Source organism: Pan troglodytes, chromosome 17, assembly GCF_028858775.2.
Source record: "Pan troglodytes isolate AG18354 chromosome 17, NHGRI_mPanTro3-v2.0_pri, whole genome shotgun sequence".
Taxonomy (NCBI): domain Eukaryota; kingdom Metazoa; phylum Chordata; class Mammalia; order Primates; family Hominidae; genus Pan; species Pan troglodytes.
In genome coordinates this window covers 17,239,928-17,767,100 of record NC_072415.2, presented here as the reverse complement: position 1 = coordinate 17,767,100, position 527,173 = coordinate 17,239,928, and the positions used below count along the sequence as shown (strand labels likewise).

The 527,173-nt window shown below is 46.0% G+C and overlaps 1 protein-coding gene, 4 long non-coding RNA genes and 1 pseudogene across 21 annotated transcripts; 1 reads left to right on the top strand and 5 right to left on the bottom strand.

Moving 5' to 3' along the window:
• Positions 1 to 12,093: 12,093 nt before the first annotated feature.
• Positions 12,094 to 13,320, bottom strand: LOC107969391 (WD repeat-containing protein 89-like; annotated as a pseudogene).
• Positions 13,321 to 78,546: 65,226 nt separating this feature from the next.
• On the top strand, positions 78,547 to 514,900 carry LDLRAD4 (low density lipoprotein receptor class A domain containing 4). Of its 16 annotated transcripts, none has more exons than XM_054672297.1 (8): positions 78,547 to 78,670; positions 138,888 to 138,971; positions 139,360 to 139,416; positions 248,416 to 248,837; positions 299,424 to 299,564; positions 483,294 to 483,448; positions 505,492 to 505,545; positions 507,269 to 514,900. In XM_054672297.1, the coding sequence occupies exons 4-8, from the start codon at positions 248,798 to 248,800 to the stop codon at positions 507,797 to 507,799; spliced, it is 921 nt and encodes a 306-aa protein (XP_054528272.1). In that variant the 5' UTR covers positions 78,547 to 78,670; positions 138,888 to 138,971; positions 139,360 to 139,416; positions 248,416 to 248,797; the 3' UTR covers positions 507,800 to 514,900. The 16 variants fall into 16 exon arrangements, with proteins under 16 accessions (XP_054528272.1, XP_009431870.1, XP_009431873.1 ...); XM_063795515.1 differs by lacking the exon at positions 78,547 to 78,670 and adding an exon at positions 79,193 to 79,585; XM_009433595.4 differs by lacking the exon at positions 139,360 to 139,416.
• On the bottom strand, positions 277,831 to 279,751 carry LOC112206261 (uncharacterized). Its single transcript, XR_002940474.2, has 2 exons — positions 279,564 to 279,751; positions 277,831 to 278,403 (listed from the first exon to the last, which is right to left on the bottom strand). It is a non-coding gene; the product is annotated as an uncharacterized LOC112206261 (long non-coding RNA).
• On the bottom strand, positions 286,728 to 296,225 carry LOC748236 (uncharacterized). 2 transcript variants are annotated; one of them, XR_002940473.2, is made up of 4 exons: positions 296,052 to 296,225; positions 291,303 to 291,507; positions 287,113 to 287,294; positions 286,728 to 287,028 (listed from the first exon to the last, which is right to left on the bottom strand). It is a non-coding gene; the product is annotated as an uncharacterized LOC748236 (long non-coding RNA). The 2 variants fall into 2 exon arrangements; XR_010151851.1 differs by lacking the exons at positions 291,303 to 291,507; positions 296,052 to 296,225 and adding an exon at positions 288,561 to 288,708.
• LOC134808581 (uncharacterized) lies at positions 331,221 to 332,073 on the bottom strand. Its single transcript, XR_010151850.1, has 2 exons — positions 331,988 to 332,073; positions 331,221 to 331,492 (listed from the first exon to the last, which is right to left on the bottom strand). It is a non-coding gene; the product is annotated as an uncharacterized LOC134808581 (long non-coding RNA).
• On the bottom strand, positions 461,732 to 473,243 carry LOC134808582 (uncharacterized). The gene is made up of 4 exons (XR_010151852.1): positions 473,114 to 473,243; positions 471,917 to 472,009; positions 471,282 to 471,410; positions 461,732 to 463,399 (listed from the first exon to the last, which is right to left on the bottom strand). It is a non-coding gene; the product is annotated as an uncharacterized LOC134808582 (long non-coding RNA).
• Positions 514,901 to 527,173: the final 12,273 nt, after the last annotated feature.

Below are 527,173 nucleotides of genomic sequence, written 5' to 3'. Positions count from 1 at the left end.
GAAACTGTAGGGGCAGGGTTTTGTCCTGCTCACCAACGGATATCCTTGGACAGTATGTATGTATGTATGTATGTATTTATTTGTTTGTTTTTCTTTTTTTTCTTTTCTTTTTTTCCTGCTAAACAACCAAACAGGCAAAACCTAGCACAGTGGTTTGTTTGTTTGTTTTTTTTTCCGAGACAGAGTCTCACTCTGTCACCCAGGCTGGAGTGCAGTGGTGCGATCTCAGCTCACTGCAAGCTCTGCCTCCCAGGTTCACGCCATTCTCCTGCCTCAGCCTCCCGAGCAGCTGGGACTACAGGCACCCGCCACCACGCCTGGCTAATTTTTTGTATTTTTAGTAGAGATGGGGTTCCACTGTGTTAGCCAGGATGGTCTCGATCTCCTGACCTCGTGATCTGCCTGCCTCGGCCTCCCAAAGTGCTGGGATTACAGGCATGAGCCACCGTGCCCGGCCAACCTAGCGCAGTGTTTAACGGTGGGAGGTCCCTGGCGAGTCTCTGCCAGGTCTCTGCCAGGACATGAAGGAGCGGCTCAGGTTCCAGGCTTCTGTCAGATGCACCGGCCGCCTAGATTCCCAGGGCCTTCTATTCTTACAGCAGGTGGCCGCCATGCTTCTGACATTTCCCTGACACACAGGCTGCCTCCAGGGCCATCGCCAAGGACGGTGCAGATTTGCAGGCCCGCGTAAACCCAGTGGACTCCCTAGAGGTTTGGGAAGGAGAGGTCACCATTGTTGGCTCTACTGTGACTGTCCTGACTTGGCCCTCACTGGGTATTAATGCTTCAATTTCACAATGTGCTTGGGCAGATGCCCCCTGGTCCTAAGAGAGGCCCCGCTCATCCTAGGCGTACTTAATTGGTATTAGAGACGTCCATCTTTTCTGGATGGAGGAAATTGAAGCCTTGAGCCCATGTAATGTCCTCAGTGGAGCAGTTCAACACCAAGACATGCTAGAAACATTCTAGAGGCCTTTACCAACTTAGTCACTCTGCTCAGGGAAAGGGGCTGAGGCTGTCTCTACAGCAGCCACCTCCCTCTGGAAGGAGGAAGGACCCAAGACCCACACCCGCTGTCTACCTGACCAGCCCTAACTCTTCTTGTTGGCTCAAGAGTCCCCTTTCTTCTTCACTGAGCCACAAGACACAGAGCAGTGAGTAGCATCAGAGCAGCCTGTAAGAACCTGGATGCCAGGAACGGAGTGGAACCTGGAAGTTCAGCTTCCAACAGACAAACACAGTCAGAGCTCCCTTTTTAGAGTCCCTCCTGTGTAAACACACAGGGCATACAGGCATGACTTCCAGGAGCTTCACTGCAGCATGGCATGCACAGATAACACAACAGAAGTGACCTCAGTGCTGCTTTTGGAGGACAGATGACACGCATCTTGGTTCATGCAACTCAACACCGCACACATGTGAAATAGAATGAGTAGCTTTGTGTTGTGATATAAAAATGTAAGCTATATTATTGAGTGAAAAGCCAAATTGCCCACCAGTATGCAAAGCAGATTTACTCTTATTAGAAATGGAGGCTGAGCATGGTGGCTCACGCCTGTAATCCTAGCACATCAGGAGGCCAAGGCGGGTGGATTGCTTGAGGCCAGGAGTTTGAGATCAACCTGGGCAACACGGCAAAACTCCATCTCTACAAAAAATACAAAAATTAGCCGGGCCCAGTGGTGCATGCCTGTAGTCCCAGCTACTTGGGAGGCTGGGATAGGAGTATCAATTGAATACAGGAGGTGGAGGCTGCAATGAACCAGGATCGCACCACTGAACTCCATCCAGTCTGGGTGACAGCAAGATCCTGCCAAAAAAAAAAAAATCTAGCAGAGGACAGAGGAGTGTATACAGATAAACAAATGCATATTGTGTTTGCATCCCCTATATTAGTTTTCTATTGTTGCATAACAAATGATTACCCAAACACCAGGGGTTTGGTCTAGGTCCTGCTGCTCATAGCACAGAAAGCCAGTCATCAAGACAACCAGTATTGGCAGGGAAGAAAGCTTTAATCGGGTGCTGCAGCTGAGGAGATGGGAATTCAGTCTCAAGTCCATCTCTCTGACTATCTAAAATTGGGAGTTTATATAGAAGGGAAGAAATGTAACTACATGCAGGAAAACAGTAATTAGGGAAGAATGAGGAAGAGGAGTTGGTCAACAGGCAGCAGGTGGTGCTCAGGTAATCATGAGGGTTGAGGGCCTGGCCACTCATCCTCCAGAGGCTGTGAGCTTGTAAGTTTCAGCTCCTTGATACTACCTGGGAGTCCTGATGGTCGGTTTCCTGAGAAAGGAACTCAGATAAGACAAATGTAACTTTCTCAAGTTTTAAGACTGAGAGGGTCAATTTCTTTTTTTTCTTTTTCTTTTTTTAATTTATTTTTTTGTTGATAATTCTTGGGTGTTTCTCACAGAGGGGGATTTGGCAGGGTCATGGGACAATAGTGGAGGGAAGGTCAGCAGATAAACAAGTGAACAAAGGTCTCTGGTTTTCCTAGGCAGAGGACCCTGCGGCCTTCCGCAGTGTTTGTGTCCCTGGTTACTTGAGATTAGGGAGTGGTGATGACTCTTAACGAGCATGCTGCCTTCAAGCATCTGTTTAACAAAGCACATCTTGCACCGCCCTTAATCCATTTAACCCTGAGTGGACACAGCACATGTTTCAGAGAGCACAGGGTTGGGGGTAAGGTCACAGATCAACAGGATCCCAAGGCAGAAGAATTTTTCTTAGTACAGAACAAAATGAAAAGTCTCCTATGCCTACTTCTTTCTACACAGACACAGCAACCATCCGATTTCTCAATCTTTTCCCCACCTTTCCCACCTTTCTATTCCACAAAGCCGCCATTGTCATCCTGGCCCGTTCTCAATGAGCTGTTGGGCACACCTCCCAGACGGGGTGGTGGCCGGGCAGAGGGGCTCCTCACTTCCCAGTAGGGGCGGCCGGGCAGAGGCGCCCCTCACCTCCCGGACGGGGCGGCTGGCCGGGCAGGGGGCTGACCCCCCCACCTCCCTCCCGGACGGGTTGGCTGGCTGGGCAGAGGGGCTCCTCACTTCCCATTGGGGTGGCCGGGCAGAGGCGCCCCTCACCTACCGGACGGGGCGGCTGGCCGGGCGGGGGGGCTGACCCCCCCACCTCCCTCCTGGACAGGGCAGCTGGCTGGGCGGGGGGGCTGACCCCCCCACCTCCCTCCCGGACGGGGTGGCTGGCCGGGCAGAGGGGCTCCTCACTTCCCAGTAGGGGCGGCTGGGCAGAGGCGCCCCTCACCTCCCAGACGGGGCGGCTGGCTGGGCGGGGGGCTGACCCCCCCACCTCCCTCCCGGACGGGGTGGCTGGCCGGGCGGGGGGCTGACCCCCCCACCTCCCTCCCGGACGGGGTGGCTGGCCGGGCAGAGGGGCTCCTCACTACCCAGTAGGGGTGGCCGGACAGAGGCGCCCCTCACCTCCCGGACGGGGCGGCTGGCCGGGCAGGGGGCTGACCCCCCCACCTCCCTCCCGGACGGGGCGGCTGGCCGGGCGGGGGGCTGACCCCCCCACCTCCCTCCCGGACGGGGTGGCTGCCGGGCGGAGAGGCTCCTCACTTCCCAGATGGGGTGGCTGCCGGGCGGAGAGGCTCCTCACTTCTCAGACGGGGCGGCTGCCGGGCAGAGGGGCTCCTCACTTCTCAGATGGGGTGGTTGCCAGGCAGAGGGTCTCCTCACTTCTCAGACGGGGCGGCCGGGCAGAGACGCTCCTCACCTCCCAGACGGGGTCGCGGCTGGGCAGAGGTGCTCCTCACATCCCAGATGGGGCGGCGAGGCAGAGGCGCTCCCCACATCTCAGACGATGGGCGGCCGGGCAGAGACGCTCCTCACTTCCTAGATGTGATGGCGGCCGGGAAGAGGCACTCCTCACTTCCTAGATGGGATGGCGGCCGGGCGGAGACGCTCCTCACTTTCCAGACTGGGCAGCCAGGCAGAGGGGCTCCTCACATCCCAGACGATGGGCGGCCAGGCAGAGACGCTCCTCACTTCCCAGACGGGGTGGCGGCTGGGCAGAGGCGGCAATCTCGGCACTTTGGGAGGCCAAGGCAGGCAGCTGGGAGGTGGAGGTTGTAGCGAGCTGGGATCACGCCACTGCACTCCAGCCTGGGCACCATTGAGCACTGAGTGAACGAGACTCCGTCTGCAATCCCGGCACCTCGGGAGGCCGAGGCTGGCAGATCACTCGCGGTTAGGGGCTGGAGACCGGCCCGGCCAACACAGCGAAACCCCGTCTCCACCAAAAAAATACGAAAACCAGTCAGGCGTGGCGGCGCGCGCCTGCAATCGCAGGCACTCGGCAGGCTGAGGCAGGAGAATCAGGCAGGGAGGTTGCAGTGAGCTGAGATGGCAGCAGTACAGTCCAGCTTCCGGTCCGCATGAGAGGGAGACCGTGGAAAGAGAGGGAGACTGTGGGGAGAGGGAGAGGGAGAGGGGAGAGGGTCAATTTCTATGTTTATTCAAAAGAAATGATAAACATCAGTTTTATGGGACAATTGGTCAGGTTTCAAAACTACCACAAACTCAGTGGCTGAAAATAATGCCTGCCTTTTGCTCACAGTTCTGTAGGTCAGAAGCCAGCACTGCCTGGCGGATTCTCTGCTCATGGTCTCAGGAGGCTGAAATCGAGGTGTCAGTCAGCTACATTCTCATCTGCAGCTTGGAATCCTCTTCCAAACTCATTCAGTATTTGGCAGCATTCAATTCCTTCTTGGCCATCAGCCAGGAGTCCCTGTCTCCTCCTAGAGGTTTCTCAGCTTCTTCAGCAGATCACAACATAGATGCGTCCTTTCCTGGTTGGTATCTGTGGGGGATTGGTCCTGGGTCCTGGGACCTGTGCAGATAGCAAAATCAGCAGGTTCTCCTGACCTGCAGTCGGCCCTGCAGAACCCGTGGGTAGGAAGAGGCAGCATCCACTCTCCAGATCTGCGGGTTCTGCATTCCACAAATACTGTATTTTTGGTAAGTAGTTGGTTTAATCCATGCATGTGGAACCGTGGATATGAAGAGCTGACTGGGCTTGCTTTCTTCCAGACCAGTGGAGTGCATCAAACTCCAGGCTTCAAAGGGCTCATCTGAATAGGTCAGACCCACCCTTGATGATCCCTCTTTTGCTATAAAATGTGACATGATCAAAGGAGTGACATCTGATTCTACTTACAGGTCCATCCTCAAAATCTCAAAGGACCCCAAATAGCCAAAGTAATCTTGTAGGGAAAAAAAAACTGGAGGCCTTACACATTCTGATTTCAAAACATATTGCAAAGCTATAGTGATCAAAACAGTATGATACTGGCATAAAGACAGAATAGAGTCCAGAAATAAACCCTCACATGTATTGTCAAATAATCTTTGACAAGGCTACACAGTGAGGAAAGATAATCTCCTCAACAAATGTTGTTGGGAAAACAGGATATCCACGTGCAAAAGAATGAATTTGTGCTCTTACCTTATACCATATACAAAAGTTACCTCAAAATGGACAAAATCCTAAATGTAAGATCCCAAACTGTAAAACCCTGAAAGGAAAGGGGAAAAAGCTTTATGGCATTGGAATTGGCGTTGATTTCTTGACTATCGCACCAAAACAGAAAATAGACAAATGGGACTATGTCAAACTTAAAAACTTCTGTGTGACAAAGGAAACAGTCAACATGGTGAAAAGGCAACCCACAGAATGAAAGAACACATTTGCCAATCATTTATCTGATAACACATTCATATCCAGAATTTATAAAGAACTCCTACAACTCAACAACAACAAAAAAACATGCTGATTAAAAACTAGATAAAAGACTTTAATAGACATTTCTCCAAATAAGATATACAAATTGCCCACAAACGTATGAAAAGATGTGCAACATCATCATTAATCACCAGGGAAATGCAAATCAAAACCACAGTAGGATATCACCTCATGCCCATTAGGATGATCAGTATACAAAATAAAAAAAACTAAAAAAAAAAAATAACAAGTTTTGCTGAGGATATGGAGAAATTGGAAACCTGCATTGCTGCTGGGAATAAAAATGGTGAATGTTTTAGTCCATTTTGTGTGGCTGTGAAGGAATACCTGAGGTTGAGGTTGGGTAATTTATAAAGAGAAAAGGTTTATTCGATTCACAATTCTGGATGGCTGGAAAGTGCAAAGCTGGGCATCTGCATCTGGTGAGGGCCTCAGGCTGCATCTACTCATAGCAGAAGGTGAAGAGCAGTCAGCATGTGCAGAGATCACATGGTAAGAGAGGAAGCAAGAGGGTAAGGGGGGGGTGGTGCAGGTTCTAGTTAACAACCAGCTCCCACAGAAACTAACAGAGCAAGAACTCATTATCGCAAAAATGACACCAAGCCATTCATGAAGGATCTGCCCCCATCACCCAAACACTTTTCACTAGGCCCCGCCTCTCAACACTGCCACATTGAGGGTTAAATTTCAACATGATATTTGATAGGAACAAACAAACTATATCCAAACCATAGCAGTGCAGCTGCTATGGAAAACAGTATGGAGATTCCTCAAACAATTAAAAATGGAATTAACATACAATCCTGCAATCTTAATTCTGGGTATATATCCAAAAGAACTGAACACAGACCTTGAAGAGCTAACTGCACACTCACATTCATAGCAGCACTGTTCACAAAAGTCAAGAGGTAGAAGCCGCCTAAATGTCCACCAATGGATGGTTGGATGGATGGATGAACAAAACGTGGTGCATAGGTACAACAGAATATTATTCCACCTTCAAAAAGAGGAAAATCCGGTCATGGACGAATCTTGAGGACAGTTCACTAAGTGAAATAAGCCAGTTACAAAAAGAAAAATGCTACAAGATTCCATTTATATGAGGTATTGAAAGTAGTCAAACTTTTAAAAACAAAGTGAAGTAATGGTTGCCGGGGTCTGGGAAAAGGGAGAAAGGAGAGTTTTTCTTCAGTGGGTCTAGAGTTTTAGTTTTACCAGATGAAAATTTCTAAAACTCTGATGCACACAAGGTATTTACAGTGAACACTACTGAACTGTGTGCCTAGAAATGGTTAAGACGGTAAAATTTATATGTTTTTATCCACAATTTTTAAAAAAGAAGTTTTATGCTGACATAGACCATTACTATATCTCCAGGGTCTAACACAAGTCTGGCACATAATAGGTGTGAGCTAAATACTTGCTAAATGAAGGAATTCATAACTATAAAGCCTATGGTCTTAATTATTGTGGAATATACTCTTTCTAAAATACTAAAAGTCATCTCATATATATATATATCTCTATATATAAATTGTTATTTCTAGGATGAGGGAGGGAACAGGGTATTGGAAACAACAAATGGAAGTTAGACTAATCGGAATGTACCTTCCTTTGTTGTTGATTTAGATTCCTTTGTTTTAGATTTGATTTTAGAACCATGTAAACATTTTCCATAATAATTATAAATCAATATTATATAAAAAATTTAAGAGCAATCCACAAAAATAAAGACAAAAGAAATGAAACTAACATTTAGCATTTTTCTTTTTGTGACTGGCTTGTTTCACTTAGTGTACTATCCTCAAGTTTCAAGGATTGTATGTTAATTCCATTTTTAATTGTTTGAGGAATCTCCATACTGTTTTCCATAGCAGCTGCACTGCTATGGTTTGGATATGGTTTGTTTGTTCCCGTCAAATATGTTGAAATTTAACCCTCAATGTGGCAGTGTTGAGAGGTGGGGCCTAGTGAAAAGTGTTTGGGTGATGGGGGCAGATCCTTCACGAATGGGTTGGTGTCATTTTTGCAATAATGAGTTCTTGCTCTATTAGTTCCTGTGGGAGCTGGTTGTTAACTAGAGCCTGGCACCACCCCGCTTTGCCTTCTTGCTTCCTCTCTCTCCATGTGATCTCTGCACATGCTGGCTGTTCTTCACTTTCTGCTTATGATATTCTTCCCCCTGCTAAGTTTGTTTTTAGTTTGCTTTTGTTTTTCTAATTTCTTGAAGTGTAAAGTTAGGTTGTTGATTTGAGATCTTTGTTATTTCTTAACGTACATGTTCTGTGCTATAAACTTCTTCCTTAGTACTGCTTTTGTTACTCTCATAACTTTTGTTATGTTGTGTTTTTATTGTCATTTTTCTCAAGATATTTTGTAATTTCCTTTGTGTTTCTTCTTTGACCCATTGGTTGTTCAGAGTGTGTTGTTTAATTTCCACATTTTTGGGAATTTTCTCCTTGTCCTACTACTATTGGTTTCTAGTTTCATTCCATTGTGGTTTAGAAAGATGCTTTGTATGACTTTGATCTTCTTAAATTTGTTAAGAATTTCTTTTGTGGCATAACCTGTGATCTGTGTACATCTGTGTACATTTGAGAAGAATGTGTATTCTGCTGTTGTTGGGTGGAGTGTTTTATATGCGTCTGTTAGGCTTAGTTGGTCTACGGTGTTATTAAAGTTCTTTCTTTTCTTTCTTTCTTTTTCACTTAATATAATGACCTCCAGTTCTATCCATGTTGCTGCAAATGACAATATTTTATTCTTTTTATATTATAAAAATACAATATAAATACTATATAAAATATAATAAGCTATATAACGCATTTTCTTTATTAATTCATTTAGTGATGAGCCTTTAGGTTGATTCCATATTTTGGCTATTGTGACTAATGCTGCAATTAACATGAGAGTGCAGATATCTTTTCAATATCTTATTTTCTTTCTTTTGGACATATACCCAGTGGTGGAATTGCTGGAGCATATAGTAGTTCTATTTGTAGTTTTTGAGGAACCTCTATACCATTCTCGATAGTGGCTATACTAATTTACTTTCCCACCAATAGTGTACAAAGGTTGCCCTTTCTCCACATACCAACATCTGTTATTGCCTGTCTGTTTGATAAAAGCCATTTTAACTGGGGTGAGATCTGTAGTTTTGATTTGCATTTCTCTGATAATTCGTGATGTAGAGCATTTTTTCATATACCCGTTTGCCATTCATATGTCTTCTTTTGAGAAATGTCTATTCAGATCTTTTGCCCATGTTCTATTGTAAACTTTTATTTTAGGTTCAGCAGTACATGTGCAGGTTTGTTATATGCATAAACTCATGTCATGGGGGTTTGTTGTACAGATTATTTAATGACCCCAGTACTAAGCCTACTATCCAATAGTTACTTATTTTACTCCTCTCTCTTCTCCCACCATCCACCTTCAGGTAGGCCCCAGTGTCTGTTGTTCCCCTCTTTGTGTCCAAGTGTTCTCATCACTTAGCTCCCACTTATAAGTGAGAACATATGGTATTTGGTTTTCTGTTCCTGCATTAGTTTGCTAAGGATAATGTCCTCCAGCTCCATGCATGGTCCTGCAAAGAACATGATCTCATTCCTTTTTATGGCTACATAGTATTCCATGGTGTATATATACCACATTTTCTTTATCTAGTCTAGCATTGATGGGCATTTAAGTTGACTCCATGTCTTAGCTATTTTGAATAGTGCTGCAGTGAACATGTGCATGCACGTGACTTTATGACAGAACAATTTATATTCTTTTGGGTATATACCCAGTAGTGAGATTGCTGGGTTGAATGGTAGTTCTGTTTTCAGCTCTTTGAGGCATCACCATACTGCTTTCCACAATGGTTGCACTGATTTACACTTCCACCAACAGTGTATAAGCATTCCCTTTTTCCACATCTTCACCAGCATCTGTAATTTTTTGACTTTTTAATAATAGCCATTCTGACTGGTGTAAGATGGTATCTCATTGTGGTTTTGATTTGCATTTCTCTAATGATCAATGATATTGAACTTTTTTTCATATACTTGTCGGCTGCATGTATGTCTTCTTTTGAAAAGTGTCTGTTCATGTACTTTGCCCACTTTTTAATGTTTTTTTTTTCTTGTAAATTTGCTTGAGCTATTTGTAGATGCTGGATATTAGACCCTTGTCAGATGCATAGATCGCAAATATTTTGTCCTATTCTATAGGTTGTCTATTTACTCTGAAGTCAGGTAGTGTGATGCCTCCTGCTTTGCTCTTTTTGATCAGGATTGCTTTGGAGATTCAGGGCCTTTTTTGTTCCATATACATTTTAGAATTTTTTTTTCTATTTCTGTGAAGAATATCACTGATAGGGTTCATACTGAATCTGTTAATGGCTTTGGATAGTATTGGCATTTTAGTAATGTTCTTCCAATTCATGAACATGGAATATTTTTCAATTTTTTGAGTCCTCTTCAATCTCTCATCAGTTTTTTTAATAGTTTTCCATGTATAGATCTTTTACTTCTTTGGTTAAATTGATTTCTAGGTATTTTATATTCTTTGTAGCTATTGTAAATGAGATTTCTTTCTTTTTTTAATGTATAAAGGAAAGAGGTTTAATTTTTTAATTATCACAGTTCAACATGGCTGGGAAGGCCTCACGAAACTTACAATGATGGGGGAAAGCAAAGGGGAAGCAAGGCACCTTCTTTACCAGGTGGCAGGAAGTAGAAAGAGTGAGGAGCAAAGGGGGAGAGCCCTTTATAAAGCCATCAGATCTCGTGAGAACTCACTCACTATCATGAGAACAGCATGGGGGATGTGCCCCCATGATCCAATCACCTCCCAGCTGGTCTCTCCGTAGACAGGTGGGGATTATGGGGATTCCAATTAAAGATGAGATTTGGGTGGAGACACAGACAAACCATATCAGCCACTTATGTTATTTCTAATAACCCACTGCTCCCATTTCTTTTTTCTTTTTTTTTTTTCCACTTTCTAAAACTGTTAGTCTGGTTTTAGGTCCATCTATTTATATTCTGTGGCTTTCATCTTTTCTCTCACTTTCTGTCACCCACATCTTCCAACAGTATTAATTACTTTTGAATTTTCGATATTTTTAACTTAAAAAAGCCCTATCGTTTTGATACTGTTTTATGTTTTGTGAATGTAATTGTTTTATGAATGTAATTCCTCAAGGAAATCTTTCAAACTAGTTTTTCCATTTACTACATAGCACTGACTTATATTTTAAAGATTCTGAAAAGCATAATTTTTTAATGTTTCCATAGTGCTCCATCAAAACATCAATGTACGAAGAATTTGAGCAGGATAAGGCATCATCGGATGGTTTTGTTTCTTCCCCCCCCACTTCCCCACCTCCACCAGGTCTATTTTTTATGGTTAGCCTAGAAGTAGCAAGGATAAACTGAAGCAGATTAGAGATGGAGTCTGTAATCTAGGTGGGAAATAATGAAAGTCTTCTCTAAGGTAATAGTGGTGAGGTAAAAGCAAAAGGGTAACTGACAGATGTTAGGAGGTGAAATGGCGTAGGACTTGGTGAGTAACTGGTTAGGAAAAGAGGGAAGAGAGTAGTCCAGGTTATCCTCAGAGTCATGCTTTGGACAACAGGGAGAATAGGGATTTCTCCAAGTCAAGTCCTATTATAAATATATTCATTTTTATATTTCACTTTGAGTCTCAATTTAGCAAGATAACTTCCTTTTCATCAGCAAAACACCTGTTTACTGCTTACTAACAATATTAAGGGTGCAAATATTTACTAAATATATTTTTCTCATTTTAGATAGATGCCTATCATTTTATTTCTAAAAAGGTTTAATTCTATTTAGAGTCATTAAAATACTTACACTTAAATACTCAAACATAATACATTAGGGGTATTAAGCATATAGATGCTCCTTGAATGAAGAATATTGTCTGATTTGGTTTCATACACAATGAAGATAATTTAAAATATAAAAAATTGGGCTTAAAAATGCAGCCAACCACCTGTTTTATTAAATTTTACCAGGTATCTACTTCTAAAAAGTCCTTATCAGTGCCATTTCTTTAAACCCAACATTTAGTAACTTAACAGATGTATTTTTAAAATTAGAAATTTTACTTTCAATGTACTGATTTTATACTTAATTAGTAGCTTTAAAATTTTTTAGAATATGTGAAGACCTGCATTAAACCATTCTCGACATTTTTCAAGGATTGTTTGCTAACTGGCTTGTTTTTACATACAGTTTTAAACATGTCTACCATTGGTAGTAAACAAGAATGATCACTTGAAACTATGAAACCTACCAAAGTGCCAGTGTATTAACACTGCTTTTTCTTTCTTTTATAAGAATCATTACTATTAACTCGTACTTGTTGGTGCGCAGAGGATGCCATTTTCATGCTCTCTTTCTTTATAAAGGCCTTCTCTATAGCTCCAGGTTTCCAAAGTATAACTGTGCATCTTCTCCTCCAGTCAACAAAGAATCATCCTGCACATTCCAACAGAAAGAACGAACTGTAGCAGCATGCCCTCCCTGAAGGCTAGTCACATGGGCCAATCCTAATGTTCATCAACTGAATCCTTCCTTTGTTATCCAAAGGAAGGATAACAAGCAATGTTTCCATCTTTTCATGATATAGGCCACCAATCAAATAGTCTAAAATATCTTCTTTCACATTAACCATTTCTCCGACATCCTGGATGTTCTAACATGTAATTGGTTCATCAGCATCCAGATGATTAAGATCCCACCAGTAAAATCTTTCATGTGTCATGCAGTAAATCTGTTTGTAACCTATCCCAGACCAACTGATACAGCTGACTGATGAAATTGAGTTACAGGTTGTAACCAGTGTGCCCTTTTCATTATCAACATTAATATCAAATACATTTACCAGGCCATCAAGTGAACCTGAGATTATCATGTTGGGATTGCTGGGATGGAAATGTACTTGAGTGACATCATTGCTATGTGTCTCTGAATATGCACCAATCGGGTCTTTAGTTGAAGATAAATCCTGAGAATTCATCCTTGCATCCCAAAACACCAACCATGCATCATCATCAACTTTTCTGTACCAGCACAAATAATATGATCATTACAGTTAATATCAAAATGGATAAAAATATTGGAAGGGTAATCTTTGAAGAGCTGGGCAGGTTTTTCACTGGCTACTCGAGTTTCCAACATTTTACAGTGCCATCTGTGTATCCTGGATATACACTGTCACAGGAATTCGCAAATTTGACTCCATTAAGAAGTCCGGGATATCCACTAAATTCTCAGAGTACATTTAATCTTTCTCTGTCATATATTCTGATTGATCCATTAGAATATAAAACAGCAACCAAGTTTTCTTTTCCTGCTTGCACAGTCTTCAATATATCTATGCCAAGAAGGTAAGTGTACTCTCTGGTTCCTGAGGAACATTTAACAATGTGCAGATTAGTAAACTGTTCCTCAGTCTTTTCCATATCAACAGTAGCATCCAAGGGTAGTAAAACTCCAGCAATCCCACTTTTAGGTATTTACTCAAGAGAAATAACAACTTATGTCCACACAAACATTTGTACATGTGTTCATCACAACTTTATTTATAACAGCCAAATACCTCAGCGGGTGGCCCCCAATGAGTACTGGAGAAAATGCAGGCTCCCAGATTTCTTTCTTGATTTCTTTTTCAGATTGTTTACTTTTGGCATATGTAACTGCTACTGATTTTCGTATGTTGATTTTGTATCCTGCAACTTTACTGAATTTGTTTATCAGTTCTAACAGTTTTTTGGTGGAGTCTTTAGATTTTTCTAAGTGTGAGATCATGTCATCTGTGAAAAATGCTAATTTGACTTATTTCTTTCCAATTTTGATGTCCTTTATTTCCCTTGCCTAATTGCTCTGGCCAGGACTTACAGTATTATGTTGAATAAAAATGGTGTAAGTAGCCAGGTGCAGAGGCTCACTCCTGTAATCCCAGCACCCTGGGAGGCCGAGGTGGACAGATTGCTTGAGGCCAGGAGTTCAAGACCAGCCTGGGCAACATGGTGAAACCCCATCTCTACTAAAAATATAAAAATTAGTCAGATACAGTGATGCATGCCTGTAATCCCAGCTACTTGGGAGGCTGAGGCATGAGAATCACTTGAACCCAGGAGGTGGAGGTTGCTGTGAGCTAAGATCATACCACTACACTCCAGCCTGGGTGACAGACCAAGACTCTGCTTCAAAAAAAGAAAGAGTTGAAAGTAGGTGTTTTTTGACTTGTTCCATATGTTAGAGGAAGGGCCTTCAATTTTTCCCTATTCAGTACCATATAAACTGTGGAATTGTTATATATAGCCTATATTATTTTGAGGTGTGTTCCTTTTATACTCAGTTTGATGATGGGTTTTATAATAAAGGGTTGCTGGGTTTTATTGAATGCTTTTTCTGGATGTGTTGAGATGATCATATAGTTTTTATTCTTGGTTCTGTTAATGTGATGTATCATATTTATTGATTTGCATATGTTAAACCATCCTTGCATCTCTGGGATAAATCCCATTTGACTATGGTGAATAATCATTTTAATGTGTTGTTAAATTCAGTTTGCTAGTATTTTGTTGAAGATTTTTTTTGCCTCTATGTTCAATCAGTGATACTGACCTACCATTTTCTTTTTTTGTTGTGTCTTTGTCTGGTTTTGGTATCAGGGTAATAATGCTGGCTTCATAGAACAAGTTTGGAAGTATTCCCTGTACTTCAATTTTTTTTTAGGGGTTTGAGTAGAATTGGTTCTAGTTCTTTGTAAAACGTCTGGTAGAATTCAACAGTGAAGGCATTACATCCTGGGCTTTCTTTCTTTCTTTCTTTCTTTCTTTGAGACAGAGTCTTGCTGTGTCACCCAGGCTGGAGTGCAGTGGCACGATCTCGGCTCACTGCAAACTCCGCCTCCTGCGTTCACGCCATTGTCTTGCCTCAGACTTCTGAGTAGCTGGGACTACAGGTGCCCACCACCACGCCCAGCTAATTTTTTTTTTTTTTTGTATTTTTTTTTAGTAGAGACGGGGTTTCACTGTGTTAGCCAGGATGGTCTTGATCTCCTGACCTCATGATCCATGCACCTTGGCCTCCCAAAGTGCTGGGATTACAGGCGTAAGCCACCACGCCCGGCCACATTCTTTCTTTTTTTAACAGAAACCTTTTTATTATGGCTTCAATTTTGTTACTCATTATTGGTTTATTGAAGTTTTCTATTTCTTCATGGTTCAATCTTGATGGGGTGAATGTGTCCAGGAATGTATCCATTTCTTCTATGCTTTCCAATTTGTTGGCATATAGTTATTCACAATAGTCTCCAATGATTCTTTGTATTTCTGTGGCCTAGTTGTTATGTTTCCTTTTTTGTTTCTAATTTTATCTATTTGGGTCTTCTTTCATTTTCTCTTAGTCTAGCTAAAGGTTTGTCAATTTTGTTTATCTTTTCAAAAAAACCAACTTTTCATTTTGTTGATTTGTGTATTTTTTTAAGTCTCAATTTTATTTATTTTTGCTCTGATCTTTATTATTTCTTTTCTTCTACTAATTTTGTGTTTGGTTTGTTCTTGCTTTTCTAATTCCTTGAGGTGTATTTTAGGTTATTTATTTGAAGTCCCTTTCTACATTTTTGATATAGCCATTTATTGCTATAAACTTCCCTCTTACTACTGCTTCTGCCACATCCCATAGATTTTGGTATGTAGTATTTCCATTTTCATTTGTTTCAAGAAATTTTTAAATTTCCTTTTAAATTTCTTCATTAACCCATTGATCATTCAGGAGCACACTGTTTAATTTCCATGTGCTTGTGAAGTTTCTGAGGTTCCTCTTATTATTGATATCTAATGTTAGTCCATCATGGTCAGAAACACATACTTGATATGATTTCTGCATTTTTGAATTTGTTTAGACTTGTTTTGTGGCCTAAGATATGGTTTATTTTGGAGATTATTCCCATGTGCTGATGAAAAGAATGTGTATTCTGCAATAATTGGGTGAAATGTTCTGTAAATGTCAGTTAGGCTTAGTAAGTCTTGGGTATAGTTTAACTTTTTTTTTTTTTTTTTTTTTTGGCTTTCTGTCTGGATGATCTGTCCATTAACGAGTAGGGTATTAAAGTCCCCTACTATTATATTTCAGTCTATCTCTCCATTTAGATCTGTCAATGTTTGCTTTATATACTTGGGTGCTCTGGTATTGGGTGCATACGTATTTGTAATTGTTATATTCTCTTGCTGAATTTACTCTGTCATTAAATAGTGACCTTCTTTGTATCTTTTTACAGGCTTTGATTTGTAGTCTGAGATAAATATAACTAAACCTGCTCGTTTTTAGTTTCCAGTCCCATGAAATATCTTTTTCTACCCCCTCACCGTCAGTCTATGTGTGTCTTTATAGGTGAAGGTGGTTTCTTGTAGGCAGCATATATTTGGGTCTTGTTTCTTTATTCATTCAGCCATTTTATGCCTTTTATCTAAGAGGACTGAGTCCATTTATATTCAGTGTGATTCATCATAAGTGAGGACTTACTACTGTCATTTTGTTCCTTGTTTTCTGGTTGTCTTGTACATCCTTTCTCCTTTTCTTCCTTTCTTACTGCCTTCTTTTGTTGTTAACTTATTTTGTCTTGTAGCATGTTTTAATTTGTTCCTTCTTATTTTTAGGAAATCTATACAGGTTGTGGATTATGGCTACCATGAAGCTTACAAAAAGCATCTTATAAGTTATTTTAAAGAGATGACAACTTATCTTAGATCACAAAGAAAAAAACAAAATAATTCTGCACTTTAACTCCATACCCCCACATTTTAACTTTTATTTGTCTCAATTTACATATTTTTACATTACCTATTTCTTAACGGGCTGCTATAACTATTATTGTTTTTGATATATTTGTCTTTTGGACTTCATGCTAGAGCTATGAGTGGATTGCATGGAACAATTGCAATGTTAGGGTATACTGGGTTTGTCTGAGCTGAATACTTAATTTTACCTGTAGGCTTTATACCTTCAAATGTTTTTCATTTTTTATTTTTTCCTTTTAGCATTTTAGTATTTTTTTTTTCAGATTAAAGATCTATCTTTAGCATTTCTTGTAAGACAGGTGTCATGGTGAACTCTCAGTTTTGTTTGTCTGAAAAAGACTATCTCTTCTTCATATTTGAAGGATAACTTTGCTGGGTACAGTATTGTTGAATGGCAGGGTTTTTTTTTCTTTCATCACTTTGAAAATGTGGTCTCACTCTCTGTTGGCTTGTATGGTTTCCATTGAGAAGTCTGTTGTTGGACAAATTGTAGCTCCTTTATGTGTGATTTGCTTCTTTTCTCTTGCTGATTTTAGGACCTTCTCTTTGTTCTTGACCTTTCAGAGTTTGTCTTATTTGGGTCGAATCTGGTGATCTCTTACCTTCTTGTACCTGGTTATTTATATCTTTCTCAGGTTTTGGAAAGTTTTCTATTTTTCTTTTTGAATATGCTTTCTACCCCCCCTTACTCTTGTTCAACTCCCTCTTGAACACCAATAATTCTTAAGTTTGTTTTTTTGAAGTAATTTTCTATATCTTATAGGTAATCTTTGTTCCTTTTCACTCTTTTTTTCTCTTTTCTCCTCATACTATGTATTTTCAAATAGGCTGTCTTCACCCTCATCGATTCTTTCCTGTGCTTCATCCATTCTGCTGTTGAGAGCCTCTAATAACTTTTTCAGTTCAGCACATGTATTTCTCAGTTCTAAGATTTATGTGTGATCTTTTTAATTATTTCAATCTTTTTATTAAATTTCTCAATTGCTTTTCTGTGTTATCATGAAGATCATTGAGTTTCCTTAAAACCGCAGTTTTGGGCTGAGCATGATGGCTCACACCTATAATCCCAGTGCTTTGAGGAGCTGAGATAGGAGACCTACTTGAGGCCAGGAGTTTGAGACCAGGCTGGCCAACATAGTGAGACCCCATTTTTACAAAAAACATAATTAAAAAAGAAATCAGCCAGGTATGGTGGCATATACCTGTAGTCCTAGCTACTTGAGAGGATTGTTTGAGTCCAAGAGTTTGAGGTTGCAGTGAACTAAGATCATGACACTGCATCCAAGCCTAGGCTTTGTCTCTAAAAACAAACAAACAAAAAAACCCTGCAGTTTTGGATTCTTAGAGAGCTCACATATTGCCATCTTATTAGGATCAGTCACTGGTTCCTTGCTTTTTCTATTTGGGGAGGTCATGGTTCCCTGTTCACAGTTGTTTCTTGTGGATGTAGTCTACATCTTTGCATTGAGGGATTAGTTATTTAAGTCTTCTTTGTCTGGCTTGTATTGGGTATGTTTCTGCAGAGCTTCTTTACCACTAGGTTGCCTGGCTCCTTTACAGCTGTAGGTGGTGCCTTAAATCCAGGTTCACCAAGCTGTAATAAATGATATGAATGCTGCCCTTCTTGAATGGGGGAGGCCCCAAAGAGGATATTCCAGCAGTATCGGAAGGCTGGCAAAGGGTTTATGCCCAGGAGACCTGTGAAATCAATCTTTTACATGTGGTGCTGCTGAACAGCCTCTCTGATTTGGTGTCTTCTTTAGCCAAGTTACAGAGCAGAGTTTCCAGGGCTGGGGATGGTTGTCCTGCCTGCCCATTTTGTCTCTGCCTGTCCCCAAGGATATTTCTCCCTTCTGGCACTCATAATGCTTTCCATGGGCTAAGGCAGGGTCAAATGTGCCAGAGAATCCAAGATGGTGGGGGACCTGGTTGTCCACCTTGATCTCAGTTTTTCCAGTGTAGAAACTGTGAGTTGGGGGAAAATATTTCCACGTGCTTGGTGATAGGCCGAATGAGGGGATGGGCATCACAAATGTGGAAGTCCAGTTCTCTTTCTGTCTGCTCAGAGTATCTTTATTTATCTGTGGCCCTGGGAACTATCTCGTCTTCATTTTTGAGTTCTGAGATATTGCTGATGAGACTCTCAGTGCTGTATAGATATATTTTTCAGTTTTCTGGGGCAGGGGGTTGAGGGGAGTGAAACCAGCTTGCTTCTACACTGCCATTTTGAAACAGGAAGTTCTTGCCTTCAAGTCTGAAGACAATTTTACTGGCTGTAGTATTCTTGGTTGGCAGTTTTTTTCTTTTAGCACTCTAAATAGATCATTCTACTACTTTCTGGCCTATAATGTTTCTCCTTAGAAATTACTGATAGTCTCAAGGAAGCTCCCTTGTATATGACAAATCACTTTTTCTTGATGCTTTCAAAATTGTCTTTGTTTTTGACTTCTGACCTGTTTGGACCTGTTTATGTTCATCCAAGTTGGAGTCCTGTGAACTTCTTGAATTTGAATATCTGTTTCCTTCCTCAGATTTGGAAAGTTTTCAGCCATTGTTTTTCCAAATAAGCTCTCTGCCCCTTTCTCTCTCTTATCTCTGCCTGGGACTTTCATATGACATGTATTGGTTGGCTTGGTGGTGTTGTATCATTCCCTAAGGCTTTCTTTACTTTTCATCGTTCTTTTTCCTTTCATTTCTCTACTTTAATAATTTCAAAAAACCTGTCTTCAAGTTTGCTTATTCTTTTGTTGTTTGTTTGCTTGATCAAGTCTGCTGTTGAATCCCTGTAGTGAACTTTTCTTTTTCTTTCTTTCTTTCTTTTTTTTTTTTTTTTGGAGACAGTGTCTGGCTCTATCACTCAGGATGGACTGCAGTGGCATGATCTCAGCTCATTGCAGCCTCCACCTCCTGGGCTCAAACAATCCTCCCACCTCAGCTTCCCAAGTAGCTGGGACTCCAGGCACATGTCACCATGCCCAGCTAATTTTTGTATGTTTTTGGTAGAGATGGGGCTTCACCATGTTGCCCAGGCTGGTCTTGAACTCCTGACCTCAAGTGATCTGACTGCTTTGGCCTCCCAAAGTGCTGGGATTATATGTTTGAGGCACTGTGCCCAGCCCCTGTAGTGAATTTTTCAATTCACTTATTGGATTCATCAGCTCCAGAATTTATGTTTAGTTCTCTCTCTCTCTCTCTCTCTTTTTTTTTTTTTTTTTTGCTGTTTTTATCTCTTTGTCGATAACCTCATTTTGTTCATGCATTGTTTTCCTGATTTAATTTAGTTGTTAATCTGTGTTCTCTTGTTGTACATTGAGTTTCTTTAAGAGAAATATTTGAAATTATTTTTGAGGTAATTCATAGACCTCTATTCATTTAGAGTCAGTTTCTGGAGATTTATTTTGTTCCTTTGATTCAACCATGTTTTGTTGCTTCTCATGGGTCTTACTATTTTATGCCGTGATTTGTGCATTTGGAAAACCAGCCACCTATTGCAGTCTTTTAGGACTAACTTGATAAAGGGAAAGCTTTCACCAATCATCTGGGTTGGAGATTCCAGAAGCCTCTCAAACCTTTGGGATGTGTTCTCTCTGGGCGTGTGCATGTCATTTCCCAGTTAGAGGGGTTTTCTGGTTTCTTTTTCTGGAGCTTGTAATCTCTTACTCCCTCTGGTGTCTGTACGAAGTATTGCAGGTTCTTTGGAGCTGCAAGAAGCCACTGAGCTCTTTTGTTCTCTGTGGCTCCCAGGATATCCAAAGTATATCAGCTCCATCAGTGATCCAATTCAAGTGAGACAAAAACCGTTGCCTCAGGCAGCCCCTGAAAAGTTGGACTGTTGGACACATGCTCCAGTCTTCTCTTTTTCCCTTGACGGAGAAGCTGTGAACGGGGTGCTTTCTGCTGATTGTGCTGCTTTGAGGAATGGCTTTTGGGGTTGAAATAAAATGGCTTTTGTTACCTTTTTCAAAGTGGCTGTTCTGGCTTTGAGTTTGCCTGGGGTGCTGCAACTTCTTAAATGGTTTCTGGAGTTCTCATGCAGACTTTTTGGACCATATATTGTTAAGTCAGTGTCTTGGGAGGAATGACACTTGAGGCGTCTTATTCCACCATGTTGATGATGCCACTTCCTTGTGGTGACTTATATGACAGCAATAGAAAACAAATATGAGCGTCACAGGGAAGCAGTGAATAAAATTCACATGGTGAAGAGCTAGAGGACCACTGCTTCTAAGGAGTCATGTCCTTCGCAGGCCTGAGCCTCATCCCCTTCCTTCACTGTGAACAGAGAAATCGGCCAATTGCCAAACATACACTGAGTGTCTCTCTTGCATAAAGTGCTGCTGACCAGTGTTCTAGGGGTCCCAGTCTATGCGTTCTGGCGGTGGCACTCTTGTTGGGGATGCAAAGGGTCCCCAGTTGTTGCAGTCACTGGGTGAGAGGTGTCCCGATGTGGGGACGAAGGAAGGGCCTGTGGCCTGATGCAGGCCGGGGAGGCACCATCGGAGGGCAGGGCTTGAGCCAGCTGCTGGGGGACTCCAACAGTGCAGGAATGGGAGGAATATTCCAGGGCGGGATGCGGGAATAGGAAGTGATGTGTGTGTGTGGCAGGGGTGGTAAAATATACACCTCATACATTTACCATTCTAACCATTTGTTTTTTTTGTCTTTTTTTGAGACGGAGTCTCGCTCTGTCGCCCAGGCTGGAGTGCAGTGGCAACATCTCGGCTCACTGCAAACTCCGCCTCCCGGGTTCACGCCATTCTCCTGTCTCAGCCTCCCGAGTAGCTGGGACTACAGGCGCCTGCCACCGCGCCCGGCTAATTTTTGTATTTTTAGTAGAGACGGGGTTTCACCATGTTAGCCAGGATGGTCTCGATCTCCTGACCTCGTGATCTGCCCGTCTCGGCCTCCCAAAGTGCTGGGATTATAGGTGTGAGCCACTGCACCCAGCCCATTCTAACCATTTTTAAGTGTCCAGTTCAGTGGTGTGAAGTGAGATGTGTTTTTGAGTAGGAAGTGGTTTATTTTGGCAAGGGTAATCCAGGGTTGGCTCTTTCAATGGCTAAAGGACTAAAATCCTCTCAGAGAAAAAAGTAAAAGGGCTGCTTACCAGGCAGTAAATCCTTAAACAAGTGTGCATTGCTTATAGCATTGGCTAAGGAGATGATAATTTGACTTGAATAATCTTGCAAAGTGAGATGAGATCCCCACTTCCCAGATAAGGAAGCTGAAGGTCTGATTCAGTGACCTGCTCCAGTTGCACAGGAGGTGGGGGCATATCCAGTACCAGAGCCCAGGTCTCTACATCCTTCCTCTAGGCCTCTTTTCTCTCCCCCTTGATGGCTGGCCTGCCCCCTAGACCGACTGTTTCTTGGTCTGTGTACAAAAGTACCTTCCAAGGAGAATGCAGGGTGCCAGAGCTGGTTAGCGGCAGGGAACAGCAGTGTTTGGACTCCAAGCTACGGGAGCCACGCATTCTGTCCTCAGGGTATCACCACCCCATTCTAGACACCAATGAGGACAGGGCTTAGCATGTCGAGACAAGGGGTTTGAATTTCATGTTTGTGTGCGTTCCGTTTGTTGGGAGGCACTGTCCCTTCAGTGTTGTCATTCATAGTGACACCCTCTGCATGGTGCTGGTTGCCAGAGGCAACCTGGAGCCCTGGAGTCAGCATGTCACCGTTGGCACATGGTGCATGGGGAATCACAGAGAGAGAGTGAGCTGCCTGCTGGCTCAAATACCCTGAGTCACAAAAAGGTCTCAAGAATAGATCTTGGGTGTCCGGGGGATGCGTGGCTGTTCTGTAAGAGCTGAGATGACCTCGAAGCCTTGTGAGCACGGGTGCCTTGGGACCCCTTTGTGGAACCATGCAGCGGGACGTGAAGTCAGCCTTGCCTTGGAGCCTGACCCTCTCAGCTCCAAGCAGCCTCCCCATGGCAGTGTACTCAGGTCTGTCTGTCCAGTCATAGTGGGAACCCTGGCTTTGAAGGGGGTGCAGAGTCCACGTAGCCCAGATCTCTCCCTAGGGAAATAATCCCCTCCCTGCCTCCCACGGGGGTCTTGGCCTTTGGCCAAATAGTCCCAGGAGTGAGAGACCCACTTTTGGAAGGCAAGCATTTTTTATGTTGGGTAATAGCTATTATCTGTCATCACCATCCTCTTCTCCGCCTCCACCTCTTCCTCCTACCCCCCAGACAGCCAGCACCACCCCGTGCCTTGCAGCGCCGAAGGCTCTGCCTAAATCACACATCCCAGGAGGTGGAGGCAGTGGGGAGGGCTGAGGGTGGGACCTGGGTCCCCCACCTGTCGGGCTTTGTGCCCTGGCATCACTGCTATTTAAGCAGCTTTCTCCCACACGCAGACCCCATGCACCTGCCTGGAACCGAGGTCATCAGTTCCAGCTTGGTCCCCACAGCCACCAGGAATTGCAGGTGTTAAGAGAAGCCCAGAGAGGGTTAGGATTTCGTCCCAGCTTTGCCACTAACTGGTTGTAGGATCTCAGGCAAGTCATGGTACTTCTTAACAACTTCTTTTTTCCGGTTGCAAAATGACAGACTTAGACCAGATTTGATTTGTTTGTTTTTTAGCACAGTTGTGAGCATTTTCCATAGGTTGTGCTCTTTGCTGGATGCCAAAATAAGAAGACAATCAAGGCAGGGGACTGAGCCACACACCATGGTTATAAGTTGGATGGGGTAAAAGCACAGCCACGGAGGCCGTGGGGTCACAAAGCCCCTTCCACAGCAGCAGCCTGGTGAGGGAGTTGGAAATGTCTGTGCCAAGGAAGGGGCACAGCGGGTGGGAGGTGGGCACTACAAGCCCTGAGGCCTAAAAGTGTGTGAAACCCCATGCCTTGTGGGAATGGAAGTGTCAGAGTCCAGCAGGAGAGAGGAAAGGCCGGGAGGCCACGTCAAGCTGGCTCTGTTGCCCAGACTGGAGTGCAGCAGTGTGATCACAGCTCACTGCAGCCTGGAACTCCTGGGCCCAAGCGATCCTCCTGCCTCAGCCTCCCGAGTGTGAGAAAGGGTTTTTCTGAGGCAAGTGGCTGATCCGATTTGCCCCGTGGGGAAGCTGGCACTCTGGGAGTCCCAGCACAAACGGCAGACAGAGGGTCTGCAGGAGAGGAGCCCAGTTCAAAGGAACAGAAAATTGGATCGCCCAGATGTGTCCGGTGGGGAACACTGAAGGGCAAGGAGCCCCCTCAGGGTGTGGCCCATGTGCAACGACAGAGAATGCCAGGAAGGGTTCCTCCAGCCTTACCTCTTTGAAGACATTTGCTGAGCCCGCCCCACGCCTCCCCTCCCAGGGCTAAACATTGCCCCTGTCCCTGCTGTTTCCCATGCACATGTGGGCCCTCAGCCTGCTCTGGGCAGAGGGAGGGCCTTAGGGGCGTGGACACCCGTCCGAAGTTCCACCTTTGGTCCTCCATGAGGCATTTATCACGCCTGATCACACACAAGTTTTTCTCAAATATAACGCTATAAAAATCCAAACAATTTGGTCACACAATTTGTCCAATTATATCCTGATAAAAAAAGGACAGATTCTTATTGAATCTTTGCAAATAATGCCAATTAAAGCAAAGAACCTCAAGAAAAATACTTACGAATCCTAAGAGATGAGTAAGATATTAAAGAATGTTTTGTTTCAGCTTGCAAAAGCATAGCTTATTAAGCTAAAGGTTAAAGACAGATCCAGAAGAAGGAGAAAGGCTTCATCATATACTGATCACAAAGAAAACACAAAGAATAACAGTGGCGAAGCTCAGATTTCCTTCATGCATCCACTCAATCCCACTTCCAAAGGCTCTCAAACTCGGCCTATTATCACTTCTTGAATATCAGACTAAATACTACAAGACCACTTCTGTCATTTTAACAGAGACAAGACTCAATTCTAGTCTGGCATTAATGTAATATTTGGCAGCAAAGGATTCATATGCTTTTATTTTTTCTTACGAACAAACCCATTAAGTATGAACAAATTTTGCCCAAATTGTAACACATTTCATTGTTTTTTTTTTTCAGACTCATTATTTGCAGATATTTGGAATCAAGGAAAATAAGGTTTACTTCCTTTAAAACTTCCATAATTTTCTATTTTCATTCAAGTTGTATCTTTCACTACTCTCTTTCCCATTCTGGAGCAAACAAACACTTTAGACAAAACGAATCTCTTTATCCTTGGTGAACAAAAGCACATCCCATTGAATGCACGATCATATTTCTTTGCCACTATTGCTCCTAGTGTAGTCTCAGTCACTAATGTTAGTTATAAATGTTAACCCAAGCCAATAACTTCCATTTGCAGGTAGAGCTGGGAGGTGGGGATAGAGAACCATCTGTTGTCACACAAGCCATTTTAGCAGACAGTGTCTCCCCGAAGGTGGGGGCCTCTGGAAGCAATTGCTGAGATGGAGCTAGGGGTGCAGGCGGTTTTTAAGGCACAAAACTTGGGCAAAGGGAGAAGTCAAGGCACAATTCAGCCCAGAGAAAGCCTTGGCCGGCCCAGCGGGGGACACCCAGGCCAGAGCTGACAGTAAGAGGTCCTGGCTGGCTGGCTGGTGGGGCTCGGTCGCAGGTGTGGCCCAGGCCATGTGGGTCTCAGGTGAGGCGGCTCCGTGCTGCTGATGAGGGCGCTGGCAGCAAGTCCTTCCTCAAAGGGGCACCTGGCCCGGCACCTCCGTGTCCACCACAGCCAGAGAAGTTCACAAACACATAGAAGAAGACCCCTTGCAACACGTACAGCAAAGTGGCAAAGCTGAACATCTGTTAACACGGCCCAAAGGTGTAGCTACACTACAGCATATAAAAATAAGAAGAAATGAGTATTTAGAGATTGTTAATTCAGTCAACATAAATCCAAGGTCTTTGGAAATTATGTAAAATAACATACCACAGAACATAATTACTATTGGTATAACAAAGTTTGTTAGAATTTTAAATCAATTTAGTTGAACACATTTTATTTACATTTCTCTAAATCTAAAAATTTATATGGAGGTACTATTAGTTTATTTGAACAGAAACATCAATATAGGAAGTTTAGAAAGATCAAGTTATCTGGACTATGCAAGACAAAACAAGTTTACATCTGGTCAAATAAAATGGCCGATAGGAGGCAGGAGTAAATTGCAGCTCCCACCTGGACAGACAGCGCAGCATGTGGAGACTCACACCGGTGAACTTTTGCTCCAAGAACTACCGCAGGAACCTACCAGGAAAGCGAGAGAATCCACAGACCCTTTGAAAGAAGTGGATTGCTCCTGCAGGCCCCAGGAGACAGCCCCCAAACTGTGGGTACCCTAAGTGTGAAAGGGGGATCATCCACCCCTGAACACACACCCTCACTGGGGGACTGAAGGTCCAGATTACAGGAGAAGGAATCGACCTTACCTGGAACTGAGATAATTTAGAGAGCCGTGCAAAATACAGGGGTTGAGGAGGCTGTAGGGAGAGCCCTGTGGGCTCCCTCGGTCCCCAGGGAAGCCATTTCTGACTTCATCTTCCAGAGGTCCTTAGGGAGGGCTGCCAGAGGAACTGGGGAAAGACCAAAGGAGAAGGAAACTTCCAGCTGAACTTTGTAACAATTTTAACCAAACGCCAAGTTTCCCGGACAGAACTCGGGCGACGGGTGAATCGGAGCGCAGACACAGCACAGAAGCCGCGGCAGGCGGGGAAGCTTGAAACCTGAAAGCCCTGCTTGCTTTCTCAGCTGGGAGGCTGGTAGCCTGGGGCAGGTTCTCAGTCCTGTTCATCAGCTGCCTGGAAACAAACTCGGTGCTGTCCTGTGGGGGATGGGGGCGCCACAGTGGGAGTGAGACTGGCCTTTTGGGCTGTGTAGGAGCTGAGTGAGGCCTGTAACTGCCAGCTTCCCCTCACTTCCCTGGTGACCTGTGTGACACAGCGGAGGCATCCATAATCCTCATGGGAACAGAAGGCCATGGTCCTGAGAACCATCCCCCATCCCTCACAGCAGCCGCAGCAAACCCCGCCTAAGGAGAGTCTGAGTTCAGACACACCTAATCCTGCCCCCACCTGATGGTCTTTCTCTATCTGTCCTGGTAGCTGAAGACAAAGGACATAATGTCTTGGGAGCTCTAGGGCCCTGCCCACCACCTGATCCTCCCTATACTACCACAGCAGATGGGCTCTTGAAAATGCCACCTCCTGGCAGGAGGCCAGCCAGCACAAAACTAGTGCAGTAAACAGACTACAACTAAGGATCCTCACAGAGTCCATTTCACTCCCCTGCCACCTCCACCACAGCAGGTGCTGCTATCCATGGTTGAGAGACCTGAAGATGGTTCACATCATAGGACTCTGTGCAGACACCCCCAGTACCAGCCTAGAGCCCGGTAGCTCCACTGGGAGGCTAGATCCAGAAGAGGAATAACAACCACTGCAATTCAGCTCTCAGAAAGCCACATCCCTAGGGGAAGGTGGAGAGCACTACATCAAGGGAGAACCCTATGGGACAAAAGAATCTGAACAGCAGCCCTTGAGCCCCAGATCTTCTCTCTTACATACTCTACCCAAATGAGAAGGAACCAGAAAAACAATTCTGGTAATATGACAAAACAAGTTTCTTTAACACCCTCAAAAGATCACACTAGCTCATCAGCAATGGATCCAAACCAAGAAGAAATCCTTGAATTGCCAGAAAAAGAATTCAGAAGATCCATTATTAAGCCATCCAGGAGGCACCAGAGAAAGGTGAAGTCCAATTTAATGAAATAAAGAAAAGATACAAGATATGAAGGAAAAAATCTTCAGTGAAATAGAAAGCATAAATAAAAATCAATCACAACTTCTGGAAATAAAGGACGCACTTAGAGAAATGCAAAATGCACTGGAAAGTCTCAGCAATAGAATCGAACAAGCAGAAGAAAGAACTTCTGAGCTCAAAGACAAGGTTTTTGAATTAACCCAGTCCAACAAAGACAAAGGAAAAAGAATTATACAAAATGAACAAAGCCTCAAGGAAGTTTTGGCTTATGTTAAACAACAATTATACCTAAGAATAATTGGTGTTCCCAAGAAAGAAGAGAAATCTAAAAGTTTGGAAAACATATTTGAGGGAATAAACAAGAAAAACTTTCCCAGCTTTGCTAGAGATCTAGACATCCAAATACAAGAAGCCCAGATAACACCTGGGAAATTTATCGCAAACAAATCATTGCCTGGGCACATTGTCATCAGGTTATCTAAAGTCAAGATGAAGGAAAGAATCTTAAGGACTGTGAGGCAGAAGCACCAGGTAACCTAAAAAGGAAAACTTATCAGATTAACAGCAGATTTGTCAGCAGAAACACTACAAGCTAGAAGGGATTGAGGCCCTATCTTTAGCCTCGTTAAACAAAAGAATTATCACCCAAGAATTTTGTATTCAGTGAAACTAAGCTTCATAAATGAAAGAAAGATACAGTCTTTCTCAGACAAACAAATGCTGAGAGAATTTGCCACTACCAAGCCAGCACTACAAGAACTGCTAAAAGGAGCTCTAAATCTTAAATCCTCAAAATACACCAAAATAACACCTCCTTAAAGCATAAATCTCACAGGACCTATAAAACAAAAACACAGTAAAAAAAACAAAACAAAACAAGGTATTCAGGCAACTAATAGCACGATGAATGGAATAATACCTCACATCTCAATATTAACATTGAATGTAAATGGCCTAAATGCTCCACTTAAAAGATACAGAATGGCAGAATGGATAAGAATTCTCCAACCAGTTATCTGCTGTCCTCAAGAGACTCACCTAACACATAAGGACTCACAAAAATTTAAGGTAAAGGGATGGAAAAAGATATTCCATGCAAATGGACACCAAAAGTGAGCAGGAGTAGCTATTCTCGTATCAGACAAAACAAACTCTAAAGCAACAGCTGTTAAAAAAGACAAAGAGGGACATTATATAATGATAAAAGGACTTGTCCAGCAGGAAAATATCACAATCCTAAATATATATGCACCTAACACTGGAGTTCCCAAATTTATAAAACAATTACTACTAGACCTAAGAAATGAGATTGACAGCAACACAATAATAGTGGGGGACTTCAACATCCACTGACAGCACTAGACAGATCATCAAGACAGAAAGTCATTTATATCCTAAAACAAATGGACTTAACAGATATTTACAGAACATTCTACCCAACAACTGCAGAATATACATTCTATTCATGAGCACATGGAAAATTCTCCAAGATAGACCATGATAAGCCACAAAACAAGTCTCAATAAATTTAAGAAAATTGAAATCATATCAAGTACTCTCTTAGACCACAGTGGAATAAAATTGGAAGTCAATTCCAAAATGAACCCTCAAAACCATGCAAATACATGGAAATTAAATAACCTGCTCCCGAATGATCACTGGGTCAACAATGAAATCAAGATGGAAATTAAAAAATTATTTGAACTGAACGATAATAGTGACACCACCTATCAAAACCTCTGGGACTCACGCCTGTAATCCCAGCACTTAGGGAGGCCGAGGCAGGTGGATCACGAGGTCAGTAGTTTAAGACCAGCCTGGCCAAAATGGTGAAACCCTGTCTCTACTAAAAATACAAAAAAATTAGCTGGGCGTGGTAGCGGGCACCTGTAATCCCAGTTACTGGGGAGGCTGAGGCAGATAATTGCTTGAACCTGGGAGGCAGAGGTTGCAGTGAGTCGAGATCTCACCACTGATCTCCAGCCTGGGCGACAGAGCAGACTCTGTCTCAAACAAACAAACAAAAACACCAAACAAACAAAAAAACCTCTGGGATATGGCAAAGGCAGAATAAGAGGAAAGTTCATAGCCTTAAAAAATGCCAACATCGGAAAGTCTGAAAGAGCACAGACAATCGAAGGTCACACCTCAAGGAAGTAGAGAAACAAGAACAAACCAAACCCAAACCCAGCACAAGAAAAGGAATAACACAGATCAGAGCAGAACTACATGAAATTGAAACACAAAAACAACACAAAAGATAAATGAAACAAAAAGCTGAAAAGTTCTTTGGAAAATAAAATTGATAGACTAAATTAGTGAGATTAACCAAGAAAAGAAAAGATCCAAATAAGCTCAATTAGAAACTAAATGGGAGATATTACAACCAATACCACAGAAATGCAAAAGATTATTCAAGGCTACTATGAACACCTTTATGTGCATAAACTAGAAAACCTAGAGGACATAGATACATTTCTGGAAATATACATCCCTCCTAGATTAAACCAGGAAGAAATAGGAACTCTGAACAAACCAAGAACAAGCAGCGAGATTGAAATGGTAATGAAAAAATTGTCAACAACAAAGAAAAGCCCTGGATCAGATGGATTCACAACTGAATTCTATCAGACATTCAAAGAAAAATTGATACCAATCCTATTGACACTATTCCAAAATACAAAGAAAGAGGGAATCCTCCCTACATCATTCTATGAAGCCAGTATTACCCTAATACCAACACCAGGAAAGGACATAACAAAAAAATAAAACTACAGGCCAATATCCCTGATGAATATAGATGCAAAAGTCCTTAACAAAATACTACCTAACTGAATCCAACAGCATGTAAAAAAGATACTCCACTATGATCAAGTGGGTTCACACCAGGGATGTGGGGATGGTTTAGGTTTAACACATGCAAGTAAATAAATGTGATACACCACATAAACAGAATAAAAACAAAAATCACATGAGCATCTCAATAGATGCAGAAAAAGCACTGGACAAAACCCAGCATCCCTTTATGATTAAATCCCTCAGCAAAATAGGCATAGAAGAGACATACCTGAATGTAATAAAAGCCATCAATGACAAACCCACAGCCAACATAATACTAAATGGGGAAAAGTTGAAAGCATCTCCCCCGAGAATAGAACAAGACAAGGATGCCCACCCTCACTACTTCTATTCAACATAGTGCTGGAAGTCCTAGCCAGAGCAGCCAGACAAGAGAAAGAAGGCATCCAAATTGGTAAAGAAGAAGCCAAACTGTCACTGTTTGCTGATGATATGATCATATACCTAGAAAACCCTAAAGACTCCCCTCAAAAGCTCCTAGAACTGATGGAATTCAGCAAAGTTTCAGAATACAAAATTAATGCACCCAAGTCAGTAGCTCTGCTGTACACCAACAGCAACCAAGCTGAGCATTAAATCAACAATTCAATCCCTTTTACAATAGCTGCAAAAAATAAAAATAAAAAAATAAAATACTTAGGAATATACCTAACTAAGGAGGTGAAAGACTTCTAGAAGGAAAACTACAAAACACTGCTGAAAGAAATCGTAGATGACACAAACAAATGGAAACACATCCCATGCTCATAGGTGGGTGGAACCAATATCGTGAAAATGATCATACTGCCAAAAGCAATCTACAAATTCAATGCAGTTTCCATCAAAATACTACCATCATTCTTCACAGAACTAGAAAAAGCAATCCTAAAATTCATATGGAACCAAAAAAGAGCTTGCATAGCCAAAGCAAGACTAAGCAAAAAGAACAAATCTGGAGGTATCACATTATCTACTTCAAACTATCCTACAAGGCCATAGTCACCAAAATAGCATGGTACTGGTATAAAAATAGGCAAATAGACCAATGGAACAGAATAGAGAACCCAGAAATAAACCCAAATGCCTGCAGCCAACTGATCTTTGACAAAGAAAACAAAAACATGAAGTGGGGAAAGAACACCCTATTTAACAAATCGTGCTAGGATAATTGGCAAGCCACATGTGGAAGAATGAACCTGGATCCTCACCTTTTGCATTATACAAAAATCAACTCAAGATGGATCAAGATTTAAATCTAAGACCTGAAACCATAAAAATTATAGATGATAACATTGGAAAAACCCTCCTAGACATTAGCTTAGGCAAAGACTTCATGACCAAGAACCCAAAAGCAAATGCAACAAAAACAAAGACAAATAGATGGGACTTAATTAAACTAAAAAGCTTCTGCATAGCAAAAGAAACAATCAGCAGAGTAAACAGACAACCCACAGAGTGGGAGAAAATCTTCACAATCTATACATCTGACAAAGGACTAATATCCAGAATCTACAAGGAACTCAAACAAGTTAGCAAGAAAAGTATCAACAGTCCCATCAAAAAGTGAGCTAAGGACATGAATAGACAATTCTCAAAAGAAGATACACAAATGGCCAACAAACATATGAAAACATGCTCAGCATCACTAATTATCAGGGAAATGCAAATCAAAACTACAATGCTACTTTGGGGGGCCAAGGCGGGAGGATCACTTGAGGTCAGTAGTTCAAAACCAGCCTGGCCAACGTCGTGAAACCCTGTCTTCACTAAAAATACAAAAATTAGCTGGGCATGGTGGTGGGCGCCTGTAATGCCAGCTACTCGGGAGGCTGAGGCACAAAAAATGCTTAAACCTGGGAAGTGGAGGCTGCAGTGAGCTGAGATCGTGCCACGGCACTCCAGCCAGGGTGTCGGATTGAGACTCTGTCTCAAACAAACAAACAAACAAAAAGAACACAACCAGAATGCGATACTGCCTTACTCCTGCAAGAATGGCCGTAATACAAAAGAAATAATAAAAAAAAAAGATGTTGGTGGGGATGTGGTGAAAAGGGAACACTTTTACATGGTTGGTGGGAATGTAGACTAGTACAGCCACTGTGGAAAACAGTGTGGAGATTCCTTAAAGAACTGAAACCATCTGATCCAGCAATCCCACTACTGGGTATCTACCCAGAGGAACGGAAGTCATTATAAGAAAAAGATACTTGCACACACATGTTTATAGCAGCACAATTTGCAATTGCAAAAATATGGTACCAGCCCAAATGCCCATCAATCAACGAGTGGATAAAGACATTGTGTTATATATACACCACAGAATACTACTTAGCCATAAAAATGAATGAAATAATGGCATCTGCAGCAACCTGGATGGAATTGGAGAGCATTATTCTAAGTGAAGTAACTCAGGAATGGAAAAACCCAACATTGTATGTTCTTATAGGTGGGAACTAAGCTATGAGGAAACAAAGGCATTAGAAGGATACAATGGACACGGGGGAATCAGGGGATAGGGTGGGAGGGGATGAGGGATAAAAGACTATAAATTGGGTGCCATGTACACTGCTTGGGTGATGGTGCACCAAATCTCAGAAATCACCACTAAAGAACTTACTCATGTAACCAAAACCACCTGTTTCCCAAAAACCTATGGAAATACAAAATAAAAATACAAATAAATTTATAAAACAAATACATATTACTAATAATGATACTTGGATATTTTATTTAGGAAGCTAATGGGATTTATTTATTTATTTATTTATTTTGAGACAGGGTTTCTCTCCTTGCTTAGGCTGGAGTGCGGTGGTGCAATCTCAGCTCACTGCAACCTCCGCCTCCTGGGTTGTAGCAATTCTCCTGCCTCAGACTCCTGAGTAGCTGGGATTGCAGGTATACACCACCACGCCCAGCTAATTTTCATATTTTTTTGTAGAGATGGGGTTTCACCACGTTGGCCAGGCTGGTCTCGAACTCCTGACCTCAAGGAATCCACCAGCCTCAATCTCCCAAAGTGCTGGGATTATAGGCACGAGCCACAGTGCCTGGCTGCTAATAGGGATTTGAAAACAGGAAATATACATGTTTAAATGTCTTGGTAAATATATCTAGATCATAATGGTATGTGTGAAATTGTGTATAGCTTTGAAAATAAAACAAAAAAAGACAGAGAAAAGAACTGGGGAATTTAAACCTAAAAACACAAACAAATTTACATCTTATCAAAAATAAAATGTATGCCTGCATTATATGCAGCATAGAAAAAAATGAAGGAAAAGGCGTATTTGCTGTCTTTAAATCAAATTTATCAAACTGGTCTGATTTGTTTAATCACTTTGATTATACGAACTTAGTTTCTTATAGAAAAAAATGCTATGAGGGATAGTAATTTTGAGGAGAAATATTTTTTCTTGAAAGGCTAACACATTTAAAATATTAGAAGGCCGGGTATGGTGGCTCATACCTGTAATCCCAGCTCTTTAGGAGACTGAGGTGGGAGCATCACTTGAGGCCAGGAGCTCAAGACCAGACTGGGCAACATAGCAAGATCCCATGTCTAAAAAAAAAATAAAAATAAAAAATAAAATATTAGAAGTTCAATTTCTATATTTTCTGGGGATTTTGAGGATATTAAATTCATATAAGCACTTATCAGCCATTCAGGACAAAGTTCCTCTATTGTAAGAAACTTTGTAATCTAATTTATTAATACATTGTTGATATAAGAAAAGATTTCATACACGAGGAGAGGTAAAGGCTTTTCTCGGTTGGAGGCTCACAGACCCACTGAGTGCATGTAGCTTCTGCCATGCATCCTCAGCCACAGGCCACAGCCAACCCAGAAGCACCACTCACGGGTCCAGATCCTAAAACCTGTTCTCTTTTCCAGGGGGCGCAGCACATCCTTCTGATGGAGTTGAGCTCACAGGAGGACAGGAAGGAAAGAATAAGCCAGATTTTCTGTCCTCTCTTAGTGGAGAATGGACCCCTCCTGCCCCAATAGGGACACATCCTGCCAGGGCAGACCTGCAAACCTGGCTGTCAGTCATTGCTGAGAGGACTTGCACATTGGATAGGGCCAAACCAGAACCAGAACCGAAGCAGGCCCCAAACCAGGAAGGAACACAGCAACACATGGTCAGGAATAAAGCAGCGTGGGGAGTCAGTGCGGGAAAGGGCTTGTGCCATGTGGGGCCCGCCGTGGGCCGAGACTGAGTGTGTCTGCAGCAGGTTCAGCAGCCTCGAGGCTCGTTGGCAGGTGGAGTTCTGTGGCTTTGCTGGGTGAGTTGCAGAGGCATCTTGGCGGGACCCCCAAAACCTTCAAACGAATTTGCAAAAAGATGAAAACATAACTTTCTACAAATATAGAGTGAACACGTGTCCTAGATTTAGTGAGCTCGTTAGCGAAGAGCCAGAAGGAGGCTGCAGCTCGTGCCCATGTTCCTCGTCTGAAATATCTTTCTGGTGGGCTGAGCTGCATTTGAGAGTTTACACAAGAAGTCACACTGACCATTCCTACAAGGTGGCAGAACATTCCAGAACTCCTTGACCACGTTCTCCACATGGGCCTGTGACAATGAAACAGCGAAAGAACAGACACAACTAGCTCCATTTTTGTTGAAGGGGCCTCTACCCACTCCTGCACGTAGGCTAGGATAATTTTAGAGCACTGAGATAAAACACAAAAACAGTAATCATGTAGTTTTTGAAACTAACTCTGGGATTAAAAGGGAAGTATGTAAACAGCTAACTATGTTTTGTTAAGGATTTATAGAAACAGGGAGGTTTAGCTACCGTCACATGAGAGACCATTACGCATGGACAAAGAAGTTTTACAAACTTCCCCCAGACCCTTGTTGGCGCCCAGACAATTGCGGTTGTCAGCCCCCTCCTTTCCCTCTCACAGAGAAGACGAGGCAAAGCCCGCATGATTCTGAGATGGATCTCTGGCACGTTAGTTTCCACGTCTCCTCAGTTTGCTGACTCTCTGAGATAAAGTCGCCTTCCTTGCCCCAACTCTGTGTCTCTTGACTTATTGGCTGCCGTGTGGCCGGCAGAGCAAGTTTGGACTCAGTCACGGCCTCTCCGTGCACCTGACCTCAGTTAGAAGTGAAAGGGTTCCACCGTCCCTCATGGCTGCCCCTGTAGGAACAGCACGTGGAGGAACCAGGTGGCTTTGGATCCTGCTCTCTGAAGCCCGCGTGGATTCTGAGGGTCCATTTGGAAGAGGATGCAAAGACTGCATTGTCCGTGGTATTTCCCATTTTCAGGGATATGAGGCCATCATCCAACAGAAGCACATACAGTCAGCCTCTGTCAGTGGAAAAGAGCCACAGTGAAGTGTGAAGCCTGCCCTGCTTTTTCACAGACAAATGTTAAGAACCCAATAAAGATCCTCTAAGTCTAAGTATTTGTAAGATGGGAAGTGCTCTCAAAACCTAAGGCTGAGGTCCATGGAGCTGGGAGAGAGGGGGCAGGTAGACCCAAGCAACTGGAAAATGGGAAAACGTCACTGTACTAACATAAAAATCCAGCATGTGGATACATAGAGAAAAATAAATTTATTTATACATGAAGTAATTTTATCCTTAGAGGCTTTAGCTGAGGCATTCCTCCTGCTGTAGGGAGAAGGGGACTTGTTTCAGATGAACAGTGTCACTCTCTAAGGGCCACCTGGGCCTCAGCCTCAGCCTCAGCCGGTGTCCATGGGCACTTTGAGCCCTGGAGAGGTGGCCCCTCAGCCACCCACACTCCCACAGGCAACAGTCACAAACTTGGGACAAAAAAATAAAAAACAACTGTGTGCAGCGCCAGAGAGAGCCCTGAGGAGGCTGACCCTGGACGGAGCCCACGCCTGGAGGAAGGGGCGGCAGAGGCCAGCCGCCTGCTTTCTGTTGCTTTTCCCTAGAGGGTGGCCTCAGTCCAAGCCAAGCAGAGGGAGCAAGAATCTGGACATCTGGACAAAAAGCCACAGCTTATTGCCTCGAAGAGCCAAAGAACAGAATTTGGGCAGCTCAAAAATCCAGGAAAAGGAGAAAGCCAGAGAAGGGGAGTCCTACCTTCCGTGGTCACCTAAATCTCCTGACACTAATAATCAGCACAGCCCTTATACTGGTTACCATTTTAATCCTAGGCTTGACTTATGTAGGAGGCCCCAGCCGGGCTGAAAGCAAAGTTGAGCAAAATTGGTCAGTCAGCCTCCCTACTGCCATGCCTCACGAGTTTTAAAAATCACATTGTGAGCCTGAGTCAATCCTTCAAGACAGGTCCTGAGTGGCTAACTGGTCCTAAATTCAAAATAGAGCCATGGAGCCATTTGCTGGAAAACCCACATGCTTGTGTAACTTTGGGACTTTCATAGCTCTCTGCTCCTGTTCACGCCACCTGAATCAACAGCTGCCAGGAAATCCCATGTCACCTCTTGGACCTTAACCCACAGACAGTACCTATGTTGACTAATCATGACTAAACAAGCATTGGCCAATCAAAACTAAGCAAGTGTGCATCCCTCATTTGCATAAGCAGACCAGAGTGGGAACCTGGGTGGAAACCATCTCTACAAGACAATGCTTCTCTTTGTTTTCTTGGAGCACACCGATGTTTTGTACCAAAGGCTGTGTTTCTCCAGTTTGCGAACTGCTCACTAGAATGAAGTCTTTCTTTTTTTAAAGAAAATCCTTTTTTGTAAACTTTTTGACAATATGGCCTAGCAGCATATCATGATGTGGTGATGTTATTTATTCTGAAATTAACTATGCTGGGAGAAACTGGTTATTTGCAGAAATTGAGTATATATACACATAGTGAAATGGTTACTATAGTCAAACAAATGAACATATCCGTCACCTTACATAGTCACCCATTTTTTGTATGGCAAGAACACCTAAAATCTACTCTTTCAGCAAAAATCCCCAATATGGTGTGGTCTTATTTCTCCAGCTAATGCTGCTCATTAGCTCTCTGGACTGGCCTCCTGCTTATCTGCTTTGTCTCCCTTGGTGTACATCTCCCATTTCCTCCCCGGCCCTGGGAACCACCCTGTTATTCTCTAACTCTGTGCATTCGACTGTGAGGAAACAGAGGCCACAGGAGTCTGAGTGACCTGCTGGGGTTGCTGGGTGAAGATGCTAGGATTTGGACTAAGGCCCTGACAGGGCTCCTGGGCCCCAGGAGATGGCATTTTGTCCTAAGCACAGATGTTGAAAGACAGTTTCTACATCTATATTAGATGTGTAAACTATATTTCATCAAAATACAAGGGCTCCGAGAAAATTAGTCAATGGTTTGGGCTTTAGCAGGCATGTTTGGGTGGCATGCATCTCTATGCTAAGGTGGGAGCATGTCTCTGCTCAGTGTTGGTGGTGTGACCCACGAAGGCACAATCCTCACTCCGGCGAACACGGAGCCTGTTGTGTGTGTGACGCCTGAACACTGCGAGTGGATTTAAAGGTGTAATTGTGAAACTGAAAGTGTTACTGTAGTTCAGCGATACATGAGGCAGGACTTGGAAGACAAATGACCAGCATGAGAAACCATTTCAGGATTCCACAAGGAGCATGAGGAAGGGGCCAGCGACTGCTAGGCTGTGTGAGGTGGGCACAGGCATGCTTCACAGATTCTCACCTACGGGCAGTGCCTGGGACATGCGTTTCTCTATGCTGTGAGCTCAGCAGCAGTCTCCACACTAGGGAATGGATCACTTAGCAAAATGTATAGATTTTTTTTTTGACTAGGCCATATTTATAGTGGCTTTAAAAAATCATGTACGCGTCTTATACCTTTAATTAATGTAAAGGGGTCACATACATATTTAATACATGTGTTTAGTATTTACTGTGTGGTTATATTTTCTCAACAGCAGACATCCATATGTTGCTATTTCTAGCAGATCTGCGGGGCTTGCGTCTTCATTGCTGCATAGGTTGTCTGTCATGCATGCAGCTTTCACCTTTTGTGTTGATGGACAAACTCAATCTGTACCACCATTAAAGAGCAGGCCATTTTGTTTTTGTGGTTGCATGTTCTCATGGAGTTCTAAATTTCTTGTAAAGAATATGATGTTTAAAATTTTATTATTATTATATTTTGACAGTCTAGCTCTGTCGCCTAGGCTGGAGTGCAGTGGCACAATCTCTGTTCACTGCAGCCTCCACCTCCCAGGCTCAAGCAATCCTCCCACCTCAGCCTCTAGAATAGGTGGGACCACAGGCATGCCACTCCATGCCTGGCTAATTCTTTTATATTTTGTAGAGACGGGGTCTCCCTATATTGCCCAGGCTGGTCTCAAACTCCTGGGCTCAAGTGATTGAGCCTTCCAAAGTGCTGGGATTACAGGCATGAGCCACTGCACCCAGATGATATGTTCAATTTTATCATATTTTAAAAAGTTTCTTCCTAAATGAATTTAATTTGAAGTAGGACAAAGAGAATTGAGTCTACATGAGCTATTTTCTGTGTTCTCCTTTGTTTAGAGTTTCATAATTATCTCCCTGATGGAATACGTAAATAATACTGACATTATTATCACATTGTAATTCTTCAGCTTTCATTGCTAATTGCATTTGTCAGTGCCTTCAGTATATGAGACTATTGATCAAGCCATATAGGACATATAAATATGACTAAAGCTTCCAATGGTTTGTGAATGTTATGGGCAGAGGTTTGTTTCCAGGTTGAGATTATCTGTTGTCTGTCCCGGCAACCATAGGGTTGATCGAACAGAAAGAACTTAGCCTGAGGCCTGTTCCAGGGGTCCAGGGTGGGTGGCCCACGGTGAGGGGGCTACGGAGACCCTGCGTGCCCTGCCCGGCACCTCGCACCCTCTGGGGTCCCAGCAGGCCCCCACCCCCTCAGAGGCACATCTTCCATTCGGTTCTCTTATCAGGCCTATTTCCAAAAAATTTTCTGAGACACTTTACAGTATTAAGACATACAGGAAAAAGGGCTCTCAGACAAAAATAGTCCAGAGACTTTTTGGAAAAAAGAAATATAATTATTCCAGCCCCCTGGCATGTGGTCATTATTGCTTTTCTGCAGCAGGGGGGAGTGGTTATTTGTTTGTTTGACAGCTTCATTAAGATGTAATTGATATACAGTCAACCTTTGCACAACACAGGTTTGAACTGCCAGGTCCAACTGACATGTGGATTTTCATTGGCCTCTGCCACCTCTGAGACAGCAAGACCAACCCCTCCTCTTCCTCCTTCTCCTCAGCCCACTCAATGTGAAGATGAAGAGGATGAAGACCTTTATGATGGTCCACTTCCATTTAGTGAATAGTATATATATTTTCTCTTCCTTATGATTTTTGAATAACATCTTTTCTCTAGCTCACTTTATTGTGAGAATACACTATATAATCTATATGACATACAGAATGTTCATTGACTGTTTATGTTACAGGTAAGTCTCCTTGGTAACAATCAGCTATGAGTAGTTACATTCTGGAGGACTCAACAGTTATACTCAGATTTTCGACCACGTGGGAGGTTGGCGTCCCTAACCCCCACATTGTTCAAGGGTCAAGTGTACAATTGACTGCACATATGTAAGGTATGCAATTTGATGAGTTCTGACATTTGTATACACCAGTGAAACCATCACCACAATCAAGATAACGAACACACACCACAATTACTCATGGCCATTACTACCAGATCACTCTTGCAGGAATACAGACGAGAGAATGATTAAAGCCAAGTCACAGTGAATTTCTATTTCATACCCACCAGGATGGCTGTAATAATAATAATAAAAAAAGCCAGATAATAACAAGTGTTGGTGAGGATGTGGAGAAATTAGAACCCTCGTACACTGCTGATAGGAATGTAAAATGGTGCAGCTGATTTGGAAAACAGTCTAGCAGCTCCTCCAAAAGTTAAAGGTGGAGTTACCATATGACCCAGCAATTTCTTTCCTGGAGAACTGAAAACATATGTCCACATAAAAACTCATACTTGAATGTTCACAGCAGCATTATCCATGATAGCCAAAAAGTAGAACAACCCAAATGTCCATCAGCTGATGAATGGATAAACAAAATGCAGTGCATCCATATTGTGGCATATTCAGCCATAGGCAGGAATAAAGGGCTGCCACGTGCTGCCACACAGACTGACCTTGAGAGCCTTGTGCTTGAGTCAATAAGCCAAAGTCCGCATGTTATATGACCCCACTTCTGTGAAATGTCTGCAATAGACAAATCCAGAGAGAGTAAATTCGAGGTTGCCTAGGGCGGGGGTTGGGGAGGGTGGTGAGTAGGGGAGGTAGGTAAAGGGCACAGGATTTCTTTTTGGGGTGAGATGACATATTCTGAAACTGAGTGTGGTGCTGGTTGCACAGCTCTGTGACACAGTAAAAACAATCAAATTACATGCTTTAAATGTGTGAATTGTGTGGCATGTGAATTATAGCTCGTTAAAGCTGTTCTTTACAAAAGAGGTGCTGATGACCGATCACACCAATGAGTCTCCATGCTTGCTCTGCGAAGCCCTCTGTGCCCCATCCCATTTAGTGGCCCTAGTGATAGATGCTGCCATTTCTGTGTGAGAAAGCTTAGTGAGGTTCAGGAGCTTGTCCAACATCTTCCCATTTAGCCAATAAGGGGCAGATCTGGTGATTTAAAAAACAAACCGAAAAAACCCTAGCTTTCTTATGGTGTAATTGACATATAATAAACTGCAACAAATTTTTTTTTTTTTGAGATGGAGTCTAGCTCCGTCACCCAGGCTGGAGTGCAGTGGCATGATCTCAGTTCACTGCCACCTCTTTCTCCTGGGTTCAAGCGATTCTCCTGCCTCAGCCTCCCAAGTAGCTGGGATTACAGATGCCTGCCACCACGCCCAGCTAATTTTTATATTTTTAGTACAGATGGGGTTTCACTGTGTTGGCCAGGCTGGTCTCGAACTCCTGACCTCATGATCCACCTGCCTCAGCCTCCCAAAGTGCTGGGATTACAAGCGTAAGCCACCGTGCCTGGCCAAACTGCCCCAATTTAAAGAGTACAACTGCCTAAGCTTGGGCACAGGTGTACCCCTGTGAAACCATCACCATAATCAAGACAGTCAACACGTTGCAAAAGGGCCCCCAATTCACTCTGCCAAAAGGAAAAATACCAAGCTGAAAGCTGAGTCATGCAAGAAGCTGCCTTTCCTTTTATTCCTAAGCAGATAGCTACAGATAACAGGTTAAACGTCTCTGCAGGGAGCTACTCTGTGTTCACCTTCTCTTATGTAAAGTGCTGGTTTACTTAGCAGGAGACCAATACATACTTAACTATTGCCCTACCTGCTCCTTTTCTCTTGCAACGCATGGATTACCATACCCCTCCTCTTTCCCCTCCAGCCCACTTTTCCCCTTTAAATATTAAAGCCTCAAAATCGTCTTTGGAAAAAGGCACAGACCACGGACTGCTTCTGGGATTCTGTCGTTTCTTCTGCCAGGCAGGTCCTTAACCTTGGCAAAATAAACTTTTAAATTGATTGAGACCTGTTTCAGATACTTTTTCATTTACAATATCCATCCCCCAGAGTTCCCTCCTGCCCAGTCCTAATCTCCAGCATCTCCCTGCCCCCCACCCTGTCCCCAAACAACTGGTGGTCTGTTTTCTCTCATTAGAGATTAGTTGGCATTTTTATATAAATGAAAACATACGGCATATTTCTTTTTTGTCTGGCTTTTAAAATTCCGTGTTGTTGTTTTGAAATTCTTCCGGGCCATACACAATATGCATGTCAATAAATCATTCTTTTTGATGACCAAGTAGTATTCCACTGTATTGATTATACCACAATTTCTCTATTCATCTATTGATAAGCGTTTGGGTTGTCTACAGTTTGGGACTCTTACAAATATAGCTGCTATGAACAATTGTGTACAAGTCTAAATGGATAAGCAGTCGTCCCCTCTTATCCATGGGGGATGCCTTCCAAGATGCCCGCCACAGTGGGTGGCTGAAACCTCCAGTAGTACTAAAGCTGACTGCCGTCCATTGGGACATGTCTCCACTCAGGACTTCCATCCATAAACTTAATGCTTTTTCCATCTTAGCCAAGCACTCACTATACACTGTGGCTGTAACTTTTGCAGTTTGAGGAGCAACAGCAAAACTAGCATGAATTTCTTTTTTCTTCTTCACAATTTCACACAGACGCTTTGTTCTTACTGTAGAGCTCAGTGTGTGATTTTTTTCTTTCCTTATTAAGTCAAAAACGTTCACGTTTTCATTTGAAGGAAGCGATTGATGGCTTCTCTTTGGCGTATCCGAATTGCCAGCACTACTACTCTTGCACTCTGGGGCCATTCTGAAGTAAAACAAGGGTGACTTGAGCACAAGCACTGGGGTACCGTGACACAAGTCGATCTGATCCCGAGACGGCTCCTAGGTGGCGATGACGGTGCGGACATGCTGGAGAAAGGAAGGATTCACGCCCCACCTGGGACCGAGCGGGACAGGGCAAGCTGAGCGACGGTACTCAGAATGACGTGGAATTTAAGACATGAATTGTTTATTTCTGGAATTTTCCATGTAACGTTTTCAGACCACAGGTGACTGTGGGTAACTGAAAGTGCAGAAACAGAGATAAGGGGTGGCTGCTGTATGTTTCCTTTCTCCTGGGTAAATACCTGGGGGTGGAGTGGCGGGGTCATAAGGTGAGTCTATCAGAACTTCTTAAGAAATAGCCAGGCTGGCTTCCAGAGTGGCTATTCCTTGTTGTAGCCCCCACAGCTGGGGGTGAGAACACAGCTAGCAGTTGGAGTTCAGCTGCCCAAAAGCAAAGACCACGAGGGCTACGGTCACGTGTGTGGTGGGACTGATATGCCACTGGTGTGCTGACCCCGCAGCTCCTGCGGCCGCTCCCCTGGACCCGCCTCCACTAGAAGCAAACAGCTGAGGCCCCACCCTCGAAGGGGATGATCCCCCTTTCTCAGGTGTCTTTCTTACGGCTTTAGTGGGAGCTGTTGCTTGTCTGTCACTGTCTACCAGAAAGTAATAAAACAAATGAGCCAGCTGCAAATGAAATGGAGTTGAAATTAGGAGTTCACTTTTAGTAGAATAATTTATTTTCCATTAATGTATGCTTACGATTAGGACTTTATATTTCCACCTATAATATATTGATCTTTAAAGGTGTTCCACACAGAGCTCCTTGATTTCCCATCTGAGCCTAGAGGGGGACACAGGAAACCACTGGCAGCTTCTGGGGTAGGGAGTGAGCTGGGGACGAGGAGATTGCCTCTCTGCCCTTGTTGTGATCATAGAACAGAGACCACATGCGTGTAGGTGCTTGAAATAAAGAGACAAATACTGCCGGGCACAGTGGCTCAGGCCTGTAATCCCAGCACTTTGGGAGGCCGAGGCGAGTGGATTACCTGAGATCAGGAGTTCGAGACCAGCCTGGTCAACATGGCGAAACCCCGTCTCTACTAAAAATACAAAAATTAGCCACACGTGGTGGTGGGTGCCTGTAATCCCAGCTACTCGTGAGCCTGAAGCAGGAGAATGGCTTGAACCTGGGAGGCGGAGGTTGCAGTGAGCTGAGATTGTGCCACTTCACTCCAGCCTGGGCGACAGAGTGAGAGACTCGGTCTCAAAAGAAGAGAGACAAATACAACTTCTGTTGTCGTCCTTTATTGGGGAAGCAGATGGTAAAAAATAAAAATGAATAGGGGTAGGCGCACATGACATTAGTTGCTGTGTAAAAGGAATAGGAAAGACAGATGAAAATTAGAGGAATCAGGATGCTGTTAAAATTAGGGTGACCATGTAATATATTTTTTTAACCAGGATAATTTTTTAAAAACTTTTAATTTTGAGATAATTGTAGATTTGCACACTGTTGCAAGAATTAACACAGACAGAATTCCATATGCCCTCACCCACTTTCCCCAGCAGAAATATTTTGCATAACTCATCTGCTACCACAACCAGATAACGCATTGATGCTCTCTCCCAACCCCGCTCAGAGCTTACCAGTTTCACATCAAACCGTGATGATTTTGAGAGTGTAAGAGAAGAGAATTATAATTTTTCCCAGATGATGACAGATGTGAACTATGACTGCCCATGGTCTCCCGTGCTTTTTCTAGGAGCCTACAGAACCTGTTCAGGGAGATAGAAAGAAAAAGGGGACACAGACAGTTCCTGCCATGAGGACTTTCTGTCTACAGGAGAGATACCTCAGAATTCAGACAATCCTATGCAAAGGGGAATGTGTGAAGTGAATAACAGAGTAATAGGATGCAGACAGCATTAACCTCCACTTGAGAGGCTGGGGAAAGTGCCATGTTGGACAAGATAGCTGAGTTTGTCCTTGACCCCTGGGTGGCTGCCTCTTGCAGTTCCTGGCATAGGTTAGTGGTTAGGAGCCAAACTGTCCAGGCTGAAATCTTGCCTCTCTCCTCACTGCCTGTGTAACTGTGGGCAAGGCGCTTGACCTCTGAGCCTCCATTTCTCCTCTGTAAGAACGAAGGAGTAACAGCGCGCCTAGCTCGTGGAGGGTGGGGAGGGCTGCCCGAAACACACACACAGAGCTCAGAACGCATGCGGCCCTGAGGGCGTGTGGATAAATGGCTACTTTGCTATCACCCACAGGTAGAAGATGCTTAATATGCATTCGTTGACTGGGCATGAAAGTGGAGAACCTGGCTAGCCATCGGGTGGGAGTGAATGGAATATTTAACTTGGGGTTGAGTTGGGCCTACAGAGAAGACAGGTTGGGTGCGTCGCGTGGAGCTGGGGAGAAAGGCTGTGGCTGGAGGGTTGTTCTTGAGGACGGGACAGTGTGAACCTCGAGGATTCAGGTGGCCAAGTCAAGTCAGGTGAGGAGAGGAGGCAAGACGGGGCGACAGGCTCTACTCTTCTGGGAGTTAAGAAGGTCCTGCAAGAGCTGATACTGCCCAGGTGGGTTTTTTGGGAAGCGGCTCTGGAACTGAGGCTGGTGCTCAGCAAGGGGACGAGCAGTGTGGGCCGGGGACGCTGGGCCACCTGCCATCTCCATGGTGGCCTCCGCCCATCCCTGCAGAGTGCTGTGGTGTGGATGGCCTTTGGAATTGTCCTGGCCATGGTGAGGGGGCCCGACCCTCACACCGCCAAGATGACAGACGGCTGGATGGGGGCTGTGCCTGGAAGGAGGGGTGATGGGCGTGTGAGGCCCTGTCTCCTGAGGGCAAGCCTGGTGTGCACTGAACATCTTTCACACGGGAATGTGGCTGACTGCTGCGGGGTCTCCAGGAGGGGTGAAGGCAGAAGGGCCTGGCGGTGAGGAGCATGAGGACCTAGGAGCAATTGGCCATGGGGTTTAGGGATCTAAGCCTTTGGTGATGCCAGGGAGGCTGGGAGCGTGGGAGGACATTTCCTTGTCAGTACACGAGGTGAGGAGGTGGAGGCAGAGCCTTGAAGGACTTGCGGCAAGGAGCCATGTGGCCCAAGGAGGCCTGGCTGGTGGAGTAAGAATTGATGAGAGGGCTTGCTAGGACTGGGACACGAGGCAGCGCTGCCCTCACTGGGGGGTGAGACTTCTGCCCCGAGGCTTCTCTGTGCAGCCGGAAGGTGCACCCAGGCCTGTGCTTCCTGGAGCTGCTGCCTCTCCCTACAGGTTAGGTGCCCGGGCTCCGTGCCATGCTGGTGAGATCCTTGGCATTGGGAATGTAGTTTGTGCTGGAGCTGGATTCTGAGCAGCAGGAACTGGGCCTAATCGGCTTCCCTGTTGCTTTCCAGAGCCTTCAAGGGCAGGGTGTCAGGCATCCAGGGAAAGGGAAGACACTTCCACCAACTGGCGAGCCCACACTGCCACAGCAGAGAGCCAAGAGGGCCTTTGAGACTCAAACGGAGAGGCAAACGTGGATCCCTTACCTGCTCACTGGAGAATCCAAAGGCTTCGCTACAGCAGAGAAGCCCTGTGCGTGGCTGGGCTGAGCTTTGGTGCCACGGTCCCATGTCTGAAGCCTGGAGTGGCCACAGGGCACTTCTGATCTCCTCACAGGCCTCAGTTTCTTCATCAGTGAAACCAGCGTGGATAAGAATGGTGTTACCTGCAGAGATGTTGGGCTCAGAGATGGGCAAGATCATGGAAGCAGAGCATTAGCCCCTAGGATGTTGGGTGTGTGTTTGCTGCTGTTACAACGGCTGCGGGTAGGTGAACCCATTTGTGTAAAGTTCAGCTGGAATTGAGCAACTCTGTTTTGGTCATGATCAGCAATCCTGCTCCAAAACACATGGCTCCCACCTGGGTACCTCCCCTCCCTTCCTCTGGCACTGAGGGCTGCCAAGGTCAGGGGTTTCAGAAGGTGGCAGGGAGAATCAGCAGAGCCTCCACTGCCGTCAGCCAGCACCGCCCTGCATCCAAACGACACAAGCAGTGGTAAGGCCTCCTGGGTGGGTCAGCTGGCAAGGAGCCCTGCCCTTGCTGTGGGCTCTGGGGGCGGCCACAGCCACTCTACAGCAGCCACATGCAGGCATCCTCTGGCTGTGGAGCAGCCGCTGGCCCATGGCCGAATGTGCACTCGGCTGTGTCTCAGGGGACAGCCTGGCCAGGCGGAGTCCAGATCAGTGGAGGAGACAGGCTTCTGTCACCTAGCCCAGGCCCAGGGAGAGTAAGGCATGGACAGGTGGCTAGCAGCCCCTACAGCAAGCGGCCAGGATGGTCCCCCTGTGCACAGGAGTAGATTCTCTGAGTTCAGTTCTAAGCCACATATTCCCAAAAACAAGGCTGAAGGAGCCCCTCTGGGAGGCGGAGGCTCTCCCCTTATACCTAGGGGTCCTGGGCCCACCCTATCCCATCTGTGCCTGGCATCGTCCCCTCCTTGGAAGCTGCTATTCCCTGATTTGACTCCCTTTGCCCTGGTGGCTCCTTTAGAGCTGGGTCACCTTTATTTTTGTATCCACAAGGCCTGCCACAGGTAGGGGTTAATAAGTCCACCTGGCTGTCCACCAGTGCCTTGGGCAGTGCTGGCCCAGGATGATCGCACCTCGCTGAGACCCTCCCGACAGCTCTGGGGCCCAACAGCTCAGCAAGTGTGCTTCAGGCTCTGCCCAGGGCCACGGTCGGGCTCAGGATGCAAAGACCTGTCCTCAGGAAGCCCCAGACTCACAGCAAGGTGCAAGGTGAAAACACCTTAGGTTTCTACAGGGCCTTCATCCCAAAGATTGCCCTCGCATAAACTCTCCCACTTTCAGCACCCAGGGGATGCTGCCAGATCAGTCATTCTCACCTCCACTGCAGGCCAAGGGCCCAGAGCTGCTGGACCATGCGTCAGAGGCGAGCAGCGCCTGGAAGCCACACCCCTCTCTCCTCCCCAGCACACCCCCAACTACGACACAGTGCCCCGCATGCCCCGGAAACCTGATGGAGCTTTTCAAATGCCTGAAAGGCTCACCTTGCTCCCAGGGGAAAACTGTGAGCCAGGTACACTCTGGCAGGGAGAAAATAAATCCTTCTGAACTTTGGTGCCCTTATTTGTTGATCACAACTCTCATGTGTATCTGTGGGTTCAAATGATGCCACTGTAAAAAACCCATTGCATATTTACTGATTGGTGTGGGAGGCACTGCGCAGGGAGGCCTGGCTCCTGGAGGCTGACTGTGGAATTACTGTGGAAGGAACTGGAGTTAATAGTTCTTACCTGTGACTTTTAAACAAAGGCCATCAGAGAAAGGGGAGAAAGGGAAGAAAGAGATTTCATGGAATAAAGAAGCAATACTATTTTCCAAGTCATGCTGTTAGCTAAGAAAATTCTGTTTTCTATAACGTAACTCTTCATAACATGCAGGTATAAGGATGACATGCCAAATATAAATACCATGATGAAAATGAGATATTCCTCCATATGCATGCATTACATTTTGTGAATTGCATAGTATGTGTTTTCTTCTTTGTATTTACAGTTCTGCAATAATTATTACCTCACTAAAGGATGTGAATGACATAAAAGTTGTAACCTGATTCCTAATTTTTTTCAGCTTACTTCTTGTATTTAGGAGAAATGTTTCTGTGTTTTGCCACTGAGGCGTCCTCTAGAAATGAACTGCCCTTCTCGCTCCCCAGAGGAGACTGCGTCCTGCCCAGCCAGATCACCGGGCCACTGTGGTCCCTTTGTGCAAGGGCCCTGGGCCCAGAGCCCCGCAGGAGTCTGAGAAGCTGTGCATGCTATAGACCAGGCTTGGAGGGAAAAGAGCTAGGAAAATGTTTTAGGCTCATTTTAGTTGCAAAATTAAGTTTTGAGATTCTTTTAACTATCAGACATTTCACTTAAATTTCATGTTAACAATGTTTTAGGACTCGATTCTAAAGCTACACAGGTACAAATACCAAGTAACTCAGGCACATGGTTAGTCATCGTGGCTTCATTTGTAAACGCAAAAACTCTTTGTGAGCAGGGGTTTGGCTGGGTGAACCACAGTCTGCCCACAGTGGGGCCGAGACCCCGAGGTGGGCCAGGGACTGCTATGCAAGGATGAAAAGGGAGAGCTCAGAACGTGGTTAAGTGGGAAATCAAGATGCAGAAGTGTGTGTATTCGATGCTCACTTTTGCTAAGAAAGGAAGAGAAACATGAGTATGTTCTAGCAACTTGCTTGTATTCATAAAAAGAAACACTGGAGGATAAACCAAAATCTGCCCGGGAGGGAAGGGACAGAGTGAAGAGGACAAGGGTGTGAGATGGAGGCTTCTTTCAATAGAGCGTGCAATAGGATTATGACTTTGGGGTCAGGTAAGTACCATATATATTTTTAAAATACAAAAAGCAAGAACAACTCCTAAAAATTAAAAAGAAACTGAAATGAATGAACCTGTGTGGTTGTTGACATATGCACCCAGAGAAAATGGTTGTTTTAAGAGACTTTAGAACACAGTATTCACACTACCCATCCTTAATGGAAATCTTCTAGACAGCAGCAGACCTGCAAAGAGATGGAACTTTAACCTCATTCAGTAGTCTTGTCATTCATAGGAACATGGGATTGCTAACTGCTAAACCATTGCATATATAATAGATAAACCATTTTAGATATAAAACATATAATATAAATGCATGGGTACGTGTGTATTTTATATGTGTATTAAATGTATTCACAATTTTTACATATATATCTTGATAAAGCAAATAAATTAGGTTACAGTTCTTATCAAATAAGATTTTTAGAAGATAAAATATTATGATGCAAAGGTGAAATCCAAGTATTAGGTAAAGTCCTTTTGAAGTTAAATTTAAATCAGAAGTATTAGCTTCACTCATGATTTTGAAAAATTCATGTTTCCAGCTCTGTCTACTAAAAATGTCTGCAAGGAAATGTAACTCATTGACAATGGCCCTCCTAGAAAAAAATAGATATATGTACAAGTGTAGATATAACTGCTGTGTATCTATGATTTGGGGAATTATTTCAATGTTAATCTTGTTATATTAAACAATGTAATTAACGAAATAAAAACCAGAAGCTTATATTCAAGTTATGATGTCATGTCTATAATATACAAATTAAACTGAATATCTGTAATTATTGTAGATTAGTCAATATGAATAATTCAATCCTCAACATACGTTGTGTTTTATTTTTCATGATTAATTTAATTAATTATCAAATTTCAACGTTGTTTTTGTTGCATGGGTGGAGACTTTTACCACAATACTCTGTATTGCATCTATAGAAGAGTGCAAGTTAATTATTTAAATAATCTCTTCACTGGGCATGATTTAATATATGTATGTAAGCATGTACACAAGTATTTTCCTAGAACGAATGATTAGAAATCTTGCTGACTCTAGAAATTTCATAGTCTGCTCAGAGAAAGTAATTTATTGACTTCAGTAGAAAATATGCAGCAGCAATTTCTTCTTCTTTTTCTTCTTTTCTTTTTTTGAGATGGAATCTTGCTCTGTTGCCAGGCTGGAGTGCAGTGGCACAATCTCGGCTCACTGCAACCTCCACCTCCTGGGTTCAAGTGGTTCTCCTGCCTCAGCCTCCTGAGTAGCTGGGACTACAGGCACCTGCCACCACACCTAGCTAATTTTTTTATTTTTAGTAGAGATGGGGTTTCACCATGTTGGCCAGGATGGTCTTGATCTCTTGAGCTCGTGATCCACCCACTTCAGCCTCCCAAAGTGCTGGGATTACAGGTGTGAGCCACCGCACCCAGCCCAACAATGTCTAATTATTAGATAAAATAAAACCAGAAAGTAGACATTATAGTAATGAAAATGAAAAAGAAATATCAAGATGATAGAGTTGATAAACAGCTAGAAAGCCGTTACCTCACAATTTAAAAATAAATTCCAGATGGATTGAAAATTTTAGTGTAAAAAATAAAACTATAATATTAGAAGAAATTTTAGGGGAGCATTTCTGTAACTTTGGATGGGAGAGAGGCGCCTAAGCAGGAAAGGAAATCAAGAAGCTATCAAGGAAAAGACAGGCATTTTTTTATTTGGTAAAATATGCACAACACAAAATTTGCGATTTCTAAGCATGTTTAAGTGTACAGTTCAGTGGCGGTTAAGTACCATCACACAGCTGTGCAACCATCACCACTGGCCACCCCCGTAACATTTCCATATTCTCAGCACACAATGTTTGCATACTGCACAGCAAAAGATGTCATAAGGAAAGGCAGGAGATACTATGTTGAGTAAAAACTTTAGCAACACTTGATATTTCTGGCACACGAAGCTCTCCTATTATTTGGTAAAAGACATTCCAAAAGAAAAATGGATAAAATAGCATGAATAGGCATTTCGTGTACACAGAAATCTAGATGGCTAATAGATATCTGAAAATTGGTTGATGAAATGCAAATTAAAGCATAAGAAAATACCATTTTAACCCATCAAACTGAAAAAAATTAAAATGAGTCTTCATCCTTATATTACTGGTAAGTATGAATAAATTGCTGAAAATTGATGTGGGGAATAAAATTAAAGCAATAATGTGATATCATTTTTCTTATAAAACCAACAAAAATTAAAATGAGTGAAACATCCTTGCATTATTTGTAGGAATGTGAGCTGCTAAAACTTTTGGAGAATGTAATCTAAAAATATCTGTTAAAACTTGAAATCCAGCCAGGCTTGGTGGCTTACACCTGTAATCCTGGCTACTTGGGAGGCTGAGGTGGGAGGGTTGTTGGAGCTCAGCAGGTTGAGGCTGCAGTGAGCTGTGATGGCACCACTGCACTCCAGCCTGGGCAACAGAGCAAGACCCTATCTCAAAAAAAAAACCACAAACAAACCAAAACACAAAATTAAAATCATTTGACCCAGCAATCAACCTTTAAGAGTCTATCCTATAAAAATGAGAGAATCAGTGGCGTGTGTGTGTGTGTGTGCGTGCGGGTGTGTGTGTGTGTGTGTGTGTGTGTGTATGAAAGTTTATTGCAGCATTGTTGCAGTGGCAAAAAAACCCCAAATGACCTAATGTCCACCAATAGGGCTGTACAAGTTAGGATATACTACTTTATCCAAAGGAAATAAGCCAAATAGCTCAAAAAAATAAATGGCCTAAAACAGTTTTCCTTGCAAGACTGCAGGAGAGCTGCACAAATCGCCCTTGGGAGGCCAGGCGGAGGGTCTCTCCCGGGATGCGTGTTCACTCTTGCCACAGCTGGAGGAAGCAGGCCCTAAGGCTTGCACTGCAAAGTGATGAGAATGAAGCCCTGGTTATGCTAGACTTCAAGGCATGCATGCTCGGAAGGGTAACAGGATATTGATGAACTGTGAAAAATCTCTGCTACAAAGGGAATGGTTGGATAAATTGTAGTTCTATCTAACTATGGAATATTATGTATTCCTAACAAAATGAGTTAGACTCATGCTGGGAAGATTGCTCATGGTCTAGTAAGTGATTAGCAAGTGGCAGAGTGAGATGCATACAATTATCCCACTGAAAACAACAGCCAACAAACATCTGCATGTACAAGCGTTTCAATTTGTATGAACGTGTGTGGAGGGACACATTGGGTACATCAGGGAAGGGGAATTGAATGAGGGCTGGGGATATTGCATTAACTTTAAAAATGTGTATCTTTGGGTAGTCTCACTTGTTAACATGAGCATGCTTGATTTTCCTAATTTCAAAGGAAAGTTATGTAAAAAAGGTAAACATTATTAAATAAAAAAACCTTTAGTTTTTGTAGTTGAGGATCTCTTTACCCCAAGACGATTCCAAGTAATAAAAAGCAAACATTATTTCACAATGTGTCTGTGTGTATTTCTAAAGTCTGCTGGAATGATATCTATGTCTCCCGTGCTCATTTGCAATGTGAACTTGCCGCTTTCTCATGGAGAGGTGGAGTCTATCTCTCCACCCCCTAGAATGTGGCAGGGGGTCACATTCCAGGGTGATGCTGGGCCAGTGCCAGGCGGGGCCCTTCACTGGCCTGAAGCCCGGTGCCAGGAGAAAGGAGTGCAAATATCCTGAGAAGGCCCTGCAGCGAGAAGCCCAAGGCCTGTGGGGAAGCCCCAGAGGATAAGCTGCCTTGAAGGGAGGGAGGCTGAGGAGCCCAGGGTGCTGAAAAGTGAGGGAAGAAACCATCTCACAACTAGATCCTGGCGCCCTCACCCTCGCTGGTGCCACGTGCATCAGAGACCAACTGCCCCTCTCAGACTTCCCAAATTCTTGACCCACAAAAATGTGCACCTATAAAGTGGTTTTTAAAAAAATAATAAAATCTCATTTTATTAATAAAATCAATAAGTTGATTAACCTAGTCATAGGGCAATTTTTTATGCAGCAAAGCACATAACAACCACCTGGTTTCTACAAGGAAAAAAGTCTCCTCTGCATTTCTTTACATAATTTATTTTTTATATTACATGTTAACATATTTTGTCTTTTTTTTTTTTTTTTTTGAGACGGACTCCTTTTTCTTGGCACCCAGGCTGGAGTGCAGTGGTGCGATCTGAACTCACTGCAACCTCTGCCTCCCCAGTTCAAGTGATTCTCCTGCCTCAGCCTCCTGAGTTGCTGAGATTACAGGTGATCACCACCATGCCTGGCAGTGGTGCGATCTCAGCTTGCTGCAATGTCTGCCTCCCTGGTTCAAGAGATTCTCTTGCCTCAGCCTCCTGAGTAGCTGAGATTACAGGTGCCCGCCACCATGCCCAGCTAATTTTTAGTAGAGATGGGGTTCCACCATGTTGGCCAGGCTGGTCTTGAACTCCTGACCTCAGGTGATCCACCCGCCTCAGCCTCCCAAAGTGCCGGGATTACAGGCATGAGCCACTGTGCCCGGCCTGTCTTTTTTTTTTTTTTTTAAACCAGAGATCTTTCTCCTTTCACTTACAGGATCAAAAAAGCAAATTAAAATAGGAGGTAAAAGAAAAAGCATTAAGTTTTATGTAAAAGGTATTATAATATTGGTATTTGTTTGGGAAAAACACCTATAACCAGAGACACCAAGCTTTTTTTTTTCCAAATAAGCTACATTGCCCGTTATTTTAGTAAGTAGTACACTGTAATTGTTATGTGTTTTTAATTATTCTTTTACATGTCTTAAAATTTTCCCAGCAAAGCCTTACTAGTATTGCTGAAGAGACACTTTTTCTGCTTACTTGGGAAAGTTTGCTCTCTGAATTAAAAAGTAAACAAAAGAGTGAAAGCTCTGTCATCCTTTTCTCTCTTTCCTCTCCTCTGTATCCTTACCCTTCCCTCATTCTGCTTTCTTCCTGCCCTCTTCTGCTTTTCCCCACAATCCATCAGAGTACTTCTGCATGAACAACAGGATCTGACTCCAGGTCTCCCAGGAAGGAAGGGTGCTTGTAGGCACATGTGCTCAATGGCAGGGTAAGAACAAGGGCTGGAACCCAAGCAGGCGCTATGTGTTCTCTGGAGGGAGGGCACATAGCATACCGACTCCAGCTTGGGCATCCCTTTGGGTGAATTTGACTTCCGGTAATTCCCACTTCTTTAAACCACTCTCTTAAGCCCTGCAGAACATCTCAGTGGCCCAGCCTACTTACAAGTTGTCCCCTGTTGAATGGGGTAGGAGGAGAAGATCTCTAGCAGGAGGCACAAGGGAAGATGGTCCAACATGGAGATGGGGTGGCTGGTAGGAAAGGTTTGCATACTGCACACAAATGGCCACTACAAATTTAATTTCATCGAAGTTATGCTTAAAAAATGCAACAAAAATTCAAGATGAAAATACCCAGACACAGAAATCCCATTCTAATGCAGACACTAAGAAAAACTCTCACACCTGTGTACAAAGAGACAGGTACAAGGATGTTCATTGCAGTAACGTAAAAGACCAAAAATTGTAACACCTAAATGTCATCAACAGGATAAATGGTAAATGCATTGTGAAATATATTCACATGGTAAAATACTATTGCCAGTTCAAATCAATGAACTAAAGCCACATGTGTCAACTTGAATGAATTTTGATAATGTAATGAGTGAAAAAGTCATACATGCACTATGATGACATTTATATAAAGTTTAAAAACCCACAAAACAATACATATGGTTTAGGAATATGTCATATGCAGCGTAAGTATAAAAACATGGGTAGAAAGGAACAACTAATGTTGGAAGACAGCTTTCCCTTGTCAGCATGTCCTGCCAGTCAGTTACCGGTGTCCTTGGTTCTGAACCATCCCTTGAAGGATGTTCGTATAACCCTGGAAGATGGAGACAGTGATTCCTAATGGGGCAAGGGTCAGACATGGCCACCGCCAAGGATAAAAGGCTCAGGTCCCAGAACTCAGGGCTCCTTTCTTATAATGCAACCCACTGTGTGTGCAGGTGTCATCTGACTCTCTTTGCATTGCCCTGTGGGAACTGGGGCTCAGGTTATTGGTGCAAAAATGCTGATGCTGCTGTTGCTATGGAACAAATTTTCCTTTGTTTCTGACCCAGGAGTCTCATGTCATCTGCCAGCATCTAAGAAACAGTAATGGGCTAATTTATTAGTTTCAAAAATTAACTAATAGGCTAAATTATTACAAATTTATTAGTAAAATTTTAGAATATTCATGGCTCTCAAAGCTACCTTCAGGGTAAGAATGATCTCTAGGAAGGAAGGGGAATAGAATAAGGGAGGGGTCAAAGGAGGGCTGCAGCATTTAATTTCTTAAGAAAAAGCCCTGGCCGGGTGCGGTGGCTCATGCCTATTATCCCAACACCTTGGGAGGCTGAGGTGGGTGGATCATCTGAGCACAGGAAATCGAGACCAGCCTGGCTAACATGGTGAAACCCTGTCTCTACAAAAAATACAAAAAATTTAGCCAGGCATGGTGGTGTGCACCTGTAGTCCCAGCTCCTCGGGAGGCTGAGGTGGGAGGATTGCTCAAACCAGGGAGGCTGAGGCTGCCGTGAGCCAAGACCATGCCACTGCACTCCAGCCTGGGTGACAGGGTGAGACCCTGTCACACACGCACACAAAAAGAAAACGCTCTGAAACAAATATGGCAATGTGCTAGTATGTAGAGGTGCTTATCGTATTATCCTCAGTGGGTTTTTTCTTTCTTTTTTTTTCTTGCTATGTCTAAAACAATTTAAATAAAAGCCGAAGTTATGTATTTTAAAAAGGGAAACATCTTGGATAAATGAATACGTCATTTTTGTTGGACAGTGACTGTATCCCTGCAGTGAGGTGGGAAATCTGTTTTTCTCTAACTGCAAGCCATTTATTAACAGAAAAAAACTGAACCCAGAGCCAAAAATACACTTATTTGGGTGTATTTATCCACATCTCTTTAATATTAAAGAAAAAAATATATTCATTTATTTGCTTTTAATCAATAAGATAAACATAAATACCTCACAATAACAAGTAAAGGAACATCTTCAGTTGTTTATGATGTCTAATGATAGGAGAAAGGCATCATGGGAAGTAATTAGTAAAGGAAACTGAAAAATGAGGAGAGGAAGAAGGAAACTGACAGAGAAATGGAAAGAGAAGTATACAGTGTTTTTTTTTTTTTTTTTTTTTTTTTTCTGGTGTCTCACTCTGTCACCCAGGCTGGAGTGCAGTGGCGCGATCTCGGCTCACTGCAAGCTCCGCCTCCCGGGTTCACGCCATCCTCCTGCCTCAGCCTCCCGAGTAGCTGGGACTACAGGCGTCCGCCACCACGCCCGGCTAATTTGTTTGTATTTTTAGTAGAGACGGGGTTTCACCGTGTTAGCCAGGATGGTCTCGATCTCCTGACCTTGTGATCTGCCCGCCTCGGCCTCCCAAAGTGCTGGGATTACAGGCGTGAGCCACCACACCCGGCCAAGAAGTACATAGACATTTTTAAAAAGAGATAAGAGGAAAAAGATAAGCAGACATGGGAGACACACGGCTCCTACGTGTACAGAGAATCAGGCTGTTTGTTTACTTCACCTCCGTTGGTCTTTGGGGCTCCACGCTGCCCGCCTTTCCTACCCTTCCCCCGACCCTTCCTTGGCCTTTTTGCCGGGTCCTCCTGTAAAGCTTGAGTTCTTCAGGGTTTGAATGGGGGTGCTCTTTTTTTAAGGATTAATATTCATGCTTTTTATTTTTGTGTTTTTTCTTACATTTAAAATAATTTTTAATTGTGGTAAATACATGTAACATAAAATTTACCTCCTTAACTATTTTTAAGTGTATAGTTGGTGGCATTAAGTATTACACATTCACATCACAGCCCTTCATCCCCAGAACTCTTTCCATCTTGCAAAACTGAAATTCTGTATCCGTTAAACACAAATTCTCCCTTTTGTCCTCACCCAGCCCCTGGCAATCACCATTCCACTTTTTGTCTCTGTGAATTTGACTACTTTATAGATAACATCATATAAGTAGGATCATACAATATTTGTCTTTTTGTGATTGGCTTATTAGACTTAGCAGAATATCTTCACGTTTCATCCATATTGCAGCAGAATCACTTCCTTTTTAAGGCTGAATCATATTCTCTGGTATATTCATACAATATTTCATTTATCCATCAATCCATTGATGGACACTTGGGCTGCTTCCACCTCTTGGCTATTGTGAATAGTGCTGCTATGAACATGAGTGTGCAAAAGCTCTTCAAGACTCTGCTTTCAGTTCTGAGTATATACCCAGACACGGAATTGCTGGATCACATGGTGATTTTATGTTTAACATTTTGAGGAACATCATACTGTTTTCTACAGGGCCTATATGATTTTAAATTCCCAACAATGCACAAGGGTTCCAAATTCTCCACATCCTCAGTAACACTTGTTATTTTCTTTTTTTAAATAGTAGCCATACTAATAAGTGGGAAGTGGTATCTCGCCGTTTTGATTTGCATTTTCCTAATGATTAGTGACTTTGAGCATCTTTTCATGTGCTTGTTGGTCATTAGTATAACTTCTTTGGAGAAATGTCTATTCAAGTCCTTTATCCATTGTTTAATCGGGTTGTTGTAATTGTCGTTTTGTTGTTGTTGTTCAGTTGTAGGAATTCTTTATATATTCTGAATACCAATCCCTTATCAGATAGATAATTTGTACATATTTTCCTTGATTCCATTGGTTGCCTTTCCACTCTGTTGTTTGTGTCCTTTCATGCACAGAAATTTTTATTTTTGATGTAGTCTAATTTGTCTATTTTTTCTTTTGTTGCCTGTGCTTTTGATGTTATAGCTAAGAAACCATTGCCAAATCCAATCTCATGAAGTTTTCTCATTTTCTTCTAAGAGTTTTATAGCTTTAGCTCTTACATTTAGATCTTTGATCCATTTTGAGTCAATTATTGTATTTGGTGTTAGGTAAGGGTCACACTTCATTGTTTTGTATGTGAATTTCTGGTTTTACCAACATCATTTGTTGAAAAGAACTGTCCTTTCTGCATGGAATGGTCTTGGCGCTCTTGTTGAAATCACTTGACAATATATGTGACAGTTTATTTCAGGGATCTCTATTCTATTCCATGGTCTATTTGTCTGTCTTTATGCCAGTCCCACACTATTTGGATTACTATAGCTTTGTAGTAGGTTTTGATGTTTCTTACATTTGATATGTTAATTTATATAATTAATTTTTGTTATATGGCTTGAGATGAGAATTAATTTACCTTTTTTTTGGTCAAATCACATTGGTAAGTGGAAACCATACATAGTGGGAGGGATTGCCCCTCAAAAATCAGTAAACATTACTAATCTGAGCTTTTCTTTGCACCCCAAAGAGATTGTTAAACCTTGAGGTGCAAACTACTCTTTCAGACTCTACATTTTAAATTGCTTTTGAGTTTTATTAACAATACCCGCTACTGTAAACTTTACATTCTTGAGTTTTTGACTTTCAGTTATAGTACAAATTCATGATTCATATATACAATGTACATGCTATATATTCAAATAATTCAAGAAGGATATTTGAGAAATATATTTCCTGAGCCCTTGTGCTATATATGAATGACTACTAAGCTGGATAAAGAATTGTGCCTTTCAAATCCCTGTACTTAACTGTGACACTTCTCCTGAAACAATGCTATGAGGAAGTCTGAAGCCACCTTGATTCTTACTCCATTGTAGGTAACCTGTGTTTTGTTGACTGCATCCTTGTAGAATTTTTCTCTTTATTCTTAAAGGTAAAAATGGTGTCAGAAAAAGTCTAAATGTGGGTCTTTCCCATTAATTTTACCCGGAATGTGGTAGGTGCTTGTCACCTGTGAACCAGCTCCTGTTTCAGCTTCGGAAAGTTGTAGTTAAAACATTTTTTTCTTATTGGATCTCGTGTTTTATTCCTTCTTGATTATTCTTAGAAAACCTATACTCTCTAGGTAGATCTCCTTTTCTTCCCCTCCGTGTTATTTTTCATCATGTTCATCTCTGTTGTTCTCTCTATTTTTTTTTTTCCTGAGATGGAGTCTCATTCTGTTGCCCAGGCTGAAGTGTAATAGTGCGATCTTGGCTCACTGCAACCTCCGCCTCCTGGGTTCAAGAGATTCTCCTGCCTCAGCCTCCTGAATAGCTGGGATTACAAGCATGTGCCACCACATCTGACTAATTTTTGTATTTTTAGAGACAGGGTTTCACCATGTTGGCCAGGCTGGTCTTGAACTCCTGACCTCAAGTGATCGGCCTGCCTCGGCCTCCCAAAGTGCTGGGATTACAGGCATGAGCCACCCCACCTGGCCTCTACATTTTTAAAAATAAATTTGATTTGATTTTTTTTACTGAGGTGAAATTCACATAACAATTTTAAAGTGAACAATTTAGTGGCTTTTAGTGCACTCACATTGTTGTGCAACCACCACTTTTATCTAGTTCCATAACATTTTCCTCATTCCAGAAGAAAGCTCTGTGCCTGCTAAGCCATTACTCTCCATCTCTCCCTCTCCCCCAGGGCCTGGCAACCATCAGGTGCTTTCTGTCTCTGTGGATTTACATGCTCTGGATGTGTCACGCAAATGGCATTGTACAACATGTGACCTTTTTTGACAGGCTTTTTTCACGTACTATACTGTTTCCAAGGTTCAACCACATTGTGGATTTAAATTACTGCTGAGAGTTACTTGATTTTAGCCTGAAAAACTTCCTTTATTATTTCTTGTAAAGTGGGTTGGCTAGCAATGAATTATTTCAGATTTTATTTCTCTGACGTCTTTAGTTTACCTTCAGGTTTTCAACATTTTTATTTTTATTTATTTATTTATTTACCTTCAGTTTTGAAAGATAGTTTTGCTGGATATGGGATTTTAGGCTGACAGTACCCCCCCACTTGCACCCTGAGCACTTTGAATATGTTTTCCATTGTCTTCTGGCTTCCATTGTTTCTGTGATAAGTCATCTATTAATCTTATTGAGGCTCCCTTGTAAGTATTGAGTTGCTTTCCTCATGCTGCGTTCAAGATTTTCTTCTTGTCTTTGATTTTCAGCATTTCTACTACAAAATGTCTGTTTGTGGATCTCTTTGAGCTTGTCTAACTTGGAGTTTGTTGATCTTCCTCAATGTCTGGGTTAGTATTTTTCAGCTAATACTTCTTTAAATATAATTTCTGCTTCTTTCTTTCCTCTTCTTCTGATACTCCCATTATACATTTGTGGTTATGCTTAATGGTCTCCCATGTTTCTCTGAAGTGTTGTTTATTTTTAATAATTACTCATTATTAATTATTTTTTCTCTTTGTTTTTGAGAGTATATAAGCTCTATCAATCTATCTTCAAGTCTGCTAATTCTTTCTTCTTCCAGGTTAGCCTCTCCAGTGAATTTTTAATTTCAGTTATTGTGCTTTTTGACTCCAGAATTTCCATTTGGTTCCTTTTTTTTTACAAAAAAATTTCTATCTCTTTATTGATATTCTCTATTTGATATAAAAATGGCATCATACTTTACTTATTTCAGCATGGGTTCTCTTAGTTTTTTGCTTTTTTTTCTTTATTGAGATAGAGTCTCTCTCTGTCTTCCAGATGGAGTGCAGTGTTATGATCATAGCTCATTGCAGCCTTGAACTCCTGTGATACTCAGTGATACTCCCACCTCAGATTCCAGATTAGCTGGAACTATAGGTGTGCACCACTGTGCCCAGCTGATATTTTCATTTTTGTAGGGACAGGATCACACTATGTTGTCCAGGATGATCTTCAATTCCTGACCTCCTCCCACCTCAGCCACCCAACATGTTGGGATTACAAGTGTGAGCCATTGTGCCAGGCTTCTTTGAGTTTTTTAAAAGACAATTTCTGTTGCCTGCTTTTTTTCTGGTCTCTGAGCCATGCTTTCCTTTTCCTTGCATGCTTCCTCACTTTTTGTTAAAATTGGATGTTTTAGAGTTTTGTTAAAATTGTACATTTTAGATAAAATACTGCAGCAACTCTGGATACTGGTCATCTCTCTCTGGGGCTTGTTGTTGTTATTTGCTGGTTTTTTTCTTTAGTGAGTAGCTGGATTACTTCATTACTTCAGTGACGTCAATTTCTCCAAAAAGTGTCAAACCTCTCACATTGCTTCTCAGGAGGCACAGGTTTGGGTATACTTGGACATTCTTCTTCATCTTTTATGTCCTGCCCTCAAGTCTGTTCTTTACTTAGCATCCAGAGTAATTCTTTTTTTTTTTTTTTTTTTTTTTACAGAATCTCACTCTGTCGCCCAGGCTGGAGTGCAGTAGTGCAATCTTGGCTCACTGCAGCCTCTTCCTCCCAGGTTCAAGTGATTCTCCTGCCTCAGCCTCTGAAGTAGCAGGGACCACAGGCAAAAGCCACCATGCCTGGCTAATTTTTGTATTTTTAGTGGAGATGACCCCTATTGCTTCTTTAAATTCATCTCATCAGGCATTGCATGAGGATGAATCACCTCCATACATCCTGCACGTCCACCCCACTGGCCAGCTACTTGTTGCATACTCCAGAGGTATCAGTATGCTATTATTGCTGTAACAAGCTACCACAAACTTGATGGCTTAAAACAACACACATTTATTGTCTTACATTTTGGAGGTCAAAAGTCCAAGGTGAGTGAGCACGTCTGAGTTCCTTCTGGTTGTTATAGGGGAGAATCTACCTTCTTTCCTTTTCCAGCTGCTAAAAGCTTCCTGTATTCCTTGGCTCATAGCCCCTTCCTCCATCTTCAAAGCCAGCAATGCAGCATCTTCAAATTTCTCTCTGTCTTTCCCTCTCCCCATTTTGCCTCTCTTTCCAACATCACATCTCCTGTGACTCTGACCCTCTTGCTTCCCTCCTATAAGGACTCTTGTGATTACATTGTGCCCACCCAAATAATCCAGGATAACCCCCCTCACCCCCAAATCCTTAATTTAATCGCACCTGCAGGGTCCCTTTCCCCATCTAAAATAGCATATTAGCAAGTTGCAGGGATTACCACATGGACATCTTTGGGGGCCATTACTCAGCCAACCACACCAAGCATGCACATATCCTATAACTAAAAGTACAAAAATTAGCTAGATGTGGAACAGCCAGCAGTTCCACTTTGGGCTGTCTGCCTTAGAGAGACTGCCGTATTTACACAAGAAGATGTGCACAAGGATGTTTACTACAGCACTCTGTATAATGGTGAAATATTGGAAATAACTTCTTTAACAGCACAGTACGTGATTAAAAAAGCAATTCTGAAGCCAAACTTTTTTGATTCAAATTCCAGCTCAGCCATTTACCAGCTGTGTGACCTGGAGCAAGGTATTTAACTTCTCTGTAGCTGGTTTTCTCATCTCTAAAAGGGTTATCATAATAGATCATATATCACAGGCTCATTTTGTGGACTTTACTTAATGCAAATAAAGTGCTTAGATAGTACCCAGCATACTGCAAATGCTATATGAGTGTTTGATGTTGCTGTTATTACAGTAGAAGAATGTTTAAAAAGTGAGATTGGTTCATTTAATGCCACTCTCTTCAACAGCTAAAATAAGTAAGTCATCCCTCATATGAGATATATATATAGAGTTTATTTCATTTTATGAGATGGAGTTTTGCTCTTGTCACCCAGGCTGGAACGCAGAGGTGCAACCTCAGCTTACTGCAACCTCTGCCTCCCAGGTTCAAGTGATTCTCCTGTCTCAGCCTCCCGATTAGCTGGGATTACAGGAGCATACCACCACACCTAGCTAATTTTTGTATTTTTAGTAGAGACAGGGTTTCACCATGTTGGCTAGGCTGGTCTCAAACTCCTGATCTCAGGTGATCTGCCCACCTCAGCCTCCCAAAGTACTGGGATTACAGGCATGAGCCGCTGCGCCCAGCCTCAAATATATTATATTGAGTGAATAAAGCAAGATGCGAAAGATACATACTGTATAATATCATTTAAGTAATTTTGAGGACACAAAGCAATCATGTAGATTGTTTATAGATGTAATAATATGTAATAAAAGCACAAAATGGGTATAATGCACACAAATTTCACAGTAATGTTGACCTGGGAGGAAAGGGAGAGAAAGAAGGACTTAAGCTACAGCTGTACTTTTCCTTATTAGTTCCCTCATTCCTTTTTTTTTAAACAAAAAGATGTGAAGCAAATAAAGTGAAATATCAGTTTCTGATTTATCTTGCTGAGGATATAGATGTCATAGTATTCTTTTACTTGCACGTTTGAACTGCTTCATAATTGAACATTAAAAATTCAAGAAGAAGCTTAAACTTGGAAGTTTTTTGTGTTGGTCTTTGCTGTCCAGCATACTGGTGGCTGCACTGTGCAGTGATCAGGGCTCTGTCACCTTTCAACTGATGCCAGGTGGGTGGAGCTCCTTTCCCCAAGGCCACTCATCGGTGCCCAAGGAGACTGCGCCTCCCTCCTGCCGGGCGTGGGTGGTGACGCGCAATGCTCTGCCAGTGGTGAGGCTGGTGCTCTGCGGCAGCCTCCTGACCAGTCTGGCTGCTTCCACACCATCCCCCTCCTCCCAAAATGATGCTTTTAGAAAGGACGTTGAGCGTTCACACGCCCAGTGACTTCCCATCTCCTTTGGAATCCAGTCTCAAGTTATCATCATCATCTTCAAACCCTGCAGGACCCAGGGCCCATCAGCCTCTCCTTGCTCATTTCCTACTTTCCTCTGGATCACTGCGTGCCTGGCACCAGCGAGCCTCCTCCCTGCTACTTGAGCAAGCCCAGCGTGCACCTGTCTCATGGCCTTTGATGGCCAGAATTCTTGTCCCCATATCTTGGAAGTTCTCCTCCTCCCCATGCAAGTCTCTGCTTCCAATTCACCTCCTCCGAGATGCCTCCCTGACTTCCTACCTATAGTAGATGGCCCTGCACTCTCTGTCCCAGTGTCTACTTTCATTTCTTCCAGGGATACCAGCACTTTTAATATTACCTGTCTGCCCTACTGGGATGCAGGCTTCATGAGATCAGAGACTTTGCCTGTTTGGTTCACCATCAAATCCCGTGAAAGAGTACCTGGTACAAAGTTGCACTCGATACATGTTTGCTGAAGAGCTGATTGAGAGCAGGGCAGAAGGCCCCACGGTCAGGTGCTTTGTCTTCCCGCCTTAGCACTGCTTCATTTGGTGCCCTGATCTAGAGCCTCTGGGAAGCTGCATCTCTGGAAGATGACCCTTGGTCTCCAGAGAGAGACAGAGAGAATGTGGTGGGGGGGAGGTCTCTTGGCTGCTCATGGGGAAGGGGCCCAGTGGCCACATCACTCTCTGAGCAGCTCCTGCCCCATCTCACATCTCCTCATTCCAGCTGCCTCTCAGGGGTTTGCAGGGAGGGTCAACTCACACCATGATCTAAATATTTATCCACCTCCATGGTGCTTTTCTTTTCTTTTTCTTTTTTAGAGATGGAGTCGCACTCTGTCACCCAGGCTGGAGTGGAGTGGCATGACCTCGGCTCACTGCAACGTCCACCTCCCAGGCTCAAGCAATTCTCCTGCCTCAGCCTCCCCAGTAGCTGGGATTACAGGCACCTGCCACCTGCCACCATGCCCAGCTAATTTTTTTTTTTTTGTAGTTTTAGTAGAGATGGGGTTTTGCCATGTTGGCCAGGCTGGTTTCGAACTCCTGACCTCAAGCAGTCCGCCTGCCTTGGCCTCCCAAAGTGCTGGGATTACTGGCGTGAGCCACCATGCCCGGCCCGGGATGCTTTTCTAAGTCAACTCCGTGCTCTTTCCACTCTCCAAAAATCCTCTGGAATCTTATGTCTGCCGTTGGTCTCTTCTACCTTCGACAAGTGGGTTTGTATCTTTTCAATTATTATTTTAGCAGTTTTTTTGAAGGGAGAGCAACAAACACACACAGCTCATCTACCAGGCTTAACTGGGAGTTCTTGATCCACAAACTGTCTTTTCAAAGAATATATATTATTAATCTTGTGACAGGTTAAATGTGATAATTGAAGCAGCAAATACGGCATTATAGATGATGAGTTCAACATCATAATAAAATAACTATTACTAACATTGACATTCGAGACAGCCAGGATGGCAGTCTGTTCAGTCCTGTATCTGCAATGCTTGGGCAAACCTCTTTGACATGGGACCACTCTTAATTTCTGGTTTTGTCTGCTAATAGGATACTGGCTTAGTCTCCCATCAGTCCATTTTATGAGATGAGTTGATAAGAAATTAGTAGTTTTATTTTAATGAATATATTTTATTTTGAGACAAATTGAACAGAATGTACAGAGGATTCTCATGTCCCCTCACCAAGTCCCCATGTCCTGCACTGTAAACCTCTTGCATTACTGTGATGTGCTGATGTTGCAACTGATGAGCCAAGAGTGATACTTTATTGCCAACTAAGGACCAGGGGCGAGCCTGGGTGGTGGCAATCCCAGCAGTTTGGGAGGTTGAGGCAGGAGGATGGCTTGAGGCCAGGAGTTTGAGACTATCCTGGGCAACATAGTGAGATCCTGCCTCTATAGTAATTTTTTAAAAATTGGCCAGATGTGGTCGTGTGCACCAATAGTTTCAGCTACTCGGGAGGCTGAGGCAGAGGATCACTTGAGCCCAGGAGTTGGAGGTTCAGTCTTGGTGTTGTACATTCTACGGGTTTGGATGATTGTATAATAGTGTGTATCCACCATTATAGTATCAGACAGAGTAGTTTCACCGTCTGAAGAATCCTCTATGTTCTACCTATTCATCCCTCCCCAACATCCAACCCTTGGCAACCCCTGATCTTTTTATTGTCTCTGTAGTTTTGCCTTTTCCAGGGTGCCATAGAGTTGGACTCATACAGGGTGTAGCCTTTTCAGATTGTCTTCCTTAACTTAAATAATGTGCATTTAAATTTCCTCCATATCTTTTCATGGCTTGATAGCTCATTTCTTTTTAGTGCTGAATCATATTCCAATATTGGGATGCACCACAGTTTATTTATCCATTCACCTACTGAAGACATCTGGGTTGCTTCCAAGTTTCTGCAATTATGAAAAAAGCTGCTATAAGCATCCACATGCTCCAGGTAAACGCCATGGAGCATGAGTGCTGGGTCACATGGTAAGAGCAATTGTTCATGAGGGTTCACTTAGCTAACATTTTCTACACTTACGCTTCCCCTAGTGTTTGGATCGCTTCATCTCTACATTGCCAATGTCTTAAAAAATACATTTTGTCTTAAAATGAACAAAGGACATGAACACTGATTTTTTCAGCTTACTCTAGTGATATCTTTGTTTCTGCATATCATTTGAGATTGTTCCGTTGGGTTTAGCTGAGACTGACTCCTTTCTCGTAGGGTTACTGGGACCCCTTCAAGGCTTCATGTGCTCCAGTGGACTGTGATGGGCACTTTCTTTTTGATATGCAACACATCACTTTGGCTAGTGGGGGTTCTTTGTTTTATTTAGCAAGATCTCACATATTTTGAAAAACATTCTCTGGCAACCACAAGATGTGCTGGGCCCATCTTGATTTTCCCCGTTTTCACCATGGAAGCAGCGACTTTCCAAGGATTTCTGGCCACTGTTTGTGGAGAGGAGCATTAAAGGCAGAAATCCAGGGCTCTCTCTCTGAAGGCCTTGGGCTTCCCTCTGAGTCCAGCCTACACACATGTAATGAGGGAAGCAGGGGCTGTCCGTGCTCCGGTGACAGAATTGGAAACCCTTTTAAAGTGTGTGAACTCACACTGATGTTCTCATTCAACTCCAACTTTACTAAGCCACTCTTTATTTTGTTCTAATACTAAAATATGTTTTAAAATTGTAAATTTTATCCCTTTTGAACACAAAGTTTTTTTAAATAAAATTACCCCCTCCTAATAAATAAATTTAGAGATGCTTCGTGTCAGTTAAGTACCTTTGATCACCTTCTCAGAAGATGCCTTTTTCCAAGCCAACAGCCATTTCCAAGACCTTGAGACCTTCAAAGTCAATTTTTAAAGCTCAATTAATTACAATACATTTGCACAGATCACACAGCCTGAAGCCACAGCTCATTGGCAGAGGGTATTCTCTTCTGTGAAGCAGAGGGCTTAACTCACACATACTGAGTTACTCACAGTCAGCAGTGATAATATTCAATCAGAGCGGCCATTAAGATGAAATTTTCCTGTAATTGGCCTCTCTTTTGTGGTCTATGGGAAGGATTTAATCTCTGGACCTGTGACGCTTTTCTTAGCCTCTCTCCTCCTCCGCCCTCCTAATTGAGGAGGACTCTTTCGGGGATTTTCTGCTGTAGGCAAGCCCCCAGTTGCTGGAAAACCCTGGCTTCATGGCATGTGGGGACTGATGTGTCGTCCATACCTGTGATGTTTTATATGTTTGTTTAATTTTTATGTAGGTCATGTGTCTACTCATGCCTGTGAACCAATGATTTACTCTTATTTTTAATGTCTTTATACATTGAGTACAACAAATCCTCAGGAAACATCTTTCTAGAAGCTCCTGGAATTCCTGGGCAGCTGGGCATCAATACCCCTGACACCTACAGGGCCTTGTCCTCCTTGCTTTTATATAATTTTCCAAATAGCATCATGCTACCCCTACTATCAAAGTGTAGTGGACATAGGACGGTTTTGAAATGGTTTGCATCAGAGAAGTCCTGCCCCCAGATTTAAAAAAAAACCTTTCTTTTATTAAAGGACACTGTATTGCAGGGCCAGCCAGTTGCCAGAAGGCACACTGGCTTCAGCTTCTTAAAGCTTCCCTGTCCCTTGAGTAAAGCAGTCTACCGAACCCAGGAGACTGTGCAAGGTGAGGCCAAAGACACAGGCAGAAGACCCAGACTTGGCCCTAATCCATTAGCCCACTTGTGTTTTTGCTTTGGTGTTGGGATCTCAGGGGAATGTGGGATCGACCCAGGCCAGTGTTCTCCCAGGACCTTTCTGCCAGCCTTCTTGGGAAAGACAACACTTTTTCATTGGGGCCACTAGACAAGATGGGAGACTGGAGCACCTGGGGCCACTGCTGCCCTATGGAGAGGCCCCAGCTGAGAATCAGACTCAACTGAGGCAGCAGAGCAGGAATGGAGAGAGAGACAGAAAAAGCCACAAAAACCTTCATTCGAAACGGGCTTCAGACCTGCCTAAAGCCACATCCACCCCTTGAACTTCACAGATAAAGTGAGCCAAGATACTCCCTTTCCAGTATCGATCTGAGTTGTGTCTCACCACTTGCATTTCAAAGAATCCTGTTGAAACAGAACTTCGGGGTTTTAGATATGAAGTTGTAGGCAATTTGCGATAGGTGGCTAAAATGAACTCTTGCAATATTAGTTTGTACTACCCCATCTGCCCTGGCAGGGAGGTGACCAACCTGGTCTAACTAGAAAAAAACCACATGTGGCATTGTACTTACTGTTGGCCACCACCCTCCAGGGTCAACTGGAAGTGTCCAGAGGAATGACAGAGGACTCAAGAATACAGCACATGAAAAATGGTTGGAAGTACCACGGCTATCTGCTTGGAGAAGGAAAGCGTGGGAGACAGCTGCTTCAAATAGTGATCTGCAGAGGACGCTGGCAGCTCTGCATGCACAGGACAGCTGAACCTGGGCTGCAGGAGGCCACCTGCTGAACCCAGGTCTCAGCTCAGTACAGGAATAAACTCCCGTAACTCAGCATGGTCCCCATTTAGTGTGGGCTGCCTGGGCAAGCATGAGCTCCGGGAGAGTTGGAAATCTGCTTGGCAAGGAGGTACTAGAGACATTTTTGAGATGGCTTCACCCTTGAGGGCACGTCCCTTGAGAGTCTAAAATGTATAAGAATGTCAAGCTATTGGCTTGTGCTTTAATTGAGATTAGCTGGCAGCTAACTCAGAATAAGTTGCCTGCTTCACAATTTTGGCCTGATTGAGGGTTGGCCTTGCTTCTAAATGTTTTCATCACACCTTCAGTGGCCAAGTGAATTGAAGGGAGGCTTCTGCCCAAAAAGCTGAGATAGTACGAGCCGTGTGATTCCTACCCTTTCCTCCAGGACTTGTTTCTCCAAATCCCACTTGGCTGTTTGGGCTTTCCTCTGTCTTTTGTGGGTGAAGACTTTGTGGTCCTGGAGACATGGGCCCTGATGTGAGATTTTACCTAGAAAAGGCAGGATGAAGCTGGTAGGGACTGAGGCAGTCTGGAACACCTACTGACTTCTAAATGGGAACATTCTTTGCTGAAACCTCTTTTTTTCTGTGTTGGCTACCAGAAGTTCACATCCCATGTAAAATGTAAGCCCAGTGAAGCAGGGGCTTTGGTTCACAGCTGCATCCCAACACATTGCACAGGCCCGGTGCACAGTAAGACCTCCATAAGTATTTGTTGAATGAACGAGCAGAAGGTCTTAAAGGGCCTCTGAGATCACCTAGTCTATGTCTCTCCTTTTCTAGGATTTCCCCACCTCCAGAACTGTAAGAAGTACATTTCTGTTGTTTATAAATTACCTAGTCTAAGGGATTTTGTCATAGCAGCAGGAATGGACTGACAGAATCAGCGCACACACACATCAGCAACACTGATAAGAAATGTAACATATCCCCACATTTACTTATGTAGGCACTTCATACTTTTAAAAAACTTTTATTTTTGGTTTAGTGGTACAAGTACATGTTTGGTACATAGGTAAACTTGTGTCATAGGGGTTTCTTGTACAGTTTATTTCATGATGCAGATACTAAGCCTAGCATGCATTCGTTGTTTTTCCTGATCCTCTCCCTCCTCCCAGCCTCCACTCTCCGAAAGGCCCCCATGTGTGCTGTTCCCCACTGTGTCCATATGTTCTCATCATTTAGCTTCGACTTATAAGTGAGAACATTCAGTATTTGGTTTTCTGTTTCTGTGTTAGTTTGCTAAGAACAATAGCCTCCAGCTCCATCCACATCCTGCAAAGGACATGATCTCATTTTTTACAGCTGCACAGTATTCTGTGGTGTATATGTACCACATTTTCTTTGTCCAGCCTACTATTGATGGGTATTTAGGTTGACTCCATGTCTTTGCTATTATGAATGGTGCTGCAATGAACATACATATGTATGTGCCTTTATAATAGAATGATTTAAACTCCTTTGTGTATATGTCCAGTAATGGGATTGCTGGGTTGAATGGTATTTCTGTCTTTAGGTCTTTGAGGAATCACCACACTATCTTCCACGATGGCTGAACTAATGTACACTCCCACCAACAGCACTTTACCCTTTTTACTTCAAGCATTTAATTTAATCATTGCCATCTAACGGACTGCCCAACAAATAATTCAAACTTTAAACAAAACATGAGGTTCTTAAGTCTTGAAGGCTGAACTGGACAGAGCAGAGAAATTCCTGAGGCAGAATCTGTGACTCAGGCCTAAAGTCTCACTATGCGTCCCCACCTTTCCAGGTGGAATGAGGTTAAAGAATGCCAAAGATCAGATGGTTGTAGATGTGTGGTATTATTACCTAGGAATCCAACTTACCAAGGGACGTGAAGGACCTCTTCAAGGAGAACTGCAAACCACTGCTCAATGAAATAAAAGAGGATACAAACAAATGGAAGAACATTCCGTGCTCATGGATAGGAAGAATCTGTGAAAATGACCATACTGCCCAAGGTAATTTAGAGATTCAATGCCATCCCCATCAAGCTACCAATGACTTTCTTCACAGAATTGGAAAAAACTACTTTAAAGTTCACATGGAACCAAAAAAGAGCCCACATTGCCAAGACAATCCTAAGCCAAAAGAGCAAAGCTGGAGGCATCATGCTACCTGACTTCAAATTATACTACAAGGCTATAGTAACCAAAACAGCATGGTACTGGTACCAAAACAGCATGGTACTGGTACCAAAACAGAGATATAGACCAATGGAACAGAACAGAGTCTTTGACAAACCTGACAAAAACAAGAAATGGGGAAAGGATTTCCTATTTAATAAATGGTGGTAGGAAAACTGGCTAGCCATATGTAGAAGGCTGAAACTGGATCCCTTCCTTACATCTTATACAAAAATTAATTCAAGATGGATTAAACACTTAAATGTTAGACCTAAAACCATAAAAACCCTAGAAGAAAACCTAGGCAATACCATTCAGGACATAGGCATGGGCAAGGACTTCATAACTAAAACACCAAAAGCAATGGCAACAAAAGGCAAAATTGACAAATGGGATCTAATTAACTAAACAGCTTCAGCACAGCAAAAGAAACTACCATCAGAGTGAACAGGCAACCTACAGAATGGGAGAAAATTTTTACAATCTACCCATCTGACAAAGGGCTAATATGTAGAATCTACAAAGAACTTAAACAAATTTACAAGAAAAAAACAAACAACCCCATCAACAAGTGGGCAAAGGATATGAACAGACACTTCTCACAAGAAGACATTTATGCAGCCAACAGACACATGAAAAAAATGCTCATCATCACTGGCCATCAGAGAAATGCAAATCAAAACCACAGTGAGATACCATCTCACACCAGTTAGAATGGTGATCATTAAAAAGTCGGGAAACAACAGGTGCTGGAGAGGATGTGGAGAAATAGGAACGCTTTTACACTGTTGGTGGGAGTGTAAATTAGTTCGGCCATTGTGGAAGACAGTGTGGCAATTCCTCAAGGATCTAGAACTAGAAATACCATTTGACCCAGCAATCCCATTACTGGGCATATACCCAAAGGATTATAAATCATGCTGCTATAAAGACACATGCACATGTATATTTATAGCGGCACTATTCACAATAGCAAAGACTTGGAACAAACCCAAATGTCTATCAATGATAGACTGGATTAAGAAAATGTGGCACATATACGCCATGGAATACTATGCAGCCATAAAAAATGATGAGTTCATGTCCTTTGTAGGGACATGGATGAAGCTGGAAACCATCATTCTGAGCAAACTATCGCAAGGACAGAAAACCAAACACCGCATGTTCTCACTCATAGGTGGAAACTGAAAAATGAGAACACCTGGACACAGGGTGGGGAACATCACACACCGGGGCCTGTCGTGGGGGAGGAGGAGTGGGGAGGGATAGCATAAGGAGATATACCTAATGTAAATAATGAGTTAATGGGTGCAGCACACCAACGTGGCACATGTATACACACGTAACAAACCTGCGTTTTGTGCACATGTACCCTAGAACTTAAAGTATAATTAAAAAAAAAAAAAAGAATGCCAAACGCAGCTTCCAAAGGTGTGTCAAGGAATGGAGTGGAAATGAGCTGCTTAAAGCCTCAGCGCAGTGTGAGTGTCTGCAGGCAATGAGCTTCAGGCACTCCTCAGCGGCACTTCATTCAGCCCAGGGGAGTCAGCTGAGCCCTTTCCTGTGGAGGGAGGGAGGCCTGCGAGGTGTCTGGGGAGTCTAATCCAGTGGGCAGACTGCCTCTCTGCTTTTCCCCGCCTGAGAGAGCTGGCTCTGCTGCTGAGTGACCCCGCCTTACAAAGTCCTCCCACATCCAAGAGTTCCCTTTTTGCAAAACCTTAAAAATGTGGTGTATAATATAAATGTGTATGATGTTTACACACAGCTAGTGAATTCACTAGCATACAGCTAATGAATTTTTACATAGGCATATACCCCTGCAACCACACTAGATGAAGACAGATCATTTCCCTCTCCCCCAGGGGCTCTCTTGCCCCTTCCCACCCACTACCATCCTGAGTGACCGTGGATCTAACTTCTATCATCATCGGTTAGCTTCTCCTGTTTTGGAACATCACACAAATAAAACCATATGTTACTATTCTTTTGAGCCTGAATTCTGTCATTCAAATAAGTTTTTGTGGCATTTATCCATGTTGTGTGTGCCAGCAGTTTCATGGGTTTAACAAAATTTTATTTTATTTTAATTTCTGGGGTCCATGTGCAGGACGTGCAGGTTTGTTACATAGGTAAATGTGTGCCATGATGGTTTGCTGCACCCATCAACCCATCACCTAGGTATTAAGCCCGGCATGCATTAGCTATTTAACCTGATGCTCTTCCCACCACCCCCACCCGCTCTCCCCTGACAGGCCCCAGTGTGTGATGTTCCCCTCCCTGTGTCCATGTGTTCTCATTGTTCAGCTCCCACGTATAAGTGAGAACATGAGGTGTTTGGTTTTCTGTTCCCGTGTTAGTTTGCTGAGGATAATGGCAAATTTACAAGAAAAAAATAAATAATCCAATTAAAAAGTGGGCAAAGGACACGAGCAGACACCTCTCAAAAGAAGACACACGTGGCCAACAAACATATTTTAAAAAGCTCAATATCACTGCTCATTAGTTTCACGGCTTTTAAACTACTCTGTAATCTTCCATTACACGGGTGTACCAAAATTTATTTATCTTTTTTCCCCTGATGGACATTCGGGTTATTTCCAGTTTTTTTCTCTTGCGTTTGAGCAAGCCAGCATGAAGCTCCTCGTGGGTGCCGTTTTTTGGACATCTGCCCTCAGTCCTCTTGTGCCCTCGCAGGAGGAGAATTGCTGGGATGCAGGTTCTACTGACTCCTTACCCTGGTGAATGTTTATAATTGTCACTGTTTCCAACCTCAGCCATTCTAGTGGGTGTGCTATTTCATGAGTTCAGTGCAAACCGAGTGAGTACCTCTTCCCATGCTTGTTGGCTACGTAAGTATCTTCTTCCGTAAAGGACCTTTTCAAGGAATTCGCCCTTTTCTTATGGAGCACGTTCCGGTAAGGAAAGCCACATTGCTATGTTCTCTACAAACGACTCCTCTCCAGCGGGACAGGGAGGTGCAGAGGCACACAATCCTGCCTCCGTCAGTGTTTGATGAAAAAGCGGAGCCTCTGAAAGCAGCCTGGGACCAGGGATTTATGATGGGCCGCTGTGGCTGGTGAGAAGCCGTGGGAGGCCATGGCCCTGGGACTGGCAGGCCCGCAGGCAGAGTGAGGACAAACCACACTCACGGGGACACCTGGAGCCCTTGAGGACAGGGCAGCCTGGGCCGTCTCACACTCCTTCAACCTCAGGGATGCTGGTGACCTGAGGATGAGGAGGGTGCCCTTCTCCACAGGTGCCCTTCTCACATTCCTCACCCGGGACTGGGGATGCTTCGGGGGGAGGCCCAGTGGGGACAAGGGGACCTCAGGTAAAGGAGGTGTGAGGGCTTCACAGCACCTGGAACCCCACAAGATGCTGCAAACGGCGACTTGCCTTCCTCCTTCCAAATCTCACACAACTTTCTCTGCGGCCAACTGGACCTGGAACCTTGCAGGGAAGGAATTCCGGGAAGCATGGGACCCGCACGGCTCAGCTGACACAGTATAAACTCACCAGAGCTTGTCCTTGCTTGTAAGGCAGTGAAAAGGACTGAAGGAAGCTAATATTTATTGAAAAGTAAATAAACATTTATTTATTTACCTTTTGGGCCGGGTACCTTGCTCAACACTTAACTCGCTGGCAATTTATACCCCAGTAGAGAGCTGACTGAACCATGTGTCAGAGAGAAATGGAGAATTCAGAAGGGAGGCCTCAGAGGCCACCTCACACCAGCAGCCATCACTGCAGCCTCAGAGACCCAGAGCTCAGGGAAGACTCAGCTACCCTGGGATGCTCTGTGGGGTGCAGGGGACTTGGGGGCCACCTTGGCAACAGGACAGATAGAGCTGTGGCTGTAAAGACTGAGATGCGGGAGGTGTGCGCAGGGCTGGGGAAACTTTAGGTACTGTAATATTTGTAAGAGATCTGACAGTACATGTATCACAGCTCAGGAAGCGCTTCATCATTTTTCAGCGATGTAATGTGTAGATACCACACACGAATATGTCTGGATGGATCGTCTTTGAGGTCACACATTTCTTTCTTTCTTGCTGTGTTTTCCCTTTGTCTTCACTCCCCGGCCCCTAAGGAGAGAGCAGGTGCTGTGGCTTTTGCCCAAGGAGAGAGCCCTGCAGCCAGGCTGAGAGCAGAAGTTGCCTGCAGAACACTTCTCTTTCCATCCTGTGAGATTTTCAACCTGATCCCAAAGGAAGTGAATGAGGTTGGTGGGTCCTGGAGCAGCGGGGGCCACAGGATCCCAGGGAGGGGATGGGTATGCAGATGGGGACATGGCCAGTGTCACAGAAGACCCCGTGAAGTAGTAACTATTACTTCCAGTGTACAGATAGACGCTGAGGTGTGGCGATGCTGCGTGTTGGGGCGAAACGCGCAGGAGAAGTCGTCCAGGCTTAGGGACAGAGCCCTTGCTCCGGGGCTGCTCATCGTAGATTCTGGTCCTGAGAATCTAGAGCAGGGCTCCCACTTCTCCAGGACCAGAATTACCCACATGAAGCTGCTCTTCCTCATTTCCTTCTATTTCCCATTTAAATTAAAGAGTACAAGGCATAGGATGAATCATATTGGATAAATTTCATCTAAATGTTATGCATGAGATCCAAGAAACAAAATTGTGTTCTCAGATTCACATTCAACTTGAGGTCACTTGGCCCTCAAATTCCCTTTTTCTCAACATTCATTCATGTTTCCCTTTTTCTATTTATGTCTCCTTAGATGACTGACTAGCAAACTTCTATGGACTAAGTATGGCCAGGGTATAATTGACATGAGACAGGCTGCAAGGATTGACAGTGAAAAAGAATCTTTTTCACCTCTCACTCTTTGAAACCAATTTCAGTTGATTTCCACCCAATTTTAGTAATATTTATCTCAATATTGTTTACTCATCTATCCCAATACTAAGGTACCATTCATTCCAAAAAACCCTTTGAGCCCCTTGTGTCAGGCACTATTCTGTGTACTGGGGTCCAAGTTCTCCACCAACGGAGCAAAACAAAGTCTCCGCTCTGCTGCGCTTCAGTCTGGGCCCTTGGAATGAGCGAATGGTCAGGATGAAGCCGATGTAGAATCGTGTTGCATTTTACAGAGAGCAAACATACATCTAAGTACCTCGAACTCTTAGCATTGCTATAGGGAGAGTGTGTGTGTCTGGAAGGGTGTGGGAGGGAATAGCTGAAGTGGAAAACAAATACAGGGAGGACTGAGTAGGAAACACAGGGACAGGCCGGGCGCGGTGGCTCACGCCTGTAATCCCAGCACTTTGGGAGGACGAGGCGGGCGGATCACGAGGTCAGGAGATCGAGACCATCCTGGCTGACACGGTGAAACCCCGTCTCTATTAAAAATACAAAAAATTAGTTGGGCGTGGTGGCGGGCACCTGTAGTCCCAGCTACTCGGGAGGCTGAGGCAGGAGAATGGCATGAACCTGGGAGGCAGGGTTTGCAGTGAGCCGAGATCACGCCATTGCACTCCAGCCTGGGCGACAGAGCGAGACTCCGCCTCAAAAAACAAAACAAAACAAAAAAACAAAAAAAAAGAAAACACAGAGACAGGTTCCTCCCATATTTTCTAGAAATAGAAATACAGAGCCGCAGCAGTTTCTAGTTATAAATAAGACAACAAGAAAGGGCAACACGAGATTGAGATTCATCACAAATGGTAGAAATTGAGATTATGATTTTAAAATTCAGCCCTCAATTTAAGGGGGTTAAGTTAGACACAGAGAAATTATGTGCAAGTGAAATAGAAGGCATTGCTTTGTGGTTTTGGGAAAACTTTTCTTCTTCATTGTCCATGGGGCGTTTAGATGGAAAAAGTCATTTCTTTTTCTACCTAAAGAGGGCAAGAGCACAGTTTCTCCAACCCCAAAGCATGTGAGTTTTGCATTTGTGGACATTAAATATAAACTAAGTATATGCTTGTCAGATTAGGATAACCTGTGTGAAGCACTTATCAGCTTATTGCTCATTTAAAGAAGTTTACCCAGGCAGCCAGGTTCAAAGTTCCCCTGCTACAAGCTTCTCAATTAGACCAGGACCTGGGCATTCCCAGCTGGAGCGGGCTCATTGCCGGGCACAGGGCAGATGCTGGCTGGTTTGCCGGCTGAGCTGAAGAACTGTCAGCGCTGCTGTAGGTAGGTGGCAGTATGGCATGCTGGTTCAGCTCCCAGCTTTCTATGCAGCTAGTTAGGGATGTAAAACCATCTCTTTGTGGTCTGAGGACAAATTACTAAATCCTTCTAGCCTCAACTTCGTCATGTGTAAAATGGAGAAGTAATAGCTCCCAGTTATTGTGAGGATTCAATCAGACAATCCATGTAAAGCGCTTAGCACAGAAGCGCTCCATGAATGGTAGTTATTATTACATCACATATGAGCACTGATCAAAGGCTAGCGGCAATTACCACCATAGCTGAGAGCTGAGGGCTTAAGGGAAACTGAATTCAGCCAACATTTCACTAACTAAAAAGTCACTGACAAATTAGACAAAACGTAGGTTTCAAAAGATTCATTTCTCTGACATTATGGAAATATGAACTGGACAACTTTTTGGGGGGTGTGTGGGGACAGTTGAAAATGTTCACTCCTTTAATCAGCTGCATCTATCTTAAACCCAGCCTGAAACCCCTGCTTAGTGTAGTATTTTGATATGTCTGCAGGGGGGTTAATTTTGGCAGAGGCGAACTAATTTTGGTGACTGCAATAAAATTAGGTTAAAATGCCCATATGCTCTGGCAGTAACCAATCCCCCATCAAACATGGTAGGGGTGGCTGGAGGCATCGCGTGTACTTCTGAACAAAATGGCATATTGTCTGCACTCAGGTGGAGGTGAAGTCCGAAATGGTCTTCACAGGAGGTGTAGGTCCTTCAAGGAGAAAGGGTCACAGCGCGAAGAATCCATCTGACCTTCTAGGCAAGAGCCATTTCCTTTAAAGAGGGCAGGATACTAAGGGGGCGACCAGGTGGGGTCCGGAGGCGCCTCAAGCTCCTCAAGGCTCCCCGAGCACTGATCCGTCCTACTAAGTGTCCTGCCGCCCGACTGCACGTCTCTAGGCGGCTGCCCGAGGTCCCGCGGCCCGTGGTGCACACGCAGCCCGCGAGGTACTCTGTGCTGGAACGCGCCCCCAGCGTCCCGAAACCGCCCCCCGCCTGCGGGCGGCGACCCGGCTCCTCCGGGCGCCCCTGCCGCGTACTCTGCGCTCGGCTTGGAGTTCCCCGTGCGGCCGGCGGTGGGCGCGCGCCACGCGGGCCCGAGCCCTGGGCGGGAGTGCGGCCCCGGGTCCCGCGGCCTCGGCGCCCGCGCGCCTCCCCCACTGCCCACCCCCGGCCTCCGGGCCCGCCCCCCGCAGGGGTCGGCGCAGCCTGTGAGCCGGGGACCCCTGAGCCCCGCCACGGCGGCCCCGGTCCCCGCGGCCTGGCCGCGCGCCGGGTCCCCACCGCGGAGTGGGAAGGAGGAGGAGAGACTGGAGGAGTTGGAGACAGACACAGCCGCGGCGCGCAGTCACGGCTGGAGACAGACGGCGGCGGCGGCGGCGGCGGCGGGAGGCGGGACACTCCCCCCCTCCGGCGACTGGAGGCGGGACACCTCCCCGGCGGCCGCAGCGCCGCGTCCCCTCTCTCCCCGCGCTGAGGCTGCGGACCGGGCCCGGCGGGATTAGCAGGCGAGTGCGTTGGCCCTGCCCGCTCCGCGCGCCGCCGCGGCCGGCCGGGGATCCCCTGCAAGCCACGGAGCCGCTGCCGCCGCTGCAGCCAGACAGGCTGCGGGTGCCTGGGAAAGTGGAAGCGGGGCGGGGAGCGCGGGGGAGGCCCGGGGGTGAGGTCCTCAGCTCTTAAAGAACCCCGGCGCGCCGCGCTCCCCGCCGGCCCGCCGCGCGCCCCCTGCCGCGCCCCGCGCAGCGCCCCTCCCCCTGGCCAGCAGGGCCGGTGGCCGCGGAGCCGCACTGCGGGCAGTCCCCGCCTCCGCTCCGGGGGGGCGGCCCAGGTGAGTGCGGACCCGAGGTGGCCGCAGTGGTCGCGGCTTCTGGCCCAAGTTAACCGCTGCGCTCCGGAGGGAGGGGTGGCGGAGGGGTGGCGGAGGGGGGCGGGGGACTCGGGAACCGGACGCTTTGGGAACTGGACGTCCGCGAGCCTGCGCCGTCGGCTGGGGCCGGAGGGAGCAGCTGGGCGCCGAGCGCGCGAGGTCTGTGAGGCTTGGTCCGGGTGGGCTTGCCGGTGGGTACGGCGGGGGTCCGGCGCTGGCCCGCGGGCGGGGTTACGCCGGTGGAGGGACTTCGCCGACCCCCACCCCGTTTTCTGTTTCCTGGTGCCCTGGGGCGCAGGGTGTCCCGCGGTTGCAAGACTGAATACTGCACCGCCCGGAGGCCAGGATGGGCGCGCGGATGGTAGCCCCAACTGTCTCCGCGCCCCTAGGCCTCGGCGAGCCGTGGCGGGCAGAGACTGGAGGTCAGCGGGAAGCGGGAAGATCCTGCAGGACCTGACCGGGGAGTTTGCGGGAAGGAGGGGGCGGGCCAAGCCCCGCAGCCCCTCAGTCCCGCATCCTGCACCGTGCGCTCCCCGGACCCGGCCCCTCGGGCCCGCTTCACCCGGCGTCCCCCCGGGTCCCCCCGCGCGCGTTGACGTCGGTCGCGGGACCGCCCGGAGCTCCCGGCATTGGCTGGGAAGTCGATTGTCTGGGGCGGCTGCTGTTGCACTTAGGCTGGGTCTCCGAGCCCCGGAGGAAGCAGGCGTGTGTTGAATTTCTCTCTGCCCCTCACCGTGGAATAAACAGGAAGCGACGAGCACCCAGCCCGGCCCGGCACTTGCCTTTGTGAAGGGGTCTGCCCTGCACAGCCTTTAGGAAGCTTCCTCGGGACCCCTGCCCGGTGCGCCGCCCCGGGTGGGCCTGGGGGCGCGCCCTGTGAGTACACCGGTGGAAGACAGTGGGTTCGGTTTAGGTTAAATCGCTATCGTGGCGGAGAGGGCATTTGCTTGTTTTTAAACTTTTTTTTTTTTTTTAATTGGAAAAGGAGAAGGTTTCCCGATGAGGCAGAGGTTTTCAGGACGACAGGGACACATGGTGGGTGGGCGGCACTGGGGGAAGGCGCATCCGAGAGCACAGCGTTCTTGGGTCACCTACCTGGAGGGACACCTCGTCGCCAGTCAGGGCAGCTAGAAGCTCTTTAAAGCGAGCAGGGCTCCTTAGCTCTGCCCAGGCACAGGAATGATTGCTGTGTGCCCATAGCCGCATGAACTAGCATGATTTTTGTTTTTCCCCCAAAATTTTTTAATTAGCTAGAATTAGATAATTTTGATTTGCTTCTTTTCTTTTCCTCTGTGTCTTGGTCTATTCCCTTCTCTTTTTCTCTTTTCTAATTATTTTGGCATCTTCTCAATCCCGGACCAGCGCTGCTTTCTAAATGTTAATTACCATTGCAATACATATTTATTGAGGGCCTACTATGTGTTAGGCATTGTAGGATGTGAGGTAAGAGTAGCTGCACAGAATGTGGGTTCTGAGCGCTAGTATTAGTAAGTTATTTGCAGTAGAGGTGGATAGAGATGGTGAGCAGCATTGACTCTCAAAAATAGGGTCCTGTGGCTGGTAAGGAGGTTGGTACCTTCTCGAAGGGCTAGTGCTGGGAAGCTTCCCTTTAAAAACGGCCCTTTCTGCCGGTTTGGCTAGCCAAGAATGGCATCCTCCTCTCTGTATCTCCCCTGGAGCTTCAGGACTGAGTATTGAATGACAGAGAAGGTTCTGCAAAGTCTGCACAGGGAGACTGCCATTGCATCAAGTCATGTCTGCATTCTGTATATGAGTATTGTCTTTTCTAGTCTTTAACTCGAGTGTGTTGTCATCTGTAACTCTCCCTTTGTACTCTGCACAATTCTTCTGGAATATAGTCTTTGTGTTCAGTCAAGGATCAGAGTGTCAAATCTGAGTCATTACATAGACAAATGAGGATGTCTGAATATTACCCATGTATATTTGTTGAATTATATTTGGTATCCCATCAACCCTTGAAATGTTATTTGATGGACCTTTCTAAGCAGTGCTTTTTAAAACAGGGGGCTAACTTCCTTATGATCTTTGAAAGCTTAATTCTTTTTAAGAGCTTCATTTTGCTATTGACATTGAACACAGTGTTAGGAATTAGGGCTGGGAATGTAAATGCCAGTAAGGGATTTGCTGTAATGGAATTGTAGCTACCTTCTTCCCTTGTTTTAAAAGACCTCTCTAATTTCTTAACATTCTGCTGTTACCCTTGGAAGGGCTTGCCATTGTTGGCCATGGTCCTGGTTCGTGTAGGTTTGTATTTACATTGGAGAAGACTCTTCCCGGCAGGTTTTTAGGGCTGTCTCTTGAATCCTCTCATGGGCTTGGTTTGCAAGACCACAATCCTGCAGTGGAACGCAGCCAGTGCCAGCTGCTTATTAAGGGATTTTGTGCCAATTTGTTGGCACATTATTTGAGACTCCTCCACCCCACCCCACTCCCACTGGAGTATATACATACATAGACAAATATTTATTTTCCCCCAACTGCTGACAGTGTTCTAAGAATAGTTTTCTTGCCTGGCACGCGGAGAGCAAGGGCCCGTCTGCAGAGGTGTTTACAGTTTGGGACTGTGCTGTAGTCTTGGTTGACTTAGCAGCCTGGCAGACCAGCCTCATAGCTCCTGGGACGCTCTCTGTTTTTGCACTGGGCTGCTGCAGGGGTAACCTCCCTGACTGATAGGGAAGCACAGTCAGAGGAGAGTGACTTTTGCTCCTTGTGCATGGTTTCTGGCAGGCAGTCCAGCAGAGATCCCTGAGCTCCTGACGTCTTTGCATGTAGCCAGCATAAAGTCTCCTTGTGGTGGGTGGGAGGTGACTGCTCTACGTCATTATGTAAAACCAAAGCCACCTCAGGGCCCTGGGCAGGAATTCTTGAAATTGTAGACTGCTCTGATCTTTCTGGTAGTCCTTGCCATGTTTCTTCTCATCTTTCTTTGGAATCTGGGCTTATCCAGTCTCTATGGTGTGTCCTTCTTTCTGTGTAAGAGTTAATAGAGAAGGAAAAATGTTATCCCTCAAGAAGTGATAAAACATTGTAAAAGAAGAGCGTACCATATTAACCTGGAAAAATTTTTGGAAATAGTTAACAGAATGTATAGCGGCACGTGGATATTAAATATGAATAGTGGCAAAATTGCTATGTAGTCCAAAATTATTCTTTTCTTTCTTCCTTCCTCTCTGTCTCCTTCCCTCTCTCCCTCTGTTCCTTCCTTTTTTTAGGTCTCAGAAAAATATCTCCTGGAAGCCATTATTTTCTGATGTCAAAGAGACTTTCTGCCTATATGAACTGTGTTAGTTTAGAATTACATCTTGACCTATATTATGGGTGTACATGGAAGATGAATCTTAAGTTTCAAAATAGGAATGCAAAGGTTCTGTCTACTATTTGAAAATTTAGGCCACAAGACCTGCCACCTTTTAGGGACATTTTTTTGGGGGCATTGTTTGCTTCATTGTTAGGCAGAGAAAGGACTGAAGCTAGTACCTGTACTATTAATTATGCTGAAAATATTGGGTTTGAATTTTCAGTTAATGTCATTTTTTTCCATCACAGGAGGAATTGAAAATGATGTCTGTATTGTCACATATCCATGTGATTTAAGAATGGATTGCTTTTCTTTTGAGTTCTCACTAAAAATGGTACTTTGGCCTTTTAAGCTGTTTTTGTGAAGACTTTTCTTTCCACCAAGCTTGTTTTCCAGTTAGGTCTTGGAGATTACAAAGAACATAGATATAATTTCTCCCTTGATTGGCAGCTGCGAGCTTTCCCGGACAAAAATAATGCTGCACCGTGCCAAATGGTTGACTTTTCTAGAATAAAAACTCTAAAGGGTATGCAAAAAGTCCTCTGGTTAATATATTGGCATTCCCAGAACCCACTAACACTCCGGCAGCCTGCCAGACTCCACTTAACGAGGACACAGAATGTCTGGCTCAATCCCCATGAGCAGACGGGGGTGGGGTCTGGATGTCCACACCCTTTATTAATTTTTAATGACTGTACTTTTGTTTTGCAGATTTTCCTCTGTACCCCCTTCTCAACCGTCTCCTACAACGTCACTCCCCCCATCCATTTATTTACTCATTTACTTGGCATCGGAAAAATGTCGAGCGGTTCAGGGTTAAGGATCCTGCTGAGGGATCATTTCTGTTTGCATGGATTCTTTTGTTGTTGGTTTTTTTTTTCTTTTTCTTCCTTTTTTTTTTTTGGAAGAGGAAGAGAGAAAAGGAACAGAAAAGATGACAACTATTTTTTTTTAAGGATGCTTTATTGTCTGCTGGAAAAAGAGAAGCATTTACGAAACTTTAAGTTTGTCAGACAGTTTATGTGACAGTGCAAGTTGGTGCTTGCCAAGCTCCAGACAGATTGTTAATGTTACATGACAGGGATAAATAAATTACCGCTGTCTGCAACACGCTTGCACTGCAAACGCACTCTGCAGCCGGCGGCCGGCTGGGCGCCGCTCATGGGCCTGGTGTGCATGCAGCTGCGCAGAGGGCCTCTGCCTGCCGCCTAGAATGCTGTGCCTCGGTTCGGAAATGAAAAGGGTGTGCCTTGCTTTTATTTTTGGCTCTACTGCAGGGCAGTAGAATCCAAGGAGCAACTCTGTGTCCTTTATTTTGCTAGGCTGCTCCGCCTCCTCCCCTGCCCTGGCCCCACCTCTGGTCCACACTCCCGTTCTTCCTCTGAGCAGGGAAATCAGGCACCTAGCTTCTTCCCAGGAGACCTAAACTTTGTTCTTAGCTGCCCAGGGCCTAAAGTATCTCAAAGCCAAGTTTCAAGCTGTTTACAGTTGTGTTCTTTCTGCAGGTGCAGACACTGAGAACAAATTGTCTACGATAGATAAGACTGTACTGGCCTGGGAGGGCCTGGGTGGCACTCCTTGGGCATAATGTACTTTCATCTGGGCAATTTGGAAGCTCAGCTGGCAGAGTGACAGGTGTAATGAACTTAATGGTCTTGCCCTAGTTGTTTGCGGACACACAGCTCATGTTACAAAGCCACCTCATACCAGGGGCCCCTGCCAAATGATTTGCTCTTCTCTTTGTGGATGGGACTTGGGGACTGGACGACTGAGTGGCGTTAAGGTAGGGAAGGGGGTGGGTGTGAGTGACGTGTGTTTGCCCTCATCTGCTCTGTTCCTAAAAGGACCTAGAGAGTCTCCTGAAAGTAGGCCTTGAGAGAAAGAAATTCTTCCCACTCACACTGGCTAGCGGTCCTCCATGCCAGGTGTCGTGAGGACCCTCTGCAGATGTGCTTTGACTTCCTGCCTCTGGGGTTTGCAGAATGGCAGGCTTTCTGCCACACTGTGTGGCTTCCTGGTACACTGCTGGCCTGGCTGCTGGGATTCTTCAGAAGAGGGCTGGGCCGGCAATGCACAGCCAGGCATTGTTCTCGGAGTCCGTGGCCCCAGGGGCCAGCAACCTGTGCACAGAGCTGCAAGGGAATTTCCATTGGAAAGTCTCTCTGCTTCCGAAGGCAGCCGCTGGAGAGGCTGTAGGAGGCCAGGCTGCTTTCCGAAGGGCTCCCTGACCTCTAACCAGGGCACGTGGGCAGATAATAATAACAGCAGCTCCAAGTGCTTCTGTAGCCTCTACTGTGTGCCAGGCTCTGTTCTGAGGGCTGCCATACACTGATTCACTAATCTAATCCTCACAGCGGCCCTGTGACATGGGTCCTCCTGCCATCCGCATGTTACAGAGATGTCAAGACATTGCCCAGAGTCACCAACTTGTGAATAAAGGGTGGAGCAGCCCGGGCAGTATGGCTCCAGGTTCTGGGATCTGCCTCTGGAGCTAAATGAGATGGGGCCTGGGTCAGGGATTCTTCATCTGGGACCACTTACTGGCAGGGTGCCATTCTCTTCTTGTCCCCATACAGGTCCCACTGGGACTCTATCCAGCCAGCAAGTTCAGGGTTTTGTCCTTCTTGCCTCCGTGCTGTAACCCTCCCTCCCCAACTCCCTCCCCTGTTTTTAATCCTAATCTCTGCTCTCTGCCTGTTTTACCTGTGGCAAGAGCCTCAGTTATGAGCACTGGACCATGGCAGCTTTGTCTCTGTCCACCTTATCCCTTGAGTTCCTTGAGAGAAAGACAAAGCAACAGTCAGCAGGAGTGCTGGTATTGCCAGATATTTCTTCTGCACTGGTCCTTAAAACCACTTCCATCAGCCTCCCCATGGCACCTCTGGGTGTAGCCTGGTGGAGCGTGACTGCCCGGTTCCTGGGAGCAGCTAACTGCCTTGGTCTGGGGGTGTGTGCTGGTAATGCCCCCACCAGCTGTCTCTTCACTCGGAGGGATCCAGTTCATCCCAGGACAAAGAGCACTATAGTTTCTTTCTTTCTTTTTTTTTTTTTTTGAGACGAAGTCTCGCTCTGTCGCCCAGGCTGGAGTTCAGTGGCGCAATCTCGGCTCACTGCAAGCTCTGCCTCCAGGGTTCATGCCATTCTCCTGCCTCAGCCTCCCGAGTAGCTGGGATTACAGGCACGTGCCACCACGCCCGGCTAATTTTTTTGTATTTTTAGTAGAGATGGGGTTTCAGCGTGTTAGCCAGGATGGTCTCGATCTCCTGACCTCATGATCCGCCTGTCTTGGCCTCCCAAAGTGCTGAGATTACAGGCATGAGCCACTGCATCTGGCCTACAGTTTCTTTAAAAATGAAAAAAAGTTATCCCATCTTTAAGAGTCTCTCTTTTTTTTTTTTTCTTAGATAGAGTCTCCCTTTATTACCCAGGCTGGAGTGCAGTGGCGTGATCCATCTCAGCTCACTGCAACCTCCGTCCCAGGTTCAAGCGATTCTTGTGCCTCAACCTCCTAAATTGAGTAGCTGGGATTACAGGCATGCACCACTACACTTAGCTATTTTATGTATTTTTAGTAGAGACGGGGTTTCGTCATGTTGGCCAGGCTGGTTTCTCACTCCTCACCTCAAGTGATCTGCCCGCCTCAGCCTCCCAAAGTGCTGGGATTACAGGTGTGAGCCACTGCGCCAGGCCAAGAGTCTCTGTTTTGCTCCATGAGGTATAGGTAAATGAATCATGCATATTGACGTGTACGTCCTATGAAATGTTGTCCACCTTGGACAAGCTAAATCTTCGAGATTGTGGGACCTAAAGGGAGTACCCAAGAGATGCACATATCATGGGCCTAGCAGGACAGTCAGCTCTTTGCAAACTGGTCCACGGTATCAGGCAGGAAAGGGTGTCCCTCACAGCTCTTGAGCCACCCCCAGCAGCTGGGATGGATGCTGACCCCTATGTAGATACTACCAGGTGTCCCACATGTTGCAGGGCATTTCTGAGCCTTTGTGGCATGGGGCTAGCCCGGCATGGGGCTGATTAAGTTACGGTTGAGGAGGTGAAGACCTCTAAAGAGACTGTCCTGGTCTGGGCCCTGTCCACTCTGTCAACAGCTCTCAGTAGCCACGCATTGTCATGACCCAAGGTGCAAGGCCTGTCTTGGGGTAGCTGCTCCTAGCAGCATCTGTGGAACAAATAACGTTTTCTTTTCCTGATACATGTGTACTGAAGAGAATTAGGAAATAGGGAAAGAAGGAAGAAAATAAAAATCACTGAAATTATCTATGATCTCACTGCTAGAGATGATTAGTAGGTTAGTAGATTCCAGGTTTATTAATTAATTATAAAGTCATTTATGTACTTTTTAAGAAGCTTAGCATTCTTTCATGAATATTTTTCATGTGATTTAAATATTCTCCAAAAATCCCACTTCTAGATTGTATAATATTCTATTCTATGGTTATATTGTTATTTTTTTAAAACCAGTTTTAGGACATTGAGGCTGTTACCGGTTTTCTCTGTTATAAATATGATTACATTGAACATCTTTAAACATTTTTTTTAAGAAATTTATTACATAACTTGATAATTTAAAAAAATGGAGATGGGGTCTTGCTCTGTTGTCCAGGCTGGAGTGCAGTGGTGTTATCTCGGCTCATTGCAACCGCCATTTCCCAGGCTTGTGGCATCCTCTCCCCTCAGCCTCCTAAGTATCTGGGACTACAGATGCTGCCATGCCTTGCTTTTTTTTTTTTTTTTTTTTTTTTTTGTAGAGACCGGGTTTTGCCATGTTGCCCAGACTGGTCTCGAATTCCCGGGCTGAAGCAACCTTCCTGCCTTGGCCTCCCAGGGTGCCAGGATTACAGGCGTGAGCCCCTGTGCTTGGCCTGAACATTTTTTTAAATATTATTTGGGTAGATTCTTAAAAGGGAAATTGGGGGCTATAAGACTTTTAAGGGTCCTCCAAAAATATTGCCAGATGGGGCTTTCAGAATGGGCGAGGCAACTTACATTCCCACAGAGAAGAGGGTGACTGCACCCTTGTCAATGCCGAATATTATTTTAAAAACCTTTGCAAATTTGGCAGTAAATGATATGGGCACATGACGTTTAAATTTTCTTTCCTATCTTTTTATTTTGAAAATCTGACTTTGTGTCATCTGGCTCATCGATGAAAAGAGTTTTGCTGTTTGCTAGAATTTTGTTAAGGCCAAACATCATAATGTCAGTGGATGATCTCAGTAGGTGGGGTAAGACCTTTGTGCTTTTAAAAATTTGAATAAAATAAAATAAAATAAAATAGAATTAAATTCTACTCAGGTAGGTTCAGGGCAATAAACATTCTAATAACATGTCTTTTAAACAAATTATAGGATATGATGGGCATAGACTGCTCTTGGTCTTCCCCCAGCCTCCTCATCCTCCCTCTTTAGGGGTAGCCTTGAACTTGCAATGGAGAATGAGGGCCAGGAGGGGGTGGAGTCAGCACCTGGCTGTCTGGATAGCCCCACCATACCTTGTTCAGTCGCTTCTCTTCATTTCGAATGATCCCTATTGGACCTCACACTCTTTGCTAGTCTTGCCCCTAAGGACGCAGACAGAAAATTCATGATGGGCAGACAGAAAATTCATGATCCTCCACACTCCATTCTTGTGTCGTCTGTGGAGGACCTCCACATCCTCTGCAAATGTGCTAAAGTTTTCTGCTTTCCTCCAAGGCATCAGCCCTTCCAGAGTTGCAACAACTATGAACAGTGCCTGACCTCTTAAGCTGTTGCTCCTAAAGCTTGAGAGAGATGAAAAAATCACTTTACTAGGTGGTGATGAACTAATTAAAGACAGTCTTTCATTGAGGGGTTGGAAGCAGCTGGAATGGAGGGTGCTTACCGTGCTGGAGGGAGCAAGATGACACCACTTTCTCTAGGGCTGGTCATGATCAGTGTGGTTTTGTTCACAGGCACCGGAGCGCATCAGGTGGGGAGACCCTTATGTACTGTGCAAGGTGCTCACCTGCTCTTTGGTGTGTGCTGGGGGTGCACCTCCACCTGGCATTGCCTGGTGGACAGTGAGTGGGTCCTACAGGACCTGGTGGGCCCATGTATCAGTCCGTTCTCATGCTGCTATGAAGAAATACCTGAGACTGGGTAATTTATAAAGGAAAGAGGTTTAATTGACTCACAGTTCCACGTGGCTGAGGAGGCCTTGGGACACTTACAGTCATGGCGGAAGTGGAAGCAAACATGTCCTACTTCACTTGGCAGCAAGAGAGTGAAGTGCAGAGTGAAGGAAGGAAAAGCCCCTTATAAAACCATCAGATCTTGTGAGAACTCACTATCATGAGAACAGCACGGGGGAACCACTCTCATGATCTATTCCCTTCCCATGAGGTCCCTCCCCCAACACATGGGGATTACAATTTGGATTACAATTCAAGGCGAGATTTGAGTGGGGACACAGAGCCTGAACGTATCAGCACAGTTCTGTGTTTTGTACCAAAGCTTTCAAGGAGGTGCCTAGGTGCGTGAGCCCGGGTACTGCAGGTGCAGACGGCAGAAGCTCAGCTGGTGATGCTGTGCCCCATCTCCCTGGGTTGAGACTGCAGACTGGGTCCTTCTCAGCTCTGCCTGGCCTGCCATCAGCACCACACTCTGTCCCAGGTGCACACCTGCCCTCACCTGTGGCAGTGCCGAGGCCTTGGAGATGGATTCCAAAAGGCTGGAGATGGGATGAGGCCTGCGGAGTGGAGATGGAGTGTGCTGAAGGCTGCTAATGGGGTGGCAGTCCTCCAGTGGTCTGGCCGGTGGGGTCCCTCAGTGTCTTTTGGGGCGCACACCTCTGCCACAGTCCTTGGAGGTTCTCCATTTTCCTCAGTGAGGTGGTGGCTCTGATGTCACTGTGAGGGTGCTTGCCATTGACCCAGAGGGCTTTGGGTGCCTGACAAATCCACCTTGTGTTTGTTACTGGCTGAGGTGTGCAGAGCTGACTGATTTCTGTCTGATTTGACCTTGCTGTTTGGCTTGCACCTGCAACACAGTCCCTGCTTTCCTAGTGGGGACGGGGGCCTTCTGGACACAATGTGTGCAGGACTCGAGGAAATGTCGGCAGTTGGTTGGCTTGGTTGAACATTTGTTTTTCTGCTACTTTGGCTATGAAGATAAATCTTGAACCCTAGGCCAGGCACAAGGCTGGAGTTTGAGACCAGCCTGGGCAGCATAGTAAGACCCTATCTCTACAAAAAAATGTTAAAAAATTGTGCCCCTAAAACACTTAGCTTTCCTCCTATTGGGTTTGAATATGACATTCAAAATTGTTTACTTCTAAACTAGACGTCCTGGGATTTTGCATTTTTTCATCTGAAGAGTAATGTAAAAATAATAAATGTTGTGTATGTACAGCTACAACCAGCTATATGTAGTAAATTTAGTCCAGAAAAATCATGACATTTGTTTTCTGATAAAGTTGAACTTGGAATGAAGCAGAGCAGTTGTTATCTGTTGGACTCTTGGTGCATTACCCTCTAATGTGAATCCTCATCCTTTGGTTGCTGTAACATTGTTTGTATGTTGGAGTTTTATAGCCGGGGCACATTTATGTGTCTGAGGGAATGGCTTCTGTTCTGCCATCTGCATGGAGGAAGCTGTCCCCATTGGACCCACCGAGGAGGCAGCGTCCAGGCTGCAGCGCCAGCCTGTGTGTCAGCTGCCACGGGGTGACTGCATCATCCGCGGTATGCTTGGGACGATTCGGGTAAAGGCCTCCTGAGGGCTTGCCATGGGCAGTTGCTCAGTTATCCTTCTAGCTGTCCCTCCTGGGCCCCTGTGCTGCCGGGCCCCTTGAAGGCTGTGCAACCTGGGGAAGGTCACTGACTCTCTAGGTCTCAGTTCACCTTCTCTGAAATAGCTGTTTGCCCACCTTGTAGGTTTTTGAGAGGATTAGATAAGATCATATGTATGCAGATCAGGTGGGACAGGCCAGCTACCACAGCGAGTGCTCAGTAAAAGGCAGCTCGTGAGCCAAGTGTGTACTCGTGAGACATCTGCCCTGCACTGGCACAGTCAGAGACCCAGTTCCCGCCTTTTGGAGACATAGAGACCAAGAAGAAGATAGAATATGTGTGGTGGAAGCAATTAGCAAGTGAGAGTGGTTTTACAATCATGTCTTGAACTAAGCAGTTTTTCAAGAAAGGCTTTAGATGTGGAGGAGAGTGAGGCCCCCAGGCCCAGAGGTGGTGGCTCTGACGCCTCCTTCGCTCCCTCCCTTCCCTCTCCTTCTACTCTTTCCTCCTCTGTGCATTTTTATGGAGCACTCAGGACGTCCACGCACTAGGCATAGATAAAGACATGGCTTTGTCCCCAAACTGGTGGAAGACAGGTGTGCCCATGGTTGCCACACAGGGCTAACAACCATACCAGGGAGACAGAGGAAGATGTGAGTAGACCTGCTGTCTCCTGGCTTCCTTAGGGCTCAATGTACTTTGGTCAATCAAGGAAGACTTCATGGAGGAGGCCAAATGCTGTTGTGTGAATGTTTGTGTGTCCCAGAAACTCCTCAATTGAAACATAACTCCACTGTGATAGTATTGATAGTATTGAGCGATGGGGCTTCTAGGAGGGGATTAGGTCACGAGGCTCCTCCCTCATGTGTGGGATTAGTGCCTTTATAACAGAGGCCGGAGGAGCTTGTTCACCCCTTCCACCACTCAAGGACTCACAGAAGGTGCCATCTATGAAGAATGGGCCCTCACCACACACCAGATCTGCCGGCACCTTGATCTTGGACGTCCCATCCACCAGAACTAGGAGCAACACATTTTTGCTGTTTCTAAATGACCCCATTGAAGGTATTTCGTTATAGCAGCACGGCTGGACTGAGACATAGACCTCGGGCTGAGACTTAGCAAAAGAACAGATTTTTTTTTAAGGTGAACAAACGGGGAAAGAGTATACTAGTGGGTTGCAGCGAGAAAATATTAGAACGCATATACTTATTTTTACTTCATTATTTCAAACTTTGTATATTATGTGTACGATGTACTATTACCATAGTATATGTATATAATTTATAATTTATAAATAAATATACATGACCTGTGTGCTTAGACATTTTTGCTTATAGGAGTATATGCTTCAGAAAATTGGGGGCCCACAGGCGGGCAGTGGGAACACGTGTTAAGACGGGGAGGGCAGGGCAGGCCATGGATGGCTGCAGGTGGGGGAAGAGGTGGGAGGGTGTCTGTGAGTGTCATGGGTAGATGCTACTGCTTACAATGCCTGAAATTTCAAACTCAAACTCTAAATTACTTTTGTAGCTTTCAGTTGTTGTGAACTCAAAATCCACAGACCATATCGTGCTCCTTTGCCGCCCTGACTCTCCTAGGCTCCTCTTTCTGGTCCATGCTATCTGAACCCTCCAGGGCGAATCCTGACACAGGTCGGGGAGAGATTGAATACACCAGTTTGGTGATCAGAAATGTTGATAGGACTGCTTTATTTGTGTGGAGAAATCTTCCTTAGGAGGGTGAGATTATTTATTCAAGCTCGGAGCAGGGGCACCCTTTTAGGGCCCACATGCATTTATAAGAATGGAGACTTGTAATCTGGTGAAGCTCATTCCGGATGTCCAGGGTGCTGCGGGGCTGCAGGGATGAGTGAAGTTTCTTTCCCTGCCTGCATGGAACGCATGCCACGGGCAGCATCGTCTTCGAGTTCAGAGGCGTATAGATGTCTATGGGTGAGGCAAAAGGCAGGTGGTATGGGAGGAAGCGGGAGGGAGAAGGGCAAGAGGGGTCTGGACAGGTTTTGCTTGAGAAGAAATGGCAGTGGACACATGGCTCGTGTGAAAGGTGGGTGCACGCAGACAGGCCAGAGGCTTGTGGGAGCGGGAGTGAACCTGGGCGCGGGGCGCTGCTCTTGGTGAGCATGTCGGGTGGCCCTTGCCCTTTGGGTCACCATTCCTCCTGATTGCGGCCCTGCCCGAGATCGTGTGAGTCTGATTCTGGTGTGGAGCGTTTCTTCCCATCTTTGTCGAAAACCAAATCAACCAGCCACGAATGGTAAAGAAAAACAAGCCCGTTAGAACACCTACCTTGATTTCATATCGAATTGTTTGCAGTGGGGAGCTCTGTCTCGACCACAGTGCTTTAATAGTTGATATTTGTTTACATTTCACAAAACGCTTACATTTCATACTGCATTCAGTTCACGACAGGAAGCCAGGTTTATCACTTTCGCATGGGAATAATAATGCCTTCTATTTGCAAAACATGTAACTATTTAAAGCTTTTCACAGACAACATCTAATTTCATGTTCCTTGGCTTTAAGGAACAAATAATTAATGAAATGTACATAGAAGTATAATTAATGGATTTGTTTCTTCTTCTCTAATGTGGCTATTAGCTGAATGAGGAATTCAGGCCAGAGTTTATGTTATTTTAATGTGTGAAACCTAATTGGAATGTGATGCCCAATGGTTGTCCAAGCCACATGGCAGGCTGTTTTCTGAAGGTCATTGGTCCCAGGGATGGCAGCTTGGTGGCTGGGCAGGCACCCACCTAGTCGATGTCATTTTGGGAGGTCGAGGGTATAGCACTAAAAACTGAATTCGAAGATACACATAGTTACATCAAGGGGACTGAGGGGGCACCCCGTGAAGCTCTCTCCTGGTGGGCCATGCAGGATGGAGTGTGGCCTGAGTACGGTGCAGGCTGGGGCCACTGCAGGGGCCTGCTCTCATCTCCTCCCTGTTAGAGGAGCGTCTTCTGGGCGCTCTTGTGGGACTTAGGAGTATGTCCTAGGTCCTGAGCAGTGCAGAGACTCGGCCTGGTGCCAGCGGTGGGGTGGATCCGCCAGTGTGGCCCCTCTCCTGTCTGTCCCACTCGCCTCCCGCCTCTGTCTGTGGCCTGTGCCCCTTTTTGCCTGGCATGGTTTGAGCTTCTGTCCTGGTACAGTTTGTTCGGCTGTGGATGCAAGTTGACTTCAGTTCTGTTTCTCCCCTTTCAACAAAATCGCCTTCCTTCCCCGCGTGGCCTTGTCCGGTGGCTGCTGCTGCCCCGTGCTGTGCTCCACAAGCCTCCGTGTAAATCGCCTTCCTTCCCCGCGTGGCCTTGTCCGGTGGCTGCTGCTGCCCCGTGCTGTGCTCCACAAGCCTCCGTGTAAATCGCCTTCCTTCCCTGCGTGGCCTTGTCCGGTGGCTGCTGCTGCTCCGTGCTGTGCTCCACAAGCCTCTGTGTCACCTCGTGCTGCCGCATCCCTTCCCCAGCTCAGCTATTCACTGTTGTCTGCAGCTCTGACTCTTCCGCTGTGGCTGCCAAGTCCCCTGATCCCCTGCATGCGTTCCAAGTGGAAGCCGTGTGCGCCGTTCACACTGGCTTCGCAGCTTCCTGCTCTCTCCTCCGCAGCCCAGGAAGCGCCACCTCCAGCCATGCTCCCTGGAAGCTGCGTGTGGGAGAGGCGCGTGCCAGCTGTGATGCTCGTCCGAACTCAGCTCCAGACCCGAAGCTGGCAGCAGGGAGAGAAGGCTGCCACGTCTGCTGGCTCTCCCTGGTGTGGTCCTCCTGGTTCCCTGAAGGGAACAGGAGCCAGCATCCTCATGACCAAGGCTTCAGCTCATTGTTAAAATGATTAGGTGGCAGATGAGGCGCTTTCTGATCTACCCTGGTCATGTGTGATCAATGAGGACTCTAGACGATGGCAGAGGATCTGCTTGCCGCCACACACAGTGTGTTAGGGACAGAGCTTGCCACCAGTGGCTCCACCTCTTTGCAGGCGCCTGTCCTGAAGGACGTGAGCGGGCGAAGTGCTCTTGGGTCTGCTTGGACACGGGTCACTGGCTGCTAAGAAGGCAAGTGCCATGCCGTTCAGATATATTCTCTGCTACTGGATGATGTCATGCTGCTGTGATGTAGCAAATGCATTGGCTTGTTGACTGTTAAGAGGTGGCAAGACATCAAGGGACCCTCTGGCTTGCTCTGGGGTTGGCAGGGTTGGCAGAGGGGCCCACTGCTCAGAGCCCAGTAAGAGGCGGGACAGCTGTGTTTGGAAGTGGGCCAAGGAAGCCGGCACCCTCTTATTGGAAATATTCTCCATCCTGTGACCTGTTTGTCACTGTCTCTGGTGCTCCTGTGACCTGTTTGTCACTGTCTCTGGTGCTGTTTTATGGAAACCTTCTCTAAGCAAAGATGTCTTTGAGTATTTGTTCCCCTTCCCTCCCTGGGTGATGCAGCCTGCCGGTAAGGTGTGGCCAGCTTCAGAGCCCGGAGGAACGGGGTCTCTCCCTTAGCTGTCAGTGGAGAGAGGTTTCTGAGCCTAGAACCTTATACTCACAGTTGGAGAGCTTAGAGGCAGAGTTTTGTCACAACTGTTGAGACTGATTATGTATTTCCATAGAGGACCTCGGCCCAGAACTCCAAACCCTAGGCTCCTACACCTACCTGCCTACCTGGCATCTCTACGCATAGGCACCTCCAAGCCAGCATGTCTAAAACTGAACTCTTACTCCCCCAGCTGCTCCTCCCTGCCCCTCAGCCCCCCAGCCCTGTCACTCCCTCACTGTCCCATTCCAGTCACCAGCATCCTTGTCTGCCCGTGGTTCAGGCCACACATCTCAGACACTTCTTTCGTCACCTTTTCCCATGGCCCAGTGCATGTTTGAAACCTATTTGTTCTGCCTCCAGCGTTCGTCCCAATATGATCACTTTTCACTGTCACCACCAGCAGTGCTCGTGTGTCCTCTCTCCCTGGGTTTCTGCAGGGCCTCTGACCGGGTGCTGTCCTCCCCACCCGCGATGGTCTGGTCTGGATGCAGCAGCCAGTGACCCTTGTGATCCCTGATGGCATGCCCTGTGCCCCTCGGGCCTCCCTCCTGCTGAGGCTCCTCACCCACGTACCCCCTCGCCCCACAGGCCTCTGTGGTTGCCCTACCCAAAACTCTCCCTGGGTGCACACATTAGTTGCCTGGCTTTGCCCTAGGAGGCCTTCCCTGGCCCGTGTGTCTCCTGCACGGGGCCTGGTCATTGTGAGCTCCAGGAGAGCAGACAATCGTCTTCTTGTCCCTGTCCTGGCCCAGCATCGGGCCGCCAGGACTGTTTGTTGAATAAACAGATGGACTGTGAGCAGGCACCTGTGAGCAGGCCAGGGGAGGATGGTGGGCAGGTCCACAGACTCGTAGGCCTGGATGGGGCTCTGGACTCCTCCCTTCTGCCAACTTCTGGGTGGGCACCAGGTGTGGGTGTGAGGCCATCTCACCTGAGCCTCCGTGGGTTGGGACAGGCCTCAGTGCAAACAGAAAGTCCTGCAAAAAGGCTGAAGTATGAGCAGCAGTGAGAGAGATGAGCCGGGGAGGCTGAGCACCTTCCGTGAGCCCCGCCCCACCCCATGGACTGCTGCTCACCTACATTACATTCTTATTTTACTGTTTTCCTCTAAGTAAACTACCTACCAGAAACCAGGAGAAGCAATTGTTTTTCAGACCAACTTTTGCCCTTCCCTTCTCTCCTCCCAAATTTAACTTGCTGGCTAAATACATTTTGGATAAATTAGTTATTTATTTGCTTAGAAACCAGTTTATCAAGCTGTAAAAAAATCATCAGATTAGGTCGGCATGGTGGCTTATGCCTGTAATCCTAGCACTTTGGGAGGCCAAGGTGAGTGGATCACCTGAGGTTGGGAGTTCGAGACCAGCCTGACCAACATGGAGAAACCCTGTCTCTACTAAAAATACAAAAAATTAGCCAGGCGTGGTGGCGTGTGCCTGTAATCCCAGCTACTTGGGAGGCTGAGGCAGGAGAATTGTTTAAACCCGGGAGGTAGAGGTTGCAGTGAGCTGAGATTGCGCCATTGCACTCCAGCCTGGGCAACAAGAGCAAAACTCCATCTCAAAAAAAAAAAAAAAAAATCATCAGATTATTAAAGTTTATTAAATTCATCATATGTAGATGCTTTCTCCTTAGACAAGATGTCTCTATCATAACCTTGATTCTCCTAAGCTGTTTTCCTCTGTTCTTGGGATCAGGAAAAGTTCAAAGTAGAGAAAATTATGGTCTGTGAATCTTTTTTCCATCTTTTCAAAGAAGACTAAATGTTCGACAGCTACCTGGAAGTCTGACTCACCCTCCAGGCATCTGACTGTGCTTTTATTCTGGTATTAGTTTTGTTGCCTTGGATTTAAAATCCACAAGGATTGTGAAAACCAAGTGTGGAAGAAGGAGAAAAAACTGAAAAAACCCCCACATTCTAAATAGTGGTGAGGACTCCTAGCAATTCATTCCTACTGATGGCTTTTAGCCTATGTAATAGACCACTAGCCACGTTGCATATGCGATCGGCTTTGGTTGGACGAGTCGACTTTATTTCCCTCCCAGTCTGAGGACACATCTGCAGTCCTGCCCCTGGGGGAAGTGCACATCCAGCCCTGGGGTGGGTTGCTTTTCTTGCAGGCTGGGTGCTGATCCTTGCCTCCGTTAGGAATCTGTTTGAACCTCCACTCGGAGAACAGACTGGAAGGAAATACACCAGGACATTAAAAATAGAGGTCTTGGCATATAGTGCTAAGGATGGTTTAAAAAATTCTGTCTTTTCATCTTTTCCATATTTTCTACAATGATCATGTGTTCCTGTTTTTATAATGAGAAAATTCCCAGTTAACTAGATTTGCTAAGGGTGTGGAATAAAAAGTCACTTTCTGAAAAATTGTGGAAAACAATTTGATGTGTGTCTTTTTAAGCATTTTGGAAGCGCGGTGGAGTTGCTATGGGGATAGCAAGGTTTACTCTCTACAGAGAGTGGTTCCATCTGGCACCCGTCGCTCCCGAGCTGGGCTGGGCAGTTCTGTGCAGAGCAGTTTCTCGTTAGATGTGGAAACAGTTACACAGAGAAGCACTGTTCCATCTTTTCCCCCTGGAACCATCATTTTGCTTTGATCTAACAATAGAAAAACTTTTTTTTTTTTTTTTTTTGAGACAGAGTTTTGCTCTTGTTGCCCAGGCTGGAGTGCAGTAGTGCGATCTCGGCACACTGCAACCTCTGCCTCCTGGGTTCAAGTGATTCTCCTGCCTCAACCTCCTGAGTAGCTGGGATTACAGGCATGCACCACCACCCCAGGCTAAGTTTCTATTTTTAGCAGAGTTAGGGTTTCTCCATGTTGGTCAGGCTAGTCTCAAACTCAGGTGATCCGCCCTCAGGTGATCCGCCCTCCTTGGCCTCCCAAAGTGCTAGGATTACAGGCGTGAGCCACCACGTCTGGCCTAGAAAAACATTTTAAACTCCTTTCTGTACCCTCTGCTTCCTCTGGGTGCTGGCGTTGCCTGTGTGGGGCTCGGTCCGTGTTTCTCAGTCTGGAGGGTTTCTGAGCTGCTGTTGGAGTGGGGGTGTCTCCTGCACCTGGTGTTCCATGTCGGACTTTCAGATCACAGTTGGAATTAATTTTCTTTTGCAGACGTGTTGACATCTTCCTCTGAGGTTACGTTTTAATTCCCCTTTGCTTTGTCCCTGGAACTGTGGACTCCCTCCCTCCATAGTCTTGCTTGGAACCAGCGTGGTTCCATCTCAGTTTAGAGATGAGGATTGTAACATTCCATAAGGGACTGTGCTTGGGGGCATAATGTGTGCAGGTAGAGTTCTGTTTTATATTTAATGGAGAATGAAACACAGTGACTTAAGAAGCAGCAGGTGTCTCTGTCTTTGTGATCTTGGGTTATCCCTGGAGGCTCCACTCATAGGACGCCTGCTAGGCATGCTGGCTTGGGCTCTGGAGGCCAGCTTGCTCTTGTTCTGGGCTGTGGCCTTTGGCCAGTCCGAGTCCTGCTCCCTCATCTTGAAAATGGGATCATGACATCTGCCTGCTTGCAGGGTTACTCTGACTGTCAGATGAGATGGCGCAGGTGCCCGCTGGGAAATGCAGGGGACTAAGTGCATCACCCCACGTCCTGGGCACTGGCAGAGTCACTGGTGTCCTGGCTGCTTCCTCCTGTGATCTGATAGGATGTGGCTCTCTGAGGCCACCGTAGATGGTCTCTTAGTTCCCAGAGCTTCTAGTTCATATACTTAGTACCAAGGAAGGTTCTGTGGTTCATGGGCTTGTGGACAGTGACTGCCGGGTGGCTGATTTGTTCTTGCATTGGAGACAGAGGTAATAATTTCACTCCTGGTCCCACGGCCAAGTGGAACTGGGGTGATCTGTTCAGTGGAAAAAGCAGTTAGTTCGAAGACATTCAGGGAACGTGGATTCTTGTTCCTAGCTCGGTCTCCAAGTAGCATTGCCCCCCGAACAACCAAAGATCCATTCCCTCAGTGCATACAATTGTGTGACAGCCCTGCACCAGTCACTATGATCACTCAAGACCTCTGGCCTCAGTTTCCCCCTTCATGGAGGCATTGCTGTCCAGCAGTTTGCATGTGTTCTTTCATTTGACCCATGTAATTCATTTATGAGGTTGGGAAGTGTAGTGATCAGTCCCATTTTACAGATGAGGAAACTGAGGTCTAGGGAATTTAGCACCTTGTCTGAGGTCACATGCTGTTAAGATCTCGTCTCTAAAATGGGAGGCTGGGGTAGAGTCTGGTGGCCTCCTGGACGCCCACCCCGGTTCTTAAGGTCAATGTGTCTGCCTCCTTGCGAAGTCATGGTGCTTGGGCTGATTGTGAAGGAAATGGACAGTGGAGTGAGGCTGTTCCTAGCCATCCTTACCCACAAGCTTGCTCTGAAAATCCACCTAAAACCCCAGGAGCTATTGGGAACTGTAAACTAACAGCAGGTGCCAGAATATCTGCCTTTCCCAAGTCTGGAGGGCACGAGATCACAGAGCCATCTAAGCATGAACCCAGGATTTCTCTTCCTTATTTTCCAGTATTGGAACTGGAGACAGATTGCTCAATGACTGGATGTGGTTTATTGTAAAACGAGAAGGAGCCCCCTCTTAAAAACATTCTGCTGTTGGGCTGGTCCCCTTCATGCATTGCCTCTTGTTGATAGATTTTTTGCTCAACTGGAAGGATATTAGAGGTGCCTGTGCCACGCAATATTTTATGATTGATCAGTGTCTTGAAGCACTGTTGGATGCACCTGATGCCTTCTTTATTTGGGCTGTCAATGTTCACACAAAAGGAAGACTTTTTACATCTACTCTGTGCTCTTTCTGTGATAAGCTGGGTTATTTTGGAGAGCAGGTGGGAGAATGTGCAGATGTGGGACTCAGCACCCACAGAACTGAGGGGTGGTGTGGTGCAGGCCAGAGGGCGTGGACTGCAGAGTCCTGCCAGCCTGGGTTCACATCTCTGTGAGGTTTGCACCAAATCTGGGTTACTTTTAGGATCCTGGAGAGACTCAATACCTGGGAGGGGCCTACACATAGGCAGCCTCTCCCAGGTGGTGACTACGCCTGTATTTCTGTGTGGAAATGTGATTTTATAATGTCACGTTCCCAGGGAGCTCACTGAGATGCCTCCTGCTCCTACTCAACAGCCCTAGCCCCTGTTCCTGCCGAGGTTCTGGTGGGAGAGGGGACATTAAGATTGCTGCTTGTAAGGCCAGGCGGGTGGCTCATGTCTGCAATCCCGGCACTTGGGAGGCCGAGGTGGGCGGATCACCTGAGGTCAGGAGTTCGAGACCAGCCTGGCCAACATGGTGAAACCCTGTCTCTACTAAAAATAACAAAAATCAGCTGGGTGTGGTGGCGCACACCTGTAATCCCAGCTACTCAGGGGGCTGAGGCAGGATAATTGCTTGAATCTGGGAGGCAGAGGTTGCAGTGAGCTGAGATCACACCACTGCACTCCAGCCTGGGCCACAGAGCAAGACTCTGTCTCAAAAAAAAAAAAAAAAAAAAATTGCTGCTTGTAACTGCGGGCTCGAGAGAACATTTGTGACCCATGAAGCCTGCGGTTGGAGGGGCCTGGTGTTAGGGAGAGGATACTGGAAATGTTAATGCAACTAATCCAATGAGATTAGCCTGCTGAGCTCAGGGATTTGAGGGAACAAAGGGGAGTGCAGGGGCCACTTAGAAGTTTAAACAGACTCCCTCTCCCTTTTCACCTACGTCTTGTGTGAGGATTTCAATAGCTCCTAAATGAGCTTGCCTGAATGGCTGTGGCACTCTTTTAAATTCTAATTAGCTAGTGAATTAACCAGGATGAATTTTGATTAGTCAGAATGAATTACAGGTATTAATGATCATACAGTCTTAGAGCAAATGAAAGTAGCAGTTGTCCAGAGGGGGCTTGGGCCAGCCATCCGGCTGGAGAGACCTTCAGTAGGCTCAGAACAGCTGCGCTCATTCACTGTCTGTTCCACTTTCTTGTAATGCCTGCGCCAGTCACAGTGTGGACTGGGGACCAGACGCAGATGCCCTGGCTGTCCTTGGCGGGCCTGGAAAGAGTGGAGCCCCAAGTTGCCGGCTGGCAAACCTCCAGCTGTGGCCCGTGGGGTTTGCTCCATGGTGGCCTGGGCCACGCAGGCTGTACCAGCCATGAGATGCCATGGAGCCAAAGGCTGCGACTGTAGCTGTTTGTGCTGCAGCCAACCTTTACCCAGTTCCTGACCGCTGTTTGTTTGGTTTGCCATGGGTACTTCTGGAGACCTCCTGGCAGCATGCTGGCCCGTGCAACTCTCCTCATGCCAGTTGTAGGGTCCCTGTTCCTGTTTGGCCAAGGAAGGGATTTCCTAAGTGTATACATATTTCTTTAGCTTTGCCATGTTTTGGATGGCCTTGGACATAGAAACTCTTGCACATTAGTTAAATAACTAGGCCAGCATTCTGAAAGACCCGACTCCAGACCTACTTCGGTGATGGAGATGGGCACATGCAGGGTCAGGGTGCTTTGAAAGAGTCACACATTCACCTTCCAACAGAGCAGCCTGAGGCTTCCCTAGTCTCGCAGGGTCAACTTGCTGAAAGCTCAGCCCTTGGTCCCAAAGGAGCTCTGAGGCTGCAGGCCCAGGGCCCCGATGTCCCCGTGAGCTGGTGGCAGGGAAGCGGAAAAAGGCTTTCACACCGCCTCCCCCACATATGCCCACAGCCTCCCCTGGGCCCTTTCTTGCCTCTCCCATGGCCATCCTGTGGGTTCTTTGGCCTGGGAGGTGCTGCTTCAGCCTCCCTCGGCCTTGAGGTGCTCCAAGACAGCGTCAGCACCTGGGCTAGAGGTCCGTGCTGCCCTGTGCATCCTCAGAGTTTGACTGTAGTGTGCATGTGTGCATGCATGTGCTTGTGTGCACATGTGCGTGTGTGCGCGTGTACATGCTTGTGTGCATGTGTGTGCTTGTGTATATGTGTGCATGTGTGTGCTTGTGTGCATGTGTGCATGCGCGTGTATGCGTGCGCACCGTTATTTTCTAATGGACTGTGCAGGCATCTGTTCTCCTCATGGACCAGGAACTCAGTGATCAGGGACTCCCCTGTTTACTGTGATATTCCAGGTGCCCCCCAGAGCGCCTAGCACATAGTAGGTCTTCAGTGACTGCCAGATGAGAGGATATTTAAATGAGACGGCAGCTTTGGAGGGATGACAACAGATTGTGGTCTAATCTCACGGTTTTTGCCTGAGAGAGAATTGGCCCTACTCGAGGTGGGCTTTTTTTTTCTTTTCTTTTCTTTTTTTTTTTTTTTGAGATGGAGTTTCACTCTTGTTGCCCACGCTGGAGTGCAATGGTGCAATCTCAGCTCACTGCAACGTCTGCCTCCTGGGTTCAAGCGATTCTCCTGCCTTGGCCTCCTGATTAGCTGGGATTACAGGCATGTGCCACTACCCGGCCAATTTTGTATTTTTAGTAGAGACGGGGCTTCTCCATGTTGGTCAGGCTGGTCTGGAACTCCTGACCTCAAGTGATCCACCTGCCTCGGCCTCCCGAAATGCTGGGATTACAGGCATGAGCTACCGCGCCAGGCCAAGGCGGGCTTTATTTGTGTCTGTTGGACACCTCACATGGCACCTCACAGGGCGCTGGTTTATAAAGACCCAAACCAGTGTCGAGTTCCATGCTGGCCCCGGCGTCTGCTGTGTGCTTTCACTGTGTGTATACATGCAGAAGTTCATTCCGGAGGCTTCCAGAGTAGCCTCCCGGGTGCTGCAGCGGGTCTCCCGCTCATCACTACTCTGTACACAATGTCTTGATATGCTGAGGATTGAAATGGAGCAGTGATCCTGCCTCAAGGTAGACAGCAAAACCCAGGCTATGTGGGAGTCAGTGTGGTAGGACTGAGGGCGTGCCTGAGGGATGGATGCAGGGGCAGAGAGAGCAGCAGGTGAAGGCTGGGCCTCCTGCTGAAAGCCGGTATTGCTGAGACTCCAGGGTCAGCCTTCCAGCTCCTCCTCCTGACTGACCGCTGGCAATGTAGGGGTGACTGTCCCAGCCTCCTGCTGCAGGGCGCTCTGCCGTCAGTAGAGAATCCTCCTCTGTCCCCGCGGTCCCCTCCCTGCTGAACATCCTGGATCCTGCTTTCACAGGGACATGCGTGAAATGGGTCCTGCGCCGTAATTACTCCTGCTGGAGACCGGGATTGCAAAGATGACTGTCATGTTGTCTCGTGCATCTTACATCTTTTACTGTGATTAAAAATAAATGTCATGGGGTTCACGTCCCACAGACCCTTATGTACTGCAGAGGTCAAACGGGGGCAGGTTTCTCACACACGTCATCACGCGAGGCCAGTGTCCGTCGGGGAGTGTGTCTACAAGCACGGGGCTTTGTGGCCTATCTTTATGAACCCTCCAGGGTGATGTGAAGCCAGCCACAAACAAACACACACATCATCTGAAAACAATAACAAAAGATTGGGGTTCTAGGAAAAAGAGAAAATAGTTTAACAGAGCTTCATTAAACCAAGAACGTGCTTCTGACTTGTTGACCTACTGGAATCGCTTGTTTTCACGTCTGCAGGAAATTCATCAAAACAATTTTGTCTAGGATTCCAGTATTTCAAGTTTTACCCGGTCACCTCAGTGCTTGATTTGATCATCTGCATTTTCCAATTAAAGGTTAAGATTTTAGGAAGCTCTTTGAAGAGGTTGTTTAATTCCTGCTGGTACTTTGGTTTCAGGCCTGGAGCTGTGGCCGGGGTGATCGGGTGATTAGTGGAATCCAACTAAGGTAAGGCAGGCAAGACCTTCATGGACTTCACTTTGATATGGAAAAACCACTTTCATGCACTTACTAATGATAGATTTTTAGAACAATAGTAAAGAGGTTGGTAATATTTTACCCTTTAAAATCCCACGTAGTCTGTATAGTATATAGAAAAAGAAATAAGAACTAAATGCAAATGTGGTATTTTTTTTGCAAGCCACTCTGCATTGTTATTTTTTAATTAAAAAATTAAAAAAATAGATTTATGGGGTACAAGTGCAGTTTTCTTATATGGATATATTGCCTTGTGGTGAAGTCTTGGCTTTTAGTGTAACCATCACGTCAATAGGGTACATTGTACCCATTAGATGTACTGTTTTACTTAACTCTCATAAAGGTAATTTTGAAGTGGTTTATTTAAATCTTATCCAACAGCTTTGGCCTTTCAGGCAGCTCTGACCCCAGCTGTTTGACCTGGGTTTCAGCTGTTACACAGTGGGCTTGTCCACCTACCCATCCACGCATCCATCTGTGCTGGCAGGAGCTTTCGCCGGCTGGGTGCTCTTCTCCCTGCCGGCCTGCTCTGCGCCTGGCGCCTGCTCTGCCCCTGTGCCTTCATTTCCACATCTCTCAGTTCTGCAGCAGCTGAGTGTCTTGGGGCTGTTTTGTATGCTGGAAGCACTTAAAGGCTTTATGTCTGACTCCAGCTGATCTTAGTTTTCCAGTCAGGCCATGTTTTCTTTGGGAGTGTTTTACAGCTGGACTTTCCAAGGGAGTAGGCCACCTTTCCATGGGCAGCGTGGTGTGGGAGGCAGGGCCCCTTGGAGGTGAGAGCCAAGGAGCTGAGTTGTCCCTGGCCTCTTCCACTTCCAGCTCTTAGCCTTGGGCACGTCACTAACTTCTGTAGAGTGGACACTGGAATATCTCTCAACCTATGAGGAGGATTAATGAGACAAAATGTGGGAACAGCATTTGAAACTTTATATCAGCATCCACCCATCCACCCACCCACCTATCCATCCATCTAGCCACCTGTACACCCACCCAGCCACCCACTCATTCATCTGTCCATCCATCCATGCACCTACCCACCCGTTCCTCTATCCATCCACCCACCCATCCATCCACCATCCAGCCACCCACCCATGCACCCGCACATTCATCCATCGATTTACCCATCCATCCGTCTACCCATCCATCTATCATCTCCCCAGCCACCACCTACCCATCCACCCATCCATCTATCCACCATGCACTCACTTACCCACCCACACATCCACCCACCCACCCACTCATTCATCTCTCCATCCATCCATTCACCTATGCACCCATTTCTCTATCCATCCACCCACCCACCCATCCATCCATTCATCCATCCATCCACCCACCCACCCACTCATGCACCCACACATCCATCTATCCATTTACCCATCCATCCATATACCCATCCACCCATTCCTCCATCCATCCATCATCTCCCCAACCACCATCTACCCGTTCATCTATCCACCATGAACTCACCCACCCACCTACCCACCCATTCATTCCGCTATCCATCCATTCATCCACTCACCAATCCACCATCCATTCATCCATCCATCCACCTACCCATCCATTAATCCATCTACCTCCTGTCCACTCACCCACTCATTCTTCTATCCATCCATCTACCCACCCACCCATCTATTCATCCATTCATGCACCCATTCATCCACCCATCCAACCCACTAATCCACCTACCCACCCATCCATTCATCCACCCATCTGTCCTAACATCCACCCACTGATCTACTCATTCATCTGCACATCCATTCATCCTGCCCACCCTCCACCATCAACCTTCCTATTGATCTGTCAGTTATTAAAGTTAATTGCCAAACATAAATATAAAATGTTAGGGTAAAGGCCCCAAGTTTTCTCTGTTACCTACCTACGTCTCTCTTTTTGTTATTATAATTACGAATGAATCCCTGAAATCTTTAAACATCTTTATTGACCCATGTGGGTTGTATTGTGGTTAATATTGTAGTCATTTATGTTTACACCTGCAAGTGTTGCCATCAAAAGCTTAGGCCTCTCCTTCCCTCTTCCCCCAAGACACACCCTGTCACAGGCACATCCACATCCACACACACAGCAGGTCTTACTTCTGAATGTTCTGTGTGGAATTTGAGCTTTTGGCAGAGCTTGTGGATTGACCTCATGGTTGAGATTTGCTGTCTTCATGGACAGGTGGGAGTGTTCATTTTAAAGTTAAATTTAATAAATATTTAGAAAGCATGCATCATATGCCTCATTAGCAATTTTGTTAGGTACTCTGGGAGAAACAAACAAGCAAGAGCGCAGAATCATCTGGTCCGTCTGTGGCCCCTGCAGTTCTGTGAGGCACTGCTTCCTCTGCACATGAGGTTCCTGGGGAGCATGTCATCTGCCTTATTATGGTTGACTGCACCCTCTGTTTGGTGGGGGGCATGGGTTCCCCTAAGTGGGAGCTGTGCCTGAGTCAGCGTCATGAGGGAAAATGTGGAGAAACCTCAGGGGCGACCATTCCATGTGGAGCTCGTGGGCAGGAGTCACCCTGAGTCTGCAGGACCCATGTGTACCTGGGCTGTACGGATGCATGTGTGACTTCATTCCAGCCCCTCTGTTCTTGAGAGCTTATTCAGTATCAGAAATAATGGGGAGACGAGGTGAGACAGGCACGTGAGGGCAGCCGTGTGTAGTCTTGTGTTGGATTCAAGTGATATCAATTTTGGAGGCCTGCCTGAAGTTTTTGCTGAGTTTATTCCAGCAGGAAATACTACCACACCTAATTAATCTTCATACAGGACTTTGCCAATTGCTATGATTTGGGGCATTGGCATTATTAGCATCATCACTTTTCATATGTGAAACTGAGGATCGGGTAGATTAAGTGCTGTGCCCAGGTCAGCCCAAGTCAAAAGGCTCAGGGCTGGCTCTCAGGGCCACATCTTTGACCCTGGCTCTCTGTCCGTCTCACTATGGCCCATGTATCCCTAAGACATGTGGAAAGCAGGGTTTCTCCAGTGGAGGGAACTAGAGCAGACAGCATGATCATTTCTGCTTCAAGGGGGCAGAGGCAATTGGAGTTTCTCACATCACCCAGCTCAGAATGGCAGCTGGTGGCCTGCAGGTGAGGGGCAGGGCCCTTGCAGCTCTGCCACCTGGTGTGCATGCTGGCTGTTCTCCAGCCTCTCTTCCTCTTGATTTTCTTGTCTTGGGTTGTTGACTTTTGCTTTTGGCCTGGTGGAGACTAAGGGGAACAGTGTGCAAAGTGCTGAGCCCATGTCTTGCACAGAGCATCACTCGGGGCTCAGAGCACTGCAGCTATTATTACTCCTTTCTAAAAAGCCAGTATCTGCCTGGAATTACAAGGCAGGCACTGACAGATGTATAAGTAGATGCTCAAGAGCAAATTAAAAATGCATTGTTAAAAATGGATTCAATGTGTGAACAAAGATTGGCATGAAGGTTGGGTCCCTGTATTTTTAGAGGCTAATTAAAGTGTGCGAACAATGATAAATTCAGATAACCCGTATTGCCTGAAGTCACCACAAAGCATTCACTGAAGAGCTAATTGCAGCCTCCAGAGGTTTGGGTGGTCTGCGGCCATCACTGACCTCAGGCTCTGCCTGCTTTTGCCCATGCTGAGACTGCACTGTGCCCTTGGGGTCCCTGTGCAGCCCTGGGGATCTCGCTGCCCTGGCGCCTGGTGATGTGCATTCTGGTGCATTTCTGCAGTCCTGAGTTTGGGATAGACAGTAACACCATCGTGTTACCACGTGCCACTTGTCTAAATCACTCACAGAAATCTGTGGTCAGGTTTCTATAGAGTGCTTGATTGGTGATGAGGAGAGGGAGAGTGATTTATGGCATGCTGGCCCTCCAGCTATTGATGGGTGTACACACACCGAGGTCAGTGCCATATAAAATGCAGATACCACAGCCCCTAAGGGGTGGCTGGCCAGCTGTCACGGCTGCAGTCGGTATTGGAGTGGGCAGGAGTCTGTAAGGAAATGTGATCCATGGGCTTAGAATCCCCTGTTTTGTCAGTGTCTTGGAAAATTGGCCTCCAGAGATCAACTGTGGAGTGCGCCATGTCAGAGGCTGTCTTCTCCTGTTGCGACATTTAGCAGACCGGGTCTGCACACCTGATTTTCCATTAGTCACACTAGAAAGGAGAACATTTGTGCTTCATAACCTCAGGGTTAGACAAACAGCCCTGCAGGTAGATCATGATCAATAACAGGAGATCTTTGTAAACTAGGTTAATTTTGTTCCTGAAAATCTGTAATTTTTTTTATCTACAAGGTTTTTTTTTTTTTAAATTTCCTAATAGAACATGAGTATTCACTGCACACAGACACAGTGATGGTGGGCTAAGGACAAAAAAGACCTTGGGTAAACTCTAGACCTCTACATGTCATGATTAGAAACATATCCGTTCTCACCAGGCAATCTTTTAAATCCGACCAGGCTTGCTTTAGGTGCCAGGAGGTAGTAAGAATTACAGGTTCTGTTTTTAGGGCAACGGCAGGATTTTAAACTCTGTATGCCTCCCCTTTCTGTCACTAAGCCACCACTTTTTTACAAAAAGCTTTGTTTTGAAATAATTGTAGATTTTCAGAAGACTTACGAAGATTGTGCAGAGTTCCTATATGCCCTGCTTCCTGTAAAGGCATTAACATCATATGTAATCATGGCACGCGTATCACAACTAAGAAATTAACGTTGGTAGAAAACTGCTAATGAAGACCATAGACTTGACTTGAATTTCACTAGTTGTTCTACCAACTAATGTCCTTCTTCTGTTCCCAGGTCCAGTCCAGGATGCCATGTTGCATCTAACCACTGCTTTTTTTTCTTTGTTCTTTAAATAATTTTATTTTTAACTTTTTATTACGGTAAAAATTTCAAACTCTGTAGTAGAGAGCATGCTAGTAGGTCCAGTTGACGGCCGCCCATTTTCAGCCATGTTCCGCTTGTCGTGTGAATGAAGGTGGTCTTAGTGAGGGGCCCAGCCCTGGCAGCACCCTCCACGCATGCACAGGGTCTGCAGAGTTTGTGCCTGGCGGTGTGCTTGTCTTGCATCTCCAGTCACCATGTTCTTGCTGATGGCGCTCCAGGGTTGCTACTGTAAGCGCCTGCGCTTAAGAACTGGATCTGAGCTTTCCCCGATTTCTGCCACAGTTTTCATAGGCCATGGGATTTGCTGGAGAAGTCGCTCACTCTGGAGCCTTTAGTCATGATGTCCAGTTGAGATTTATTGTTCAGTGTGACCCAGTGGTTCAGAAAACCTGTCCAACTGCACACAGCGCTCCCCCCACCGCCCTTTTTTTTTTTTTTTTTTTTTAAAGACAGAGTCTCCCTCTCTTGCCCAGGCTGGAGTACAATGGCACGATCTCGGCTCACTGCAACCTCCACCTCCCAGGATCAAGCGATTCTACTGCCTCGGCCTCCTGAGTAGCTGGGATTACAGGCGTGTGCCACCATGCCTGGCTAATTTTGGTATTTTTTTAGTACATACAGTGTTTCTCCATGTTGGTCAGGCTGGTCTCAAACTCCTGACCTCGTGATCCGCCTGCCTCGGCCTCCCAAAGTGCTGGGACTACAGGCGCGAGCCACCGCGCCCGGCCATAGCCCCACTTTTTTGAGATGTGATTGTAAGAGCTGGACTAAAACAAAATGTCTGACAGAAGAAAAACTACCTTATTTCCACATCATACTTCCCCTCGGTGCCCAGGGTCCAGTGTCACCTCTGGATGCCCAGTGTCCTCCTTTGCCCTGGCAGAGCTTTCTGTTTCTGTGCCTGTGCAGGTTATTGGCTGGTGTCGGCACAGCGACCACCCCATAAGATGTGATGTAGCAATTGTGGAATGAACCACTGGCCTGCTAGTAGGTTTGTAAGTTTAACTGCTAAGCTACTTTACACCAAGATGTTAATAGCTCTTAGTGTTTTTAAGTGTTAACTGCTTGTGGTTATTTACATTTTTGAAGTATTTTATTTTAAAAATGGACACATAATAATTATATATTTATGGGGTACATAGTGATGTTTTGATACATATGTGTCGTGATCAGATCAGGGTAATTAGCATCTCCATCATCTCAAACATTTGTCATTTCTTTGGGCTGGGAACATTCAGTATCCTCCTAGCTAATTGAAATTGTATATTATGTTACTGTTACTTATAATCATCATACAGTGGTATAGAACACTAGAACTCCTATCTAGCTGTAATTTTGCATACCTTAACAACTCTCTCCCTATCCCCCTTTCCCTACAACCCTTCCCAACTTCTAGTATTCTCTTTTCTACTTTTTACTTCTATGAGGTCAACTTTTTACAGCATCCACACATGAGCGAGAACCTGTGGTGTTTAACTTTCTGTTCCTGGCTTATTTCACCTAACATAATGCCCTCTAGTTCCCTCTATGTTGCTGCAAATGATGGCTTTTCATTTTGTATGGCTGATTGGTACGCCATGGTGTATATGTTCCACATTTCGTCTCTCTGCTCCTCTGTTGTGGATCACCTAGGTTGATTCTGTATCTTGGTTATTGTGAATAGTGCTGCAGTAAACGTGGAGGTGCAGGTGTCTCTTCCATATCCTGATTTCCTTTCCTTTGGGTAAATGCCGAGTAGCAGGACTGCTGGATCATATGGGAGTTCTAGTTGTAGTTTTTAGAGGAACTTCTATACTGTTCTGTAGTGACTGTACCAGCTTACATTCCCACCAACAGTGTGTAACAGTTCCCTTTCTCTGCATCCACACCAACATTTATTTCTTGTCTTTTTGATAGTGGCCATGCTAACTGGGGTGAGATGGTACCTCATTGTGGTTTTGATTTGTATTTCCCTGATAATTAATGATGTTGCACATTTTTCATATATTAATATTTGCTAATCATTTGTATGTCTCCTTTTGAGAAATGTCCGCACTCAAATTTTCTCATTTTAAAATTAGATCTTTTTTTTTTTTTGCTGTTGAAATGTTTGAGTTCCTTGTATATTTTGTATATTAATCCTTCATCAGATGCATTGTCTGCAGATACGTCCTCCGATTCTGTAGGTCATGTTTTTACTCTGTTGATTGCTTCCCTTGCTGTGCAGAAGCTTTTAGGTCGATATAATCCCATTTGATTATTTTTGCTTTTGTTGCCCATGCTTTTGGAGTCTTATAAATTTTTTCCCTGGACCAATGTCTTGAAGCATTTCCCTGTGTTTTCTTCTAATGGTTTTAGAGTTTAGTGTCTTACATTTAGGTCTTTGATGCATTTTGAGTTGATTTTTGTATACGGTTTTATTTTTCTGCATATGCATATAGTTTTCCCAGCATTATTTATTTATTTATTTATTTATTTATTTTACATTCAGGGGTACATGTGCAGGAAGTGCTGGTTTGTTATATAGGTAAACGTGCCCAGCACCATTTATCGAAGAGAATGTCCTTAATGAGCGTTCTTGGCCTCTTTGTCAGAAATCAGTTGGCTGTGTATATGTGGATTAATGTCTGTTCTCTCTATTCTGTTCCATTGATCTATGTGTCTGTTTTTATGCCAGTATCTTGCTGTTTTGGTTATTATAGCTTTATAGTATATTTTGAGGTCTGGTAGTGTGATACCTCCAGTTTTGTTCTTTTTGCTCAGGATTGCTTTGGCTATTTTATAATTCCATATGAAACTTTGGCTTTTTTTTTCTATTTCTGTGAAGAATGTCATTGGTATTTTGGTGCTTAATAGAAGGAAATAAGTAAAGATAAGAGCAGAAATACACAAAATTGAGACGAAAAACAAAGATCAATGAAACAAAAAGTTGGATTTTTGAAGAAATAACAGTATTAACAAACCATTAACTAGACTAAGAAAAAAAGAGAAAAATACCCAAATAAATAAAATCAGAAGTGAAAAAGTGAAACATCACAATGGATACCAGAGAAATATAAAGGATCATTAGAGAATATTATGAATAACTACATGCCACTAAAGTCAAAAACCTAGAGGAAATGGCTGAATTCCTGGACACATGCAGCCTACCAAGATTGAGCCAAGAAGAAAAAGAAAACCTGGGCAGACTAACAAGAAATGAAGTTGAATCAGTAATAAAAGTCTGTCACAGCAGAAAGGCCTAGGACTGGATGGCTTCATTGCTGAATTCTACCAAACCTTTAAAGAAGAATTCATACTAGTTCTTCTCAAACTATTCCAAATAAATTGTATCAGAGATAATTCTTCCTGACTTATTCTACAAGGCCAGCATAACCCTGACACAAAAAGCAAATAAGAACACAGCAAATAAAACCACAGGTCAATATTCTTGATGAACATAGATGCAAAAATCCTACACAAAATAATAGCAAACCAAATCCAGCAACACATCAAAAAGCTAGTACATGATGACTGAATGGGATTCATCCCAGGGATGCAAAGATGGTTCAGTATACATAAATCAAGAAATGTGATTAAATCACACCAGCAGAATGAAGGACAAAAACCACATGAACATCTCAATAGATGCAGAAAAAGCATTTGATAACCTTTAGCACCCATTCATGATAAAAACTCCCAATAAACTAGGTATAGAAGGAATGTACCTCAACACAATAAGGGCCATAAATGACAAAACCACAGCTGACATCGTACTAAATGGGGAAAAGCTGAATACTTTTCCTTTAAGAACTGGAACAAGAAAAGAATGCCCATTCTCACCACTCCTATTCAACACGTACTGGAAGTCATAGCCAGAGCAGTCAGGCAAGAGAAAGAAAGGGCATCCAAATTTGAAAGGAGGAAGTCAGATTATCCCTGTTTGCAAATGACATGATCTTATATAGAGAAAAACCTGAAGACTCTACCAAAAAGCTCTTAGAACTGGTAAATGAATTCAGTAAAGTTGCAGGATACAAAATCACCATACAAAAATCAATATTGTTTCTATAGACAAACAACTAGGTGAAAAAGAAATCAAGATGACAATTCCATTTGCAGTAGCTACAAAAAATTTAAAATACCTAGGGATAAACTTTACCAAGGAGGCGAAAGACCTCTACAAGGAAAACTACAAAGCATCGATGAAAAGAAATTGAAGAGGACTGACAAACAAATGGAAAGTACTTGGAAGAAGGACTGTATGGTTCAGATGACCATACTGCCCAAAGAAATCTACAGCTTCAATGAAGCCTCTGTTTGCATTTTACGGAGATGATATTCTTGAAGAAAAATTGTTTATCCCAAATGCAGAGTTCCTGACTTGTGGCCCATTATTGAGGAGGCTATGGTGCTTTTCTCCTTGGTCTTCAAAACAAGTTAGTCATGGATATGGAAACTCCACCCTCATGACTAAAAGAAGCAAACTGAAAAGAATGTCATTTATATGGTTCTGTAGATATATGATTGTTTGGAGGGGACTTGGGTCCTCCCAGGAGAAACAGTCTGCATTGGAATGTCTCCTTGTATTAGAATATATCTCTTGCCAGCTTCATTGGTTTTTGTTTGTTTGTTTGTTTTTTTGAGATGGAGTTTTGCTCTTGTTGCCCAGGCTGGAGTGCAATGGTGCAATCTCGGCTCACTGCAACCTCCACCTCCTGGGTTCAAGCAATTCTCCAGCCTCAGCCTCTGGATGGAGTAGCTGGGATTACAGGCGCCCATCACCACACCCAGCTAATTTTTGTATTTTTAGTAGAGATGGGGTTTCATCATGTTGGTCAGGCTGGTCTCGAACTCCTGAGCTCAGGTGATCCACCCACCTCGTCCTCCCAAAGTGCTGGGATTACAGGCGTGAGCAACTGTGCCCGGCCTTCCGCAGTTATTCATTGTGCACACTTGGCCAGGTGTACCGCTAGGTGCGGGGACCCAGGGCGGGCCACAGCCCCATGTCTGACCAGATGACTGACCTCAGGCAGCCTTTGATGCACAAATGATGAACTTCCAACTGCTTAATGTTATTACAATTACAGACTGATGACGAGGTTGGTGCTGCAGCTGCACCCTGGGAACTCGGTGGTGCCCCCCACCATATTGGGCATGGTGGGACTGCCGCAGATGTGATGGATGACAAGGGTTCCTGCCAGTGAGAGGAATGAAGATGCTCTTTGCTTCTGTGAGGTCAAGGCCTCATTTCATGTGACATGCAGAACCAGCCTCACTTGTCGCCGGCCCTCCACATCCACAGCTGTTTCTGCGCAGGGATGTCTGGCTCTGAGCCCTTCTGCAGAGCAGTGTTGCGCTGTTCCTAGAATAGTGTCCTTGTAGTCTCGTTAGGCTTTGCTTCTCTTTGTGTCTTGTTGTTTTGCTGGTTTTCCAGAACACTAGCTGCACCACGAGGCTTCTGTGAGCAGATGGCATGAGATAGGTGAGTGCTTGCGTGGAAACCGGGGCACCGGGGGTCCAGGGTGCAGGCCTGCTTCACTCTGGGCACCCTGTAACTGCTCCTGCTCCCAAGTGCCAGTGATATTCTGCAGATACAAATGTGTGATCACATTGCCTGGGCCCCAGTCTCCGAGGAGCCTGGTGGTGGTGGTGGTGGGCATTTTCAGCCTGGGTGTGCTGTCAGGACCCGAGAAGGTGACAGGAGAAGGTGGGAGGTGAGGAGGAGTGTCAGACGTGGGGTGGGGGGTGTGAGGCTGGAGACCAGGACCCTCGCCCGGAGCCTTGCTGTGATCGGCTGTGGTGGGGAAGCTGGACGCATTTGCTGGGCGCCACCGCTCTCAGCATGAATGTGCTCAGGCTGTTGACTGAAGGGTGTTGCTCACTCTTTTTTAAGAAGCATGATATACATCTAGGAAGAGTAATATTTTAAAAGTCTTTTTCCCTTTTCCACACCTCCGCTTGAAGGAACTCCAAAGCCTGCAGGGTAAATGAGCAGTGTTAGGATGGCCAAGAGCTCTCAGGCTGATTTAGTACTTGTGGGCAGGGCCCCTTTTCGGATTGATTATGACACATGGTGCTAATGGGGTTGATTTCTAGTGGGAGGTACAGTATGTGTTACCCTTCGAGTTCTGCAAATGAAGTGGGGGGGAGGAAGGAATGCATTCAAAGGAAAGAGAAAGTGGAATTCGGAATAATTTTTTTGATATTCTCTTAAAGGCACAATGATCAGAACCTGCCATGTTTTATTTCTTTTCATTAGAATTAAGCTTAGGTTCTGGGTGTCGGAGCATCTCTGGCACAGGTTGTACTCACCCTTTGGCCCTCAGATGTCACTGAACAGGAAGCTGCCGGGTGAGTTTTTGATAACAAATCTCATGGCAGGACGGTGGCGCCTCCCTCGCCTGCTCACCTGCCCTCCAGGCCGGTACTCACTGAGTGCCCAGTGTGTGCCCAGCCCTAGAGCCGAGGCCGCAGAAGGCCCTGTGCTTGGGGGCTTGCTGCGACACGGGGCATCCCAGGAATCCAGGACTCAGATGAGTCAATGCAGACCTGCTGCTGGAAGATAGTGCTGGAGGGGAGGAGAGTGCTGGCAGAGAAGCATAAGCCCCGGCGAGATTCCACTGAGGGGAAGCCCAGGGATTTCTGGAGGCAGGTGATGGAGCTGAGGGCTGAACACGGACGGGCGGTGTCGTGCCGTGAAGGCAGAAGAGCCTGTCTGGGTGGAGGGCACAGCCCGAGGCCCAGGGGAGGCAGGGAGCTTTTCGGGCCCAGAGCTGATGGGGTGAGGAGTGAGGGGCCCCAGGTGGACTCAGGGTTTTCTTTTCTGAGGCTGAGTGGGATCTTATAGGCCTTGGGGAGCCGTTGGAGTGTTTTCAGCAACAGTGACAGGGTCTGTTTGCACTGGGCCACGGTCTGGAGACTGGGCAGTTTGGGGGTTGGAGGAGTTTCCCTGGCCCAGCTGAGCAGGGCTGGCGCGGACAGAGAGAATCCCGCCTCTTCAAGGTCGCTCAGCTGACCATGGGCATAGCTGGACCTAGAGTGCCAGCGACCCTCCATGCTTCTGCCAGGAAGTCCAGCGGCATCTTTCCATTCATGGTGGTTACGGAATTGGCTGAGTCCTTACTCTGACCTACAGTGAGCCTCAAGAAACAAAAATGTCCACCTGTGTTCAACAAATTAAACATGTAAAAGAACACACTGGGCGTGGTGGCCCACGCCTGTCATCCCAGAGCTTTGGGAGGCTGAGGCAGGAGGATCATTTGAGCCCAAGAGTTTGAGACTAGACTGGGAAACGTAGGGAAACTGTTGTCTTTACAAAACCCCCCAAAATTAGCTGGGCGTAGTGGCACTTGCCTGTGGTCCCAGCAACTTAGGAGGGTGAGGCATGAGAATCGCTTGAGCCCAGGAGGCAGAGGTGGCAGTGAGCCGAGATGGTTCCACTACACCCCAGCCTGGGCACCAGAACGGGACCGTGTCTCAAAAAAAGTTAAATAAAAGAAAAACCCAATTCTTCTTGTTTAATAGGGCACCAAGACTAAAACAGTAATCATCAGATGAAATGATAGTAGAAAATATGAAATATGAACAAATGATTGAACCTGTAAGGGCTCGAGACTAAGGGGCAGAGACACAGCCAGGGTGTCTGGGTTCAGCAGATACTTCCAGAGCCCTGCTGTGTGCTGGGCACAGGGGCTGCAGACAGATGCCCGCCCCCCCCAGCCCCGGGATGCTCCACACCCAGCAGGTGCTGTCGGATACACAGTGGGAGCTCCTCCTGGCCTAGGGTCTGTGCTGGAAGAGGCAGAGGCAGACAATGGAAAGGCTCCACTCTCAACAAAGAGTGGGGTTTGATGTACTGGGGTCCGAGAAGGTAGCATTAGAGCAGGGAGTGACCATATGGGTACTGGGGAAGATTCTAGGCTGAGGCAACTCTGTGCAAAGGCTGTGGGTGAGCGGTTGCCTGGAGTGGTCAAGGCCACATGGCTGGAGAGGAGCAAGGGGTGCAGAGGGCACATGTGCATGCATGTGCACATACAGGCATGTGTGAACATATGTGTGGGTATGTGTGATTTCCCATAGGGCCCAGGGTCCAGGTGGAATGGGAGCCCTTCCAGGTTTGGAGCAGAGCAGTGTCTGGGCGTAGGTTTCCAGAGGGTCAGGGTCTCTGGGGAATAGATCACGGTGGAGGCCCAAGGGAGAGGCAGGGTGCCATAGGGGCTGTTGCAGCGTTGAGGCCCTAGGGACGGCTCCCCAGGCCAGGGCTGTGGGGTGCTTGGAGTGGAGGAGGAACCAGAGGATGCACTGAGGTGGAGAGCTGGCCGAGGGAGATGTGGTGCGTCTGAATTTCTGCTGAGCACTGGAATTCCATTTTATCAGGATGAGGATGGCTGGGGAAGGGATGGCTTTGATCATTGCTTTTATTGTGAGGAGACAATTTGTCATCAGCATTGGTGTTATTTTGGCCTGACTTTCATCACTCTTGTTCATCATGATCTTGTTTCTGCCTAACTTTCGTGCTTGCTACCCTCTTAGAAAATGATGTATCACTTATTTAGGATATTATGTGTTAATTGTTGTCCAGAAATCAAACTAAGTTTCTTTCCAAGAAAGATGTGATGTAAAGCACTTTGATTCCCTGGGAGAACAGGTGCCTTGTGTGCACAAGGTTTTGCTGCCTGATTATTCTAGGGAAAATGAGACAGTGATTATATATGTTGGCAGGACTCAGATCACAAACTGCCCTGGACGTGGGGGGAGGCTTGGGTGAATCTAAAAGCATCCTCCTGCCATTTGAGGTGAGTCCTCTCCATGTTGGGAGTAGAAATGGCTCTTCTTTTAAAATAGGGTCCCTTTCTTGGCTCTGTGTCTGAGTCACCCTCCTGGGGTCACAGATCAGCTGCATGGGCACAGGTTAGGAATGTGGTCTCAGCCTCAGCCTTGGACCCCATCCCCCCATCAAAATCTGCCTTTTAACAAGATCCAAGGGGATTCTTGTGCACCTTAAAGTTTGGGAAATACTGAGTTAGGACAGTTTTAAAACATTCTGAGGACTTCTTGCTTCGAGATCAGTATTGTATTAGGGCAGCTGGGTTTAAATCCCAGGAATGCCAGCAGGGGTGTAGGACTGGTGTGAACAGTGCTGAGTACTTGGGTCAGGTTACAGATCGACCCCACTAGCATCCAGCAATCTGGCACCCCATGGATGTTTCCATAGAGAGCCCTTTGAAAACGAGAGCCCTGGTAAGCTGGTGTGTGTGCTGGCATGGAAGAGAGAGCCTCTCTTTCCTAAGGAAGGCGTCAAAAGCAGGGGTTAGGTGAATGGAGGGAGCCCAGGCGCGTCAGTGCCCAGTGGGGCAGGTGTGTGTGCCGGGGAAGGAAACCTGTGTTGTTGGAATGAAGTTGCCGTTTGGCGGAATTTGGTGCACTTACTTGGAAAATATTGCCCAAAGAACTCAGAACTGTCTGTTTTCTTTTCCTTAAACATTTCTCTTGTCAGAGTGATGAGAAAATTGCCTATGTGGGAACTTGAGAAGTGCAAATTTGTTAATACTTCCTTTGACAATGGTTTGTATTCAGAGCTGTTTATGAGCTGTCACAAATCATTTCCAGTTAAAACGTTTCTGCCATGGAGTCATGCCGCGCTGGAGGGTCCGGCGGGACAGACGTGCACAGCCTCGCGGCCCTGGCTCAGAAAGGCCTGAACCCATGTGCCGTGGGTCTGGTTTTTAAGCTGGTGAATTGAATCGTGGAGAATAAAAATGACCTGGTTTCTGTGGAAACCTCTGCTTTGAAAATGTTCTTCCTTTTAATGATCTTCAGAAGCCCAGTGTCAAGGCCTGAGTGTGAGATTTCGCCATTCTTTTGATGGCTGGGACAGAGCAGAATTCAGTGCCAGTCCTTTCGTTCTGTAATGATGATGTTTGTGAGACTTGGGGATGACACTTTTGGCTCATCCCTGGTAGGACGTGGACATGCGGTTGCTTTTCCATGAGCAGGGATGGGTTTCCCTGACCCACTGCCCTGCCCCATCCATGCTGTGCTCATGGGCAGGCGTGTGTGGGGTGGCAGCCTGGGCTTCAGAGTCCGGCCTGCAGCCTGGATGTGAGACACTGAGTGACCATATAGGGGATGATTTTATAGGTCTGGATGCTTTATAGCAGTGGCTCTCACCTGGGGGTGACTTTGTCTCCCAGAGGCCATTTGACAATGTCTGGAGACATTTTTGGTTGTCACAAGTGGGAGGTGGGAGGTGCTCCTAGCATCTAGTGGGGAGAGACCAGGGATGCTGTTAGACTGCCTACAGTCCACAGGACAGCCTCATCACAAGGGTTTGTCCAACCCAATGTGTCTGTCGTGCCCAGGTTGAGAAACCTGCTTTAACAGTAGTGGTAGTTTGGATAGATGGATAATGGTAAAGATGAGAAAAGGATACAATGGGGCTGGGTGCAGTGGCTTAGGCCTGTAATGCCAGGCTGAGGCAGAAGGATCGCTTGAGCCGAGGAATTGGAGGCTGTGATCACACCACTGCACTTCAGCCTGGGCAACAGAGCAAAACCCTATCTCAAAAGAAAGAAAGAAAGAAAAAAGCATACAATGGCCAGATAGTGGTTGAAAACATGTTAGATCTCCAATATCTGGTTCCATTTCTTTTTGTTTTTCATTTATTTATTTAGTATTCAGAAAAGAAATTTCACTGTCCGAAATCCATGTTTTCCCAACCAAGACAGTTGAAAATTCCTAAATTCTAAATAATCAGACACCTTCAGTAGGTACGCTTACTTTTCTTCCATGCTTCCATAGTATTTTGCTTGACAGAGAATGTTAGGGTTTTCTTTTTGAAGCTCCTGGTTTGTCTTAATGAGTTAATTCTACGAAATCCTTTTTTTTTTTTCTTTTGTTAGCATTAACATGGAATCTGCTAATGAATGGCCACTAGGGGCGATGGTGAAAACACTTGAAGTGAGATGCATCTATTTGAATATTTTATGGTCATGGAATTGGCTATTTATTTTATGTTTGCTTTTATGATTTCAAAATTCAAATTTCTTTGAGCAAATGTTTAGAGATGACAAGAGGGAAACTCAGGGAGTGGAATAATCTATTGAGTGTGAACCAAAGATTACATTCTTTTTCAGAATTGTCCTTCCTTCCTTTTTACTGGGTCCCGGAAAAGCTTTTATGATCTGATTGTACCTTATTGATATTTGCCAATTGATGAATTTCTTGTTCATTAATTCAGTATTTAGGTCAATGATGTTTCTTCCTGGCTTAGCATGAAGTTCAGCCTTTCATGATACATATTTCCTCTTTCTTTAGCTAGATTACCAATAATGTTCAAATGGGGCAGGGGAAGGATTACACCAGAAAAACTAGCCTTTTACCTCTGTGAAAAGGTGCCTCCCAGAAGCACCATCTAAAGGCAGGTCATGATTTTAATCCAGAATGGCCAAGTGCTGCCGCCGTGTACAACTTGCGACCAGCATGATGCTGGACAGCAGGTCTCTAGGTGGGTTCATTGAGTATTTAGGTCAATGATCTTGTTGTGCTCCATTCGGGATGACTGAGTATTCCTGAAACAAATGCTATTTCTGGCTGCTGCCGTTCCCGCAGAGCACTTGTGCACGTTCATAAGACTTCCTAAGTGAAAGGGGAATTTGCATAGTTTGTGGATTCCTTCCTTCCTTCGCCCTCCCCTCCCCTCCCCTCTCCTCCTCTCCCTCCTTCCTGCTCTGTTGCCCAGGCTGGAGTGCAGTAGCGTGATCGTAGCTCACTGCAGCCTCATACTCCACAAGCGTATCCTCCCGCCTTAGTCTCCTGAGTCACTGGGACTACAGACACACACCACCATGCCTGGCTAATTTTTTTATTTTTTGGTAAAGACAGGGTCTCACTGTGTTGTCCAGGCTGGTCTCAAACTCCTGGGCTGAAGTGATTCTCTTGCCTCAGCCTCCGAAAGTGCTGGGATGATAGGCGTGAGCTGCTGAACCCAGCCCTCCTAATTTCTGATTGATTTTTGAGTAAGATGAGTTTTAGTGCTAAAACATCCCACATCGGTAGCTCTTAGAGAGGTACTTAGTGAAAGAAACCACATGCCTTCGAATGCTCATATATATGTATGTAAAGCATACGTTGGTATGTGGTTTTGGTTCATTTTCTTCCACTTGTTTCTTTCTCCTGTTTTCTGATTCTCCCCTATAATCCATCCCTCCCTCCCTCCCTCCCTCCACTTGTGCTGCTCACAAACTCAAGGGGCATCACTTACATGGGATAATTTGCCTTTACAGCCACCCACGGCTGCTTTGAGAAAGGAAGTGTTCCCATCACCTGTTTTCCTTTGCTTGGCTGTACCTGTAATGACTGAGCCCCACTGGGTGTGCAGGGCAAGACCAGCCTTCGTGTCTCTTGGCCCGATGGAGGCCCCAGGAGGGGAACGTGTGGTTTGGAGAAGCCGCTTCTTGCACCACTGCTCCTGTAACTGACCTTGGGCTGTGTGGTCTGTCCAGCCTCGGTTCCCTGTCTTTAAGATGGGTGTAACAGGACCTCTCGGATTTCTTGGGAGGCATTGGGTGGAATATAGCAGGTAGATTTTGTAGGATAGTAGGTGCTAAGTTCAGGTCAGTTACTTCCCCTTAAATAGAGAAGACTCTAAGTGATATTTGGATAATCTCCTGAGAGCACACTGTAACTTCTATTGGAGGTCATTGCCTTGACCTCCTTATGCCCAGGGGCAGCTGAGTGCCCACTTGCCAAGGTGTGAGCAATGAGCCCTGTTCTGCTGTGAGCCTTCTCGGGACCCTGCATAGAGCCTGTTGCCTTCCACTCACTGCTGGCTGGTGTCTGTGGAACAGCCTTCCCTGGCCTTTTGGTGGCCCTGTCAGGGTCTGGAAATCTGGCTCTGTCTCAGAAATCTGGCTGCGGAAGATTTTCCTTTGTGTACTGTCATAAATGCCTTAAATGTATTAGGGTGCTTTGCAAATCTTTCTCTAATCCGTTTTGACAAATAGCTGAGTAGTATTGGTTTTATGTGAACTTGGCAAAATTTGCTCCCGTTCAGGGTGACTGGGGCATGTGACAATTAGTGGGAGGTGGCAGGATTCTTGAGTGTAGCATTTCTCTGACTCAGCCGACTATTTCCTTTTTCCTGTTGCTTTATTATTTATTGTTGCTATTCTTTCTGCCACCCTCTCCCTCCCTCCTTACAGATGTCTGTCTTTCCAGGACTGTCCTTGTATTTTTTGATCTTCTCTCGCATAGACATCAATGGCAGGTCCATCCTTGAATACCCACTGTTCCTTCCGGTGACTACCATGGTGTGGCAGCTCTAAGGGCAGGGAGCTCATCTCTGCTGAATGCAGCCCATTTTGTGGATGCCATGGCACCTAGAAACCAACTGGATGCAGTTGAATGTGCCTCCCTATGGCCTCCCTGGGCTGGGATTCAGAGCAGGGCTCACTTTTCTTCCATTTGTTGGGACTAATGTGTCTGAAGACACTGCTGGTGCCCCACCTGGTTCCCTCTTTTCCAGGTCAGGCAGCCCAGCTTGCTTTCCCCATCCCTCCTCTAATGCGTTCACAGCCCCCTCATTCCTCTCCTAGGTGATGGTGCTGTGGGCTTTCAGAGCTCAGCTGCGATGGACTGTGTCTTAGCACAACAGGCGTGAGGAACTGATGAGGGCATTGGGAACGGTGAGGTGCTGGGGCACATTAGTCCTGGCTCCAGGGAATAGCAGAACTCTGCCCCTAACATTCCATTTACTGGTGGAAAAATAGACCAGCGGGTTCTTGCTGTTCTACTTGCTAGATGATAGATTTTCTTCATCTTGTTTACAAGAAAGAATGTGGTTTCTTAGCCAAGGACTTGATTTCTGGTTCCTGGTGAACAGTTTTCAGAGCACTCTGAGCCTCTTCATTTGTAGAAAGGGAACTTTGAGAAAATGCCCAGCACAGTGCCTGCCTGCGACAGAGCGATTTCAGCAAATGTTTACAGAAATCCCAGTTTAGTTCAAGTTGTGAGCTGAGAATCCTTGCTCTTGGTTTCCAGCCTCAGGCCTTCAGAACCTTTGGGGGTTGTATCCCTAACCTCAGCCGTACCCTAGAGGCCAGGTCAGCAGAGTGAGTGATAAGCGCACTCGTTCCATCAACCGTGCGGTTAGAAACGTAGAGGTTGTCATTAGAAAGTGCAGTCTTTCTATCCTACTTTTGAATTTCAGGGAGGAGCTTCAGGATTTGTAAAGACTTCATCTATATTGAAGACTGCCCAAGAGTTATGGCTTACCCGGCTGCAGGCAGCATGCCACCTGTATGCAGTACCTGTGCTGTGTCTAAGGAGGAAGGGCGACTTGGTGGTGGGGGCGGGGGAGAGGCAGGACTGCGAGTGCCACCAGAGCTTGAGAGAGCAAAGAGGAACAGAGGAGATGGGGGTGGAGCTGTGCAGAGCAGGGCACACGTGCGGCTCTGTGTGTAGAAAATGAGTCCCGTGTGGCTCTGTGTGTGGAAACTGAGTCCCGTGGGGCTCTGTGCGTGGGGGCTGAGTCCCATGTGGCTCTGTGTGTGGAAACTGAGTCCCGTGTGGCTCTGTGTGCGTGGGGGATGAGTCCTGTGTGGCTCTGTGTGCGTGGAAACTGAGTCCCGTGCGGCTCTGTGCGTGGGGGGCTGAGTCCTGTGTGGCCCTGTGCGTGGAAACTGAGTCCCATGCAGCTCTGTGTGCGTGGGGGCTGAGTCCTGTGTGGCTCTGTGTGTGGAAACTGAGTCCCGTGTGGCTCTGTGTGTGTGGAAACTGAGTCCCGTGCGGCTCTGTGTGTGGAAACTGAGTCCCGTGCAGCTCTGTGCGTGGGGGCTGAGTCCTGTGTGGCTCTGTGTGTGGAAACTGAGTCCCGTGCAGCTCTGTGTGCGTGGGGGATGAGTCCTGTGTGGCTCTGTGTGCGTGGAAACTGAGTCCCATGTGGCTCTGTGTGCGTGGAAACTGAGTCCCGTGCGGCTCTGTGTGTGGAAACTGAGTCCCGTGCAGCTCTGTGCGTGGGGGCTGAGTCCCGTGTGGCCCTGTGCGTGGAAACTGAGTCCCGTGCGGCTCTGTGCGTGGGGGCTGAGTCCCGTGCGGCCCTGTGCGTGGAAACTGAGTCCCGTGCAGCTCTGTGCGTGGGGGCTGAGTCCCGTGCGGCCCTGTGCGTGGAAACTGAGTCCCGTGCGGCTCTGTGCGTGGGGGCTGAGTCCCGTGTGGCCCTGTGCGTGGAAACTGAGTCCCGTGCGGCTCTGTGCGTGGGGGCTGAGTCCCGTGCGGCCCTGTGCGTGGAAACTGAGTCCCGTGCGGCTCTGTGCGTGGGGGCTGAGTCCCGTGTGGCCCTGTGCGTGGAAACTGAGTCCCGTGCGGCTCTGTGCGTGGAAACTGAGTCCCGTATGGCTCTGTGCGTGGAAACTGAGTCCCGTGCGGCTCTGTGCGTGGGGGCTGAGTCCCCTGCGGCCCTGTGCGTGGAAACTGAGTCCCGTGTGGCCCTGTGCGTGGAAACTGAGTCCCGTGTGGCTCTGTGTGCGTGGGGGCTGAGTCCCGTGCGGCCCTGTGCGTGGGGGCCGAGTCCCGTGCGGCCCTGTCCGTGGGGGCTGCGTCCCGTGCGGCCCTGTGTGTGGGGGCTGAGTCCCGTGCGGCTCTGTGCGGGGACGCTGAGTCCCGTGCGGCTCTGTTCGTGGAGGCTGAGTCCCGTGCGGCTCTGTGTGCGTGGGGGCTGAGTCCCGTGCGGCCCTGTGCGTGGGGGCTGAGTCCCGTGTGGCTCTGTGTGCGTGGGGGCTGAGTCCCTTGTGGCTCCGTGCGTGGAAACTGAGTCCCGTGTGGCTCTGTGCGTGGGGGCTGAGTCCCGTGCGGCTCTGTGTGCGTGGGGGCCGAGTCCCGTGCGGCTCTGTGTGCATGGGGGCCGAGTCCCACGCTGCTCTGTTTGCGTGGAAACTGAGTCCTGTGCGGCTCTGTGCGTGGGGGCTGAGTCTCGTGTGGCTCTGTGTGCGTGGGGGCTGAGTCCCTTGTGGCTCCGTGCGTGGAAACTGAGTCCCGTGTGGCTCTGTGCGTGGGGGCTGAGTCCCGTGCGGCTCTGCGTGGAAACCGAATCCCATGCGGCTCTGTGTGTGGGGGCTGAGGCTGAGTCCCATGCGGCTCTGTGTGTGGAAACTGAGTCCCCTGTGGCTCTGTGTGTGGAGACTGCATCCTGTGCGACTCTATGTGTGGGGCTGAGTCCTGTGTGCCAGCCTTCCCGTTGCCATCTCAGGGATCCTCAGGGCAGCCTGGTGAGGACAGTGAGGACACGGGATTGCAGCTGACACACAGAGCTGTGCAGTGAGGCAGGCAGGAGCTTGCTTGGGAGAGAGGCAGGGGAGTCGAGGGGCACCTGGCACCTTATCTGGGCCAGCTGGCCTGGGTTCGAGTCCCAGCTCTGCCCATTGGCAGCCATGTGACCTTGGATGCTTCACTCAACCCTCCTGTGCCCGAATTTCTCCATCGATAAAAGGAAGATGTTGGTAATCGTATTACCCACCTCATGGGTTCTTATAAAGATGGAAAGAATAAGAATCAATCATGTTCCGAGCTTGAGACACAGCTGGCTGATTTTAAGTGTATGTTATGGTTAAAGTGAGGGAGTCGGGCTTGGACTGTGGACCGCCTGACTGCATTGCTGTCCCTCTAAAGGTCATGATTGGGTGGTAACTGAACTTCAGCTTCTCCTGGATTCATAATCTTATTTCATTTCATAAAGTACAATCATACAGTCAACATGACTTTAGAATATTGGAGGAAACTTTCTATGTTCCTCAAGTACCATTTAATTAAAGAAAAAAAAAAGAATTTTGGATGAAACTAATATAACCCTGGGGTGGGCAAGTCTGTTGGGGGCATGGGAGGGGCTATGATGGAGCAGGGCAGGACACGACCCGGCCCTGTCCCCTCTGGTGGATTGGGCCCCACCTGTCCCTTTCCAGGCCCAGAGTTGAGCAGTTGGTTGAGTGGGTGGGTGGGTACCGTTTGAAAGAGCGAGTGGGGACTGGTTGCGGGATGGACCTGAGTGGCGAGGATGGGTCCTTTGAGGAGGTGGCCCTGCCAGGCGGCTGCTTTACGTCAACGGCCAGTGAAGCTGGGGCCGCAGACCTGGAGGGCTTCCCGGCCCCGCCCCCGAGTTATCCTCAGAGCAGGCCTTACTGCTCTTTCCAAAGGGTGTCTGCAGACCGTTAGACAGTTGCTTGGCCAATGTTCAACAGTGTGCAGGAAAATGCTTAGAAAGCCAGGAACGAATGGTTTCTGAAGTATTCACCATCATTCAATTCCACAGTGTCCCTTTATGAGTTTAGCTAATGGGGAGTTGACTTCTCTGTGTAGATATTCTGAGCCCGATTGCTTAGGTGATGGCATTCTTGGCAGGGAAGCCGCTAGCCTGTTTTTCGGAGTAGATGTTGTCCTGTGCTTCCTTCCCATGTGGGACTGCCATGCAGGTTGAAGACGGTTTTGTGCTTTTCTCTGCAAATGGCTGTTCTTTGGACTGTGTGAGGTGATTCTGCGTAGCCTCTCCCTTCTTCCAGGATTCTGAATCTGGATTGGTTTTGTTGATGAAGCTTTCTGAGATGCATTGCTGAAAAGAATAGTTGAAGAATGTGTCTGGAGAAAGCATATGGGTGCATTTCACAACTGTGCTGTTTCATAAAAGCATTTCAAGTACAGTCTTCCCGAACCTGGAGGATTCGCAACTGGCCTATAAACAGACTCCAGAATTTCAAGGTTGAGGAAGACGTTGGCAAATTGATCTGTAAAATTATATAAGAGCTCTCTCTTTTCTTTTACCTGAGTTAAAGCTGAGTTGCCCAAGCCAGAACCTGGTGCTGTTCTGACCCCCTCCTGGCTCCCTGATCCATCCACTGTGTCGCCAAGGCCTGTGATTCTACCTTCTAAGTGTTTTCCACATGGCTCCTTTCCTCCCGCTGTGGTCACTGCCTTCAATTCTCAACATTTCTTGCCTGGACTTTTGCAACAGCCTCTGAACAGACTGCCCTGCCTCCAGCCTCCGCCATCTCTCCCCTCCTCATATCCTTCCCTGTGCCTTCCAAACTCCTGGTCTAGGACCTCGTTCTGAGAACCGCCTTACCACCTAGTGGCAGGGCTGACCTGTCACTGCGTAGCTTTGAAGGTCAACGCCAAACTTACCTGTGTGGCCTGGACGGGGTCTCTGTCTCCAGCCCCCATTTCACTCAGTTCCTCCAGGGACACTCGAAGCCCTCCCCCTTCCCACTGTGCTGCCTGGAGCATGGCTTCCTCTGTCCTGCAGCACAAATGTCAGCTGCCCAGGTGAGCCCTTTTCTGGGCTCATCGCAATTTGTCAAAACGTGCGACAGGGATGAATAGCTCCATGCACCCAGGAGCAAGGTGTGCCACGTCTCTTCATTTTTCTTGAGAAATAAATCTCCTTTGATCCCTGACTCACTGAGAAAGATGGGGTGGCTGATATCAGTCATCTGGGGACTGTCCTCCCCAGGCACGTTTCCGAGGACTTGTCACTCAGTCACACCTGGCCCCACTCCCCAGGGCTTCGTTGGCCATGGGTCCTGCTTGCCTGGTGCTGAGATCTTCTTCAAGGTCTGCTGAAGTCATCTCCTGTTGGGGTGGCCCTGGGACTCCACTCTGCTGCACACAGCTCAGGCCTCCAGGGGTCTTCCTCAGCCCCCTCCCCACTACTCCTGAGGTCTTTGCCCTCCCCTGGGTGGGTCCCTCTTCTCCTCCCACCCCTGAGCACTCAGCCTCCTCCTCACCCCCACGTGGATCTGCTTGATCTAGGTTTAGAGCTCTGGTTTTAAGCATCGATATGTTTAAGCATTATCTGGGGAGCTTGTTAAAAATACGGATTCCTGGACTCCACCCCAAGAGATTCTGACTCAGAAGCTTAGATGATGCCTGGCAGTGAACGTGTGTTTTAGCAAGAATGGCGGGCTCCTTGACACGGTTGTTCTGTAGTTTGGACAGTGAGTAGCACTCGCCCAGACCTTAAAAACAAAGGCTTTTTCGGGGCTTGTTTTTAGGGCTCCCCCGACTTCTTCCTGTGGACCCAGGAACACAGAAGGTCATTTTGCTACAGAGTCCCCATAAGCCCTCTGCCCTCCAGCCCTGCATTCACAGCTAGCCTGGGAGCTCCTCGAGGGCAGGGCGTGGCTTCATTCCTCCTGCACAACTCCTGGTACCTCGCACTGGGTCCGTGGCCAGATGTGGGCAGGAGCAGTCTCGGGGACAACAGACACAGCCCGCTGAGGAAGGCACCCAACCCTGGGCTTGGCTTTCCTTTCCTTTCTGGCATGGGGCTCAGGTGTCCAGAGGCGGGAGGATTCCGAGGGTCTCTGGTGGCTGCCTTCTCCAGATTTGGGCTTGGACTGGGCACAGCTGGGAATCAGTTTTGTTTTGTTTTGAATTGGCATAGTGACCGTCTTAGGCAGAAGGCAGGCTGCCGCAGGGCCTCCACGCTCAGGCGCTGCCTGGCGATGGCTTCTCCGTGGAGGAGAGGGAACTGCTCTGAAGCAAGCCCAGCACCGCAGTCCTGGCCAGACCCGTGGGCAGATCCCTGGAGTCCTGTCCCCACACCACCCTTGGAGCTGCCTTCTGAGTGTAAGTTACAGTTTCAGTCACAGCCTCAGAGGTGGCAAGTCACTGACTTGGAAGAGAGTTGAAATGAACAGAATTCTGAGTAAGAGTAATACTAAGAGTTACAATTTTATGTTCCAGTGAGGTAGAAAATCTTTTACGTCAACTGAAGGCTAGATCTCCTTTCTTGTGGAATCTCTTTGTGAAAGAACAGCATTTTCTGAGTTCAGGCCTAGGTCTTGGTTAGAATCAACAGGGTAATGGTGGCAAGGGGGAGGTTTGTGAAAATATTCTCAGACTGCACTTCTGAATTATGAATGCGACTGCTAACGTTGCTTTAGCAGTTCAGTGACACCTATCTTTGCAAAATGTACTTTCACTTGTAAGGGCCAAATAATTCTAATAGAAACATTTTTTGGTATGTAATTATGTAGATGTAGAGTGATACACTTTTTTTTTGCTGTGCACTTAAAAATTATCAAAGTAATGTTTGGAACGTCTGGAAACTCTACTTCTGATCACTGGTCAGTTTCACGCGTGTGTGTGTCTGTGTTGTATTGTTTTTAGTGTTTGCACACAGGCCTGCAGCCTTAGCAGTTACCGGAAGAGTGGTCTATCCCATTTATTTTAAAACCAGCATCACCCGTTCCACCTGTCACATGTGGTGGTGGAATTTGAGAAGAATGGGGACAGTTTGATCAGGATAGTGAAGCTGCCCAGGGGCATAGCCTGTGAATGCTAATTCACTTTCTGTAAACAACCTCTGCAGTGTTTGGTGTTTGCATGTATGAGATCAGCCGTCAGTTTTCGCTCAGATCCAGCTCCTGCTGCTGTCTAACTGAGATGAGCAAGCCTCACTTCAGACGTCGCGTGTAACCCAGCTACTTCATTTGTTCATTCTCATCTTTTGCTTTTCTGGAAGGTTTCAGCCAGAGGCTGGGGCCCCGCATTCTGGCTGGCTGATTGGAAACCACGCACATGTAAGGATTGTCCAGCAGCTTTCCTGGGGCCCCTGGTGACAGCTTGCATGCCATGAGAACTGGCACAGACTGTGAGTCACCCACTGTCCTTCCTGAGCTTTGACTTAAGGTAACACGGGCAGACCAATGCATTGTTTCTTTTTCTTTTAAAACAATTTTTTAGAGATGAGGCTTCACTATGTTGCCCAGGCTAGACTTGAACTCCTCACTTCAAGCGATCCTCCCACCTCCCCTCTGTAGTAGCTGGGACGACAACTACTACCCCCAGTGCACCTGGCTTGACACATTCTTTTTAGTCTTTTGAAACTCTTGTACTTTCCAAGATGTGCCTGGAGAGATATTCTCCTCTTAAGTTTAAGACTATAGTTTTCTACTGATTTCCTTTGTTTTCTTGTCCCAGGGCAGAATATTTTGTTCCTGTCGATGGACTGCAGAAGGTGCCCACTCCGCCTCCCCTGCCAGTCTGTCCTGGACTCTCTATCCGTTTTCCTTAGTCTCAGTTCCTCCTTCACCCTCCTCCCCCCTCGGCTTGACTCTTCTCCCTGCTTCCCTCCCCTGTTGGGATTCTGGCCTAGTGGGAGATGGTTTCATCTGAGCATCTGAAAATATGGGGCTTCTTGGTCTTTATATGCACATCTGAGCATGCTACTGAAGGCAGAGGAAGGGAGATCTCTTAGGGAGTCAGCACATGCAAAATGCTGTGCCTTCAGACTGCCTCTGCTATCTCTTATAAGGAGCCTCACACCGCAGGCTGCCCTTTAGCTGTTCCCTCGGAATGCAGCCTTGTTAAGTCACTGCCAGCGTTTCCCCTCTTGGCGTCCCTTTCTCTTACCTAAGTTGTTAACTCCAGACTTTGCTGCTTTCTTAAAGGCTAAAGTAATGGGCAGAGTAAAACCCTGAAATGTTTAGAAGCTATGCAGTATTATATTGTAAACCTGTAAAAATTCTTAACAAAGTTAGTGGCTTGGAAAGATTTTCATGAGAACTTCAGCTAAAAGGCAGTAAAGTAAATGCCTTAAAATAACTAAACTTTGGCTTATAACAAGGCCATTGTTTGGCAGTGTCCACTTTTTAAAGACTTTCCAGAACTTGGAGGAGGAAATGATCCTGAGACAAAGTAGTGATTTAAAAAATGAAGACAGTAAATTAACATTGACATTATTCGCCAACAATTGATTTCTTGTCTTCCAACTTTTTACCCTGCATTCTGAATAAATTGGACCATGTGAGGAACTAGAAGATTAACTTTAGGGTTTTTGTTTGATTGAAATTGGTTTTGCAGAAGTGGAAGTTTGGCAGCATGTATGGAAACCAGTAAATCAGTTTACAGTGTTCTGTGCTTCTTAGTTTATGAAACCCACAAGAATGAGGAAAGGCTGCATGTCTTTGAATGCGAGAGGGCTGAACTAATGTAGGGTTTGCCTTTTCTGGAAGTTTATTTTTACCCTTATTAATTTAGTAGCTTGTAGAGCAGCATGTCCAGACTTTAACTAGTTAATAGTGGCTCCCAAGCGGAGCAAGATTTCAATGCCAATGGTTATTTTTCAGTGGTCTCATAGAGAAAATACTGGGAAATATTCTAAGAATGGTGTAAAATGAAGAGGAACTCGGTAATTTTTTAAAACACTGGCTCAATGAAATGTAAGCAGCTGGCTTATACACAGTGACAATCTTTACAATCAGATATTGTGCTCTGAACTAGTGCTCTGATGAGGTAGTAGAAGCATGTCTCTATTTTCAATTAAAATGATCCGTTAATGTGGGAATATTTGGAGCATCTGTGTCTTTTCAAATGAACCGAGGTTGATGATCTTTTTTTTTTTTTCCTGAGGGAAAGCCCATTTGCGTGGTGGCTTCTGCTGGTAGCATCCGTGCCTGTTTCCCAGCCTGCTGGGGCCCTAGCGAGCTGTCTGACGTCATGTGCTCACACTTGGAGTCAGTCTGAGTCGGCAGTGTGGGAGTTCCTTCCAGAGAGATGTGTTCTTTTCATCTTGAACGGTTCATAGGTTTCTGCAGCAGGCATGGTCTCATTCTCAAACTCAGTGTCCTCACAGCCTTCTTCGACCCCTTCCTCCTGGTATCCCCTTGGATGTTCTGTCCTCCATCCTACCATGTGGCCCTGTCCATCACCTGACATCCATGTTAACATGCTTATGGGTATCACTCGAATAGCTGCCTTCACAGCAGGCTCTTGCTGCTGTGGATTTGAACAAGTATTTGTAGAGGAGTCAAGGCAGGCTACCTTGATCTGCAAACACACCAGGGCTGTCTAGAGCCGTGTCACTGGACCGCTGTGCTGGTGTCTCCTGGGGGCTTGCTAGAAATGTGGAGGCTGGGCATGGTGGCTCACATCTGACATCTTAGCACTTTGAGAGGCCAAGGTGGGATGATCTCTTGATCCCAGGAGTTTGAGACCAGGCTGGGCAACACAGCAAGATCCTGATTCTACAAAAATTTTAAAAATTAGCTGGGCCTGGTGGCGTGCCTACCTGTGGTCACAGCTGCATGGGAGGCTGAGGTGGGAGGATCACTTGCACCCAGGAAGCAGAGCCTGCTATGAGCTGTGATGGCTTCACTGTAATCTAGCCTGGGTGACTCTGTCTCTTAAAAAAAAAAAAGAAAAGGAAAAAAAGAAAAGGAAATGTAGAACCTTGGGGCTCACTACAGATGTGTAGAGTCTGAATTGGCCGGGTCGAGAGGGCAAAGTATGCTCATTCCAGGCCTATTTGCATTACCGCGTACAAGTGTATCACAGCACTGGAAGCCAAGGCAAAGGTACTTTAGCAGTAGAATGTGTTTTCATTAAGTTATTTCAGAGTACTGGATCCAGGACTTTATTTGCAAAGTTTATGCATAGATGATACAGATGGGGTGAGTTCTGTTTGGCTAGAGCGGAACGCAGTTAGCTGCTTTCTGCTTTCTGGACCCTGCATGGTTGTGCTGCGAGGGATCCTTCCTCAGGGCGTCGGCAGGTTCCACTGGGAGGCTAGAACTCTGCAGGAGCGGAGACCACAGCCAGCACTAAAGAAGTGATCTCCGACAGAAGGGAAGAGAAAATGTATTTCAAATAATGAGACTAAGTATTGTTTTTAGAAATTAAAAAGTTATACATGTGATATGTATGTGTGTGTGTATTTAAATACCACAACCCAGAGTGTGTTTGTGTACATATGTATTTGGATATTATCTGTGTATATATGCATACATGTGTATATATTGCATTTGAAATGTGTGAAAGTACACAGTGACTACTACTATGGGGGATTTACAGAGGAAAGATCAAACATAGTTTAATGCAGGAGAACGACCAATAATATATGTTTATTATTGGCTCAGTTTACCTAAACAACAACTAAACACATACACCAGTGAGCAGTAAACATTTTGCCATTCAGAAATGCTGGGAAATAGGGTGTCATGATTTTTAAACCATTCTAGTTAATATAGAACTGTCCTATTATACCATTGACACTTAAATAATGAGACACTAATGAGGCTTAGCTAAGACTCAAGTGACTGTAACCAAAATGATTTCTTGCTGCTGATGTAGACGACTGTAGGATCGTCCGTTTCTTTGGCATCGTGACGTTAGGCGTTCAGTGCCTGTGTGAAAGCGAAGGGTGGAGAGGGACCCTCTGAGCCTGTAGAAGGCCCATTTCCCAATTCCCACTGGGGGGCTTCCAGCGCACTTTCTGGGTACTTAGTTCACGAGGTCTTTCTGAGTCGGCCGAAGGAGATCTTAGCTACCAATGAAGACCAAAGAGTCCGGGTCGAAGGCCTCTTCTCAGTGTTCTTCCCCTTGTGATGTCCTCAGCATCTGACACAGGGCCTGGCATGTTCACTATCTGATAAGCCCCTGTTGCGTGAAGTCCTTGGATGCCGATAGCGTTCCCTGAGGTTGGCCTTGTCCTGTCTTCCTGTAGATGGCTCTGGAATTTTTGACGCGCAGGAGGTGGGGCCTCTGAACTTTGCTGCCTGAGCACTTGAGCCAAGAGAGTGTTAGTTGACATTAGGCACATAGACTACTTTTGCTTTGACTGACAGATCTTGGTTGAAGGGAGAGGGTGGGAAAAGCTGAACCAGCCCTGGTACAGGGACTGCTCCCAGCAAGTCAGTTTCCACCCCACCCTCCTGTTCAGTGCTTTTTTTTTTTTTTTTTTTTTTAAGACGGAGTCTTGCTTTGCCAGGCTGGAGTGCAGTGGCACAATCTCGGCTCACTTCAACCTCCGCCTCCCAAGTTCAAGTGATTCTCCTGCCTCAGCCTCCCGAGGAGCTGGGACTACAGGTGCCCGCCACCATGCCTAGCTAATTTTTGTATTTTTAGTAGAGATGGGGTTTCACCGTGTTAGCCAGGATGGTCTCGATCTCTTGACCTCATGATCCACCTGCCTCAGCCTCCCAAAGTGCTGGGATTACAGGCGTGAGCCACCACACCTGGCCCTCAGTGCTGACTTTGAGGGATGCTCCTGACCTGTGTGTGGCAGCTGCTCGGGATCTGGGTTGCCTTGGTCCAGGTAGAAATCCCCTAGAGGGTTGTCGTGGGACTCAGGTCTTTGAAGAGACTGGGCACTTGAACTGTGCCCCAGCAATGGCCGGAGTTGGTGCTCTGTGCTCCAGAAGAGGGGACTTGCCGGGTGGCCATCGCCATTCCTCGTTCGTTCCCGGCAAGCAAAATTGGACCACTTCACTGTTGCATCTGGTTTGAAGAGACTTTCATTTCTATTTGGGGAGAAGAACACTCAAACACAGCGAGACAGCTGCCAGACGGTGCCTGGCTTTCGCCTCCGTCTCGCTCCTCCTGGCCGCGTTAGTGTCCCTGGGTATCACCCCATGCCGCGTGCTCCGTGTGTGTTCCTCGAGTCTGAAAGGCGCTGATGAAATGCTTGCTGCAGCTTTGTTAGGACACAGGCGGTCATGCTTTAGGCTGCTGCGGGGACAGAGGCATTATGCAGCCTGTAGGAGCCATGGCCAGTGCATGGTCACTCTGCATGGCAGCCTTGTAGACCCAGCTGGGACACTTCAGGGACAGCTGGAGACCTCCTGTTGCTCTTGACTGGGGTTACCATGACCGCTGGCTCTTCACTGAGGCCAGACTCAGTGAGTGCAAATTCCTGGTGCTGGCCGATGAGGCCCTAGGAAAGACACACCTATGGTCAGTCTATCTTAGCTTCAATTTACTCAGAATAATGTAGTCCTGTGAGAGAGAGAGAAGCTAGGGAGCTGTGGTGCATCAGCTAGTAAAGATGTTAGAAAATTGTCAAAACAAAAACGATGTGGCATTTACAGGTTGAATGCATGAATGAATGCACACGTGCATTTTATGATGTGACACTGTCCCTGATGCAAAAATCAGGTGGGTTACTGCATCTGCGGTGATGGGGTGGGTCCATCTGCAATGTTTCTGAAAAAAGCATCATAAAGCAAGGTTGGTTTTGGGAAGGGTGCCTTTCTTTTCTATTTCATATGTCACCAGCTGCTCCGTGTGTTTTCTGTCCCATTATGATTTTCCTGAGATGGCTCTTCACTCTGTCTCTGGGCCTCCTTGTGTTTAATTTATTTGTTTTTGAGACAGGGTCTCACTTTGTTGCCCAGGCTGGAGTGCAGTGGTGTGATCACAGCTCACTGCAGCCTCAAACTCCTGGGCTCAAGAGATCCTCCCGCCTCAGCTTCCTGAGCAGATAGGACTATAGGTGCGCACCACCACATCCGGCTAATATTTTCTTTTTTATAGAGACAGGATCTTGCTATATTGCTCAGGCTTGTCTTGAACTTAAGCGATCCTCCCACCTTGGCCTCTCAAAGTGCTGGAATTCCAGGTGTGAGCTGCCGGACCCAGCCCCTTGTGTTTAAATGGCTCTGCTTCCCAGGACCCAGCCACCAGCTGGAGTGAGTCCTGCTCCGCAGAAAGGCCAGAAGCCTGCGGCCAGGCTTCTCTTCAACTTTTGCCCAAACAAATTTCCCATCTTCCTTTACCTTAGAGAGTGAGAACACCGTAAAGATGAAGAATAAGCGCGCCTGCTTCCCTTCAGGGTTTTCCATCCTCCAGCCCCTCATGCAGTCCTGTCCTGGTGCAAGGGCGGTGCTGCCTGTCCCTTTTCAGGAGTTCCACCCACTCTGCCTCTTCTTGCTCTGCTTCTTAGGGGCCCATGGCTCACAGCTGTGTCTGGGACGTGTCATTCAGGAGGTGGTTTAGGGTTAGTGAAATCGGCAGCCCCACAGGACCCTGCTGTTGGAAACCCACGTGTGGATGCCCCGATGCCTGGTGCCATAGGGTATGGCGTGTGAGGAGCTCAGCCAGTGCCTTCTCTTCTCTCCTCAGCGAGCGGCTGTGCTTGCTGGCTCTCCTCGGTGGCTTCCTCTTGAATGAACCTTTCTTCTGAAGGCTTGATTTCCTTCCGGGAGGCTTAGTGTTTCTGCTCAGCCTTCTTTCTTGGAGGCCTGGGCTTGATGTTGAGTTGTGTTTGGTGAGGTTATGGAAAAAGCCTGTGTTTACTAGAACAGAGGGAGGAGGCCTGGATGGGGCATCAGGTCTGTCTTTGTGCTGTAACCTGGAGCCGTTGATCTCTTGGCTGGACCTGGGGAGGGGTCGGCCAGTGACCCCTCCAGTTCCCTGCTGGCCCCTACACAGGGGATGCTAAGCAGCAGGTCAGTGGCTATTTTCACAGCTAGAGAGTTAAAGTTATGCTGAAAGGAAGAGGTGAATTTGTTGCAGTTCTCTGCCTCGTGTCATGGAACTGCTGTTTTTAGTTTTTCTTGGCTTGGGTGTGAGAATCCTGCTGCCTGCGAGGCTAAGCATGAGGGAGAAAGCGTGGAGACGATGATCACGTTTGCTGAGTGATTGATGAAGTGGGAATATATCATACAGTCCTGAATGTAGATTTCAGGGGAGTGTGACAGGTTTCTGTAATGAATAAAGTTTTTCTTTTGTACTCTTTTAAGTAATTGTATTGATTTAAATATTTTCAAATATCACTGTTATTAAAAGTAGTCCCTTTGGAATGTAAAATAGACACAATGTTGGGTAGCAGGAACTGTGTATGTGTTGAATTATTATTTTCAACAGAGCTTAAAGTCTTGATTAAAATAGTTAAAAATCATCGGTTTAAAAATGGAGTATCTTAAAGAGCTGTGCATGGTGGTGTGCACATGTAGTCCTAGCTACTGGGGAGGCTGAGGCAGGAGGATCATTTGAGTCCAGGAGTTTGAGGCTGCAGTGAGCTATGATTGTGCCTGTGAGCAGCCTCTGCACTGTAGTCTGGATACCATAGCAAGACCCTGTTTCAAAAAAAAAAAAAAAAATCCAGAAGAAATTTTGAAACAGGTTGCCAGGAAATTGGATTGGCATTTTATTTTAGAATTAGAGCCTGGTCTTTTGACCCATACAGGTTTTGTCACTTTAGTTGGGAAGGAAAGATTTATTGATACTAATGGAAAATTAAAAATGAGTCACAAATTCTTACTTTGGAAATTCTCTTAGGGAGCTTTTTTGTTTTTAACCTTGAACTGTAGATAACTAGATGCCAGAGAAGTGGCAAGGATATTTGACAAAAGTAGTAACTACTGAGTGACATTTTAAGCACTGACTCAGGTTCACTGGTAAAATGAAATCAGTGCTGGAGAAGTTGTGCGTTCATTCTTTCGGGGTAGAACATGAAGCCAAATATCTTCAACCTATTTTGAAATTCAGAGCTATGGGCTCTGCTCTGAAGGCTTGAATAAGTTCGGTTGCTGTGGCATTTTTGTGACTAGACATTGGCAAATCATAGTTCTATTACTTTGGCTCACTTAAAAAAATGTTAATAGCAAAACAAGCTGACTGTAGTCAATAATAACTTAATTATATATTTTAAAATTGAAGAGTGTAATTGATTGTTTGTAACTCAAAGGATAAATGCTTAACAGGATGGACACCCCATTCTGCATGATTTACTTATTTCATATTATATGCCTGTATCAAAACATCTCATGTACCCTGTAAATACATATACCTACTATGTGCACACAAAAATTAAGAATAAAAAAAAAATGTTAAAGGCCTCCCATGTGCCACATACTCTGCAAAGTGTTAGGGTTGCCAGGATGACGGGGATGTGGTTTATGCCCACAAGGAGCTCAAAGTTGAGTAGGAGAATGAATTTCCACTTTTGGTAGATGAGGCAGGGCCTGCTCTAATGTACAGTTGTGTATGCGTTTAGTATATGCATATACGCTTTATATTCATTATGTAACCCATATTTAATTACTAAGTTATTTTATTTATTTATTTATTTTGAGATAGGGTCTTACTCTGTCGCCCATGCTGGAGTGCAGTGGGTCGATCTTGGCTCACTGCAACCTCAGCCTCTTGGGTTCAAGTGGTTCTCATGCCTCAGCCTCCCGAGTAGCTGGAACTACAGGTGTGCACTACCACGCTCAGCTAATTTTTGTATTTCTTGGTAAAGATGGGGTTTCACTGTGTTGGCCAGGCTGGTCTTGAATTCCTGGCATCCTGATCCACCCGCCTCGGCCTCACAAAGTACAGGAATTACAGACATGAGCCACTGTACCTGGCCTAATTACTAAGTTACATTTATCAGTTTTCTGTTGCTGTGTAACAAATTATTATAAACTTAGGAGCTGAAAACAGTACTCATTTGTTATCTCACAGTTTCCATGGCTCCAAAGTCAGGCATGGCTTAGTTGGTTCTCTGGTCAGGCTGTAGTCAAGGTGTTGGCCAGGCTGTGTTCCCATCTGCAGGTTTGAGTACGGAAGAATCCACCTCCAGGCTCATTCATGTTGCTGGCAGAATTCATTGACTTGTAACTGCAGGACTGATGTCCCTGTTCCCTCTGCTTGTCAGCTAGGGGCTGCTCTCAGGTCCTGGGGAGCCCCTGTAGTGCTTTGCCAAGTGGCCCCTCACAGGCCCCATCATGAGGTGGCAGCTCGCTTCTCCAAGCCAGCAAGGGAGTCTGTCACTCCCTCGTTGCGGAGATGGGATCCTATGTAGGTCGCCTGGTGTGGGGAGAAGCATTCTTTGTGGTATTCGGTTGGGTAGAAGCCAATCACAGCTTCTACCTACACTCAAGGGGAGGGAGTTGTACAGGGTGTAAGCAATTTGGGGAGGCACCTTAGAATTCTGCCCACCACAGTACCTTTCTGGTTATTTCATGGACTTCCGTTCCCAAGAAATCTGAGCGTTTGCGTCCTAGGAAGACTGGTGAGAGCAGCCCCAGTGGAGGAATAAAAACTAAGATCTGGAAAATCAGCAGTGGGTTGTTTTCATCTCTCGGCAGGCAGGAAACAGGAGGAGAAAGGAATGTCTGTAGGCTCCCAACACTGATGGGAAGGAGGTGTTTGGCTGGGGTAGAGCTCCGCAGGAATCTCCCAGGCTCCTCTAGCTAGGTGCAGCCGTGTTTTATCCGGCGGTCTTTACATGGGCTGATCACTCAGGAGTGGCATATGGCAGGAGCACGCTTTGGGGTACGAGCCTCCTGGAGAATGAACTGCAGCACACAAGCCAGACAGATGGTGGCTTAGTCCCCCTTGGACAAGAGTGTGTCCTGCACACTGGAGGGCGGGGTGCTGAGAGGCGCTTGTGGTGTCTGAGGCCGAGCTTTGCTGAGTTCACCTGAAACTGCTTTGGAGCTCGAGGCGGTCACCCGAGGATACCCGGCGCTCCACCTGGGACGGTGCGATGCCCACAGAGCATGCTCACTCAGTTGGGATGGGGATGCCAGTGACAGGTTGTATGGAATGGACAAAATCTGAAGCACCAGCTGGGAGGACACTCTCCTAACAGGATGGTGGGCAGGTAAAGGCAGCCTTGCAGGCAGAGTCACGAACGTTACCATCCCAGCAGTGTCACTGCTAGAGGGCTTGCCTCTTCCATGAAATCAGACATGTACTTCAGCAGAGGAATCACTGGGGCCTGCCCGTCTTAGGTGGGCCCATGTTGTCTTGAGACTGGATTGTCGTGAAAGAAGATGGTCTTTTCACAGCTTTTAGAGTGTGTATGAATTTTAAGAAGACCAGTCCAACAGGGATACTATCTGTTATTTGGCCTCTCATCAAAGAGGAGGCCCGTGTCTCTGCAGGAACAAACGTGTGTCCTTTGACAGATGAGGACTCAGTGCCCCTGTGGCTGAGTGGAGGCAGAGGGGGATTTTGTCCCAGTTTGGTAATTCTGTGCTGTAATTCTTCTCTCTTCCTTCCCTTTATTACTTGATGCCTATTATTGCATTTTTATTGTATTCATTTTGATATTTATGCCTCTTCTCGTGACAGCCCTCAAATATTTAACCGTTTTTGAAACTTGAGAGGGGGACACACAAAAAGAAACATGGCTCACAGAAGTTCTTCATCTTTCTTTCTAGCGGTTCAAGCTCTACGTTCGTGACATCAAACCTCCTGTTGGGCCATTTCCGAGAACTCCCATCAGTTTCTGTATAGTGTAAAAGGTAAGTGGAACTACTTGTGACTGTTCTTTGTGATGATGTCTGGGAAGCAGAGCTTGTCGCGGCAGGAGCTGCTCTGCAGTGGTGGACCTGTCTGGCTGCGTTTGTTTTGACAAGGGTGTGCCTCATTTGTGTGTTTCTTCTTTGGGGCTGGATGTTAATGGCTGGGGCTTGGGTATCTATTCACAGTAGAAGCTTGGGTGACACCTGTGTGTTTTCAGAGCCAGCCCTGGTGGGGGACAGTCAGTGGCAGAGCTGGGAGATGCCCAGAGCCCCCTACCTGGCATGCCAGCGTCAGCCTCTGGCCTCAGGATGCCCTGCTCCGCTCGAGACGCCATGTTTTCTCAGTTCATCTGTGATTTTAGTGATGCTTATTCTGTCTCATTGTCAGGCTTCACTTGATGTCAAAGAACATGAAGTGAAGAAATACATGAGAATTTTCAGGAAGGTAAGACATTCTATAAAATATAAGGTCCATTTTTTCCCCTATATTTTTAATGTGCCTGGTGGTGGGACTCATTGCTTATGGGAAATCCCTTTCTAGAATGTAAGCCTTATGAGGGCAAGGACCTCCCTCTCTCCCGCTTGTCTTCCTTCCTTCCATTTATTTTTTCTTCAGGGTCTAGAACAGTGCCTGCAGTGTCAGGAGCTCGATAAAACTTTTGGCAAATGAAACAACTTGATGAGGAATCCCCCCTGAAGCTCTTGGAGCATAACCCAGCCTTTTCCTTTCTGGTTGCTGTTGGCAGCAGAGGAGGCACCTGGAGAATCCAGGGGGATTTGCGGTGCTTCCTTGCTGAGGCACACAGACCCTGGAATGTAAACGGACTTTTTACAGTTGGGTGCAAAGCAGTATGCATGGCAGAGCAAACCACGCCTGGGTTCTGTGTGGGGGCAGCTCCTCCACTGCTGAGCTCGTGTGTTTCTCTCCTCTCTCCTGAGTGAATTTCATGCCCATTCGATTGGCTCTCGGGAAGCTGGGGTGGAAAGAGCTCACGGGGAACACCCAGACCGCACGCCTTGTGGATGTTCAGTGACTGACTAAATGCTTGTTATTCACACGATCCCTTTATTAACCTGACAGAACAGCACGGTGTTTGAAAATCCCTGCTCTTCGCTGGCTTGGTGGGTGTGGAGGAGCTGTTTTTCTTCCATCGTTTGGCACACCCACCGCCAGCTTGAAGTGGGCGGCGGCAGCGCCTCTCTACCAGGGCTGACAAAAGCGTGGGTGCAGTTTCATTTCTCTTTTATTGTCTCAAATACAGTTGCCATTGAATTGACCCACCAAAAACTAGCACTGTCTTCAAGTAGAATTTTACTAGGTAGTGGAACACCACTGGACTATGCCCCCGAAGACTGAAACTTGAGTTACAACATTTCAGCAAAAGTAAAAATAATTCTTGCAAATGACATAAGTATCTGATTTTCCCCCTTATGTGGGGTTACCTCACTCATCAATTAGTTTAAGCAACTTTCAAAATTGGTAATGGAAAACTTTGTCTTGACTGTACTGGTATATGTGGATTTTAAATTAAATACAGAGCTACGTTGCTTCTCCTGATAATCAGAGCAGCTAAAGAAGAAATCACTCTCTCTGCAGAACTGCATGGCGCTTCATCGTCATGGGCAATTTTCAAGCACAGACTTAGATTGCGAGGCGTCGTAAGAACTTTCACACCTCTGAAATAGGTTCTTACAGCTGACTGTCCTGGAATTTATATTTGCTCTGTTACTTGCAAAATTTTGTCCCTTAAGCAGCTCACAGCTGGACTGTGAGACATTCCTAAGAGCTGATAAAATGGACAGGTGGTATTGCCTTCTTCTGCTTTCTGTCTGCTTGCCTGGGAGGGCCCAAGGAGGCCTAGAGCTTTGCATTAACTGCAGGATGTGCCTGTCTCCTTGTACAGTGGATTTATTTGGACTTGGTTTTAAAATGCAGCCTGGTCCCCGTGTTTAGGTTGTTATTAAATGCACTTTTGAGTTTTTCCCTCCTCGATGAATCTGAAAACATATGCCCTTGCCATATGGCGTTTGTGTGGGGAACTCAGAAGCCACAGACCTTGGGTTGAGTTCTGGCGTGGTAACTTTCATTCACTTTGTTACCTTGGCAAGTCCTAACCCTCTATGAGTCTCAGCTTTTCTCATCTTTAAATGGGATAATATTTATCTCATGGAATTACTTTGAAGATGCCTAATTCAGCATTCCATGCACAGTCGTCACTCAACAACATGTTGGCTGTTATTTTCCACCCTAATGCTGGCTTTCTGCTGTGATCTGTGTGCTGGGGGGATTGGAGGAAAATAGCAGAGGTCCTGCTCTCTCTGTCCTCTTTCAGGACTACGGAAGTTTGCTAAGGAATTTCACACGGCATCCTGCTGGAGCGTGTGGGGGAGTGCTGCTGATGTGATTAAGCACAAAGGCACTGGGGTGTGGGCAAAGAAATCGTTAATTCAGGCTCCCTGCACCATTCCCTGACCTCCGCATAAGACAATGCAACCTCAGACTGAGATCTGGCTGGCTGTCAGCACAGACTGGAAAGGTGCAGCTGGAGAAAACTCCACCTCTCTTTTGGTTTTCTTCTTGGTCCTTAAGGGATCTGAAGGCACCGGTGCAGACCAGGGACCATGCGGATGTCTTCCAGTGTGAGACCAGTGGTCCCTGTGGGGAGACACACTGGAACAATGAAAAAATAACCTTAGACCCAGGCAATGCATCCCGACCTGAACTTCTATCTTTGCTCAACTTAAACTTTTAAGGTAAAATCAAAGAGGACCAATAGTACTGGGAGAAGCAATCATTACCTTTGAATATAGGTCCCTGCTGTCTACACTGGTAAATAGAGTCCTGCTTATTTTCACCAGATGTGTGTATAAAGTGATCTTCGGCACCGTGCAATAAAACAGATTAACTCATGAAAATGTTATCAAACAAAAAGAATTGGAATCCCAGCACTTTGAGAGGCTAAGGCAGGAGTATCGCTTGAGCACAGAAATTTGAAACCAGCCTGGGCAACATAATGAGACCTCAGCTCTACTAAAAAATCAAAAAAATTACCTGGGCCTGGTAGCTCATGCCTGTGGTCCCAGCTACTCAGGAGGCTGAGGCGGGAGGATCACTTGAGCCTGGGATTTTGAGGCTGCAGTGAGCTATGATCATGCCACTGCACTCTAGCCTGGGCAGTACAGCGAGATCCTGTCTCCAATCTCGCCCCCCACCCCCCTTAAAACAAAAACAAAAACCAAAAATACCCACAAAAGACAATTGGAGTTGTCATGTGAATGACCATCTAATGCTGGGGGCTTCTAACTTGAGGAGGACTGAAACTCAGCCTTGAAGGTGGTTCCTGCAGGGGGTGCCCCGAGGTTTCCCACCTGCATGGGCAGTGGGGAAGCTGTGGGTCAGAGCCTCTGCTGGCCTTTCAGGTTGCTATCAGGGAAGTGACACCAAGGTGGCCAGTGCTGGGATCCTGGGAGGGATCCCAGGTTTGGGGGTTCTATTCAGGGGTCTCCCTTGGCTTCTGAAAGAGTTTCTGAGTTCTTCAGCCTTATTTGGGACCCCTCTCTGTGTCTCCCATGTCTCCTCTTACCTCCTGTCTCCTCCCGGACCTCTGTCTACCCAGCATCAGGGGACTGGAGTCTGAAGCTCCATCTCACCATTGTCCCCGATTCATCAACTTTAGGGTTGTATTAGTCCGGATTCATGCTGCTGATAAAGATATATCCGAGACTGGGAAGAAGAGGTTTAATGGGACCTAACAGTTTCGCATGGCTGGGGAGGCCTCAGAATCATGACGGGAGGCGAAAGGCACTTCTTACATGGCGGCAGCAAGAGAGAATGAGGGAGAAGCAAAAGCGGAAACCCTTGATAAACCCATCATATCTCATGAGACTTATTCACTATCATGAGAATAGTATGGGAAAGACTGGCCCCCATGATTCAACTACCTTCCCCTGGGTCCCTCCCATAACACGTGGGAATTCTGGGAGATACAAGTCAAGTTGACTTGTGGGGACACAGCCAAACTCTATCATCCTGCCCCTGCCCCCTCCAAATCTCACATCCCCACATTTCAAAACCAATCTTGCCTTCCCAATAGTCCCCCAAAGTCTTAACTCATTTCAGCATTAACCCAGAAGTCCACGGTCCAAAGTCTCATTTTAGGTAAGGCAAGTCCCTTCTGCCTGTGAGCCTGTAAAATCAAAAGCAAGCTAGTTACTTCCTAGTTACAATAAGGGTACAGGTATTGGGTAAATACAGCTGTTACAAATGGGAGAAATTGGCCAAAACAAAGGGGCTACAGCGCCTATGCAAGTCCAAAATCCAGCGAGGCAGTCAGATTTTAAAGCTTCAAAATGATCTCCTTTGATCCCAGGTCTCACATCCGCGTCACACTGATGCAAGAGGTGGCTTCCTGTGGCCTTGGGCAGCTCCACTCCTGTGGCTTTGCAGGGTACAACCTTCCTCCTGGCTGCTTGCACATGCTGGCATTGAGTGTCTGTGTCTTTTCCAGGCACACGGTACAGGCTGTCTGTGGATCTACCATTCTGTGGTCTGGAGGATGGTGGCCCTCTTCTCCCAGCTCCACTAGGCCATGCCCCAGTAGGGACTCTGTGTGGGGGCTCCCTAGCATAGGTTCTCCATGAGGGCCCCGCCCCTGCAGCAAACTTTTGCCTGGGCATCTAGGCATTTCCATACATCTTCTGAAATCTAGGCGGAGGTTCCCAAACCTCAATTCTTGACTTCTGTGTACCCGCAGGCTCAACACCATGTGGAAGCTGCCAAGGCTTGGGGCTTCCACCCTCTGAAGTCACAGCCTGAACTGTATGTTGGCCCCTTTCAGCCACTTCTGGTGTGGCTGGGACACAGGGCACCAAGTCCCTAGGTTGCATACAGCACGGGGACCCTGGGCCCAGCCCACAAAACCACTTTTTCTTTCTGTGCCTCTGGGCCTGTGATGGGAGGGGCTGCTGTGAAGTTCTCTGACAAGGCCTGGAGACATTTTCCCCATGGTCTTGGAGATTAACATTAGGCTTCTTGCTATTTATGCACATTTCTGCAGCCAGCTTGAATTTCTCCTCAGAAAATGGGTTTTTCTTTTCTATTGCATAGTCAGCCTGCAAATTTTCCAAACTTTTATGCTCTGCTTCCCTTATAAAACTGAATGCCTTTAACAGCACCCAAGTCACCTTTGGATGCTTTGCTGCTTAGAAATTTCTTCCACCAGATACCCTAAATCATCTCTTTCAAGTTCAAAGTTCCACAAATCTTTAGGGCAGGGGCAAAATGTTGCCAGTCTCTTTGCTAAAACATAGCAAGAGTCAGTTTTGCTCCAGTTCCCAACAAGTTCCTCATCTCCGTCTGAGACCACCTCAGCCTGGATTTTATTGTCCTTATTGCTATCAGCATTTTGGGCAAAGCCATTTAACAAGTCTCTAGGAAGTTTCAAACTTTCCCACATTTTCCTGTCTTCTTCTGAGCCCTTCAAACTGATCTGATTTCTGCCTGTTACCCAGTTCCAAAATCGCTTTCACATTTTCGAGTATCTTTTCAGCAATGCTCCACTCTACTGATACCAATTTACTGTGTTAGACCATATTCACCCTGCTGATAAAGACATACCCGAGACTGGGAAGAAAATAGGTTTAATTGGACTTACAGTTCCACATGGCTGGGGAGGCCTCAGAATCATGGCTGAGGGCAAAAGGCACTTCTTACATGGCGGCAGCAAGAGAGAATGAGGAAGAAGCAAAAGCAGAAACAAACCTATCAGATCTCGTGAGACTAATTCACTATCACGAGAATGGCACAGGAAAGGCCCTCATAATTCAATTACCTTCCCCTGGGTCCCTCCCACGATATGTGGGAATTCTGGGAGATACAATTCAAGTTGAGATTTGGGTGGCGACACAGCCAAACCAAATCAAGGGTTAAGAGTGGCATTGAGAAAATCAGAAATGCAGCAAGGGCATCAGGGATGCCGAATGCCCTTGTTCATAGTTTGGATTAGAGAATGCCAGCCCACAGGAAGAAAGTCCTGTGGTGGGAACACCACTTTCAGAGGTGGGAAAGAGAAACTTGCCACCTCTGCCACTTCTGCCCATGGCCTGAGACCTGGGCCTCGTCTCCGCCTGCTTGTTGGATTCTGTCTTCTGTGATTAGTTTATTAGTTTCTCATCAAGCAGACCTGTGGAGTCATATGGGATAAATACTTTGACGCTTTGCTTTAAACTCAAATGCGCTAGCAGCTCCGTCAGTTCATGCCTAGCACAGCATTGTCAAACTGCTAAAAAGCCAGCAAATTTTCCACCTAAAATTTTGTGGGGGAGGCCAGGGTGGGGGATGTGGGGAAAAGATGTAAAAATAAACCCTCAGATTCTGGGTTGCTTGGTGGCGTGTGTATTTTTCCGTGGTGCGGGAGGTTAGAAATAGCATTGCTTTTTATGGGATTCTCAGCAGCAGCTTGAAAATTTGGCTTTGAGGGTTTGGTCTCCCTGTGTGGGTGAGGTGAGTCCTCTGGTGCGGTTTGGGGGGCAGTGCACCCCGGCACCTCCCTGTCCGTTTTCCGCCTTCCTGCCCCTGCTCGAGGCCACCCGGCTGAACTGTGCTCGAGTGTGAAACACGCTTTGCCAAGGTCAGGTTCCTGAGATGACTCGCCCGTGGCAGCTGGTGCCAGTGTTAACAGACTGCATCGCAGCAGTCCCCATAAGTCACATCAGTGCATCTGTGAGGGCAGTCGCAGGGAGGGGCGTCCTTTGGGGATGTGGCATGTCGGACGGGCTGTGCCTCTCAAGCCGATGTGAGACGACCTCCCCTTGACGTCCTGACATTGGTTGGGGGCGTGGGCTGCCCTTTCAAAGAGAGTCCTGAGGGATTCTTGAAATTTGTTATATAGTTCTTACAAATGGAGGGAGGTTGCAGCGTCCCTCTCAAGTGCAGTACAGAAGGGAAATGTGAAGGAGACAGGCACTGGGACAGTGTTTGTGAGCCCCAGGGGCCCAGGGGCATCTGTGAATTCCTTGAAATGTTGCCAGTTCCTGGGGAGAATGCCAGGGCTTTGATAGGATTCTCAGGAGGGTTTTGACCTCCAGAAAGGGTTAAGAGCGCTTGCAGTGGAGCACAAGGTGTGTGGTTCATTTGGCTTGGGGCAGTCACTTCAGTGATGGTCAGATTGGAGGTGTCATGAGTGGGCAGAGGGTGACATGGACAGGCTTGCCGAGGACAGTCAGGGGACAGGATTCTGTTGTCAGTTGTGTAACTTAACATGGGGGCCATTGGAGGTGTCTGCTGGGCTTTTCCTTTGTAGGCTTTCTTCTTGAAATTCATATAATATTTTAAAGTTGGCGTGCTTCCTGCAGGAGGCTTCGTGGCGATGCTGGGTTAGCTTAGTGAGCTCAGTGCTTGGGAGAGGGTTCCGCTGTGCACAAGGGGTCTGGGGTCTGTCTGCTTAGCCTGACGCTTTAACAGTTTCCCTCTTTTTGTCCTGGGATCTGGTTTGCTGGGGCTGTCCACATTTTTCCATGTCTTTCTTGAAACTCGGGGGTTGTGGTAGGGAAGTCAAGGCTGCACCCTTGTTAGAGAATGGTGGGGGAAACTCAAGCCAGTCCTTCAACTCAGCTTTCACAGCACACTGTTAACTTTGTTTCTCAAACTTTTTGCCCCTTTAAAAAAAAAAACTGTGGTAAGATATACATAATGTGGAGAAGTTGGAACCCTTGTGTGTTGCTGGAAAAAATGTAAAATGGTTCAGCTGCTATGGAAACAGTATATTTTAACCATTTTTAAGCGTACGGTTCTGTGGCATTAAGTACATTCACGTTGTGCAACCATCACCACCATCCATTTCCAGAACTCTCTCCATTTTCCCAAACCAAAACTGTGTACCCATTAAACATTAACTCTGCATTCCCTCTCCCTCCAGCCGCTGACACCCATGGTTCTACTTTCTGTCTCTATGATTTTGACTGCTCTACATACCTCATAAGTGGAATCATGCAGTATTTGTCCTTTTGTGTCTAGTGTATTTCACTTAGCATAAAGTCTTCAGGGTTCACACACATTGGAGCCTGTCTCAGAATCTCCTTCCATTTTAAAGCTGACTCGTATTATGTTGTCCTTGGAACAGGAAGACGAGAGCTAGAGATACAGTTGGAAAAGAAAGTTAGGGCCAGACTATAGAGTTTTGTTATTTATTTATTTTTAGAGACAGGGTCTTGCTTTGCCACCCAGGCTGGAGTGCAGTGGCACAATCATAGCTCACTGCAGCCTCAACTTACTGGTTCAAGCAATCTTCCTGCCTCAGCCTCCTGAGTAGTTGGGAATACAGGTGTGTGTCACCATGCCCAGCTAACTTTTAAAATGTTTTGTAGAGATGAGGTCTCACTGTGTTGCCCGGGCTGGCCTCGACCTCCTGGCGCCATGAGGTTTTGAATGCTCTGCATATTATCCCATACGATGTGGGAACCACTGCACTTTTCAGAGGAGACAGTGTCATTAGATGCGTGTTTAGGAAGCTGAGTCTGGTGGCCGAGGGTGGGAGTCAGTGGAGAAGGAGACGGAAGCTGAGAGGGCCAGCCAGGAAGGACAGTGAGGAGCTGTCCCTGGCCTGGGGGACAGGGCCTGAGCTGAAGCAGCAGCTGTGAAGAAGAGGCCTGGGGTGGAGGGATCCGTGCGCCGATTGTGTTGGTAGCTGGAATGTGCAGGGCAGGTGGGGCAGAAGGTGGATTGCAGAGTGACTTTTGGGCTTCAGTCTTGGGTAAAGAGAAGGTGGTCTGAGCGGAGACAGCAGCCTAGGAGGTGGCGCTCACTCCGAGTGGAGAGCCTGGACTAGCCCATGTGGCTGGATGCGTCTGGAGGGCAAATGTGGGGAAATGACTGGAGATTGGCTAGAAAGCAGTCAGGCTGGGAGAAGTCACCACACACAGAGACTTGGTGTCACCCGCAACAGCACAATCCCCACCAGGACGTAGAGGAAATAAGAAAGCAGCCCTCTGGAGAGCAGGAGATGTCTGCAAATATCTTAGTATATCTTTCTATGAAATACTGTCCCATAAAGTACAGAAAGATACACTCAGATGTCTTGATCTTGGTGCTGTAATGACATTTATTATAGTATAATCAGGATGATCTGTTCTGTTACCAAGTTTTTGTTTGTTTTTAATGATTTTTCAAAAAACAGTTGTTAACACTTTTTAACGTTTAGCCCAGGTAGGAGGATCACTGAAGGCCATGAGTTTAAACAGTAAGGTGGAAATGAGTTTGCCTTCTGTATCTCTTGAGTTGTATCTGATAAAGAGAAACTACCCGGTACTTCCCTTTGGAGAGTGGGTGCAGGGTGGGGACATCCTCTGGATAAGTAATTGGCTGGTGACTACGACGACGCCACCCTATGGTGTGGGCTTCTGTACCCTTCTCCACTGTCTGCCCTCAGGTTATGGGGCGGGGCGGGGGGTGCCCAAATTCTTATTCCTACACTCTTCTGATTTCACATTGAACTTAGTGTGGATGGATGGAGAGAGAAACACTTATTATGAGGATTGGATTTAGTCCCAGTTGAAACCTGGTAATCAAATATTTATTTCAGAGAAAATGCAAGTAATTAATATAAGCTTCCTACAATTTAGAATAATTAATGGAAGACTGACTAGAAAATACTGACATTGGTTCAATACAGAGAAAAACGTTAAAAACCTTATCTCACAAGAGGCAAAGACATTAAGGCAAAATGTACCTGCATAACTAGTTTTAATTTAGTAATTTGGGTGTTTAGGTATTTTTAGAAAATCTCATATAAACGTAGAAGCCGTCAGATAAATGACCAGATGCTACTATTATCCTCTCCAAAGTGATCACTCTATTCCGTGAAGAAGGTGGAATGGGAACAATTACTAATTTGTATTCCTTTCACATTTCGAACTGAGGATTTACTTCTGTAGTGATCCTAATTGTAATATTTGGGTGGTGGTTTTAATCAGTAAAATGTCTGGCAGTTTTATAATCCTCTAGATAAATGTGAGTTGAATGTAATGCAGAATGAAATAGGCAAATGTCCCAACCTCAACTTCAGGTGAATAAAGGAAAATGATATCCTTTTAGCCACCTTCCATTAGCTTAGCCAAAATTACACCGATAAAGGTCTCTTCCCTATCTGTTTAAAGGACACGTGTATTGAAACTGAAAGATTAGTTTAGCTATCCATATTAGAGTTGTTTATATTAAAATTGTGTCCAATTTATAGTAAAGAAAAATTTAGTTGCTAATAGGACCAGATACACAACTTTGGCTATTTCAAGTTAAAATATTGCTGAAAAATACTATTTCAACAATCTAAAAATAATCTGTAAAGGTGTTAGCGCAATATAGTGACTGTGAAAGAAAAGCCATGCAGAAGTCACTCTGCAAGGTGAGTCATGGGGCCACAGTAGCAGCCCCGCAGACCGTGGTCACTCTGCAAGGTGAGTCATGGGCCACGGTAGCAGCCCTGCAGACTGTGGTCACTCTGCAAGGTGAGTCACAGGGCCATGGTAGCAGCCTCGCAGACCGTGGTCACTCTGCAAGGTGAGTCACGGGCCACGGTAGCAGCCCCACAGACCGTGGTCACTCTGCAAGGTGAGTCACGGGGCCACGGTAGCAGTCCTGCAGACCATGGCAATTGACCGCACCTTCTGCACTGTGATGACACCTGCAAAGCATGAGGACCTCCTGATATGACTGTCCTACTTAGAAGCACTTAAAACACCACCTAGAAAAGAAATGAACAAGCACAGAGCTTTGGCAGGAGAACTTAGGCACTGTGGAAACAGCCTCATCCAAGCCCCAAGCCTTCAGGCATTTTGACATCTGGGGACTTTTAGAAACACCAGTCAGGCCTCATAAGGAGCTGGGACTCTGTTCCTCTTTGCAACAATTCAGAAGGCTCCACTGCTTGGTATTTTCCACATGGCTGTAAGGGTCCCAGCACTAGAGCTGTTTAGCAGTTGTTTTGAATATGCTCTTGTGTCAGTCTTCTGAGTTCTAAAAGTAAAATTGTTCAGTTCCAGCACGCATAATGGTTTAGTTCCTAGGGACTTAAATCACATCATATTCACTTTCTCATTTGTCTCATTGCATAGGTGTATAAACTGAGGAAATGAGAGATTACATGAGGCCTAGACTATTTGTGGTGACTAACAGTGTTAAAGGGAGTAAAAGCATTTTGTAGATTGCAGGACATTGAACTGTTCAAGGATTCATAAGTGTGTAAGTATAAGTAGAATTTAGTACTATATGGCCAGTTACTTGACTAATCACTTAACACGAAATCTTCAGGAGTGTCATCTGTCTTTAATTTACAGTTGAACAAAAACACCGACTCCATCTTTTGGGAGCTTCAGTGAAGAAAGCATAAATAAGACTGTGATGAAGTTTGCTAGTTGGCCACTGTCATACTTTGCAAAGTAAAAGAGAGATGAGTCATTGCTAAAATTATGGGGCCGTCTGTCTCTATGCTCAGCCACAGACCCAGCTGTTTCCAGTCCTGAGCCATTGGGACTGCCGTGGAGAGATGGGAGGTGGAGAGAACAGCTGGGTTGCAGAATGCCAGATGTAAATTCCTTCTTGCGAAGTTGGGTGCTCGAGCTTCTAGAGGTGAAGACTTGTCTTCAAGAATAGGCTTCCTCCTACATGAAGAATGATCCCACCATATCTCAGCCTTCCTCGTGATATTGGGGGCTCCTGGAAGAGGTTCAGCAGCCTCTAGGAGAACCATGGGAACATTCTGGATGTTCCGGTCAGGACAGCAGATTCCTGCCCTTCCCATACCCTGTTGTGGAGTTTTACTGTGTGGGCAGACGTGGTGGGCTCAGTAACTGTGTGGGGCTGTACCCTGTGGGGAGACCTCAGTCCTCCCATCTCAGCACAGCCGGAGGAGCCGGCAGGGCCTGGGTAGTTGGTGCCTCCCCTTTGCTGATGGGGCACCCATTCTTCCCCCTGGTTATTGTCAAACTAGATGATTCTGTTTCCCCATAATTCTCAGGGTCCTCAGTGCCTTGATCCTTGAAGAGGAAGAGGGGCCGGGGATTCCTTCCTGTCCCTGGTTTTCCATAGAAAAGTATCAGTTAACCCTTTACATACCTAAAATGTTTGGCCTGCAGACAGTTTCAGAGTTTGTAGCAGCCTCCTGTCCATTAATCGTTGTTTATATCTTAAGCATTCTCCAACTATCTCAATATATCTTAACTTATTCTGGGTAAAATGATCCTGAACCATAGAACCCTAAATTATGCACTTTTTGCTTGGCTGGAAGAATTGATAGCTATTGAAAGTTTCCACTAATTTGCTTTCTTCATTTGCTTGTTTTTCTTTCTTTATTCTTCAGACAGGTATTCTTTAAAAAAAAAAAAAGATCTGCGTTTGTTTTAGGCATTTTTTGGCACCTGCTTCTTGCACATGTAAAAAATTAGGGTATCTTAAAAGAGTTTTGTTGTTTACCTTCCGATGTGTGAGCTACTCCTGATTTGTGGATTTAGTGAGATATAAAACTAAAGTAGAAGTCAGGTGCTGGTGCATTCTCAGAAGTTAGATTATACCAGAAGAACAGAAACACCTTTTATCCATTAATTTAAATCACAGTTCATTTATACCAGACTTTGCCTCTAAGATCATTGGCCTATAAGAATATCTGAGGGTGCAGTCTACATAAGGACCACACTTTCAACCCTAGTGAACAGACCCGCAGGCCCTGCTCTGCACCGTGGCTTCCTGAGAGAAAGGCAGCTCTGCCCAGGGGCCCAGTCAGCCCTTCTTTTGTGACACATGGGGATTTTAATTTCCTGGGGCTAACTAAACTCTGAAGTATTTTCTCAGTTTATGATCAATAACAAAACTAAATAAACCTAAAACAGGCTGTTTACCAAGTCTGGATGGAGTTTGGGCCTCTGAGTCACAGCACAGTATCTGCTCAGGAGCGTGTCTGAAGAGTGGCACACACATCCACGCCGCCTCTCCTTCCCCAGCCGGTCTGTTTGCTGACGTCTTTACACCTCTCCAACTGAGGCTCAATCTGTTGTGCTCCAGAAAACAAAATGACAAATGACATAATCAGCCACAAAGCCCTCTGCCACCAACAGAGGTGTTGGAAGGCAAAAGCAATTGTTAGTTTGGAAGCTCATTCACTCATTCACTTATTTATTCAATACATAGTTATTGAGTATTTGCTGAAGGAAACTATAAAATGTTGGCGCTGGCAAAAGCCTTGGACAAATCAAATTGTACAGTTGCAGAGGGTGAGGCGCAGATGGCTGTGATGATCGGGCTGTGGTTGCAGAATGTGTAGCTTGAGCTGCAGGGGCCTGGCCAGGTCCCTGGGTGTCTGGAGTGCCTCTCACCTCCTCACAGGCACAGCTCTTCCTTCCCCCACAGTAGGCTCTGCAGGCTGGCCCGTCTGAATCCCAGCTGAGTTACCCCAAAGCCACAACTAGATCTGAAGACTCTCAGGAACAATGAGGGTCTCATCAGTATAAGTGTGATCGATCTTTAAAAACTCCTGAATTTTAACGAAGCAATGTTTCTGAGGAATTAAAATGTGCCATTTCATGACCAATGTAATTTTCTCTTGCATTCTTGAGCATACAATTTTTCTTGAAGATTGTGCTTTTTTATGCTTAAGATCGACTGGGTATACCAAGCAGAGGTCCCAGCATGGGGCATTTTCCATTTACCAGGAAAATATGGCCCTGAAATCTGTTGGGCTGACTGCTTGGTTACTTTTTGAGCCAATTTGATGAAATTTTGGAAGATGTCCCAGTGAAACAAAATTTTCCCTTCTAGGCTACCAAACAGAAGTTGGGTGTTTTTAGTGTAGTCTGTCCGCATGCATTTGCTGTGTGCCCTTCAGAGGCGCGGCTGGGGTCAGTGAAGCACTGTGGGATTCAGAAGTTCCCTGGCCTCTAGGAGCTTGCCGGCTGTCTGGCTGTGGGGTGGATGGAGATAATGGTAGAGCATGTCTGCAGGCCAGATTACTCTCCTCATTCACTGGCTTGGGTGCTTCAGTGGCACGTGGCAAACAGCAGCACTGGGTGCACCTTGCTGTGCTCATAGATTGTCTGTGGGTGGGCTGCTGGCACAATGCCTGGGCGTGCCCTGGGCATATTTGTGGCCCTGTGATCCGCCCTCTGTTCCTGTCACTTTCTCCCACTAATTCAGATGGTTATGTGGCTTGAGATGATGGCAGGTCAGGAACATTAGAGTTATAAAATATTTTTGGCATTTAGAAACATTTTAGACATTCTGCCATCCGTAGGCTGTGGGTTAGCCCTTACAATATCCCATGAAATGAAACATCTCCAGTACGTTTTGAGAAAGGAGAGAGGATGCCATTGGGGTGGGCTTTCTCAGGCCCAGTTCTACTCCTGAATATATCATGGAAATGTTGAAAACCTTTACAAATCATGCCTCTAGGTGCAGAAATTGAAGCATAAGGGAGCCCTAGGAGGGACTGAATACCATGAGGCGTGGAAAGATCTTTCTTGGTTTCTGCTTTCTTCACTTAGCAGCACAGTGTTTTCTGGTTATTGCATGGAGGATTTATTTTGCAATTAATGAGGCAGCAGTAGGTGGCCTTCTACTTTGTGGGAGATCAACACTCCTGATACAAGTTTTTCATTGGCGATCCCATTACTGAATTGCCTCAATAATTCCAGGGCACAAAGGCCACTGGAGAGAGATCTAGGAGTTTTCCAACCTCGGGGATGCCCGGAAATGAGACGATGACGGAGGCCATGCGGATTCCACGAGTTCAGCGAGTTCAGTGCTAGGTCTTGGAGAGAATGCCCTGGAGGCAGGCGAGCTTTGGTTCTGGGGCTCGAGCACCACGTCCCAGGAATGCTGTGAACCTTCACTGCTGACATCTTAACTTAAAAGGTGGATGCGTGCTGAAAACACAAACTTGAAATCACTGGTTGAGCTCTTGGCTACATTACAGTTTTTGACAGTCTTTGAAGCATTGAAATGTGTAATTTGGTTTTATGTCTTTCCTATGGCCTGTGGTCAATTTTTGGAAAACTCACCCTTTTCTAGACATATTCATTTAGTCCTGGGTGGGGTAAAAGGAGAGGAGACAATATTCCAGGTTGCTGCTGTGACGTTTTGCCACATAGACGACCTGTAGCCAATCTTCTGTGTGAGTGTGTGTGTTTGTGTGCTTTCTCTAAATCAGCAGTATTTGACTGTGATTATTTTATGGCTTCTGTTTCCCCTCTACCACCTCTGAACAGATACCGAAATTATTGAATTAAGGATAGATGCATGGAGCAAACACCTCCTCATGTAGAAGTTATGCAAACCTATGCAAACCCCATACAAATGAGCTGGCCAGGCCAGTGTCTAGTTGGGCAAAAATATCGGAAATATTGTGCACACCAGCCTGTCATTGCTGTCACAGAAGGAGAGCAACAAGGAGAAGGGTTATCTCTGGTGCATTTCTGGATTAAATCATAACTTTAGAATACTTTTCTCTTTTACAAAGTCTGACTGTCTCTCTAAGTAAGACATCTTGGATAAACGTCCCTTTCCCTCTCCATGTTTCCGCATTGCATGTTAATTTTCAGGTGGCAGTTTTATCTCATTAGTCATTGTCACTTCCACTGATCACCCCTTTGAAGCTACATGTAAACTTTACTTTTAAACTTTCTAAAAATGCGGCCTTCCCCCCTGGCTTTAGGTTCCAGAAAACACTTTGTTCCTGGCACTGTCCAACCTTAGGGATCGCATAGGAGTCAGGCTCACAGGCTTCTGGGGCCAGAGGAGCACTTTAATACCAGATCAGCAGTCACTCAGTTGTTTCTGAGGTTGGAATGGCAGATTTGTCTCAGTGGTTCTCCTTTTAAACCCTTTTATGCCGGAGGTTGCAATTTTTTGAATTGCAGACGTGTGAAAAATCAGACCTTGGCAATGACCTTAAGCAGTAGGATATAAATAACTCCCACACGCTTAGCGTTCCAATAATGGAACACTGCGCATAAATGGTTTAATTAACCTCCGGTGATTTAAGTTTAACTCTGTAAAGTAAGCTGAGAAGTGTGCATGGGAAGTGCAGTTTCTGTCCACGATGAAAGGGCTGAAGGTGGTCCAGGTGGCTGCTCTTGGCAGCACCTGAGGGCTGGGGGCACGTCAGACAGACGGCCCAGCCGGTGTGCGGAAGCGTTGATCAAGATAACGGCCCCTTCTCCACAAGGCTTAATCACTCGACCTGAATGCATGGCAAGGCATTTTTGTCATCAAAAGGATGAGGTCTGTGGTGGCTTAAAATGTAGCTGTTATTATAGAAGAGTGAGTTACGTCTTTTCTTTAGAACAGAAAGAGACCAAAGCTATCTCATAGAACTAAAACCCCTCAATGACAAGTGAGGAAGTAGATGTGAGAGGTCACGCGACCTCCTGAGGTCCCAGCCTTCCTAGGCGGTGGAGCTGTAGAGAGGGCTCTTCACTGCTGCCTGGCCCATCTGGGGTGGCCTGCGCTCGGGGACACAGGCGGATGAGGAGGATGTTGTGGAGCCCGCTGAAAATGAGAGTCTTAATGGTCACTAGGAAAATTCCGGTTGCAGACTTTTTACATCACACTTGATACTAGGACAGCCTACCTACTTGTTTGAGTGTCACAGCCTGATATGTAAAATAGTAAAAATAAATACATAAATAAATAAAAAGTTGTCTTTTTAGCTTGTTTTTTATGTGGAGTAGCTGAGAGACTGTATTCTTGATGGACAGGAACATGAATTCTGTCATTAGAAGATGCTCAGGAAAAGGGAGTGCACTGGGGGCCGGCTGGTCTAATTTTAGGCATATGCACAAGCACTTTGTAGTATCAAGCGCGATAAAGGTCATGCGCTGGATTCATAGGTAAACCCTTCTTGCCCTGAAAGAAGCAAATTGTGGAATCTCTGTTTCAGGCTGAGGAATTGGACCAACAGCATTCCTAAGGGGGAAGTTGCTTCAGCAAATATGGCAGCAGTAGGGAGACCCCATTTTGGCATCTGGACATTGTAGAAACTCAAGATACTTTCTGTCTTGCTTGGAATTTCCCCTCACACAGGGCTTACCCTCCACACACCAACATGCATATTCTTGCATGACATGCTCACATCCTGGAAAGCTGAGCTGGACCTTGTGGCTGGGAAGGCCTCAAAGTTGATTATGTTGTAGAGTTTCTTCTGTAGAAGCATCCGCTGATCAGCTGCACGTGTGGGGTCATACTGTGCCCGAGCCCAGGGAATACCAGTGGCTCCTGTGTGTGGAAGCCTGGCGTGGGTGCAGGGCTTCTTCACCATCTCCCTGCAAAGTCAGCTGCATCGTGCATGTCACCTGGACTTACTAATAACATCAAACATATCTTCCCTATCCAGTGGCTTGTACACAAAGTTAAATCTGTAGAAGAAGCAGAATGTGTTTTAAAGAATCAACTGGCACCTTGAAATGTTAAAGCATTGTATACTGACTGAGCTATGATGGTGGTAGTCTGGTGACTCCCAAGGGGGAAAAGTAACTTTGTGTGGTTTTTCAGGGAATACATATTCTTGAATACCTGCAAGAAATAGCATAGCTGCTGTGGCTTAAATATACATGCTTCTATGAGGCTATAAGCCTTCTCTAGTAGAAATAAACTATCATGTATATATTTTGATATGTGTGCTTTTAATGTTTGTACAAAAAGAATTGTATTTGGGGTTTTGTGTGTGAGACTGAGGACTGTGTGCTGAGGAAGGCAGAATTTGTAAAGTTGGAGCTTTGGGACTCCCAAGTACCCTGGAAGATCACTGGCTCCCCTCTCATACTGTGCAAAGAGAAGACCTGAGGCTGCGAGGCGGGGTGCCTTGCCCAGGACCCCACCGGCAGCCCAGGGTGGAGGCAGGAGCAGAACCAGCGCTCTTGCCTCTTCCGTCAAGGGCTCCTGTGCCTGGCGGGCATCTCTCGTGCATCCCTCCAGCGCAGTTTCACGAGTGCTGTGCCCAGAAGCCAGGAGGCATGACCTGTCATGTTAGAGCAGGAACAGAGTGCCGTAGATGACTTCTGCTTCGCAAGAGGCTACCGCCAAATCAGACCGGGCTGTGATTCTTCTGTATAAGCTTGTGAGATGTTTTAGGGTCCTCTGTCAGGATAGGCTGAGGTATATGAATCTGCTAGGGCTGTCCTAACAAAGTACCACAGACCGGGTGACTTAAATGACAGAAATGTATTTTCTGTCAGGTCTGGAGGCTCTAAATCCAAGATCAAGGTGCTGTCAGGGTTGGCTTCTGGTCAGGCCTGTCTTCCGGGCTCAGAGATGGCCACCATGTCCCTGGGTCCTCATGTGGCCTCTTCTCTGGGCACACATGAGGGGTCTTTTCCTTTTCCAGTAAGGACACCAGCCCCGTCAGATTAGGGACCCATCCTAGGACTTCTCTTAACCATTTTTTTTTTTTTTTAAAGAACTCTTAGGCTCAAGCAATCCTCCTGCCTCAGCCTTTCAAAGTGCTGGGATTACAGGCGTGAGCCACAGAACCTGGCCATAAACAGCCTTTTATTATTTAATTTAAAGCATTTTAAAATAATAAAAACAAGAAAATTTAGCAACAAAGAAAAGAGCAGAAGCCATCCATTCTGCCAGTATTTTCACACAACCACATTTTCCTTTGTGTGCATTTCTTTTCAGCCTTTAAAAATTGTTTTAAGATCTGCTTTCCACAAGGTCATGACCACACAGCTGTGTGAGGAGGCCGTGAGCTTTGAGGGCAGGCTGACCAGGGTGGGTTTCTGGAGCCACCATGGATTCGTTATGTGCCCTGGGCAGTCAGTTCACCTGTCTGCACCCAGGTTCTTTGTCTGTGTAGCGAGGGGATTCCTTCCCCGCCAGCGGATTCTCATGGGTTTGCGGGAGATGGTGTTCATGAGAGCGCCCGGCCTTTCATGGTGCACCGTTCACGACTTCCTCTTCTCACCTGGGTACTTGTTTTTTATTTTGCTTCGTGTTCTGAAAGGAAATCACTGCCCTCTTTGATAAGAGAAGGCCTCTGTCCCCGAGGATGTTCGCTGAGCAGGGATCAGAGCTAAGCCACTCTGGGTACTAAGGGGCCTCTGCATTTTGGAAGGGACTTTGCCACTGAGGCCCGAGGTGGGGATCATAGCACCGTTTGGTGTTTTCTGGCCAGTAGAGTCACATGGCCCTTTCTCTGTTGCTCTGTGGTGCACCTGTGGGTGCTGGGACCACTTAACCCTCATTACCTACCAGAGCTGCTGGCCAGCACAGGCACTTTCTGGAAGGGGAGTGCCTGTTCCAGTCATCAAAACACTGTCTCCTGAATCCAAAGTCATGATGTTGGTGCCCAAATTTAAAGTTTAATGTTGGGCCCAGTGCAGTGGCTCATGCCTGTAATCCCAGCACTTTGGGGGGCTGAGGTGGGAGGATGGCTTGAAGCCAGGTGTCCAAGACCAGCTTGGGTAACATAATGAGACCCTGTCTCTACAAAAATGTTTTTAAAGAAATTAGCTGGGCATGGTGGCATGCACCTGTACTCCCAGCTACTTGGGAGGCCGAGACAGGAGGATCACTTCAGCCCAGGAGGTTGAGGCTGCAGTGAACTATAATCCCACCACTGCACTCCAGCTAGGGTGACAGAGTGAGACCGTCTCTAAAACAAAAAATAATAAGTCCAGTGTTGAAGTCCCTACCAGGCCCATCGGTGGTATCTAAGATGCTGGACAGGCCTTGCTTTGATGGTTGAGGTGCTAAGGCATGTGGCTGGGGCCAGGATTTGGACTGAAGCTGAAAGTGGAGGCTGGGCCCTCTCTTAGTTATAGGTGCTAACCAGGAAGATGCATGGGGCATGCAGCAGGCAGAGCCTGGGTAAGACATGGACATGGCCTGACATGGGGACACCCTAGGGGGACAGGCCTGCCACAGTGATGGGTAAGCCAGATGATTACTGAGAGGCAGCCTCCCTGCTGCTGTTGAGGGGCAGGGCTCTGGTTCCAGGGTGCAATGGTGCACAAGCTGGGGGTGGGGATCAGTGTTTAGAGACCTTGGAGATTCCTGGCATCTATCACTAGGAAGCCAGCATTATGGTCCTGGTAGGAATCCTGGGGCTGGAGGCCTGCCTGGAGCTTAAATGGAAATGCACAATGTTGGAGCTGCTCTGGGCATGGTGATGTTGCTGCTCCGGGCATGGTGATGGACCTGCTCTAGGCACAGTGGTGGAGCTGCTCTGGGCACAGTGATGGAGCTGCTGTGGGCATGGTGATGGAGCTGCTCCAGGTATGGTGATGGAGCTGCTCCGGGCACGGCGATTTTGCTGCTCTGGGCACGGTGACGGAGCTGCTCCGGGCATGGTGATGGAGCTGCTCTGGGCACGGTGATGGGAGCTGCTCTGGGCACGGTGATGGAGCTGCTCTGGGCATGGTGATGTTGCTGCTTTGGGCATGGTGATGGAGCTGCTCTGGGCATGGTGATGGAGCTGCTTTGTGCATGGTGATGGAGCTGCTGTGGGCATGGTGATGTTGCCGCTTTGGGCATGGTGATGGAGCTGCTCTGGGCACAGCTCCTTGGGGGTCACTTGATGCGGACAGGACGTGCTGCGGGGCCACTGGCCTGTGGCAGTCTGGTTGAAGTCCATCCTGCCTGAACTTGGGATTGCTCTGAGACATCCGTGGGCCTTGCCACACTCTGGGAAAGCAGGCATCCATACGTCATGCGTAGTCTGACCATGTGGGCTTGTCCAAAATTACTCCATTCTTGAAATTCTGGGGGAGCATCCACGGGCTGCCTTCATCACTGCCTCTGACGTTCTAAAAGGGAGTGCTTAACTTAGAGTCATGATTTTACGTAGTATGTAGGCATTTAAGGGACAATTTGTATTATAACAAAAAAAGGAAGAGGTGTTGATGTCCTTGGAAAAGTGACTATCATTTCTATAAATTCGTGCCCAGTTAGTGTGAGATCGGAGCACCCTTCCCTGCCAGGGGCTTGCTTACACTGTGCTGGATGGTGGACGGGGTGACTGTAGCTCAATGCTGGCGAGACCCTCTTTCTGAAATAGACACATTTTAGCAAAAGTAGTGGAGTTTCTCAAGCATGTAGTGTGCCTGTTTGATATCTTAAAGCAAAAGCATTTAAAAATCTTTGTTTAGCGGTTTGGTTTTGAACATGTGCCCTTTCCTTGTCTCATCACAAGGTGGGTAGCATCTATCCTCTGCCTTACACCTCCCCACCTTAGAGGAAGAAAAGCCTGAGCAGCTGGCTGCAGGGGCCAGACACCTATGGAACTGGGACAAGAGCACTCGTGAGCCCCGGGTTTGAGACTAAAGCCCTCTGTGACACAGCCTTTTATTTTTAGTGGGAAGACCAGGCTGGTGTGACACTTAAAAGTGAATTTCAGGACTGGGTGTGGCAACTCACACCTGTAATTCTAGCATTTTGGGAGGTCGAGGCAGGAGGATCACTTGAGCTCAGGAGTTTGAGACCAGCCTGGACAACACAGCAAGACCCCATCTATAAAAAAATAGAAATTTAGTCAGGTATAGTGGTGCACAGCTGTAATCCAAGCTATTCAGGAGGCTGAAGCAGGAGGACCACTTGAGCCTGGGAGGTTGAGGCTGCAGTGAGCTATGATCATACCACTTACCGTCCAGCCTGGGCAATAGAGCAAGACCCTGTCTCTTTAAAAAAAAAAGGTAAATTTCAGGAAGCAGATTTGTGACTTCTACATGGCTGCTGGTGGTGATGTCTGCATTGGTGGTGGTGGGTGTTTTAGGGTCCTCATGTCTGGAGGATATTTTTCCCCACACTGAAGGCAGCCCACCTGTGTTCCCCTGGTGCCTGCACACATCAGCCTCTCATGGCTCAGTTGCTGGCTTTGTGTGAACACAGAGACAATGTGTTTGATTTGGGAACAGCTGGTCACAGCCCATGTGGCTCTGCCCCATGCTTCACACATCTTGGTTCCTGCAAATTCCATGCCCCAGCCTGGCTTCCGGTTCCTGCTTGTCTCTGGAGAGCCGTGGTTCCAGGGCCAGCAGGTGCCTCCTTACAGTTGGAGTCTGTCCAGGCACAGCAGAGAGCCAGGCCCGCAGAGGGGGCCGGCAGCCTCTTCCCACTCTCCTGCCCACCCCGCGCCTGTGCTCTGCCTCAGCCACAAGACCATCTCACCAGGTAGAACAGATGGCAGTGGTGAGGGCTGGAGCCCTCTGCAGGGCCTGGGAACTAGAGGGCAGGTTCTGTTCTGATGGCCTTTTTTCCCAAGGACGTGACATTCGCGGGGTCAGCCATGACTGCTTCCCCAAGGGAGGCCTGCAATAAGGCACCCGGTGCCAGCATGGAGCCCCATTGTCCTCACTCTTCCTCCTGGGCCTGTCCCGGTAGAGATGCCCGGAACCCTCTCCTTCTCCTGGCTTATTTCGGGGTGGGTGTGTGAGAATTGGCTGTGAGATGAGTGACAGCAGGATGAAGGAATTTGGCATCTTTAGTTCATCTTTATATGATCAGCCCCTGCACCCAAGAATTTCTTGGTGGCATTCACACTAAGAAGTGTCAGAGTGGGCAGAGGGAATGCATTGGGTTGTATTTCAGTGAGGGGTCTAGGCTGCTGAGGATTTCTCTCTGGAGGCCTCCATCTGGTCTTGCATTTCTGAGGCTGAACAGACACCTCTCATGATCAGAGATGTGGTGTGGGAAGGAAGGAAGGGTGGTGAACTGGGAGCCGGCAGCGCGTCCCAGCGCTGAACCCGTGGCACCTGGCTGCTTGGCTGTGAGGGCTGATCTTCCAGTGCCCGAGTCCCCACTGTGAGCGCCCTGAGGAGCATGTGTGTCTCCGCACTATGCCCTCAGTGGCCGCTGGAGTGGGGCTCGTGTGTGCCCTGCAGCTGAAGGGGAAGGAGGCCGAACTGGCCGGGGTGTCCGGGGTTGGGGGGGTACGGGTGTTGGGAGTGGGAAGCATTTCCAGCCAGTGAGTTTAGGGATGCTGCCTACTCGGTCCTATCTTGGAGAGCCCCAGTGTACCTTTAGCGTGCTGGAGATGCCAGTGGTCCTTCTGTACAGAAAACCTCAGTGTTATTTAACCCAGAATGTCCTGAATGTATGCGAACCCAGAACACTCTTCCCCACAACTCCAGTCAGCCCAGAGTAACCTGTGCTGGACCAGATGAGCTTGAAGGAGACTTCCCGCTGGAACATTCTGGAACTTGAGAGTGGAGTAGAGGGTGCTGTTGCATATTTAGAGGGTGATAGGGTGACAGAAGGCTGGGGCTTGGGGCGAGGGGGGTGGGGAAGATTCTCTTAACAGAGCTCGGGCTCTGCATTCTAAAATTAAGTCCTGTGGGTCACGTCTGCACCCACAGTGCCAGCAGGAACCATAGGGGTGGCCTCATCTCTTCAGCTGAACTTGCACATGCAGAGACGGAAGCTCACCTTGTCCCCAGGAGCCAAGGGTGGTGGCACAAAACGACCACGTTTCTGTCATGCTCATGCACTCTTTCCTGTCCCTCTCCTTAACGGATTGTAAGTTTCTTGAAGCAAGATTCTTTCTGTCTGAATTCTGTGACCCTCACTAGGCCCCATTGCCCATCGTGCACCTCCTGTGGAGTAAGTGATGGATGGCCTAAAGAAACCATAGGGACCAGGCGTCCTCTGTCCCCTTCCTTTCTCTGCAGGGTCTGAGGTGGGCGTCATTGGGCAGACAGGCAGGAGAGCTCCTGGGAGGTTTTATGGGTTTGATGGCAGGGGAGGGACCAGCCCCGCTGGGCAGCCCTCTCCTGACCGCCTACCAAGTGCTGTCTTACCCTGCCCCAACCCTTAGTTTCCCTCCACTCTCTCCCCCTCCCAGATACGTACATATAAATGTGATGATGTTTAGAAGCTGAAGCATTTGAATAAATCAGATGCTTTGCCCAACCCTGGGATAAAGGCTGTAGTTATTTTAACAACAACAACAACACAAACCCTGCAGTCTTCAGCTATTTCTGGATGTGGACTGGTAATTAGCATGCCACTTGTAATTCGCTGCTGTCGCCGGCTGTTTGTTTCCTTGTTTCCAACGCAGCCCAGTTTGGGAGACTGGGTTTATTTCATTTGGAAATGTGATTCAGTGGAGACCTCTAAAATGCCATCACAAGATTAATGGTTTTCTGTAGCCAGAGTTTGCCAAACCTGGCGTTTGAAGCTCGATGATTAGTTTTCAGCAGCTCTGTGCAGGGGAGTAACAGCTTGCTGCGATGGTATTTCACTTCAGAGAAAACTGTTAAAAGCAACTGCTTCAAGAAGCACTGGCACTACCTGGGGAATGGGATACTTGAGGGGGACAGATTTGGGGATAGGTTAAAGGAAACTCACAGGGCTTTGCTGTTTCAGCCTCAGAGACCTTTAACATTTTCAGTTAAATACTTACTGATGTGCATGGAGGCCAAATGCAGATGAGTGTCCTGCGTGAAATTTATTCTGCCCCAAGTGGAAGGGGAATGTGTGCCCTGGTGAGAAGGTTCCTGGAGGCCAGAACTCCTTGCTAGCTCTGCAACTACAGAGGGAAAGGAGGAAAACATGCACTGCTGTTACACGCAGTTATGGTACATGCAGTTGTTATGTTTATGCAGTTATGGTACATGCAGTTACTGTTACATGCTGTTATGTTACATGTAGTTGTGTTACATGCAGTCATGTTTATGCAGTTTTGTTATATGGAGTTATGTTACGTGCAGTTATGTTACATGCAGTGCAGTTATGTTACATGCAGTTACTGTTATATGCAGATTTGGAGCCCGACCTGCTGCTGACTGTAAAATGAGAACTTGGCCATGGTCCAAGAGGAAAGCTTTTGGTTCCTGCTTTTTAGAAAGATTTATTAGGGGTAGGCTTTAATGAATAGACAGATTCTCTAGACTTCTCCAGTGGCCTGGGGCTATCTGCCCTGGGCACTCAGCTGACCTCAGAGCTGCCCACAGGGAAGGCACCGGAGGGCAGGAGTGCACCCCTGCAGGGCACATGCTGGACAGCAGCCGTGTGGTGCCTAGACCCCGGCCCAGATGTCTCCTCAGATCCGTTGAGGGAGAAATAGGTTAACTTTGTCTTCTGAAGACAATTTTTTTTCCCTAGAGGCAGGGTCTCACTCTGATGCCCAGGCTGAAGTGCAGTGGTACGATCATAGCTCACTGCAGCCTCAGCTCCTGGGTTCCAGCAATCTTTCCTCCTCAGCCTCCTGAGTAGCTAGGACTACAGGTGCATGCCACCATGCCAGCTAGTTTTTTTTGTCTTTCTTCTTTCTCTCCCTCTTTCTCTCTCTCTCCCCGTTTCCTTCCCTGCCCTCCTTCTCTCCTTTTCTCCTTCCTTCTTTCCTTTCTTGTAGAGAGGGGCTCTCGTTATGTTGCCTGGGCTGGTCTCAAACTCCTGGGCTCAAGCAGTCCTTTTGCCTTGGCCTCCCAAAGCCCTAGGATTACAGGTGCGAGCTACTGCTCCTGTCCGAGACTTTCCTTTTGATGAAAGAAAAAGGGAGTTATTTTCTACATGAGCTAAATCTTTTAAATGAATCCCCCTCCTCCTCACTCCCCAAGAAAAAGAGAAAGGAAGATGAAAAACCCCCAAAATAGAACAGAACCCTCTTAGGAATGGGAAGCCCATGCATCTTTCTGGGGACCTCTTGTTGAAGGCATTAGCTAGATAAGCACCAGGTTCTCCTAGTAAGAGGGCTAAGGAGGTCCTAGCTGCTCCATAAGATGTGATGAAAAGAAGGAATGAGCTTCAGTTGTACAAAGGCCCACGAGTCATCTGCAAACTATGGCCGGAAGTGTTGGTAGACAGTGCAGTTGTCACCAGGAAGTCATTTCTGGAATTTTTCAGGCAAAGCAAGCACCTGGAAGGATTTGAGTAGAGTCCTGCACCGCCAGGGGTGGATCCAGGGTCCTGGGGTCTGGTCCCCCCAGGAGGCAGCCCTGCTGCTGCAGTCCTGGACTCCAGTGCACAGGCTCCCAGGCCAGGACCTGGGCGGCTTCCTGGCTTCCACACTCAGGGCTCATCTTGGTGGATGTTGCACAGGAGTTGGACCTTAGATATTCCTAGAGGTCTCCACCTCTCAGCATCTCTGGCTGAAAGGTGGTTCCTCTGTAGAATGTTGTGACTGTATGGTGTGGGCAGCGTGGGGAAGGGGAGGAGGAGGAGTTAGTTTTTCAAAGAAGATTTCCTGAGCTCACAGTTGGTTGGTACTCACATGTTGAAGAGTGCAGAGATGGGAGATGGCCCTCTTGGTGCTAGTGTCAGGTCTGTATCTCTGTGTTGGGCCTGGCTTGGTCAGAATGGTCTCGTGCAGCAGGGATGACTGCAGGGAGTCCCCAGCATGCTATCGCAGCACAGGCTGTGGGGCAGGCCACCTGGAAGCTGCTGGGGAGGGCTGGGAAGGTGGTTCTTTCAGACTCCCCTGAGGAATGAGGCCAGGCAGCCACTGCCCTGTATACACCGACACACGCGTCAATCCTTGTCATGGCAACATCAGCCCTTTTGAGTTTAACCTGCTGCAGGTTTGGGCAATGGGCCCCATTTGTTTTGGTTTCAAATTATGATATTCAAGAATAATTTCCATTTTATGAAACTCCTTGTCATGGACACAGACCTGAAGATGGGAGACTGCTAAACCTGGTCCTGCTGTGGGGGTGTAGGAGGGATCCCTAGGGATGGGGACAGGGAAGATGACACAGCAGACAGAAGGAGTGTGAGGAAGGCAGACTCAGCCTGCACGCGTCAGCCTGCTGACGGAGGGCATGTTTATCATTTCACAGTTGAAAAACTGAAAAACTTAGTTGACTCTTGAACAACATGGTTTGAAATTGTGTGGGCCTACTTGTATACAGATTTTTTTCAATAAATATATTGGAAATTTTTGGAGATTTTCAAATATTTGCATAAACTTGCGTATGAATCTCGTAGCCTAGAAATATTGAAAAAAATTAAGTCAAAGTTAGGCATGTCATGAATGCATAAAATATATGTAGATACTAGTCTATTTTGTCATTTTTATTACTGTAAAATATATGCATACCTGTTATAAAAAGTTAAATCTTATCAAAACTTATGCACACACTTACATATATACATGGTACCATTTGCAGTCGAGAAATGTAACGCAAACACAAAGATGTAGTATTAAATCATAACTGCATAAAATTAACTGTAGTCCATTGCTATACTACTGTAATAATTTTGTAGCCACATCTGGTTGCTATTGTGGTCAGCTCAAGTTTTTTCAGTATCCACTTAAGACACTATGTGATCCTTATCATCTCCGCATGAGCAGTTCTTCTCAACAGTAAATTTCATGTCATAGTGAAAAGGAATCTCTTGAGGTTCTTGCATATTTTCACTGTATTTCGTGCAATACCATAAGCCTTGAAGAGCAACATGGGACCCAAACCCATAGGAAGTACCCCTAGTGATGCTGGAAGTGCTCCCAAGAAGCAGAGACAAGTCATGACATTGCAAGAAGAAGTTGAATTGCTCGATTTGTGCTGTAGATTGAGGTTGGCAGCTGTGGTTACCTTTTGCCATTTCAAGATAAATGAAACCAGCATAAGAACCACTGGAAAAAAGAAAAGGAAATTTGTGAAGCCGTCACTGCAGCTATATGCCAACAGGCACAAAAACTTTGCACATTTTGCAAAATACCTTTGTATCTTGTATTGAAAATGCAGCTTTTATATGGTAGAAGGATGGCTATTAGAAAGCTCACCTGTAGACTCTAATAAGATTTGAGAAAAAGCAAAGTCGTTATATGACAAAGCAAAAGAAATGCAAAGGATCTAAAGATGGAGAATTCAGTGCCAGCAAAGGATGGTTTGATAATTTTAGAAAGAGATTTGGCTTAAAACAAAGTCAAGATAATAGGAGAAGCAGCAGTTGAGTTCCCAGATACCATTAAGAAAATCATTGAGGAGAAAGAATATCTGCCTCTATAGGTTTATAAATGCAGATGAAAGTGGTCTATTCTGGAAAAAAAAGCTACAAAGGACATTTATTAGTAAGGAAGAGAAGCAGCATGGATAGGCTAACTCTTATCATTTTGTGCAAATGCAGTTGGGTTTATGAACAGGACGGCCCCTGAGCCTTGAAGGAAAAAGGTGAACACCAGCTGCCAGTCTTTTGATTGTAGAACAAGAAGGCCTGGACAGTGAGAACTCTTTTCCTGGATTAGTTCCATCAGTGTTTTGTCCCTGAAGTCAGGAAGTACGTTGCCAGTAAGAGACTGCCTTTTAAACTTCTTTCAGTACTGGACAGTGCCCCTGGCCACGCAGAACCCCATGAGTTCAACACTGAAGGCTGCAAAGACTGAAATGGTCTATTTGCCCTCAAATAAGACATCTCATATCAGCCTCTAGATCAGGGTCTCAAAAGGACCTTTAAGGCTCATTACACACGGCGTTCTATGGAAAGGACAATAACGCTGTGAAGGAGAACCCTGATAGAGAGAAGGTCAGGAAAATCTGAAAGGATTTCACCATTGAAGGTGCCACTGTTGTAACAGAAAAAACTGTGAGAGCTATCAAACCCGAAACAATAAATTCCTGCTGCAGAAAACTCTGTCCAGATGTTGTGCATGACTTCATGGGATTTGCAACAGAGCCAACCAAGGAAATCATGAAAGAGACTGTGGCTATGGCAAAAAAAATAAAAAGGTGCGCCAGGGGAGAGGGGGAAGGAAGGATTTCAAGATATGGATCTTGGAGAAATTCAAGAGCTGGTAGACACCACACCGGAGGAATGAACACAGGACGACTTAATGGAGATAAGTACTTCCAAACCAGGGCCAGGTGATGGGAAAAAAACATAGAAGAAGCAGTGCCAGAAAATAAATTGACATTAGACAGTCTGGCAGAAGGGTTCCAGTTATTCAGACTGCTTTTGACTTCTTTTATGACATGAATCCGTCTATGAAGTGGGCACTGAAACTAAACAAACAGGGGAAGAAGAATTGGTGCTGTTTAGAAACACTTAGATAAATGAAAAAGCAAAAAAGGCAGATGGAAATTGCAGTGTGTTTTGTGAAGTTACACCAAGTGTGCGTGCCTCTCCTGTCCCGGTTCCCACCTCCTTCATCGCTTCTGTCTCTGCCACCCCTGAGACAGCATGGCCAACCCCGACTCTCCCTCCTCCCCTCAGTGTACTCAATGTGAAGATAACGAGAATGAAGAACTTTATGATGGTTCACTTCCACTTACTGAATACTAAATATATTTTCTCTTTCTTATGATTTTCTTTTTTTAATTAAAAAAAAATTTTTTTAAGAGACAGGGTCTTGCAGTGTTGCCCAGGCTGAGTGCAGTGGTGCCATCTTGGCACCCTGCAGCCTTGACCTGTCAGGTTCAAGTGATCCTCCCACCTCAACCTCCCAGGTAGCTGGGACCACAGGAGTCACCACTCCTGACTAATTTTTACATTTATTTTGAGGAGAAGGGGGTCTCACTATGTTGCCCAAGCTGGTCTCGAACTCCTGGCCTCAAGTGATCCTCCCCCTTCAGCCTCCCAAAGTGTTGGGATTACAGGCATGAGCTGCCATGCCTGGCCCCTAATTTTTTAAATAACATTTTCTTTTCTGTAGTATACTGTATTATAAGAATACTGTAAGTATATGCATAATACATATAACATTGAAAATGTGTGTTAATTGGCAGTTTATATTATCCGTAATGGTCAACAATAGGCCATTAGTAGTTACATTTTTGGGAGTCAAAAGCTATACTTGGATTTTTGACTGTGGAGGGGGCTGGCATCCCTAACCTCTATTTAAGGGCAACTATCAGATGGTTCAGAGATAATTATCAAAGGCATTCATTCATGCCTGCTGCTGTCCACTCTGTCCCTGCCTTGTCTCTGCATTCGTGTTTCTTATATATCCTTCTAGAATTTCTGTATGCATTTATAAACAACCTTAAAAACAAATTAGCCACCTCCACCCTTCATCAAGCCCATTTTCCTGTACCATGCTTTCCACACTCAACGTGCCTTAGAGATCCTTCCACGTCCGCACACAGAAAGCTTCCCTTTTTCCTTGTCCCACCCGCCGCCCCACACCTCTCCTCTGCCTTTGTTTACAGCCATCTGGTGTCCCATTTAATAGGCATGCCAGTTTACGTAACCAGTCCTCTATTGATGAACCTTTGACTTAATTCCAAATTTTGCTATTATAGACAAAGTACAATGAATAATATATTTTATTTCTCTTAATTTCAATTCTCAAACATGCACGTGTACCTTTAGGATGAATTTCTGCAATTGGATGTGCCAAGGCCAGAGCGTGTGCATTTGTGACTTTGGTTGACATCACCAAGTCGCCCTTCCTGGGGCCTGTGCTGGTGTACTCTGAGGCGCGATTGTGTGAAAGGTGGGCGAAGGTGCCTGTTCGACCACATCCTCACTGGTAGACTGGGTCACCACAGTTTTGGAAAGGTGAGAAATGGTATCTAAACATAGTTTGAATTTGCATTTCTTTTACTGGAAGGGAGGCTGCGCGTGTTTCACATCAGAGCCATGTGTGTTTGTGGTTGTTGAACTTTCTCTCTTGGATTGCTAGGAGTGCTTTATGTATTAGGGAAGCAGACTTCCCTAATGCATGATAACGCATGCAGATACTGTTTCCAAGTTTTTGTTATTTGTCTTTTAAATTTGTTTTTGCATTTGTCTTTTCACTTTGATTTTTGCCAGGCTGGAGTTTTGATGTTTATGTGGTCATATGTATGAATATTTTCTTTTGTGGCTTCTGGATTTTGAGACATAGTGGCTATAGAACTACTATAGCCAAAAGTTATGTTTGCTTTTGGTTTCATATACTTTGCTTTGGTCCTGTCTTCTTGACTTTATTTAAAATAATAAGATATTCTTACTACTTTTTTCCATTGCCCATAGCTGGAAGGAGATTGTAATTATCACCAAAGAGGAAAAACTAAGGCATGTTCTCAGCAGAGGCAGATTAGACTTTAAGTTAGAGGCTTGTCCTTGGTGCAGAGGCCTGTGAGCGACCCGGCCCCACTTGCCCTGCACACCATGGCGTGGATTGTGGGCAGTCACAGGGAAGACCTCTGGCTTTGCCGGGAGCCGGGGTGCGGTTCTTAGAGTGCCATTCTAGAGTGCCTTCGCGTACTGGTAATGAACGCCCATCAAGTGGCCTTGGGAATTCATGAGCTGAATGATGATGACTTCGCCAGTGAAAAGCAAATCCCAAATAGGTTGTTTTCTGTGCATTCCAGTCCCAATTTCTCTTCCAAGTAATTATTAGATGTGCCAAGCCTGTTACGTTTATTACTTACAGAATTGTTTTTGTCTGTGTGAGTTTACTGAGGACTCAGGGGTTGGTATGTGAGGAGGGGAGCCCCCCTTCTCCTGTGGGCACTCCAGCACTCTTAATAATCAGTATTAAACATGTTGAAGGCCATAAAGGAAATAACCTTCTCTTAAAAACAAGTTAGAGTCAGTCATAAAACTGTTTGCCTAGACCTTGATCACTTAAAATAAGATCTTAGATGTGATGTGTCTTTGTGGAGTATTTCCTGTGGCTCGGGAGGTGTGCATGAGAGTGGGGTCTGAGGGACAGTGAGGGGTGAAGGAAAGGTGGGAGAGAGGGCCTTCAGTGACTGTACCAAAGACTCACAGACACTGGGTGTCTTGGTGATGGGTGCACATAGCCCTTCTTTTGTGACTGAAGCTGTGTGGCCTTCATCCCACAGGGTCTGCCCTCTCCAGATAATTCTGTCACTGAACTTCAAACTGTCAATGGAACGATAGCGCAGTCTCTTAACAATGCCTCAGGACAGATAATAGAGCTGTGCGGGCAGCCTCGGTGACAGTGTTGGGAATCCGCAGCATGGCTTTGTCCACTTCTTTCCTTTCAGAGGAGACATTGAGGCTCGGCACGGTGTCTCACGCCAGGAATCCCAGCATGTTGGGAGGCTGAGGTTGGGGGATCGGATTGCTTGAGGCCAGGAGCTTGAGGTCAGCCTGCGCAACATAGTGAGACCCCTGTCTCTACCAAAAAAAAAAAAAAAAAAAATTAGCCGGGTGTGGTGGTGTACACCTGTTGTCCTAGACACTTAGGAGGCTGAGGTGGGAGGATCACTTGAGGCAGGAGGTCGATGCTGAAGTGAGCTATGATCATGGCACCACTGCCCTCCTCCAGCCTGGGTGACAGAGTGAGACTCTGTCTCTTAAAAAAAAAAAGGGGGATATTGGTGGACCTGCAAGGACATGCAGTTGGATAGAATTAGGACCATGTGTAGCATGGTGATAGACGTTGTGGTTGAAAAGGAAAAAAGACCCACTCCTTGCCCTAGAGGTTTTGCGGTATAATCTAATCAGAGAGGCCAGCAGCATGGGTGTGGAAGAACCAGGAAAGCCAGAGCAGGGCTTTGTGGATGCTGCTGGGGGTATGGAGCAGGCAGTGACAGCTGTCTGGACCCCTACCCGCCCCTTCACCTCCTCTTCCTCCCTCAGTCTTGACCTTAGCTCCTTCCCAGGAACCTGAGGGTTCTGAGTCACTCACTGTTTGCATCTGGAATAACAGCTTCCAGGTGGGTTTTGAGCATCAGTTTGGTTGTGTGCTTTGTCATGTTTTGGCTTATCTCATTTACTGTAGATCATCTGAGATTAAATCCATAAATTAATGTATTTATTTTTCCTTATTCTTATATTTTACTTGAGAAATTTTGCAGAGTCAGACTTTTGCTAAGGAGATGATTTGACATGTTGGAAAGATGCAGATTCTGGATCCAGAGAGACATAAGTTCAATCCCTGTTACATCCGCTAGCATTTCTGTAGCCTTAGGTATATTACATAACTCACAGAGTCTCAGCTCCCTCCTCTGTAAAATGCAGAAAGTGATACCTCCCTCAAAGGGCAGATAAAGGATAAGGGCAAATAAAAACTCTATTGTTGGGGAAGACAGAGGATGGATATGGCCTTTCCTATCTTATATTTCAGATCCATTCATTCATCTGTCCATTCAGCTGTTGAGTCCATGAGAGCTTACTGGGTGCTTCTGAGTACCAGGACATGTAATGGGTGGGACACAAACACAAATAAGACCCCATCCTACCCTCAAAAAGCCAGACAGGGACTGACTTCAGTCTTTGTCAGGGGTGGATGGTGGGTGCAACAGAGCCCACTCAGGCCTCCTGGCACCTGCCTACCGATCCACCCTCATGTGAAAGAGTCTTTGTGCATCCTGGTGGCAGTGTTGCGGGTGGCAGGAAGCTCTGATGTCCCTCCAGGCTTGGCTTCCGCCACACTCCCAGGGACTGCTAAGGAGTCCCTTTCCAGCCGTGGGTGACACTGCTGGACACCTCTCAGAGTGTCATCTGAGGATGAGTGTCATCCTCAGAACGCCAGCCACACTGGGCAAATGTTTCCAGCTGGTTGTCGCCATGTTCTCAGGGGATATTTTGTAGAGGTCTTTAAATGCAAAAGCATTGGACATTGTGACAGCTGGCGATGCTGCTGGCACTGTGCTCTTGAGGGAAGGTGGGCCTGGATGTGGAGGGTATGCCCACAGGCCTGAGTCCGGAAAGGAGTTCTGCATTTCCGTGCCGCCTGTGGCTCACCTGGAAAATAAAAACCTGTAGGAATAATTACAGGCTGAGCATCACTAAGCTGAGAATCTGAAATCCCAAACACCCTCAAATCTGAAACTTTTTTTTTTTTTTTGAGACGGAGTCTTGCTCTGTTGCCCAGGCTGGAGTGCAGTGGTGCGATCTCGGCTCACTGCAAGCTTCCCCTCCCGGGTTCACGCCATTCTCCTGCCTCAGCCTCCCGAGTAGCTGGGACTACAGGCGCCCACCACCACGCCCGGCTATTTTTTCTTTTGTATTTTTAGTAGAGACGGGGTTTCACCGTGTTAGCCAGGATGGTTTTGATCTCCTGACCTCATGATCCGCCCGCCTCGGCCTCCCAAAGTGCTAGGATTACAGGCATGAGCCACCGTGCCCGGCCAAATCTGAAACTTTTTGAGTGCTGACTGCAAGTGGAGAATTCCACAGCTGACCATGGTGCTGGGTGGCAGTTTAAACTTCATTTCATGCACACAATCATTAACAATATTGTATAAAATTATATGTGTAAGGTGTATGTGAAACATAAATGAATTTTGTATTTAGGCTTCTGCCTCATCCTGAAGATATCTCATTATGTACATGCAGATATTCCAAAATCTGAAAAAATCAAAAATTCAAAATGCTTCTGGTCCCAAGCATTTCAAATAATGATATTCAACCTGTATATACTTAAAGGACCACAGGAAGGCATCATTAACAAAACAAGTTCAGGGCCAGGCGCAGTGGCTCACACATCAAAACTTTGGGATGCTGAGGCGGGAGTACCACTTGAGGCCAGGAGTTTGAGATCAGCCTGGGTAACATAAAGAGACCCCATCCCTACAAAATGGACAGAAATTAGCCTGGTATGATGACATGTGTCTGTAGTCCTAGCTACTGAGGAGGCTGAGGCAGAAGGATTGCTTGAGTCTAGAAGTTCCAGACTGTAGTGAGCTGTGATCGCACCACCGCACTCCAGCCTGGGCAACAGAGTGAGATCCTGTCTATAAAAAAAAGGAAAGAAACAAAAATACACACAAAACTGAGTTCAAGGTTAAATATAATACTACGTATTTTTCCTCTTGAAAGTATATGAATGAGATACCTTAAATAATCATAGCGAAACCACTTGGGAAAACTCTTCCTAAGCTTCAGTTGCATTATATGTTCTCTGTGATGTTTTCTGACCCACCTGGACTTTGAAAAGATGGTAAAATATTGTAAAAATAACACGGCTCTGTTTGTGCGTGCTTTCCATTTTTCTTCTTTACCTTTTGCCTGGTCATTGACTTCGTTAAGGGGAGGATGGGCTGCTGTGCGTGCTGTGTGGCTTGATGTTTGTAAGGATTTTTGCGGGTCACATGCTAAAGAGGGTCCCACGCTTCATAGAATTTTGGGGCGGCTAGAAGGATCTGTTATTTGTACATGTTCTGTTATCTCTAGTCTTTGGAAAGAAGGGCAAGCTTGCAAACTTTTTGTGTCCTTATTTGCAGAGTCCTATTTAAGTTGGCGTTGTGCACGTGACCTATGGCTGACCTGCTTGGATTAGGATGCCAGCCTAGGTTAGCCCCATGGCAGAGGCTGAGGTATTATTCCCTAGCTCTGACTGCAAGAAACCGATTCCTTCCCCACAGCCCACTCACACAGAGCACACTAAGTTTTCCCATACCTTGGCTGTGTAGACAAGGGCTTCAAGAACCATTCAGACGTGCCCTTGAACACTTCTTCCTGTTGCAAGAGCGTGCAAGCTTGAGTCGTTTTTATCTCTGGTGAACCCGGTTTCCCGTGGTAAACAGTTGTTTTAAGCACTAGCCCACAACCCAGAGCTTCAGAACTGCCTTCCCCCGCCGCCGTCCCCCGCACGGGGAACTCAAGTTAGGCTTCTTGGCACTTACGTGTGGATTTCATTTGAACAAGAACGTTTTGCACCTATTGATGTACTGCGTTTAATTGTACTTAGCTGTTTTCTTAGATCTTTTTCTCTGTGAAATCATAGGGACTTTGAGGACAGTGACGGTTTCTGCCTTTGTTCCCTACACCTGCAAAACATGTACCTGTGCCTTGTGAAAATCCAGCCAACAGCCGTGTGCGGGGGGTGCCCACACATCTCCTTGATGACATATTTTAGCGTTTGGATTAAGGAGAGTAGTTTGTTTGGTTTTTATTTTTATTTTTTGCAGTTTATGTGTTGTGATGTCAGAAAGAGAGGGAAGTAGAAGAAAGCATTATTATTTTATTGCAATTAGATGTGACCGCAACACATTTTTCCCTGATCTCAGCACATGCCTTACTGATACTGCCTGAAGAGATTTAGTGCAGCCAGTGTTTAAATATCGGTTTCTAAATGGTTGGTATCAGGTGAAGAAGCAACACCTTCAAGTAATTTTGGTAATGAGTTTGGCAATCAGTGGGGCCCGAGGGGAGATAACTTAGTACGATTTATGGTGATTTTGGCATGTTTCCTAATGGCTCTGGATTTCTCAGTTACAAAGTGGTAAATCAGAAAGGAGACTTTAAAAGAGGCAATTTTGTTCTGATTTAGTGGAATATTTTACAAATTCGAAGTAACAAAGTTCTGTGAGTTATTTTCTGGAAAAATTGTGACTTATGTTTTTAGATTGTTAACTTGTGTCAAATAATTTATTGAAAAAGCGATTTCTTAATGTTAACATTTTTCTGTGATGTGGCTGCATGTACAGGCACACCTTGGAGATGTTGTGGAATACCCTGTAGACCGACATTCCCACGCAGTGATCTTGAAAAGCTGGACAGAGTACAAAAGAAAGGTGGCCAACACTGGAGGGACCAGGTCCTGAAGAGGAGGGAAGCTCATGGGCTGAACGCAGTGGTCTGTGATGCTTTTCCTCTTGAGATGTTTGCTGGCTCATAAGGGGCATGGAGCTGGATAGGTGAAGAACAAAACAGAAAGTGGTGTCCAGAAAACTAGGACCATGCATGGAGCTTGTGGCAGTCTTGTAGGGCTGGGAGACAAAACGTAGAGTTTTAGCTACAAAGGCTGTGTGAGTGTAAGAGACCGAGATCCTGGGGAGAAGGGAAAATATTAAGGTGAGCCTAGTAATCTGCACTTGTGTTCTCCTCAAGGCATTTGCTGATGTGTTAGCTCAGAGGCTAAGAGAAGGAAAAGCTATTATTATTATTGTTGTTGTTGTTGTAGAGATGTTCTCGTACGTTGCCCAGGCTGGCCTCAAGGGATCCTCCTGCCTTGGCCTTCCAGAATGCTGGGATAACAGATGAGAATTACCACACCCGGCCAGAAGGCTATTCTTAAAGACTAGGGGAACCAAAACCTGGAGTTCAGGGCATGCCAAGGAGGAGGAGCCCTGGAAAGCACCTAGACTTCCTGTTAGGTCCTGACCCCAACCTAGGAATAAGAGTAAACCTGAAATAGTTTAGCCTTCACAAAAGACCGGGACTCAGCCTTGAACCCACTCAGTTCAGAGAGGATTATGGCACCCTGCCCTGCTCTGCCTGCCAGAAACCAGAGTCAGCACTCTCTGAAGGATGATAACATTGGCCAGGGCCTCCAGTTCTCCTGTTAGTTTGTAATACACAGTGTTTTGTTTTCAATAAAAAATTAAGGTCCAAATGATTAAAAGATGAAGGAGAAAGAGTAAAAGCCAACAATGGAAACAGCAACAGGTGATGTAGTTTTTGGACTAATGAGATACGGATTTTAAAAGCATCATCATTAATATATTCAAGAAAGTAGAGGACAAGATGGAGAATTGCACAAATAAAATGGAATGTATAGGCTAGGCATGGTGGCTCACACCAGCACTTTGGGAGGCCTAGGCGGGAGGATCACCTGAGGTCGGGAGTTCAAGACCAGCCTGACCAACATGGAGAAACTCAATCTCTACTAAAAATACAAAATTAGCCAGGTGTGGTGGCGCACGTCTGTAATCCCAGCTACTTGGGAGGCTGAGGCAGGAGAATGGCTTGAACCTGGGAGTTGGAGGTTGTGGTGAGCTGAGATCATGCCATTGCACTCCAGCCTGGGCAACAAGAGTGAAACTCCGTCTAAAAAAAAGAATGTATAAAACTGGACTTAAATGGAAATTCTGGGAATGAAAAATACAATAAATGAAACGAAGAATTAAATATAAATTGGATAGCAGATTGCACATAGGAGAGTGAACTCCGCACTGTAGATGGACAGAAAATATCCAGAGTGAGGCATAGAGAAGAAAAGAATGAAAAAATAGAGGAAAGAGCATGAGAACCACAGAGACGTGGAGAAAAGGCCCAGCGTGCAAAGGTGAGGGACGGTGAGAGGAGAGAGATGGGGGTGCCAGCAGGATTTGAAGTGATACTGGCTGAGAAGTATCCCAAACTCTGTCAGACATGAAGCCATAAATTCAAGAAACTTTACAAACTCCAAACATGGCAAATACACAGAGAACCACACCTGACATGTCACTGCAAAACTAGAACACAAGGCAATGTGGAAATGTAGATGGAGCTGGAGGTGCATCTGAGTGAAAGGACAGCTCTACAGCTGACAGCTGACTTTTCCACAGAGATCATAGAAATCAGATGACGATGAAATGACAGTCTTTAAAGTGGAGAAAGTCACTCTTTTCCTAGAATTCTATTCAAAAATGAAGGCCACCAAAGGGCATTTTCAGACAAACAGAATCAGACAGAACTTGTCACCAGAAGAACTATAGTAGAAGAAATTATTAGGGAAATTCTTCAGGCGGAAGGATAAAGGGTCCTGATGGAAGCATGGGAATGTAGGAAGGAATGCAGAGCCACGTAAACAGCAAAGCCACGGGCGGTTCTGAGTGGACAGTGACTACCTGTCACCAGCAAGTCACAGCAGTGCCTTGTGGGGTGTGATGTGCAGGCAGAATTAAAACACATGATGGTAACAGCCTTGAGGGTGGACGTGGAGGGTGGGTGCTGCTGTTGTTAGGGAAGCTGTTGGAGAACTAATTTCTCTTGGGAACTAGTGAGTTAGGACACATGTTACAATCTCCAAAGTAAACACTAAAATACTAATAATGCATGATGCATGTGGTGACAGAGGAGGGAAAACTGAACTGATAAGAAGTACTCAGTGAATCCAAAAGAAAGTAAGAAGGGAGAGATGTACAAACCAAACAGATGGGATAAATAGAAAACAGATAGCAACATGGTCAGTTTTCACTCAAACACTTCATAATTACATAAAATGCAACTGAACTAAATATGCCAGTTAATACCGAGATTGTCAAACTGAATATTTAAAAAATTGCTGCTTACGATAGACGTGCTTAGATGAAGGAATCCAGAAGGCTCGATAGTGAAAGGAGGGAGAAGGATGCCCGTGCACACACTAGCCATAAGGAAGCTGGTGCACCAATGTCAGGTGAAGCAGACATCAAAGCATCGGGCATTGCCAAAGATAGCAGCTTCTCACAGTGGTAACAGGTGAATTCCCAAGGATGATAGTTTACTGTAAAGGCAGGGTCTATAGCCACAAAAAAGATATTTCTTAAATTGCCCCTACACGTATCCTAAGCTCTCAGGGATAGCTTCATTCTGTAGAGACTCCCAGTTTCTTTAGCCCGAAGCCTAAGGTACACATCCCCAAAGTAATTTGGATGGAAGATCCTGACCTGCTCAGCTATTCAGATGATTTTTTTACTGAAAGAGTATTTCATTTTTGTCTCAATTCATTTTGATGGACTTACAGATAAGATTTCTTCACTAGAAGGCATTCATCACTTAAAAAATTAATATTTGAAATTGGTTATCCTTTGTCTTTTTAATAAATTGAACAATTAGGATTGGTAGAACAATGGTACACCTGTCTATTTTCCGTGGGTGCCACTGGGAAGACCTTACAGTATTGTTGAAGTGTATCTGTTGAACCTGGCAACATTCAAGGCAGGCTGAGTTAAAGAAAGCACGTCACAAGACAGTATGTGCACTGTGATCCCACTTCAGTTAAAAATGTGTATGTTTATATTCATATAGAGAAAAGTCTGGAAGAATAACCCAAAATATAAGTAATGTTTCTGTCTGAGTGGTGGGATTATGGGTGATTTTATCTTCTCTGTTTATCTCTATTTTTGTATTTTCTCCAATGAACGTTTGTTACTCCTATAATAAAAATAAAAGCCATTTAAGAAAAAATTTTTTATCATATGACACCAACTGTTTCTACTAGAGGAATCTATGTCTTCTTTTAATCTTTATCAGTGTACACAGTTGAATTTCACATTATGTTAAATATTTGTCTCTCTGTGTCATCTGGAATAGAATTTTCGGCATTACCGTGTGGTTGAGTATACATCTGCCACTCGTCCGGTCCCTCGCTTCCTGTCCTTGTGAAGTCACTGTTCCCTGAGTGTTGTCAGCACTGGGAGCGTTCAGCGCAGGGGTCCCTTCAAGGCAGGACCGCTCACCTGGAGCTTCCGGCTTTCCCTGCGCACCACTCCCTCCTTCCCCTGCTGCCTGTGGCCATTGCTGATTTTTGGGGATGGAGCTTTAATTCATAGTGAAATCTTTTTTTTTTTTTTTTTTTTTTTTTTTGAGACAGAGTCTCCCTCTGTTGCCCAGGCTGGAGTGCGGTGGCATGATCTCAGTTCACTGCAACCTCTGCCTCCCGAGTTCAAGCGATTCTCGTGCCTCAGCCTCCTGAGTAGCTGGGACTACAGGTGCACGCCACCACGCCTGGCTAATTTTTGTATTTTTAGTAGAGACGGGGTTTTACCATACTGGTTAGGCTGGTCTCGAATTCCTGACCTCAGGAGATTTACCTGCCTTAGCCTCCCGAAATGCTGGGATTCATAGTGAATCTTAAGTGTGTCCTCATAAAATAGAATAAATGCCCATCCATAAGACTAAAATTTCTTGTGTTTTTCTCCTTCTGAGTTTAAAATGGCACTGGATGACAAATGGAAAGGTTGATGCTGCTCTTAATGTGCCGCTAGGCATTCCAGGGATTTCAAAGCCAGTGGACGGGAGGTGGCCTCTGCCAGTGTCTGCCTGGTGTCTGTCTGTGTCACTGTGGTGCTGCCTGGGCCACAGACCTAGGCAGGACCCTGGGTGATGGAGCTCCTGTCTGGTGGGTGTGTGTGGGCAGTGCTGTTGCTGTCCACGTTAGAAAAGCCCTCTTACTTTACACTGAGTCATGCTCCCTCTCCACCACGGACCGCAGTCCCCTTCCCTAGTGACTCGCTGTCCCCTTCCTTTGTTGCGCAGCTTTCTGGCTTTAAATGAGGAGAGCTTAAGAATGGATGGGGAGCTCAGCACTCACAGTAACTGTTGGTGAACTCAGGGCCTGCTGCGTCTGGAACACATCAAGCTATTTAGTGGGTGAGGTCATTCACTGTTTTTAAATGCTGCTGCAGCTCTTATTTCTCATGAAGCCCTTTATACCTATTAAATACTTCATAGTATTGATTAACTTAGCTGCTGCTCCTCTCTGTCATGGAACCTTTTGCTCATGTGGACTTTATGGTGCAGAAACACGAATCAATTGTTGTAATGAACAACACCCCTCTGAAGTGGCCACGGCGGGTATGATTCGTCCCAGTTCACGGGCGAGTAACATAGATGTGCAGTGGCGGGGCGGCTGGCCCAGGTCGTGCAGCTGCTGTGCCTGAGCCAGGTCGCTCCTGAGTTTCCTTTTGTTTGACAGCATTTTGTTTACAGACACCACACCAATCCTTGGTCTTGGATACATCAGAAAAGTTGGAGTTTTAGAGGTGGGTGGAGGCAGGACTTGTACCCTCTCCCTGCAGCAAAGACAAGTTCATTAAGCATTTGGGACACTTGTTAAGTTCAGTTTGTCTCTCTCTAAAAGTTATCACTAGATGACTTTCTCATTGTTGTGTGTGCGTGTTTTAGATTTGCCTGTAACTTACGACCGGTGATACTGGCTTTCTATTTATGGTAGTAATAGCAGTTCTCCTTTTAAATAAACTTATTTTCAGCCAAAAGAGTGATTAGGTCTATCAAAAAATGATAAGGAAATAAACAGTACAGATCGTCTATATTTATGGCAAAAACCATGAAAAGGGCATTCCAGGGGCTGAATTTCGGAAACCCCGAATGAGATGACCTTTGAGGTCAATACTTCCGGGAACAGTTGCCTCATAGCTCTGAGACTTACGATTTAAAGCTCAGGTCATGAGACATTACTTGAGGCCACTATGTCTCATTTCTATTATAATTTTTATAATAAATGATTCCTTGACTGATATACCCAAGGGAAGAAAGGATGAAAAACCAAAACCAAAAAACTATGTGTGGCCTATTCACAGAGTATAAAAAATTATGTTTTGAGTTGAAAACAGTGTTGTCTGCATTGTTGCAGGAATCATAGTTGACTCCATCCTGAGATTTCAACTTTAGGATGAGATAACATATTTTATTGCATATCTGATCGTAAGATCTTCTGTAGTTTTATACATCGTTTCTGTTTACAAGAGAGAATGCTGTGCCTCTGAGGGAAAAGAATAATTCGCAAGTCTTTTAGCTGCATCTCTGACTTGGCGAATCCTGCTTTCAAGATTGCATTAGTCGTATTAGGTGACTGACACTGTGAAGTCCTGTGTTGACGTAATTTGTTGCCTTTTCTTTATTTTTACGTTTCCGCTGCCTCTCATCTAGGAAGGAGCCTTATGAATGAACACACTGAAAAGTCATCCTTTAATTGAGGGAAGAGACTACTTTTAACCCTGTCTGAGCCTGCTGCTCTCCCCCTGGGACTGCAGTGACCAGTGCTCTCAAACTGCTTGGCATAATTCCTTATGGAAGAGTGAATCCCCTCTGATAGAGGGTAATCCTGACTTTGTTTGAATTCTTCCAGTAACAGAGAGCTCAGCCTGTAAGAAGGTGGCCCAAGTTGCTTTCTGGACAGTTGGTAGTTTTAGAAGCATCTTCTGTCCTGTGACGGTGAGGAAGGTCACTGCAGTCCCCAACAGCGAGGCTCAGCACAGGCTGTGGGAATCCCGCTGCCAGGTGCAATGGCAGGGTGGAGCCGGGGAGCAATGGGGCAGCTCTACGTTTGAGTAACGTGTGACGTGTTGACCTCATTGTTCCCTGAGTGTCACAAATGCCCATGGCGTCTGGTAGACCGTGTTCAAGTTTAATTCAGGAGTTCAAAGCCTAACAGGAATGTTGTCATTCCCTCCCAGTGGGACCCTCCAGAAGGTGGCTCCTCTCCGTGACTGGACATAACAAGCCACGCCTGTGTCTGCAGGTGGAGAAAAGTAAATTGGAGGCCAGGCGTGAATGCACTGTTTCAGTGAGCCCTAGTGAGTTCAGTGTGGAGAGCGTAGTTGGAGATACTTGGTTTTGCAGCCGCTTTTCTATAGCAGCTGTTTCTCCCCCGCCTTCTTGTGTTGATGAAGGCAGCAAGCAGAGGTGGTTAACTTCGGCCCGAGCATGCTGCAGGACTCCGAGAGACTGGCTCCCTGGGTCTTCTCTGGCCCAGCAGACAGGCTGCCTGCTGCAGACAGGCCGGTCTCCTGCCCCTACCCGCCGTCTGCACACTCAGCCCTGCATCTCCCACAGAGGCCTATGCGCGGTTTGGCTGCCCGGCCAGGTTCCTCCTGAACGTTGTGAGTCTGTGATTTCAGATGTAGCTGCAAACGTTTCCAAAGCCTATCTCTGGGCCTATCGCCATGTGATGTTTTAAAACCATAGTTTATTTGGCTTTTTGTGGCTATTTAATTCTCTTCGGGACTCATTCATCTCCCTCAAATTTTAAGTGGTTGTTTACAGCTCTGAATTATTTTCTTTGTGTCCTCTTGTTTCTAGTCTTTCCCATTCAATTTTACAGCTATCAGGTTTGGATAATTAGAATGGAGATTCTTCTTCCAAAAATAAGGTATTAAGAATAAACACACAAGGCTGGGCGTGGTGACTCACGCCTATAATCCCAGCACTTTGGGAGGTCGAGGCGGGTGGATCACCTGAGATCAGGAGTTTGACCTGGCCAACATGGTGAAACCCCATCTCTACTAAAAATGCAAAAATTAGCCGTTGTGTGGTGATGTGTGCCTGTAATTTTAGCTGCTCGGGAGGCTGAGGCAGGACAATTGCTGGAACCAGGGAGGCAGAGGTTGCAGTGAGCCGAGATCACGCCATTGCACTCCAGCCCAGGCAACAACAGCGAGACTCCGTCTCAAAAAAAAAAAAAAAAAAAGAAAAGAAAAAGAATAAACACACAGACTTAAAAATCTTTATTTGTGCAGAAAGCAATTGAAAGCCAGAATAATTATATTTAGAATTTTTTTTTTTTTTTACAAAAAAACTAGCAATGCTTGTTCTTTTTATTGAAACACAGAAAATATTAATTCACAGCATAGAAAACTTTATCCTAAGGAAAAAATCTAGTGGTGATCTCATCAGAGTCTATGTTGTATTGCGACACACTTAACATAATTTGAAAATTACTTCTTTGTGAAAAATTGTCTACATATCCCTTCTTAATTTTTTTATGTAAGGACTTTTACTTCACAGCTAATTTTTAAAATGGCTCTCACTTCTTTATTTCTATTATTTATTTAAGCCAGTCACTTTTCTCACTTTTTTTTTTTTTGGTTTTGAGACAGGGTCTTGCTCTGTCTCCCAGGCTGGAGTGCAGTGGTGCAATCTTGGCTCACTGCAACCTCCACCTCCCGGGTTCAAGTGATTCTCCCAACTCAGCCTCCCCAGTAGCTGAGACTACAGGAGTGTACCACGACGCCCGGCTAATTTTTGTATTTTTAGTAGAGATGGGATTTTGCCATATTGGCCAGGCTGGTCTAAAATTCCTGACCTCAGGTGATCCACCTGCCTCAGCCTCCCAAAGCGCCTCCCAAAGTGGCGTGAGCCACTACACCTCGCATGTCATCCATGTTTCTTTTCTTTTTCTTATTTTTTTGAGATGGAGTATCGCTCTGTCACCCAGGCTGGAGTGCGGTGGCGCAATCTCAGCTCACTGCAACCTCTGCCTCCCGAGTTCAAGCAATTCTCCCACCTCAGCCTCCCCAGTAGCTGGGACTACAGGTATACACCACCATACCTGGCTAATTTTTTTTTTTTTTTTTTTTTTTTATGGAGACGGGATTTTACCATGTTGGCCAGGCTGGTCTCTAACTCCTGTCCTCAGGTGATCCACCTGTCTCGGCCTCCCAAATTGCTGGCATTACAGGCGTGAGCCACTGCACCAGGCCATATTTCTCACTTTTTTGTACTCGGCTGTACCCCTTACAGATGGATAATGTAAATTTGTGTCACACAAACGCTTTGACTCAATTTTCTTTTTCTTCACAAATAGTTACAAAATTGGTAGCAGCATCTCTCTGGATTTCTACTTTTATGAAGCTTGCTCAGGGAGAAGCAGGTGGGAAGAGGAGTAGTAGAAAGAAAACCACTTCCTTCTCACTCCACAGAAAAAGCTTTTGTTTTTTAGAAATTTGCCTTTTAAAAGATAGGTCTTTATCCATTTCACTTTTCTGCATACATTTCTTTTTGTAGACACAGGATCTTGCTTTGTGCCTCGGCCTCCCAAGTAGCTGGAGCTATGGGCGCCGCCACTGCGCCTGGCTGCAGCATGTCACGTATTTGCTTTCACCAGGGATGCCCCTTTTTATCCTCAGCTCCTGAAAGTGAGCTCTCGTGCTGTGAAAATGGCAGGACTGGTAATTAGGAGAGGGCTGGATGTGGGAAAAGGAATGAGGATAGTTTTTGCATCCTGAGCTGGAAATAGCAAATGTGTTCACATTCTTTGCTCTTTTCTTGCTTCCAAGTCAGGTCCTTATTTGACAGGGCCGTGACTCAAGTGAGGTGCCACGTTTAAGGAGGCGCCAAACTCCAAACAAAACAAAACACCCCTCAGTAACTGAGTTAAATAATACTTTAATGTAATATTAAAAGTATGGAAATTATGACAAATGTGCATGATGAACAAAGTATTCAGCATATGGGATCGTGACTATTGTTCAATATATATAAAGTATAAGGATTTCCAGTGAATACTCTGAAATGTTTGGTTAATCTATTCATATTGGTATTTTTCCTTGGTGAACATTTGTAATAAAGAAGGAAATAAGTTCAGAGAAGGATATAATCTTCAAAAAGTCATCAGAGTTATCATCTGAGGTCAGGAGTTTGAGAGCAGCCTGGGCAACATGGTGAAACTCCGTCTCTACTGAAAGTATAAAAATTAGCCGGGTGTGGTGTCACATGCCTCTAGTCCCAGCTACTTGGGAGGCTGAGGCAGGAGAATCGCTTGAACCTGGGAGGCAGAGGTTGCAGTGAGCCAAGATCGTGCCGCTGCACTCCAGCCTGGGCAAGAGTGAGAAAAGAAAGTCATCAGGATTAGCATACCAAATCTTGACAATGAATTACACGTGCATGGCTCCATTAACCATCTTGAGTTCAAGTGTCTATTTTTTTTTTTTTTTTTGAGACGGAGTGTCGCTCTGTCGCCCAGGCTGAAGTGCAGTGGCACAATCTCAGCTCACTGCAAGCTCCGCCTCCCGGGTTCACACCATTCTCCTGCCTCAGCCTCCCCAGTAGCTGGGACTATAGGTGCCTGCCACCACACCTGGCTAATTTTTCGTATTTTTTTTTTTTTAGTAGAGACGGGGTTTCACCATGTTAGCCAGGATGGTCTCCATCTCCTGACTTTGTGATCCGCCTGCCTTGGCCTCCCAAAGTGCTGGGATTACAGGCATGAGCCACCACGCCTGGCCTCAAGTGTCTATTTTTTGACAAGGTTCTGAAATTACGAACTCTCTGAGCATGTCCTGAGGACCTTCTATGTGCAGAGAACAGTGTCAGAACGGGGAAGAGGGAGAAGCGGCCTGTGGGTTTATTAGCTGGTGGCTTCTCGCAGGAGCACGTTGACTCTGAGGCCAGGCATCCAGGCAGCAGGGGAGGGGCTGGCGTGGGCTGCTGCTGATGATCTGGAACCTCCAGTCCCTGTCTACTGTAAACGAAAAAGTGTCTGAGACAGGTCTCAATCAATTTAGAGGCTCATTTTGCCAGGGTTGAGGGAAAAAGACACACATGTCACAGTAGGACCCAAAAAGGGTTTCGACAACTTCATTATTTAAAGAGGAAAGAGCAGACAGGAGGGGAAGGAGAAAAGAAAACAGCGGAGGTAGGTGGTGAGGTGAGTGGTCGCATTCTTGTGAGGCTTTGATTTTCGCTCACTGAATACATGTGACATGTGAAAGGAGGGGTAAAGGGACGTCGATTACGCATGCGTCTCTTGTTCAGTAAATCTGCATTTTACACGGGATAAAGTGAACATAGAGTAGAGGAAGAAGTCATGTACACATTTGTCTCAGGGCGGCAGAGGGATGATTTCTGGTCTTGTCTTTGTGCCATGCCTGCCAAGATGAGCTGTTAACTTACATTGTTAGGGTGAAGGAGGCCTCCTGGGGAGACATGTGGCCTTCTATCTTGCAGCAATCTGTATAGGAATAAAAGGAAAGTCAGCTTTTTGTATCCAGCTTAACTTTTCCTTTTGGCATAGTGAGTTCGGGGTCCCAGGATTTTATTTTCCTTTCACATTTTGAAATGACACTTGCAGTCGTGGCTATGGACTTCTCAGGGAGGCCAACAGCAGAGCTTTGATCCCTCAAGGAAGACGCAGAGTAGGATTTCAAGAGGTGGAGATGCAGAGTGCACTAAGCCTTTGAGACAGCTCCAACCAGAGTTCTGCCCAGTCCACTCCCTTGGTGGAAAACCAGCTCCCAGACCCACCTGGCACCACACACACCTCCCGTCGCTGCCCGGCCTGACTCCATGACTTGCAGTCCGCCCACCCCTTTAAAGGGAGTTTTGGGGCCACTCCCTCTCCTTGCTTCCTGTGGACTCCTCAGCTGCTCAGTGCCTCCTCTACTCTCCCTCTCCGCGTGGGCAACGCTGAAGGCCCTTTCCAGGCCGATCCCGGCACTCAGCTTCGCTGCGCACCCGCCCGTCTTGGAACTGCCGAGTACTCTGGAGCCAACCCCAGTTTCCTCATCTGTAATGTGGGGATGGCAATATAAACTTTTTTTCCTTTTTTTTTTTTGAGACGGAGTCTTGCTCTGTCGCCCAGGCTAGAGTGCAGTGGCGCAGTCTCGGCTCATTGCAAGCTCCCCCTCCCGGGTTCACGCCATTCTCCTGCCTCAGCCTCCCGAGTAGCCGGGACTACAGGCGCCCGCCACTGTGCCCGCCACCACGCCCAGCTAATTTTTTTTTTGTTTTTTTAGTAGAGACGGGGTTTCACTGTGTTAGCCAGGATGTTCTTGATCTCCTGACCTCATGATCCGCTTGCCTCGGCCTCCCAAAGTGCTGGGATTACAGGAGTGAGCCACCGCGCCCGGCTGGCAATATAAATTTTATATGGTGGCTGATAGCTGAGACATGTGGCTGATAGCTGAGATGAGTGACTGAGGCAGAGGTCTCAATTGTTGACGTTTATTAAGCCAGCTTTAGGGTGCATCTGGAAAAATACCAGCCACAGACACATCTGTATCTGTTTTTCGAAAGAGGTTTTCAGGAGGCTTAGTATTTATATGTTTCCTTAAAGGGGGGAAGGCTCGGAAGAGGGGCAGGTGGGCTGTAAGGCGAATGATTACATTCTTGTGAGACTTTAGTTAGTGCCAGTAAATCTGCATTTTACATAAGATAAGGTGAATGAATGTTTGAAGAGAAAAAAGGGCGTAAAGGAAGAATCAATTATGCAGATGTCTCTGGGCAGGTGGAGGAATGACTGATCTCATCTTGTCTTTTTTCTGCACCTGGGAAGCGAAGCTTGTAATAGACATGATCAATGTGGAATGGAACAGACTTCAGTTTTAAGCTAGAATCAGATTGTAGACGTGAAGTTACAATGAGATGTTCTTGTTTATGGGATGCCAGCAAAGAATTTACTTAGGAATGATCTATGGGGCAACCCTTCCAGAGCCCTGAGGCTTTCACTTTTCTGTGGGGTTTGGCTGATGCCTAATGCTCCTAACAGCTGTTCCTGGGGAAGAGGGCGTTGCCTGGCTCACCCTCTTGGCTTAACTTTCCCTTTTGCATAAGGAATTTGGGGGTCCCGAGCTTTTTTTTTTTTTTGTGAGATGGAGTCTCGCTCTGTCACCCAGGCTGGAGTGCAGTGGCACGATCTTGGCTCACTGCAAGCTCCGCCTCCCAAGTTCACACCATTCTCCTGCCTCAGCCTCCTGAGTAGTTTCCTTTACATGGTTAAATGAGACCAAGTGCTTACTGAAGTGTAAAATAGCAGGTGCTGACGGGAAAGGCAGACATCCTTTTCTTCTCATTGTCACTGTTACCATCATCAATAAGCTACTTCCTTGGCATCTGGGTCTCCCTTTGCTTTGGGAACCCTCCTCATGTGCTTTCCTAGAAGTCAGTGTCTTGTCCTGGGCTGTTGCTTTTCTGCTTGACTCCCTCTGTGGGCCGTGGACTCTGCGGCAGAGTCCTATCTGCAGGGCTTCTGCATGGTTATCCATTGTCTTCTGAAGAAATGATGATGTTAGTGATGGAGCCACTTTGGTTAGTGTTTTGTTAAGTATGAACTTGTGAATCCTTCCCACAGCTGTGCAATATTATTACCTCCAGGGCACAGCATCTGGACTTTAATTGATGATGAGTGTTTGTGGCCCCAAGGGACATGGGGCCTCGAAATTAAGGAAGGAGCTGGAAGTAGTGGACAAGCAGCAGCACCACCACGTGGAAAGGTGAAAAGTTGGATAAGGACTGGCTGAGAAAATGCCATCAGAATAGCAAGAGGGGGTCATTGTTGAAGAGCACAGCTTCAGGCAAGTCTTTGAAATCAAAGCCAGATTTCAAGGAAGTCGGAAGGAGCAGATGGAGAGGAAGTGGAGAGATTTCCATATGGTGCATGTATTTTTTTTTTTTAATTAAGGATTTTGGTGTTAAATGGAAGTGGTACTTGATGGCCTAGCAGGATGAAACAAAGTTTGTTTCTAAAGATAGAGGGACATGGGCTCACTTTTAAAGAGAAAGAAAGTAGGTGGCCATTGAGTTATGAGAGGTTGAGAAGCTGGAGATGGTGGGCCCAGAGACCCACAGAGCAGGCTCTTTGAGAGCAGCAGGTCTTCCTGCTCAGGGCCTTGCTGGTGCTGTCACGAGCCATATCCCCTAGCCTCCTGCTTTGCTTCTGGGCTGTCATCAATCTGTTTTGTGGTGTTCTCTGAGAAATGAAATTAAATCCTAAGCTCCCAGCCAAATGAATGGACCCCCTCTTGGCCAAGGGGCACCCAAAGAAACCTTAGAACTGAGTCCTGGCTGTGACGGGGGGAAACACGCCTCATGAGAACCCCACCTCGCTGACCACCAGCAGGCTCTCCTCCCTGCGGGCTAGAAGCTCCATACTCATTTCAGCAACTGAAATGATGCTGTCCCTCCCTTTTGTGGTTTTGACCAAACAACTAACCAGCATTCTCTTCCTGATACAAAGCCGCTGACCTTGGAGTGGTTCTGGTGAGTCTACAGAGGAGGCTCAGTGAGGGTTCTCGTGTCCTCTGCTTCACCTTTTGACGTCACATGGCTAAAAACTCCATCCTTGGATCATGCTCATGCCACCATTTTTTAAACATGGGTCCCACAGACAGAGAGGCATGAAGCTCAGTGTGCATGTGCCTGTTTCTCCTTTCATAAATATTCATGACTCCTCCTAGAGCTCATTAAATATGCATATTTGGCAGCCCCATTCAGCATAAATCCCTGTCTTATTCTTCCCACCCTTGAAGTGCCTGTTTCTGGCTTCTGGCCGGAGGCTACACTTCCCAGCCTGTCAGAAGAGCCACCTGCAGGCTGCAGCCCTTTCTGAGAAATAATGCCCTCCTTTCCAAATGCATGAACCTCATCATTCTTCAGCTGATATGTCCTTATCCCATGTAGAAGGAAGGATCTTAGTGTTTATTGAGCGTCAACTTTGTATAAGGCTCTGGGCTATCTTATATGATTGTCACAATAATTTTAGAATATATTAATGTGTTCTTTTATACCTTTAATTTTTAAAATTTGCCTTTTTAGTCAAGCAGCTCAAAAACATATAAAAAGATGTTTATTGAAAAGTTTCCCTCCTATGCCTATTCTCCATCCATCCAGTTCTCCCACTTCCCAATATTTAGTTGTTTTTATTATTTTCTTGTGGACACTTTCCAAAATTTTAAGCATATAAAATAAACATAAAAATATTATTTATCTTTTATGTATAAATTGTGGAGTCTATATACACTGTTTTACACCTCGCTTTGTTTCACTTGAAGTTTACCTTGGAAATCCTCACATATCAGTTCACAGTGAGCAGCCTCATTCTGTTTTACAGTTGCATAGTTTTGACTGGATTGAATGGATACACCAGATTTTTAAACCCTGTGTTGTATAAATAGATGTTTGAGTAGTTTGCAGTCATTATATATTATGTACACATATTTTCCCACATGTGAAAATGCATTTGTAGGATACATTCCCAGAAGTGAAGTTGCTGGGTTAAGGGTATATTTATTTGCAGTTTTGAGTGATTATTACTGAGGCCCATCTTTAGGCTTGCACCAGTTCCCACAATCATCAGCAACATACTAGAGGCCTGTTTCTCTGCATCTTTGCCAACAGAGCATGTTATCAGTTTTTTAAAGGTTTCTGTCAGCCTACTAGGAAAAAAAGTAATAGAGTTATTTTAATTTGCATTTATTTTTATTATGAGTGAGGTTGTCTTTCCACAGGTTTATGAGCTGTTTGTATTTCATTTTCTTTTACTGTCTGGTCTTACTCCTTTCCTCTTTTCTGGCCAGATCATTGGTCATCTTGTAGATGATGTGTTCAAATCTATCAGTCTTTCCTTTTGTGACTTCTGCATTTACAGTTACGGTTAGGGAGCATCTTTCAAAATTATAAAGGAATTCTTCCAGGTGTTCTATTACTTTTAGAAAGTCATTTTTTTCAAACAAGACAAAATACCCAAATCGTTTATCTTTGAAATTTATCCTGCTGTGGTATGAGTTACGGATCCAATTTTCTCCCCTAAATGTTACCAATTCCAATATCATTTATTGCCTAATCTATCTTTTACTCACTGATTTGAAATGCTGCCTTTACCATACACTGAATTTCTGTTTGCATTTGGGTCTAGTTTTAGATTCATTATTCTGATTAATTGGCCTGACTTTTTGTTATTTTAACCATTATTCTTTTAATTAGTCTATTAATTTTTGAGGCTTTCTACATGTATCCTTATCTGATGTAACTTCCACTCCCTCCAATTTTTTTTTGAGACAGTCTCACTCTGTTGCCCAGGCTGGAGTGCAGTGGCGCGATCTCCGCTCACTGCAAGCTCTGCCTCTCGGGTTCACGCCATTCTGCCTCAGCCTCCTGAGTAGCTGGGACTACAGGTGCCTGCCACCACGCCCGGCTAATTTTTAAAAATATTTTTTAGTAGAGATGGGGTTTCACCATGTTAGCCAGGATGATCTCGAGCTCCTGACCTCGTGATCCACCTGCCTTGGCCTCCCAAAGTGCTGCTGGGATTACAGGTGTGAGCCACTGTGCCCGGCCTCCCCTCCAATTTTTTTAGTACTACTTTTTTGTTAATTTTTCCACTTTAGCTTTATAATCAAGCTTGTCTAGTTTTCAAAAATGTGGTATTTTTTATTGTGATCATAATACATTATGCATTTCAGAGAGTTGGCATCTTCAGGATGTTGAGTCTTCCTGTCCTAATCCTCATGTATCTTCTGTTTCTTCAAGTCTTCTTTTGTGTCTGTTGTTTCTGTAGTTTTCTTCAGAAAATTTTATTAATCTTATTGGTGGTTATTCCTGGAAACCTAATCTTTTTTATTGCTACCGTAAATAGGATCTGATTATTTGTAGCCTACAGCAATTATTTGCAAATAGCTATCTGTGATATTATAAAATATGTGTTTGGTCTTTGACCCCTTTTCCTGACATACAACTCTAAAAATCCTTAGAATCTCCACAGTGATGTCTTTTGTATTTTAATGACCGACTGATGGGTGGCAGCCCCTAGATAGCTCCAAGATGGGGCTGGTCACCAGAAAGACCAAGGCATTACTAGAAGATTGGAACCTTCAGCCCACCCCCACCCTCCAGGGAGGGGAGAACAGATGAAGGTTAAGTTGATCACCAGTGGCCAATGATATAATCAATTACGACCATATAATGAAGTTTCCATAAAAACCCAAAGGACTGGGGTCCAAGAGCTTCTGGATAGCTAAACACATGGAGGTTCCTGGAGGGCTGCACCCCTGGGGAGGGCATGGAAGCTCCATGTTTCTTCCCCCATACCTATGCATCTCTTCATCTGTATCCTTCCTAATAAATGCTGTATAATAAAGCAGTAAAGGTAAATAAGTGTTTCCTTGAGTTCTGTAATCTGCTCTAGCTAGTTAAACCCAAGAAGGGGGATGTGGGAATCCCGATTTATAGCTTGTCAGCCAGAAGGACAGGTCACAAGTTGAGGGCAGTCTTGGGGACTGAGCCAACAACCTGTGCGATCTGATGCTGTCTCCAGGTAGGGAGTGTCAGAACTGAGTTGAATTGGAGGACAGTTCACCCAGGGGGTGTCCATGCAGAACTACTTGCTTGGTTGGTGTGTGGGGAAGCCACCTCCCCACATTTGCTCTCAGAAGACTTCTGTGTTGATTGTTGTGTTGTAAGAGCAGAGGAAAAGTTTGAGTATTTTTCCACACCATGATGTTAAAAGAAAAAGAAAGAAAAAGAAAAAAGAGAAAATAAGCCCTCCAGTTTCTTTCTGTAACTGTTATCTGACCACATTAATTAGTACCTCCAGTGCAGCGTTAAAATACGGTGGTGATGGAAGTATTCATGTTTTCTTCCGAGTTTTGCATCTGGTGTTTATTAAACATGATCAGTGTAACTAATTTTGATAATAAATTTCTAATGTTGAACTATGTTTTCATTTCCTAAATAAACTGCACTTGATTATGTTTTGCCCTTAATGTTGGATTAATCTTGCAATGCTTTATGATTTTTATACTGACTATAACCATGAACAGTATACTTTTTGTTTGCTCTTTGTTAGGCTTTAATATCAGTGTCATTTGTACTTCTTGTAACAACTTGGAGGTTTCTCTGTTTCTCTTTTCTAGAGAAGTATAAGTATCTTTGGAATTTTCTTTTATTAAAATAATTTTTATTTAGAGCCAAGATCTTGCTATCTTGCCCAGACTGGTCTTGAACTCCTGGGCTCAAGTGATCTTCCTGCCTCAGCCTCCCAAGTAGCTGGGACTTCAGGTGTGTGCCATGGCACCTGCCAGATGGCTTTAGAATTGTAAGTGGTAGTTGACTTCTCCAGAGAAACTGTCTTAGTGCTCTTTGCAGGGGGTGGGTAGCCTTTGATAATCTTCTCTATTTCTTCCTGTGGAATTGAGTTCAAATAGCTTGGTACAACAAGTTTTGGTAAATTATACGTTCTTAGAAACTTCATTTTATTCAGAATTTAAAATTTATTTGTAGGAAGGTGAGCAAAACACAAAACATTCTTTTTTGGGTTGAATTTTTTAAAAGTATTTTTTAGAGCAGTTTTAAGTTCACAGCCAAACTGAGCAGACACTACAAAAATTTTCTCATATACCTCTCACCTTCGCATAACCAGCCTCCTCCGCTATCAACATCCCACACCACAGTGGTACATTTGTTACAATTAATGAGCCCATACTGAAACATCATTACTAAAAGTTCATAGTTTATGGTGGAGTTCACTCTTGGTGTTGTACATTCTGTGAGTTTGGACAAATGTTTAATGATGTGTTCACCATCAGAGTATCATATACAGTAGCTTTACTGCCCTAAAAATCCTCTGTGCCTCACCTGTTCATCTCTCCCTCCCCTCAACCTGTGGCAACCACTGATTCTCACTGTCTCCATAGTTTTGCCTTTTCCAGAATGTCATATGGTTGGAATCATAGAGTACGTAGCCTTTCAGAGTAGCTTCTTCATTTAGTAATATGCGTTTCATGTTCTCCTATGCCTTTTTGTGGTTTGATAGCTCATTTTTTTCTTTCTTTTTTTTTTTTTTTTTGGTGATGAATAACATTTCATTATCTGGATGTACCACAGTTTGTTTATCCACTCTTCTACTGAAAGACATGGTAGTTACTTCCAGGTTTTGGCAAATATGAATAAAGCTGCTATAAATGTCCATAAGTAGGTTTTTGCATGGTTATAAGTTTTTAACTTTTTTTTAGTAAATACCAACGAGCGCAATTGCTGGATCATATGCTAAGATTATGTTTAGTTTTTTTAAGAATCTGTCAAACTGTCTTCTGAAGTGATGGTACCATGTTGCATTCCCACCATCAATAAATGAGAGTTCTGTTGCCCTACATCCTTGCCAGCTTTTGGTATTGTCAGTGTTCTGGATTTCGGCCATTCTAATAGGTGTGTAGTGGTATTTCATTGTGTTTTTAATTTTCATTTTCCCGATGACCTGTAATGTGAAGCATCTTTTCATATGCTTATTGGCCATCTCTATATCTTTGAGAGACTATCTGTTAAAGTCTTTGTCCTATTTTTAAATTGGGTTGTTTGTTTTCTTATTTTTGAGTTTTAAGAATTCTTTGTATGTTTTGGATAACAGTCTTTTAACAGATGTGTCTTTTGAAAATATTTTTTCCCAGTATGTGGCTTGTGTTCTCATTCTCTTGGCACTGTCTTTCACATAGCAGAAGTCTTTAATTTTAATGAAGTCTAGCTTATCAATTATTTCTTTTATGGATCATGCCTTTAGTGTTGAATCTAAGAAATTGTTGCCATTCCGCAGATCATCTCCTATGTTATTGTCTGGGAGTTTTATAGTTTGTGTTTTACATTGAGTTCTATGATCTGTTTAGAGTTAATTTTTGTGAAGGGTGTAAGGTATGTGTCTAGGTTTATTTATTTTTGCATGAGCATACCTAGTAGTTCCAGCACGATTTGTTGAAAATACTGTCTGCTCCATTTTATTGCCTTTGCTCCTTTGTCAAAGATCAATTGACTATTTTTATATCAGTCTCTTTCTGGAATTTCTATTATGTTCTCTTGTTCTATTTGTCTATTTTTCATCAATACCACACTGTCTCCATTACTGTAGATTTATAATAAGTCTTAAAGTCAGGTAGTGCTAGCACATTGAATTTGTTCTTCTTCAATATTGTGTTGGCTACTGTGAGTGTTTTGCCCCTCCTTGTAAATTTTAGAATCAGTTTGTTGATTCCCACAAAATAACTTGCTGGGATTTTGATTGCAATTGCATTGAATCTATTGATGAAGCTGGGAAGAACTGACATGTTGACAATATTGAGTATTCCTATCCATGAACATGGACCATCTGTCCATTTATGTAGTTCCTCTTTTATTTCTTTCATCAGAGTTTTATAGTTTTCTCCATATAGATGTTGTCTATATTTTGTTAGATTTATGTTTAAGTATTTTCTTTTGGGAGTGATAATTTAAATGGTATTATATTTTAAATTTCATATTTCATTTGTTCTTCGCTGGTCTATAGGAAAGCAATTACCTTTTTTTTTTTCTTTTTTTTTGAGATGAAATTTCACACTTGTTGCCCAGGCTGGAGTGCAATGGTGCAATCTTGGCTCACCACAACCTCCACCTCCTGGGTTCAAGAGATTCTCCTGCCTTAGCCTCCCGAGTAGCTGGGACTACAGGCATGTGCCAGCATGCCTGGCTAATTTTTTGTATTTTTAGTAGAGACAGGGTTTCACTGTGTTAGCCAGGATGAGCTTGATCTGACCTCATGATCTGCCTGCCTTGGCCTCCCAAAATGCTAGGATTACAGGCATGAGCCACTGCACCCGGCCTCAATTAACCTTTATATATTAACTTTGTATCCTAGAATCTTGCTATAGTTGCTTATTAGTTTAAGAATTTTATTGATTCTTCTGGATTTTCTTGGTATCTGTACACAAAGACAGTTTTATTTCTTCCTTCCCAATCAGTGTGCCTTTTATTTCCTTTCCTTTTCTTGTCTTATTGCACTTGCTAGGGCTTATAGTACAATCTTGAAAACTAGTGGTGAGAAGGATGTCCTTGCCTTGTTTCTGATCTTAGCAGGAAAGTTTCTAGTTTCTCATCATTAAGTATGATATTAGCTGGGTTTTTGTAGATGTTGTTTATCAAGTTGAGAAAGTTCCCCTCAACTCTTTCTTTTCTGAGAATGGGTTGAATTTTATGTCATAGCTTTATCTGAAAAGTTTTTAATTGATAAACTTAGCTCATTTACATTATTGATATGACAATTATGTTTTATCTAAGTTATGTCACATTTTATATTTTCTGTTTTATAGTTTTCAAGTCTTTTTCATTATGTGACTTATTATGCTTTCATGTTTTGTCTGAGTTCTGTCATGTTTTCTGTTTTTATAGTTTTTAAAGTGGTTTCTTATTGGGCCTATTTTAAGTTGGTAAGTTGATGTTTTTGATATTTGTGAATGTTTGTATTTTTCCTAATAGTAACCTTTTTGATTATAACTTTAGGGAATGTCTTCACTCCTCTGGTTCGTTAGAGGGAAGCTTCTACCATGAGCATTGGTGTCGAGCACATGTTCTCTTCCTTCCTATCCCCTCACTACACTCCCTTACTTGTTATTAGTCAGTTTATTAGTATTTACTGTCATACTGTTAGATATGTTCATATGTATATTACTTTTTTCATCACATTTGAATGATACCTGTTGATTCTCAGCCACTAGGGATAAGGCAGTCAGTGACATTACCCTGTCTCCCACCATCTTTTACTACTCTCCCCCAACACTACAATTTTTGCTGGTTGTATGATTTTTACATTGTCACTAGTTATTACATTTAGATTTGGTTGACCACTTTAATCATCACATTTGTTTTAATCTTAGTTCTATAGTTAAATGAATTCAATTGCCAGTTCTTTTGCTTTTCTTTTCCTGATTGTCTCTTGGATTCATTGGGTCAGGAATTCCGGAATGCCTGTGTGTTCAAAACTGTTAGTCAGTGGTCTTTTTGCTTGAAGGAATGCCTGGCTGGGTATAAATTCTTGGCTTATACTTTATTTGCTTAAGTATTTTAAGTATCTTGAAGCAGTAACATATGGATTTGTGGCATAGAGTATTACTGTGAAGAAATACATGGCTAGTTTAATGCATTTCCTTCTTATAGATGACTTGATTTCTTTTTCTTTTTGCCTAATTACTTAGTCTGTGTAGTGTTACTATAAGGTACTACCTGAGGCTGGGTAATTTACAAAGAGGTTTATTTGGCTTACAGTTCTATAGGCCGTACAAGAAGCATGGTGTCAGCATCTGCTTCTGGTGAGGGCCCCAGAAAGCTTCCACTCATGGCTGAAAAGCGTAGTGGAGCTGGCGTGTGTGGTGATCACATGGTGAGAGAGGAAGCAAGAGAGTGCAGGGAGGTGCCTGACTCTTTTAACAGCCGGCTCCCAGGTAGCTAACAGAGTGAGAACTCACTCACTAGGGAGGGCATTAATCTATTCATGAGATTCCAACCCGAATCAAATGTCAGCATGAGGCTCAGAGGGGTTAAATATCCAAACCATAAACATAGCCCAGAGAGTTGTTCTTTATCTTTAAAGTCAGATTTATTAAGTCCCATTTTACTAGGATATTCCTGGTTGTTGACTGTTCTGGGTCCATTTTGGAATGGCCTGGGTGCCTTTTCAGGATGTAGATTTAAATCTCCTTGTATTTAGGACATTTTTCTTGAATAATACCTTTAAATATTTGTTTCATTCTATTGCTTGTTTTTATTTTGTAGGAATTCTTTTTATGCATCTGTTGACTCTCATTTGTCTTTCATCCAAACCTATCATTTTCCCCCATCCTTTTTCCTTTTCTTTCACCTAAGTTTCAATTTCTAGGCTTTTCTAATCCATTCCTCTACCCCTTTCTTTGGATTCTGCAATACCTATTCTGTCTTATGCTCGTTTGAAATTCATCTTCATTTCTGTGACTTTTTTCCCCTAAGTATTTCTTTTCTGATCTCTTCTAGTTCATATTCTACCTTTTCTTTTTTTCTCACTATTTTTTCCTTGAGTTCTTATATTTGTGCTCTGTGGTGCATCCCTCCCTCTCTTCTGTCTTCCTCCCCCTCTCTCTCTTTCAAGGTGATTGCCTCATTAAGTTTTAAAAAATGACAAAATTTTGGTCACAGCTTTCATCTACTCACTAGCAACATTCTAGGGAGTATTCGTCTATTGGTAAGTTTTATGGCTTTCTTTTACTTTTTTATAGAATAACTTTTTATTGCTTTTCCAATTCCCTTTTTATTACTCATCATTGAGTGAGCTGGGTTTTCCAAGACCAGCTTTATTCAAGAGATACTGTGATATGGAGAAGCTTCCAGGATGGCTTTCCAGGCTTTACAACCCAGAGCCTCTCTCCATCTCTGATGCACTAGAGAGAGGGCTGTTTTCCTACAAATGTAATCCATCTCTGAGATTTTTTAAATGGTCTTGCCTCTGATTCTTCGAAATGATATAAGTCCTGGAGGGCTTCAGTCCCATTCGCGCACTCATACTTGCAATCATGGACTACAGCTGTGTCCTTCAGGGTGTGTTCTTCACCTTCAAGCATGCTTTTGCTGATGGTGCTTGGGATCTTTCATTTCTCTGTGCTCTTTGCAGTTTCTGCCCAATCTCAGCTGCCTCTGGCAGACCTTACAGGTACTTGCAATTCTGGAGATTATACCTGTCTCCTAGTTCCATGGAAAATGGAGTTCAAAAATTCCACGAAACTTTTTTCATTGTCTTTTTGCTTTTGTTTGATATCGAGAGGAAAGGAAAAAGTTCTGTTTGTCCATTTCGTTACAGATAAGGAAAGTGGTTTCACAAAGGTTAAGCAACTTGATCAGTGTTACCCAGCAAAGAGCAGAATGATTTTCAGCATTCAGTTTAAAAGTCGGCGGGGGGCAGTGGCTCACACCTGTAATATCAGCAACTTGGGAGGCCAAGGTGGTACGGTCGCTTGAAGCCAAGGAGTTCAAGACCAGCCTGGTCAACATAGCAAAACCTTGTCTTTACAAAAAGTAAAAAAAAAAAAAAAAAAAAAAAAAAAGAGTTAGCCAAGTGTGGTGGCACGCACCTGTAGTCTCAGCTACTTGGGACCTGAGGCAAGAGTTTGAGGCTGCAGTTAGCTATGATTGTGCCACTGCTTTCCAGTCTGGGTGACAGCACGAGGCCATCTCTAAAAAAAAGAAAAGCTCATGCTCTTTCACTATACCATGGTTTCTTCAGTGTTGGAGATACAGTCACAGTGGAAAGCAGTTATGGAGTCAAAGCAACTTTAGTCTTACTGGGTATTTGTTATAGAGGTAGATGTATTTGAGTAGCAAGTTACGGTTACAGAAAATTTTTGTGCCTTCAGTTAAGAACTTTATGGTCACCTACAGCTTCAAGTTACCCCTTTTCCCTTCTCTTTCCCTTCTCCTTACTGCTGTGACCCCGAAGGGAGAAATGTATATAGGTAGACACGCTCTCTATTCTCATCTGCTGCCTTGCTCACAACTTCTCTGAATGCAACTCGTGCTTCATATCATCCACCATGTTTCCTTTCTATTCTCCCTTGATTTTTCTTTTTCAGAATCGCACCCATTGCTATATGTTCTCCCCTGTTTTGTTTAAGGGGTCCTCCAGTAGCACTGTTCTCTGGAGGTCAGGGATGAGTGGGTAAAATCAGGTATCTTTTCTATCCAGGTTCCCAAGTTGCTAGTGGCTGAGCTTCCTGAAACAGAGAGATCTGAAAACAGTTCCTGCTGTTGTTCACTCTTGACAGAGGATCCTCAGCTCTGACCACTGCTGTGCCCTTCTTCAGTGTAGCGTTGGTGGATTTGTTTGTGAATGTTTCTGAGAGTGTAAAGGTTACTATCACACATATGTTTACTCTGTAAAGATAAGGTTCTGGTGAAAATAGAATTGAACTGTGCCCCATCCTCTGTCTTTGCATTTCTGTGAAGAACACAGTTCAGTTTCTAAAAATCACTGGTGGTGGCCCTCTGTATGAAAAAATAAGGCTTACTTCTTGACACTTAAGGTCATTGGAGGATCATACTTAATTGTTTGAACATATGAGTCCTGTTTACACATTCTGGCTCGTGTGTTTTTTTGTTTGTGTTTAGCTGGGTAGATTTGTGGGAGACTCAGGGTGCAGAAGAGAGGGAGAAGATGATGCTGTTTTAAAATGATGCTTTCCACTGGTTGTTTCCTCTAAAGAAGACAACGGTGAGTCCAGGGGAGCTGTTATTTTTTTGCTTAGGGTTGGAAGGAGGGAAAAGACAACTTCTTTTTAAAAATTTATAAAATGTTATGTATTTTTGTTTATGCTTAATTTATATCTGTGACATGGAATTTGAGCAAAGTGGCCACATATTTTTGTAGGGAAAAAGGAGGCATCTGACAGTTTTATTTTCCACATTTTAGGGACTACTTTCCATTGCAGCTTGAGGCTTTCACTGATTAAAATAATGGCTTTTCAAAAGTTAATGTGTTATATAGTGAGCACATAATCTCTTTAAATCTGTTATCCTTCTGTAGTATCACTACTTTTTTTTTTTTTTTTTAAGACCGAGTCTTGCTCTGTTGCCCAGGCTGGAGGGACGTGGTGGGATCTTGGCTCACTGCAACCTCTGCCTACTGGATTCAAGTGAGTCTCCTGCCTCAGCCTCCCGAGTAGCTGGGACTACAGGCATGTGCCCAGCTATTTTTTGTATTTTTAGTAGAGACAGGGTTTCACCATGTTGGCCAGGATGGTCTCAATCTCTTGACCTTATGATCTGCCCGCCTTGGCCTCCCAAAGTGCTGGCATTACAGGCATGAGCCACTGCACCCAGCCATATCACTACTTAAGCTTTGTGTCCTTTTCATATGTAAAGACAAAAAGTTAGCATAAAAACGTAAACAAGAACTTTATATAGCCAGAAAAGGTATAGTGTAATGCTGATGTTTTTGCTTTAAGTAATAAAATAAAGCTGTTTTTTTATTATAGAGATGGTAATAAAATATTATGGAGAACAGTTTGAAAAGAGAATAATTTTTAAAAGGAGATAAGAATTGATCAGTCTAGATCAACCTAGAGGTAACCATTGTTAATGTTTTCTTCTTATTGTAGTAAAATATATATAACATTAAAATTGACAGTTTTAATAATTTTTAAGTGTACAGTGTCATGACATTACGTACACTAACATTATTGTGCAACCATTACCACCATCTATCTTCAGAACTTTTTCTTTTTTTTAAACTGAAACTTCATATCCATTAAACACTAAGCCCTGATTTTGCCCCCTCCTCAGCCCTGGCAACTGCCATTCTACTTTCTCTATGAATTTGATTACTCTAGGAGCCTTGTAAGTGAAATTATTTGTCCTTTTGTGACTGGCTTATTTCGCTGAGCATAATGTTCGTTTATGATGTAGCATGCATCAGAATTTCCTTCCTTTTTAAGGCTGAATGAAAACTCACTGTATGTATATGCCACATTTTGTTTATCCCTTCATCCATTGATGAACACTTGGGTTGTTTTCACCTTTGGGCTACTGTGAATAATGCTGCTATGAACATTGATGTACCCATGTGAGTTCGAGTCCTTGCTTTCAGTTCTTTTGAGGATAGCTCCAGAAGTGGACTTGCTGGTACATATCGTAATTCTATATTTAACATTTTGAGGAACTTCCATACTGTCTTCCACAGGGGCTGCACCATTTTACATTCCTACTAGCAATGCACGGGGTTTCAGTTTTTCCACATTCTTGCTAACTTTCTATTTTTTTAAGTAGCCACGTTAATATGTTTTTGATTTGCATTTCCCTAGTGATTTGTGATGTTGAGCACCTTTTCATGTGCTTATTGGTCATTTGTGTATCTTCTTTGGAGAAATGTCTATTCAAGTCCTTTGCTGGTATTTTATTTGGGTCTTGCGGCTGTTCAGCTTTAGTAGTTCTTTACAAATTCTGAATGTTAAACCATAATCAGATATATGATTTGAAGATACTTTCTCCCATTCTACAGGATGTCTTTTCACTTTCTTGATATGTCTTTGGATGCTCAAAATTACTTAATTTTGATGAAGTTCAGTTTCTCTGTTTTTTCTTTTTTTGCCTGTGCTTTCAGTGTCATATCAAAGAAATTGTTGCCATATCCAATGTCATAAAGCTTTTCCCCTTTGTTTTTTCCTAAGAGTTTTATAATTTTAGCTTTCGTTTCTAGGTTTTTGATCCATTTTGAGTTAATTTTTATGTATGGTGTAGGATAAGGGTCCAGCTTCATTCTTTTGCATGTGGATATTCAGTTTTCCCAACCCATTTGTTGAATATTGTTCTTTCCCATTGAATGGCCCTGGCACCCTTCAAAAATTGTTGTATTGTATCTGTGAAGTTGCATTTCTGGAATCTCTATTCTATTCAGTTGGTGTATATGTCTGTCTTTATGCCAGTATCACACTGTCTTGATTATTGCAGCTTTATTCTAGCAAGTTTTGAAATCAGGAATCGTGAGTCCTCCAGCTTTGTTTTTTTTTCCCCCTAAAATTGTTTTGGCTATTTAGGGTCCTTTGATATTTCATATGAATTTTTGAATGGATTTTTCTATTTTGCAAAAACCATTGTTGGAATTTGGATAGGAATTACATTGAATCTGTAGATCACTTCAGGTAGTACTGATATCTTAAAAATATTATTTTCTAATCCATGAACATGGAATGTCTTTTTATTAATTGGTGTTTTCTTTCATTCTTTCATCAACATTTATAGTTTTTAGTGCACAAGTCTTTTCCTTCCTTGGTTAAGCTTATTCCTAAATATTTTATTATTTCTGACACTATTATAAAAGGAATTATTTTTAAATTTCCTTTTAGGATTTTTCATTGTTAGTATATGATAATGCAACTGATACTTGCATGCTGATTTTGCTTGTGGCAGCCTTGTTTATGTTTTATGTTCATTAATTCTAACACTTTTTTTAAAAAAGGGAATCTTTAGGGCTTTCTACATATAAGATCATGACATCTGTGAACAGAGATAACTTTACTTTGTTCTTTCTGATTTGGATGTCTTTTATTTCTTTTTCTTGCCTGATTGCTATGGCTAGGACGTGTACTGTGTTGAATAGAAATGGCAAAAGTGGACTTTCTTGTCTTATTCCTTATCTTAGAGAAAATGTTTTTAGTCTTTCACTTTTGACTTTAATGTTAGTTGTGGATTTTTCATACATGGCCTTCATAATGTTGAGGTAATTTTCTTTTAGTCCTAGTTTATTGAGTGTTTTTAAAAAAATCATGAATGGTGTTGAATTTTGTCAAATGATTTTCTGCATCAATTGAGATGATCATATGGTGTTTGTTCTTCATTCTGTTAATGTAATATATTACGTTCATTGATTTTCGCATGTTGAACTCCTTGCATTCCAAGAATAAATTTCCCTTGATCGTATTGTATAATCCTTTTAATATGCTTCTGAGTTTGGTTTGCTAGTATTTAGTTGGGGATTTTTATATTAATATTCATAAGGAATATTGGTTTGTAGTTTTCTTTTCTTATAATGTCTTGGTATAGTTTCGGTATCAGGGTAATGCTGGTCTCATACAATAAGTTAGAAAACGTTCCTTCCTCTTCAGTTTTTCAGAAGAGTTTGAGAAGAATTATGTTAATCCTTCTTAAATGTTTGGAAGAAGTCACCAGTGGAGACATCTAGTCCTTGGTTTTTCTTTCATAGGAGGCTTTGATTACTGATTCAGTCCCTTTACTAGTTAAGGTTTATTTGGATGTTCTGTTTCTTCATGATTCAGTCTGTGGTTCCTGGGCCTTCCTGTCTTTTTTTTTTTTTTTTTTTTTTTTTTTTGAGATGGACTTTTCCTTCATGGTTTATTCCTAAATATTTTATTATTTCTGACACTATTATAAAAGGAATTATATAATATTCTTTTTTGTCCCTTATAATAGTTTTTTAACTTAATGTCCATTTTGCCTGATATTAGTATAGCCACCACTGCTCTCTTTTCATTACTATTTGCATGGAATATTACAAATAGTATTTTCCATACTTTCACTTTCAACCTGTATGTGTCCTTAGATCCAAAGTTAGTCTCTTTTAGACAAAATATAGTTGGATTCTCTTTTTTAATTTTTTATTCCATTCTACCAACCTACAGCTTTTGATTAGGGAGTTTAATCTGTTTATATTTAATATAATTATGGACAGGGAAGGATTTATTTTGGTCATCAAGTTAGTTGTTTCTGTTTTTCTTATAGCTTTTTTGTTTCCCATATCATCCATTACTTTCTCAGTGTTAAGTGGATTTTTCTGTAATGACATGTTTTGATTCCCTTCTCATGTACTTTTGTGTATAGTCTGTAGATTTTTTTTTGTGGTTACCTTGAGCATTACACATAATTTCCTAAATCTATTGTTTCCTAAAACAATAGACTTTTTTATTATACTTTAAATTTTAGGGTACATGTGCACAACGTGCAGGTTAGTTACATATGTATACACGTGCCATGTTGGTGTGCTGCACTCATTAACTCGTTATTTAACATTAACATATCTCCTAATGCTATCCCTCCCCCCCTCCCTCCACCCTACAACAGGCCCCAGTGGGTGATGTTCCCCTTCCTGTGTCCATGTGTTCTCATTGTTCAGTTCCCACCTATGTGTGAGAACATGTGGTGTTTGGTTTTTTGGCCTTGCAATAGTTTGCTGAGAATGATGGTTTCCAGCTTCATCCATGTCCCTACAAAGGACATGAACTCATCATTTTTTATGGCTGCATAGTATTCCATGGTGTATATGTGCCACATTTTCTTAATCCAGTCTATTGTTGTTGGACATTTGGGTTGGTTCTAAGTCTTTGCTATTGTGAATAGTGCCGCAATAAACATACGTGTGCATGTGTCTTTATAGCAGCATGATTTATAATCCTTTGGGTATATACCCAGTAATGGGATTGCTGGGTCAAATGGTATTTCTAGTTCTAGATCCCTGAGGAATCGCCACACTGACTTCCACAGTGGTTGAACTAGTTTACAATCCCACCAACAGTGTAAAAGTGTTCCTATTTCTCTACATCCTCTCCAGCACCTGTTGTTTCCTGACTTTTTAATGATCATCATTCTAACTGGTGTGAGATGGTATCTCATTGTGGTTTTGATTTGCATTTCTCTGATGGCCAGTGATGATGAGCATTTTTTCTGTGCCTTTTGGCTGCATAAATGTCTTCTTTTGAGAAGTGTCTGTTCATATCCTTCACCCACTTTTTGATGGGGTTATTTGTTTTTTTCTTGTAAATTTGCTTGAGTTCATTGTAGATTCTGGATATTAGACCTTTGTCAGATGAGTAGATTGCAAAAATATTCTCCCATTCTGTAGGTTGCCTGTTCACTCTGATGGTGGTTTCTTTTGCTGTGCAGAAGCTCTTTAGTTTAATTAGATCCCATTTGTCAATTTTGCCTTTTGTTGCCATTGCTTTTGGTGTTTTAGACATGAAGTCCTTGCCCATGCCTACATCCTGAATGGTATTGCCTAGGTCTTCTTCTAGGGTTTTTATGGTTTTAGGTCTAACATTTAAGTGTTTATTCCATCTTGAATTAATTTTTGTATAAGGTGTAAGGAAGAGATCCAGTTTCAGCTTTCTACATATGGCTAGCCAGTTTTCCCAGCACCATTTATTAAATAGGGAATCCTTTCCCCATTTCTTGTTTTTGTCAGCTTTGTCAAAGATCAGATAGTTGTAGATGCGTGGCATTATTTCTGAGGGCTCTGTTCTGTTCCATTGGTCTATATCTTTGTTTTGGTACCAGTACCATGCTGTTTTGGTTACTGTAGCTTTGTAGTATAGTTTGAAGTCAGGTAGTGTGATGCCTCCAGCTTTGTTCTTTTGGCTTAGGATTGTCTTGGCAATGTGGGCTCTTTTTTAGTTCCATGTGAACTTTAAAGTAGTTTTTTCCAATCTGTGAAGAAAGTCATTGGTAGCTTGATGGGGATGGCATTGAATCTCTAAATTACCTTGGGCAGTATGGCCATTTTCACGATATTGATACTTCTTACCCATGAGCATGGAATGTTCTTCCATTTGTTTGTATCCTCTTTTATTTCATTGAGCAGTGTTTGTAGTTCTCCTTGAAGAGGTCCTTCACATCCCTTTTAAGTTGGATTCCTAGGTATTTTATTCTCTTTGAAGCAATTGTAAATGGGAGTTCACTCATGATTTGGCTCTCTGTTTGTCTGTTGTTGGTGTTTCAGAATGCTTGTGATTTTTGCACATTAATTTTGTATCCTGAGACTTTGCTGCAGTTGCTTATCAGCTTAAGGAGATTTTGGGCTGAGACAATGGGGTTTTCTAGATATACAGTCATGTCATCTGCAAACAGGGACAATTTGACTTCCTCTATTCCTAATTGAATACCCTTTATTTCTTTCTCCTGCCTGATTGCCCTGGCCAGAACTTCCAACACTATGTTGAATAGGAGTGGTGAGAGAGGATATCCCTGTCTTGTGCCAGTTTTCGAAGGGAATGCTTCCAGTTTTTGACCATTCAGTATGATATTGGCTGTGGGTTTGTCATAGATAGCTCTTATTATTTTGAGATACATCCCATCAATACCTAATTTATTGAGAGTTTTTAGCATGAAGCATTGTTGGATTTTGTCAAAGGCCTTTTCTGCATCTATTGAGATAATCATGTGGTTTTTGTCATTGGTTCTGTTTATATGCTGGATTATGTTTATTGATTTGTGTATGTTGAACCAGCCTTGCATCCCAGGGATGAAGCCCACTTGATCATGGTGGATAAACTTTTTGATGTGCTGCTGGATTCGGTTTGCCAGTATTTTATTGAGGATTTTTGCATCGATGTTCATCAGGGATATTGGTCTAAAATTCTCTTTTTTTGTTGTGTCTGTGCCAGGCTTTGGTATCAGGATGATGCTGGCCTCATAAAATGAATTAGGGAGGATTCCCTCTTTTTCTATTGATTGGAATAGTTTCAGAAGGAATGGTACCAGCTCCTCCTTGTACCTCTGGTAGAATTCGGCTGTGAATCCATCTGGTCCTGGACTTTTTTTGGTTGGTAAGCTATTATTGCCTCAATTTCAGAGCCTGTTATTGGTCTATTCAGAGATTCAACTTCTTCCTGGTTTAGTCTTGGGAGGGTGTATGTGTCCAGGAATTTATCCATTTCTTCTAGATTTTCTAGTTTATTTGCATAGAGGTGTTTATAGTATTCTCTGATGGTAGTTTGTATTTCTGGGGGTTCGGTGGTGATATCCCCTTCATCATTTTTTATTGTCGTCTATTTGATTCTTCTCTCTTTTCTTCTTTATTAGTCTTGCTAGCGGTCTATCAATGTTGTTGATCTTTTCAAAAAACCAGCTCCTGGATTCATTGATTTTTTGAAGGGTTTTTTGTGTCTCTTATTTCCTTCAGTTCTGCCCTGATCTTAGTTATTTCTTGCCTTCTGCTAGCTTTTGAATGTGTTTGCTCTTGCTTCTCTAGTTCTTTCAGTTGTGATGTTTGGGTGTCAATTTTAGATCTTCCTGCTTTCTCTTGTGGGCATTTAGTGCTATAAGTTTCCCTCTACACACTGCTTTGAATGTGTCCCAGAGATTCTTGTATGTTGTGTCTTTGTTCTCGTTGGTTTCAAAGAACATCTTTATTTCTGCCTTCATTTTGTTATGTACCCAGTAGTCATTCAGAAGCAGGTTGTTCAGTTTCCATGTAGTTGAGTGGTTTTGAGTGAGTTTCTTAATCCTGAGTTCTAGTTTGATTGCACTGTGGTCTGAGAGACAGTTTGTTATAATTTCTTTTCTTTTACATTTGCTGAGGAGTGCTTTACTTCCAACTATGTGGTCAATTTTGGAATAGGTGTGGTGTGGTGCTGAAAAGAATGTATATTCTGTTGATTTGGGGTGGAGAGTTCTGTAGATGTCTATTAGGTCCGCTTGGTATAGAGCTGAGTTCAATTCCTGGACATCCTTGTTGACTTTCTATCTCATTGATCTGTCTAATGTTGACAGTGGGGTGTTAAAGTCTCCCATTATTCTTGTGTGGGAGTCTAAGTCTCTTTGTAGGTCTCTAAGGACTTGCTTTATGAATCTGGGTGCTCCTGTATTGGGTGCATATATATTTAGGACAGTTAGCTCTTCTTGTTGAATTGATCCCTTTACCATTATGTAATGGCCTTCTTTGTCTCTCTTGATCTTTGTTGGTTTAAAGTCTGTTTTATCAGAGACTAGGATTGCAACTCCTGTCTGTTTTCCATTTGCTTGGTAGATCTTCCTCCATCCCTTTATTTTGAGCCTATGTGTGTCTCTACATGTGAGATGGGTTCCCTGAATACAGCACACTGATGGGTCTTGACTTTTTATCCAATTTGCCAGTCTGTGTCTTTTAACTGGAGCATATAGTTCATTTACATTTAAGGTTAATATTGTTATGTGTGAATTTGATCCTGTTATTATGATGTTAGCTGGTTGTTTTGCTCATTAGTTTATGCAGTTTCTTCCTAGCCTCGATGGTCTTTATAATTTGGCATGTTTTTGCAGTGGCTGGTACTGGTTGTTCCTTTCCATGTTTAGTGCTTTCTTCAGGAGCTCTTGTAGGGCAGGGCTGGTGGTGACAAAATCTCTCAGCATTTGCTTGTCTGTAAAGTATTTTATTTCTCTTTCACTTATGAAGCTTAGTTTGGCTGGATATGAAATTCTGGGTTGAAAATTCTTTTCTTTAAGAATGTTGAATATTGGCTCCCACTCTCTTCTGGCTTGTAGAGTTTCTGCTGAGAGATCAGCTGTTAGTCTGATGGGCTTCCTTTTGTGGGTAACCCAACCTTTCTCTCTGACTGCCCTTAAAATTTTTTCCTTCATTTCAACTTTGTTGAATCTGACAGTTATGTGTCTTGGAGTTGCTCTTCTCGAGGAGTATCTTTGTGGTGTTCTCTGTATTTCCTGAATTTGAATGTTGGCCTGCCTTGCTAGATTGGGGAAGTTCTTCTGGATAATATCCTGCAGGGTGTTTTCCAATTTGGTTCCATTCTCCCCGTCACTTTCAGGTACACCAATGAGACGTAGATTTGGTCTTTTCACATAGTCCCATATTTCTTGGAGGCTTTGTTCGTTTCTTTTTATTCTTTTTTCTCTACACTTCTCTTCTTGCTTCATTTCATGCATTTGATCTTCCGTCACTGATACCCTTTCTTCCAGTTGATCGAATCAGCTACTGAGGCTTGTGCATTCGTCACATAGTTCTCGTGCCATGGTTTTCAGCTCCATCAGGTCCTTTAAGGACTTCTCTGCATTGATTATTCTAGTTAGCCATTCGTCTAATCTTTTTTCAAGGTTTTTAACTTCTTTGCCACGGGTTCGAAATTCCTCCATTAGCTCAGAGTAGTTTGATCGTCTGAAGCCTTCTTTTCTCAACTCGTCAAAGTCATTCTCTGTCCAGCTTTGTTGCGGTGCTGGTGAGGAGCTGCGTTCCTTTGAAGGAGGAGAGGTGCTCTGATTTTTAGAATTTTCAGTTTTTCTGCTCTGTTTTTTCCCCATCTTTGTGGTTTTACCTACCTTTGGTCTTTGATGATGGTGACGTACAGATGGAGTTTTGGTGTGGATGTCCTTTCTGTTTGTTAGTTTTCCCTCTAATAGTCAGGACCCTCAGCTGCAGGTCTTTTGGAGTTTGCTGAAGGTCCACTCCAGACTCTGTTTGTCTGGGTATCAGCAGTGGAGCCTGCAGAACAGTGAATATTGGTGAACAGCAAATGTTGCTGCCCGATCATTCCTCTGGAAGTTTTGTCTCAGAGGAGTACCCGGCTGTGTGAGGTGTCAGTCTGCCCCTACTGTGGGATGCCTCCCAGTTAGGCTACTTGGCAGTCAGGGATCCACTTGAGGAGGCAGTCTGTCCATTCTCAGATCTCAAGCGGCGTGCTGGGAGAACCACTACTGTCTTCCAAGCTGTCAGACAGGGACATTTAAGTCTGTAGAGGTTTCTGCTGCCTTTTGTTGGGCTATGCCCTGCCCCCAGAGGTGGAGTCTATAGAGGCAGGCAGGCCTCCTTGAGCTGCGGTAGGCTCCACCCAGTTTGAGCTTCCCAGCCGCTTTGTTTACCTACTCAAGCCTCAGCAATGGTGGGCGCCCCTCCCCTAGCCTCGCTGCCACCTTGCAGTTTTATCTCAGACTGCTGTGCTAGCAATAAACGAGGCTCAGTGGGTGTAGGACCCTCTGAGCCATGCACGGGATATAATCTCCTGGTGTGATGTTTGCTAAGACCATTGGAAAAGCGCAGCATTAGGGTGGGAGAGTGACCCGATTTTCCAGGTGCCATCTGTCACCCCTTTCCTTGACTAGGAAAGGGAATTCCCTGACTCCTTGCACTTCCCAGGTGAGGCGATGCCTCGCCCTGCTTTGGCTCACACTCGGTGCGCTGCCCCCACTGTCCTGCACCCACTGTCCGACAATCCCCAGTGAGATGAACCCGGTACCACAATTTGAAATGCAGAAATCGTTTGTCTTCTGCGTCGCTCACGCTGGGAGCTGTAGACTGGAGCTGTTCCTATTTGGCTATCCTGGCTCCCCAACAATAGATTTTAAATTAATATCAATTTAATATCAAGGTCATACAAAAACTACTCTTTTACAGCTCCATCTCCTACTATATATTATTGTTGTCATAGATTATGTCTTTGTATATTGTGTGTCCATTAATATGCACTTATGATTCTTTTATGAATTTGTCTTTTAAGTCCTTTAGAAGAATAAAAAGTGGAGTTACAGACCAAAATTACAATAACCCTGGTTTTTATATTTGTCCATGTATTTACCTTTACCAGAGGACTTTGTATTTCCACGAGGCTCCAAGTTACTGTCTAGTGTCCTTTCATTTCATACCCTTTAGCATTTCTTGTAGGGTAGGTTTAGTGGTAATGAACTCTCAGCTTTTGTTGATCTGAGAATATCTTAATTTGTCCCTCATTTTTATTTTTTTAAATTTACTTTAAGTTCTGGGATACAAGTGCAGAATGTGTAGGTTTGTTACATAGGTATACATGTGCCATAGCGGTTTGCTGCACCTATCAACCTGTCGTCTAGGTTTTAAGCCCTGCATGCATTAGCTATTTGTTCTAATGCTCTCCTTCGTCTCACCCCCCAACCCCCACCCCCCAACTGGCCCCAGTGTGTGTTGATCCTCTCCCTGTGTCCGTGTGTTCTCACTATTCAACTACCACTTACGAGTGAGAGCATGTGGTGTTTGGTTTTTTGTTCCTGTGTTAGTTTGCTGTGGATGATGGCTTCAAGCTTCATCCATATCCCTGCAAAGGACACGATCTCATTCCTTTTTATGGCTGCATAGTATTCCATGGTGTATACGTACCACATTTTCTGTATCCAGTCTATCATTGATGGGCATTTGGGTTGGTTCCATGTCTTTGCTATTGTAAATAGTGCTGCAATAAATATACAACATGTGTCTTTATAGTAGGATGATTTATATTCCTTTGGGTATATACCTAGTAATGGGACTGCTGGGTCAAATGCTATTTCTGGTTCTAGATCCTTGAGGAATCGCCACACTGTCTTCCACAATGGTCCAACTAATTTACATTCCCACCATCAGTGCAAAAGCATTCCTATTTTTCCACAGCCTCACCAGTATCTTATTGTTATTTGACTTTTTAATAATTCCCATTCTGACTTGTGTGAGATGGTATCTCATTATGGTTTTGAGTTGCATTTCTCTAATGACCAGTGATGATGAGCTTTGTTTCATTGTTTTTTGGCCACATAAATGTCTTCTTTTGAGAAGTGTCTGTTCATATCCTTTGCCCACTTTTTGATGGGGGTATTTGTGTTTTTCTTGTACATTTCTTGTACATTTGTTTAAGTTCCTTGTAGATTCTGGATATTAGATGGGTAGATTGCAGAAATTTTCTCCTATCCTGTAGGTTGCCTGTTCACTCTGATGATAGTTTCTTTTGCTGTGCAGAAGCTCTTTAGTTTAATTAGATCTCATTTGTCAATTTTGGCTTTTGGTGCAATTGCTTTTGGCATTTTTGTCATGAAATCTTTGCCCATGCCTGTGTCCTGAATGGTATTGCCTAGGTTTTCTTCTAGGGTTTTAATGGTTTGAGGTTTTACATTTAAGTCTTTAATCCATCTTGAGTTAATTTTTGTATAAGGTGTAAGGAAGGGTCCAGTTTCAGTTTTCTGAATATGGCTAGCCAGTTTTCCCAGCACCATTTATTAAATAGGGAATCCTTTCCCCATTGCTTGTTTTTGCACAGTTTGTTGAAGAGCAGATAGTCGTAGATGTGTGGTGTTATTTCTGAGGTCTCTATTCTGTTCCATTGGTCTGTATGCCTATTTCAGTACCAGCACCATGCTGTTTTGGTTGCTGTAGCCTTGTAGTATAGTTTGAAGTCAGGTAGCATGATGCCTCCAGCTTTGTTCTTTTTGCTTAGGATTGTCTTGGCTATATAGGATCTTTTTTGGTTCCACATGAAATTTAAAGTAGTTTTTTCTAATTCTGTGAAGAATGTCAAAGGTAGTTTGATGGGAATAATATTGAATATATAAATTACTTTGGGCAGTGTGGCCATTTTCATGATATTGATTCTTTCTATCTATGAGGATGGAATGTTTTTCCATTTGTTTGTGTCCTCTTATTTCCTTGAGCAGTGGTTTGTAGATCTCTTTGAAGAAGTCCTTCACATCCCTTGTTAGCTGTATTCCTAGGCATTTTATTCTCTTTGTAGCAATTGTGAATGGGAGTTCATTTGTGATTTGTCTGTCTGCTTGTCTATTGTTGGTGTATAGGAATGTTTGTGATTTTTGCACATTAATTTTGTATCCTGAGACTTTGCTGCAGTTGCTTATCAGCTTAAGAAGTTTTTGGACTGAGATGATGAGGTTTTCTAAATATAGAATCATGTTGTCTTCGGTTGAATCCCTGAATAGACCAATAACAAGTTCTGAAATTGAGGAATTAATAGCCTACCAACCGAAAAAAGCCCAGGACCAGACAGATTCACAGCCAAATTCTACCAGAGATACAGAGAGTATCTGGTACCATTCCTTCTGAAACTATTCCTAACAATTGAAAAGAAGGGACTCCTCCTTAACTCATTTTATGAGGCCAGCATCATCCTGATACCAAAACTTGGCAGAGACACAACAAAAAAAGAAAACTTCAGGTCAGTATCCCTGATGAACATCAATGCAAACATTTTCAATAAGATACTGGCAAACCGAATCCAGCAGCACATCAAAAAGCTTATCCACCACGATCAAGTTGGCTTCATCCCTAGGATGCAAGGGTGGTTCAACATATGCAAATCAGTAAACATAATCCATCACATAAACAGAACCAATGACAAAAACCACATGATCATCTCAATAGATGCAGAAAAGGCCTTTGATAAAATTCAACATCCCTTTGTGTTAAAAACTCTCAATAAACTATGTCTTGATGTAACATATCTCAAAATAATAAGAACTATTTATGACAGACCCACAGCCAAAATCATACTGAATGGGCAAAAGCTGGAAGCATTCCCTTTGAAAACCAGCACAAGACAAGGATACCCTTTCTCACCACTCCTATTCAACATAGTGTTGGAAGTTGTGGCCAGGGCAATCAGGCAAGAGAAAGAAATAAAGAGTATTCAAATAGGAATAGAGGACGTCAAATAGTGTCATTTTTAGTTCAAGTTTTGGAACATACAGAATTCTTGGCTGACAGGTTGTTTTTGTTTGTTTTATTTTTCCCTTTCAGCAGTTAAAATAAATCCTCACATTGCCTTTGGGCTGCTGGGTTTCTGCTGAACAATGTGCTGATAATCTTACTGGATATCTTTTGTATATGATGGTTCACTTCTCTCAGTACTTAAAAGATTCGGTCTTTTGACAGTTTGAATATGTCTTGGTGTGGGTCTCTTTAGTTTTATCCTACTTTGAGTTGTTAAATTTCTCGGATTTGTCAATTTATGTATTTTCTCAAAGTTGAGACATTTTCTGCTATTATTCCTTCAAATAATATCTTCCTCTTTCTCTCTTCTCCTTCTGGAATTCTCATAACATGTATATTTGTTCCCTTGCTTGTGCCCCATAAGCCTCTTAGGCTCTGTTCACTTTTCTTCATTCTTTTTTCTTTCTACCTCTCAGATTCAGTAGTTTTAAATGACTTGTCTTTAGATTTTCTTATTCTTTCTTTTACCTGTTTGAGTTTGCTGTTGAGCTCCTGTAATATATTTTTGAAAATATAGTAGCATTTTTCATTCAGTTGTGTTTTTCAGCTCTAGAATTTCTGTTTGGTTCCATTTTATAATTTCTGTCTCTTTGCTATTATTCTCATTTTGTTTTTAAATCATTTTCCTGATTTTCTTTAGTACTTAGTCCATTTTTCCTCTAGCTCTTTAAGCATATTTAAGACTCGTGGTAAAATCTTTGTCTAGTATATCCAGTGCCTGTGTTTCTTCAGGGATAGTTTCCACTGCTTTATTTTCTTCATTTCTGTAAGCCATGTTTTCCTGTTTTGTCTTTTGTATGTCGTGTGCTTTTTTAAAATGGAAAATTAGGCATTTGAAAAAAAAATAACCACTTCCTCCTGTCTTTCTAGAGTGGCTTTGTGTTGGGGAGGACCTTTGGGATCAGCTGAGCTTTATTAACAAGCTGAGCTTTGGGATAGCTCACTGTGAAGGCTTAAGGCCTTGCTAGGCCCTTTTCTGGGTATGTGTCTTATGGGGGCCTGTGTGTATGCTTTTCAATTCCCAGTATAGATGGTGGCTTTTAATTTTCTTAATTTCCCCAATACTCTCACCTTGGCTGCTGGACCTTATGTATTCTATTGTATTCCTCTGCCTGCAGTCTGTTGCCCTAGGTGTCTGTGGGTCTGTATTCTTACAGTAGCTGTCACTGCTGCTTCCTGTTTCTTGTGCCTTTTCCTAGTCTGAGAGGCAAGCTGTGGTGGTTTTTGCCTTCTGAGCTTGGAGTTAGGCAATGCAAAGACCAGTCCTCAGGCAGTCCTCAGACAGGTTAAAATATTGCAAATTAGGTCAGGTCTACTCCCTTCAGAGGGAGGGAATTGGAAGCTTTGGCCACTGCCTCCTCCAGCCCAAGGCTACACCAGGCTGGGAAGTAGGGGAAAAAAGAGTGAATAAAAATGAAATGAAATGACAGACATTTTGAATGTGGCTTCTTCAGTAGGCATTTGCTTAATGACTATAGAACTTTGTTTTCCAGCTCTTTTATAAAGTTAATGTAGCTAGTCTCTAGTTGTTTTTCTTTAATGTTTCTTTGGGTGAATGAGGGCCTGGAGCCTCCTGGTCTGCTCTTTTGCTGATGTCACTGCTCCAGGTAATATTCTTTTTTTTTCCTAGTTAATACAACAGTGATTTAACTCACAGGATTAAAAATGTTTAGGGTTTTAGATGGGCATGGTGGTGCACACCTGTAGTCCCAGCTGCTTGGGAAGTTGAGTTGGGATGATCAGTTAAGCCCAAGAGTTCGAGGCTGTAGTGTGCCATGTTTGCACCTGTGAATAGCCATTGCACTCCAGCCTTGGCAATATAGCAAGACCCAGTCTCTAAAAAAAGAAATAAGAAAAGCTTAGCATTTAATTTCTTCAAGTACTTTGGAGATTGCAATAAGAATTGTCAATTTTATGCTAAAATTTATCATATGGAAGTTCTTACTGTGTTGATTTGGTTGCAGCACAACTTTTTATTTATGAAAAAGGAATTTACTCTTTGAAATGGTAAGATTTTGGGACCAACAGCATGAAATGGATATAATGGAAAATGTTCTTTTATTGCTGTTGGGTGCATTCTCTTGCACATTCTGTAATTTTGACATAGGCTACTGTGATTAGAAATTACATCATTTGTGTGATGGAAAAATATAGAGAACTAGAGGCAGTCTGAACTAAATTACTGCTCCATGAAACCAAAGGGGCCTGAGATGACTTAGACACCATCCTTCTTGAGGATGGGGAATGAATCAGTGATCAGCTGAGCCTTCTGGTGGTGTGATTCAGACATTATTTAGCTGGGGTTCTGAACCCAGGATCAATTAATGGAGTTAAACTTTCTTTTAAAATATATTCCAAAATCATTTTACAGAGATTTATTCTCATTCTCCTCAATGTGCAGTTTGGGCGGCACTGAGGGCAAGGGCTTGTGCTGTTAGATGAAGATAGATGTGCTGTGACCATTCATTGAGTCCTCTGGCAGCTTAGGGTGGACCTTGTGCCCCGGGGCTGTCTCCAGTGTCACCAACACCCATCTTCAAGGAGGTTCTGCTCTGGAACCTGTTGTCAACACAGAGGTTCCAATTTGATTTAATTGGATGCCTGAAAGGGAAATGAATGGAGAGAGGTGCTTGTTTCCACCCCATTTCTATGCCTGTTTGACATGTTGGTCATAAACAGGATCGATGGGCAGATTCAAGTTGTTGGACTATTACACTGTGGCAAAGATGCCTGATACAGCATTGCAGAGGGCCTCTCAGATGAGGCGCGTGCTCCTGCACGTTAGTCTATGTTGTTTTGTTTTTGTGATGTTTAATCAGATCTTACTAATTTTTTAAATCCAAGCTTGGAGTGAAACTTTGGCACCCTGACAGTGCTTATAACTTAGGAAACTTGAGGAATTGATGTATGTGGGGAAGTAGGAAGAGGCCAGTTTTAGCTTTCCATCTGGATAACTTGGTCAATTCCTGCTATGCTGTTGAACTACCAAGAGGATTAGGACCCTTTGCTCTTTGTCCCTTCTAAGGAGTTTCTATCATAAGCCAGTGGTAGAATTTGTCATATGAGGGAGTCAGTGGCTCATTCACATAAAGTAATGAAATATTTGGGTACATGCTGATAGCATTTAGTGTTTCCAGAAGGGCAAATGCCTAGTTATTATGACTTACTAAGACCTATGCTGTCTGTCAATAATTCTTTTCTGTTATGCTGAAATCGCTTTGGTCACTACAAAAGTGACTTTTCATTTCCAAGAGTCTGTTTTTTTTTTGAAAGGCAGTCTCACTCTGTTGCCCAGGCTGAAGTGCAGTGGTGCAATTACAGCTCACTGCAGCCTCAAGCTCCTGGGCTCAAGGGATCCTCCCACCTTAGCCTCCAGAGTAGCTGGGACCACATGCATGTGCCACCATGCCTGGCTAATTAAAAAAAAATTATAGAGAGAGAGTCTTGCTTTGTTGTCCAGTCTGGTCTTGAACTCCTGGCCTCAAGTGATCCTCCCACCCTGGCCTCCCAAAGTTCTAGGATTAAGGCATGAGCCTCCATGCTTGGCCTCCAAGAGTCTTAAGTTGGGTTTTCTAGAAGCAGAGCCTGAGATCGCAATCCAGTTGCAGTGAGTTATTCAGGCCATATTAATAGGAGCAGGGGATTGAGGAGTGTGGGATTGGGCAGTGGAGGGAGGAGCATAAGCAAGTGAGCAGGCTCAGCCAGGGTCGTGCTTCAGCACAATCCCATGAGGCCTCCAGAGCATGAATTGCTCTATTGATTTGGTCCCACTTTGAGAAATACCCAGTATTAGGCACTGTTGGCTCCTGGCTGCCTGAGAGTGCTGGGGTCTGGGGCAGGCCACTGGGCATGACCTCTGTAGGGAGGAGGCTCCCATCCATCCAATGGGAATCTCCTTGGAAGGGTGGCTGTGAGCCTTTGGCAGCAGGCGCCCGCAGCTCTTGGGACAGGTGCACTGCCACCACACCAAGTGTGCAAAGGACCCGGGTAAATGCATTGCTTAAAGCTAGTGTAGCTTATTTGAGAAAAACAACTCTTATTACTTATTTTTAGTATCTATTTTATTGCATCATAAGTCAGATTTAGAAGATGTAGCACTGTAGAAAGATGAAAAAGTAGGACAGAACTTTTATTTGAAATTTAAAAGATTTTCCCATCTAATTAAAAGTTTTACCTTTTTATTGTAGAATAAAATACAGGTACAGAAAAGATGAGAAGCAAATACATAGTTTAGTGAATTATTTTAGACAGTTTCCCCTGGAACCACCACTCAAGTCAGGAGCTAGAAATTTGCCACCCCCAGGAATCCCCTCTGTGTGCTGCCCCTTTCCCGTCACACCATCTTCCTCCCTCCAGGAGCACCCCCTGTCTTGACCTTTATAATAATGACTTTCTAACATTTCTTTATGGCTTTATCATCCAAATTTGAGCTATAGTTTAATCTTCTCTAATTAGAACACTTGAAATGTCTTTTAGGTCAGGCGCATTGGCTCACGCCTGTAATCCCAGCACTTTGGAAGGCCGAGGTGGAGGGATCACGTAAGGTCAGGAGGTCAAGACCAGCCTGGCCAACATCGTGAAATCTTGTCTCTACTAAAAATACAAAAATTAGCCGGGTGTGGTGGTGCGCACCTGTAATCCCAGCTACTTGGGAGGCTGAGGCAGGAGAATGGCGTGAACCCAGGAGGTGGAGGTTGCAGTGAGCTGAGGTTGTGCCACTGCACTCCAGCCTGGTTAACAGAGCGAGACTGCATCTCAAAACAAAAAACAAACAAAAAAACAAAAACGACAACAACAAAACACTTGTTACATCTTTTAAGTTTCCATTTTAACAGGCAGGCTCTCTACTTCCTTCTTTTCCTTGAAGTTTAATTAATTAATTAATTAGAGATGAGGTCTTGCTCTGTTGTGCAGGCTGGACTCCTGGGCTTAAGTGATCCTTCTGCCTTATTCTCCTAGAGTGTTGAGATTACAGGCATGAGCCCCCACACCCAGTTTGCTTGAAATTTATTTGTTGTAATGGATGGTTGAATGCAGGAAAAAAAAAAAGGAAGTTTATCTGTTAAAGACGCTGGACCTGTTGGCCTCTAGAGATTCCTTCACCCTGGATTTTGCTGACTGCAGACTTGTGGTATAATTCAACATGTTTGTTTATCCTCTGTATTTCCTATATCTTGGTAGCTGTATTAGGAAGCTTGATCAGAATTTGGTCTTCTTTGGCAAGTGTAGAAGAAGTGGTATATTTTTTCATCAGGAGATATGTGTGCCTGTCCATATTTCTTTTAATATTGTCTTCCTAGTTGCATTAGTTCATTGGGGTGTTAGAAGATGGGCATCCTGCAGTTCTGTTATTTTGTTTTTACTTATTGGCTGGAACATTTTTGTAAGGACATGCTTCCCTTCATCTACCATTTGGTTACCCATGGTATATGGCTCATATAAATGGTTGATGTTCCTTTTAGTTACCAAGTTTCCCAGTCATCCTTGAGAGATGACTGCTTTTTTACATATAATTATGAACTCATGGATTTTAACATAGTTGATGTTTCGATCCATCACAATTATTATTATTACTGAAGTTCAAACTATCCTATCCCTGACCAGTGAAACCCTTTTCTGGTTGTTTCCTGAGTCCCTTTGACGTGGCCCTAGTCTTCTTTGATGGCTTCTTTGCTATTGGGTATGACAAGATCATACTCAATCCACACTCATCTTGTATATTTTTTGCACCAGACCTGGAATCAGCCATTTGTTTCAAGAAGCTCTAGTTTTTTATAATGATAAGTTGCATTTCAAGAGCATGGTCTGTATACTAGGGATATTCACTGACACGAGGTTATTGTTTTTAGGACTTTTTAGTGGACAGAGCCAGGGATGTATGTGTGTGTGTATTTATATCTATGCATCTATTTATCTATATATCTGTTTATCGATATAGATATCTAGATTATATATATCTAGATTATTTTATATATAGAGAGAGATTATATAAGTTTTCACAAGATAAAAGATTTTGTGAATGCCTGTTGATATATCCAATTCAAACAGAAGATTATTGAGTTTTTCTATATTACATTTATCTCCTTCCACCTACACTGAGAATGCTAATTTTCAAGGACATGGGGGATGATGGTTAGAATATTTTATTATTACTCATTTGATTTATCCCTAAAATATGATAAATAAAATTTATCCTATTTATCCCTAAAATGTGATAAATCAAATTTATCCCATTTATCCCTCAAATGGGATAAATCAAATGTACAGAGTTAGACGAAAACTATTAATTCTACCATCACCAATTGTGGTGACTGGAAACAGTTTGTTGCAGAGGAAAAGCAATTCTAACCCTGCTCTTTTTGAAGTTTTTCTGTAATTGATTCTTAGAAAGTTGGCTTACCATATTTCCAGCTGGAAATAATTCATCCATATTATTAAAAATCATAATGCAGAAAGATACTGGGTGGCTAGAAAAATCAGTTAACACAAATATGATGAAATTTAACAAAGGTGAAAATTTTCATTCTGAAACTCCATTATGTAATTTTAGGATGGGAAAGTGAAAAGAACTCTGGATGGAGAAAAGAATAGCAGTAAACCAAAACACAACAAAACCCAAGACTGTGATGTACACCAGTAATATCAGGCGGCTGAAAACCAACAGAATCCCACCCCTGGCTTTTCAGGCTGTGTTCCTAGGAGCTTGGTGTTTTCATCAGTGCACGTGATTACTCCATGGAATCCCAAAATTGTCATTCCAACCTGTGCTCAGCCTCAGGCTTTGTGCACAAGGACAGGCATTGACACACTATAGGTGGCTCTGAGGCAGGGACTCCAGGGAGCCAAGAATCTGGACATTGTGTCACACGAGAAGCAGCTGAGGAGTTGAGGGATGGAGAGGACTCCATGGTTGTAAGAGACCTTCAAGTAAATGGAGTAGCCTTTCTGTGGAGGAAGGGAGTGGGGTCTTGGCATAGCTTGAAATGATCAGTCTGGGGCCTGTGGGTGCAAGGTACAGGGAAGTGAAACCTCAAGCCGTGGTCAGAAGGTGGTTTCTAACAGCAGGACTTGCCCAACAGTGGAATGGGCTGCTTGTCACATGATGTGCTTCCGTGCCTTTACCATTGTTTAAGATAACTTGGAAAAAAAAAAAGCCATATTCTTACCTGCTAACTCCAATACTCTGCTGTTCCATTTGCTATGTAATATTAGTAAGGAAGGGATTTAATTTTTTAATTGCAGATGAGACATGATTGTGAGCTCATTTTAGGGAACTTAATTTCCTGGGAGTTGTCTCTCATGGATGCCTAGTTAGGAGGCACTGCCAGTTGGATTTGGTCTTATCATCACAGAGATGATGAATGATTTGAACGTTGGTGGTGATCAGAAAGATTGCCCCTAAGAATCCAGCTTTCTGGTGACATCTAGATTGAGCACTTCTTGATACAGGCCAACCGCAGCATTGCAGAGGGTTCTGATGTCTCCAACCTGCTTTGCCCTCAGATGACGCTGTTCTTGGCTTATGTGTTTCAAAGATTCCCTTCCAGCCAACAGGCATGGCTAAGGCACAATTGGAAATTGATTAGCTTTGTTTCTAGCAATCTTTGGCTTTTGAAATCAATGTGACTGAGGTGTTTTCAACTTCAGATGGAGCACAGAGACTGTGAGCTGTAGGTGGGCCACAGAATGGAAAGATGAGAAACTTCAAGCTGTGGCAAACCTTGGAGAACAGTGTGTCTCCTGAGCGAGGGGCAGGCTTGGCCACATGGAATCTCCACCAAGCTGGCCTTGCTTGGGACCCGGGCTTCTGACCTTCCTGCAGGTCATTTTCTCTCATCATTGGAGGGAAAAAACATCACATCTCGGAGCCACTTTGGAAACAGGTTTATTTTAGTTTCAGACCAATAATAAAATATCCTGTAGAGATTCCCTTCTCAGAAAAGTGCTGTTTGCCCTCAGGGAGGTTGTAGTCAAACTGGGAGTGCAGCGAGATGAATCCAAGTGAGGAGATGTGTGGTATTACAGCGCAGCCAGCGAGGATAAAGCAGCGCTCACCTGCCATGATCCTGGCTAGTTTTCACTCTCAGTGCTGTTGTGCATTTTGCCTGGTGACAGCTTCTGCCCCATTACAGATAACACTAAAAAAAGTATGACAAAAGATTCCTGGATTTTTAGGTCAATGGAATTTCCAGGTCATCAATAATAACCATGGATAGTCTTGAAAAGAGCATAAGTAGACATGATCTGGATTTTCCAATTTCTGCCTTCAAACGTACTGGCCATTTACATTTATTTGAAAAGATAAGTTGATGTAAGAGAAAATCTCTGGTATCATTTTTCAAAAGGCAGGCAAGGCCACTGAGATGCAGGGCAATTGGCCACCCTCTTAAACAAGGCTTCTCCCTGGTGTGGAAACTGAGTGAGGGAGAGGCATGGTATGTACCACTTTGACGCTATGCAAGTAAGAGGTGACATGAAGATGAAAATTCCTGGACCCTGGGAGAATTTCTGGTATTTTTCTGTCCCTTTTCTCCCCACTGATTTCTTTTTTCTCCAGAGGAGGAGGCAGATGAGTGGGAACTGAGTATAAAAACTCCACCACACTTTGCATTCAGAATTCAGAATGGTCTTTAAGGTTTGCACCAAATATTTGGGTATTGCATGTGCATTGTGATGTCAGCTTGTTGTGGGAGGGAATGGGGTCAGTAGCACATGTGACATCTGTGCAGAGCCCGTCACTCATCAGGAAGACCATCAGCAGGGGTCCCCTCCCGTTTTGACTCAAAATACACTTCTACAAGCTCCGCCTCCTGGGTTCACGCCATTCTCCCATCTCAGCCTCCCGAGTAGCTGGGACTACAGGCGCCCACACTCGGCTAATTTTTTGTTTTTGTATTTTTAGTGGAGATGGGGTTTCGCCTTGTTAGCCAGGATGGTCTCAATCTCCTGACCTCGTGATCCACCCACCTTGTCTCCTGTCATTTTAACATACATAATATACCAACATTTCTGGTGGTGATTTCTAGTAAGGGATGTTGGATTGGAAGAAGGGTATATATCTTTCCTTATACTATAAGCATTCTGAGTACTTCTTGTTGCACCTCGCTTTGTTTGGTGGTTCCAGGACCTCAGTACAGTTCTCCAGATGGGATAGCCAATTTCACCATGGCCTTAAGCCAGATTTCTGTTGTCCCATCTGCTGGAAGATGAGGATGTTCTCTTCCTGGGCCTCTTCATGCTAGTTCTTTCATTGGCAGGAGTGCGTGTTGTCTTGTAGGGGTTCTGGATGACATCACTGCTGCCCACACCCATGCAGGTGTTAGGGCTGGAGGTGAGGCCATGCTGACAGCTGAGAAGGGACAGTTGTAACAGTTTGTAGGATGAGAAATAATGAGTTGCATGTTTTCCATGAGGGGCCTCTCCATCCTAGCATGATGTCAGCTGCATTCTTGGTAGGGTCTGCCCCCAGCCAGCCAGAGCAGGCTCATGGTAGAGCGACACATGACTGCTTGGATCTGTTTGCAATGGGGTTTGACACAGAAGGCAAGTCTTGACTGCATGAAGGTTTAATAGGAGCGTACTTGACATAGGAGGCGAGTTTTGACTGTATGAAGGTTTGATAGGAGCGTACACTTGTGATTGTCACCCATCGAGGTCTGTGGGCAAAGGCACACATTTGGAAGGTAACACAAGCAGAGGCGTGAGCGAGAGGAGAGAGGCCGTCTTTTAGATTTGTCATTGTGCCTTTGTCTCATACACTGACTGTTCTGTTGAAGCTGGTTGTGGGTTGTACGAGTTTGTGTAGGACCGTTGGATGGCTATTCTAGTCTGATAGTCTGTCAGTGTGGACTGAAACCTCTCTCAGTTTATCAGCATGGGAGTGAAATTCGTGCTTTCATATGATTGTGCCAGCTGACTGTTCCGGTGACCTTATCATTCAGTCTTTTGCAGTCCAAATAGACCTTGTAAATGGAGTTTTGGAATATGTCTCTACACGCCGTAGATGGCGGGAACTCACAGAGGAGACCAAGGTATGATGTGCAGCAGCCATTTAGGAGTCAGAGCCCACTAGGGGCGGTCGGATTCCAAAACCTCCGTGCCAGCAGGGCAGCCAGACGGCCTTCAGATTGCAGTCTCCAGGCTTTAGCTATGCATGTAGACATTTCTAGCTGGACCTTAATAGAAATATGAACACATCTTAGAAGGCAAATTGAATAAAACAAGTGGAAAATTTAAAAGGTAAATGTAGCAGAAAACAGTGTGATAGATTAATGGTATGGAAACCAATTTAATAGAAATGAGAAGGGGAAGACAAAGATGATAAATGTTAAGTTATTCTTGAGTAAGAGTTAGTCTTTGGGTTGTGGGCAGGAAGGATCCTTCTGACTCTACGAAAATTACCCAAGAGGGAAGTGGATTGCTGGATATGAGCTTGTTGGGTACTTTTCTGCCTATAGAGAAGAGCTAAATTAGAAAACTGTTTTTTTTCCTTTGCTTGAGATATGAGAGCCCAACTCACCTTTGGGGAAAAATGGAACATATTTCTAACCACTCTGTGCTCTGTCGTTAGTTATCAGGTTAGTCATAAAAATGCCAACCGGCAGCAAAGGCTGGAGAACACTAAGAATGGAGAAGGGGGTGCCGGGCGTGGTGGCTCAAGCCTGTAATCCCAGCACGGCAGCAAAGGCTGGAGAACACTAAGAATGGAGAAGGGGGACCAGGCGTGGTGGCTCACGCCTGTAATCCCAGCACTTTGGGAAGCAGAGGCGGGCGGATCACGAGGTCAGCAGATTGAGACCATCCTGGCTACCACGGTGAAACCCTGTCTCTGCTAAAAATACAAAAAAATTAGCCAGGCGTGGTGGTGGGTGCCTGTAGTCCCAGCTACGTGGGAGGCTGAGGCAGGAGAATGGCGTGAACCTGGGAAATGGAGCTTGCAGTGAGCCGAGATCGCGCCACTGCACTCCAACCTGGGCGACAGAGCAAGACTCCGTCTCAAAAAAAAAAAAAAAAAAAAAAAAAAAGAATGGAGAAGGAGGTGGTTAGGTGGGCAGGCTTCATGTTGTTTCCCTTAACGAAGGTCTTCAGGCTGCGCCGGGGAAAGGGAGAGTGGAAATTCAAACAGATTTCTCAAGTGTGCAAGGGTGTGTTTTAATTATTCCAGTGCCAAAAAGAGCTTTGTCTAAACAAAGCCAAACCTGTTATGCATCGTGTCAGAGGAGCCTAGGAGTCAGCTTTGAGGACAGTTTTGCATTTTTAACTATCACATTGTCTTTGGATTGGTGTTGGCTTATGACCTTGGCTTTCAGGGACTGTTTTGACAGCTGACAATGATGATGCTAGTTCTCATTTCCATGATAAAATATGTAGTGTCAGGAGGAGTAATGTAATAAAAATAAAAATAAAATAAATATTGGTTGTGGTCTCACAGATAGCTTGAGTCTTTATAATTATAATCAGTCTCATTTTTAAAGATGTGAAACATTTTAATTGGCAAATTAACAGCACTAGAGTACTCTTTTGGTGGAACTGTAATGCAGCACCACGCTTGGCTTTTTCAGTGCTTGTCAGGTTCAAAAGTCTCTAAATAATGCCATGTACTATGCTTGTTTCTTGTGGCATCTCTGCTAGACCTGATCTTGTGAGCAGGCTTTAAAGTAGTAAACATAAATTTTAAAAGTTTGGTCTGAAGTATACTGAGGTCATAGAAATGTTCTGTTCTAAAGAATAAGTATAATTAGCATAAAACAAGTTTTAATATATATTAAGTGAAAATATCATATCATAGTATCTGTAACATGATACCGTTTTTGGCAAAAGATATATATGCAGAATCATCTGCTCTGAAGGAGACATGCCAAGCTACTAACATTGGTTAACTTTGGTCATGGGGTTATGAGTATTAATGTTTTAATTTACTTATCTGTATTTTCCATTTTTTTTCCACAGTGAACATCGTTGCCGTTATTCCTTTTTAAGAAAAATGTTCTATAATGACATGTATTATTTGATTTTTTTTTTAAAGAGACAAGGTCTTGCTCTGTCACCCAGGCTGAAGTGCCGTGGTGTGGTCATAGCTCACTGCATCCTCAAACTCCTGGGCTCAAGCGATCCTCCTGCCTCAGCCTCCCGAGTAGCTGGGACTAACAGCATGTGCCACCACACCTGGCTTATTTCTTAAAAATTTTTTTGTGAAGACAGGATCTCACTATGTTGTCTAGGCTGGTCTTGAACTCCTGTCCTTAAGCGATCCTCCCACTTCAGCCTCTTAAATAGCTGGGATTACAGGTGCGAGCTGCCACACCCAGCTCTATTATTTGATTTTTTTGTGTGTGGAGGGGCCATGTCATGCAAGTAGCAAATAAATTTGAAAATCCTCAGTGGACGCACTTTGTTCTGTATTTCCTGCATACCTGAGGCTGGCGATGCTGTGAGTGGTATTATACTCATGTGTGCAGAAGTCTTTCAGTATTCCTCATGGAGGAAAGGAAGCAGCCAGCCTAAGCAGGCAGGAAAGGTTCAGCTCAGCGCTCAGTGCAGTTCCACTCGTGTGTTTGCAGTGTGCAAAGTGTGATGGGGGCAAAGAGCACAGGATAGTGTCCTTGTCTGTAAGCAACTTACAGGCTAGTTAGGGAGACAAGACACACCCTGAAAGCAGCTAGTGAGCGATGCAGGTGCTGCTGAGTTGTGCAGTACAAGTAACTAAAGAAGCTGCTCAGGCCGTGATGCAGACAGTGGGAGTGATGGAGGGAGACAGGGAAAGGCGAACGTAGCTAGGAGTCATCGGAAATGCGTTTGCATTGCTTTGTTTATTCTTTCCCCTGGAGAGAAGGAGCAGATGCCTGTCCTTGGAAGGAGCTCCTGTATGGCTACACCGTCCGTGCTTCCAGCATTAATCTTTTGCTTTTTACCTTGAGAGCTGGTTCCATGAGAGTCTCTAAAATAGAAAGCTCCGTTAACTAAGTCTGGGTGCTGTCTTCTCGCAGAGATGCTGGGAAAACTTGGCTTCCCTCATGTGTATTCATTAATGCCACCTGAGGATGAACCAAGACAGCTGAGTCTAGCACAAAGTCAGGCTGTTGTGGAAGTGATAATTGTCAATATTTGTAGTGCGCTGTGAGAGTGGTGAAATCCGTTATAAAGAACGTTCTCCACCTTTTGTGCGTAAGAAAAATGGATAGTGTCACTTAGAAGACAGCCTGTGCATGTGAATCCCCTCCATGACGGTGTCCTTTTCTGCCAACACAGTTCTCACACAGCATCTTGCTGTGGGGAAATGTCCTAAGGCTAAATTGACCTGATGCTGAAATGTACTTCCTGTAAAAGCCCATTCGAAGGATGTGATTTCATTCAAGGCACTGCCTGTCTCAAAGTCACCAGGATTCCCTAGCCGAGTTTTATGTATTATTTATTTTGACCACAAGGATACACTGATTATTTGACTGATTGATTGATTTGAAACAGAGTCTCACCCTGTTGCCCAGGCTGGAGTGCAATGGCACGATCTTGGCTCACTGCAACCTCCGCCTCCCAGGTTCAAGTGATTCTCCTGCCTCAGCCTCCTGAGTAGCTGGGATTACAGGCGCCCGTCATCACATCTGGCTAATTTTTTGTATCTTTAGTAGAGACGGGGTTTCACCATGTTGGCCAGGCTGGTCTCCAACTCCTGACCTCATGATCCGCCCATCTCGGCCTCCCAAAGTGCTGGGATTACAGCGTGAGCCAGCACGCCCGGCCCTTATTTTATTTTTTTAAAGAGACAGGGTCTCATTGTTTCGCCCAGGCTGGAGGGCAGTGGCACAATCATACCTCACTGCAGACTCGACCTCCTGGGCTCAAATGATCCTGCTGCCTTGGCCTCCCAAAGCCCTGGGATTACAAGTGTGAGCCACCACGCCTTGTCCGATTATTTGAAATTCAAAGTAAATGTCTGTGTCTGTAAATCCTGAGCTCACAGGAAATTATGTGTTGATCTCACAATGAATGAGTATTCAGGAAGAGACCCTGGTTGCTTCTCAGCAGGTAGAGAGGATAATCCCGGGCATGGTTTCCTCCTGGTATTGTTTCCCCAAAGACCACTAACAGGATGACTCTCAGGTTCTTCTCTCTGGAAGAACCAGGCTTGCCAGATGCTCAGCTAAATTTAAATACTGGATCTTTTGAAGATCAGTATTTCTTTGCCCTGAATTGACCACTGTGGGAGATATACTCTTGGAGATCAGGGTCTGGAATGTATTGATTTGATACTGAAACTTCAACAGAAAAAAATCCTTCTGAATAAATATGAAGGTTGTTTCATCTTTATCATCTGGATTCTGTCTTTGGTCTGATCCCTCTCAAAATAAAAAACTTCAGAGCTTCTTGCTTCTAGTAGCAAGAATACTTGGGATTTAAGTCCTACTTTTAAGGTACAATTGGTGAATATTGGCCTTAGCTCCTGACCTCTGTCTGTAGATGGCCTCTGTGGGAATCTGGGTCCTGGCTAACCTTAAGGTTGGCATCAGAACCATTCATCAGGACGTGTCCTTGAGGTCACTGCTGCCCTCAGGGCTCTGAGGATGTAGCAAAGGTTAACCTGTACACAGTTACTGTTTCTGTGAAGTCATTCGGGGGTGGAGGGCGTTAGCTGCTGCAGTCACATCCAATGGCTGGGTTCTTCAGCACCCACCACGGGCCAGTGGCCTCTCTCCAGCACCGCAGTGATGGGTGCTGACGGCTCATGAGGCTGCCCTTTCAGTCTTGCGTGGTTCTTAATTATTAAAGAACAAAGACACATTGGCGTGTTTCTTGTCAGTGCGTTGAAGCCTGTCTTCCCATATTTCTTGCTCGCTGGTCCTCATTCTGATCCTTGTGGTCAAAATAAATAAATACATAAAACTAGGGAATCCTGGTGACTTCTGGACAGGCAGTGCTTTGAATGAAATCACATCCACCACATGGGCTTTTTACAGGAAGTACGTTTCAGCATCAGGTCAATTTACTCTTAGGACATTTGCCCACAGCGAGATGCAAACTGGGTGTCACACAGACCAGTCCTGTTGCTGTCCACAGGGAAGTCCTGTGGCTGTGGGAAGGAGGTTTTGCAATCCCCTCCAGCCCCACTCCGTTACAACCAGTGGAGGTGGAACTTGGAATCTTTGAAATAAACTCCTCAGATGATTTTGGTTCACACAGAGTCAGAACCGCTGTGGCAGCGTGAGGGAGTTTTGTCAGGTGGTGTGATTGGCAGGTGGGGCAGAGGGGCCTGGAAGATGAGGTCCCGCTGTGCAGAACACACGGGGACTGGCAGGCAGGAAAGGGGGCGAGGGGGTCTCAGGCATTGAACTGCGTGGGGCACTCCATGGGGCAGAAAAGAGCCTGGCAGGTTTTGGAGGTGCACTGTACGCTCTGGAAGGATTCAGTGCACACCAGGCAGCTTCCGTCCAGGCGGAGAGCCAGGGCCCGGGTGCTGCAGCAAGGCGGCTGTGGCAGTGCCAAGCGAGTGGACAGAGGGTCTGCAGGCCACTCAGTGGCTGAGAGGGTGGGCAAGCAGCTGCAGGGCCAGGTAGCCCCATCTGCTGTCAAGGGGTGTGCCGAGAGGGGACAGCCGGGCACGGGGGCACACGTTGTCAAGGGATATACCGAGAGGAGACAGCCGAGCCCGGGGGGCATGCACTGTCAAGGTGTTTGCTGAGAGGGGACAGCGGGGCGTGGGGGCACGTGCTTTCAAGGGATGTACTGAGAGAGAGGGGACAGTGGGGTGTGGGGGTGTGCTATCAAGGGGTATATCGAGAGGGGACAACTGGGCATGGGGGTGTGTGCCTGTGGTCACAGCTACTCATGAGGCTGAGGCAGGAGTTTTGCTTGAGCCTGAGAAGTCGAGGCTGCAGTGAGCCATGACGGCACCACTGCAGTCCTGCCCAGGTGACAGAGTGAGACCTGAGACCCTGTCTCATAAAATAGGGAACAGATGTGGGAGGGAGGGTCTGTTTTTGGCTTCTTAGACCTGGGTATATCTGGGGGCGGTGCAAGTGAGCCTTTCTAGGAGGCAGCTAGCAGATAAAGGTGTGGAGCCCAGGGGATGCTTCCTGCACCAGGCGACAGGTTTGGTGGCATTGGCGCACGGTTGGCGTGGAAGCCAAGTTTCTAGAGGGAGCCGACAAGAAGCTGAGTGTGGGACTTTGGGGGATGAGCTGAGGAGGAAGAAGGAACAAGAGAGGAAGAACAGAAGAGTCGGGGGCCCTGCAGAGAATGGGGGCCTGTGTGTCTGAAGAGCAGGCGTGGGCTCAGCACTGTGGGCATGTGAGGTGTGCCCTGCCCCGGCCTGTCTCAGAGATGCCTGCTTTCTGTATAGGGAGCTGCAGTTATGCACAGCTTTGCCTACACCAGAACTTCATATTTAAAGTGAACACATACTAAAATCATAGGCATAAAGCAGCTTTCCCACCGAAAGCAACTCTGATTTTATCCATCCATTACTCTACCTGTCCATCTCCCCTGGGGGCGAGCCTGCTGTGTGTCGGATGCCCTTCCAGGCACTCACAGAGTGCCTCCTGCACCTGCGTCATTGAGATTTCTCCAGTCACTTTTATGTGGGTTTGGGGGACCAGGTTGTTTGGGAGCACCTTCAGTTTTGGAGGATGCTCATGGCCAAAGGCTCACCTGAACTTTGTGTAGGCTGTTTGATGACTAGCTTAATTTGCACTTCTCCTGAATTCCTTCTTCCATACACTTTGGCACTCTGATAGGTTTCAAGTCCCATCTTTGTTACCTGGGGACACTGGAGAGTGGAGAGGCCCAGGGCCATGGGGAAGGTGGCAGGAGCCCTGGCCTTCATGGACTCAGCAGTCCTGGCCTCAAGCGATTCTCCCGCCTTGGTCTCCCAAAGTGCTGGGATTACAGGTGTGAGCCACCATGCCAGGCCAAGCCATGATCTTTTTTGCCAGAGGCAGCTCAGTCATTGTCCATGTGTGTCAGCGGTGAGCTGGACGTCAGGCTATAGAAGGAATGTGGAAGCTGACTATGGGAACTGGCTATGGGAGGACCGTGTGCTTTTACCCCAGGCTGAGGCCGGCTCACAGGCAGGGGACATGGGAACTGATCATAGTGACCACTTACTCACCTTCTTAGGGTGATCTGGTCATTTTTCAGTTAGTAAGTGTTGATAGAGCACCTGTATTTGGTGCTGGAGGTGTAGGAATGAAATGCATTTTCTGCCCTCTAGGAGCTGTCCAGCCTGGTGGAGACAGAAAAGGGAAAAATATGCGCAGGTGTCAGGCGCTCTGTAAGAGGGCATGCGTGTGGGGAGCCTGAGGGCCTGTTGGCCTCAGTGGGCTGTTGGGTGGGCGGCCATGGTCTTGGTGAGAAAGTTGCTGGCAGGGGCACTGTGGGCGTCTGCTGGTGTACTCAGGATGGCCAGAGCATGGCACGGGGTCTCCAGTTGGGGTGGAGGGAGATGAGAGTGGAAGGGAGGCAGTGTTCAGACTGTGAGAAGCCACAGGTGCCCGGGAGTGTACACTGCATCTGAAGTGCACTGGGGAGCCTTTGAAGAGTTCTAAGCAGAGAAGCGATCTGAGCAGATGTGTGTTTTGAGAGCCGCCCCTGCACTGCAGCACCTTGGATAAATGCTCTGATTCCCTCTGAGTAAATATTGAGAGTGAACTTCATGCTCTTTAGATAAATATCCTTTCCTCAGTGTCTTTTCTTCTGATGCCAGGCGTCTGGTAATAAACGCCACGTGGGCTTACGCACACAGATGCCTCCTCCCATGCCTTCTGTTTCCTCTCAAATCAGAGGCAACTGGAAGGGTAATTCAGCCCCTCCCTGCAGCCTGGCCACGCCTGCCACCCAGGAGCGAGCCGTGGCTTGGAACTGTGGGGGATTCTGGGGAGGTTTTGCGCTCTTGCCACTAGAATGCGTCTCCATTAGCATGGAATAGTCAATGCATGGACATTTTCAATCCTCAGCCAACGCACTAATTAAATTCCTGGTTGCAGGTGGCCTGCCACACAGGGAGCTGTGTCCATAGCAAAGTATTTTCCAGGAAGAAGTGGGTTTCATATCAGGACTGTGAGTCACAGTGCAAAATACATGCGCCAGCACACATTCATACACCACTGCACAGAAGTTTCTGGAGAAGAACTTGCCCTCACCTTCTGAGATGTATTTGTTCTTACTCCTGCATTTGCTTCATAGACCACTAATGGGTTGCAGTCCGAAGTTTGGAAAGCATTGTCTTGTAGGAACATGGAGTCCAGGGTTCGGAGGTGGGGCTTGTGGTCTCTGCTGCTGTGCTGGATGGACACTGAGGGGAACAGGCTGAGGATGGACCTGTGGAACCACATCTTAAAGACATTATTTAAATCTAATTTTCAGTTTGCCTTTATTGATTTGAGCTGACTGTGTTGATGCCCCTAGTGACTCTGGTGGGTACCTGCTCTGTGTCAGGGACTTTACAGTGGCACCATATAGTTTAATAAGGAGATGGCACCCTTTCCGTTTCTTGCTCTGCGGAAGTGGCCCAGAGAAACCGCGGGAAATGCTCCGTGGAGACTGTCATTTTCTGTGACATTGGGCCTTATGCTGCCTTTAGATGTAGGCAGTGTCTCTTTCATGGTTTTTTTGTTTGTTTGTTTGTTTGTTTTTGAGATGGATTCTTGCTTTGTCTCCTAGACTGGAGTGCAGTGGTGGCATCTTGGCTCACTGAAACCTCCGCCTCCTGGGTTCAAGCGATTCTCCTGCCTCAGCCTCTGGAGTAACTGGGACTACAGGCGCACACCACCACACCCAGCTAATTTTTATATTTTTAGTAGAGACGGGGTTTCACCATATTGACCAGACTGATCTCAAACTCCTGACCTCATGATCTCCCTGCTTCGGCCTCCCAAAGTGCTGGGTTTATAGGCATGAGCCACCACACCCGGCCCCCTTCATGTTTCTCAATCCCTACCTTTTCTCACTGGAAAACATTGCCAGAATTTTCAGACTAAGCTATGGCTCCTGGCGGACTCTGTTCTGAGAACCCGGGTGCCGGTGGGCGCATTGGTGGGAGGCTGAGGGAAGACTCTCCTTTCTGGCACAGGTGGCTGTGGGACTGCTGTGCTCCTCTCACACCCAGGCTCCACGGGGAGCAGCCACACAGAAGCTGAGATGGGGGGCCAGGGCTGGGAAATGCTGTGGGTGTGGGCTGACTGCTGCCATCACCTCTAAGAATGGGGGGCTGCCCCAGGAAGCCCAGTGTTCCATGCCCTGCTGCTGCTGGAGCCCACCTCACAAATGTTATGCCCTTGCCGCCACGTTGCTGTGAACCGTTGTACTCCCTAGTGTAAACCCTGTGAGTGCACTGGTGCACTGTCCACTAGGGAGGCTGAGTACATCAGAACCCACAGTTGGCCGGGCGCAGTGGCTCAAACCTGTAATCCCAGCACTTTGGGAGGCCAAAGCGGGTGGATCACTTGAGGTCAGGAGACCAGCCTGGCCAACATGATGAAACCCCATCTCCCTTAAAAATACAAAAAAATTAGCCGGGCATGGTGGTGTATACCTGTAATCCCAGCAACTTGGGAGGCTGAGGCAGGAGAATCGCCTGAACCCGAGAGGCGGAGGTTGCAGTGAGCCGAGATCACACCACCACACTCCAGCCTGGGCAACAGGGTGAGACTCTGTCTCAAAAGAGAGAGAGAGAGAAAGAGAGAGAGAAAGAGAGAAAGAGAACCCACAGTCAAGGAACTGCTGAATTTAGGAACAAACATCTTTTTACTAATTCATGTCTTTATTTATGAAGGAAGTTTCATTATAGGATTCCTTAAATAGTGGGAGTTTCTGTATCACATTTAGAACAGCATTAGGTTTACCCTGCTTTTACTGTGCTCTGGACCCAGCCCTTGAGTGTCTAGAGACACTCAAGCCATGGTTTCTACTTACATGGGACAGTGAGTTAAAGTTGATGATATTTAAGAGCAGTTTTAATTCCTGAATGCCATAATTCTGCTCAAATGTAAAAGGTTAGTTTACCATATATTTCATCACACTTGATCTATTGTCGAATTCACCAAGCACTGCCGTGTGCCCTTGCCAGGCATGCCATCAGAAAGGCCGGTCCCTGCCCTCAGGAAGTGCTGGCAGCCACACCCCTGTGCACCTGTTCTTCGCAGGGCAGACCTGGAGGTTGTTCCTCTCTACCACAGTTGCCTTGGGGGTACACGTAAAGGTGGTGTAGTTTTTTTCCTGGTTAGCCTTACTTTTACCTACCTTTTGAGAGGAAGAGAGGATTTGCTCGTCAGCAGTATCTTTTGCTGAACACTAAGCTAAATTCTAAGGGAAAATGCAAATAAAAACACCTTGCCCTTGAACTATTAGAAGAAATGAAAGAGACAAGATGAATGCAAGAAAAATACAGAGAACAAAACAGCACACAACAAGCAATTATTTATGTTAATTGGTGGCAGCTGTACAGAGCTGGGATGGGCGTGCTGGGAATGCTAGGCCGTCTGGGTGTCCTGGAGGTTCCTCCAGGGTGACTGAGAAACTGAAATGAGGCCAGCTCTGCAGGGTTTTTCCCCTCCCTTCCCTGAAGCTGTGGAATGGAAGTTGAATAAGACATTTCACTGAAGATGAGGAGGGTATGGTCCGGTACTCAGCACTTCATGTTCATGCTCCATGTCCTGGGCAGGGCTTGTTTGTGTTAATAAAGTTTTATTGGCATGTAGCCACACCATGTGTTTGTGTGTTGTCTGTTGGGGCTGCGTCCCTGTCTTCTCAGCAGAGCAGAGGAGCAGGGGCCGAGGCGGCATGGCCTGTGCAGAACCGTTCACCATCTGGGCCTTTGTGGGAAGCTTGCTGTCTGGGCTCCAGTTGCGTCTTCATGTAAACTCAAAGTAAACACATGTACACAATAAATATCAACAACGGATTTTCTGGCTAGGGTCTCGCAGACTAACAGATTTCAGTGGAGCTGGGTGTAAGCACATCTCTGTATTTATTCCCAATTATTTTTATCATTTTTAATGGGACTCTTAACAGCTCACACTCCTTTGGCATCCTCTACCACAACTGTTTAATTTGTGTGTGTGTGTGTGTCTTTTGAGCAAAGGCAGAAATCCCTTGTTTTGATTTCCTTTTCTCATCGCAGCAGTTGTAGCGCTCTGGCTTTATACGCTTTGAGAACCTAAAAAGCAACTGGGTCTCAACACCAACTCATGGCCTTTTTTTAAGTTTGTGTATGACATTATACACATATGTATAAATATATGTGTATTTTTGCTTCAGTGGAATGAAAATGTGCGTCACAGACTGTATGTTCAATGTTTTCTTTAGCTGCTCACAGTTATAGGATTGTGCAGAAACGCTTAGCTATCTTTGTTGCTTGTGTGCTGACTAATGAAATAATTGATTTTTCCTCTTTTGCATTTTTAGAATCAGAAGATTATTTTTTCAAGTAAGCTTATACTATAATTCAGTGATTGATGGTTGAGATCTTTGCTCATATTTTCATTTTCAGAGATTAATATATGCATTTTGAAGGAGACAGTGTGTTTAATAAAACAAACTGAAATAGCTCCCCTTTTATATTTAAGCAAAATGGATAGAAAATCAGTAACTTGCTTTTGAATAGTACCTGGCAGTTTGTGGTATTTTGCAGTTCAGTGTAGAAATAAATGCTACTTTTTTGTGACACAGCACACTTTTAGCTGAAACATGGAGTATACTTTTTACCTTGTACATTTTCATTTAGACTGGATTTTAAAGCTACCTTAGTTATTTTTTATAATAAATTCCAGAGTTTTCCAAAATTCTCTCATTTCTTTTAAAATGACACGTGTACAGTTCCATTCTTCTTTGATAATATGTCTACATTTATAAATATTTTCTAAATATTTCACATATTTCCACCATGCAAACGTGTGGAAATGTGTGAAATATTTAGAAAAAATGTGTACGTTTGATCCTCAACCACGTGGAATTTGCTTTTACCTTTTAGAGAAATCACACTTGGAGGTGATGTCATGTGTCCCTGATAATTACACGTAAATGTGGCTGTTTTGTTACCTTCTGACCCACATAGGTCGTCTCTTGGGATAGCACAGGTAGCAGAGGATGCTGCAGAGGCCAGAGCCCTCCCAGCCCTGACCCCACACAGGCTCCTATGGAGGCCGGAGCCCTCTCAGCCCTGACCCCACACAGTCTCCTGTGGAGGCCAGAGCTGGGTCATGGACTGCAGGCTGCCGATGGGAGCAAGCTGTCATGCAGGAGTGGCTGTCTGTCCATTGTTGGTCTGTGGAGAAGGTTCTAGAGCCAAAGAACCTGGAGTCTAGAATCTCACTAATTAGATGTGGTCCCCAGCAGCATCAGCATCCCCTGGGAGCTGGTTGGAAATGCAGCCTCTTGGGCCCGGCCCCTGACCTGCTGAACCGAATCTGCAGTCACCACATACCCGGAATTTGCAGGCACCTTAATCTCAGGAAGCTCTGGTCTGAATCATCGCTTTCCCAGAACAGCCGTGCATCAGAATCACCTTTGGAGCTGATGAGACACTGCAGAGTCCTGCCCCAGCCCCCACAGATAGTGATTCAGTTGGTCTGGGGTGATTCTGCCACCCAGCCAGGAGTGGGACCCGTGCTCTGAAATGGTCATCCCTGTTGGCTGAGGGGCGATTGAGAAGGTCAGGCACCTGCTAGGTGTGTGTCTGGAAGTCTGCAGCAGCTTCAATTACACAGCCCAGCTGCTGGGAGCCTCATCTTTAGGACTCTATCCCCAAGTGGACATCTTATTCCTAAAGAGCACCCCAGGCCCTGGACCTGTGTGTAGGTGCCGTCTGCAGCCCCATGATGGGGATGGAGATTTGCAGGCGTCTAGCCACCCAGCCTCCACTCCCTTCCCTTCCTGTTCCCATGGAAACAGATTGCGGGAACACTGGGCATGGTGCTATCTTTACCCGGTTTTTGGCGATCTGAGGTCTGTTTCCATGGGAACTAGAAGGGAAGGGGACGGTAGTGGAGCAGCTAGACTGCTTTTAGATTTTGATGGCAGCCTCTGTGCTCACTGTAAAACCTGCTTTGCCCAAGTTTACCTCTAGGCCAGGGGTCCGTGCAGCTCTGAATGCAGCCAGGACTCATCTGGAGGAGAGGCCGGTGGAAAAGGAGGAGGTCTGAAAATATCCTTGAAAATGCCAGTCATTCCCTTTCCCTCCAGGAAGCCATTTTTAGGTGTTGGTATAAGTTATTTAAATGCCATCTTTAGTTATTATTTCTTGTATGGTTTTTTGAACATAATAACATGTTTTTATTCAAAGGAAGTGAGGAGATGAGTCATTTTGATAGGAGTGATGTCTCCGACGTGGGGAATCCCTGTGGCTCAGCAGTGCGAGTGAGTCACAGCTGGCTCTGTGTGTTGGGCTGGAAATGAGGGCCTGCTGGGTCAGGGCAGGGCCGAAGCTGAGTGAGATGGGGAGGCTTGGGTTGGTGGTAAGGACAAAGTAAAGTGATGCTGACCTATTTAAGTATTTGAAGATGAAAAGCTAAATTCTAATCTAAGCAAGCCCTGGCCTGAGTGAATGCTCTGAGTGTTCAGTTATGGAGTGGAGTTTACTGGGGCAATCATGGTGCTCTGCTTTTCCCTCCCTTCCCTCTGTACAGTCAGGGAACAGCACCCTCTTCCTCCCTGCCAGGGAGCCTGCACCTGGTGGGAGGCCTTCTCCTCCTCGTTTCCTCCCGCCCGCCAGCGCCTTGCTCTTCAACACTGGTCTTGTCCACCGGCGTATGTGTGTTTCCCGATTTCAAGTGTATTTGTTAATTATTTAGTTTTTAAGTAAAAATAGAGGGTAGTTTTGGTGATTGCCTGGGGTATTGGGGATATTTGGGGAGCAGTGGCCCAGATTATCTTGGTGAAAGTGGCAGCAGCTTACTTTCCTTGGAGGAGTGAAATCAAGTCCTCGTTCTTGCCGTTTGAGGGAACTGTGTTCACTTCATCAGACTCTGGGAGGGAGGGTAGGCACGAGGTTGCTGTCTGTTGTGGGAAAGCTGCCCCTCCCTGCCTGTCCTTCCAGGCTGTGCGGGCACTGGCCTCTGTCTGAAGAAATGTGCTTAGGTCTCCATGCAGAGTAGGGGTTGGAATAAATCGATTCCTACTTGTCAACTCCAGTGGGGAAGGGAATAAATAAGGGCCAGATTCTGAGAGGGAAAAAGAAAAATCTAAAGAAGACATGACTTTCCGTGCAGAGGAAGTCGGCGGTCGGGCTGGCGCGGCCCACGGTCGCTTAGATCATGAAAGGCCTCTCAGAGCCTGTGCATCCCCATGAACAGCGGCGTCAGCTGCCAAGCATGGTAGTTATATTCCCTCTTGCCAGCGGCATCCTGTGGTTTTCTCTGGTGGATCCCAGGAATTCTCCTGCCTGGATCTGACGGTGGACATATAAGACAGACAGATCCTTTCAGCATCAGGTATACACAGGGGCTTCTTCTGCGGGTGAGGGCACAGCTCAGGATGAGACGGCTCCTGCAGTTGCCGATCAGTGCCTCTGAAGCCCAGCAGACTCAGCACACCCTCGGCGTCCGGTGCTGTGGAAGACTGCTCTATCACACGCGGTTCCAGAGGGGCCAGTTCTGTCTTCCAGGAGGGCACGTATCTTTACCGCTGCCTGGGCTGCCTGGCGGGATACATGGTACCTGTCTGTGGTGCTTTCCCCATGAATAACCCTCACTTGCTTTTCCTGTGTGAGAGCACACGCACGGGCCTTCGTTACCAAGGCAGTGGAAATTGGTCTAATGAACTCTTTCTGCTTGGCCGGAGGCCTCCAGAACACAGCGGTGGGGTTTGTGGCCCCATTAGTTAGAGACCAGGCAGCCTTCCCCTGGGTTCTCTGCCCTCTGTGACAGCTGCTTCTGGGGACAGATGCACTTTCACATCCTGCCTCGCCTGGCCTTGCAGGAAGTCAGGAAGCTCTCGCAGTGCTCCCTGAAGGTGCATCGAGTCGGGACTACCCGTCAGAAGGCTTAGTGTGCCGGGCCCCGCAGGTGGCGTTTGATGTTGTGTGTCACACCCAAGAGCTCCTCTGTCACACTCTTGGGTCTGCTTCACTGCCGGTAACATCAACGCCAGAGCCATCCTCTGACAGCACTGTTTTGCGTTCTGTCCTTCAGACATCTGCTGAAATATGCATCTCCTTGGATTTCTGTGGCCAGATTAAGTTATTTCACCAACATGAACTGACTAGGCTGCGTCACGTCTGTTTCCATAACTTGGTCTGCCTCGATGATGGTTTTGCTGCTTGAATTGCAAGTCATTCTTGGAAAGGCTGGTCTAGAGGTCATCTTTTAGCTCTTAGATGAGTGCCCGTGCCTTCTCCCAGGTGGTTGTACAACCCATGACTTTCCTAGGGTGGCACGCGATTAACTGCAAATTATTTCTTCTTCTGGTTCCCTTAAATGGGAGAAATAGCAGAGTGGTTGAACCGAAGTTTAAGTTCTAAGAGGATATCAGATGGGCCTCTATCTGTTTCTCCTCTTCAGGCAATAGAAACCGCTTCCTCTCTCCAGAGGAAAGTGGGACTTCCCCTACCTTTTGTCATAATGGACGTACTCAGGCAGTGAGGAGTCATCATTCCGCCAGAGCACAAACTGCTGGCCAGTCCCAAGAGCTTCGCGAGCGTGACCCGCCATTGAGCCTATATTAAGTTGCATGGAGCAATAGGCAGAGCCTCGCAGGCCCATCCCAGACAACACAGAGTCTCCCCTGGAAATATCTAAGAAAAGTCTTACTGGAGCATTTCTGTCCACCCCCACTCACCTTGAATTGGATACCGAGTTGTGAAAAATTATATAAAGTGGACAGTTTTTCTTTGTCCTAAAGGAATATATATTCCTCAGATAATGAATGTGAGCAAATGAGACAGAAGTGCTTCATGAAAGCTCAGCTGTTCCCTGTGTGTTTGATTTAAGAGGCACTTGTGGAGCTGGTTTGGAGCTTGGTGAACAAGGAATGCTTAGGAGGCTTTGTGAACGCAGGCGACTGAAATGACTCTGGTCGTTCATTTCTGTGGGGGACATTGGCTGTTTATCGCTGATCAGTTTGTCTGAGCCTTAAGGTGTAGGGTGTTTTGCTGCGTGTCCTGGTGTGGCCCTGTTAGTTAGGGACCAGGCAGCCTTCCCCTGAGTTCCCTGCACTCTGTGACAGCTGCTCCTGGGGACAGTTGCAGGTTCACAGGCTGCCTCGCCCGGCAGAGGGGCATGGGAGCACCCTACTTGTCAGAAGGGTGGTTTGTTGCCCTCTCCGTGCCATCTTTCGTTCTCAGGGCTGTGTGGAAGCTTGAGAGGTGCATGTGAAGAACTTAAAAGGTCAGCACTTTACCAAGGGAACAAACCACACAAGAAAAGAGACGGAAGAACAGCAGACAGGACCCTGCGTGATGATTTTCCGAGAAGGAGATGTAAAAACTTGGTCAAATTTATTATCTTTCTTTCTATTGCTGCTTTTTAAATGTTATATTTCAGTATGAAAACATGAAAAAAAGCCAATCAAATATCAAGAGCCTCTATCTTTTTCCTTTTAAAGGCAAGTTTCTTTCTTGACATTTTTTTCCTCTTCTACTATTCTACCACATTTCATACCAAAAACCTCACCCACACACTTTCTCTAATTTTGTATCCTTTCTCCTGTTTCTCTCTGTTGTTAATTTTAGCTGGCATGGAATGATTTGAGCTTTGATTTTTATCTATTGGGAACTTTTTAAAAAAATCAAGACAAATTAGCAGAGGAACTAGGAGATGAATCCGACGTTGTATCAGTTGGGTCAGATAAGAACTGGAAGAGGGTGGGCTGAGCCGTGTTAGAGACGCGATTTCATTGGCCATCTGCTGAGGCAGGTTGTAGTAATTTGGGAGGGGTGGTAACTTCTCCAGCCCTCATTAGATCTACGGTTTTGTTTGTGTTTTCTCATTAGATACACAATGGCTCCATCAGGCCAGTGCCATCATTGCTTCCATTTTACAGCCAAGTAAACTGAGGCTCAGGGGCTTTAAATAACTGCCTAAGTCACACACAGCCTAGAATGAGGTGAACCCAATGTGGCCAGAGCCCAGACTTTTGTCCTCTGGCCCCTTTGTATAAGGCTCTTGTTTGAGCATGTTTGAAACAGTGTGGGGCTGGGCACTGCCTGTGCAGTAAACTCCCAGCCACGATGTCCCCCATGGGGCGCCCCCAGGCCAGCAGCCACTTGTGTGTGGTGCCCAGATGCAGGACAGAGGCCATAGATTGAAAAGGAGGTGACCTAGCTGAGGCTCAGCTAGAATTCTGTGCAGTACAGTCAGCATTTATTGGGTACCTGCTGTATTCTAGTCCCCATGGTCAATGCCAAGGATAATCAGGAAGCGTTGTCCAGAAACACCTGCAGAGGCAGATGAGACACAAGGATCTGGGCCCCATGGTGACAGGAGCTTGGTTTGTTTTGCTCACTGCTGTCTCCCCAGCTCCTAAAATAGTGCCTGCCAGAGTAATGACCCCACAAATAGCTGTTGAAATACTGAATGAAGAGATGCAGCTTTGGTGGCGTCCTGCAGGCCAGAGAGCAGGGAAGACTGTGGGCCGGCACAGGTGTCCCAGGGAAGCCTGCTGTGAGCTGACAGCAAGGAGTGGCTTGGCAAGGGGGATGAAAATTGTTTCGTACAAACAGCTTGTCGGTTCATATTCTTTTCTATTCCCACCAAAGAATGAGACAGCTCCCCCTCCCTTCCTGCCCACACTTGTTAGCCTATGGTCTGACCCCCTTCTTGTTTGCCTGTCATGCCCATTTTAAGCTGATTTTATCTGAAGAAAGCTGGAGTGGGGGAGATCCCTGGGTGTGGAGGATTGCAGAGGCCTGCCCCTGCCCGCCAGCCCCCTGCCCGCCAGCCCCCTGCCCGTCAGCCCGAGCCCTCACGCCAGGCCACAGTGGGAGCGGAACCTCTACGGGGGTGGGGCTGGGTTGGGAGGGGCATTGCCGCTGCTTGGCTGGTGGTCACAGTGGAGGTGTCTGTGATGTGCTCAGACCGGGCTCAGACCAGAATGCACGTCTGCTCAGGGATCATCTGCCCCTGGGCCAAGCCCTGACCCTTTCCCGTTCCCTTGTGCATGTGGGTGCTGTGGGAATGGCCTGGTTCGGGCCCTGGAAAGTAGAGATCTTCCCAGTATTCCCTGATTCCCAGCGAGCGGCTGGTGCAGGTGTGCACGGCTGTCTTCCTAGCATTGCAGGCTCTCCCTCCTGAGCCAGTGTCTCCTGTGGCCGCTGTGTGTGGACAGTGGAACTGGAAGCTTGGGCCAGGATCCAGACACCTGGTTCCAGCCCTGGCTTGCATTCCTCCCACACTCACCTTCAACCTGTCCCCTCTCCCTAAGCCTCTGGATTGCCTCCTCCACAAAGCACAGGGGTCGGATATATGACTCCTTGCGGCTTCCTCTGCTGCTAGATCATATGAGTCGATAATTATAGACTTACTAATGTATTAAGGACAGTTATCCTGTTTATTTTGGGGGGAACTCTCTCCAACTTGGTTTGAATATAGCCTCAGGATTTATCAAGTGTCAGATTTGTCAAGGTGACATTTTAAAGAATGTTCTAATATAATTATTGCTTTTCCTGTTTGCAGCCTGTGTGTGTCTTTGAATCAGATGTTTTGGGTTTTGTACTTGCTTCCTGAATTGGTGACCTACAGCAAGGCACTACGCTACCCTGAACTACATTACGCTGAACAAGTAACCAGATCCCACTGAGCTACCCAGGGTGAGGATGGCTTGGAGGTTGTGTTACAAAAGCTACATGTTATTTTGCCCCCCCCACATCACAGAGATGAAAAGTAGCATGAAAAATTCATCACACTCCAACTCAGTCTTCCCTGGCTATAGGCAGCCTGTTTCTCTGACTTGCTCTCAGATTTGCATTTCCATGTGGATTTTCTGTGCTTCTGCACTGTGTCCCTTTCTTTTGTTTCTCTTTAGTTTTTTTTTTTTTTTTGAAGAGACAGGGTCTTGCTATGTTGCCCAGGCTGGAGTGCAGTGATGCAATCACAGCTCACAGCAGCTTTGAACTCCTGGGCTCAAGCAATCCTCCTGCCTCAGCCTCCCCAGTATAGGTGTGCACAGCCATGCCCAGCTAATTTTTATATTTTTAGTAGATATGGGGACTTTCTATGTTGGCTAGGTGGGTTTCAAACACCTGGGCTCAAGCGATCCTCCTGCCACAGCCTCCCAAAGCACTGGGGTTACAGGCGTGAGGCACCGTACCCGCCCACTGTGTCCTTTTTTATGCCCATTTGCCCTCTCTCTCGGCCAGAGACATGGCCATAGGGGACTTTTTGGAATGAGAGGGACCTCCAGTTTCACCTCCTCATCGTATAAAAGAGGAGATGGGAGCCAGGGCCGGGAGTCACCACGGGTACCAGAAGCAGAGTGGGTCCCTACCTGGGGCTCTCTGCCTACGGCTGGCTGCCTGGAGGCAGAGGTGTTTTATTTGTAGCACCTCCTTTTCTTTACTGTTAGGAGATCTTGAGACTGACTGGCCATTGCCAAGGTCTGCACTATCCGTGAGCTCTGAGGCACTCACATGGAGACGTGTGACATCTCCCTTGGAGACACCTGGTCCCAGCTCAAGTTGGAAATAGCTTCTCAAGGGTCTTTTTCCCACTTTTTCTCCCATCAGTCTCATGACAAGCCCTTTGCCTCTTTGATCCTAAATGAACATAGGGTGAGATGATGCATAGGTGAGCTGTGCAGTGCAGCTCTCAAACATGGTCATTTTTATTTTTTTTTTTAATTTTGCAACAGAGCCCCAGTTGGCCAAGGTTTAGAATGACCTCTTTGTTTTGCAGTGTTCCTTTCTCCCTGGAACTTCTCTGGTGGGTAGAGTGGCCAGGGATCGGCATCCACAGGCCGGGGCTCGGCCCTGAGCGTCTGTGGGGCCTGGAGCAGTCGCCGCGGCTGTGGAGCTGTCACCTAGGTAACCGACATTCTGCCAGCGAAACAGTCTGTCCACAGCAGGAGGAAATAAAAAATGAAACTGCAGCGTCAATTCTTTATGCACTACGGTTTTTTGAATGCTACTTGATTTTGGAAAAAAGGCTCTTTGACTTCTCCATTGGATTTTGGCCTCTGTGCCCGTGTGTGACCCTCACATTTCCTGAACCCCATGTGTCTGTTTTTACAGTGTCTTTTAATGAAAGATATAATATGGACACAGTTCAGTTTTTATTCCTGAATGACTCTGAGGAGGACTGCGTTTCATATAAGTTTTTGTGAATAACTGGTAAGGCAGACATACCCTGTAACTTACTTGGTTAGGTTTGTGAGTGTTCATGTTTTTAAAATGTCCCTTCCTGTGGGGGTGTTTTTCCATTTGACGTGCTCTATTTCCTTAGTAACTGTTGCTCTGTTATGGGAGGGACTTAATGACATTTTTCAAGTGCAATATTGAATTAATTTATTTCCTGGTTAGTCCTGCCCATCTTCCCAGTATAAATAGAACCTCCGTGTGTGTGTGTGTGTGTGCGTGTGTGCATGTGTGTGTGTGTGTGTGTGTGTGTGTGTATAGAATGATAACCATGTGCTTGCTGCCTTGGGGGGGATCTTGACTGTGACCTTGCGTCCTGGGTAAGTTGCCTCTTCCTGTATTCCCCCCTCTCCTTCTCTCATGATTTAAGCCACTTGGGTTTAGGGAGCTTCCTGGGCCTCAGGAGTAGCATGGGAAGCAATGCCTTCAGGGCAAGAGGCCCAGGGTCAGTCCTGCTCTCCTGCTGCCAGTGTTGGGCGCAGTTCTTGCGCCTCCGTAGGGCAGCGCTTGCTCTGTCTCTGTAGCCTGAGGGCATTTAAGTCAATGACCTCTGAAGGCCTTTGCTGGATAGGACTTTGTGGGAAGTGTTAAGTGCAGCAGGCTCACCACTTGTAATCATCATCTCAACTCTTCTAGTGGGGTGGTGGGAAAACCAGCCTGGAGGGTCCCAGCCAAGCAGGCTGAGGAGCAGCACCTCCACCTGGGAAATGCCCCCTGCCAGGCGCAGCTAGGGCTGGGTTAATTGTGTAGGTGTTTGCTGAGCCTTCTCTGTGCTGGGTATGGTACTCAGGGAAGCTTCACATAAGTGTCTTCCTTCACTCATGTGTTCGCTCAGGAAATACGTATTTACTGGGCACCTGCTGGGTGCCAAGGGGAACTGGAGGATCTGCTGGCCACTGCCTTTGCTGTCATGGCACTTGTGGGGGAGACGGGCAGGCATGGTGCAATCAGGACACCCGTGTGGAGTCGCAACTGCAGATGTTTTGGGAAGCCGACCAGGTGCTGCGGGTTGCGTAGCAGGGTCTGGACTTAGACCGGGGGCCATCAAAGAAGCATCTCCAGGGAGGGTTGTTTGGGCTGAGACTGGAAAGCTGAGTGGCAGCTCATGAGCAGGAGGCTCAGGAGAGCAGAAGATTGGAGGGACGGCCAGCAAGCAGCGTTTGTTCAGCTCCAACTTTTACCCTTCCACGTGTTTGCTCCACAGATGCCCAGCATGGCTGTGCTGATTGCTGGTTGGTTTCTAAACTAAAAGCACACGTCTTGTCCAGAACAGGGCCTGCAGGCTTCTGCTGACTGTGCTGGCCCTCAGAGTTTTCTCTGGGTCCTGATCACCCACCCTGCCCTGCCTGTTGGTCACCTGACACACTTACTGAGTGCCGCTGGGTTCTGGCCCCTTCTGGGTGGTCACAGTCTTTCACTGAGCAGAACGAAGCTTGCACCTCTGCTGCGTATTCCTAGAAAGGGTAGCTAATCTTTGTTGCTAGCAGTGAGAAAGAAGACTTTTTACAGCATTTATAATTGCAGTTTACCTTGAAAATTGCATTGGGGGAGACTCAGAGTGTATATAGGAATAGGCACGTTATCCATTGATGCGGTAACACAGCTGTGTTCACCCTGCTTTTGTTGGGAACCGCACACATCACTGTCCTAAAAATCCTGGCCATGACCACGCTTAGACCTCATGGGAGCTATTACACACCTGTGTCCAACCTCTCTTTTAGAAGATGTAAAGTTAAGGATTGGTGGGGGTGATTAAGCCAGCATAAGAAAACTGGGAAGTTGGTCGTTTCTTCTATTTTGATCCACATTGGCCTCAGTCTTTCCCATAGCCTTTTGACATGTGGGATGTATGATAACTTCATTTTTCTAATTGACATTTTGACAAATAATAACTGCATATATGTGGGGTACAATGTAATGTTTTGGTATATGTATGCATGGTAGAAATATTCAATTCAAATGAATTAATATATCCATCACCTCACCAACTTATCATTTTTTGTGGTAAGAATGTTAAAAATCTATTATTTTAGCAATTTTGAAATATGTGATACTTTTTTTATTAACTGTGGTCACCATGCAATGCAGTACGTCACTAAAACGTATTCCTCCAGTCCATCTGAAAATTTTGTATGTTTGATCAACATTTCCCTTTTCTTCATCGCTCTTCCTCCTGCCTCTGGTAATCTCCTTTCTACCCTCCTTCGGTGAGATTGGCTCTTTCAGATTCCACCTATAAGTGAGATCATGTAGTATTTGTCTTTCAATTCCTGGCTTATTTCATTTGGCATAATGTCCATCCGTTTCATAAGTGAGATCATGTAGTATTTGTCTTTCAATTCCTGGCTTATTTCATTTGGCATAATGTCCTCCCGTTTCATCCATGTTGTTGCAAATGACAGAATTTTCTTCTTTTTAAAGGTTGTATAGTACTCCATTGTGTGTGCATACCATGTTGTCTTTATGTGTTCATCCACTGAAGGACACTTAGGTTGCTTCCATATCTTGGTTATTGTGAATAGTGCCGAAATGAACACGGGAGTGTAGATATATTTTTGACATACCTATTTCAGTTCCTTGGATATGTACTCAGCAGTGGGATTGCTGGATCATATGGTGATTCTATTTTTAGTCTTTTGAGGAAAGTCCATACTGTTTTCCGAAATGGCTGTACCAGTCTCCATTCTCACCAACAGCGTACACGGGTTCCCTTTTCTCCACATCCTTGCCAATACTTCTCATCTTTTGTCTTTGATAATGACCATTCTAATGGGTGTGAGGTGATAGCTCATTGTGGCTTTAATTTGCATATCCCAGATGCTTAGAGATGTTGAGCATTTTTTAATATATCTGTCAGCCATTTGTATATCTTCTTTTGAGAAACGTCTTTTCAGGTAATTGCCCATTTTAAAAATTGGGTTGTTTTCTTGCTACTGAGTTGTTTGAGTTCCTTACATACTTTGGATATTAGGCCCTGATCAGAAGTATGGCTTGCAAATATTTTCTCCCAGTCTATCGGTTGTCTCTTCATTCTGTTGATTATTTCCTTATGATAACCTGATTTTTAAAAAAAGTGAGGTAGCATAACTTCTGCAATGAAACAAATAGACAAAAATCCCACAATAAAACAACAGCAAAATCCTCCCTGCAGTTTGGTTTTCTCTCTGAGTTTAGAGAATGAGAACAAATAAAGTCTAGCATATTTGCACACCAAAAGCATCATCGAAAAGGGCAGAGAAAAATCAAAGCTTTAGGGCAGGTGGGCTTCTGTTTTTATCTGGCAGGATAAATTCCATTTCCCAAAGTTCATGATGCTAGTGCAACTAGTTTTCTTCCAAAGTTCCTGTAGGACCTGCATGTTGGCCATTTTTAGATGGAATGTTAGAATTCAGAGAAAAGATGTTTTCTCACATTTTCAAGCACTTCAAAGCCACCATTTACACAAATAATTTATTTTTTAATTAAAATGTTACCTGTTCTTTAAACTTGAGGACTCCTACTGGGCCATACCTTATTAACTGAGAATGTTACTATAGATACATGAAGGTAATAGAATTGGATGTCTTAGTATCATTAAAGTACTTCATTAATTTATAACGTACTCTTTGTAATTAGTCCGTATCAGTGATGTGTTACTTCACTACCTTCTGTTTATAGCAACATGTGATTAACAGAGGGCTCCTTTCTGTTCTGTGCTCTGTTCTCTTAAGTTCTTTTTCTTTAGTTTGATGAAGAAAAAGAAGAATGAGATTACATTTTCTAAAAATTGGTTATAAATTGATTAGGATGAAGTGATAACATAAAAGAGGTTTCTTTTCCTGAATATTGGAGATTGATATTCAGGATTCTGTTTTAAAAGTCTGATCCTTTGGGCTTCTGACATTCTTGTTAATATTGCTTTATGTTTAATGGAACATTAAAATATCTGAAAAACATTTTGTAAAATGCTTTTATTATTATTCTATTATTTTTTTTTTGAGATGGAGTTTCGCTCTTGTTGCCCAGGCTGGATTGCAATGGCGCGATCTTGGCTCACCGCAACCTCGCCTGCCGGTTTCAAGTGATTCTCCTGCCTCAGCCTCCCAAGTAGCTGGGATTACAGGCATACACCACCACACCTGGCTAATTTTTTTGTATTTTTAGTAGAGACAGGGTTTCTCCATGTTGGTGAGGCTGATCTCGAACTCCTGACCTCAGGTGATCCTCCCGCCTCGGCCTCCCAAAGTGCTGGGATTACAGGCAAAATGCTTCTATTGTTATGTAACATATGGAGCAGTTTATAGATTAAATTTGCTTTTCCTTCCTGTTCTCACTAAAAAGTTAATGTGGGCATTTGTTTTCCTTTTAAGAATCCATTTTTAGGCCAGGCATGGTGGCTCATGCCTATAATCCTAGCACTTTGGGAAGCCAAGCCCTTTGTGAGGATTGCTTGAGGCAGGAGTTTGAGGCCAGCCTGGGCGGCTTAGTGAGACCCTGTCATAGATAGATAGATAGATAGATAGATAGATAGATAGATAGATAGATAGACAGATAGATAGATAGATAGAATCACTTTTAAAAACTGCTCCATGCAAGTCCTACATTTTCTTCCTGGAGTGCTGACCAGTGGCCATGCACCACAGACCCCAGTCTAAGGCCTTGGGAACCAGCTTGAGAAATGAGTTTCTTCCCCAGGGTGTCTGTGAGGGCAGAATGGCCCAGGAGGGACATTTGAACCTTGGGAGGAGCATAGCTGTGGCCTTGGGGGCAGGTGGAGCTCCTCCCAGCCTGGCAGCCCCTGTGGGAGCCCCCATGCCCACAGTGGGGTCGTGGAGGCAGCTCCGTGGCTTTTCCTTTCTGTCCTGTGTAAGCCTGTTAATTGTAATGCTTCTGCTGGTCATCAGGAAAGTGACCTCTTGCTTTTCAGTTTCAGAGGCGGAGCACAGAGAGCCGCGGCTGGGACCAGGAGCACCCGCGTGCAGGTGCGACCCTGCAGGATGCTGGCAGCGGCGTGGCCAGGGGCGCCCGTGTTCTGAGGGCCTGAGGGCCAGCCCCTCCACCCGCACCATGGCCTCCGCGCCCTGGCTGGACGGCTGACGGGAGCGGGGACCGCCGCCGCCCAGGTGCCACACCCAGGTACCGCCCGCCCGCGCGAGAGCCGGGCTGGTGGGCCACGGATGCTCCCAGAGGCCGGCCCGGCAGAGCGATGGACTCGGACAGGCTAAGATGGAAGTGACCTGAGCCTCGCCCGGCGGCTTCCTCGACGGGACAGCGCAAGAGTTGGAGCACAGGCTTGTCCGGGGAGCAGTATGCCGGAAGCTGGTTTTCAGGCCACAAATGCTTTCACAGGTGAGCATGCTCCAGATAATCCGAGGCTTTGCCTCCACTCCTGGGAGGCAATAAACTCCCAAACCACTGCATGCAGTGAACCTACCTTTGCAGTCAGGAGCTGAAGGCCAACGCAGTCAAGGGCTCAGGCTGCTGTGGTGACTGATTCTGACAAAATAATAATGTGTTTTCCTTCGCTCTCTCAATAGCAGTTTGAAAAAGTGTTTGACACTTTTTGCTTCTGTTTTTGTTGAATGATAGGATACACACAATATCCTGCAGTATTCGCAGCGTCTTCCAAGTCTCTGTTCTCTAAGGAAATATGTCACTTGCTGAGCGAGGGTAGGGGAAGTGTGGTTTCTTTACAGAACCGGGAAGATTCTCCGAGGGAAAAGATTAATTGCCGATGTGTGCTTGGTGCCTCCCCATCTTTAATTTCTCACATTTATTTGTGTGCTTGGGGCAACTGGGCAGAACTCGTCTTGCAGTGAGCGGGGAGAAGTGGGACACCCCAGTGTGCTGGTGATTTGGCCCTGGCTGGCAGTTTACAGGGAACCACACAGTCTGGCTGGTGCCCAGAGCCCTCGCCCAAGACACAGGAGATTTTGAATTCGGATCCTGGCTCTTTTGTCTGATTCATGTAACATTCCAGGAAGCCACTTAATCCTCTGGGCCTCTGGCTCCTCGTAGACAGACTGGGCTCCGTGACATTGAGGAACTTCATGGAATCCAGGGAGAATGTGTTTACATAAAAGATGTTTTGTGGAGGTTGCCTTTCATTTAAGAGAAAGATGGTAGAAATAGTCACAAGAAGTGACCCTATTCTCTGGTTCCGTGAGTCCCAGAAGTTTGCAGCTTTTCAGATTTTGTGGAGGGAGCAGGTCAGGCTGTTGGGATGCCTGGAGAGAGGGGCAGGGGCTCAGGCTTGATTGGCATGGGCCTTCTCCTTGGATTAGATGTCAGCTCCTAGACAGCCTTGCACTTCTCCGCAGTCGCCGTGGCTTTGGCGTGAAGAGATGGAGCGCCGCTGTGGTGCCTCTCCAAGGAAGAACGAGGGGACGGGTCTTCCCCACCTCGGCCGCTTCCGTGCGCACTTGCAGGCGACCTCCTGAGGCAGCTTGCACCACATAGTCTGTGACATGGAGTCTCAGTGACAGTGCCTTCCCCGAGTTGTGGGAGGTGGGTCAGGGCCCGTGCTGGTTAGCTTGGCAGCTGTGTAGATGTCTGCCTCTGGATTGTGAGGGGCTGGTTATTCTCTGGCCCATGTGGATGAGCTCCGCAGCTGTGTACACCTTCCTCCCAGGTTGTGGTGTGCAGGTCATGGCCCATGTGGATGAACTCTGCAGCTGTGTAGACGAAGGGTTGGGGGAGCACGTGCAAAGCTAAGCTCTCTTGAACCATCTTCATACCTGCAGCCCAGCTGTCTAGAAACCCTGTCCTTCCTCATCCTCACTGTGTGTGCTTCAGCTGTTTCCGTCTCAGGAGCGGCTCCCTCGTGGATACTCCTCCCCTCCCGATGGCGGTGGGCAGCTCCCTTGTGGATACCCCTTCCGGGGGTGGGCAGCTCCCTCGTGGATACTCCTCCCCTCCAGGCAGGGATGGGCAGCTCCCTCGTGGATACTCCTCCCCTCCAGGCAGGGATGGGCAGCTCCCTCGTGGATACTCCTCCCCTCCAGTCAGGGGTGGGCAGCTCCCTCGTGGATACCCCTCCCCTCCAGGTGGGGGTGGGCAGCAGAAGCAACTGAGAAGTGGCTGGGTATGTGCTCAGCCTCCTTGTCCCTTCTCCCCACACCCCAGGAGGCAGCTGGGGAGGAGCGGCACCTAGGAGTTGACGTAAAGAAGCTCTTCAGAGTAGTTCTGGGAGGAAGAGGGAGCAAGAAAAGAAAAGGAAGTGAGCATGGGACAAAAAGAGCCCGAGGAAAAGTGGCACACTCTTAGGAAGCTGCCCTGTCCATGGACCTGACTGCAGGGTGGAGGCCACAGGGTGGCCCACAGAGGCCAGGGTTCTGGGGCCGTCTCCTCACCCTACTGCACCTGATGGTGGCCCACAGAGGCCAGGGTTCTGGGGCCGTCTCCTCACCCTGCTGCACCTGATGGTGGTCCACGTGGCTCCCACTGAGATACCCATGCCATCCTCACACTCTGGGGTGCTGGGGATACCTCTGCCCCAAAGGAAAGGGAAAGGCCAAACTGAGGCTCTGTTTAGAATACTCAGAATCCCGTGGTTCTGCCTGGAGGATTCTTGCAGGTAGGACAGTACCTCTCACATATTAAGCCAAGGTATATGGCAGCTGTTACCCCTGGGGCCTGTGTCACCCCACCTTCCTCCCCACTTGCTCACAGCCACCCACTTGTAGCTCCTCCCCAGCTCACGTTTTTTTTTATTTGTAATTTATGAATAAAAGCTTTCTATATTGGTAGGTTCCAGTGAGATGTTTTGATACATGTATGTGTTGTAGAGTGAACAGGTCAGGCTAATGGGCTCTGCTCATCACTGCACATTTTATCATTTCTTTGTGCTGAGAATACTTTGGCTCCTCTCTTTCAGCTCACATTTATGAGTTTCCCAAGAATCTGTTTCCTTACTTTGGCCTCTTCCCCCCAGCATCAGCCTGGCTGAGGAACAGGTGTGCCGGCGGCAGTGGTGGGGTGTTCGCCACAGCCACGTTTTGGAGCCACAGTGTGCCGGGAACCGTGCTCCTGCTATGTGTCCTTTGCCAGGTGTCACAGCAACTCTGAGGCCAGCGCCGTCACGCTGGCCTTGCTCCCCGCGGGGCACACTCAGTGCAGGCAGGAACTGGCTGGTGCCAGTGGCCTCTACAGATTGTCTCACGCTGTGTGGCCTTGGGTACACACGGGTTCCCTGGGGAGCTTCCCTACCACCTGCGTCTCACCCTCAGAGACTGAGGTTTAATTGGTCTTGGCATCACCTAGACCTGCTAAATCAGGACTCTCATCCTCACAAGCTCCTAGGTGCTCGGCTCACTTTAAAGTCCGGGAAGTACTGGGAGCTGGCACCCAGCAGAGCAGTGTTCAGAGAGAGGCCAGGGTGCTTGAGGGGGTCATGTCTCAAAAAAAAAAAAAAAAAATCACCTGACTTGTGCCATTCCTTCAGCAGGGGGGATCAAAATAATGGGTCTGCCTGTTCTCAGACCATCATGTGTTGAACAGTGTTCACACTGTTGGGTGCGCCAGCACCTGCAGGGCGGCAGTTTTAGCTTCCCCATCTCTCTCTAGGAAGTAACCAGCAGTGAAATAAGGAGATGTGAGTGCCTGGCCTTCTCTGGAGCTGGGTCCCTGGAGACTTGGCTCATCATTTTTATTCTTGGTCTCCCTTCCCATCTGTCTGCCCACATAGTTTGCAAGAGTCCCTGTGATGTAGGATGCAGGGGCTGACACACTCTGCCTGCCCAGGCAGCTGGGTGAAGGTGTAGCTTTAGAAGGAGGCACTCAGGAGTCCGGTGCCCAGCCCACTGCCTTAGTTGGGTTGCTGTTCTTAAAATTTTGGATTTTGCTGATTCTCTGGGCTAATGGAAAGGAGTCTTGCCTTAGATAAGACATTGAGGCATCTTCCCTAGGCTTTAAATTTTGTTTTAGGGCCAGGCAAACGTCACTGGGCAGTTAACCATATGTCCACTAAAAGAAATTTGTCACTTTATGTTCCAATTCTCTTGGAGGGTGAGGCTCAGAATTCCTCTTTAAGAGGGTTTTGGGCAGCACTCGGGCTGTGGGGGAGGGCTGGGAGACCTGCCATGAAGCTGCGTTTGTTTGGAGCGTGTGAAAGTACCATGAAGGGGGTGGGAGTTTGGAAGGCCCCTGTCCCCATGCCACGTTGGCAATCCTGTGTGATGGAGTTCACTCTGACCTCGTGCCTCCTGGGTGAGTGTGGGTATACTCACATAGATGCGTATTTAACTTCTTAATTATGATCTTAGGTGAATGCTTGCATACAGGAATTGATACATTATTTTTAGTTTTCTCAGCATATGCAATTTAGAAATGATTTTAGTCATTTAGATAGTATTTTATATCAAAAATTAATTTTTTCCTTTTACAAGTAGCATCTGCTCATTGTAAGCAAACTCGGAAAGCGCAAGAGTCAAAAGAATAAAAATAATTTCCTACACGCATCTTTGCCATGTGACTCTTTCTTCGGGCAACATTTTAGTTTACATCCTTCCAGTTTTGTCTTTTGCAAATTTCTTCCTACAGAACTGTGTTCATAATAGTATTTAATATGGTAACTTGATCATTCCCTTTTAACATTACATTACGAGCATTTTTCTTATAAATACGATTTTAAATTGCTGCATAATATTTTCATGTACATGTACTTGAATTTTAAAATTGTGTTCCTGTTGTTGGATAGTCCACTTTTTGACAGTTTTCACCCTTATGAATAATGCTTTGATGAACACCTTTGTGCATAAAAGCTCTTCTGTATATTTGATTATTTCCTTAGGATAAACTCCCTGAGGCAAAATTATTGGGTCCAAAGATGTGAATTCTGTTACAGCTTATAATTAAATTTCCAGAAGGATTGATTGATCCTAACTTTTGAGGCTGTGCTGAAACTGGTTTCCTTCTGTTGCCAGTCACCTGTTCACAGTGACTGCACTCAGAATTGGGTGTGTCCTCCACGGTTCAGCTGTGCGTGGAGCGGCCCCCACCTGCCTCACAGGGCATTTGTGAAGCTCTTTGCAGCATGCGGCTCTAAAGGCCGCCTGAGTGCCATGCGTTGTGTGGAGCACCTTCATGTTACACTTGAGCATGTAAAAACACAGATGTCCTAAACTTACTGTTTTTGTGCTTCCAGGCCCTCTTTCTGCCTGGCTGTCATTCATTGAGGCAATGATATAGGTGAATGGACTTGGGAAAGATAAGACTCTGGCTGTCCTAAAAACAAACCCCCAGTTCCTCTGAGCAGAGGGAAGCAGGGACCCTTCCAGGCTGGGTCCGCCGGCCTCTGTCCCAGGTGCCGTCATAGTGGTGGAGATTTCACCTGAGGTTTCTTGTGGTTTTGACTGACTTGGAATGCATCCTTTCTGGGTGTCACCGTACACATCCTAAAGAGGTTGCTGGCTTGAGATTCTGCCTCTTCCCGGCCCATGGTACCACCCTTGGATACTGCAGAGGTTTTGCACAGTTAATTTTCTTAGGCTTTTTAAATTATTTTAATGTTAGAGAAAAACATTTAACCTCAAATAACTAGGTAAGTGAACCAAATTCCTATAGAATTTATAGCGAGTCTTTCTGGTGAAAGGAGAATCAGATCTAATTGTTAAATAAATTAAGGTTATTTCGCTCATAAAGGAGGAGGAGGGTAGTTAGTAGTCTTTGTCTGAAAGTGCTATTTTGTGGATGTTGGTGACCAGGTTTTCTTAGCCACTAATGAGACTGAAAAAGAATCACTTAAATGGAATAGTTGGAGCTGTTTCCCCTGTGGGCTCCGAGTGAAGGATGTAGGCTTGCTGGGGGTGTGACTGGGCTGCTGTGTTCAGGAGCAGCTCCCGACGTGCCCTTCCCACGCCACAGACCTTCCGCGCGTTCCTCATCCCTCTCCTCTGCAAGGTTGCACCTGTGGCTGACCCACGGATGCCCTCAGCCCCCGCCTTCCAGAGCTGCCCAGAGAATGCTTGCTTTAGGACATATTGAGAGCTGTTCCTCCATAAAAGGAGTGGGGGTGAATTAATGGCCAAAGCTTGGAAGAAGAAACTTAAATCAGTTTCTTTACTACAGAACTTTTCAGTCTTTAATATGGGGCTGTGCAGTATGAAGGTCCCAGGTGGGCAGGCAGCGGGCAGTGTTTTCCAAATGACAAGACCTGGAAGGCATTTGAGAGAGAACAGCAGGCAGGGACAGCTTCTCATAGCACGCACTCTGGAGAAGCCACAAATGTTTTGGGGGTCGCCTCCTGCCATCTGCAGCTCCCGTGTGCCTGTCCCACCTGCGCCAATGCAGTGGTCCCCGGCGGGCTGCTTCTGTTGAGCAAATATTGACGGAGCTCTTGCCAGGTGTATGTCAAGTGCTGCAGAGAAACAGTGTCAAGAGACCGTCTCCCTGCCTCCGTTCTCTCCTCTCTCTAGTTCTGCCGATGCTCTTTAGAGTGAGGTTTTAGTGATAAGTTTCCCTTGCCCTAAAACTTTCCAGGGCTGCTTCTTGCTTCATAACAGGAGTCCAGGCACCTCTTCCTGGAGTTCGAGGCCCCCAGAGTTGCCTTCCTTCATTCTTGTGTTGTGAGCAAAGTTCCTGACACAGTGACTGTGAGCCCACCCGTCAATCATTTGTGCAGTTTTTAATGGGATGCTGTTGCTGATGCTTTCTCATCTCCTGCAGAGTCTCTCTTTCCACCACCTTCCTCTCCATCTTCAGGATCTGTCTTAGGTCCATGTAATCTTTTGTGATGTGTACAGGAGAAGCCTAGACAGTCTGCCTACTTGCAATTTAGTAGGTGTAGAAATGATTGATAGTGGCTTTTTGTAAAAATATCAAATGCTTTTTCTGCAGGGAAGTTAAGTTTGCTGAGAGAGCCATTTGCACATTCTGTGGTATGTGTACTTGGTTTTTCCTTCATGCTGTTAGCCTCGAATCTAGTCCTCAGTTATAAACCTAACTTTAATTAATAACATTTCTGTGTGTAAATAACATATAATTTATGTTGTTATTCCCATAAGCACCAAACTCTTCTCCATTTTCTTCCCGGTAAACCATTCTATACTGTTTCAAGATAATCAAATGTGATTATCTTTTTTTTAGAGGCATCGTGGTAGTCTCATGTCTGAGATGTGTACTTACCCTTTTAAATAAGGATGAGAAATAATTTCAGTATTGCCTGAAATTATATTTATTTTAAGGTTACTTGAGTGTGTACAACATAAAGATAGTTAAAATATCTTTTTATAGCTGTTAAATAGCTAAAATATCCAAAGCAATTAAATATAAAAATTATGAAGTCAGAAACATTCCAATTAATATTTAATGTGACAGATGAGTTTGTTTGCTGAAAGCTTTCATTTTCCAGCTCTTTTTATTTATGCTCAGAGCATCCTGCAGGGAGACTTCGTGATGGTGACTGCTCATTGCTGGGTGTTAGGGCTGATAGCACAGCCAAGACCAGTTTGAATGCTGGCTCTGCTGTCAGTAAGTATGAGCATTGTTTGAGATGAATCCCCTGCCACTGAGTATCCAGGATCAAAGCAACTTGCATGTCTCATTAGGTTCTTTGGAAAATGGGGGCTTTTGTTCATTGTACATCTGAAACTTGGATGTTGTAGTTATCCCTGAAATGGAGCCACTTAGCTCTGGAGAAATCAAACGTGCAGAAAGCAGGTGACTGCTTCCATACGTGGCCTCTTGTAGTTTCTTGGGTCCTAGCCTCTTCCTCTGTCTCTGGAGTCCTTAATACTGGATTCTCCTGTGCTCTCTGTTGGCAGATGAGCTCAGAGGCTGGGGAAGGCATTGCTTCCAGGAGGAGCAGCCTGCCCCGGTCACGCCCCAGTTCCTGCTCTGTGACACTGATGGATCAGCTGACCTCTCTGAAGTGCACTCTTTACCACACTGAGGTAGAGATAATGGCCAGTGAGTAGGTTCTGTATAAAGATTAAGTGAAATAACATTTGTAAAGTACCAAAACACAGTCTGGCTTATAGTGGTGCTCGATAAATGTTCTTCCCCGTCTTCTTTCATAGTCTTCTTGAAGTTGACTATACAGAAAGGCCTCATAAAAATCAGGGGTTCATTTAATAAATATTTAATAGTTGTCATGCCATACTTCTGTCCCAGGAGTGTACAGTCTGAGTGTCATCACGATCTGCACAGTTAGCTGCCATAGCTCTGATGACATCACATGCAGGTGTGGAGGTGGGGGCTGGCGTGGGGGTGGGGGCTGGCAGGGTGGGAGCTGTTGTGGGGGTGGGAGCTGTTGGGGTTGGAGCTGTTGTGGGGGCGGGAGTTGTTGTGGGAGCGGGAGCTGGCGTGGGGGCGGGAGTTGGCGTGGGGGCGGGAGTTGGCGTGGGGGCGGGAGTTGGCGTTGGGTGGGGAGCTGGCGTGGGGGCGGGAGCTGGCGTGGGGGCGGGAGTTGGCGTTGGGTGGGGAGCTGGCGTGGGGGCGGGAGCTGGCGTGGGGTGGGGAGCTGGCGTGGGGTGGGGAGCTGGCGTGGGGGCGGGGGCTGGCGTGGGGGTAGGGGCATGGGCTGCAGAGGTTGAGGATTTTAGCTTAGCTCCCGGGGCCCTCTGCTCGTGGGAATCAATCTCCAGCACAAGACATCCCCTCTGGTTCCTTATATCCGGTTTGATAGGGCTTTTAGCTGAACTTCAGCCCTGCCACCTGCCTGTGCTGGGCTGATAATCGCCTCTCCTCCAGAGTCTCATGGAGTCATCACAGGCCAAGGGTCTTCAAACTTGGCTAGAAGTCAAGTCCCGGGTCTCTGTGTTTTTTCAGGATACTATGTTTAAATGGGGGAACCCAGAAATGGGATGCAAAAATAAACAAGTGTAACGTCTGGGTAGTGGTTTATGGTTCCGTTAAAATTTTTTAACCAATAATAGTCCGTATGGGAGTATGGACTCTTTTTCCTCCCAATTTATGTTGGCATTTGTAGAATACTCCAGGGTGGTGTGAGAAAGACATCTCCTGGTTCAAGATTTCCTAGGGGCAATAAAAGAATACAAAATAATAACGTGGTGCCCTAGCTGGGCGTCTAATTCTGTGCTCTGTTAGCACAATCAGCCTTGCTGTCCTTTGTGGATGCTCAAGTCCCTGATATAAAATGATGGTGCATACACTTAGAACACACAGACATCCACTCATAGACTTTACATCATCTCTAGATTACTTACGATACCACATACAATATAAATGTTGTGTAAATAGTTGTTATACTATATTTTAAATATTTGTATTGTTTTTTATTTTTTAGACAGGGTCTTGCTGTGTCACCCAGGCTGGAATGCAGTGGCGCCATCGTAGCTCACTGCAGTCTCAACCTCCTGGGCTCAAGTGATCCTCCCGTCTTGGCCTCCTGAGTAGCTTGGACTACAGGCACATGCCACCACATCTGGCTAATTGTTTATTTTTTGTAGAGACGGAGTTTTGCCATGTTGCCTAGGTTGGTGTCAAACTCCTGGGCTCAAGCGATCCTCCTGCCTTGGCCTCCCAAAGTGCTAGGATTACAGGTGTGAGCCACTGCGCCTGGCCTATTTTTTATTGTTTTATTGTTATTTGTATTTTTGCCTCAATATTTTCAGTCTGCAGTTAGTTGAATCTGCAAATGTAGAAACTGTGGATACAGAGGGCTGACGGTACAGCTATAGAGATTGTACAGAAGAAAATACATTAATAAATGTTTCTGGATGCCATATTGTATTTCAAAGAATTCCTTTAAAGAAGCTATATTCCAGTTGCCAAGTAGACAACAGGCCTCCAGACTCCCTAAGGAGATGGGGGTGTGCCCATTTCACACGAGGGTTCTGTCCTAGGCTTACTGGGTCCACCAACCCTGAGGGAGAGACCAGCCACAGCTGCTGTTGGGTTTGCCTGACTTTTATTTTTTTGTTTTTGTTTTTTTTTAGATGGAGTCTCCCTCTGTCGCTCTGTCGCCCAGGCTGGAGAGCAGTGGTGAGATCTCAGCTCACTGCAAGCTCCGCCTGCCTGGTTCATGCCATTCTCTTGCCTCAGCCTCCCAAGTAGCTGGGACTACAGGCACCCGCCACCACACCTGCCTAATTTTTTGTATTTTTAGTAGAGACAGAGTTTCACCCTGTTAGCCAGGATGGTCTCTATCTCCTGACCTCGTGATCCACCCACCTCGGCCTCCCAAACTGACTTTTGTTTTTAATTTTTAAAAACTTCAATGCCCTTTTGCAGCAATGGGGTCTTACTATGTTTTCCAGACTGATCTTGTATTCCTGACCTCAAGTTATCCTCCTGCCGTGGCCTCCCAAAGCACTGGGATTGCAGGCATGAGCCACTGTTCCCTGCTGGGTTTGTCTGACTTCTTAGGAAAATCATCCTGAGATCAGTGTTTCTGAATCCTACCACCTGTCTCTTGTTATCTTGTCTGTAGAGCCCTAGAGTAGCAGGACCCATGTCCTTGGCACTCACTGAAAAAGCCATGGGACCCAGCAGGCCCTGCCCCAGGACGACAAAGCACGGTGCTACCACGGCGCAGCACTCCTCGTACTGGGAGTTGGGGAGAAAACCAGGCTGGTCTATCATCTACACTCATTTTTTTCTTTTGTGATAAAATTGCAGAAAATTCAGGGTGTTTTCCCTGCCCTTTTGGAAGGATGCTATCTTGATCTCAGCACACGCTGTTTCACAGAGCTGACATAAGGAGTGAAGATTAATTGTCTGCCACGGCAGGTGCTTTCGCATATGTGGCCGTGTGTGCTCCCTGAGACAGCCCCAGGAGGTGTGGGCGTGATCCGAGTTTGTGGCTCGGAATCTGCACAGGCCCAAGAGACCCTCCTCGAGGACGCACTGGCCAGTGGGGACCACCATGTCAGTGTTGAAAGTGGGGCTGTCTCAGATCCTCCCACTGTGGCGTTTCCTTCAGAACCGAGTTGGGGCAGGAGGGGACGGAGGGAGAGAGGCAGGAGGCTGAAGCGCCGAACCAAACGCAAATACTAAGCATTTGATGGGGTTGTCTGTGTTCTAAGTTGGAAAATACAAACTTTTCCATGTCTACCTTAGATAACCTCACTGGCGTTTGTCATTCTGCTTTTGGAATGCTTAGGCGTGAAAGCAGCACAGCGTCACGGTGGTGATGCTTGCGTAGCAGTGTGAGTGCAAACCTGAAAATGGGAAAAAATGGGGCATTTTATGTTACTTACATTTTACCACAATGAACATAAACAGTTTTGAAAAAAAGAAAATTGCTTAAATACCATTGAGCTTATCGAAGAGCTCAGATTTGAGTGTGGGTCTTGATGGGAAGTAGGAGAGCAGAAAGATGGGTGGGAAAGTGGGAATGACTGTGGGTGGGTAACGAGGGTCTCAGTTTTGGCTTAAGGACAGGTTTCGAAGGAGATGGGCGGCCCCTTCCCCTAACAACTTGATGTGTAGTGATCAATGCTCTGTTGATGTGGGTTTGGTGCTCACAGGGAGGATAGGCAGTGTGCTGGTGGGCTGCTGGTGTCCTCACAGCCTCTGACCACCAGCCTGGACATGGGGATCCCTCTCTGCAGAACCAGGCCCTGCCCGTGACCAGCCCACCCTCCCCGGGGGCACTATAGCAACCGTCTGTTGTTGCCTGGGACTCACTTCCCTACGGGGCATTGGTCCCAGTATTGCGTCCACTCTCATGGAGTATGCTCGTGCTCAGAGATGCAGCCACCTAGCTCTTCATCGTTGTAATGATGTTTGGGGCTGGGAGCAGTGGCTCACACCTATAACCCCAGCACTTTGGGCAGCCGAGGTAGGAGGATTGCTTGAGCCCAGGAGTTCCAGTGCAGTCTGGGCAACATAGCAAGATGCCACCAGATGTGGTGGTGTGTGCCTATCGTCCTGGCTACTCAGGAGGCTGAGGCACAAGGATCGCTTGAGCCTTGGAGTTTGAGGCTGCAGTGAGCTGTGATCACACCATTGCACTCCAGCCTGGGTGACAGAGTGAGACCTTGTCTCAAAAAAAAAAAAAAAGAGAAAAAAAGAAAAAAAAAGATGCTGTATGTATTTTGCCCTAGAGAGAGTGGACAGTGATGTGTTTATACACATGTGCATGTTCCTGGCCTCAAATCCTGGCTGTACCACACCACCCTGTGTGGCATATGGTGAGCAACCTAACCTCTGTGTGCCTCAACTTCCTTATCTATAATGTGAAAATGACAATAACAATAGGTACTTTAGAGGTTTGTTGGGGAAAATACATCCGTTTATGCAGATAAAGCACTTGCAATGAAGCCAGACACACGTGTAAACATGCAATAAATAGTTATTGTTATTTCAGGCACACTGCTGCTACTCAAACATGACTTTATGGCAACTGGCAGTTGTTAGCCATTGACTCACTTTATTGACCAAACTTGGCCCCCAAATATTTGCTAATTCTGAGACCCCAGCTCGCTATCTGCAGAGCCACATGGGCGTCCCATTTGCCAGTGGCATCTGAGGACATCCTTAGAAGAACAGCTCCTAAGGGTTTCCAGGGATGGCAGCATTATTGGAATTCCTGCTGTAAACTCACGTGAACATATGCTCTTCTATTAATAGTTCATTTTTAAACAACAACAAAACAAGCCTCGGATTCTTGAAGATGCCTTGGTAAGTTGATCTTATGTCCCTGCATGATGAATTGTTCTGAATGTATTCCGTGAAGATCGATTTCCCCACAGGAAGACCCTTTATTACCTATTTGTCATTTAGATGCAATTATTTTGCTGCATTTTATAACAAAGTGGAAATAGAATTTAAACAAACATGTCGCTGAGCAGTTTAGACTCCATATCTTTATCGTTACTCTTCCCTGTTGTTTGTCTGATGCAAACATTTCTGGGCCTGGAGAGCCAGTCGGCGTTAGCGGTTATTGACTTTCATTGAATTTTACGCTGGGCACTGGGCTAGGTGCTTGGAAATGACAAAACTGGAAAATATTTCGTGGAATAAAATGCTACATAATTTGCTTGGATGGCAGGCTTCTTTGGGGCAGCTCATCCATGTCACATACACTTGCACAGTTTGGTTATTCTTTAGCGTGGGGTAAAAGAGAGGGAATCATGCAAGGTGGGACGATTTCATTTCTGCATATAAAAAAGTGCCACGGGGTCTTTGATCCACCTCCTTGTGTCCTTTTAAGATCCTGGAGGCCTAAAGGGATTTCTGTTTCTGGCAGGAATTTGGGCTTGGGTCAGAGTCCAGGGGTGAGGGCAGGCCCACCTGTCATGGCACTGGGACTGGGCTGCTGGGTGTGGGGCCCAGACCTGCGGGCTCCAGACGGAGCCTTCTGTTTGTGCAGTCCGTGCACACCTGAGCAGCCCTGACTCTTAGAAACGTGGTGATGGGGAGGAGATGGTGAAAAGAGTATTTATGATTGGAGCTCAGGGCTGGAGAGGAGCCGGGGCAGTGATGAGCCCAGCTATGTTCACACTCGTATCTGTCATATCACAAGTGAGCCCATGAGAGGGAGCAAAGCCTTCTCTCACACATTCTCTCGAAATGCTTTGACCAGAAGAAGCCTTGCTGTTGGTGTAGGGATGACGGAGGAAAGGACGTGGTTCACTTACGGGCCATGAGGTGAGCCGCGGAGGCCCACTCCTAGATTTATTGACTTCACATGTGTTCCTGGAGCACTTGCTGTATACCAGACACTGTAGTAGGCACTGGGGACACAGGGCTGAGTAAGGTGGAGGCAGACCCCATGTTCATGGAATTCACACATGTCTGGGGAGACAGAATAGAGTAATCAAATGTACCCTGCCATTTCAGACAGCATTCAGGTCCCGTAGAAAATCAAGTATGGGAAGGAGATAGGCAAGAGATGGGGGAATGGCCGTTGCTGATAGGAGGGCAAGGTGAGGCCTCGCTAAGGACAAGGGAGGGCAAGGGCACATAGAGAGCAGGGAGTGTGGGCTCAGGAAAGAGCAGCCAGGGCAGAGGACTCGGGCTGGAACAGAGTTGGTGTTTGGGGAACAGTGTGTCAGTTGTCCAGAGGCCACACGCCCAGGAGCAGACAGGCAGGTGGGCAGTCACTGTAATTTCATTCATTTCCAAAGGAAGGGAGAAGCTGGGTAAGACTGTCAGTTTTGGCTAGGAATGTTTGCTATATATTTAATACATTTATATTGTCTTTTTCTAAATCATTGCTTTGAAAAAAAAAAAAAAAACTGCCCCTTTCTCCAACACTGAGTTTCACCACAGTAGAAGGGCTTTATATTTAGGGTTACTGCACTTTATGTATTTCCTGGCTCCTTGTAAGTGCATTGTTCAGATGTGTTGGTGTGAGTGTGAGAGGAGCAGACTGGGGGCTGGGCGGACTCTCCTGTGTGTCCCCGAGGCCCTGGGAAGGAAGTCACCCACCCGGTAGTGGAGAGGATGCCCCGTGCTCAGGTCTGGACAGCCTGGGCCTGTCTTCAGGAGAGTCTGGTGCAGGAAGCAAATGACGATGTTTTGCTTGGTCTTTGTCCCCCAGATGCAGGCTGCAGCCATTTGGGGTCAGACACGTGGAGAATGGGGTCTGCTCCCAGCCTGGGTTCACTTCTAAGCTGGACCCGCCTTGGGGACTCCGAGGCTTTTTCCTTCTGTGTGGTTTCAGCCCCCATCTGGCAGGTGACCAGCGCCACCAGGCCCTGCTGGAAGTTATCCTCATGCTTCCCTGAGGTTTGTGGACTGACTTCCCTGCTGGAAGTTACCCTCACCCTTCCCTGAGGTTTGTGGCCTGACTTCACAGTTTCCGACGGTGGTTCCTCCTTATCCGGGACGATGGCAGGATGAAACAGCGCAGAGAATCAGTGGTGGCGCTTTGCCAAATCGCTCTTTCATCTGCCATACTTTGTCTCTTCTCACCTAAAATGAGAACATCTGATGCACTTTTCATGATATTTCAGCATTAAATACCGTCTTTTAAAAAGATAGGAACCAACAACGTGCTTTTCCCTTCTTTTCCAACAGATCCTTCAGGCTGTGGGCCCCGTTCCTTTTTGTTTGTGCCCCTGGGCGAGTCCTGGTTTCTGTGCAGGTGTCAGCACAGCCCCTTGCCCTTTCTTCACAACCGCAGCTGCTATTTGGTTATAGGACCCTGCTACCCTGACCCGAACTCACACTTCTCTTATAAACATCCCGTTTTCAGAAACTCACTTCTAGCGTTAATGGTTCCCCAGTAGCTCAATCTTGAATTACAGGATTGTTGTCTCCAATAACTTGAACAATTTTTATAATCTAGATTACCAAAACATGTTTTGGCACCTGCAGGGCTCTTCTTTTAATTAAAAAGAGACTTACGAAAAATTAAAGATCTCTTTGTTTTTAAGTGAAAAACATTACAACTTTTGGGATGCTGAATCTGGGTATGTTTTGTGACCAAGAGTCCTAAGAGTTCTCATTTCTAAAGTCTTTCTAACACGTTGCATTTGTTTCCGTAGCTCCTAGGTCAGTGCTGCTTCTATAGAGAGCAATTAGTAAACATATATTGAATGAATGAAATGGTATTTGTGATGATTTGGGGACTCTTCCATCATTCAAATTCCAAATTGCGAAAACCAAAGAAAGTTGAATGGATAAATGTCAACCAGGAAGGAAATCTAACAGTTTTGTCTCGAGATTTTATCAGGAACATGGGTAAAGGTGATGAAAAACATGCTTATCACATTTGCGAATGACAGGAGATTGGAAGGGGTTGCTCTCCCACTGGCCTTCACAATCAAAACTTAGAAACAACAATATTAAAACATTAAGCCAGTCTCCAAATGATATATGGTTAAATGATAATAGCACATTCTTATGCTGAAATAGTATGTAGCTATTAAAATGAATTGAAAAACAGTATTTGCTGTCCTGGAGAAAGGCTTACGATACATTTTTAAGTGGAAAAAAGTACATCCTAAAACAACATGAAGAGGATGATTCTGTTTTTTAAAATGAAGAATAAAGACATAATAGACGGATGCATGCCAGAATGCTAACAGGGACCACCCCTGAGTAGGAGCATGAGGCAATTTTTACTTTCTTACCCTTGTTCATTTATAAAGTTTCTTTTTTAAAGTAAGAATGGAAGTGTTTTATCAAAAATGAGTTAATAATAACTGTTCTTTTGTGGTGAATAAAATAAAACGTGGAGACTGGAGTCTCTCTTCTATGGTGAAAAATATATCGGCCTGGTGCAGTGTCATAGACTGACACTAGGACCCATGATCACTTCATGGCGTTATTATCAGGAAAGAGTCCATCTGAGAACAGATAGCAAAACTCTGTTTGCTTTCAGAATAAATGGCAGTGAGTATATGTTGGCAGTTCCTGCATTGTGAAACCCACAACGCTGTGTGACCTTGGGTGAGTTACTTCACCTCTCTTGGCCTCAGTTTCTCTGTGAAATCAGGAATTAACATGGTCTCTGAGACCCCCTTCTGATGGTGAATGTGTGGTTTGGTGATTTTGTGGCCCTGCATCATGACCTTATTTAGTTGTCTTTCAACAGGGGATGTTTTACTGCCTTGTAAAATCCTCGTGGGACTGCGTGTCTTTATAGGAGCCAGGGTGTAAATGAACAGAATTCAGATTGGTTCTAATATATTTTACCTCTAAAAGAAAGGGCATGGGGAGGCCATGACCTTAAAGCAGGTTTTTTCTGTTGTCTGTGAAGCCTGTGATGATTGAGAGTGGCTGGGACTGGCGGGAGGATGTTTGGGTGGAAGAGGGAGGCCATCTGGATGCGCCCTGTCCCGGGGAGGCACCCAGCCTGTAAGGAGGTGATGTCTATCTACACTGAGCGCAAGGACCCTGAACCGGGGGAGGCTGAGGCAGGGCCTCTGATTCCCACCCTGTCCCCCAATGGCTAGGCTAGTGTGGCCCGGGAAATGACTTTCATCTCTCCCTCCAGGCATATTTAATAAGAGGCCAGTATTTTCAGATTCTGCTGCTTCTGGACGAATGTCTCAGAGAGCTGGGAGGCGCCCTGGAGGATGGAACCCTTCCTTGAGCGTTGTTGAGGTGTGTCGGGGGTGCCGTGGCACAGGCCCCCTCCCCTGGGGGGCATCACTGTTCCCTTGCTCTGCATCCCCACTGTTTCCCCTGCCCCTAAACAGGCGTGGAGATGTGCACGGGACACTCGGAGGCCGGATGCTCAACAGAGTGGAGTGCCGCGACGGTGTGGCCGCAGCCTGGCTGTGCCTTCACGACGCAGCTGCAATCAGAGGAGCTGTGGGACGCTGTCCCACGTGGACACAGCCCACTCACTGGGTGCTGCTCCTGTGCTGGGCGCTGCACTTTTATTGTTGTTAAAAATTTATATTAAGATGCCGCCGGGCATGGTGGCTCATGCTTGTAATCCCAGCACCTTGGGAGGCCGAGACGGGCGGATCACGAGGTCAGGAGATCGAGACCATCCTGGCTTACATGGTGAAACCCCGTCTCTACTAAAAATACAAAAAAATTAGCCGGGTGTAGTGGAGAGTGCCTGTAGTCCCAGCTACTCGGGAGGCTGAGGCAGGAGAATGGCGTGAACCCAGGAGGCGGAGCTTGCAGTGAGCCAAGATCGTGCCACTGCTCTCCAGCCTGGGCGACTGAGCGAAACTCCGTCTCAAAAAAAAAAAAAAAAAAAAAAAAAAAAAATATATATATATATATATATATATATATATATATATATATATATATATAAAGATGCTTAAAAAGTAACTGTACAAATTCAGGCCCTGTTTTAATATGCGTTTCAGCTGTTGGTGGTGTTTCAGAAATGCATGCAAAAGAATTGAAATCGCAAATCTCTGTAGGTCGTATGAAGAAGGAAAGAAAAAAGCAGTGTGAGTGAAACCCAGTGAAGAGGTCGTAAAAGTAGGTGTGACCTCTGTGAACCCTGAAGCAGTGGGAACCCCTGGGAAGGTCACGGATCCCCTAAGGGAAGCTGCACGTTTGCTATTTTGATAAACAGAAGGTAGTAATGATGAACAAATACAAAATTATTATTATAATATTATGTATAATATTAATATTATTAGTTAGCATTTAATTATGTACCATGGGTCAGGTGCTGTGCTGAGTACTTCATATATAGCATCCCTTTAGTCTCCACAGTGACTTCAAGAAGTAGGTATTGAACCTGTTTTATACCCAAAAGACTGAGGCTTAGAGAGACAATACATCTTGTTGGTGGCAGAGTTGGACTTTCTACCCAGGTTATCTGACACTGAACCCAGGCCCTTAACCTAGTATGTGTGATCTTAAAATGGAGAATGTAAACTACAAGTTCGTTGCCACCATTTTTTTATTTTGTTTTGTTTTGAGGCGGGGTCTCACTCTGTCATCCATTTTGGAGAGCAGTGATGCAATCATAGCTCACTGCGGCCTTGACCTTCTGAGCTCAGGCCATCCTCCTGTCCTCCTGCTTCAGCCTCCCGAGTTGCTGGGACCACAGGCACAAGCCACCATGCCTGGCTAATTAAATTTTTTTGTTTGTTTGTTTTTTTTGGAGAGACAGTCTCGCTGTATTGCCCAAGTTGTTCTTGAACTCCTAGCCTTAAGCAGTCCACCCGCCTCAGCCTCCTAAAGTGCTGAGATTACTGCAGGCATGAGCCACCGTGCCTAGCCCCTATGCGAGCGTTTTCACCATTGGAATTGGAAGCGCTTCACTGTGGACTATTGAGCTCTGGCGTGCAGGGCCCTGTCCTGCTCTGAGCTGAGGGTGTCTGAGTGCCACAGAGGTGTGGGTGAGCACCCAGGCTCCTGGGCCCGCTCCTGTCGCAGCTCACTTTCTGTCCTCTAGAGCAGGCAGCTTATCTTGCTGTGAGAGACAATTCCTTCCTAAGTCCATTTCTTTAAACTCAGTAAAGGTTCCACGGTGATTCTTCCTGTGCAACTTTGAAAACACCGATATCACATTTCTTGATGGCCGAGAATGTTGCCTCTACTTTTGCAGCATATTTTACTCTGTCATCTAACAGTGCTGGGCACCCATGCTGGCAGCCCCTGTGCTAGGGGACACACGCCCACGCTCTTGTGTTATGCCTGGGCCCCCTGGGGAGCACTGTCCTGGATTCCTGCCTACTGGTCCTCTCGGCTGATGACGGACGGTGAAATTGCAGCCCCCAAGTGACCTTGGTGCCTTCTAGCTGAGAGAGTCACGGATCTCAGTTGGGAACACATGGTGCCAAGGTGCCATGGGCTGGTTTCTGCAAGTTGTTTGCAAGTCCTAGAAATGACAGTGACCTGTAAGCAAGAAGCTTGGGACCTCTATATGTCAGGAAGTGACATGTGCAGTGCTCCCTGGGCATTTTCTTTGTTCCAGAGAAGCTGGAACACCTGGCATCATGCAGAACCCCAACATGAGGATATAGTCAGGAGGACCTCATTCTCTGCCCCGTCGATGCCGTGGTGCGCATGATTATTATTTTGTTTACTGGGGAAGAGGCTTCCCCTTTGTGCTGGGCCTGCCTGCTCTGAAATTCTCAGAGGAGCCTCATCATTCTGACTATCTCTGAGTGGGAGCTACAGTGGGAGTGGGCAGGCTCCTGGGACCTGGACAGGGTGGGAGCTGTTTCCCACGGTGCCGGCTGGGGCCGACTCCTACTAGGTCTGGTTGCACTTGCTCTCACTTGCCATGGGTTTTTAGCACAGTGGTCCGTCCCCTCATGCACCTGCTGAGGGACCTCTGCACACTCACGGGAGGAAGCCTGTCCTCCAGGGCTGCCTGTCCCTGAGTAGAAATGCAACTGTCAGGGTGCTTAGGATGGTGTGGTGTGGCGGGTGAAGGTGGACTTGAGTCCATAACCTTTGTAGAGCAGACACTGACTCAGCGATAAAATGAGGTGACTGTTTATTAATGGCAATTTAAGTCCAGGACTGTCGGCCTCTGCCCTTTCATATGTGCGATAAACTTAGCACGGCGTGGCGGGCTGCGGGACGGAATAGTAAACAAAGTGCGTGGCGGTATGCATTTTAAGCTTTTCTTTTGATGGGTTCTCTGTGTACCATGTGTAGGATGCCCCGGGATATCAGCTTTCCCTACCCTTGCTGTAAACTTGCGCGTGAGTGTGCGACACTGCTGGATGTCACCTGCGCGACTCTGGTGCACCCCTCATAGAGGCTGCTCTGAATGTGGCTCCAGAGCTTGTCTCATCTCATTTATTATTAGAGACATAAAAGTAATTTAGCTGATAGGAAAATGTAATTTTTTCTTCATCATAGCATTAGATTAACTGACGGTGATGTGATTATCCCGAGTAAATCTACCCAGTGTTATAGAATGCCCACAGTGCTGAGGCACTATGTTAGCACCGCAGTTGGAGGCAAAGATGAACAAGACAATGCATTGTGCCTCAAGTCACTTACATATGTTAACTGACTTTTGTAATTTGTACCAAGGTCTATGACCATACCACCCTGAGTACACCTGATCTCTTCTAATTTGTAGCAAGGTTACCTGAGGGTACTAACACCGGTAGGAGCTGTATGAGTGCATCTTGTCCAGGGTTTCACCCCCTTGGGAGCAGATGGCCATTCGGAGCTCAGAGAATCTTTGCCTGGCCAAATGGTGGGCGTGGACCTGGCCAGCTTCTGAGAAAGGGAGCCAGGAGCTGATAGGGCAGTGGAACCACCTGTCTGCCTTGGAGATATTTTCTTCACAGCCCTCACCATTGCTTTTAATGACATATTTGTGTGTTTCTTATACTAGGGTCTGTCCCACCACGTTCCTGAGGGTAGGACCTAGGTCCCTTTGTATTAATTGTTCTAAGAACTCCATGTTTAAGAAACCATAATTAGTCAGTTTGACAAACAGCACCCCCCTGCCCATTTCCACATCTTCAAAACTGGAATTTGGTTTATAATTGATCAGGTCTTACAACTACAATTGTTTGTATTTTCTTTTTCTTTCTTATTGGCACACAAAATACAGTGTGTTACAATTACTATCACCTTATATTCAATTATATATGAAATATAAAGTCCAGGCACAATGGCTCATGCCTGTAATCTCAGTACTTTGGGAGGCCGAGATGAGAGGATCACTTTAGGCCAGGAGTTCGAGACCAGCTTGGGCAACATGGCGAAACCCCGTCTCTACAAAAAATACACAATTTAGCCAGGTGTGGTGGTGCAGGCCTGTAGTCCCATCTACTTGGGAAGCTGAGGTGGGAGGATTACTTGTGACTTCAAGTTTGAGACTGCAGTGACCCATGATCATGCCACTGCACTCCAGTCTGGCTGACAGACTGAGACCCTGTCTCAAAAAAAAAAAAGTGAGAGAGAGTAGTAGGGTGTGAGCCGTAGAAAACCAGTCAATAGAAGGCACACAGCTTTTTTTTTCAATTTTTTTTATTTTTATTTTTTTGGCGATGAAGTTTTGTTCTGTCACCAGAATAAAACTCTACTAAAATAACTGTTCTGTTATTTTAGTAGAGATGGGGTTTCACCATCTTGGCCAGGCTGATCTTGAACTCCTGACCTCGTGATCCACCCACCTCAGCCTCCCAAAGTGCTGGGATTACAGGCAGACACACAGCTTATTAATCGAGCTTCCTTTTGGCTTGGAAGTTAGGATGCCTTTTCTTCTTCTCTCCCGTAGCTCCTTTTGTTTCTTTCTCTTTCTCGTCTGTTTCTTCCTTCTTTTTTTGCTTTTAGAAAGTTTGTTGGGTTTTGTAAATCCCATACAGTGAATATGGGTTACTTTTTAAGCAATGGAAATAAGTTTACCGAAGTGATGATGATTACATCATTTGGCTTTGTGTGCAGAGGGTGAAGGTCTCTAAGAACATCTTACTGAGACTTCAGAGGAGCTGTGTGATCCTGCCTTTGTGTCACAGCCCACCCCTGCCTCCCAAATAGGCCTGCCCATGAGAAGCTGGGTTCTGCCTGTTTTCCACATTACCTCCGTGACATGGTATAATCACACTGTTTATTGTTTTTTGTTTGTTTGTTTGTTTTTTCACTAGGGAAGTAACTGGCTAGTTTCATAATACAGATGAGACCAGGCCTCATGGCAGTGAGTGAGTGATTGAGGAGGGCCTGGAAGGGGTGGGTAGGCTGCTGCCTCCCCTCCCAGGGAAGGGGGAGATGTGTGGGGGCCCCCTTGGGGATCCTGTGTAAAATGCTTAATTGCCCTCTAGGGATCTGTCCTTAACTATAGATGATTCCTCACCATATTGTTTGTGGTTACCCTGCCTATAGATTACTAAATAACCTTGTGTCTTATTTATTGCCATTAGACACAGGAAGACTTTAAGCTACTGATAGGTCAGACTATTAACCTATTGTATCTTATGTGCAATTTACATTCTTAAACGTTTCTATCTTCAACCTGTATCTTATTTAGTTTCTAGAACATATGCCAATTTTGTATTATATCTGACAGCATGAACATTCTCTAAACTAATTCTTAATGGACTGTTTCATTCTTAGATTAGGGACAGCTTGGGCCATTCGCAAGCTGGAGGAGAAGAATTTCAGATGAATTCCAGTTAGTACATGTAGAAGAATTGAGGAAAATAGAAAATCACCATCAGAACATCATAATAATGATGCTGTAGGTGAGAGCTGATACTGGGTGCTGAAATTAGTCAATGAGAAAGGAGAAACAAGATATTTGAATAGTCTCAAAGTGTCTTTCCAAGTATAAATGTTTATTAATTATGAAAAGAAAATAGTAGGTTTAGAGTGAAGGAAACTGGCAAACACTGAGTGCTCAAGGTCAACATCAGCAACAATAAACATACCCACACGTGGTACCCTAGGGCACGACGCACTGAGTGGGCACACTGCCTCTGTGGTGTTCTTCCCAGTAATGCAGAATCTTATTCTAATCGTGATAAGACACCGCACAGACCCAAATCGAAGGACGTTCTGCAAAACGTTGGACCAGCAGTTTTCAAAAGTGTCAAGGCTCTGAAAGGCAAGGAGGGACTTCCGACCTGACATGGCATGGGGGGCGCTAAGGAGACGGGACAAACACACCACAGGCTCCTAGATGGGAACCTGATGGGGGGCGCTAAGGAGACGGGCCAAACACACCACAGGCTCCTAGATGGGATCCTGGGATAGAAGAGGGACATTATTCAGAAAAACTGGTGAAATTCAAATAGTATGCCAATTTAATTTATTAGTTTTGATGATTGCACTGCAGCTGTCAGATGTAAACACTGGAGAAGGTGGGTTAAGGAGAGTAGACAGGAACTCTAGTGATTTTACAACTCTTCCTCACATTTAAAATTATCTCAAAGTAAGAAGTTTACAGAAACCTTTATGGGTATGTATACCCTTTTAATTGACATTCAGTTTTGCTATTGTTTACACAGTGAGGCTTAATCTGCATTAATGGATGGAAACATAGCATATAAGGAGTCCAGGATGACAGATAATGGCCTACACTGGACTTTGAAATATGTTGTGTATACATTTCTCCTCCTTCCTCAGATTTGCCTTGTGATTAGGCTAACAATCTAAGAGATAAGGCCAATCAGGTTAGATGCTGGCAGGAAATTCATAAAACTGATTATTTCTTGGGGAACTGAAAGCTCTGTTTGTAAAAGGCTAGCTTGATGTTAGTGGATGGCTTTTTGTTAGTGGGAAGTGGAGATTCAGGGCAAAATGCAGGAATGGGTTTTTAGGGTACAGTGGCTGCCCCTCCAGTTGAAGGTCCATGGGGTGCATTCTCATGGCCACCAGAGAAGATGGCAGTTAGTTATTATAAGTATCAGTACGGGCCAGGTGTGGTGGCTTACGCCTATAATCCCAGCACTTTGGGAGACTGAGGCGGGTGGATTGCTTGCATCCAGGAGTTTAAGACCAGCCTGGGCAACATAGCAAAATCCCGTCTCTACTAAAAATACAAACATTTAGCTGGTTGTGGCATGCACCTGTATTCCCAGCTACTTGGGAAGCTGAGGTAGGAGGATCACTTGAGTCTGGGAGGTGAAGTTTGAAGTGAGCTGAGATTGTGCCACTGCACTTCAACCTGGGTGACAGAACCAGACCCTGTCTCAAAAAAAAAAAAAAAAAGAAAGAAAAAAAAAAGTGCCTCTATAGAGTCCTAAGAGCAAAATCATCTTTTGTTAGTGTGCTTATCTCATAGTTTTGCCATAAGTGCTTAACAAATGCTTGAACAAAGCATTTGCTATTAGACTAATATGTTACTACTTCCAAGTATTTTACTTGGATACTGATATGGTTTGGCTGTGTCCTTACCCAAATCTCATCTTGAATTGTAGTTTCCATAATTCCCACCTGTCGTGAGAGGGACCCAGTTGGAGGTAATTGAATCACAGGGATGAGTCTTTCCTATGCTGTTCTCATGACAGTGAATAAGTCTCACGTGATCTGATGGTTTTATAAAGGGCAGTTCCCCTGCACACGCTCTCTTGCCTGCTACCAGGTAAGACGTGACTTTGCTCCTCATTTGCCTTCAGCCATGATTGTGAGGCCTCCCCAGCCATGTGGAACTGTGAGTCCATTAAACCTCTTTCCTTTATAAATTATCCAGTCCCTGTGATGTCTTTATTAGCAGTGTGAGAACAGAATAATACAGATACTTTTGTTGAAATTGCCATCATGAGACCCAACCCAGTAGTCTGCACCCAAGTTCTTTTTTGTTTCTTTGAGACAGAGTCTTACTCTGTTTTCCAGGCTGGAGTGCAGTGGGGCAATCATGGCTCACTGTAGCCTTGACCTCCTGGGCTCAAGCAGTCCTCCCACCCCAGCCTCTTGAGTAGCTGATTACAGGTGCACATCACCAATGCCCAGCTAATTAAAAAAATTGTTTGGTAGAGATAGGGTCTCACTATGTTGCCCAGGCTGGTCTCAAACTCCTGGACTCAAGTGATCCTCCGACCTCAGCCTCCCAAGTGTTGAGATTACAGGCATGAGCCATCACACCTGGCCTGCACTGAGTTCTTAAGTTAGTATTTGCTCAGGGCAATTCCCTAACTCTTTGACAGTAGTCAGATCAGTGGCATGACTTTGCCTCAGTTACTGCATTGTCTGCTACTTCCTCATATGTAATCTCTGGCCCCATCACACTGCCTGCTATTCCTAGAGCATGACATGTCCTTTACACCCAGCCTCTGTTCTTTCCAGCTCTTAAAGTATCCTTATCTTTCTTTTCTCTCTGAAAAATTTCTGCTCATTTTCAGCACTCAGGTCAGCTCATATCTCCCCTATAAAGAAGTATTATCATAAGGTTCCATATTTCTCTATTATAACATTTACCGTGGTGTTTCTATTTGAATGAATGAGATTCATTCACTCCTCTCTCATCCATTCATATGATATTGATCGAGTGCCTATTATGGACTAGGTACATGAGGAACTAGAGAGACGGCAGTGAAGGTTCAGACAGGGTCCCCGACTTTATGGGCCTCCACTCCAGCAGGGCAGGTGGACTTAACTAGCTATATAATTACGGTGGTGAGAAAAGGATTTGTTTACCTGTTAGCATTTCTAGATTATGAGCTCTTGGAGGGCATGGATTTTTGTCTTCCTTGTTTTTGAAGCCCCAGTGTCTTAGAATAGCACCCGGCAGCCAGTAGGCACTCCATAAGTGAACGAATGAACTGAGCACTTAACGTACCAATTTGTACATGATCTTATGGACGATCACTTTGCTCCCAGCAGCTTCTCAGATTTTTATTGATCTGTGAACCGAGCTGAGAAGTTCATAGTTGAAGACTGTCCTGAGCTTCCTGGATGCGCTGCTTCCTTCTCCTGGTACGTAGTAAGGGCAGCGTGTGTGACCCGACAGGATCACAGCAGGGCTGTGCATCAGTCAGGATTCTTCTTGCAGGCCACAGCCACCACCAGCAGGAAGGGCTCCTCTTGAGCCTTGCTGTCTTCTCATGTTTCCGGTGCCACGTCAAGCCCAGGACGGTGCTTTGAGTGGAGCTTGGGTCGCATGACTGTGCTTGGCTGTAAGGAAGGTTGGAATCCAGTGCTGTGCTTGTATTTGCGTTTTCTGTTGCAAAGGCACTCCCTTTCCCACGGACCTATCAAGTGGGGAGGGAAGGAGGTTTCAGTGCTTGGCAAGAAATATCATTGTACATGTTCACTACTCACTGACATGTAATTGGTCAACTGTTCGTAAATTCCAGCTATTTTGTGTTTAAGCTGATAGAGAATTCTGACAAAGTAAATGTGAGCTTCTGCGGAAGTTTCTATCACAGTATTTTTAAACATGCATCAATATCTTTGTAAATTGAATTGCTCCGTTTAACCTCATCTCATAGTGTGATCAATCGAGGCCTCAGGTCTCTGACCAGGCACTTGCAGTAATTTTTCAAGAACACTATATTTGACAGAAACAGCCTGGTAGAATGTGATTTGGGAAAAGGGATAATGTCTTCAAATGAGTATGGAAATTATGTCTTTAAACGTCTGGGAATTCTATTCAATCATTCAGTCAACTGTCAACATTTACTGGATGTCCAGTGTTTGCAGTGACCTAATGATTGCTGTGTAGTGATTTGCATTCTTTAGTAAGTTTTTCTAAGAAGTTTTATATCTTCTTTCTAGGAGAGAGTATGGTTGGGCTGGGCGGGGTGGCGCACGCCTGTAATCTCAGCGACTGTGGGAAGCTGAGGCAGAGGAGTGCTTGAGCCCAGGAGTAGGAGTGCAGCCCATGCAACATAGAGAAACTCCAGAAATTAAAAAAAAAAAATTTTTTTTTTAAATCACTGGGAAAATAAATAATTATAAGAGAGTACCTGCGTTTCTACCCATACCCAAGGTTTTCTTGTTTGTGATCATTAAATAAGTGGATGGTGTTGCTCTGGTGGTGTGCTGGACATATTTTCTCAAACCAGAGGTGCACAGTCCACCATGCTTTGTTCCAAAATTTGTACTGGAGGTCTACCTCATGCCTCGTTTTGTGCCAGGCACAAATGTAATCCAGAGATGAACATCTTGGGGCGCCTGCCTTAGTAGGCAAGACTCTTGGTTGAAGGGACAGCAGGTGGGCCTCGGGGCCAGGCATCCTTGGGAGATGCCTCCATCCCCATCATTGCTTGGCTTTGTTGCTTTGGGCAAGTCACATGACCTCTTGGAGCCCGTTTCATCCTTGTAGGATGGGGTTACTGATACCCACCTCATTGCACTAAGTGGGCCAGTGAATGTACAGTTCAGTACCTTCCTCATGCAGTCGGCATCTCTATTGTCACTGTCACTTAGAGGCCAGAGGACAGGCAGGACCCAGACACTGGAGTGCATTTGATGCCAGGCTGTGGAATTTGAATTTTACAAAGAGGAATCATGTTTCCATTTACTAATTACACGATTAACTGGAGAATATGCTAAAGTCCCCCATTGTCACAAATTACAGTTTCTTTCTTACTTTTGCATTTCTGTGTTTGCTGCAGCCCAGCAGGAGGTCCATTAAACCAAAAGGACTCATTATCTCCTCAGGACAGGGATGGTGAGGGAGGAGGCTGGCTTGCAGACACCTGCCCTTGCTGTCCTCAGCAGGAAAGGGTGGGGAGCTTGAGAAGGAGAAGCCCACACGCCCTTCTGTCCTTGGACTGTGTAGACCTTCTTAGGGTGGCTTCATTATTTGCCAGGCAGTAAACTCCCTGATTATCAGACACATCTGTATGCCAAGCGAAATATTAAAACAGACTCTTTGCAAAGCCTATGGAAGTGTTTTTTGGGCAACCACTCTTGGTACCGTTTTCGTGCATGACCTTGGATAATTGACATTTGTCTGTGGTTCAAACTGGAGATGTCCAGTGCTTACAGATACCTAAAGATTGCTGTGTAGTAATTTGCATTCTTTAGTAAGTTTTTCCAAGAAGTTTTATATCTTCTTTCTGTGAGAGTACAGCTGGGCTGGGCAGTGTGGTCCATGCCTGTAATCTCAGCTACTCTGGGAGGCTGGTTGGGGGGGCATCTGTTGCCTGGAGGTCTCTGGAATAATACAACACAGGGCCCTGAGCCCCAGAAATGCTGGCTTATTCCTCTTGAGTTTCCTCCTCAGTTAAGGGATTATTCAGGTTTCCAAAACACACAGTCTCTTATGACCTGAGAAAGGTCTCTCATTTGCATTTGCTCATTACGGTGGGTAATAGACTGGAAGTATGACCTTTCTCCAGTTAACGATCCTTCCCCACAGACAAGGCTTGCGTGCCTGTGTCTATAGCACATAGTGCGCCTGAGCTGATGATGTGGCTCTTCTGAACAGCTGCGGTGGCAGCCCTGAGGCCAAGGCCCCGGCTACTCTAGGGTGGGTGTGGGGTGGGAGGTGTGCTTTCCCACCAAAGGAAGTCTGGTTGTATAGGCAGACTTGTCTCCCCGGTGGTTAGGGCTGTCTGAGGAGCTGCTCTTGTTTCCAAGAGTTTCAGGTACGTAGTGTACTGAGGGGAGCCCCCAGGATTAATACACAAAGTGGATGACACCTCCAGGTTACTAGAGAGGCAAACCTCACCCCCCCAGGACGGTCCCTTGCAAACCCTTGCAGTCCGCCATATCCATCTTTCCCACTGGATTCCAGTTCTCCAAGGAAAAGCCAGGGCCTGGAGCCAGGGCCACGCTGCCTGGTGTCCCAGCCCAGCAGGCATCAGGGTGGGTGGGGAGCCTGGGCTGCCTGGAGGGGTGCTCCCTCTATGCCCTTGTACCCCACGTGGCTCCTTCTTTGAAGCTGTGTCTCAGTCCCAGGGGAGAGCCTTCCAGGATGGAGGTTGAGAGGAGGGGAACGTGCATGGCTCTGTCTTCATCTCTGCGGTGACTTGCGTCATGGGAGAGCTTTGGTGTGGGCTGTGCTGGCCAGTCATCACAGTGCCCTGCAGGGTGCAGGGCTGAGGGCAGGCTGACCAGACCTTCCATGAAGAGATCGGGCTGGCGGGGACACTGGAGTCCTCACCCTGCTGAGTCCAGCTCTGCCACACGTGGGCTATTGTGAGCTATGGCGAGTCATCATCCTCAGTTTCCCTTTGGCGAAGTGGGCCCAGTGATGCCCAGGAGCACCTTTTGAGGGTTGAGTGTGCAGCTTTAAATGCGAATGCCCACGATTCTGTGTTCTCCAGCCAAGTGTGGGGTACCCAGACCTCTTCCAGTTCTTGCCCTTCTTTTAAGTGGTTTGCATGAGATCCTCCAAGCACTGTCACCTTTTGAAACCCTGGCTTTTGTTTCCAGTTTCCTTTTCCAACAATAACAGGAACTTTGTGTTTAGTGGTTGGTGGTTCCACCTTCACTTAATGGGTTCGTTATCTCTCTGGGCATGTGAGCAGGGCTCGGGATCACGTCTCTGCTATAGAGACACACGGTGAAAACAGGCTTGAGCAGAGAACCACCGTTTGAATTATATGATGGCTTAAGGAAAGCTCTGTGTCTACTTCTGACGTCTGTGTTTCTTGGTATGATGCTGGCACCTTAAAACATTTTTGCCCGTGTCTAGTAATATAGGAATTCATTCACTCATTTATTTATTCAACAAAATTTTCTTTGCTATTTGCAAAAATGTTATTTGCTATAGCAAATAAAAGCTATGCTCTATGCAATGGAGGAACACAGGTATGAACTATACAAGATTAATTCCTTTACAAAACTCTTAATAAAGGGAAAAACATTTATGAAAATAGAAGGTATCATTAATAATTATAGCATACACTTACATAATACTCTCTGTGCCACACTATTCTTGGTGCTTTCTATTTATATTATTTCAATTAATCCTCATAGCAACGTGTGAGGTAGGTACTATTTCTGTCTCCTTTTTATAGCTAAGGGAACTGAACCACAGACAGGTTAAGTGGCTTGCGCAAGATTGCACAGCCAGTAAGTAGTAGAGCCAGCTTCGAAATCCAGGCAATCTTGCAGCAGTATCCACTCTTAATCACCTGTGCTACACTGCCTTGGAAAGCAGTTGTTACATTAGAAAAGTGAAGGCAGATAATCCTGTGGGGAATGGCTTGTAGCTTGAGAGGTTCCAGAGTTCACATCTCACTGTAGTAGGGATACACCCAGCCAAAGTCTGAAAGTTAGAAAAATTATTTTAAGAAGTATGTTTGCATAAGTTGATTCCTTCTCTTTCAGGTTTATCTGCCATAATTCATAAGGCTCATACAAAAATTCAATGCGAAAGTTAGGTCTTAAGGAAAACCACGTGATTTGTTTCACTTTGGTGCGGTGGTCTAAACCTCTCTATTTATTTGCCAGTAGAACAATGCTTTATTAGTTTGCTGTTTTTCTTTTCTTTTTTTTTTTTTTTTGAGACAAGAGTCTCACTCTGTCACCCAGGCTGGAGTGCAGTGGCGCGATCTCGGCTCACTGCAAGCTCTGCCTCCCAGGTTCACGCCATTCTCCTGCCTCAGCCTCCCAAGTAGCTGGGACTACAGGCGCCTGCCACCACACCCGGCTAATTTTTTTGTATTTTTTAGTAGAGACGGGGTTTCACCGTGTTAGCCAGGATGGTCTCGATCTCCTGACCTAGTGATCCGCCCATCTCGGCCTCCCAAAGCGCTGGGATTACAGGCGTGAGCCACCACGCCCAGCCAGTTTGCTGTTTTTCAAACTACATAATCATGCTCCCTTACAGTGGCCTGGAGATGTCAGTATTCCTTTTTGCTCAATCAGTTTATTGTAGGTAAATGTGTGTGTGTGTTGTGTGTGTGTGTTTCTTTTTATCTACCTTCTTTGCTATATACATTTTGCCATATGAAAACCCTGGTAACCACTGGGCACAGGTTTCTATTGGTAGACACCACTTATCCACGGAGGAAGTGAGGACCCGGAGGTGGGAGGCTTCCCCAGCAACATGGCTCACATCTCGTTTAAGGTGCTGACAGTGCTGGAGGCTGGGCTGTTTAAGGTGCTCAGCAGCACTGCACCCGCACTGAGCCCTGGAGCTCCCGCTCCCCACCTGCCCTCTGAGGCCCTCCCAGGCTGGCTGCTTTCTCCCTCTGTAGCTTCCTCCTCAATTAGGCTCTCTTCCAACTCCCAACTCAACCCTGGTTGTGCCAGAAGTGAACTCCTCTGTACCCCCTCCACCTGGGCAGGGCTCTACACTGCCACCCCTTCTGGTCACCTGCCTTCAGGGCCTGGCTGGGCGCCATCCTTATAGGGAGCCTCTCATGGTTCCAGGGACCCAAAGTCCTTTGATCTGCCTCGCCCCTGAGACTTGCAAGTTCATACCATTGGGTCTGGCCTGAGGCAAGCCTCTTCCGGGTCGTTCTTCCTGCCTGATGGACCCTTAAAGCTGCATCTCCTGTTGCTGCCCTGAAGACTCTGGTTGTGTTTTCTGTGTCTCCGGCCTCGCTGCTGTTGGCTTCTGGGTCTTTATTCCATTGCAGGCCGTGTTGCTGTAGACAGCCCTTGGGTTTTATGTGTTCAACTTTCAACCAACCTGCACTTTGGCACATTGCATGTTGTGACACATAAACCATTTTTGGTGTGCTAAGTTCAAAGTTTTGAACAACAGCTGATGAACAAATATTTTGAGCTATGATTTGCTGGCACTGCTTGCAAGTTTGGTTTCTGAAGCATGTATTTATTCAGTCTACATTCATTCCAAAATATTTGCGAGTGCCTATGGAGATCCAAGCATTGCTCCAGAGAATAGAAGCTAAGCCGCCACACCTGGTTCCCACCCTTGGGAAGCTTTCAGCCCAGCCTCACCTCCTTTAAAATCTTTGTGCATTAGGGACTGAAAACCAGGAAATAGAGATTTTATATAAATGATACATAGATGATTGAATTTAGTGGTGGCTTGATTCTAGGACACAGAATACTTCATGTACTTTTATCACCAATGATGAAAACTTGCGGTGAGTGCTTCAATTGGAATGTATTTGCTTGGCTTTACAAATGACCTTAGGGCTATATTTATAGAATCATTAAGGTTCTGAAGGAGTTCCTTAAATTTTTAGTTATACTTTGCTGCATTTTATTGGGAACATTATTTGCTATAATGGCGTCTATGCAGTTGGGGATCCACATAGGTTTTGGGACAAGGACATCTGTACATAGACATCTACAACCCAGAGGTATGCTCGTTAATGTTAATTTTTGTGTCATTTTACAACATATTGTGCCATATAAATGATCATCCAAAAAAGGAAGCAATGAATTTGGAAGTCATCAAGCCATAGTTTTGGATCATGATTAGGTCCAAACTTTTGCAGATCTGATACCTATCTTGGAGATTTTTATTTATTTATTTTTTAGAGACAATCTTGCTCCTTTGCCCAGGCTACAGGAGGCTGGGGTGCAGTGGTACAATCATAGCTCACCACAACCTTTCTGAGAGTCTTTTAAGTTCTTTACATGAATGATTTAATTTTATTGTTAAAATATCCACACAAATAGAGACTGTTAATATCTGCCGTTTATAGGTATCCAAACTGTGACCCAGAAAGGTTAAGTCACTTTCCCAAGATCACACAGGTAATAAGTAGTTGCACCAGGATTCAAACCCGGCAGTCTTATTCTAGTGCCACCATGTTATAGTCTCTCCCTTCTTTGCACCTGAAATTTCTCAGCTCTAAAATAAGGGAATTGGTTTATATAACCTTTAGGGTCTCTTCCAGCCTAACATTATGTGGTCTCTGACGTATTAGCTGGTAGAAGACTGGATGTACCCTCACGTGCACATGTTCACACACACCTCCACAGACACAGACGTGAGCCTGGTGGACCTCCCGGAAGGCGTGCAGCAGGAATAAATCATGCCAAGAGCTATGGGTGAGGAGAGAACCTCGGCACCATTCTGCAGGCACTTTCAGGGGAGCAACACCTGTGTCTTGTTAACTGGCTACTACATTTTGTGATTTATAATGGAAAAAAGTGACACCTACAATACTGAGAACCTTTTTAAAAGGGGGGTTCTCAGGACACAGCCTAGCAGAGCACAGAATGTCTTCACATCTCCATTTTTCACAAAAATAAAGCACACGGGCCTTAATTGAAGATGAGCTTCATGAAAGCATATCTGAGGTTGGTGGCAGATTGTGGAAAACTGACAAAGCATTGCTTTCTTTATTATAAACAAATAATCAACAAATACAAATAGTGGATTATGAATTAGAAATTGCTTGTGTTAGATTGTCCAGAATATCAAACACTACATTGATGCTGTTGCTCCTGAAACATCACTCTAAGATAAGCAACAAGGGTGAGATTATAAGGAGGAAATTACATAATCATAGAAAATAAAATAACATCGCCACCAATAAAAGATGCCAGCACTAAATAACAGCCCCTGTCTAGCCCTGTCTCTGCCAAGCCCCACTCTGAGCGTTCTGTGGGCATTATCTCCCTGCATGGCCTCTGGAAGGAATCTTACTGCCATTTTAAGCATAAGGAAAACACAGCTTAAATATGTGGCCCAGTCCAGCATTTATTTTGTAGTGGAATCAGGGTTTAAACTGGAGACCCTCAGCACTGAACCCTACTGTTTATCCTGCTGGAAGAAGTTCAAGGTAAAACTTTACTCAGGCTTTGGGGCCCAAGTGCAGACCTTCCATGCATGGGCAGAGAACACAGTGGTCCCTGGTCAGCCCTGAATCCCTGCTTCCTGGGCTTCACAGAGGGTAACAAATGACCACAGAATACTCACTTCAGAATGGTCGCTACACTGCAGAAGACTTTAGTCCCATTCACTGGTGCTGGAAGGCACCTCAGGACTCAGCATCTCAGTGCACAGGGAGCCTAGGGTAGCTTGGGGTGACTTAGTTCAGCAAGGTGCCCTCATGCAAGAAGCCGCCCAGCTGTGGTAATGGGATGGGGAAGCCTCTAAGTCTCCTTTTTGTACAGAGAAAGGCACGCCAGGGGCGCTGAGCAAAATAGTCACGGCTCCTTAAAAGCAGGGAGAACATCCTTCCGCACTGAGCACCGCACACCCTCTTCTGCAGTCTCTGTGAGGGAGAGCCCTGCAGGGCGGATGTCCACCAGGCTGCCGGTTCCAGCCCTTGCTGCCCGTGTAGGGGTGTCCATGGGCGCTTGGTTCTGGGCCTGTGTGGGAATAGTTTTGTATAGTTTGACTCTTATTTCCAGATCATTCGTGTCCTGGGCTGTGTGGGAGCCAGTGGTAGGCAAGGGGTGTGGAATTAGGAGGCCTACCTGGCTTCCACCCCTCTCCCTGGGTCTGTGGAGGCTGCAGCTCCATCAGGCCATCACCCGCTCACTGCAGCTGGGTGTGCCAGGCAGGGAGGTGAGCATGCAGGGTGGCCTCCCAGCCCTCCCCCAGGTGACCTGTGCTCATTTCCGTTTCTGAGTCCCCACTTCCTCCTCTAAGGTCATGGCAAAGAGCCCTGGCGGCTGCTGCATCCAGTCCCATCCCTGCCCTGCCTGGGAGTCCTCAGGGTTCCCTGAGTCTCCCTAGGCATCTGGTAGCCGAGAATAGAAGCTTCCGGCCTTCACGCGTCGGAAGGCACCCATGGCTGCCCCTTACTTCTGCCTCCCAGCGTTTTGTAGACATTCTTCTCCTGAGTTCCCCCTGCCCCCCACCCACCGCCCTGTTGTTTCCCTAAGTGCCGTTTGTAGAATTAAAAGATGCCGTGGACACTTAGAGGAGGCAGAAATATAGGTATTCCTACAAACTGGGTCCCCTGCAGGAAAAAACGTGCCCTTCAGAGTGCCAGAAAGCCAGCCTGGGGGACGGGCCTGGGGCTGGGGTGGGCAGGAGTCCTCGCTGCACCTGCAGCCTTGGGGCCCCTGCCGTGCCTATACTGCAGTCACTGACTCCTTAGACCTGTGCCTAGTCTCCTACTGAAGGGCTGCCCCATGCTTCTGATGCTCATTACACACCAGCTACGGAACTCCCCCGGGCAGGAGCTCTGTTTCAAACACGTTAATTTCTGTTGTGAAGGGTCAGTTACCGTTTATCTAAGTATTACTGAATTAATAGCAATTTTTGGCCAATATGTGTTTCTCGGATTCATTCCATTATTGTGCCATTCCTTTGGTCACTGAACATTCATGATTATGGAGCAAGGAGCTCAGTGCACATGTCACATGGACTTACACTGTGGGAGGTCAGAGCTGCAGGGGAGACTAGACAGAGAGAAGACTAGAAGACTAGACAGAGAGAGATGGTGATGTAAGCTTCAGCCCCAAATCCAGAGAAATACTCTGTCTAGCCTAAATAAGGCTTAGTCATTGCCACTTGCAAATAAAGAGAGATATTCCTGCAAATATATGCTTGTTAAAAACCAGTAAGGCCAGGTGCAGTTGCTCATGCCTGTAATCCTAGCACTTTGGGAGGTGAAGGTGGGAGGATCACTTGAGGCCAGGAGTTCAAGACCAGCCTAGGTAATATATTGAGACCCCATCTCCACCAAAAAAAAAAAAAAAAAAAAAGGCTGAGTGTGATGGCCTGTGCCTGTAGTCCCAGCTACTCGGGAGGCTGAGGCGGGAGGATGGCTTGAGCCCAGCTGTTGGAGGCTGCAGTGAGTCACGATCACATCACTACACTCCAGCTTGGGTGGCAGAGTGAGACTCTGTCTCAAAAAACAAAACCAAACCAACACCATCACCAAATTTAAAACTACACTTTCTGCTTTCTGTTTATCTCTCTGCATATCTCCAGCAACAGATCTGTTTTTTCCTCTTCTGTCTCAGCAAGCCTTGCTCCAGCCTTCGTAGTGCCATGTGCTGTGCCAGGCTGTGGGCTGTAGCTGCTTGCTGCTCAACCTTGGTGACATGCTCTCCAACTAGCAGAGGCGGAAAGCTGGTGTTGGGAAGGAGTGTGGCACTGGAGCTGGTAGCAACTCCCTGGGGAGTCTAGCAGGCTCTGGGTTAATCCTGGCAGTCCTCTCAGGCTGGGCACAACTTAGCCTGCATTGAGCCTGGGTGAGTGAATGCCTGCCACACCACTGGTGTCCAGAAGCCTTTACTGTATTTCCTTAATATTGATGTAATCACGATGAGCCACCGCTTCTAGAAAACTCTGAACATTTTTGGCCTTTAAGGGAACAAGTTTCTAATTTTAAGACTAAAGAAGGCCAGGCTTGGTGGCTTGGCAGGGCGCGGTGGCTCATGCCTGTAATCCCAGCACTTTGGGAGGCTGACGAGGGCAGATCACCTGAGTTTGGGAGTTTGAGACCAGCCTGGCCAACATGGAGAAACTCTGTCTCTACTAAAAATACAAAAATTAGCCAGGCATGGTGGCGGGCTCCTGTAATCCTAGCTACTCAGGAAGCTGAGGCAAGAGAATCTCTTGAACCCGGGAGGCAGAGGTTGCAGTAAACCAAGATTGTGCCATTGCACTCCAACCTGGGTGACAGAGCGAGACTCTGTCTCAAAAAAAAAAAAAAAAAAAAAAAGACTAAAGAAGAACCCCATTTACTACATTTCTCATTGTGCTGTGTCTTGAGCATCTTCCAGTACTGTACCTGGGAGGGTTGAGTCCACGAGGCGCTCGTGCTCACTCAGTCTCCATTTGTGCTTCTAGCTGCTGACCTCTGGAGTGAATTTTTCTGCAGAAATCCTTGGCTGCTCCCCATGTGTGCACCTGAAGAGTTATAGAAAGCCCTGTTCACGTTTCTTTCACACATGTCCTTTATGTCATGGGCAACCTGTGTTCATTGAAATTTTATGATTTCTTTGTATCACGTGTGTATAATTTTCACTGTACAAGAAACTTATATACTTAAAACATCTTCCAGTGTTAGGCCTGGTGCGATGGCTCATGCGTGTAATCCCAGCACTTTGGGAGACGAAGGCAGGTGGATCTCCTGAGGTCAGGAGTTTGAGACTAGCCTGACCAATATGATGAAACCCTGTCTCTACTAAAAATACAAAAATCAGCCGGGCGTGGTGGCATGTGCCTGTAATCCTAGCTACTCAGGAGGCTGAGACAGGAGAATCGCTTGAACCTGGGAGGTAGAGGTTGCAATGAGCCAAGATTGCACCATTGCACTCCAGCCTGGGCGACAAGAATGAAACTCCATCTCAAAAAAAAAAAAGAAAAAAAAAACTTCCAGTGTTTTATTGGCTCTTGATTTGGACACTTAGTGGAGAGAGGCAGAAATGCTGGTTTGTGTGATTTATACAGCTGTAATATTTAATGGCTTTACACAGACGAATGGGCCCTCTGGTTGAAGGTGAAGCCAGAGGAGCAAAGTGTGTGCTGATTCTTGTCCATCTTCTTCTTTAGCTTGTGTGTCTGTGTAGACATCTGTGACAGGAGCACAGATATCAGGTACAAGTGAAAGAAACAAACCTCAGCCCCAAAGTGCACTGACCTCTCTCTTCCCCTCCCTCTAGCGCATTTGAGTCCATTTAAGTTGAAGCAACTGTTAGCCACCTACTGTGCTGGCCCCTGGGGATGCAAAGATAATGACGTGGGTGAGCAAAGAGACAAGCAATGACAGCAAGGTGATTAGCACTGTGTTGGGGGATGCGCGAGTTGCCATGGGAACATGGAAGCGGTGGTACTCAGTTCCTGGATGGGGATGGGAATGCTGGAGAAGGCTTCACAGTCTTGGTGGAGGGTTTTTCTGTTTTTGTTTTTTTGCTAAAAGGTCAGTAGGCATTTGTCACGCAAGGGAATGAGGAGCAAGTCCTTCTAGGCAGGAGGAACCGTGTACATGAAGGTGCAGTGATGGGAAGCCATGGTATGCCTGAGAGGTATTTTGGCCTCCAGGGGGATGTGTAGGATTTAGGAAGGACTCAGGCAGATGCTCGGGACCACATGGCGAAGGGCACGTATGCCTCGCTAATACGGACTATGTCCTAGAAGTGATGGAATCTGTGGAAAGATTTGAGGTCGAGGAGTGACATGACATTTACCATCCAGAGATAGTTTGCTTAATAGAATAAACTTTCATTCATTCAGCAAATGTTTTTGAGACTGTATTACATGCCAGAAACTGTTCTGGGACCCAGGGAAATAACAAATAAACAATACTGTGAACATTCCTTGTATTCAGGAGAACTTACATTCTAGCGATTGAAGGCAGTAAATACAATAAAAGTTAATTATATGATTTATTGATTCATTTGTTTTTGCTTCATTTAAAGGTGGTAAGCGTTATAAGAAAAAATAAGGCAAGGAACATAGTCCTGGACCTGGGTGTGGAGAAGGCCCCCTTTATCAATAGGTAGCTTTGTTATATTTAAATATAAAGAAAACTTGCTTTCATTTATATTTTTATGAATTTACTTTCAGTGTGCATTTTGGGACTAAGCTTCTGGGTTACATTTGTCTCATTTATGCCAATTATTCTTGCTGTTTTATGCACTTTTCCACAGAGATAGTATTGAGAAAACCTGGATTGGCTGTGGAGCAGAATTAAAGCTCAGCTGTCAGCCTACTGGGGCACTTCCTCCCTCCAGGAAGGTGGAGGAATATGACACGTCGGGGCTCCAGATGAGAGCTGTGTTCAGAGGAGGAAGTGGTTATTCCAGGTAGATGTGGCCATCCCTTCTCTCTTTAATGATGACAGAATGGGACAGAGCAGAGCTGGCCTCAGCAGGAGCATTCAGGCTGGAGTGAGGACCAGTGTGAGTTTTCCGTGCTGGGGTTGACGGCCCGGGGAGGCAGCTGCATTGTTCTCATCCTGTGCTTCCCGAGGTCGAGGCTCTGACACCATCCTACTGTTCATCTGACTGACTTGGGTCCAGCGATGGCATCAGTGAATGAGTCCGTGGGCGGGGCCTGGGTGGTGTTTGAGGTTTGTCTGTTTGGAGAAGGGGTGGGGACAGAAGGGAGGCTGGGGTGAGGGGTGAGGGTGATTCATACCTGTGAGAGGGAGGCCGAGATTCCCCGAGGGCAGGACGGTGGACCACAGTGACCCTGTGGGAAGAGGTCTGGGGACGGATGGCCCATGGCGGCAGGGTGCGCAGAGCTCCTGGATGCTGGGCCATCAGGCCACACTGCACAGGTGAAACCGGCTCTCAACAGGACATGCCCTTGGGGAAGAACTGAACAGAAAGACAGATTTGTTGTTAATTTTGGAAGGTAGGGGATTTTATCAGCCAGTGTTCCATTGAGGATGGTGGGTTTTAAGCCCCTGCTCCTGTTTGTTGACCACGTTATTTTGAAATCTCCCAAGTCTACTAGAAATATTCTCTTTTTGGTTACTGGGGAGATAGACAAAGGAATTTAGGAAATCCTTAACTGGCACATAGTACTATAAAGAAGTTCTTTATGAAAGATCTGAAATGGGCATGTTCAGTCAAAAAATATTTTGTCTTTGCAGAGCTTGGAATTCTGGCCTGGCATAGGTTGTCAGAAATAGGTAGTTTTTCCTAATAAAGCTGTAACTTTCAGGGCAGGTGAGAGGTTCCCATCTCTCTGCCCAGTAGCGGGGCTGGTTCTAGGTCAGCCTGGAGCTCAGCCTCCTGCTGAGAACCCAACAGCCCCACCCGTGCCTCTTCCTACTGCAGCTTGGTGTACAGGGGAGTGCACGCAATAGCTTGCCACCCACTTTGATCCCAGCCTCGAGTGTTATCAGTTACAGGAGCCAAAAGCCATTCTTTTAAGTACCAAGTCTCCATCTGGGAATAAAGAGACAGTTTAGTTCACCAGCAGACCTTCCTTGTTTGGGGCCTGGGACATTCTCCTGCAGTAGAACATCCTGCCATCCATAAAAGAGGTATGAAGATGCCATCACAAAATTCTGGTGTGGGTTGGTTGAAGAATACAGGGAACATGGGTGTTTATGTAGCCCACGCCCTATGAGGTCAGTGAGGTTTCAGATCTCAGAAGGAAGGCCAGGTGCAGTGGCTCACGCCTGTAATCCCAGCGCTTTGGGAGGCTGAGGCGGGCGGATTACGAAGTTAGCAGATTAAGACCATCCTGGCCAACATGGTGAAACCCCGTCTCTAGTAAAATACAAAAAAAATGAGCCAGGCGTGGTGGTGCACACCTGTAGTCCCAGCTACTCGGGAGGCTGAGGCAGGGGAATCTCTTGAACCCAGGAGGCGGAGATTGCAGTGAGCCGAGATTGCGCCACTGCACTCCAGCCTGGCAACAGAGCAAGACTCCGTCTCAATAAATAAATAAACAAACAAATAAATAAATAAAACAAAAGGAAAGAAAAGAAAAGAAAAAAGATCTCAGAAGGAAGACGTTTTCAAATTTCATAAAGTTGGGAAGGATTCTAGGCAGATGCCATGAGAAGCTCAAGGCAAGAAAGTCAGGCAGTTTTTACCCAAGTGGGAAAAAAATAGCAAGCTGTGACCCACCTGAGGGCAAGGCTGGGGGCAGCCGGGCAGCCATACATGGGCTGGTGGAGTCTTGACTTATCCCTGGCTCTGAGCTGATTGCAGATATTAAGAAATAAGACAGGTGGAGAACTCAGCACTCACACCCAGTTCTCAGGGTGCCGGAGGCTGGAAGGGAAGGAGCTGGCTGTTTCCTGAATCAACAGTCCAGGGCTTCAGCCAGACAATGGATTTTCTCTCCAAAACACACAGTGTTGTGCTGAGAGAGAACATTGTGATTTAGGAGCACAGCCAGATGACTGGGTAGGGACAGATGGAAAAAGCCTAGCTATTTATGACCTTGAGGACAGGAGAGAACGATTCCATAATTGAAGACCACAGGTAACTAAAAAAACCATGTGGCCAATAACTTTAACTAATTCTGCCTTTAAAAATCTTTCACAATTTGCTAATAATATATTATTTCCTTCTTTTATCTCCTTCCTGCCTCATTTTCCATATATTTATTTCTAGTGAGGATATTTACTCAGCTAGAGAAAATTTTCTTCACCCAAAGGGACACCCATAGTTAACTGTGGTTCCTATAAGAACCTCTCCACAGGCTTTTACATCTATTCATTGATTTCTTTAATAATATTGATTGATTGCTTACAGTAATAATACTGATTGATTGCTGGCCATGTACCACACTCTGGGGACTCATTAGTAAGACCAGGCAGACATAAATCCCTGCCCTCATGTAGTTTATGCTCTAATGGAGAAAAGAAGACAAGAAACATGATGTGTATATTTGACTATCATGTTAGATGGAAATATGAGTAGGAGAGAAGAGTGAAGCAGGAAAGGAGGTAGGAGGAGCCGGGAGTCTGGGAGGTGAGATGGGAAGTGGAGTGAGGGAGGCCACGGCGATGGTGATGTTTGCACGAAGGCCTGATGAAAGTGAGGGAGTTGGCTGAGCAGGGGTCTCAGGAAAGCTCTGGGCAGAGGAGCAGTAGGTATGGATGAGCTCTGTGTGCAGGGAGCAGCGAGGAGGCCAGGCATCCAGAGCCAACCTCGGGAGGGCAAGGGGAGGCTGGAGAGCTGGTGGGGGCCACATCAGGGAGGGTCATGTCAAGTTCATTATGAGGACTTGGGTTTTCACTCTGAGTAAAATGAAAGCTGTTGGAGAGACCTGATGACTTCCATCTCAGCAGGAACATCCTGACTGCTCTCTTATGAGTAAACCGTGGTGGAAGAACAGGGGAGGAGCTAGGAGATCACCATGGGGAGGGGAGATTGTACCTTGGAGGAGGGTGACTGTAGTGAGGTGGTGGGAAGGGGTCCATTTCCAGTGGGTTTTGGAGGTGGAGCCAACAGAGTGTGTGGATGGGTTGGGATGTAAGAGAAAGGAAGGGGTTATGGATGCCTGCAGTGGCATCTCTATCCCCAGTGCAGTTTCTGAGATAGGGAAAGCTACTGGGGGAGTGACTTTGGGTGGGAAAATGAGGTATTTGGCCTTGGACATAGTAAGCTGAGATGTCTACTATACATTCCACAAGGATATGTTGAACAAGTGACTGGAGGAGTCTGGGGTCTAGGGCAAGGTGGAAAGGTCAGGGATAAATGTGGGAGTTGTTAGTGTGAGGCAGTGACTGCTAGAGATGGCAAAGGAATGGTGTATGCAGAAAAGAGAATGGAGCCAAGGGTGAGCTGGAGCACTCCAAGGTTAAGAGGTCAGGGAGTGGAGGAGGAGCTGAGAGGTGTGGAGAGGAGTGCAGTGCCGTGTGCGTCGGGACATGGGAAGGATGCGGTTCCCTGTGGGAGGGAGCAGAGGTGTCAACTGGGGTCTGGTGAGATGAGGCCAAGTTAACCACATGGGGGTCTCCAGGGACCTGGCCAGGCGGTGTTGGTGCAGTGATGGGCCCCAAAGCCTGATTCAGATTTGTTTAGGGGAGAATCAGAAATTAGACACAGTGAGTACAGAAAACTTGTTTGCAGCATTAAACTGTGGGAGCAGAGAAATGGGCCATGGGGCCCAGAGCATCTTTTTATAAGACCAGAAGTTAGAGCATGTTGGCCTTCTCGTGGGAATGGCCCTGTGGAGCTGTTGTTGATATAATCAGTGTGTGTCAAAATGTCCAGAATTCAGGAATCAATTTTTAAAGTTACCTGTCATTTCAATGTTCATTGGAATAATTCAGAGCAGGCGACGGAAGTACCAAAGAACTAATGTGGGATTTTATTTTTCAAAATCCCTGTCTTAAAAATTTATAGAATCACTGATCATAAGAATCGAAAGGACTTTTAGAACATAAGAATTTTAGGTGTGAGAATGCAAAGAGGCTTTCAGGCCTTTCAGCCAGGGGATGCCCTTGTTCAGTGAACCCTCTAAGGGAAGCCTCCCCTGCATGCAGACCTGAGCCAGCGCTCAGGGTTCCTGACACAGCTCCCGCTTCTGCCGCAGGTCGCGAGGCCCCACAGGGAGCACTGAAGTTGTTCAGAGGAAAAATGAAAAGCTGCTGGTTTAGTCCAGGCACCTCATTTTATCATAGGAATCTAGAGATAAAGAGTTGCCTGAGGATACACAGAATATTGAGTGTAAGAGCTGGGAGGAGGCCGGGATCCTGGGTCCTGGGTCTCGGGGCGGTGGACTGTCCACTTCTCCCTTGCTGCCTGTGGCCGTGCTCCTTGCCCAGGCAGTGACGGGCTCTTGGTGGGTGGATGCATGAATGAATGAGGGACTGACCAGAGGGAAAGAGCCTCCCGGCCCAGCCTTCACCACACCTGAGGATAAATGCTGCCAGGCACTCTTGTGCTTCCCATTTTGGGGCCCACGTTTCTGCTGTCAACACCTGTGCATCTGCCTCTGTTGATCCTGCCAGGTGGATATGGTCCTCATCACCCACAGACCTCCAATACGCATGGAAAGCACATCTGTCAGTGGGCGACGCAGAGCTCCGGTTGCGCTTCATGATTGATGCTGCTTTCTCTGCAGAGCAAAATCATGAGAAGGTTACGCGAGGTTAGTCCCGATGAGGGTGTATTAAAAGCTTGGCACAGTTGACTTTCCATCACTTTCACTAAGTTTATTTAAACCCTGCAGATTGAGAGCTGTGAATGGGCCTCAGCAAGGCATACAAGGCTCTTCACAATGGGATGCCTTGGCCCCCAAAGTCTACCTACCACGTTATACACAGTGAGATCCCAGAACAAGCAAGTTAGTTAGGGCCCCCAGAGGTGCCTTTCTGTGTCTTGATCAGGGTGCTGGTTACTTGGGTGTTTTTCAGTCTGCATAGACTCATTGAGCTGGACTTTCTGATACACACACACATGCATACATACACACATGCTGTATTTCAATCAAATATTTTTTTAAAAAATGAAGTATATTTGTCCTTGAATTCAAAATCCTTTAATGCCTCTGGTCTCACACAAAGTAAAAGCCACAGGTTGTCCAGAGGCCCGCAGGCTCCCTAGGCCCCCCAGCCCCCTCGCTGACCTCACCTTCTCCGCTGCCCTCCAGGATGTGTCCCTGCTGAGCAGGACCCCTGCCACTCCATGCTGATGGAGGAGCTCCGTACACATTTCTCGAAAGGAAAGGAAATGTGTCTGAAATAGCATTGATCCTCATGAAGAAGGACTCATGTGTCAGGATTTCTGTTTAGATGATGCCATAGGGAATTAGGTACTTTATTAGTGCCTTTAAAATTATGAATTTTAATGGTTTTAGAGTTCTATAGACATTTGGTTTTCACAGAGATTTTCCCTGTTAAAATAGGATTTTTATTGTCCCTGATTATAAAATCATATATAAAATCCACAAGAAACTTGAAAGTTATTAAAGTGACCCCAGCATCCCCAGAGAAAGCCACTGTTGATATATGGGTGACATCGTTTCAAACTCTTCTCCCGTGTGCGTTGCACTTATTGATATTTCTGTTCTTCCAAGAGTTTGAAAGGGGTTCTTACCTACTTTCGGTACTGTTCTACGTAAGAAGTGAGGAAGAATGCCTCCTCGTATCTTACAGACAGAAAACCACAAAAGCAAATTCGTTCATTCATTGGTTATAAACATAGACGAGAATCACTGTTATCCACCCTTTCAAGCCCTGAAGGACTTTTATGACTTTAAAATGCCGGGTGGTGTTTTGATGGAAAGTTGGGTGATTTGTTCAAGCTGCTCTGAAGGGTAATTGTAGGTCTGTAAGTCCAAAGCCTGAGAGTACTTTGGACTTTTAAGAGCACGTTGTTGCATGTTTCACTTACGGTTCTCATAGAATTTGAGACCCATTAAAATCATCTTTTCAGCACCATAATGGGAGCGATAAGCCATATCATAAAATGGATTGAGTTTTTAAACATTTTTTATTACTCTCTTTGACGGGAGGCTCTTCTCTGGTAATCTTATTACTTGGGCAGATTTCCTTTTATCATGTCATATTCATCTTTCTGAAGGACAACTATGGTTTCAGCAGCACCACTTAAGATAGGACTTTTATTAAATGCTTTGGGGTTAACTTAATTCATTACACAGAATATAAACCTTCAAATTAAATTCCACTTTGTTCCAAGTTTATGAACGGGAATGTCAGCCCGTCTTTGAGTGAGGTCAGAGCGTCACCGGTGAGGCCGGTGCCTTTACGCCGAGTTTGGCTGAGCGTGGAGCTGGCCTGTGACACCAGGTGAGGCACGAGCACTGCTGCATTCTCCTCCCTCAGGTTCCCAGAGGGATTCACGTTGATAACACGCCGGTGCAGTCTCGCAGCCTACTCAACATGTGCACCTTGCACTGCAGGTTTCCCCAGGGGAGTGTGTGCGTGCATCATCCCCACGGCATTCCCATGCTGTCAGTTCCCATGCTGTCAAAAGCTGACGTTTAAGAATTGCCCTAAGGATCGACTTTTCATTTCTGAAAACTCTCAAAGCTTTATCTTCATAATTAGCTAAAGCACTGCTTTCTGGATGCTGTGTTTTGGCAACTTTGTGGAAACCACTTTTTGGAATCGAATATTTCAACCTCCCTAAAGGCTGATATAGGAAATTACAAGATGGGGAGTCCTTTTCCCTTTTTGATAAAATTGGTGTCTAGGATAGCCTCCTCCTTGCTGAACAGCACCCTTTAATAAAAAGAGTGACAGATCCTGTTAAGTTTTAGAAGCAGGAGAGTGGCTGTTTCTGGTTGTTTGGAATGCCTGCCCAAGGGCCAGTGAGGTCCCATGACCATGCCTTTGGTTTCCTCTTGGCTGTGGTGGCTTGTTTGGTTGGAATTCGGTTTAGAGATGAGTTCTTTTCAGTCAGTTTTCCTCTCCTCTTTCCTCTGCATTTCCTGATTTATGTTTTGTGTTTTACTCATTATTTTCCATCTTCACTGAATTTTACTTCTATTTATTTATTTAAGAGACAGGGTCTGGCTCTGTTGCCCAGGCTGGAGTGCAGTGGCGTGATCTCGGCTCACTGCAGCCTCGAACTCCTAGGCTCAAGCCATCCTCTCACCTCAGCCTCCCAAGTAGCTGAGACTACAGGCACATGCCACCAAGCTCAGCTAATTTTTTAATTTTTTGTAGAGATGGGGTCTCACCATGTTGACCAAGCTGGTCTTGAACTCCTGGCCTCAAGCTATCCTCCTGTCTGGGTTGCCCAAAGTTCTGGGATTACAGGTGTGAACCACTATGCCCAGCCTGAATTTTCCTTTTATTATAGGATATCTTACACCTTGCAGGGGAACAGGCAGTGAGTATATAAATTAATAAAAAATTGTTGTCACCTCTGTACTAGGAAATGTAAACTTACATTGTTTATGGTAATTTATGCTAATCTTAGAACCCATTAATTCTTGGCTTACGCGTCACTGGCAGCTGGATTTGACCTCTTTGCTATTTACAATGTAAGTACATGGAAAAGGCACCCGTACAGAGAGCAGGTTCTAGACTTTAATGTCAGAAATGATGGAGCCAGAATCACTCTCCATTTTCAGGTTTGTGAATGATAGAAGTGTGAACTAAATGAGTCAGTGTTGCTATATGAATTTTAACAGAAATAACTAATGTAGACTACTTTGCCAATTCACAAAAAAGGCTGATTTTACAGCTGAGATGTAATGCTGTATATAGGTCCTTATTTTGTGACTGAGATCGTATCTGTGAAAACTAAGGCTTTAAAGGAGTGTAGGGGAAATTGAAAACAACTTTTTGTTGCCTGTTAACTAGTAGAATGTTGACTCTACCAAGCAGATTAAATTTAGTCTCTGTGAGGCATGATTTGTCCTGCTTAAGATTGAGCATTTATCATTGAATCCTGACCGAGTTTAGGTTTACATTATTCAAATTTGTTAAGCTACTGGTCCTTAAAATTTTTTTTTAACATAGCCTTTTTGTATATAAGTTTGGAATTCACAGAAAACCTTAAGATATTCCATTTTCCCCCTAGTTTTAGGGCTCCTAAAATTCCCTGTTTTTTCAAAGGTTACAAAATATTAGGACATTCCCTTTCTCTGAATCATTCTTTTCCTTTCTCCTCTCGCACATGGTATAACCCAACTGGCTGATGTTAGTTTGTACACAACTAGAATGACCTTCAGGATAAAAAAGGGTTTCCTCTCAATCCGATGGAAATCTCGGGTTTTATGTTCCACTACAGGTAATTTGTTCTCCAGCTTCGGGTAAGTCAGGCATTATCCCTGGCCTGCTTCCTCACCTGGGAGGTGAGGGGTGGATCAGTGTGTCTAGGTCCCTCTCAGCATTAAGATTTGATGACTCTGGGATAACTCCACAACACAGAAAAACCCATCAGAAGCTTTATGTAGAAATGCAGAGAAGCTGAATACCCTAAATGTGGAGAAGACTGTGTTATTACCAGAAGTGTGTACAGCGATTCTAAAGTCTGTTGTTCACTCTGGAAGTTGTTTCTCCTAAGTTTTTTTTTTTTTTTTTAATAAGAAATCAAATAGGAAATTTTGGCAAAGAGGAATGCCACTTTCTTCACTTAGAAGGGCCTGACTTTTTTTTAAGAAGAGGAGTGATTTAAATCTTATAGGTTATAATACGTCTATAGCTCCTGGAGGAGACACTGGTTCCTGAGCAGCTCATTCTGTATTCCAGTCCAGTATTATACATCTGAGGTTGCCATGAATTTGTCACCAAAATGTTTCTAATGTTTAACAATCCATGATTTCCCTCAACTTCTAGCTTGGCAGAAATACTCAACAAGTTCCACAAAGAATAGACAACATATTTTTTTTAAATTTTCCATTGTCTTTCTCTGACTTGAGTTTTACTTCATGGAGGACCCTCTCTGGTTCTAGTCTGTCAAAGTGTAGTTTAGGGGCCAAAACTACATTGGTTCCAAAGTTTCCCAAATAGCCCATTGACAGAACAGAGCTCTAGCGACTGGGCCCTGTAGTCAGCAATTATCCAAATACCTGCTTATTTTAAGAGATTGTATTTTAGTTTTCTTCTTTGTAAATTAGCAAATACCAAATAAACATTCCAATAAAATACCATTAATTAAAGAGGAGGCTTGCTGTATGTGAGTTACCTCTTTCTCAGTAGACAGTGGTTCTCCATCTGCGCTGCCCATTGGAGCCAGGCCAGAGGGTGCCAGAAACCCACGCTGTCTGACTGCACCTCAGGCCAGTGAGATAGGACCTGGCTGGGACTCTGACCCCAGCAGTGCTGAAAGATGTCCAAGTGATCCCAATATGCAGCTAAGCAGAGGGCCTTTCTCCTAGGGTTATCAGTTTGTTTGAAATATCACAATAATCTCGTGATTAGAGGACCTGAATGCACTGGGCTTTTGGGTGGCACAGTGTGCTGGGGACAGCCTGTCCGGAGTTGGGATGGAGGTGGAAGCCTGCCTCTGTCAACACCAGTTTTGTTAACTTGGACAGATATTTACTGTGCTCTGCAGTTCTCATTCCAGCTTTAGCATTAATTCTTAGCACTTAATCACATTACAGCAATTTTCTAGTATTTTCTGTATCACATCAAGAAGCCAATAAATTAAAATTCTCAATCTAGTCATTCTGATTCCAGTGGCCATTTGATGGAAAGACCTTACTCTGATGTTGGGCTGATGACTCACTGCTGAGATTTCGATTTTATAAATTTGATTTTTTTTAATTTTTAATTTTTTAGAGACTGGGTCTTGCTCTGTCACCCGGGCTTGGGAGCAGTAGCATGATCATAGCTCACTGCAGCCTGGAACTTCTGGGCACAAACGATCCTCTTGCCTTAGCTTCCTGAGTAGCTGGGAGTACAGGAGTGTGCCACTGCACTTGGCTAATTTTTAAACTTTTTTGTAGAGACAGGGTCTCGCTTTGTTGCCCAGGCTGCTCTAGAACTCCTGGACTCAAATGATCCTCCTGCCTCTGCCTCCCAAGTGTGGAGAGTATAGGTATGAGTCACTGTACCCAGCTGAATTTGAAATTCAATAGGTTGATGTTGTTTCCGTTATCTAAGAAGTAAGAGCCAAGCACATTAGTAGCACAAGCCTTGTTAGTGTTTCCTGAGTAAGGTTGAGCCTACTTAAGACAACAAGTGATTTGGGGAACTTTGTTATGCATGGGGCCATGCCCATTACAAGTGAGTCTCTCACATTCCTTAAAGTGGATTTGGAAACTGAGGCAGTGCTATGAGATGAGGCAAAATGGAATAAAATGGGAAGAATAATATCTGCTCTAATTATTTCACAGGGTTCTTATGAGGCTCAGATCAAATTATTCATTTATTCAACAAATGTGTGATTCACCGAGTGCCTGTCACAGGCTGGGCGGCACTCTAGATTATGAAGGAGATAAAGAAGGGAAATGTTTGGCCTTGGAAGGAGCAGCAAATTAGTCACTGCTCATATTTTTAAAATAGTTCATGTCATAAGCTCTTTGAAGAGGGCTAGCTCATTCACTTCCGAGTTTCCATGTCTCAGTACCTAGCACAGAACATAGAAGCGGCTAATATATTGGTTATATGAACGAATGAATGAGCCACAGAATTCATTTCCTTGCAAGCATGTCGTGTCTCCCCCCAACAAGTTAAAATGAGTAAAGTGTGGATGTGGTTTCATTTCTTGGGTAGTTTAATGTTCCACGCCAACTTGAATATGGTAGTCTAACCTCGGATCCTTTCAAACCACAGCAATGGTGAACTTTTTAGTTAAGAGTTTGATTTAATTCAGATTAGTATTCCTTTTTCCCAATCACTGTTTTAGCAACACAGGGAGTACCTGTTTTCGGTTAATGTGCTTTTCATGTTTGGTATAAATCCATAGTCCAATATTTCTTTTGGAAAGGAAGATAAATTTTTCCCTTGACATCCCTTTTTTCCATTAAGTTAAAAAAACATTACTTAGTAAATGTGATTTCAAACAGCTGGGTTTTAATCTTTCCACCTTATGGAAAGAGAGCGTTTGGCTCCAGCAGCACCCCCACCACGTGGCCCAGCCTCACTCTGCGCACAGATTTTCTAACCTGGATGGCGCCGCTAGCGAGGCGCTCGTGGGTGTGCATTTGGGCTGTGTTCACATGTTATTCTAAACTAGGTCAGCAGCTCGGCTGGTTTCTTTTTCTATACTCTTTTAGGAGAATGTGAACAAATGGAGGATTATAATACCCTTTTTATACAGGTTCACAAAAATACTTTGAGGGCTCTTAAGTTGTGTTTCTTTACAACAGGTAAAGGTTATTGTCTTGCGGGCCACAGTTCGCCGCTGAGAGGCAGGCTGGGCTGGGGTAGCCCCACACATGGTTAGCATCGCTGGAAGAGGCCTTGGTGTGCCGATGCCCAGCCTTTTATTTGAATGATTGAAAATCTGAGTTGAAAGGACCTTGGACTTGATCCAGGCCTGCCACCCTTATTCCAGACAGACAGAACCAAGGCCTGGAAAAAGGAAGAGGCTGTGACGGTCAGTGGCGGTGAGGAACCCGGGACTCCTCCAGAGACTCTGTCTTCCCGCTGTGTACTGAGTGGGCCGTGCTGTGTGAATCCTGCCAGCTTCTGTGGTTTCCTAGGGCCAAGCCCACACTCAGAATGCAGGATGACAGTCACTGTAAGATGTAATGGACCTTTCTGTGCTCAAGTGTATATAATTGTGTAACTTCCTTTATTCTTCATTGCTTAAATGGATAGTAATGTGTTAAGTGTGCAAATTTATTTTAAAGTCCTACAAAACTGAATTCCATTTTCAAATATTGATTCGTACAGATTTTAGGGAGCCTGTGTTCAGTGTGGCCTATAAGGATTTGGGTATGGGACCTGCCCTATTTTTATAGTTCACCAACATGGCCCTTTAGCAGAAAGCACACATGATTTTCCCATGTTTTACATTATAAATTCACTGCTACCCATGCCTGGTATTATGCCTGATTTTTCTTAGGCATGAGACGAATGAACATCAGAGAGGTGAAATATGTTGTCCAGATTCTCACCACAAGACAGTGGCAAGTGGGAAATAAAATGTCTGAGTGTTCTTTTGTTAAGCCAGCGCTCCTGAGTTCTGACGGCCCCTGCCACGGCTGGCTGCACGGGCTCCCCCATTCTCGGAGGTGTGGAGAACTGCCAAGGATGTTTTCAAATCGAATAATAGAGCCCCACAGCTATGACTTTTGCAGAGCAGGTCGTGGAAAGAAAGAGAGCACCTGTGCTACTGTGTGGGCAGTGCCGTAGGGTGAGGCGTGCAAGGCGGGCCTCGGCGCCCCTGTGGAGTGCTGGAGGGCACCATTCTGTGTGTTTCAGATGAGGAAGGTCCTTACCCAGATGGCCCTTCTCTGAGTTTAGTGTCCTGGGCTCTCCAGATAGTCTGAGCTCCCAAACAGTCATGGCATGCAAATGGGGGAAAGAAAAACCAACGACAGTCACAGCTCAAGAGCACCAAGCTTGCATTGACTGCTCCATGCTTTATATTGTACTTTTTCAGAGTGCAAATTCACCTGCACCAGCGGTAAATGCTTGTATCTTGGTTCGCTGGTCTGTAACCAACAGAACGACTGTGGGGACAACAGTGACGAAGAGAACTGTCTCCTGGTGACCGAGCACCCGCCTCCGGGCATCTTCAACTGTAAGTCTCTCCTCCCACCTGGGTGGCACTGTCTGATGTGGTTCTGAAACGGTTAGGAGGTGGGGTCACTGGGACATGGGAAGGAGGTTGTTTTCTGGTTAAGGAAAGAGATTTGCATTTTCACAAAGGAAATGTTTTCTTCTTTTAGGATAGAGGGGCGGCATGTTTAAAAGTCAGAAATTTGTTCTGTTCTCTAAAGTGGTCAGCGGAGCTGTTTTGAAATAGGCTTTTGCTGTTTATCTGAGCAATGCCTGGATTCCAGGAAATCATGTATTGATTTAGTATTCTTCTTACCAACATTATTACTTCAGAAGTAATTTTAAATAAGCAAAGAAAGATATGTGGAAGGTCCATAATTAATCATGCAACTGAAATATGAAAGTAGAAAAATTTACATGGGATCCTTAAAGGTTCTGATCATGTGTTTTTCTATTAGATACTGGATGGAAACAGCTCGAGTGAGGTTTTGACATGTGTGAATCCCCAAGGCTGAGGCTTTGAGCATTTCTTGAATTTGAAGAAGTGGAGTCAGAGTTTGAAGTTCGTTGGTTTTTGATGTCATGGTTTTTGTGACAAGGGAAGAGAAAGAAGGCAGCTTTGAAAGCCTGCTGAACTTCTCTTAGGAAAAGTGGCTTACTGTTTTCTGTGTTTCTCTGGGCTAAGTGAGGGGGGTTGAGGCTGAGGATCTTTTTGCAGTTGCACACCTTGGGAAGAGCGTTGGCCGGGCCGACCCTCCTCACACGGCCTTCTTACTGAGATCATTTTATGATGCATTGAGCTTCTCTCCCCAGTTTTACTGACATTATTTTGAGGAGTTATATTTGAGACAGATTTTAAAATTTTTGTTATGGAAATTAGACTACATAAATACCAGTGCTGCAAATGTGAAAATGGGAGGGGATTTAAAAAAAGAAACTATTTTCTGTATTCCTACTGTATTTTTATATGGGGGGCAAGTTACGTATGTCCCCAATATAAAAATGACTGTGCTCTAGCAAATTTTAAGCCTGCTATTTATGCTTGCTAAATTCAAGAGTCTTATAGTACAAATAGTTTTTCTCAAGTTTTTCTATTGTATTTCCATTTGCATTTTCTCCTACCAAGCGCTCTTTGAGTCCCATCTCTATACTTTGCAAAGACGGTTCTTGGAGGTTCAGGCTGGGCGCGTGCTTGCCTGGCATTGGGTCCGTGTTTTGTGCGGTAGTCTCTATGTAATACAGCTTGCCTCTCACCTGGAGTCATCTGGCCTGCAGGCCCCTGCTCCCCCAAGGCCCAGGATGGCCCGGAGGCACTCGCTCTGGGTGTGCTACTTAGTGCATGGAACCAGGGCTGGGTGCAGGAAGAGGGAGGAAGGCTGCAGGTCAGGATGGGGGACTGGGAGCTGGGTGAGCACCTCCCTGAGGATGAGCAGGCAGCAGGCCAGAGGGTCGGGAGCCCTGAGGAACCCTGCTTGTTGGCCTTTCCACATGGATGGAACAATGATGTTTTCATCTCCTGAGCCTCAGTGCCCTCATCTGCACAATGGGGACATAAGAATGGTTATTGGAGTATCACACAGGACAATCCACAGCCAGCACTTAGAGCAGCATATTCCAGGCGCTAAGCACTCAAGATTACCTCAACCCAGGCTGGGGGTCTTAGAAGGAGGTGAGTACAAGCAGCATCTTACTCTGTTTTCTCTGGACTTGACTAACAGCAGACACACCATGGTAAACTGTGTAGAGAATATCAGGACCTTGTGTGCTGCCTTGACTGGGTTCAGAGTTCTGGAGCCCTGGCCTCTGCTCTGGGGTGCTCCCCAGGCTTCTTCTGGTCTGCGGGCTCCTCCTTTACTTCGGGGCCCTTTTGCTGAGGGCTTCCTTGTTTTCAACCCTCCTTCCTACCCTTCCCTCCTCCCTCACTCCCTTTCTTGTCAGTATTCTTTCCGGTTTTTGAGGCCTATCTCCAGATCGCTTTTCCACTCATTTTTTAAAATGTGAGCACTTTAATTCTGCCTAGAAGCCGAGGGAGCAGTTACATCCATCAGTGGCTCAACTTTGCCCTAACAGAGGAGTCTTACGATCCTGTTGGCAAACTCTTGGCCCCCTACTGTTCAGATATGACTAGAACTTTTGTCTTTATAGCTAAAATGGGATATTATTTACAATATACTCTCTTCTAAGAAGACTGGAGGGCTAGGAGACGGAATGACAAAGGGCAGGACTGTGGCTGTGGCTTCAGATTGATCTGGGTTCAAGGTTCGGCCTAAGGGAGTGACAACTCCTTTCAGCTCGGTTTGTCTCCCTGTGGAACAGGCACACTTCCTGCCGTGTTAGCATCTAAAGGAAAGAACGTCCATGGGAAACACAGTCTATGTCATCGTGTTGCAGTTGCCATCTCCACTCCCCACGTGGCCCTTCCTGGGGAGTGCACTGCTGTGACTTTGTATGGTCCATCTGTAATGTCAGAGCCATTCCGTACACGGAGCAGGAATTCACAGGTGTCCACAAGTGCACTTGCCCAGCGATCCTCAATGATTCTCCCTATTCTGTCCCCTGGGGGAGGCTGCGACCTGGCCTGTGGCTGCCCCCTACGTTCTCCTCAGGTTCTCTGCAGGCGCCCGAGGGAGCTGGGCAAGTGGTCATGGGGAGATGCTCATGGCGCGGGTTGCCTCTGGATTGTTCTGTGTGGCTGGGAGCTCCGGGGTAGGTGGTGGTTTCTCTGTCTTCTGCTGCAGCTCACCTCTGCCAGGTGTGTGGCTTCCCAGGGGAGGAGGCCAGAGGGTGGCCTCATATTGAATGGCTATATATTCTCTTCCCCGTATTCTGTTGGGCAGCGAACAGGGATATTTCACTTCCTGTTAATAGCTGTGAACAAGCCTTAGAACCTCGGTTGTTAGTGGATGACACTTTTTATTGGATCCTTCACCAGCCCGTTTCCTACAGCAGGCAGACAGCCTGCCTTTCATGGTGTGCTGCTCTGACGGTAAGGTCCCCTTCCTCTCCACCTGGACGGAATCAGAGTATCCCACGAACTCTTGTCTATGAAGTGCCATGCTTCAGAAAGGCGATGCCTCATTCTTCTTCCTGCTTAGGAGCAGGAGTGGCTTGTGTGATCTATGTCACCTTGTTCTAACCTGGGGGATATACTCAGTGTTCCGGATCTGAGGGCACTGAGGCTGAAGCGAGGTGAGACCTTCTGGATTTCCAGATGAGCTAGAATCAGTTTAGTTTCCTGGCCATGCCGTTAGCTTTGAGTATGCTCCATGGCTCAGATGTCTTGGCAATATCTCCCATTTGATATTTGCTAAATTTCAGCATGAATTAAAGTTAACAAGAAAATGTTACTGTTATTTGTAAAGCCAGCAATACTAAGAATCACAGAAGCTCTGGAAGTTGCTCTAAGTAGCTTTTCTCTTCAAACAAAAATGTGTTTGGAGCCCAGGCTGAGGCATAGTGGGTTTCATCTGCTTTTTGCCTCTCCTCACCGTGGTCAGGTTATGGTTGGACCGAGGCTGCTTTATTCTGCTGAGAGACCAAAGGGTTTTGCATGGACGTGCAGGTCTGGGCTGACATCCATTATCTCCTGGGGAATGAGTTTTCCTGGCTGCATCTTTCTGTGGAAGAGGAAATATGCTGTCAGCCTAAGTTGCCAGCTTTTGTCACATCTTTTCTCTGGCTGCTCTATCAAAATATTGTACCCCGAGCACTAAACATACAAATTACACAAACACAATTATTTGTTATTTACACAAATAAAATAATTATACAAATTATTCCTTATACAAACAAAATTATTTATGAAGTACCTTCTCTGGTCATTGTACTAGGCCTTGTGGAAACGAGGAATGAAGGAAAATATAGACCCTGCTATCAAGGTGCTGAGAGTGGGGAGGTGAATTCACACCTGCACAAAGATAACTAAAAATGGGCCCAGGGAGTGAGGGCCGAGTGGGTCCAGTCGTTCGTAGTTCAGGGGATAGAGAGATTCATCCTGGTTGGATTAGTGGTCACAGTGGCTTCCTGGAGGAGGTGTGCTGGATGGCAAGAGGAGAGGACAGAGTACCAGGGCCCAGAAGAGCATGAGCGTAGGTTGGCAATGAGGGTGGTGCTGTCTTGGGACAGAAGGCCATGGCTGGGGCCCGCGTGGGCACGGCTGAGAAAGTGGGTTGGTCCTAGAGAGACAGAAGCCAGTGTATAAGGCTGCACCTCCTGCCCTGGCCCTAGGACAGGCCACCTGCTGGCCGGCCGGCTGCGGGGAGCCTGAGGCTGGCATCCCACTTGGTGGACCTGCCACCTCATCGTTCCTGCCCAGCCAAGCATGTCCTGTGGTGCTGTGTTTCCAAAGCCCCTTGGCCACATCTTAGTGGGGGACAGCAGCGTTCCTTCAACTGTCCAGAAGCGATGATTGAGTGGTCTGTGTGGCCTGGCAAGGGCCACGCCCTCCGAAAGCCTTGGTGAGCACAGACCCCCGAAGCCAGCGCTGCTGAGGGGTTCTCACCACTGGACCTTAAGAGTAAGGTCAGCGTCGACAAGAAGCCACAAGTTTCCCTTTGAGCTTCAGTGGAATTTCCACTTAACTGAGAGAATCTGATTCGAGGAAAGCAGGGAGAGGAGCAGCTCCCCCTGCTACTGGAGGGTCGGGAAGAAGCTGCTTCTCTCTATATAGAGACCTCATCAAACTGACCCCAAATCAAATGAACTGGAGCTGATAAAGTACACCCGGTTATGCCAGGATTATGACTTTAGGACTTTTTCAGGAGGCAGCTTTTTCCTCTCGTTGCCATTTAGGGTAATAACAACCAAATAAAATAAAATCCAACTTATTAAAATCTGAGCTGATTATTTTACTTCCGAAACCAGCTCTTCCCACCTTCTTCATTTTTTCTCCCAAAGAGACTGGCATCCTACTTGTCACCTGTAGGCACCAAGCTATGACTGCCCTCCTTCCCTTAAGCCAGCAACTTCCCACCTCCCAAGCATTTTGTTTATTGAGGACTTGGGGATCAGGCTCATAACCACATAACCACATAGGTAACCTGTGCATAACCCAGGCTTGCAAATGCCAGATGCTTCTATTTTTTCCCTGTAATTATTGCAGTAAACCTTAACCATAATTCTCTATATCAGAGAATAGTCACCAAATGTCCTTTTCGAGTTCATATTTCTCCAGTTGTCTTATAAACATGTGTTTCGGTTTGTTCTGTTTATCATTTGTTTGCAGCAGGATCCAAAGAAGCCCCAGGCATCGTAGATCGCTTTGCTCCTGAAGGATCTCTGATTCTGTAGGTTCTCCCTCCATAACTATTTCCCCTCCCTCCCTCTTCCTGTCATCGTCGTGGTCGTCTCCTCCTCCCCCTTCTCCTCCCTTTTGTGACTTTGGGTGGAGGGGTCTGGCTTGCTTGTTCTGCAGTTTCCGTACTCTGGATTTTGCTGGCTGCTTTCCTGTGGAGTCACTGAACGTGCTTCTCTGTCCCACACCATTCCTGCCACGTGGTAGGTAATGCAGAGGTCTGGGGAGACTCAGGTGTGAACGCTGTGTGTGTGAAACTACTGCCTCGGTACAGCTCTTCCATCAGGAGCACATTGTGTCTGCTGGTCTCTTGTGTGATACCGTCAGGCATTTGGGGTTGCAAAACAGTCACAACCAAATTCTGTCCTTTTTTCTCAAGTAATTAGTGGGGATACATCTATAAAGAGAAATTCCCCATCAACGATTTGATTACCCTGAAGTGTATATCATATAGGATTTATTAACTTAAGGATGGGGGTTCCCTGTCACTCTGCACAGGTGACCACTGAGATTTCCTGTGTGTGTTATGATGAACTGATGAATTGAAATATGTTTGATGCATGCACTTAACATTTTTAGGAACCCCCTCTGCTACACTTGGATAGCCAAATCCCAGGTCGCGTCTGGAATTTGGGGATTGTCAATGACCTGTTTAGCTCCAGGTTAAACTCCAGGTGTGCAAGGGCTAAGCCCTCTCCCCTTCTTTTCCTTATGATCTTTCTTAACATTTTCTTTTCTCTAGCTTGCTTTATTGTAAGAATGCAATATATCATAAATATGACATACAAAATGTGTGTTAATCGACTTCTTATGTTATAGGTAAGGCTTTCAGTCAACAGTAGGCTATTAGTAGTTAAGTTTTCGGGGAGTTGAAAGTTATACACAAATTTTCCACCACACGGAGATCACAGCCCCAACCCCCAAATTGTTCAAAGGTCAGCTGCACATAGTGGACACTCAGAGTGTTGACTGGAGACCGTTGATCCTTTCTCTGCTGCCTCCCAGCATCCTATGAGCATGGCTGCCAGGTGAACAGTGCCCATGAGGTCTCGGTGGTAGCCTTGGTGCCTGCCATGGTGCCTGGCGCATGTAGCATATGGGGCATGGCCCTGTAAATATTTGCTGAGTGTAGGGATGAATATTATTATTTTAGAAAACTCAAGCCTGACCAGAGGATGAAAAAGGCTTTTGCTTGCAAGGCCTAGTACCTTGCAAGTGGAAGCAGGGATTGAAAATATCCACGTGATGCCGGCAGCCTGCATGAGAAGACAAAGGAAAAGACTACATAAGGCTGGTGCCCACAAACTGCCTGTCCTTCCCATGTGTGTTTAGACTGCCATAAACACCCAAACCAACCAAAGTAGAAGCCTACTCTGGTAAGCATTTATTCTGGGACCAACAGTGTGATAGGCTTTTACTGTGTGTGTGACCAGTCAGGGCTTCCCAGTGCTGCAGCCCTGGAGGGACAGACTTTTGGCCTCTAAATATCCATCTACTGTGTAGGAAGGACCAGTCGTGCCAAGCACAGAGGAAATGTGGAGTGCTTCTGGCCAGCCCTAAAGACGTGTGTGTGAGCAGGTGTGAGTGTGTGTGTATGCATGAGATGTGAGTATGCCAGAGTGTGTGGGACTGTGTGTGGTATGTGTGCATAAGTATGTGTGAGAATGTGTAGTGTGTGTGTGCACAAGTGTGTGGGTGTCGGAGAGTGTGTGTGTCTGGTGTGTGCATTCATGTGACTCCGTGTGGTGTGTGCATGCATGCGAGGGTGTGCCATGGGTGGAGTGTGTATGCAGGTGTATGAATGTGTCCATGTGTGTGAGGGTGAGTCTGTGGTGCATTTGTGCATGAATGTGCACGTGTGTGTATATGTATAAGAGTGTATCTGTGTACATGTCTATGTGTGTGTTTGTGCACGTGTGTGTGTGTATGCGTGAGGGTCTATGGTACATGTATTCATGAGTGTGTGTGCGTGTGTGTGAGAGTCTGATGCATTTGTGCATGAGTGTGTTTGCATGTGTGTGCATGTATGTGTGTAGGTGAGGGTGTGTGATGCATATGTGTGTGAGAATGTGTGTAGGTGCCTGTATATGTGTGGGTGTGTGCATGTGTGGGTGTGTGTGTGTGTGAGGTTGAGTCTCTGGTGCATATGTGCATGAGTGTGTGTGTCTGTGTGTGAGGGTGAGGCTGTGTGGTGCATGTGTGCATGAGTGTGTCACCTGGAGTCACCACCACTCACTGCCTGTGGCTTTAGGCAAGTTGTTCAGCCTCTGTGTACCTCGATTTTCTCATTTATAAAATGAGGATAATATTGGTATCTCTTTCAAAGGGTTGTTCTGAGGATTTACTGAAATAGTGCAGGACAGGCAATTAGAGTAATACCTGGCCCACAGTACATGCTCAGTAAGCATCATCTATTGGAGGGTCCACTGCTTCCTGGGGATTGGAATTAGGTAGGAAGGGAGCTGCTGTTTGCCGAGTGCTCACTGTTTACATGCATCATCTCATTTATCTCTCAAAAGCACCCTAGAAAGGTCATAAGAATGCAGCGCTCAGGGCGGTGGGGTGATTTACTCAGAGTCACACAGCCAAGGCGTGCCGCTGCTGGGGTGTTGAACTCAGGCCATGGTTTTGTTTGTCTTTGGAGGTGCTATTTTCCCCTCCCATGGTATTTTTCCAGTAAGATAGGGATTTACTCATCAGTTCTTAAAAGGCTTGAAGGGCTTGGGTGGTGGGGATCAAACCAACCGTCTTCTGTTCAGAAGGGCCACAGAGGATGATTGTTTTCAATTGATACATAGATGGCGATTTTTGGTTTCATGCTGGATTTTCAAACAGATTATGAAAAATTAACCTAAGAGCCCCTGTGTGTCAGGGATCATTGATTCTGTTGATTCCTTGGGATTTCCTCTACAAACTGATAAGCTATCCCTTCTTCGATTGTGTCCCGTCCAGGTAGTACTCGTATGACCCAGAAGCCAGCTCTCCTCTCTGACTCACTGTCTTGTCAGGAGGATGGGGATGATGACAGCTGCCCTGGGGAGGCGAGAGGCAGCGTGGCTTCAGCATGGGGGCGGCTCTGTTTCTGCCATCACCATCCCCGCTTCACCTGCTGCGGGCGCCAAGAGCCCGCCTCAGCCACATGTGGGCTTTTAGTCTCTGATCCCCAGTTTCCCTCTGACTCTTGTCTGAGCGCATTGGCCCCTTCAGCATCTCCAGCTGTGCTGGGAGGGGTGGCGCCTGCCTCAGGGGCCCTCTGGCATTCAGCAGATTGGACTTCCCATGTTGACGTTGCTGACTGCAGGGGGTGTGGGTCAGGGGTCTTCCAGGTTGTGGTGTTACCTTGGAGCGAGGCTGGGGCGAGGGGCTCTGGGTTTCCACAGACTTAATTCTGGCTGGCCTCCATCAAGGCCATGTTCAATGAATCAGGCTGTTGTACAGAGCAGCCTGTGTGCTTTGGACAGGGCTCCCCGCCCGCCCCCCCTTTTTTTTGACTTAAAGAATCTATGGCAAAGCAATTACTGACTGTGACAGTGACCCAAGGTGGTATTTAAAACAAGATGTGGAGGGCAATATGCCTCTCTCTGGGTTCACCATGGGATCAAGTTGCAGGGGCTGTCACTGGCAACACGCTTCTGCCTGAACGGTTCTGTGGGATGAGCCCCCAGGGAGGCGCTGGCAGCCTCACACCCTCCCCTCCCAGTCCCGCCCCTTGTGTTGGCTGCCTTTGTTTCTCCAAGACGGTTTTCTGATCAATTAAAATCGTGTAGGGTCTTAAACGGTAATTCTGCCTTTTCAAATAAACAAAGGCGGAGAACAAATGGGAGGGTAAGTTTTAATAAACCTTAGGCATCATTTCCTCCTGCTGTGACACTAAATTTACTCGGATAAAAACAACCTCTTAGATTTACATTTTGATTCTGTTACTGCTTTCATGTGTGCGGGGCTGTCCCACTTCAGATGAAATTTATCCACTTCTTTAAATATTTAGTAGTCTAGCGTGGATGTTAATGAAAGTCTGGCGGTGCTATTTTGAGAATTGCAACAATGATAGTAATTTTCAGTGTCAGATTCCTGCTTCGCAAAGGGAAAGAGGGATGGGAGAAGGGGGAGGGAAAAATGGTTTCAGTTCTAATAGAGTTTGCCATCCGCTGGGCCGTGCCAGACAGATGGGTCATGAATACTGTCTAGACGCTCTCTGCCTGAGCGAAGCCCTGGTCTCTAAGGACACGCAATGAGACGCCGGCTTAAGTAACTGGGGAAAGTCAGGGCAAGCTCTCCTGTAATCAGATAGAAATCAATGTGATCCTGCTTCCTGGGGGAGGCCAAGGGGTGGCCGGGAGGGTGTAGGGAGAGGGGGTGCTAAGAGAAAAGGCCCGCTGTTACTGATCAATTTTAGTGCAAACTTGACAATTATTAGGCATTAGGGAGAGCCTGAAAGGACAGTTGTAGGATGATAACACTATTGATTTAAGCCGTACTGCCCAGAATGCAGAATAATATATTTCAGACCCAGGCTTCAAAGGCCGGAGAGGAGCTGGGGTGAAAAGGAGGATGTTGTCGTGTGTGGTTAAGACGGGAATGCAGCCCGCGGGGTGAACTGTGTTAATTGTGTATATTAACACACTCAGCACTGCTCTTGTGGAAACCGTTGGTCTTGACTGTTCATTTAGCCTCTTAATTTGCAAGGGTTTTAGAGGCTCACCAGGCTTGCTCTCTCTTTTTATGAATCTCTGCGAATTTCTTCATGCTGGGTCTCTTCCGGGCAGCTCCACAACTGGCAGAGCTGTAGGAAAGCGGGTAAAAAAATCCCCAGCGCCTGCCTGGCTGCGCTTGGGTGCCTGCGTAGTCGTGATGCTTGTCTTCCTAATTATTTTCTGAGTGGCGGGGATGGAGTTTATGTGACGTCAGAAGTGAGTTTCTGCTCATGAAGACTCCCAGTGTAAGTGTGGTGGGAGTCGGGAAGGAGATATTGAGGTAAAGATGAGATTGGGGGGCGGAGGCTGGGGGACCACCAATAAGGCGGGAGGCGACGCAGCAGCTTGCCGTTCGGCTGGGAGGTGCTTTGTCGCTTGGTTTGATGGCCGCTAATCACGTCTCGGTCTTGAAAAAAATTATCCAAAAGGGTACTACAGTGAAACTTGGAAGGGACCATCTTTGAGTAATTGAAGAAATAAAGCTGAAGTCTAAAGCTGTCATGAGATATGTCGTGGACTGCAGAGGTGGGTGACCTTCCGAGGGCTGGACTTCTGAATTCATCCTCTGGGCTGGTGCCTCTTTCAGTCATGGCAGCTTTAACATGGGAAAAAAACCCCAACAACCTAAACTTTGCAGTAATCATTTTTTCACTCCTTCATCCATTCTTGTTCTGTCCCAAGAGCTAATAGCAGAGGGAAAAGAAGATATTTTTTGCTTCCTTCCCAGAAAGAAAACAGAGATCAAAGATAAAAAATATTTTCAAAGTAGACAATCACTGGAGAGGGAAGAAAGAAATCTTGTTTCAAGAGTTTGCAGTTGTGAGCAGCGAGTGAGTCTGTCCTTTTTCCAGACAGCTCCTAGAAAAATTGCCGTGGTCCTCCGGAAGGTCCAGCTGTCCTTAGAGGGGCACCTTCTTGCCCTAGACCCTTTGCTTGCTGTTCACACCAGGACCATCCACTCAGGGCAGAAACTTTTCATTCCCTTGGATGGCCTGTAGGGAAGGGGCACATGGCAGGGGGCTGGGCTGTGGGCATCAGCACTTCTGCTGCCAGCCATGGGGCCTGGAAGGGGAGCCTTGTGCTAAGTGACAATTTACCACCTCTTGGTTCTGTTCACTTAAAATCTTGGGACCATAAAGTGCATCTCCCCATTTCAGAGACTGGTGGCTCAGTGGGGTGACCCCCAGGCTCATATGTGTGCTTGGGAGAGGAGAATCTCAGATTGCCCTGCCTCCTTGAGAAAGGCCCCTGTCTTCCTGCGGGCGTGCACCTGTTCCGGAGAGGGCCCCTGAGCCAGGCTGTCTGCTGTGGATGGCTCTGCCATGGCGCTATCTCCTTCGTCCTTATCTATCTCTTCATTGTTAGTGGAGGGTGTTGGGCATCTGTTATTTGCTTTATTCTAAAAATTCAGAGAAAAAAAGGAACTTGAGCTACACTTCAGGCCTTTTACCCTTAGATCTTGGGGGAAGGTCAGCTATGGTTCCAGGTAGGGTGTACCGCCGCAGGCCCTTGCATGCCAGCTGTTCTCCCTGTCTGGGTTTGGGCAGGTGGTGGGTTCAGGCCCAACCGCTCTCTCTGTCATGGGGCCGGGGTGGTGGCTGAGCCAATCAAGCAAAATGATGGACCTTCCATCACAGGATGTAAGCCCGTGTCTTGACTTCACGTGACTTTTTGTGGAAGGACAGCCAAAGGAACACATTACCGAGAGAGTTCGCTCTTCCATTTGCATAGGCTTTGGAGACAGAAGTGTTGAGTTTTGTTTCTTCCTTGGTGAGAGGGGTTGGCATGAACCCAGAATTTTAAATGCCAATCTGACCTTAAAAGGCTGGCAGAGACCCTGCCCTTCCAGGCCTACCTGTGCCTCCCACTAAAGCCCCATGAGGCCTCTAGAACAGCGGCTGCTGCCTCCTCTCGCCCTTCTGGTTCAGTGTCTGCTCTCATGTTAGGAGATGTTAACTGGAAATGACAGGACCTGGGGCCAGTGCAGTTAGCTTCTCTCCCCCCACCCCCCCCCAAAAAAAAACACACAAGATCCCAAGACTGATTAGTTTTCATAAGTTGTTGAAGGAGAAATAGTTGTTGAAAGATTATGTCTGGACAGGGGGCTGGAGGGTGTTATAGAGAAAACATGTTTGGGGTAGTCACTTGTGGAAAATTATATGCTGAGTAGTACAAAACATCCCATCTCTGGGATACTTCATGGAAGGTATTTTTCTGAGTATTGAATGCGTGAGAGGCATGGGCTGGGCTCTATGGGCAGGTGCAGGGCTGCAGGGGCTAGGTGACATGGGAGGGTGCAGTGTGTGTGAGACGGAGGCTTTGCCTCCCAGCTTTGTTCTGTCCAGTGCTAAGTGGTGTCCTTGAGAAGGCCCACAAAGTTGTGGCACGTATCTGCAGTGCCAGTATGCAGGACAGAAGGAACATCTTACTAAGCCTGGGTGCTCAGGGAGGCCACCATCATGGGCTGGCAGGGTCTGGAGAACCCCTGCTCTTCAGGGGGAGTGTCGTGGGGAGACGCCTGGGCAGGGATGCCACATAGGCTTGTCATGGAAGCTTGCGGGGAGGGGAGGGCTGACTTTGAGGAGCACCACTAGAAAGGTAGGTGGGGTCAGATTCTAGAAAGCCAGGGATGTCAGGCCAGATCGCTTTCATTCTCTTTCATGAAGGAAGTCATTGAAGGTTTTTGAGCAAGAGAGGCTACGACACAAAGCTGTTGTATAGCCGGAAGGTCCTTAGAGATGGCTTAGTTTAGTTCTGCACTCAGGAAAGGAAACTGAAGCCTGAGATTACATGACCACTTCAAGGTCACAAAAATAGTCTTTGGCAGAAGTCCTAATATGTATGTTTCTAGTCTGTCTGGGCTACTATTACCAAATACCATAGACTGTGATATGGTTTGGCTATTTGTCCCCTCCAAATCTCATGTTGAGATGTAAGCCCCAGTGCTGGAGGTGGGGCCAGGTGGGAGGTGTTTGGGTCATGGGGACGGATTCCTTGTGGCTTGGTGCTGTCCTTGAGGTAGTGAGTGAGTTCTCACAAGGTCTGGTTGTTCAGGTGTACGGCACCTCCCCCCTCACTCCTTGCTTCTGCTTCCCAGTGTGAGATACCAGTCCCCCTTTACCTTGCATGATGAGTGGAAGCTCCCTGAGGCTCCCTGGAAGCAGATGTCAACACTATGCCTCCTTATGTAGCCTGCAGAACCCAGAGCCAATTAAGCCTCTTTTCTTTATAAATTACCCAATCTCAGATATTCATTTATAGCAATGCAAGAGATGGCCTAATACAGATGGGATGGCTTATAAACAATCGAAATGTGCATCTTACATGTCTGGAGGCTGGGAAGTCCAGGATCAAGGTGCTGCCGGACTCAGTGTCTGGCGAGGGCTTGCATCCAGGCTCACAGACCGTGCCTTCTGGCTATGTGCTTACATGGCAGAAGGGGAAGGAAGCGATCTGAGGTCTCTTTCCCATGGGCATGAATCCCAATCCTGAGGGCTCTGCATTCATGACTGAATGCCTCCCAAAGGTCTCACCTCCTAAGCTTGTCACTCAGGGGTTAGGATTTCAACATATGACTTTGGGGGTGGGGAGAGAGTACAAAAACTTTCAGAGCCTAGCAGTGCTTCCCATTTCTTAGGACAGTTCTCCTTCCACTAGACCCTGTCCTCACACCAACTTGTCAGGTTAGGCAGCGTCAGGGTGGCAGGAGGAAATCACCCGGAAGGACCCTCCCTTGCAGAGTAGGCAGCCTATGGTGAATGTGGCGTGTGCCCCTGAGAGTAGGGACTGGGCCTAGCTAGGAAGGCTGTCAGAGGGGCAGGTCCCCAGAAGCTGTGCCTTTGGGATTATGTAAAAAAGGGTTTGGAGGAATCCACATGAAAGCCACAGCAGGAGATGAATAGGGAGGGAAGTCAGAGTGTGCCCGGCACAGCAGGGTCCCAGTGTGGTGTCCCCAGTTTTGGGGTTCACGGTGGCAGCGGCGGCTCCTGGCCACCCTCCTTGCAGTGCTCGGAGGATGCAGCGGGTGCAGACTGGGTGCCGTGGAAGGGGGCGAGGAGGAGTCTGGGGCTATCTCCTGGCAGAGGGATAGCTCAGCAAAGGTGGTGGGTGCGCTAGAGAGAGAGGAGGACCCCTGTGAGCAAGTCTCTGCGAGGGTAGGATCGAGCCTAGAGAGTGGAGATGTGGATGGAAGAATTCCAGTGCACAGGAGGAGACTCTTCTGAAGCTGGAAAGGAGGAAGGCGGGAGTCCTTGCTCCTGGGCAGAGCTGCTGCTATGAGTCAGCCTGGGGCTGGGGAGTTGGAAAAATACCGACATAGGAGGGATCTGCAGTCCTGACAGTCAGCATCTTGGTCATGCTCTGCAATGTTCAAAAGAGCTTTCTGCGTGTATGAACTTCTCTCCACAATTCCACCAGGTCGCGTGTTTACTAATTGCTAAGTGCTTTACTTGAGTCATCTCATTTAATTGTTAGAACAACCAGATGTGATAAGAACTCATCGGACCCCTCCTTAGGATTAAGGAGGTCAGTGGCAATGAGTCCAGCCTCAGCCTGAGGGGTGACCCCCAGCGAGAACCTCCAGGAAGGCCAGAGGCAACGTCCTGGGACAAGTGAGGGGGACCACGGGGGATGCTACATGGAATGCTGCTTTCCAAGTGCAAATGACCAGGGAGAGAAAGGGCACAGAGATGGGCTTGTGCTCTGCTCAGCATGGGGAGCACCGCAGGGGTGCACATGAGCGAGTGTGAGGTCACGGGATTTGCATCATGTGCAAATGAAATGCAGGAATCACAGGGACAGTCATCGTTTTAAAAGAAGCAGGACCCCGGTATCTTGCCCTTTGAAAACAGATGATGGTGGACTTTGTTTTGCATTGCTCCTGGTGTGCCTGTGGTTGCATGCACGTGCTCGCGTTTTGGAAATGAGGAGGCCCGTGAACTGGTGTCCTGCTGTGTGTGAACTTGGGGTGTGAGGTTTGAAAGGAGCAGGACCCTTCATGTTGTTTTTCTTGGAGGCCCAGCCCTGAAACTTGTTTGTGTCATACATGACAATGGATTTGTGCACTTTTTGTATCACAGGAATGAGTTAAAATCAAGAGTCAGCAGCTCCGCTACTCCGTAGTGACCTTGGTTTATTAACACCTCAAGCCTGGTTTTTCGCAGCTGCCGGCAAGGAAGGCAGGTTTGATCCCTGGAGTCACTTGTGACGCAAAAAAAAAGCATTCTGAAATGGTGACTTGACCTCTGTTATTAACTTTAATGAGATAAATATTAGATGGAACATTTAGCCAAGAGAGGTGTTTCTTTGTAAATAGTGTTATTATTTTCAGGTGTCTGAGAGAGACGTTGATCAGGGCATGCGATGTCTTTGAGCCCCCGCTGAGATGAGAGCTCCAGCTCTGAGCAGTGCCCACCCATCCTCTGCAGGGCGCCCGGTGCTCCACCTGCCCTTCCCTCTGTTGCCCCTCATTACCTCCCAGCCCCGTCCCCAGTACTGCTGTGTAATCTGTTCAGTGGGGACAATAATGACGCAATGTGTGATCCAGAGTCTAGCACCTCGTGGCGCCTTGATGGAAATAGAAAGCTGTGATCACAGCATTAAAATATGCTAACAGGCTGCGGGAGCTAATGGGCGCCGTGTTCACACTGCAGATGTTCATTCCGGCGCTGCCGCCGACTGCAGGGACAGAGCCGGAGGCTGCGCCGTGCACACCCAGCTTCTCATGGTGGTTTTGTTTATTGCCGGGGTGTTCTCCAAAAGGGGCATCCTGCCTCCTTTATAAGGTGTGCTGTCTTTCTGGCTCTGCGATGATATAAGACCCCTTTTTGTCTGACTGTTAGATGCGCAAGCAGACTCAGTGTTCACGTGGAGGGAATGTTAGCGATGATAACAGGGTGCAGTTGTTTGATGAAAATAAATTGGATTTTATCCTGTTTGTGGTTAATATTTATCTAGTTGGAGTTTCTGAGCACTAGAAAGGGGTTCTAAATGCATTGTCTAAATTTGTGAAAGAATTCCAGTATGCCACATTTAAAGGGATGATTTAAGTGCATTATATTAACTTGTGAATAATATGGAATTTTGAGTGTCTGGCTTGCAGTGCTGTCTTCCATTTGCTTCCTGGGTCGGCCTGGCAAATGACTCCATTCTCTTTATCATCTTTGCCCTTATTACTAGCCAGGCACCTCACTCCTTATTTTCTTGCTCTTACTTTGGGGAAATCCATCGGATGAAACATACACTCAGTGAGTAGACAAGGCAGCCAGAGGCTATCTGCTTACAGGTGGGTGGCTTTGTCCACGCTGAAGGATGCCTGTCTCTGCAGAGAGGGTAGCAGCAGGACATGCCTGGCCCGGGCTGGCCATCCACCTGAGCCACAGGTCTGGGCACAGGCACAGATGAGCTGGGAAAGGGCCTGGCCTGGTCCAGAAGGTGCTGGAGGGCAGAGAGGCACTGTGTTGCTGTGACAGTCCCTGATGAATGGGGCTGTGTGGGATGTCGTGTTGCCTTTGGAGATCAGACCACTCCAAGCCCTCAGCAGCAGCCTTGGTCCTGATGTGTTCATTCATCAGGCATCCCACTTGGCTGCACGCAGTGCTGGATCACCTGCGGCGGGAGCAGGGCATGCGCCCTGGTGGATGCTCAGTCCGCGTTTGTTGAGTGGATGATCACAACCCTGCAAACATGTCACTGAGCTAGGCAGTCCAAAGGGTGTCCCTCCAAGGGAGGCGAAGCTGGTGGATGCTGGACACCTGGATGTGCAGGAGCTGGGGGCTGGGGAGGGGGCATAGGTGCTGCCTGGGAGAGGCACCAGGTGTCCTGGCACCAGGACCAGGGATGTTCCTCAGGCTGGGCTGGCAGGCAGGTCATTTTACCCAGTGGGCACTTAGGCAGGAGGCCTGGGGTTTCCAGGCTTTTTGGGGGCTTATGCAAATATTGGAGACCTGAAAAAAATTCTGCTTCCAAGATAGGAAGTGAAAACTGCCAAATTAAAACGGACACATTTAATTAAATGTTGACAAAACGTGATGGCTTGTCAAACAGTCACCTGCAATTCATTGTCTCAAGTGGGATGTGGTGCTTTTTCCTGGGTTTGATGTGACATCTATGAGGCCCGTAAAGGTCATGAGATGCCCTTGGGTAGCCATGGTGAGAAGAGGCTGGAGGCTGCGGGGGCACCTGCTCCTGCTGAGCAGGTAGAGGAGACACTAGGAGCAGCTCAGCGTCCCCCCACAGCCTGGACGGCTCTGAGGGTGGGTCGTCATTCCCTCTGATGAGCTGGGCTGGATCACTTGAGATACAGGCAGAAGGTGGAGAGGGGGCCAAGTCATGTCCTCCCCGTGGCTGGGGCAGAGCTGTGCATCTGGCTTCCTCCTTCCACACAGCCCCAGGGAAGATATCCGGGGGCTTGGCAACCTCCCCTTCAGCTGCATTCAGCCCCACACTGGGTGCCATTTCTGGTGATCTAACATACAATTGAGCAACTCTTGGTGGTGCTAAGATAAATGGATGATAAATTGCAGTTGTATATTTTTAAGATTATGAAGAAAGCAAACATTTAAAATACAAGCCTGTTTATTAGTCTGTTTTACTCAGAGCCCCAGCTTCCGAAGTCTGGTTGCCCTGAATTCCATGTAGAAGTCCTGCCGGGACTTCTGGCAGGAGCGCCCGCCATGTCCCGCGCTGTCTGCATTGTTAGGAAACGTGTCCTTGCTTGGCTCCCAGCATATGGGGGAGAAGTGAATGTGTCACTGCTGTGGCAGGAACACATCTTCCAAGAACTAAGGGACATCTTGTCACGGACTCCTAGGCAGGAAACAGGGCAGAGTTCCAGGTGTCAGGTGCTGTGGTTTGAGGTGTGAATAAATAATTACCAAAATGACTGGCTGTGGTGGGGAACGAGGAGCATGTACATGTTTTGCCTGAAAGTGGGAGCCTGAGTGTTAGCAGTGGTCCCCCCGCCGTCTGCCTGCCTTCCTGAGCGTGCCACATCTGCACGGGGGTGCCCCTTCCTGACCGGGGTGCCCTCTCTCGCCTTCCCTCCTGCTCCCTGTGCACCTTGCCAGGGTTTCCCTGGGCAGCTCTGGTGAAGGGCGTGCGTCACGCTGTCCGGGCCCTCTCCACGCCTCAGTGGCCAGTTGCCTTTCCTTTCTTTCTCTTTCTATGATGCTCCTGTATTACCCCTGGATTCCTCTAACCCACATCATGTTGGATTTTAATTATGTGTTTAATGACTTCTCTCTTACTAGATTATGAGTAAATCCCTCCAAGGGAGGGTCTGTGTTTTGTTTATTTTTGGTCCCTGAATGTCCAGTGCAGGGTCCATGTGCATGCACATATACACACAAATCCATCAGATACACATGTATTCATAATAAGTTTGCTTTTTAAAAGGGTATTTTATATAAATAGAAATGGGAAACTATTATATTTGCAGACATGAACCAATGTATGCTATCAGTGCGGGTTTGAGCCCCAGCTTCAGGCTCAGTAAATCATAGGTCAGCAGAACAATGCCACCCATTTTTCTTGGGATATGTGGTTTTTTCTAGATTCTGTGGCTTACAGTGCTATCCAAAATTCCTTCCACTCCTCCTTCACCTCCTTTCTCAGCTCCCAGGATTTCTGTCTGTCTGGGGAAAACCCTCACCCTGTGTTTTTCCTCTGGTGTGAGAGCAGAGAACAGTCATCCACAAAGAAGAACACTTCTGTGGCCTAGTGTGTGGGGCTTCCCCACAGCCCAGCAGTGGACACCTGCTGTCGTGTCAGCTCCACAGGCCGGGGGGTCAGTCCCCAAGGCTGCCCCTCAGACTCCAGTTGCAAGTCCAGGCCTCAGGAATTTCTGACCGACTGGCTTCAGGTTGGGGTTCTCACAACCCCCTTGCTATGTTTGATTAATTTGCTGGGGGGTGCTCACAGAACTCAGGGAAACACATGTTTACATTTACCAGTTTGCTCCAAGGATATTGCAAAGGACACAGATGAAGGGCTGCGTGGGGCAGGGCATGGGGAATATGTGGAGTTCTGTGCCCTCCCTGGGCACCCCCCTCCAAGAGCCTCTGCATGTTCCGCCATCCAGAAGCTCCCTGAACCCTGTCCTCTTGGATTTTTATGGGCGCTTCTTGATGTCAGCTTTCTTCCCCGCTGGTGGGGATGGGGCCTTCTCTGAGGAGGATCGTATGAGCAACAGGAAAGGCTGGAGGAGAGAGATGTTTTGCCTGGCAGCTGAAAGGCGGACAGAAAGGACAGGAGAAGGTTGGGGAAGTTCTGTTTCCTGAGGCCTGACGCACCCGACCTTCTAACAGAAGACTGTAACAGGGCTGTGGGGTACACAAGCCAGGTGCCGTGGAGGAAAGCCTGTAGATAGATCCACATCACGGCACCACCACATCTCCCCGTGGTTCACAGGCCCTCCCCAAGCATCCCAGGGCCCTCTGCTGTGAAGGCGGCTCCCCCTGCCTCGCTACCTGGGCCCCCGCTCCCCTGTGCAGTGTGCTTATTTCAGTGCTGGTCTGACTTGCTCTTCGTGGTGGTAAGCTCCATGAAGGCAGGACCATGCTCAGGGAGTTTCCTGTCCTTCACTGCCCCAGGGATGTGGCAAATACTTAATCAGTGTTTGCCTATGGAGTGAACAGGTCCATGAATGGTCTTGGAAAATGATGTATCCCAGCACCATGGTGGTGGTCGTTCATACGTGTTCTCATGACTTCTTTGCTTTTCCTAATGGTGAGTTCGGTAGGCCAATTCATTTCTTGCTGAAAAGTGTGGTAAAGGCAAGTCTCCTAACTGGACCAAGACTACAGCCTGCAGAACGCGCAGGGCCTGGGCATGGGGAAGCACGGATGAGGAGCCTGCTGCTGATGCTGAGCAGGAGCCGTGGAGGGGTCTACACCACTCTGCTGACTCTGCGTGATGAGGATTCAAAATGCCATTCACGCAAAACAAATTTAGCAACTAAGAAGTAGAGCGGCACGCTGCTTTAGAAGCACTATGTGTTAGCAGGTATGGTACACACCTGACTGTGCTTCTGTGGCTGAGGAAGGGGAATGAGTCTTCTGTGTGTAAATCTTTCCACAAGCACCATCCTGGGTGTCCTGCCTGACCAGACTTGTGAGCCAGGGCCAGGTTGAAGCATGTGCCCAGGTGAAAATTATGCATTATTTATTCATGTGAGCAACTCTGCGCCTATTTTGAAACATTCACTGCTTTGTTTTGTTTGTTTTGTCTAATTGCATGAAAGATGTGGTAGGCAGAATAATGCCCCCCAACAAAAGGTGTCCACTTCTTAATCCCTGGAACCTGTGAATATGTTACCTTACTAGCAAAAGGGACTTTACAGATATGACTAAGGCTAAGGACCTTGAGTTGCAGAAATTATCCTGGACCATCCAGGCAGGCCTGGAGACATGAGTCCTCTAAAAACAGAGACTCTTTCCCAGCTGTGCTCAGAACCAGAGGTGACCACCAAAGAGAGATCAGAGCCATGCCATGTGAAAAGGACTTGACTTGCCATTGCTGGCTTTCCAGATGATGAAGGGGCCTCAAGCCAAGGAATGTGGGCAGCTTCTAGAAGACGGAAAAGGCAAACAAATATTCTCCCCTAGAGCTCTGGGAAGGAACACAGCTCTGCCACCTCCTTGATTTTCACCCAGTGAAATTAGTTTTGGATTCCCAACCTATAGAACTGTAAAGTAACAAATTTGTGTTTTAAGGCCAGGTGTGGTGGCTCACGCCTGTAATCTCAGCACTTTGGTTTTGGAAGGCCAAGGTGGGAGAATCATTTGAGGCCAGGAGTTCGAAACCAGCTTGGGCAACATAGTGAGACTCCATCTCTACACCAAAAAAAAAAAAAAAAGCCAGGCATGGTAGGTTATGCTTGTGGTGCCAGCTACTCTGGAGGCTGAGGCAGGAGGATCACTTGAGCCTAGGAGCTTGAGGTTACAGTGAGCTATGATTGTGCCACTGCACTCCAGCCTGGTAACAGACTGAGACTTAGTCTGAAAAAGAAAGAAAAATTAAAAAATAACATTTGGTGTTTTTTTTTTCTTTTTGTTTTTGTTTTCCTGAGATGGAGTCTTACTCTGTCGCCCAGGCTGGAGTGCAGTGTGTGATCTCAGCTCACTGCAACCTCCACCTCCTGGATTCAAGCCATTCTCTTGCCTCAGTCTCCCAAGTAGCTGGAATTATAGGTGCCCGCAACCACGCCCGGCTCATTTTTGTATTTTTTGTAGAGATGGGGTTTCACCATGTTGGCCAGGCTGGTCTCAAACTCCTGGCCTCAGGTAATCTGCCCACCTCAGCCTCCCAAAGTGCTGGGATTACAGCTGTGAGCCACCGCACCCGGTCAAATTTGGTGTTTTAAGCCACTGAGTTTGTATAGCTTGTTATAGCAGCAATAGGGAAGAGATACATATGGCTTTGTCTATAGAGAGATATTGCTTAAATAAAAAGAAGAAAACCCTTCCAGGTGTACATTTTCTCAGGCAGTGCTTGCGCTTTAAGGAGCACGTGCAGGATATTTACATCAGCAGCAAGTATATGAATCGTAGCCTAGTCTCATCGTTAGAGGTGCATGAACTCAAGGTAAGCATACCCTAAGTTTCTGCTCAAGGTCATACCCTGGCTCCAGCCCTGTCACATGGTTAGTGTTCCACAGCCAGTGACTGAGCTGGAGCCAGGGCCACTGCCCCCACGTCGTCATGCCATGGTCATTGTCATTTCACTGCAGTTTCTCCAGCTTCCTTTTGAAGAGGAACACAAAGGAGAGGTGCTTTGCAAGGATACAGTATATTATAAGAATAGGGACATGTTTGAAACTAGTAGTTAATGAACATTATTTTCCTAAATTCGTAGCTTTTATTTTGTTTTTTTTAAGAGACAGGGCCTCACTCTCTTGCCCAGGCTCGAGTGCAGTGGCGCTATCACAATTCACTGCATCTTTGAACTTCTGGGCTCAAGGGATCCTTCTGTCTCAGCCTCCTGAGTAGCTGGAACTACAGGCACACGCCACCATGCCTGGCTAATTTTTGTGTTTTTTGTAGAGATGGGGTCTCACCGTTTTGCCCAGGCTGAGCTGGAACTCCGGGCACAAGCAGTCCTCCTGCCTCAGCCTCCCAAAGTGCTGGGATTACAGGCATGAGCCATGCACCCGTCCTTAACTGATAGTTTTAGAGCAGTCCATTAGAGTGGACCCATGTCATCTGACGAAGCCATGTGTCTGTTTTGTATTTTCTAAGAGATTTGGTGCTGAGTAAAGAAAAAGAAAATTCTTCATATCTGATGAGAAGGTAGTGCTGTTGAGAGAGACCAAAAAAGGACAATTAGTGATGAGGGTATTTAAGGCAGACAGTTCATACCTCCTGAGTTTTTGGAACATGTGTCTCTCTTTGGTAAAATATTTTGGGGATAATCCCTATTATATGTGTATTTAATTATTTTAATATTATATACATATACTATTATAAACTTCCTAAGATAAACACAAAATTATAGATTTTGCTGAAGAGCAAAATAAAAATAAAATTGTTCTCCCCTTTTCTTCCAACACCAAATGAGTCAGCCCACTGGGGTGTAGTGGGCAGCTCTGCCTGGAACTGCCTGCCATGCCGCCCTCTGTGTGCCTGGAACAGCCTGCCATGCTGCCGTCTGCATGGCCAGGGCCCTTCTGCAGCCCCCACTGCACCAACCTTTGTCCGCCTTTATTGGTGAACACAGTGCCCACCTCACCATGCTGGGGTGGCCTGGCTTGCTGTCTCCGAGTACCGTGGGAACTGAGGCGGGCTGGCCTTGTCTCCCCAGCGCCTGCTCACAGGAGGTGCCCCATGATGTCTGTCGTGCAGATGAATGTGTCCATGTGTGCTGGGCTAGTACAGAAGATTGGTAGGCAGGGGTCTTCGTGGCCAGGGCCTGAGGAGGACCGACAGCCTTGGGGACTGCATGGGTTTTGAGAGTCTGGGGGAACCAGGGGGAAGTAGGAGGACATAGTAAACAGAGGTCAAGAAGAGCGAGGAAGACGTGGGGATAGGGACACGTACCTGACTGAGGAAAATGGATTCTAGGAACACAAACGTCATTGAAGAAGCAGAGTGTGTGTTACTGGTTGAGGGTGTCCTGGTCCTTGGCATCTTGAACAAATAATCAGACAAAACACACAAACAAAGCAAGGAAAGAATAAAGCAACAAAAGCAGAGATTTATTGAAAACGAAAGTACACTCCACAGGGTGGTAGCATGCCCTAGCAAGAGGCTCCTGAGCCCGGTTACAGAATTTTCTCCGCTTTAAAGACTCTCTAGCGGTTTCCCATTGGTTACTTGGTGTACACCGTATGTAAATTAACTAGTGGCCTTTGATCAGTCTGATTGGTTGCAGGAGGGGGCCAATCAGAGGCTGAAGCAAAGTTACAAAGTTACACCCTATGCAAATGTCTGATTGGTTGCAGAAAGTGACCAATCAGAGGCTAAAGTGAAGTTACAAAGTTATACTCCTATGCAAGACTTGGCCCCTGACCAGCCTGATTGGTTGTGGGAGGGGTCCAGTCAGAGGTACTTTCAATTTTTCATCTGCCACACAGAAAAAGTGGGAGGGGGCAGGGTTGCAAGGGAGTAGCCTCTGGTCCTTGTGTTACTTGGGCATGGAAAGTTGGGGTTTTCCTTTTGATTTAGTTCTAGGAAGTCGGTGTGAATCGGCCTTAGGTTCCCTTCCTCCAGATCCTATTCTCCTGCCTCATGGGGTCACTGCTTGCCTGGGTGGATGAGCTGGAGCTTCATTCTGTGAAAGCAGTGGGCTGGCTTCAGATCCCGTGACAGCTGCAAGCACAGCAGAACCAAGGCAGGCACTTGTGGAGTTCTTCACTGTCCTCAAAAAAGCAGGTGGTGTTGTCAACTGTGGTTACACTGGACAGAAAGAACACTGTTACCAGGGGCCAGGTGTGCAACAGTTCTGACTAGGGCCGTGGGAGTAAGGCCGGGAAGCAAGGGGTCCATGCAGGCACTCTGAGCTGAGATGAGCAGGCTGACCGCTAGACTGGGGGCCACAGGGGGACGGGCCAGGGATGCATCCAGGTGTCAAGCCAGGGTGCATGGTAATGTGACTCTCTAGACCACACAGCCAGGTAAGGGGCTGGTTTTCAGGATGAGATACCAACTTTGGTCTAAGAGAGGTGACTTCTACATAGGGCTGTGAGACAGGCACTGTTCAATAAGCAGTTGGAACTAATTTTTTTGGATTTTAATGATTCCAAAAAAGAAATCTGGGAGCTACAGAATTAGCATTTATCTTCTTCCCTTAACTGATACAAATTCTTCTATGCCAAGCCTTGAAGTGCGCCCAAGAAAGGCGTATATCAATGCAGAAGGTGGGAGTCCAGGAGGCCAGTGTGGGCTCAGTCATGGTGGCTGTCACGGGCGGAGCAGGGACAGCAAGGATGTCTCCCAGAAATGCAGTGAGCCCGAGCAGAGCCCCGCCTGGGAGCTTTTCTACAACAATGTAGCCAGAGAGGTTCAGCCTTTCCAGTGGGGGGCAGCTCGCGGCCTAGACTCGGTGAGGATAGTATACTCTCATGCGGAGATGTTCCTGGAAGCCTCACACACCTGTGGCCATGCTGTGGTGGCCTTTGCAGGGCTCTCTAGGGCAAGCTGAAGGCAGATCCCGACTGCCAGGGGCAGCAGCCAGGGATGGCTTACAGGGCAAGCAGAGCATTTTCCTACCTGTGGTCCCACTGGGGGGCCCGAGACCAAGAATCTCCACGAAACAATCGGTGACCCCTGAAGATGCCACATGGGGTTTCTAGAATCACACATGATGTGTGTGTGCACCTAGGGAATGGGAGCTCTTCCTGGGTGTGGCCATGTCCCCCCTGGACTCCTAAAGGTTGGCCTTATGGGATGGGTGACAACCAACTGCCAGGCTCCCTCCCTCTCCCCCAGTTCTCCTTTTCTCTATTCCCTTCCTGTACCTCTTTTGGAGGCCATGCTGCCTGCCCACCCGCCTCCCTGGAGGTGTGCAGCCCCCTGAGCCTGGGGTTCAGAAGAGCAAACCCACCAGCATCCCAGGGCACCTGCCTGACGAAGGGAACAGGATGCCTTCTCTGCATTCCCTTCGTTGCCCTAAATTAACACTATAGCTCCATTCTGTTATTTTTGTGCTCAAACAGGCTTAAAAACAGTTGTTAACACATATTCTCATCTCCCAAATTGTCATTTTTTTGAGATGGCAAGGAATACATCACGCCTTTGGATGGCTTTAATTTACATCATCTAGTGTTCACCTCATTCACACGATTCTGATACTTATTTCTAATTCTGAGTAACTAACGGCAGGTGACAGGGCAGTCACCCAACAGCGTATAGTACCTTGGGGCTTCACAGAAAGAGCCCTGCATGAGGACCTGTGTGTCACCCACACTTCAGGCCAGCTTGACAGCCACCCCCGCCTTTAGGGAGCTGCAGCAGCTAAGAAACATGTACTGCAGAATAAGAGAAAAGGACCCAAGATTGCTTTTTAAAAATGTGTTTCTTAACTTGTTCTTTGGCATAATTTCTGCATTAATGGATAGTACTTCTCAGCCTTTCATGAAATTTCTGCCTCTTATATGTGGAGAAAACAGAGGCTGTTTTAAATTATAAAGGAAAGCTTTAATCTAGTCCAAGAAACTGGGGGAAATAGACTTCTTTTCTCGCTTTCAGCCCCATTTCCCTACCTAATGTTAAATATGGCTATTTCTCCCAATTTAGAGGGTTTTCTTTGTAGAATATGAATGAGCTATTTACTGGGTAACAAAAAGACAAGCCTTTCAAGTACAAATGGAGCTTTGGAGATCTCTCAATTTGAAAGACTAATCTCTGCATAAACACAACTGTTTCTCCATATTGCTGGGAACACTCCATCTATCTGTTTGGCCACATTTTCTATTATGGTTTTTATAAAATGAAACGATGGCTAATAGCTCAGCAGAGAAGTATTTGGGCACAGTAGCAATAGGGATGTGTTTACATTGCTTTAAACTGTGTTGTGAGCAAAGAATAGTAATTTTCTATAGAAATTGCTCTAATCTGATCAGTAGAATTAGGCATTGCATATTTTCATTTCTGTACCTTTATCGGAGCTTATGTCAACTAATAATCTCATTTAGATACTTGGGTTTTTCATATTAAATATCTGGTTATACCTGCTATATCTTTCAGCCTCAAAACTCTTAGATCAGGTCTTCCCTTTTCTTTACACAAGTGGATAGCAGATGTGACAATACCACTGTCTGCCACAGGGAATAATTTGAGGGGCCACCGTGTGTCTAGAACCTTCCACAGGGAAGTGCACCTGAATGTGGAAAGATGGTGCCATTGCTCTTAGAAATGCCCTTTAGGGCTGACAGAGCCTGACTTTTTTTTTTTTTTTCACATCGCTGTAGATGGGGCTTTTGAAACCCTCCTTCCCTTCAGCCCCCACCCCCACCCCCACCCCCACCCCCACCCCAAGGTTTTAGGACAAAATGGGATGAGTGAATTCATGGCTTGACAGACTGAACAGAAAAATGAGGCTCCGTGCTCCATATTCATGTGCATCTGCCCCTCATGGTGACATGCTAATTGGTTGGCCGGTGCACAAGACAAGGAAGTGCAGGTTTCCTGTTGCTCACACAGTGCTTCCTGTCTGCTGTGGCAGGAGCCGGGAGGAAGGGAGCGAGCCAAGAGGGGTGCTGCCCACCGGAAACGATGGCGCGAGGCCGCAGAGCTAAATGGGGGCCTCTCCAGGGAGTGCTCTGTTCACGGCTCCATCGCTGTTAATAAGTATCTTGTGATTTCGGAATTTAAATGAGGTTGTGTTTAACCTGCATAACATCTGGCTTTTAAAATCTGACTTTATTTTCCTTTTATTTCTGTGCATCGGCTCAGGCACACTTAGTGGTTGCTTAGGTGTTGAAGTCAGGTTACCAAACAGCACGCCCTCTCTTTATTCTCAGGCTGCGTATTTCATTGATTCTGAAGGTCAGATGGCTGTGTTCAAGTTCTGTTAGTATATTGGTGTCAGAAATGAAAAGATGATGTAACCCTTTATAACTTCTTAAAGGCTCATATCATGTCAGGAAATTAACCTGTAGGAGTTATGGACAAATGCCCATCCTGATGATTTTCAGCCATGAAAATGAGTAAAGGGGAGATGGGCATGCGAAAGGCTGCATGTGTTGAGCATTTGATTTTGGAGGAGGATGCATTTGTTGTTTGATGGAGTCTACGACCTTGCCCTCATTCCAAAGGGCAGCCTTTGGCCCTGGGCATGCCCTCATTGGCTCACAACACCTACAAACCATACAACATTTGGCATCAGGGTTGTATCTGTTGGTGGAGGACACAACGCCAAAAGGAAATGGGATTTCCTGGTTAGGCCTGCGGCTTGGCAGATGATTGTTATGGGAAAGACACTGAGTCTGTTTAGGCTATTTCTTCCTCTTTACTAAAAGTGTTCCTATTTTGAAAGCAATGCTGAGTTGTGGACACGTGTATAAACCGTAATGCTGTAAGTTAGGCCTCTCTTGTCTAGAATCTCAGCCTCTTCATACTCTCTCCCCCTTTTTTGCCATATTATTTTCCTTATCACTAACTATATATTTTACCTGTCTCACTTACTATCTGTCTCTCCTCTCAGAGTGTTACTCCAGGAGGGCAGAGATAACTGTTTAGTCCAGGCTGTGCCTTCAGTGCTCAAAATAATGCCTGGGTGCAAAATAAATATATCTTGAATGAAATAATGAAGTAATCTTTAAAATGGTGCTCCGAGCATAATTTTCATATAGTAACACATAGTTTGCAATTAGTTGTCTCTTTCAGGGATAATGGAATTGTTCAACATAAGAAAATCAGGCCTGGGCACGGTGGCTCAGGCCTGTAATCCCAGCACTTTGGGAGGCTGAGGTGGGCAGATCACTTGAACCCAGGAGTTCAAGACTAACCTGGGCAACATGGCAAAAGCCTGTTTCTACAAAAAATACAAAATTAGCTGGGGGTGGTGGCGGGTCCCTTTGGTCCCAGCTACTTGGGAGGCTGAGGTGGGAGGATCACCTGAGCCTAAGAGGTTGAGGCTGCAGTGAGCTGTGATCATGCCAGTGCACTCCAGCCTGGGTCACAGAGTGAGACCTTGTTTCACCAAAAAAAAAAAAAAAGGAAAATCAAACAATATAATATACCACATTTATAGAATGAAAGAAAAAAAATGAGATCTTCTCAATAGACACAGAAAAGGCATTTGACAAACTCTTAACCTTCTTTGATTATAAAAACACACAAAAAAACCTAGAAATAGAAGGAACTTCTTCAACAAGATAAAAGGCATGTCCTCATCCGGCTGGGTGCCTCTAACAAAATACCATATACGAGGTGGCCTGTAAACAACAGAGGTTTATTTCTCATTGTTCTGGAGGTCGGAAGTCTGAGATCGGGGCACCACCAGATTCTGTGTCTGGTGGGGGCCTGTTTCCTGGTTCATAGATGGAACATTCTTGTTATATCTTCACATGGTGGAAGGGGCCAGCCAGCTCTCTGGGATCTCTTTTATAAGGACACTAATTCCATTTATGAGGGCTCTGCCCTCATGACCTAATCACCTCCTGAAGGCTCCACTTCCTAATATCCTCACATTGGTAATTAGGTTTCAACATGTGAGTTGTAGTGGGGCACAAACATTCAGTCTATAGCAGGGTATTTATGAAAAACCTACTAACACCATACTCAGTGGTGAAAGCTTTAACCCCTAAGACAAGGAACAAGAGAGGATACCCACTTTTACCAATGCTGTTCAACATTGTACTCCAGGTTCTAGCCAGAGCAACTAGACAAGAAAAAGAAATAAAAGGCATCCAATTGCAAAGAAAAGAATGAAAACTATCCCTGTTCAAAAATGACATGATCTTATGTATAGAATATCTCCGAGATGCCACAAGAAAGCTACTAGAACAAATAGATGAATTCAGCAGAATTGCTGGGAACAACATCAACATGCAAAAATCAAGTGTGTTTCTATACATGTGCCATGAACAATCTGAAAAGGAAATTAACAAAGTCATTTCATTTAAATTAGCTCTAAAAGAATAAAATACCTAGAAGTAAATTTAACCCAGGAAGAAAGATTTGTACACTGAAAACAATACAAAATATTGCTGAAAGAAATTAAACAATACCTAATTAAATGGAAAGACGTTCCATATTCATGGGTCAGAAGACTTAGTATAGCTAACACATAAATACTACCTAAAGCCATCTACAGATGCAATACAATCCCTATCAAAATTCTAACAGCCTTTCACTTTTGCAAAAGCTGATCTTAAGATTCATATAGAATTTCAAGGCACACCTTACAGCCAACACACTCTTGAGAAAGAACAAAGTCAGAGGACTCACACTTCCCAGTTTCAAAATTTACAAAAGTACTGTAATCAACACGGTGTGGCGTGGACTTCAGGATAGATGCATAGACCTATGAAGAGAACTGAGAGTCCGGACATCCACACAGCTATGGCCGGATGATTGGATGATTTTTGATAAGGGCTCCAAGTCCATTTAATGGGAAAGAATAGTCTTTTCAACAAATGATGCTGGGGCAACTGGGTTTCTGCATCAAAAGAAGGGAGTTGGACCCTATCTCATATCAGGTACAAAAATTAGCTTGAAATGTATCAACGACTTACATTTAAGAGCCAAGAGCATAAAATTCTTAGGAGAAAACATAGGGGTAAGTTTTCATGCTGTTGGATATGGCAGTGGATTCTTAGCTATAACACCCAAAGTATGAACAACAAAAGAAAAAAAAAACAGATAAATTTGACTTTATCAAAATGAAAGACTTGTGTGCATCCAAAGACATTATTAAGAGAGTAAAAAGACATCCTACAAAATGGGAGAAAATATTTGCAAGTCATTTATCTGATGAAGGCTTATTATTCAGAATATATAAAGGACTGCAAATCAAAACCCCAATGAGATACCATCCCACACCAGTCAGAATGGTGATCATTAAAAAGTCAGGAAACAACAGGTGCTGGAGAGGATGTGGAGAAATAGGAACACTTTTACACTGTTGGTGGGACTGTAAACTAGTTCAACCATTGTGGAAGTCAGTGTGGTGATTCCTCAAGGATCTAGAACTAGAAATACCATTTGACCCAGCAATCCCATTACTGGGTGTATACCCAAAGGAATATAAATCATGCTGCTATAAAGACACATGCACACGTATGTTTATTGCGGCACTATTCACAATAGCAAAGACTTAGAACCAACCCAAATGTCCAACAACGATAGACTGGATTAAGAAAATGTGGCACATATACACCATGGAATACTATGCAGCCATAAAAAATGATGAGTTCATGTCCTTTGTAGGGACATGGATGAAGCTGGAAACCATCATTCTCAGCAAACTATTGCAAGGACAAAAAACCAAACACTGCATGTTCTCACTCATAGGTGGGAATTGAATAATGAGAAGACATGGACACAGGAAGGGGAACATCACACACCGGGGCCTGTTGTGGGGTGGGGGGAGGGGAGAGGGATAGCATTAGGAGATATACCTAATGTTAAATGACGAGTTAATAGGTGCAGCACACCAACATGGCACGTGTATACATATGTAACTAACCTGCACATTGTGCACATGTACCCTAAAACTTAAAGTATAATAATAATAAAGAACTACTAAAAAACTCAACAACAAAAGGACAAATAACCAAACACAAAAATGGGCAAAGGGCTTAAATAGACATTTATCCAAAGAAGATATGCAATGACCAATAAACAAATGAAAACATACCAAGTATTCTTAGTTATTTGAGAAAGGAAAATCAAAACCACAATGAGATACCACTTCACACCTACCAGAGGGGTTATGATTTTAAAAATCAGAAAATAACAAGCATTGGCAAAGATGTGGAGAAATTGGAACCCCTTTTTATTACTGATAGGAGTTTACAACGATGCAGCTACTATGGAAAACAGTTTGATGGTTTCTCTACAAGTTAAACATACAATTACCATATGATGCAACAATTCCACTCCCAGGTGTACAACCAAAATAATTGAAAACAAGGACCGGAACAGATATTTGTACCTGCTGTTCATTACAGCATTATTCACAATGGCCAGAGGGTGGAAATAACTTACAAGTCTATCAACTGATGAAGAGATTAAAAATGTGGTATATACACGTGATGAAATATTACTCAGCCATAAAAAGGAATGAAGTTTGGATGAACCTTGGAAAACATTATGCTAAGTGGAATAAGCCAGTGACTAAAATATAAGATATGACAAATATATGATACTGCTTATATGAAATATCTAGCATACACAAGCTCAGAGAGACAGGAAGTGGATTAGAGGTTACCAGGAGCTTGGAGGAGGGAAGAATTGAGACTTTACTGCTTGATGGTTACAGAGTTTTATGTTCAGGGAAGAGATTTGGAAATGGATGGTGGTGACAGTTGCACAACAGTGCAAATGTTAGTAACACCACTGAATTGTGTCTCAGTTACTGGGAGGCTGAAGAGGGAGGATTCTTTGAGCCAGGGATTTGGAGGCTGGCCTGGGCAACATAGTGAGACTCCATCTCTAAAAATAAATCTAATAATGATTAAAGTGGCAACATTTGTTATATATATTTTACTACAATAAAAAGTTAGAAAAAATCGTGGGACTATTTGGAGTGCAATTAACAGCATTGAGTTTTATTTCTCCTTCTCCAGACTAACATCTAACAGGTCTGTGGATCAGAAATGATGGTGGAGCAGTTGCCCTCTGACATAGCGATAGACCGTGTGGAAATGGTATTCAGTAAGCCCTTGACGTCCAAAGGGGTGCACATGCAGACCTTTGCAAATCTCCAATAGAGGGCTGCAGAAATGTTTGTAGAGTCTCTTGACTTTCTTCAGACTCATATTTTCATAGAGAAATAAGTGTTTCCTGCGTATTTTCTCACCTGCAAGTTTAATCTCTCATGAATGGTTGTGTTTCATGAGGAAATAAAGTTTTCAGCACTTTGGAAGTGTGTATAAGGATGGTTAGAAAATCATACTGTCAGGTTGAGATGTGGATTCTCATCCTTCCGCCGGCACCTCACCAACCCAGCGCTTGGCCACCATCCTTGCAGCACGTAATTCATGTCTGCCACAGCAAAATAGCCAATGTCCTGGAGCCCTGAGCCCTGTGAGATGTGTAGGAAGTCACCCTGCCCCTGTCTGGCATCTGGTATGAGCTCTAGGCATGTTTGTTGATTGAGTTAGTGAGTCAGTCACTGTCAGTCAGAGGCACATGCTGGGATGTGTTGCGGGAAGTGGATCGCTGACCCTCTGGTCATGGCACTCCCGCCTTCCTGCTCTGGTATGGGCCTGGATGAGGGTGCAAGGGTGTCTGCTGGGGTCAGTTCTGCTTCCCCAGATCCCAGCCACCCTCCTCAGCCACACACAGCACTGACCTCACTCCCCATGCGCTGCCCTGCTCTCAACTTCCACTTCTCCCCAGTGTCTTGGGCAAGCAGAGTGCCCACAAAGACCCCTGTTAGGACGCATGCCTAACAGGGGTCTTTGTGGCCCTGGTAACCGCCCTCTCCCTCTCCACCGGCCACTGCAGCTGCATTCACCTCTCCACGCCCAGGCTGCCCTGGTGAAAAGAAGCTCGTTTGTAGACAAAGTGTGGGAGTGTCTTTACTGTGGGTGAAAGAGCAAACTTGGGGATCTCTTTGCAAAGTGCTGGAGATGGTTAATGATGTCATAATTAGTAGGCAGCAGTCAAAGTGTTATGACATCATTAACCAGTGATTGTTGTACTCCGTGGCCTTTCTAACTGGCTTGTTGTGATTGGGCCCCAAGGCTGCCTGGCCCTCTGTGAGACCATGTCTGAATAGATACCTGAGAGTTAGACCCATGTGCTGGGTCTGGGTGAGGCTGTGTGTAGATCACAGCAGCGTGAGCACTGGCTGTACCTTTGCCCTGTCCTGCTGCTCTTCCTGTCTGCTGTGTCAGGACACTGAGCAGAAGTGGCGGTGGAATGCACACAGCACAGCGTGTCACAGTGCGCATGGGCTCCCCACTGGAAGGGATGTAGCATTGTTTTTCTTTCGTAATGGAGAGAAGAGGGGAAGAAAAGGCCCAGGCACTGGTTCTCCAACTCTTGTACATCCGGTCACTGTCCTGAGATTCAGAAGGTCTGGGATGTTCTGAGAATTTGCATTTCTGACAAGTTTGCAGAGAGTAATGCTGATGCTGCTGGTTCAGGGACCCACTCGGAGAGTCAGTGGCCTGGAGCACTGGAGGGCTCCGTGGAGCTGGGAGGGTGGAGGGATGACGGCCTCGGGGTGGCACAAGGAGGTGCCGGGTGAAGAGGAGGTGCCAGAGGCAGGATGGAGCAGCTCACAGTGGTACCTGGGATGGCCCCGTGGCTTCTGCCAAGCCAAATTCTCCTGTTTCATAAGAATTGCTCACTGGTGAGACTCCATTTTTCTTGAAGAACAGTGTTGTTTGTTTTATTTTATTTTCTTTCAGGCATATATAGAATCTTTGGCACTATAAAAAGCATTTACTGCATAATTAATATCTAATTGTTCCCAGAGAAGACACAATCTTATAAGGGGAAGTCATGGGAAGAAGGAAGCTCTGGTCATAAAAACACGATTTCCACCTTCTGTGCAGAGAAACTGCACTCTTAATTGTAGGCAGAAGGGTTTCGTTTGGGTGAATTCATCTTCACCACTGGAAGACGCCGCCCACCTCCCAGCCAACCCCCTCCCCAGACCGAGGGTGGACGGGCCTGGCCGTCAGGGAAGGCCTCGCATTGTGCCATCCAGCCGGGGCTTGGCCACGGCCAGTCTGAGGCAGTGTGGGCTCCTGCGCCTGTTGTCTTTGAAGTCCCTGCAACCAGATCAGCTCTCTGCCCTCTGAGATCCCAGGGCTGTCGAGCTCATTGAAGCCTGCAAATGGGACAGCACTGGCCTTCCTCCTTTTCATTCAGCCACTGGACGGGGCTGGCCCACGAGCCAGCAGATAAAAGAAGTCATTTAAGCTTCGATTTCAGATAAAAGACTTGAGGTTCATGAAATGTTCCAGCATAACAGTGCAGCTTCTGTTCTGTGCTGCAAAACACATTAGAATACAAACAAAGGGGCTGCTCCGTGGAGCCTGCAGGATCCCGACCCTGTCCAGGCTGGGTGCCAGGTCTGAGGGTTTGGGCGTCCTCTCAGCCAATGAGAAATCCACCTGGCGGCCTCCTCTGTCCTGTTCACCCGCCCACTCCCATCCACTCTGTCTTCTTACCTTAATTTGCACCTACTTGGCCTTAATGTTGGCAGAAAGGTTACAGAGAGACAGTTTAAGGTCAAGTGCAATAAAATGATTTCATTTACACATCACAGAGGTCCCTGGTTAATACACTGCAGAATGTTCTATTCTCGTGAATAATCTTGCTTCACAAACATACTCCTTGTTTGTTTTCACTGGGTAGAAAGGGACAGGTTTCATAGTTAACAGGGAGCACATCTGAGCAAACACGTACCTCTTTTTCTTGAGTAATGTGTAGAGAACATTTTGTGGTAGTGTTTATGTCTGTCTTTTGCAAACATTAGAAGATAGTGTTAATTCTTTACTCATCATCTCAGTATGTCATTATCATTCTCTGAACAGCATTTGTTTGTAGAAGTCAACATTAATTAATCTTCTCAACTGAAATGAAAATACTTTATGGGAATACACTGAGAACCCCCCGCCCCCGCCTGCCAGCACATCAGATGGATTGAAGCATTTGAAGGCAGAATATAGTTCACAGAAAAAGCAAACCTAATTATAACCTAAAGATCATACATCAGGTGAGTTATGTTCATTTCAAAACAGAGACATTAAAAATGTGTCTTCTTCTTGCCCAGGCAAAAATCCCACAAGGGAAAGAAAGAGCACGTGGCCTGGATTCTTCATCCCATCTCCAGCTTCTCTAGTTGTTTATTGTAGGCATTTATCCCATAGTCTAGGTGTTTCTGCATGAAAATCATATCACAGCCAGACAGATTCAAAAGCCTAGTGGGGGTTGGGCACTGTTTCTCATGCCTGTAATCCCAGCACTTTGGGAAGCTGAGGCAGGATGATAGCTTAAGGCCAGGAGTTTGAGTCTCTACAAAAAGTAAAAATTAGCTGGGTGTAGTGATGCATCTGTAGTAGTCCCAGCTACTCAGGAGGCTGAGGTGGGAGGCTTGCTCGAGCCCAGTTGGAGGCTGCAGTGAGCTATGATTGTGTCACTACACTCCAGTCTGGGCAGCACAGTAAGATCCCATCTCTAAATAAATAAATAAATAAATAAATAAATATATATATAACATTTACATGTTATATATATTTATAATATACATATTATACAGGGGCGGGGCTTATACACCAGATCCAAATTCAAACACTTTCTTTTTGAGAGACGCAACCTCAGGCCCCAAAGTGAAGTTCCTGAGAGCCTGTGGCATTTGTCTCTGATCCAGGAACCACCTTAACCCCAGACAAATAGGACCCATGCTCTTGCTGATGTGGTTTGGCTCTGTGTCCCACCAGATCTGTTGCTGAATTGTAATCCTCAGCATTGAAAGTGGAGTCTGGTAGGAGGTGGTTGGACCATGGGGGTGGTTTCTTGTGAATGACTTAGCACCATCTGTTTGGTGCTGTTGTCGTGGTAGTGAGTTCTCATGAGGTTCGGTTGTTTGAAAGTGTGCAGAACCCGCCTCGTGCTCTCTTTCTCCTGCATTAGCCATTAAGATGTGCCTGCTCCCCCTTTGCCTTCGCCGTGATTGGAAGCTTCCTGAGGCTTCCCCAGAGGCAGAAGTCACTGTGCTTCCTGTACAGGCCCCTGCAGAACTGTGAGCCAGTTAAACCTCTTTTTTAATATAAATTACCCAGTCTCAGGTATTTTTGATAGCAGTGTAAGAACAGACTAATACAGCTGCTAAGCCATGAGGAATCCTCAACCAGCCCAGCCCCTGCAGCCCTTGGGCTGCACATTTCCTAGGTCAGCCTGCAAAAACCCTGAGTCAGACATATCCATCCCAACCTCAGGAGTTAGACACGTGTCAGATTCAAATGGAAGCAACATTGGGAGGCGGCTTCCAGCCCACTGAGTGCAGATCCAAGCCATTGCTCCCTCCATGCAGGACAGAAAGTGATGATGTGGCCAGTGCAGCGGTCCTGATACCCCAGCGAGGACTTCGGGGCCAGGTGGGTCTTGCTCCCTTCCTCCTGGACCCAGAGGATGGTCTGCAGGGGAGCAGAGGAACTGGGATGGAAGTGAAGCCAGTGCCTGGCCAGAGGGAGAGGGGCCACAGGTGCAGATCATGAGAGTGTCTGGAGACTCCAGAAGTAGAGTTGATTCTACCCCACACCCACCTGGCACCTTGTCTCAAAGACAACAACAACAAACAACAAAAAGGTCTTTGTCTCCCGAGGTTAGGATGGCTATGTCTGACTCGGGGTTTTTGGGTGGCAGTTAGAGAGGACTCAGGCTGACCCAGGAAATGTGCGGCCCAGGGGCTACAGGTGCTGGGGTTGGTGGAGGATTCCTCATGGTTTAGCATGAGCTGAGTCCTGCTTATCTGGGGTTAAGATGGTTTATGGGTCATAGACAAATGCCATGGGCTCCCAGGAGCCACAGTTTGGGGCCTGAGGGTGCTTGCCCTGGGTCTGGGGTGGCTCCTCTTGATTGCTGGGAAGCACCCAAAGAAGCCTTAGTCACATCCAGTGTTGACGTGACTCCAGAGGGAAGTGGAGCAGACAGGAGCCTCAAGGGTGCAAACATTAAGTTTGCTGTTTTCAGTCTGTGCTTGGCACTTTCTTCACTAGATCTTTTTCACTTAGGTTAAACAATTCTTTCTCCCAGTATGAGGAATGCCAGATTCACAGTGGTGGCTCTGTTTTTTGTTTTGTTTTAAGAGATGTCTCACTCTGTGGCCCGGAGACAACAGGATCCCTGGAGCCCAGGAGCTCAAGGCTGGTTCACTGCAGCTTTGATCTCCTAGGCTCCAGGAATCCTTGTGGCTCAGCCTCCAGAGTAGCTGGGACTCTGGTGCTCGCCACCACACCCGGCTGATTTTTTTTTTTTTTCTAAAGACAGGTTCTTGCTATGTTGGCCAGGCTGGTCTTAAGCAATCCTCCTGCCTCAGCCTCCTAAAGTGCTGGGATTACCGGCATGAGCCACTGGGCCCTGCCTGGCTGTTCTGTTTTGTATCAATTAATGCAGTGTGTTTTGTGGCCAATGTCCTGGGGGTCTTTGTAGCTTATGGTGCACACGGACTCCCATTACCCTAAAACACAAGAAATCTTGTGAACAGCCAACAAGACCTGGCCTCTTCCCTCCAGAATTCACAGCCTCATCAGGAGTACATATGAAACAGCTAGCTCACAATAAGCAGCCGTGCATGACTACATGCTAAACTGTTTGGTGCAGATAATAAAAGACACAGTCATCAAAGGAGTCAAGGACAATGGTGTAGAAAGGTGGAGTATGACTGTGCTTCTGACTCTAAGGAAGAAGAAAGGACATTGCAGAGGAACGAAAGAATTTGAGCAAAGGGATGGAGGAGGAAATGGAAATGGTCTGGTCACAGGTGCCCAGGAGATCGGCCTCATTGGAACAGGGTGTTTGTCAGGGGAACAGGAGGTCAGCCTCATTAGAATGGGGTGTTTGTCAGGGGAATCTGAGATATAGTTTGGATTAATCCGGGGGGACCAGACTGAAGGGTCTGTAAATCTGTAACAGATTTAAAACTTGGTATGTTGGCACATGGATGCCTTAAGTGCCTGTGGCTTCCTTATGGAAGGGGCTCTGCTTTGTGGGTGAGAGGTGGCAAAGTCACGTTCAGGGGTCACATCTGGTCCAGACGCATGTTTAACTTGGTGTGTACACCTCACTGTTTTAAAAATGAAGTCCTCAGTGTTTAAAAATTATAAATAAATTGCCAACATTAAGACTAAATTAGGAGACTTCATGTTAAAAATCCAGCCTGGTCTGGTGGCTCACATCTATAATCCCAGCACTTTGGGAGGCTGAGGCAGGAGGATCGCTTGAGTCCAGGAGTTTGAGACCAGCGTGGGCAATGTAGCAAGACCCCACCTCTAAAAAAAAATTAAGAATTAGCCTGGCATGGTGGTGTGCACCTGTAGTTCCAGCTGCTCAGGAGGCTGAGGTGGGAGGATCCCTTGAGCCCAGGAGATCTAGGCGGCAGTGAGCTATGATTACACCACTGTACTCCAGCCTGGGCAACAGAGCAAGACCCTGTCTCAAAAAAAAAAAAATCAAGTCATATTTCTTGCAAAAAATGGGAAGATGCAGTAGCAGGTGGGCCACGTGTCCCCTGTCCCTAGGCCCTCTCTGTCTCCTCCACATAGAGGCCAAGAGCCTCTGCAGGATCTTGAGGCCCATGATGTTGTTTGCTCACAGCCCAGCCCACTTCACTCACTGTGGGACCTGCTTGGTGCCTGGTGAGGACTGTTCCTGCCCCTAGATGTGGTCTCCAGCAGATATTTGCTTCAGCCTATATTTTTGGACAAAGGAATGGAGTGACATGGATAATATTTAAATTGGAATGGACTATGCCTTTTATCTGAAAAAGTTCTCTAATTATATTTTTCTTATGCTTTTTGATGTCTCAAGAAAACTCACTAAGATCCGTTTATACAAACATGTTTGAATTTGACCTCACAATGGACTAGGCTTTGTAGGAGACTGAACTCATGGTAATGAATATTAGTAATTTTGGTGGAATTTTTCTGTGGTAAAGAATGAAACAAGGATTACCAGGAGGATTGGGCCCTAATTTTCCCCAGAGGGGTCCTTCTTTTAGGCCTCACTTTATCTTCTAGCAAGACAGCTGTGGTGTTAGACTTCTGCTCCTTGGCTAAGAAAAGCTGGGGCCCCGACCTTCCTGGGCATGGGCGTTTGTTGATGGAACCATGGTCAGAAGAACAAGGAAGGAGGTCCATGAGGTGGGAAATGCACGCTCACCCGAGAAAGCATCCAGCAGCAGGTCCTCTGTGGCCACCCAGCTGCCTCCATGACCCATGAGAAACAGTAGCAGAATGCTTCTAGAAGAGCCTTCCCACCTGCCTCTATCAGGCGGGATACTTGTCATGCATTTCTCTTCAGTACTGGCAGAAGCCCAAGCAGAGAAAACCTGACTCTGTGCAGGCAGCATGGCTTGGATGTTGATCTTTGGAAACAAAGAGGAGGCTTTCAAAGGCTGAGGGGAGAGCTCAGGTCATGGGATTATGGAAAGGCAATTAGAGGTGTTTTCTAGACCAAGCCCCTCTTTTCATAGCTGAGAAAACTACAGTTTGGAGAGCAAAGAAGTGAGCCCAGGGGATATCTAAGTGCTTATGTGACCCCGCACCTCTCGCTCCTTTTGATGAGCCATGTTCGCATTTTGGAAGGAGAAAGGGGGTGCAGAAGAGGCGTCTGATGCAGGCCCTGCTGACAGGCAGTCAAGGGCATCCCTCAAGTCGGTGTAGTCAAGGGCCAGAGCTGCAGGAAAAATCCAGCAGGCACATCTCACTGGTTGGGGGAAACTGGCGGCTTTTCCGTGGTCCCGGGCTCGGATAATGCATCTCAGATCAACGAAGGATACCAAAGGCAGGTGCTTTTTACTCATCTGCTCCCACTGACTCCTTCGTACCCCTCCTTCCTGCTTCGGACCTACTTCTGATACAGTGAGGGAGAAAGACAAGAGTGGCAAGACAGTGTATTTTCTCTGGAACATAGTCCATCCTCCCCTCCTCACGGTCTCTGCCTGAGCTCAGAGCCCCATCTGCTTTCCCCCAGACCCTCTTGACTCGGGGTTGTCTGAGACCCTGCAGCATTGGCATCACCTGGGGCTTGTTGGACATGCTGACTCTTGGATTCCACCCAGGCCTGCTGTAGCGTATCTTCTACTGTAACGGAATTGCCAGGTGATGAATATACACATCCAGGTTTTGGTGTGCTGCCCTAGAAGGTCAGGATTAACAGCTGGTATTTTCCCGTTGTCCCAAGCACCTATTCTCCTTTAATCCATTCTGAACATCAACTGGGTTCTAGTTTGAAAACAAAATTCAGCTATGTCTGTTCTTTGCCTAAAATCCTTGCTTGGCTTCACATTGCTTTTTTCCTATATATCAACAATAAACAAGTGGAATTTGAAATTTAAAGCACAAAACCATTTATAATAGCATGCAAAAAATTAAATACTTAGGTAAATCTAACAAAATATGCATGAGATTTATATGAGGAAAACGACAAAACTGATTAAAGAAGTCAAAGAAGTCAATGGAGAAATATTCCAAGTTCATGGATAGGAAGACTTAATATAGTCAAGATGCCGGTTCTTCCCAAATTCATAAATGGATTCAATGCACTCCTCATAAAAATCCCAGTGAGTTGTTTTTTGGATACGGACAAACTGATTCTAAAGTTTATATGGAAAGGGAGAATGCCTGGAGTAGCCAACACAGTACTGAAGGGCAAGAGCAAAGGAGGAGAAATGACGCTGCCTGCCTTAAAGACTTACCATAAAGCTACAGGCATCAAGATAGGTTGGCAAAAGAACAGACAGATGGATCAGTCGACAGAGCAGACAGCCCAGAAGCAGATCCACATAAAAATATGGCCTACGAATCTTGACAAAGAAGTAAAGGTAATACGGTGGAGGCAAGATTTATCTTTTCAACAAATGGTACTGAAACAGCTGGCTCTCCACATGCACACACAAAAAATTGAATCTAAACATAGACCTTACACTTTTCACAAAAATTAATTCAAAATAGATCACAGGCTTAAATATGAGACATAAAACTTAAAACTCCTAGAAGATAACATAGGAGAAAATCTAGATGACCTCAGGTTTGATGGTGATGTTTTAGATATAATACAAAAGGCATGGGGCATGAAAAAAATAATTGAGAAGCTGCACTTCATTAAAATTAAACATTTCTGCCCTGTGAAAGACACTTTTAAGTCATTGAAAAGAGGGCTGGGTGCAGTGGCTGACATCTGTAATCCCAGCACTTTGGGAGGCCAAGACAGGCGAATCACCTGTTGTCAGGGGTTGGAGACTAGCCTGGCCAACATGGCATAACCCCATCTCTACTAAAAATACAAAAATTAGCTGGACATGGTGGTGGGTGCCTATAATCCCAGCTACTTGGGAGGCTGAGGCAGGAGAATCGCTTGAACCCGGGAGGCGGAGGCTGCAGCAAGCTGAGATCACACCATGGCACTCCAGCCTGGGCAACAGAGTGAGACTCCATCTAAAAAAAGAAAGAAAAGAAAAGCCACAGACTAGAGGAAAATATTTACAGAGACAATCTGATAATGGACCAAACTATACGAAGAACTCTTAAAACTCAACAGTAAGAAAAAAGAAAAAAACCTGATTAAAAAAATGGCCAAAAATTTTAATAGACACCTCACCAAAGAAAACATGCAGATGGAAAATAAGCATATGAAAAGATGTTCCACACCATATGTTATCAGGGAAATGCAAATTAAATAATGAGATCCCACTGTATACCTCTTAGAATGGCCCCAATCCAGAATACTGACAACACCAAATGCTGGGGAGGATGTGGAGCCACCGGAACTCTCATCTATGGCTGGGGGCAGCCACATTGGAAACAGTTTGACGGTTTCTTTCAAAACTCAGCATAATCTTACCATTTGATCCAACAATTGTGCTCCTTGGTATTTACACAGAGGAGTTGAAACATTATGTCCACACAGAAACCTTCACATGGAAGTTTATAGCAGCTTTATTCATCATGGCTAAATCTTGGAAGCAACCCAGATGTCCTTCAGTAGGAGAATGGATAACTAAACTGTGGTACATCCAGACAATGAAATATTATTCAGCACTAAAAAGAAATGTGCTTTTTCTTTTCAAGCTATGAAAAGACATGGAGGAAACTTAAATACCTGTGACTAAGTGAAAGAAGCCAGTCTGAAAGCTACGTACAGTGTGATTCCAACTGTGTGATATTCTAGAATAGGCAAAACTGTAGAGCCAGTAAGAAGATCATTGCCAGGGTAGCAGGGAGGGAGGGACGATTAGGAGAAGCACAAAGGATTTTTAGGGCCGTGAGCCTATTCTGTATGGTACTGTAGCAGTAGATCATGGCAAAATACATTTGTCCAGACCTGTGAGAATGTACAAGAGTGAACCCTAACGAAGGCCACAGACTCTGGGTGATGAAGGAGTGGTGGTGTCCGTCCATCAAGCGTAATGATGCGCCACTCTGTGTGGGATGTGATCACGTGGGAGGCTGTGCGTGTGTTGGGGGTGGGAGGCAGAGAGCACGTGAGAAATCTCTGCATGTTCCTCTCCAATTTTGCTGTGAACCTAAAACTTCTCTAAAAATTAAGTCATAAAACCCGACTGGAGCTTCATAAAGTGGAAGAATGCTTTTAAAGTTAGATTTGGGTCATGACGACAAATGTTAGAAATAAGTGACCTGGAGTAGGAAGTGGAAGGTCATCCAGCCTCACAGACATCCATGACTCCCAGTGAAAACCCACATCCTGGCTGTCAGCTGTGTCAGCCAGAGCCTTGACTAGTGTGTCAGCATCTAAGAAACATATAACATTGACCTAAGCAAAAGTCCAGCATTCTGGCCTGATCATTGTCTTCCTGGGAACTCTGGTGTGGGAGCTGTGGACGCACATGTCCTAGGGACAGACGTGGGGTGGGGCAGACATGCATGCCCGACAGACAGACACGCCAGTGTGGGCTGCACAATGGCTGAGCCTGACCTGGAAGCTGAGAGCAGTTTGGAACGTGTGTGGCTGTCCTCCCGTCATCTTCTGCCCTATCAGAAGATGGGCAAATTCTTCTGCCCTGTTGAGAGTGAACACCCTGCTTTGAGAGGTTGCCTAGCTGGGGAAGCGGGGACAGGACAGGTGTCTGGAAGAGGACAGAGTCTTGAGGCAGACACTTCCCTCTCCTGTGCCTCAGCTCTCACCTTGATGCTCCAACTTTGTGGATGGCTTCCTCTGGACAGAAGGGGTGATTCAGGTTCAAAGCCTGAGAAGCGGGGGCACGTGTAGACGCTGACTGTGGCTTGACACTGACTGCTGTCAGCAACGTGATTTCTTAGGCATGTGCTGTGATACGGTTGTGCATGGCCCCGTCTGCTGGGAAGACTTCTGGTGGCCCTCGAGCTGTGACCACCACCCAAGACTGGGCCCCTGTTGTCACTGTTCCTGTCCCCCAGTCTCCACCCCCTCCCCACCGCACACACCTCTTCCGGGGCAGCAGTGTTCTCTCGCTGGACACCATGGCTCATGTATTCATTCATTCAACAGGCGTTTATCAAGTGCCTGCTCTTAGGCAGGGTCCTGAGCTGGGCCTGAGGCTCTGAAGGGATCCAGGCAGGGCAGCCACGTTCTGTTCTCCATGAGCCCCTCTAGGAAGGGCGGATGGTTAGATTCATCATTATGGGAGTGTCTTGGACAGAAGGCTTCAACTTAGAAAAGATCTCCTGGAGGAAATGACAGGGCGTGAGAGGTGAGTGGAGTTTGCTGGGCAGGAGGGGGAAGGCAGAAGGCTCACAGGGCAGGAGGGCAGAGGGCGGAGCAGGGCTGGAGTGGGGCTGGGGGAGACAGAGTGACCAAAGTGAGAGGACTGGAGGGCCTGCAGGGGCAGTGAGGAGCTCTCCAGACTGAGGAGGGAGAGTGAGCGTCTCTGTGGCCGAGGTGGACAGTGGGGAGGCAAGCAGGGACAGGAAGGCCAACGCTGCCTTCCAGGAAGGAGACCCAGTGGGTAAGCCTGGCCTGTAGTGAGGGCTGGGGGCCTGCAGAGAAGGGCAGTGCCTGGGGGCATGTCAGGTGGAGAACCAGTGCCAAACTCACACCCCTGGGGACTGTTGCCTCTGAACCCGCTGCCCATCTCACCCCCGACTTTCAGATCCTTCTGCACACACTTCCTCTGCCAGGGCCAGGACAGGAGCGCAGGCCGCTGCATAAAAAGGAGGCCCTGCAGACCGCGCCATGTGCTTATTCTGTGCAAACCCCACTGTCCCACCTTCCCCACAGCTGACTCCCATGAGCGTGAGCACACGGAAGCTCTGTATTGGCAAAAAACACTCAGCTGAGCAATGAGACAGGGTGATTTATTTACAAGCATTTGAATATTTCAGTTCCCCCCATCACCACTCAGAAACAAAAGTGAAAATTGAGGCCAATTGCATGGGAAGGAGCACAGCATGCCTGAGAGGGCCGGGTCAGAGCTGTCCCATGGGGACTGCAGGGGCCGCCTCTCTGAGCCCCATCAGTCTGTGTGGAGAGGGACCCCTCAATGAGGAGATGAGTGGACTCAAGAGCAGACAATGGACTGGGACTAAGTTCCTATGGGCCCTGGGGGAGGTAGTGACAAGTTATGGGAAGGTGAGGGGTGGAAGTGCAGTGTGAACAAAAGTTGTCTAATTATGCAGATTAAGTCTCTCAGGTAACAGCCCTTTAGTTGAAAGAATAGGTGAAGTCTGTCCTGGGCATGGAGACTTTGAGTTTTCTCTCCTATGTTAAAGTTAATTTTCTGTGATTAATATAAATCCTAGGGAGGGGAGTCTAAGACAAATGCATTCCTTCCAGAGGAACTTCCCTAGGTCAGATGAGGGACCTTCAGAGAGAGCCCACCCCCATGCTTCAGAAGGGAAAGAGGGCAAGGAAGCAAGTTGGAGAGAGGCCTTGGTTCTGAGCTTATTTCTGAGGCCTTTCAATCTCCATTGTTCAAAGCAGTCAGCATGCCAAAGCACCATATCTTGGGGTGTTGTTTTCTGAGCCCATGTTTTCAGGACAGGTTTTATCCCTGGTCTCAAACCCATCTCTCCACAGAGAGAATATATTGAGCCCCAGTCCTTTTGGCTCAGCATCTAGCCAGACCTGCCACAACACGGCTCTGTAGTTACTGAGTTTCTCACTGTGTTCTTGGGCTCTCAGCCTTAACTGGTGTGCTGAGAACTGAGTTCTCTTCCTTGAAGCTCCCATCTCCAAGTCTAGTCCTCCATCTTTGCTGTGGAAACCTTTGTAAAACACTTGTGCTGCCCCTGCCTGGACAGACCCCTGGACCCGGGGGTCATGTCAGGCATCACGCAGCAGTGTGGCTGCCTGTCTGCTATGCTAAGAACCCTGAGCCTTCAGCCAGCATGGTGGGTGGGAGCCCTGGGGTTGGTCACATCTATCCTGAGTGGGGCTGAGGCATGTGAGTGCTGTGCCTCTCTTCCAGGCTTCTGGCCCCTAGTCGGCAAGCTAGCTAAGATGTGTTTGCCGAATGCTTACCAAACGCCAGATACTGTGCGTGTTGTATCATTTAATCTTCCCCATCTCTGTGAGGGTAGACGTTATCTCCACTTTGCAGATCAGAAAAGTGGGACTCAGAGAAATGAGACCCTTTCCCATGCAGATCAGAAAAGTGGGACTCAGAGAAATGAGACCCTTTCCCAAGCAGCTCAGACAGGAAGGTGTTGTGGGCAGGTCCTCCCAGGTCTTACCCAGCAATACTCACTAGCGGTCTGTCTGTTCTGAGCCCCTCCTTCCTGGTCCTATGAAGGTCTCTCTCCTCTCAGTAGCAGGCCCCACATTCAGCTCGCTTGCTCTGTCTCCTGCCATCTGCTTCACAGCTCAAGACCCCTGGGCCCCCTGCTTAGCTTAACCCTGGTCTGTCCCTTTCTGACTTGGCCTGTGAGATGTCTATGTTCTCTTTCCCTCCATCCAGGGAAGGAGCAAAAGCCCCTTGCCATCCCTGTGTGACAGCAATGAGGTGAACCCAGGGGCCGAAGCCCACCCAGGGAGTTGATGCTAAGACTCACCTTCGTTTTCCTTCCCCTCCTCAGAAGTGTGGCTCCTTCCTCTGCATTCGCTGGGTGATGCTGGAGTCTGTAGGCTGAGAGGAGCAGTAGATCCAGTGGCAAGGAAGATGAAAACACAGAGCAGGCCAGGCACGTATTTTTGGATTAGTTTTAGAGAACAAGTTCTAAGCTGTGCTTTTTATGTTGCCTTTAGAAAATGTTAAAATACTTTCTAGGCTGGGTGCAGTGGCTTGCGCCTGAGGCAGACGGGTCACTTAAGCCCAGGAGTTTGAGACCAGCCTGAGTAACATATGGGGAGACCCTGTCTCTACAAAAAGTAAAAAAATAAAAGAAATTAGCCGGGTTCGGTGGTGTGCCAGCTACTCCGAGCTACTTGGGAGGCTGAAGTGGGAGCCTCTGTTGCTGGAGCATCGAGGCTGCGATGAGGTCGAGGCTGCAGTGAGCCATGATCACATCACTGCACTCCAGCCTGGGTGACAGTGAAACCCTGTCTCAAAAAACAAGACCAGCGAATCGCTTTCTATCTCACTATCTGTATTCTTACAGAAATTTTCTTCTGTAGGAATTAAAAAGATCTGACTCCCCCTGCCCCCACCTGGAGAGACAGGCACTAATGCACATATCTGACCCAGTGCCAGTATCTTCCTTGATTTTTCAAATGGGTGTCAGTAAATATGAATTGATTTGGATATTTGGGGGTAGATTTAAATATCCCTGGTGGTTATACCAGCTTGCTTAAGCTCACCCTTGGATGCAGTTATATTATTAGATGTATTTAACACGGTAGAGGATCACTCTAAAACATTAGAATATAATTTGTATTTCTGCAGCTCTTCTGAGACTTGCAGACAGGCACGTCACCCAGTGGATGAGCTCTATCACGACACCATCTCCCTATTTGGAGAAATATTCTGCAGCGTATTTACTGACCAATATTTGCTGAATACCTGTTGTTTACTAGGACTTCTCTAAGTACTGGGCATCCAGGGATGTGAGTGGAGAGTGTCCGAGCTCCTGCCTTCCCTCGGTGGACCTGAGCTCCTCGTGGGGAGGACCTGCTTTGTGGGCCTGTGCTTTGCTCTCCAGGTGTCTGGCTGGCACAGTGCTGGCATAACTGTTACTGCTTGGAGCTGCCCCTTTTCCACTGACCCCACAAAGCCTCTGGTAGGAGTGTAGTTGGTGGTAGAAACACGGAGTTGGGAGCCAGGAAGGCCTGAGTGAGGGGCTCGGCCTCAGCCACCAGGCTGGGAAACTTGGCCACGTGCCCTCGTGGCTCCTGGGCCTCCGCCTGCTTCCTGTTGGGCACGATGACCCTGTCTGCTCTCCATGTCTGCAGGCCAGGGACATGTATGGGGCATCAGTTCCTTGGTATGGCGTGACAGTAGTGACCGTCCTCATGCTGCTTGTGGCTGCTGCCCCTGCTGCTCTGAACCCACTCGTAGAACAGAGATGCGCCCTGCTGGGCCCGGGGCGTGGCCTGGGATCACCTGCCCACTTGCTGCGTTCTTTCTGCTGGGTGCTTCAGTTTTAGTAACTTAATAATTATCCCCATATGTCACATAGTGCCGTCTGTGTGATAGAATTTATGTTTCAAGAATCCAGGCCTAGGAGCGGTGGCTCATGCCTGGAATCCCAGCGACTTCAGAGGCTGAGGCGAGAGGATCGCTTGAGCCCAGGAGTTTGAAGCTTCAGTGAGCCATGATCACGCCACCACACTCCAGCCTGGGTGACAGAGCAAGACCTTGTCCCTAAAAAAGATGCCAGGATAAATAAGTATTATCACTACAAAAAATAGGAATAGGAAGCATCAGCTGTGGTTAAAAATGCAAAAGGGTAAAGCTTTATTCATTAACTGCTTTAAAGCAGGACTTTTCCCTTCTCTTCTGGTTTAGCTTTATTCAGAAGCTGCCTCTGCTGAAGTAGCTCTGGGTTATTGATAATTGCTCATGGTTGTGGGATGCATCCACCATCTGGAAATATCAAGAACTGAGAATTCTAGAAACTGGATTTTAACCCCGTTCTCTGCTCTTCAAACATTAATCATGTTGGGCTGCGGAACCCACGTAATGAGGACGTTACTGCAGACGTAGTTCCCTGGGATATGTCACATTGGAGGTGATTTTCTTGTGTCAAGATTATTTTACTACATATTTATTTTTGGTTTGTGACTTTCCCCCTTGCTGAAGTAAAATAGTTTCCTTTCTCCAAAGAGTTGGGAATGTAGCAGCTTGGCTAAGCATACAAACAAATAGCAAGTTACAATTTAAAGCCATCTGGAAAGGTTACCAATGAGTTTTGTCACATGTATAGATAGTGCATAAATCATCATCAGAAGGGAATCTGGTGATATGTAGCAGAAGCCACCAGGGCCCGCTCCACCAGGGAGAACGCGGAGCAGCAGAGTCAGCGGAAGGAGTGCCAGTGCGTACACCTCCTCTCTGTTTACAAAGCAAAGCTGCTCCTAAGAAGTGCGCTTGAGGAAAGAGTGCATTTTACATTTCATCACTTCATCATTCTGTTTATTAAAATCTTTGTTGACTTGATATATACATTCAGAAAAGTGCATGTATCAAAAGCTCACTGATTTTTTTATACACTGGAAACACTTGTGTGAAATGCCACTGAAGGATTCACTTTAAAATGGTTGTGTATTAATGCAAATTTCACCTCAACAAACAAAAAAAAGCCCCAGAACTCAAGCAGCCCCTTGAGCCCCCTTGAGCTGCATTTTGTTGGAAGTGTCGGGGTGGAATCACCAGGGTCAACGGTTTCCCATTTCCACTCCCGCTGGCATGTCCGGAGACCCCTGCCGTTCCCACACGCGCCCCAACGCTTGCTGTCCTCTCATTTCTGCTGGGTGGGTGGTAGTATGATATTGTGGCTTTACTTTGCATTTCCTTGATGTTTAGTGAACCTGAGCACCTTTTCATATGCTTCTCAGGCATTTGAAGTTTTATAATTGTTTTAAATAGGGGTCTTTTTTCCTTACATAAAACTTTGATGAGAGTGATCATTTCTTTTTTATTCCCCAACCATGATCCAGTTCAGAAAACATCAAGGACCTTGCTGCCTCTCCAGGAAGTGTAGCAAAAGGCACCTGCCTGCTGTGCTGGGGAAGAGCAGTGGGCCAGGTTAGCCCCCTGTCCCTGGTGTGCTACACTTACAGGTGGGCGTTGGGCTGAAGGACTCTCTGGCCCTTGCTGTTGGGTCGGGGATGCAGTCAGAAAGGAGCATGAAGGGCATCTGTCCCGGCAGGGCCATGTGGCCAGACCAGGAAGGGCTGCTCAAAGAAGAACAAAGGCTTCTCTGCCCTGATAGAGATGCTGACACCTTCAGAAAGATGTGTTTGTGGCATCGGCGTCATTTCTTTCTGTGGCTACCGAGGCTGAGAACTTCTCTATGCTCCATCTTATGGCCAGGGTTCTTACAGCTGCAGGCCTTCTGTGTGCATTAGCTAGCTAACTTGTTTCTTCTTTCATTCATCCAATAAGTATGACTAAACTCCTGCAATATCTTCAGCATCGGCAATTCCACACTAAGTAAGTAAAACCCTTGCCTTCGCAGAGATCGAAAACAAACAGGAAAACTGTAATGTCATGTTGGGTGTCTGGAGCTGTGGAGAGAAATGAAGGGGGCCCTGGAAAGCCATGGCTGTGCCAAGGCCAGGGTGGCGTCCTGGAGAACCTGCCTTGGAGTGGAGTGCTGGATCTGGGGAAGGGGGAGTGCTGATGGACATTTCATGGACACATAGGCAGGAGGTGGGCAGGAACACTGAGAGCAAGGGGGAGATGGGAGAGGGCAGGGGCCTGGTCAGGGTCTCAGGGTCCTGGGCGAGGAATTTGAATTTCAGTCCAGGTGAGAGGGATGGGAAGGACAAGGCTTTCAGTGAGCTGCCTCGGCTCTTAGAGAGTGACCCTGGCTCCCTCATGGAAAAGCAGCCATCTGGCCCTTGAGTTCAGCGCCTCTCCAAGCTCCTTCCTGTCCCTAGACTGGCAGGGACTTCCAGGGACAACCTTGGCCCCCTTTCCGCCCTGCCTTGCCATCTCCCATCGCTTGTCATCGCTTCTGTGTTGGGTTTGCCCTCTGGTCCTGTTCCCTAGAGCCATGCCCTGGTCGTGAGTGTTACAGGGCCAGGGCAGGGCCTGTCAGGGGAACAGAGTGCAGACCCCCTCTGTGGGCCCCTCTGGGCCCTCGCATCCCACTGCCTTGGAGAGGAGAGAGCAAGATAGAAACAGGTCCTGAGATGAGGTGGCGGCATACAAGCTATCTCACACTTCTGCACCCTTCCAGGTGCGTTTCTGAAATGCATCAATGCTGTGAGATCTACACTGACTTCAGGGATGTGGCAAACCCCCTATTTCTTGTAACCAGCCAGCGACAGTCATTGTGGAGCCCCGCCTGTGCCCCAGGCAGCCCTGTGCACTAAGAAAGCCAGGCCTGGGAGACACTGACTTGTCATTTGCCTCCAGGCGTTTTTAGTTGTAACAGACTAGTTCTTGTTTCCCATCACCTAGAATCTGTTGAATTGTCTGGATCTTAGCTCCTGAGTCTCCTGCTCTGCAGACGCACCCTGCACATGCACGCTCACGTGGGACACACACACCCGGGTGCCCGTCATGCCAGCAGGTGCACAGATGGAGAAATCGACTCCCCAGACCAGACTCCCCAGAGCGCGGGGAGCGGCCAAGTGTCCTCGCACAAACTGGGGTGGAATTGATACAGGGGCCAGGGAGGTCCCTAAACACTAGTGGGACCCTGACCCCAGCCAGCATCCAGGCTCTTGACACTGTCGTGAGAAGGAATTCAAGGATGAGTCAGAAAACAGTGAAAGTACAAAGATTTATTGCAGAGTGAAGAGTATGCTCTTGCAAAAAGAAAGTGTGGGGGCAGACTCAAGAGAGCCACAGAATAGGGTTTGGGGCTGCTATCTTTATGGGTTTCTTTAACCGAGGGGTGGAATATTCATGACAATTCCTGGAAAAAGGTGGGGATTTATTGGAATTGTGGTGCCACCCATTCTTTCTTTCTTTTTTTTTTTTTTGAGACGGAGTTTCACTCTTGTTGCCCAGGCTGGAGTACAATGGTGCAATCTTGGCTCACCACAAACTCTGCCTCCCAGGTTCAAGCAATTCTCCTGCCTCAGCCTCCCGAGTAGCTGGGATTATAGGCACACACCACCACACCTGGCTGATTTTAGTAGAGACAGTGTTTCTCCATGTTGGTCAGGCTGGTCTCGAACTCCTGACCTCAGGTGATCCTCCCACCTCGGCCTCCCAAAGTGCTGGGATAACAGGCATGAGCCACCGTGCCTGGCCCAGTGTCACCCATTCTTACACCAAATAAGGGTGTCCTGGAGCTGTCATGGTGTTGGTGGTGTGTGATTGAGTGCGTCAGTGAGCGGATAATGAGGTCCGAGGTGAGACCTAGCTCAAATTCAGCTCTGCGCTGGGTCCGGTCAGTCTTAGCCAGCTTGGTCCACCCCCTGTTTTTCAGGGTCATGGCCTAGTCACCCTGTAGCCTCTAGTTATATGAAACTGTTGCCTGGAATGTGTATTCTTCTGTGACCACCTGTATTATTCCTGTCACAGAATCGTGACACAGCAGCAGCCCTTTCCCAGTGTGTGGGGCACAGTTACATTCCTAGGTGTGGAAGGAAGACCTTTGCTGCATTAAATTATCCCCAGCATCTGTTTGCTGCTTTTAACACGAGTGACTTAAAGGGACATGGGTTAGAAGAAGGAGGGAGGAGATTTGTGCCAGGGATGAAAGAAAATGGCTAAAAGATGAATGAAAGTTGCATATATCTCTTTTTCTTCTGTAAATAACTCATGATAAAAGGGAATAAAGTTTAGGTTTTCCCCACTTGGAAGAGACATGGCCAAATGGAGTGTGTGCTTTTCCTAAACCACCGTGAAGGTAGCATGAAAACCAGGCTTGCTCTTCAGAGACTAGGAGGCTCCTGTTTTGGGCACTCCATCTGCCCTGCTGCCGTGAAAGCTCTTGGACCCAAATGGCTTCCTGTGATCCACTGTGGTCTGCTTATTATATTCCCTTCAGCTATGTTTATAACTCTGTCAACAGCCACAGCGTGAGTACCCCAATCGGATAACAATAACCTAAAATTTTAAATGCTCAAAAGTCAGAAACATTGTAAGTGCCAATATGATGCTCAAAGGAAATGTCCATTGGAGCATTTCAGATTCAGATTTTTGGATTAGGAAGGTGGATGTATAATAGAATAACTGGTAAGTATAATGCAAGTTTTCAAGATCCAAAAAAGTTCAAAATTTGAAACACTTCTGACTCCAGGCATTTTGGATAAGGGATACCCAACCTATATTATGAAGTGGTAGCAAGAAAATTACATTGAAATGGAACATTTTTTCAGTTTATGTATCCTTTTGCGAGGTTTTTATTTCAAAATATCACAGTCCAAGCCAAAAAATATACATGGGTGTTTCAGTTTATGAAAACTGTAAGTTATGTTTACTTTTCTATATGTGTATATATTTTTACCTCAATAAAATGATAGCCCCAAACTCTCTTCAACCTTACCTCATCTATGGTTTATAGACGTTTCCAGGGGAAGTTTTTTAAAATGATGTGTTCCAGAAAGGAATAAATGGAATATTAAAAGCATGCAGCATGGCCCATTCTGGAGGAGGGCCAGGCTTGTCAGGGAGATGGCAGGATGTGCATTTTTGCACATCCTTGGCTCATTGGCATGGCAGGGAGAGTCCAGCTAAAGCTTCTGCACCCCCTGTCCCCTTTAGATCTGGGCCTCTCTCTTTGGACGATATTCTGTATCTCCAGCCTGAACCTCTCAGATGTTGGAAATTAACCTCAGAGTGAATCACTGGGCTGCCATAGGGATTTAGTTGGACACAGTGGGTGGCCAAGTCATCTCTGCTCCTCTTCATGGTAGTGGGGGCTGCTCCCCACCATCTAGACCCACCCTCATGGAAAAGGCCGCAGACCCTTACTCAGCCTGTGGGACACCAGGCAGAGTCCCTTGCAGCTGATGGTGAGCTGAGGTGCACTGTATTTCTGCCACAGGGATTTGTTAATGATTTACTTCAAATGTCCACCTGCAGGGCAGCTGGGACGATGAAAGCATCCCAAGACCTCCCTTTTCCATCTGTGGCTGATCACCTCTGGAACCCACAGCTAGCTGGCTGCTCCTCCACTATCAGATGGCGGCTGTCAGTCATGGGCTTGTCACCGAGTGCGTCTGTCATGCTCGGGCCATGGGCCGGCACCTGTGTGTGTGTGTCCAGCTTAACGACAGAGATTTTTGGAAAGACGCCCTAAGATAGACATACTTGAAACTGAGTGAGAATAAGTTTGACTTATTTCTTTTTGAGATACTTTATATGTTTGAAATAATTGATAGCTGGCACCAGTGAATCTAGTTTCTGTCTGTTTCCTTTAAAGATTATATGTAGTGTTGGTGATTGGGATTTAGTAAGCTATATTGAAGATACTAACGTTTGATTTTATAGCAAAAAAAGAAGCATTTGTGTGGAGCAAGGACGTTTGTATATGAGCAGTCATAAAGTTAATGTCAAGTGGCCCAGCAGGGAGTTTTACACCCATTTTACAAAGAACAAGACCCAAAACTAGAGGCCAGGAAAACAGATCTTCTGTTTCTCACCCTGGTACTTTGCCCATCAGGTGACAGTGTTTGGGTCTGCGCCACATCAGGCCAAAGCTTTGCACGTTGGTGCTGTCTGATAATGAAATTTGCAGAACACCACCGGGAGGCTTGCATGAATTGGTGCAAGGAAGAGTAGAGGCGCTTCCATCATTCAATTGATGGATGACTATGAGGCTGGCTTTATTGTTCCTAGCACTGAAATCCTGTTTTTCTTGGGTATAATGAATACAGTAGCATGGTTTATGCTACCTTCATAGAGTTTTTGCCCCCCACTGAAAATGCAACTTGTCATTCTCTAAGATCCATGCCACCAAGACCCAAGACACCAAGACAAGACCGATTCAGGCAAGTCTAGCTAGAAACAGGCCACGCGCTTGTCCCCAGAATGGCCAGGACACCATCAGGCCTGAGGGGCACAGAGGAAGGATGCGAGTGGCCTGCCACAGGACTCATCCACCCCAGTGCACGGAAAGGTGAATCCTGGATTTCTCCCCTATTCCCGGGCTCTTGATGGGATCTCATCTTTGTAAAGTTTCTTCTGGTTCCGAGTTGCCTCTGCCGGAAGGGACGTCCTTTCACAGCCCAGCATTGCTGTAATCCGGTGGAGTGGCTGCAGTATTAACAGATGGAGTTGGTCCTCCCTTCCCCCCCGGGTCTGAATCTGCCTGCTCCTGTGCGTTCACTCTTCCTGCAGTCCAGCTGGGGAGTAGCAGCTCCTTGGCAAACACCTTCTTCCCCAGCCCCGTAGGACACCTGGCCTCATCAAAAAGGCCACAGGATGGCCAATGGGCATTGTCAGACCCTACTCAGGAGTGGGATCTCCACTGACTGGGGCGGCCCTCCAGCAGGTGTCCCAGGGCCTTAGATCCCTCCAGAGAAATGGTAGCTGCTCAGAAGATGGAGCTCTCCTGGAAACTCCTGAGTCACCTGGGCAGTGGGGTGCCCTGGGAGCACCAGGTCATGCCATACCCCCCTTCCTCATTTTCTCCATCCCCGCAGCTCCACTCTTCCTGCCTTTCCCTTAAAAATGAGTGTGGCAAATAGAGGAGAACGGGCTGGGTGCAGTGGCTCACACCTATAATCCTAGCACTTTGGGAGGCTGAGGTGGGAGGATTGCTGTGCTACCAGCCTGGGCAGCATAGCAATACCCTGTCTTCACAAAAATAAAAATAACAGTAGCTGGGCATGGTTGTGTGTGCCTGTAATCCCAGCAGTTTGGGAGGCTGAGGCAGGAGGATCACTTGAAACCAGGAGATTGAGGCTGCAGCGAGCTGTGATTGCACCACTGTACTCCAGCTTGGGTGAGAGAAAGATCTTGTCTTAAAAAAAAAGGAGAGGATCAAAACACAATCCTTTATCTTCTAAACACCTTGACATATTGCCTACAGCCAAGAAGTTACATTGTTTTCAAGCATTTAAATGCCATTTCCACAAGTCTGCTCATACTGGGAAAGTGTATGTCCTCACCCCAAGGCCAGGCTGACACCCTGGTTCTCCTTTTTAGTCGAGTGAGTCTGTCTTTCTTTTTCTATTTTTTTGCATGACAGTTCTATGTAAAACATGGTCATGAAGGGACTTGTTAAATCATGGAGTCAGCTTTTAGGGCTAGAAAAATTGAGAGAAAATTTACCTTCAAAAAAGTAGGTTGTGGAAGCAATGATCACTAGAAATATTTTATGGAAAAACAAATCATGTTTCCTCTTTTGCACTGTGCACCCCTGAGGCTTCCGGCTTTGGTGTTGCTAAGGTTCTGAGAAGAACGCTGTTCTTAGCTGGTCATTGCTTTATATGCTTTGGAAATATTTTCCAATATTTGAATGGCATCGTTTCATTAAGGATAGGACACCGTGCCTGACTGGTCACATAAGAGCTTTTCTTCTTTAAGCAAGGAACCGAGAGGGGTGGAGATGAAATGATTTTTTTTCTCCCATCTGGGGCTCAGAGTTGGACATGGCCTCTTTACTTCATCCGCGGCTGGGAAGAGGGGCACAGAACAGCAGAGGGAGGCGGTCAAAGCCCAGCCGTGCCGTCCCTGCCTCCAGCCCTGTGGTCCTTGTCCAGGACCTCACTCAGCCCGTGGGCCCTCTGCTTCCTCCCATCTGTGTGTGGGGCCACCCAGGGGGTCCCCGCTTCTGAGAATCCCTGGCAGGGCCCAGCATGGAGGTGCGTGGTCCAGGCATGGTGACGCGGTGCCGCAATCCTGCCTTATGGTGTGGAGGCCGCCTTCCTGGCCATCCCACAGTGCCTCCTCTCCTTCCTGGGCTCGGAGCACAGCTGACAGCCAACATGACCTCGACATGAGTTTGGGGAGAAGGAGCAGGGCGGTGGTGATGGCTCTGCTGAGAGGAGGCATCATGGTTGACAGGTGGAAAAGGAAGGTGCAATTAAATATTGACATTCACTGTATCCCAACCTGCTGTCTAGCTTGTCTGACACAAAAGCATATATTCACCGAGAGAGGAAATAAAATCTTCATTCAACTTCTGCTTCAAGGGACATCAGTTAAGCAAAAAATAAAACAGCTTCAGGAAACATATTCATTTCCAGCAGTCTCAGGTGGAGAACTGAGGAACTGGAGTCTAGAGGCTTTTTCCTGATGAGTTCACACTGCAATGTGCCACCGAAACTCTAAAGCCCTTGTCTCAAGCCTACCTCTGAGTTTCATAAAACAAGTCAGATACATCTGCCCTCATAAGACATCTTCGCATTTGCCTGTTTTATAGAAAATATACATTGAGGCTGGGCATGGTGGTGCACACCAGTAATTGCTGCAGTTTGGAAAGCTGAGGTGGGAGGATCCCTTGAGCCCCAGGAGACTAAGGCTGCAGTGAGAAATGATTGCACCACTGCACTCCAGCCTGGAGACAGAGTGAGACTCCATCTCCACTAAAATATATATATATAAAATATTATATTTATATATTATATTATATATATAATATATTATTAAAAATATGTATATTCAGTGTATATATACACATACACATTGAATAAATGACACAGTGGGAATTAAGGAAGTTTGGGTGCCCCTAGCGCCTCCCAGGATGAAGGCTTTATCAGTGAATTACTAAATGATTGTTCACGAAGTCTTCAACAATGGTCATTTGTAATTCACCCTCTCTTCCTATATGTGTGGTCCTTCAAGGCCGCTTTTTCCTGTTGTTACACTAGTGAGAGGGAACCGAATGGGCTCATATTCAGCTTAAGGCACAAGCGAACCCCGTTTGCCTTCAACCCTGAGACCCGCCTCCCAGCTTGGCAGTTAGGGTGGCCCTTAAGGTCTCATTTGGCATCAAGGAGAGATTTCCAGTCTGCCAAGTTTTCACAGTGAGTGAATCGTTGTCTGAGAAAATGACCTCTGAATATACATGTATGGGACTATTCAGAAGGGCTATGCAGCAGGATTCAGAGGAAAGACTATTAAAATTCCAGTGTACACCAGTAAATCTACAGTTTCATCATAAATTACAATCAGGAATCATTTTGTCTCGCGGCCTCGCTCCCTGTGTGGGGAGGTGGTTTCAGTTCCAGGGCCAGCGAGGCGAATACGGTGCGGGGAGGGCTCTGAGAAAGGAACGGAACCCAAATCACTTTCCTTCTTTAGTTGACGAATCTCAGGGCTTAAAATGCTACAAACAATTGAGATTGTAAATGTATCTCGTCTGTTTCTCTGAGTCTGCCTTCAGTCAACAAATGTTTTCTATTCACCAGCCTAAGAAGCAGCTTTGGTGCTGTCCCTTGCGGGATCCCACTTAGTTATCTTTTAGAGGAAATACCAAGGCATATTTCCCCCATTCCTGAAGTATAAGATGGTGTCACTAATACTGTGGCTTAGTAAAAAGGGAAGAAATACACTGAGGATTCTGAAATCTTCCCTCAGCTGCCTTGAAGAATTGGGTCAATAACCTTTAGAGTGGTGAAGATGGCTCAGGAATAGGTTAATAGACTCACAAATTCTAGAACAAGAGAAGACTTCAAAGGTCGTAGGGCCCAGCCCTGTCTTTTGGAAGTCAAGTTACTAATTTTGTACTGAGATGGCGACTGAAACTCGGAGGATTGTTTCTCTGCCTGGATCATACGGCAACGTCACCAGCACTGCCACTGCGCAGTGTTCAGAGAGCGCGAAGACCTCCATCACCTTCTAGCTCAGTCGGGTCGCCTCGGCCTCCAGCTGCCGGGCCCTTGTGGAGTTTCTTCCCACGGATTTTTCACCCTCCCCAGCTCCCCAGGCCCCTTCTAAATCCTGTAATACGCTGCAGGTTCTCCTGGCGCTCCCACCACCCGCCTGGCCTCCCTTCTCTGCCTCGAGGAGATTTGGCTGCGTATAGAGGAACAGGGAAGGTGAGTATGCAGGGGACAGGTACCAGCTGTTCGCCATGGGTACCAGTGAGGGCACAGGAGGAAGTGAGTGCTGTGGTGGCTTTGGAGATTAGGTTAATCATAAGGAAATAAATCCTGAGTCGTGGAGACTGTCAGGAAATCGTGTGCGTTGTTCAGGAAGATGGTGGAGTCTGTTCCTCTGGAAACACAAAACATCCACCTTAAAAATGTGGCGGCCTTACTTGCCCAGAACAATTTTAGTGGGGTCTGGCCTGAAGTCAGGGGGTGGATTAGATGACCCCAGTCTCTTCTTGATTCTATTAAAAGATTTTCAGGGGATGAGGTTTCTACAGGCAATAGCACAGTCTAATGCTTAACAAATCTTTTGTTGAAGATTTTTAATACCATCTTTTCATCTGACCTAAATCTTTCGTGTGGAAGTTGAGCCATGTCCCCTGTGGAGCGGAAGAACGGAGGAGATCAAAATTCAACCTTTAAAGTACCCAGTTAAATTTAGTGTTTCGAGTTAGGGAGACTCAAGCATCAGCACCGAACTGGGTCACGTCATTTGATGTTTTCCGAGAGGAGGACACCACAGAAATCTGACTCTTGGTTCCGGTATCGGAGTCAAAGTCCCCCATACTCGAGGTTAATAAAGGGATTGGGAGGTGGGAGGGAAAGGGTGTGATTTCAAGGTTTGTGGCAGTTACCACAAAACCACTGCATTAATGCAAACCAGAATTAAAACCACATAGTATAAAATGTCATGCCCACACGTCTATTTGTCCAGCAAATCTCAAGGCAGCCAGCCCGAACCTGGGCACCCCAGTGGACTTGAAGACAGGTGAAGCCAAGCAACCTCAGAATGACAACTTCCCCATTAATAACCTTTAAACATGACCTTTCATTAGCTTAACAAAACCTAAGAAATACGCATGTATTCAAGAAAGGCAGTAAGTAAGATGAATTACTGTGTTTTAAGCCATAATATTCAATTAATTAGTAATTTCCATCCAGCCTGCTGCCTGACTCATAATGAGCATTCTCTAGTCTAAATAAAGTGGAGACTGCTTAGTTACAGAGCATTTTATTTAGCTTCCTTTTATTTCAACTTAAAGAAGGGTTCTTTTTATTTTTTAGAGATGGGGTCACACTCTCTCACCCAGGCTGGAGTGCAGTGATCACAGCTCCCTGCAGTCTTGACTTCCTGGGCTCAAGCAATCCTCCTGCCTCAGCCTCCGGAATAGCTGGGACTACCGGGACATGCCACCATGCCTAGCTAATTTGTTTGTTTTTTTGTAGAGACAAGGTCTCACTATGTTGCCCAGGCTGGTCATGAACTCCTGGCCTCAAGTGATCCTCCTGCCTCGGCCTCCCAAAGTGCTGGGATTATAGGCCTGAGCCACTGTGCCTGGCAAAAGGGTGGCTCTTTTAGTGTTTTTTTTTTTCCCTTCTTTTTTCACATGCCTGCTGTGTCAGTCTTGTAATGTTTTTAAAAGGCTGGCTACTGTGTATTTTTAACCCTTTTTAATTATTACCATTTTTCAAAAGTAGTTCACTAAGACTTTGTAAGAAGGTGCAAGTGGCTTTCATGCCATAATACCAGGTCAAAACACATATGGGGGAACCTTAATTTTCTTTTATGTGAGGAAAGCCCTCCCTTTGGGGAGGAAAGAAGGTTGACTTCTGAAAGCCAAAGCTACAATGGGAAGAAACACTTTGTTAGCTGGGAGTGAGGGGCCAGCGAAAACGACACCAGAGAATCCTTCTTCCCATACACGTCCCGCCGTGGACACTGGAGAATCCCTCTTGCCACACGTGTCCCACTGTGGACACTGGAGAATCCTTCTGCCCACACACGTCCCGCCATGGACACTGGAGAATCCTTCTCGCCATACACGTCCTGCTGTGGACACTGGAGAATCCTTCTGCCCACACAAGTCCTGCCGTGGACACTGGAGAATCCTTCTCCACACACATCCCGCCATGGACACTGGAGAATCCTTCTCGCCATACACGTCCTGCTGTGGACACTGGAGAATCCTTCTCCACACACGTCCCGCCATGGACACTGGAGAATCCTTCTCGCCATACACGTCCTGCTGTGGACACTGGAGAATCCTTCTGCCCACACAAGTCCTGCCGTGGACACTGGAGAATACTTCTGCCCACACAAGTCCTGCCGTGAACACTGGAGAATCCTTCTCGCCACACACGTCCCTCTGTGGACACTGGAGAATCCTTCTCCACACACACGTCCTGCCGTGGACACTGGAGAATACTTCTCCACACACATGTCCTGCCGTGGACACTGGAGAATCCTTTTCCACACACACGTCCCACTGTGGACACTGGAGAATCCTTCTGCCCACACACATGTCCTGCTGTGGACACTGGAGAATCCTTCTCCCCACACACATCCCGCCGTGGACACTGGAGAATCCTCCCCACATACGTCCCCAGCCATAGACACTGGAGAATCCTCGCCACACACATCCCGCCGTGGACACTGGAGAATCCTTTTCCACACGCACGTCCCGCCGTGGACACTGGAGAATACTTCTTGACACACGTGTCCCACTGTGGACACTGGAGAATCCTTCTCGCCACACACTTCCCACTGTGGACACTGGAGAATCCTTCTCCACACACATGTCCTGCCGTGGACACTGAAGAATCCTTCTCACCACACACGTCCCACTGTGGACACTGCAGAATCCTTTTCCACACACATGTCCTGCTGTGGACACTGGAGAATCCTTCTCCCCACACATGTCCTGCCGTGGACACTGGAGAATCCTTCTGCCCACACACGTCCCACTGTGGACACTGGAGAATCCTTTTCCACACACACATCCCGCTGTGGACACTGGAGAATCCTTCTCCCCACACACGTCCTGCTGTGGACACTGGAGAATCCTTCTTGCCACACGTGTCCCACTGTGGACACTGGAGAATCCTTCACCCCACACACATCCCACCGTGGACACTGGAGAATCCTCCCCACACATGTCCCCAGCCGTAGACACTGGAGAATCCTTCTCGCCACACACGTCCCGCCATGGACACTGGAGAATCCTTCTCGCCACACACATCCCACCGTGGACATTGGAGAATCCTTCTCACCATACATGTCCTGCTGTGGACACTGGAGAATCCATCTCCACACACGTCCCGCCGTGGACACTGGAGAATCCTTCTTGCCACACACGTCCTGCCGTGGACACCGGAGAATCCTTCTCGCCATACACATCCCACTGTGGACACTGGAGAATCCTTCTCGCCACACACGTCCCGCCATGGACACTGGAGAATCCTTCTACTCACACACACGTCCTGCCGTGGACACTGGAGAATCCTTCTACTCACACACGTCCCGCTGTGGATACTGGAGAATCCTTCTCGCCACACACGTCCCACTGTGGACACTGGAGAATCCTTCTCGCCACACACGTCCTTTCGTGGACACTGGAGAATCCTTCTACTCACACACGTCCCGCTGTGGATACTGGAGAATCCTTCTCGCCACACACGTCCCGCCGTGGACACTGGAGAATCCTTCTCGCCACACACTTCCCACCGTGGACACTGGAGAATCCTTCTCGCCACACACGTCCTGCCGTGGACACTGGAGAATCCTTCTACTCACACACGTCCCGCTGTGGATACTGGAGAATCCTTCTCGCCACACACGTCCCGCCATGGACACTGGAGAATCCTTCTCGCCACACACTTCCCACCGTGGACACTGGAGAATCCTTCTCGCCACACACGTCCTGCCGTGGACACTGGAGAATCCTTCTACTCACACACGTCCCGCCGTGGATACTGGAGAATCCTTCTCGCCACACATGTCCCGCCGTGGACACTGGAGAATCCTTCTCGCCACACACTTCCCACCGTGGACACTGGAGAATCCTTCTCGCCACACACGTCCTGCCGTGGACACTGGAGAATCCTTCTACTCACACACGTCCCGCTGTGGATACTGGAGAATCCTTCTCGCCACACACGTCCTGCCGTGGACACTGGAGAATCCTTCTACTCACACACACGTCCCGCCGTGGACACTGGAGAATCCTTCTACTCACACACATCCCGCTGTGGATACTGGAGAATCCTTCTCGCCACACACTTACCGCCGTGGACACTGGAGAATCCTTCTCGCCACACACGTCCTGCCGTGGACACTGGAGAATCCTTCTACTCACACACGTCCCACTGTGGATACTGGAGAATCCTTCTCGCCACACACGTCCCACCATGGACACCGGAGAATCCATCTCCACACATGTCCCGCCGTGGACACTGGAGAATCCTTTTTGCCACACACGTCCAGCCGTGGACACTGGAGAATCCATCTCCACACACGTGTCCTGCTGTGGACACTGGAGAATCCTTCTGCCCACACACGTCCTGCTGTGAAAACCTCCACGCTCCCTTTCCGTTTTTGCTCTCAGCTGTCCTTCCAGTATGCTGCTTGGGTCAAGCAGCCGCATCTCCACTGTCCTAATGACAAAAGACACCAGCACTGTCTCACTTCCTTTCCTCCTCCTCTCCAGAGTGTTACCTTCCTGATTGACAGGGACTTTCGGTTTTCTATTTAGAAGCACATGTTTGGTGCAGACATGTTGTCCAAGACTTGACATTGGGAAATGTTGGGAATAATCTGAAACTCCTTACAATGTGATGTTTTGGTGTTTAAAAAAAAAATGTTTAGGAAAGGTTGCTAGGCTTTAAAAATATATCTATTTTGCTAACCTCATGGAGTCACTGTGCAGACCCTCTCAGCAGCTAGCCAGGCTGGCCTGGCCCTGATGGCCCGGGAATAGCAGCTGTCTTGTGACTTCCCACAGCAGGCACATTGCGTCGTCTCTCAAAGTCCCTCCTCTGGAGCGCCTCCTCTGCCCGTGGGGCTGTGCGGGACAGTGGCCCGTCTCTGTCTCATTGCAGGACAGCACTGGGTCTTAGGTGCTTTTTCATGTTGTCCACACCTAACGCTGCTGCTCCCCGGGGCCCAGTTTTGAAACTGCCCTTTGGCATCATGCTTTCCCGCCCCTCCTGGGAGCAGCGCCTGTGGGAGGGCAGCGTTATTCCCAGCTCCTCAGAGAGGAGACCACATCCATGGCAGTGTGTGACTGTCCCTTTCGGCGGTCCTTTGTGAAGCCCGCGGGAAGTTCTGCATTCAGTTCCTGACTCCCAGAAAAACGTCCTGTCTTTTGAACTGAAAGGAGGCTGATGTCAGAGCCTCGTTGAGTAACAATGGAGAAAATCTACATCAGAGGAAAGAAGCCCTGAGCTTCTTTAAATGCTTCTGTAAGATGATATGCCACAACACGAATGTGGATTGTTGACGGTAACCACAGAGACGAGATCATCGAGGGAACCAGCTGGGAGTTTGTGAGGCCATAAAACACATCATCAAAAATATGGTGAAGCAAATTCAGAATTGGTTTTTAGAAAGGAGAAGGAACCATTGGCAATCTGACCCGTAAATTATTCTACATTTTCAAATATTATAACTAGGAAGGTCGCTTCAAGGAGCCTTCAAGCCCCTCATGCCCACCCGCCCCAAACCCATTGTCATTGCTAGGTCCCAGATTTACAGCCACCTGGAGAGGAAGTTGCAGGGGGTCTCTGTGCAGCTGAGGATGATGGAAGGGATTGCAGAAGGCTGGTGCTGTAACTGTTGTTAGCGGGAGATTGAGGCCGGGAGGTGGAGTAGGGGCTACTTTCTTCCCCCTGCACCTGCTATCATGATTTCAGCAAAACCTTGCCTTTCTCCTCTTCAATCTTAAATAGGTACAGTGGCTGAGTATTAATATTAATGAGCATAATAACAATAATAAAACTGACAGTAGCATCAAATGAATGTGGTCTCCTGCAGTAGAAATATTTACCCAATGTGTCCTGCCAGTGAGAGAGATTTTGGCATTAAACCTAGACATTACCTCATCCTCCTGGGCAGACAGCCGATTGCCATGCTAAGCAAGTCTGCAGCCGAGAAGAGCTGAGTACCTGCCGACGGCTGCATGGCCCAGACCCCAGGGAACACAGTTTCCTTGAGCCGGTCTGTCTGTCTGTCTGTCTGGGTCTCACCCTTAATTCCTTTCTTTCTCTTTCCCTCCTCCGGAGGTTGGCATTGTGTATTTTCAAATTGTGTTGCTTTTTTTTTGCAGAATCTTGTAGGGTGTGTTGTGAAAAGTCTGCCAGCCAGGTGGGTGGGTATTATTAATAATCCATAGAAACCCGAGGGGTCCGGAGTGAGAGGAGAAACATGACGTGCCTGTGTGTGCACAGGACGCCTGACACTCGCTCACACACGCATGTCCCTCTCTCTGAGAGCCAGGGAATGGGGTGGGGGTTGGTTTGGTTTAATGCATGATAAAAACAGGGGCATTCTGTAATAACAGAGCTTTCATTTCAAGATTTTTAACAACTAAAATAATATTTTGAAACATTTGGAATTGTACTAGAAATGTGTGTTTGATATGTTCAACCTAAGAAAACATCACACTTAAAATGCTTTTACTCCACTGGCTTCAGACCTCTTTGAAATTGGTGCCTACACAAGTCCGGGTAGGTGCCGTAGGCAAATTGAGGGGAGAAAGTGACATCTTGTGTAACGCTGCAAATTCGCGGAAGGCTTTGAACCGTCACCAGAGTAGCAAATACTCATTGTGAAAGTTTTTGCAATGAGGTACGGAAAACCATTTCAGCTGCTCTGATTGTCAGCTCTCCTGTGTTTTCTTTAGCTCCTGACTTAAAGTTACATGTCCTGTCAGTTTTGATACTCTTACTACTTAGTGCTTTAGTTTTTATCAGCTGGTGCCACATCTTTTAAAATTCTGTCCCACTAGCCTCTGTGCTGGTCCTGACCGATTCACCAGCTCTTGGGACTGTGTCCAGATGCCTTTTGTGATGCCTCTTTTCTAAAATGCTTTTATTTGGGTTTAAGATGTACTAATTCTTTCACACACCCATAACTGAATACCAAATATTGGTATGCATACTACCAAACTTTTGTGTATGAAGTTCGTACTAGGCACTAAGTCATTTAAAACATTTTAATTGTGTGCTGAGCTCGTAAGTGTACAATATGACTGTCTAGTAAATTCTTAATTATTTGTCGACTCTTTATCGAAGAAAAAAGTAAGTAGGGGAAAAGATAAAGGAACATCCAGCCGGTGGCAAAGGAACAAGCCGTGTAGCTCTGCTTCTCACGCACTCTCAGCTAGCTTGGGCCACGGCTGCCTGAAGTGCACGGGTTTGACACCAAACAGGAACCCCAGTGGGAGGACTGTACGGGCCACACCCATGGACGTGATCTGTCTATGAAACAGGTCTTCTCAGTGCTTCGGGGTGAATTTTGACTTCTCCTGAGCCATCCTCAGAGCACAGCTGGTGGGGAACTTCACCCGTCTGGTCACTCCTGAAGCAGTCTGGCTGGCAGCCACAGGCTGGGATCCCAGTTGTTGGAGGTCAGTGCACACAGCGGCTATCTGCTGTAGCAGAAAGAATTTAGGGGAGGAAAGGCTTGAGAAGGAAGGGCAAGAGAGAGCAGACTTTGTGGCATCAGTCAGGTATATGTGCTTGTATTAACATGAACCTGAGAGGCTGATGGGATTACATGGAATTCCAAGTTTCGACTGCATGAATTCTGTCTCTTGTGGTTTATCTATGGCCACCATCAACCGATGTTGTGTGATAAAACGTTTAAAGTATGTACAACTGAAAGTGGAGATGGATACTAAGGGCATTTAATGTTTTAAGCTTTCCTCCAGGGTTTTTTCCTCAGTTACATGGAGGATGGCCCTAGGTACTAACTGTTGGAAATGGCAGCATTGAAAAGTGCAGCACTTTCTGCTTCAGCAGCATCTCAATTCTGCGCAGCCTTTGAAAATCCTTTTCTACAGATAGCTGGCAACCTGCCATTGTTCCCAGCCGGCAGCGTGGTCCCTGCCACCAGGTGCTTGAACAAACGGCCATGTGTATGAGGGTCCCTTCTCCTAAGTAAAATTACCCTAAAGACTCTAAACGAGAATGGAGACTTTGAAAAAATCTTCTGTATTTTTCTATTTTAATTATCAAGTAGGGGAAACAGATCTGAAGGGGAAAGAGGAGAGAGGACCAGAAGGGGGCTTCCTTGCTGTGCAGGAGACCTGTGGATCCAGTGGAAAGCAGCCCCGTGTGAGATGAAATTATCACAGGGGCGGGATGTGCCAGAGGGGAAGCAGGCAGCCCAGGCATGTGTGCGTGGATGTGGAGCCCCTTTCTGAAGTGAGTTTGGTTTTATTTTGGGCAGGCCTCATAGGCTGTACATCTGGCAGGAGATGAGAAAGGAAAGACTGGCTCTTGTTTTAAAAAAAAAAAAAACTAAGTAAAAAATAATTATTTAAAAATGACTCAAAAGAAATAATTATGAGACTAGTTATGATAGAGTAAAACGATTTGTTCATTTTCCAGATTTTATGTAACATGGATATACTATATTTAAAGACTTATTTTTTTAATAACATTACTAATGATAGGCAAGGCTCATATAGTACATAATACATGCCAGGCGCTTTGTAGAAATGAACTCATGTAGTCCTCCTCACAGCTCTATAAAGTTAGCATAATTACTGTCTCCACCCTAGAGCTGAGGGGGAGAGGCTCACGCAGGTCACATATCTCGCCTTGAATCACACAAGTGGTAAGCAGTGGAGCCAAGAACTGAGCTGGGCAATCTGGCCCCAGAGTCCGTTCGCTGACCCCCATGCTACACCCCCTCTCAAAAACAGAGACTTGGACACCAGATCCAAATTCAAACAAGACAGTTCCCTGCTGTTATCAACCTAAAGCATTACTAATGGGTTGCTCCGGTTCACAGGTGTGGCATTCACAGTGGCATTCTCCAGATGAAGACCATGGCTTTTAAGACAAGTGTCCACGGTCTGTAGATGAACAGTTAAAAACTCAGAGATAACTAAGCCATCTAGAATATTGCATTCATTCTATATTTTTATTTTTATTTTATTTTGTGTTTTTGAGACAGAGTCTCACTCTGTCACCCAGGCTGGAGTGCAGTGGCATGATCTCAGCTCACTGCAACCTCTGCGTCGGGGGTTCAAGCGATTCTCCTGCCTCAGCCTCCCGAGTAGCTGGGATTACAGGCATGCGCTATCACGTCTGGCTAATTTTTGTACTTTTAGTAGAGATGGGGTTTCACTATGTTGGCCAGGCTGGACCCAAACTCCTCACCTCAGGTGATCTGCCTGCTTCGGCTTCCCAAAGTGCTGGGATTACAGGCATGAAAGAACCACCCCACTTGGCCATTCTGTATTTTTAGAATACACACTTTCTCTTCCGAGAGAGGCATGGGTGTGGCTTATACTGCCAGCTGTTGGTTGATAACCCTGTGCCGCCATTCCCACAGACAGGCCCCACTATTGTCCTTGCTGTTTGTGATGGATTCTGATTTGGGAATATCCACCCTTAGTAAGAAGCTTCACCTTCCCACTAGAGGACACATGCACCGACCAGGGGTGGATGGAGAGGGTGGCTTGAGTCTGGAGACCTGGAATCCAGCACTGCCATGAGGATGGGGACGGGGATGGGGATCTCAGGGGTTGCCATCCATTGTCCCCACACCAGACGATGTGCCAGCATTGTCCCTGGCATGCTGTGGGGGCTCTAAGAGATGGTGATTCCTTCTGAATAAGGAAATATAAAAATGTCTCTTAATTCCCCTAGGCAGTAGGAGCTGGTTACCCACAAGCGAAGCCTCAGTTAGATTCTCCCAGCAGAGAAAAGGAGATCTTCAGGCTAGTCCCAATAGGAACAGAACTAAGCAGAAGAACTTTGTACTTGGATGCTGGAGATGATACTGCATATCTAATGCTCACGACTCTCACTTTGCACAGTAATGTGGGACCATAAAAATGGCCCTGTGAATTGAAACCATGCAAAGTGATGTTAATAGCAGGAAAAATTATAATTGCTGCCCTGACCTTTAAGCATATTTTTGGTCACAGCATTAAAAACTTTTCTACCATCAATTGTAAATGCATAGGGAAATGGCAAGTGATAGTAGAACTGGTATTTACTTAGCATACTAATAATTTAAAACACTAGTGACCTTGCCAGGCACGGTGGCTCACGCCTGTAATCCCAGCACTTTGGGAGGCCGAGGCGGGCGGATCACAAGGTCAGGAGATTGAGACCATCCTGTCTAGCATGGTGAAACTCATCTCTACTAAAAATACAAAAAATTACCCGGGCGTGGTGGCAGACACCTGTAGTCCCAGCTACTCGGGAGGCTGAGGGAGGAGAATGGCATGAACTTGGGAGGCGGAGCTTGCAGTGAGCCGAGATCGCACCACTGCATTCCAGTCTGGGCGACAGAGCAAGACTCTGTCTCAAAAAAACAAAAACAAAAACAAAAACAAAACACTAGCGACCTTGAGAATGGAAGCATGCTGTTTCTTGGTGAGACTGATCCCTAGTGGTCTGAGCGGTGCCACCTCCTCTCATCCTGTCACCCGCAGTGTGGGGTGAGCAGAGCAGCCTTCCTGCACTGCACGAGCTGTCACACTCCCTCCTCAGTGTGGATCCACTTCCCACTTGTTCTCCTGTGTGCTCTCAGCGTTGTAAAGTATCTCCAAGAGTTTCTTTAATGTGAACTTGTTTCCTGGCATTGCTTCCTCCAGGCCGTCTTTGTCCCGTTCCTTATAGCCACTTTCCTCCTAAGCTCACCTTCCCCTGGGCGTGACAGGAGTCTCACTGCAGCCTGGCCACCAACCTGCGGGCAGCTGTTTCCTCTTTTTTTTTTTTATTATTATACTTTAAGTTCTAGGGTACATGTGCATAACGTGCAGGTTTGTTACATATGTGTACATGTGCCATGTTGGTGTGCTGCACCCATTAACTCGTCATTTACATTAGGTATATCTCCTAATGCCATCCCTCCCCCTCCCCCCACCCCAGCTGTTTCTTCTGTAACTCCGTTTACGGTAGGCTTGAATTTCACTTCCAGCAGGACTTTTTATTTCTTTGCTGCACTTTTATCTTTGTTGGTGGTTTTCCTCTTTTGATGACCCGTTTTTATAAACATCACATACATTTACCCCTGGGTGACAGGGACCAACACAGCTACAATACTTTGCATTCTGTACATGAAAAACAGCAGGTTATCCAGAAGCTCTAGCTAAGATCACTGATGAAGGTGGCTGCACTAAACAACAGATTTTCACTGTAGATGGAATAGCCCTCTATTGGAAGAAGATGCCATGTAGGATTTTCATAGCTGGAGAGGTCAATGCCTGGCCTCACAGCTTCAAAGGACAGGCTAAATTTCTCATTAGGGGCTAATGCAGCTGGTGACTTTAAATTGGCATGGTAACCAGTTGCCAACAGACTTTGAGAGAAGTGACCTGCTTGGTCACTGACCATGGCACTCATCTGTCATTTGCATGGTGATCTGCATGGCAGAAGTGCTAGCTGTGAAGTCTGCAGTTTTGGCGCTGACAGTGACTATACAGGAGTACCTCGCTTTACTGTGCTTCACAGATACCGTGTTTTTTACAAGTTGAAAGTGTATGGCAACCTCACATGGAGCAAGTCTCTCAGTGCCATCTTCTCAGTAGCATGGGTGCATTTCATGTATCTGTGCCACATTTTGGCAATTCTTGTGATATTTTCAACTTCTTATTATATGTTATGGTGATCTGTGACAGTGATCTTTTTTTAAATTCTTTTTAATTTTAATTTTTAAAATGTTTATTTCAATAGGTTTTTTGGGGAACAGGTGGTTTTGGTTACATGGATAAGTTCTTTAGTGGTGATTTCTGAAATTTGGGTGCACCCATCACCCGAGCAGTGTATGCTATACCCAATATTTAGTCTTTTATCTCTTACCCTCCTCCCAACTTCCCCGCGAAGTCCCCATAGTCCATTATATCATTCTTATGCCTTTGCATCTTCATAGCTTAGCTCCCACTTATAAGTGAGAACATATGATACTTAGTTTTTCATTCCTGAGATACTCCGCTTGGAACAATAGCCTCCATCCAAGTCGCTGCAAAAGACATAATTTCATTCCTTTGTATGATTGAGTAGTATTCCATGGTGTGTATATCTACCACATTTTCTTTATCCCCTCATTGGTCAGTGAGCACTTAGGTTGGCTCCATATCTTTGCAATTGTGAATTGTGCTGCTATAAACATGCATGCATATGTGATACAGTGGTCTTTGATGTTACTATTGTAGTTGTTTTGGGGCACCACAAACCATATCCATATAAGACAGTGAACTTAGTGTTGTGTGTGTTCTGACTGCTCCACTAGCTGTTCCCTCACTTCTCTTCCTTTCCTTGGGCCCCTCTAATTCTCCAAGACACAAGAATATTGAAATTAGGACAAATAACCCTACCATGGCCTCTATGTGTTCAAGTGGAAGGAAGAGTTGCACATCTCTCACTTTAAGTCAAAAGTTCAAGATGATTAAACTTAGTGAGGAAGGCAGGTTGAAAGCCTGGTAGTCTGAAAGCTAGGCCTCTCATGCCAAACAGTTAGCCAAGTTATGAATGCAAAGGAAAAGTTCTTGAAGGAAATTAAAAGTGCTACTCCAGTGAACACACAAATGATAAGAAAGCAAAACAGCCTCATTGTTGACATGAAGAAAGTTTAAGTGGTCTGGATAGAAGGTCAAACCAGCCACAACATTCCCTTAAGACAAAGCCTAACCCAGAGCAAGATCCTAACTCACTTCAATTCTATGAAGGCTGAGAGAGGTGAGGAAGCTGCAGGAGAAAAGTTGGAAGCTAGCAGAGGTAGGTTCATGAGGTTCAATGAAAGAAAACATCTACATACCATCAAAGTGCAGGGTAAAGCAGCAAGTGCTGGGGTAGAAGCTGCAGCAGGTTATCCAGAAGCTCTAGCTAAGATCACTGATGAAGGTGGCTGCACTAAACAACAGATTTTCAGTGTAGATGGAATAGCGCTCTATTGGAAGGAGATGCCATGTAGGGTTTTCATAGCTGGAGAGGTCAATGCCTGGCCTCAAAGCTTCAAAGGACAGGCTAAATTTCTCACTAGGGGCTAATGCAGCTGGAGACTTTAAATTGCAGCCAATGCTCATTTCCCATTCCAAAAATCCTAGGGTCCTAAAGAATCATGCTAAATCTATGCTGCCTGTGCTCTAGAAATAGAACAACAAAACTGGATGACAGCAGATCTAAAATAGATCCATAGATGTATTTTTAGCCCACTGTTGAGACCTACTGCTCAGGAAAAAAAAAAGATTCCTTTCAAAGTATTACTGCTCATTAATAATGCACCTGGTCACCAAGAGCTCTGATAGAGACCTACAGAGAGGTTAATGTTATTTTCATGCCTGCTAACACAACATCCACTCTGTAGCCCATGGATTGAGGAGCAATTTTTACTTTTAAGTCTTATTCTTTAAGAAATAAATTTCCTAAGGGTATAGCTGCTATAAATAGTGATCCTTCTGATGGATCTGGGCAAAGTAAATTGAAAACCTTCTGAAAAGGATTCCTCATTCTAGATGCCATTAAGAACATTCATGACTCATGAGAAAAGGTCAAAATATCAGCATCGGCCAGGCACAGTGGCTCATGCCTGTAATTCCAGCACTTTAGGAAGCTGAGGCTGGAGGATCACCTGAGCTCAGGAGTTCAAGACTAGCCTTTGGCAACACAGGGAGACATCATCTGTACACAAAATTTAAAACAAAAACAAAAACAGCCAGGCTTCATGATGTGCACCTATGGTGCCAGCTGCTCAGGAGGCTGAAGTGGGAAGATCAATTATGCCTAGGAGGTCGAGACTGGAGTCAGCCATGATCATGCCACTGCACTCCAGCCTTGACAACAAAGCAAAACCCTGTCTCAAAGACAGCAACAAAAACACAACAGGTATTTGGAAGAATTGGGTTCCACCCCTCCTGGATGACTTTGAGGGATTTAAGACTTCAGTGAGGAACTAACTGCAAATAAGGTAGAAATAGCAAGAGAACTAAAATTAGAAGTGGAGCCTGAAGATGTGACTGAATTGCTGCAACCTCATGATCAAACTTGAGTGGATAAGGAGTTGCTTCTTATGGATAAGCAAAGTAAGTGGTTTCCTGAGATAAAATCTACTCCTGGTGAAAATGCTGTGAATATTGTTGAAATGACAACAAAGGATTAGAATATTTCATAAACTTAGTTGTTAAAGCATTGGTAGAGCTTGAGAGGATTGACTTCAATTTTGAAAGAAGTTCTGCTGTGGATCAAATGCTATCAAATAGCATTGCATGTACAGAGAAATCTTTTGTCAAAGGAAGAGTCAATCAATGAGGCACTCTTCATTGTTTTCTTATTTTAAGAAATTGCCACAGCTACCCCAGCCTTCAGCAACCACCACTGTGATCATTCAGCAGCCATCAACATTGAGGCAAGACCCTCCACCAGCAAAAAGATTACAACACAATGAAGGCTCAGGTGATCATTAGCATTTTTTAGCAATGAAGTGTCTTTGATTTAAGATATGTACCTTTTTTAGACGTAATGCTGTCACACGCTAGAGAGACTACAGTGTGGTGGAAACCTAACTTTTATATGCACTGGGAAGCCGAAATATCTGTGTGACTCACTTTGTTGCAATATTCACTTTATTTTGGCGGCCTGGAACTGAATCTGCAGCATCTCCGAGTATGTCTGTGTTGTAGTAACTGAAATGTGAACCGTATTGTTCAGAGGCAGGTGTTATTTAACTAAATCATGGGAACTGAGATGTTTTTGTATCTGAACTGCGTAAAGTGGGGATAGCCTCTCTGTGGTTAGATCTAGAATGGAAGAGGTAATATGTTTTTGTGGGAATGGGGACCTATGATTTTAGCTAAATCCCAGGAGTCAGCTTGGAGACTTTCTGCATGTCATGCAGCCTCCTGGGGCCTCAGTTTCTCTTCTGTACAAGGCTGAATAACCTTCACAAAGTCTCTTCTAGCTCTAAAACTATTTGGTTCTATGATGCAGGAGTCCTTTAGAGAGAGTTCCAAAGAGAGGCATAAATAATTATTAGAAATCATCTTTGATATAATGGACTTTGGAGAGTTGGGGGGAATGTTGGGAGGGGGCGAGGGGTAAAAGACTACATATTGGGTACAGTGTACACTGCTTGTGTGATGGGTGCACTAAAATCCAGAATTCATGACTATAGAACCCACCCATGTGATTAAAACCACTTATACCCCAAAAGTATTGAAATAAAAAAATCATCTTTAAAAATATGAGGAAAGGCAAAGTCAGTTGGGTTGGCCTTCCTGGTGCAGAATGACAGTGTCAACACCTGTTAAGTTTCCCAGCCAGGGCTGGTGATGGACTGTCTGTCTCCACGGCAGAGTATGGAAGCAGAGAGGCACTACCTGGGGCAGAGGGAGATACGGCTGAAAGCATGGAGAGGATTAATGTGGCTGGGGTGAGGAGTGAGAGGGAAACTTCAAAACAAAACAAAACAGGAAGATAGTGGAGATGGTGCTCCAGTGATCTTTTTATCTGCTTGGAAAAAAATGGAATTAAATTCAGATCTTCCAAAGAAAAGCTAATACATGTAAGTTAGGAAAACGGCAGTGATTTCTGGAAGCAACATTCTTCAAGCCTGGATTAGTTCACCCATAGAAGTCATGGAACTCATGGCCTCACACACAGGATCTGTGAGGAGCGGCCCAGGTGCAGCCTGCAGAAGGAAGAGGAGAAAACTGGACCTGCTCAGAAGGCCTCTGTCCACTGAGCTTTAGATCCTGTTTCTGAAAAGGGAAGGCAAAATGTGCTCAAAAAGAATCACACAGGGCCGGGCACAGTGGCTCACTCCTGTAATCCCAGCACTTTGGGAGGCTGAGGTGGGCGGATCATGAGGTCAGGCGTTCAAGACCAGCCATCTCTACTAAAAATACAAAAATTAGCCGGGCATGGTCTCGCACACCTGTAATCCCAGCTACTGAGGAGGCTGAGGCAGGAGAATTGCTCAAAGCCGGGAGGAGGAGGTTGTAGTGAGCCGAGATCGTGCCACTGCACTCCAGCCTGGGTGACAGAGTGAGACTCCGTCTCAAAATAAATAAATAGTCACACAGGTTATCAGTGTACTATTAATAGAAAATGGGCATATTCTTTGAAAATTATGGGTAAAGAAAGGAAATATATGACATGAATTCTGTAATCTTTTTCTGATAGGTAGAAATTTCCCTCAAGGACTGACTTGAATGGACGGGGATGAGAAAGACAGTGATTGTTTCTGGCCCCTCAGTAGGAAAGGCGAGGGCATGGGTACAGGTGCCGGAACAGCCCCAGCATTGGTTCTCCCTCGGGCGTGCTGGGCCAAGAAACGTTGGCTCTCAGGAATAAAAATCCCCAGACCTAAAACAAAGAGAAGACCTTGGCCTCCTCTCTGTTTGCTCAGCTTAATGCCCCCAAATCAGACTGTATGAGGAAACACACAAGAAATGTATTTTTAGCGTCACTGGCATGGGGCATGTTCTGGGGACCAGAAAGATGTACAACATCTGGGATGTATGTACCATGACAGCTGATGTATGTAGTCGACATTTCTTTATGCATAGAAATTAAGTTTCTAACAAGGAGCGCTTGCGTTGCTCAGCTTATCTAAATCAGGTTGGAAGGCAAAATATCATGTTTTGTTTTTAAATGTAATTTCCTTCCTGTTCCTTTTCATGGTTGTGTCTCATGCTGGGCCTACAGGGTAGATATAGGCTGAGTAAGAAAATGTGTCCATATTTTAGCTACGCCATTATTTTAACCCCTCAGCCACACATCTGCTGTGGCATGAAGTACCTGACTGAAATAAATCTCCACCAGAGTCATGATATAGGAATGATCTTCCTAAAACCCTACATAACTATAGTCACTCAGTCATCTGTGGCCTCCTTTCCTTTGGGGACAACTTTGTAAGAAAATAATCTCAAAACAGGAACATCCCTTGTGGTTTTGTGAGGTGCTCGCCATGAGCTTCTGGAGTGGAAAAGGTTGTGTGCTTACAATGTGGGTGTTGAGTTCTTTTCAAACCTTAATGCTTTTGGACATATATTATGTTCCTAATAGTTTTGCTGCTTTTGATGTTCACATTCTGGATTCTTACTTCCTTAGATTCATTGAGTAATTTTATGTAATTCACAGTTCGTAGGTTAAATGGACTTGATCAATTCTTCCTTGAGCTTTAGAGAACTAATGACTACTGCATTTAATTTGAGAAAATTAGAGATTGATTTTTCCAGGTATTCTGCCTCCTCCCTCCTCTAACTCTAACTGCATTTATGTTTAACTTTAAAATTTACACCTATATTTTTGGGATAACTAGGTTCCGATACTGTCCTGGGTATTACTGGTCAAATTCCAGTTGGCTGTAATATGTTGGGATTTCACATTTTGCTTGAAAATAAATTTGGCAGTGGAGATTACTTGCACTGAAAAGTAAATTTTTTTGGCTTATTTTATACGTTACCCTATCGTGTCTTCTCTCATTGCCTTTTGGACTTCAGAGATTGTCTCTGAATTATCAAATGATAGTGCAGTGGATCAAGTTTGGCCACAGATGCTAGTTGCTCAGCAGCAGCTCCTTTAAACGAATAAGGGTCTAAACTGCCCAGAGGGCCAGCACCAGAACAGGGTCTTGCACATTACATAAGCTCCATAAGTGTGCACAGTCTGATGATCATGTCATCCAGCCTGCCCTACATTGCAGTTTGCTTTGTTCTGGGTGGCACTTGCCCCGGGGTCACAGAGCTGCCCTGACAGGTGACAGAGCCTGGCCAGCCCTCACTGTAATACACTCTGCACCCTTCCTGCCTCCAGGCTTACAGACAGCCTAGTAACGGTTTCTGTAATCTGAGCTGTCTGCTGCTTCAGAACACATTTAGAGATCAGTAAGCAAGTCACATTTTCTGTGTTAACCACTGTGGGCTAAACACAAGATGTTTTTGTGGGTGGGCAATTTTGTGTCTCCATGGACATTTTTTGGCCATACTTATATAGTTAAGAAGTTATTAAATTACATGTGTTTTTCCCTTCTTTTGTTAGGGAAAATGCAAACTTCAGGGGCTTCAGATCTTCTTCTTGGGGATCCCGTGGGGAGCTGGATCCTCAGATATTTAGGAGCGGACAGGTCCTCACAGGCTTCCACCTTCATCGTCTTCATCAGTCTCCGTTTATTGTGAGCTTTCAGAGCTTATGCTGAATTTTCTTGCTATGTTCAAATCACCAGGGCCCCAAGCCTTGGACCTATGTTGGGCTTTGATTTCATGAGAGCATGTTAGAGGTTACTCATGGAACACCTGTCAGGCCAAGGTAAAAGTGTATAAGGTGGGTCCTACCCTGGCACACTTAGCCTGTCTTTTTAAGCTTGAAACATTTAAAAGTATTTAGAGATCTTGTTGATGAAGACTCTGATTCAAAGTCAGAACTTGGAGAAATTCAGATAGACATCCTGAGAATTTTCAGCAGAAAGTAATATAGGCTTTTTCAGCTAGAAGGGCCATAGCTCACCATTGTGGATCAATTCAGGGAACTGGGGTGCTGGAGAAAGCATGATCCATCCAGTCCCAACAGACTTTTGCCTCTTGCCAGGAAGTTGGAGAGATTGGAGATTATTGTTGTTGTATTTCATGTGTACTTTGTCGTATATGTTAACTCTTGTACTAACTTCTAGTAAACTGTATATAGGTCTCATTCCATAATAGGGGCCCACCCATTTTCAAAGAATCCATAATAACTCGTGGAGGGCTGAAGTCCTGGGTTGTATCCTGACTCTCTCTGTGAACTGTGACCTTGGAAGAGAACCGTTTCTTTAAACCTCAGTTTCCTCCTCTCTACAATGAGATAATAAACCAATTTCACGTAAGTACTGTGGGAATTAGATGAATACAAATAAATCACCTAGCACAGTGTCTAGCATATAATAAATATACAACAGATATCGATTCCATTTATAAAGCTTCCTTCCTCCATTTATAAAGCTAAGAGTTAAATAACCCATTCTCGTATAATTGACCATGGATATCCGAGTCAGGTGGGCCTCGCTGACAGGTGAGCCAGGATTCTAGGGCCAAATAGAGACAGACAAGGTAATGGGAAAGGCTGACATCATAGGCCGTGGTAGCCCTCTCTGGGGGCTACTTGTTAACACTGTCTTAAGACTATTTAAATTCCATATTTGTGTCTATGTGTATATTTATTTAAAGAAGCCGTGCGTTCGCTTGGTCTTGTAACTTCCACCTTGGACAGCTGTGTCTCTGAGCTAATCCCAGGATCACAGGCTTAATGCAATGCAGCTTGATGAGCTAAGCTCATGCAGAAGCCCTGGTGAAACCCAGGCTGGTGTTGCTGCCCAGCCTCTGCAAACATCCTGGTGCACAGGTGAGAGTTGTAGGTTCAACGTCTCTGCTCAAACCCACCTTACACTATTTGTAGGTGAGCAAGCCATTGACAGAGGCTCTTTCAAGCCCTGGACTGTAACATCTCTCCATGCTTTCACTGAAAGGCATGTTTGCCCACCCCCACCCCCTCGTCTCCTTCACTTCTTGCCACATTACCACTGTGGGCAAAGCATGGAAGGTATTTAGGTGGGTGGGCAACTTTTTTTCTTTGTGGACATTTTGCTATATTTAAATGGTTGTGAAGTAACTGAATTACATAACTGTTAAAGGGTCAGCCTTTAGAGAAGACAAATGTAAGCGGTGGAGCATATGGTCTCGATAGGCTTGGGTTCTGTTCGTCTCCCGAACAAGCCTTCCTTGTGCACAACACTGGCGTGCATTCTTTCTTCTGCCTGCCTCTGTTATTACATTGGTTTTAAAGAAACCAAAATCCTTGGTGAGCTGCCTGTAGGCATGAGGGAAGGAAGGATGAGTATTTCTGACTTTGCTTTTTGAAAAGCTTCCAAATGTAGAGCAAAGAACAGGAGACAAACAAGGAGTGGTGGTGCTTCTTGCATGTCACTTTGAATGTAACTTTGAAGCCAGGTTGTCCTAGATGGCTTATGGTTATAGGACAGTTGTCTTAAAAAACAAAAACTAAAACTACAGCACATAGACACCAACACAGATGAGCAAATGCTAAATTGTCATGTAATGCAAGTGACTGATCAGATGTATAGCACTGGTGAAAGGTTCCTGCTGTTTTGCCAGCCTCTTGAAGGAATCTCAGTAGACTTACAAATTCACGTTTATGTTTCATCATTTAACAATGGTTCTTTATTTTACCTTTTTAAGGACCTAATAAATAAGTCAGACAATGACACAAGATTTGGAGAGCTGAAACATTTCTAAATTATATTACGATCACTACTGCTTGAGGTATTTATTTGCATTTTATGGGGAATTTCTTAAGCAACCTGAAATTTTTTGTTTTGTTTTGTTTCGTTTCATTTTGTTTTGAGTCAGTGTCTTTCTTTGTCGCCCAGGCTGGATGCAGCCTGGAGTGCCACAATTATAGCTGACTGCAGCTTTGAATTCCTGGGCTCAAGGGATCCTCCCATCTCAGCTTCCCAAGTAGCCGCGACTACAGGCACATGCCACCATGCTTGGCTAATTAAAAATATTTTTTATGTAGAGACGGGACCTTACCATGTTGCTCAGACTGGTCTTGAACTCCTGGCCTCAAGTGATCCACCCACCTTGGCCTCCCAAAGCACTGGGATTACAGGCCTGAGCCATTGCACTCGGCCTAAGCTGAAATGTTTTGGTTCCTAAAAGTGTCCATGTGTAAGAAAAAAGAACTGTAGGTCTTTGGACCATATCAAGGTTTTATTTACATATCCCCCTCTTCCCTACACCCAAAATTGAATGTAGAAAAAGTGAGGGTGTTGCAAATACAAGTGACAGTAACAAACTTCGAATGAGGTTGAACCTTTACAGCAGCAGTGAAGCCATGAACGATCTCTTCCGGCTGTCCTAGAGGAGCCCTCGTGCCTTACAGGAAGTTCTAGCCCTGTGCAGCCAACACACACCTGTATTTGTTCAGATGTCACCTTGGTGGCACAGTGCAGATCCAGGGGACACCTGTGCCTCTGAGGCCGTCGGGGAGGGTGTGCTGTGGAGAGACCTGAGGACTCTGGTAGCGCCCTCTTTCACAAATGTGTGTACATCGTGTGGCTCTTTATTGCTAGGGTGGCATTTGAAATTTCGTTTATTTCTAAAAACCAACAGAGCGGCGCTTCAAGTGGACACTATTTTTGATTCAGGGATCAGTGTCTGAGAGCATCAGTGTATTTCAATCCTAAAAAGTTTTATAAATTTTGCATAAGGTCATATAAAGGTGTTTAGGTTTGTTACCCTGGATAATGGCAATTCATTTGGAGAAGAAGCCTTTCACGATGCTTCCTGATGGCACCTTCTTTGAAGGAGAGTGGCCTTATATCAGCCTGTGTTCCTTAGGCAGCTGGCATCCCTTCATTTCATTTTGTTCCTTTATTTATTTTGAGACAGGGTCTTGCTCTGTTCCCCAGGCTGGAGTGCAGTGGCACAATCCTAGATCACTGCAGCCTCGAACTCCTAACCTCAAGTGATCTTTCCGCCTCAGCTTCTCGAATATCTGGGACTACAGGCACATGCTGCCACACCCGGCTAATTGTTTGATTTTTCTGCAGAGACAAGTCTGGCTGTGTTGCCTAGGTTGGCCTTGAACTCCTGGACTCAAGCGATCCTCCCGCCTTGGCCTCCCAAAGTGCCAGGATTACAGATGTGAGCCACTGCACCTGGCCTGGCATCTCTTTTAAAAATGGCTTATTAAATATTGAGTTGATATAAGCAAATATGTATAACCTATGTGTGAGGTATTAAGAATCATCAATTCCAGTGGATGCTTATGTCCCCACTACCCAGTTCCAGCAGAAGAATGTTCCTGTCATCTTCCACTTCCCTTACACAGACACATCTTCTTTCTCTAACTGGATGACTCCCCATGTGGGACAACTGCCTGCACGATACACATGAGTAATGATGTGGTTTTCCCTCCACAAGGTCCCGAGGAACCAGAGGTAGCTCCGTTTTGGAAAGAGCGTCCTGGTTGCCCATGGGTTATGAAGTCTGCTGGTGAGGCTTCCTTAGATGTCTGAATGTCTCTGGTGGCCATCTGTAAGGTGCAGTCAGTCACTGTGTTCAGGGAGGGCGGCCCGTGGATGCCTGGCTTCCACACAAGCAGTGTGGTCCTGGAGGCACATGTGGGGTCCCTGGAAGGAGTGCAGTTTGCAGTTGTTGAAGCCCCACAGGTGGGAGAGTATTTCGCTCTAGCTACCTCTAGGTCTTTATATGACATACTGTTCTTATAATATGTCTGGACATGACTTTCTTTTTTTTTGTTTGTTTTTGAGATGGAGTCTCGCTCTGTCGCCCAGGCTGGAGTGCAGTGGTGCGACCTCAGCTCACTGCAAGCTCTGCCTCCCGGGCTCATGCCATTCTCCTGCCTCAGCCTCCCTAGTAGCTGGGACTACAGGCGCCCACCACCACGCCTGGCTAATTTTTTATATTTTTGGTAGAGATGGGGTTTCGCTGTGTTAGGATGGTCTCGATCTCCTGACCTTGTGATCTGCCCGCCTCGGCCTCCCAAAGTGCTGGGATTATAGGCGTGAGCCACTGCGCCCGGCCATGACTTTCTTTTCTTTTCTTTTTGTCCTGTTTGTTATTTTGTGAGATTCCTAGTCTGTGGATTGGTGTCTTTCAGCAGTTCTGGAAAACTCGCAGATTTTCAAGATCTCCTCAAACATTGCCTCCGCCTTGGTCTCATTATCCTCCTCTTGTGATGAGTTGTGGGTTAGACCTTCCCACTCTGTCCTCTGCACTCCTTCTCTCTCTTCTGTATTTCCCATCTTTCTGCTTTTACATTCTGGGTAACTTCCTACAGTCATTAGTTCCCTCCTCAGCTGTGTCTTGTGTTATTAGACCCATCCAGTAGGTTTGTGTTTCTTGTATTATATTCTTCATTCCAGAAGTTGTATCTGTTCTTTTCAAATGGGATTGTCATTTTAAAAAGTCGTCTTTCTCCTTATACAAAGTTTCCAATGTCTTCTTTTCTTTTTAAGCTATTAAACATACTTAATTTTACCCACTCTATCTGGTATTTCCCACATCTGAAGTCTTTGCAAGTCTCATTAAACTTCCTGTGTTTATGCTGGATCTCACTCATGGTGCTTTGTTTCTTGTTTGTTTTGTGATTTTTTTTTTTTAAAGTGAGCTTATAATTCTTAGAAGTACATCTATGGAAACTCTTGGCCTAGGTTGAAGGTGGGTTTCTCCAGGGGGTCCATGAATTTATACCCACCAGATGTCTTGGAAACATCCCCAGCTTTGACTATTTTCTGTTACTGGCTTCGGTGTTTTTGACTCACCCAGAGAGTATGATTTTAGTTTATAAACCTCCTTATGGGCAGACTTATGGTTACACATTCTCATGGGTGGAGATAGTTGTTCCCATCCTCTCAAGACTAGTCATTTTCCTTGCAGGCCGCTAGGGTAGGAAGGGTCTCGGGGATGGATTTATTCCTAGTTCACCATTCTACGGAGGATATAATTTTGTGAAGACTCAGCTTTCTTCAGCAGCAGTGTTCGTTGTGGGAGCCCCGCAGTGGAAATGCCCTAGGCTTTGTCTCCCGTCTGCTAGCTGCAAGAGTGCATTAAAATGGAAGCTCAAATTCATTGCTTTGGCAAATACTTTCGAAGTGGAAACCTTGAGTGCTGAATGAACTCTCTAAGTTCCTGCTTTCCTTAGCTCATGGGCTCCAAGTATTGCTTACTTTTTCTTACTGTCATTTTAAAGATTACTTTATCCAGCGCTTTAGTTGTTTCCAGCAGACGGTTCCTCTGGGGATCTCACTCACTGTTGCCAGACATGAAACTCACCATCCTTCTAGTTCCAGAAACATGTGGCATCAACCTACGTGGCTCTCCCTGGTGTTCCGGAGGGAGCCGGGGAGCTGGGGTCAGCTCTTTCCCTGTCTGCCTTGGGTTTCCCTTCTTTCATTGATTTCCTCAAGGGGATGCTTACCTTTTCTAAAAAGACTTGACAACTTCCAAAGGTTAGCAGAAATGGGCCAGGCGCAGTGACTCATGCCTGTAATCCTAGCATTTTGGAAGGCCGAGGCAGGCAGATTGCCTAAGCTCAGGAGTTCGAGACCAGCCTGGGCAACATGGTGAAACCCCGGCCCTATTAAAAAAATGCAAAAAAATTAGCAGGGTGTGGTGGCATGCACCTGTAGTCTCAGCTACTCGGGAGGCCAAGGCAGGAGAATTGCTTAAACCCAGGAGGTGGAGGTTGCAGTGAGCCGAAGTCACACCACTGCACTTCCAGCCTGGGTGACAGAAAGAGACTGTGTCTCTAAAAAACAAAAAAGTGGAAATGAAATTTTCCACCATACCTCATGTTATCTCAGGTAAATACCCAAAAAGTGCTGGTTTACCAGCTCATATTGATTTTTCATTTTCACGAGCTTCAAATTTTCTGAGGATATTTTATAACTAAGTCCTGTTGCCTCAAGTCTATGCTGTTAAGTACAAAAGCTTAAAGTTTAAAACATACTTGGAATTTGCTACATAAAATATGCACTAGCTACAGGTGCATTTAGGTAATGAATACACATGAAAAAGAGGGTAGACCTGTGTGTGCCCTTGAGAACAAGGAATTTTCTCAACCATAAGAATCCTCTATAGACCCTATAATTTGCCAGTTCTTTTTTATCACACACTTGTTAGGGGATTGGGCAATGAAATGTTGCTGGCAATTCTTCAGAAGAATTCATGAGGATGAGTCGAATTTTCACCGTTTAGTTGGAGGCAGCTTCCCAAGTCTGCTAAAGCCTGTCTTCAGCTTCCGCTGAAAGTTGGCCCTGTTGGCATCCTCTGATCGAGAGGAGGGAGAACCTTGAATAGTAGCAGTGGGGTATAGAATAACCATCACCCTAGGCTCTAGGGTGATTCTTCCTAAATTATACTTTATATATCTTTAGTGCTCTGTTTGCTGAGATATTAATAGATGTCTCTTGACAAAGGAAGTGACATATTCAGACAGAGCGGGAGGACATCGTGTACACGGCCCAGCTGCCTGGAATGTCCACATAGGAAGTGCTCGGGGCAGCTGTTCTTTAGGTTGGGAGACTCAGAGGGAACAACTTAAAAATACCCGCAGGCTGGGAACAGTGTCTCACACCTATCATTCCAGCACTTTGGGAGGCCAAGATGGGAGGGTCTCTTGAGCCCAGGAGTTCAAGACAAGCCTGGGCAACATAGGGAGACCTCGTCTCTACTAAAAATTAAAAAATTAGCTGGGCATGGTGGCAGGTGTCTGTGGTCCTACCTACTCAGGAGGCTGAGGCAGGAGGATCACCTGAGCCTGAGAGTTAGGGGCTGCAGTGAGCCCTGATTGTGCCACTGCACTTCAGCCTGGGCATCAGAGCGAGACTGTCTGAAAAAAAAAAAGCCCTCACATTCACTTGAGATTAAGAAGACAGGACAGGAAAGTCTTTGTCAGAGAATGCAAGGGATGTTGCTGTTGGAGAATACATCCCCACCCTCGGCACCTCTTGGACAGGCCACTGGAATTCGTCTTCCTGAAGACTCGCCATTGGAGGTAGCCTAGTGAATGCCTTGCAGAGTCAGAAAGCCCGTTAGACTTTGTTTAATGAGTCAGTCTCCCTACTGTTGTAGCCTTGGAGTCCTTTTTGTTTTTAGAAAAAGACCCATTAGCAGCTTGCAGAACACATATGTCCCATGAAGGGCAGTTTGGGAGAGGCTGACCCAACCGACTCTTGATCGCTGGCACTCGTGCAGCCTGGCTTTGCAAGCTATGAGGACCTGAACACTTGGGAATTGTTCTGTGTCTTAACCATGAATATTTGTTTGCAAAATTTGGTTGAGAAGATTAATTACCTTCTTGTTAAGCATATTTACATGATTAGACTATTTTGTGATTTGCTACAGGTGTAAAAATCAGCCTGTTGTGGAAGATCTGGAGTCATTAGGAGCTTTTGCACTTGCTCTCATTAGAGATGGGATAGAGGAAAACAAACCAGGAGAGTTGAAAGTATGACAGATTGCCTTATTAATGTCCTCTCTGAGTACCTGTGCTGGATGGATTGCCAGTGGAATAACTTGGGAGGTGGTACAAACCCACGAGATGACAGTCATCCTCTGTCATTGCTCTCTTTTGTGATATGAGTGGCGTGAGGAGGAAGAAGGGAGCAGTTGCTGCATTTGATTTGGAAACTGAAGTTGTCACGGGGTCTGTTCCATGAGCACGTGACGAGGAGTCATCTGAGCTTTCTCTCAGCCATGTTGCTGACCTGCTCTGTTTTGGCATACAAAAATTATCTTAAATATGGGCACTCTTGTAAGATGAGAATGAGATATATGGAAAAATAAGGAAATTATACAAAGAGTAATAGACATTACTGGCACTGTAATTTGAAATCTAGTAGCCATCTCTGTTTTCTCTAAGGCTGGTGAGTAATCAGCTCCAAGACTTGGTTTTGTCTCCATGGCAAGTGGCTGAATGTGCAGTGCCCTGGTCTCCTGTCTGCAGGTGGGCTAAGGACACTAGTGCTTACTTTGCAGGGTTATGGTGAAGTAATTCACGTGAAGCTCTTAGTTAACAAATGCTACTTGTTGATCATGTTTGTTTATATCATTTTTTTCCCCTAAAGCAGTATTTTGAAAACTGGAAAATATTTCCCATCTGTTTCTTTTGTTTAAGGTGATAAATGCTGTGGCATTCCATTGCCTTGCTTTTTAGCAGTGGCTGGCCAGGCTGACTTCTTGCTCTCTGGACAAGCTGCATAATTCTCTATTAGCCTATAGCCTTGCTGTTTTCTAGAACCAAAGGACCTCTCCTCCTGCTATCCAGGCAGACCCTTGAAAGTGGAACATTAGACATGATTCTAGAAAATCTCCTACAACAGACCTTTTTTTGTTTTTTGTTTTTTTAACATTTGTGTAGCGTTACACTGTACCCTCATCGTATAATGTTGCTTAAGAGCATGCCTTTTACATATCTTTCCCCTGCAGGTCCTTGGAAGAGCTAGTCTGCATATCTCGTATCTGCACTGAGTGGTCCTAAGGGGTTGTTTGTTTGTTTAAACTGCAAATGTGATCTGTTTTCAGAGATGTGACTGACTTGCTGGGCTTCATGTCCTGGAACATGGCACCTGCTTGAAATCCTCAACAGTCTTTGTCCTGTGTCATCCAGGTAGAAGCTTCCATGCTACAAAAAAAAGGACTAGAATGATATGGCATCAGACACAAAAGCCATATCTGGAATGTTTAGCTCTGTCTTTTTTATCTAAGCCGAATGTGTTTTCTACTCTTTTAAATGAACCTAACACTTAAAAACCCAGCAGTAAATCCTAGGGTGTTTTGGGGCTTGGGGGGGATTTTAGTCAGAAATTCATTGTCAGCTTTTTGCAAATATTTGATAGTGTTATCTTAAATGTATGTACGAAGTTTGTAAAGGTGCGTTTGATGCATTTACGAGGTGCTGAGAGTGGATGCGCCCACCTGTCATTCCAGCCTCACATCCCCACCTTCTCGGCTCTGTCCTTTAGCCCAGATCCAGCTGCCCAGGAGCACGAACGCTGTGCCCCCGGCAACATTCTAGATAGCCTGTGCCCGTGGGGGTCCCAGTGTCCACAGCAGTCTCCTCTTGGTGCCCCCACTGTGTGCGAGGCAGACTCTGAGACCATCCCGAAGACCCCCACCCCAAGATGTGCACACCCTGGGTGGTCTCCTTTCCTGGGTATCCTCACATTAGGGCAAATTCAGTGACCTAGGTGAAGGGATTTGGTAGATGTAATTGACATCCCTGATCAATTCATGAGAATGGAGATTGTCCTGGGTGGGCCTGGTCTAATCAGGTGAGTCTTTAGGGGGGACATGCAGCAGTCTCAGACACCCTCCTGCTGGCCATGAAGAAATGAGCCACACTGTTGGGAGGGGAGTGGGCCACATGGCAAGGAAACAGTGACCCCAGCCCTGCAATAGCAAGGGACTGAATTCTGCTGACGGTACAGGTGAATGCTGAAGAGGACCCCAGGCCTGGGATGAGAGTGCAGCCTGCCTTGATCCCAGCCTCAGGAGAGCCCGACCTGGGCTGATGGCTCAGTATTGTTCTGAGCTGCTGGATTGTTGAAGTCTGCTGGGCTGTGGTGGAACGTAGTCTCCTGGGCTCTTCAGAGCCACTGGCCAGAGCGTCTCCGCATTTCCTTGCTGTGTGCCATGCGATTGCCTCCCTGGCCACTCCCCCTGGTATCTGGATGATGTCTGCCACAGACCTTTTCTATGGGGACCCCTTTGCCTTTCCAGGTGGGCCATTTGGGAAGGATTTGGACCGACCCCAGTGGGCTCTCCCTGGTGACACGAACCTTTTGCTGTGGCTGACTCTAAGGTTAAGGTGGTCCCAGCCCCACCCTTTGCAGCAGGAGACAGCCCATCTCTCTGGGTCTCTAGCATTCCTGGGTGAGGATCAGGCCACAGTCCATGAGCCTCCCTGCCTTGTTAGGAGTTTCTTGGCTGGTGAACCTCTCTCTGCCTTGGCCTGGACACAGGAGAGGGACCATTCACTCTGTCCCTGGAGAGGGGTCCTAGCGTGATCCTCGGCACAGATGCCTCAGAAGAGCTTCTCTTCACAAAGGCATCTTTAGCTGTCAGCACCTCGGTCTTCCAGGTCGGGACCCCCGACTTCCCTTGTAACTGAGAGGAGCCTCAGAGCACCAGGGAAGCCCCTTCTGAATCAGGACCGGGCCCTGCTGCATGGTAGAGAAGAACCAAAGGGTCTTGGGTTGGTTTTTATTTTACACTTTACTTTCAAAAAACACACGTGATCAGCACCCTCACTTTGATGTGTTATATTGACTGTATCTTGATGCTTCCTTTGAAACTTAAAATTACACATTCTGTTACACCTGTTTAATTTTTTCTAAAGAAAAATGCAGGTTTTTTATGCTTAATAAAATGAAGTTAGTTGAGTAGATCAAATATCTTCACCTGGGGCTTTGAAAAAAAATTTAAGCAGAGTGGTTAGTCTGTTATCTGGGAACAGAGTTTGAAGGAAGGCCCTAAGTTACCTGGTCACCTTATTACTAAGAAGGAAAGTTACTGTCTGTATCAGGTAGTGCCTCAGTAACGCCATGTAACAAACCACTTCCAAGCTCAGTGGCTTCAAACAATAACCATTTATTATGAATAGCTCACTAAACATCACTTTCACCTATCTTTGCTCCAAAACCTGCTCATTCCAGCAAAAGCCGAGACAACCAGATCATATGGAATGAACTGTGCGTATTTCAGCTCCCTGCAAAGGAGATGTGGCTTCATGCAGGGTCCCCAGAATGGAAGCCTTGCGTTTTTCTCCACATCAGAACTAAGCCTACGATTTTATCCTGAGCTTCTGAAGCTTTAAGAGTGACTTGATCTTCTTGATCTTAAAAAGAATTAAAATGCCAACTAAGTTGGCGTGTGTCACTCTCCATCTCGCCCCAGTTCTAAATTAAGGCTGCCCTAGTTAAAGCTGCTTATATCTTCACTGTGCCTGAGTGTTAGAAGAGCTTAATTACAATCCCTGCAATTGGTTTGGGAGTGTGCGTGCGCCTTTGCATGGATGTGTGCGTGCTTGCGGGCAGGCACAGACACACGTGTACTCAGGTCTAGGTGCAAGGACTAAATTCATCTGGATACGGTGCTTTGTGATGAAGTGGGAGTGGCGTGGGAGCTGGCAGACCTGTGTGTTGAGCCCTGACTGTCCCACATCTGATTATTTTGACCTTCAGCAAATGACTTAATGTCCAAGAGCTTGGGTGTCCCTATTTGTAAAATAGAGACACTGACCTTAAGCTCTCTGTTTTTCTGGGAGAACGAAGAGCATAGACCAGCACCTGGCACACAGTGAGCATCATCCCCACGCCCTGAGTCCATTCTGCAAATCTCACATTTAAACACGCTAAAGTCAACCTCTGCCTTTCAGACCACAGAGCTGCTTCCAGATCCTGGCCATCCTGGACACCTGGAGAACTACCAGTCGGGATCTCCAGGAAAACGTGGGCATTCCCATAAACGTCATTCGTTTTGCAGAAATCTGACCAATGTCACTGGAAGTTGATGGGCGTGCTTCAGGGGGCTGAAATCCTGTTTCAAATCTGTGTTGTGTCTGGGAAGGTCTTGGCATCTGCCGGGGTGACCCACAAAAGGCCCAGCCTCACTGGGCTTGAGGAGGCCCTGGAAGCAGAACATGAGCAGGAGAGCAGAGCTGGGTGGGAACCAGAACTCCCGCTTGCCTGTGCCTGGGTCCCAGGGAGAGTGGCACCTGTAAGTGGAAAACTAAAGCCCTTACTTAGCAGACTATGAGACGTGCTGTGCCCACTCTAGGGGGCGGAATGACCAGGAGGAACGGTTCTTCTCCCACCTGTACTCTGGGCCATGTACCCCAGCGGGGCCTCACCACCCCCTTTATCACTCTTCTCCAAAGGATATCTTGCCCCCTCCTGTGTGTCTATGTGAGGTTTCTCTCTGCATGCAGATTTAGAGCAGCTTTTTCTATTTCAGAATACTTTTTAGGTATTAATCATGCTTGAAATCTCATGGACTCAGTCGCGATTTGGGAATTTTATTATATTTTATTTTGGGGGGAAGGGAGCTAATTTCCTGTGGGAATTTTATGGCACCGTTATAAGCAAACACTCCCATAGGATGGATATGGGATATATCCTCTGTGCGTTTTCATTTCCCGTCGCAAGTTAGATGGACAGCATCTCCCGAGCCTTCAGGATTTCCGCAGGAGCCTACTAGGCCCTCCTCTTGTCAATGAGCCTGGAGTGACTCCTTGCACTGCATGTGGTGGGAAAAATATCCCCGGATAAGCTGGGGCATGTCATAAAGTGTGTGGAAGGGATTTTTATAATATTGGAAAACATATAATGCACTCTGAACAGCTTTAAATGCGTGAGAAGAGAAAAAGAGATGTGTCTGTAAGAGGGGAAATGAAGTTAGCTCCAAAAACAAAGCCAGAAGTATAAAAAAGCAATTAAAAAGTCTCTCACATTTTTGCATTTTCTGTATCATGAGATCACTTGTGATTGAGCCATACTTTTTAAATAATGGGCAACATTTTCTCCATTGTCTTGCTTGAGCATTAACTACCATTTCTGTGTTACTCTTGTGAGGTTATTTTTGGTGTGATTTAATCCTAGTCAGAGCAAAAATAAAATGTCAGTTCTACAATGATGTACTCTATAATGTAGAAAGCACTTGCCATGTGTCATCGTTTCATCTTTATCGCATCCTCGAAGGTGTTTTTCCATTTATATGTGGGTGAGCTGGGCCTCAAAGAGGACAGGAGATTTGCTTAGGGATGTAAGGCTGAGAAACGGCAGACACGGTGTGAACTAAGGCTTCTGAGTGCTGGTCCAAGGTCCTCCCCTCCTCTCCTCCTCTCTTCCCCTTCTTTTCCTCCCTTCCTCCTTCCCTCACTTCCTTCCCTGAGTGGTGTCCTGGCCCCTTTTCTGGTTACTGTCTGTCTCATGAATATAGATGATCTGGATGGGTGTATAGAATGCATGGGACTGTTATGTTTGTGCTGCAGGATGAAAAGCACCCCTGTCATTTGCAGCTGCCCTTGGCAGAGAACGTTGGGCGGTGATGCTGACTGGGCTGGAACCTCATGTCCTGGTGCAGGTTCCCTGTAAGACACCATTAAGTTTCGTGCTTTTACTCAGCTCATTGGAGAAGGCTGTGAGGCAGAGAAGCCAAATAAGTGAATTTAATGGTGCTCAGAAAATACCAGTTCTACAGACACTTCATGACAACCGTCACAGATCAGCCTTAGAGAGTCGTGCATGGGAAGATGTCTTAATATTGCTGACAGGGTTGTCGCTTGGCATATGCCCTTGTCCTTGAATGAGGCATGAACTGTACCTTGTATAGGAGGCAGGCCTCCAGGCTGACACTTGGGTTTGCTGGCCTTCTGGAGACCGGACCCTTATGGTGCTGGCCTGGGCCGAGGGAGCCTGTTGCGCACACAGCTTTTCCAGAAGACCTTATTCTTCCCACCTCTTCTCAATCCTCGCCAAAGACCTAGCTCCAGGCTGACCCAATGTGAGCCTCTCCCCAGCCTGCAGTCCCTCACCCGCGGGCTTTCTGGCTTCTCACCTTGTTCTGCTCACTGGCCCCTCTAGGAAATTTGTTAGGACTTGGCCACACGCATGGCTACTTGGAAGAGGCAGAAGAGAGAGCTCCGCTGGAGGGAGGAAGCGAGGCAGAGTGTGAGAGCAAAGGAGGGGAAGTAGAATGGCCCAAGCAGTCCTACATGGTCTAAATTGGTGGGTGAAAGGAATGAGAAGGACCCTGGGGACCTGCCTGAGTCCCAGGAGGCCACCATGGCCTTCACAGAGGCAGCCCATCAGGTCTGGGGCTGGAGACCCCGGGCTGCCACTCCTGCAGCACCCCCTGCTTCCCTCGCCATGGACACCCATTCTCAAAGCTTGCCTCCTGCTTTAGCCTGGCTTGACGTCCTGGGCCAGCTGCCTCCATTTCTCTGTCGGCTCCTGCCCTCCATGTAGGAGGCTGGGACACTCCCTCCTGGCTTCCTAGTGACTGTCGTCTGCCTTTCTACCCAAAGTTGTGGCTTCTGCACCTGGCCTCACACTTCACTGCCTGATATGCTGCCCTGGACAACCTACCTGGGCTTTCCTACAGCAGCCTGGTAGCAGATCCCTGAGAGTGGGGGCTCTTCCCCACCTGAGTCTAAAAGTATATGGGGGAAAACACAGTGACTCCTAGCCCACATCTGCCAGTAGTCTTCCTCTGCCAGCACTGAGCTGGAGACGCCTTACCTGCGTTACCCTGTTAGTCCTCACAGCAGAATTGAGCACCATTATTACTATTATTATTTTGAGATGGAGTCTCGCTCTGTCGCCCAGGCTGTAGTGCAGTGGTGCCATCTCGGCTCACTGCAACCTCCGCTTCACAGGTTCAAGCAATTCTTCTGCCTCAGCCTCCTGAGTAGCTGGGATTACAGATGTGCACCACCACGCCTGGCTAATTTTCGTATCTGTAATAGAGATGGGGTTTTGCCATGTTGGCCAGGCTGGTCTCAAACTCCTGACCTCGGGTGATCCACCCACCTTCACCTTCCAAAGTGCTGGGATTACAGGCATGAGCCACCACGCCCAGCCCAGAGTTGAGCGCTGTTATTATCATCTGTTTTCAACCTTCTCTCAACAAGGTTAGTATAATTTACGTAAGGTTGCAAATTTATGCCACTTTCAAAAAGAATAGTTTGCTCTTCTACAACTAGCTTGTTGCAGAGTTAGATTCTGCAGTAACACCCGTGGTTCCCATTGCACACCCCACTGGCTCCTGCATAGCAGCGTTCCCCCAACTGTAGGATACATGACTCCCAGGGGGTTCCAGGAAGATGCAGATTCTGATTCTGATGTTGGGAGTGAGGCCTGGGCATCTGCCTCTCTCACAAGCTCCCAGTGATGCCCCTGCTGTTGGTCTGTGGCCCACGCTTTGGGTAGCGAGAGCTTAGATCCTCGGCCGTGGTTCTAGCTTCACAACCACAAAACAAATCTAGCTTTGGATCACAGGAGGCCAGAGACACTGGCCCAACTGATGTCAGAATGATGGGAAGTCGAAATAGCAGCATCTACTTGAAACCCTTGCTTAGAAAGTACGGAGATTAAAGATGTGTAGGGAGAACCTGGTTAAGGAGCTCACTGTCTGATTCTGGCTCTGAGCAAACCAGAGCTTGCCCCCAGCCACCCCCTCATTTGGCAGTCCTGGGCCCCCAGTTGCCCGACACTGGCCAAATGCCCATGTACCGTAGTGGTGACCTTTCAGAACTAGCTACTTGGGAGATTCAGGTTCTCTCTTTGATGTATTCCTCCCACATTCCAAAGGGAAAGGTATTCTGAAGATGGCCTTTGATGATACAAATGGTGGTGATGACTGTAAGCTACCTGGAACACTGATGCCTGTTAAAAGGAGGTCATCCACAAGTAGAAAATGAAAAAATGCATATGGAGACCTTGACAACCTCAAAGGCAGGCTGTCGCGGTGCAAGACTTTTAGAAAGCCCTGTAGGAAGCTGGAATGCCACAGAGCTCACAGAACTAGACCCAAGTAAATAATACATGCCTTTAGGATGGGATCTATCAAGTGACTTTGTGAAGTGTGGTTTTCATAGTCATGTGGCCATGGCAAGAAACAAAGGTTGAGCTGCTAACCCCTCCAGTGTGAAAAACACTGAAAAAAAAATATAACTTTTGGATCAATAGTGATCCTATCCTTTCTCTGAATGTTGGCAGGACATTTAAATAATGTGTGCACAGAAGACAGCGTTCTGATGTGCTTAAACTTGTGTTTCATCCACATAGGCTGTCCACAGAGTGTGTCCTGTTGTTACGCTGTTACTGCTTTAGAGACTTCCATGGCACCATCCCACCAAGGTGGAAGAGGTTCCGTTTTGAAGCACTGTCATCCTCAGATAATGTTCGCTTTCATGAAAAATGATGTGTTTATCTCCGTAGTCGGAAGCTTTCTCTTTTGAAATATCTCAGATAATTTGAGGTGACTAGGTGGTATTTCAGGGTGAGTTTCATCCTCAAATATGTGTCCTTAGAGGCCAAGTTAAAGGAAAAAAAACATTGCCCGATCATAAAATTCACATTTGAGTCAAAAGAATTAAATTTGCCCCCTACCTGTGCTTCCAGCCATGTGTCTCCAGACTCCTTGATGGATGATTTGTGGAGTCACCGACCTGCTGCTGTAAAAACCATAAACCTCAATAAAGTGATGTGGAAATGTAGTGTACAGCTGCAGACTTTTAAAAGTAAGAAGAGGAAGGAACACATGTTCATCTTCCTCCCCGAGAAGAAAAACAACATTGGATTCTAAAAGATGGCTTCCTCCTTTTTGCTCCCACTGAATGCCACAGCTGTTAATGGACAGTCTTAGAGGAGATGATGGGGTCATCAGTCTGTTTCTGGAGCATTCCGAGGCTTTAGATAGGGAGCAGCATGATTCTAGCAGTGCTGCGTGTTCTTGGGCAGCGTGTCCTTCTAGTAGGAGTCCAAAAACATCCTGGCCAAAATGAAATGATTTCCAGCAATATCTGCGGTGAAAGCAAATTGACCCAAGGATAATCTCTCTCCCAGCAGAGAGAGGCGGCAGGGTGGGGCCCGCTGGCTCAGCGAGGCACCCTGGACTCTCTGCCCACTGAGTGAGTGCTCTCGTGCCCTGGCACGATAAAACATGGGTTCTTTGTTACAGCTTGGTGACGTGTGTGACATGCAGGGACCCTGCCAGGGCCCAGGGTGGACCCCCAGAGTGAGAGCTGTGGCTCCTGCTGCCTGGAAGCCTGCCCTCGAGCCAGGAGGAAGGGGATGGGGGCATGAGAACCATAGCATTTGGTGAGCAGCCCCCGCAGATGTCCCAGGGTCATGGTGGTGTGGGCTGGGGGTGGGGTGGGGGGTGGTCCCGGGCAGCGGAACTTCATTTGGAAGGACTTTATTCTAAACCCTTCCAAACCAAAAGTCTGGATTTAGAGTAAAGTTAAGCTGCCTCTTAACACAGTGGTTCTCCTTCGTTTCGTGTGCTGACCACACTGTGCCACCTGCAGGCTGGTCCGCTTGCTGGCTGTTCCTGCACTCTACAAAACTAGAAGTTGCTATTCCTTAACCCTGGGGCCTGCCTTGGGCTCAGGACCAGCCCAGTCCTGGAGGCAGCCAAGGGTCCACAAAGGTCACATGGGCACTGGGTGGCACCAGTTCCAACTCAAGATTAAGTCACATGCTTGATGTTCCTTTAATACAAAGTCTGTTAAGTACGGAGACAGATGTGTGACTGTCCTACTTGTGGAATCAGTCTTACGGCTTAATAATCACACTTTGGCCGTGCGCACTGTGTGATTATAGAATCACATCTATAATCTCAGCACTTTGGGAGGCAAATGCAGGAGGACTGCTTGACCCCAGGAGTTTGAGACCAGCCTGGGCAACATAGTGAGACCCCATATCTACAAAAAAAAAAAAAAATAGGTAGCCTCCCAGCTACTCAGGAGGCCAAGGCAAGAGGATCACTTTAGGCCAGGAGTTCAAGGCTCCAGTGAGCTATGACCGCACCACTGCACACTAGCTTAGGCGACAGAGCAAGACTCCATCTTTTTTTTTTTTTTTTTTTTTTTAAAGAAATCACACTTTGTGGTAACAATGTCATGGGGAGAGGTTGTCTGGCTCTGGTCTGAGGTAGGAGGAAGGCACAATTCCTGGTGCTCAGAGATCTGCTCTTTGGGCTGGAACCCTGATGGGCCTCCTTTAGTAGGAAATGGAGATGGAGAGAAAGCGCTGGATCTTTCTCCTTAGAGAACTCTGGGGTTGTGCTGGCCTCAGAGACAGTGGAGGGGGTGAGGGTCCTCTGAGGGCGGGAGCAGCCATATGCAGGAGGCTGCGCTGAGGATGCAGGGTGGCTGGTGGCCCTGCTGGGGGGCGGCCTGGCCCTCTGGAGACAGAGCTTCCCATGCCAGTGGCTGTTTGTGCTGTGTGGAGTGTGATTTTCACACTGACCCCCCACCACCCCCAGTGTAGGCAGAGTGTGGTCCCCTGCCTGGTGGTCATGTTACTTTGGAGGATAAAGAGTAGGAACCCTGGTCCATGCAGGGTGATGGGCAGTGAGAGATGGGAGCAGGGCTGGGGACAGCCAATGCAGCCTCAGAGCTGCAGAGGCAGCTGCCGGGCTGTTAAAGTCACCCGGAGGGACGCACCCCACCGTGCATGCGGTGGACGGCTCCTGCAATTTCCTTCAGAGGGTAAGAGCGATTGGGAGGGGCAGCGAAGCAGCCGACTTCTGGAGTATGTATTATTCCTCCCTCTGAGAAATATGTGACTATACATTCAAGTTTGCGGCTGAAACTTCGGTGGTAGTATTCGGCCTGGATGACCTGTGGCATTAAACTGATGCTTATAAAGTAGATGTGCTAGTTACTAGGATTTGGTGATCTGAGTTTATTTCCAAACAGGTCAGGCCCAGATACAAGCGACCGCGTAGTTGGGAGAAGAGCAATGCTGGAACAGTGGGTCCCTGTCTTCCACATTTCCTAAAGTGGGAGGGAGGCGGAGGAGTGGGATAGCTTTTGATTGAGGGCATTGACATTTGTCTAAGGAATTAAACAACTGGGCAGCTAGATGACCTCAGTAACCAGTCTCGTCTCAGCCCCAGCCTTTTGATGCTCATCATCTTGTCTGGTTTTATAAACAGGGAGATGAATCCACCTTCATCGGACTTGGCAGGACAGAGGCATGTTCATCTGTGTAATCAGGTTTAATAGCAGTGGCACTTGTGAAATGGTTTGCAGTCCTGGTGCCCAGGGTGGAAGGCTTCTTTGCTCCTTTGTGTTCCTGGGGTGTGATGGCATGCCTGGCCCTGCGCCTTCCGTCCTCCAGGCTCCCAAGCTGAGGGTCAGGGGCCCTGTCCTGGGCAGGGGCCGTGGAAGGAGCCCTTGGTCAGGAGCTTGGAGTAGCAATGTCGGGTCTTCTGAATGAGAAGCAAAACAACACTCGGGAAATGAGCCTCGTTTGGCTGGAAATAGCATGCCAGTGTTTTCTTGCTTCGGGTTAGATCCAGTTAATTTACCCATTGTTTTTCATTAAGTAATACATCAAATTTCTGAGCACCTACTGTGTGTCAGGGCTAAGGGATAAGCCAGCGACCAATAGACAAGGTCCCTGCCCCTCACAGCAACCATCTAGTGATGGGCTCAAGTCACAGGGCTTCTGTCTGAATAAACTTGTGTATCTGCACAAAGAGATGTTTTTCTTGCTGCAATGGATTTTTCATCTTGAAACCCCAGTCACTTTGATGTATTTCTGGTCCCCAACTACTGTCAAACATTTACTTTTTAACCCCTCATAACCACTTTGAAGAACCAGAAAGGGAAGATAAAGAAAATAACATTGCAATTAGCAGATCTTTGGACTGTAGATCATTTTAAGGAGAAAGGGCTTAATTTTGAAGAAAGTCAAAATAGAATTAAGCATTTACACTTAGCTTATGATCCCAATTTTTTTCATATTCTTTGCATTAACCATAACATTTTTCAGTGTGCCTGGCAAGAATTTGGTTTAAATATGTGGATTTGATTTAAATATAAATTGTACTTACGAACGGTACTCCAGTTGCCCATTACCATGGATATTTTGGAAGTGATTATGTACTGAATCTTACCATGAAGCAGTAGTCCATGTATCTGAATTACATTTAGGCCTTTTAAAACATATCACATTATGTATATAGTTAGAAGGAGGGATGAGATGGGTATTTTTGAATTGAGTTTAATGGCTTACTTCAATAGGTGAATAAGGTTCTGCTCTGGGAATTAAAGGGACTTTTAAGTTTCTCTCTTGACTCTGATGTGCCTTTCACTGAACAGTAAAGGACCGGGGAGACTTGCCCAGCTCTCCTACTCGACAAAAGGTGAAATAGAATGATGCCATGAAATGCATCAATGTAAAATGCAGTTTTAGGATTGCATTTTAACTTGAGAGGGTCGTGAAGCTCTTGCCTTCCCATTAAGCCCCCAGGAATAATCTCCAGGTGTGTCTTCTGGCACTCCACGCTGCCTGCCTTCTGATGCTTCCTGTGAATTGTTGGAACCAGCCATATCCTTCTCACTTCTGCCACAAAAACTCCTGGTGGTTTTGTACTTTGCCACCTTGTTTAGGTTTCATAGGCGATTGGTTCAAGGCAGTGCCTATCTGCACTTCCCTGTAACTCTCACTTTTTTTCTTTAATGTGGCCTGCATATGAATATATCAACACTTTTTAAATTAAAGGCTAATGAGCTCACTGCACAGCCTGAGTACGTTTGGTATGTGGCCTTCTTGGAGATGCTCTGCATGTGTCAAATGTTATTTTCAGAAAACTGGCTAAACTTTTAATGGGACCTGTTGTTAAATCACCCTGTGTTTTTCCCATAAACACGAATGTTAATTTACATTTTTAACCTAACTGAATGAGTCGTTTTTCTTAAATTCCTTTGCAGTTTGAAGGAACATACCTTGCAACAGGAAAGCTTTAAGAAAGAGGACGAAAAGGCTTTATAATCTTTCTTGAAGAGACCCTGTTGCTAAAAAGAAAAAAAAAAAGAAAGTCAAAATAAACACATAGAAGAGAGAGAGGCTGCATTTGTCTGGTGTGCCCTGTACTTTCTTATACTCATGTTTGATATTTGCTATCTATTGTGGGACATCTTTTTGTATGCTTTGCTGAGGCAGAATTCACATACTGTGAAAGTTACTCACTTTTGGTGAAGAGTTCGATGAATTTTGGTAACGACATACAGTTGCATAATCTACACCACAGTCACAGAACAGTCTCATCTCCCTGAAAAGTTGGCTCATGTTCCTTCATACCCAGTCCCCAGTCCCGACCCCAGGCTCCAGGCCACCTCGGACCTGCTGTGACTCTACTTTTTTCTCTTCTGGAATATAGTACAGTAGAAACATGCATTATGTCATCCTTGCAGTTTTACTTCTTTCATTTAGGGTAATGTCTTTGAGATTCATCCATATAATGGTGTGTTTCCATGGTTCATTCTGTTGTACTGCTGAGTAGTGTTCTATGGTGTGGATGTACCCTACTCTGTTCATCCACTCATCCATTGACGGAACTGTTCATTGTTTCCAGTTTGGGGCTATTAGAAATAATATTTCTGTGAATATTCACATAGAAGTCTTTGTGTGGGCATATATTTTCATTTTTCTTTGTTAAATACCTGAGAGTTGACTGGCCGGGTTATATGTGTTTAATTTAATGGGTAACGCTATACTGGTTTTCAAAGTGGCTTTAACATTTTGTATTCCAGCCAGCAATGAATGGGGGTTCTGATTGAGCCACATTCTCATCAACACTTGATATTATCAGTCCTTTTACCTTTAGTCATTCTGGTGGTTGTGTAGTGCATCTTACTGTTGTTTGAATATGCATTTCCCTCATGACTAGTGATGTTGAGCATCTCTTTATGTCCCTCTTGCTTATCTGTGTCTTTACTTTTGTGATATGTTGTTTTAAATCTTTTGCACATTTTTTATTGGGTTGTCTATTGATTTGTAAGAAAACTATATATGTTTTGAATACAAACTTTTTGTTAGATATATATTTTCCGCAAATATTTTCTCCTAGTCTGTGGTTTGTTTTTTGTTTTTCTTAGCTGTTTTCAAAGATGAAGAGCTTTTTATTTGTATGAGGTCCATTTCATAATTTTTCTTATATAAATTGTGGATTTCATGTCCTGTTTAAGAAATCTTTGCCCAACCTAATGTCACAAAGATTTTCTCCCATGTTTTCTTCTATAAGTTTAACAGTTTCAGCTTTTATGTTTAGTTCTATGATCCTATCAAGTTAATTTGTGGATATGGTATGAGTTAAGAGTCAAGTTCACTTTTTGAAATAAAGATACAATTGTTTCAGCTCCATTTGGTGAAAAGGCCATCTTTTCCCCCATTGAATTACCCTAGTACCTTCATTAAACAATAAAGGACCGTATAACATTGAGTCTCTTTTTGGAGTCTCTATTCTGTTCCATTGATCTGTATGTCTATCTGTATACCAATATCATTGTCTCTTGATTACTGTAGATTAATAGGAACTCTTGAATCAGGTTAAGTTCTCCAACCTTATCCCTTTTCAAGACTATTTTGGTTTTAGGTCTTTTCCTTTACATAGAAATTTTCAATTTAGTTTGTCAACTATTCGAAGAAGTATGCTAGGATTTTAATTGCAGCTGCACTGAATTGAAAGATTAATTTAGGAAGAATTTCCATCTTAATAATAGTGAATCTCGCAATTCATTAACATGGTATATCTCTCCATACACTAAGGTCTTTGATTTTCCTTTTATAATTTTCAGTGTACAGGCCATACACACCTTTCGTTAAATTTATTCCTAAGAATTTTTTATGCTCTTGTAAATGAAAGTATTTTAAAATTTTCATTTTAAGTCACTGCTGGTTTAAAGAAATACAGTTGATTTGTGTACATAAACCCTGTATTCTGTGACTTTGCTAAACTCCTTTATTTGTTCTAGCAGCTCTCTTGTGTATTCTCTAGACTTTTCTTGGCATAAAGTCATATCTTTTGAACAGAGACGCTGTTTTACATCTTTTTTTCCCAGCCTGTATGCCTTTAATGTCTTTTTTTTTTTTTTTACTTTACTGCACTGTTCAGAACCTTCAGTACAAACTTGAATAAAAGCATTTAAAAAAATAGGACATGCTTACTCTGTTCCTCATCTAAGATAGAAAGCAAGAGCTTTTTATGACTGAGTAGTAATATGAGCTGTATGTTTTTTGTAGGTACTTTTAATCAGATTGAGGAAGTCTCCTTCTGTTCCTACTTTGCTGGTAGTTTTTAAAATAAGTAAATGTTGAAATTTGTCAAATACTTTTTCTGCATCTATTGAAATGATTATATGTTTTTTTCAAATATTCTGTAATTATAATAAATTATATTGATTAAGTTTTCAGATATTAAACCAACCTTACATGTTTGGGATAAATCCCACTTGGCCATGATGTATTATTCCTTTTATATATTGTTAGATTCTGTTTGCTAAAATTTTGCTAAGGACTTTTGCATCTGGCTTCATTAGAGATATTGGTTTGTTGTCTTCTCTTTCTTATGATATGTTTATCTGGTTTGGTATCAGAGTAGTATTGGTTCATAAAATGAACAGAGAAATTGTCCTGTTTCCTCTGTTTTCTGAAATAATTTGCATAAGGTGGTATTATTTCCTCTTTAAATACAGTCACGCATTGCTTCCAGAAGGGGGTAGGTGTACTTACATAAACCTAGATGGTATAGCTGACTGCACACCTAGGCTATATGGCAGCAGTCCCCAACCTTTTTGACACCAGGGACCAGTTTCATGGAAGACAAATTTTTCCATGGACTGAGGGTGTGCAGGAGGATAGTTTCAGGATGAAACTGTTCTACCTCAGATAATCGTCATCAGGCATTAGTTAGATTCTCATAAGGAGCATGCAACCTAGATCCCTCACCTGCACAGTTCATAATGGGGCTCACACACCTGTGAGAATCTAATGCTGCTGCTGATCTGACAGGAGGCAGAGCTCAGGAGATAATGCTCCCTCACCCACCACTCACCTCCTGCTGTGCGGCCCAGTTCCTAACAGTCCATGAACCGGTACTGGTCTGCAGCCCAGAGGTTGGGGACCCCTGCCGTACAGTATAGCCTGCTGCTCCAACCACCATTATAAATGTGGTCCATCATTGACCAATACATTGTTATGAGGCACATAACTGTATTTAATAGGATTCATCAGAGAAACCACCTGGGCCTGGAATTTGTGTGTGTGTGTGAGAAAGAAAGAGAAAAAGGGAGAGATTTAATTATTACTTCGATTATTTAACTGATACAGGGCTCTTCAGTTTTTCTGTTCTTTCTTATATTCGTTATCATAATTTATATCTTTCAAGAAATTTGTCCATTTTCATCTAACTTGTGAAATCTATTGGCACAAAATTATTTATAATACTGTTTATGAGCCTTTTAATATCTGTAGGATCTGTAGTGGTATTTCCTCTTTTGTTCTTGATCTTGGTTATTTATGTCTTCCCTGTTTTCTTCTTGCCAGTCTAGCTAGAGAACTTATCAGATTTGTTGATCTTGTCAAATACCCAGCTTTTCTCTTCATTCATTTTTCTCTATTACTTTTCTACTTTTTATTGAATTGTGTTCTTATCTTTATTATCTCTTTCCATTTACTTACTTTGGAGTTTGTTTTTCTTTTTCTGATTTCTTAAGGTGAGAATTTAGAGAATTGATTTTATGTCTTCTTTTATAACACAAGCACTTGAAGCTGTAGACATTCCTGTAAGCACCAATTTAGCTGTATCTCACAAATTTTTAACTGTTTTATTTTTACTGTGATTCAATTCAAAATATTTTCCAGGTTTCCCCATATTTTTTTCACCCATTTTAAAGAATGGGATAGTGGAGTATAAATGAGAGAAAAAAACGCAGCTTTCCATTCACATATTTCTTGGATGTGAAGAGTCTCATTTAAAATTTTGATGTCTATGATTTTTTTTTTTTTTGAGACAAGGTCTCAGTCTTGCCCAGGCTGGAGTGCAGTGGCACAATCTCAGCTCACTGCAACTTCCGCCTCCTGGGTTCAAGCGATTCTCCCACCTCAGCCTCCCCATTAGCTGGGACTACAGGTGTATGCCAGTATTCCCAGATAATTTTTGTATTCTGGAGTACAGACAGGGTTTCACCACGTTGACTGAGTTGGTCTCGAACTCCTGACCTCAAGTGATCTGCCCACCTTGGCCTCCCAAAGTGCTGGGATGACAGGCATGAGCCACTGTGCCTGGCCTTATGACTCTTACTGTTACTGGGAATAAGCCTTCCTCAGGGAAGTCAGGCTCTGGTTAGGGCTTATGGCTCTAGAGTTTATCTGCTTAATGATGTCTTTGAAGAAATGATGAGTAATCTTCTTCTTATTTGTCCCTAGGAGGGAAATTAGGGTTAGGGTTTTTGTACGTCCTTGGCTCTTAATGAGAAATTCAGTTTCCTTTGGTGTAACTTTTGATTTTGGCTTTAATTCGCCTCCCCGCGTTACAAAGAAAAAACAGAGAAGTAGTTTCTGCCAAGTACTCTTTTTCTCAGAGTAGAGTGATTGCTTTTATAGGCTTGTTTGAGTGATAAAAGCTTGTTGGGAAATCATCTTTATGCCTTCCCTGCAATGCTTTATTTCGAGACCTCTGGGGAGACATGGGGTCCAGGAAATGGGTGGGGAGCATGTGACTGTGTGAGCACAAGGACCCACGTCAGGGAGCAACTGTGTGCTTGTTTGAACACCAGCTAGCTGAAGGAAGAGGTTATTCAGGTAATTGCTCAGTCCCTAAATGTAGCTCAATTTCCTTTTGTTATATTTGCATAGAAAAAGAGCTGTTCAAGGGAGGAACCAGAACACGAAAAAGCTAGTATTTCTCTTTTGCCAATAGGAAAAACAGATGCAAGCTCTTCTTGACTTAGTATCCTTCACTACAGAAAGCCCTTTTATGTTTTTGTGGATAAACATAGATTATTTTCCACCCCCTTTCCTCCTCTTTCAAGATGGCTATCTGACTCCATGCACCTATTTAGTATTTATCACTGTTGTGATATTTGTGCTTTCTTATTTGCCCAAATGGGAGAAGCAAATGAAGTAGGTATCATGATCATTGTGTCTTGGTGGGAGGAAAGACATGACATCTGAAATTAGTGGGACTAATGTAAGGATTGATATTTTCATATTTGCTCAGTTGCATCCTGGGTTAAGCACATTCAACAGGTAAAGAATTCACTGTCTAATTATAATTCTTCTTTCAAAAAAGAAACCCATAGTGCATAAAAAAGAAGTGTAACCAATGTCAACACTGGAAGGGAGAAACAGGTGCTGGCAGACAAATGTCCTGACATGGGGCCACGTTGCTATGCCTTGGGCTGGCTATGGCCACCTGGGTCCTTGAAGACCACTGTCAGCCCACAGGCAAAGTCCTGTAGGCCCTGACACCCCCAGGGGTGGGGCCGATGGAGCCAGGGTCACCCGCATGCCAAAGCTCCTTCTGGCCCAAGAACAGGGAAATGAGGAAAGTCCACAGTCAGAAGTTACGCAGCCAGATGCCAGGGAGGTTGAGTAAAACGGAATATTTTGTTTTGTTTGTTTTCATGCCAAATCTTCCCAATTTATCTGTGTTTGTCTTTTTTAAAAAATACAAGTTTTAAAAAAACTAGCAAAAGATATGGGCCAAGAAATTGAGATCCCCGTAATTCTTTGTTTAGTCTGTAAGGCAGAGTAGATTTGCATCTGAAATTAAATGGCCATTGAATAAACACAGGGACTCAATATTTGTAAGGGCACTAATGTTTGCAGATGTCTGCAGTTGTTAAGGGCAAGCCAAGGAAACAGGAAATGCTGGGACTCATATTTTTTTTCTGGAAGAAATGGGCATTCCAAATGCATCCTATATAACCTTTTTTTTTTCTTCTTCTTCAGGTACATCCATAATAGTTTCTGAAAGGTATTCAATCCTGGTGGAGAGCTGGAGATGTGTTTATGCTGGGGGTTGTTAAATATATTTACAGCCTTTTCAGAGAGTTCCGTAGGGGTTCGTCAGTGGTTATTTATTAGTCTGCTTCAACATCTGCTGGCTGGAAAATAATCTGTCCAAGGCAATTCACAGGAACATTATAAATTGCTTCCGATTATAATGAGCAGTAGGAAAGGTAATTTGAGGGAAATTCCACACATGTTAGTTACAGCGTGTCAGGAGCAAGATCTGGTGTGAAATGCCCAGAGAATCAGTGTCTGCTGATAACAGTTATAAGATGGAAGGTTCTGGGTGTCTCGACCGTGTTTTTCTTCCTGTCTCACTTCTGGGCTTGCTGGGCAACTTGCCTGCTTGCTGGGGTTCTTTGGAGCCCGTGGGCACCTTCATGTGGGCACTGAGCAGAGCCAGCCCTGCCCCTTCCTGCAGGCACTGCCAGCGGTCCCTGAGTGGAGGTGGAGGTGGAAACCTTGAGTGTTGAGGTCCCTGGGGGCTGCTGCATTCTAGTTTCCAAGACAGAGTCTGCAGAGCTGTGGCAACCCTCAGAGGCCCACACACACCTCCAAAGCCAGCCCGACCCTGCAAGGCACTCTCACCGGGGTATAAATTGGTGCTGCCATTTTGGAAGACATTGGAGGAAAACGCAACAAAATGTAAAATGTGTAGACCATTCTCCTCAGCAGTTCAGACCAATGACAACAATAACTATTCAAGGACACTCATTGCAGCAGTGAAATGCGTGGTTCACTTTAAGTTGCTTATTATAATACTGAAAACTTGGACTGACATTAACCAGTGCCAACAATAGGGACTTGGTTAAAGAAATTACAGAAGGAAATTCACTCTATACTGTTCAGTGGAAAACAATCAGTGAGAAGCATTTGCTCATATATGCAAAAGGGTGTGCACACTTGGGTGTGTGTACCGAGATTACTGGAAGAACAGTGTGAAGAGTGATCTCCTCAGGTGGTGGGAGTCCCAGCTTCCTTTGTGAGACATGAGCATGTGGAGACTAGAACTGGTCTTTCTCATAGAAAGACTGTTGGTTCCGGTGTTCTGCACTCTGCACGTTTCTACTAATAATTAAAATACTTACTGCCTCTGAGATGCCTCCAGACACCCTTCTGAATCACAGTGTTCAGAAATGCTCTCTAAATCAGGAAGGTGTGGATGACCTTTGGACCTTCCCTGGTGTGAGGAGTTTAGCACACTGAGAGTAATATATGAAAAAGACCGCCAGGCGTGGTGGCTCACACTTGTGATCCCAGCACTTTGGGAGACCAAGCCAGGAGGATAGCTTAAGGCCAGGAGCTCGAGACCAGCCTGGACAACATAGTGAGATGTTGTCTCTACAAATATAGCCCAAAAAAATTAGTGGGGTGTGGTGGTGCATGTCTATGGTCCCAGCTACTGGGGAGGCTGGGGTGGGAGGATCCCTTGAGCCCAGGAGTTGAAGGTTGCAGTGAGCTGTGATCATGCCACCGCACTCCAGCCCTGGCAACAGAGTAAGACCCTGATTCTAAAAAAGGAAAAAGGTCACTCTCTACTCAAGTTCTACTTATATAACAGCAATGCAGCTCTCTTCATAAAGCTGGCTGTTGTGTAGTTTATGTTGGGGAATCAGTTCATGGTTTAAAAAGTTCTGTCAATGCAGAGAACAAGCCGGTGTGTTTTATGGAGAGGCTGTTTAATCTCCACTGTGGGACAGTAAATATTTGGCTGTTGCATCATCGTGAAGCTTATGATCACAGTCTGGCGCCATCTCCCTCCTCGCCTGGAGTCTGATCTGTCCCGGCCCAGTGTCCTCCAGGACCCTGGCCCCTCATGCCTCTGTGCTTGCGCGTGTGCCATTTCCTCTCTCCAGAGGACCTTTCCTGCCTAGGACTCATCATTGTCCCCTCCCTGGTAAGCCATCCCCGACCTTCCAGGCAGAACCTGCTGGCTTCTCCTCAGCACTTTGCATGGATTTCTGTCACAGTCCTGGGTGCACTGTGTCGCCCTCTCTATGTGTCAGCCTCCCGTCCCCTACCGTGGGCTCCTCCAGGGAGGTGTGGACATTCATCCTCTTCCAGGCAGCCCTCAGGAATCCAGGGAGAAGATAAGGAGGCGGGGCGGGCGGAGGGGGGTGCTCCACACACTCAGAACACTTTCCTCTGCACTTACTTCATTCTGGTTTTTCTTTTGGGTCCTTGGTGTTTTTAAATAAACCCTTTCCTGTAGTTTGCTCCCCTTCCATGGAGGGCTGTTTCGAGCACAGATCTGCTGGGTGTCTGTATTTACAAAGAGAAGGGGCCACTCGTGTGTGAGCAGCACCGAGGGACAGAGGTACCTTGCCTGCTTGTGTCCCCTCCAAGTCCTTCTGATATTTTCCTTTCCAGCTGTTGCCTAGTTTCCTGGTATTAAGGAGAATCAACTCTCTGGATAAACGTGGTAAATATGGCCCATAGTCCCATCTTTTTACAGGCATTTTTTACACCTGGAGCAGCCAGAGGACGCATGCATGGCTCTTCGGAAGGTAATTTAGGGATCACCCATGTAAGTTTCCTAAGGATTTCTTTAACATGGTTCTTCTGATTCAGTCCGGCCAGTTAAATCTAAATCCGCCCCTGAAAGCCATCTGGTGTGGATAACAAGCCCACAAATGAGCAGTCAGCTTTTTGTGCCCTTTAGGGCCTGGGACAACCATGGGATCTAAAAGGGGCTGGAACTAGAGGTCTTGAGCTCCTGTTCCTAAAATCATCTTCATCTTATATCTGCAGCCTTCTCCTGCCACAGCATGCACCCACACATGCGAGCCTCCCGGGTACTGTCATCCTGAATTCTGAGACCATCCAGCACTTCCTTTAGTTTTGCCCTAGTGCTGTTGACTTTTGTTTACTGAAGAGTGTGCTGGAGGCAGGACAAGGGACATGGAAGGCTGCAATTTAAGAGTCTAAAAGGTTTTAGAACCCTGAAGGAGGTTTAACAAGCTGAATTGAAGAATAAGACCTTTTTCAACTGGAGAGAATTTACATGATTGCATTATTGTTAAAATTAACATCTCATCTATTAAAAGCATTTGTAGATTATCTTTGTACCTTCACTTTCTTTGTCTGCCTTACATTAGGTCTCAGAGGTAGATTGGTGGAGTCACCTGGAGTTTGTTGGTGACTTGGGGTTTGGCTGGCCTGTGGAGTCAGCCAGACTCTAGCTCTGATCCAGATTCTGCCCTTTATCTCCTCTGTGCCCTTGGGAAAGTCAGTGAAACTTTCTGAGCCACAGTTTCTCCAATAAGGAAAAACGACCGCCAACGGGGCTACCTGTTGAGCCCTACCTCCAACAGGGCTGCTGGGAGGATTAGTCAAAGAGATGTCTGTGAGGGAAACCAGCACAGACTCTGGCATGGAGTATGTACCCGGGGATACCAGGACGAGGCCTGCCCCGAACGTGCATGCCCACATACGTGCATACGTGTGGACGTGCACATGCATGCACACAGTGTGCACACAGGGTGAGGCACCGTGAAGCTGAGGCCGCACTTCTGGGCTTTCAGCCTTGGCATTGTGGTTTCCATCGCTGGGCCTGCTATGAAGCCACGCTGCTTTTCAGAAATACCTTCAGAAATGAGATTGGGAAACTTTAGTGAAAAACGTGTTGATTGCCTGAGGCACTGCTCTGCCTCCGGGCTGTTTTCCTGGAGTGTGATTTCCCCATCAGAGTGCTGCAGTGGGCCAGGGACTTGTCTAGGGTACCGTGGAGGCACAACTGTTGATTATGTTAATAGGATAAACAAACCTTCTTTGACACCATAAATAGCAGACGCTGTGCTTTCCTCCCCACCTCCTGGGCAGGGAAAATATTTGAAGCTGGAAGGAATTGAGCCCTGAGCTTAATACAGTTACAGGCCCAGAAAGAAAACAAAGATGGGTACAAAGATGTGTTTTCAGGAGACAGAAAATTGTGAAATCAACCCATCAGTCGGCCCAGGACTGGCTCACCTTGAGTGGCTCCTGGTACAGTGACTGCTGTGGATGGCAGCCTGCATGGTGGATGGGAAAGCGGAGTTCGTGTGGGAGACAGAGCTCTCGCGAAGCTGTGGTGTTTTCTCTTAAGTAGGCTAGAATGGAGGACAACTTACAGGTAGACCTAACTGCAACCTGTCGACAGTGAAGCTAAAGTCCGAACACACCCGTCACCTTTCAGAGGACAGACAGAAGCCATCTTTATAATAGTGATTTTGCACAGACCAAGGAGAGGCTAGGTCCAACCGTTTCAGATGCCGCCAGGAAAAAGGGTCCAACTCCCTAGAGCACATCAGAAGGTTAGACATCATGGCAGGTGATGGTTTGTCTTTTTTTTTTTTTTTTTAATGTGCTCCTTTTATTTTCCAAATTTTCTAAAATGAACAAGTATTACTTTTATAATTGAAAGTATTATTAGAGAAAACATACATTAAACTTTCTTAGAATGTAAACACCCACTGTGTGAAGTCAGTCCCAAAGTTTTAACGGCCACGCAATCTAGCCTTATCCAGTGGTGCTCCCCAGAAGGTCCTCAGCTGAGAGAGTGGGGTGGCGTTAGTGGCCTCCTGTTGATGGCCCAGCTGATTGCAGGGGATCTCTGGGATGCTGCTGATGGAGTACCTGGGAAGATGGCTCCAGGACTCTGAAGGGCTGCGTGTTTTTAATCTTGCTCCTCGAGCCCCAGCCTCTTTGACCACATCATTGAGCTGCGCACGTTCAGGGCAGACGCCTGGAACTGGAGAGCTCTAGGGAAGCAAAGGGGACTCCTCGGGGACTCTGATCTTTATGTCCAAATTACATATCAACGAATCCTTTTGGCAACACCAAAATGTATGGTGAGCCCTTAGTTAAAGTGTGGGAAAACATGAAAATGATCAAATATGAAGTTTGCAGATTAAGACCAATTCAGTGGCCCTCCATTGACCAGCGAGAGAATCATCCTGTGTCATCTTGTCTTGTCCTGCTGGGATCCACTAATGGCTTTCTCCTTTATGGAGTCCTGTGCTGAGGCCAGCAGTAGCTCTGGTTACTCTTCCACACACACACCTTCTTCTAGCAGCCGGCCATGAGCAGTGCGGTTTCTTAGCTGCAAACAAGCTGCGGGAACTGAGGAGGGTGGGAAACTGGCGGGGCAGGAAAGAGACAGGAGATGTTATGGAGCCAAGCAAGCTAATTTATGACACCAGGCATACTCAGTGCCTGCTGTGCACAGGTCACAGTGGGGTGGAGCCTTCAAGGGGTGGAACATGTAACCACAGCTCAAAAGTCAGGGAAAGCCAATGGGGCAGTTGGAGGCTGGGAAGGACCCAACAGGTGAGAGTCAGTGGGCTTCATTTGGGAAGTCATAGTCACAGAGCTGTCCTCAATCCTAAGCCAAGAGGGAGTTTCTTAGCAGCAGCAGTGAAGGATAGGGTCGGGATGCAGTGTTCATAACTGTGGGATCACAGGCCCATTACCTTCCCCCTCTGGACCTAAGTTCCCTACCTGTGAAGTGAGAGCCTGAGGCTGTTCGGGATTAGGGCAGATGGTTTAGCCCCTGCTTGGTGGGGAGTGGGTGGTAAAAGTCAACAACAGTTGAGGCAGGGGACTGGGTTTGTGTGCACAGATGGACAGATGGGTGCATTCAGCCTGGACCCAATGGCTGTCACTCATCAAGTGGAAGGTCAAGGGGTAAGGGAGGGGAGTTCAGTGAGGCAACTGTGCAGGGGAACCAGCAGGCCAACTCCACCACTAACTGCTGCTCGGGAGTAATTTGTCTAACTGAAGTGGCTCGACAATAAAAGATTGAAGATGGCCTCCCCTCCCCTCCCTTCCCCTCCCTCCCCCCTCCCCTCTTGCTTGCCTGACAGAGTCTTGCCCTGTTGCCCAGGCTGGAGTGCAGTGGTGCAATCATAGCTCATAGCAGCCTCAAATTCCCAGGCTCAAGCGATTCTCCTGCCTCAGCCTCCTGAGTACCTGGGACTACAGGTGTGCACCACCATGCCTGGCTAATTTTTGCATTTTTTGTAGAGACAGGGTCTTGCTATGTTACCCAGCCTGGGTGGTTTTTTTTTTAAATACCACACACTACTGCCATGTGATGTCACTGAATAACACTGGTGGCATTACTCAGTACCCTGGCACAAAAGTAGTCCGTGTGTGCAGGGAACTTCATGCAAGCTCATTAGGCCTGATGCTGTCGGGCACGTGGTTCCCCCATCCGCCATCCCCACTTTCTCAGCTTAGAGAAAGCAGTGATCTCTGAGGATTCTGTCGCTGACATCAGTGAGGGGCTTGCCAGATGATGAAGCGGCACAGAAAGGCAGTGTCTCTGTTAGGTTATGAAATAGCCACACAGAAAGCCAGTTGGCTTGGAGAGGGGGTTTCACTGATCTCCCTTGACAGAGGAGTCCCCTTCTTTTTCATTTACAACACTTGAGATGAGAACATTTGACATTTTGGCTGGTGAGGTGACACTGCGCAGCTGTTGTAATTTTTGCCATCTTGAAATTTATTGATGCTAGATAAGATTGCAGTGGGCCCCGATGTTGACAAGTAGAGCTCTTGTGCCAGTGAGAATTGTGCATCTGTCTTCCTTTGTTAACCTGCTTTCTGTTACTGACTTTATTTCCATTAAGTCATCCTTTGAGGTAGGAAGGAAGAAAATGTACCACTTCGTCATTTACTCGAGTAGCATCCATTAGGGTCCAATGATTTTAAAGTTACAGTCACAGATTCTGGGCTTCTTTGAAAGCTAAAACTATTTGAAAAATTAACTTTCTGCACAAGCTACTTGAGGGTAAAAACAATGTCTTAAACTTGTTAGATGATCCACCAGTGTCTAACTTTGTGCGTCTGCTGTATCAGTGTCACAGGATCCTTAGGGTGTTGCTTCACCTGCTGGAAACCTTGTAGCCAGTGGCACCTTTGACTGAGTTTTGCTCAGGCCCACTGGGCTCGTTCTGCCCACTCGACCTGGCAGGCTGCACTTGGCTTTCACTCCTGGCCCAGATCCCACACCTGTCAAGGGCGAGCCAGGTGCAGAGTGGCGAGGGGTGCATGAGTGAGTGAGCGTGGAGTGTGGCCACTGTACATGGCCAGGCATGCTGTCTGCAATGGGGTGGGCAGCTCCTTGCTGTGGCTGGACCAGGCATACCATAAGCGGCTTCCACTGTGGACACCGGGGAAGATGGTGGTGCCCAGAAGTTTGGAAATGCTAGGAAGTGCAGAGCCCCAAAGAGGGTGTCACAGCCCTGGCTCAGGGAGCTCCTCCTATGTCTGGGCTCCCCAAAGGGCTGCAGCTTTTCTCTCATTCTCTCTTCTCTCCTTCTTGTCACCCACAACATGGCAAGCAGGAGGGTGTGTTTCAGGCCTGTTTGTGTTACAGCTCTTTCAGTCCCACCATTCAGTAGGTCCTGAGTTCTTGTCCTGCATCCAGAAGAATGAGGTACGCAGACAACTGGAGGGTGAGCAAGTCAAAGAGGTGCTTTATTGAGTGACAGTATAGTTCTCATGAGTCCCGAGGTGGGTAGCTCCTATCCACAGGCAGGTCGTTCTGACAAATGCAGCTCTCAGCAGAGAGGAGACCCAGAGTGGGTAGCTCCTCTCTGCAGGCAGGTCATCTTGTCATCTGCCTGAGTCTGGCTGAGTCTGGGGGGTTTTATGGGCTTCAGAAGGGAGGAAGTAGATGCTGATTGGTCCATAGGCAGCCATTGGCAGGCCTGGAAAAAGCACCGTAAGTTCTCACTCTGGCCAGAAGGTGGGGTTTCACCAGGGACCTGCCCCTTTCCACCCAGGAGCCTGTCTGCCTCCTGCTGCTGTTCATGGCATTCATGGCGCCCAGGCTGTTGGTGCCAAGGGGTGCCTGCAAGCCCAGGCTGAGCCACTTTCAGCACCCCCTTGGCCTCCTTCCCCTGCTTGTTGGCACCCAAAGTCCAGAAGGGGCCAAGGGCAAGGGGCTGGGATGTCAGTGCCACTCCAAGTATGTGCACACCTGGTCAGGTCGTAATAGTGCCTGGGCTCAGCCACAAGTTTGCTTCAAAATTGGAGTGGGTGCTGGGAGTGGGGAGAGGCCAGGCAGTGGGAGCAGGCACTTCCAAGCCTGCTGGGGCACGGGGTGGTTTCTGGGCCTCCAAGAGTCCAGGGGTGCAGGGATGCCCATGTCCACAGCTGTGGCTGGGGGGCTGCAGCTATGCCTGGGAGAGTGGGGCTCCTGCCCCACCAACTTGGAAAGGGTTAGGGCTCCCACCTGTTCCTGGCTCCTGCCTGCTCCAGGGAGCACATGGCCCCACCCATGCCTCCCCTGCTGCAGCCAGCATCATGGCAGCGGCCATTCTAGACAGGCCATTGCTGCCATCATTTGTACCTAATAAATATGAGATGGGATAATGCAAGGAATACTTTTTTCATTTTACCATCTCAAGATGGGGAATCTATTAATTATTTCATGAGTCCTAAAGCAACTTCTTGAATATTCAGCTCCCCAAAAGCAAACAGCTACTTAGCCTAGCTGATTCTACAGGGAGTTGCATTTCGCTTTTGTCACAAATGGATGCTGGTGTGTGCCTCACAAAGTCATAGTTGCATGTGGTGTGGGGGTGGGCTGGTTGAGATGGCATTATGATGTTTCAGAAAAGCTGTGTAAAGATGAGAAATATTTGCATCCAGACACAGAGGGAGGCACCATGCCAGCATGTAATTTGCCAAGCTCCCTGCTGGCAGTTTAAATGCCCTGTTGATTTTATTAAACATTCTTAATAAGAAGTTGGAGTTTTGTTTAGGCTAAAACCATAATGAAAACAGCTGTCTTCATTTCTCAGAAACAGTGAGATTGTGCAAGGATGAGGAATCACGCTGGATAGTGGAGCTGCCATGGGCCCCAGCTGGGGTGCTCCCCATGGAAGGTACTGGGGATGTCCATCAGGTGCTTCTGGGAAAGGGCCCAGGAAGACCAGACGGTTCTGTTCAGTTTATTTTATTCACGGAGGCATTTTAATGGGAGAACAGATCTATAATTGTGTTTTAACATTGTCTGAAAAAGGGAACTGAATCTGAGTGTCTGAGCTGTGAGCGTGAAACATAGAAAGGCCGTGGCTACCAAGAGCAGAGGACAGTGGGTTCTGCTGGAAGAGGGAGGAAACTTAGAGAACAAAGAGTTAAAATTAGCCCCGGCTGGACCATGTGTGCCGTAGACCAGCAGCACCCTATGCAGCTGGGGCAGCCTTATTTTAGTCTGTCCAATTTTAAAGCTTCTGGCATTTGGTTGTCTTGCTTCCTTGTTTTTTCTGGGGAAGCCAGCAGCAGACAGGTCAAGAAGGCAATTTTGCCATCAAACAGAACTAGGTTCAAATTCAGGCACCACCACTTTAGAAGCCAGGGAAACTTGGGCAAGAGTCTTCATTTCTCTGAGCTGCATTTCTTCTGTATAATGGAGATGATAATTCTGCCTCGTGGATTCTTCTGAACTGCTGCCATCATCCAACTAGCATATTTTAATCCAGCAACCTTTTTCTTTCTTGGAGCATTGGCCACATGCCCACACAGGAAGAAAGCAGACACAGTTGCTGTCTACAAGGGGGCAATGGGCTTACTATCTACTTAACATAAGACTTGAAAACAGATTACCACAACATGACAACGTAAGTTCTATCATGGAAAAGGGTTCCAACAAAATGTTATAGTGGTCTTGGAGGGAGAATAAGGGGCAGCTTCATGAGGAATATAAAAACACAGAGCCCTGAGCTGACAGACACACACTTCACATGTAATAGGCAAATGGTTTCATTCACAGAATTGTTTCATTTCTGTGGAGGGAAAGCTAGCATAGGAAAAAAACCTTCAACTGGTTGGTGTTACGCAAATTATGATGGATGAAAACAAAATTCTTGAACCTGTCATGGGTCTGTGGAGAGACGTAATACTGGGAGCTGCAGAGGGCTCGGAATAAGTCAAAGCTCGAGGGGCTAGAGGGTGTCTGGACGGCTTACATCATAAACACATGCTGTGAGAATGAGAAGGCGTCCCTGAGGACGGCCAGGAGGAAGGCTCAAGGCATGAGTGCTGGCGGTGTTGATGCCATCAAGACGATGAGTCCCGCCGAGCAGCCTTCCACAGTGGGCTTAGGAAATGGCAGCCTTGGGAGCTGACCCCTGCCAAAACGTAAGCCGAGGAAGATGAGAGGGGCCTGGCTGACAGCCCTCCGGCCATCCAGATCTAGGGGCGATGGAGAGAGCCTGGGAAGAGTGAGACTCCAAGTCCGAGTCCCGCTGTGAGTGGTGTCCAGACCCTGGCTCCGAGTCCCGCTGTGAGTGGTGTCCAGACCCTGGCTCCAAGTCCCTTCCTCTGCGAGCAGGCAGGGCCGACTTCTGTTTGGGATGTCCCATTCTTTGCCTCCCTTGGGCCCCCTCCTATGAGTACAGAGGCTGTCACCGTGGGCGGAGATGGCTGGCCACACCACCCTCCAGTCATGCCCCCTCTGTGCTCATTCTCATCACCCAGCCCAGGGGCTTGACCTCTGCCTCTGGGGGATAGCAGAGCACTGGGCCCTTCTTATCTTCCGTGTGCCTCCACAGCAATTTTCTATGCATCTCTAAATTACACCCCTACGGCCAGTGCCACTTCCTAACTCGCCTCAGGACCCACTGTTTGACTTCACCTCCAACGGCCACGAGCAAAATAGTGTCATCGGGCGCCAACAGCAACCCTCTTTCTTCCCACCCTCAGCAATGTGGGGGCCTGTCCGACAGAGCAGCAGCGAGGGTCCCCCACAACCCTGGGACAGCTGTGCTGACCTTCCTATCAGGGCCACCTTGTAGAGACATCTTGATTAAGTGCTCCTGTTGTGTGTCCTACCGAGGATCTGTTTTGTTTTTAGTCTGTGCACAGGCTCATTTGGCCCATGCTTGTGGGCCAGAACTGCTTGTTGACACAGAGCAAAGAGTGAATCCTGCCAGGCTGCCGAGGCCTCGGCTGTCCCAGGGCACGTGTGATAAAGCTGAGAGCAAGGAGGTACTCTGAGAGCTCTGGTTTGCAGAAAGAGAGAAAAGACAGGATAGATGAAGAGTAGCCAAAACTCCGTAGAACTGGGGGGAGTTACTGAGCAGACAGGATGGCATCACAGAGTGTGCCATGGTGGGGGTAGGAGGGCGGCCAACAGGGACAGAGGAGGGTCCTCTGCCAGGGAGAGAAACAGAGGGAATTTGGGGGAAACCAGTTGCAGACACGGGCTGAGAAGACCCTGACCTGCCATGAATTTGGGCCTATCAAGTGAGCAGGTGTTCGTTCTTTTTGCACTGCTACAAAGGAATACCTGAGGTTGGGTAATTTATAAAGAAAAGAGGTTTATTGGGCTCATGGTTCTGCAGGCTGTACAAGAAGTATGGTGCCAGCATCTGTTTCTGGGGAGGCCTCAGGAAGCTTCCACTCATGGCATAAGGCAAAGGGGAGCCAGTGTGTCACATGGCAGGATGGGGAGCAAGAGGGTGACAGGGAGGTTCCAGTAGCTTTAACAACCAGATATCCTGTGAGCTCATTACTGCAGGGAGGGCACCAAGCCACGAGGGACCCACTGCATGACCCAGACACCCCCCACCAGGCCCCACTTCCAACACAGAGGATCTCATTTCACATGAGATTTGGAGGAGACAGACATCCAGACCATATCAGTAGTGTGAACAATGTGAGGCACAGTGGGGTGCAGTGACCACCTAGGCCTGCAGCTCCCAGCGGCCAGCCAGGGTGAGCATCTGCATCCTTTAAACTGTCCACCAGCCCTTTCCACGACACCGTGCTTCCTACTTGCTGGGGCAGTGCAGACAGATTGCTACTGATGTCATCGAATCCCAGGGCTGCTGGAAGGCATGCCTGCATTTCACTTCTTTAAAGGCACTTACATTTTATGCCTCCCGATCTCCTCTGCCTTAGCTGGACCTGGAAGGACAGTGCACTATCTCTAGACCTGGGCTTATGCATCTTTGAATGCCTTTAAGGTTCCCTTAGCTCCTGAGGGTTCAGCTTCTGCCCAGCCAGTCACGATCCTTCCCCCTGGCCTCCTCTCTGGTTGCTGGTGCAGTTTGATTGTGCCTTTGATAGATGGCCAGGGCACACCCTCCTCTCTCCACTTCCTAACGACGGGGAGAGGCTGACGGCTGAGGTAGTTCCTAGAGGACTGTGACTCTTCACTCTTTCTTCCGTGTTGTATCCCGACTTTAGATGATGCTGTTCTAGACAGTACAGGGAAAGTGATAGAACCTAGAATCTGTCCATCTCCCTCTTCATGGGCCACCCGAGTGAGTGCGCGTGCACGGTTCTTTACCGAGCTTCAGTTTGGGATTGCCTAGGGATCTCCTTTGCCTGGCTTTATTTCTCTCTTGTTAAGAAAAAGTCAGAGTTTGCTGCCCAAAAAAGTTCCTAGAGTTATTATTGGTTAGGTTGAAATTAACCAATAATCATTGTATCTGGTTCATTTACTTCCTTTATGATGTTGCTCATTTAAGACTTTACTCATCCTCTGCGTATTTTTAAGGAAGGATCTGAAAAATGATAAGAGGTTAGTATTTTGTTATTTTATATTTTTAGTAAATGTGACATTCTAGTTGAGACTAAATATGTACAGACGTGGAACAGAGTTAAAAGTGTTTATGAGTGGGAAATAGATGGAAATAAATAATAAAGACTTATAGCTTGTGATTTGTTCAGTATCACTTAGCAACATCAATATTTTTGTCTACAAATAAAGGTCTCCTGTTTGGTACATGTTGAAAATATTTGTACGCTTGCGTGTTTGTGACCTTGTGTACACATCATCTCCAGCAGAAGGATCATTTTGGTTGTGGCTGGGTTTACAGTACTTAATTTGGGTGTCTAGACACTGGTTATAGTGACAGAAAAACGTCTGAAGATGTGAGACGAGATTTTGAAGAATGGTGTTCTTAAAATATGTCTGTAAACCGCCTCTTAACACAGAAATAAATTAAATTACAGAGTTAGAAAAATCCTAAATTAAAAGGATGTGTTTCTTCTAAGATAATTATTTGCGTGATTTGAAATCACTTTTTCCTTATCAGGAGCTGAAACATGATGTTCCCTGAGCTGTGCCGAGAACAGGGAGTGATTCCCATTAATAGCTGTGGAACTTAATTAATCTTTAGTTTTCTGACACCTTTATTTTCTAGTTCTTTCCTGATGCGGGCTTCCTGGCTAACCTCCATTTCTACTGCTGATGACCGCGTCTGTCCTTCGCATGGAAACATTCTCCTTGCCCCGGCACCCTATGTTGTGCTGTGTGTTTTCTACATGATCCCCCCTTTACTGTTCATACATGAAGCAATCTGGATTGGCCTTGCGAGCGTGTCTGTGACCTAGGAGAGTAATGTCAACCAACTGCCCCTTTTGTCAGGTGGAACCGATTTCCCTGAAATTCTCATCTGTGCAGTTAATTAGTGAGTGACCTCCCCATCCAAGGCTCTCTGAGTGTCTCTGTGTAGCCCATTTTTAACTCTCAGTATGTTTTATTTCTTCTAATTATTCTAGTCACATAGCATTTAATCACATGATCCCACTTTTGTCTGCTTTGTGTTTGAATAGATAATGGAATGATCGTACTTTCTCTGCTTCCCTGGTTCCTGATACACAGTAGGCACTCTGCAAATAGTTATTGAGCCAACAGATCAAGGAATACTTCATAAGAAGTACAAGCATTAAAAATGTTTTTATATTCACCTTGTTTGCTAAAGTTCAGTTGTTTCAACTAAAAATATAATTTTCAATATAAAAATATTTTAAGTTAGGGCCAAAGTCCAAAGTTAGCCCATAGCAATGTATAAAACTCAGAAGGTAACTGACTAGTTGTTTTTACGTGTTTTTCTAGGTCCAGGGAGTCAAATGAAATAAACTAGTTGTATATTTTGGTAGTGCTATTTTAAGCATTTACCTTAAAATGTAGCTTTAAATGGAGCCTTTTCTGTTAATCTTTTTTTTCACCTTTATGTAGTCAGGTCTCATGTGTAAGCGTTGTGTGTTGCATGTGTAGACGGCATCAGCATCTACCCCTGGCTCTCCGTATGAATACCTACACACCTAAGACTCGGGGTCCAAAGACATTCTCAAACAGATCTTCACAATTTTTTGCTACAATAACCTATTGCCCTTTAATAATATTTTATTTACGGAATACTAATATTCAGGAACATTATAGCAGAAATTATTTTGATACCTTTGACCATTAAAAATAAGATTTTAGTGATATTTCCACTCTCACGTTTTCAAATGGTAATCTGTAATTTATGTAGACACTCTGCCCTCAAAGAGGGAGCCTAACCCTGGCTCCTGACATGCGGATTGTGCATTGTGACGCCCTTCCACATGTACAGCATGAAAGGAGGAAAGAGCAGCTGTATGGTAGAGAAACCTGACAAACACTCCAGGTGATCACGCCAACACTGACGTTGGCGTTACAGTGCTATAATGTGCCGGAAGTGACACTCTACCCTGTGGCCCTCATCTCCCAAACCCTTAAAGTTAGTCTAATCATGAGCGAAAACAGCAGACAAATCCCAGTCAAGGAGAATTCTGCAAAATACCTGATTGTTATTCCTCAAACTTGTCAAGATCATCAAAAACAGAGTCAAAGACACTGTCACAGCCAAGAGGAGCCTAAGGAGACACAGTGACTAAAGGTGATGAGACATCCTGGGTGGGATCCTGGGACGGAAAAGGGACATTAGGTGAAAACGCAGAAAATAGAAATAAACTATAGACTTTAGTTAACTTTTTAAAAAGATAATCAGCAAGAGGAAAGAATGTCATTCAGTGGAACCATTTAACCTCAACACTATCTTTCTGCATTAGTTGGGGATACATTTTAAGTCTGATTGCAAATAACACAGAAGTAAAATGAGTCACAGCCTACCTTCTCCCTCCTTCCCCTCATCTCTTACTCTTCTTTTTCTCTTTGTAGAAATGATTCAGCTGGTTTACTTTTGATTAAAGAGCTTATGTTCTCTTACCTATGGAATTCAATATTAGATAAATTGTTGATTTTCAGATCACTGTTTTCATTTAAAATGGGCTAGAAAATGCAAACTGTAAGTGTCTACTATTTGTTATTTAGCCCTATAAGGCATATAGCAGTTGCTACCCTAGGGTGCAAAGCAATGTGATCAGTTGGTTTTTGAGTTGAAAAATTACATGGTCTATCTCATTAAGTAAAGCCAGGTGTGTCTCAGAGAAACTCACTGTAATTAGTCAAAGACACAGAACTGCAGATGGAAAGAAGTTTATAAAGTATATAATAATTATGGTGTAGATGAGGAATAATTGGGACTTCTTGGATTATTACTTAGAGCTTGTTTGGGAGTTGTATTATTTTCTAAGAAGGTGGGAAAGCAGTTTTTGTGTGTGAATTATTCTTACCTTATTTTTAATAGCTTCATTGGTGTCTTCCTTGCAGCTTATTATAGAGAGAATGTGAATCTGTGGTAAGCATTAGATTTATTCTCCATCTAGCATGACCCAGATGGTAGTTTTGGAATGCATTCCTGCCCAAACTACTCGGAATCACTGAGATTTATGATTTGTGAACTCATAAACTGGATAAATAAAACTCATCTTCTACAGCTTCAGTGTATGTTATTTTCTAGAGTTCATCGTGTCTGGAAACTTGATTTCAGTTAAGCTATGTATTAAGTACTTGGAATTTCTGAGTCTATTGCATTGTTGTTTCTAGGAGAGTGGGGAACTTTTTTTGGTGAACAGAGCTTACCTTCTTGTGACTGGTCATTGTCATTTCTACATGTTATCAGGAGGCCCTAGGGCCTTGCTGGAACAAGTACTTCTGAGTTGACAGAAATTGGATTGATATAAACTCTGCTTTCAAGAGCCTTACCATCCAGTGAAGACACATGATTACCTGCAGTATATCTAAGTCTCTTTAATTGTGTGAAATTCATGGGTGAGGTTTAAGGTGGGTGCATTGGGAGAGTGAGGCTTGGTGCTTGGCTATGCCCGAATCCAGAGAGGCTTTTATAAAGAAAAATCATGAGCCCAGATCAAATAACCACATAGACCAAGGAGAGAGAAATAACTTCTGCCTTAGAGAACAAGGAAAGCTTCATGGAACAGGGAGTACTTAAGCCTGGTCTTTTGAGGATGATGTATTTGAGGGAAAGGGAGTGTCCATGGGTAAACAAAGACTTGCTAATGGGATACACGGGAATATGTTTGGAAAAGGCCATGATGGGGGGTGGTTGTCACTGATTGTCCTTGTGCATCATATCAAGGGTATGTAGTTTCAACGTGATTTATAACTGCTGATGGTGACCTTGATCACCTGACTGAGGTGTATTAGGTTTCCTCACTGTCAAGTTGCTCTTTTCCCCCGTCTAAAGAGAACCACCCTTTAAAGGGTGATTAATGCTTTATAAAGGGCGATTAATAGATATTAGCAATGCATGGTGATGAAAACCAAGCTTGGACATTACAGCACTTTCATCTGGCTTAAGAAGATAATAAGCACGGCCAGGCTCAGTGGCACACACCTGTAATCCCAACACTTTGGGATGCCAAGGCAGGAGGATCACTTGAGCCCAGGAGTTTGAGACCAGCCTAGCCAACACAGCAGACCCTATCTTTACAAAATAAAAAAAAAAAAATTAGTCAGGCATCATGGCACATGCCCATAGTCCTAGCTGCCCAGGAGGCTGAGCCAGGAGGATCACTTGAGCCCAGGAGTTCGAGCTTACAGTGAGCTATGATCACAACACTGTGCTCCAGCCTGGGTGACAGAGTGAGATCCTGTCTCAAAAGAAAATAATAAGCAAAAAACTAGACTTTGTCTTCACTTTGAACATGATCCTAACCTAAACTTGACCTTCTCAAACACTAGTGCCTAAGGATGGTTTCTTTAGACAAAGCCTTTTTTTTTTGAGATTGAGTCTCGCTCTTTCGCCCAAGCTGGGGCGCAGTGATGCGGTCTTGGCTCACTGCAAGCTCCGCCTCCCAGGTTCACGCCATTCTCCTGCCTCAGCCTCCCAAGTAGCTGGGACTACAGGCATGCGCTACCACACCCGGCTAATTTTTTATATTTTTAGTAGAGATGGGGTTTCACCGTGTTAGCCAGAATGGTCTTGATCTCCTGACCTCATGATCTGCCTACCTTGGCCTCCCAAAGTACTGGGATTACAGGCGTGAGCCACCACAGCCGGCCTAGACAAAGCTTTTTATAGGGAGACGAGAAATTGTTAAGAAGTGAGCTAAGAATTGTAAAACACTTAGTATGTGGCATTGTAATATATGTGTTATTGTCTGTTGTTACCATCATGACCATCACCATCATCACGTGCATTGAGTAGCTGAAGAACCTCGATACCAGACACCAGTATGTACAAATTCTTGATGCCCAATCTCATTATTTTCACTTTGAATTTGAATTAGAAGTAAGTTGTTAAACAGGAACAAAATCTAATCATTTTTTCAAGGTACAAAAAAATTCCACATATTGAAATATAATGAATGGTTTTGCAAACTTTGATTGGCACTTTAAAAGGTGTTGGAGTAGGGCGCTCTGGGAAACTGCCTATTGATTGCACTGTTGTCAGTTTCTAAGCAACCATTGCCAAATTTATCTTCATGTCACACAACTTGTGTGTTTATCCAAGCTGGTTGAAATTCTTACCCTTGTGCAAAAATAGACCAGGGTGAATATTGAGTGGGACTGTATCGGAGGAGTGGGCTGCATTCCTCCATAGTTCCCAGTAGGTGTCACTCTGGCAGAAGAAAACAAGACATGATGGGTTCTGAAGACACATCCCTGGGGATCCGCCCAGGCCACAGGGGCATGCAGAAGCACCACTTGCCTGCCTCAGTTCCCCTATTCGTACCCGACTTCTCTGGCCAGCAGGGGCAGGTTGCCCAGGCCACGTGGTGAAGAGCATTCCTGGAAAACATTGTTCTAGACCCAGCCCTGGCTACAGACATCCCAGCTTACTCATAAAGCATTAAAGCAGTAATAGAGGAAGAGCTATATCTATGTAGCTGTAACCCGAAGAATTGGCAGCACTTGCTGGGATATGGGTAGCAAATTTTTATTCCTAGTAGGATCGGCACATATATGGCTCAGTCGTAAATGTTTATCAGCTAGCTGAACGAGTCCCACGAGGACTTCATGTGTTTCTGGGTAATCTTCCATAGGAGTTACTGTTTACTGAGAAATGCAAAATAATTTTGCTATTAGCCAATGTAACTAAGAAAAATTTTAAAAAGTATGAAAAATATAAAACAGTAAGAAAAGTATAAAATATGAACACCCAAAGAGAACCTCTGCCATCATTGCTTTCTGTTAATAGGTGATCAACAGTAAGCATTACATAACCTTGAATTCTCCCACCCAGCCCTCCCCCTGCCCCTCTACAAGAGCGAGTCATCAGGGGGCCACCCTGTGCACTAGGGCAATCACAGAAGTGGGAAGCACACCAGCTCCCCAGCTAATGCGACTCGCAGGCACTGAAGTACTGTTACTGTCACTAGACGTGCCACCGGCAGCACCCCAGAATGTAGTACCCCACTGGCTGCAAGACCAGCATTAGATAAAAGTAAGCAGGGAGTCTCGATGGATTACCACTGATCTTTGGTATCTGTAAAGGTGTCACTGTCTCTTTAAGGAAAGAGGGAGTCCCTACTTTCATTTTTCCTCAATAAATAATTTTTGACTGATTAGTGACAAAGGGACACTTTAGGGGGTGATCAGCACAGCATCTGCATGGCTGCTTCCTTGTGGGGTTTCTGAAGTGTTACCAGCTGCTTCTGTGACTCAGCCCCTCACCAACAAACAAACAAATGAGATAAATCCCAGAGACCTGGAAGAGGGAACCTGCCTTGAAATGGCATTCATGGAAAAGGTCTGGACACTTCAGCCAAGTTATTTGTATAATTTGTTAATTACATATAAGGCCCAATATGCTAAAAAATGCAACAGGATTATTAGTCTCTATTTGTCTAGAATTGAAATTTCTAAGTAGGTGTGTGAATTTATATGGGTATGTATCATATATATGTGTATGTATGTACATATACACATGTACACATATATATGACAAATAGCTTACATGTATATATACATATAGAAATGCAAGTATATCTGTGTACATATGTACATATGTACATTTTATATATGTATATATATACATGTAAGCTATTTGTTATTTCTTCTGTCTAGAGACCAACATCACACTCCCTGAGAGTCAGAAAACTGGGTTCAGACAGCAGCTCTGCAAATGACTTTTCCAGGACGTTCACTAAATCACTGCCCCTCTCCTGGACTCAGTTGCCCATGGAGGAGTTGGCAGGAGATCTCTGATGCCTCTTCCAGTTCAAAGACAGCACAGCTGGTACAGCCTCTGCTTGTATCCAGACAGCACTTTGCTGCCCCTGACCAAGAAGTGCCTATCTTCAAACCAAGATGTTGGTCTGCCGTTGCATAATCAACAGGGTTGGGCGTTACTACCTAGCAACAAGGAGTCCCTAATCCAGGGCCTTTGCTCTGATAGCTTTTGAGTATTATATGGGTACTTTTTAGCTTTTGGATTAATTGGTAGCAGAAAAAGTGGAACTCTAGTTCCTGTCATGCTTTTATTTTTTTCTTTTTTTGATTTACATTGTTCAGAGCAAATATAGAAACTATGGAATTATTTTCAGGGAATTGAAGCCCTAGAGGGTGTCCCCCTGCTTTTGGGTCTGTTGGCCTGAGCCAACCCCATCCTCAAAACACCCCAGGTGAGACTGCTGAAGGACGAATGTGCACAGCCCATGTCACAAGGAGTCTGTCCGGCTGCTCACCTTTTCTCTGACTTCTGAGCAGGTGTTTGGAAGCTGTAGGTAATGGCCCAATCTCAGAGCCCAAGGGGATTCAGGTCTTTCCCCTGCAGACTGTGCTGCTGTCCTTGGTTGGTCCTTGAAGGGACCTGCATCGTACCTGAGGCTCTGTGCCAGTGGGGATGATGGGGGCTGATGTCTCTTCCCATGGGCTCCTATGGATTTGCCCTTCAGATGACCTGGTAGGGCTCTGAGTGACTGACTTAAAGACCTTCGTAACGCCAAAGTGGCAAGATTTTGGAGACAGATTTGTGTCTCCTCATCCATGATTTTTGACTTTAATCTTTTCTGAGAAGACCAGAAATCAGAGAGTTTGTCTTCTCAGCCTCTCTGTGAAAGGATCTGCTGAGCTCGAGCTTCCCTTTTCAGCCTCAGCTTTTTAAGTTGAGAATAATAATTAAACAAAACTCCAGTCTCAATTCCAACATCAAGTGTCCATGAAGCTGTAGTTGTTGCTGTGGCTGAGAAGAAAGTAGAGAACAGAGTGCAGACCTGCGGTTGAAATGACTCTTAGAAGGGCTTGCAGGTGACCTGGGAGCTAGCAGGTGCCTAACACTGTGGCTCTCTTGGCACAAAACAACTTCAAGCCTGTGTGAAATAAAGGAAAACCAGGAGCCTCGTTCTGATTTTTATGCAGACACATCTGTGTGACCTTAGGAAGGTCTCCCAAGAGTTTTGGGTTTGTTTCTTCCCCTGTGAATTGGCTTATGATTGTGTCACTTGGCCTTACAGGTATGTAAAGCTCCCCAGTTACCAGATCTTACTGTCTCAGGGAACATCCTGCAGATATTCAGGGCCCCACACTGGAGCTATTCTTCAGGTTCCACGTTTGAAAGGTTGAAAGGCGTTAAGAGCGTGACATGAAATGAGTGGGTGAATTTATTTTTAGGAAACAGTATATAGGTAATTAGTTTTCGAAATGGGCTTCTGTTAACTTATCACCCCTTACTCTTTTCTGGGGCATCATCCAGTTATTTTTCCTCAGTCATAGAATTTGGGGCTTTTGAAAATGTCTCTATGAGAAATAGACACACACCTTGCAACTCCTTAAGATCTTGCCCTTGTAATTAAATTTTTGAGCACCATTTTTATATAGGAGTAAATGAGATAATTAAGAGATATTTCAAGAAAGAGAAGTATATGAGAAAATAAATGGTTTCTGCTGCGTGATTAAACACTGCAGCTGAGACCTTGATGAGCAGTCATTTGTTGGAAGTGTACTTCATCATCGGGAGTGGTGTCCTGATTATCGTTCAAGAAACATGTTGGGAGAAGGCAAAGACGGACGTGATGACACCTGTGCAAAGACAGACGTGATGACATGTATGCCGAAGCGTGTCTTGACTCAGTGTAGGATTGATACCAACATCTCTTGGATGTTGTGGGATATGGAGCATTAAAATATACAATAATTTATGCTAGTGATGCAGTGTAATGAGGACTTGCTGTGAATCTCAAATCGATTTCGGAGAAGCTGAACCTAATGTTTTCCTGATTGTCAAACCCTCCAGTAATGATTATAAATAACCACTGTTTTCTTTATATTAGAGAAAACCTAAAAGAAAAACCAAACATGTTCAACAATGAGCAACAGTACAAAAGAAAAAGTACAAAGTCTAGAATATCCAATAACAATTATTAGCTAATTAATTTTACTCGACCACCTGGTGTTGGAGGCATCCCTCTCCTCTCTGGCATGGTAGAGTGAGAGGAGACTCACTCTGGCATGGTAGGACTTCCTGGTCCTATAGATCCAGGCCCAAATCGTGGTCCTGGCTCAGTCTTTTTAAGATATGTGTCCTTGGACAAGTTGCTTGATGTCTCTGAGTTTCCATTTCCTCATCTGTGAAAGGTGATCATCACACCTGCTTTTATAGATAGATGTGGCTTGCTGTGAGGGTAAATGACAGTGCAGCTGTGTTTGGTAGAGGGACTGTCATGGAATCACCATCCTTGATCCCGGTGACCCAGACTGGCCACCTTGAGGCTTTGAAACTCTCAGCCAGCTCTGCCAACCTACATCAGTGAGACCTCAGCCTGCCTCGTTTCTCCACTCCCTTAACTAGGTCCATTACTTTGAAATTTGTTATCAATGAATTTGTTTACATTTTTAAAATTTTAATATATTTAATTGACAAAGATTGTCTCTATCCTGGGTATACAATGTGATTATTTGATACATGTATATACATCGTGGACTGATGATGACAGTCAGGCTCACATGTTCACCACCCACGCGGTCCGTCAGAGCCTCAGAACTTGTTCATCTTATAACTGAAAGTTCGTACCCTTTGACTAACATCTCCCCATCGTCCCCAATGGCCCAGCCCCTGGAAACCCCCATTCTACCCTCTGCTTCCGTGAGTTCCACTTTTTTAGATGCAACATGTGAGATTTAAAAAAATATCCAGTGAAGGCTGTCGATGGGACATTGATGAACCTGGGGGCTATGTGAGCTCTGGGCTGGCGCCTACCCCTCCCACCCAAGGAATCTCTGCTTCCCGGGCTGTGCCCTCCTGTGTGATCTGAAGTAGGGAAGTGGTATACTAACTTTTGGAAACATTCAGCTGCCAAGTTTCCTCTGCTGCAGGCTTTAAATAGATCCAACTGAGAAAGGAAGGTAGAGCTTGAACCAACTGCCACCCTCTATATAGAGACGGTTGTCGCCTGGTCTAGTGTAACAAATAGAGTTCTTTGTTAGAAGAGGAAAGAAACTTAACCCCTCATTTCCCATTTCTGATGATTTAGGGACAGACCTGATGGTTTACCAAAGATACACCTGAAGCTTTACTATTTCTTGTCACTCTATATTTTTTAGTAAAACTTATTTTTATCTTCGGAGATGACAGGCATCTTTGTTTTAGGGATAACTAATGATGCCTGTAGAGAACATGAGCATGTTCACAACCCCCAATTAATCTTTAACCCAGAATCCATAGAGCGTTTTTTAGGCTGACAGTTAGACCCAGTTTAATTGTGGATGGATGGTAGGATTCCAGACACTTCAGATGAAAATCCATCCAGCCATGCCTGTGGATGCCCCTTGGAAGGAGGTTGGAGCTTGGGCCACTGAGAAGGTGGATATTGCATGTCCTGACTCCCCAGATCTGTTTACACAACAGCGATTTTCCGGATAGAGTAGCACAAGGAAGGAAGTGAAAGGGGGATAGTCTTCATTTGCGGAGGGTGAGTCTAGGGAGCAGAATGGACATGTTCTGCAGCTTTGCCATGTGACTCCTTTCAGCACAACAGAAAACATACAGGGCACAGAGCTTCCTTACTGAATGCCTCAATGGTCACGACATTGGTGCGTCAGCAGGACTGGAGGATGGCAGCTAGGAGTGCTGATAAACGGGAGGCTCCGTCCTTCTCATACATCAATAAACACTTAAGTGCCTGGCAAATGCCTGGCCCCACGGGAGATGCAGAAGCCACAAGATCGACCCCTGTTCTCAAGGATCTTTAAACAGATGGCCTCTAAAGGCCCCTCAGTGATTCTTGAGCTATGGTTTAAACCCCCACAGCTAGGTTAGAGCTGGGCCATTTTCTTTTTAAAAAATTATTTTTATTTTGCTATTATTTACATTTTTTAAGAGAGTCTCTCTCTCTCTCACCTAAACTGGAGTGTGATGGTATAATTATAGCTCACTGCAGCCTCAACCTCCTGAGCTCAAGTGGTCCTCCCAACCCAGCCTCCCAAAGAGCTGGGACCACAGGTATGCACCACCACGCCGGGATAATTGTGGTTTTTTTGTAAAGATGGGGGTCTCACTTTGTTGCCCAGGCTAGTCTTGAACTCCTGGCCTCCTAAATTGTTGGTATTATAGGCGTGAGTCGACAGACTCCGGCATAGGCCATTTTCAAACTCCCAGATTCTCTCCCTTTTGATGCTTTTTGCTGATAATTATAGAAATTTTACTTTCCTTTTTCCCTCCTAAATGGAGCAGTATTCTGGTTTGGAGGATGGCTGCTATTCAAGTAGTCCTTGTCAGAAGCAAGCCTATGTTGTTGTATCTAAAGGTAAATTGCACATCTCTGGCAATTTTCCTTGCCAGCGCGTACACTGAAGCCACCTCCAGCGCTCGCCTTTGCCAGGTGGCCAGGCCTCAGGGTGGGGCTTGCTTGTCTTTCACCTCTGCTAAGACCTGCATACTTAGTGCTCTGAGAACCTTTCCTCGCCTCACCTGCTCTCCTTGGTTTTTCTGTTTTTGAGAATGGAAAAAGTTCATTTTTGTGTTCCCATTTTCTAAAAAAAAAAAAAAAAACAACTCACAAAAAAGCCCAAGCCTTTGTGGGGTCTGAGTCGTGGCGAGTGCGGCAGGTGAGGGTGCGCAGACCCATGACCCCGCCTCTGCGCTGCCGCCCCCCTTCCTCCTGGCGGGGCCGTGAGTCTGGAAACCGTTTTCCTTCATTGCCTTGGCAGTGCTCCAGCCCTCCCGTGATGATTTCCCTGTGGCTGGTCGGGGTCATTCAAGTCCAGGTGTGCCTTGCTCTTTAGGCATGATTTAGATTGGAATCTCCTGCCTTCTCTGAAGAACGATTGCTTTCTGTCCATACCTCCTGCCTCCCCAAAGAAAAGAAAAAAACAGACATTAAAAGTGAGGCTCAGCCAGCAGGGATTTATAGTCAGAGTTGCCCCATGCATGTCAATTATGCTTACCTTACGATTTTAGAACACGGAGTATGTATTTCACCCTGTATGCCCTTGTCTGGAAAATAAAGGTAATTAAATCTCATGCCATCATGATTTGAACCCAAAGCAGCAATGTAAAACAAAGCCATACACCAAACAACTAGGTTTTCTAGGATTATATCTCCCCATAAAACATCAAGTATCCTCAGAGGGGTTTTGTAAAATCATAATACATTGGCTTTTAGGTCGACCAGTTGTCCACAGTAGAGGGTTGGCCAGGGGTGTCCAGGAGTGGGATGAAGGCCACAGCTGAAGAGACCATCTTCCCTGATCCCAGACAGCCCCTCTGACGGGCCTTTGTGCTGTGAGGGCCTGAACCACAGAAGCGAACAGCCGTTGCCAGCGCCAAGCTGGGCCAGGGCCCGGCCGTGCTGGCCTGCGAGCAGCCCGGGCAGACCTCCAGGCAGCAGGACAAAGGGGCGCTGCGGTCCTCAGCCACACAGCCAGGGTGGCGGGGATAACAGCCCCTTGTCATCGCAGGGTTGTGACATTGGCATGAGCCGCCCTCACAGCTGGACCGTCCTGGCGCTTGTCTTGGGCTGTGGAACGAGCCAGCCCAGCTGTACTGAAATGCCCATTCTTTTCTCCTTTCTTGTGCCCCTGTCAACAAGCAGACAGACAAAAGGGTTCTATTGTGGCTCATGCCGTGAGCATAACCTTTCTCTGCCACGGGAAGGAGATGGGTGTGCTCAATGGTGGCAGAGCTCTGTACCTGCACCTCACTTTGTGTGCGGAGGGGAATTGGGATTTGTGTTTTGTAGCCTCTAGGACAGAGCTCCTCCATGCTTGCGGGGTCGCACATTTTGGACGGGGCCTTAATGAGTTTGTGTTGATATTCGAAGGAAGAATTCCATCAGCGTTGATCAAATGTGGCTCTGAAGACTGTGATGATGACGTCCCATGTGGCATTAAACACAAGCCGAGCTGCTGCTCCGAGGCACGCCATTCGTTCATTCGTTCAGTCCAACAAGCCTGGGCCATGAATTTTCTCTGGGACCCGCATCATCTCATTGTGGGGACACAGAAATGCTCCCTCCCAGCCCCTGCTCCTGGGGCTGTGGTGTCTGGTAGAGAGGGCAGGTGTCTAACATGGTTACAGTTACATCCGCTTGGTGGGACTTGATGACAAGACTAACGGGCATCCAGCGAGACCCCCGTCAGTGCTGGGGAGATAGTAGGGGAAAGGGCACTGAGCCAGGACAGTAAAGTGTCCCTTGGCTCCTGTTCCTGTCTCTGGAAGGTCAGTCTGTCCTGGAGGGGAAGCCAACACCCGTCTCTGCTCAGCACAACAGGCATGAGTTTTCTTATATTTTCAATAAAGAGTATGCCTTAGACTTTTTTTTTTTTTGAGACAGAGTCTCGCTCTGTTGCCAGGCTGGAGTGCAGTGGCGCAATCTTAGCTCATTGCAACCTCCGCCTCCTGGGTTCAAGTGATTCTTCTGCCTCAGCCTCTCGAGTAGCTGGGACTACAGGCGCCCGCCACCACGCCCGGCTGATCTTTGTATTTTTAGTAGAGACGGGGTTTCACCATGTTGGCCAGGATGGTCTTGATCTCTTGACCTCATGATCCACCCGCCTCGGCTTCCCAAAGCGGTGGGATTACGGGCACGAGCCGCCACGCCCAGCCAAGAGTATGCCTTATATTAAATGACAGCAGGTGTCTCTTGGCCCAGTGGAAATAATTGATGTGGTGCTATACTATGGCTTTATGTCTTTATCCTTGACACATGGGTTCTCCCCCCAGTCCCCCAAAAAGAGAGGACTTAAATATATATAGGTTTACTTACAAACATCTGCCCAAAGGGTATTAGAGTTGCATGGAAAGTGGAAAATCATTTAGACTCGTTGAACTTCTGCTTTGTGCTGAATACTGTGCTAGAAATTCAATGGACTCAGTGTCCCTGTGAGGAGAGGGTCCTGCTGAGCTGATGGGGAAGCGAAGCCCAGCCGGGTGCAGCCTGGCCTGGAGTCACACAGCGTGTGTGAAAGAGCCTAGAACCAAGCCGCGCCTGGCCCAAGGGGGAAGCGGCCCTGCCAGTGCACGCAGACTTGTTCCCGTGTCACTGACCTCATCCTCATCGTGGGTTGCTCTGGTTTGCCTTGGTCAATATTAATCATTTCCCCCTGCCTCCCAGCTTCACTAGTTTAACTATGACGTGCATGTGCTTTTGTGGGTACCCTAAGTGTCCAGGGACGCTGCTAAGAAAGACAAATACACACACATAGGGAAGAAACACAAGTACCTTGCGTCTTCCTAATCTAACAGTGTCTGGATTGCTTAAGATTCCTGGAGTAGCTGGACTGAAGGCAGAGATGAGGGGCTTGTTGACCTGGGAGCTCTTTATAGCTAATGCTGCTCGGCTTCAGTTCCTGAGGCCTGCCGCCGTAGGGCCTGCCTGCAAACGCACTGTCATCACCCCCCGCCGCTGCAGCCCCCCAGGAGTTACGCTTTTGCAGAAGACCCAGCTGCCTAAGTAAAATTAAACACCCTCAAGCTGTTTGAGGCTCTTAAAAACATTTTCTCAGCACTGAACTTCTCTGAAGATCTGAGACTATTAGCACAAAACCAAGAGTTCTCTCTAAACTGCTTTTCTCTTTCCCCTGAATGCAAATGAACTTCCCCTGCTGGTCTCCATTCATCTGACAGGTCATAATTGTGACGTTGGTAAAATAGAGAAAGTTCCCTTTTGAAAATTGAGCTATGAGAACTTTTTTTGTTAAAAAAAAAATAGAATATTTGCTTATTTTAAAAATAGAGTGACACAGTGATAATGGTGTCATCATTTAAACTCTACCCTGTAAACTCTAGTTTGGACATGTCTTGGCTTATTGGAAATAATGAAAGTACTAACGCTGTGGATTTTTTGTTATAGTGGGTGTCACTGTTAGGAATTGTGAGTCACAGACATCTGGTCATCGTGCCTTCAACCCACAAGCAGTTATTGCCTCACATTAGAAACAAGTTTGGCCGGGCACTGTGGCTCACACCTGTAATCCCAGCACTTTGGGAGGCCGAGGAGGTGGGGGGTGGGGGGATCACCTGAGGTCAGGAGTTCGAGACCAGCCTAGCCAACATGGTGAAACCTGTCTCTACTAAAAACACAAATATTAGACAGGTGTGGTGATGTGTGCCTGCAGTCCCAGCTACTCAGGAGGCTGAGGCAGGAGAATCGCTTGAACCTGGGAGGTGGAGGTTGCAGTGAGCGAAGATCATGCCACTGCGCTCCAGCCTGGGTGACAGAGTGAGACTCCGTTTACAAAAAAAAAAAAAAAAGAAACAAGTTTGCAGAAGGCAGCATGGGGCTGGTATAGGGGCCCCACTAAGTCCTCGAGGATCCAGGTTATCTCTTTCGGCCCCACTCTCCCAGCACTTAGTGTCCAGCTCTGAGGTTGTTTCATGGTCTAGAATGGCTGCTGGAACTCCAGCCAGGACACTCACACTGCAGTCTGGACCATGGAAGAAGAACTGAAGTCCAAAATGATACATGCCTCCTTCCTTTAAAGACCCTTCCCAGAAGTCCCACACACCGCTTCTGCCACTGTCTCCTGGCCAGAACCTCACCGTAAGGCCACACCAGCTGAAAGAGGAACTGGACAAGGTTCCAGTCTTGCTAAGGAAGAAAGGGAAGGCAGAATAAAAACGAGTGCACTTCACACCCCACATCAGGACCTGTGGCCTTCGTTATAATTTAGGGTCTCTGTATCACAGTAGACACACCCCGTGGTTAGAGGCCTGCTGAGTGTAGGTTTCAGGTCTTCCTGTCTCTACCTTATCAAGTTATTTAAATTTATAACATAGCCAAGCGTGCGTCTATCCAGGAAGTGTGTTCACATCTAGTCAGCATGGTCATCTTGAAGGGCTCAGGGAAAGACCCTCATACCCCACCTTCACCAATCCCTTGGTCATGAAGGATGTTGGCTCCTCTCACCTGCACCCTCTACCCAATGTGATGTTTGTAGGCACCCCATGAATAAACATTTTATGAATGAGTTGATATTAGTGGATTACACGAGCAACTATATCATTTGAAAAAAAAAATGATTGTAAGAAGCTAAGAGAAGTTGTGACACTAATCCAATACTGAGATGCTTGTTTTAGATGATGTCATACTTTCATAGCAGACACTAGAGAAGCGCCCTTTGCCCTCCTCCCCACTGCTGGGGCCTTCCCCACACGTGGCCTCAGAAACTTCTTTCCCACGCTTGGGCCTCCCAGGGCCACCCCATCCTGCAGGCTCAGGGGCTCAGACTCAGAACTGAACTATTAGCTCCATACTAGCCCTGCGCTATCTGGGGAATAAAACACTCTCTGTACTCTTGTCTCTATAGAAAAACTTTTTTTCAGTTGCAGGATAAGCCAATTAGAAATGAATTTTGGGCACCAAACTGATTCATAAGTCGGATGTTGCTTATCTTCACTTTACTTTAAAATGAATTGCTTTTATGTGTCTTTCAAAGAAAAAAATATTCCCAAAAAATCTGTAGCACTAATGATTAGCCTTACTTTGGGTTAATTTCCCTTTTGATAGAAACGAATGATTGTACCAACAACTTAAATTTCCCTTGGGGCTGGACACAGTGGCTCAAACCTGTAATCCCAGCACTTTGGGAGGCCAAGGTGGGCAGATCACTTGAGGTCAGGAGTTCGAGACCAGACTGACCAACATGGTGAAACCCCTGTCTCTACTAAAAACACAAAATTTAGCCAGGTGTGGTGGCAGGTGCCGGTAATCCCAGCTACTTGGGAGGCTGAGGCAGGAGAATCGCTTGAACCCGGAAGGCAGAGGTTGCAGTGAGCCAATATCGTGCCACCGCACTGCAGCCTGGGTGACAAAGTGAGACTCGGTCTCAAAAAATAAATACATGAAAAATAAAAAATAAATTGCCCTTGGAAGAATAAGAAGCTATTTATATTTGGTTTTTTGTTTTAAAAGTATGCATGGGGAAGCAAGACAGCTGATCCCCATCAAAATTAAGCTGCTGGGCTTAGAAAGTGTTTTGGGGGAAGGGGTTGTATTTTATTTTGCAGGTGGTTTTTCTTCTTTTTGACAAAATCATTAGGCCTTTGAAGGACATTTTTGATCTAAGCAAAGCAAAGATAAAAGGTAGTGATAGAAGGTGACGTTTTCACTTGCTCCCTAACACTTGTGAGTCAGGCAAGGAAGAATGACAGACGTGACTCGTCTGGGACGGTCTGCACCGGAGCATGTGGGGGGCCTCATCTGTGCGCAGGTCAGCCCTTCTGTGGATAGTGGTTTTCTCAAGATGCCACTACCTGGCTCGGGTCTCCGTGACCTTGTCCTGCAGCTTGTTGCCTAGACAACCAGCAGGCGGGAGCCCAGACGCCGGTCCACATAGGCAGTTATCAGGGCCAGAGGAGTGGCAGAGACTCCAGCGAGCACTGGGGCATCCATGGCACCCAAGGCTTCCAGGCGCCTCCTGCCCATTCCACACAAAGCAGAAATCTGGCAGCTGGAAGCAGCATGGTCTCAGCCAGGGACCTCCTTAATGAGGTACCTAATCAATGGGGAGATGCCGCTGATAGTCACGGCTCCCGCTGCATGGAAAGGGCATGCTCTTGATTTTGTACCTGGAGAGGGAAATGAGGAGTCCCAGTTAATTGGGAGATCCAGCAAGAGCCTCACTCTGGAGCCTCATAGTCTCCTGTGCCAGGGCGAGCTCCACCTTGGTGACAGAAGGCTCAGCCCTCTGGCTGCCCTTTTCATTTCTTTTCTTTTCTCTTTTTCGTCTTTTTCTTTTCCTTCCTTCCTTCCTTCTCTTTCATTTATTTCATTTTCTTTTCTTTTTGTAGAGTCAAGGTCTCACTCTGTCACCCAGCCTGGAGTGCAGTGGCATGATCACAGATCACTGCAGCCTCAAACTCCTAGGCTCAAATAATCTTCTTGCCTCAGCTTCTTGAGTAGCTGGGACTACAGGCGCATACCACCATACCTGGCTAATTTTTAAGTGTTTTTGTGGAGATGGGGTCTTGCTATGTTGCCCAGGCTGGCCTCAAACTCCTGGCCTCAAGCGATCCTCCCGCCTCAGCCTCCTGAAGTGCTGGGATTACAGGCATGAGCCACCACGCCTGGCATGCCCTTTCTAAGTGTGGAGTTTGTGAATGTGTCCACTTTCCTCACACTCCCATATGCCTGGCCAGGCAGATTCTCATCAAAAATTAGAAAAGCAGATATTTCCATTTGCAAATGTGTAAGTACGCTGTCTATGATCACTGAAGCTCTGACTCAGCCACTGTGGTCAGAAGCTGGGAGCCACTAAGTTCAGCACAGCTGCCAATCCCCTGTAGCTCCCAGTGCCTCCAAGAACCTTATATAAAGCATGTGAAGTTGGTCACAGCCCGTCACCCTGTTTCTGCCATCTCCGTCCACAGCCCCTGGATATTACTAAGAAGCAAGCACTCTTCCATGCCACACTACTGCCTCTGGTAACCCCATAAGAGGAAGACCTGGGCTCATCCCCAGCAGGGTCAGAGAAAACATGTTCTCTAAGCTCATGCATGATGGCGTTGGGTAGTTTGCCTGATACAATGCATAGGCCAGTGTTGCTTTGGATTCTGAAAAATGATATAGAGCAATTATTCATAAACTTTTTATTTATTTATTTATTTTGAGATGGATTCTCGCTCTGTTGCCCAGGCTGGAGTGCAGTGGCGCGATCTCAGCTCACTGCAAGCTCTGCCTCCCGGGTTCACGTCATTCTCCCGCCTCAGCCTCCCAAGTAGCCGGGACTACAGGCGCCCGCCACTACACCCGGCTAATTTTTTGTGTTTTTAGTAGAGACGAGGTTTCACCGTGTTAACCAGGATGGTCTGGATCTCCTGACCTCATGATCCACCCGCCTCAGCCTCCCAAAGTGCTGGGATTACAGGCGTGAGCTACCGCACCGGGCCTATAAACTATTATTAATTAATCATTGTTAACCTAAGTGAAGAGTGTTCAGGATTCATTCTTTGGACCAGCCAGCATTTTAACTGTACAGTAAGTCCCCCCTTAACATTGTCAATATATGATTAGAAACTGTAATTTTAAATGAAATGACATGTGACAAAATCAATCACAAAAACAAAGTTGAAGGAAACAGCGTTACCCGAGGACTTGCTGTATGTCATTTCGTTTACAGTTGCAGTTTACATGAACCTATCGGCAGCCTTAAGTGAGCATGTACTACATTGGGGGTAGTGAAATGGGTTTAAGTTTATAGTGCTTTCGTTGATGGTTTTCAAGTAACAAAAGAAACAGGCCTGCTGCTGAGCCACCCCTGGCCCCCTTTGCAGCCGGCTGTCCTTCTGTGATCACTGTGAATGTGAATGTCCTCAGCTTCCCTGCTCCAGGGTCAGTGATCGGAGTGCCTGTGATGTGCTTACAGCCTGGGCTGGGAGTGGAAGGAGGCTCTGGTTTAGCAGATAAAGAGAATCCCTTGGCCTTTTTACTGATTTTTGTGTTTGCCTTAGAAGATTTAGGGATCCTTCAGTCCTTGTCAAGAGGGTTCCTGAATCTTTTATTTGGCTTCAATGCACATTGAGTAAGAAACCGCAGAAGGAAAGCAGGGAAGGGAAGAGTCAGCGGGAGGAGAGGAGATTTGCTTCTAGTTGTCTTACAATTCCCATCATGCTTCTGAGTAACATTCTCAATTCCCAGAGATCACCATTTTTTAGTTAAATTGGGGCTTCCGAATTCTAGCAACCAGCAGGTGTTTTGGAGGTAGCTTGTTGACCCCTCTTTCATCCAAAAGTGATCATTTTTACGGGGGTTCCTCACAGAGTAGGAATTTGTTAGCAGTGCGTACCCGTGGCAAGAGCTGTGGCTAAAGCACATGCCCTGTCCCTTCCCGATAGCAGCAGCGCAGAGGGCACAGAGTGGCGCAGGCGAGACTGCCACAGACGCCAGTGAGGCCAGGATGTGCTTGATGGCTCTGCATGCCTGCTCTGTGGGGCTGGAGGTGTGCCCTCCTGTGCCTTGTGGATGTTATTAGATGTTGGAAAGCTGCAGTGTTCATTTGGGAAGGAGTTACTGCTCTGAAAGGTTTGTTCTCCTTTATTTTGTTTTATTTTTATTTTTATTTTATTTTATTTTTTTGAGACGGAGTCTCGCTCTGTTGCCCAGGCTGAAGTGCAGTGGCATGATCTTGGCTCACTGCAGCCTCCGCCTCCCGGGTTCAAGCGATTCTCTTGCCTCAGCCTCTTAAGTAGCTGGGATTACAGGTACCCACCACCACGCCCCACTAATTTTTGTATTTTTAGTAGAGATGAAGTTTTGCCTTGTAGGCCAGGGTGGTCTCGAACTCCTGGCCTCAGGTGTTCTGCCCACCTTGGCCTCCCAAAGTGCTGGGATTACAGGTACCCATCACCACGCCCCACTAATTTTTGTATTTTTAGTAGAGATGAAGTTTTGCCTTGTAGGCCAGGCTGGTCTCGAACTCCTGGCCTCAGGTGATCTGCCCACCTCGGCCTCCCAAAGTGCTGGGATTACAGGTGTGAGCCACTGGCTGCTCTCCTTTAAAGAGAAGGCTTGTTCTCCTTGATTCTCCTGTACAGTTTTTTCTTAAAATTTGTTTAGAAATCTAGGAGCATGCTGGGCTCACATTACAGGTGACAGGAATAGGCTGACAAAACACACACCTTGCATAAGCCAACAAGCATTGGACTAGAATTCATTTGCTGTCAGATTTGGGGGCAGTGACAGTCTTTTGGTAGAATTGTAATCAAAGGAACAAACTCAGAGAACAATCTGGGTAAAGAGACTGGTATCAGGTTAAGTTCAGATCTGTAGACCCTTCTCAGGTGGTGAAGCCGAGACCACAGACACAGATCCTGGAGAGGGATTAGAAGCCAGACATTCCATGGGTGACGCGCTCCTTCTCCTGTTCCCATCTCCGCATTTCCTGGTCAGGAACCTCATGAAAGACAGCTGCATTTTTTCCAGGCTGGTATCTCTCACCAGAGTGAGGCTTGTGGGCTTCATGCATAGCGATGGATACAGAAGCCTTGGCTGTTGGTGAAGACACTGAGGTGTATGGATATATTGACCACTGTGGGGAAGGCTCTAACTCTTGGTCGTTCCACTTGCTCACTGCTCTTCTTTGATGGTTGAGAAAGTGGTAGGATGGCCAGATTTGCAAAAGCCCATCTCACTATTATCAAATTTAATAGTGGCTGTTCTGCCGTCTGCTATTATTACCCATGGTTTGCTTTTGTGTGTGGGTATTAGAAAGCCTTTTAGGGAAAAAGCAGAATGTGGCTGGGCTACAGCTCCTGAGGAGGCCGGCCATGGCAGCACTCTTCCCATGCTGTCCCTGGGCCTAGGAGAGCAACCGCTCTCTGTCCACAGTGTGCCGTCCAGACCCCTATTTAGATCCCTGTCATGTGGTAGTTCATCCACCTGGACATCTTCCTCACCATGGCAGCAGCTCCTTGGGAGCAGGAACTATGTCCTGTTCGTCTTCGTACCCCTAGCACCTGCTATTTAAGAAGGACTCCAGAAACCTCGATGTGCGGCAGGACCATGGCCGATGTGTCTCCCTGGCACCTCTGTCTCAGGGTTAACTTTCCTCGCTGCCTGAGAGCCTCCGGCTTTGACGCTCATGGAGCCCTGGCATTGAGTGTGAGCACTTCACACTCTACCTCTCTCAGTTGGCCCTCCGAAATGCCTCAATTTAGGAGTGGTGCCCCACTGTGGAGGGTATTTTCAGGACCATCTTACAAATTATTGTGAAGTGTTGGAAACAAAGAGCTTCCTGCTTCTTTTCAACCTGGTTCTACCATGTTCCAAGCTGTAGCCAAAAGGAAAATAAATCAGAGCTTGAAACTAGCCTTTCTGATGGGAATATCTATCTGGGACACCCCTCCCTTTTTGTCTCTTGCCCCCATACGTCTCCTCCTTACAGCACAGGCTGTTTGGGAAGGAGGACAGGATATGTCATCTAACTTTTTTTCCATCCCTAGCTGAGTCACTGATTAAAAACAAATGAACAAACAAAAACCTAAAAAACCTTCCAGAAATACAAAGGAAAAGGGTTTGTTTGTTTTTTATTTTAATTTTTATTTCTGTAGGTTTTTGGGGAACAGATGGTATTTAGTTACATGAGAAAGTTATTTAGTGGTGATTTGTGAGATTCTGGTGCACCCATCACCCGAGCAGCCTTCACTGTACCCAATATGTAGTCTTTTATCCCTCACTTACCTCCCACCCTTTCCCCTGAGTCGCCAAAGTCCATTGTGTTATTCTTATGCCTTTGCATCCTCATAGCTTAGCTCCCACTTGTGAGTGAGAACATACGATGTTTGGTTTTCCATTCCTGAGTTACTTCACTTAGAATAATAGTCTCCATCCAGGTTGCTGCAAATGCCATTAATTTGTTCTTTTTTATGGCTGAGTAGTATTCCATGGTGTATATATACCACAATTTCTTTATCTACTCATTGATTGATGGGCATTTGGGCTGGTTCCATATCTTTGCAGCTGTGAATTGTGCTGCTATAAACATGCGTGTGCAAGTATCTTTTTCGTATAATGACTTCTTTTCCTCTGGGTAGATACCCAGTAGTGGGATTACTGGATCAAATGGTAGTTCTTTCTACTTTTAGTTCTTTAAAGAATCTCCACATTGTTTTCCATAGTGGTTGTACTAGTTTACATTCCCACCAGCTGTGTAAACGTGTTCCTTTTTCACCTCATCCACGCCAACATCTGTTATTTTTTGATTTTTGGATTATGGCCATTCTTGCGGAGTAACGTGGTATCGCATTGTAGTTTTGATTTGCATTTCCCAGATCATTAGTGATGTTGAGCATTTTTTCCTATATTTGTTGGCCATTTGTATATCTTCTTCTGAGAATTGTCTACTCATGTCCTCAGCCCAGTTTTTGATGGGATTGTTTGTTATTTTTTCTTGCTAATTTGTTTGAGTTCCTTGTAGATTATAGATATTAGTCCTTTGTCAGATGTATAGATTGTGAAGATTTTCTCCCACTCTGTGGGTTGTCTGTTTACTCTGCTGACTGTTTCTTTTGCTGTGCAGAAGTTTTTATGAAGCAAGTCTTTGGGGAGGATATTTTGTCTCATAAAAGTTATTACAAACATCAAGAAAGTGGATTCCAGCCGGGCGCAGTGGCTCACACCTGTAATCCCAGCACTTTGGGAGGCCGAGACGGATGGATCACGAGGTCAGGAGATCAAGACCATCCTGGGTAACACGGTGAAACCTGTCTCTACTAAAAATACAAAAAATTAGCCGGGCGTGGTGGCGGGTGCCTGTAGTCCCAGCTACTTGGGAGGCTGAGGCAGGAGAATGGCGTGAACCCGGGAGGCAGAGCTTGCAGTGAGCCGAGATTGCGCCACTGCACTCCAGCCTGGGGGACAGAGCGAGACTCTGTCTCAAAAAAAAAAAAAAGAAAGAAAGAAAGTAGATTCCTCTTCCAGTTTCTTGCCTAGCTTAAAGCCATGTAATTCTTGCCAGCTCACATTGTGATTTTTCTGGCTTTCAACACTTTGATTGGGATTTACCATTTAATTAAATAAGCTTAGGAGCTGGAGGGTGGGTGCTGTCCGGGGTCAGTTCAGTCAACCCCTGGTTCTCTTTGCACTTCACAGAATGTGGATTGTCTCTCTGTTCATGGGCTCTGCTGGGCTCTCTGAGCTCAGAACCTTCAGATTTGTTGGGTGGGACCACAGATAGTCATGGTAAGTGCAGTCATCCTTCCCAGCTGTAGCAGGGGGATGTCCGGAGGCTGTGGAAGGTAGAGTGTTAGGATAGAGATGGCGACAGTGTGGCCATCTCAGGAGGGCCTGGGGTGCCCATGAGCTCCGCTCAGAGAAACTGCCGGCTGAGCAGACGGGAGGACCTGGCTTTGAAAGAAGTTACAACATTAAGCAAAACAACATGTCGTTGTCTGTGGAAAGGAATCCTTAGCATAAGTTTTTGAAAATATGATCAGGTGTCTTGACCCAACACTTAAAAAGTGAAGTCCACAGTGTTTAATTTCCTGGTGATATTTTTGTTTTTATTTGCGGTTTAGCATTTTTTTTTTAAGTATCCGAATTTGCATGAGGCTAGTTTTGTATTTCTGCAAGTTTCAGTCCATGTGATTTGAAGCAGATGTCATAGTCACACAAACAGAGTCCATAATGGGAAAGTCAACTCCTGGGCATGCTGTTCCATGCCTACATGGACTGGAAAGAAATTTGATTACTTTGGGAAATTAGGCTAATATTTCAGGGGTTGTGTAATGGACAACAAAGGACATGTTCAGCAGCTTTTGAGAACTGAGAGAATGGAGGATTGAGGACCCTGCAGCGGCAGTCCTGAGTCTCCAAGCGCGGCTGTGTTGAGATGGGTTTGCTGGCTGCTGGGGAACATGCCTTTGCTCAGCCGAGGACAGCTTTTTACTGTGGTGATGTTAGAAATGTGGGCAGAGTGAGTTATGACTCAGTCTATTGTAATTAGAAAAAAGAGCAACCACTGAGAAAAGTCCTCAGAGAAAACTTAAGAAATGGGGATGTTCTTATTCTCAGAAAACTAAAACGGGAAGTCATTCTTGGTGATAGTGAGGGGAAACGCAAAAGCGAAGGGAGAGGGGAGCTCTGTGTGCGGCGTCTCTAGCATTGCACAGTCCTCTTTAATGAATAAATGGAACCTTAATAAGGAAAAGTACCGGCTACATTATCGGTTGCAAATTGATTTGCTGTAGGCAAATTCTAATGTAGTTTGGCCATGTGAGGCGTACCTCTTAAGAAAACAAAATCAGGTTGCCTGAAAATGGACTCTTGCTTTCCAGGTGAAAAAGGCACTGGAAACACCACACAGCTTTGTCCTGTAATGTTTCCTTACTCTGGAATCATGAATGGGCTTTTCTCTTGCTATATCTAAAACTCAGCTCTGATTATTATCTTTAAAAAGAGGCTGTGCTTACTTTCCACACCCAAATGAGGCTGAGAGTGGCTGTGAGGAAGGGAGGTCAGTGCCTCCTACTTCTTTTTGGTGGGGCAAGCAGGGGAGGGAGAATCCATCTCTAAAAACCAGTGGTTCTTAACCTTTGAGAATCTGAAGCAGGCCAAAGACTTTCATCCCAAAGCAATGCAAATATACCAAGTCTCATGTGTACTTACGGGGTTTGCAGACCCCTGAAGCCCATCCGTGGGTCTCAGCTAAAAGCACCTGCTACAAACTCAGTAAGTGCTTTTTCCCCATTAAATAATTGGTGGCATCATCTGTCTGATGAATTACCACCTTACTACTTTATTTTCTAATTTTAACTGTTATTTATATTCCCCTGGAACACCTTGAAATTTTCCCTAAAACTAGATTGACTAATCTGGGTCCCTCCTTGTCTCAGGAGATGGGGATGGTCTCCCACTTCCACCTGTGCCCTCCCTGGCCAGCACATCATCATTGTCATCGGAACCACCTTCTTTGTAACTGTCCTCCTCCAAGCAGTGTTTGCCAAGCATGGTGCTAGGTGCCAGAGAATAAGCTAGAGGACAGGAAAGAAGAAACACATAGAAGTATTAACCTTCAGCGGAAGAAGGCGTGCCCAACTGGGAGAAGTGACAGTGGCGATCTTATAGAGCCTGTGGCATGCCCTGCAGATCGTGCACACAGCTGAATAAGATGCTGGTGCTGGCTTCTTAGCGAACCATAATATATTTAGCTTGGAGCAACTTTTGTTTTTTGCTAGGATGAAAAACAACCTGAAACTCAGGATACATACAAGAGATCAAAATAAAAACCATGAAAGTACAGTGACCCATTTAAAAGTTGTCCGGGTCTTTTTTTTTTTTTTTTTTTTTTTTCTGTCAGATATCATGGTAGACCACAAATCGCTGAGTTAATAATATAATGCTATTTGGCCGGGCGCAGTGGCTCACGCCTATAATCCCAGCACTTTGGGAGGCTGAGGTGGGCAGATCACGAGGTCAGGAGATCGAGACCATCGTGACTAACACGGTGAAACCCCGTCTCTACTAAAAATACAAAAAATTAGTCAGACGTGATGGCACGTGCCTGTAGTCCCAGCTACTCTGGAGGCTGAGGCAGGAGAATTGCTTGAAGCTGGGAGGCGGAGCTTGCAGTGAGCCGAGATCGCACCACTGTACTCCAGCCTGGGTGGCAGAGCAAGACTCCATCTCAAAAAATAAAAATAAAAAAATATATAATGCTATTTGTTTAAAATGATAGTGCTGATTTATGAATGTGGGAAATATCTAAAAATATCTACAAAAGAAGTGATTATTGAATTACAGTCATTTGTTTATATGTAGTTATTATCAAATAATGATCAAGTTATCGGTCTCTGATTTTTATATGTAGTCATCTGTGACACATGAAAAATGTGTAAGTGGGCCTGTCCCTTTTTACTAGGAAGTGACTTCCTCCTACCTTCTGAGCCAAAGCTCTCCAGTCTCCACTTAGCCAGGGGATCTCTTTCTTCATGGATGACCAGTAAGGGGAGAGAATTCCTTATCCCCATGTAGTAGCTGAAGGGCATTCTCTTGGCTGGTGATTGGCATGGATGGGAAAGGTCAATGTAGTTAAAGTCTTCCTGGGTTCATAGTGAATTTCAGGTTTCAACTGGTGGAGACATATCACTGGACTTAGCTTCCCAGGCAAAGTCACCAAAGATTCTATGTAAATAGCATTGAAATGCCCCCTTTGCCTATCACAAGAATGTATGCATTAAAGAGACTGTTGCAAGTTATCCTGGACACCACCCTGCCTTTTGCGGTATTCTTTTTCCTGTGGAAAAACTAGTGCCCAGTTCTGAGTAGCCGACTTCTATCTGAACTTTTGAAACGCAGTCTGTCATGCGTTGTCTGGGGGCCATAGACTTGCCCCTCTACAGTGTCCCTTCTCAGCAGGGCTGCTGTCCGATGCTGTGAGAGCCAGGGCCCCTGAGTCTCCCTTCTAGGGCCCCTAGTCACACTGCCTTCCTTCCTTCCTCTAGTTCACTGCATGTCAGCCATAAATGAGTCTGCATTATTAATGTGATGCTTTTCTCATGGTCTGTGCTCATCAATTTCTCATTTCCACTGACACTTCTCCTCAGGATGACTTCAGGGCTCCAGGCTGCTCTTCTTGCTCCCACTTCCTGTGTTTTATTCTGTGCCTCGTGCATACTGTGCACACTCCCTGCTCAAAGCCTTCAGTGGCTTTTCCCTGAACAGGACAGGATGAAGCACCAGCTCCTGGCCTTCCCTGCTGCTCTGGAGAGGCTGCCTGGGTCTAGGCACAGCTGTGGTCACCCCACCTTGGCTTGTGACCCCACCTTGGCTTTCTTGGCTTGTGACCTTTTCGTCATCTCAAATCCTTTGGCTTTTCTGAATCACTCCCTGGGCTCTCTGTGCCTGTCAGGTGGCAGCACTGTCTCTGCAGCCAGAGGATGGGCCCCAGAGGGCCAGGGATGCATCAGGCTGCTCGGTTCTCCTGATGCTTGATGAGTGTTGGCTGCTGCTGGGAGGATGTTCTTGGGATCAGTTTGAATGGCAATGAGAACGTCCCACCTCAGCCATCTGCAGAACTCTGCTGGAATGTGCAGGCGATGGCACGGTGGCCACTGCTGACAGAGGCACAGGGTGGCCATCCTGGTCCCCAGACTTCTCGGGGGACTGGCCAGCAGTCACTTCCTTTCCCGGGTGACTTGGCCGTGCCCTTGTCCAGAGGCAGGGCTCCAGACTTCTTAATAGCCACAGGTCTAGGAATCTGCATTTTCCTGGCTTATGAAACTGTCAAGCTTCATTTAGCTTGAACTAAATGAAGTAGTTCAATGTCTTTGAACTACGGCTCCCTTTCTAATCAAGCCTCTGGCAAAGAGAAAAGCAGCATCGCTTAACTATTAGAAGCTTGCCCTTTTAAAAATAACCTCTTCAGCGTCTGGTTTTGAAATTGAATAATTGCCAGGTTGCTGGTTGGTGGATACCTGGTTTGTGTTCTGTATACAGGTTGAGTGTCCTGTATCCAAAATGCTTGGGACCAGAAGTGTTTTGGATTTTGCATCTTTTGCAGATTTTGGAATATTTGCATATACAGAATGAGATATCTCGGGGATGGGGCCCAAGCCTGAACACAAAATTTATTTATGTTTCATATATATGTTATACACATGGCCTGAAGGTAGTTTTATGCAGTGTGTAATAATTTTGTGCATGAAACAAAGCTTGAGCTGCATTTTGATGTGACTGGCTCAGGAGGTCAGTGGTGGACTATTCCACTTGTTGTGTCTTGTCGGCTCTCAAAAAGTTCGGGACTTTAGAGCCTCTCAGATGTTAGATTTTCAGATTAGGTATGCTCAACCCCTAATACATTTCTGCTAGTTGTTTTTTTCTTATCCTGCAGTCTATGTACAGGCCTGTCTCTCATTTTCTGTCTCTACTGAACTGTCTGGAGACAGTCTAGCATATTCAAACAGCCGAGCTGCTGCATTCTGTTTTCCCTGGGTAGAATCTCCTAAGTTCTTTGGAGCCTTCTTTCTGGGAACATGAAAAAGGGACTCGTGCAGTTATAAAAAGAAACTAGAGATCATCCAGCTATAAAATTGCATCTTAGCATTAGCTTCTGTTTTGTCTACCATTCATTTTCTATTCATCCTTGTCTAAAGTTTGTCCAGCAATTTGAACCTGGTAATTTTAGTTCTGTGGTTTCTATTGGCTCCTAAACCCTTACCAGTGGTTAAAAATACAAATTGCAAGCCTGTCTTGGTGGGCATGTATGCAGACAAAGCTGAGGACTTTCTGCACTGCTGGATCTGAGAATCCTGAGCTGAGCAGCCATGCTTACCAGCACCTTGTGCGTATGGATGCATGAGCTTGTGTGTGTGTGTGTGTGTGTGTGTGTGCACTGTACACTCATGTGCAGAGCTGTGCACACATGTATGTGTGTGCATGTATGTTCATGTGTGCATGTGTGTGGTAAGGGGTGGCAGGGACTGGACTGCAGCATTTGATGGTCCACCCCCGCCCATCCCTTACAAACATGCATGTATCTTTCTGTGATTTATTCCACACTGAGGGGCTGTGAAAGGAGCATGGCCTTGGGGGCATTATAAATCCAGATTGGAGTCAGCCCCTAGCTCTCATGCATCTGTAATCAAGTGACATTACCCCACCCAGCGTCAATATTTTCTACTAAAATGGGCATAGTGATTTATGCCAAAAATGAGGGAAAAAACAAAAAAACCTAAAGCAGCCGGCACAGGGCCTGACACAGAAGCACTCAGCAATGGCCAGTTTTCTTTGCCTTTGAATGGCCTAAAAGGGCAAGAGGTGACTGGGGAGTGAAGGAGAAAGATGAATGTGTATGTCAGTTCTGTGTGCACTGTGCTGGACCATAAGTGGGCATCCCAGGCCGCAGCATGGTAGCTGCGCCATCAGTCAAAGAACTGCATCTAAATCGCCTGGAGTGGGATTTGGCTTTGAGAGCGGCCTGCCTTTTCCAGGCAGATGCAGTTCCCTCCCAGGCTTGCCCGCTAAGGCCCCCAGCCGAGGGCGGTGTTTGCAGCTCCTCTGCTCTGTCCACTTGGGTTCCTTTGAGCGATGGGAGGAGGCATTTGACAACACGTGGGCATCAATACCTGTCCCCACTGGGCCCAGGAGAGATGCAGCATGGCAGGAGGCCCACACCCTCCTCAGCCTTGCCACAAGCTCTGCTCCTGGGTGGCTCGCCTCCCAAGTGGCTCCACTTCATCTCTGCACTTATTTATTTATTTTTAATTTACTTTTCTAGAGACGAGGTCTCACTCTGTCACCCAGGCTAGAGTACAGTTGCACGAGAATAGCTCACTGCAGCCTCGACCTCTCAGGCGCAAGCAAACTTCCTGCCTCAGCCTCCCAAGTAGCTAGGACTATAGGTGCATGCCGCTGTGCTGGCTAATTTTTAAATTTTACATTTTGTAGAGATGGGGTCTTGCTATGTTGCCCAGGCTTGTCTCCAACTCTGGCCTCAAGTGATCTTCCCACCTCAGCTTCCCAGTGTGCTGGGATTATAGGCGTGAGCCACCGCGTCTTGCTTGTATACTCATCTGAATCAAACCTTAATAGGTTTCCATGCTGAAGAGCTCTTTTTGGTCTCTGGGTCTTTTTGATTATTTCACCCGCACCATAAGACTGTGAATTGTAGCTCTTATTTTAAAATTTATTTACTAGCCACGGTGGACTAGATGCTATCCAAAAAATTAGAAGCTTTTGTGATATTAGTACAAAATTATATATAAATACAAGTAATTTAATATTTTAGTATTTCTTTTATATTCTCTCATTTTTTTCTAAAACACTGTGAAATTGTTAGGGCAATATTTGTAGTCTAACTCTGCAGATGACAAGGTGAGGTGGAGAGAGGATGGCTGACAGACTGGGGCGGCCTCCTGATGGCCACGTGTGTGGTGACTGACTTTTGTTACCGAGACCTAGGGGAGGGACGTGGTCACGGCACCAACTTTGAGATGCCTAAGATCTAGTTAGTAGTACTAGAATGCATGGGATTGGGAACTTTAAATGAGTTGTAAAAAATAAGTGTTATTAGAGTTCCAAAAAGAAAGAAACGAGTTTGGCCGCTGAGATATTTAGAGGAACATAATATCACCACGTTCAACTGATAAATTAAATTTTAAGAAAGATTGATATTTGCCAAAAGATATGAAGTTAGAGTAAAAGAGGCTCGGTGGCTTGACCAGGGTATGGTTTTCACTCTTTCATTCACTGACAAGTAGTGTTGGGGGGCCCGGCCGCACCGAAACCTGCTTGAGTCACCGAGCCAGGGCGCTGCGGCTCCCCACTGCTGGCGGAGTCTTATTGTTGTGTCTCTTGCTTTGCCTTTCACAGTTCTGGCATGGCAGGGCTTAATGAATGTCAGGCTCAGAGGGAAGAGAATGGAACCTGCGAGCACTTTCTGCCACTCACAGAGCGGGGTCACCTCGTCCTGCTCCCCCAGCTGCCTACAGGCCTGCTGCGCCCTTCCCATCTCTGCAGCCTCAGCCTGGCTTCCCTTGAGGACCACCACCGCCCTTAGCCCATCTCCCACACCCATCTCCCTGAGAGTGCAGGTGAGCCCGGCCCACCCGAAGCCACGTTGCCTCCCATCACCCTTCAGTGCTCCGGGGCCACAGGGGAAAGCCTGTGACCGGCGTCTGCCTCTGCCTGCCTTGGTCTCTTCATCATCATAATGCCCTGGACTCCAATTGCTTAGGGTTGTCCCAGACACACTGTGCTCTGTCATCTCTTAACCTCTGCTTCATGACAGTCTTTCCCCCTGGAATCTTGTCCCCTCTTTCTGTCATCTGACTAATTATTACTTATCCCTTAAGACTCAGATGAGTGGCCACCTCCTACAGGAAGCCTTCTTCCACTCTCTGTTCATCCCACTGCTTGGCGCTTCCTCTCCTCTCCTGAGCTGAGCTGTGATGATTCTGTGACAGCCCTGCCCAGCTGGTTTGTAGCTATCTGCTATCTGTCTCCTCTTCCTTCCCAGACACTTCCAGCTTGTCTGAGAACAGGAGCTCATCCGTGTTGTTCCCCTCGGTGACTAGCACTGCACCTGGCGCCCAGGAAGACTTAACCAATGGAGGAATCATAGGATGGCTCGGTGGAGGGATGGCTACAAAACCTGTCTTTTCTCATACTCATTTCTTGTTAACTGTGCACAAATAATTCCATATTACCACTTCTTATTGTGCTTAATCCTAGGGTAAATTTAAGTTAAGAGTGTGCTGTGGGGAAGAAAGGCAAGTTGTCTGAAGATTATTCTGCAGTGAGAACTTTGGATCTGTCTCCTGATACACTGTAGAACCAGGATAAACCATAATTGTCCAAATCCTTCAGGGCTTTCCTTCCAAATGAAGTGATTAACTTCTGCGGTAAACTTCCTCTTGTCCAGGCTCCAGGCTTTGTGCCGGGCCTGACAGCACTCAAGCTTTGCTGCCCACGTAGGCAATTAGGGTGTCCTTATCCTTCGGTTCCACTGCCTGGTGAAATATTAGATAACGAGGACAGAGCTTATCTTACACGTGTCTGAGCTGACAAATATGGCAGCCTTTCAGCAAAAGGCAAATGCAGACGAGGCCTTTTCCCTGGCTGGAATAAGAATGAGCCTCATGCGTGTCTGGCCCCATTGCCGATGGTCAAATGCACTCGACATGATTTCCATAGCACCCAGACAGCCTGAGTAGCTCATATCTACCTGTCTAGTCAATACATCAGCTTTGCTGGGGAGAGAGCAGGAGTTTGTCACTGGGGCTCATTTCTAATGCATCAGGAACAAATCTGTTACTGGCTCTCTTTATTCCGGCATGAATACTGTAAGCTGCATGAATTTATCTTCGGTGATAAATAACAGTGCCTTCTGGGTTCTGTTTTTTTAAAGGGGTCTTTGCTAAGCCATTAATATTGAGGTGAAGAGAGAGGAGAAGAAATGGATTATGCCTGACCGTGGAGATTAGCAGCCTGCTCAGGTGAAGGGTGGCCACACTTATTAATGCACTAATGAGCAAGCAGGGTCATTCTGATGATTAGTAATTTTGGCAACATAACTTCTGCCCCAGATTTGATTAAGCCTTCATACAGACTTCCTCTTCCAGGAGATTATCTTTTCAAAGCACATTTGGTTTCCCACTCCCCCTTTCAAGCCCATTAGGAAAATTAAAGCATTTAATTTTAGTGATGAATTTTACTGATACAGACAACTGCTTTTCCAGATTTTCTCCAAATGTAAGCACAATTGCTACATCAACCAAAATACCTCTTACTGAACACAAACTGGCGTTGTGTAGAGATTGCTGATTCCTGGTAATATATTACAGAATAATAAGCTCTGTGTTGGAAAAAATATATATATTTCAATATTGAACCAAGCCAGGGGAGCAAATTAAATAGGAGAACTGAAAGTTAGCTAATATCTGCAAACTTACTTCTTCTTAAGTGAACTTGTCCATCAAACCTTCAGATTTCCCCTACTTTCTCCCTTAAAGAAACAGATCAAAAATATTTCGTGATGCACAAGCTAGCTAATGTCACACAGCTGAAGCACTGGAGTGAATGAAAGTTGAAGATATGGCAGACTCCTTGAGGCTAAAATTACTGCAACCTAGATGTTGAAAAAATACCTAGTAAAGAATAGAAACTGAGGGCCGGGCACGGTGGCTCACACCTGTAATCCCAGCATTTTGGGAGGCCAAGGCAGGCAGCTCACTTGAGGTCAGGAGTTCGAGACCAGCCTGGCCAACATGGCAAAACCCCGTCTCTACTAAAAATACAAAAATTAGCCGGGCGTGGTGGCAGGCGTCTGTAATCCCAGCTACTGGGAGGCTGAGGAGAGAGAACTGCTTGAACCTGGGAGGCGGAGGTTGCAGTGAGTTGAGGTCGTGCCACTGCACTTCAGCCTGGGTGACAGAGCAAGACTCTGTCTCAAAAAAAAAAAAAAAAGAATAGAAACTGAGAAGGGCTCTGAGGGCTCTGAGTCACAGCTACCATTTTACCTTTCCCCTGCCAACCAAGTGAAGTCAGATTATGACAGTCGCTGTGCCATTGTGAGAAGAGCCTAGGAGCCCTGAAACAGACACACATCCATATATACAAGGATCTCTGACTTTAAGGCAAGTCAATCTCAAAACAATCTGGATACCTTAAAAATCAGGGGGGAATCGTTGAGAGGCCAAGGTAGGCAGATCACTTAAGGTCAGAAGTTTGAGACCCCAGCCTGGCCAACATGGCAAAATCCCGTCTCTACAAAAATACAAAAATTAGCCAATGCATGGTGGCGCACACCTGTAATCCCACATATCAGGAGGCTGAGTTGGGAGAAACCCGTGACCCTGGGAGGCAGAGGTCGCAGCCAGCCTGGGTGACAGAGTGAGACTCTGAATCTAAAAAAAAAATAGGGGGGATCAGTATGTGTATGCACCCCTGTAACATCACACTGTATCTACTTGCAAAGAAAAAAGGGGTTGGGAGTTCCAAGTCATGGGAGTCAGAGACCCAGAGAAATCAGATTGCCTAGGAAGCTGGCAATATGAAAATATTATATGTTTATTCATTTTCTTTTTGGAGGTTTCCACTCTTGAAACACCACCGCTTCCTTGGGTCAGAGGGTTCTCAAACTCTAACATACATCAGAATCTCCTAGATGGCTCTGTAAAACCCAGACTGCTGGCCTCATGCCCAGAGCTCCCAGTAGATCTGGGTGGACCTGAAAATTTGCATTTCTAACAGGTTCCCAGGTGATGCTGTTGCTGCTGTTCTAGCAACCACACTTTGAGAACCCCTGCCCTAGGCATTGCATTCCAGAACTCTCTCCATGTTAGACAGTCTCACTCTCATTTATTTTGTAAATATTGAGCCCTTACCAGATGCCAGGTAGTGTGCTAGAAGCAGGGAATCCCAGAAACACCCTGCCTTGGTCTTTACCGAGAACAGTCGACCTGTCAGATTCCCTCACAGAAAGGACCCCAGTCACCCTCAGCCCGCATGCCCGCTGAGTGGAAGACCTGCTTATTCCAACGTCCACACTTCGTTTCATAGGGTGGAATCTTCAAGACATACAGGCTTAGACAATTTCAATTACTTGCTTTTCCTTATAAGGCAGACCTCTTTCCCACCTCCAATAGACACATGATAGTAGGTTTTGCAGACTAACCTCTCCCTTGGATGGCTGGGCCTTGCATAGACTTATGGGTCCTCTGATCCCTTCTGGGCCACTGTCCCAGTGGGGCTATTTTTCTCCAATCTTTAGGACTGTTGTTTATGATTGAGCCTTTGCTCATTCATAATCCTGCTTACTGGTATCCAATCCTTTGTTTATTTCCTTAGCTTTAGAATGTCTACAAAAAGGGGGGAGGTCACTTTCAATCTTGAAAAGTTAGTCCTCAAATAAGTTTATGTAGTAATAGCCGGTAGCTGATCTTGAATCTCTTTCATATAAATTGGATGGCTGTTTCTCTACATTGCCAACAATTTCTTTATTTTAGACTTCTGGAACACCCTGCATCTGGAATCCAGAAAGCCTTTTTGTATGAGTCGCACCATTTTCTTGGTTCCTGTAGAGGAGGTGGTGCTGAGATTATTCATATCGGGAAAAAAAAACCATTCTCAGAAGAATAATTTCTTTGTCCTCCTGTCCCATTGAGAAGCTTTGTGAAAATACTGTGAAAAGACAGAATTATTTTGGCTTGAAGCTGAAAGCTGGTGACATGTATGCTCTAAGTGGTCTCACTGTGCGTGGGTAAGGGGCCTGTGGCTTCTCTAGCACCTGCTTGGGAGGGGCTTTCTTCTCCTTCTCCTTTTCAATGATTTCATCTTGAGCCTCTCTATTTTGAATGGACCAGTGGGAGTGATACTTTTTTACACAGAGATTTATACATAACATAACAAATTTGAAGGCTGGGAAATGAATCTATTGATTTCTTCATTTTCTGAAAATGTTTGGAATTTTATCTTTTTTCAGTGAAATATTACAAATAAATTTACAGATGGGGCTTCATTAAGGAATGTATTTTAAAATATGTGATCAAAATGATTCATTATTTTTTAAATTTCAGTTTCCTCCCTTGCCCTTAGCATGTTTTTTTTTTTAGGGTCTCTGGTTGTTACCTCACCAAGCGAAGGGACAGCAAGTTCCTTTTCTCCCTCTGCTACTCGCCGGGTGTTTTTGTACGCAGCTTCCATTTCTGAAAACACTTTTTGGCCTCTGTGTTCTTAGGATTGAATTGTTCTTGTGCTGTCGACACAATCCACTCATGTCACCGCTAGTTTCTTGAAACTATCTTGACCTTGTTTCAGAGAAAGTGGCTTCCCTAATCCTACAGTCCAGCAAAATTTACATTTCATGATGCACCCATTCAGCTGTGTGCTCACTCAGAAAGCTCTGCGGAATCATCTAGCACTCTGCCATCTTTTTCCTTTTCTTTTTTTTTTTTTTTTTTTTTTTGAGACAGAGTCTCGCTCTGTCGCCCAGGCTGGAGTGCAGTGGCGCTATCTTGGTTCATTGTAACCTCTGCCTCCCAGGCTCAAATGATTCTCCTGCCTCAGCCTCCCGAGTAGCTGGGACTGCAGGGTTGCACCACCATGCCCAGCTATTTTTATTTGTTTATTTTCAGTAGAGATGAGGTTTTGCCGTGTTGGCCAGGCTGGTCTCGAACTCCTGGCCTCAAGTGATCCACCCATCTCAGCCTCCTGAAGTGCTGGAATTACAGAAATGAGCCAGCACACCCAGCTTGCCATCTTTTTTCTTCTGTGGTTGGTTTCTGTCCCCAAACTGTGATGGGAGAAGGCAGGTGAAATGATGGTTGGATGCCACTGCAAGCTGCCTTTTCTGTGTGGGCTCTTGGTCTGTGTACCAGGGGCCCCATGGCACACTGAGTTTTACCTAGGGAGGCTTCAGCTGTTCATTTTCATTTGCAAATCCTCCGTGGAGACCCAGGGAGAGTCTGCAGGAGTTGCTTCTTATTTCTTGACCAGGGTTTCCACTCCCATCACCGTGGCTTTTCGGGGAACCTTGCTGGTGTGTTCCTGGGATGGCTGTGGCCTGCCACTGTGTCCTCTTACACAGGAGTCAGCCCTGGATGAGACCTGCAGCCCTGTGGCCTTGGACTCCCACCTTTCCCCCAGGCTGGGTCCCTCAGGCATGGCCCTTTCCCCCAGTGTCCCCTTAGGCATGGCCCAGTTTGCTTGGTAGGGCCTGACACTCTTCAGATGGTGAAGTCAGAAAGAAAGGAAAGTCTAAGGGAGAGAAGCAGCTCAGAGAAGGGAGAAGAGGGTTTGGGAGGAAAGGGAAAGAGGTGTTGAGAGGTTATGATGCCCAGGAGAGGTGAATGCAGGGAGGGAACGGAGGGGCCCAAGGAGTGACAGGCAGACGGGGTCTCTGATCCGGGGGTGCTGGGCCTGCCCTGCAATCTGAGTCACAAAAGCCAGTGGGGAAAGACAAGGCAGGCATGGGGTGTGCGAGTGGGTGTGCATGTGTGTGGCTGCGTGTGTGTGGGTGCGCACGTGTGTGGCTGTGCATGTGTATGGGTGTGTGTGAGTGTGCATGTGTGTGACTGCATGTGTGTGGGTGTGCATGTGCGTGGGCGTGCATGTGCTTGGGTGTGAGTGCATGTGTGTGACTGCATGTGTGGGGGGGTGCATGTGTGTGAGTGTGCATGTGTGTGGCTGCGCATGTGCATGGGTGTGCATGTGTGTGGGTGCGCACTGTGTGGCTGTGCGTGTGCATGAGTGTGACTGCATGTGTGTGACTGCATGTGTGTGGGTGTGCATGTGCGTGGGTGTGAGTGTGCATGTGTGTGACTGCATGTGTGTGGGTGTGCATGTGTGGGTGTGCATGTGTGTGGGTACACATGTGCGTATATGGAGTACGGGGGAAGGAGATGTGGGTAAGGGTTTGTGTATGGGAGGGTGTGTGGGTATAAGTGTGTGCATGTGAGGGGGATAGGTGTGTATATATGTGTGTGCATATGGAGTGTGGGGGAGATAGGGGTGTATGTGTGTGTGTTAGTATGTGTATGTGGAGGGTAAGTGTGTGTGTTCGTGTGTGTGTATATGCACGTGTTGTGTGTGCGTGCCTGCACACGGAGAGCCCACTCATACGTAGCAGAAAATCAAATGGCCCCAAATCAGAAACATGGCGCATGTGAGCATGCCACTTCTTGTGTGCCTGTGACCGTGTTCAGAATGTACATGGCCCTGCAGCTCCTGAAGGCCAGCTCTGCTGCAACCCCTCCTCTGTCCAACACAGTCCTCACTGGTGTCTTTTCCTCTTCAAATCTACAGCATTTCTGATCTCTGCAAACAATTTAACCCAAAACCAAGTTCTGGCTGACAAGGCTACATCTTGTTTCTTGTGGGTGATTAGCCTCGAGACCCAAGGAGCTCCCTGCCCTTGACTGATTCATCCTGTACCTGCTGGACCTGGAAATGCATTAAAAGTTCAGGAAAGCTTACTGATCAATTGCACTGGAGATTGAGTCTGGTTTGGGGCTTTACATTTGTAAAGCATCTTATGTGCAAAAGTAATTTGAAAGACCAATTTATTATTTCTAATTCAGAGGTCTCATTATCATCAGATGGAAAGGAGGAAGCAGTGGCATGAGTTGGTGCCCTTGAGGCTGGTGCTTGTGTTCTCCCTGGAATTCCTGCTACTCTTTGTCTTCAGATTTTTCTTGAAGTATGAATTAAAAGGAGCAGGAGATCTTAACCCAGTATCACGTGTGGGTTTTAGTTGCTTTTGATCAGGGAGTTTTGAGGCTGTTTTATTGTCCTTGAACAATTATAGTCTCTGAAAGCAGAAAGACAGAGCCCAAATCTTGTGCTCAGTTTGCTTGCTGTAGAATTCTGTGTCTTCTCTCTCTTAAAATAAAGCCATATAAATAAAAACTCTTGGGGATTCCTTAAGAATGTCAAAAGTAATGATTTGTCTAAATTGAAGACTGTTATTGTAGAAACTGGTTTGCTTTCAAAGATTTTTTGAGTTTCATATTTAATATCACCAGGTAGTTAGAATAGGAATGAAGAGACTAAGTCTACATTTGATTTTTCTTTCTTCCTGAAGTCAGCTGCAACATGAAGGGATGTATTCCAAAGAGATGTGTGTGTATGTGTGTGTGTGTGTCTGTGTGTGTGTGTGTCTCTGTGTGTGTGTGTCTGCCTGTTTATTCTCGAGAGAGGAAGACAGCGACAGAATGTTAAAAATAAAGAAAACAATCAGTAGTAACCCAGTCTAAAATAGTGATTCTTAACCTTGCCTACTAAAATCACCTGGGGAGTTTTAAAGTTAACAGATACTAGGTCTACCTCCTTCTGATTTAGTTAGCCTGAAATGAAACCTAGGTATTGGTATTGGTAAAATAAAATATCGCAGATTAGATGCAATCTGCAGCCAGTCAAGAATCACTGCTCTGAACAATATATGCAGTGGAATTCCAGGATTGTGAGGCATGGAGCCAGTGTAGAACCAAGCGGTCACTTGTACGTGAGGCCAGTAAAAAATAATGCACACTTTTTAATTGTATGCCACATGCACATGGATTGTTTGATTTGATTGTTATAACATCATTAGGGCATTTGGGGGTAATCATAACATTTTACAGATGAGGAAACTGGGGCTAAGGAAGATTATGTGACATTCAGTCACGTAATTTACAGACAGGGTGTCGGGTTCCAGCTCAGCTCATTCAACCACAAGGACGTCACCCTGGGTCCTCAGACAGAGCCAAAGGTGTACATGTGTCACCTTCTGAATTATAACCTTCGACCTTGAAAGATCTTCACTAGTGTATTGCTGGTTTGTTCCCAATACAGAATTGAGTTTTGTGGAAGAAGGTGGTTTTGCCTTGTTGAATAGGAAGGAATGATATATTTGAATAGCTGGTTACTTTTTCAACCAGTGGCTTTCAAACTTTTTAAACCCTGACGCACAGTGAGAAATGCATCTTGCATCATAACCCAATATAAATACACACGTATTGTAATGACACCAAAAATGTCTCACAATACCTATCTTTACTGGGCTCACTCAGATATTTCCTATTCTGTTCTTTCTTTTAAAACTGGTTGCAGTCTGCTAAGTCGACTGTCCTAATAGATTGCAACCCATGCTTTAGAAAATACTGTCCAACTTCCTTCCTGTCTTCCCTCTGAAGGCCAGAAAAAGGAGGTAGCATTACGATTAGGAAAGTGAATGACTTGTCTTATGTAGCCACATGAAAAGATCTGTGTAGGCCAAAGAATGATTATTATTGGTAGAGTGTATAGGAAATATTACTTTAAATTTGATAAGCCTGGTTCTATGTGGTCAACCAGGCTTTTAACCCTTTTAAGGACAAACCTTTCACAATAAAAGTTGTAGGTATGATTTATCCAAGGAGGGATAATCAATGTTGTGCTCCCTTAAGTTTTTAATGTTTCATTTAACTCTTGGAAACCCAAGATGCAAAAAATATAATTTGTAGATAACCTAGAAATCTTTTAGAAGGAATATGAAATTCCTTCTATAAATTGTAGTTCCCAGTTGGAAAGGAAGTGGAAAGAGACCAAAACTTTGTGGAGCAATTCAGTTTCAAGCAATTCTTAAGCATTTAGTATCTGATTCTCACTTTTGAAACCTGATTGTGTCAAATGAGGTTCTAGAGAGTGTATTCTTAAATTTACAAAGTACTATTTGCAAAATAATATTGTTTTATATTTTTAATTGCTTTTTTAAAAAATCCAGTCTTGGCCGGGCACAGTGGCTTATGCCTGTAAGCACTTTGGGAGGCCGAGGCAGGCAGATCACTTGAGGTCATGCATTCGAGACCAGCCTGGCCAACATGGTAAAACCCTGACTCTACTAAAAATACATAAATTAGCCGGACGTGGTGGTGTGTGCCTGTAATCCCAGCTACCGAGGAGGCTGAGGCAGAAGAATTACTTGAATCCAGAAGGCAGAGGCTGCAGTGAGCCAAGATCGCGCCATTACACTCTAGCCTTGGCAACAGAGGGAGACTGCGTCTTAAAAAAAACAAAAACAAAAAACAAAAACAGTCTTGTTTCTCCAGCAAGATTGTTAGCTTTTTGCAAGCTGACCTGGGCATGGATTTGTCTTCCTGTCCTTTCCTCGTGATGCTTTCCACAGTGTTAGTTACAGAGGAGACTCTGAAGAGAACTTCAGTCTGAACCTAGGAGTGTTTGACCTGTGGCTTATCAGGATGTGAACATTGGGCAGCCTATTTTCTATTTTGTTTATTTACTGTATCTATCTATCTATCTCTCTGTCTGTCTGTCTGTCTATCCATCCATCCATCCATCCATCCATCCATCCATCCATCCATCCATCCTATTTATATATCTGTCTATCTAGCTAGCTAGCTATGAGATAGGGGCTTGCTATATGGCCCAGACTGGCCTTGAACTCCTGAACTTACATAATCCTGCGTCAGCCTCCTAAGTAGCTGGGACTGCATATAAGCGTCCTTTATCACAGCTCTCCTTCCTACCCTCCTCCCTCTTTATTTGTTTGTTGACTTATTTTAGAGACAGGGTCTGTCTGTGTTTTCCAGGCTGGAGTGAAGTAGCTATGTACAAGTGTGATCATAGCACACTACAGCCTTGACCTCCTGGGCTCAAGCAATCCTCCCACCTCAGACTCCAGAGTACCTGGGAGTACAAGTGCACATCACCACACCCAGCTGGGCAGAATTTAAAAAATTTTCTTTTCCTCCAAAGCTTTCTTATATCCTGATTTTCCCTCACTATCCTCATGTAATATTTGCATATATTCATACACACGCACACACATGCAACTGCATTTTATACACATGTGTCTCGGGGTCCCGGAGAGCTCAACGTGCTGGTGGGGTTGGTGGGGCTGGTGTCTCCAGAGTGGTGATGTGAAGAGCAGCACCTCGCTTAGAGGTAGAGCAGGTGTGTGCCATGAGCTCAGGTGATGGCAGTGGAGCTTACAGGAGATGGCTTGTGGCTTTTCCCTCTGTTGGTCTGTCACTCTCAGCTGCCACTGTCTGCCACTGTAGGGATTCCACTGTGGGCTCAACTTGTTCTTATGCCAGGAAATGTTGTTTGTGTATACTCATAATAAGCACTGGTTAAAGAGGGAACATTAATGCTGAAATACTAGTGAGGGGTCGGGTGTGGTAACGCTTGCCTGAAATCCCAGCACTTTGGAGGCCAAGGCGGACGGATCACTTAAGGCCAGCATGGTGAAAGCCATCCCTACTAAAAATATAAAAATTAGCAGGGCGTGGAGGTGCATGCCTGTAGTCCCAGTTACTTGGGTGGCTGAGGCACAAGAGTCGCTTGAACCTGGAAGGTGGAGGTTGCAGTGAGCTGAGATCATGCCACTATGCTCCAGCCTCGGTGACAGAGCAAGATTCCATCTCAAAAAAAAAAAAAAGAAAGAAAGAAACAGAAAGAAATTCTAGTAAGAAGCATTTGAAAATGATAATCATAGTCATACTAGAATGAGTGGGGAAGTGTTGTCTTCTCCAAAAAGAAGTTGTCTGGAGGGATTGGTGGAGAATTAGTATTAACTCTTCTTTAAATATTTAGTAAAATTTACCTGTAAAGCCATCTTGGTCTGGGCTTTTATTTCCTGGGAAGTTTTAAAGTTACTAATTCAATCTCTTTACTTGTTACAGGTCTATTGAGATTTGTTATTTCTTCTTGATTTAGTTTTGGTCATTTGTGCCTTTCTAGAATTTTTTTTCATTTCATACAAGTTATCTAATCTGTTGGCATACAGTTGCTCATAATATTCCATTATAGTCATTTTTATCATTGTAAGGCTGATAATAATGTTGCCCCTTTCATTCCTGATTTTAGTAGTCTTTTCTTTTTTTCCTATGTCAGTCTACTAAAGATTTCTTAATTTTTTCTGTCTTTTCCAAGAACCAAATTATGTTGATTTTCTCTATTTTTCTATTCTCTATTTTGTTACTGTAATCTTTATTTCCTTCTTTTTTTCTTGATTTTGGTTTAATTTATTCCTTTTGGTCCAGTGTCGTCTTATAGAAGATGAGGTTATTAATTTGATATCTTTCTTCTTTCTTAATGTAGGCTTTTACAGCTATAAATTTCCTTCAGAGTACTCCTGTGGCTGTATCCCATAAGTTTTGGTATGTTTTGCTTTTATTTGCCTTCACCTCAGAGTGTTTTCTAGATTTCCTTTTGGGGGAGAAATTTCCTTGTTGTTCCATCTTTGACCCATGGGTTGTTCTTTTTTTGTTTTAGGGTGTTTTGTTTTGTTTTTGAGATGAGGTCTCACTATATTGCCCAGACTGGTCTCGAACTCCTAGGCTTAAGCCAACCTCCCGCCTTGGCCCCCTAAAGTGCTGAGATGACAGGTATAAGCCACCACACCCAGCTGAATCCATGGTTTTTTTAAATGTGTATGTTGTTTATTGCTTACACATTTGTGAATTTTTCAATTCCCCAATTTTCTTTCTGTTATGATTTCTAGTGTTATTGTATTTTAATCATAGAGTATATATTGGGTGATTTCAATTTTGTTTCATGGCCTGGCATATGGTCTATCCTTCAGAATGCCATGTTCTACTGTTGTAGTCTAGAGTGTTCTATAGAGGTCCATCTGTTAGGTTTATTTGGCTTGTACTGTGTTTAAGTCTTCTATTTCCTTGTCGATCCTCTGCCTTGTTGTTTTACCTATTATTGAATGTGGAGTATTATGGTATCCAACTATTATTCTTAAGTTGTCTGTTTTTCCTTTCAATTCTGTCAGTTTTTGCTTCATGTATTTTGGAAGTTTATTGTTGGATGTATATATGTGTGTAACTATTCATTCTTTCTGATGGAATGAACTCTTTGTCATTATTAAATGTTTTTTATTATCCCTTGTAACTTTTTTTTGTTCTGAAGTCTGTTTTGTCTAGTATTAGTATGGTCGCACCAGTTTTCTTATGACTGTTGTTTGTATATCTTTTTCCATGTTTTTTACTTTCAACCTATTGCTATCTTTGATTCTAAATTATTTTCTATACATAGCATATAGTTAAATCTTGTTGTCTTATCCATTCTGACAGTCTCTGCCTTTTGTTCATTTCACTCTTATGTCATCTTATTGATGTAGTTTGATTGGCATTTACCACCTTACTTTTTGTTTCCTATATGTCTCATTGTTTTTTCTTCCTCTATTCCTCCTATACTGCTTTAAGTTATTTTCTTAATGGTTGCTCTCAAGCTTAACACACATAACTTGTCAGAATCGACTTAAGATTTCCACTAAATTCTAGTGTGAGATATATATATAATTTTACTCCAATATAGCTGTTTTCTCTTTTTTAATGCTCTCCTTGTTATACACATTAGCTCTCTATGTTACAAACCTAACAATACATTGTTATAATTGTTACTTTGTGTCATTTTATGTCTTTTAAATAATTTGAAAGAAGAGATGAGAACAAGCATCTATTTATAGCATGTCTTGTATTAGCCTTCTGATTTACCTTTTCTAGTTCTCTTCATTTGTTCCTGTGGATTTGAGTTACCATCTGGTACCATTCTCTTTGCCTAGTACAGCTTTGCTCCCACTCACCTCCTCTGTGTTGTCATCATGAAATAAATTACATTTCTACATGTTATTGGGCCAGTGGCACAATTACTTATGCATATATTTGTTTTAAACAATTGCCTTTTAAGTTAATTAAGAGAAGAAGGAAGAAGAAATGTACATTTACACTATCTTTTATCATTATGCAGTTATCTTTCCTGGAGCTCTTTGTTCATGCAAATTCAAATTACCGTCTGGGGTTACTTGCTTTCAACCTAAAGAAATTCCTTTTGTATTTCTTAAGTGAGTCTACTAGCAACAGTCTTTCAGTTTTTGTTTACCTAGGAAGGTCTTTATTTAGTCTTAACTTCTGAGAGATAGTTTTGCTGGATATAAAATTCTTGGTTCACAGTCTTTTTAAATAAATTTCAGCATATCAAATATGTCATCCCATCGTCTTCTGGCTTTCATTGTTTCTGATGAGAAGTCAGTTGTTAATCTTAATAGGGTTATCTTGTAAATGATGAGTCATTTTTCTGTTACTATTTTCCTTGGTTTGGCTGTCAGCATTTTTACCATGATGTGCCTGTTTTTTGGTCTCTTTGAATTTATCCTATTTGGAGTTTGTTGTAATTCCTGAGTGTATAGATTAACTTTTTCAATAACTTTAGTACATTTTCAGCCATTATTCTTTGGATTTTTGTTTCTGCTCATTTCTCTCTCTCTCTCTCTCTCTCTCTCTCTCCTTTCCTGTGGTACTCCTAATGTGTATGTTGGTGTGATTAATGATGTCTTGTGTTTTTTATCTAAGGCTCTACTTGTTTCTCTTCAATCATTTTTCTGTTACTCAGAGTGCACAGTCTTTATCAATCTATAAGTTTGCTAAATCTCTCTTATGTCAGTTTAGATCTACTGTTAAGCTCTGGTGAATTTTTTATTTTGGTTATTGTATTTTCAACACCAGGCAGGCATTCCATTTGTTTTTTTCACAGATAATTCTATTTCTTTATTGATCTACTGTTAAGCTCTAGTGAATTTTTTATTTTGGTTATTGTATTTTCAATACCAGGCATTCCATTTGGTTTTTTCACAGATAATTCTATTTCTTTATTGATATTCTCTGTTTGATGCAACAATGCCATTTTACCTTGCTTTGCTTCTTTAATCATTGTTTCCTTGATTTCTTTGAACATATTTGTAATGGCTATTGTGAAGTTTTTGTTAAGCTGGATATCTGGGCCCTCCCACAGGTAGTTTCTATTGCCTGCTTTATTTCCTGTGTATGTGTCACACTTTCCTTTGCTTGTCTCATTTTTTGTTACTGAAAACTGGACATTTTGATAATATATTGTATTGACTCCTCTAGATACTGATTTTCTCCTCCTCCCCAGAACTTCTTGTTGTTTTCTCATTTATTTAGTAGCTTCGTTGGACTATTTTATTAAAGTCTGTTTTCCTTGCAATGTGAAGCTTCTGATGTCACTCCTCAGAGGGCACAGCCTTGGATATGGCACAGTCACCCTGGGATGGCAGTGATTTTAGCAGAGCTCTCTTTGTTTCTTTGCTTCATATTTCTGTCAAGCTGTCTGCCTTAGTTGGTATCACACCCAGCTGTTAGTTTCCACTAATTTCTGGCTAATTGCTTTATTGTTTTCCTCTATACCTGGGGCATAAATCACTACAGAGTCTGATCCAACTAAATTCAGGCCCCTTTGCAGGGGTCATTTTTGAATCTAGCCTTTGAGGTTTGTTCTGACCCCAGAAAGGTTCTTCTTAACTGTCTCTTTCTCTGATTCTCTGTAAAATTGCTGACCTAGAGTTAAGCTTGTCACTCTCAAAGAGCTACTAGCCTCCTCTCAATTTCTTACTACCAAAATTTCTACTGTTTGTGAAAGCACCCTTACACTTGAGCTTCCTCATATACTGTTCTAAATAAAGTAAGTTTTCGGTAGCAGAGCTTTGGAACTCTTTGTTCTTATGGCCTGCCTGTACACTCTGGGCAAAATCTCTGAGTTGATGCTCCACAGCTGGAGTGGGGACATTAGCTCACTTCTCTGAGTGAGCCCTCCTCAACTTTATGGGCAGGATGGGCAGGACACTGGGTAGAGGTAGTAGCCGCTGGTCTTTTTAGCTTGCCTCTCCTTACATGGAATTTCCACCCTGTGAATGAACTGGGCTAAAAGCAGTTGGGACCATGCTATCATTAGCCTGCCATTCCTCGGATAGATCTTCTGCCCTAAGAGTGGGGGTGAGGAAGGGGTAGAACAAGGAAGACCAAGTGGTAATAGGAAGCCTATGGCCTCTTGACTGCATTCACCTGTAATTTAACCTCTGCAACAGGGACGTGCTGATGCTTGCCTTTCACAGGAGATGCCATAGGCTTTGTTGGGAAGTGGGGAGAGAGGAAACTCTTGTTTTTTTGCCACACCCACTCAGTGTAGATCTTCTCTGTGCTGAACTGGGGAAGGGAGAGGGAAGGAGTGGGTTGTGGCTCAAGTGCCACAGACTGTCACTGTTCTTACAATGGAAGTAAGAGATTTAATAGATTTTCTTGAAACAAGATATTTATTAATCTGCTGAAATTCCCTTGGACAATTTTCAGAGACTCAAAATGGTTACTCTTTTACATAATTTCAGCAATTATGGTTGTTTTCCTGGCAAGTGAGTCTGTGGAACTTCTCAGCTCGCTATTCTTTGAGTTTCCAATTTTTTTTTTTTTTTTTTGAGACAGAGTGTTGCTCAGTCACCCAGGATGGAGTGTAGTGGCGTGATCTCGGCTCACTGCAAGCTCCACCTCCTGGGTTCACGCCATTTTCCTGCCTCAGCCTCCTGAGTGGCTGGGACTGCAGGCGCCCGCCACCACACCCGGCTAATTTTTTTGTATTTTTAGTGGAGATGGGGTTTCACCCTGTTAGCCAGGATGGTCTCGATCTCCTGACCTCGTGATCCACCTGTCTTGGCCTCCCATAGTGCTGGGATTACAGGCGTGAGCCACCGCACCCGGCCATGAGTCTCCTATATTATATTTTAACTGTGTTAAAGTTTCAAACACAATATATATGTGGATAAATCATGTTTTTCTTACTAATTGATTGAAACTAAATTATACAGCAAACATTTCTTTTAAATGAGCAAAAGAAAGAAAATTATCTTTATATTCTATAAATAACATTAAAGATTGTTTTGGATTTTATTATGTATCTTTTAAAAATAGAGACAGGGTCTCAATATATTAACCAGTCTGGTCTCAAACTCCTGAGCAACTGAAGCAATCCTCTTGCCTTAGCCTCCCAGGTAGCTGAAACTATAGGCACATACCACTATACCTGTAATTTTATTATACAATTTTTAATAATATGCTTGCCTCAAATGTTTTATTTAAAATCTCTAGCATATCAGGCCTGTGATTTTTTGGATATTGTTACTTAGAGGTTAAATTTTTTAAAAAATGAATTAATTGAAGTCCAGTTTAAAATCAATATTAAATAAATAATAGAACATGTGTAGTGCAGGTATTTTAAGAATCCTTAGGGTGGGACTTGAAGGACTTGGACTGAAGTGTGCAAGACATTGATTTGGTCCTAGCAATGAAATGAGACATGCGAGGACTGCACAGCTGTGTGACTCAAGATGTCACTTTCAGCTAGCAGGAGAGGTGGCACTAGACCCTGGGTCTCCTGACCAGCATCCAACCACATCAAGAGTCACTAAAGCCAAAATGTTCCAGGCATAATGACAGCAGACAGAATCTGTAGCCTAAGACCTCCAGGGCATTCAGCTGGAGTCTGATCAAGGTTCACCATTTGCTGTTTTGTCTGTTTGAGCTAAAAATCACCAAGAAGACCATGTGTGACCAAATTGCCACCCTGCAGCCAACCTTGGCCAGGATTTCTGCCTCTCAGAGGATGAATGGTGATAGACTGGTTTGGAAAATTTTTCTGTAAGGTATATTATAGGAAACAAAATTGTAAAGGTATTTGCAGTATTACCATTTCTAAGCTTGTAAATTTTTTAAAAACTACTTTTATTTGTATAACCAAAATTAGATGGGTTTCTGCCAGAGTAGCATTCCTTCTATGAGGACTCTACATTTTTATTATTAACACTCTATTTTACTGTATTTGCTTTCCTGCTGTGGGTATTTACTATGTTGAGAATAACAGACTTAATTAAGGTCATTTTTAATCAAAACAAGACCATGTTTCTCCTTATCTGCATAAAAGGCACTATCAGGCCTTTAGGGAGGATGGGCACCTGTTCTCCTAACCCTTTGGCTTCTGTCCATTTCATGGTGGCAAGATGTCATCATAAAGTCCAGTCGATCCATCTCCATTATCTCTGGTTAACCAGAGGCCTCACATTCACAGCTAAGTTTGTCATGTTTCCATTTGTCAGCCCTGTAGAAATATTTTAAACGCAGAAATCTGATGTTACAATGCATTTAACAATGATCATTTATCCAAAATCTATGAGGAATGTAAACAAATCAATGAGAATAAAACAAATAACCCCACTAAAAACTGGGCAAAGGACATGAACAAACACTTCTCAAAAGAAGACTTACAAGTGACCAACAAACATAGGAAAAAATGCTCAACATCACTAACCATAAGAGAAATGCAAATCAAAACCACAGTGACCACCTCACAGCAGTCAAAACAGCTATTATTAAAAAGACAAAAAATAACAGATATTGACGAGGCTGCAGAGAAAAGGGAACACTTCCGGGCATGGTGGCGGGCGCCTGTAGTCCCAGCTACTCGGGAGGCTGAGGCAGGAGAATGGCGTGAACCCGGGAGGCGGAGCTTGCAGTGAGCCAAGATTGCGCCACGGCACTCCAGCCTGGGCGACAGAGTGAGACTCTGTCTGAAAAAAAAAAAAAAAGAAAAAAAAAAGGAAAAGAAAAGGGAACACTTACACACTCTTGGTGGAAATGCAAGTTAGTTCAGCCACTATAGAATGCAGTTTGGAGATTTCTCAAAGAACTGAAAATAGAACTACCATTCCACCCAGCAATCCCACTACTGGATATATGCCCAAAGGAAAATAAATCAGTCTACCAAAAAGACACTTGCACCTGTATATTTATTGTAGCACTTGTTCACAATAGCAAAGACATGGAATCAACCTAGATGTCCATCCGTAGTGGATGAAGAAAATGTGGTACATATGCACCATGAAGTACTACACAGCTGTGAAAAAGAATGAAACCATGTCCTTTGCAGAAACATGGATGCAGCCGGAGGCCATTATTCTAAGTGAATTAATGCAGAAACAGAAAAAGTAAATGTAAGTATTTTCTCACTTATACATGGAAGCTAAGCACTGGATACTCATGGACATAGAAATGGGAACAATAGAAACTGGGGACTCCAAAAGGAAGGAAGGAGAGAGGTGGGAAAGGGCCGAAAAACTTCCTATCGGGTATTATGCTCACTGTCTTGGAGACAAGATCAATAGAAGCACAAGCCCCAGCAGCATGCAGTATAACCTTGTATCAAACCTGCACATGTACCCCCGAACCTGATACTAAAAGTAAAAAAGAACTTGATCGTATCAGACAGTTTAGTAGGGGTTAGAATTTCAACCCAGGATATCTGACTGCAAATCCACATCCTTCCCAAAGCAGTATATTGGTTGCTTTGGGAATCATCATTGGTGGTGGGATGGGGGGAATTTTATCAGACATCATTCTTAAACCATGGCATTTAATTTTTTTTTTTTTTTTGAGATGGAGTCTCACTCTGTCACCCAGGCTGGAGTGGAGTGGCACAATCTCAGCTCATTGCAACCTCCGCCTCCCGGGTTCAAGCAATTTCTAACTAATTTTTGTATTTTTAGTAGAGTCTGGGTTTCAACATATTGGCCAGGCTGGTCTCGAACTTCTGACCTTAAGTGATCTGCCCACCTTGGCCTCCCAAAGTGTTAAGATTACAGGTGTGAGCCACTGTGCCCGGCCTAATTTTTTATTTAAAAAATAAAAAGAAGAAAAACTAGAAATTAAAAGACAAATAAAAATTTGTCATTTCAGTACTTTTTCAAGTCACAAATAAGTAAGATATTGAACTAAGCAATCCCTCCAGGCACATCATGGCTTTCAGCATTGGAACAGGTTCCAAGGAATCCTATTGGAGAGGACATTTAATGGGAGGACATCGCCATATGTTTTCAGTCAGAAAGAAAAGAAAGGCTATGGACATAACAAATTTAACACAGTGAAAAAGAAAAGTGTTGAGGGAGCTTTTATTCTAGAAAACTCTGATTTTTATAAATATTTAAGTTTTTAAAGTACCTTTTTATACTCTATTACAGAAGCAGAAACTTCATCTTTTTAGGGCCCAAGATAAGGAAAAGGATAAAAGACAATAACCTTAAATTTCCAGAACACAGGTTTACTTTAACATAAAGGAAAATTGCCTGGTGGTACAGTTTGTTTCTAGGACCATCTTCCCTGAGGAGTGAAGAAGTTCTTTCCTGATGGTCCACTTAAATGGTCTCTATGCACTTCCAGAGCTTCCTAGCGCCCTGGTCTCAGAGAAGTAAAATTCATTCCTCGAGCCTTTTAAATGGGACTTGTTGATCAGGAGCCTTCTGAAGGGTGGTCCTCGGATCGGCCACATTTAGAGTTGGACTGATGCAGTGGTGAGGAACAGGCTCTGGAGCCAGTCTTCCTAGTTCAGGTCCTGGCATTGCCACTTACTGCTGTGTGACTTTGGGCAAATTACTTAACCTTTCTGTGCCTCTATTCTCTCACCTGTGAGATTGGGATAATAACTAGAATTCATCTCATGATAGTTGTAATTATTAAATGGCCTACTTGAATGAGTTAGAGTGCCCTGGAGCACTGCCTGGCCCACAGGAAGCGCCATCTCAGTGTTAGTTGTTGTCAGTATTTAGGTTAGGCACCCCTCCTGTGTGCTCCTGCAGCACATCCGTCACTGGTGCCTTCACCCACTCCACGCTGAGCACGCTGCTGGGTGCCACTCCAAGTTTCACAGGCCTCACGACCCCGCTAGCTCTGGCTAGAGATGTGAAGTAGGGACAGCAGGGACAAGGGCGGTTCCTGGCTCTCTTTGTCTCCTGCAGTGCATCGTGGTGGCCGGCACATAGTAAGTGCTTAGCATTTGCTGCCTGCAGCCCTGGAGCTGACATCAAAGAGAATCAACCTCAGGCTGGAATTTTCTAAAACACTCGAGCACTGGAGAGCCATGAATTCTTGTCTTCACAGCATCTGTGTGTCAGGCTAGTCTTAAATGCTGAAGATGAAAACGGAGTATAGTTATATAGGTCTGATGTCAAGGTTGACTTTGGACTAGCTTGGATTTTTGGGCCATACTTTCTCTGATATATGGCTTAGTATATGCTCCAGTATAAAACTAAAACCCTGGAATGTGCCTTGACTTTATCACAACTTTTGAAGAAATGAATGATTTGGCCAAGCTAAAGGTCTTGGAGCCACCTGGACACATCCTGCAGTTTATAAGCAAGACAGAGAGGAGCTACAGAGATGACAGTATGTGCCGCTTAGGACGGGTGCAGGCCTGCTGCCCTAACAGCTATGGGAATAACGGCCCCAGGGGTGCGGTCACTTGGCAACAACCTGGACCATCGTGAGCACCACCTATGTGTGCCATATACTGCGTGTGTGCAAGAATGCGTGACGTTTGCCTGGATTAAGGAGCTAATGAAACTGGGGTTTCAGTCTCTCAAGGGGCAGTTACAATTTTTATGGGGTTAAAAACTGAGAACTAGAATAGCAGTATCTTAACTCCTGAGTTAATAAACATCTCGAGCCTCATTTTCTGTGGTGTACCCAGAAATAAGATGAATTATGAAAGTTATTCAGCCTTCCATTTTGGGGATGAAAGTGAAAATTGTGATATATTTAAAAAGCAAAATAAAATATTTTCCTGAGTAACCACATCAAGCATTTTAAACAGTAAAATATCCAGTGTGTTTTTCTATAGGAAAAACATGTTTCACCTGATATATGCAGATTTCTATCCCCCTTCAACACCCTCCCACCCAGAAGATGTACTGGCAGTTTTCTGAAGGCACTCTCAGTATGCCTTGTTGATAAGGAAACATTTGGGGGCGTGCCAGCAGCCACCAGGCAGGCAGGACACATGTGGCAGGAGTAGGTGCTGCTTCCAGAATGCTCAAGGGCCAGGACTCTCTTCCTGGCATCTGGCTCTCTCAAGGAACAGGAAGGCCGAGGTGGGGACAGAGAGAAAGCGGGGCCAGGCTCATAGGGACGGAGGCTTGGCGTCTTCATCATTCTGTCTTTACAAGAAGTCTGCTCCTGGCACTTGAGTTTGTCCAGAGCGCAGAATTAGAGTGTTCTCTTAACATATGGTGTCCAGAAATCCTGAAAGACTTCTTGAGTTTTTAAGAAGGATGCCAAATATTCTAGAAATAGTGTCTCAACACTAGAGCCTCTGTTTTAATGAGACAGGGTCTCATTCTGTTGTGCAAGCTGGGGTGCATTGGCACAATCACAGCTCACTGCACTCTCGACCTCCTGGGCTCAAGTGATCCTCCTGCTTCAGCCTCCGGAGTAACTGGGATGACAGGCCTGTGCCACCACACCTGGCTAATTTTTAAATTTTTTTTGAAGATGTGGTCTCACTGTGTTGCCCAGGCTTGTCTCAAACTCCTGGCCTCAAGCAGTCCTCCTATCTTGGCCTCCCAAAGTGTTGGGGTTACAGGTGTGAGCCACTGTGTCCAGCCCAGAGTCTCTGTTAACATAAGCCAGCTAGCTTTGCCATTCTTGGGGACCTTAACGACACTGTTAACCCCTGCTGGTTCTCCTGAAAGGTGCAGGTAGATCAATCATGACCCATCAGCACAGAGCGGAGGACAGCAGGAAGCACCTGCCATGCCCAGGAGGACAGTGTTACTGCCCTACCTACATGTGCACACAAACTCTGTTTGTGTTGAGGTTGAGTACTGTTCTTTAAAATCATTGTTGAATGACAATTAGCAAAAACAAGAGCCCTCACATGTCCTCGTGGTGGTATGCTGGCACCACGATTTCTCCAAGCCCCCGGCTTGCTCATTTCATCCAGGTGAGAAGTCTGGAGTAGAGCAGGGCTTCTGAAATGGTGACATGCACATCACTCGCCTGGGCATCTGGTTAACATGCAGGCTCCAGTTCCCCAGGTCTGGGCGGGGCTCAAGATCGCATTTCTCATCAGCTCCCGGGGGATGCTGCTGCTGGTGGTCTCTGGACCACACTCTGAGGAGCGAGGGTTGGATGCGTTATTTCATCCTCCTGACCACCCTGTGAAGTAAGTATTCTCAGCCTCATTTTATAGATGAGGAAACGCACCCAGCTCAACCTAACGCAGGTGGCAGGGTTGGAACCCAACGTTGGTTCTAACTGGCCTCTATAAAAACTTTATACTGCCTCCCATTTTCTTCTGGGGCTTGGAAGGGTAGCTGCAATTTCACGCACAAACCCACTTAGGAGGTAGCTTAGCCATTATGAAAATCTATACCACCATAAATGTGGACTCATAAGTAATTCCTTTTTTTCTGCTTAGTAGCATAGATAATGTGTAAGATAAACTCAAATCTGCTAATTCAGGGAGTCTTTTTGCATATTAGGAAGCTATTTTAAAGCTGTTTAATCTGAACTAATTTATTTAATACATTTGTAATCCGCATTATTGGCTTGCTAGCTCCATGGGGTCACACACTTTTATATTTGTTAACATTCCTACCAGACGGCAGGGCTGGTGGGAGCACACGCAGAGCATTTGCGTTTCTACATAAAGTTGTCTCTGTGCTGCGTTTTTCTAAGTTCCAAGGATACACTAGAAGATTATTCCATGTTATAGACTAATGTCCACAAATATCAAACTATTTCCATGTTTTGAGTCTGTGGGAACATAAAGTTTGTGTTCTTTTAAAATCCTCATTCATGACTTTAAGCATAACAAACTGACTTAAAATGTACTGTTTCTAAAGGCCAAATTCCAGGGATTAATTTTTATGTGGAAAATTTCATCTCAGAGCAAAATTTTATAGCATAGTCGTAAACCTCAAAGAATGGGAATTTGTAATGGACAGAGCCATCGATTCTTAACAAGAGCTGCATTAACAGGCAGACGAGACACATAAAATGGCTCCAAGAGCCTCGTGGCAACATGTGGAGATGTAGAATCTTTTACGTGGATTTGCAAGTAAACACATCCTCTTAGTGCCCCCAAAAATCGGGTAATCAGGCTAAAAAAATCAAAGTAAGTCATCATCAGTCCACTGGCATCCTTTGGTTAGTTTCAGTGGTTGCTACATTTGTTGACTGTTGGCTAATTAATTCTGAGCTTGCTACCACTGAGCAAAACAATGAGTGGGTGGCCGGATGGGAGTGTCAGAGTCAGACTATCCCGGCTCCAACTCCTAGCTGGCCTTTCACCAGCAGTTTGCCCTTGGACAAAAGACTCACCCTCTCTGAGCCTCAGTTTCCCCATCTGTAAAGTGGTAACAAGAAAAATGTGCCTCACAGGGTTGGCATGAATATAAGAGATATATAGTGCTTGAAAGTGCTTTGCATATAGCAGTAAACCTTTATGAATGTTTACAAATGCTGACTTTATGCTGCAGAACCATTGAAAAGGTATTTCTAATTCTTTTTTTCTTATTATTTTATTTTACTTTAAGTTCTGGGACACATGTGCTGTATGTGCAGGTTTGTTACATAGGTATACATGTGTCATAGTGGTTTGCTGCACCTCTCAACCCATTATCTAGGTCTTAAGCCCTGTATGCATTAGTTATTTGTCCTATTGCCCTTCCTCCCCTTGCCTCCCCCAGCCCCCAACAGGCCCCACTGTGTGATGTTCCCCTCCTTGTGTCCATGTGTTCTCATTATTCAACTCCCACTTATGAGTGAGAACATGCGGTGTTTGGTTTTCTGTTCCTGTGTTAGTTTGCTGAGGATGATGGTTTCCAGCTTCATCCATGTCTGTGCAAAGGACATGAACTCATTCTTTTTTATGGCTGCATAGTATTCCATGGTGTATATGTGCCACATTTTCTTTACCTGGTCTATCACTGATGGGTGTTCGGGTTCTTTCCAAGTCTTTGCTATTGTAAATAATGTTGCAATAAACATACGTGTGCATGTGTCTTTATAGTAGAATGATTTATAATCCTTTGGGTATATACCCAGTAATGGGACTGCTGGGCCAAATGGTATTTTTGGTTCTAGATCCTTGAGGAATTGCCACACTGTCTTCCACAGTGGTTGAACTAATTTACACTCCCACCAACAGTGTAAAAGAAAAAACAACCCCATCAAAAAGTGGATGAAGAATATGAACAGACACTTCTCAAAAGAAGACATTTATGCAGCCAACAAACATATGAAAAAAAAAAAGCTCATCATCACCCATCATTAGAGAAATGCAAATCAAAACCACAATGAGATACCATCTCACGCCAGTTAGAACGGCGATCACTATTTCTAATTCTTCAAGTGATCTTTATCTGCGAGAATTTCTGTTGTGAGTGAAGCACCCGCGGTGGGGCAGGCTGTGGAGGGGGAGGCAACTGGAGCGGGAGGCAGCGGGGCACACCGAGAAGCCCTGGGGGTGAGAGCTGGGGCTGGGACCTGGGCTGGGTGAGATGCTAACTGGGCTTAGAGATGACAGTTACAGATTCTGGGCGAGCAGAGCCTCCCTTTACCACTCAGAAATTTTTTTCTGAAGCTAATGAGCTCTGAGTAGCCGCTGAGCTACTAACTTACCATACTTGGAGTGGCTGGATGAGAGCTGAAATCTCAGCTGATCACCTCCAATCAAATCCCTGGCCTAGGCTGCCTCTTTTTGGCCATTCAGGACAGCAAGGTTCCAGCCACCTTAGCTTCTCCTATGCAGGTCTCAACTGGTAGCCGATCCTTAAAGCCCGTTTGGTTCCTTAAATAAGCAACTACCTGCAGATGGAACCTAAGACGAGCTCAGCCACACAGAAACGCTCATCTGTAGGACTTCACTGAAGGTCCAGTGCATTTCCTCCTAAGGACTGTAAACGCTCAGGTAAATATTTGTCAGATGGATTAATGAACTGAAGACCTTTATAGAGGAAACCTTGAAGAGATATCGTTAGAATCTCAAGTCCTTGTTGCTACCAACAACTCTTGTGAAAGTCTTTGGTGTCCCTGCCTTGCTCCATTTTCAAGGCCCCTGCTGCACACACAGATGCCTCCTAAGCTCTGAGACGCATTGGTGACTGCACAAAACTCATATTAGACGTGATAGCCATCAGAGTACTTACGTGAAAGATGCGATGTAAAGATGATGAGGGAGGAGAGTGCCGAATGCAGATGTTTTTACACTTTCATATTTGTGTGTTCCACAGACTTCCCTCTCCCATGCCCTTCTGCTATGTGTGCTGCCATTTTCTCTGAATGAAGGGAAAAGAAATATTGGCAGCTCTCAGCTAAAATTCCCAGTGATGGACGTGCTGTCATGCAGCCAGGGTGAGCTGTGTATCAGGGCATGAACCCTGAGTCACGACTTGACCTCGGAACTTCCTTTCTGAAGCACCATCTTCAAGTGGTGCTTAAAAGGAATAAAAACAAAACTCAAGAGCACTATCTAGTACATCCGCCCAGACAGCCCCTCAGAGGGGCTGGGAGAGGCCCTGTGCCTGTGTTTAAGCCACACATCCCAAGACAGACTCTACACCATGTCCCCAGACACCCACAGGAGCGCTCATTATGCGTGTGTGTGTGCGCGTGTGTGTGTGTGTGTGTTAGGTGTGGGCAACGTTTTCAAAGTAAACTTGTATTCATAAAGTCAAAAGTTTTGAAAGTGGTTTTTAAACAGGTTGAACTGTGAGAACATTAAACTGAGTGGGCAAGGGGCTTAATTAAGATTGGCTCCATGGCCGGGCATGGTGGCTCACACCTGTAATCCCAGAACTCTGAGAAGCCGAAGCTGGTGGGTCGCTTGAAGTCGGGAGTTCCAGGACAGCCTGGCCAACATGGTGAAACCCCATCTCTACTAAAAATACAAAAATTACAAAAATTAGCCCGGCATGTTGGCGCACGCCTGTAATCCCAGCTACTCGGAAAGCTGAGGTGGGAGAATCACTTGAACCGGGGAGACAGAGGTTGCAGTAATCAGAAATTTCGCCACTGCACTCTAGCCTGGGCGACACAGCAAGACTGCATCCAAAAAAAGAAAAAAGAAAAGAAAAGATTGGCTCCCATGGCCAAGATGCCCAGTGACAGGGAAGCTAGCCAAACACAGTAAGTGTGTTGAGACACTGGGGAATAGCTGATGGCCGTTAAATGAAAGAAAAAAATGTTGATTTTCTTTTTTTATATATGAAATATTCATTTTACACCATGTTAAACCCCAGAGCGCGCTATTTATAACCATTTCAAAATGCAAATATGTTCATTAGCAAAGGAGAGAAGAACTTTTCCAGTTCCATGAAGTTCACCAAAGCCCAAATTTTTTTTTTTTTTTTTTTTTTTTGAGACGGAGTCTCACTCTGTCGCCCAGGCTGGAGTGAAGTGGCCCTATCTTGGCTCATGGCAACTTCCACCTCCCAGTTTCAAGCAATTCTCCTGCCTCAGCCTCCCGAGTAGCTGGGATCACGGGCGTGTGCCACCACACCTGGCTAATTTTTGTATTTTTAGTAGAGACGGGTTTCGCCATGTTGACCAGGCTGGTCTTGAACTCCTGACCTCAGGTGATCCGCCCACCTCGGCCTCCCAAAGTGCTAGGATTACAGGCTTGAGCCACCGTGCCTGCCCCACAAAGCCCTAATTTTAAGAAACAGACAGGTACAGTGGCCTACAGCGCTCCTCACTAAGGCCCTGGCTTGAGGGCAAGCCTACCATGTGACTGAGCCTGACCAGGAAGTGCTGGCCCAGGTGGCAAGGAGCCGCGGGGCTCCAGGGACAAGGGGCGCTGGTAGCCAGGGAGGGGCGGCTTGAAGTGGCTGCAGCTTCTAATTCTTTCTGAAGCTGCCTCTTTCTGAGGGTGACTCCCTCTTCATTCACCCGGCAGGGTGACTCTGAGAAGTCAGGGAAAGTCTGGCACAGGGAGGGGAGTTCCATTTTTAATTCGGAAATTGCTCAGGAAGAATCATACCATCCGGATTTCCCTCGCGGCTGTATATTAATAAATGGTCACTTTCCTTGCTGAAATTCTCTGGTTTCCTTTTATCCACGTGAAGCTTCTGGAAACTCTTCTGGGTGGTTCTTCTGTTGATTTTCTGCCCCTGCCCCCAAAAATGAGAACATGAGAAAGTGATGTCTTCTAGCCACCTGGAGGACCCTGCGGTGACATCAGGGCCCAGTCCCTGCTGTCATGCCCCAGGTGACGTGCTGGGCTGACAGCAGGGCTGGCCGCTAACGTCACTGTCCTGGCTTCTAACGCTGGTAGTAACCAACAGAGTTTAGTTTTGCTTTGACAACTCCTCCTACAGCCAAAACTATTGTTATGGCCCACATGTCATTCCTATTTACCCTAAATAAGGAAAAACAAAGGCTATTCTGGGCTCCCGGCAGCGCTTGTGGTGGGGGTTATTTGCAGCGTTACCATGGCAGGCTGCCCTTTCCACCACGGCCACCCCGTGATTTTCTCTGAAAACTGCGACAGACTCGCAGCCTGCCCTGAATTTTCTTCACACAGCCTGGGGGCATCCGAATGCACGGGAGATGTTTTACACTCAGATGAAACAAACTGTTTAGACCTCGGGGAAAAGAGACTGTGCTTGAACAAAATGAACCAGGAGAAAGCGCCCTCCTGAGACATGTCTCTGCTTTCATGTTTGAATTGCCTGGGATTCTTTTCTCTAATTTCTGATCCTTATAAACTAAAACTGCCTAGGAACATTGAGCATCCTGACTTTGAAGGAGTCTCTGTGGTGTTTTTGTGCTACCATACATGGGGAATAATGATGTGAGGCAGAGGGAGAGGGAATGAATGGGAGAGCCAAGAGGGAAGAGCGAGCCGGGGGGAAAGGAGCGCGCAGTGTTTCCTGCTGTGGTTAGGACCTCACGCCTTGCCGGTACAGAGCTCGGTGGCAAGAGCCGCTGGGAGCTGCTCCCATCAGTTAGAGGATGTGGAGAGGGAGCACCAGAAGAGGACAGCCCGCAGCCTGGCTCGCAGCCTGAGGGACGCTGTGGGTGCTCCCAGCCGGGCGAGCACGCTCTGGGAGCGGATCTGCAGGGGAGAAGCACGCGAGCCTAACGTGAGCGTCCCGCCTGTCGCGTGTCCTGCCTTGGTAAGCGCTCTCTCCGGTCCTTCCACACTGAAAGCTTCCAGCAGAGATCAAGGGAAGGAGTATCGTGTGAGACTTGCAGATTTCCTCCTTTCTGTCTGGACTGGTTTGATATTTGCCTGTTGAAAAGATTACTGAACGCAGTGTGACAAGATGAGCCGTCTAGCTGCGTTCTGCTTGCCTGTGTGTGTGACACGTCCAGGTGTGAGGCCAAACCTGAGAAGTGCAGACTGCTCACTGGTAGACGTTGCTGTAAACAGCAGTGCCCTGGGTGTACAGCTGGTCTCAGGATCGGAGACCCCGGACTTATTCTCTGCTCGGTGACACGGCCGGCTTCCTGCCGCAGAGCTCCTGGTTTCTGCTGATGGCAGTTGATAATTGGTAGCCACAGTCTGCGGTCGGAGCCACAGCATTTGAGTCTAGCACCTGGGGTGGGCCCTGCTGATACAGTAGAGAGAGAGTGAACGAGGCAGACAGAAACACACCCCCCCCCCTCCACGCTCACACACTCTCCCACACCCCATGCCAGCTATAACTGCAGCTCTGAGCTGCCTGGAGAGGAGATTGCCGGAAGCTGAAGGGGTGCTTTGAACGTGGGGGGGCTGCGTCACAGTTGGACTCCCACTTGCAGAGGACCTGATTATGTCCAGTGACCACCTGAGCAACAGCACACTGAAGGAGGCTCAGTTCAAAGACCTGTTCTTAAAAAAAGGTACATTTCCCAAGAACTGCTATGGATGATGCATGCTCTTTCGGGTTTGCTGTGGTTCTTCTTGGAGTTTGGTCTGAGGACAGAGTTGAGAAGAGGAGAAGCTCTTTCTCAAGAAGTTTCTTTCTACCTAAGAGGGGTCTGTCAACTCAGAACATTTCCGGGTGGGACTCCCTTTAGGAAGATGCATGTCAGGCTTTTTCATCTTCTTTCAAGCCTGGAATTAGTTTGTTCCTGTTGGAGGTGTTATGCATGAGTACACAGTTTGTTGCTTTGGAGTTTTGTTTTTTTCAAATGTCTGTATATGAGGCTGAGACCTCCCCTGGAAATTCTGCTACTTGTTAATAATTCCTTTTTCTTCACCCTCATGAGCTGAAAACTGCATTTTAAAGAAAAGGTATTTCTCAGGATGTGGCTGGTTCATTGAACACTTTCTTAGGTCATCCATGTAGTGACAGGAGCTATTAGGAAGGAGAACTGTGACTCTGAGAGATAGAGAGCCAAAGAAAGTGAGAGACAGACAGACTGGCTGTGGGATGAGAGCCTCAGAAGCCACCACTCTCCCCTGTGGAAATGAAGGTTCCATTCCATGTGCAGCTGTGTTTTTTTTCTGATGCACTTTCCTAAATTAATAATGTGGAGGTGGAGGTGAGGGTGGATTTTAAATGAATCCTATAGGGGGAATTATGGCTTATGTATGTATTTTTTTCCATTTATAGCATGGCAGAGGGATAGACTTTTAAAAGGTTTATAATTGCTCTTACTCCTCTGCTGATTTTTTAGAAAATCCTGTCAGTCATCTTTGATCAGAACATATTTAGGTAAATTTCTTTCTGAAGAGATCATGAAACTCTAGATTCTAAAATGCGTGGTGAGAAGTAATTGTAGTGGATGAAGGCTTGGGCTTTCATAAAGTGAGGAGATGCCACTCCAGCTGGACGGGCTCATGGAGTCTGCATTCGAGGGATTCCCTAGTCCGTCCAGTCATCACGGGCTGCTGCCCGCCTGCCCGTGCCATCCAAGGCACCTGGCCTTGGGCCGGTATCAGGTAGCCGTGCCTGGGTCACACCTGCCCTCCACGTTCATCTCTCCACCTACAGATCATAGGGACCGTTTCCTCATTTTATTGTCATGCAAATGTTGTACATAAATACATGGCTATAAACAGGCAGCTCAGAGTAACCAGGAGGCTCTTTTCTCAGTGACAGATCACACCCTCTTAGAGTAGTAATTTTTGAATAATTGTTGCAAAATATGAAAACCTTTAGCAAAACTCCAGCACCACTGAAATCATCAGGAAGTGTTTGGGAGAATACGTGTCTGTGCTGGATGCTGTTGAAGCAGGTCAGGCCGTTGGGGTCCCTTCGTTCTTAGGGCTTCTCCACCAGCTTCTAAATGGGGAATGCCAACTTTGTGCCAGGCACACACTACCTGCTGAGACACTGTGGATGAACAAGGCGTTGACCCAGGGCTCACTCTGTAGAGGAAGAAGACCAGAGAATGGATACCACCAAGACAGTGATAAGTGCTGCAACAGGGTTCAGAGCTGCACAGGAAGTCCCCAAAGGTAGTGAACCCATCATCGGGGCTTAGGAAAGAGCTTTTAAAGGAAGATAAAGCCAGCAGGTGACGCCAAAAACTGGGTATTTCTGTAGGGTAGCTTTTTTCCCTTTCGTTCTACTTGTTGTACTATACAGTAGAGTAGCCAACCCACCTCCAAGGAAAATAAAATTCAAAATATATAATGTAATCAGTATGATGATAGCTCTTATTGTTTTGCTTCTGTACTTCAAGCTGTGAAGTCATTCTTGTAACACAGGCTGAATTTTCCCCCTCAACCATGGTGTTTAATGAGTGTGAATCTTCATTCAACCATTAAAATCTCCAAGAGTATTTTTATACTAACAGTTCACAAACTTGAGGCAATTATAGTCTAAGTAGATTCCAACTCCTGCCCCCACCCGTCTTCCTGCCACCACCGCCGCCCGGTCTCTGGAGGATCTTGGAAAGAATTTACCAGCCTTTAGGAACATTCAGCACTTTAAAAGTGTCACAGAGCCATAAATAAAGAGTAAGACACCCCTAAGACTGTCATCTCATCACCACACCCGTCTCTGCTGAGGAGGACAGAGACAGGAAGGAAATGCGACAAGTTCACTGTGCAGTAGCCAAGCAGGCCCAGCCAACATGTGGGAGGGTGGGTGTCTGTCCCGGCGGTGGGGCAGGAGGCGTGCAGGGGAAGGGGCTGCCTGGAGGTAAGGCTCTGCGGTCAGCCAGCCCTGGGTTTGGTGCTCCAGGAAAGGCCAGCACGTAGGGGAGTGAGGTGGGGTGCTGCTGTTGGTAGGGTAGGAAGTGACCTCGCAGGGTGGGGCCAGGGCTTCGTGGCCAGTGGGCGGCCATTTCTGTGACATTGCAATGTTCTGCGTGGATCGTTTTCTGGATTCCTGCCAAGGTGATTACTTGGCCTGGGGAAAGAGAGGAACGCATGAGGGGCCCAGACCTTGTCCCCTGACCCATGATAGGGTCTTTGAGGGCATACATTACACATCTGGAGCTTAAAAAGAATTAAACTGTAGAAATAAGACTTCAGTGAAGGATAATATATTAGTGGAGGAAAGACCAAATGGAAGATGGTGTTAACCATCCCACAAATAGAAATGAGTGTTATATTAGGAGCCTAAGGTGGGACAACCACACTTCCCCAGAGCTCTTTAAAAATAGCGCCGACACTCATGCCTCTAGTATGATTCAGTTCAGCTCCTCATTGAACCAGGGAAGAGACCGACAGACTTCACACCACTTCTTCTGTTCCTGTAATTCTCCACTGTGCAGCTTGGGATTTCCTGGAGATGTTTCCATAAAAATAGAGAGATGCCATCATCACTGTCGTCACTGTCACTGCTGTGCAATAATAAAAGAAGGTGCTAGGATGCCTTCCTGTAAGTTTTAGACTAGGTGTATTAAAAAGTATCCGGTATTTCCATTGCAGTGACTCATCTGTTACAGCATCATGAACTACAGCGCCGTAGAAGGGGGATGTGAACGTTTGACTTTGGCCTCAACTTCTTTCCTTGCGTGCCCTGCTTTCTAGCACTCTTCTGTGGACACCTGTTACTGTTGAACAAGGAAACTCAACCAGTGGTCTGTGTTCAGAATCCGTGTTAGGCGTGTAGCATCTTGGAAGCCCCAAAGCATCCTATTAATTTTCTAAGAATGCTACTATTCCTGCGGGTTTTATTTTTCTAAACTTTCTGTTTTAACTGTTCTTCCAGAATTCATTTTCTTCTTAGCCTCCCCTTTCCAGCCCACTCCTCCCCAACCCCTAAAAACGAAACCCAAACCCCAGGTGTCTTTCCTTTCTGTGGATGCTGGGCTCCACGCACCACAGCCACCTCCCTGCCCTGCCACGTGAAAACAGGCTGTGGGTGTTTAGTGGAATTCTCCTGTTTAAAATGACTGAGAGGGTGTGGGAGGACAGATGGGGGGGGGGTTGCCACACACCCCCTCGTGAGCTTGAAAGGGGGTCATGGAGGGAGAGGGCATCTCAGTGCAGGGCTCAGGGTCTGGGAATCCTCACACACGTTTCCAAGAACCTGTTGACTGCAGTTTTCACTTTGAGGATCTCCTGGGCCCTGCCTGGGGAGGCTTTGTGGCCCTGAAGAGAGTACAATGCTCATCTTTTCTGTTGCTAGTCTTCTGGCTCCTGTGACTTAAAGACGAGAAGGAGGTCTGTTTCCACTGATGGGTTTTGCCCAGAGTCCCCAGAGCAAGGCTCTGCCACACGTGTGGGCCCCGCACCAGACCCTGACGCCCTCAGGGGAGGGCTTCGGGAGCACCCACCGGCCACCCTCACCTGCAGCCAGGGACCAAGCTGCTGCAGTGAGATGACCAGGCTGTGAGGATGGTGGTCTCTGGGACCCAGGTATCCCTGGGTCTTTGTTGCCTGCAGGAAGAGCTGCCTCCTGTGCCCAGGGCTGAGTGCCTTCATGGCTCAGGCCTCATCAGGCTGCCGCCACCCCAGGGCACCCCACGGGGCCACTCGATTCGGTTTGCAGGCTCTTGGGGACAGTGTTCCTGCTCCCACAGCCTCTGAGCATGCCCGTGAACTTGACCTGCCCCAGGCACTATGCCACTAGGGTGCCCGTGAACCCCCAGGGCCGACGCTCATCCATGTGCTGTAGATGCACCTGCCACGGCTGGGCATGACTCATATTTGGAGCCTCAGGCCAACAGCATGGTGCAGGTGTCCCAGCAGGGCAGGGCGGTACCTGTGTGTGGCAGGTTTATAAGAAAGCAGTCCCCTTAAAAAGAAAGATGGTGGGGCCTTTGCTTTTTTTTTTTTTTTAAGAGACAGGGTCTCGCTATATCGCCCAGGCTGATCTTGAACTCCTGGTCTTAAACAATTCCCCCGTCTTGGTCTCCCAAAGTGCTGAGATTCCAGGCACGCCTGGCCTGGAGTTTAGTTTTACAGAGAGTAATTCCATGCACTGTTTCATACAACTGAGATCTTTCTCATCCTTGCCTGAATTTTAAAATCAGATATATTAGCTCAGAAGATGCACACCTTTCAGTCAATATCACATGTTCCATGTGCTGTGTCAGACCAAAAGAGGAATAAAATCCAGAGCAAATAAAGATCTAACGTAAAATTCAAACTCCAAAAATCTTAGGAAAAAAATATGTTTAGAATATTAAAGAGGACCTTCCCAATCAAACAGGATGTTTAGAGGCCATAAAGGAAAAAGAGTATTTGATGGCATAAAAGTTTATAGCATCTATAGAGAAACTCATGGTGAAGTTTCAAGAAATGACTGGCTAGGGGAAATAATTGCAACATGTAACAGACAAAGATGTGTAACCATAATATGTAAAGATTTCATATAAATACATAAGAAATAAATGAGAAAACTATAAATACACCAATATGATTATGAAAAAGAGAAACACAAATTACCATAACCATAGGGAAAGATCTGAAATTACCAGTAATTGGAGAAATACAAATTAAAATGAGATACATATTTTTGCCCATCAGATTGTCACCAGTTAAAAGGGCGAGTCTCCAGGGTGAATGAGGGCATGGGGAACATGCCTTCTTCCTGGGACAGCCTAAACGAATGCAGCCTTTACAAAAGGCAGGTTCTCAGTAGCCATGAGGATGAAAAGTGATTATGCCCTGGGCCCAGAAATGTCACTTTTAGGAGTCTTTCCTACAAGTATACTGACAAACGTGTGCCAGCCACACACTTGCACATATACACATGCAATTTTTTGGTCATAAGAGAAAAAAGAAAAAAAGCAAGCCACCTGAACAGCCACCAGCTGGAGAAGGCAAATGCCAGTATGTTTGTACTCTGTAACAGACAGGCCAGTGCACGTGTGTTCTTGTTTAAAGAGGTCTGTGATGTATTAAGTGAAAAGACACAAACAAGATATTTGCACATCGATTCCAATAACTGAAAAAAGGAAAGGCTTTATTTTGTAGCAAACACACACACATGCAACGGAGGCCTGGGCTTTCCCCCGGGACGGAGTGGGGCTTGGTGGAGTCAGGGGCGCTGTGGGTTGGGATGGGAGACTTTACACTGCACTGTTTCCTTCTATATGATTTAAATTTTCAAGAAGTTTTCATTATTTTTATAATAAAAATCCTTTTCAAATGAAACACAAATATGTAAAAAATGCCCAGAGACTTGTGAAAACATAATTTGATTTGCTTTGCTACAAATGCTTGTCTGCATAGCTTTCCATAGTCAAGAACAGATGACCTAGAAAGGTGTCCTCCAAGGGAAGAGTTGATTCATTGCAGGACTTTGTGCTGATCCTTCCCTGTCACCATGATTTTCCTCTATATCCATGTCCATAAAGCAGTGAAGTTCTCTTGTAAAGAAAACATTTGGAAATCCTAGGGCATGCTTTAATTTGTGAATACTCCGCTATTTAACCACAAAATAAAAACAAGCATTGGTAAAAGAAGGCATTATTCAGGTCACAATAGAAATGTGACCTTATTTCTGCTCACAGGCCATGGGAAGTATGACGTGCTTGTTTACCTAGGAACACAGTCTTCGACTTCGGGGTTCAGCCCTCACCACTGTGTTCACTGCCTTTGTCCTGAGCGGAATCTCTCTGCTTCCTTTCATACTTATCCCTGGGCTGGTGGCTGACCCCTGCACAGACCCTCAGGGCTGCTGGAGGCGCACTCGGGCACTCTGCAGCCAGTGCAGCCTTATCCTGTTGGCAGTGGCTGTCCTCACAGAGAGCACACCCATGCAGCCGGGCAGAGCCCACCGGGGCCACACATCCCAGCCCCTTCTCTCAGCCTGGGGGTGCTGAGTCGCTCATCAATTCACCTTGTACCAGTGAAGCCACTTAGCTGCCTCCCGTGTCAAGAGGGGCAAAGTAGGGGCTCCGGACTCAGCCTGGGAGACGTCACATGGTGTGTGGGGGTAGGGTCCTGAGAAACACAGGGTCAAGGCCAGAGTGTCCCAGACACAGGAAGGTTATGTGCAGGGGCAGAGTCGAAGACTGTGTTCCTAGGTAAACAAGCATGTCATACTTCCCGTGGCCTGTGAGCAGAAATAAGGCCACTTTTCTATTGGAACCCAATTGCAAAGGGCCCAAGCCCCTGCTCGAAGACTCAGAGCAGTTTCAGTCTTTTCCAGGAAGCCCCCAACATGAAAATTGTTGATAAGCCCTGGGGAGCGTTTTTGTGTGTGTGGGTGGGGGGGGCGGGGCCGGGGGGCGGGGGTGGCACATATAAGTGTGGCAGCTCCAATGGACATTTCCTCCCCGTAGGAAGTAGACACTCAAAGCCCAAGGCTGGGCCGGGCACCAGGCCCCTAGAGTCCCCGCCACTTAGCGGACAGGCCACGGGGAACCCAAGAGCAACAGCACCCCCTTGGCTGGGGCGGGGCCGGCAGGCCTCACTGACTGCCAGCTTCGGGAGCTGCTCAGGGCATGGCCTCTGAGCCTCTGAGCATGGCTTTGTCCGTGTCCGCAGGGAACAGTGATGTTCCCACCAGCCTGGCCTCTCCCTGCCTGCGGGGGCAGGGGGCACTTGGCAGGTCCACCTGCTCTCTGCACAGCTCAGCCACCAGCCTCCTACACAGTCTGCTCTTCATTCTCAAGACACCAGCGCCTCTCCTATAGGCCCCAGTGTCCCACTGCCCTCCACTCCCACCCTCAGTCCCTAGGGTGTGGGGGTCTGAGGGTGGAAGTGGAGGGCCGTGCTGAAGGGTAGGACATGTGGGGATCCAGAGAACCCCTCGTCCAGCCTCACCCTCGGTTCCCAGGGTGTGGGCAGCAGACGCACACAGTCGTAGCCACTGGGGAGGCACCACCTGATCTCTGCCTGCATCGCCCCACGTATGAGCGGATACACTGACAGATATGCCTCCCCACCGGCCGGGGCCTGAGCCCTGCTGCGGCACATGCACGTGCATGCATGTGTGTGCATGTGTGCTGTGAGCCCAGGGCAGCACAGTTGATGGCTTCTCTCCTCTTACTCCTGCCTCCCCCAGATTCCTGCACTGTCTTCCTCTTAGCATCCCCGAGCCCCTTGTTCTGAATTTACATCACTGCACGGTCAGTCACTTCCTTCCAGCATGGGGGACAAGGAGTGAAGCAGGCAGCAGAGCCATGGGCTGGAAGAGGGGAGCAGAAAGTGGCTCCAGGCCGCCCGTGAGCCCTCGACCTGCTTCCTCTCCCAAAACGGGGGTCTGGCTCACCTGCTTCCAGCTGCCGGCCCAATGTGCTGTGACTGGAAGTCACTCTGTGTTGCTGGACTCACATGTGAAGTGTGTGTCAGTGGCATTTAGGGAATCTTTGGGGTGGTGGTGTCAGAAACCCAGGGGAGACCTGACCACTCCTGAAGTGCTGTGCCTGAAGGCCTGGAAACAATGCGGATGTTTCCTAACTCACCTGCAGAGCCACAGCCTTGGAGGCAAGGGGCTGAAGTTGATTTTTCCTTTCAAGTATGGGTCCCTAGGGGAATTGCTTTGAGAAACTCCACTCAACCATAAAGACGGGCTTAACTTTTCTAGAGCGGTGACATTGGAGAAATAGCTTCAGTTTGTGGAGACGTTCTCAGCTCCCTGTGGTGGGGGATGGCAGAGGCTTCCCGCTCCCCGCAGCTGGTTTGCACAGCCTCCCGACTGTGCCGTGGTGTCTCCTTCCCTAAAGTGGGACAGTCGTTTCTGTGTCCTGCTGGCCTCTGAGGAACAGATGTGTGTGAGAGGCCTTCAGGGCCTGATGGCTGGGGTGGTGGCAGTGCCTGGAGAATGGGTGGGGACTGGAGGGGCCAGGTGGCTAACCACTCTCCTCTTCCATGGCAGCGGAGCTGGAGTTCGCCCAAATCATCATCATCGTCGTGGTGGTCACGGTGATGGTGGTGGTCATCGTCTGCCTGCTGAACCACTACAAAGTCTCCACGCGGTCCTTCATCAACCGCCCGAACCAGAGCCGGAGGCGGGAGGACGGGCTGCCGCAGGTGAGTACCCTGGCCGCCCCGGCTCCAGAGTCAGGCAGCTGCAAGAGGCTTAGGAGCCCATCAGGGTTCAGAGGCCGGGAGTGCTTTCAGTTGACATGTAACAAATGGGGCGAAGCGCACCTCGTAAGTGTTCCACTTAGTGAGTCCCCACAAACTGAACACACCAGTGTGACCAGCACCCAGTGAACATACAGACACGGCAGTCCCCCCAGAAGCCTGCGTGACCCCTCCCAGGCCTCCCCTGGATCTTTGCTGCCCGACGTGGCTTTGCCAGCTTCTGAGCTGTGCACGAACGGGACCGGCCCTGGGTGGTCCCTCGTGCCTGGCTCCTCTGGCTTGGCAGTGCACTTGTGAGATTCATTGTGTTGTAAAATCCTGTCCTGAGCTGGGTCCTGGAGGTGCTGCGGGGACAAATCACGCGCTCATCGTCACTAAACGTGCCGGCAGCACATGGGTGCCATGAGCTGGAGGACGCCTGGAGCTTAAGGCCTCGGGAGCTTCCTGGGGATCGGCGGTGGGGTTGTTGGCGGTGGGCTTGTCAGCGGTGGGCTTGTCGGCGGTAGGGTTGTCGGCGGTGGGTTGTGGAGGGTGGGGTTGTGGATGGTGGGGTTGTCGGCAGTGGACACTCAGCCAAACTGCACTATGATCAAACTTGAGAGACCAGGGGCTGCTGTCCCAAGCCTGTTTTACAGGCTGTGGTTTTGATGGCTTCCAGCCAGAGGGTTAGGAGCGGTGAGTTCAGCGAGCGTATAAATCCTTGGCTTCCGTGATGGGCAGCGAGGCCGAGTCTCCATAGTGTGGAGCCCTGCGGTATGCTGAGCACAGGAGCCGGTCCTTACGGAGCATCCCTCTTCAGGAACAGGGCTGTGCAGTTCCGGCCCCCACCCTGACTTACAGAGCCTGTCCAGGGTATGGGGTGCAGCTGTCCAGGTGGGTTTCCTGGGGTGGCCGCTGGCCCTGGGACCCCTCTCAGGAGTGCAGGCTCACACTTCACTAGGATCATTGGTGCAGCCATCCATATGGGCAGAGCTGAGGTTTGCTGTCTGCTCTGCAGCTCCTGCAGGTAGTGGGGAGAAGGAAGGGGTGGGTGCTACCGAGTGCTATCTTCAGACCATGGTGAGGGCTAGACGGGGCAGCCTCGGGGAGGGGATGGGATGCCAGGGGAAGACGTGCACCCTTGACAGCCGTTTCCTCCTCTTGCCCCCTGCATCCTCTCTTGCCCCTTCTGTCCTCTCTCTGGATGCCCAGTTCAGTCCACAAGCCCCTCTGGCCCTGTTGTGTTACTTTCCTCGAGCCTCCACAGCATCCTGGGGTCCTTTGTCTGGTGTCCACAGAGCTGCGCCATCCAGACGCACTGAACACTTTGGCATCCTGATGCCTGTAGATTGTTGGACAGAGGGAGGACTAATTCTTCTGACGTTCTAAACACACAGTGTATGGGATTCACCTGTGTTTTGAGAGAGGCCAGGGAGAAAATCTCATCACAGCAGCAGTTTCAGAACCGCAGAAAGCTCAGACATCGCTGCTTTGCCTTAATGTATTACGGGCTGTGAACGCCACCCCTGGACTTGGTGGAAACAAGCACAGCCTTCCTTGGCCTTCTCTCCAGGAGCTCCAGAACGCTTGGGGTCTCTGTGCGCAGGCACACAGGGAGTTTTCTGTCCGCTGCCTGGGCGCTCCCCAGTCTTCCTCCCAGACTTGCCCTGGTGTTGGCTTCTCTCTCCCTAGTGTGGGTCAGGCAGCTCCTTGCTCTGTTCCTGGTGCAGACCCAGCCCCGCTTGCTGTCCCTGTTCATAGCACCTTGTGTCCTGAACACCCTTACCAACCAAGAGGCCCAGCAGAAAAGCAAAAAGTGTCAAAAAAGTGTCTTCTGTGTCATGTGGCGGCAGATTTGTGTGATGCCCTTTCCCGGGAAGCGCCGGCTGCCCCACCTGCAGAGCCTCCCTTCCCTGAAATCAGGAAGGTGACAGAGCGATGTTCAGAGGTCCCTTCAGGGCTGCACGCCACGTGGCAGGTGAAGACATTCGGCAGCCAGTGAATTGTGTCCGCAGTGGTCCACATCCCTGTCTGGGCCTCGTTTTGTTAATGTGCACATACAGTGTTCCCCCTGAGAGCTCTGTTCTGGAGCTGAGCTGGGGCTTGCAGAAATCCGGCTGCACCGAGCATGGGTTTGAGGTCCTGAGCTGCTATGCTATTTCTCCTTTTTTTCTGAGTAACCTGGAACTGGGAGCTGTCCCTCCTCGAGGTGTGGCTGTTCCTCCTACGGCTTCAGCATAGCTTAGCAAAGGACTCTGTGTGATGTTTCATAAAACACAAGATGCATTCCAGCACGATGACCAGAGGCAGCTCGGCCCAGGCCCTTGCTCCACTTCCCGATCTGGTGTATTAGCCTAGTTGATGGTTCCCCAAAAGAGAAAAGAGTGGCAGCTGATGAGGAAGAAACCTCCATTCTCTCCTGGACACAGACTCAGGCCTTGCTAATACTATGGGTGTGGCCATGCTATCCATTTCCCTCTCTCTGCCCTGAGGGTCCCCTAACCCAGGTCCTCTCCACCCAGGAATGCCCCCACGCAGCCAGGCTTCCTGCCTCCTAATTCCCTACTTCTAACTTCTTTTAAGAAATGCCTGTTCCCCGTATACAGTATTAGGGGAGCGATCTGATTCATTTACACTCAGCTCAGGAGTCTCGATCAGGGCTGATTCTGCCAAATGTCTAGGGGACATTTGCAGTGTCTGGCATCATAAGGGGGAATCCTACAATGTGTCCTACAGTACGCGGGCGGCCCTGCAACAAAGACTCATCTGTACAGTGCGTCCTACAGTGCACAGGCAGTCCCGCAACAAAGACTCATCTGAGTGGATGTGAGCGGTGCTGAGGCGGAGGAGCCGGCCCCACCAGGTGCTGAGCACTGCCGGACCCAGGGGCACTTCACTGTAAAAGAGGCTGCCTGTTACCATGAGGGGGTCTCTCTAGGCTGGCTCTGAGGCATCCACAGAGCGGAGAGCTCTTCCCAGCAGTACGAGTTTGGGGTCTGGTCTGGGACTCTGCCTTGGGAACAGTTTCCCCAGTGACTCCCGCCTCCTCTGCTCATCCAGCCATTCAGTGGACACTCCGCAGGAGCCAGGCACTGAGTAGGAGGGGGAAACAGTGGCCATGCCCCGCCTCCGCCACCAGCAGCACCTGCAGTCCCCTGGCGGAGGCCAAGACCCCGCTGCCATTCTCTCCATCTTCCTGGGGGAGGCTAGGGGTCTGGCTGGCCGATTGTGCCTTTGGGATGGGGGAGTGTCAGGCGTGGGAGCTGTAGGAGGTGTTTGGGGCAGGTATGAGGACCTGTGTCTCCTCCGTCCCCATGCCCGGCCTGGCCCATGTGCAGTTGGCGAGGGCAGTTCCAAGTTCCCCGCCTTCCCCATCCCTAGGTGACCACCTGTGTCAGGAAGCCCCCTCCCAAGGGGCTTGGAAGGGGCTGGGAAGGCACGGCTGGCTGGTCAGCATGGCAGGGAGGGCCCTGTGCCCCCTGGCAGAGCCTGGCAGTCCTCTGTCTCCTGGGCTCCCTGTGCTGCTGTGCAGGCCTGTGCTCCGGGGCAAGGCGGCTGGGGAGGATGAGTGTGTCTGGGCAGATGCTGCCGTCCTCATGGCTTCTTTCCAGTTATCAGGGCCCCTGCAAGCCCCTAAGCACCTCTTCCTTTCTCAGCACCCATGTCCGAGGCCTTTCTCCTGCAGCACCCGAGGCCCTGGGAGTCCAGGCCCTGGCGGCGGCTCAGCACCCTCCAGTCAGCAGCTGGGGTTGGATGCTCCTCCTGTCCCCTCTGTGGAGCGCAGCCTCATTAGGAGCCTGTGCATTGTTGGGGAGCCTCCTGTGAGGGCCTGTTAGTAGAGACCCACCCCAGGGCTCCGTGAGCACATTAGAAAATGATGTTCTATTTAAACCTGGTGTGAGAAGTGCTGGGCATTGAATTAACCAACTTCTAGGTGATTAGGCTTCACACTCTGATTAAACTTACTGTTACGTCTTTCTGCTGGAAGCCTGGAGAGTGGAGGTGGAAACATAGCTTGGGGCAATAGGATGGGAGTGAGTTTTGGTTTTGAGGAGGAGGATGAGCAGGCCAGCAGCCTTACTTGGCTCAGGAAGCTTCCCGCCCTGCTATGAGCGGCCCCTCGCCTCCTCTACAGGTTTTCCACTTTGACCACAAGGAAGGGCCAGACCAAGGTTAACCAGACAGCATCGCGGTGGCCCTGGCTTCCCTGCTTCTTGCGGAGAGTCCCCTTCTGAGAAGTGGTGACTGCCCCGCTGCCTTCTCTGGTCCCTTCCTGAGGGAGTGCCCAGCTCAGCCAGTTCTGGTCCCTGTCCCATAGGGTGTGCTCCTGTGCAGGTGCAGGTGAGGAGCCGCAGCCGGCGCCCTCCTCCCCCCGCCAGAGGCCTCCTCCCCCTGCCAGCACCCTCCTCCCCCCGCCAGAGCCCTCCTCCCCCTGCCACCACCCTCCTCCCCCCGCCAGCACCCTCCTCCCCTCAGCCGGCGCCCTCCTCCCCCCGCCAGAGCCCTCCTCCCCCCGCCAGAGCCCTCCTCCCTCCACCAGCAACCTCCTCCCCTCCACCAGCATCCTCCTGACACTGGCACCTTCCTCCCATGTCCCTTGGCCTGGGACAGTGCATGCTGCATGAACGTGATGGGTGTCCCAAAGCCAGTCAACCTTTGTCGCCATGCGGTAGACACTGTGTGTCCCGGGGGGCCCAAGGAATGGATGTTACTGGGCCTGAATGTGGTGGAAGTAGTGATTTCTGGATGAAAATGAAAACTAGCAACCCAGGTGTAAATTACATCACAGACAAAGCAAATGCTTACATCATAGCAGATAGCAGCGGCGGGTCCGGATCTGAATCCTTGTGCATTCTTGCTGAGGTAGCCTGAGCTTGGTTTCTTTGGAGCCTGGTTTGTGTGACTTCTGAGCATTGAGACTGTCTAGATTTCTTTTCATTATCTTAGACCATTCAGTAATGGGAAAGCAGTAAAGGGGCATGAATATTCTAGACACAGCCCGGAGAGCTATTTGAACAAGTTGCTGGAACATTTCTTGCTGGAGCTGAGGGAGCCCAGGTGACCTTTTCTGACTGCCAGCAGCCTGGCCCAGAGGGTCCAGCCTGGCCTGTGTGGACAGCCCAGGGGTAGGGGATGGCATGCAGGCAGAAGGGTCTGGCCATCAGCGGATGGAAGGAGAGGGACAGGGACCTTTACCCAGATTGAAGCATATGAAATTGTTAACATTCAGCCATTTTGACCTATAGAAACAGCAATTTCAATTTAAAAAATTAACAAAAGGAATCACATCACACATCTCTTCATTATCAACTCCTACAGGGATTAAATCGGTTGTGAAAATCCAGGTGCCCATTCTTCATAGCCAGGAGGAGCAGCCAGGCCCCACCCAGCACAGCTGGGCTCCTCCAGCTCCCTGGGGTTGACACTGGGAGGGGCCCTGGCTGTTGCAGAGGAGGACAAGCATTTGGTGGCTGTCAGCCCTCTTGATGCAGAAACTCATGCTCCTCAGATCCACAGTGCCCTGACATGGGGTGAGCTCTCCCCACAAGTCCCTCTCTGCAGAAGCCACAGAGTTAGCCTAGAGCATGGCTGTGTACCTGGTTTGCCCCACAGGGTGTTCGAACCTAAGTTGATCTAGCTTTTAAAAATTGGGGCTGGGTGCGGTGGCTCACGCCTATAATCTCAGCACTTTGGGAGGCCGAGGTGGGCAGATCACTTGAGGTCAGGAGTTTGAGACCAGCCCAGCCAACATGGTGAAACCTTGTCTCTACTCAAAAACACAAAAGTTAGCCAGGTGTGATGGCACGTGCCTGTAATCCCAGCTACTTGGGAGGCTGAAGCAAGAGAATCTGGAGGCAGAGGTTGCAGTGAGCTGAGATCACGCCATTGCACTCCAGCCTGGCTGACAAGAGGGAGACGCCATCTCAAAAATAAAAAAATAAAAAATAAAAATTGTGAGATTTCACATGAAAATTGGAGTTTCCATCTTCTCTTGAAAAAGCAGCCTATGGGGCCACACCCTGAGGCTGGGGCTGTGAGGTGGCTGCCATGGAGCGGGCCTGTGCTGCCCGGGCTGTCACCTGTCTCTCGCTGGGGACCCTTCAGTGCCGGGCAGCAGCATTGCCATCTGTGGGTTTGCACGTGGGGGTTGTTTTTCAGAGAAAATTTTCTTCTGCACTCAGGCTTCTATTGCAAGGCTGAAGACCAAGATAGACTGAGAGGGCCACTGGTTCCCAGAAAAATGGGTGAGAAGGTCCTTGTGGAAGTAAATACTGTTCCTGCCTGGTTAGGAGTTCAGACACGTGTCTGGGTCAACAGTGCTGTGCGTGTCCTGTGCCCAGCCTGACATGGTCACTCGTGGCCACTGCTGTCCAGTCATCTCCCCAGGCAAGGCCCTCCTCTGTGACTAAAGCTTATAGCCAGAGGGACAGAGGTGGCCATGGGCTCCCCGCTCTCTGAGGCTCGGCCCTGCACCAGCAGCCTCTCTGCTGGCCTTGGGAGCAGCGGTGGCCAGAGGGCAGACGGTCCTGGGCAGGTGTCTGACAGCCAGGAGCCCGCTGTGCTGGGGCTCAGAACTCACAGTGAGGGGACCTCTGGGTGTGCCATATGTGACGAGTGCCTTTCTCTACCTGGGCAGTGTCCCTCTACCCTCCCCTGCAGATAGAGGCTCTGAGGTGGGCCCCAGGCTCAGGGGTGTTTGAGAAACCCACAGGCAGTGTCCTGGGATCCCTCGGAGGGCACAGGGAGCAGGGGTTTCAGCGCCACACTGTTCATTCCCACTGCGGCTGGAGCGCTGGCTCGCTGTGCCCTGCTGCTCTCACTCCTGCCCACCTCATACGTTTAGAAAAGCATGTGGAAAACGATGGAAAGGAATGATTTTCAGTAAGGCTTGAAGGAGTGGACTAAAGGGCTTACTGATGCAGTTGTACTCGGTCTGCCTCTGACACTCCAGACTAAAGAAAAGAGCCACAGGTTTCCTCTGGCATCATTGTGGGGATGAACCGCAGGGGACCGTTTCCCTGCAGGCACGGCAGACCCTGCTGCACCACAGACCAGATGTGTGTGTTTGTTGGTTGTCCAATGACAGCTCTCCGTTACTGCATTTCACGGAAACTGCATTTCCAAGAGCTTAGGGTCCGGCGGGTTGGCCGCAGCATGTCTGTCTGAGTGAGCAAGGACTTCCAATTATCAGGCTGCCCAGGTGGTCATTTGAAAGGTTTTGCCCTTTGCTATGTCTAATTGAAGCATTAGAGGATAGACAATTTCACATCACCTCAAAATGAGAACATCTCCCTTCAATTAAGGGAAACAGGAGGCCAAGCGGCCAGGCAGAAACTGCATAAGGATGCTGGACCCCAGGTCCACGCAGATTCCCACCTGAACCACAGTGGGCAGAGCTTTGGAAGAGTCAATGCTTATCTTTAAAGTGACAGTGTCTCAAATGGTCCTTCTACTGATGTTGGCACTGCTCAGAATGTTTGGAAATTACCTTCAGGTTTTGGGGTTATTTTTAAGTGACAAGATCTCACTTTGTTGCGCAGGCTGGAGTATAGTGGCATGATCATAACTCACTGCAGCCTCGAACATTTAGGCTCAACTGATCCCCCTGCCTCAGCCTCCTGCGTAGCTGTGGCTATAGGCACGCACAACCATGCCTGGCTAATTTTTAAATTTTTTATGGAGACAAGATCTCACTGTGTTGCCCAGGCCGGTCTTGAACTCCTTGGCTCAAACGATCTTCCCGCTTCAGCCTCCCAAAGTGCTAGGATTACAGGCCTGAGCCACTGCACCTGACTGGGTTGTTTTTATTTGTTTGTTTGTTTTTTTTAATCAAGGGAAATTTTTTAAAAGCTTCTCCACAATGGCAAATCTTCCTTTGCAAAGAGCAAATAGGAAAACTATTTGCTCTTTGGGGATAGATTTGATTTTTGCTACCAGCCAAAATCCATTTAGAGTTAAGTCTTGTTCATTATATGGGTGATCAAACCAAATGATACAATTTTGGTGCAAAGGCAAGCACGACTCAATTAGTGAGATTGACGTCCGAGTTACAAACTGATCTGTAGAGAAAGGTCAGGAAGGACCCACAGCAAACTGACAGCTGTGCCTGGGAAGGAAGTAAGGACAAAGGAACACTGATCTGTGCAGTAAAACTTTTATGGTAAGAATGTATTCATGTATTACCTTTGCAATTACAAAACATCCTCTGATCATGTAAACTGATGCTAAAGGCAGTAATGTTCTGGGCATCTATAGACTCCCAGAGTAATTCATTTGAACATGGTTTCTATGGTGGCTAAAATAATAATTTTAAATAAAATGTATGAACATTTTTATCAACAAATTTATAGTAATCTTTTAAATATATAAGGTATTAGCATTAATAATCTAACAGTAAAATCTGTTGGTTTATTTTTTGCTTAGTCCTTGAAAGTTGGTGTGGTTTGTTCTGAAAAAAAAAAAAAAAGAGAAGAAGATTAAAAATTATCTTAATGATCATAACTCTGGGTGGCCCCTGTTGGGGAGGCTCACCAGGCTGGGGTCTGGCTCTTGGCGAAGCCCCAGCAGCTCTGTGACCTTGGGTGAAGGTCACAGAAAATCCCCTCTGAGCTCTGACTTCTTCTCACATGTGAGACGAGGCAACTGGGGCTGAAATCAGGATGATGCCTGCCTGGATCTTGTGTGGTTCCACATTTTCCTGCTGCCTGGAACTTTCTCATTCCCAGGCTGATTCCTCTTGAAGTCCGATTGCTCACTAACCCCAGCACCAAGCTGGGAGAGGCACCTCATATTGCTTTTCCCCACTAGCCCATTGCATTGTCCCAGAAATAGAAAGGATTCCCTTCCTTTTCTTCCAGCAGACCTTCCTAGATGATTTGTCTTTTCTCTTAAGGGACGTGCCCTAGATTGAGCAGAGTTGGGGGATCTTGAATCTGAGAAGTCTGATGATGGATTCCCCAGGAGGAAGAAAGGGGGAGGTGCAGTCTCTGACAGCCAGGGGTACTGGCCTCACATCCAGGCTATGACTGCCATCTAGAGTGGAAAGGACGGTAGTGATAAAATACCAGGATGGTGGAGAGGCTGCATGAAAAAAGGGAGAAAACAGGGAAAATTGATTTTATCAGAAGGCAAAGGTGTTGCTGAATATCCAAAGATCAATTTCACCTCTTCTTTGAAATTCTCACTGTGGAACAGGGGAAAAATAGATTTCCAACTATTTGAGGCCATAAAATACATTTATTCACTGGGAGGTTAGCCCTTGGGTAGAATCAGAATACCCAGCAGTAGTCTTGCTTTACCGCAGACTGATCGAGGTGCCTAGAGAGGAATATGCCCTCTGTCCTCAGTTTCCCCCCCATCTAAAATGAGGGATAACTGGCTTCATTCGGAGGCCTTCAATCTGTATCTTGCCATGAAGAACAGTAAGAAATACATTTTATATCACAACACAAAAGCCTCCTATAATGCAATTAAGGCAGAGGTTTTACAAAACAATACTTACAGTGTGCTCAGATCATTTCTGTTCTGTTTCAGTTTTTGGAATGCTGGCTGTGACCCACTTAAATGGATTTTCCAGCTCTCTAAGAGGCTGCAAAGCACATGGTGGAAAACACTGTGTTCAGTGCTCTCCCTGGTTGTTTCCAGTCCCCACATCTGATCATTCCTGGGGTCCTCTGTGTGTGTGTGGAAAGGAGAGTGTAGCTGAGAGCATAAGCCCAGGAGGGTTCGGGCGTGGTGTGGCCTTGCACACGTGGACGCATGGCAGCAGGCGACAGCCCATGGTGCAGCACAAGGGAACCCTCAGTAAGTCATGGCTGCAGACGACTGTCCTTTAATAATATGAGATGTACTGGTTGGAAGAAAAATGATCCAATAAATACAGAAATGAAAAGGATTATAAAATAGTGCTACGAACAATTGTATGCAAACCAATTGGATAACCTAGATGAAATGAAAAGATATTAGAAACAGCCTACCAAGACTGAATCATGAAGAAATAGAAAATCTTAATAGATCTATAGCTAGTAAGGAGATTGAACCAATAGTCTAAAATCTCCAACCTGGACCACATGGCTTCAGTGGTGAATTCTACCAAACATTTAAAGAATTGACATCAATCCTTCTTAAACTTCTAGAAATTTCAAGAGGTGGGAACACTTCCTAACTCATTATGAGATGAGGCCAGCATTCCTGATACCAAAGCCAGACAAAGACACAACAGAAAAAGATAACCATAGACTAATATTTCTTATAAATATTGATGCAAAAGTCCTCAACAAAATACTAGCAAACTAAATTCAGCAGTATATTAAAAGGGTTATACTGGCTGCGCACAGTGACTCACACCTGTAATCCCAGCACTTTGGGAGGCTAAGGGAGGCAGATTACTTGAGGTCAGGAGTTCGAGACCAGCCTGGCCAACATGGTGAAACCTGTCACTACTAAAAATACGAAAATTAACCAGGCATGGGGGCACGCACCTGCAATCCCAACTACTCGGGAGGCTGAGGCAGGAGAATCACTTGACCCCGGGAGGCGGAGGTTGCAGTGACCTGAGATCATGCCACTGTACTCCAGCCTGGAAGACAGAGCGAGACTCTGTCTCAAAAATAATAATAATCCTAAATAAAAATTAAATTTAAAAAAGTAAAAGGATTATACATCATCAACAAGTGGGGGATTTATTCCCAGAAGGCAAGGATGGTTCCATACATGAAATTCAGTCAGTGTCATACACTACATTAACAGAATGAAGTTGGGGGTCCCAAACTTCATTCAGCAGGTCCCAAGTTCTTGTCCCACAATCATCTCAGTTGATGCAGAAATAGTATTGTCACAGGATCCTTAGGGTGTCACTTCACCAGTCAGAAACCTTTGTGGCTGGTGGTGCCTTCTGCCTGAGTATTGCTCATGCCCACTGGGCTCATCCTGCCCACTTCCCCTGGCAGGCTGCACTCAGCTCACATTACTGGCCCAGATCCCACACCTGCCAAGGGCAAGCCAGGCACAGAATGGTGAGGGGTGTGTGAGCAAGTGAGTGCAAGGTCCAGCCACTGTGTACAGCCAGGTGCGCTGGTTGCTGCAGCAGGGCAGGCAGCTCCAGGTACTGGCACAGGTGCTTGCTCTGTGCAAGGCTGCAGCTGGACCAGATACACTGCATGCAGCATCCACTGCAGGCACTTGCGTCTGGATGAGGGGAATGTGATGGTACCCGGAAGCTTGGAGACACCAGGAACTGCAGAGTCCCAAAGATGGTGTCACAGCCCTGGCCAGGAGAACCCTAGGTCTGGGCTGCCCTAAGGGTCACAGCTCTTCTTTCCTTCTTGTCCCCCACAGTGTGGTGAGTGGAGGGGCATGTTTCAGCCCTGTTTATGTTACAGCTCTTTTAGTCCCACCATTCAGCCAGTCACAAGTTCTTGTCCCACATCCAAGAAAAATGAGGTACATGGACAACTGGTGGGTGAGAAGTTGGAGAGAAGCTTCATTGAGCAACAGAACAGCTCTCAGGAGACCCAGACTGGATAGCTCCTTTCTGTAGGCAGGTCATCCTGACGTCTGTCCGTCCAGCTCAGATCAGAGAGGAGACCCACAGTGGGTAGCTCCTTTCCCCAGACAGGTCATCCCAATGTCTGTCTGTCAATGGGTAGCTCCTTTCTGTAGGCAGGTCATCCTGATGTCTGTCCAGCTCAGAGCAGAGAGGAGACCCATAGAGGGTAGCTCCTTTCCCCAGACAGGTCATCCCAATGTCTGTCTGTCAATGGGTAGCTCATTTCCTCAGGCAGGTCATGCCAATAAGTGTCTAGCTGTCAGTGGAGAGGAGACCTGCAGTGAGTAGCTCCTATCCACAGGCAGGTTGATCCAATGTCTGTTCAAGTCAAACTGAATCCAGGATTTTTAATGAGCTCAAAAGGGAGGAAGTGCGTGCTGATTGGTCCATGGACGGCCACAGGCAGGCCCAGAAAAAGCATCCTAAGTTCTTACTCTGGTCTGTGGACTCCACTCAGAACTGACAGCTTGGCCCCCATGCTTTAGGCCATTCCTGGCTTGAAGGTGGGGCTTCAGCAGGGACCTGCCCCTTTTTGCCCAGGAGCCTGTCTGCCTCCTGCTGCCATCAGTCATGTACACGGTGCCCAGGCTGTTGGTGTCAAGGGGCACCTGCAGGCCCACACCGACCCACCCTCAGCCCACCCCTGCCTCAGCCTCCCACTGATGCTCGTCAGCACCCAAAGTCCGGAGGGGGCTGAGGTGGCAGGGGGCTGGCATATCAGCACTGCCCCGAGCAGACACACACCTGGCCAAATTGTGACAGTGCCCAGGCTCAGCCTCAGCTTTGCTCCAAAATTGGAGCAGGCAGCAGGAGCGGGGAGAGGCCAGGTAGCAGGAGCAGGCACTTCTGAGCCTGCAGGGGCAGGGGACTTTGCTAGGCCCCTGAGAGCACAGGGATGCCCTGGGTCCGCAGCGGCAGCTTTGTGACTGCAGCTGCACCCAGGAGGGCAGGGCTCCTGCCCCACCAACTCAGAAGAGGGCAGGGCTCCCACCTGTTCCTGGCTCTCACCGGCTCCGTGGAGCACACAGCCCTGGCCATGCCTCCCCTGCTGCAGCCAGCATCTTCACAGCAGCTGCTCCAGATGGGCCACCACTGCCATCAGTGTTTGATGAAATTCAACATACTTTCATGATAGAAACCCTCAACAAAGTAGGATGGAAGGAAGCTACTTCAACATCATAAAGGCTATCTATGAAAAGCCCACAGCTTACATCATACTTAATGGTGAAAGACTGAAAGCTTTTCCTCTAAGACCAGGAACAAGACAAGGATGCCTGCTTTCACTACTTCTGTTCAACATAGTATTAATTAGACATTCTAGCCAGAGCAATTAGGCAAGAAAAAGAAATAAAAGACATTCCAAGTGGAAAGGAAGAAGTAAAAGTATCTCTGTTAGAAGATGACATGACCTTATGTGTAAAAACTCTAAAGATTCTATTTTAAAAATAACCCAAAAAGTGTCAGAACTAATGAATTTGGCAAAGTTAGCAGGATACAGAATCAACATGCAAAAATCAGTTGCATTTATTTTCATGTACAATGAACAATTCGGTAAGGAAATTAAGAAAATTCCATTTTCAATAGCATCAAAAAAAGAGAATACTTAGAAATATACTTACCCAAGGAGGTGAAAGACTTGTGCACTGAGCTATAGAAAACATTGCTGAAAGAAATGGAAGAAAATACAAATAAATGGAAAGATATCTTGTATTCATGAATTGGAAGACTTAACTATTTTTAAGATGTTAGTACTACTAAAAGCAGTGTACAGACTTCAGTGTAATTGCTTTTGAAATCCCAATGAGGCTTTTTGCAGAAATAGGAAAAATAATCCATCCTAACGTTTATATATTATCTCAAGGGACCCTAAATATCCACAATAATCTCAAAAAAAAAAAAAGATTTGAAAAGTTAAAGGTCTCACAATTCCTGATTTCAAGACTTACTTCAAAGCTGTAGTAATCAAAACAGTGTGGTGCTGGGATATAGACAAATATATAGACCAATGGAATAGAACAGAGAGTCCAGAGATAAACCCTCAAATATATGGTCAAGTAATTTTCAGAAAGGATTCCAAGGCCATTCAATGGGGAAAGGACAGCCTTTTCAGAGTGGTGATGGGGGATCTGGATAGCCACATGCAAAAGAGTGACATTGGACCCTTATAACATATTCAAAAATTAACTCAAATGGACAAAAATATAAACATAAGAGCTAAAACTTTGAAATTCAGCCTTAGTTTGACTGCTAGAACAAAGTACCGTAGACCGGGTGGCTTATAAACAGAAAACACTGATTTCTCATTCTGGAGGTCAGACATGAGAGACCACAGTGCCAGCACGGTTGGGTTCGGATGAGGCCACTCTTCCCGGTGGCAAACTGCCACCTTCTCTTGTGGAAAGAGCTTGCTAGCCTCCAGCCTCTTCTTATAAGGGTACTGGTTCCATTCATGAGGACTCCACCCTCATTACCTAATTACCTAGCAAAGATTCCACCTCCAAATACCATAACATTGGAGTATTTCCCATCTCCCCCCAAAAAAGTGCCAAATGGTCTGATGTAAAAGGAAAAAAATTCAGTCACTGTGCTCCAGATCTGCAAATAGCACATCTTGATTTTCAGCACCATAAAGACAATCATTTGGAAGATCCGGTGATATTTTTTCTCTTTAATGCAAATGTTTTGGTGTCAAGCAGATTGAATTTGTGGGGAGTTTTCCTGTTAGTGTGGCTGTTCACTGACCATTCAGAAGGAAGAAAATGTGAAACAGATTGCTCAAGTGTAAAGGAGTCTGAAAATGTCTGTCCTCAAGCCTGCAAGATTTGGAACCGTTCTGCGTCCCTTTTCCATAGATATAGGAATAAAAAGTCTGGATTCAGTAGAGTCATTTGACCAGCCAGCCCCTCAGGGTGGTCCCTGGGTCTGGGCAGCCATGCTCTCCGGAGCTGCCCTTGGGGGCAACTTCCAGGGCCAAGCCAGAGAGGCCAGAGCTCTAGACTAACGTTAGAGTTCCAAGTGTACGCAGCAGAGAAGACAGCTATGGTGTGTGTGTGTGTGTGTGTGTGTGTGTGTGATTGTGCCTTCTGTGGATATCGGCTAGGGACTGTCTCAGGAAAGCCTCTGCCTTTGGCGTGTTTACTGCTGTCAAAACCCTGCCCACAGCCTTATAGACCCCAAAGAAAAATGTTCTCATCCTACTCAGAGATGTTCAAACAGGAGTGATTGTCTGACAGTGACTACACTCACAGGAGAATGACAAACAGCAAGGCCCAGCTGTCCCTTGGTACCCTCAGGGGATTGGTTCTAGGACCTCCAAATAACACCACAGTCCCAGCATGCTCAAGTCCCGCAGTCTGTCCTGCTGAACCCATGGACAAAAAAGGTCGGCCCCTCCGTATGAGAGGCTTTTCCATCTCATGAATACACATTGGGTTGAAAAAAATCTGCGTTTTAGTGGAACAGCCAGGTTTAAACACATGTTGTTCAACGGTCCACTGTATTCATTCACAATACAGATTTCATTTTAGAAAAAAAAAAAAAAAGCCCAAAGGAAAATAAAGACTTTTCACAAAGTTGAATGTTATAAAGTTGTTTTTGTTTTTGTTTTGAGATGGAATCTTGCTCTGTCGCCCAGCCTGGAGTGCAGCAGCGCGATCTCTGCTCACTACAACCTCGGCCTCCCAGGTTCAAACAATTCTCCTGCCTCAGCCTCCTGAGTAGCTGGGATTGTAGGCGTGCACCACCGTGCCCAGCTAAATTTTTTTTGTATTTTTAGTAGAGACGGTTTTTCACCATGTTGGCCAGGCTGGTCTTGAACTCCTGACCTCAGGTGATTTGCCTGCCTTGGCCTGCCAAAATGCTGGGATCACAAGCGTAAACCACCACACCCAGCAATTTTTTTTTTTTTTTTCGAGATGGAGTCTCGCTCTTGTCGCCCAGGCTGAAGTACAGTGGCATGACCTCGGCTCACTGCAACCCCTGCCTCCTGGGTTTAAGTGATTCTCCTGCCTCAGCCTCCCAAGTAGCTGGGATTACAGGCACCCACCACTACACCCGACTAATTTTTGTATTTTCAATAGAGTCAGGGTTTCACCATGTTGGCCAGACTGGTCTTGAACTCCTGACCTCAGGTGATCCACTCACCTTGGCCTTGCAAAGTTCTGGGATTACAGGCATGAGCCACCGTGCCTGGCCTAAAGTTTTTTTTGTTTTGTTTTTGTTGTTGTTGTTGTTTTTTACCCCATCCACTGCCTCCCTATGTGACCTCATGACATCAAGAAAACAGTGCATGGTGCAGATAATCTCTGCTGAGGTTTGTAGTCATGGTGACTGCCTCGGTGGGAAGCTGACTGCCATGCTGGGCTAATGTTTTAATAGCGCAGATAGTCTTTATGCAGTGGCGGGCCATTGGTCTGTGTAGCACCTGGGGTTCTTCTGAAACCAAGTAGCCAGAGCCAGAGAAGAACTTGCCTGTAAGGAGACTCTTGGTTAATGCAGCACCCAACCTTAAGAGAAAGCTCCTGAAGAAATCTGGAATTAACACAACATTGCTTAAGCTGCCCCCATTCCTCAGCCTTTCCATTCAAAACACCACCTTTGGAATACTGTTTAAAAAAATAAGGAAATGTCAACGAACTTGTTGTCTTTAAAGGAATATCTTAAAAGAGATAATGGAAATTAGGCTGGGCATGGTGGCTCACGCCTGTAATCCTAGCACTTTGGGAGGCCGAGGCGGGTGGATCACTTGAGGTCAGGAGTTCGAGACAAACCTGGCCAACATAGTGAAACCCCGTCTCTACTAAAAATACAAAAATTAGCCGGGCATGGTGGCGCATGCCTGTAGTCCCAGCTACTCAGGAGGCTGAGGCAGGAGAATCGCTTGAACCCGGGAGGCGGAGGTTGCAGTGAGCCAAGATCATGCCACTGCACTCCAGCCTGGGCAACAGAGCAAGACTCCGTCTCAACAACAAAAAAAAAAAAAAAAAAAAAGAGAGAGAGAGGTAATGGAAATTTATCCCCCTTTAACTGTGCATAACAACAGCAAGTAACCATTACCTGTGATGAGAAGAGCTACCGTTTGCTGAAGCTTATTTAAGGCACTGTGCCAAGGAATTCTCATAAATGGTATTTGAGCCTCATGACAACCTCTTTTTACAAATAAGGGAACTGAGGCTGGGAGAAACTAAATGAGCTGCCTGAGATCACAGTTTGGAAAGTGGCAGAAGCTGAGCTCAGTGGCACACACCTGTAGTCCCAGCTATCTGGGAGGCTGAGGTGGGAGGATGTGTTTGAGGCCAGGAGTTCAATGCTATGAGCACATTTATGAAAATGTGCTGCTCTCCAGCCTGGGCAACATAGACTCTGTCTCTTAAAAAATAATAAATGAAAATGTTTTAAATTTAAAAATGAAAAGCATGGCCAGAATTCTAGCCTATGCAATGGCTACCTACCTCAGAGACTTCTTACCCTTACAGATGTATACCTATGCTGATAGTGGTAGCCTCCATCTGTATAATATTAAATTGTCATCAGATAATTCTTGTTACCTTTTTTGTTACTGCCTTTGTTCCAGGGAGAAAATAAGAGAATAAAAACATGCTTGCAAGGCAGTGCACATACAAGAGGCCTCTGAAAGCTGCTGCCAGACCTGTGTGCCCCCAGAGCAGGTGCCCTCTCGTAAGCATCCTGGGGCAGGTATAACAGCCCCTGATAAGTCCTGCTCAGTGCGACGTGGGTCTCAAGGAACTGGTCCTTATAATGGTCAAACATGAGTGATTTGAGAGTAATGTAACTTAAAAAGTAAACTAGAATTCATTCAAAGTGATCCCTAGAGTAATGTCCCTCTAACCCACCGGCATTCCAGGATGCTTTCTTGAGTTTCTTGGGTTTAGAGTGACTCCATGAGCCCTGGGAACTGTGCAGAGCCCCTGTCTCCCAGCCCTTGGGGACATGCAGCACCAGTATCTGTTGGACATGTGCACATCTGCTCACATGTTGCAATGGAAGAGGACTGAGACCCGCTGCAAGGAAGTATTCAGTACATGTATAGTGAGGTCATTAATGAACAGCTGGGTGAATGGCTGCCTCCCTTTTGGTTGTTCTTACAAGGAAATAGCCTACAAGACAGGGAATGCATTTCAGCCTGTATGAAGTTATTAACAAAGTTTTGTTCCTATTGCTTAAAATTCTGTGAACTACTTTAAGTATTATCTTATTTCACAGCTTATTTTGAGTAATACAACAATGTAAGCATTAGCCAAGAACATCAGTGCCTTCATTGTTGATTAAAATCGGCCCCATAATGAGTATGCGGGAATGCTGCCATCTGAGCAGCAGCCAGCTGTGTAGTGAGCCCCCTTCTCCCTGAAAATGTTCTCCGTAGCATGTGGGGTGAGTGAAGAGACCCCCAACCTAGACAAGGGAGACACATCTTTGTACTCAGCTATCTGCACTCTCTCAGTTGGCACAAGCCCCTTGGAGGACACCAGTCACAGAGTCACACCCTCGTTTGACAGAGATGGAGCAGGAGCCAGCAGGCTTCATCAGCAGCATGAGAGGTTTAAGGGCTAAGGACGGTGACCTTGCCAACAATCAGCGTGTGACAGCCTTGGTGGAATGACCAGAGAAGGCTGTGGAGTGAGCATCAGCTAATGGTACGGGGTGGTTGGGATTCAGCCTTTCTAGAACTCCGGTCAGTCTTCCCATCTGGGTTTTCTGGGTAGCAGCCTGGGGCACAGAGCTGGAATGCCAGCCTTCTCGGGTTTTGGCCTCAAGCTCTTCCACCACAGCATGTTGTAGTTATAATGTCCCCATGTACTGTGTGGGTGAAAGGCCTGGGAAAAAAAGTTTCCTATAAAAGTAAATAAATTGGGGCAGGGGGCAATTGTCAGTAAATAGTTAAATAAATTATTATGTAGTCATAATTTTTGTTATATTATTATACCTCAATAAAGCTGGAAAAAACTGGTGGTGATAGAGGAAAGTGCTTATGTTATACTCTGTGAAGAAGAGAATACACAACTCTGGCCACATTGTGGTTACAACTGTATAAATTTAATATATGCAAATGAACAAGCATTAGAAAAGCACTTAAAGAAAGAAATTGGCAAGGTGCAGTGGCTCATGCCTGTAATCCCAGCACTTTGGGAGGCCAAGGCGGGTGAATCACAAGGTCAGGAGATCGAGACCATCCTGGCTAATATGGTGAAACCCCGTCTCTACTAACAGTACAAAAAAAACAAAATTAGCCGGGCGTGGTGGCGGGTGCCTGTAGTCCCATCTACTCGGTAGGCTGAGGCGGGAGAATGGCGTGAACTCGGGAGGCAGAGCTTGCAGTGAGCCGAGATCCCGCCCCTGCACTCCAGCCTGGGCAACAGAGCGAGATTCCATCTCAAAAAAATAAATAAATAAATAAAATCCATTCAAGTATTAGGATGATGGGACTGTAGATGCATTTCCTCCCATTTTGGATTTTTAATTTTGCTGTTACATTCCTGCAAAAAACAAAAGCCAGGCAGGAAAAGTTCCCATCTCCAGGCCATCCCGTCTGGCAGATGTCCCAAGGCAGGAATGGCCTGAACTCCTCTCTACCAGTGGCCAACTCTCCTGCTTCAGGCTTGGTTCTCAGGCTTTGAGAACCTCAGGGCAGAACACCTTTTTCCACCCCAGCAAGCAAAATGAATAGGTAACAATTGTGCCCTTGTTTTGAGCAACAGGAGCAGATGGGACCTACACTGGTGGGCTGGCCTGGGAAAGGTCCAGGGCTGGCTTGGCCCAGGCAGCAAGGCTGAGGAAGGTGGTGTGGCGGGGAGGAGACCCCAGGGCTGCAGGCATGCCCTGCGTTACCCTCTGCACCCCTTTCCTGGCCTCAGGAACTCTCTGTGGGATGCGTTAGAAGACCTGCTGACAGGCCGGATAAGGCCAATGAGAGAGGGAACGGAGAAGAGGGGCACCTGGGTTCACAGGCCTTAAGAAAGAATTTAGTTACTTATTTAACCAATTAAACAATGTGTGTCACGCATGTAGGTCTGGGAAATGCATTATTAAAAACACACAGTGCAGAGGTGCAGCACCAGCATACGGGTGGATTTGGGACTCTAAAATGGCTTTGGTTGTGTGTGGTACAAGGGAGAATGTATACATGTATTACGTGTGTAGTTCTTTAAAGTACACATATAGAGGAAAAGATGAGACAAGTCTGATGAGATGTCAACAGCAACAATTCTTAGTTGTGGGTGCTGTGAATTTCCCAGAGAGGAGGAGAGTCCTTTAGCTGGGCATGGTGATTTCAGCACTTTAGCAGGCTGAGGCAGGATCACTTGAGCCCAGGAGTTCAAGATCAGCTTGGGCAGCATAGCGAGATCCCCATCTCAATAGATGGATTAGATGGATGGATAGAGAGAGAGAGAGAGAGAGAGAGATACAGATATTTAGATAGATAGCCTAGATTGCTTGATGAATGGGTAAGTTGGATAGGCAGAGACAAATGGATAGAGATAGATTAGAAGGATAGATGGATAGATTAGATGGATGAATGAATAGAGAGAAACAGATTAGACAGAGATAGATGGATCCATCGATTGATTAGATAGGTTAAGATAGTCCTTCCATTCAGGCAAGGCACAGCAGGTGCCGCCTAGCGCAGCGGCCTCTGCCCAGACACTCAGTGCTGCAGAACAGGAGGGAGGCCGGGGCCTGTGGCGGGCGAGGGAAATGCGGGGCCCGAGGACTGGGGTGAGGGAGAGAGGCGGCGGCCCAGAGGAGCAGCAGGCGCGCCTCTGGCGGTTTCCTGTCCGGGCTGGCGGGGCCGCCAGTCGGCGTGGGGTGCGGCAAGGGGAGCGGGGCGCTGGGTCAGCCGAGGGCCGGGCCTCGGGGGCGCAGCCGGACTGGACGGGGGCTCCTGTGGGCACTTGGCCGGGTTTGCTTGTTTTTCGGGAAATAAGGCCACTGGGGACAGTCACTACGTTTTCAGGAACCGCTCAGCCCCTCTGAGTGCCCCGCAGATGGACCTGGCGGCGTTCCTGGCTACGGCTGACTGGGCTCCCGGAGCGAGGAGCGCCCCTGCGGGCCCAGCCTGGGCCCTGGGCGGTGGGAGGGCCTCCGCCCCCTTCCCGCTTCCGCCCCGCTGGCGCCGGACCCCCGCCCTCGTCTGTGCCTGCCAGGCCGGGCCCTTCCCTCCCGTCACAGGCGGTCCCTGAGCCCACCCTTCGTCTCCGAGCAGCTGGACCGCCGTATACGTTTGCCACTGATTCCAGGATGTCCCCGAGTATCTTAGGAAAGGGCCGTGTTGGACAAACGCGGGGCTCGGTGTTTCTTCCGCGCCGTCCCTCGCTGCTGGCGCCGGGGCCGTCGGAGGCTCAGTGATGGCCCAGCCCTCCCGTTTCCGAGAATTCCCCAAACGCGGGCCCCTACACGCTGAGTTCGCGCTCTCCCGTGACGGCCGACAGCCCCGCGGACCCTGCTGACAGCCACACTCTGGGCTGAAAAGGGTACCACGCGTACTTTTTTTCCCAGCACGCGTGGGGCCTTGGAAAGAACCTTTACTGAGGCCTGTGGCTGGCCTGTCACCTTGTCAATCTGGCCAAACGTTTTTGAAAAAAGATACTAACTCACCAGATGTGAAGTTGCATCTGCCCTGTGAATAGGTGGACTGGAGAAGACACTCGCTGGAGGATCCTGAGCCCAGGCTCGGAAAGGGCCGTCCACCTGCGAGCGCGGACTTGCGCCTCTGCTGGAGGCCGGGCAGGGCACGGGCGGGCCCCGGGCCACCTCTGCCAGGGCTTCCTCAACCCAGCCTGCCCTCATCGGGCGGCCACTGAATGCGGTTGGACAGTCATCTTGAATGTATTTCAAGCACACAGGTGTAGAGAGTGAGCCATATTCCACTTCAAATCTAATCTGGCCAGGAGTTCAACTTTTCCATGTTTCCTTTTGTTCACAGCCCTCCATGTAGACAAGAGGTCTGAAAAGGGACGGGCTCTTTCTCGCTCCACGTTTTTTGTTTGTTTGTTTGTTTATCTTTTTTTTTTTTTTTTTTTTTTGCTTCTGTTTTTTTGATACGGAGTCTCACTCTGTCGCCCAGGCTGGAGTGCAGTGGCAAGATCTCGGTTCACTGCAACCTCCGCCTCCCAGGTTTAAGCGATTCTCCTGCCTCAGCCTCCCGAGTAGCTGGGATTACAGGCACCCGCCACCACGCCCAACTAATGTTTGTATTTTTAGTAGAGATGGGGTTTCACCATGTTGGCCAGGCTGGTCTCGAACTCCTGACCTCGTGATCCATCCGCCTCTGCCTCCCAAAGTGCTGGGATTACAGGCGTGAGCCATGGCGCCCGGCCTCGCTCCACGTTTTATGCAGATCCCCGTTTCCAGAAGTTGTGCTTCATGTTTTTAGGTGCTGCGGGGCTAATGATTTTCCTCTGTTTCTTGTTCCCCCCACCCTCCTCCCTTTCCCCTCCGCCAGGAAGGGTGCCTGTGGCCTTCAGACAGCTCCGCACCGCGGCTGGGCGCCTCGGAGGTAAGGGGCCCCAGGAGGTGAGGGCTGCGGGGGGGCGGGGGGGTGGGTGGGGATGAAGGGGGCGTGTCCCTGCCACGTGGGGTGGAAGGGGAGGGGCCTCACCACGTGGGCTGACACTTTTGGAGGAAGGCATTGCCTAGAACTTTGGTCAAAAGCGGGAGGGGACTTCCCCTAGAATCTTCCAGGGATTATTCCTGCTAGTCTAAAGCTCCTTATCAAAAACAATTTGAGAATCACTTATCTTTACATGATCCCGTAAGCTTCTACTAATGTGCCTTGGCAAGTGGGCATGGTTTATAAATATCATAGCATGATTCATTCCCACATCTCCAAGTGTAATAATGTGGATTTTAAAATAACATGTTTTTGCCTTTAAGTTAAAAATATTGGTGTGAGAGAAATCAATATCTGTATGTACGTGTGTAGATATGTGTGTATATTAAATGCATGTATATACACATATATGTATACACACATACATATCTATGCATATATGCGTGTGTGTGTATATGTACGTATATAAAAGAGCCGTCTCCTAGAAGAAACTGGGATGGTAGAACAAATGAGAAGATTTTGTAAGAAATGTACTACCTGGATTCATTTTGAAAAAATAAATTATTATAATCATATTTACTTGAGTAAAAAATATTTTTCATGTCAGTGACTAAAAATAACTACAGGAAACTTTTATTCAGATTCCAGATAACTGGAAAAGTCTAGGAGCCACAAAGAAAAAACAGTCATTTTGGGGGGAATTTGTTAAAAAGTAATTGGCAATGATCTTCTCTAAGTAATTAATAAATCGACCCAATGCTTTGTATCTGCTCCACGTACCACTGTGTGAAGTTATAACTTCTGCTTACTCAGAGTTCTGGCCGGCGCAGTAGCTCATGACTGTAATCCTAGCACTTTAGGAAGCTGAGGTGGGTGGGTCACTTAAGCTCAGGAGTTCAAGACAAGCCTATGCAACATGACAAAACCACATCTCAAAAAAAAAAAAAAAAAAAAAAAAGCTAGGCATGGTGGTGTGCACCTGTAGTCTCAGCTACTCAGGAGGTTGAGGTGGGAGAATCACTTGAGCCCAGAAGGTTAAGGTTGCAATAAGCCAAGATGGCGCCACTGCCCTCCAGCCTAGGTGACAGAGCCAGACCCTGTCTCAAAAAAAAAAAAATTAAGATAAAAAATTAAAAATAAAAACTCAGAGCCCCTCCTTACTTTTCTGAACCATAGGTTCTAAGTTCTAGAGCTGGCAGGGACCTGAGAAAGCAGGCAGCCCTGTCCTGTCCTCGTAAGTTATAGAGAAGCCGAGGACTGGACGAGGTCACTGGTGACCAGATCCAAGTGCAGGCCGCAGTGCTCTTCGCCCTGTGACTCTTGGAGTTCCTAGTGTGTTCTGTTTCCAAGGGGAAAATGCACACGTAGCACGCACAGAAACTCCCAGGAGCCCAAGCTTTCCATTACCCACAGCTCTCCATTGCTCAGCCCTCCTGGATGCGCTGGGATTTGGCAAGGTGAGTGGTCTGTCATAAGGAATCAGAAAAGTACACTTTTTTTTCTGGAATTGGATTTTCCTGTTTTTTTTTTTTTTTTTTTTTTTTTTTCCTGGGAGATGGTGTTTAAACTGGTAGGAACACACACCAAGCGTAACTTTCCTTGATTCTGACACATTTATGGTCATCATTGCGCTCAAACTGTCTTCAAGCCTCTCCTCTTTTCCTTCCAGATCATGCATGCCCCGCGGTCCAGGGACAGGTTCACAGCGCCGTCCTTCATCCAGAGGGATCGCTTCAGCCGCTTCCAGCCCACCTACCCCTATGTGCAGCACGAGATTGATCTTCCTCCCACCATCTCCCTGTCCGACGGTGAAGAGCCACCTCCTTACCAGGGGCCCTGCACCCTGCAGCTCCGGGACCCTGAACAGCAGATGGAACTCAACCGAGAGTCCGTGAGGGCCCCACCCAACCGAACCATATTTGACAGTGATTTAATAGACATTGCTATGTATAGCGGGGGTCCATGCCCACCCAGCAGCAACTCGGGCATCAGTGCAAGCACCTGCAGCAGTAACGGGAGGATGGAGGGGCCGCCCCCCACATACAGCGAGGTGATGGGCCACCACCCAGGCGCCTCTTTCCTCCATCACCAGCGCAGCAACGCACACAGGGGCAGCAGACTGCAGTTTCAGCAGAACAATGCAGAGAGCACAATAGTACCCATCAAAGGCAAAGATAGGAAGCCTGGGAACCTGGTCTGATTCCTTCCAACGTGCACTTCAGCTGGAGAAAGAAACCAAGAAGGGAAGCGGCCGCTGGGCCCCTCCTGCGCACAGTGTTGTTCAGTTTCACATGGTACAAATAAGTAAAACCAAATGAGCAAACACGGTCTTTGTTTCTGATTCCTTTTAGGGGAATTGCATGCAAACTAGACTGAAATGATACAAACTTCCATCTGGTCTGACCGCAAACAGTGTTTATTTGGGGACAGGGGTTGGGATGGGGGTGTGGGCAGGGGAAAACAGAGAACGGGATGCTTTGAAGATATCATGAAATAAAACCCACAGAGGTATTTGATTTATTTAATTGTGAAAGGAGACTTTGCAGATAAATGAGGCCAGAATGGCGTGTTTTATAATTAACTGAATAAAGAAGGAAGCATTATTATATATTATTGTGGGGAAGAACCAGCCAGTTCGCTTTTTCTCCTAAGGTGTGGAACTTTTATTTTGTTTTAAAAATACGAATCAAAATTCCTGTGTTGTGTGCCAAGGTATAAAGTGGAGAAGTTAGATGAGTGCAAGGAGCTCCTTTGTGTTGTGATGATGTGTTTTAAAAGTTGCACTATCTTAATGTTGAAAATATTTACAAGGGAACTGTTTTACGTGAAGTTCTGTATGTTGTCTTTTCACCTGTGGATTGTAATCAGGCCCAAGGAATATCCTGGAGTGGTCCCCAGAAGCATCCAAGAAAAGATATTTGGGGACGTAGCCTAACATTTTACCAACTTACGTAAATCAAAAAAGTCATTATTGTTGCAGGAGTTTGCATCAAATAGCAGTGCATCGCTGAAGCTTTTGGAGACTTTTGGATGGAAGATAAGATAGGGAAGATTAAGTTCCAGCATTTCTGACTTGTTATTTTGAGTTACTCTGCTAATCTTAGGCTGCATAGTTTATGAGAAAATGAACACATGCATTTATGGATCCAGTATCATGCAGTGCTGCCCTCATCCTCCAGCAGTGCAATTTCTTCAGTAATTTAGATTTTTTTCACTATAGCATGAAATATATTCAAATACATACCTTATTTTATGCAATAAATTGTTTAAAATGCAAGGTGGTTATTCTGCATACTGTTGAAATATGTGACTCCTCAGTATATTCCCATTGCCTCTCCCCTTTCCTCGACAGCTTAGTTCAGCTCTGCAGGGCTGCTCAGTTCACAGGAGGCTCCCAGCAGCCACCCCACATCCAGCCTACACAGAACTTCGTGTGGGAGTGGTGTGGGTGGTGGTTTCTTATGCTTTGGAAGCCCCTAGAAATGACGGAAGAATGCCATGTTGCTGATCGTGGTAATAAGCCATTGTGGGTTATTGTATGTCACTAGTATTAGCATAGCATTCTTAAAGGAATGCAGTGCTCAAAACCTACCCAAATTCCCGCAGGATTCTACCAAACCCTTCCCCAGGCCAGCTTTTGTACTGAAGGCAAGAACTGGACAGTCAGAGAACAGTGGAGGGGGCAAGTGACTGAAGAGCACTGGGTAAAAAGCACAACATGCAGTTAAAATGCAACTAGAAAACTAATTATAAATATTGTTAGTTTTAATATTCCTGATATTTACAAATATTCATTCTTATATACAATGAAAAAAATAACTTTCTTCTGCAGATGTAAGCACTGGCTTTTATAAGAGCAGCAGCCAACACGTTTAGCAGACACTGCGCGTGGAGAAGGGCTTATCTGCAGTACACTCTGCCATGTGGAGGGTGGGCCTCTGTGGCCTCTTCACATAACAAGATGAGCTGGAATGATGATTCCATGACTCCCATCTATGCAGCCTTAAAGCCAAATCCGCGTGTGTGTGTTTGTGTCTGTCTGTGGGTCTCGAAGGTGATCCGTCGGTGCGGTGGCTCTGTGCTGTAACTGGAGAGACTGTTCCAAACCCCAAGAGTTGTCTGATCCTAGTCTGTTCCCTTCTGCTTCTTACCTCTGTAGATAGGTCACTGGTTTTTGTTTGTTCGTTTGTTTTGAGGATTGGAATTTCCATTACATTCATCCTTTGCACACAGTAACATCCACAGAACTAGTCCAACTCTTAAAAGGAGAGAGGAAAAACACAGGCACCAGTTGTCAGCTCATGCTTACAACCTGTGTTGAAGTATATACAGTTGAGAGTCACAGTGGAGGTTCTGAGACTGGATTCAGTCTTGTTCCAGTGACAGTTGGAAGGCCTCTGCTGGAGAGACACCAGCTCTCAGGGCAGAGATTGGCTTGGGGCCAGAAGGACCCTCCCCAACCCTGGAGACACCCTGAAGGTTCACTGGCTCTCCAGATTAGCCTCTCTTCCTCTGTCAGGCAAAGATGAGGAGCCCGTGTTCCCATCGGGCCCTGCTGGCAGGGACTTGCAGTGGATTCTTGGTCAGGTGTGCCCACAGATGCGGAGGCGAGGTGAGTGATTCCATCATTTCAGTTCTCACCTGCAGTTTTGGTGAAGCAGGAGATGCACCCCACAGCTCTAGCTCTCAAATGGCTTCACAGTCCTTACTTCTCTACCTGCCTCAAGAAGGGGCTCAGAGCAGAGACTTGTGAATTCCTTAGTAACTGTGAGTATATGAATGTTTTGCACATGTCCACAGTATTGGCGAGATAATTACATAATTCAGATACCTTTAATCATCTTTCAAGAAAGAGGCTCCTCCCATTCAGCCACCCTAGAGAACTGCCTTTGTTAAATGGTTATTTAAAGACACACACATATCAAACCATGACTTTGAAAGGTCTTCGAGGCTGGGGCTCTGTAATGAATTAGTTTAAAAGCCAAGGTCATAACATGAATTGATGGTCAATTTCCCTTCAGCAGAAGGAAAAGGTGATTTAGATCAGTAGCTCTTTTGAAGGTTGTGGCTGACCTGTTCATACCGTGTCGCCTCATGGCTAGCGTGGCGTTGAAAGAGTAGCGATTGGGAAGATACAACTTACACAGTGGGGCCTATTGTTCTTTCAAGAACCCTTTTTTTAGCTTATAGAACCCATGGGTCCAGTTTAGTAACCAGTGATTTAGGCAATCAATGATAGGTTTATAATCTTAGATTATTCCAGCAAAGTGTGGATTGCATTGTTAGGAAGAACATTTGGTGGGAATGAACACTCCTGGGCATACCGCTGACTTTTGTCCCTTGTTCCCGGTGTAGGAGACCCAAGGCATCTTGAATCCCATCTATAAGAACACAATCTTCCAGCATACATTTGCTTTTTCAGAAACTCTAGCATTCTCTTTAAATACTGATGCAATCCTTAATGGAAAAGAGATTTCATGAAGCAAATTATGTATTTCAATAGTTCATCTATTTTTGGTGTCCAAAATTTACTAATACAGAAGCTTGACAAGCATGTCCTCACCCTCCCCACCACATAAACACATGGACACACACCCAAGCCACAAGAAATCCCAAGAGAGCAGAAGCGAATTTTTAAAAGATTTATCGTGAGGACTGCATTTCCATTCACTAATTTTGGCTCAAACTTATGAGGCAGGAAATAGGGGCCTCCTGTAAATGGGGGAGGCCTCCTGACACCAGCAGAGGAATTTTGTACCCAGGCAAGGACTTCTTGAACTTCTACGTATCTCCGTTTGCTCTCTTTCACCTTTATTTCATCTTCATAAGAATGAGAAAGGCTCAAAAGGAAGCACTTTTAGAAATCTTCTCTGACCTAGAAGAACCCATCCAAATCCCTGCCTTCCTCTCTGAACCAACAGTTCCCTTCTCTGACAGGGGCCATCCTCTGTCTTCCATCCAGCGGCTCTTCTTTTTAGGAAGGCTCTGGTGCAGAGCACTTCAAATATGTCCTCAGGCCAGATACTGATTGCTAGTAGAGAGACACCCAGCACCCAGTCCGAAGCCCTCCCTCAAAGGACCGGCTCATGGCGTTGGTCACTGGCAGGCTCAGAGACATTCTGCTGTGGGCGCAGGGAGCCCGGCCCCCCACGCAGCCATGACTGGATGCGCCCCCATCTCGGGGGCTTGCTGCACTGCTTGTTTATTGAATTTTGCTACTTAGAATGGCAACATTAACTTTGTGTACCATTCATTTTTTAAAAATTTTCCAAAGCTCAGCAGTGCATGAAAGAAAAAACTGGGAAAGATACTTGGTTTCTGTTAACTTTTGTGTTGCTTGCTTAAGTGATTAAAGCCAGTGCTTGGAGCCAAGCCTTCATGCCACGAACATGCCCCACAGCCTGCCCTTTGCTCTCCTGCTCACACTGACCAAGAATGCCACGTGCTTGGCCTACTGAGGTGAAAGGACAATTGAATGACAGGTGGGCAAAGGGAGAACTTCCCCTTCTTGGTGCAAGGAAAGTCACAAATTTAAAAATGTTGCTTCCAGCCCAGATCCTAAATGCTAGTTCTCAGCAGCTGCGTGGCTTACCGTTCACCATTTCCACCACCGCCAGCTGCCAGCACCTCCACAGATCACAGAGATGTGAACAGACAATGGAAAGCACTCTTAGCCTTGCAGTGGTCTACATTTTTTAGGAACCAATATTTCAGCATTCTTTATTACCCGGCACGCTGTGTCCTTTGCAGAGTTCAAGTTTATGTTACTGCCAGGGTCAGACAGTCATTTGCTGCTGCTGCTGCTGCTGCTTCCCGAACTGGATGCATTAGGAAGCTGCTGTCTGAGTGTAGGAATGTCTTGCTAAGAAAGCAATGTCTTCCTTCATCCTTTTCTTTCTTCCCTCTGCGTGTCCTTGTTTTTGTGTAATGCGGGAGAGGGTTAGAGCTATAGAGATTATATATACACTATCCGTGCACATTATATATATGTAGATATACCCCTATCATGTCAGAGATCTGCATGTCAGTTTTTCAGCAACTAAGGTGCCTCATGTTCTGAGTTCAGCAGATATAGGAACCAAGCCGCCCCCTCCTGCACTTGATGCTCCCACCTTTGTTGTGCCTCACTTAAAATGGTGCTTTTTTCAGTTGTCTGTCTTTTCTTATGTTTTTATTTGTAAGGTGCTGTATATAAGTTGAATATATTATGCACATATCCTACCCAATGGGTAGAACAAAAAGTTGTTAATACTGTAATATAATGTATAGATGATACCAATTTTAACAGAAATGGCATAGAATTTGTGAATGCCTATGTGCTTTGTCCTCTTTTGTAAGGAAATTTGCAAATGGATGCATACAGATTAAAGTCTATGTAGTTTATTTTCCTATTAAATATCAATATTATAACACAAGAGAAAGAAGTGTGAACAAACAAGCAACAGTTTATGACCAGCGTATATATAGCAATGGCAAGTTGCATCTTTGCTGTGAAAACACTTTAAAGAAAATACTTTTTAAAAAATCCCACAGCTTTTTGGTTGCCACTAGACGCTTTTTATTTTAATCATTTTAGTAATGCTCAGCTGGACCAGTGTTAGTTATATTTGAGTCAGAAAAATGTTGTTTTTCAACTTGCTTTATAATCTCCTGCATCTATCTCCTGCTGTAGCATCACGAAGGTGTCAGGCAACAGTGAAAAGTGCACATTTTTGTTGTTGCAGAAACTGTGTCAGAGGAATAAGTAAATCAGCCTGCAGCAGAGGACTTTGTTCAGCTCCAGAGGCATCTGTGACCGTCTGTGTCCAAGTCTCTCTGTGCCTTTTTCTTTTACAAACTGAAGCTGTGGAGCCAATGAAGTAACAGTAGAGATTGTAGGGAAAGAATACCTCAGGAAAAACAAATACACTTAACAAGAAGACCCTGTTCTTAGAAAAAGTGTTTAGTTATGGGTTAGCACTAGAAGAGACTTGGCTGTCAGCCAGCCAAGTGAAGGACCTCTCATCCATTCCCATTCATGTCCCATCATAATACGGACTCAAAAAGCAAACTCGGTTTTGCCATCAGTTAGAAATTACGTTTTGAATTGTATATTGTTACATCTCTCTTCCAGCTTAGTTTTTAGTGTCTGATTGTGACCTCTGCATTTATCTTCAAATACCCTAATTTTAAAACAAAAGAACAAGAAAAGTTTATAACACCATGTTCACTAAAACCACGGTTGAATCTTGGGTGTGGGCATCCTTTCGAGTGTTGTCCATAAGAGCAGTTCGTGGAATTTTGCCCATCTGACCCATATTATCAGCTTATTCTGCCACCAGAGTAGAGTCTAATAAATTCCAAAGTTTTTATTTGCTCCATGGTGTATGTTCTGACTTTGAAAATGTCAGATTCTATAATCATATCCCTAACATCCAGGAAACAAATGACAGATTATCCTTAAACTGAAATTGACTCTACAATGCAACCCTTAATGCTGAATGGATTAAAAGTCAGCCCTTTTAGTATCTGTTTGAAAGGGCCGTAAAAAGTTGACACTCTTGTTGTTGTGGATCCTGCGTGTCTAGACCCACGTGTTGTTTCCATCGTATACTGTAGGGTGCACCCCTTGGGATTCATCATTAAGAACTGAGGCTCATTGTTGTCAGAAACAAAGCTCCCACCCCCCAGGTTCAACCTTGTGGGAGAACTGTTGAGCATGAGAATGTTCTAGACTCAGAGGTACTAAAATTTGTTACCACATCATTGCTTCCTTTCTACAGGACGAATTGAGGCTTAAACTTTACTGTTAATGATACTGGTTCATTTTAATGTGCTTGTTGGTATGTTGCTATTTTTCATTTCATAGCTTTCAAAAATCATGCTAATTGTATACTTGTCTAGTTTAAGGCTATTTTAAAATATGTACAATACTATTCACAGCATTTAGTTCATTTAATTTTTATTATTATAAAGCAATCTACTAAAAAAGTACAACTGTATTTGAACTTTTCAATAGTTGTTTGTGAGCTATGATAATCAAAAGTCATTAAAGTCTTTTTTAACAAACATTCGTGCTTACTTTTCAACATAATTCCCAGTTATATACAGAAAAAGATTTCCACCTGTCACGTATCTGCCTCTTTTACCTGAGCAATGGTGTAGTTCTTAGACCTAAGGTCTGTAATTGCAATACTTTTAAAGAAAGATGTTGCTCTAAGTGCTGTTTGTTAGTTATGAAATCAGATTTTTCTGCTTGTTCTTAATGCTGTGGTCAAACCATAGCACAAAATCATTAAAAATAATCAGCGGCATACATTTGTCCCTTGGGTTTTTGTTTTGTTTTTTCTTTGTCTTTCAGCAACAAGGCACATGCATGGGGAAAATGCTGTGTGTTTTAAGACCTGTCTCAAAGAAATACTTCCTGTGGCTCCCTAGCTAAACTTCCCACTCAGCTTGTAGTCACTCTGACTTTTCAAAAAAATCACTACTTCATATTCTACTAGAAGCAATTCTGGTCAGATCATGATTCGTTTACCAATGCTGGGTTCTACACAGGTCATTCAGACAGTCATCAGGTCCCCTCATGCAAGGAGTCCCCAGAGAAACTGCTCACCCCGCCTGAGGCGCCCAGGGAGGACTTTCTAGATGCCTCAAAAAGTCTTTGGGTGGCTGTCACACAAAACCGAAATGCTCAGCCCAAAATATGAACAAGATTCCTAACAATGACAACTATTCCACAATGGAACAGACCCCCTCAGTGTGTGTTTTAAACTCCTTGGCATTGGAGGTCTCCAGTCAGTGATAATGTAACAACAGAGAGGCTCTAAATTTCCTACACCGAGAGACTAGAATAGTATTATCTCTATGCTCTAAATAAGAATATGGGTTCACAGATGATGACTGTGTGTGCATAAAACCCCACACGATCTACCAAACTACTAAAGTGGATTTAGCATGGTTGCAGGATATGCAATTTATTTTTGCATTTCTATGTACTTATAATGAGCAAATGGAAACTGAAATTTTGAAAATACCATTCAAAATGGTATGGGCCCCAAATTCTGGTATGGGCCCTAAATTCTAATGGTACATCCATTTTAGATTCTGAATTAAATTCTTTAAGATTATTTTGGAAAGGGGATTTGAAGAGAGCTATAAGAAGGAATAGAGCAATAGGAAAGTTTCTTTCCTGTCAAACAGCAAATAGTCACTAATTAACCACACCACACTCTGGAATAAATTCTGTAATCTCTGAATTTAGCAAACCATTAGAGAAATATTAAAGATACCCCCCAAATTTGCTAACGCTAACAACTATGCAAACTTTGTTCCTGCAGACAGCTCTGCACAGAAGGAATGAGGGGAATCCAGGCTTGGGATCCCTGCTTATGCAGACCATAAGCAGCAAATCCAGTAAAACCTGGGACTGGCTTCTCACAACGGAGACACAGGGCTCCTCTCTCCCCCACTGTCCCTGGGAGGCTGTACCAGCTGTCACTTTAGAAGCTGTCTCAGAGCCAAGGATGTGGGAACTGTTAGCAGAGGAAACAGGCAAATGAGAGAGGAGAGAGAAAATACAAAAGGTGTATGCTGAGCTGGTTCCCACTACGGGCCAAGGGGTTCAACCACACTCGAGAAACCATGCAGGCTGTGCCTCTGAAGGACAGGAGGCTGGGACATCTCATCTGCCCACTGCTGAGGAGTGCCCTTACAGGTTCATCTTCCCAGCCACCCTGGCTGTAGACTGAGCAAGCTCAGAAGGCTTCAGCAAAATACCTGAGACAGAAAAACAAAGGCTTGGAAGTGCTTGGAAACTGTTGGTGCACAAAGGAACCGCCCGCTCTGGCTGGAGCTGAAGTGTGGAAGCCAAGAAGCACTCGGCTCAGATGATGCCTCGGAGACAGTGCAGACCAAGCGACAGAGAGAACGGGCGGGGGTGGAGGGGATGATGGCAGCGAGAGAGGGCAAGCGCTATGTCCAATGCCCACACCATTGCCTTCTGTCTGAACCCCCTCCTTGACGATGGTCTCGACACCACCTTGCTCTGGGCCTCCTTAATGCTCCAAAACTCATGAATTTGGGTTCTCCATTGTACTTCAGTGCCACCTGACTGTTCCCAAACCCCTCCAACTTCTGAAGCTAAGCAATTCCTGGCTTTCTTTCACCCACTTATTTTAGTCATTTGTTTTGCAAACAGAAGTGTCAACAGCTGAGCAGAATCCACCTGGCCACACACTCACCTGGTTGCCCTCTCCCCACGGCCAGGGGGACTGCCAGAAAGGCATGCTTGAAATAATCCCTTGGAACCTTCCAGAGACCCACCCAGAGTGGGCCATGGAATAAAGCCCCTATTCTGCTCTCCCATGATGACATGTGCACAGCGTATGAGTCTGTTGCTGAGAACATTCTAATTAGATTTGCTTCACTACACTGCCTTGATGTTTTGTTTGAATGGATTCTAATTCAAACACACATTTTAAAACAGCTTCCCAAAAGTCTTAATGTCATGTTTCTGTCAAGACTCTAGCTTTTGCCTTAATAATGCAAACCTCATTCACCCAACTTTACCCTTTCATGCTAAAAAAATCAGAAGTGCAAAAGCTCAGTTTTTGAACATAGCAGAGTGGTGACTAAAAATACTTTCAAAAGGACTTACTAGTAAGCACATACATTTTTTTTTTATTATTCTAAAAAAAAACTGCGGCTGTATATAGCGGCTCTTATATCACTTTCCCTGCTTACGAAGCCATTTTCATTTACAGAGTTGTATTTGTCTCCACTGTTACCAGTCATCTATAAGCACAAAACGTTCTGGCAACCTACACCAGCACCTAGAGCAAGCCACTCCACGCAGGCCCGGGGGCCACTCCATGCAGGCCCGGGGGCCACTCCACGCGGGCCCGGGGGCCAGGGCTTCAGGGCAGTAGGTGAGGCGCTGTATTTGGCATGGGATTCCCAGGTGATCTGGCTCCTTGAATATTTCCCGCTTACAGTTAAAGGGCAGCACAGGCTTTGAATCTTAATAGACCTGGGTGGTCCGAATATTAGCTTCATCTCAAATTAATTAATGTCCCTGACAGGTTTTAAAGTCTCATCTATAGAACAGCAACAGCGATACTTACCTGGCAGGACAGTTGTGAAGACCCAAGGAATGTGCACGCCATAGGGCCTGACATGTGGGGCTCCTCATGAACCATGGCTGTTATCGCTAAAACTTTCTTGTTCTAGGCTGGGCGTGGTGGCTCACGCCTGTAATCCCAGCACTTTGGGAGGCCAACGCTGGCGGATCATGAGGTTAGGAGATCGAGACCATCCTGGCTAACACGGTGAAGCCCCGTCTCTACTAAAAATACAAAAAGTTAGCCGGACGTGGTGGCACACGCCTGTAGTCCCAGCTACTTGGGAGGCTGAGGCAGGAGAATCACTTGAACCTGGGAGGTGGAGGTTGCAGTGAGCTGAGATCATGCCACTGCACTCCAGCCTCAGTGACAGAGCAAGACTCCGTTTCAAAAAAACAAAACAAAACAAAACAAACAACTTTCATGTTCGAGATTTAATTTAAAAATTTGTTGCCTGAATACAACAGATTTGTAAATGCCCTTCGCCTTTGGAATGCCCTCCACACTAAATGGCTGCAGCTTAAAATCTCAATGAAATAATCACAGCACTCTGAGAGGCCGAGGGGGGCAGATCACCTGAGGTCGGGAGTTTGAGACCACCCTGGCCAACATGGTGAAACCCCATCTCTACAAAAATATAAAACTTAGCCGGGCATGATGGCAGGTACCTGTAATCCCAACTACTCAGGAGGCTGAGGCACGAGAATCGCTTGAACCCGGGAAATGGAGGTTGCAGTGAGCCGAGATCATGCCATTGCACTCCAGCCTGGGCAACAGAGGAGACTCCATCTCAAAACCAACCAACCAACAAACAAAAAAACATCCCAGTGAAATAAACAGGTGCTGATTTTATGCCCAGCAATGAGTACCACAGGGGCTTAGAGCACCGAGTGACAAGGCAAAGACCAAGTCACTGGGCCCAGAACTTCCTTTCCATGAGTTTGAGATCAGCCTGGCCAACATGGTGAAACCCTGTCTCTACAAAAAATACAAAAATTAGCCAGGCATGGCGGCGGGCGCCTGTAAGCCCAGCTACTCGGGAGGCTGAGGCAGAAGCATCACTTGAACCCGGGAGGCAGAGTTTGCAGTGAGCCGAGATGGTGCCATTGCACTCCAGCCTGGGCAACAAGAGTGAAACTCCATCTCAAAAAGGGCATTCCTAACTTCTGAGGGAACACCTATCAATCATCAGAAAGCCATTAGGAGATTATTATTGGCTGTACAGAAACCTAAAGAGGTGGCAGTCTTACACTGCTGGGGTCATCAGAAGGGAAAGGAAAGAGAAATAGAAGGGAACCACCAAGCGGATATTGAAGCCAAAAGAGCCGCAAGGCAGGACCCTCCATTAGAAATGCTTATAGAAGGACCCCTAGTATGGGGTAATCCCCTCTGGGAAACCAAGCCCCAGTACTCAGCAGGAGAAATAGAATGGGGAACCTCACGAGGACATAGTTTCCTCCCCTCAGGATGGCTAGCCACCGAAGGAAAAATACATTTGCCTGCAGCTAACCAATGGAAATTACTTAAAACCCTTCACCAAACTTTTCACTTAGGCATTGATAACACCCATCAGATGGCCAAATTATTATTTACTGGACCAAGCTTTTTCAAAAATATCAAACAGATAGTCGGGGCCTGTGAAGTGTGCCAGAAACATAATCCCCTGCACTGCAGGCTATACATTTCAATCCCTGTATCTTTAACCTCCTTGTTAAGTTTGTCTCTTCCAGAATCGAAGCTGTAAAACTACAAATAGTTCTTCAAATGGAGCCCCAGATGCAGTCCATGACTAAGATCCACCGTGGACCCCTGGACCGGCCTGCTAGCCCATGCTCCGATGTTGATGACATCAAAGGCACCCCTCCTGAGGAAATCTCAACAGCACGACCCCTACTATGCCCCAATTCAGCAGGAAGCAGTTAGAGTGGTCATTGGCCAACCTCCCCAACAGCACTTGGGTTTTCCTGTTGAGAGGGGGGACTGAGAGACAGGACTAGCTGGATTTCCTAGGCTGACTGAGAATCCCTAAGCCTAGCTGGGAAGGTGACCGCATCCACCTTTAAACACAGGGCTTGCAACTTAGCTCACACCCGACCAATCAGGGAGTAAAGACAGCTCACTAAAATGCTAATTAGGCTAAAACAGGAGGTAAAGAAATAGCCAATCATCTATCACCTGAGAGCACGAGGGAGGGACAATGATCAGGATACAAACCCAGGCATTCAAGCCGGCAATGGCTACCCGCTTTGGGTCCCCTCTGTTTGTATGGGAGCTCTGTTTTCACTCTATTAAATCTTGCAACTGCAAACAAACAAACAAACAAAAAAAACCCTCCATCTCAAAAAAATAAAATTAAAAATAAATAAATTACATCTGTTTCTTCTACTTCATTACTTTAGTTATACAGTTGTTTTAATGAAGCACACTGCAGTGGGGGCGGTGTTTATTATAGCCTTTGTAACAAAATGTGAAAACCCAGAAGGACCTAGGGAGAACAAATGGTTCAAAATCATTTGACTTCTTGCCTTGCTTCCCCCACACCCTCTCCTGCCCTTCCTCCTTTCCTCTGGCTTTGTCTGAAGGATTCAGGGAAAGCACACGTGGATCTGGACACTGTCACTCACCATTCTCTCCACTTGCCTAGCTCAGTCCTGAAGCAGCCCTGGATGCACCCAGGGTCCTCGGGCAGCCTCTCCTGTTGACAGGCCTTCTCCTTCTGCGTTCCCTCTGCTGACACTGGCCGACCCACCTCCTTCAGGAATGATATGTGCAAGCACTTAGCCTTGTGCCTTACTGACAATGCCACTGTAAACCCCAGAACACTTTCCTCCTGTCTCTTGCTCTTGATACTTCTTTCACCATCTGCTGGTCTCCCTCTGCGAGGGTTCCAGCCAAGGAGAACTGGAGATGGGAGAGGCAAGGTGCCTCAACCTGCTGGGTCCTCAGCAGCCTGATGGAGGGGCCACCGCTTCTACAGGGTTCTCACCACACTTGCTGTTTAACCACCATGAGTGACAAAGGCAAATGCCACACAGCAATTCTAAGCCCATCAGGTGCATGAGACACCAAACACCGCTCACAGACACTGCGGAGGGCACAGACTGGCTGTGTAGCAGGCACTGCAGTGCAGAACTGCCCACACAGTGTATGAGGGGCCAGGGTTTTTGTTTGATTTGCATTTTATTGTGGTAAAAATACTTAACATGAGAGCTACCCTCTTACCACATTTTTAAGCATATAATACAGTACAGGTTTTGTTTTAAGGTTGGTAATTTCCATGGAATTCAGAGGCCAACCTCTATATTTTGGTGAAAACTAACAGTTCTTAATCTGAACTACTCAACACTAAAATTTTCCACAAATGGCAGCTTCTGATCACTTCAGATGTTCCAGTGATTGGTAGCAATTAAATGGAAAATTCCAATCTGAGCTGGCTCCAAGTATGCCACAAGTACAGGATCAGAAGCTATGACCACTGTCTGACCCTCCTCACAGCAGCAAAGCAGGAAACAGCAAACTCAGTTTGTACCAACGGGGCAATGGGGAATTTCCTGAGGTCAAATCCTCCTTGGATGTGTGAAATATTTAAGCTTAGACGCAAAGAAACTAGATTTAATAACTGTTGCCATTACTTGCCTTCTAGTACGGATTTGGATGTTTCAAAATAGTGGCGGAGCACAGGGGTTCACACCTGTAACCTTAGGGAGGCCAAGGTGGGAGGATTGCTTGAGGCCAGGAGTTCAAGACCAGCCTGGGCAACATAGTGAGACCCCCCCCCCCCGCCCGGCTCTACAAAAAGCGAGCAAAGAAACAAACAACAAAACTGAAATTAGCTGGGCTTGGTGGTGTGCACCTGTAATCCTAGCTACTTGGGAGGCTGGGGTGGGAGGACTGTTTGAGCCCAGGAATTTGAGGTTGCAGTGAGTTACGATCCTGCCACTGTGCTCCGGCCTGGGCAAGAGAGCCAGACCCTGTCTCTAAAAAAATAAATAATTTTAAAAAAAAGAAAGGGGCTGGGTGCAGTGGCTCACACCTGTAATCCCAGCACTTTGGGAGGCTGGGGCGGGTGGATCACGAGGTCAGGAGTTCAAGACCAGCCTGGCCAAGATGGTGAAACCCTGTCTTTACTAAAAATACAAAAATTAGCCAGGCACGATGGCAGGCACCTGTAATCCCAGCTACTTGGGAGGCTGAGGCAGAGAACTGCTTGAACCTGGGAGGCAGAGGTTGCAGTGAGCTGAGATCGCACCACTACACTCCAGCCTGGGCGACAGAGGAAGACTCCATCTCAAAAAAAAAAAAAAAAAAATTTTTATATATATATGTAATTTATATATGGAAATAGCTACCTAATGGCTTTGCCAACACCAAGCCCACCCAGAAAGTGACAGACATCACTGAACTGGCTCACATAAGTCTCCCATCTCATAGTCCATCCCAGGTGAAGGAGAAAATGAAGCTGGAGCATGAGAAATTTTAATAAATACACGTTTCCTTCCTGCAGTCAGAAACTGAGGTCACAGAAGTGACTATCGTCCCATCCTATCACTTTAAGGACAAAAAGATGAAAAGAGATCTAAAAGAAGCTGAAAGGCAAAGAAGATGAAAGCACCAGCAGAGGAGGAAGGAAAGGAATATTTATAATAAATTGACTTGAGCTTCTGTCTCCAAAAATACAAGGGATTTCAGAAGTCCCAAAGCCTGGCCTCTTACCTGAATAATTGGCACCAAAGGAAAGCACTAAACTGGAAGTTGAGATCCCAATTTTAAATCCAGTTCTTTTGTATTTCTTTCTTCAACTAAAAATACTGGTTCTAATGTGACCCATGAAATGTCAAATTCATTGGTGCTATAGGCGTAGGGTTTGATTTATGTTGCAAAAAACTATTAATCTAAAATGTGTTTGAAATGCAATTAATGAATGTTTCTCAACAAAAATTGCATTAGGTTTTGTGGACATATTTGTTCAATAATATTCTCAACTTTTTGTTGGAATATGAGACTTTTATTTCGGGACCAAAAGAAGTGAGGAATGCAAACTGCGACCCACTGTATCCTGCATCTTCTTAAATAATGAGAGGATAAGAAGTGCATGTTGATGCAACACTATGGCAACAAAGCCCTGTAATTCCAGCTCCAGGCTGCAGCTGAGCACGTGAGGACTTTTGGCACCCTTATCATAAGTAAGAGAACCAGAGTTGCCACTATTCTTAGAGAAGCAAAGCAACTGCACTAATTAAGTCACCATATTAAGTGTCCAAAGAAAATACTGACTCAAATGGAATAAAATACACACTAGTCAAAATATGCTTCAGCCATTATAAAGTCACAAATCTTGTACATAGAGGAGCACAGACGGTAAGGCTGAAATACACGTGTATGAGAAAATGCCATGTGTTCATTAAAAAAAAAATCACAGGTTTTAGAGTTAAACATCTAATTGGTATAACAGAAGATACAGAATTGCCATCATATCTTATCACATGCTTAGAATAGCCTTTACGGAACTATCAAAATAGAGGATAAGGCTGACCTTTGCCATGTATTTGATTAAAAAATGAGGGTAAGTTCGTTTTATCAAAATAAAAAGGATGAAGTTTAGGTTTTAATGTTGTTTCTCTAAGAACTAAAAATGGCCTAGTATCAGTCAAATGCAGCTGGAAGTTCACTGTCCTCTTTCTGGAGACAGTGTGCCTATCCTCCCCTAGAGACTGCAACAGGGAGGCCCACACAGAAACGTCAAGCAGAACGTGTACCTGACATGCTCAGGGCAAATTTGTCTTTTTCTTTCTCACTTCAAAGTTTTTCTAACATTTACATTGTTCAAAATCCAAAAGAGAAGAAGCTGGACAGAGGGAGGGAGAGGGAAGGAAGAGAGGTTGTGTTCAATCCTCACTTTCAAGGACAGTGAAAATCTGCTTTGGCTGCAGGCAGGACGTGTTTAATTGTATTCAACTTTTCTTATGGGGCATGTTGTCCCAGAGAAAACGCACTGAAACATGCTTCTCCACAAGCGCCCTTCATCTGTAGAGACTTGATACTCTGAGAATGCCTCTGGCGGCCTGTGCATCTCTCCACTATGACTGTCCAATCAAGTCACTGGAACAAAGAACAGGCTTCATGTTATACACTGCCCTGGAGGTTTCTGAAATCAGAATGCATTCTTTCTACTAAGAAAATAATTCTTATCATAATTGCCACAAGATAATTATGATCTGTAATTATTATTGTTGGTGACTGTCAATCATGCATAAAGAAGAATACAGCTTGATTTTCAAAGCCTAACCCTGAAGAAGCAAGACAATTAAAAGCTTGTTTTGACTACTTAAAATGAACAAACTTGACACAAAAGTCACAAAGGAAAAATTCTAGAGGGAAAATATCATCAATTGGCCTGACTCAGCATTTCTCAAAGACAAGTTACAAGCGCCAAATGCAGGGGAAAGATGTTTCAAAAACCAGAAGGTCAGGCCAAAATTCATGATTGCAGATGAATTCTGGGAAGGAGGTGTGGTCCCCCAGACCATTCAAGTCCAGAAAGGAAGAATGAGGTCTTGACTCCCATTGTCCTCAGGGAACATGATGCAGTACGTTCTGCAATCTCATTTAATACTAACTTAATACTACATAACATACAAAGGATCCAAAAGAGAACAATGTTAACATCTGCAAAATGAATAGGTAAAATTCCCCACCTCTGGTTCTATAGATTTCTGGCTCAGGTGGTTGAATTCCAAGGCAGGCAGCAAACAGGCTCCCACTTCTCTGAGTGCACATGTGCCACTCAGGCATCTGGGCCAGTATGATCTGACGCACTGAGACACCTCCATGCTCATAAGGACAATTGAGTAGTGAGCTTTCAGTACCAAAAAATGTAAGTGGCTTGCAAAAAAGATATTTAAACAGGTACAAACAACTTTGGTAACATTTAATCTATTTTATTTTAGGCCTTATAGAAACTCAATTTTGAAAATAAAAAATAAATGAAGGCCCCCATTTCAAAAAATGAACTTTGGCCAACAGAAAAAATATGTCCACATTACCTAACAAGTTATATTTTCAGAAGGAATCCTTTAATTCAGAAATGTGTATCTCACAAAAACATCTTCTCAACATATCATTTCAGAAAAAGCAGGAAAGATGACTTTTTTTGCCTCATTGGCTAAAAATCATCTTCTGTCCATTCCATTATAATTACTATCTTCTACAGCAGCCTGATTCATGTCTGAATTGGTTAAGAAATCCTGAATGACCCAAACCCAACACTAAGAACACAGAAAGAAGCTCAGTGTGTCAAATATACAATTTCCTTCTTTTCTTCAAACACCTTTCTGCTCATACTATTAAGATCTTTAAGGCCAGGCGCGGTGGCTCACACCTGTAATCTCAGCACTTTGGGAGGCCGAGGCGGGTGGATCACGAGGTCAGGAGATCGAGACCATCCTGGCTAACACGGTGAAACCGTCTCTACTAAAAATACAAAAAATTAGCCGGGCGTGGTCGCGGGTGCCTGTAGTCCCAGCTACTCGGGAGGCTGAGGCAGGAGAATGGCATGAACCTGGGAAGTGGAGCCTGCAGTGAGCCGAGATCGTATCACTGCACTCCAGCCTGGGCGACAGAGTAAGACTCTGTCTCAAAAAAAAAAAAAAAAAAATATATATATATATATATATACATACATATATATATATCTTTAAAATTCCTGGAGTTATCGTCTAAGATCACTGAAACAAGAGAGCCAGTATCTCCATTTCATCCTGAGCATAAAGCATTTGTAAGTAAGTGTAGATTCTGTGACAAATAAACACACGATTATATTTCAAGGGATAAATTTATTATTTTCACTACTGGGAGGTAGGTAATCTCAGTATAAGCATTCTTTTTCTCCTTTCTTGAAATCTGTAAACAGCACCCTGTTGTATGTACAAAAGGCTGTCTCAGTGAAATACATTTTTTGATGTGGTTGGTTTTGCTCTTATTCCTGAATAAACTAAGTCTCTCACCTAATCCATCTTTCATCTCAAATATCAATTTGCTTAGCAAACCCTTTTTGTGCATTTTACGTAGGTGAATCTCAGTCCTAGCTCCCTCCCCACCCGGTCAACACACCTCGCATAAATGCAGACATGCCTTTAGCCAGGCATGGTGGTGTGCACCTGTAGTCCTAGCTACTCAGCAGGCTGAGGTGGGAGGATCACTTGAGCCAGGAGTTCAAGACGCAAGTGAGCTATGATCATGCCACTGCACTCTAGCCTGGGTGACAGAGTGAGACTCTGTCTCAAAAAAATAAATATAAATATAAATATAAATGTAGACATGTAAGACACAGGGCTGCTTCTGCCGAGCGCTCGCAGTTCACAGAGGTTATAGGTGAATTAATCCCAAGTGTAAGGTGTACTGTAAATGAAATGAGGTCTATTATACATAGCAAACTATACTGTATATATTCTCAATTATTTAACTTGGCATATTGGTAACTGTATTGTTAGCCTGCTATTAATACTCCAAACTCAACATATTACAGGGATCCCTGAAACTTAAGGACTAGGTTAGCAATATGCTAGCAACAACATTTTTGTAACATTCCTGGTGCCAAGTAATACAACAGAGCTTCTCACATCTTCAGAGCATTTTTTACCAGAGAATTTCATATCACTCAAGCAGTAACTCATTGTCTATTAGACTAACACAACATGATCATGAAACTGGATGGCAACAAAACTCAAATGGACTAACAAAAGATGTCTATGCAGGAAAAGCAAATTTTAGTTTCAGGATTATTAGTAATAAGAACCTCCAATTTATCCCCACTGGAAAATATGCAACATGAAAAGTAAAAGGAAATTGTTTTAGAAAAATTCCATATAACACAAGATTTTCACATAGTCTCCAGTGGTTAAAAAGAAAAAAGAAACAAGGAACATGTTTAATATCTTAAAAAACAGCACTTAAATCTGCAAAAATGTGAATTATTTGATAAATACTTAAAAAACATGTTAATCATGTTTAGATTTGAAAATGTGGCATCAATGTGAAGCAGTGCATTCAACCCTCTGTATCAGGAGACAGCGGTGCTGCCTGCCCAAGACTGCAGAGAGCAGAGACACAGCTGCATCTCTCAGCACTCTCCCCGGCCCCCAAGAAGAGATTCCAATCACAGCATATTCATTTAAAAAGTATTCTAATATAGTAATTAGACTCATCAAATACAAACTTTTTTTCCCCTTTAAACTATTCTCTAAATTTGGCCAAACTAAGTACTTGATATAAAAATCCTGGCAAAGAGCAGGGGTCCCTGCGGGACTGTGTGGCAAACCCAGACATTCTCTTGCCTTAGCAGATAAGTCAAAACAAGGACAATCTAAGAGGCCATTCCCTCATCCAATTAGCAATTGAAGGGTTAGAACTGAAATAGTCACTGTTAGAGCACAGGAAACAGACACTTACATACTCAAACACACCCCACCAGCCCC

Bases quoted from the DNA above. Each gene is read 5' to 3' on its own strand.
- LDLRAD4 (XM_054672295.2), top strand. From the start codon at position 360,069: ATGTCCTGCTGTGGACACTGGAGAATCCTTCTCCCCACACATGTCCTG.